Source organism: Stegostoma tigrinum, chromosome 14 (genome assembly GCF_030684315.1).
Source record: "Stegostoma tigrinum isolate sSteTig4 chromosome 14, sSteTig4.hap1, whole genome shotgun sequence".
NCBI lineage: Eukaryota > Metazoa > Chordata > Chondrichthyes > Orectolobiformes > Stegostomatidae > Stegostoma > Stegostoma tigrinum.
The window spans coordinates 27484874-27903800 of NC_081367.1; the positions used below are offsets into that span (position 1 = coordinate 27484874).

General features: G+C 40.3%; 4 protein-coding genes, 1 long non-coding RNA gene and 1 other non-coding gene across 10 annotated transcripts; 2 read left to right on the plus strand and 4 right to left on the minus strand.

Moving 5' to 3' along the window:
- Positions 1–14366: 14366 nt before the first annotated feature.
- kpna4 (karyopherin alpha 4 (importin alpha 3)) lies at positions 14367–48329 on the minus strand. The gene is made up of 17 exons (XM_048542118.2): positions 48095–48329; positions 36727–36771; positions 36310–36399; positions 35680–35709; positions 35540–35592; positions 32537–32632; positions 32268–32353; positions 30657–30743; positions 27717–27886; positions 27562–27606; positions 23073–23204; positions 22043–22171; positions 21225–21329; positions 20811–20882; positions 20449–20611; positions 18526–18620; positions 14367–16434 (listed from the first exon to the last, which is right to left on the minus strand). Exons 1-17 carry the CDS (start codon positions 48152–48154, stop codon positions 16336–16338), a joined length of 1557 nt encoding a protein of 518 aa, XP_048398075.1. The 5' UTR covers positions 48155–48329; the 3' UTR covers positions 14367–16335.
- On the minus strand, positions 21580–21930 carry LOC125458063 (small Cajal body-specific RNA 7). Its single transcript, XR_007248742.2, has one exon. It is a non-coding gene; the product is annotated as a small Cajal body-specific RNA 7 (non-coding RNA).
- A 10325-nt stretch (positions 48330–58654) lies between the features above and the next one.
- LOC125457967 (ADP-ribosylation factor-like protein 14) lies at positions 58655–182870 on the minus strand. Its single transcript, XM_048542794.2, has 2 exons — positions 182854–182870; positions 58655–61487 (listed from the first exon to the last, which is right to left on the minus strand). Exon 2 carries the CDS (start codon positions 61379–61381, stop codon positions 60791–60793), a length of 591 nt encoding a protein of 196 aa, XP_048398751.1. The 5' UTR covers positions 61382–61487; positions 182854–182870; the 3' UTR covers positions 58655–60790.
- Positions 106891–112806, plus strand: LOC125457731 (uncharacterized). Of its 3 annotated transcripts, XR_009446654.1 has the most exons (4): positions 106891–108022; positions 108419–108823; positions 109928–110053; positions 112580–112806. It is a non-coding gene; the product is annotated as an uncharacterized LOC125457731 (long non-coding RNA). The 3 variants fall into 3 exon arrangements; XR_009446652.1 differs by having other exon boundaries at positions 106891–108823; XR_009446653.1 differs by having other exon boundaries at positions 106891–108823; positions 109972–110053.
- ppm1lb (protein phosphatase, Mg2+/Mn2+ dependent, 1Lb) lies at positions 128833–306954 on the minus strand. The gene is made up of 4 exons (XM_048542139.2): positions 300809–306954; positions 182854–183028; positions 143858–144019; positions 128833–135652 (listed from the first exon to the last, which is right to left on the minus strand). The coding sequence occupies exons 1-4, from the start codon at positions 301205–301207 to the stop codon at positions 135306–135308; spliced, it is 1083 nt and encodes a 360-aa protein (XP_048398096.1). The 5' UTR covers positions 301208–306954; the 3' UTR covers positions 128833–135305.
- A 3-nt stretch (positions 306955–306957) lies between these two features.
- On the plus strand, positions 306958–367453 carry nmd3 (NMD3 ribosome export adaptor). Of its 3 annotated transcripts, none has more exons than XM_048542136.2 (16): positions 306958–307083; positions 307935–308007; positions 322686–322820; positions 332423–332519; positions 338461–338541; positions 339218–339346; positions 341836–341926; positions 342836–342914; positions 348174–348270; positions 353457–353574; positions 356270–356415; positions 358229–358341; positions 359692–359764; positions 361605–361711; positions 364977–365047; positions 365503–367451. In XM_048542136.2, the coding sequence occupies exons 2-16, from the start codon at positions 307964–307966 to the stop codon at positions 365631–365633; spliced, it is 1512 nt and encodes a 503-aa protein (XP_048398093.1). In that variant the 5' UTR covers positions 306958–307083; positions 307935–307963; the 3' UTR covers positions 365634–367451. The 3 variants fall into 3 exon arrangements, with proteins under 3 accessions (XP_048398093.1, XP_048398094.1, XP_048398095.1); XM_048542137.2 differs by having other exon boundaries at positions 306968–307125; positions 365503–367452; XM_048542138.2 differs by having other exon boundaries at positions 307036–307138; positions 365503–367453.
- The last annotated feature ends 51474 nt before the right edge of the window (positions 367454–418927 follow it).

The following is a 418927-nucleotide window of genomic DNA, read 5'->3' on the forward strand; positions in this document are numbered from 1 at the left end:
GTCCATGGTGAATATGAGGTGTTGGGGGCCAGGGAATTGGAAGTCCTGGAGGAGGTGGAGGGCGTGGGTGGTGTCACGGACGTAGGTGGGGAGTTCCTGGACCAAAGGTGAGAAAATGGAGTCCAGATAGGTGGAGATGAGTTCGGTGGGGCAGGAGCAGGCTGAGACGATGGGTCGACCAGGGCAGGCAGGTTTGTAGATTTTGGGAAGGAGATAGAAACGGGCCGTGCGGGGTTGGGGAACAATGAGGTTGGAGGCTGTGGGTGGGAGGTCCCCTGAAGTGATGAGGTCGTGAATGGTGTTGGAGATGATGGTTTGGTGCTCGGGTGTGGGGTCATGATCGAGGAGGTGGTAGGAGGTGGTGTCGGAGAGTTGGCGTCTGGCCTCGGCGATGTCGAGGTCAGTGCGCCATACTACCACTGCGCCACCCTTGTCTGCGGGTTTGATGGTGAGGTCGGTCGTCCCGAGCAGCTCCGTGACGTGGGACTCCGTGCTCTATGGGCTGTTTCCCGGGACGCACACCGAGACCAACATCGACTGCGCTTGGAGGACCATCGATGCGGTGAAAGACATTCTTTGGTCTGCCCACAACTTGCTGGTCTGCCAGCTGAACGAACTGACCCCAACCGAGTGTTGCAGACTGGCGCACCCCAAGGTCCAGGACTACGTGCTGAGGGACGCGCTAAAGTTTGGGGCAGCCACCGCCAAGGCGCGGTGGGGAAAGACCACGGTATGAAACCCCTTGTCCAGAATAGGAAAAAGAACCCTATCTGGTAACTGGGCCCAGCTGGCGCCTTCCCCAACTGGCCAGGGGGCCAACGGGAACTGTGCGGGGAGACGACTGCCGGGGTGTTTTCTTTGCTTTGTTTTTTTTCTTCTTTGTTTGTTTTTTGCCTTTAGCTGGTGTACGTACCCCCTGGGTAAGCCGGAGTGGCTTGCATGACTGGGTAGGTGTGTATAAATATGTTTTATTTTTTGTACATCTTATGAATAAAGTATATTTTTTCAAATAAAAAAAGTGACGAAACGTCTGAAAACGAACCTTCCAGCTCAGCGAGCAAACTCACATCCAGAACCTCAACCTGAGCTACAAATCTTCTCAAAACTCGCTAGCGGTATCTTATGTTTAAATATTATGTTATTTAGCAATGTTATGCTTGCTACTGCACTCTGATGGGAATTTATATTTCACACGTGTTTCGTTTTGATCACAAAGGCATATCTCCCGATGGAACCTCAGCTTTGAAATGTTATAGTGGGGCTTGTAGCCAATCACTCACACAAATATTGAAGAAGCGTCAGACTGGACTTGAAATTTAACTCTGTTTCTCTCTTCAATATGGATTCTCCAGCAGTTTCAGTTTTTACATCATACAGACACAGCTCTCAAACGTGCAGGGGCTGGAATCTTGTTACATTTCTAATAGTAGAAAATCTAATTTCCAGCTGCATTTTTATTTGCCTCTTCTTAAGCTGCTGTGTGAGTAAAAACCTTTGTACCAATGTATTTATCGAAAGAGTACTGTTTAATTGAGCTGGGAAGCGCGAGGCTTTATCCTCATCCATAGTGGTCTCAGGTGTTATGAACAAATAATTCACTCTCAAATCTCCTTGATAATCGAATGGAGACAGAATTGAAAAGGATTGCCCATTATTTGCAAGGTTATTAAGCTAGCGGAGTTTTATTTTGGCTTTGCTGGCTTTCCTCACCTAATTACGCAAAGGTACTCTGCTGTTTTGAGCATCCTTTAATCGTTTTCAGACTTTATTGATGTTCAGTGAACTACAGTAGTGTATAAGCAGCCTCAGCAGCAGGCTTAGCGGAATGAATGGACTACCTACAGTTCTGTATTTTCTAGGTTTCCTTTGTAACGACGGTGTTTTACAGTTTATCGAAAAAGTGACTTTGAAAAGCGTCATTTTTCACTGACTAACAACCTCTGCATCCGAGGATTTTGGGCCGTTTTAGGTCTTGGTTAACTCCGAAATTTCTACCTGAGCGGATAGGTATAATTCGTGGTTTGTCTGTCAAAAGAAGTCACAATTTTGATTATCTTCTCTCAATCAAACCCTCGAGAGTACATAACGTCAACGGCTTGAAGCAGTAGAATCGGAAAACTCCAATATGAACAACAGCTTTCTGATTTAACAAGGAAGTGAATGGTTTGGTATCGTTTCCGGAGATGCAAGCAAACGTGAATGATATTTTCTGGATGCTTGACATCTGAAATTTAAAAAAAAGCTCACTGGAAATACTCGGCGGATCAGGCGGATCTGTAGAGAAAGAAAAGATTAGTGTAGAGTTTGGAACAATTACAGATGTCAAACAGTCATAGAGATGTACAGTACGGAACAAACCCTTCTGTCTGACTCGACCATGCCGACCAGCTATCCTAAATTAATCTAGTCCCATGTGCCAGCATTTGTCCCATATCCCTCTAAACCTTTCCTATTCATATACCATTTAAATGCTGTAATTGTACCAGCCACTGCCACTTCCTCTGGCAGCTCATTCCACGCATATACCACTCTCTCCATGAAAAAGTTGCCCCTGAGGCATTTTTAAAATCTTTCTCTTCTCAACTAAAATCTGTGTCATCTGGTTTTGCACTCCCCTAGTCTGGGGAAAGGACCTTGACTAATAACCCAACCTATGTCCCTCACAATTTTATAAACTTCTTTAAGGTCACCTCTCAGCCTCCACATGCCAAGGAAAACAGCCCCAGCCTATTCAGCCTCTCCCCATAGTTTAAACCCTCCAATCCTGACAACGTCCTTGTAAAGCATTTCTGAATCCTTCCAAGTTTCACCACATCTTTCCTTTAGCAGGGAGACCAGACTGAACAAATAATTCCAAAAGTTGCCTAACCAATGTCCTGTACAGCCACAACATGACCTCCCAAATCCCATACTCGATGCACTGACCAACAAAGGGAAGCATACAAAACATCTTTACTATGTGTTAGTAAGAACTACCAATGCTGGAGTCTGAGATACCACAGTGCGGAGCTGGAGCAACACAGCAGGCCAGCCAGCATCAGAGGAGCAAGAAAGCTGATGTTTTGGGTTGGGACCCCACATCAGAAAAAGAGTCTGAAGAAGTGTCCTGACCCAAAATGTCAGCTTTCCTGCTCCCCTGATGCTGCCTGACCTATTGTGTTCCTCCAGCTCCACACTGTGTTACCTTCTTCACTACCCTGTCTACCGGCGACTCCTTTATGTAACTGCATTCCAAGGTCTCTTTGTTTGGCAACGCACCTAGGACTTGTTGGGCTGAAGGGCCTGTTCCCACATTGTAGGGTATCTAGTTAAATGTATAAGTCCAGCCCTGACTTGCCTTTCCAAAATGCGGCATCCCACATTTATCTGAATTAAACTCCAATTCCCACTCCTCGGCTCATCTGATCAAGGTCCTGTTGTACTCTGAGTAACCTTCTTTGCTGTCCACTATACCGCCAATTTTGTTATCATCCGGTTATGGTAGTCCCTCAGATCTGGCAAGAAGCAACATCTGGAGTCTTTGAAGTGGAAGGGCTGTGGTGTCACAGCTATCACCCTTTTTGTTGTTTTGACCAGGAAATTCTCACTACCTGCCTTTTGGCATATGGGAAGAATTTACAGACTGAGAATTGGCCACAATGATACACCGTCCATAGCCATCAAGTCACAAAGAAAATCTTAGATCCAGAGTTTCTTGCCCAGAGAAAGGGACTGGGCCACAAAACCCCAACAACTAAGGGATGCAATAAGTGTGGGATAGGGCCAGAAGTACAAAACGGTGGGGGTGGGAGGTCTGTGATAAGGATGGCTGGAAGGATTCAATGGCAAAAAGATTGGCAGAGCAAGGCCAAAGTGGCAAATGTCAAGTAAGAAAAAAAATCAAAATGTGTGTAGAGATACAAATGACAGAATAGCAGAAAATGAAAACATGAGAGTAAAACAAAATCAGCAAATATTTTTTAAAAAGAAACAAGGTTAGGGTTGAGATTATTAAATGATTGAACTCAAAATTGAATAAGGTGTGGCTGCTTGATCTAAGATTGGGGTGCATTGCAACACTGCTGACAGCTAATTAGAAAGATGTCTGCACTACTGCAAGGTGGAGAATTGAAAGCACAGGTCACCAGGAGCTGTGTGGTATTTGCAAACTGAAGGTTGGAGATCTGTAAAGCAGTATACATTCAATCTCTTCAATGTAAAGGAGATCACAACCTGAACAGCAATTGCACTCAACAAGTTTGAGAGATGTGCAAGTAAATGGCTGCTTCACCTGGAAGAAATGCTTGTGGCCTTGAATGGTGAGATGAAAGGAGATAAAAGCACAGATGATGTATCTCCTGAGATGGCAAGGATAAACACAACAACAGAGTTCCTTTGGACTGTAGAATGGCAGGGGAAGATATGTTTGCTGAGAACATTGTGCTGGAGGTGGAGTGAATAGTGAGGGATCCATTGAATATGAAGAGTCATATTTTTTGGACTAAGGGGAGGGGGTGAGAGCAGAAACACGTCAAGAGGAATAATGATGGTGAAGTGCCATGCTGAGTATAGAAAAAACATGTGAAAAACGTTAATACCTAAGGGTATATCATCAGAACTGTGTTGGAGGAACTGGAATAATTTATTATGGACCTTATGGGAAGCAGATTGAGAAGGATCAAATTTAAGGCAGCCATAGGAGTCAGTACGGTTCTAGTGAATATTTATTGGCAGCATGTCACAAGAAATAGGCACAAAGATGTTGAGGAACAGAAGAGAAGAATTTGAGATAAGGGTGAAAATTGAAAGCAAAGTTGATTTTTTAAAAATCCAGTGCACGATGGGAACTAAAAACAAGCTCAGTTATCAATGAACTGGAAAAAGAGGTGAGAAGAGTGCTAATGTAAGATTTGGGAAAAACAGTGATCCACAAAACAAAAGCACAGGCATTGCCAGATCCCAAATGGATTCTCATGGCAACAACTTTTAGTTTCAGGAAACGAGCAGACTTCAAGGTGAAGTTCAAATTTATTCTATAGTTTCTTAGAATGCAGGTATTGCTAGCATTTATTGTTCATCCCTCATTGCCTTGAGAAAGTATTGATGAACCACTTCCTTAAAATGCTGCCTCCAGTCCACTGCAGGCACAGACTGTGCTGTTATAGAGGGAGTTCCAGCAACTTCATGAAAGAGTGAAGTGATTTGGTTCCAAGTCAGGATGGTGTGTGATTTGAGAGGAATTTGCAAGTGGTGATATTTCCATATATCTGATACACATCCAGATAGTAGCAGTCACAAGTTTGAAAGTTGCTGCAGCATATCTTGAAGATGGTACAGACTAGATACTGGCAGCTAAATGAGTAGTTGTTTCACAGGATAGCATTCCACCATGCTTTTGACTTGTGGCTAATGGACTCTGGCATGGTCATGGAGAATCTGGACACAAGTTGCATTACCACAGAATTCCCAGTAGCTGGCCTGCTGTCACTGTTGTAATATTTATATGGCAGATCCAGTTAGGTTTATAATCAATGACAAACAGATTTGCTGTTAGTGTATTCAGAAATGTAGAAAATGTGGAGCAGTTAGTCAAGTATAGTTAGATTCTCTCTCTTGTTGGAAACGCTCAAGACCTGGTATCAGCAGTGGATGGAGTAAATGGGACTTGAACCCAGATCTCTTGGGCGAAAAGAAGGGACACTACCACTGCACTAGAATAACTCTTATGAGGTTAGAGATTGTGCCCCGTCCTGGGAGTGATGGTATCGAGGGAACTTGATTTTCAATTTTCTTTGCACTTAATATCATGCTGTTCCCGTCTCAAGAGTGTTTGATGGAGATAGTGTTGAGGGACCTTTATTCTCTGTTCCTTTTCAGTTTTAAAAGAGTAGACAGAACTATAATCTGTATCTAATACTATGATATGGCTACCTGGGAGTGCTTGATGGAGGAAAGTGTACTGAAGTTTTACTTTCAGTTTTAAAGAGGAGAGTAAGCTTTAGTGGAGACAGAGAAATCTGCAGCAAGATGAAGTAGGTTTTTCCTGCTTGCAGGCTCACTTATCACAGGTCCACCATAGCAGAAATGTCCTTCACAATTTGTTCATACTGTATAATACTCTCTCATCAATTATGGTGAGTCTATCTGGCCAATAGGAGAGGGCAAACCCAGGGCCATTGATGTAGGCACGAGGTTCAAGTTGGTGAGTAGCACTTTGGCAACCAGAAGCTTTTCTACTGCGTGGAAGAGTTTTCACCATTTGTATCTTGGTTAACAAAGTCCTCAACCCTACCCAATGCTTTGTTTGATGCCTGTTGGTCCATTAAGTTCTAATCTTATGTAAACTTTGGTAAAAAGGTTTGGTACAAGCAAGTAGCAGATGTCTGGAATAATATAAAAAGCTAACCATTCGTAACCTAATCACAGCTAGGTTAGATTGTGACTTCCTTCACCAAGATATTAAGAAGGGATATAGGGTTTAATGGAAATTCAGTAACTTTGTGGTCACCCTTTAATAAAACTTCAAACAGATTCCAATTTAAAAATAACTGAATTTAAGTTACTTCAACTAGTGTATAATGATTTGAACTACAAATTATTAGTTCAGTAATATTATGTTCCCACAGTTTATAAAAACAGTACATGATAGTTGACAGTAGACAAGTTGGTGATGCAGGAGGAAAAGTCTGTTCTTTCCCGATAGTTTTATCCACAGCAAATGAACAGGCGTGTTTTTGGATATGAGGGAGAATGTTGAAGTAGCAGTATTGGTTGGAGTGTCTATGAGTTGGGAGGTTGTCACTGGAATTTCTCCAGAGAAAGAGGTCAGTGACAGCAAACCATTATGATCAGTGGTGGGGCAAGGTGCATGGAGTGGTAGAAGCACGTTTGGGAGAGTTGGTGTATGGTCTATGGTGTGCTAATTTGTATTTTACATATTTAGACAACCTTTGTTTATGTGTCCCATTACAATTTATTTTGGGTTTATGTTATCAAGTCTTTGTCATTTAATCTCTCCAATCTTCCATCCTATCATCTTCTGCTGTTTTCCCTCACCCTTCAGTAAAATCTCTCCATTTTCAACGATTTTTTGTAATATTGAAAATGATTAAACCTAATTTCAAAGACTGCCTCATCAGGTGCCAATGAAGATATCCCAATTAGAATTGCTTTGGTCTATAATAACCAAAGGAACATGGAGAGAATAATTTAACACAAAAATGAATAAACAAAGCCCCAATCATGGGATATGTATACTGTATCCCACAGGACTAATTCAAATCAAGCATCTAGGGCAACCTAAACTGTGATTAAGAGAAAAGGCTGTAGCTCCAAAATTAAACTGATACTAACTTGATTAGAAAAGAATTTGGATATCTTTCAATACAAAACTGCCAATTAAAAAGGCACAAACGATCTGTATGTAACCATAGCCCTGCATGAGAAGTGGTAAGATTACACATTTGCCACAAAACTACATTATGAAAACCTTATGAAACGACAATTGCCTCCCTTTTACACGGAGGTTTAACAGTTACTAAGGGTAAGTGTTTGCCATCACTATCGTGGGATTTGCGTGCGTCAAGAAATGGACATTTCAGAATTTTTTTTGAGTCATTACACAGAATGACATAGCACACAAAAAAAAAGCCATTCCATCTATCCTCAGCGTAATTCCTAAACCCTAGCCTTTTCCTTAAAACCCGAAAAAAAATGCTGTAAACCAGGAACAAAAACAGAAGTTGCTGGAAAAGCTCAGCAGGTCTGGCAGCATCAGTGAAGAAAAATCAGAGTTAATGTTTAAGGTCCACTGACCACCGCCCCCCCCCCCCCCCCTCAGAACTTCCTGTTGTAAGGAAACGTAACCAGGCCTGGAACGTTAAGTCTGATTTTTCTTCAGATGCTGCCAGATCTGCTGAGTTTTTCCAGCAACTTCTGTTTTTGTTCCTAATCTTTTCCTTACTACTCTGCAAATGTGTTGTCAAATACTTTTGAAAATTAATGAACTGGGATACTCTTCAGTACAGGTTCTTCTACTGCAGAACTGTACTCTTGACTAATGAATTGATTTACAGTGGTGATATTAGCTACTTTGATAAATCTTCAACCAGAACACTGAGATTAATAATGTTTTGTTATTTATATATAACTGTACATAAACTTGAAATGAGGTATAAACGCATGGTTAAATACTAACAGCCGAAAGTTGTCCTATTCTACGAAAGCAAAACTTTGCTCTCTGCCTTGGCCCTTGTAAGTATTAAATGCCATGGAGTTACACCAATTGTAAAGATAATAATTAGCCGTATCTGTATTCTATTAATCCTGTTGACTACTGCTGATGAACCGCAGCCAGCAATAGTTAACAAAAACATCTCATTTTAAAAGTTTGGAATCTTTCAGGATGACCTTACCTCTAAATTCAATCCTTATTTTACATTTTGTACCTTTATTTGGTATTAAATTTATCCTCCTCAGTCTTCCCTCTATTTAGGTCCACAGGCTAAGGAACTAGATGTCCCATTGACCAGTTCCCAGGAGTGCTTTTTCCCTAGCATTAATGTTTCATACTTTCAATGATTTGCAAAGGTTTCATGAGTAGAAAGATGCAGGGATAACTGTAATCATGACCAGCTCCTATTAGATGTTCTGCGCTAGCAAAATTTGTGCAATCAGTACAACGAAAGTCTAATCACACAAATGAGAAGGATCAAAGATTTCATAAATATTCAGTACTTCTGATATAGATTGACTCATTAGAATAATAGAAATATAGGAGCACAGAAGACGGTCATTCAGCCCATTGTGTCAACAATCTGTACTACTCACTACTCAGCTAATCCCACCTCGCTGCCTTTTTCCTGTAGTACTGGATACTCTTTGCACAACTACCAAGTTCCCTTTTGGAAGTCCCATTCAAATACACCTTCGTAACATATTAAAGGTAATTTCAGATCCTAACCACTCATTGGCTCAGAAAAGCTTTTTCATGTCACCTGGTTTAACATGCTGAGCAAAAACAAAACCATTCCATGCCAATTAATTCTTGACCCTGCTGCCAATGAGAAATTTCTTTGTCCAGAGCCTTCGTGATCTTGAACATCTCTATCAAATTTCAACACACTCTAAATAGCCCCAATCTGATAATCTACATTCCTTAATTCCTTCCAAGTCATTCCTCATGAATCTTTTCTACTTCTCCAATGCCTTAGCACCATACCACCTTAGGGAAGATGTAAAGAATCAGGCAAAACCCGACATGAGCCCCAACCAATTTTTTAAAAAAAAATTCACAACTTCTTTCATACTCTATGCCTCCACTTATTTGTTCAGAACCCATATACCTTAATAGTGACATTAAGCACTTTCCTCACCCTGCCTTGACATTTTAAAATGACATGATGATCATACAGCACGAACAGGCCATTTGGTCCAAAGAGGCCCTTTTGGTGTTCATTCTCCAGTCATGACTCCACTTGTTATTTAAAAAAAAACATCTTACTCTACCATTGTATCCATCTCCCTCATATGCTCTTACAGGTTCTCCTTAAAATTTGCCTACACATGTATAATTTACTCTAATCAAATGCCATTCTTTCAGGCGAGAGTTTCATCTAAATTCCCAATTGTATTTCTCTCTTCCCATAAGAGAAAATGTTCTTGGTGCCTATTAAATCAAAACCTTTCATATGTTATAGACCTCCATTCTGTCACCCTTCAGTCTTTTTTCAATTGAAGAGAACCAGTCCGTCAAATCTTTCTTGGCATTTCTGGTGGCACCTTTGTAAATCTTCACTGTACCTGTCCAAGTCCACCATTGTTGTTTTAAGTAAAGGAATATAGCAAATAGAATTCCAGTTTGAATATTACTGAATAGATATACCATTGAAGCTTCTGAACGAATGCAAGGAAATAAAATGTCAAATGGAGTAACAATTTTTATTGCGCAAGCACTGACTGAACTGAGACATTGCTATGAGAATGCACTGGGAACAGTTCTGCTCCTCCATTGTTTGATGATGTGATAAAGGGTTTGGGGTGGGGGGGAAGAGAGAACTGAACATATCATTGACACCAAAATTGTTTTTATTTTTTTGGTTTGGAACTGTCAGCTGCAAGTTGAGAATCGAGCTTTTGAGCAGCAGCTTGTTCTTAAAAACAAAAGAATCCTACATTTGTTTATGGGAACCGGCCTGGAAAGATAACTGCATGTTAATTATTGTCCCAAGAACACTACAGACTTCAGCACCAAGATGTTCAATTAATCAGTCAAAGGTAGGTCAGTGCAGTCAATCTCTCCGTTGAAAGAGGAAAAAAATAGTGGATCAGTTCTGACTGGGATTTGGAAAAAGTTTCTGGGCAGTGCTGCCGTGTTCCACTCTCACTTCGGTTTCAACTACAGCTATGGACTTGTTGATTGTTTCGATAAGAAAATAACCCACTAAGAAACAGGTGAACAATTGTGAATGGTAACCCACTAAGAAACAGGTGAACAATTGTGAATGGTAACCCACTAAGAAACAGGTGAACAATTGTGAATGGTAACCCACTAAGAAACAGGTGAACAATTGTGAATGGCTACTGGAGCCGCTTGCATGATTAGGTGACTTTAGAATTCAGGCCAAGACAGTTTACTTGCCTTACAACAACTCCATTAATCAAGGATTTCTGAAGATATGGTAACCATCATGAAACTGGCAAATTACAATTTTTTTCCCCTTTTTGCTTAATTCCTTAACTGTGATTGCCTCTGTTGGACAGAGGGTGGGTGTTCCAGTTCTAATTTAGGACTCATCTTATGTTGTAGACATTAAGTACATTGCCTTGTTGTTTATCCATGGTCTGGTAATGTTATATTTTTGTTTGAGTTCTAAAACTCGGTGTTTGATGTCTGATATTTTTAAAGTCTAGTCAGAAACAAGTGGTCAATTTGAGTGTCACCAGATATTTTAATTTCAACCTGTTGCAAACCTAGTGATAGTGAGGCTGACTTAATTTCGCTTGCTGAACCTGAGTCAAAACAATATTCCAATTAGAGGATAGTGCACACGAGCAAATGAAATCAACTGGTGATCTTAAATTGTAATTCTTAGAACACCTGGGATTGTTCAGCAAGCATTTGCTGTATATGAATTTCATTGCCAATTACACAGGGAAAATACCTCTGACAGGTGAATCACAAACAATATATCCCTTTGGGTCTTTACAACAGGTGGAGTACTAACTGTCCCCAACCAGCTTGCTAAATTCAGAACATGGTACACAACATGAGATGTCACAGTGATTGGACAGAAAATACTGAACATTCCTGAGCGTTAATTACATTCACAATCAATTTAAGATCAACTGAGCTCACAATTACAAAACACAATCTTGTTACCATTTCTGTCTTAGTTATTTTGCAGTGTTCCAGTGAAGCTCAACACAATCCAAGGAAACAACACCTTATATTTTACTTAGGCACTTTACAGCCTTCCACATAAAATTAGATTTCAACAAATTCAGACTACAAGTGTTATCCACGTTGATATTACACCCATACCAAGTTGTTTTCATGGCTATGCTTTTCACCAGAACTGATCCACTTTTGCTATTAACACCACTCTGCATGTATTCCTGGAGACATATCTATGTCTTTTCTCTTGAACCTTTGTGACTCTCGTTTTGTTCTGTGATACTATAGTTTCCCTCCTGATCTATTTGCTCTTCCCCCACTTTTTGCAATGGTTTAAAATCCATTACTTTTCAATTTCTCTTCAGTTCTAAACATGTCATATTGGACCGCTTCTCTCTCCACTGATTTTACCTTGGCCCAGCATCCTCAATATTTTGTTTAATTTTTAAGTAAACATGATGTGCTCTCAACAACCCACTTAATTGCCCATGATATTCCAAAGACGTTTTCCCCAGATTATTTCTTCAATAAGCTTTTCCATCATCAAGATTCAAAGTATTTATACTTGTTATTTTTCCAGTATTCTAGCACTGCTCCTGTAGGTAAGGAGGATTAGAATATTGCAGTCACTGGTTCTGAAATTTCTATCCTAACTGGTCTAAGTATCTTTAGGAGTTATGGGATCAGGTCCTGATAATTTAGCAATTTTAAAGTTCACCAAAATATCTCTAACTATTGTTATCTACTGTGGTGTCTCCTCTTTCACCATGACATTTGTTCCTCATTATAATTAGACAGTTTCCACTGAAAATGCCAGCACATTATTATTCCAATGTTGTTATTTTCTGCCAAGAAAATGCTTCAAAACGTATTAGTGGGATAGAATCACATATTACATTCCCTAAAGAAAAGGTTACAAACAGTACTGAATTTATTCTTTATCTGAAGACATACTAATAGAATTCCAATATGGCTGCGTCGTCCTAGTCAATAATCTAAATATTGTAGAAACAAGAAATGCTGAAAATACATCAGCAGATATGGAAGCTTCTGTCGAGAAGCCAAGTAAACATTTAAGGCCAATAACCTTCTGTCAGAATGCAACCTGTCAAAAGATCCTGAACTTGAAACATTAAACTTCTTTCTGCAGAAATGATGCCAGATCCACAATCTTTCTTCCCCAGATGTCCATAATTTGTACTATTTGGGTGTTCGACAAGTTGATCATGCTTAGTCTTTTACTGCCTTATTAGTGGTACCTGGAATCCTCCTTGTAGGTTTTCCTCAAATATCTGTTCCACAAGTTGCACTTCTGTTTTGTAAACAGACAGGATTTAATATTAAAATCTACTTGTAAAAACTCAAAAATATTTTGCAAAAATAACACAAGATGACTGAAAATGAGGCATTCTACATGAACGCAATAGCTTTCAAATGTAACACATGACCTTTCTACTATATTACAAGTTTTTAAAAAATGGTAGTTATCAAAGGAGGAGCCTTTGGCTTAATGATACCATCCTCATTCAAGTTGGGTGTAATTGGTTCTAATTCCAAACTGTGAAGACTAGAGTAGTTTGTATAAGTACCAAGTTAATAAGCAGATAGGCATGCATCTGAATGGTGATTAGTTCAGCGGTTGATTTCAACCAGAAGGATTAAAATCTAGATAGCAAAGACTGTAAGTGCTGGCTCTGAATATTAGGCAATGAAGTTGGTCACTTTGCTCTAAATGGAAAGGGGCAGACCACCCCAAATAAAAGTTAGGCGGGGCTCTTTAGCTTCAAATATAATTCTTGAATTCACTCTAATAAATAATTTCAAAAAGGCAACGGGGAATCCACCTTCTGAAAGGAAACATTTTCTCAACTGAGTCATGAGAAGAAGTGTAATAATGCTAATTCATACATAAAATCTGAACACTGCTGAACTTGCGCTGTAATAGATTCTCAATCTATTTCTGGGGCCCCAGCTTCACTCATTATAAACAATGTGTGGAACCTCCTTGGATGTGTTTAAGTATAAAAATAAGTGTATTTAAAAGGTACGTATTTTACTTGATGCATTCAGAAGACTGACCGTACAATCTGCAAAGCAGTACTTATTCAGTACGGCAGTGAGTGGTTTGAAACTGTAGGTGAAATTGAAAAGTTTGCGCTCTGTCAACAAGGGATTCTAAAAAGCTTTCCTTAATGACTGTGGGGGCAAGTGTTACAGAATTAAAAGATGTTCCTATTTACCAGTGCTCACTTTTGGTGTTTTTCATTACATCACTGTTTTGGGCTAACATCTTATAGAAATAGGCAAGTGAAGAAACAGTCTTGAGATAACGCATTAGTTCTGCAACATTCAACTAGTATAGGCACATCGAAGAATACCAAGGTATGTATGTGTATGTATATATCATTGTAATTAAAGAGAATGAATTGTAGATGCAATTTTTCACAATTTTTAAGCGACAAGTTATTCAAACTTGGTGTTAATCCACAGCATTACGGGCATGGACTAAAAAAGTAGCGATTGTAAACAGGAAGCTCTCCTTTGGTAACAATTGTTATCACTGATTATTTACACATCACTGGATACTACTCCTTATTGAATAAATTGAAGAAATCAGTTATTTTTCAATGTTGGTGACAACCTCAAAGTATGCTTGACGTGACTGCTTTGGTGCAACACTTTGTAGATGATCATATCTCACCATGTTTGAAACAGATTAACACTCATCCACCTTCAACCTGGTCTCATCTATAATTATTGCACTGCTTGGCTTGGTATTGATGTCCAAAGTGTCAAAACTAACAAATAGAAGTGCCACATCTAACCGAAACTGAGTTAGATTATTGGACCGAAGGATGGTGCAGAGATGACACATGAAACAAGTTTCTACTGGTTATTTTCACAGGATCCAGAGATAAATTCTCACAGCTCCCTCCCTCCAATTGAGAACCCCTGATGTAACACATTAATACTACAATGGAACATCAGGCCACACAGAATAATTTCAAAGTTTATTTTTCTCTAAAACAGATTAGCCTGCACTCTAATGGACAACAGTGTAAGCAAGCTAGTTTTAAGTCTGTTTTAATTTTTGTCTAGCTTTTAAAGCATGTGTATGACGACAAGGAATGCTTCAAGGGAAAACCAACTAATTTACAAAAGAAATCACAACTACATATTTAATCCAGTCTACAATATTCCAAAATTTTCAAACACAAAGTAGGAATCAGGTAATCATTTTCACATTTCCCCTTAGTGACTATTACCTTCGGTTTTAAATACAGTAACACTTGTTCATGCAACACTTGTGCTCTAAGGGAGAAGGCACAGTATTTCCTACAATGAGCCACCTTACCAAGAGGGTAAGTTTTTTTTTCCTTCTTGAACCAAAACTCAACAATCAGCCAAATTTATAGTACTAAACCTCCAAAGAACCAATAATCTTCCAGGCGCTCTCTCTTTTTTTAAAAAACAACTTGCATGGTCTGCATGCAAGCCTCTTGAAGCACATCAAACTCTTTTTAAAGTGGCTCAGATGGTTCATGGCTACTTGTATCTAATTTTAAAAAAGTCTTTCCTAAAAGTATGAAACATGTCAAGGGTGTTTTCACATTTGATTATTTCATCCATACATACTTTTATCAATCCCCCTTTAGCAGAAAGTATACACCAAAATTAGTCACAACTGAAATATTTTAATCAGGAAAAATAACACGAAAATAGGAAACAAATGTTTATAAACAGCATTTACCCCATGAGGTACGGTGCTATATTCTACACAGGAACTAACTAAAAATGTAGCTAAAATAAATCAGAAGCAGCCATCAATTGATAGATGTATGTGATTTGATTATCTTAGCCAACCTTATTTACTCAAGTTTATGACAATAAAGTTAATGAGCTCCACAACACTGTTGGTGTTTGAGATTCCCTGGATTTAAATTATGGCAACTTTTCAATGTTTCTAAGCAGCAGAGCATATACAGGTTTTCTTTTTACCCCTCTGCAAAATTTTTGCATGTGAGCAGCTTACTGCCAATACATATTTCTTAATTTCTTTACTGTATTCGTGATTTATACGGAAAGCAACTCACAGCACTTATTGATTTAACTGGTGCAATTGTTAAATGAGGAACAATTCATAACTACAAATAAAGTACATAAGTAGTATAAACATTAAAAATTATAATGGCCAAGGTGGAAGTAAAACAAGCAAACGGCATAAGCTGCAAGATTCAACCTAAATTGCCACAGATAAATTATACAATGCACTGCTGCTAAATCGGTTAAATTCTCCAGTGTATGTTAAATATTAATAAAAACAAACTCATTTTGGTGTTTTTCTGGATTTATTCAATAGCCACTTGAAGGCAATCAAGTTTGCATGCGTTCACATACAACATCACGCCCATACACTACTCTCTTCCACACACAACTCCATGGCTAGGAGTTTATTTTCATGAGTGAATACAGAGCCCAAGATTTCAAGTAATGAACCTGGCTCCAACAGCACTGAGTCCAGACATTCATACAGTGGGTCCATTCACACAGTGCTTCATAGCAAGGCCTTGACTCGGTCTTCTGGCTTGTCGATGTCCCTTTCTTGGTTTATGAAGCTTGTAGTTATCTTAACTGCTTCATTCTTCTAATTATTCTAGATAACTGAATTTTATCTTGGTTTAGTTACTTCGTGGACATTGACCTTTCTTTGACTTTTAGCCCCTTTCTTTAAAACAACCGAAATTGCATTCACTGTGAAATTTTAACATTTTACCATTCTCACGCGCACTCGCACCCACTCGCCAGCTTGACTTCATTTGGGCTTTTCTCGGACACCAAACGCAATCTGCAAAACAGCTCTCCGATTTAATGCAGCAGTGGATCCCACATGAGCCAAGCATGATCGATCAAACCTTCCTTTAGTGCTGCATTATTTCACTTGCTCCAGGAATTATGCCTTTCTAGAATTGGAAGCCTTCTGCTGGAACATTGGTGGATGAGTTGAACCCAAATGTCCCACCCTGAATTGCTTCTGGAACCAAGGCAGGATCTTCGTCAATCTTAAAAGAAAAAGGGAAATATCAACTAAGTCAAAATCTAGCAGTAACAACTTATCACTATATTAACTGTTGAAGTAATGTAAAACAAGATGAGGCAACCATGAAAGTGCAAAAGTTTGAAAACTACAAACAATAATAAACATGCTGCATCCAAGTATTCATTGGCAAAGTTAGCTGGAACATGATCTAACTAAAATTGAGGCAAAATTAATGAGAAAGAGAGGAAACAATAAGGAGGGACAGTGGTCTTTGATGCAGTGAAAGAGTTTCCATCATCTATTTCCAGACAATATTTCGCCAAGAGTGGTGAGACATTTGCAACATTTGAGGAAAAACTGATATTATGAAAACAACACTAGATAATGGAGAAGTCCTGGTAGATGATAAGCAATCTAATACGGCAGACATTTTCAAAGTGACAAGACAGAAACAATAAGCACAGACAAACTGATTATTAGTCTTATTTCTGGTCCAAGTAAAATAATAAGTGATTAGTTTGAGTTCAGTTTATTTTCGAATGAAAGTGAACAAAATAAGGCTCATGTGCCAGCTGTTTGAAAGTTATTCAATTAATTTCACTTCCCTGCCCCTACTCCACAAACCTATTGTTTTGTTTCCTTAAAGTATATCAAATTGCCTTGGAAAGTTACTACTGAATCTGCTTTCTCCATCATTTTTAACAATACATTCTCAATACAATCATAACCATTCAGAAGATTAAAAATACCTACCATTTTACCTTCAATCTTTTGCCCATCAGTGCTAGGCCTGCTGAGATTCTCCAGCAATTTCTATTTGCATTACAGTCAAAGTATCCACTAGTTACTGGCTCATCTTCAGACTAAATTTCTCCTTATTTATTCTATCAAAACCCAAGCAAACAAATATCAAATCTCCTACTCTTCTCTGGCCTGAGAACAATTCCAGCTTCTCCAAATAACTAAAGTCCCACAATCTGAGTAGTATTTAGTAAATCCATTGTGCACTTTTTTTTCTAAAATATGGTGTTCTAAGTTACAAAATACTCCAGTGAATGCCCAACCAGCATATCTACAAAACTTCAGCATGACTGTTGTACTGTCTTTATTAATAATGCCAAAGATCCCATATGATTTTGCAACAGGTTTCACAACCCTTCTTGTCAAAGATTTATGTATTTGAATGTGTCTCCAATATGTTATTGTACCCCATTTAATATTGTACCATTTGATTTATACTGCTGAACCTCCTCTTTCTGAGGAAGTGTATCATTTCACCATCTCCCCACATAAAATGAATTTGACATGCATCTATAACTTCATTATATGAAACAGTCAGCTGCTCAAAGGCAATCTTGAGGTCTGCATGGCTGAAATCCAAAACTATTTTCGAGTGCTATTTCGGATGTGGAATGTGGACGGTTCTTCAGCATAGAGAGGGGCATATTTGTAAATGCAAAAATCTAATTCGATACAAGTGTGGAATAAGGGATTTGACTCATTTTTGGATTGCTATTGCCTGTCAACAAGGACAAAAGCAGAGCATTGTGTGGTTAGTATTGTGGGTATAATGAGGTCCCATTGTTGAAATTTGCAGATGTCTAAATAATACATTTGTATTTTTAAAGTTGCTTGTGCAGGTCTATCAGCATGCATCTGTCGGTCTCTCACAAAACTTCAGTAAGGAGTTTGCATTTTCTACGTGAAATTAAACACAGGTGACAATCAGGCAACATTTTTTAAACAAATATAAATTTAACATAGAATCTTGGTTTTGTCAATAAAGCTTTTCAACTTATTTGTGTTAACATTTCAAAAGTTTGTTGTTGCCGTCTGTTAAGGCAGGCCTTTCCATTCTAAAATGTTTACATGCAGTCTTTAATGATACATTTACAATGGTAAAGCTCAACACCATAAAATGCTGACAAAAACAAGATCCAAAATCTTCATCAAAATCAAGCAAAATTTGTGGACAAGCTACAACATATATTCTGTATTTTAAAATTTTAAATTCTTTCATTGGTGGTGGGTACTGCTGGCCAGGCCAGCGTCTATTGCCTTTACTTAAGTGCACTTGAAAAGGTAGTTTAATATGTGTGCCCCTTAAACTTACATCATCTGTTGAGAAATACTGGTCAATGATCTCATATGCCAATTTATAGATGTCCTCGTTTTCATGGTGTTGCAACTGTTCAATCTTTTCCAATCCTGAAGAGAATTTGGAGAGTATTAGCTGCACACTTTTTCTTAAAAATTTAGGAACAAAAAAGCAAGACTGTCTTTGTGGATTAAGCACAGACCGCATGATGACAACAGTTGCAAGCCACAATTTACCGACAGTTCTTTCATGGAAGTTTCCTATGATACTTTGGCTAAAAAGCACGCACACTAGTAAGCTAAAGATGTCTGTGCTGGCTCAGCCAAATTCATCAGATGGTCGACTGAGGTATACCCAAAGAACTCCTATGCAATGAACTGGCCATTGAGTCACCAGGACACCCAAGAGTGATATTACAAAAGATGGCAGGCATTGACAAGACAACTAACAGACAGCGTCAACGTCTGGAGATCTCTCGAAGTTGACTACTGGGCAGACATTGCAAGAGGCAAAAAGAAATGAAAGGCTCAGAAAACCAAGCATCCAGCCAAAGGTGACAAGTCCTGTATCTTCTCAAGCCGAGGTCTTACTCTGCAGCATTGAGGGGCCAGAGTCTGGCATGGCAGCCAGAATCACCAGATAATGTGTGACAAGAGTTAACCACCAGGGCACACACTGTAGGTTCAACATTCACTGCAGAAACAAAGAACACATTCTCAATTAACATTCCCAAACTTCACTTTACACCAATGGGGATGGCCATCCTCTCATCTGGATTTTAAAATTTCACAGTACTTTGTGAAGAGAACAGCCTGATAGAGAAGTGAACATTTACCCCTCAAACAACACTGACAAAATATCTGTTATTCATGAAAGTTTGCGTGGCAACTGACTATTGTTTCCCTATATTCTAAGCTGCACCTTTAAAAAATATTAATTTGGCTGAAATGCACTTTGAAATACCAAGGCTTCAAAAGACACCATACAAAAACATTTTTTAGTTATCACATCTCTTTAGTCCATGATTCATGACTCCATACAATACGGGCTTGATTAATTTCTTTTTAAACTGTCAATCAGTATTATTATTCGCTCCGTAATTTTATCTCTCTCAGGCCTGAAACAAATAAAACACACCAGATTCTCAGCACTTAAGATGCTGAATCAAAATAAAATTAACAACTCTAATGTATACCAAGGTCCAACTGTTAAGTTTCATCAGTTGTCCAGGGTAATGATATTTAAATGGAAACTCTCCTTTCAAAATTTGGTCCTGGCTTTAAATTCTTCTCTGCCTATTTTATCCTATATTAGCTAGAACTTCCTTCAAGAATCAGACCAAAAGTTATCCATTTATATATCACAAGGCTAGGGCTGCAGGGCAATGCTACTTGACAGCAATACATGGTGCTGTTGCATAATTCATTAAATTCAGCAAAACTGTTTAGTTTGAGGCGCTAAATGCGTGCAAAAGTCTCAGTTGTAAGAGGCTGTGGAGGGATCCAACGAATTATTGACATGCATGACTAATGGAAATACTGAATCACTGAAACACCACCACTGCGAGAATACAAAGCTCATTGCAACTAATTATCCTATAGCACAATGCTCAAATAGCTACTCATTCATCTCACATCTAAAATAAGGAAGGGGAGAGAGACAAGAGGATAAAACTTCTCTAAAATATTACTAATTTTGGGATTAAGTCAGTTAACCTCTCTGGCCAATTAGATGGACAGGGCCAACTCAAATGCACCTACTCAAAATTCTCAGTTTCTTTTCATACACTATCCCAAAGACTTGGGTGACAAAAATAAACTCTACACGGGGGGGAAGAGTCCGAATAAAATATCAAACCATAACAAACAATGTTTAGTCAAGAGTTAAAATCTTTACAAGTACTGCAATATAAAAGGATTAAGATTATTTCATTCTTACCACCACATTCTTCAATCAGACTAGCTATTGTTTCTGCTTCATCATCTGCCATCTTGAGGATATTACTTAATCCGTCCAATACCACTTGCACTACCTGCGAGTCTTTCACAGTAAGCAGATTACAGAATGGAGGGACTACTTTTTGTTGGATCAGGTACGCAACCTAAAGCAATTTTGTAACTGTCAGTTCCACATCGTTTGTCTCTTACAAAACAGTAATGACAAAACACTTATACAAAACAATTTACACATACTGAGTCTTAATTTACAAACTAAAACTTTATTCCACCAAGAGTTTAAATTAGATTGATATGGCTTGAAAATGTCAGCTGTTTTAACTAAAAAAATAAATTAACACCTACCTGCTCTTTCCTGCCACTAATGGTTAGATTACTTATTGCCCAAGCAGCTTCTTTCTGAGTACCAAAATCACCCTGGAGAGGAAGAAAAATTAAGCCAGAATTGACTCAACACAAAGTAAAATTGATTTACTAATAAAAATGTTGAGAGACTATTTAACAATGTTTGGATCCAAGCATACTCTTTTCCAAACTACAAAAAGTCAAGTTACTATAGTTGCCTTAACATTGCTCATGACCTTTTTTGCATATCTGTTGCAGTTTTTCCACTTTGAAAAAGATTTAGAATACGAAGAGATTGTCATTATCCCTACGTTGGATTTACATACTTACTTAAAAATCAATTTAAAAACTTTATAAAACATGTTGCTTTATATGATAATATAAAAACAAAAAAGACCAAGTTTAATTGCCCACCTTATCTAAGAGGTGTATAATCATAGGAACAAGGTTTGCATCAATCACTGCTTGCACCTGCTGTTGGTTTCCAGCTGTGATATTGGATAGGAACCACACAGCCTCCTATATAATTAACAAACAGAAAGCAAAAAGTATAAGTGCATTAACTGTATTTACAAGTAACACTTGCCTGTGGAGTTCTCATTTTGAGGGTTTTTGGCCTTTAGAATAAGAACTTCAATTATTGATATTAGCAGATTCACTTTAGAAAGTATCTTTGTACAGGGTACGAGTGAACTGTGGAATCAACTTTTCAAAACAAAGCAGGTTATAAAAGTTCTACTTATATCTATCTTTGAATGCTAATCTCTTGTTGGATCAGCTGACAGGGTCACTGAAGTGCCACCCTGTTGGAGAATTCTGGCATATCCAAGCTGGCAAAATGGACTGTATGAGGTTCTAATCATCAGCAAAATCACACTTAGGCCCCTTACATGAAATGAGATTGCCCTCAGATGCACTTCAATATCAGCACTGATGTTAACAAATTAAATCAGATCCATATTGCCAGCTTCCCCACACACACACACACACACACACACACACACACACACTTACATTAATTACCTTGATAAATATCACTTACCATTGATAAATAACCACATTAAAACATACTCCATCTCTTCCAGACACGTAGCCAATAATCTCCATTTCATCATTTCCAACAAAATAATCTGAATGTTAACACCCTTAATCATTAGGAATAAAGCAACTGTAGATGTGCAAAATAGGAAAAATGGATTTGCCAGGCAGAGAAGAATTCTGATGTTTCTTACCTTATTGATCTTCTCTTTAGGATGTGTCAGTAATCCTGGGAAATGAGAAAGAGCTTCGCAGTTCAGGACTACTTGTGTTTGCTCATCAGTACCAGTTACAATATTTCCCACTGCTCGCAAAGCTGCAGTCTGGGCAAACATCAGTATTTTGTTAAATCACAAATGCACATGGAAATTAATTTTATCCAACTTTTTAAACTGTCTAAAGTGCACAAATTTGAACATTTACAAATGCCTCTTATTACAGGGCAATCTAAACCAAACGTACGTGTTCACAAAAACAGCACACATTCATTGAAGCTAATGATATTCCCTTGAATTAATGTCCATCATATTGTAATATTTGATCAATAGAATCATTATTAAAACTATAAGTACATAGTTTGCTTCATTGCACCACTGTCAATTGTGACTCAGATTTACAATAATGAATCTTGACAGTCACACTGATGCTGTTTATCTCGCAAGGCTTAACTCAGGATGATTTTTCTGACAACAGTGAACAGAAAGATCCAGTGGCTGGTGCATCGTTTATAGATAATTTTCTTATGAACTTGCTCAGAGACATTACAACACAACTCTGGAGAAAGTGAAACCTTATGCTCTGCACTGTACCTGAATTTAAGATAAAATGAAGGTCTGATTTGGAATTCTGCTTATGGAGCATGGGGGGGTGGGGGGTGGCAGCGCAGAGGACAACAGAGATGGGGTGGTGGTGAGGAGGGAAACAGCAAAGGGGAGAGGTCGGAGGAAGGGGGAGGCCAGATAGCAACTAAATCTTCTGCAAACTCCAGGTCATGAGACCACAAGACTCAACTCTGGGATTCTGTACAATGACCAGACACATCCTCTCCAAAACACAACAGAAGCAATGATCCAAAATTAAAATAGACCAATTATTCTACATGTTTGTGTATACCGTGCTCATCTTTAAACTTCTGATAAATAACATTACAAACATAAGATTTCATTTAAAAACAAATGCTGAGAGAGAAAAAAAAAATCACAGCTCAGATAATTATATCCTTACCTGAACTTTAACTTCCTGATGGCTAAGTAGGGGCACCAAATGAGGAACTATCCCTGAATCTATAACCATCTGAATCTGCTCATTTCCAGCATCTGTTAGGTAGGACAGGGCCCAAACAGTGTCTACTAAAATCTGAAGTTCACAACAACAAACATTTAGCATAAACACTATGATATGAAAACCACTATCAAGAAACCTTTAGTTTTAAATTTAATTCAGCGGGAAGTGGAAAATCAGCGGTGTGACGGGAGGCGAGTAAATTATTTCTCAAGCACAAGAAATGTTTCATTCACTGCACACTCGGTGAATGTATCACCAATTTACAAAATAAAGAAACACTAAAAACCCATCCATCTGTCACATACTAAACTTATGTCTGTTTACAAAGCATTCTGCTTACATCAGTCACGTTCTCAGTTATGGTTTAGACACATTTCAGTTTCAATTTCATCCTCAAACTATAAATGTGTATCAGTTTATGGAGAAATTGTACTTGCATCAGATTTTAAAAATGTAAATACTGAAATCAACAAATTACCTTTTTCTAAAAAAAGGAGTTCGAAAAGATTAATACTTGTCAAGACCGATAAGAGTGAAGACAGTGTCAGGGAGTAAAGCCAAGCACATAAGGTGGGAAGGGTGTGGGAAAAACAGGGTAAAAAAGGCATTTTTTCTTCCCTTACTCAGATTTCCTTTTAAAAAGTATTTCTTGTTCTTGACTATGTATGGAGAAAGCAGCCCCAAAGGAAAGAGATCTTAATCATAACAATGATAACAAGGTGTAGAGGCTGGATGAACACAGCCGGTCAGGCAGCAGAGAAACAGGAAAGCTGACGTTTCAGGTCTGGACCCTTCTTCAGACCCATTTCTGAAGAAGGGTCCAGATCCGAAACGTCAGCTCTCCTGCTCGGCCTGCTGCATTCATCCAGCTCTACACCTTGTTATCTCAGATTCTCCAGCATCGGCAGTTCCCCCTAGCTCTTAATAATAAGTCGTGGGCAGAAGGATGGCAGACTTGGCGATAAATGAAACCAAGGCTGAGGGTGCTGCAATTTTTCGCAGAAACAATTTTAAAAAGAGGACAATTCAAGTGTTCTGCGTCTAGAGGAAAGAGATTTATTAAAAATTCCTACATGGGTCGAGGGCATCTACTACCCATTTATTGTCCGTCCCTAATTGAACGGACATGTAAGCCAGATCAGGCAAAAGATGGCAGTTTCCTTCCCTGAAGGAAACCAGATGTGTTTTTCTAACAATTGACAATAGATTCATGGTCATCATTAGACTATTAATTCCAGATTTTTATGGAATTCAAATTCCACCATCTGCAGGTTTTGAAACCAGGCCACCAGGGAATTACCTGGACCCTCTGGATTAATAATCCAGCAACAATATGCTCGGCCACTAACTCCACTGATGGAAACAAAACGATAGGAAGGAAAATGGATACCGAACCAAACAAATGCCGGTTGTGATGGTAATAATAGACAGGGAAAAGCAAGCATGAGCAATTGGCATGACAATCAAGCAACTGCATAGCAAGTTTTCAAAATTTTCTATTGCAACTACACTATCTTCTGTTCTTTAGAAAACCAACATCATCTCCCATCCAAAAAGATAAAGAAATGGAACAGTGATGAAGAGGAGACACAGGCTGTAGGAGAAATGTGAACACACTGGCTACTGGGGGAAGCATGAGACAATATATTGAGTTATAAAAGCATGCAATTATATATTGCCTTTGATGTACAAAAATATCCAAAATATTCTTCATTAAGGCTACTGATATTCAAATCTAAAGCAAAGGTGAAGATAAATAAAACTGATCAGAGAATTAATTAGAGGTGGATTTTAGCAGCCAGGGTGGCAGTGGTACTAAATACGAGATGGAACTGAAGCATTTAAGTGCCGAAATTCCAAAGATTCAGATATACATAGCTAAATGCAATGCTGACAACAGTAGGGCAATGGAACATAATCTTGTACAAGAGCCAGTTGGAGCAGCAAAACATTTCCGGGGCAGGGCAGTAAGACAGGCAAGGAAAAGGTTATACAAGGCATAGAATATGTAATATCATAAGAGATAGTTTAGTTGAATATTAATAATCTAAAAGCACACTCCAACATTTTTGGGGCACAAGACAAAAATGACACTTCTGATTTGCACTGGAAAATTTGAGTCAGTAATGAAAATACTTCTATTAATGTTCATAAAAATTACATGGTGGACCATTTAGCTCAAAGACAAAGCTTAAATGCTCAAAAGAGCAACAGTTCTAATTTCATTCATTCACCCTGGCCCTAAAAACCTGAATCACTTCACATCACCCACCTCACTTATTTAATGTATCATGGTCTGTACAGCAATTAAATTTTATAGACAATCCTCAAAAACCTCAAATTGTTTCTGGCTTTCTCAGTGAAATACCTTATAATTAATTTCAGAGCTATAGCTTGCCATTCTAGTTGGTTGAATTCATTGCGTAATTCCTTCAATATTTCAAACATTTTAGTAAAATTATTCCTTAGTCCTCTCTCTTCCAATGGGGTAAAAAAAGTAATTTTTCAGTCCTTTATCATATCAGGCTACAGCTAAATTAATACACATTGTCTTCTATTGGTTCAGCACCCACCTTAAAGGGTAGACATCACAACGTGCAACATAGCATTTAATGTCTGGTCTTGTTAGCATTTTGTATAAGTCACACCATCAGGTTTTTAAGTTCTACACCATATTCAACAGTCTTTTAACTTTAAGGAGTTGAAGTGTTTAGACGAGTGCCTAAGATAATGCTTTCAATGTTGTAGCTATCAGACCACAGAATTACAAACAAACAAATTGCTGGAGAAACTCAACAGGACCATATGTGAAAAGAAAGTGAGTAAAATGTTTCAGGTCCAGTGAACCCTCTTCAGAAGGGCTTGAAGAGTCACTGTACTCAAAACATTAAATCTGCTGAGTTTCCCCAACAATTTTTGTTTTTGCTTTAATTTCCAGTGTCTGCAGTTCTTTCTTTAGTTTCTTAAAAAGTCTTCTACATCATTAATCCTTTTCTCAAACATTTGTTTTATCTTTTCTGCCAAGCAGAACACCCATTCACCCAAATTGTCACTTTTCTGCCCAACAAAGCAGCTCATCAATATTCACTTACAGCTTCTTTTGGTCCTAACAGTTATTAATTAGTCAACAAATTATGGCACCAATTCCCTTGCCCTATATCAAAAGCATTGATGTACACTGATTAGGAAAGATTCCAAATCAGAGTCCAAAAAGACACCAGTCCTGATTATCAAGCATTTTCTCCTTTCTAATGCGTTTTGAATGCCACTTGCTGCTACTCCCTTAATTTTAAGCCCATGAATTTTCTCCAATAATTTAAAGTGTGGTACTTTGGAAAGATTTCCTGAAGTCTGCATGAACAACATTCACTGAATTTCATCCCATCTCCAAGTTTGTTAACAAACTTGGAGGTCTTTCAAGTCGTTAAGCATCATTTTACTATCCAAAATCCACCATATTACTTGCAATCACTTCCTTTTCATCCATACTGTTTCTTAAACTTCTTTACCTGAAAAAGATTAAACCCAGTTTTGGCTACTACTAATGGTGAACCTGGATTAGCTTTCTCTGAATTCCATTTTCTTTACAATCTTTACTTGTACCTAATTCACCGTAAGAAATGCTACAGCATAGCATGCAGGTTGAACATAAATTGGTAAAGAATAGATGATCTGCTTAGTCAAAAAGATTTCTTCTAAATATTTGGTATGTACAACATACAAACAGACAAATTGCAGATAATGGTTCAAGATGCAAGAACTTCTTAAAATTGAAGCTAAAGCTACATGACCTATCGAATGAGTTACCCAATGGTAATAAGTGCACTATTCAAGCATTGCACAAATTTCTGAAATTTTGACTTGCAGAACAATTTTATCATGCATTTACTGATGGGAAAACTGTTTCAAAGGAAAATAAACTGATACCAATTAATTCAATATCAAGAGAGGTGACTGAAAGTATACAAAAGAATATTGCTATCAGGGGCTGTAAAGACAAGAGATAAGTCAGATGGTGGAAGGATTTAAGAAGAAAATACCAATGCGATGTCAGGACAACTGTAGTTGGTCAAAAAAAATGGACGTGGATTGGGATACAAAGGAAGTTCGATCAGAAGAGTGGGAGCTAGCTGCTTCAGCAGGGAATTAAAAGAAATCTAAAGGGAATGCACTTTCAGTCTTCTAAAATATAGCAAACTACTCCCATTTTTAAAAAGAAAGACTCTAAACACTTCGAGGCAGCAAGAACTGCAGATGCTGGAGTCAGAGATAACACAGTGTGGAGGTGGAGGAACACATTTCTGAAGAAGGGTCCCGACCTGAAACGTCAGCTTTCCTGCTCCTCTGATGCTCCCTTGGCCTGCTGTGTTCCTCCAGCTCCACACTGTTATCTTTGACGCTGCACACTTGCTGACTTCATAATACTTACATTAACATCTGTGTGGTGGATGAGCACGCATAAGGCTGGAAGAATCTAGGAAAGATTTTTGTTTAGAGTATGGTTAGTGTCAATAAGCTGAAACAGTTCAGCTTTAAGTTATTATTAGAACTGCAAAACAAACTGACAAACCTCAAATTACTTACCTCCTGAATTGTTTCCATTGGTGGGGGAGGGTCTTTATGGCGGCAAAGATTAACCATCACCCACGTGACATTTCGAAGAAAGGTAATAGGTATAGATGGACTAATGAAAGCAAGCAGGGGCTTCACAACTCCCAGACTAATTACATAATCTCGGCACTGAGGGCCATCCCCTATTTTTAAGCAGATGAGAAAAAAAATTTCATTACACAAAGCACAATATACAGAATGTCAATTCACATGCAAGTGGCAACCAATTCCATTGAAAGCCTAAAAGACAGACTCCACATTTCACACCTGCAGAACATCTCAAAGATGCAGTTACTTTTGTTGAGAAACAAGAGTCAGCTGCACATAGCAAACTCTAACAGTGATGAAATAATCATTTTCTTTGAAGGATGAAAGTTGGCAAAGTCAAGTGGAGAACTGCCTGCTTTTCCTCAAAACATGGCAGTGATCCATCACACCTTAACTGGTTCTTAGTTTAACATTTCAGCTGAAAACGGCATATCTAATCGTGCTGCACTAAGCACTGCACCACAATATCAGCTCAGATAATATGCAAGATTATGTACATGAATACTACCTGACGAGGACAACCAAATGACAATGTGGCATGTGAGTCATATTTAGGCTAATTTCCCACTGCAAAACAAAGTAGAATCTACAACAACAACTTGTCAACTGGCATAAAATATTAGCTAATAATGTACAGCAAACTTGGTTTTAACTGGCACTCTTGATAAGCTGGTAAAAATTATATAATGTCAAATACTGGAAGTTTAGTGTTTATTGCTATCTTTGTGATGTCCAAATAGTCAGTTGAGAGCATTGAGAAGGCTCTCTGCTAGTTTTAATTAAGGTAAAGTTGCATTATTATTTCAATGATTTATGCTGTATACAAAGTATAAGCGACTGTATCTCCCCACATGACATTTGTGTGTTCTTGTATTAATTTGCAGACCTCATGATCAACTGGAATACTTGATCAACCAGCACACTCCTGGTTGTGTAGTGTTGGTTAATAAAGAGCTTACTGTCATTTCATTTATATGTCTCAAAGTAAAGTGCTTTGGAGAAATATTTCATTTAATAGATATGCAGTAGTTATACCAGGTATTTGGTTTCACCTATTTCTTTTATCCAATAAAACATTTACATCCAATATCTGCCAAACTGTAAAGTTGATAACAGAAAATTAAAAACAATAATCAAAAAACAAAGCAAGCAGTTTCCTGCTTTGCAAGCATTTCTGAAAAAGTAGGCCCTTAGTTTCAGTAGGCCTGTATCATCTTCAGAATTCTTCTGTACCAAGTTAAAACAAACTGCAATCATTCTTTTGGTCAGACCCACAATTTACACCAAGGGTGATCTGGACTCATGCTGCACACTAATATCTTTGCCATCAAATTGTTATGAAAATAGGAGAGAAAATCCAACACTAAAATTCCACACAAAACCCGAAAGAACTGTGGATGCTGTAAATCAGGAACAAAAACAGAAGTTGCTGGAAAAGGTCAGTAGGTCTGGCAGCAGCTGTGAAGAAGAAAAAAAATGAGAGTTAATGTTTTGGGTCCGGAGACCCTTCCTCAGAAAGGAGGGTCACCAGACCCAAAAAGTTAACCGACTTTTTCTTCACAGCTGCTGCCAGACTTGCTGAGCTTTTCCAACAATTTCTGTTTTTGTTACTAAAATTCCATTTGTTGTTAAGAATACTTTAGATATATTAGGTGAATAAACATCTTAAAAGTTGGGATGCCTATAAAATAGTCACCAGAAAACAATATCAGGACACCCCACAGAAATTATTGCCAAATCAAGCCAGAGTGATTAGATGATGCAGATGGTTTCATGATAGAAGTAGCCAGCCAAGCAGTCTGAACAGAGTTTCCTAATGCAAATGGAAGGTTCTAACGAGACAAACAATGATGCTGTAGAAGATAAACAGAAAACTAAAATCACAGCAACAGAAGATTTGGAATGTTTTTAGGACTGGAAGAGTTCGTTAAGTTAAGAATGAATGGCCTTGCGCACAAGGATGAAAAACAAAGTTAATGATGGGGCATGGTAATCCAATTTAGGGGTGGGGAAAAAATAATAGATAAATTACAAGGACAGAAGACACAAATGGAAGTTTTGGACAAAGGATAGTTCATGGGGGCAGAAAATGGATAGGAGGTCCATGGAGGTGGGTAGATGGACAGTCCAGTATAGAACTGACAAAAGCTGTTATAAGGATTTCATGTATCAATTGCTGACAAAGGGCAGAAGTTTTACAAGCAAAGTTTTAAATGGATAAGACAAAGTGGTTTAAAGTTTGGCACTGAATACCCTTGGAATATAAACAATTTTGCTTAGTTTGAGAGAACAGACAGAAGGGACAAATTGTTAATAAGAGCACGGTGCTTGTGACAAGGATCAAAAATTGATGGCTTTAGACTGTCCAATAATGAGATGCAAATGAGTCAGATTTAAATTGACAATAGGTAGACAGTTCAGCAGCCAAGGAGAAAGGTAAAACTGATATTACCAATACATGAGAATGCTAACATAAGTTAAAATTTCAATCTCAAACATTTCAATTTTTCAACTGCATCCCTACATCACATCTAACCCAGAGATCAGGGATTACATTAATCTAACACCAGTTGTAAAAGGTGGTATTGCAATCCCTTCACCTCCAATAATAGAAACTGCCCAATTTTCAATTAAAGCTCAAAAACCACATGGCACCAGGTTATAGTCCAAAAGGTATAACCTGGTATCGTGTAATTTCTAAACAAGTCCACCCCAGTCCAACACCAGCACCTCCACATCACTTAAAGCTCATTCACATGAGTTTATTACCTAAGCAGCAAGCCCAGAAGACTACGCTGAGAACTGCAAATAAAAAAACAAATCTTTTAGGTTTCAGAATAAACAATGACAAAATAACAAACATACCTATGATGTTGCCTAAAGCCCAAACTGCTTGTTCACACACATTCTGATGTGGAGAGTGCAGCAGTCTTAAAAACAGAGGAACAGCATCTAAAAGGGGGAAAAAGAATTAAAAATTTACATAACAGTTAAAAAGGGAGACATTTAGATTTTATTCTTTTTAGGTACGTGTATTTTGTTTTGTAACAAATGAAAACAAACTAATGTTGGAGAGTTTAGAGTTAGTAGCAGTGAAGAAAGTCCAAGAAAACTGAAAAGAGAGGACCTACAAAAGTAACTTGTGAAACAAACTACAAATTATTCACAATTTGTTTGCTTAACCTGCTGTTCTGCCATTTGATTGAAAATGTTATTTAAAATACACCAAACCAATCTTCTGCTGACCTAAACAATTCCATTGATAAACAACAAAACTTTGATTAAGCCAAAATTCACATTATGGCTGTTAAGCTGCCCCATGGGCATTACAGAATTAATCTGAAAGCTTTGAAAGTACTAAGTCCCATTTTAACACTGCCCATTTGTTGCTTTGTTACATCAGTTAATAGGGCATGTATTCCCACTTACAGCCATGAGATTTGCTTTTAAATTGTACTGCACTATTATGACTTTTGAGAGAAAGACCACAGATCAGTGCCATTTTGGAACAGCCTAGGTTGCTCCCCATTGTCCCTTTTTGCTGCTGACTCTCAACTTAGAACCTCTGCTGCTCACTGACGTTGCAGCCTCTGATGCCCTCAGAGTCATCCTCGTTTGTTTTTCTTCTCAAATCTTCTGTATGCCACTCCCCCTCTCATTGTGACTTAGGGAACTGAGATGGCACTATGATTCTGGGAATGTGACTGAAGTGAGAACATTAACTATAACAGAGCTACGAGTTCAGCAATTTGGTACCATCAGAAATTGTACTTTGACAACGTCTAGACCTAGCACCTTTTTTGAATGGGAACCTAAAGTTCAAGTGACAGAACTCTGAGGTTGTCAAAATGCAAATTCTGACAGTGCAAAAGCACTGGATGTTACAACTGATGTCCTCATTGCAGTCACTTCCACAGGATCCTCGTGCTGCTGCAGCTTCCTCATTCAGTGAGGATTCAAGAGAAGGAAGCAGAGAGTGGCTGAGTCAGGAAACAGGTCATTCAGCAAGGCGGCAAGTTTGGGATTAGGAGATGTTTCAGGTTGGAAGTTCAGGTGCAATGGATTGGATTAGGAATCGGATGAGGCTGCTAGTTGGAAAATCAGCAGCAACAGGGCGGGTTAGGGTTATGACAAACACCTCAAGTTGAGGAGTCACCAAAAAGAAGGGAAGCAATGACCAGCATGTTATTCTAGTCTGAACGGTATTTAATTTACAACATAGGAATTTAGTAATGTAAAGTATTTCAACCTTACAAAAAGTATAAAGTTTAGTTTTAAAATTATGAAAAAGCTCCTCCAAAACTTGATTATAGCTTTTACATTAGTTTTGATCAGAAAGCATAATTCAGTCATTTATTTTAAAATTGAGATTTTCAGGAACACTACTGTAACTTGAACTAAGCTCTTGGTGAATATTTAAGGATCACTTGCATAACTGAGCAAAATCTTAGAACCCAAGAGAAAAAAGGCACTTACTTGATTTAACCACAGCCTGTGTTTGTTCTGAAGTGCCAGAGGCGATATTTGTTAAAGCCCATGCTGCTTCAAATTGTAATGAAGGACTATAAAATAGAATGTTGCAAATTACAGAAGGCACAGGCCATTTTGGGAATGCAGTTTCAATTTAATCACTAAATATATCACAAAATAAAAGCTAATAGCGTATTTTCTTTACGCAGGTTTAAAATTTCAGAACAATGAGACCAAGAGAGTTTTATTTAAAATAATTAGCACGCACTACTTACTTGTCATCTCGTTCTAGACAATGCACGAGAATTGGTAAAATGCCAGAGTTTATTAAATCATCTATAGGTGGATTGCGATCACTTGACAACAGCTTCCTGTTGAATGCAATAAAGGCATTGAACAAAAGGTTACTTGAAGGCTTGAGAAGCTTTTGTTTCATATCAGTTACAAGTATGCATTCCCTTTAACACATTATAATGTTCCACACTGCTTCACATTAACATTTTGTTTAATGTAACATCTAAGCTAAAAATTGATATCAGATAGGTATCCAAAAGCCTGGTTAAAGAGCTAGCTTGCAAAGAGCACCTTAAATATGAGAGACACGTTGCAGGACGGACAGATGTAGGAGGGGAGCCCCAGAGACCTGGGCCTTGGCAGCTGAAGACACTGCTCGAAAATTCAGGGCACTCAAGAGGTTATAAATGGATTGAGTGCAGCGATCTGAGGTTGTAGGGCTGGAGGCGAGAGATAGGGAGGGACAAGCTCATGAATGGATTTGAAAACAAACCGCAATTATAAAATCAAAGCATTGCCAGACTTACAGCCAGTAACTGCCAGAAAAGACAGGACTGAGTGAACTGAAAGTTAGGAAATGGCCAGAATTCAGAATGAGTGGAGGTTTATAGAAGCAGGTGGGACATTATTCTATACAGTATTAGAATAGTCAGGTGAGAGGGTTAAGCAAGAGTTAAATAAATTCAGTAAGAAGTACTTTTAGTAAAATGAATATAAGCTGACCAAGATTGCCTAGACTGCACTCTAGGCAGAATAGGGGAATGCGACTACGGCAAAGAGACAGGCAAGCAGTGGTGATAGAAATAAAGATGCAGCCTAGATTGCCCGATCTGCTGGATAAGAATACTTATGCGGATACGAATAATGCATAGTATATATACTGTGGAAAATAAACTAACCATTGGGATATCTGTTAAACCTACGGTTTGTAAAATGACCAAATTAAAATTGAGTATATGACCCAAGGTACACATAAGAGATGGGAACTTGTGGCTTTTCAAATCTCAAGACTGTTTAAGGCCAGTTCTCTGAGCATTTGGATAAACAATGATAATGTGAACCAGAGTTTACTGGTAGCTTGTCAAGCTCTATCATGACACAAATAACAAAGATACAGATAAGAATTTCAACAGATGAGCTGAGACAAGATGGGGACAGGTATCTTTAAGGAGTTAGAATAAGTTGGTCTTCATGATGGAGAATATATGGTTGGAAACTCAGATCAGAATGAAATGGGCATCACTGTTGCCAACAATGGCAAAGCAAATAAAGCCTTGTAGAATGGTTAAAGAACACACAAGTTATGACCAATGATTGAAGAGGGCAACATCAATTTTCCCAATATTTAGCATTAGACAGTCTCCACATTCAGTACTGTATGCCAGATAAGCTACCTGACTGATTAGAAGGATTTGCATCATTTTCCAGATCAGAAATGTACCTCAAACATTCACTGATGCACTGTACTTCCAATCTGTCCCACTTACAAGAGATACAAACTCAAAAGGTTCTAATGACCGCATTGGCTAAACATTCAACTTTTATCTCCCAAAAGAACAAGGGCAGTGATCACATGGGAACGCTACACCTGCACGTCTTCCTCCAAAACCCAAGTTGACTTGGAAATATGCAGGAAGAGTAGTCCATTCAGCCTGCTGAACCTGCCCTGCCATTCAGTACAATTGTGGTTGATTAAATACTTCAACGCCCTTTACCCAACCCTTCCGCCTAACCTTGCACCACTGATAAGCAGGAATGTATCAATCTTCACCATATATACACTAAAGACTTGAAATCCACAGCCCTCTGTGGTACAGATTTCCAAAGCTTCACAACCAAGTTTAAAAAAATTTCTTGCTCATTTCAGACAGAAGTGACACCGTGTGTTTTTTTTTAAAAACTTGTGCCCCCTGGTTTTAGACTTCCCAACCAAGGGAAACATCTTACCTGCATCTACCCTGTCTATCCCTTTCAGGGCTCTCTAGGTTTCAATGAGATCACCTCTCATTCTTCAAAACTCTACAGATTACATGTCAAGTTTGTCCAAGCTCTCTTCATAGGACAGTCTTGCCAGCCTGGAAATAAGTCTAGTAAACCTTTGTTGTCCGGCTTTTATGGCATTAATATCTTTCTTGAGACAAGGAGATCAAGACAGTGCTCCAGATGCGTTAAAACTAAGTTCCTACGCAACTAAAGTAAAACTTCATTACTCGTGTACTCGAAACCTTTTGCAATAAAGGATAACACCACATTAGCATTTCCATTAGCTTGCTGAACCTGTATGCTAGCCTTCAGTGGCATATCAAGGACACCTAGATACCTTTGTACAGCTACATTTCACTTAAGAAATACTCTGCACATCTATTCTTCAAGTGGAGCATTTTTCTACACTGCTTCATCTGCTATTTTTTACCTTTTCAAGAACTGTGCCCAAATCCTCTTGAAGCTGCTTTACGTCATCCTTACAACACATTCTAACATAGCTTTGTATCAACTAAATTTGGAAACAGTATACTTGGTCCTGAACTTCAAAATCATTGAAATAAGTTACAAACAGTTGGAACCCAAGTACTGATCCTTGTGGTAATCCAGTCAGAGTCTGCCAATTTGAGAATAACCCATTCCTTCCTCCTGTTTTCTATTGGTCAGCAAATCATTAATCATGCCAGTACAATACTCCCTAACCTGTGTTTTAATCACAGTCTGCTCCATATTTTTCACAATTGTGGAATTTCGTCCCTATGAGCATAGTAGGAGTCAAATCACTCCAGGTGATTCAAGGGAAGGGCTAATCATCACCTTCAAGGGCATATAGGATGGGTAGTAAACATTTGGCTTGCCATCAATGAATAAAAATGTATATATTCTTTGTAACAAACAGCAGCCTCTAAAGCTTCTACAGGAAACGAATGTTATTTCTGGAAGTTACTTAGAATCTCAAAAATATATCAAAAATCAGAAAACTCAAAGCATGACAATCTCACCTAGCAGCCTGCACTGCACTAAGCTGAAGACCCTGGTTGTCACTGGAAGCATTCTGTTTGATAAAATTATTACAATTAGTAAATATTCAAATTTACACTGCAGAGAATATAAGTACAACTTGAACATGAAAGTTAGTCACCTGCACTATGGCTTCTAATGATGTATTTTGCTGCAGAAAGGGATCAAAAACAAAATATTAGTTTTGAAGCACATTGTAAAACTTAGGGTTAAATTCAGACACTTTTTCTAAAAAGGTTTTAGAAATTGACTACTGTACTGCATATTTAAACCTAAGAACTGCAGATTTCCTTATCTTAAAAGGTTACTAGTGAACTGGATGAGTTTTTCCTGAAAATTGATCGTGGTTACATTTGCCATTAGACTAGCTTTTTATTTCAGATTTTTAAATTGAATTCAAAATTCCCTATCTAACATTGTGTAATTTGAACTGATGTACTCAGTACAGCAGCCTAGGATTCTGGATTACAAGACCTGTGACATCACTACCAGTAACATGATACATGCTTTCTCATGCCAAAAGCTATGGATTGGGAAGAAAATATTTTGACTTGATGCTTTCACAACCAATGTTTGCATTTTAGTGCGTTGACCAATGACTGATCATTTGACCTAACTACACAATCAAAACTGCTAGTATTACAAAGTAGAGGCTAGTTTCCCCTGCAGTATTCATCAGTTAAAGTTCACATCAAAATCTGAGCCCCAAGTTCTGTAGGGTATTTATTTATACAACTGTAAAGTTACTTACCACTCTGATGTCTCCATCAAGGTCAGAGTCTTCACAAGTATCCTCTTGAGGTACGTTTCTTCGTTTTAATAAATGTTCATCCCTTTTGTTCTAATTATGAACAGAAATATTGGCGTTCAGTTAAGAAATAGCACTTTTGGCACTGCGACATTAAATGCCAAAGTAATCCAGAAATCTTTCATACCTTATTTGCTGTGATCATCTAATCTTTTCACATGCATATAAGTTCCTCTAACATATACAAAACAAACTAATATGCTACAAAACACCTTGTGTACTATAATGTAAAAGATTTCAAGTTACATTTTGTTTGTATAATTTATTTTATCTTCACCTCTTAAACAGCAGAGATGAATGCTTAGAAAGTGAATCTATACTTCTCTTCCATAGCAGTACCACTTCAACAGAAACCCTTACCTTTCTGAGTTCTACAACCACCTCATTGCGCTGTCTTCTCATAGACTAAAGAACAAAAAGAGAAAGTTTACACAAAATTTACTCAGCATGATAAATTCGTAAATCTGTTAATAGTAGCACGGTGATAATAAAATTTGAAGTTTACTCTCAAAGGGATGTTAACAATAAATCTGAACAATCCACCACTTCAGCTATAATATAATGTAATATATGTGGTGCTTATAGGGCTGAACAGAATAGATGCACAAAAGATGTTTGCCTTGGTTGAAGATTCTGAAGATGGTCTCAGAATAGGAGGTAAGTCCTATAAAGTCAGAGATAAAGGACGAATTTTTCACCTAAAGAGTAATAACTCTGAGGAACTCTTTCCCAGAAGGTTTGGTCATTTCCGTATATCCAAGCAAGGAATCAAAAGATTTCTGGGTATGACAGCTGTCAAGGGACAGCGTAGAAAAATGGCACCGAGTTATGAATGGTACAGTAGGCTCAAGAGATCAGGTGGCCCACTCTATATTTGACATGTTGAGGATGATGGACCAGAAGTTCTGAGGAAGGGTCACTGGACTCGAAACGTTAACTGTTGTTTCTTTCACAGATGCTGCCACACCTGCTGAACTTTTCCAGTAACTTTGTTTCTGATCAGGATAGCTGCCAGTTTGATCCTATAGCCAAAACATTAACAAATCGATGTGGTCCGGCCGAGTTCACATACACTGAATGGCCACTGATGAAGACATCATACTCCTGTCTTGAAGTTAAACTCAGCTCCAGGTGACGTGGAATCTGAAGCAGTTTCCAAAGATCAATGTATCATTTAAAATACTACATATCTTGATAATGTATTTATTCACAAACTCATCTTCCAACTAACTAAAGTGATACCTAGCTCATAATTGAAGAACTGAAAACAATGAAATTGAAATCAAAGCTGAAAATTAAATTTTCAATGTAAAAATTCTACATATCAACATTTCTGGGAATGCTGTGTCACAGAAACACATTCAACTGAAATGTGCGAATAGCTTATTAAAGTAGAAGTATGTATCACGTGGAAACAGTAATCGAGTGCTTGTAAAACTGCAAATGTTTAACTAATGGCTATATATTAAATCAGCACTTGTACTATTTGAAAGGTAAGATATCAACAGATCCTATACTGACATTTCAATATTAATTATCACCATACCTGTGCCACACATTGTAGCACATTCAAAATTATACTTGTCCATATTATGTGCCCTCTCACTCTGCTGTTTGAACCAACAATTCTTCTGTTCACACCCGCAGCACTCAAATGCTTAATGGTTTTCCTTTCAAAGACCAAAATGAATGATTAGCCATATGTCCAGCCCTAATAACTACAAACAAAAACAAAATTACTGGAAAAGCTCAGGAGGTCTGGCAGCATTTGAGTGAAATCAGAGTTAACGTCTTGAGTTGAGTGACCCTTCCTCAGAACTTCTCCCCTTACATAACGGCCACCCAATCCTTCTCACACTTAAACAGTTATAGGGTGTTGAAAACTATATCAAAATGCATGCAACCACCTTTATTAACAATCTATTTCAGTATGTATTTCATAATTTCAGGCCAGTTTCAAGTCACAAACATTCAACTTTCAACTCTGCCTGTCTGTATTACTCTAACGATCATTCTGAATGTAAAGGAGCAGTGTAAGACCCCAGAAATGTTACAGGTCAACCAGTTGCTTTTTTTGTTCAATTAATTTTATAGAATGGGATACAATGTTGCTGTTACTTAGTATAGCAAAAGAAACAATCACTTAAATTCCCAAGTATACTTTCAATGTAGAAGCCAGCAAATAGGTACCATACTGAAGACATTTTAACAGCTATTTAGAATTATCTCTGACTTATCTTCTCTATATATAGTTAACACAACACTGCTCTTGGCCAAGCAAGTACCTATTCAACGTATTTCTGAAGATGGGTCCTCACCCAAAACATCAGTTCTGATGTTCCTCTGATGCTGCCTGGCCTGTTATGCTGCTCCAGCTCCATACCTTGTTATCCCATTCAACCTAAGATGCCTTTTGTTAATCCCTCTCACTCCCATCGACTTTAGCATGTTCAACATCACAGCTAAGTGGTGTTTCTTCTGCTTTCATTAAGGCTAACAACAATTCCACAAACATCCCCTTATAATGATGCAAACTAAAAGGGAAAATTAGATCTAAAGAAAGACTTCATGTTTTAGGGCAGAGGACTGAAACACTTCCAACTAAAGCAGTCAAAATTAAATACATGTATTTAAAATTTATTCACAAGATTTAAATACAGAACCATTCCTCAAAGGCAGCAGAGGGATATACCAATAATAATGCTGGTTACCCATATGCTTCCAGGATGCTTCCTTGAATTATGTGCAGACCAATGAGATGGTCTACCAGTGGTAAGGATCTTAATTGAAATGAGCCTGGATTATTTCCAAAAGGCAAATGTTCATTACTAACATATCTCATTCACTAACAACACACTGATAAATGGAGCAAAGCAGAAACAGCACTTAGATTCAACATAGATGCATTTCTGCATTACCTAAAGCATACTTTGATTTGACCTAAAAGAATGCCCTATTTCATAGCTGCTCGACATCTTTCTGATAGCAGTGGATCTCCGATAGTAATAATTTATATTCCATGCTTTGGTGAGCACCAGTAAACTACAAAAAGGCAATTTACTAACAAATATGCTTTAATATTTCCTCCATTTTCTCCATCTCCATGCACCAGAAATAGGCCGAGGGTGAGGAGATAATCCACTCCCATACCTCAGAGTCTACTCAGGAGCAGAATTTAAGGTTGTGAAGAGAGTATATTGTCAACTTGGTTTACTGTATCCGCTGCTCCCAATGTGGCCTCCTCTACATTGGAAACACCAAACGTAGACTCAGACCATTTTGTCACGCATCTGCACTCTAATGTGGCAAACAGCAGCACCTTCCAGCCAACCATTTTAACCCATCCCCCCTCCCCCCACGTGACATGTCCACCCTGGGCCTCCTCCGGTGTCACAATGACACCACCTGCAAACTGGAGGAGCAACACCTCATATTCCACCTCAGGAGCCTACACCCCAATGGCCTAAAGATGGAATTCACCAGTTTTAAAGTTCCCCCACCCCAACCTCATCCCACGCCCAACCCTCCCTCTCATCCCTGCCTCCATGACCTGACACAACTTGTCCATCTTTTCTCCTACCTATCTGCCTCACCCACCCCACTGACCAATCCCCTCCATTCCCTAGCTGCATCTCTCTCTCTCCCCACCCACCCACAACCCCTTCCACATTTAGTACACTGTTTGCATCGATCCTAACATCGTGGCAAAGCTCTGTAATTCACTATATTGGGAACTATAACTAAAATTTTCCAATTTCACAATAAAATGCAGTGTCACTAAACATATTTCAAACTAACATACATGAACCAAACTACACAAAAATACTGATTAGTTTAAAAGCATTAGCACTTCCTTTCTACCTCAAAACAGAAATAAATATCATGTCGCACACTACTATTTGATGGCTCTAACTCATATAGAATGGAACATGACTCAACTGAACAGTTTCAAACGGCATACACCCAAAATTGTGACATTCTAATCATTATGCTCACCCATCTCTGGCCAACTAAACAAAAAGGTTAGAAAGTGAGCGATTGAAACAATCTCAAGTAGGAAGCAATTACTGCATAGGTGAGAGGTCGAGAAGTTGAAATTTGCAGCTTTTTAAAAGTCTTGACTGATAATAAAGTCATAGATCTTGAAGTATATTCTCCAGTTAGGACTCTGAAAAATCTAAAAGTTGAAATTAACAAGGACATGATTCTTTTTTTGTTTCTCAACTCAATGTAAAGAAACAAGTGAGATGTAAATTTTCACTGGTTTAAAACATAGTCTAAGTCTGTTGAATCTGGTGCAGACTGATAACTGGAAACTATTTTACTAATTTAAGGATCCTCTGCATTGAACCGTAGGCAACATAACACAGTTAATTCAAGACAGGGTCACAACTGGAAACGGCTATCATATTGGTAGCTTCTTCCGGAGGTCTACAATGATGAATGGAATGGGTGGAGAAATTGACAGAGGTATTAGATCTGCTCCTCTGGAATGAATCAAGTACTTCTCCCCTTTACATTAGACATGATATTAACAAACCTGAACACTAGGTATTCTAAACCAGAAATTTATTCTATGCCCCAAGATGAAATCTGTCACCATGAACATAAAAAATTAATTGTGAAATAACTACCTGGCCATTTCATTGACATGTCACCTGATTCCTGAATGAGGTTGTTTCCTGACATAATCCATATCATTACTTTTGTAGGTTTTTTTGAAAAGGAACCAGACCTCTTGATCAATTACAGGGATCTGAAATATACTCTTATTTCGAACCTGTATATTACATAATAAAAGAATTGCTCATCACCCTAATTAATCTATAAGGTAGAGCTAGCAGAATGAAAACGCTTTTGAGTTTGACACATCAGGAATGTAATATATCTAGACAAGTTATTAACTCAAATAATTTGATTGGGTCATTGTTTGTAAATTAATTTATTCCAGATGAAATTAATGAAATGCCAGTTATCCAGGACATCCACCTCATAGACATATGTATACATAGACACACACACACACACACACACATTTTCATCAACTTTGTACAACGCTTCAACCTTTCCCTACTAAGAAATCAACACCTGAAATTTAGAAGTAATTTTGGCAAATTAATTTAAAGTTATACAATGGAAATTTACAGTTCTGACCACAAAATTTTAAAATGCTCATCTACTAACAGTTTTTGCACTGGTAAAGAATTCAGACTTGTCTACAGAGATAATCAATGTTTTCTACCACTTTTAAGTTGAGACTAACCTATACAATAGCTCGGGATATCAGCTGATGCATGGAAAGGGTGTGTTCTGATCACATTACTTCCATGTAAACTAAAAGCCTTATTTCATATGGGCTTTTGTGGTACTATGGTGATGTCCCTACCTCTGAACAAGGAGGCCTAGATCCCAGTTCGATTTGTACAAAGAGGTGTAATAACATCCCTGAACAGGGTGATCCAAAAATATCTACAAGCCTTATTTTACAGAACATGATAAACCAGGATCAGAAGTACAAAACACTGGATGCTGGAAATCTGAAATAGAAACAGCAATGCTGGAATTACTCAGGAGGATCCACTGCATCCAAGAGAGAAAGACAGTTAATGTTTCAGGTCAATGATCTTCCACCAAACCATTTTTGTTTCTCTTTATACAGATGCTGTTGGACCAAGTATACGGCATTTTGTACTTTTATTTCAAATTTCCACATTCTGCAGTTATTTATTTCTGTTGTAATAGTTTTGTCTCCACTAAATATGTCCAATATAGAAGATCTATCAACATTTTAAAAACAAGGCAATGTGCTTAATGAAGTTGTATACAATGAAACTTCTTTAGTTTTTGACAGTCACTTAGGTACCGCTTTGAGAAATGTTAGAACTGAGACTAGGATAAACAGAGGGCTAAAAGACTCAGCATGTCTGGCAGCTTTTGCAGACAGAGAAAGAGTTGACATTTCATATCCAGTATGAATCTTAAGAGTCAGAGTTGTACAGCATGGAAACAGACCCTTTGGTCCAACTTGTCCATGCCAACCAGATATCTTAAATTCATCTGGTCACATTTGCCAACATTTGGTCATTATCCCTTTAAAACCTTCCTACTCATGTGCCCATCCAGATGCCTTTAAAAGTGTTGTGATTGTACCCACTTCCACCACTTCCTCTGGCAGCTCACCCCTTACACACACCAACTGGTGCATTAAAAAGTTGTCCCACTAGGTCCCTTTTAAATCCTTCCCATCTCAACTTAAACCAATGTCCTCTGGTTCTGGACTCCTCTGTGCTGGGGAAGAAGACCTTAGCTATTCACGCTATCTAAGCCCCTCAATTTCATAAACTTCTAAGGTTACCCCTCAGCCTCTAACTCTCCAGGGAAAATAGCCCCAGCCTATTCCGCCTCTCTTCTTGTTCTGCAGTCATTCTGGACTTGAAACATTAACACCGTTTTTCTCTCCATAGATGCTGCCAGACCTGCTGAGTTTCTACAACATTTTGTGTGCTTCTTTCAGATTTCCAACCTCTGTAACATTTAAAATCTTAGGACAGGCTAGGACTTGGTTTAACATCACGCCCAAAAATACACTCCATGTTGCACTCCAGAATCAGTCTATAATATTATGAGCTCATGTCTCTGGAATGGTGCATGAACAAACAAACCTTTTGTAAGAGAGGCCAAAGGGCAACCACAGTCTAGGTCAACATCCTGATTGAGAATTCACGAGGGCAGTAGACGTTTGGATGAAAATATTCCCAATATACAGAGAGTACAAATATTGGACCACCGACATGTTCCTGACCTTAAACATCAGAAATGATTGATATGTGAATCAAACTGAACATGTAATCCAACTCGGATACTAAATATCAGAGTAAACAAAAACAGAAATAGCTAGAAACGCTCAGCAGGTCTGGCAGCATCTGTGAAGAAAAATTAGAGTAAACAATGTCATATTTGACTTCAATGGAAACTATCAAGCTCATATTCATGTCATCCCCAAGGCTACCCCTACCATCACCCAACTTTTGTCTCAGCTCATCATCCGAGAAAACCTTATTCATGCTTTTGTTAATTTTAGCATAAATATTTCAATCCACTCCTGGCTGCCTTCCATACTTTTTCTCCTCTCAGTAAACTTGGCATTATTCAAAATTCAACTGTCTGCAATGTCTTGATATTAAAATTCTAAGCCCTGTTTTCAAATGCCATGGCTTCACCCCTATTTATGTAATTTCTTCCAGTTCTACAACCTTCCAAGATATTAACACTTATTTAATTCTGGCCTTGAGCATCTCAAATTTTAATTGCTCCGTTATTGGTGACTGCACCTTCAGTCAATTGGGTCCTTGGTCCTGGATGATCCTAGTTAAAAATTCTATAATCTATAAAAAGTAAGAGTAGATTATAGAATCCCTACAATGTGGAAAGAGGCCCTGCGGCCCAACAAGTCCACACCAACATTCAAAGCATCCCAGCCCCAAACCCATCCCTATAACCCAACTAATCTACACATCCCTGAACACTATGGGCAATTGAGCATAGCCAATCCACCTAGCCTGCACATCTTCCAACTGTGGGAGGAAACCCACACAGACACGGAGAGAATGTGCAAACCCCACACACAGTTGCCAGTGGGTGGAATTGAACCCAGGTCCCTGGCGCTGAGAGGCAGCAGTGCTAACCACTCAGCCACCGTGCCGAGCATTAATCATTACTTCTTCAGCTCCTTCCTTTAAATCACACTTTCAAATCTACTTCTCTGACTAAGCTTAGGTCATGTGACCAAACACCAAGTGAATCAGCATTATTTTCTTTTAATGTTTTTTTGAGGTGTTCTATGATATTTCATTCTGGTCAAGACACTAAAATTTAAGCTTTCAAGGTGACAACCAATTTCCAATTAAAAGTTTCAGAAAGTAAAGAATATTGTCTAACTTTCAATTAAGACTCATCTTTCATCCTTCATTAATCTCAACTCAGACAAGATTCTGCTCATCAATGACCCATTCGCACTAGCTTACTCTGGCTCGTGGACCACCAATGCCTCAAATTTATAATGTTCATTAGAGCATGTAGTTCTCTCCAAGGCATCTGCCATCCCTACCCTTAATCTTTTTTAACTTCGTAACCTTAAAAGAACTAGCATTCTTCCAACATCCGTCACGTACACACTCTTCTCCCTTTACCATATTGGCTACCATGTCTTCAGCTGTTCATGACCTTTACTGTGGAATCCCCTATCTATTCACCTCCACTGTTTTCTAATTTACTTGTGGGACATTACCCAGCCCTAGTTGTCCTCATGAAGATGGTGGTGAGCTGCCTGCTTGAACCATTTCAAACCATATGCTGTAGGTACACCTACAATGTCATTAGGGTGGCAATTCCAGATCTCCCCTCAAGAAACTACCTGGATGACCAAGCTTGAGGTCACACGCTCTTATGATCACCTCTTCTGACTCCGTATCAACTGTTAAATTGCTTTCAATTTTGTGAATCACAAAAACTATACATAAATACAATTTGATTTTGGTGCCATGATAACCCTGAAGCACAAGTGACAGAACATCTGAGTACACACTTAAAAGACCACAAATTGACCAGAACATACACTTCTCTTTAAAGGCACCCTTCGTTCCTCTAGGAAACTAACCATCCAGTTTTTTTTTAAAATTGTTCACATGTATTCCTCAATTGTATACTGGCCATAAACATAAGTGTGCAATTGAAAAGCACAAGCGACTGAAGTTATTCACAGAAGGGCTTTTCAGAAAGTTTGACAGTAGAAACTTATTATTCTAATAAATGACTTTCTTTTTGCCTATGTAAGATAATAAAGTGTGAAGCCGGATGAACACAGCAGGCCAAGCAGCATCTCAGGAGCACAAAAGCTGATGTTTCAGGCCTAGACCCTTCATCAGAGAGGGGGATGGGGTGAGGGTTCTAGAATAAATAGGGAGAGAGGGGGAAGCGGACCGAAGATGGAGAGAAAAGAGGATAGGTGGAGAGAGTATAGGTGGGGAGGTAGGGAGGGGATAGGTCAGTCCAGGGAAGACAGACAGACAGACAGGTCAAGGAGGTGGGATGAGGTTAGTAGGTAGGAAATGGAGGTGCGGCTTGGGGTGGGAGGAAGAGATGGGCGAGAGGAAGAACAGGTTAGGGAGGCAGAGACAGGCTGGGCTGGTTTTGGGACGCTCTGGGGGGAGGGAAGAGCTGGGCTGGTTGTGTGGTGCAGTGGGGGGAGGGGACGAACTGGGCTGGTTTTGGGATGCGGTGGGGGAAGGGGAGATTTTGAAGCTGAAGTCCACATTGATACCATTGGGCTGCAGGGTTCCCAAGCGGAATATGAGTTGCTGTTCCTGCAACCTTCGGGTGGCATCATTGCGGCACTGCAGGAGGCCCATGATGGACATGTCGTTTGAAGAATGGGGGGGGGGGGGGGGGGGGGGGAGTTGAAATGGTTCGCAACTGGGAGGTGCAGTTGTTTTTTGCGAACCGAGCAGAGGTGTTCTGCAAAGCAGTCCCCAAGCCTCTGCTTGGTTTGCAATAAATAAGCGGAGGCTTGGGGACCGCTTTGCAGAACACCTCTGCTCGGTTCGCAATAAACAACTGCACCTCCCAGTCGCGAACCATTTCCACTCCCCCTCCCATTCTTCAAACGACATGTCCATCATGGGCCTCCTGCAGTGCCGCAATGATGCCACCCGAAGGTTGAAGGAACAGCAACTCATATTCCGCTTGGGAACCCTGCAGCCCAATGGAATCAATGTGGACTTCACCAGCTTCAAAATCTCCCCTTCCCCCACCGCATCCCAAAACCAGCCCAGTTCGTCCCCTCCCCCCACTGCACCACACAACCAGCCCAGCTCTTCCCCTCCCCCCAGAGCATCCGAAAACCAGCCCAGCCTGTCTCTGCCTCCCGAACCTGTTCTTCCTCTCACCCATCCCTTCCTCCCACTCCAAGCCGCACCTCCATTTCCTACCTACTAACCTCATCCCACCTCCTTGGCCTGTCCGTCTTCCCTGGACTGACCTATCCCCTCCCTACCTCCCCACCTATACCCTCCTCTCCATCTTCGGTCCGCATCCCCCTCTCTCCCTATTTATTCCAGAACCCTCACCCCATCCCCTCTCTGATGAAGGGTCTAGGCCCGAAACGTCAGCTTTTGTGCTCCTGAGATGCTGCTTGGCCTGCTGTGTTCATTCAGCTTCACACTTTATTATCTTGGATTCTCCAGCATCTGCAGTTCCCATTATCACTGATACTTCTTTTTGCCTATAACAATTGAGGGCCAACATGATTATAGATTTTAAATTGTTTCCAAGGCAAAAAAAGCTATAAATGTTCACAAACCAAATGCGATTAAAGACAACCAATTGTGCTAATTCAACTCAAATGCATAAAATTATTATTCAGCAATGTTATCAGTACTGAGCGTTTAAACTAAAATATTATAGCTTATGAAGCATTATTGCTAGTTCTTGTGATGTGTGCCACTCATTTTGCTCAAATTATTTGTAACTGATTAGATGGGAAGTGAAAAAACTGCAATTAAGAACAGGGCACAATTACATCCATGTATTTATGGTTAGCTTTTCTGGTGAAATGGAGGGGGAGCTCCTGTCACAGTAGCAACCCTTATCATAACTCCAAGTTTCATGGGATCCTTTTTGTAATATAAATATTTTAGCCGTACTTTCTACTAAGTGTTATAATTTAACAAGAACTATGCTGGCAATAGTCAAGTGTTTCCCAACTAAATAAAATTAAGATGTATATTGCAGTACACATCAAGTAAAGTTTAATAGTTCTGAGGAAGGGTCTCCAGACTGAAAACGTTAACGCGGTCTTCACAGATGCTGCGAGACTTGCTGAGCTTTTCCAGCAACTTCTGTTTTTGTAAGTAAAATTTAATTTTGGCTTTAGCATGTTCTCAGTTCAAAAGATTCACCTATTCGTGCATTACTTCTGAAACGCACAGGCTAGATGCAACTTTCACAATTCCCTGTAATCATTCTTCAGTATCATTACCCTTGAAATTTAGAAAAAAAAAATTCCCTAGAAGTAACATTTCTGGAACTGTATGTAAAGCATTGATATATTTGGGAGATTCAAAAATGATTTCAATACAGCAGGCACTACAATTCTGGCTTATTGGGAATGTATTCCTTTAGAATGACTGCTTCACTATTTGCTTTCTAACTATACATAAAACAATTTAACAAACCACTATATACCAAAACAGCACCTGTAGAAACGACCTATAGGAGAATTTGATCCATTGTATTTATTAACCGTTGAAATTGTGTTGTTCGAGTAAAAATAACTTCAAGTATATCCTACTGTGTGATTTGGAACAGGCAGTTTGTTTTCAAATGACGAACTTCCAGAATATTTAAATAAGAGCAAGACGCACATTTTTTCAGAAATCGTTCATTTTCAAATCGCATGAAAATGCCAAGTGTTGTTGCTTGTGAACGAGTCATTAGTCAACAGGGAAATCCCGAACCCTGCTGAAGAACGAAGTTATTTGAAAGCCTCTTTATTGACGTTATCCTTTTAACTTCCAACGTCTCCGCCTGGTTGCCTTGCTCACGCCTGGAAGCTCGGTTCAGGCCTCAAGACAGGCCCTGCCTCGGGTGCCTCACAAATTACTAAAGACGTCACTGCGGCGGCGGCACCGCCACAAACACTAAAAGGAACAATAAAAAAAATCAAATTCACCTCCAGATCCCGCCCTTTGTTCTTGAAATTCTTCAGCCGCTGTTTGTCGTTGTCCGCCATTGCCGTGTGCCTCTCGAGAAGTAAACTTGCCCTTGGTTACTGAATTCCTAATGGTGAAAACGAAACAATAAGCAGCCGTCCCTCCACCTGCCTTTCAGCTCACTTGACTTCACCAGAATCAGGCAAAATGCCGGTAAAACGCTCAGCCTCACTTTCGCCGCAATGGGCAACTCACAGTAAGAGCGACGTTGATTGGCTCGCCCCTGCCGGTGATGCGGAGCGGATGGTCGCGACGCCAGGGCGGTCCTCCCGACTCCAGGGGGGCGCTGCCTTCCGTCAGTCCTGCGCGCCTCATGCTTGTCGCCTAGCCGCGCCAGTTCGACTGAGTTGTGGCCTCTCCCAAGCTCCCGCTCGCTGGTTCAGGCCAGCCCCGGCCCGGCCGGCCCTTAGCAACCGTGCCTGCTGTTGCTATATTGGAGCGAGTGCGAGTTTCGCGCTGCGCACTTAGAGCCCGGGGTAAGGGGAAGAATTTGCAGACATTCAATTGGAGTTAGGTTTGAGCGCGCCATGCTTCTGTGGGCTTCGGGCGATTTGTAGCTATGGATTAATCTGAATAAGGTCCTCCCTTTAGTTTTGAGAAATATAGGAGTTCAGAAGATACCAGGTAGTTGTCAGTTCTGTGGACAGTTTTTTTTAAATGTGTAAAACGCCTGGCGCCTTCACTGCCTTATAATAATTTGACCTGCACATTTTTTTGTAAATGATTTTAACTCTGAAGTGCTGCGATAATAAGGTGTTAAGTGTAAAATGGAAACTTAATAGTGAACCCATTTAAAGACTAAAGTTAATGTACCGAGTTGGGCTTTCTTCCTGAGAAAGGATATTGACCAGGAGAGGATTGTGTCAGTGCACTCGAATATGGCATACACTTGTGGGGAAAATGAAAGAAAAGCTGAAGTTAATAGTTATTGATGAATAAACTTTATGGCCTTGAAAATACTGTAACGAGTCTGGAAGACCTGTAACTCCAAAGAAACTTCATATTGGAGATTTTTCTCCCTTAATATTAACCACATTCCCCACACTTTTGTTGTTTTATATTATGTAAATTGTTTCCCTTTTTATAGTTCTTGGTTTGCATTCAACTTCTCAGTAAAGATTCTTCAGTCAGATTGGCTGAAGAACCTTGTTTTTTGTCCTGTTGTCAGAGACCATGTCCTGTAGCCAGAGGCTGGAAAAGAAGCTGGATCGGAGGGAACCTGTTGTGAGAACCCTCAAAAGCTCCGTAGGCAAGTGAGCATTGCTTCCCTGCCATTGATTGCAAAATCCTATATCTTCCAAATGACAGTCTTTTGAGCTCAGTCTTCCTGGGCCAGTTCTAAATCTGAGAGAGTACATGTTGCTTTTAAAAACACCAATTTCTTTCAAATGTTTTGTTAAAGCAGTGTCTTTATAGCAAAGATCCAGTCTGGCAGCATGATCTCGTGGTGACTGGTTTACATTTTTGAGCTGAAATCTATATGACACAACGATCCTATGATATGGGTAAAGCTGACTCGGAAATCATTCTGTTAAGAGCTGTCCTATAAACCAGTATAAACAAGGGCTTTTAGTTTTCTATAGATTTCCAGATTTCTCATTCATTAAGTTTCATATGCATTATTAAACTGAGGCCTGTTGACTCCTCGGTTGCATCTCAAGGATTCCACAGCACTAGTTCAAAGGCACATAGTGGTGTTCTGACGATTGGACTGTCCAATATTTTTATCTGTAAAGTATTGATATATGCAAATTGGTTGCTGCATTTTCTGCGTTATTGTAGTTGACAATAACTTATTGACTATAAATCATTTTGGGACATCCTAAGATCTGGACAGGTGCCCTCTTTTGATATTACTCTGATATATGATTTTTTTAAAAGGCCAGTGAATGCAGCTGAAATATGCCATTCTAAAATGATAATTTAACAGAGCATTGCGTTTTTATTCAAATTTGTATGGTGGCCACATGTGTTGTAATTGCCACCACCACCTGATAGAAAGAATGTGTACATACATTGTTATGAACTGACATCACTGCATGACAGAACAAAGTAGTGCTGCACAAGTGTCTAATGTGATGAACCCAATGAGAGTAAATAAAAAGGTTCACAAGAGGATTTGGGATGGTGAGCAGGTGCAGCAGTAGCCCTGTCCCTGGGCACAACCTCCTGGCTCCAATTTTTCTTCCTTTCCAAGTGGGGTTTCAGTCTCTGACTCACCTCCCCTACTCCTCATCTGTGGTGCATGCGATGATGATGACATCACCGCACATGCATATATGCTTCCTGCGGATTGACATTTTACAGACAGGTGACATCACTGGTGCATCTGTGACAAGTATAGTGACCATTTTGCATTATGTATGATCACTTTGCTGTGTGGCACTTCATTAGAAAACTCGAATCAGCATTCTGTGTTTTGTTGGTACTGTGTAACAAAATGGTTGCCATGTAACATGCCAACAGTCACTAGAAAAATTGTAAAGTTTTCTACTTGTTATAAGGTCGTGCTTGCTGTGCAGGTAACAGCAACTGTTTAAAGTGCTGTTGTAATGGGGAAGAGTTTTGATGCAATCTGGTCATATAATGTATTGATTTCTTTAATCACCATTACCCAAAATCATTCAGAAGATATTTTAAGTGAGACAAGCTTTTTAAATCTGTGAGAATTTGATTTTAACATTTCGGAAACCTTATTTATTCTGAGATAAAAATACAACATCTAACCAATATCAACATGGTAGTAAGACTGTCACTTTAAATTGTCCTATCTTCAATAACTGAATAAAATCTTGGTTTGTTAACTCAAGGGTTTAAACAAAAACAAATTGAACAATTTCACATTCCACAGAGGACATCCTAACAAGAATGTTGGTTCTCAGCATTTGTGAAAAAGAGCAATACCCCTTTTAAATCTTGTATCCTTAATGAAAAATAATACTTTATTAAATTCATTCTCAAGACATGGGCGCTGTGGCATGGCTGATATTTTATTGTTCGTCATCCAAAGATCATCAATTAAAAGAGTTTAAACATCCTGGGTGTTTCTTACATAGGTTTGCTTATGAGAATTTCTATAGGATCCTAATATGTATCATCTGTTATATGTCCAGTCTGTAATGATCTGGAGGCCAGTGTATCCAATAGATAGTACAGATCACAACTCTCTCTCTAAAAGATTGGATGTTTACGTTATTGGATGGGTGAAAATCAAGTGGAATGCATTGTTCAAGGTAAAGTAATGCAGCACCTATCCAGGGAAATTTATCTTGGTGTTTGTAAACTCCCTAGGCTTTGAGGAGTGAGGAGGTAAGCTACTTGCAGCAGAATATTTAGCCTCTGATTTGCTAGAGTAGCAGCATTATTTACATGACAAGTCAAGATTAGTTTCTAATCAGCAACGACCCCAAGAGGGCTATTGTAAGGGATGCAGTAATGATACTGCCACTGAAAATGGAAGGAAACTGGTCATGCCTTTCAAGAGATAGTTATTGTCTGACATTTGTGTTCTGTGAATGTTACCTCCTGGCTTGTTATTCGGTCTGAAATATATACATCCCTAACAAAGCTTGGATTTATTGTCCCATGCCTAGTTGCCTGTGGACATGTAGCATTAGCAGTCCAGACTTGGAGCCAACTAATGTCAGTGTAGGCATCAGTTGTACAATTAGATCTAGAACATTGCCCTGAGACACTCCACCAGCAATTCGCTAAGACGTAGATGATCCCATCCAGTGATCATAGAGAGTAGCAAGGGTATGGAATACTTTGCCTGCAATGATAGTAGATTCGCCAACTTTAAGTACATTTAAGTCATCATTGGACAAGCATATGGACGTACATGGAATAGTGTAGGTTAGATGGGCTTCAGATTGGTATGACAGGTCGGCATGACATCGAGGGCTGAAGGGCCTGTACTGTGCTGTAATGTTCTATGTTCTATATATCTGCGTCAGTTTTACTCCAGCCATTAGAGAATTTCCACCCCAAACATCATTGTCTTCATTGTAACAAAGCTTGTAGAACTGCACTTCGTCGAATGTTACCTTTATGTTAGGTGTAGTTATTTTCATCACACATCTGGAATTCAGCTTTTGTGCCTGTGCTTGGTCTAAGTGGACTTGAGCCAAATAATTCCAGTGAATTCTAAACTGAATACCAGTGATCAATTAACTGATAGTATGCCAGGCTTGGAAAGAGCATTGATGACTTCTTCCATCATTCTACTGATGGTCGGAAGTGGTTCAGTGGACAGCAATAGGCACAATTTAGGTGCAATTTCAGCAGAACACATCTGGGCAGTTTTGCAACAGACTAAATTCCAATACTACAATTATATTTGACAGTTTGGCTAAGACTGAGACTGTTCCTGGCTTGGGATCTTCAGAACCATCATCTGGAATTTCACAGGCCTGTAATCTTTCCTGTGTCTAGTGGACTCAACTGTTTATTCACATCACACAAATAATGAAATTGGTTGAAGTTAAGTATTTGTGATGATGTGGATCATAGGAGAAGGCCTAGAAAGATCATGCAGTGATTACCTTTGGATGATTATAGAAATGCTTCAAACTTGACAGTTGAGCTCCAGCATCTTTGAAGATTGGGATGTTCATGGAGCTTTCTTCCATTAGTTGTTTATTTGTTCCCCATCATTCATGATTGAATGTGCCAGGATTACAGATCTGATGGCTGTAGTGTCATTTAGCTTTATGTCTCATATGCTTCCCCTTTTCACAATGCAACAACTTATTTTCAGTTTCACTGGGTTGGTGCCTTATTTTCAGGTTTTTATTTTCATTGCTACTTTTTACATCCTATTCAACTGTAGTTGAACTGGAGTTCCTTGGGAATGCAGGATTTGAATATGGCTGAAAAACTCTTGTTATCAAAGCTTTTAATCTTTCACTCAACAGGACAGTTACAATCACACTGTATTTCAAAGGGAACAATAATTTATACTCCATGACAAAAATGTGGTGCTTGTTTGCAAGTTGACTCTTGATGACTTGAGGTATGGCATTGCAAATGCAGAAAGGAACAGTTGTCTTTGCTCCATTTTGAACTGAACAAAAGTATCAATGTCTGGATGTGTTCCTTTCTCCTGAAGAGGACCAAGATCATATTGCTCTTAGTAAGTATAAGCGAGCCACATTTCAGAGCTGACTAATCACTTTAAATTAGTTGTCAGTGTAATAATCATTATCCCATTTCCGGGATATTGCTGCAGGCAAAAACCATCTCCCACAAGAGACAACCTAATGATCATTCCTTGACATTCAATAGGGTTACCAATAATGAATCCCCCATTACCAGCATTGACCAGAAACTGAACTGGGCAAAGCATAAAAAAAACTGTCACTATTTAGAGCAGGTAAGAGTCTGAAGTTACTTCTAGACTCCTTTAAAGCCTGTTCACCATCTACAAAGCACAGATCAGGGATGTGACGGATAACTCTCCACTTGACTAAATGTGTGCAGCTCCAGCAAGACTCAAGGTGCTTGATGCCATCTGGGAAGAAGTGGTCAGCTTGATTGGAACTCCATCCGCTATGACACATAATGGCAGTATTGTGTACCATCGACAAGCTGCACTCCAGTAACTCAGAAAAAGCTTCAATAGCTTCCAAACCTGTAACATTCACCACTTGATAGGACCATGGCAATAGATATATTATGTTGGACAGCATCTGCCCGTTCCCTTCAAGACGTGGATCTATGTCATTGTTTCTTTACTGTGGGTCAAAATCCTGGGACTCTCTTCCAAAAAGTATTAAGGATGTACATACCCACTGTGAACTGCAGCAGATCAAGAAGGCAGCTCATGACCACCTTCTCAAGGACATTTGAGAATGGGTAATAAATACATCTCATGAAAGAATTTTTAAAATGCAATGTGAATTGTTGCCTCCTTTGAAATTTGGCATTCTTCCATTTGTCCTGAGGAATGTAAGATTAAAAGCTTCAATGACATGTATCTACTTTTAGCAGTACTGAACCAATGTGGTCATCTGTGTTAGTGTTGATAGTGAAGTTTGACCATGAGCTTAAAAGTTGTGATTCAGTTCAATTCTACTACTGCAGTTGGCCAAAGCGTCTGATGGATGTCCAATATAGTTCAATCTGTTCTTGATCAATCAAAAAGCTTCGTGGAGGTAAATCATTCATTTGCCACCACTGGTAGGTAAATACAAATGAAGATAAAAATCTATACGTAATAAAATGTGAGGCTGGATGAACACAGCAGGCCCAGCAGCATCTCAGGAGCACAAAAGCTGACGTTTCGGGCCTAGACCCTTCATCAGAGAGGGGGATGGGGTGAGGGTTCTGGAATAAATAGGGAGAGAGGGGGAGGCGGACCGAAGATGGAGAGAAAAGAAGATAGGTAGGGAGGGGATAGTCCAGGGAAGATGGACAGGTCAAGGAGGTGGAATGAGGTTAGTAGGTAGGAGATGGAGGTGCGGCTTGGGGTGGGAGGAAGGGATGGGTGAGAGGAAGAACAGGTTAGGGAGGCACAGACAGACTGGACTGGTTTTGGGATGCAGTGGGTGGAGGGGACGAACTGGGCTGGTTTTGGGATGCGGTGGGGGAATGGGAGATTTTGAAGCTGGTGAAGTCCACATTGATACCATTGGGCTGCAGGGTTCCCAAGCGGAATATGAGTTGCTGTTCCTGCAACCTTCGGGTGGCATCATTGTGGCACTGCAGGAGGCCCATGATGGACATGTCATCTAAAGAATGGGAGGGGGAGTGGAAATGGTTTGCGATTGGGAGGTGCAGTTATTTATTGCGAACCGAGCGGAGGTGTTCTGCAAAGCGGTCCCCAAGCCTCCGCTTGGTTTCCCCAATGTAGAGGAAGCCACACCGGGTACAGTGGATGCAGTATACCACATTGGCAGATGTGCAGGTGAACCTCTGCCGACACAGGCCCCAAACCCCACCTCTTCCTCCGTTACATTGATGACTGTATCGGCGCCACCTTTTGCTCCCCAGAGGAGCTCGAACAGTTCATCCACTTCACCAACACCTTCCACCCCAACCTTCAGTTCACCTGGGCCATCTCCAGCACATCCCTCACCTTCCTGGATCTCTCAGTCTCCATCTCAGGCAACCAGCTTGTTACTGATGTCCATTTCAAGCCCACCGACTCCCACCCACCCTCCTGCAAAAATTCCATCCCCTATTCCCAATTCCTCCGCCTCCGCCGCATCTGCTCCCACGATGAGGCATTCCACGCCCGCACATCCCAGATGTCCAAGTTCTTCAAGGACCGCAACTTTCCCCCCACAGTGGTCGAGAACGCCCTCGACCGCGTCTCCCGCATTTCTCGCAACACATGCCTCACAGCCCGCCCCCGCCACAACCGCCCAAAGAGGATCCACCTCGTTCTCACACACCACCCCACCAACCTCCAGATACAACGCATCATCCTCCGACACTTCCGCCATCTACAATCCGACCCCACCACCCAAGACATTTTCCCATCCCCACCCCTGTCTGCTTTCCGGAGAGACCACTCTCTCCGTGACTCCCTTGTTCGCTCCACACTGCCCTCCAACCCCACCACACCCGGCACCTTCCCCTGCAACCGCAGGAAATGCTACACTTGTCCCCACACCTCCTCCCTCACCCCCATCCCAGGCCCCAAGATGACTTTCCACATTAAGCAGAGGTTCACCTGCACATCTGCTAATGTGGTATACTGCATCCACTGTACCCGGTGTGGCTTCCTCTACATTGGGGAAACCAAGCGGAGGCTTGCGGACCGCTTTGCAGAACACCTCCGCTCGGTTCGCAATAATCAACTGCACCTCCCAGTCGCAAACCATTTCCACTCCCCCTCCCTTTCTTTAGATGACATGTCCATCATGGACCTCCTGCAGTGCCACAATGATGCCACCCGAAGGTTGCAGGAACAGCAACTCATATTCCGCTTGGGAACCCTGCAGCCCAATGGTATCAATGTGGACTTCAGCTTCAAAATCTCCCCTTCCCCTACCGCATCCCAAAACCAGCCCAGTTCGTCCCCTCCCCCCACTGCACCACACAACCAGCCCAGCTCTTCCCCTCCACCCACTGCATCCCAAAACCAGTCCAGTCTGTCTCTGCCTCCCTAACCTGTTCTTCCTCTCATTTATCCCTTCCTCCCACCCCAAGCCGCACCTCCATCTCCTACCTACTAACCTCATCCCACCTCCTTGACCTGTCCGCCTTCCCTGGACTGACCTATCCCCACCCTACCTCCCCACCTATACTCTCCTCCCCACCTATCTTCTTTTCTCTCCATCTTCGGTCCGCCTCCCCCTCTCTCCCTATTTATTCCAGAACCCTCACCTCATCCCCCTCTCTGATGAAGGGTCTAGGCCTGAAACGTCAGCTTTTGTGCTCCTGAGATGCTGCTGGGCCTGCTGTGTTCATCCAGCCTCACATTTTATTATCTTGGATTCTCCAGCAGCTGCAATTCCCATTATCACTAAAAATCAATACATATGGTTAAGAGGAAAGAATTTACATCTTGAAAATCATTTGGAATATTGTGTGCAGTTCTGGTCGCCCCATTACAGGAGGGATGTGGAAGCATTGGAAGGGTTGCAGAGGAGATTTACCAGGATGTTGCCTGGTCTGGAGCGACGGTCTTATGAGGAAAGGCTGAGGGACTTGGGTCTGTTCTCATTGGAGAGAAGGCAGCTAAGAGGGGATTTAATAGAGATATACAAGACGATCAGAAGATTAGATAGGGTGGACAGTGAGAGTCTTTTTCCGAGGATGTTGATGTCGGCTTGTACGAGGGGGCATAGCTACAAATTGAGGGGTGATAGATTAAAGACAGAAGTCAGAGGCAGGTTCTTTACTCAGAGAGTGGTAAGGGTGTGGAATGCCCTGCCTGCCAATGTAGTTAACTCAGTCACATTAGGGGCATTTAAACAGTCCTTGGATAAGCATATGGATGATGATGGGATAGTGTAGGGGGATGGGCTTAGATTAGTTCACAATTCGGCGCAACATAGAGGGCCGAAGGGCCTGTTCTGTGCTGTATTGCTCTATGTTCCATGTTCTAAATGTCCTTTAATGTGGAATATTCACTTGGTGTGCATATGGGTTTTGTTAAAGTTAAATAATCTCTTTTCTAAAGAAAGGTAGGTGAAGCATTGCCAGCTGGCATAAGTTTTGAGTTCCTAATTACATAAACAAGAATTCAAAGGTCATGCACATAAAGAAGTGTAAGAAATTACCTTTTAAAACTTTTTTTTTGTTGAAAGTCCTGGTTACTTGCCATGCCTTGCATAGATTTTAGAGCACTACTGTAGGACTTTACTGACATGTAGGGAAGAAAATGAAAATTGCATGAAAATTGAATGTATAAAAGATTGGTAGCAAGTGGAACAAATAATGGTAGAGATAGAGATGGACGGGTTTGGTCTAGTAGCCATTATTGAGATATAATTGCAGGGTCAATAAGGTTGAGAAAGAAATATTCCAGGACAATAAAGTGTGAAGCTGGATGAACACAGCAGGCCAAGCAGCATCTCAGGAGCACAAAAGCTGAGGTTTCGGGCTTCTGATGAAGGGTCTAGGCCCGAAACGTCAGCTTTTGTGCTCCTGAGATGCTGCTTGGCCTGCTGTGTTCATCCAGCTTCACACTTTATTATCTTAGATTCTCCAGCATCTGCAGTTCCCGTTATCACTGATACAATATTCCAGGACACCCTGCTCTTTAGAAAAGATAGGCAAAATGGGAAAAGGTCAAGTGTGGTGTGTGGAAATAGGTTGATGGTAGCTTGATATTAGCAGATGAATTAAAAAGTCTTGTAAACATGTTTATTTTCTCCTACTTTTCTTAGTAAGCTTTTTCTGATTTGTAAATGCCTCCTCCTGTCCATTGATCCTCAAGCTTTATAATATTTTTGGAAACACTGTACTCCTCTTCTTTCAACCTAATTCTGTTTCAAACTTCATTACTTAGTTATTTTTTGTTTGTCAGTAAGCAAGTCCTATTAATTATTTTGCATAGCTGCATATGTTAAAGAGGGATATTTGTGTATGACCTGCATTGGAACTTCCAGGTAGCTACAAAGATGCATGGCTGAGAGGTTTTTTTTTGCATACAGTTTAGTTGCACAAACAAAAATCAGTGCAGAAAGCGAATAGTTTCTACACTTTTATTCAATGGGATTTGGAGTGGGAGAATCTCAATGTGATTACATAGGTCCACAGTGAGCCCACACTTGAGTACTGTGTGCGGTTTTGGTTTTATACATATGCATGTTAGGGAATCCAACAAAGGTACATTAGATTGATTCCTTTAGGAGAGAGTTGTTCGCTGAAGAGAGTTTGAGTAGAATAGGGATATATTTTTGGGTGTTTTAAAGAGAAGAGATCTTATTGAAAGATGTAAGATTATTAGAGGCTTTACATGGAAGCTACTAAGAAGCTGTTCTCTGGAGAATCAGAACTAGAGACAAAGTCACAGGATTAGACATCAAATATTTAGGACCGAGATGAGGAGAAATTTCTTCATTCAATTTTCAATTTTTGGAATTACTGAGTACTGTGAATGCCCAGTTGTTAAACACATTCAAGACTGAAATAGAAATTTAGACACCAAATGAATTGAGAATAGGGAGATAGGCAGCGGAGTGTTGAGGTAGGTTAATCATGATCTTATTGAATGGCAGAACAGGCTCAAAGATCCATACACCTCATTTCAGTTCCTGCTCTCTTGATCTGAGAGAAGAAATTTTCAAATATGGACTAGGATATACTGTTGTTGGAATAATGGTTTTCAGATTTGTACTCAATGGGAAATTGCATTTGGTGAAACACAGTTTATTTAATTGAATATTTACTTCAGTTTCTAAACAAAAATGGATATAGAAATATTACAAAAATAATTAAGATTACTTTGCATGCAAACATTTGCCAATTCTGTGTCAGCTTCCAAAAAGCTGACATGATTTTTGCTAATAGCTTTTGTAGGAGAATTGCAAAACTGACAAAAGCATATATCAGTTCATGTGAATCTTAGGGGCTTTAATGTTCTTGTTGCCTATTTTGTAACAGAGTGGAATTTTTTGTGTACATTTGAAACCAACAAGTTTGAAATATTTGTTATTGAATAAAAAAGCCCACTAATTCGTAACGTTTTACTGGTTGTATATCTTGCCTGTCATAAATTTGCATCCTGGTTACAGTAGTTAGGTTTTAGATTTCATGTCGTTGTTTACTTCAATAAGTGACAAATGGCAAGGAGACAAAGTGTTTTACAAAAAACTATTTCATAGTAATAAAACTCACAGGTCTAGATTTTGCACTGGTGATGACCTTGCAACTTTCAGAGTTTGCTGTCAGTAGTTCACTTAAACTGACAAGAATTTTGGAATTCTGCGCTTTTATGAAATAACATGGATATCCAGATGTTTCTGTCTGTAATCAACATTACCCTGGAGAATATGGCATGCCCAGATCGCACTAAGTCGGAAATCTATGAATTGAATCAAACTTCCACACTTATTGTATCAATCTCATTGAAAAACCTCCAAAAATGCACTTTGTCGAATGAAGTGGAACTATTTATTGGGAATATACTAACTTCCTAATTACTAAGAAACAGCCTCGCAGGCTCTGGGAAGCTAATTTTCTGTTTTTGCAGGGGCAAATCTCCATAATGATAAAAAAAATCAATAACCAAGACATCCCCTTGCCAAGCAAAGCATACCCCATTGGAAAGTGGGAAACCATGCTAGATTTTGTAGGCAGGCAAGGTCAGTGGCAAGGTGAACACTGTAATATCAATGTTGGTTGCAAAGTCCTGGGCCATGTATTGTATCTTCACTATGTGTTGCTGGTGTGGCATGACGATGAGTTACTTTCATTAACCTGTCTTTGTTAGGCCCATATTGTCTTACTGGATATACTAAAGCAACATTCCAAAATGCTTAATGTACGTAATGCCTTTCAATGGGAACTGGCCCATCATATTAAAGAAATTTTGTACTGCTGCACTGGTTAGTGATCATTAAAATTTATCAAAGTATCTAAATTACAAGAAAATCTTCATCATATACTACCAGTTCCTTAATGCCCTAATTTTTTGAAGATACAATAAAGACTTTCGAATAAATAAGTACTGTTGCTGTTACTTTGTAAATTTCGAGACACAGGTTAAAACAAATTTATTTAATAGACTGTCCTCATAGACCCCTATGAAGTAACGAAGATTATTCTTGTCACAACATCAACGTGCATTTATATAACACTTTTAACATTCCAATGAGCTTAATGGGAGGCACTCGCCACATCGTAATATGTCAGTACAGATGACAGAAGCGAGTTTAAAGACTGTAGGTTTTAAGGAGAGTTTTGAAAGGAGAAGGTGGGGGTGGGTGCTGTGTACAGATGGATTTGAACCGTTTCGGGTCCAGGCAGCTGAAGGCATGGCAACTACAGTTTATGCAATACCAATGTGATTACAATTATTTTTTCGATATTCTTAATTATCTGTTCTGATTTGGCAGCCTTACAATTCTTAATCGTCAGATTTTGGGTTCAGTCTAATCATCAGTATTACTACAATACAGGTGAATCGTTCGTGTTTGTAGTCTCATCAAAAAGATTATCAAGAATCACCACAATATTACAACGTTTGGAACATTAGTTCATAACCCGTCCTCTTGAATATCACTGCCTGTTTCTTCGCCTTTAGAGTTCATTTTCTTTTTGACGTATGAGATTATCATTTTAGCGGCTGCTGTTAACCCTTCCCCTGTTTTGGCACAGCATGGCTGTACATACCAGTCTCGATCTGAGCACCATCTATTCATGTGGAAACGTTTGGTGATTTCCTCTGCAGACAGTGCATCGGCAAGATCTTGTTTGTTTGCTATGACTACCACAGGAATGCCTTTCAGCCAGTCGTTTTTTAGCATCCCTTCAAATTCTCTCCTGGAATCTTCCATCCGCTCCTTATCTGCACTGTCCACAACAAAGACAAGCCCATCGGTGTCCTGAAAATAATACGGCCAAAACTGTCGCATCTTGCGCTGTCCTCCAACATCCCAAAGTGTAAGCGTGACGCTTTTACTATGCTCCAGCATTTCCACATTGAAGCCTATTGTGGAGGATGTGAAAAATTCAGTATCTCCGAATTTTAGTCTGTACAACAAAGTGGATTTACCCGCTGCGTCCAGGCCCAACATCAAAATGCGAGCGTGTTTCCTTTTAGTTTCTTTAGAGGTCAACAAGCCCATTTGGACTCAGCAGTATACCTCTACGACGTAATTGTTCTCCCAGCTGCCAAGTTAGCTCCAGATATTGGGCGTGTTCTCTGAATACTTCCGTGTCTCAGCTACAGATCTGTGAAGTATATTGATACCAAGTAAGCACCTGCAGCTATTTATGCCGCGCCTCCTTATCAAATACTGTAAGAGATAACAGGATGTTTAGTTCTTGGGCGTTGATATCGATACACCTGAGCAGAGAGCGAGGTGGGACAAGATATGGGTGTTTAGCAATGAGGGGAGTGTTCAAGGAGAGTCTTACATTGTTTCTTATTTGCAGACACCCATCAAAATAACGCCCAGCATGCTGCAGCAATCTATTTCATTTATTTGATTACGAATTTGTATGAAATGCAAATATGATATTTGTATGATAATTTATTATTAGATATGTATTACATAACCACTTTGTACAGTGGTAGGAAACTCACATTTCTCACATAAACAATATGTAAATATTTCCTACTTAAAGCCCAGCAACCTTTTGAAAATTCATTTGTGGGATATGGCTCGGCCAGCATTTATTACCCAGCCCTGGTTGACCTCACGCCTTAATTTCTTTAAAATTGCAATTAAACTTTACCAAAGAAAAATACAATGGTTGAGAATTATGTTACATTGATAAGTTTACATAGCATTTTCAAACTGAATAGTTGCATTCAGATTTTGCTTATCAAGGCATTAAATCATGTCAGCGCACAAAATGAAGACCTAAATCAATTTTCATTCTCCATTATTTGTTCTAAGGTTGTATACTGCGTACAACCTTAGGACTGAAACTGGCGCAGTCTCGTTTTGATATCATAAGACACTTAAGATTTCCTGGCATTAATTCACCCTATGCTAGAAAATGACACCAGATCAAGCGACGAAATGATACAGAGTGTACTGAATGACAGTCGTGTACGATTCGTAAAAACAATCCATCTAAGCATAACCTTTTCAGAGAAAGACAATCCTCAAAAAGTGAGGCGACAGCTAGAGTCGGCGAATGCAGAACAATAGGAACAAAAGATAAGCCAGTAAGAATTTAGAATAAAAAGATACACAGTGAGTGCTAGTTGCCATCTGAAAGGTTTAAACAGATGACATTGATGCGATTAAAGGGAAGCTCCATTGCTGTCGTATAGGACGAATGTCAGCAGAAATGGGACTAAGTCAGATTGGGATGTCTGGTCGGCACGGACGAGTTGCAGCGAAGAGTCTGTTTCCGTGCTGTATGGCTCTGACTATTTGAACGAAAAAGGAATAGAGAGATATAGGAGCAGAGAGGGAGGATATAATCATAATGGGAAGAGGATCTTGTGCGGCGTAAGTTGGTCATAAACGCTGAATAGCCTTTCTCAATACCTAGGTTCAATGTGCTTCATAATGGAAAGTTAATTTAGGAAATTGTCAAGGAATTTCTCCACCGTGTTTGAAACAAAGTTAGAGGAAGAACCATCAATGTACAGTACACATTATGAAGCAAACGGATAATGCTCCACTGATCTGTTAGATGTGTCTAAGAAAGCATTTGAAGCATTGAACATGGCCGTCAAATGGTGCTTTTTATAAGTGTTACTTAAAATTCCGCTAAATTAAGAACGTCTGAATAACACAATCCTGGATTGCTGAAATTCTAGTTCACTTAAGGATCATTTAATAATTACATTTCAATTTCAAAATCAAAAAGAATGTTTGGTACTGTGTTTTGAGTTTGCAAACACAAGTTGGTTAGGTATGATTCAGTATACTTGCCTGTTGGGAACAGCTAAAGGGATATGCTGAATGATCAACCCACTAGTATTTGGGTATGCAACCTACATTCCTAGCATCACACTGGCATTGAAATTCAGAAGGCACATTACTCTTGGCAGAACATCTTTTTGACCTGAATGCAGTATCATGTTATTAGTCAACACCACATAAGTTTTCACTGTATGGTTACGGTATGAAACAGCATTAATAAACAGGGACTTTGCAGATAGAAAATCATGTGCAGACATTTCATCTTTGTCAATTCTACAGGTGAAAGCTATTCTCTCTGGTTTATTTTGCAGGGCTTGAGCAATCAGAGTAAATCTGTCTGGTTTAAAATTTGTACAAAGCTTAGATGTTAACTGTCAGTCATTAACTAACTAGTTCATTTCCCATGGCAACAGCTCTCCCAATCAAAATCCATCTGTCAACCTATTAGCACATGTTTCTCATACAGTATAATTGTTTTCTTTTACATTGGTGTTTCTTATGAATTGTTCTGATGAAAGCAAAATGAAAACTTTTCACAAAATGTGTCTTGTTCAGCAATACCAAAGGAGAGAAAGGATTTTCTCAGAAATGAGACAAACGAAATGGTGGAGATTTGTATGAGTTATGAGTTAAAGTTGTATAACTGGGGAGAAATCCGACTTGGTTTGCCTTCCTGCACAAAATATATAGCTCAATTTGAACATGTGTATGACCACATGGAAAGGGGCATAAGGCAAATTTGCCCTCATTAACTGAAAACTGACAATCTTCACACACTAATCACATGCCCTAAATCATCTTATGATTCAGGGTCTTTGGAATTTCAGTATCAATACCAGTCCAGCATTTTGGTCCGGGGGTGGACATGAGGTGATTTAAGGAGAAGTCTAGCCTAGCAGAATTTTAAAAGGATTTGTGTGTCCTTTTCAAAACAAAAAATCTTTTTTATGGATAGCTACATCTACTCGTCCAGTGTCAAAGACATACGTCATGGTTTTAGGTGAAGGGGTGGAAGATTTAAAGCAGAGATAAGGAGGAATTACTTCTCTCAAAGGGTTATGAATCTTTGAAATTCACTACAAAAGAGTGCGATGGACACCAGGACATGGAATAAATTTAAGGAGAAAGACAGATTTGACACGAAATAAATTGAAAGAGAAAGTGAGATTATTAATTAGTTGAATAGTTATGGGGAACAGGCAGGAAAGTGAAGTTGAAGCCATGATATCAACTTCAATTGTATCAAATGGCAGAGCTGCCTCAAGGGGCTGAATTGCCTACTCCTCCTAATGCTTACGTTTCTAAGACCAAGAAGAACTTTGCAAAGCATGAGCAGGTCCAGCTTCATTCATTTTGCAACCAATTTTGATCACAGTCTTACAACCAGTTTTACGTTGTCAATTTGTGCAACAAAAGTTTCCTAAAAAATGTTGATGTTCACCTAAGTTTGCCAGCTTCCAGTTTAGCAGCCAACACAGTAATGGAAGGGAAGATGATAGACAATTATCACCTCAAATTCATAGAATCCCTACTGCGTGAAAGCAGGCCATTCTGTCCGTTGAATTGGTACCAACCCTCCAAAGAGCATCCCACCGGACCACCCCTTATCCTGTCCTTGTAATCCTGAATTTCCCATGGCTAATCCATCTGGCCTGCACATCCGTGGACACTATAGGCAATTTAGCATGGCTAATCTACTTAAACTGCACATCATTGGACTGTGGAAGAAACTGAAGCAGCTCGAGGAAACCCAAGCATACACTAGGAGAACGTGCAAACTCCACACCGTCACCCAAGGGTGGAATCAAACCCGAGTTTGGATCAGACCACTGAACCGCCCACCTAAAATGCCTATTCATCCCTCTCCTACAAGTTACACATAGCTTTTGTAGTTGGTTGTAAGTTAGGAAACAATGCCTACTAATTAGACAGGGTACAGGTTAAAGTACTATTTTTATGAGCAGTTGAACAGGAATCTGCCAAATCTAGCCAATCAATGCAACCGATGCTAATCAAAACCTTTTCTGCCAATCCAGCAAAAATGTGGAGCACATGACAGGATTCAAAGTAATTTCCTGAGTTCTATTTGTTCTCTTTGCACATGCACCACCTGGTACCAGACTTTGGAAAATTATGATTAGATGAACAAATCACCAAAATGCTTCATACTTTGCAACACATACTTCGATGAACTTTGCACCTTTTTTTACAAGAAAAGGCATTGTTCAGTCTATGACTCATTAAACAGGGCAAAAGCATAACACTCTCACATACTCTCACATAAAACTGTTGGAAATTCAATTTTTGTCAGAGAAATTTTACTTTATAAAATGTTATTGAAATAACTAATATACTTAATCAAAAATACTGTTAAAAATACTCCATAAGTCCTCAATAAAATATTACCTTAAAGCAAATGTTAAACAGTTATAGATTTCATTAATATAATAAAGTGTGAAGCTGGATGAACACAGCAGCATCTCAGGAGCACAAAAGCTGACGTTTCGGGCCTAGACCCTTCATCAGAGAGGGGTTGGGGTGAGGGTTCTGGAATAAATAGGGAGAGAGGGGGAGGCAGACCGAAGATGGAGAGAAAAGAAGATAGGTGGAGAGGAGAGTATAGGTGGGGAGGTAGGGAGGGAATAGGTTAGTCCAGGGAAGACGGACAGGTCAAGGAGGTGGGATGAGGTTAATAGGTAGGAAATGGAGGTGCGGCTTGGGGTGGAAGGACGGGATGGGTGAGAGGAAGAACAGGTTAGGGAGGCAGAGACAGGCTGGGCTGGTTGTGTGGTGCAGTGGGGGGAGGGGATGAACTGGGCTGGTTTTGGGATGCGGTGGGGGAATGGGAGATTTTGAAGCTGGTGAAGTCCACATTGATACCATTGGGCTGCAGGGTTCCCAAGCGGAATATGAGTTGCTGTTCCTGCTACCTCCTGCAGTGCCACAATGATGCCACCTGAAGGTTGCAGGAACAGCAACTCATATTCCGCTTGGGAACCCTGCAGCCCAATGGTATCAATGTGGACTTCACCAGCTTCAAAATCTCCCCTTACCCCACCGCATCCCAAAACCAGCCCAGTTCGTCCCCTCCCCCCACTGCACCACACAACCAGCCCAGCTCTTCCCCTCCCTCCACTGCATCCCAAAACCAGCCCAGCCTGTCTCTGCCTCCCTAACCTGTTCTTTCTCTCACCCATCCCTTCCTCCCACCCCAAGCCGCACCTCCATTTACTACCTCCTAACCTCATCCCACCTCCTTGACCTGTCCGTCTTCCCTGGACAAACCTATTCCCTCCCTACCTCCCCACCTATACTCTACTCTCCACCTATCTTCTTTTCTCTCCATCTTCGGACCGCCTCCCCCTCTCTCCCTATTTATTCCAGAACCCTCACCCCATCCCCCTTTCTGATGAAGGGTCTAGGCCCAAAACGTCAGCTTTTGTGCTCCTGAGATGCTGCTTGGCCTGCTGTGTTCATCCAGCTTCACACTTTATTATCTTGGATTCTCCAGCATCTGCAGTTCCAATTATCATAGATTTCATTAATGCTTTTTTAAAATATTGCCTTCTCCCACCTGCTGCTCTGATGCCTCATCTTTTTCCTTTCTTTACTAATGGCCTTACCAGGGTGAACTAAAATGTTACAACATATTAATCTATGGAACTTTAGAGTGTAGATTTTGTAATACAGAACTCATTTAATCTAACTAAATGAGCACCAGGATAAGAGGACATTTTGTAATTATCTTTTCAAGGATAACTACAGAAAGAAATCCAATTAACACTATTTGTTGTTCAGTTCTTGTTTCAATAATTATTAACTTCAACCGTCATCTTTCATGGAAGATGTTTTCTGAAGACTTACATTTGCCATTAGAAATAAAGCTACAAAATCATAACATGATAAGCACCAACTGAGCAAATTCCCTGTAACGTTTCCTTCTTGCTGCAAAATCTGAGGGACTTCATGAGCATTTTGTTCAATAGTATGATATTAAACAAAATAAATATTTAAAGCATTTTGTTATTGGCTTTTATTAGATTTTGACACCATGTGGTTAAAATGATCAATAGCATTAGTGCATGAGAAGCTGAGAGTGAATTAAAAATCTAGCATTTGCTATCAATTCATGCTAAAATATTGGTGATGAAGAATTTCACTTAAAATATGTCAAATACATATTACTCTTCAAATTTTATTGCACAAATAGGATTGGAGATAACATCTACACAGATTTGGCAGCTGGTGTCATTTCAGTTGCTAGTTTTTCTTTCCCCAATAAAAGATGGTAATATTGCTCAGTTGGAATATTATAAAATTGATATGATACCATGAGTTGATGTGACAGCAGTTGTCGATGCCGTAGTTAAAGAACAGCTAACCCTGCATTCACTGCTTCCTTCCAGCCAGGAGTTACAGCTTGCCTACCTTCCAAGATCCTTTACCTTATTATCTTCCTGGTGATCAGGGAGTTGAAAGGAAACTGATAGCCACAATTGAAAAAGAAAATCCTTTTGGGGTAGAAGCATATAGTTCAGCCTTGCCTTCCTCCAGACTGCATGGGCAAAGGCAAAGTGGGAATTCCTCTTCCCAATGGATGGGAGGAGGGGACCAGCTTTCCTGACAAAGCAACACCTGCATAGATATTACAGAGGAGGTCATCAGCCACAGACAGAATCACTCCAAAAACCTGGATCCAGTGTCACATGGGCATCATTATTTATTCAGTCTACCACTTTTCCTTTAGGTTTACATGTGACATGTGACAGGGGTGCATTTGGTGAAGAGGGAGTGACCAACCAGCGAGCAGTAAGGTGGGGGTGGGGAGGACGGTGAGAATAGCATATCCTGAGATGGTTGCATTCCAGTGAGAAGGTGTTTGTCCACCTTTGCTGACCCCCAGATGATCGTTTGACGGTGGTTACACAGAAGAGTTATTCACGTATAGGCCTTCTTGGTGGACTGCTAGATAGGTGTTCTTTTTGTCTGCTAGGGGAAAGTAAGTGTGCACTTGCAGGAGAATATAACCCGTAACAGAAAGAAAAGGTGATGCTGGTGTCATATTTATATAGTTTGAGCCCTATGGAGAAAGAGGACTTGGAATCAGCAGAGCAGGAGGGCAGCTATGCAATTGTTGATGGCTTGCAGAAATGATAATGTAAGAGAGTGAGTGAATGAGTGCAAGGGCCATGAGGCCATTACTGGTCACATTGAACTCCACAGCGGGAATAGTTGGAGTGAGGCAATAGTAAACCCTCACTTTCTCAATCTAGTCTCTCACATGATTAGACTCAGATTCAGACTAGTGGAGAGATCTCAGGCAAACTAGGATTTCTGAGAAATTTCAGCAGATGCATCAAGACATTGTTTCCCTGCCCAAACATTCTGATTCTCACATTGGTGGGTAGAAGAACATCTTAGCTGAACTCACCTTCTCACACTTCAAGACTAGGACCGTGCATGTATGTGCCAATGAGGAGGCATCAAATAGGGCAGACCAGAGGAACCCACATATGCATAAACTCGCTTAGATTGTAGTCAAATCTGAAACAAAACCATGCAATCATACAAATACAAAATGCAGCTGGAGCAGTAAATGAAAAGAATGATTATGTAATAATAAACCAAAAATCTTTATAACTCTCAAAATGGAACAATCACTCTTGTGAACATGTATGTGACTTATGTGGCATTTCCTTAGCTTTTTCTGGGAACTGTGATATGTCACACCCCCCTCTGCAAGATGTAGGAGACTGTCTGCTGACCCTTATGTCACCGAGTCACAGCGTCATACAGCACAGAAACAGACACTTTCGTCCAAATCGTCCAAGCCGACCAGGTATCCTGAAGTGATCTAGTCCCATTTGCCAGAATTTGGCCCAGAGGGTTCAGAGGAGGTTTACCAGGATGCTGCCTGGACTGGAGGGCTTATCTTATGAAGAGAGGTTGACTGAGCTCGGTCTCTTTTCATTGGAGAAAAGGAGGAGGAGAGGGGACCTAATTGAGGTATACAAGATAATGAGAGGCATAGATAGAGTTGATAGCCAGAGACTATTTCCCAGGGCAGAAATGGCTAGCACGAAGAGTCATAGTTTTAAGCTGGTTGGTGGAAAGTATAGAGGGGATGTCAGAGGCAGGTTCTTTACGCAGAGAGTTGTGAGAGCATGGAATGCGTTGCCAGCAGCAGTTGTGGAAGCAAGATCATTGGGGTCATTTAAGAGACTGCTGGACATGTATATGGTCACAGAAATTTGAGGGTGCATACATGAGGATCAATGGTCGGCACAACATTGTGGGCTGAAGGGCCTGTTCTGTGCTGTACTGTTCTATGTTCTATGTTCTATGTTCTAAACCCTTCTTATTCATGTACCTGTCCAGACAACTTTTAAATGTTGTAATTGTACCAGCCTCCACGACCTCCTCTGGCAGCTCAATCCATATACGCACTATCCTCTGCGTGAAAATGTTGCCCCTCAAGCCTCTTTTAAATCTTTTCCCTTGGCCTTGAACCTCTGCCCTCTAATTTTGGGCTCCCCTACCCTGGGAAAAAGACTTTGGCTGTTCACCCTATCCATACCACTCATGATTTTATAAACCAGTATAAGGTCACCCCTCAGCCTCTGAGGCTCCAACCTATTCAGCCTCCTCCAATAGCACAAACCCTCCACTCCTAGCAACATCCTGGTAAATCTTTTCTGAGCCCGTTCCAGTTTAACAACACCTTTCAAAAAGCACACAGACCAGAATTGAATGCAGTATTTTAAAAAGGGGTTACATCAATGTCCGGTGTAGCTGCAATAAGAGGTTAAGGAAAAGTTATTCCCATCAGAAACACACCGACATGCAATCCCTAAACGTGGCAACAGCTGCTCATCCATTACCATGAGACCAAGATGTTGGCCAGAGAACAGGGTGATGCATTAAAGTGGCAGGCAACAGATAGTTCTGGGGCTTTTTTTGTGAGCAGAACGTAAATGTTCTACAAAGTGTTCGCCAACACTTCACACACACTTCCCAGAATCTAGTCTACTGCATTCGCTACTCGCAATGTGGTCTCCTCTACATTGGGGAAATGAAGCGTAGACTTGGTGACCGCTTTGCAGAGCATCTATGTTCTGCTCGCAAAAAAGACCCTGAACTACCTGTTGCTTGCCACTTTAATGCACCACTCTGCTCCCTGGTCAACATCTCTGGCTCTGGCTTGCTGCAGTGTTCCAGCGAAGCCCAATGCAAGCTGGTGGAAAAACACTTTTTCCTTGGGGACCCTACAGCTCTCTTGTGAACATGTATGTGACTTATGTGGCATTTCCTCAACTTTTTCTGGGAACTGTGATATGTCACACACACCTCTGTCAGGCTGGCAAGATGTAATGAATGGTGTAGCACTGATCTCAGGGCTGGATGTCAAACATTCACAATTGACATGACTTAGATGAAAGGACAGAAGGTCTGGTTGTCAAATTTACTGACAGCACAAATATAGGTAAGAAGGCTACAAAAAGACATAAAAACAAAGTTGTTGGAAAAGCTCAGCAGGTCTGGCAGCATTTGTGAAGGAAAAAACAGTTAACATTTCGGGCAAATTCTGGCAAATGGGACTAGATCAATTTAGGATACCTGGTCGGCTTGGACGAGTTGGACCGAAGTGTCTGTTCCTGTGCTGTATGATGCTGTGACTCGATGACATAAGGGTCGGCAGACAATCTCCTACATCTGCCCTTTCCCATGTCCCAGCCCCCTACCCCACAGACCAGGCCTTGTTACCACACAGCCTGCAATTAGACACCCGCTGTTGTTAGTCACTAACAGTCCCCATTAATAACTACTCATGCTCTTGGCCTGATCGTTAGCAACTCCTTTGACTGACCAATTGTCTTTCTGTCTCTTTGGGCTCTATCGTATTGTTTACTCCATACCCCACCCACCTCCTTATTTTCTGCACAGAAACAGATGTTTTCCCAGCCACTATCCATTCTGAGGACGGGTCACCGGACCTGAAACGTTAACTCTGTTTCTATATTTGTGCTGTCAGTAAATTTGACAACCATATGTTGTGTCCTTTCATCTAAGCCATGTCAATTGTGAATGTTTGACGTCCAGCCCCGAGCTCTGTGCCACTCCATTCATTACATCTTGCCAACCTGAAAATGACCTTTTTATGCCTATTGTCTGCTTTCTGTTAGTTGGCCATTCTTTTACCCAAACAGTATGCTACCCACTAGACCATGAATTTTTATTATCTGCAATGATCTTTGATCTGGCACTTTATCAAATGCTTTCTGGAAATCTAATTACAATACATCCACCCTTTATCCTGAGTCCCCTGTTATTACCATGGAAATCTCTGATAGATCAGTCTTATGTGCCACACTGCCCTCCAACCCCACCACACCCAGCACCTTCCCCTGCAACCGCAGGAAATGCTACACTTGCTCCCACACCTCCTCCCTCACCCCTATCCCAGGCCCCAAGATGACTTTCCATATTAAGCAGAGGTTCACCTGCACATCTGCCAATGTGGTATACTGCATCCATTGTACCCGGTGTGGCTTCCTCTACATTGGGGAAACCAAGAGGAGGCTTGGGGACCACTTTGCAGAACACCTCCGCTCGGTTCGCAATAAACAACTGCACCTCCCAGTCGCAAACCATTTCCACTCCCCCTCCCATTCTTTAGATGACATGTCCATCATGGGCCTCCTGCAGTGCCACAATGATGCCACCCGAAGGTTGCAGGAACAGCAACTCATATTCCGCTTGGGAACCCTGCAGCCCAATGGTATCAATGTGGACTTCACCAGCTTCAAAATCTCCCCTTCCCCCACCGCATCCCAAAACCAGCCCAGTTCGTCCCCTCCCCCCACTGCACCACACAACCAGCCCAGCTCTTCCCCTCCCCCCACTGCATCCCAAAACCAGTCCAGTCTGTCTCTGCCTCCCTAACCTGTTCTTCCTCTCACCCATCCCTTCCTCCCACCCCAAGCCGCACCTCCATCTCCTACCTACTAACCTCATCCCACCTCCTTGACCTATCCGTCTTCCCTGGATGATCTATCCCCTCCCTACCTCCCCAGCTATACTCTCCTCTCCACCTATCTTCTTTTCTCTCCATCTTCGGTCCACCTCCCCCTCTCTCCCTATTTATTCCAGAACCCTCACCCCATCCCCCTCTCTGATGAAGGGTCTAGGCCCGAAACGTCAGCTTTTGTGCTCCTGAGATGCTGCTGGGCCTGCTGTGTTCATCCAGCCTCACATTTCATTACCGCAGTCTTATGTGATATCCCTTTCACAAGACCATTCTGACTCTGCACGATTACCTTGTACTTATCCAAATGCTCCCCAGTAACTTCTTCAATAATAGCTTGTAACATTATCCCTATGACAGATGTTAAACTAGTTAGCCTAGAGGTTCCTGTGTTCTGCCTCCCTCCATTTTGAATAAAGGAATCAAGTGAGTTGTGGAAAATTGAAATTAATGGATCAACTAACTCACTAGCCACTTCTTTCAAGACCCTAGGATGAAGTCCATCAGGATCTAAGCACTTGTTAGCCACAGTTTCATTAATTTACTGAGCATCACTTCTCTGGTGATTGTGATTTTCCTCAGTTCCTGTCTCCTTTCCATTTTCTGATTTATTGTTGCTTGTGGGATCTTAGTTCTATCTTCCAGATGCAGACTGATGTAAACTATCTGTTTAATTCTTCTGCCTTTACTGTACATCATCAACTCTACTGTCTGACTTCCTATACTCACTTCTTTCTATGCGCCTGTTGTTCAGAAGGGTAACAGGTGTGCTGGAAAGTTCCTTCCTCCCTGGTAAGGTCCTGAGCACAATAGCACTGTCATAGTAGCAACCTAAATTTAGAAACAAGGTCTTACTAGACGCTGTTCCTATAGAGTAAAGGATTCCACACTCTTCTGGTCAAATCTGTTTGTAAACCATTACTTTTGGTGATGCAGAACAAAACTGTAAGTCATGGAATAAAAGGGACCAGTAGCATTGTGAATACAAAATTGGCTGAATGACAGAAAAGAGCGAAGAAGTGATTAAGGAAACAAAAACAGAAAATACTGGAAATTCTCAGCAAATCTGGCAGCATCAATGGAGAGAAATCAAAGGTAATGTTTTAGGTCCAGTGAACTTACTTCAGAACTCAAATTACCATGACTCAAAGTAGTAGTTAATTGTTGATTTTCAAATCTGAAAGAGAGCTAACTCTGCTTCTCTCTCAGAGATGCTACCAGACCTGTTGTGTTTCTCCAAGACCTTCTATTTTTACAAACAGTTCAATTAGTAGATAGATTGCAGAAGTTTTTATTTTAAGTATATTCACTGGATGTGGGCACCATTGACTATGCCACAATTTATTTGTCCATCCCTAAATGCCTTTGATATGGTGGTAATACGTCGCCTTCTTGAACTTCTGTAGTCCAGCTAAGTACACTCACAGTGCTGTTCGATATGAAGATGCAACAATGGTAAAGGAAGGATGACATAGTTTCAAGGCAGGATAGTCTGCGATTGGAGTCGGATGTGCAGGCGAAGGTGTTCCCATATATCTGCTGCCCTGCCCTTCTATGTGGTAGAAGTTATAGTTTTGCAAAGAGCAGTAAAATAAACCTTGATAAGTCGCTGCAGATAGCACATGCTGCTGCCGCTGTGCAAAGGTGATGAAGGGAGTGACTGTTAAAGGTAGTAGATGGGTGCCAAGCAAGCTAGTATGAGCACAGAGAAAATTAACATTTCAGTTCCTGTGTGCACCTACAATCAACTGTAAAGGTTGTAGAAAATGAACTGAGTGAAAAGGAAAAAAATAGTTACAATAGATCAAATCATGAAGCATAGAAACTAACTGTTTGAGATCAATAGAATGCTCATGCATAATCAGCCTGAATATTTATTTGGTGTTGCAGGTGTTTTGGCTATTGAATATGTTGACTTTTCAGGAATGGAACGAGTTGCATACATAACTAGGTTTCTCCTGGATGGTATGGAATTTTTGATTGTAGTTGCAGCTGCACTCATCCATGTAAGTGGTCAGGTTTCCATCACATTCCTAATTTGTGCCTTGTAGATATTGGGCAGACTTCGGGATCCAGGCATGAATTGCTCACCACAGATGGGATTGCTTTCCTTTGAGAAGGTTGAGTAGGGATTTGTTAAAGGTACTTACACCATGAAGAGTCTGACAGAGTACATGGATGTAAACTGTTCCCATTGACAGGTGGATCAAGAACAAGACAGAATAGGTTTCAGATAATTTACAAAAGAAGCATTGGAAACATGAGCAGAATGATTTCACCCAGGAAAAATTGCAATGTGCTGCTTGACAATGGATGGTGGAGGCTGGTTTAATTGAGGCATTCAAGAAAGAATTATCAGAAAAGGGGAAATGCACAGGGTTACAGGGAGAAGATTGAGAATGACAGTTGGTGAATTGTTCATTCAGAGAGAAACTACAGGCGTGATGGATCCAATGAAATCTTTCTATACTTCAATGATTCTTGATATCTTAAGCTGCGTATGCCACAAGCTCTGGAATTCACTCCTTAAACCTTTCCATTTTGCTATGACCCTTTCCTCTCTACAGATGCTCCTTCAAACTTAAAATCAATTTAAATCCAATTATCCAAAAAATCCAAAATCAATTAAAAATCAAGGTTTTGGTTATCTACCTGAACATTAACTTAGGTGGCTAGGAATTGAATTTTGCCTCCTTCCAATCTAATGAAGTGGTTTCAAACATTTAAAATGTTGAAAGCATTATATTAATTCAATCTGCTGTAAGCAGAGAATGTTCCTAATATAACAAAGTGTGGAGCTGGATGAACACAGCAGGCCAAGCAGCATCTCAGGAGCACAGAAGCTTTTGTGCTCCTGAGATGCTGCTTGGCCTGCTGTGTTCATCCAGCTCCACACTTTGTTATCTTGGAATCTACAGCATCTGCAGTTCCAATTATCAATGTTCCTAATATGTTGGCCTTTTCTTCTTTAGAATTCTGACAATGTGGAAACAGGTCCTTTGGCCCAACAAGTCCACAGCGAACCTCAGAGCATCCCACCAAGACCCATCCCCCTATAACCCACCTAACTACACCTCTCTGAACACTATGGGCAACTTAACATGGCCAATCCACCTACCCTGCACATCTTTGGACTGTGGGAGGAAACCAGAGCTCCTGGAGGACACCCACGCAGACACGGGGTGAATGTGCAAACTCCACACAGACAGTCACCCGAGGCTGGAATTGAACCCGGGTCCCTGGCGCTGTGAGGCAGCAGTGCTAACCACTGAGCCACTGTGCTGCTCCTTAATTGAAAAATTCTTAACTGAAAAAGTGTTGTATTAAAAGATATAAATACACTAATTGTTCAAGCACTGCAAGCTACAGAAAATGTTAACCATTGAACAGAGTGTCATTTGTAATTAACCACACCTTGTTTTCAAAGGGCAGATTTATTTTTTAAGTGCTTCATTCATCATCTGCTAGAGATAAGTTGGGAATGCCATAACTGAGATTCCTCCTGATCTAAGAGAATCTGATACTCTAGATTCTGTAATAGGTTTTACTGGGTAAGACTAAAATGAATATGTACGAATCAAGGTATATATATATATATATATACACAAGTCATTATGCATGAAAATATACACCATAAATATGTTACTACCTAAGAGCTACTCTTCAGTGTCAATCCAAATCCATTGCTAAACCATCCAACTGCAGGACTGACATTAAAACTTGGATGAGTCAAAGTTTCCTTCCTCTCAGCTTTAACAACACGGCAGCCATCGTTTTGGCAGCATCTCCACACTTCCAGTTCCAACTCTATCAGTCTCTGCAGCTGCCCACTTAGCCTGAATCAAGTGATGAGCTCAGCATTCTCTTACATGAGCTTTCGACCAAACATTCAAACAACTGTGGCAAATTTATTTTAGATCCAATGTTGTCCGTATTTCTCTCAATGCTGAAATCTGAAAGCGTAACTTCATCAACTCAAATACTCTGCTGTTTGTATTTAAACCATACAGGATTCAAACTGATGTTACAACTGTGGCCTAAATGCATTTTTGTCTCAGGCAGGCTCTCTCCTACTCTTTCTAATGTCCCGTGTTTTGTTTAATAAAACCTGTTAAAGATCATTTACCTGAGCCCAGACCACATATCACACTGTGGTGGTAGCATTTTGTGAACTCGGACTGACTTTCCCTGGAATTTTTTTTTCTGCTGTCTGTGCATGGCAGTGGCTTACAGCACTGGAAAGCAATCCTAGGAATGGCAATGACTCAGCAGTTGGGAGTGTGTGGAACCTCTGAGCGCTTGTGTGGCTAGCTGTCAGTTCTAGGCACAAGCATCTTCAGAAGCTTTATCAATGACCTTCCCTCCATCAGAAGGTCAGAACTAGGGACATTTGCTGATGATTGCACAATTAGCACCATTCATGACTCCTCAGAATCTGAAGTAGTTCATGTCTAAACACAACATAAACTTGGAGAATATCTAGGATTGATGAGTGGTGAGTAATGTTTGTGCCATACAAGTGCCAGGCAATGACCATCTCCAACAAGAGTGAATCTAACCATTGCCCTTTTACGTTTGATGACATTACCATTATTGAATTCCATGTTTATCATCATCCCAGGGCTATCAATGACCAGATATTGAACTGGGCCAATCATATAAGTAGGTGGCAACAAGAACAGGTCATTGGATAGGAATCCCACATTGGGTAAATCATCTCTTGATTCACCAAAGTCTGTCCACCATTTACAAGACACGTCAGGAGTGTGACGGAATATTCCTCACTTACCTGGATGAGTCAACAACGTTCAAGAAGCTTAACATCATTCAGGACAAAACAACCTGCTTCATTGGCATCATATCTGCAAACATTCAATCCCTCCACTACCAGTCGCGGCAGTATGTACTATTTATAAGATACATTTCAGAACTTCACTAAGGCTTCTTAGACATGCCTCCAAATGCATATCTACTGACATCTAACAAGTACAAGGCCAGTAAACACATGAGAACTCCACCACATGCTTCCTTCCAAGCCACTGATTATCCTGACTTGACAATAAGTTGCTACTCCTTTAGAGTCCCCAGTCTAAATCCTGAAACTCCCTCCCTAACAGCACTGCAAATGCCCCTACAGAGTTCAAGTGGTACAAGAAGGCAGCTTGCCACCACCTTCTTGAGGTTAACTAGGTTTAGAGAGTAAACTCTGGCCAATCCAGCAACACCCACATCCTGTGAATGAGTTAAAAGGTCAGAAAAAAGAAACATAAGTAAACAAACTCCCTGGAGAAAATTTTAACCTTGAACTTGGGAAGACATCAGTCAAGAAGCAAGTGAATACTTCTCAGGGGAAAGTCCCACATCAGGCTGAGAAAGTGCATGGGAAAGGCCTGCAGCACAGCAGAGCCCTGAGGCTAGTTGGTCAGGCAAGGGAAGCGTAAAAAAGGCCATAGCTTGGTGACAAGCTCTCGAAACAGACCACAGAGCAAAAGAAATAAGCTAATCCACAATAAAGCCTATTAATGTTCACTTACCGAGTACAGACCTGATCTTACTGCACTTGATTACTTGAATTTTCTCCTTACACTTCACTTTGCTGCTTTATTTTCTGCTTCAAAGGTCTAAAAATATTGCTTGACAAACACACCTTTGTTGCTCACTATTTGCCGCCAAGATCTTCCTTCAATGCTTGGTGCCCTTCCTTCCTATTATAATATGTTATAATCTTTTTAATGCAAGAAATACTCAGTAAATGCAAATGCCTATTACTTTTACACAGTTAATTAAATTCAAACCCACAGACGTGCATTTCATTGCGACAAAAAGTAGATGGGAAATTGTTTATGCTGTGCTTTCCATCCTAGTCACCCTATTCAGAATTGGCTCAATTAGACACAATGGGAGATAAAAGGAAATACATAGTTTTATAAATGTTCTGAGGTAGAAATGGAATGGAAAGTGGGCACTGAATCTTACAGAAGTCTGAGCAATGTGGGCTATAGCAAGATGTGTGGCAGACTCAGATGAGAAGTCTGGCAGAACCCATCTTGATGTTAAAAGCATCTTGTTCTCCCACTTCTGCTTTTCACAAGCGGTGTAGCAAGTTTCTTCCAAGATGGACACAAGTCACCAATTAATGGAGATTACTGGATTTGAAACCTCTCATTGAAGGCCCAACTCACCTCATTCATGTTCAATTTTCTATCTTACCAAACTTGCAAATTAACTCAATGTCAGGAAACCTTGGATGGAAACCAGGTTGCTTTGTGGACTCAGCTTGCTGTTTGCTCTGTGCAACAATCCACACAATCAAACAGCGTCTCAGGGTATGACCCTGAGATGGGCGCCAACTGTATGTGCTACTTGTGCATAAACATTGGCATCAGCATCTGCCAATTCATCATGGCTTCTCTCTGATATGATTTCAGATCTCTTATGTATAATAAACATGCATTGCAAAATGCATTGGTGACTATCAGAGAAAAACAGTAGCTGGGACACTTTGTGCTCATGAACAGGTATTCAGCTCATAGATAGGACCAGGTTGCAACTCAGGCTGCTTGCTTGTTCCCTGACTGCTCACTCACCCAGCAGCTACTTGCTTGCTTTCATGCCTTGCAATGCCATGCCTTTTTAAGCACATTGGCACTTCAGCCGGACCAATGACTCTCAGTATTGCTTACTCTTTTGTGCAGATACACAGACAGGCTGCACGTCTCAATTGTCAGCACGGGTTCGTCCAGGGAAGCATCTCTCGGTGAACAACATGTCAAGTCAACACCTATAGCATGTGCTAACTATCTGCATGACAGACATCCTGTTTTTGTATTGAGCCAGATAGCCATGCCAGAAACAGGTTGAGACTAATCCTCAGTCCAGTCAATATGGGAATGACAGGGGGTGGGGTTGCTGTTGGGGTTGGGTCAGGGTTACCTTCTATTACCAGCCTCAAGCAGAGACTCCAGGGGCTTTTTCACCACCATTCATTCGCTTAGGACATACAAGGTGCAGTTCAGGGATTGATCAGCTGTCAGGGGAATCATGTATCCTCAATCGGGGAGTTACAAACACTGTGGTCAGGGGGTCTAGTCAGTCATATCTTGGGGCTGCTCGTTTAATTTGGTCAGAGGCAAAAATAATGTTGTGGGTCTGTCTGCCAGTCAGTCAGCAGGGTTTGGAGGTGGGGTTTGCTGTCGGGGCAGCATGGGTGACCACTGCCAGAAAGGTTGGAGATTCGAGGCTGGGGGGTGAAAGCAGAGACATATGTAAAGTTAGGGATAAGGATAGTAATGGGAATGAAACTCAAGGTGAATGGGTGGTATTCAGAAATAGCATCAAAAGACATGGTAAATTACAGGAGGCAGTGGGGAGAGAAGGTTAGTGTCAGTACTCACCACTACGGCCTCCATAGGGGAAGAACTATAAGGAGTAGAATGGGTTTCATTAAGGCGTAACACCAGGATTCAAGGGTAAGGATGACAGTTTTAGATGACGCTCAATGTGGTTGGTCTCCATATTCGGGTGAGGGGTGTGTTGGGGGACATGGAGGCTTTTGGAAGGAGTAACTGGCAACACAACCAGGCTCAGACCACTGCTGACTGTGTTCAGTGTGTTCCCTGCCAGAATTTGCCACTGTTTAACTGTGAAATTCTACCAGAAAATGGCTGGAGAAACACCCATGGTGGGTGGCGTATGTCACTCTGATGGTAAAAGTAGGGATCCACATCTGCTGGATGCTACCAAACTATCACAACAAATACACAAAGCAGTCATTTGCAAAGCACAATCACATTTAATCTGCAGTCATTTCATTTCCCATCTGCCATGCATGCAAGAGTGAGAGTGTGAAGGAGTCAGACTTTGGTCAAAAGCAATTTTTAACTTGGCAATGATGGATGCAAATTACTTGTACATCTCAATAACGTGGGAGGTAGCAGCAAAGTGATGACTGATTTTTCCAACATTCAATCATCTTGTGTGAGTCACACAACCTCACTTCCTCCTCTATCATGTTACAGCAGTCTGTATTGAATGTAGTGAGAATTTGAGTGTTTGATGTGGGTCTAGGGTAGGAAGGGTGTTGGAGTGCTGCAGACACTCCCTTTGTGAGGACATTGAGTTGTTAGCACAGCACTTTCACCAAGTGGGTGCATTGACTGAGTCTGAATGTGGATGGAAGATGGAGCAATGCTCCTTATTATCAGGGTGCAGCCTGTCTCACTGTGTGGTGGTGTGTTCAGCTCTCTTCTGCAGAGTATAGCACCAATGGCAATTTTGAGATCTGAGAAAGCCTTTTGTTCCATCTGTTGCCATTTTAGGCCCTTTCCACTCAGAATCCTGAGATATGCTGCTGGTGCTATATTGGTCACAGTGGCTGCCTAGCAAAGAAGGTGAAGATGGATACAGGATGAGCAGGGCCATCAGCAAGCCCAGGCGTAGCAGCACGCCAGAGAGGAGGATAGGATCACACATCTCAGGGAGAGATCACTGCTGCATGACCCCTCAAGTTGAATGAAATATATAGGAGGCTCAGAGTTTTTTGGCTGCAACTCCTGGGGATAAGTGTGACACAGTTCCAATGCAGGATGCATATGAGCTGGGACATAGTGAATAGAATCATGCTGGATACTGTAGCAGAATCTGAGGGCTGCAGGAGTGGGACACTATCCTCTCTTTCTGGCTGTGAAGGATACTGCAACTCATATCTTCTATGTTGCTAGCTTCTTCCAGAAAGTGACAGATGATTTGTGTGGGATCTCTCAGACACATACCCACAAGTACATCGGGACTGATTCAATTTGTGGAAGATCGCACTGGTTCAGTGCTACAGCCTAGGCTGTGAGATTTGGGAATTCAGCTGAATTTCCCAAGTGCAAGGTGCCATTGGACTGTACAGACATGGCACCAAGAAGGAGTATCACAATTTATCAACGGTTCTGAGGAAATGTCACTCAACCTGAAATGCTAACACTGATTTCTCTCCACAGATGCTGCCAGACCTGCTGAGCTTTTCCCACAATCTGTATTTTTGTTTCTGCTTAAGATGAAGTTTTGCTGCTTGGACCTATCTTTGGAGGGCCTTCCAATGTAGTTCAGACAGCGGTGTACTCATTGTTCTGGTGTGCTGAGTTCTGCACATTTGGAGCAGTCAATGAGTCAATGTGCTGGATGCTGAGAAACTGAGGGAGAGCAGGAGAGTCTTCCAGGGAGGTAGTTGTCATTGTCTATAATGGAGCTCAGATGTGGTAGGCAATATAGACCAGACATACCTCATTGATACCTGCTTCCAATAGAGGAGAGCTGGGTGCAGCAGAAAATTTTTCAGTTGCAAAATAGCTTTCCACCACAATGCAGAAATCTGTTTTGAATTGGCAGGGTAAACTTCAGCTTCTATTGGTTTTGTCTGTGTTCCCTTTTACTTTTTGTAAATAAAAGCTCATGTTCGTAATTGTCCGATTGTTTGCAGTATGTAATGTTCCACTACTGGATAGTGACGTGCTGTGGGTCTACAGGGTAAAGCTGACTTAGAGGGTGTTTAGACAGGATGCAGCTACAGACAGGTAAAATGTGGCCTGGACATTAAACAGCAATGACAGTCAAAGAATGGGATTGTACATGCGGGGCGGGAGGAGGGAGTGTCAGCCAAGGTGGTGATGTGCCATGATCATCGTGGCTTTGTGGCTGCTGTGCCATTACATTACACAGAGGGGCCGTGGCAAATAGCCAGGCCTTGTTCTGGTGCACAGTAACCTTTCAAAGTTGGCACAAACACAAGGAATGCTGTCCCTTTGGTGCATATCTCCTGAGTGGCGAGTTGTTCTGGGAATGGCCCGTCATAATATGGGCTAAAATCAGATTTGAGACACCATAGTTGTTGGATAGTAAATTAAAGTAACAAGTTTGGTAAAATACAGTGAGAGAATTTGCTAAGCCTCATAGCAAAAAATCCTTCAAAAAATCCATGCCATTCAGACATAGCAAAAAAATACTCAGCTGTGAGTAACAGTGAACAGTATCTTTCACAATATTCCAGTGATATTATCACTTGGTTATGAAGCCTGTCACATTTATAAGAGACTGTGGTCCTCAATCTGCTTTCTGTCTGTATATAAATGCATTTGACTACACTACGTCCAAGCATCTATATCATAGAGGGGCTAATAAGGTGAGCAGGCAATCTGCTTCCGGCATCTGTTAATGTTCCTGCTCATTCATCCATTTGGAGTTTGAGGTGGCAGAGTTATGTAACCTCAAATTTTCTTACTCTGACTTTGTGATGTACCTCCAATTGACATTTTTCCTGCTGAAACATTGAGAATTTTCATCTTGACCACATGGATGGTAACCTAGGAGAGCACATTGCTCGTAAAGCTATTGTCCTACATCTACTGTCATAAGAACACAAGAACTAGGAGGAGTAGGCCATCTGGCCCCTCAAGCCTGCGCGGCCAATTAATAAGATCATGGTTGATCATTATGAGACTCAGCTCTACTTACCTGCTCACTCACCATAACCCTTAATTCCTTTACTGTTCGAAAATTTATCTAGCCTTGCCTTAAACACATTCAGTGAGGTAGCTTCAACTGCTTCACTGGGCAGGGAATTCCACAGATTCACAACCCTTTGGGTGAAGAAGTTCCTCCTGACCTCTGTCCTACATCTGCTTCCCTTTATTTTGAGGCAATACCCTCTACTCCTAGTTTCACCTGCTAGCAGAAACAATGTCCCTGCCTCCATCTTAGCTATTCCCTTCATAATCTTACAAGTTTCTAAAAGATCTCCCCTCATTCTTTTGAATTCCAATGAGTATAAACCCAGTCTACTCAGTCTCTCCTCATAATCCAATCCTCTCAACTCTGGAATCAACCGAGTGAATCTACTCTGCACCCCCTCCAGTGCTTGTATATCTCTTCTCAAATAAGGAGACCAAAACTGCTAACAGTACTCCAAGATAATAAAATGTGAGGCTGGATGAACATAGCAGGCCCAGCAGCATCTCAGGAGCACAAAAGCTGACGTTTCAGGCCTAGACCCTTCATCAGAGAGGGGGATGGGGTGAGGGTTCTGGAATAAATAGGGAGAGAGCGGGAGGCGGACCGAAGATGGAGAGAAAAGAAGACAGGTGGAGAGGAAGAGTATAGGTGGTGAGGTAGGGAGGAAATAGGTCAGTCCAGGGAAGACGGACAGGTCAAGGAGGTGGGATGAGGTTAGTAGGTAGGAGATGGAGGTGCGGCTTGGGGTGGGAGGAAGGGATGGGTGAGAGGAAGAACAGGTTAGGGAGGCAGAGACAGACTGGACTGGTTTTGGGATGCAGTGGGGGAAGGGGAGATTTTGAAGCTGGTGAAGTCCACATTGATGCCATTGGGCTGCAGCGTTCCCAAGCGGAATATGAGTTGCTGTTCCTGCAACCTTCAGGTGGCATCATTGTGGCACTGCAGGAGGCCCATGATGGACAAGTCATCTAAAGAATGGGAGGGGGAGTGGAAATGGTTTGCAACTGGGAGGTGCAGTTGCTTATTGCGAACCGAGCGGAGGTGTTCTGCGAAGTGGTCCCCAAGCCTCCTCTTGGTTTCCCTAATGTAGAGGAAGCCACACCAGGTACAATGGATGCAGTGCACCACATTGGCAGATGTGCAGGTGAACCTCTGCTTAAATTGGAAAGTCATCTTGGGGCCTGGGATAGGGGTGAGGGAGGAGGTGTGGGGGCAAGTGTAGCATTTCCTGCAGTTGCAGGGGAAGGTGCCGGGTGTGGTAGGGTTGGAGGGCAGTGTGGAGCGAACAAGGGAGTCATGGAGAGAGTGGTCTCTCCGGAAAGCAGACAAGGTGGGGATGGAAAAATGTCTTGGGTGGTGGGGTCTGATTGTAGATGTCAGAAGTGTCCCCTCCACCCACTGCATCCCATAACCAGTCCAACCTGTGTCTGCCTCCCTAACCTGTTCTTCCTCTCACCCATCCCTTCCTCCCACCCCAAGCCGCACCTCCATCTCCTACCTACTAAACTCATCCCACCTCCTTGACCTGTCCGTCTTCCCTGGACTGACCTATCCCCTCCCTACCTCCCCACCTGTACTCTCCTCTCCACCTATCTTCTTTTCTCTCCATCTTCGGTCCACCTCCCCCTCTCTCCCTACTTATCCCAGAACCCTCACCCCATCCCCCTCTCTGATGAAGGGTCTAGGCCCGAAATGTCAGCTTTTGTGCTCCTGAGATGCTGCTTGGCCTGCTGTGTTCATCCAGCCTCACATTTTGTTATCTTGGATTCTCCAGCATCTGCAGTTCCCATTATCACTGATATAATAGTACTCCAGGTGTGGCCTCACCAGGACCCCATACAGCTGCAGCATAGCCTCCCTGTTTTTAAACTCCATCCCTCTGGCAATGGCAGACAAAATTTCATTTGCCTTTTTAATTACCTGCTGTACCTGCAATCCCACCTTCAGCGATTCATGCACAAGGACACCCAAGTCCCTCTGCACAGCAGTGTGCTCCAATTTTTTTCCATTTAAAACACAGTCCATTTTGCTGTTATTCTGACCAAAATGGATGACCTCACACTTATCAACATTGTACTCCATCTGCCAGACCTTTGCCCACTCACTTACACTATCTCTATCCCTCTGCACACTTTGCTCTACCACTCACCTTAGTGTCATCTGCAAATTTCGACACACCACACTTAGTCCCCAACTCCAAATCATCTATGTAAATTGTAAACAATTGAGGTCCCAACACTGATCCCTGAGGCACACCATTAGCCACTGACCGCCAACCAGAAAAGCACTCATTTACCCCTACTCTTTGATTTCTACTAGTCAACCAATCCTCTATCCTTACCAATACATTACCTGTAATACTGTGCAACTTTACCTTATATAGCAGTCTTTGGTGTGGCACCTTCTCAAATGCCTTCTGGAAATCCAGATACACCACATCCACAGGTTCCCCATTGCCCACCATACAAGTAATGTGCTCAAAGAATTCCACCAAATTAATTAAACATGACCTACCCTTCTTGCTGGGTGGTCCCAATGGGACAATTTATATCCAGATGTCTTGCTATTTCTTCCTTAATGATGATTCAAGCATTTTCCCCACTACTGAAGTTAAGCTAACTGGCCGATAGTTACCCGCTTTTTGTCTACTTTTTTAAACAGTGGCATCACATTGGCTGTTTTCTACTCTGCAGGAATCATTCCAGAGTCCAGTGAATTTTGGTAAATAATTACTAGTGCATTTGCTATTTCCCCCATCACCTCTTTCAGTATTCTGGGATGCATTTCATCAGGGCCAGGATTATCTACCTTTAGCCCCATTAGCTTGCCCAGCACTGCCTCCTTAGTGATAATGATAGTTTCTAGGTGCTCACCTGCTATAACCTTCTTGCCATCAGTTTTTGGCATGTTATTTGTGTCTTCCACAGTGAAGGCCAACACAAAGTAACTATTTAATGTCTTGGCTATTTCCTCATTCCCAGTTGTTAAATTGGCCTTCTCATCCTCTAAAGGACCAATGTTTACCTTCGCCACTCTTTTACGATTTACATATTTATAGAAACTTTTGCTGCCTGTTTTTATATTTTGAACTAGTTCACTCTCATAATCTATCCTGCTTTTCTTTGTAATTTTTTCTGTGGCTTTCTGTTGGCCTTTAAAGGTTTTCCAGTCTACTAGTTTCCCACTGCTCTTTGCTTTTTTTCAATCTGATACTTTCCTTTATTTCCTTAGACATCCATGACTGGCTTTCTCTTTTCCTACAGTTCTTCCTTATCACTGGAAAAACTTCGGCTGAGTACTGTGAAAAACCTTTTTGAAAATCCTTCACTGTTCCTCAATTGAACCACTGTAAAGTTTTTGCTCCCATTCTACCTTTGCTAACTCCTCCCTCATTCCTTCATAATCTTCTTCGTTTAAGCACAGGACATAGGTACTGGATCTAACCTTCTCACGCTCCATCTGTGTTTTAAATTTGACCGTACTGTGATCGCTCCTTCTGAGAGGATCCCTAACTGTGAGATCATTAATTATTCCTGTCTCATTACACAGGACTAGATCTAAGATAGCTTGCTCCCTCGTAGGTTCCATTACATATTGTTCAAGGAAATTATCGTGGATGCATTCTATGAACCCCTCCTCAAGGGTCCCATGACCGACCTGGTTTGACCAATCGATATATAGATTAAAATCCCTATGATAATTGCTGTACCATTTTTACATGTATTAACTATTTCTATATTTATTGCCTGCCCCCACCACAATGTCATTATTTGGTAGCCTTTGGACCACACCTATCAGTGACTTCTCCCTGCTATTCCTAATTTCCGCCCAAATAGATTCAACGTTTTGTTCAGTAGAACCTATATCATCTCTCACTACGGCCCTGATATTATCCTTAAAAATCAGAGCAACACCACCTCCCTTACCTTCCTGTCCGTCCTTCCGAACAGTTTGATACCCGTGATACTTAACTCCCAGTCATGACCATCCTGTAACTATGTCTCTGTAATGGCCACTAAATCATACCCATTTGCCATGATTTGCACCATCAACTCATCCACCCTGTTTCGAATGCTCCGAGCATTCAGATAAAGTGCCCTTATGCCAGTTTTTGCGCCTTCTTTTTAGGTTCTATTAGCTCCATTACTAACAACTCTCGAGTTCTCCTTACCTTCAACAATTTTCCTAATTTTCAATGGAGTTGAAACTTCCTTGTTACCTGCTAACCTGCTGCTTTGCCTTACATTAATTGTTATTCTCCCTCTACGCTCACTTCTCCCTTCCCCACCACTTACTATTTTAATCATCGTATTTAATCTTTTCGCCAGAACACTTGACCTGGCCCTGTTCAGGTGGAGTCCATCCCAGTGGTATTCGTCCCTACTGTCCCAGAACTGATGCCAGTGCCCCATGAAAAGGAAAGCCTCTTTCCCACACCATTCTTTTAGCCTCGTGTTTACTTCCCTGATGTTTACCTCCCTATGCCAACTTGCACTTGGCTTGGGCAGCAATCCAGAGATTATGACCCTTGAAGACCTGTTTTTTACTTTTGTTCCTAATTTTTCATATTCCTGAAACAGGTCTTTTTCCCTAGTCCTGCCTATGTTGTTGGTACCTACATGGACCACAACAACTGGATCCTCCCCCTGTCTCTCTGATATCCTCTCAAGTCATCTCAAGTATTCCCAAAAATAGCATTTGAATAGCAACTTTTAATCTGTTTGTTTTTGTATGGGAATTCCATCAAATTTTAACACCTCATCCTTTATCTTATTTTAAAAAGATATCTGGGGACCGCTTTGCAGAACACCTCCGCTCAGTTCGCAACAAACAACTGTACCTCCCAGTCGCAAACCATTTCCACTCCCCCTCCCATTCTTTAGATGACATGTCCATCATGGGCCTCCTACAGTGCCACAATGATGCCACCCGAAGGTTGCAGGAACAGCAACTCATATTCCGCCTGGGAACCCTGCAGCCATATGGTATCAATGTGGACTTCACCAGTTTCAAAATCTCCCCTTCCCCCACCGCATCCCTAAACCAGTCCAGTTCGTCCCCTCCCCCCACAGCACCACACAACCAGCCCAGCTCTTCCCCTCCACCCACTGCATCCCAAAACCAGTCCAACCTGTCTCTGCCTCCCTAACCTGTTCTTCCTTTCACCCATCCCTTCCTCCCACCCCAAGCCACACCCCCATCTACCTACTAACCTCATCCCACCTCCTTGACCTGTTCGTCTTCCCTGGACTGACCTATCCCCTCCCTACCTCCCCACCTATACTCTCTCCACCTATCTTTTTTTCTCTCCATCTTCGGTCCGCCTCCCCCTCTCTCCCTATTTATTCCAGAACCCTCACCCCATCCCCCTCTCTGATGAAGGGTCTAGGCCCGAAACGTCAGCTTTTGTGCTCCTGAGATGCTGCTTGCCAGCTGTGTTCATCCAGCCTCACATTTTATTATCTTGGATTCTCCAGCATCTGCAGTTCCCATTATCTCTGCTAATATTATTATAAGGGTTGTTCAATGTGGACCTCAGATAATTTTAGATGATGGCTTACTTCCAACCTATGACATTGCTGACTTGTGTCTCAGATAACTGACCTTGCTTGATAAAGGAAAGTTAGCTCACTCAACTATTTTTGTGGTGCTCCCATTACTTGGTGCATGACATGCTGTGTGTATCATAGAGTTGAGAAATAACATTAAAAGGGTGCTGGCTGCTCTTAAAGCTGCACCATTTTCTTTGGCACAACAACGTATTTAAATTATTTTGTTTTTAATTATAAAAAGGTACAGCTATGAACAATATCCATATTGCAAGATGAGAGACTCCACACAGGAGGAAAAGAGCACTGAGTGACTGAAGTGCTTCTAGATATGAATCAGTCAGTACTTTTCACACTCAGGGTGCTTTCCAAACTATTACTACAGGCTGGGGAATGAGGTACAGAATAGACGTCTGGCCTGACAACACATAATGCAGAAAATGAGAACCTGCTGCACCAAATAACTTTGGACAATTTTTAGTGCCTTTTTGGCCATTTAGGGCTCAGTTTTAACAGTCCTGGGTGGAAAAAAATTGAAGTTGTGAGCCAGTAAAACAGCAGGCAGCCCCGACCTTATGTGCAGGCCACTGGTTTCCTGGAGCAGACCTCCCTCTGGGAGGTCAGAACAATTGGCTCCATGGCCCAAAAAGGGAGCCTTGGGCACGAAAGGCAACACCAGCAGAGCCTAGAGTTTCTCCTTCTGAGCAGGGCAACTGCCTGTGCAAGGGAACCTTCATACTGAGGCATCTCTGAGCTCTCCTGCCTGTTTCATTAATGCCCATCTCTGCTGATGGCCCTGCCAAGGTTTCAGAGATGTCACCCTGGTGATTGGGCTGGCAGGATTTAGAGCTGCTCATTGTCCCTAACTGGATAAACAGCCATAGAGGACCAATTAGGAATCAAAATGTATTAAAAGACTGGGTTGATTCCACAAGCGTGGGCTTGGAATCTGCTTTATGGCTCAACTCTAGGGGTCCTGAAGCTGGTAGTAAAATGCGGGCTATAGGCTCTGGTGGTTTTAGAATGGGGTGGAGGACTGTTGGGCCTGAAACTCCATTGAGTGTGTATAACGACTGAGGAAAGGGAGCCTGGGGCAAGGCAAAGCCTAGCCAGCAAATTTAATGTTTAGCATGCAGGATAATGAAGTAACATTGGAGCAAGGCACCGTCAGACTGAACAGTTAAAATAGAATTAAGCAAACTGATGCGGTGAAACATCAGAGATAATGGGAACTGCAGATGCTGGAGAATTCCAAGATAATAAAATGTGAGGCTGGATGAACACAGCAGGCCAAGCAGCATCTCAGGAGCACAAAAGCTGACGTTTCGGGCCTAGACCCTTCATCAGAGAGGGGGATGGGGAGAGGGAACTGGAATAAATAGGGAGAGAGGGGGAGGCGGACCGAAGATGGAGAGTAAAGAAGATAGGTGGAGAGAGTGTAGGTGGGGAGGTAGGGAGGGGATAGGTCAGTCCAGGGAAGACGGACAGGTCAAGGAGGTGGGATGAGGTTAGTAGGTAGCTGGGGGTGCGGCTTGGGGTGGGAGGAAGGGCTGGGTGAGAGGAAGAACCGGTTAGGGAGGCAGAGACAGGTTGGACTGGTTTTGGGATGCAGTGGGTGGGGGGGGAAGAGCTGGGCTGGTTGTGTGGTGCTGTGGGGGGAGGGGACGAACTGGTTTAGGGATGCAGTAGGGGAAGGGGAGATTTTGAAGCTGGTGAAGTCCACATTGATACCATATGGCTGCAGGGTTCCCAGGCGGAATATGAGTTGCTGTTCCTGCAACCTTTGGGTGGCATCATTGTGGCAGTGCAGGAGGCCCATGATGGACATGTCATCAAGAGAATGGGAGGGGGAGTGGAAATGGTTTGCGACTGGGAGGTGCAGTTGTTGGTTGCGAACTGCGCGGAGGTGTTCTGCAAAGCGGTCCCCAAGCCTCCGCTTGGTTTCCCGAATGTAGAGGAAGCCGCACCGGGTACAGTGGATGCAGTATACCACATTGGCAGATGTGCAGGTGAACCTCTGCTTAATGTGGAATGTCATCTTGGGGCCTGGGATGGGGGTGAGGGAGGAGGTGTGGGGACAAGTGTAGCATTTCCTGCGGTTGCAGGGGAAGGTGCCGGGTCTGGTGGGGTTGGAGAGCAGTGTGGAGCGAACAAGGGAGTCACGGAGAGAGTGGTCTCTCCGGAAAGCAGACAGGGGAGGGGATGGAAAAATGTCTTGGGTGGTGGGGTCGGATCGTAAATGGCGGAAGTGTCGGAGGATAATGCGTTGTTTCCGGAGGTTGGTAGGGTGGTGTGTGAGAATGAGGGGGATCCTCTTGGGGTGGTTGTGGCGGGGGCGGGGTGTGAGGGATGTGTTGCGGGAAATGCGGGAGACACAGTCAAGGGCGTTCTCGATCACTGTGGGGGGAAAGTGGCGGTCCTTAAAGAACTTGGACATCTGGGATGTGCGGGAGTGGAATGTCTTATCGTGGGAGCAGATGCGGCGGAGGCGGAGGAATTGGGAATAGGGGATGGAATTTTTGCAGGAGGGTGGGTGGGAGGAGGTGTATTCTAGGTAGCTGTGGGAGTCGGTGGGCTTGAAATGGACATCAGTTACAAGCTGGTTGCCTGAGATGGAGACTGAGAGGTCCAGGAAGGTGAGGGATGTGCTGGAGATGGCCCAGGTGAACTGAAGGTTGGGGTGGAAGGTGTTGGTGAAGTGGATGAACTGTTCAAGCTCCTCTGGGGAGCAAGAGGCGGCGCCGATACAGTCATCAATGTACCAGAGGAAGAGGTGGGGTTTGGGCCCTGTGTAGGTGCGGAAGAGGGACTGTTCCACGTAACCTACAAAGAGGCAGGCATAGCTGGGGCCCATGCAGGTGCCCATGGCCACCCCCTTAGTCTGTAGGAAGTGGGAGGAGTCAAAAGAGAAGTTGTTGAGTGTGAGGACGAGTTCAGCTAGGCGGATGAGAGTGTCGGTGGAGGGGGCCTGGTCGGGCCTGCGGGACAGGAAGAAGCGGAGGGCCTTGAGGCCATCTCCATGCGGAATGCAGGTGTACAGGGACTGGACGTCCATGGTGAATATGAGGTGTTGGGGGCCAGGGAATTTGAAGTCCTGGAGGAGGTGGAGGGCGTGGGTGGTGTCACGGACGTAGGTGGGGAGTTCCTGGACCAAAGGGGAGAAAATGGAGTCCAGATAGGTGGAGATGCGTTCGGTGGGGCAGGAGCAGGCTGAGACGATGGGTCGACCAGGGCAGGCAGGTTGTGGATTTTGGGAAGGAGATAGAAACGGGCCGTGCGGGGTTGGGGAACAATGAGGTTGGAGGCTGTGGGTGGGAGGTCCCCTGAGGTGATGAGGTCGTGAATGGTGTTGGAGATGATGGTTTGGTGCTCGGGTGTGGGGTCATGATCGAGGAGGCGGTAGGAGGTGGTGTCGGAGAGTTGGCGTCTGGCCTCGGCGATGTAGAGGTCAGTGCGCCATACTACCACTGCGCCACCCTTGTCTGCGGGTTTGATGGTGAGGTTGGGGTTGGAGCGGAGGGAGCGGAGGGCTGCCCGTTCTGCGGGGGAGAGGTTGGAGTGGGTGAGAGGGGTGGAGAGGTTGAGGCGGTTAATGTCTCGACGGCAGTTGGAGATGAAGAGGTCGAGGGAGGGTAGGAGAAACATCAGCCTGGATTATGTTCTCAACTTTCTGGAGAAGGGCTTGAATCCAGGACCTTCTGAGTCATCATGAAAATGCTGCTACTGATCCAAGGCTGACTAAGGCTCAATGAAGAAAATTAATTGTAATATTTATACTCCAAGAGAGAGGTATTCCCAATATAATTATGTATTAAAAACAATCAGTTTCCATTTGACATCAATCACACACTGACATTGTGACTTCAATGTCGAGTAAATTCTTTTGAAGGATTTATAAATCTCTTAGGCCAGTTAAAACACAACTGAAATGCATCCCAACCTGTTTGACCTGATCACAATTTCATTCTATTGGAACAATTACTTCTCAGCCATTCATTTCTGCTACACCTCTCATCAATCCTTTCCCAAATTCTTTAGTGCTGATTTGAAAGCCAAACCTGAGTGAACTGGGTTGAAGTCTGATATTAAAATTTTAAAGATCAGAATGTTGGTCTTCAATGTGCCCACATCTGGGATTTAATGGAATTGGGACAAGGGGCAGGCATCTAACCCTATGTAGGACATGAGTTGGCAATTTAAATATTTTAGTGAGGCTGTCCGCCTCTTGGCTTCAAAAAGTACCTTGCAGTGGTTCTGTCAGTGAAACAAGTTCAAAAACTGAACCCTTTTCAGGGCAAGAGGGAAAACAGCTAATTTTCCTGCAAATTCCAACATTTTAGTTAACACTTGATAAGAAAGAGCCATAGAACCTCTACAGTGTGGAAACAGGCCCTTTGGCCCAACAAGTCCGTGCTGAACCTCAGAGTATCTCACCCAGACACATCCCTGAACACTATAGGCAATTTAGCATGGGCAATCCACTTAACCTGCACATCTTTGGACTGTGGGAGGAAACCAGAGCAAACCCATGCAGACACAGGGAGAACATGCAAACTCCACACAGTCACCCAAAGCTGGGATCGAACCTGGGTCCCTGGTGCTGTGAGCCATTGTGCTACCCTAAGGGTCAACTAGACTAATCAGTTTGTAATTCCACATTTGTGCTGTGCAAGAAATCTATCACAAGTGCCAAAACACCAGTGTATAAATCCAGGCACAAATCAGTTTTGGCAGAATGGTATTCAACTTATTAAGCTACTGTGGTTACATGGGAGTGCTAGCTCACGACAGTGTATGAGCTGCTGCTGCTGATGAACATTGTTGCCATTATTCTCTTTAAATGTAGGAAACTCTAAAGCCTGCTTGGTGTAGAGTGGTACAACAAAAGCACTTCCAGGTCTAAGTAGAGCAAGTTGACATGGCACTGGGAAACTGCGTATATTGATCGATGCGCTGATTCATGACTGTCACTTCCAGAAGCCACTGCATGCAGCATCAAGAAAAATTACAGTGTACGTTGTCAGTCAACAGTGAGGCTCCAGTTCAATCTGACAGTTAATAGGGAATTAGAATAGTTTTATTGTACCAACATTTTTCCAAAAACACTACTCAAGTCACATTCCTCCAATGACCATCTGGCCAATAGAATATTTAGGCGACGATCTTAATGATCATTTCACTTCTTAATAAAGCACAGTAGATACATGGAAGTTATACTTTGGATCTATCAACATTGTTAGAGTCACAGAGGTCTATAGCACAGAAAAAGGCCCTTCAGTCTTTTGAGTCCATGCCAGTCAAAAACAGCACCTAAAAAACTTAGATAATAAAATGTGAGGCTGGATGAACACAGCAGGCCAAGCAGCATCTCAGGAGCACAAAAGCTGACGTTTCGGGCCTAGACCCTTCATCAGAGAGGGGGATGGGGGGAGGGAACTGGAATAAATAGGGAGAGAGGGGGAGGCGGACCGAAGATGGAGAGCAAAGAAGATAGGTGGAGAGGGTGTAGGTGGGGAGGTAGGGAGGGGATAGGTCAGTCCAGGGAAGACGGACAGGTCAAGGAGGTGGGATGAGGTTAGTAGGTAGCTGGGGGTGCGGCTGGGGGTGGGAGGAAGGGATGGGTGAGAGGAAGAACCGGTTAGGGAGGCAGAGACAGGTTGGACTGGTTTTGGGATGCAGTGGGTGGGGGGGAAGAGCTGGGCTGGTTGTGTGGTGCAGTGGGGGGAGGGGATGAACTGGGCTGGTTTAGGGATGCAGTGGGGGAAGGGGAGATTTTGAAACTGGTGAAGTCCACATTGATACCATATGGCTGCAGGGTTCCCAGGCGGAATATGAGTTGCTGTTCCTGCAACCTTCGGGTGGCATCATTGTGGCAGTGCAGGAGGCCCATGATGGACATGTCATCAAGAGAATGGGAGGGGGAGTGGAAATGGTTTGCGACTGGGAGGTGCAGTTGTTTGTTGCGAACTGAGCCATTATCTCTGATACTATTTTAACCTAAAAAACTTAATCCCTTTTTCCAGCACATGGCCCATAGCCTTGTGCGCTCTGGCATCGTGAGCACACATCAAAATATTTCTTAGATGTTATGAGGTTTCTGCCTTACAGGCAGTAAGTTCCAGCTTTCCGCTACCCACTGGGTGTTAAAAGTTTTTCCTTTAAATCTTCTGCAACTTACCTTAAATCTATGGCTGTCATTGATCCTTGCATCAAAGGGAAAAGTTTCTTCCTGTCTATCCTATGTACGCCCTGCATAATTTTATACATCTCAAATCATGCCCCCTCTGATTCCTCTGCTCTAGGAAAACAACCCCATTCTGTCCAATCTCTCTTCTAACCCAGGAATATCCTGGTAAATCTCCCATGCACTTTTGCCAGTGCAATCATATTGCTTGTATAATGTGAATTCCAGAGTTGCACACGATATTCTAGATGTGGTCTAACCAGTTCCAGCATAATCGCATTGCTCTTAAACTCCATGCCATGGTTAATAGAGACAATTATCCCTAACTCGATGCCTCTTACCCACATTTTCCATTTATCTCACTACTTTAAAGGGACCAGGGGACATGTACACCCAAGGACCCTCTGATTGTTGGTGTTTCCCAGGGTTCTACCAGTCATCATATATTCTTTTGCCTTGTTTGATTGGCTCAGGTGTGTTACCTCAAGCTTATCGAGTTTGAATCCCAGAGTAATTGAGTAACAAAATATTATCTAGTTTCCTATTTTCTGCATGGAAAATATTGGATCTTCCATACTTTGGTGGATATCATTTCATCAGAAGATGTTTACAATGACTATTGTCACAGCATTAGATCAGAGAGCTCTGTTCATCTACAACATAATGAACCACCGCACAGAAGGATTTGCAACACTTTCAAGAGGTAGAGCTTCAGTTAGTTGAAATTGATTTGGAAATGTCTTTCCGTAGTCACAGATGTCCAAAACCTGCCATCACACTAAAGAAGTATCTGAAGGAGAGAGCTATTTGTCTTTAAACTGAACTAAATAAAACACATTTGCTACATTAGTTCAACTTAGAAAGCTAACACTTTTCTAATCAATTTCTTCAGAGGTTTTATTATGCCTTTCTAGAACATGTGAGACTTGAACCTGGACCTCCTGCTTCAGAGTTAGGGATACTACCACTGCACCACAAAAGCCCCTTAGGAAGTGAGCAAGATATTTTCTAATCAGCCTGTTCAGAGATGTTATTACATACCTGTGGAGCAGGTGGGACTTGTACCTGGGACTATTAGTCCAGCAGCAGGGCTGTTAGCACTGCGTCCCAAGAACCATAGGACAAAGACTTTTGGCAAAGTTCATGCACCTTCTGCTGCCAGTGGAGCAACGTATTCTCTAATCAACCTGTAAGGAGGACTTGAACATGGGTCTCCAGGCTCCAAGTTTGGGATACTATCATTGTGCCATGAGAACCTGAGGAAACAAGTAATTGCTGACCAACAGATTCAAAACAATTAAAGTACTACTGATCAAGCTGGTCGGGACCTAAATGGCTCTTTAAGCCACTTCCTCAAGAGGTTTCGATTACTAACGTATATTATTCAAAATTAGTAGATTTTGCAACTTAATTGGACATACATATATACCTTTGAGGGAAATCACTAAATGCTGAAGGCAATTAGTGATATATTCCTGGGGGGGGGGGGGGGGGGGGGGCGGTGCCTTGAGCATGTTTGAAATACTGTAATGGAATCAAGTTCTTTGCTGAAATTTGCAATTTCATGCAAGGCTGCCCAGATATATGAAGTGCACAAGCTAAAATTTTGGAATCTGGTCTGTGCAAATAGACTTTTTAAAAGGATATGAGCCCCTCAGATTTTTTCGCATTTTCGAGAGATTTTCAGTTGGATTCTGCTGCATACATTAATTGCTTTGCAGGCTAATCTACCATTTCTTATAAATTGATGAAATAGCTATTTATTTTGACATTAAATCTCATTAAGTTAATTTTATGGCTGTTTAGCGTTAGTTTGCAAATCTGCCACTTTCACAACAAATGATGGTCCAACTGCATAGTGGGGACCAGGGGATTTGTGACAGGATATGGAATGTATTCAGGCAGAGTTGCCAGCTCAAATTTTCCCAAGTGGTTGAGGAGAAATGAATGGTAAAGTGGTTCACAACAGCACCGTGGCTCCCACCTTCAGCTTTAACTTTTTATCCCTCTGAATGATTACTAAATCCGAGTATTAACAATATCACCTGTTGTATTATCAGATGCTGTTGGCCTGGTGGATGCAGTGGGAATGTAAGGAAACTGTCAATGTTCACTGTCATTACTACACTGAAGTTAACAGAAACACAGGGAATTTGCTCTTCCACAGATTATTGAGGAAATCCTGAAATTCCCAAACCTCTATGGCTTCTCCAGATGGTATATTCTTTATATCTAACCTGATTGGCTGGCAGCTGAGTAGTCCCAGTGACGGAAAATCACAATAATAGCCACTGTTGGCATTAGAAGGAGTCCTAAGAAAGAAGAATGTAGAAACTAGACTGAGAGGTGATTGGAGACCTGACCGAAGATGAGTACGTTGAAGGGACATGTTTCAGAGGCAGATAGGGAAGCACAAAGTTGGGGGCGGCAGTTTACCATCTTGCACTGTGCTTCTTAAGGGTACTGGAGAACCACACCCCACTCCCAGAAAAGGTAGCTTCCTCTCCTTCCTACCTTTCACTGAGTTGGTGAAGCTGCATGATCGCTGTCCTCTGGATTTTTCCCATCCAACATAGCATGGCAGCAGAGGCACAGAGAGGTCCTTAAGTGACTGTTAATGGGCAACATAGAACTCTATCCACACAATTTGCTAGTAACATTGCAAACATAAAACTTCACACAGCAGTATTGCTGGATTAGAGGTTTGTGAGTTGTAACCTATTCTAGGACCTGAGAAACTAGTTTTTGGTGTCAGTTCAGCGCAGTATGAGGTAACAATGTTTAGGTGGAAGGAAGTACCAAACTAAACACTGGTTGTAACAGACTCACAGGCCTACATTACAAAGAGCATTTGAGTTCTTCACTGTTGTGAAAAATATTAATCCCTGAATTGAGAGCCAACTATCTGATTATTTATATTATCACTGTCTGAGTGGCTTTCCTGCATGTAAGTTAGCTGTTATGTTTCACTTTAAAAAGTAATTCATAAGTTAGGGTGCACTTAGAACTATAAGCTGTCATGTTATTTGTTTTACTGAAACAACACCTACACAATTTATACTTTATACAGCAATATTTTGTTTTTGAAATTTGTTAATTTGTAGCTGTTAATTATTTATCTGGAATTTCAAAATCAGACCTGCAATTAATTGTTCTACAATTGGATTATATCATGGATACCACTATAACCCATTTTAAGAATAAGTTTTGATTTGTAATAAACTGATTACTTTGGGTTTATTTCAAAAGGCCTAGTTAAAATCACTTTTATTCTGAATAGGAGTACTAATTGGCCATTTTGGTGATTGAATTTAAGCATTTATATCAATGATGTGACTTGTAGAGTAGAGAGGCTTGATTATCAGTGCAATCCTCCCAGAACGTCATGCAGTTGAAAGTTCCATCAGGTTATTCTGTTACTGTGTACAGCATGATGCATAAAAGTCACTGTCCATGGCCTCAAAGTGTTGACAGGGCAAGGGTGGGTTTGGGGTTGGAGGGGTAGAGTGGAATTTTAAAGGCATACTGGTTAGTAAGCTCTAATCATCAAGCAGATTGTGTAGCTTTTGGAGTCCTCATTGGCCATACATGTGAAAGAATAATTGCACAGGAGATTCAAGATCATTGCAGTGTTGTACTGTATTTGCAGAACAGAGCTCACAATGCCACAGGAAAAAGCAAGACCAGATGTGATCCAAATTAAACCATCCTCACACTCAGAGAGGAAGAGAAGCTGCGGCTTGCTGTGAGTGATTGGTGCTAATCTATTGAGTGAAGCAGGAGAGGAAAAAATACTTGTGGTGAAAAGATTGGAAAGCTATTTATTTGAATATGAATATAAAATATGCTAAGAGGGCGAAGGGGAGGCTGTATGACATCTGGTATATTGTTAGGAATGAGACACGAATGGCTTGTGATTTTGATGGTTCTCATGCAATGGGGCAGTAAGATTGACAATATGTTGGAAGTTGAAAAATGCCAACATAGAATAACATCTCACAATGCATGCAGTGTTGTCAATGTGGAAGTTTGTCTGACTGCATTCACCTTATTTGGTAAAAACTGGCCCTCAATTTCCCTATAAAACTGAAAGAACTTTGGATGCTATAAATCAGGAACAAAAACAGAAGTTGCTAAAACAACTCAGCAGGTCAGGTAGCATCTGTGAAGAAGAAATCAGAGTTAATGTTTCAGGCCCAGGGACCCTTTCTCAGATGCTGCTGAACTTTTCCAGCAACTTCTGTTTTTGTTCTCAATTTCCCTATGTTTGTCTACTGCACCCATGCACTGTTGGTTGCTGCTGCTCCAAGCCACACATTAACCTCTGAGGAAGAATGTGAAGTCTCAGAGTTTGCATTATCATGTCAGTGCTCTGCACCCAGGGCCAGTGCAGACAGTGGCACCTTACAGGATAATCACACCTGAGAAATAAGGGAAACACAAACTGGTGATGGCACATTGCAGTAGCACATACAGCTAATATACAGAGAATGAGATGGAGCAGGCCTCTGGCTGTTGGAGGAAGGCTGGAGGAGAGCCAATTGTCAAATCTGTTAGGATCCCATCTGATGGTACTATTGAAGCCAGATTCTAGAGTATAACCTAGAGCCCTCTTGTGACGCAGTGATAGTGTCCCTACCCATGAACAGACAGAGCCTGGGTTCAAGTCCCACCTGCTTCAGAGATGTGTAGGAACATTTCTGAACAGGTTGCTTAGGGGAAAAAAAGTCCAGGATGCAACCTGACTTGATAGACTACAAGTTTTAATTTTTCATTTTGGTTATTTAGCTGGTTAGTCATTAAACATGGACTAAATATGTCAGCTCTATTCTCTTTACCTTCATCCTTTGAATTATATATTCAAAAAGATAGTGTCACATAACTAAATTTTCACTTCATTTCCTTTTTACCATGGACTCTTCGTTTTGCCTTATCCAATTCAATAAGCCTTAGATCTAGTTGTAAAAGAGTCAGGAATGACCCAAGATGTTTCTTTTGTAGCATTTTATTTTCCTTTACATCTACTTGTTGTACCAAGACGCTCAGTAAGAGAAATATTTTTCAACCAACCAGGTCATTCCTAAAATAAAATCGGTTATTTCTGTAATTATTTGTTGCACTACTGCAACACCAATTTCTCCATTTTCAAAGTCACTCTTTAGTTTGCTGTACATAATGGATGAGCTTTTAGACATAAATTATGTTTCCATATTTATTTTTCCTGCATTAACCCCTTTGGAAGACAAAATGTATCATCAGCCAGCATCAGCTACTGACTTGTTCAAGTGTCTCAGTATCTTAATTAGTTAATTCCGGGACTAGAAAGGAAAAGAGCAATGAAAAGGAAAATGGATCTCTGAAAACCGTAACCATCTAATTTTCTACTAGGTATGTCACCAATCAGCAGAGACTTTTCCCTAGAGTGTCACTGATTGTAGTTTTGCGAGGGCTCCTTGATGTTATAGTTGGTTAAATGCAGCTTTGATGTCCAGGATAATCACTCTCATCTCAGCCCTGGAACACAGCCATTTTTGTCTATATTTTAACAAAGGCTGTAATGAGGTCAGGAGCTGAGTGTTTCCGGTGGAACACAAACTAAGGATTAGTAAGTAGGTTATTACTAAGCAAGAGCTGTTTGCTAGCACTATCGGTGACCCTTTCAATTACTCTGCTATTCTTTTGGTTTTTTAAAAATAGTTTCATAGTTTGCAGACTGTTCCTCTGACAAACTGGTGGACATATTCAAAGCCATTTCTATCGAAATCCTCTGTAAGATTAAGATGCAAACATCTTTTGGCCACTTTATCCTCCCAGCCACTTTTGAAAATAAGGACAATTATCATTCAACTCCGTAAATGTAGGCACTAAATACAGATATCTAGTTGACTCATTTGGAATCAGAATCTTTCTCTTCTTTCTCCCTTTACTGTAAATTTTTCTCTAGCCAAGCAACATTATATGAATTTCCTACATGTTTGGAATTCAACCCTTTTAAGATATATTTCCCTTTTCATTATTCTTTTTCTATTTTCCCTTTCCTATTCAGTTATGTGTACTTTTGAATTCAAGATGACCAAGGGATGGTTGCCATAGTGACTTCAGATAAGGGGGCATAACGGTCAGCAACGTGTCTACATGGCAGCTGGCAGTAAGGGGTTATCACCATTTTGCAGCAACACCCAGAAGAGAACTTTTAAACACTACAGTAGTGATGCTTTGATGCATGAGTATGTTTATAATCTATATTATTTGAAAATGTCAATAAGGTTTGATGTACATTGATGACATATACTGCATGTGGAAATGCACTAACATAGATTCGACTAATGGTCTTATTTGATTGTATAATCTGTACAACCAATTGAGTGTCACATTTTGGATATTTGAAATTCTCAGAGATGATGACCTGGTTTTGTTTTGGTGCAGGGGAGAGAAGAAAGAGACATTGCCAAAGATGACAAAATGTTTCAAGCAGTTCCCCCTTTTCTTCCTGTATCTCTTCACCAATGGATGATCTCCTGTGGCTCTCTGCTAATTAAGGCATCAGCTTTCTGTCTTGCAGGATAGTGGTCTGCTCAAGAAACACCATGATAGAAATTCGCAAACACACCTACTAAAGAGTTCTATCAGACAGTTGTGGCACCTGAACTTCATTCTGAGCAGACCAATGGTCTGGTCATTGATCAACTTGGTTGTGCCATTCCTCTCATTGCTTCAATGCTGGGATTCTGTCCTGGAACCATGAACAGGGGTTATGAATCACATTGTCAGTGTGTACTCTTTGTCACCCAGCAGCTGTTATTCCAACGTATCAGATTCATTAAAGCCTGCTGGCACCTGAGAATGCTCCCCGTACATTTTGTATTCACCTGCATCATGTGCTATTGATGATTCCAGACTATCTGCATGAGAATGGAATGGTTGCTCTTCCTGTTAATAACGACCCCATCTCCTCTCCTGATACCTTGATTATGAAATGGGTGCAATCAATGATGTCTAATACACTTGGAAAACCTGCCACATCTGCAAAAAGCCTTTTGATTCTTTCCACCTTACTGTTGTGATCAGTGGGACAGAATTGAATTGTTTGGCATGGTGAAACATAGCATTTATCAACGCCTTAATGTCATGGAATGCTGCAGTCTGCATACTAGCCCTAAGATCTCCACATGCTCCGATGCTAAATCCTCCTAGATCATGTTATTTCACGAAGTAAATTTAGATTTAAAAAGAAATGAATAAATCTAAAGAATAATGGATTGAGTTTATATTTTATACCTTTTCTAATGAGCCACTTGGCTGGTATCTCCTGCAGGTCATTTAACATTCCATATCAGCTGCCATAATGGAGGTGCCTGTATCTTCTGAGTGATTCAGAAGCTCTCTTGCTTTGTAATTTATTCAGGGATAGCGGTAATAGCTTATTGGGAGTCTAACTGGCTATTACCATTCTCTCCCTATGACCGTAGAATCCTAAAATTCATTACAACTTGTAGAATATTTCCTTAATTATAAGGCACGGAACTTAACCATAAAACACAGAAAGTTCTAGAATTGTTGACCTTAGTGTCAAAGATGTTTCCCATCCTTGCAGTGGCCACTGACTTCAGACTGCCGCTATTGTATTTGTGGATGCTGTATACTCCTGCACCAGCACGAGGTAGGTACAAACATGGCTGTTGAGGGGCAAGTAGACAGTGATCATCTCTTTGGACTGCATCCATCCTGGACCATTGTGTGACCACTTTAGCCTCACCTAGAAGCAATCCCAAGAGGAGATCAGGAGGATGGATTTGAAGTGAATCCTGAAGTTGATGAGCAACCCCTCTAAATGACAAAAAATGAGTTGCAATGTCTCACAATTTCTGAATATGTTCATGGATGTCATGATGGTACAGATAAATGAAACCTTCAACAATCATTGCTGGCACCAGGTAATTTGCACGTACAGTGCCAACCACAGCCAAGACATGGTTGAGTGGATAGCTACCGCCTGCTTTTCTGACTGGGCCTAGTAGGCCCAAAGTGTCAAGAGGAAAACCACCAGGTAGTCTAACAAGAAAAGCCTTTTGTCTTAAACAAGGTATAATTTATCACATGACAGTGATCAGGTTCAAGTGCTTGAGTAATTCAGACATTGTTGTTAAGATGCTAGGATAACATATCCCAAGGTGTACTGCCTTTCACCAAGCAACTCCTTTTGGCACCATCAGACATGTTGAACTTAATACAGCTTTCAGCATTTATCCTTTCACAACATTATCTTTTACAACATCACCCATCCCCGGATTTTACATTCACGTACAAATACACTGATATGTCAGAGATATACAGATGTCATTGGGGTAGCAGAGTGGCTCAGAGGTTAGCAGTGTTACTTCACAGTGTGATGGATGTGGGCTTAAGTCCAGCACTGGACACTGTCTGTGTGGAGTGGGTGTATTCTTCCGATGTGTGAATGGGTTTCTTTTGCGTGCTCTGGTTTCCTCCCACAATCAAAAGATACACAGTATAGATGGATTAGCTATGCTAAATTGTCCGGGGATGTGTAGGCTAGCGGGATTATCCATGGAAAATGCAGGGTTTCAGGGTTGGGTAGGGGTATAGGTGTGGGTGTGGTGCTCTTCAGAGGTTCAGTGGGCACTCCATGGGCTGAATGGCCTACTTCCATACAGCAGAGATTCTATGATTCTACTGTTCCGAGGTGGGAGTGCTATATTGTTGTATGGGGGTATGCTTTATTATACTCTACCTGAGAATTAATACTTTCCTATCATAATTTGGTAATGTGTTTGCAGTTGGACAGTATTCTATTTTGTGCACCATCTGTATAATCCATTCGTAACCAGGGATGCGAGCATGGATTGAAGGATTGGACCTAAAGTTTTGCTTGTCTGATTCATGCCACCTATTGTTTTCTCACCATTAATTTTAATAACAAGATGTAATAAGAAATTGACAACCAGGTGGAATATTCAGCTACCTAATCTGATGGAGGCATCTCATCTTATGCAAGTTACCTTCAGTTTCTGGCAAAGCTTTGATAAATCAATTTTAAAGAAATTAGAGGATTACTGAATTATGGTCTTGATTACAAAGCTATTCACAGGTGTATTGAAAGCATTTTCTCTTGTTCCATTTTCTTTAATTGATAAATTCCAATGCAAAAAGAAAATCTAGAAATCCTCACTTTCCCAAGTGAATTCAAGCTATCATGCAGTGGTTAATGGGAATGGTTACATTATAAGATACATTGGTAGCATGGCAATATAGACATGCCCAGTGTATTATTAAGCAAGTAGGCCTTATGAATCCTTCTCATCCAATGTGCAGAGTTCCATTCTGGGGACAGTTTATGATCTAAAAGCAGGAGGCATTTGCACTTGCCTCTCACTGATGCCTCTCATTAAGATTTACTCAGATTGTGTTAATGGATTGAATGTACTTTTGGAAAATCATAATTGCAAAACCAAGGTCCATGTAATTAACTTGCTACCAACTCACTTGATGCATGATAAACCAATAACGGAAATGTTGACTAAGCACAGCAATCAATCTCTAGCAATCAGTACACAACAGACCCAGTCATGAAGCAGGTAGTTTTTGCAGCCAATTCCTTCAAAATATGCTACATTTGCTATATGTCACATTTCAATTACTCCTGTAGTGTAACCCAGTTTTCAGAAAGAAATCTCTCTCTTGTGTATTCAAACTAATTAATACTAATTAATATGCTTCCACAATCTTGCTCAGGAGCCTGTTCCATAGATTAATCACTTCTACACAGAAATTACGCCTGAAATTTTAATAGTAAAGAACACATAAACTTGGATTTATCAGGATTATTAATATCAGTTAAAAATACTGATCTGTATGGAGCTCAGTGCATTCGGCCTAACTCAACTGGATTGTTTTGGAACAAGGAACAAGATGACCATGAGCCACAGCATCAGAATTGCAGCTGGTTAGCAGATAAGAAAGACACCATAAATAAGAATGGGCAACACAAGGCAATACATTTGATGTGATTATGCTAGACAATGGAAATTACCTATGTAACATTTTGTCCCAACACACATACGAATACTGAACACACAAAGCTTGACTCCTCATTTCCTGACTCACCTATGTGTGCAGCTCCTATGGTTACTGCAAAGGTAGTGGCAGACCCCTTCTGTGACTGCTGAGTTGCCCTTGCTTAACATACTCTCATTTTTACTTCTGTAACACCTTTTATGCAGTCCTGCAATGATCTTCCTTTTCATGGATGTGCCCCTATGGGACACAACATGTCTTCAGTTGACTGGAGATTGAATGTGGGTACATTTCCTAGTGAAGTCTCTTCACAGCTGTCCATGCATTTAAACAAGCTGGTACTTGGTGTAAATAATGATTGTTTAAATGGATTTCCGTGGTTCCTATGCAACACTAAATATCCTATCAGATACAGCATGATTGTGACATTAAAGTTGAGTTAATTTTAGCCATTTAAAAAATGGATTTAACATTTCAATTGGAAGTTCAACTTTTATGAATCTGGGAGAAGAGGAGAAGCTCAGGTGGGATGGTATGCAAGTCAAAATTCATAAGATCAGAGATAATGGGAACTGCAGATGCTAGAGAATCTGAGATAACAAAGTGTGGAGCTGGATGAACACAGCAGGCCAAGCAGCATCTTAGGAGCACAAAAGCTGACGTTTCGGGCCTAGCCCCTTCATCAGAATGTTTTGTTCACCAGTTAGGGTTACACAATAGCAACAGCTGACAGATGAGAAAAGTAATCACCTTTGCAGATGTTCGGGGCTGTATTTTGTGAGGCAAACTTGCATTGGGTAGCCAAAACTGGAAGCAGGGTAACTGTAAATGCAAATATTCCAAACAATTTCCCCAAAGAATTATTTTTACCCATGCAGAAACGTGATGGACAGTGGCACAAAACACACTCAAAGTGACGAAAACAAAAAAATGCTGGAGATCACAGTAGGTCAGGCAACATCCACGGAGAGAGGCCAAGCTAATGTTTCAAGTCTAGGTGACTCTTCATCAGAGCTGAGATGAAATGTGGAGGGGATAGCATTAATGCTATCATTGGCAAGAGTTTGGAGGTGTTTGTTGTTTTCATTCCAAATTCCAGCATCTGCAGTAATTTGCTTCTACACTCAGTGATGCCAATTTCAGCCTTTTAAATGCCTGCCTCAATTTTAAATTTCTTTGACTCCAATATCATCAGTGAGGAAATGGGTTTCTGAAGACTATGTGTAACAAAATAGGCCATCAGCTCATGAAGCTTTACGACAGCCTCATGTGGCCTCAGAAACATTTTTTTTCGGTAGGTTTAAAGGTCTTGCCAATTGCATATGTAAACGCTGTATGGTAAGTTAATTATACTTTTAATAATGATTGATTTTAGGACTCTGTCCCTAAAAGATGTGACCATGAAGTTGATCAACACTATTTGTGTTAGATGCAAAGGAGGATTTTCTCCGAAAGGATAAATAATGAGAGATGCAGAGAAAAAGTGCTGATAAAGACTTGCGACAGCATGGTGTAGCGGTGTCAATTAGATAGATAAACGGTTAGTTATAATTTTAGTTATTCCCTTAGAAGCATCTCAATCTCAGTATATTATGCTACTAGTGGTATTGTATAAAAGGACATGCTGGTGATCAGCAGTCAGCACCCTTGATTGACTGTATCTGTTAAGATGGAACCAACCAATTGTGAATTTGCTAACGATCTCTTAAAATGATCTTTGCAAGCTCTGGGCCCACAAAGAGGTAAGTGCATTTTGAGTCTTCTGCTACAAGGATATTGCAACTAAAAGGTAGCATTAGAGGAGATGAGGCTCATGAAGAGATATTAATGACCAACTGCGGCCTGAAAATGTGCTGTATCCATATTACAGATATCTAACTTGTGAAGATGGGATTTTGCAGTGTCTTAGGGGCCAATATCTTAAGCTGCATCTGCTGGTTCAGCAGCCAGCAAACAGGAAGTCACTGCTTGGCAGCTCCACCCATAATTCCAGATTCCTGCTTGCACTTTATGTGTCATTTTCCTTTGCATTCCTACTAGTTTTACCATCCTTCCAATCTCAGTTTATTGTTTGGGAAGACTTAGAGATTTCTTGCACATCTTTTTGAATTGTTTCCATTCTTTTTGGTTGCCTTTCAATTTTATAAATGGTTGAGAAGGAGAATAACCTCAGCCACTGCAAGATTTGTGCTGTTGACATCACTCTGCACCGCAAACCATTCGTCCAGCCACCTGAGCTTAGCGACAACCTGCACTAGAAATAACAATGTCATTTAAGCAGTGTCGTTACCTTCAGCACAGTTTACTTACTAGGTGTAACTCATAGTTTAATACTACAGTTCTGCAACACTGTATCATTCCACTAGGTAGTGTTGTTTAGTAGTTTTTTTTCCGGCTCATTTTGAAAAGCTATAATACTGTTAGTTGTAGTTTGATTGACGTGTAACCTCGCCCACGAACCGCGTTACATTATCGGAAACTCGTCTCACTGCTGCTGGCACAGGAAATTGTAGACATTGAAACCGGTCTTACCGCTACAAGCAGGTCGATGTTTTATGGATCAAAAACAGAAAATGGGTTGAAAAATTCAGCAGCCCTGGCATCAACTCAGCGTCCGTGGAGAGAAAGCACATCCAGTGACCCTTCTTCAGAACGGACCCGAAATTTTAACCAGACCTGCTGAGTTTTTCCAACAGCTTCTGCTCGTTTCCGATTTCCGGCATCCGTAGTTCTTTGGATGTTGTTTTCTTTTGTTTGGTGTTGTATGGGATGGCTTATTCTTGTTAGATCTTTCACAGACGAGCGGTAGGGGTTGGAACTAAAGCAGGCTGTGTCCAACCTGATTTAAAAATAAACGCTTACCTCTCACCAGGCAATCTAGAGAAAATCTTAACGACGCAACATGAGAAAGACAAGGAGAGCCCACACCCACTTGTGCTATCAGTTATAGGAGTAATATGAGGAATGAGATTTTTAACGCTCCTTAAATAATCTCGACATTCTATCATCATTACGTTGGAGCTCAAACTGAAACGGAGTAGTTTTGGTTGAAAGAATACATTTAACCTATCAGTAATGAGAAATAACTTAGATCCGTTTACAGATCCAATAATAGAAAGTGCCAAATCATTGCTTGGATAGCGTAATTAATAACTAGAGATTACCCAAAACTTTTTATTCTATTTACACTAAGATTTTTTGTACCTGACATGGATAATATTCAAATACAGCACACAGCTATCTCTATCTTCCTGCTGGATTGTTGGCTGTAGCTGACGTTTTATTGCTATGCGATGATAGTAGTATGAGGTAAATTGTTGCTCAAAAGGTGAAGGTTATAGATCTTAGTGGGAATCAAAACAGCAGATTCATGAAACTTTTCTGATGCAGGGTCCAGGTCCGAAACATCAGCTTTTGTGCTCCTGAGATGCTGCTTGGCCTGCTGTGTTCATCCAGCCTCACATTTTATTATCTTGGAATTCTCCAGCATCTGCAGTTCCCATTATCTCTGAAGGTTATACACTTGCTCATTGGGTTCTAAAAGCTCATTTCCCACAGTACGGTTTCCCAGAGAGAGCAGATGATTGATTTATGTAAGTTAATGAATCTTTGAGTGGGTTAAAATTGGGCCATGGGTTTGAGAAATGGTCCAGAACTCAATATACTGCTTCAGCCCTTTGTAAGTACAGCTCACTCTGGTCTGAAGTTGTACTCTGTGGTCTCCATTTAGCTTTTCTGTACTCGTGTCAGACGGAGACTTGAATCTGTTTGTTTTGCTGCTATTGTCACATTGCTGTCATCCAGAAAAATCAATTTCACAAAATGCTTCCTGAACATCCTGCTGGTAATAATATTTAATGCATTCACCCAAAAACAAGTAGGACTTGTCGAATGATTGAATTAAGAATTTTTAGCACTCAGTTGTACAGAATATGACAACACTATCAACATATTAAAAACATTTTACTACTTTTTACCATCCTTTTTAGAATTGTCGAATCACAAAGAAGAGGCCATTAAGCTGCTTGAGCTGTTCCATCAATTGCCTAGATCTTAGTGGGAATCAAAACAGCAGATTCATGAAACTTTTCTGATGCAGGGTCCAGGTCCGAAACATCAGCTTTTGTGCCCCTAAGATGCTGCTTGGCCTGCTGTGTTCATCCAGCTCTACACTGTGTTACCCTTTGTGTGAACATTGCTTCTGGATTCATTGAGTGTCTAATATAACTCTAATTTTAAGAAAACTGTTTTAGATTCCCTGAATCTCCTGAGGCCAAACCTGCCAGCTCAGGTCCAGAAGTAATTTCTTAGCACAGGAACCAACAGAGAGACCTGTAAAGAAAACCATTGCTGAGGACACAGTCCCATTTCACAACTTCAGCTCCTACCTTTAGGTAAGTGTTTAAAGGTTCCAAAATTTTAAGTGTTAGTGTATTAGTGAGGTTTTATGTTAATCAGCAAGTGAGTAAATGTGGTTGAGGTGGAGTAGGCAGCTGAGCTGGCAGGTCTGGCAGGTAGATAGGTTGTGGGTAGATGGAATGGAGTACAGTCAGTTCGTAGCTGGTTAGTCAGGTTGGTTCAGCTCAGTAGGCTAATCGGCATGGGTGCAGTAAGATGATAGGTTGATTTGGGGATGGGGAGAGGAAGGGGAAATGCATCAATTGTAGCATAACTCGGGTTTCAAAATAACTAACATTTCCTGTTTAACTGTCAAGGTTAAGTTACATGTTGCTAGCCCACATCTCAGACTCTGACTCAGAGTTAGAAACATTGCACAGAGTCTCAGGCAAACATGAAATAGCTCACTGGAAGTTCAAACTTCTGTGACAGTTTCCGTGTATATCCCACTTCAGGTTGTCTGCAGAGTCCTGATGTGCTTTTTCCAATATACAACATGGGAGGTGGGAAGACTTTGGAAACATCTACTGCGAAGGGCTACAGAGTCTGTGTCATTAAGTATATTCAAGGCTGAGATAGACAACTTCTTCAATTGTAAGGAAATCAAGGATTGTGGTCAAAAGGCAGGAAAGTAATGTTCAGGATTATCAGATTTGCAATGATTTCATTGAATGGTGGAGAAGACTCAATGGACGAAATGGCCTACTTCTTCTCCGAGATCTTCGGCAGAGCTTCCCCATTTGAGCAGGAAGCTTGGGTTTTATAACCGACCTGCGTCTGCTGCATTGACAGCTGACAATGGGAATCAGGCATGAAAAGTATCCCACACTGTTAAATTGAATGTGTTTTTCATGCATACTGCTAATGCTTCCAATTGTGCAAAAAGTGGGAAAAAGAGGGGAAAGTGATAAGCAGTTCAGGTTACTTAAGAAATGGCATCCCTTCAACAAATCTCAGCTTGACTTATTGTGGATGATAACCTTTCATCAAAGCAGCAGTTCTGATTTTTTGAATGTTGCTGTACTTTTATTTTTAATTCAGTTTTGAGCATTTGGATTATTTTTGATTTTAATGTTTGGTTAATCATTTTGCTATCGTAGTCTTATTACCTAAATCTGATGTGATACTCTTCTGCTACCAAAAGCTGAATTGGATTTTCTGAAGGTTTAAGACACTCCAGTATTGAAGAACAATTATCAAAGAGAGTCTGGTATTCGCTTTATCAGGTAAGTTAGCAAAAACTGATTTATTTGCCAGCAGTGGAGAAATATAGGGAGAAAATTCCAGAACTTAGCTGAAATCAGAGGTGTGGAGTGATTAAAATCAGGTCTGTTTAATAGCCTGAGTCAGAGGTCAGTATAAGGAAGAAATAGCAAGACATCTGGATATAAATTGTCCCATTGGGAACACTCAGCATGGCTTCATGAAGGGTAGGTCATGTTTAACTAATTTGGTGGAATTCTTTGAGGACATTATTTGCATGGTGGACAATGGGGAACCCGTGGATGTGGTGTATTTAAATTTCCAGAAGGCATTTGAGAAGATACCACCAAAGGCTGCTACATAAGTTGAAGTTGTACGGTATTACAGATAATGTATTGGTATGGATACAAGATTGGTTGACCAGTAGAAAGCAAAGAGTAGGGGTAAATGGGTGTTTTTCTGGTTGGCGGTCAGTGGCTAGTGGTGTGCCTCAGGGATCAATGTTGGGACCTCAATTGTTTACAATTTACATAGATGATTTGGAGTTGGGAACTGAGAGTGGTGTGTCGAAATTTGCAGATGACACTAAGGTGAGTGGTAGAGCAAAGTGTGCAGAAGACACTGAGGTCTGCAGAGGGATAGAGATAGTCTAAGTGAGTGGGCAAGGGTCTGGCAGATGGAGTACAATGTTGATATGTGTGAGGTCATCAATCTTGGTAAGAATAACAGCAAAATGGACTGAGGATTAAATGGAAAAACTTGAAGCACATTGCTGTGTAGAGGGACTCGGGTGTCCTTGTGCATGAATCGCTGAAGGTAGGATTGCAGGTGCAGCAGGTGATTAAAAAGGCAAATGGAATTTTGTCTGCCGTTGCCGGAGGGATGGAGTTTAAAAACAGGGAGGCTATGCCGCAGCTGTATAGGGTCCTGGTGAGGCCACACCTGGAGTACTGTGTGCAGTTTTGGTCTCCTTAGTTGAAAAGAGATATACTAGCACTGGAGGGGGTGCAGAGGAGATTCACTCGGTTGATTCCAGAGTTGAGAGGGTTGGATTATGAGGAGAGACTGACTGAACTGGGCTTATACTTACTGTAATTCAAAAGAATGAGGGGAGATCTTATAGAAACATATAAGATTATAAAGGGAGTAGCTAAGGTGGAGGCAGGGATGTTGTTTCCGCTGGCAGGTGAAACTAGGAGTAGAGGGCATCGCCTCAAAATAAAGGGATGCAGATGTATGACTGAGTTCAGGAGGAACTTCTTCACCCAAAGGGTTGTGAATCTGTGGAATTCCCTGCCCAGTGATGTGGTTGAAGCTACTACACTGAATGTGTTTAAGGCAAGGCTAGATAAATTTTTGAACAGTAAAGGAATTAAGGGTTATGGTGAGTGGGCGGGTAAGTAAAGCTGAGTCTCATAACGATCAACCATGATCTTATTAAATGGCCGCGCAGGCTCGAGGGGCCAGATGGCCTACTCCTGCTAGTTCTTATGTTCTCATATACTTTGGACAGTGGTGAGGGCACACAAAATAGTAGAGATAGTGAGGAGCAAGGCTACGGAGGGATTTGAAACCAATGAGAATATACGTTGAGATTTTGCTTAAGGGGAGCCCATTGTAGTTCGGCCATCACTGGTTTGAAGCAATAACTGGACATGCTACAATTTAGGACACAGACTACAGATTTTAGTAAAATCTCAGTTTAGTTAGTTAATCATTTTTATTTGTGTCAGATGGATGGGAACACTGACAAGGTGATATTTATTGCCTCCACTAGTTGCTGTCAGGGTGTTTAAAGATGTCACATTTAGGCAAAATTGATTCAGGCAACTTGATCCTTTGTTGTGTCGGGGAAATGAAATAATAAGGGGGAAAAGTACAAAATATAACATTTATCTCAATTTTGCATTATTTTGTATCTATTTTGGATTACATTTCTTTTGTTAATGCAATAATGGTTTTAATAAAGAAGTATGATATGGGATTGTGAACCGAATTAAAGATGAACCACTGGTTAGATTATCATGCTCAAAAGTGCTCTGATTGGTTTGCTTGTATATGGTATACAGGTATCAAATCAGGTCAGTCATAATGGTGAGATCAATATTAAATCTTCTTTAATTACTTTTTATATAGTGATATCAAGTCATAGAGTCCTACAGCATGGAGGACTCATGCTGTAGGCCCTTTGGCCCATGCTAACCAAAATGTTCATACATGCTAACCCCACTTCTTTGCACTTGGCCCATATCCTTCTAAACCTTTCCTATTCATATATTTTTCCAATGCCTTTGAAATGTTGTTAAAATACCTGTTCTATGGTAAATACTATACAAAAAAAATAGTAAAAGGATTGTAACAATAGATTGATGGATTAAATCATTGTGGCATCACCTTTATGCTGAGGCCACTTTTGAGTGAGCAATGCATTGCTGCCCTGAAGAATACAAGAGCAGATTTAACAGAATAAATTGCCTTTGTGTAATGACAATAATGTGAACCTGAAAAATTACATTTTAGGATTGATGCAGGCAACTTTTTTGTTGCAGCTTGTGAGAAAAAATCACAAATGAAATTAGGAGGAATACCAAAATATATTGCAGTGTGATCTTATTTTCTCATTCGATGGCAATGAATGCAGATCCAGTTCGGAAAAATGTCATTATTATTCTTGCTTGGAAAAGATGTGGAAAGTCACATCTATGTGGGACAATCACTAGAGCAAGAAAATGCTCAATTTGAGGATTTAATCTGTCAAGATTTTATGGACACTTCTGATAACCTGATTTTAAAGACAAGAATGGCATTTCAGTGGTTTTAAGAGTTTTGTCCTGCAGCTAAATATGTAATGAAAGCAGATTCTGATGTATTTTAAAATGTAAAATAATATTTAGTTAATTTTCCACTGAAAATTAATAAAACTACTGTTAATGACTTTTTTACAGCCTACTCTTTTATCGATATAAAACCATACAGAGGTTTACTTTTGGATACCTTATTTCAAATCAAATCCAAACCTCAGATTTAAGAAAGTGACTATCCATTCAGTGTGTACCCATAATATTGCAGTGGCATTGGTTATGTTTTCTTAGGGGATTTGGCTTTAAAGATTTACGAATTAATGAGTCATGTCAAACAAATTAGAGTTGAAGATACATATACTGGAATTTGTTTAAAGATATTGGGTGCAAATTTGCATATTCCAGAGAAAAGTTAATATTTTTAGAGAAACTAAAATTTGACCATTGTAAATTCAGTAGCTGGAGAGCAGTACATGTGCTACTGGAGAAGTCTCAAAGACTTTAATAGTTCAGCATTCTACTTTCAATGAAATTGATAATCTAATGACAAGTTACATCTATTTTGAGACATGTTGACTTTGCTGGAGTTTTCACTCCAACTGTGCAATGCCAAATCTAAATGCACCACAAATCAGTGTGATTATTTTGAAATGTTATTTAAAAGATTTTATGTTAACATTTCTTGTTATGTTCAACAGCAGTAACTTGAGTTTGATTAATACAACTGAAGATGGGTTTATCACAAAAAAATGTTCTTCATCACACTGTTGAACTGCCATTTGTGAGTCTGCCAATTTAAAGTAATGGAACCATTTGTAATGTAGTACTCAGTTGCTTGACACATTTAGAAAAGTACAGTCAAGATATTTTAAATCATATTTTGTGATAAACACATTTTCAGTTGTATTTTGTTCATGTCCTTACACCAAAATGGTCAAATGAGACTTTGTTCAAAGTCCTGCAAATGAATGCAATCCAGGGAGACTGTAATATTGGCATTTACTGAAATGTGCTGCTATTGAAGACAGTTTGTGCTTTGAATTAGGCACAAATGACCATTGGTTATTTTTATTTCAGGCAAATTGCTCTGAAAGATCCAGTGCAATAGAATGAGAACTTCAGACCATTTACAAAATCTAACTCTGCTTCTAACAAACCACTAATAAGATCTGTCAATTATAAATTGACTGAAATCACAAAGCACGGTTCCAACGAGTTATCACTCATTCTTACTGTCCAATCCAGGCAAATTATCAAGTGTTGCAGAATGGGAATTTCAAATCCTGCATATGTGAAACTTAAATCAAGTGTTGCCATCCTTGAAAGCTGACTCAAAAATAATGCATCACCCTCAGAATAATGCCACACCCTCAGAATAAAAATCATGGTGAATCTCCACTAATTACAGCTATTAGATGAGGATCTTCAAATTGCACTCCTTTGCTTAGTTGACGAGTTTTACATTTTTAACACAGAATAAAAATTATACAATTTATGAAGAAACTGACAAGTACATCTGTGAAACCAGTAAATGGCTATGTATACAAAAACAGCAATTGATGCAGTCTAGCAATTTTGAAAAAGGGTCACTGGACCTGAAGCGTTAACTTTGATTTCTCGATACAGATGCTGCCAGCCCTGCTGAGGTTTTCCTTCAAATTGTGTTTTATTTCTGATTTCCAGCATACGTAGTTCTTTCAGTTTTTTGGTTTAATGGGTCAGTGTAGTCTTATTATGTTTTTTTTCTGTGCTATAAAATCATGAGGAAACTTACTGTAGGACAACAGGGCATGTTTACATTTATGTGATATTCCTATTTTTAACTGTGTTCATAAAACTGTAGCAGTTTTAAATGCATTCAAACAAATGCCTTTCAATGCAGTGAACATTCCATTCCATTCTGTTGTGCTGCCTACATGTGCAGGCCCATGAAAGTCATGTGATGACAAATTATTAGGGTTCAGACATGCTAGAAAATATTATCTGAAAAGGTAATATGTGTAGTTGCATGATGACTTTGCAGTAAGGAAAAATTCTAATTCTTTGAATAATCTAAATACTGTACAATTGCCCTATGAATATATGAAAAAGACTTTGAAGACTTTGCTTCAAGAGGAAAGGATCAATTGTAATTTTCTTTAATAAAAAAAACCAGTCCATGTGACCAGGTGACCCTTTACCTGGAAGTTACAAGTTGAGACTAGAAGTCATGAGGCTGGCAGCCACAGAGACCTGCAGGCACATGGAAGTTGAGCTCAAAGGAGAGGGTGAAGAGCATAAAAAAAACATTCAGAGACCAAAATGTGAACACAGAAACTTTTCTGTGAGAAAAGGAAACAAATCACTCTCAGAAAGAGTCAGTCTTTCTGACAGAAGTGGAGGCAGGAGTTCATGGAGATACTATGCCAGGCAGCTTTTATGTAAACTGTGGAATTTGTAAATATTTTAATGTTGTTTATTACATGTTTGATTTTCTAGTTTTTGACTTAGTGCCCAATAGGTTCTCTGTGTGTCTGAGGTTGACAATGAACTTGTAAGTATTTCTGTAGCCATGGTGATTTTTTAAAAACAGTTTTTGAGGCCTGACTTTAGAGTGAATGGGTTTTGTGCACCACAAAGGGACTTCTATTTACTTTAGCTGATTTTGCACTCCATCAATGTAATAATGGGGCCTCAAAGTTTGTTACAGTCTGTTGGATCAACTGGCTTTGCATTCATCTCAAGGGAAGCTCTGATAGCTGAAAGAATATGTCTTTGTTTTAGTTTTTACTTCTAGTGGAGCAATCCTGTGAAGTCCTAGGGAAAAAATATCACATTATAGAATAAAAATTGAATGAAATCCAGATGCTATAAATCGGAAACAAGAACAGTGGTTACTGGAAAAGCTCAGCTGCTCTGGCAGCATCTGTGAAGAGAAAACAGAGTTAATTTTTGGGGGTTGGTGATCCCTCCTGAGAACTGATGGTAGCTAGGAAAATGTTAATTTATATGCAGAAGATAGGGTTGGGGGGCTGAGTAAACGATAGGTGGGGTTGAAGCCCAAAGAGAGAGAAGAGCAGTTGGATAGATAAAGGAGTAGATTATGATCAGGGTAGGAGGCTGATTAGCTGTTAATGGAAACTGTTGGTGGCTAACAATAGATAGTCTGCTATTACACACTATGTAATAACAAGGCAAGTGTGTTGGGTAGGAGGTTAAGACTTGTGAGAGTTCTGGCCCTAAAATTACTGAACTTGATTTTGAGTCCTGAGGGCTGCAGGGCCCCCAAGTGGAAAATGAGGTGTTGTTTTTCCAGCTTTCACTGAGGTTCGCGAGAATACTAAGCAAAGCCTGAGACAAAGATGTTGTCCAGGGAAAAGGGTGGTGTGAGGAAGTGGCAGGCAACTAGAAGCTCAGGGTCTTTTTGGCAGGCAGAACGTAGATGTTCTGCGAAACGGTCAGCCAGTCTATGCTTCATTTCCCCGATGTAGAGGAGACCACATTGTGAGCAGTGAATACAGTAGCGTAGATTGTGTGAAGTACAGGTGAAGTGCTGCTTCCCCTAGAAGTTATGTTTGGGCTTTTGTATACTGAGGATGGAGGAGGTAAATGGCAGGTGTTACGCCTTTGGTTGCAGGGGATGATGCTGTGGTGCTGTGAGGGAGTGTTGGGAATGAAGGAAAAGTGGATCAGAGTGTCCCAGAGGGAGCGGTCCCTGTGGGAGGTGGACAAGGGAGGGAAAAGGGAGTATGTGTCTGGTGGTGGCATCCTGCTGGAGGTGGTGGAAAGTTTGTTTTTCTTTATTCATTCATTATAATTGCTAGAGGGTAGTTCAGAATCAACCACATTGCTTTAGGTCTGGAGTCACATGTAGACCAGATCAGGTAAGGATGACATTTTCCTTCCCTAAAGGACATCAGTGAACCAGATATTAGTCATTTTTCCAACAATCGACAATGGATTCATGGTCATCTCTGGATTCTTAATTCCAGATATTTATTGAATTCAAATTTCACCATCTGTCGTGGCAGAATTTAAACCCAGGTCCCCAGAACATTATCTCTGAGTTAACAGTTCAGCACGAATACCACTAGGCCATCACCACCTCCTGGCTGATGATCTTCTGGTAGTGGATACTGGTGGACAATAGGTAAGGACAAGTGGAACTCTGTTGCTGTTGCAAAGAGGGAATGAGGGCTCAAGTCTGGGAGATGGGTTGGGCTGAACTGAGGGCTCTGACAACACGGTGCTGGGGAGTTCTTGGTTGAGGAAGAAGGTGGATATTTTGGAGGTGCCCTGATCGAAGTTGGCCTCGTTGGAACATATGTGGTGGAGACAGAGGAACTGGGAGAATGAAATGAAGTCTTTATGGGAAGCAGGTTGTGAGGATGGCTAGATGGACGTCTGCTCCTGAGAAGGGAAGGTTATATAGTGAACTAGATGACCTTCCGGTGAGGAGTTATTGTTGACCCCAGACCAGACTGTTGGGATAAAACCCCAAATAGGTTACTCAAAGGTGGTAATGCTGAATAGCTCCAGAAAAAGCTATCTTCAGTTTCAGTTGAAAACTTGAAGTCACAGCTGACTTCCCCATACTCCAAAGTGTCAGAAACAGGGACTCTGTTATGAGTATTGTATGAGCGGCACCTAAGGAGTATTACAAAAAAAAAGTTTGTTTCTTTCCTTTAAACTTATCAATGAATGTTTTCGGATTAGTGGAATTATATGAAATTAAACTTACTTTTGCATGTTCGTGTTTAAAATCTTTACGTTTGTCTTATAAGTACAGTTTGGATTTTTCTATATTTATTTTCATTTCTTTTGTTAATAAAGGGTAATGTTTTTGTTAAGCAAGATCTGCATTGTTGTTTATATTTGAGCAGGAGATAACTTCAATAAAACAAAAAACAGTTCAAGACGTGATCAAAACAAAAACCGAAAGAACTGCGGATGCTGTAAATCAGGCACAAAACAAAGTTACTGCAAAAGCTCAGCAGGTCTGGCAGCATCTGTGAAAGAAAAGCTGACAAAATAAACGTTTTGGGTCTGGTGACCTTTCCTCAAAACATGATCAATCAAGCCAAGTTCATGTCTGCAACTTGGTTTGTCTAGTAATAACCTCAGTTGGAATTATAACACGGCAAGGGGCAGTGAGGCAGGGGTTATTGATTTGTTGAAAGGGAACTCTGGAAAGCTACACTGTCGGGATCGTCTGACCCGATGGAGGGAGGGTTAATAGCAGCTTGCCTTGTTGATGACACTTTGATGATACTCCTGAACTCAACTGTGAAAGCTGTTAATGACCAAGACTCCTGAATTACCTTATGTAAGTAAGCAATAGCATTTTGTGGAACAGTGTAGATGCATAGCACCATGTTTCTGCATGCTTGTAATTCATTGAGTCCCAACAGTGCAGGAAGAAACCATTCAGCCCATTGAGTCTGCATCAACCCTCTGGGAAGCATCCTGCTCAGCTCCCCACCCTGTAACCCCACATTTACCATGGCCAATCCACCCAAGGGGCACATCTTTGAATTGTTGGAGGAAACTGTAGCACCTGTTGGAAATCAACACCAAACATAGGAGAATGTACAAACTACACAGTCACCTGAAGCTGGAATTGAACCCATGTCCCTGGTGCTGAGAGGCAGCAGTAACCACTATGCCACCATGCTGCATAAGACTTTCCTTATTGTAGCCAAGTTTGCTGATGACATAAAGATAGAGGGGCAGTATGTGAGGTTAATACCACAAATCTAAAAGGGGATTTAGAAAGGTTTCACGTGTAGGGATGAAAAGTTGATGGATGATATTCTTTGAAAATGTGAGGCTGTTGACTTTGACAGAAATAATAGAAAAGCAGAATATTATCTGAAATGGAGACAGACTACACCATGCTCCAAAGAAAAGAGAGGAGTATCCTCATATATGAATCATGAAGTATGTAGGTATAGAAAGTAATTAGGAAGACAAAGAGATTTTTGCAAGGGAATGGAATATAACAGGGATGTTCTTGTTAGAACTGTACATAGGCTCTGCTTATACACAAGTATATCTTTAGTTTATCAGCCTTGGCATGAGATGGGAAAATTAGTGTTAAACAGAACCACAATAACCATAGACCGGAGGATACATTTGAGCATCATGCTCCTTAACTGAATCATTAAAAGAGTGTTTCTTTAGTTATCCCGTTGATCACATGCGTCCTACATGAAAAGTCCTTTCTTCAGGCTTGTTTGATTGCTTTCAATGATATACAGCATTCTCTGTGACAGTTTGAAAAAATGGTTACTGTGGGTCCTGTAGACACTCAGGCACCTTCTACCCTTCCCCTGTCATCCAACAACTTCCCCACGATCACCCTTGACCCACCCAATGTTATCTTTCTGTCTCAGATCACAGTGTATATCCAAACGGTTCTTTTGGATTCAATTAAATATAATTGAGAAGATTCGACAACAGCAAATTGCTTAAATATGAATGTTTATTAAGTAATAATAAAAATTTTAGCAGAAATAATAAATAGAAAAGAAAAGATAAAAAAAACCGATAAGTCTCATGTTCTTATGCCTGTTGGAGACCCCTCAATGAATGGCTGGCCTGGAGGCTGAGGTTCGCTTCTGGCACCATCCTGGTCCGAGATGAAGTTCAGTGACTTGGAATGAAACTCCCTCTTTCTTATATAATGTAACAAACAGCCAGCACAGAGAACAACAAATACAGAAGACAAAACTGGTGGCAAGTATATAAAACACAGCTGCAGACAAACAACCTGCAGATGTCATCTTTGGCTCAGAAAGGAATGTTCACAGGACTCATTCAAGGTCGTACTGCTTGTCAAGTATCATCATTAATTTTGCCAGCCTATTTTCCCATCCTTTACAATCTATTTTCTCACGCAGCTGTCACATATCAGCATTATCTTCCAGCCCTTCGGCCCATCGTATACACCTCCTCATAGAATCACTGTGTAGTTATGGCACAGAAGGAGGCCAGTTGGCCCATCACTCTTGCTTCAGTTGCACATCACTATAACCTCCTGTTAACCTCAAACCTTCACAATACCCTTGACCCAATAACAGCCACCATTTTCACACCTTCTCCCCTCCACTCCAGGTTTGTGACAGTTATGTGCTCACCGTGACACTAAGTTCTGTGCCATCTGTGCCTAACATTCTGTGATAGCCCTCTCAGCATCAAACATGAAGCCAGCCATGACCTGGCCATGGTCCCTGAACTTCCATCCTGCCTCAGAAGATCTCCTGCCCCCCCCTCTCAATGTCATTGTTCTTTCAGAGGCCAGACTTTAATCTCCTACTGTCTGGATGAACTCTATTTCTTTGTATCTGATTGTATAATAACATGTTGAAGACAGAAATAGTAAGAACTGCCAATGTTGGAGTCAGAGACAGCACAGTGTGGAGCTGGAGGAGCAGGAAAGCTGATGTTTCGGGTCAGGATCCTTCTTCAGAAAAATGATGAGGACAGAAGTTGTGGATCAACTTTGATCGTATTATAAATTGATAGCAAGACTGTCAAATTATAGCCGTGTGGAAAGATTTATAAGCAATGACGTTTGAACTAACAAAGTAAGCAGTAGTTAACACACCTTAACAGTTTATGAATGTTTAAAAATTTGAACTAGATTTATCTTGTAAACTTCTCAAACGTCTGCAGATTCCTCATACTTTGGTGATCTGGTTGGTAGCACTTTGATGATAGAATCCCAGTTTGGGACACATCTTTCTCTCTGGACCTTTCTTTCCAATGCATTAAACATGGATTTGACTTCCTTCCTTGCCTCAGAGTTAGGGACACTATCACAGTGCTGCAAGAGCCATTGAATATTTGCAATTTATCTGCTCCAGTAAATCTACCATCATGCATCACCTTCCCTCCTTTCTTATAACCAAGTTTATCATTTTCCTATTTTACAAATCATTTGAGCAGATTGACCGAAACCTGAAGCTCATCTTGGACCTTCTCATCTAATATTAGCTGTTAATTTACAAAACCTATAACATCTCTGACACATTCAAAAACTCTGTTTACTGGTTTTGACTCTTTCAATACGGTTCTGTGTAATTATGAGAAAATATGCAAAGTTCACTTTCAGTTTAAACTATGATACTTGAGGTTCAGTCTGTAGAACCTGAATACTTTTATGAGTCTATTTATTATTAAAAGAGTGGCAATGTCGTCAGACTAGTAATCCAGAAGTGCAGGCTAATGTTCTGGGAATGGAGGTTCAAATCCCATCATGGCAGATGGTAAAATTTGAATTCAATATGAAAAACCAAGCTAATGGCTATCCTAAAACCACTGTTGATTATTGTAAAAATAATCCATTGATATCATTAATGCAATTGACTGAAGGAACTCTGCCAGTTTACCTGGTCTGGCCCATATGGGACTCGAAAGCAATGTAGTTGACTCTGGGTTTCACAATTTTTAAACAAAAACTAGATTTATATGTCAGTTAAAAGCGTTGGCTGAATTCCCACATTGGGTGAGGTTACCCTGAAGGACTGGCCTACTCAACCTCTCCCTTGCCTGAGGCATGGTGACCATGGGTTAAACCACTGCCAGGTGTCTCCCTAATGAGAAAGTGAGCCTACAGTCTAATAAGACTATAATGACTTTACCCTATTTAATAATGAAAATTGAACAAAGTAAATACCTCTAACTTAATGTTTTAACTGAAAAATCCACATGCTAGGAGTCCAATTTTAATTTTATTTCTTCTTTGCCTCCCAGATAGCTCCATAAGAAATTTTGAAGATTCACTCACTTCTGCTTGACCAACCAAAAGGAATGCCACAGCCTTCTGAAAGTCACTTTGACTTTTGGTCAGTGGTCAGACATTCTCCAAGGTACTGTTTGGGGAAATTTAGATTTTTAGACTCTAAAGTGTTAAATGACACTTCCACTCTAGAAGTAGAAAGCATGTTTTAACATTTTGTGGAATGAACCTTACACAGCTTTGAGACTTGTGTTAATATAACTCTTCTAGGCACTGGTGTAAACAAGAGACATTGTTAATGAAATCATTCTAAGAAGGCTTTGAGGGAGACAGTGTAAGACAGTCACTGATAAAGGAAGAGACAGCAGGGTGAGACTGATTGTTTACTTCCTGAATGGGTGAAGGAGACCTTAACACATTAACCTATGACACAGAAGGGACATTTGTTTTATTTGCTATCTACGAAGGAAGATTGGAATGCAGATAAAAGGATGCCGATATTATGAAGATAATCAACTCTTCTGTATGCTTTAGTGTTTTGCTTCAGTCTAATAACTGAGGAAGGTCTCTTTGTGCTGCTCAAATAAAATGATCATAAAAAATATGTACTCAATCTGCAGCAGTTCATAATCGAAAAAATCAAGGCAACATATAACATCATGAACAGGACATTCATCTTGACCTATTGGAGCAGCGCCACAAAACAGGTAAGTACATTTCATTTGCCATCCATAGTTAATGTAAAAACCCGACCCAAGACACTTGGGTCATAGAATCATGTAGCACAGAAACAGATCCTTTGGTCCAACAAGTCTATGCCGACCAAGTTTCCCAAACTAAATTAGCCCCACTTACCTGCATTTGGGCAAATATCCCCTTAAACCTTTCCTATTCATGTACTTATCCAAACGTCTTATAAATGCTGTAATTGTACCTGCATCTACCACTTCATCTGGCAGTTCATTCCACATACGAACCACCCTGTGTGTGAAGAGGTTACCCTTCAGGTCCCTTTTAAATCTTTCTTGCGTCACCTTAAAAATATGCCTTCTAGTTTTGAACTCCCTTATCCTGGTGAAAAGATCTTGGCTTATCTAAGGCCCCTTTTTTTTATAAACTTCTATAAGTTCACGCCTTCAACCACCCAATGTCCAGTGGAAAAAGGTCTCAGCCTTTCCGCCTCTCCTTACAATGAAAACTCTCCAGTCTCAGTAACATGCCTGTAAATCAGCTTTGCACTCTTTTCAGTTTAATAACAGCCTTCCTATGTCAGGACAACCAGAATTGCATGAAGTACTCCAGTCAGTGATAAGGGAAGTGATAGCAATGTTCAGGGCGAGATTGGATGTTTACTCCCTGACTGCGTGTTGGAGAACTTAATGCATTAACTTTGACACAAGGGACATTTTTCTTATTTGCTGTGTATGGAGGAAGATTGGAATATGGACAAGTGGCTACTAATAGCATAAAAATAATAAACTCTTGTGTAAACTTTAAAGTTTTGTTTCAGTTGAATAGCTGAGGCAGATCTCTCCTTGCATTGCTTGAATAGAATAATCATAAAAGCCTATACTCAGTCTCTAATAATTGATTACTTAAAAATCAAAACAGCTGTATGAAATTTCAAAGGAATACGCCCATTAACCTTTGAGTAGGTGAATGTCCACTTTCAAAGATCTCATGACTGTGAATTCTTAAGTTCAAATATGAAACCCTGGTACCTGTCTGCTCCCACAGTTGAGTTTAAAAGTGAGCCACTGGTCAGTTTGGGAGAAAGTGGTCATCAACTTTGTTATTTGCTATATGTGGGCATGACTGAAATGCCTGCAAATCTTTACAAGACAGCCCATATTGTGCGTGTTATCCTTGCTTCAAATTGGAAAATACCAGAAAATTCAAAATAACAGTTGTGGGGTGAAAATTGAGACAAATTACTAATGCAAATTTAGCACATTACGGCTGAAAAGAAAATGTCAATTTATAAGGTGAGAATATGCAAAAAACATGATTTGTGAGTTTAGGCATTACAGTTCCCTTACATGCTGGATTGATTTATGCAATACAATTTATAGTGAAATCATTTGTGCTGTACCCTGTCATTTGGAAACATCATCACTGAAGTGGCATAATAGCTGACACTGAAAGACTGTCTGCAATAACGAGAATGTCCGAAGCCGATGTCAGCAATGAAATGAGAATCAGATTAGTAACTGGATTAAATAATCCCTGTAGCTATTCTTTTGATGGATTTATACCAATGGCTAAACCACTACTCATTTCTTTTTGGGCGAACAAAACAGGGAGAATGAGGATGGGTGGAAATGTAATTATTGAATGTAATTCCATATTTAAAACTCTCCTGAGCACTGTTTTCATGGCTACCCATACTTTGATTGCCCAGACATTGTTGGTTGGCTTTTTATTAAGGCATTCACCAGTAATGTTTTTCAAACGAGTACCAGCTGATACTTGAGTTTTTTTGCTTTATTCTTTCATGACATGTGGTTGCTGCTGACAAAGCCAGCATTTGTTGCTCATCTCTAGTTGTTTTTGAACTAAGTGATTTGCTGGACCACTGCAGAAACATTTAAGAGTCAACTACATTACCATGGGTCTGGAGTCACATGCAGGCCAGACCAAGTAAGCTTTGCTAAAGTAGATTAGTGAACCAGATGGATTTTTAATGATAATTGATGATCATCTCCTGTTCACTATTACTGAAAGTATCTTTCAATCCAGATTTTATTACATCTGGTTGTTTGTCTCTCCTGAATGGTCACAGTTTGTGTTTTTATAGCATCAGGCATTGAGGAGAGGCAGTGATTTTGAAACAATATTGTTGGACTAGTAACCCTTACCTTTAATAACCATTACCCCAGATAATATTCTAATGTTGTGCCTTTGTTTAAGAAGGGATATAAAGAAAAGCCTGGGAACTATAGATGTGTGAGTTTAACTTTGGTAGTGGGTAACCTTTTGCAAGTGATTCTGAAAGATAAGATTTATATGTATTTGGATAGGCAAGGAATGATTAGAGGAAGTCAGCATGGTTTTGTGTGAGGTAAATTGTGTCTCACAAACTTGATTGAGTCTTTTTTTAAGGAAGCAACTAAGAAGATTGATGAGGACAGAGCGGTGGATACTGTTTACCGAAACTTTAGTAAAGCCTTTGACAAGGTATTGCATGGTAGACTAATTAGTAAAGTTAGATCACAGGATTCAGGGTGACCTTGCCAGTTGGATACATATTTGACTTAATGGCAGAAGACAGAGAGTTATGGTAGGAGGTTGTTTTTCAGACTGGATGCCCGTGACCAGCGGTGTTCCATAGGGATCGCTATTGGGTCCACTTTTCTTTGTGTTTATATAAGTGATTTGAACAAGAATATAAACAGCATGATTGTGAGCTTGTGGATGACACCAAAATTAATGGTTTTATGGACAGTAAAGAAGGTCATCTAAGATTACAAGGGGATTTTGGTCAATTGGGTCAATGGGCTGAAGAGTGACAGATGGAGTTTAGTTTGGATAATTGCAAGGTGTTGCGTTTTGGTGAAACAAATAAGGACAGGACTTATACAATTAAATATTGGGCCTGGGGTAGTGTTCTAGAATAGAGAGACCTTGGGATTCAGATATGTAATTCTTTGAAGTTTGTGTCACATATAGATAGGTTGGTTAAGGTGTTTACTACACCAGCATTCATTGCTCAGACCTTTGAGAATAGGAATTGGGACATTATGTTGAGGTTGTACAAGCCATTGGTGAGGCCTCTCCTGGTGTACTATAACCAGTTTTAGTTGCGCTGTTATAGGAAGGATATTATTAAGCTGGAGAGGGTTCAGAAGAGAATTCCCAGGATGTTGCTGGGAATGGAGAGTTTGAATTATAAGGAGAAGCTGTAGAGGTTGGGACTTTTGGAATTGGAGCGTAGGAGGTTGAGGTGTAACCTTATAGAAGTTTATAAAATCATGAGGGGTATGGATAATTACAAGACAACGATGCACATTTTTAAGGTGAGAGGAGACATATTAAAAAGATATGAGGTGCAATTTTTTTTACACAAAGATAGTTTATATGTGGAATGAACTTCTAGAAAATGTGATGGATACATGTACAGTTACAATGTTTAAAAGACATTTAGATAAGTGCATGAATAAGAAATGTTTGGAGGGATATGGGCTATGTACAGGCAGGTGGGACTTTTTAGTTTGGGCTTATGGTCCATATGGACTGGTTGGACTGAAGGGCCTGTTCCTATGCTACATCACTCTATGAATCCCATCATGGAAGATGATGAAATTTGAATTAATTAGAAAAAAGTAACAGTCCACTGACAACCATGTAACCACTGCCTATTCTTCAAAAACGTCATCTTTATTAATGATCTTCAGGGAAGGAAATTTATCACCTTTACCTGGTTTGTCCTACTTGTGACACCAAACCCACCTGATCATGGTTGATTCTTAACTGCTGTCTGGAAATTAAGTGTGGGCAATAAATAGTAGCGTACACTGTGAAAATCCTTGCCCCATGAACATAAAGAAAAATCGCTTCATGGCCAAAATATAAGTTATATTGGTTTGATGTTAATGATGGTCTTATTCCTCCCCTTTAGTATTAATCGAATGTTTGATCGACCTTTCATTGTGAAGACTGTTGCAAAATATCTGACTAATTCATCTACCACTGCCTTGTTCCCCATAACTATCTTCCCAGATTAATTTTCTGAGGTGTCGATGCTCACTTTCACCATTTTATATATCTTAAGAAACTCTTATTGTCAGACTTTATATTCCTTGCTAGTTTGCCATTGTAGATAATTTTCTCTCTCTTTATTACCTTTCCAAAATATTTTGAAGAAGCATCACTGGGCTGGATGATACATTGACTGTGCTTTTCCCCACAGATGCTGCTGGATCTGCTGAGTTTTTCAGCAATCTCTGTTTTTGTTTCAGATCTTCAGCATCAGCAGTCCTTTGTTTTATTTTCATCTAAGAAACTTATGTTTCGATAGGATGTCATTCTTCTAAATTCCCATGGGTACAAGCCCAACCCATTCATCTGACAGTCCATCAAAACATGGTATCAACCCAGTGAAGCTTCTCTGGCCTGCCTCTGAAGCTATTATATCTTTCCTTAGATAACAGGCCTGAAACTGTTCACAGTATTCCAGCTCTGGTCAGACTAGTGCCATGTATAGTTTTAGCAAAACCTTCCAATTTTAATATGTCATTGTCTTTGAAACAAAGGTCAACATTCCATTTGCAATGGAGCTGGTTGATCCTGGACATTTAGGTGGTTGCGTTGGAACCACATGTGTCTGGATGGGCCACCCATGCTAAGGGTCTTCTTGCAAATTTACCCTCTTCATTCAGTTATGATGGGTGGAGATGAACGACCAGGCCACTTCTTGGGTGTCTGAGAGGAGATTTCTGGTGCGTCTGTGTATGGTTCCTCCTCCAGTTTGGTACCTCCTGGACCTACCTTGTCCCTTTGTGAGGATTGAGCACCTGGAGTGTGTGTCACGTTCCCTGACCTGAAGACCAATGGCTGGTTGTGTGGACGTCTCCAGCAGACTCTGAGGTTGCATTGCTGGCTCTCTATGGCAGCCACCAACCTGTCCATTGAGGCAGACAGATGTTTGGATGATTTGCTGCATTGTTGCAGCTTCTGGGCAATGAGGGCCATTGTGTCACACACGATTTTCAGCCATTTCTGTTTCTCCCTGTGCATGTTGACAAAGTTCCTGATTGCTGACACTACTGGGTCCTCACCTGCCTGGGATTGAGCAGGTACCTGGTTTCTGGCAGTGCTCTGAGTGCCAGTGGCTTAGGGCATTTTTTCCTCAGCCAGCTGTGTAGCTGCCACAGTGAGATGTTCACCAGATTGTGATCCCAAATTCTCAATGCTTTATATTCCCACCAACATGTCTGAGCTGTGTAGCTGCCACAGTGAGATGTTCACCAGATTGTGATCCCAAATTCTCAATGCTTTATATTCCCACCAACATGTCTGAGCTGGTGGAAGTTATGGGAAGTTCACGAGGTAGCCTTGCTAAGCTTCCTCTGAGGCGTCAGTACTCTCACCCCCAGATGTCCAGGGGTGGCTTTTGGCAGAGCCAGGTGTTTCTCTGTAGAGGTAGAGGGGATGCTGGCTGCACATGCAAGTCACAAGAGATAGAAGGCGTCATAGCCATGGTTACAAGTGATGTGCTTGAATGAGACTGATTTGGGTGTAGTGCCAGCGTTTGTGTGAGGCAGCTAAGAGTGTGGCATTTAAACTCAGGCAGCAGAAGAGGTCATTGACCTTCTTGCAGCACTGCTGGGTCATCCTTCTGGATTGTGGCAACCTCGGACTGATTTGCTAGGCCCTGATGTCATGACCTTCTTAATGGTCCTCCAAGAGCAGGTCTTTTTTCCCTTGCACCAACTCTTTGACCAGGACCTCCAGATCCCTGTTGGTGAATCATGGTACTATTTTCTCCTTTGCAGAATTGTTCACAATTTAACCTTGAGCAGGCAGGGCATCTTTGAAATGCCAGTGCTCATCTGGGTGCACAGTAACCTTGTAAACTGGCACAGCCAGAAGGAATGTTAGACTTTCCGTGGGTATCTGCTCAGTAGCAAGTTTTTCTGGGAATGTTGTATGTTAAGATGGGGCTGGAATAGGACTTGAGGGACACCAAGGGGTGGAGGTGGGTTGTTAATGAGATGAATTTGGTAAGATACAGTTGAAAAAAACACTCTAGGCCACATAGCAGAAATCCCTTCAGAAAACCTTATGCAACTTGGACTCAGCCAAAAATAGTATGATTCAACCAAATGTCCTTTCTTCCTATTTTCTTTGTCCACTTAATGCTGATTAATTTCGAAAGAGCTGAAGATAGCTTTTTTAAAAAAGCTGAGTCAAAAATCAACCAATTGAGCAACGGAGGATATATTCACTTTCCAATTTGTTCCAGCACAGTGATGTACTAGAGGATGAATGGGTCAGTGACTGACTGGAAAAGGATGCTGGAAAAGGTGTGAAATTTGATGGATCATGCAGGAAGCTTCCAACCAGAGGCAGCAATTCTGTAATACAGAAGGGAAGCACCAGGAAAGAGAATATTTAAATTTTTCACTCAGGGACCTAAAATCAATCAATTACCTCCGAGAAATAATGACAGAAAACACAAATTTGTGCACGTGAATTTGTGGTATATCTTCAATTAAGATAATCATTCTCTATGTCTCCATAAAAATCCTATCACACAAACGAGTCATTCAATTCAAAATTAGAAATCCATATTTTTATTTTATTGTTTGCACAACACAACTGCTTGCCCATATTTTCAGTAGTTTGACACTTTCTGATGTTCATCATCACAGTGTTTTACATATAGTTAGTATTATACATAATCATTTCACCAGTTCTATCTAGCCACTAACTTTTGTAATGTAATTCATGTCCTGGAATCATGTACTGTACAATTTAAGCATACAAAAGATGACACTTCATTGCCCAGTACGAAACTAAGACAATATGGTTTATTTACATCCAAAACACCGTGTTAGATTCATTACTTGCAGTCTGTACTGTCTCCTAGAGACAAATATAGAGCCATGCAGGTCTTCAGAACCTAAAACAAGAAATTATTGTATATTTTAACCATATTTATCCTAGACTCCATGTTCAGATTCATTAAACAAAAGTACTTTTTAAACAATAAATAAAATAGGATTTAAAATAAGGCAACAATATAAACAAAATTAAAACAAGTTGATAAAAATATAGGAAGACCCAACTGTCCTTCTGTTCAGAAGCTTCTGGGCTTTGGATATTATATTTTCAGCCATGATAACGCACTGACCAATGCACCCTTGACATTAAATGTACTCTCTTCATCATGCAGTATTTCCTTCCCCAAATCCAATGAACATATGACGTTACAAATCAGAGTGCTTTGAGTTAAGACAGAGGTTTTTAAAATTGGCATGCTGGCATCCCATCTCACAGTGGCAATAAACAAAGAAAATAACCTATTTTTACTGTTTTGAATCTGTCCTATTCACATGTTCTTTATGTTAAAAGACATAATATAGGATAAGTATATGCAAAGCCATCCTATCATAGAGATATGTGGTATACAATATGAATTGACACTTATTTATCATCTGTTGACTGGGAAGCAGTTTGTAAAAGTATAGGGGAAATCTTGGATTTTTACTGCCTATGCATTATCTGGATGGTGCTTAAAAAGATAATGTGGGTGGAGTAGAATACATGTCCATGAAAGCAGACACCAGTTTTACAAAGAATTAGGCAGTCTCTGGTTATGTGTGTGCAATCCTCCTTGCCTGATTTTCTTCCTGCACTCTGTCCTGTAATGCTTATGATGCATAGGCGAAGACAAATCTCTATGCTTCTGTGACAAGCTCTGAATGAATCTAGTTCTAAAGAATAAGGTGCTCAGCACATAGTATTCAGAAAGAAACTCGAGAATATATCTGATGGAGTACGCACTTCGAAATTGTGGTAAGGTTTGAGTCTGTGAAGGTTGAAATGTAAAACTAACTAATGAAATACTGTATGTGCCATGTGATACTTTTTTAAACATAGTACAAACACTGTGTTTTAGTATGTAATAATTTAAATACAATGCACTGTGCAAATGGTGAAATCGGTTACATACCAATTATTTACCATCTGCTATTTTCACAGAGAGAGGAGAATTTACTCAGCCAGTAATCACACCAAAGAACCATCACATGCATGTGTATCAACAGACACAAATGATACTTAAAGTAGGGAGTTGTGCAAATAGATACAATTCAGATAATGTGAGTCTAATGAGGATGTGCGAAGCCAACATCCAGTAAAGAAGTGGTGACAATGATACTGACAGGCCAACTGATTCAGATGTAGCATATTGCATGTTCCTGCTGAATTGAAGGAGGTTTGTTTTCAAGTGGTGGCAATAACAGTAAAAGCAAATGGGCAAAAATGTAACTGTCAAATCCGATCCGTTCACTGAGTTAAAATTGGGCCCATTGAATTGCCATTGATTTCCTTCTGAGCAACACTAGGATGGTGTTTGATAGTGGAAGCAGAATATCCAATACCCAGATGGCAATATCAGATGTCTACAATTTTTTCACACAGAAGGATAATTGTCAAAAGCTGTACTATTGCTATAGAGCCTTTGAGCTTCAAGGTGTAACTTGCAGTTATTTTGGCTTCAAATTACTTGGAGATTAGTGACTGGCAGTGGGAGAGGTTTCCACTGTTTCATAACCACCCTGATCAGATATCAGCCATAATCTCCTAATTGAACCTGACTTCTCTGATGAAGGGTCTAGGCCCGAAACGTCAGCTTTTGTGCTCCTGAGATGCTGCTTGGCCTGCTGTGTTCATCCAGCCTCACATTTTATTATCTTTCCTTAGTGTTTGCTTCTTTACCAAAAGATGTAGCTGTGAAAGATTGCCTTGGGTAATTAGCACAAATTGTGAACTACCTTCTTAGGTATTATTGGAGTTGCACTCTCCAGGCAAGTGGGGAGAATGTCATCACATCCTTAATCTATGCTTTGTGGTGGTGGCCAGGCTTTGGGGAAAAATTAGCAGGTGAGTTACTTCCTGCAAAATTCCCTCTCACCAGTTCTTATAGACACAGAATTTACATAGCTTATCCTGTTCAGTTTCTTGTCAATGGTAATTCACAAGATGTTGATAAAGGAGGATTCAGCAATGGCAATAACTCGAAATGTCAAAGGGAGATGGTTAGATTTGTTTTTGTTGGAGATGGTCATTGTCTGACAGTTGTGTGACATCTACATTACTTATCACTTATCAGTCCAGGTCTTGCTGCATATAGACCCAGAGGGCTGCAGTATCTGAGGAGTTGAGAATAGTACATAATATTGTTCAATCATCGGTGAACATCCCCAGTTCTGAGTTTATGATGGAGGCAAGGTCACTGATAAAACAGCTGAAGGTAGTTGGGCCTAGAGACCACCCTGCGGAATTCTTTCAGCAACGTCCTGGGACTGAAGTGATTGACTGCAAATGACCACAACCATCTTCCCTTGTTATAGATTTGATTACAACCAGTGGAAGGCTTTTCTCCTGATTTCCAATGACCATAGTTTTCTGAGAACTCCTTGATGCTCACTCTCATCTGTCTCCTTGAACTTAATTCTTGTTCATTTTTGGACCATTGCTATATTGTGGACAGAAAGTGAGTAACTTGATAAAACCCAAACTGAATGTTGTGAAACACCTGTCATCAATTTACTAATGCTTATGCATATTCTGAGAGGGCAGTAATTTACTGGGTTGATTATTTTCCTGCTTTTTGTGGAGGGTATATATCTGGGCAATTTTCTAGTTTCAAGTAAATGCCAGTGTTGTAACTAATTCGGAGCAGCTTGCTTAGGGGTGCAGATATGTCTGCAGCAAGTCTTGTGTGCTAGATTGAAAAGTTGTCAGGCGCCATAACCTTTGAAGTATCCACTGCCTTTACCACATCATACCCTGCTCAAAATTTCAGAAATCAACTCAAACTTTAAGCAAGGACAAACAGAGATTCATCTCAATTTGAAATGATGCTTCAGAAATTCCCTGACATTTCTTCATTCATTATCCCTACTCACATCAGACCTATCATTTGTAAAATAATCATCTTTGAAATAAACATTGTAGCTGGATAATATTGCTCATTACCTTTATGAACCCTTAACAAGTTCATCTCAAGTTTTTCTCTGCATTTGAAAGCATTTCAGATGGGTGGGAATGCTGAGATCATGAATAATTAACCAACTGTTACTTTTTGTGCATATCTGCTTTTTTATCCCTGTTCATTAGCAAAGGAATTCCTGAAATTTTCTTAAATAACAATACTTCATACTTTTAGAAGACTTCCAATATTGCACGTTAGAATTCTCCTACATTTTCCTACACTCCTATGAATAGATGTAAAAGTGATTACTTTGGGAATTGTTAATAATCAGTTGTACAATTAGAACTAATTCAGCCAACATTTTTAGGAATAGTGCACCAAGAGCAATCCATTGCTTCATTGTACAATCTTAAAGTTGTTTTTGTTAAGCTTACTGAACAAGTTTGTGGCCAAAGCTGGACAAGTTCAATCATCATACATCCACTTAAGGTGGGTCTTTCAAATTTTATACATACTAGAAGCTGCTACATGATACAAATATTATGTCTGTTTTGATGTAAATTTAACCATGACTATGTATATTTACTTTGCATTTTGAAATGGGTCAGTTAGTATTAAGATTTTGTCCAATTCACTAATTTTAATGAAAATGTAATTGAGACATTAAGCAATTGATCATATTCACATTTACTTTTTACCTAAAATTTAAGAGGTGAAAGAAGACATAGCCCTATTATTACTATGTTTCTTAGTAAAGCTATTTCGTTGATGAATTCTAAACAAAATCTTAAATAACCCTTGAAATTGTTGCTATGGATAGTTAACAGCGTTCTGATTCCAAGTTCATTCAGCTGGTTTTAGCAATACATCACTACTGTTTATCTTAAATTATTCTTTTAATAGCAAAACTGAGCTGACTGGATAGAGGCTTTACTTTGTAATTTCATGGAACATGTATCATGCATTTACTGTAAGGTGCAAGACCTTGAGCACTCAGAAGATGCTTGATTAATGATTCCCTTCCTTACATTTGCAGTTTCAACCCACATATTTAAGCTACTCATAATGTGACACCATATAACTTAAATAAGATAGTTCATATTCTTTTGAGGTAGCAGAAAACTGAATAATTTCTTTGTTAATAATCAGTATAATTTTGTTGCACCTAAGATTTTGTACCTAGATACCTTTGTACCTAAAATGGTGCCAGGAATGGAGACTTTGTACACTTTTCACTACACTCCAGCACTTGAGAACACATGACAATAAATCTACTTCTAATGTTTAATACTTGTTTTATAAATTTGTACTGTATCATAATTACCACTGGATGGGACACCTCAGGTCAAGATTTATCTTTGTTTGTTTCTTTATTTAAAGTGTATGACTCTGACATAATGATCAGTAGATGATATATGAAAGCATTTAAAATTTGCAATTCTTGTTGTATTTAAATGTTACATTGTTTATTCTGATATTTTTCTTAGTTATTAAATCAACATGCTGAGTTTGATATTTGTTCAATGTCCGTTAGGTATTTTTCAGCACAGTATTTGTTACATGAAAAAATATAAATCATTTATGGGGAATTTACTCTGAATTTGCTGAGTAAATACTTTGTCACACCACTGACTGTGTAGATATTACTATGAAACAAAATTTCTTGATCATATAAAAGGAACCCCTTTGCCCTAACAGTAAAGAGGGATGCAAATTTGAATGCTAGCCTAACTTTTCACTGACTTTTTAACCAGTTACATCTAGCTAGTGAAGTGGAATGCACCATCTGCATACAACAAAGTTGGATCTCAGCAGAGAATAATGATACACGAACCGATTAGCACAATGTGGAGATCTTCATAGTCTAAGTCCTACACATAGGTAAGAGAAATTGGATAGGATCTGATTGATGACTTGCTTCGTCCTACTATTCAGAACAAATTGTTAGCATTGCCATCATGAAAGGACTCGTCCAAAACTTGCCACTTTGGCAAACATGCCAATCAAAAGTAGAGTTGTGACTGACTGACAATGATCTGTGAGTCTTACTAAGAAAAAGAGATCTTTCATTTAAAATGTGCAGGTGGTACGACTGACCATGCATAAATTCACTAATGTCTGAGAAAGCCACTTCAAATATTTATAGAGTAAATATAGGCAGATCACATCGGGGTAATGTTGGCTTTGAGCAAAAATGCTAAAGGGGAAATGTCAAATTGGCTGCAAGTTTTACATCTTCCATGATATTAACTTCTGTTAATTGAAAATCATTACTGTAGACTCTCGAACACAGCTTGAATTTGGTGACTGTGAAGGTAAGATCTGGTCGGCAGAATGTATTCAGACATTTTTTACCCAGAAGTTGTTGACCATTGTCAGCTAATCACAAAGAAGCAATGAGGGAGACCCCAGAGACAAGTTCTTAAGTTACACCACCCTATCATCCTCTTCGAAGAAATGATTAATAACTTATGGTGCCTATGCTAAGAGTGAGCTATAAAGAGGATATATTCCAAATAACTATGTTTTTGTTACATCAACTGTTCATATGCAATGTGCCTAAGAATTTATGTTGTAAGTTATGCAGACACATTTATTTTCCTTTTCATACAGTATATTAAAATAATTCTTCTTTTGTCAGGGTTAGTTAAATCTATTTTTTTAAATCCACAGTTACTCAATGAATGTCTTCTCAGTAGCTGTTCTATTGGTTATGGAAACCACTGAATCAGCAGCAAGGAACCTGAATGTTAATTAGTTTTTGCTTTATTGCTTAAATTGGCTATTCTTTATAAAATTGTTGATCACAATTAGTTTAGCATTGTAGCATAAGATTTGCACTGTGCATTGTATTATATATAATAGAAATATTAGAAGAGATTTTGAAAATGATTAAAGATAAAAAGGATGATATTTTGACCTCAGCCCATTAAAATGAATGTGCAGCTACTTGGTTTGTCCAATTCTACAAGCCATCTAGCACTGACCATTCGGATGTAAATATCATGACCTTTACTATTGTTATCACACACATTGCTAACATTTGCACAGTATTACTTGAAGAACCTTGCCCTCGAGCTCAATGTCATTCACTGGTCTTCTGTCTTACTGTTGTTTCTGAATTTTACCACCATGACAGTTATGTTATCAGGACATCCTCTGTAGAAAGACTGCAGAACAATGCTCTTTGCACCAAAGTGTGGCTCGTCAAGACGTTCTTTGATGAATCTTACAGCTTCTTCATTGCTGAAAGCATCCCAGAGACCATCTGAGGCCAATATCATGAACTGTGGTTGTAGTTTATCCAAGTCAAAAGACAGGATATCAGGGTCAGAGATGACGACTTTGAGGTTTTTAAGAGGGTAATCTCCTAGAGAACGAGACATTGCCAAAATTCCTTGGACCCTCCATGAACCATTGAAACTTATGAAACCACCTATAACAAAATAAAGCATGTATATCCTTAAAATGTGTTTCTATATTGTAATAACATTTTTCCATTGTATAATAGGAATAAATTTGTAATCTTATAATTATACCATGGAATCATGGATCAGAACCTAATATTGGTTCTTGATATCTATGCAATAATATAAAGCCACAGGATAAAAATAAAGCTTTTTTATTTCAACACACTTAAAATTTCAGTTACATTATGTAAATGATTGCAGTTACTTAATTCAGTCACATTTTTGGTTTTTGTGTAGATGTATAATGTTTACCATGTGTGTTTAGGAACATATGAACAGGGATAGGCCACTTAGTCCCTCAAATCTATTGTTCCATTGAATGACCTCATGGCTGATCTATGACCAAGCTCCATACACCCATGTCTATTATATTCTTTAGGGTAACAAAGTCTGTCAATCTCAGAATTAGAATTAACAACTGACATAGCATCAACTGCAGATATTTGATGCAAATTTCTGTATTTCTACAAGGTTATGTGGAGAAGTGTCCCCTAATTTTACCCCTGAAATATCCTAGGGCTATACACAATATGGTGCTATAATCTGGATTGCACAATTTAAAAGGCTGGAGGAAACTAATCCAATAATAACTTCCAAAAGACAGTTGAAAATACTGGGCGGGGAAACTTTGCAGAGCAATGGAGAAGATACAGAGGTGTTACATTGATTGAATAGTTCTTACCAAGAACAAGATGGCCTGAAAGGCCTTGGTTTCTGAGCTAGTCCTAGTCCAGGACTCTGAATCACTGGAAATAGTTTCTCCCTATTGGTCTTACCTGTTCCCCTTAATATCTTGAAAACTTGATAAATTTCCCATTGACCTTATAAATTCCAAGGACTAGTCTAAGATGTGATCCGTATTAATTAAACACTTTCAATAATCAATCAGTTAGGTTGATTTCAAGTAACTTGTTGATGATTTGATGGTAAGAAACAAAGAATAAACTTAAAATTTTACGTAACCTATTTAGTTTTTGAACAGGTTGAAAGTGCACATCTAATTTCAAGATACAAATATGTAAGCAATCATATTGGTAAAGGCCAAAAAGTCATTGTGCAGTATCCAAGCTTCAAATAGCTGATAGGTTTTTTACATTTGCAAACAATGGGTTTAATGCTTATTTTCGGACCCCACTGTAAGATTTGCCTACCCAGGTCTGCATGCAATGATTGAACAGTCTTAAAAGGACTAAGAGGACTATTAGGTTGCAACAATAGAAAAAATATCACCCAGAAACAGGTTTTTAAGGCCATTTCATTCTTGGAACAAGCTTTCCAATTGATGTAACTCTCCTGCCTCCTCGCCATCGTTCTGCAAATATTCCCCTTCCAGAATTTTTCAGTTGCCTCTTGGAAGTTATTATTGTATTAGTATTCTCCAGCCTTTGAGGTAGTGAATTCCAGAGTTTAGCAACATACTGTGGAAAAGAATTTCTCCTCATCTCACCTGTAGTTATAGAACATAGAACATAGAACAATACAGTGCAGAACAGGCCCTTTGGCCCTCAATGTTGCGCCGACCTGTGAACTAATCTAAGCCCATCCCACTACACTATCCCATCCTCATCCCTATGCTGATCCAAGGACTGTTTTTAATCCCCCTAATGTGGCTGAGTTAACTACATTGGCAGGCAGGGCTTTCTACGCCCTTACCACTCTGAGTAAAGAACCTGCCTCTGACATCTATCTTAAATCTATCATCCCTTAATTTGTAGCTATGCCCCCTCGTACAAGCTGACGTCATCATCCTAGGAAAAAGTCCGTGACTGTCCACCTTATCTAATCCTCTGATCATCTAGGTGATGGCCTAGTGGTATTATCTGTGGACTATTAATCCAGAAACCCAGCTGATGTTCTGGGGACTCGGGTTCAAATCCAACCACGGCAGATAGTGGAATTGGAATTCAAAAAAAAGTCTGGCCTACATGTGACTCCAAACCCACAGCAATGCGACTGACTCTCACCTGCCCTCTGAAATGGACTAGCAAGCCACTAAGTTGTACCAATTGCGCAAAGACTCAAAGAAATGAGACTGGATGGATTACCTGACATTGACCCAGGCATCGGAAAAGACAATGGCTGAAACAGCCCTGGCCTCCTCACTAACATCTGGGGGTTAGTGCCAAAACTGGGAGAGCTGTCTCTCAAACTAGTCAAGCAACAGCCTGACAGGTTCCAGACCCAAAACGTCAGCTTTCCTGCTCCTCTGCTGCTTGGTCTGCTGTGTTCATCCAGCTCTACACCTTGTTATCTCAGATTCTCCAGCATCGGCATTTCCTACTATCTCTCTCAGCCTGACATTGTCTGTAAGGTATCATTCTGAGTATGACTATGTCCCAGACACCACCATCACGATCCTGTCACCCCAGCAGTGGGTGTGGCACAGTGGTATACAGTAGGGAGGGTGTTGCTCTAGGAGTCCTCAGCATTGACACCGGACCCCATGAAGCCTCATGGCTTCAAGTTGATGAATCAGTATTCCTCAATGTTGAACAACACTTAGAGGAAGCACTGAGGATGGCAAGGGCACAAAATGTACTCTGGGTGGGGGATTTCAATGTCCACTGGGCCTGCGACAAGTGGTGAGGGAACCAATAAGAGGGAAAAACATACTTGACCTCATCTTACTAATCTGCAAGCTGCAGTTGCGTCTGTCCATGACAGGATTGATAAGTGACCGTTGCACAGCCCTTGTGGAGACGAAGTCCCACTTTCACTTTGAGAACAACCTCCATCGTGTTGTGTAGCACTATCACCGTGCTAAATGGAACAGGCTTCGCACAGATCAGGCATCTCAAGATTGGGCATTCATGAGGCACTGTGGGCCATCAACATTAGCAGAATTGTACTCCTGCACAATCTGTAACCTCATGGCCTGGCATATCCCCCACTCAAACATTACCAACAAGCCAGGGGATCAACCCTGGTTCAATGGAGGGCATGCCAGGAGCAGCACCAGGCATACCTGAAGATGAAGTATCAACCTGGTGAAGCCACCAAGCAGGACTACCTGCACGCCAAACAGCAAGTGATAGACACACCTGAGCTATCCCATAACCAATGGATCAGATCTCTGCAGTCCTGTCACATCCAGTCATGAATGGTGGTGGATGGTTAAACAACTCACTGGAGGAACAGGCTCCACAAATGTCCCCAGCCTCAATGATGGAAGAACCCAGCACATCAGCGCAAAAGATCAGGCTGAAGCAGTTGCAGCAATTTTCAGCCAGAAGTGCCGAGTGGTTGATTCATCTCAGCCTCCTCCAGCGGTCCCCAGCATTCCAGATACCAATCCTTGCCTGGATGACTGCAGCCCCAACAACAGTCAAGAAGCTTGACACCATCCAGGACAAAGCAGCCTGGTTGATTGGCACTACATCCATACATCCACAAACATTCACTACTTCCAACACTGACGTTCAGTAGCAGGAGGAGCTTGGTACAGAAGGATACCCATTGCTGAAGATAAGCATGCATGTGCAGCAGGTGCTAAAGAAGGCAAATTGTATGTTGGCCTTCATTGCAAGAGGTTTCAAGTACAGGAGCAGGGACGTGTTATAACAGTTACATAGGGCCTTGGTGAGGCCATGCCTAGAATATTGTGTGCAGTTTTGGTCTCCTTTTCTCCGGAAGGATGCTCTTGCTGTTAAGAGACTGCAGTGAAGGTTTACCAGGCTGATTCTAGGGATGAGGAGAGATTGACTGACTGTTAGCCACAACGATGCCACCCAAAGGTTGCAGGAACAGTAACTCATATTTCACTTGGGAACCCTGCAGCCTAATGGTATCAATGTGGACTTCACAAGCTACAAAATCTCCCCGCCCCTGACCGCATCCCAAAACCAGTCCAACTCGTCCCTGCCTCCCTAACCTGTCCGTCCTTTCTCTCATATATCTACTCCTCCCACCTCAACCCCCACCCCCATGCCCTACCTTCCAGCCACATCCCCGCCTCATTGACCTGTCCATCTCCTCTCCACCTATCTGCTCCTTTTATCCATCTTCCATCCACCTCCCCCTCTCTCTCTATTTATTTCATAATTCCCATTCCCTTCCCCTTCCCCATTTCTGAAGAAGGGTCCAGACCCAAAATGTTAGCTTTCCTGCTCCTCTGCTGCTTGGCCTGCTGTGTTCACCCAGCTCGACACCTTCTTATCTCCCTTGACTAGGTTAGGTTTGTTTTTGCTACAGTTCAGACAAATGAGTGGGCTAGTTCTCATAGAGACTTATAAAGTTCTAACAGAACTAGACAGAGTAGATGCAGGGAGGATGTCCCTGATGATGGGACCATCCAGAACCAGGGGTCACAGTCTAAGGATTCAGGTTGACCATTTAGGATGGAGATGAGGAGACATTTCTACACCCAAAGAGGAGTGAGTCTGTGGAATTCATTATCACAGGAAGTCGTTGATGCCAAAGCACTCAATGTATTCAAGAGATGGTTGATATAACGCTTGGAGCAAATGACGGGTTATTGGGAAAAGCAGGATTGGGATACTGAGTTGGATGATCTGTAATGATCGCGATGAATGATGGAGCAGACTCGAATGGCTGAATGATTTCCTCCTGGTCCTGTCTTCTATGTTTTTATATCTACAGGGTACTCCTGCAATACCTGCCTAGTTCTCCTACTCTACATGGTGCTCATCTGTTCCCTCTCTGCTTGTGGAGTTTTACTCTGCAGTGAACATTTCTCTGCACATGCTATTCATAAGACTCTTGGTCTTGTAGATGCTCGATAGCGTGCGCAGTGACTACTCCAGTTCCAGATCACAAGCTTCTGGAAAACACGTCCTGCACTCATTATCATCCTGGGCATTGCCCAAAATTCTTCAAAAAGGAGGAAGAGCACACCACAGCCTTGTACTCTGCTGCCATGCCTTATCACTTTTTAAATCAAATCCTAGATTGCCCTTTAAAATCAAATACTTGAGGGCCTTCTTCTCTGGACAAGTGCCTTTTAAAAACTATGAAACTTATAATGGTCTAAGGGACGAACTTGCTCTGGTAAACTGGGAAGTATCACTTTAATGTATAAATAGGATGGTGGACAGGCACTCGTAAACATTTAGTCTGGCACAAAAACAAAACAGGAAAAGTGGCTAGTGAATGGGAGGAGCTGAAGAAAATCAGGACTTTTCAGGAAAATGTGCTCAGGAAACTGTTAGGGTTAATGGACAATGAATCTTCAGAGTCCTACATTCTACGTCCCATAGTACACAAGGAAGTGGCCTTAGAAATAGTGGATGCATTGCTGAACATTATACACTGGAGCTTATCAGTTATCCTGACCTGAGCTGTATTGTAGAAAGAGAACAAAGAACAATACTGCACAAAAACAAGCCCTTAACCCCTCCAACCCTGCGCAGACGCATTTTGCCATTCCATACTAATACTGTCTTCACTCAAGAAGGGTCTAGGCCTGAAACGCCACCTTTCCTGCTCCTATGATGCGGCTTGACCTGGTGTGTTCATCCAGCTCTACACCTTGTTATCCTAGATGACCACTTGTGCAGAAAGTGCTCCCAGCTACAGAAACTGGAGCTCCAGGTTATCGGTAGATGTGAAGTGAGAAAAGAACTTCTTGACACAGTGAGGGTATGAAATGACTACCTAGAAATGTGAAGGAAGCAGGTTTTCAGACTGGCTGGGGTAACTCTTTCTGCTGACAGATTTTAAAAAATAAATTACCATCAGCATGGCCACATGCGTGGTTTGGACATTTAACATACAGATATGTTAAACAATTGGGTTTTGCACAACAGCCGTGGTGAATTTTGTTTTGATTTTATTTAAAATAAGTTTCAAGACCAAATATGAATGCTGATGCCACAGCAAGGATTCCTACTGTCTACAAATTCAAGAACCTAGCTACAGCTATTATGCTTGGACTAAAGACATTGTCTTTCATGGTCTAGGCTGTAACAAAATAGTCGTTTGACTGTCCAGATCATGTTTAAGGATCTCTGCATCCTCATCACAGTTCATCCCCCTCATCCAACTTGATGTCATCTGCAAACTTTGAGATGTTACATTTTGTTCCCTCATCCAAATCATTCATGTGTATTGTGAATAGCTGGGGTCCCAGCACTGATCCCTGTGGCACCCTACCAGCTACTGTCTGCAAATTTGAAAAGCACCCAATGATTTCTACTCGTTTCCTCTCTACCAGCCGGTTTTCTGTCCACCTTGCCCCAGTCCATTGTGCTTTAAATTTGCACAATAATCTCTTCTGCAGGACTTTTCTTTCTATTCATTTTGAGAGATGTGGGCATGAGTGGCTGGCCAGCCAGCATTTCTTGCTGATCCCTAATTGCCCTTGAGGTGGTGGTGAGCTGCCTCCTTGAACCGCTGCATTGTTCCTGCTGTGTGTTGACTCACAATGCTATTATTAGGGAGGGAATTCCAGGATTTTGACCCAGCGACAGTGAAGAACTGGTGCTACATTTCCAGGTCAGGATGATGCGTGACTTGGAGCTGGTGGTGTCCCCATATATCTGCTGCCCTTGTCCTTCTAGACAGAAGTGGTCCTGGGTTTGGAAGGTGCTGTCTTCTTTACATTAAACATGTGTACGTTGGTTATTGATCATTCTGCTATTGGTAAGAGTTTCTCCATATTCATGTTATTAAATCACCTTTGAATTTTGGAATTTCTTTGTTCTATCTTCCAAAAAACTCTTTTCTCTAAGCAGAGCTACCCAAGCTTTTCTATTCTCTTTCTGTAACTGAAGTTACACATCTCAATATTATTCTCCTAAATGTCCTCCACACCCTCTCTAGAGTTTTGACATTCTTACTAAAGTGTGGTGCGCAGAAATAATAGCACATCTGGGGCCTAACCAGTGATTTATCAAGAATTAGCAACATGTTCCTGGTTTTGTAGTCCATTTCTCTATTTATAAAGCCAAAGATCCCATAAATTTTTAGTAGGTTTCTCAGTTTGTTGTGCATTTAACAATTTTTAAGGTTTTAAGATGTAATTACGCGAACCCATGACACTGTCAGTTCTTCCTCCCCCAACATTATTGCCACAACCTATCCTCCTTGATTGTCACAGCTACTTTTCCCTTAGTAACTATTTCATTCCTAAGTTGATTGCCCCTCTTCCTGGTCTTTCAGAGGAACATTGGCTCATTCCTGCTCCTATCAGCTCCATGCCTGCACTGCCATTCTGTATATTGGCTGAGTATCCACCTCACTGCCATTTTCCCAGGCTATTCCCAAATCCCTTGACATCATCATTACCTGAAATCAAATAACTGTTTACAAGGTAATGACTGAATATCCATAGACATCCAAGGGATTCACTATTTCCCTGAGTACCTCATTTTGGCCATAGATGACATCCCTTTAATTTTGAGACTCTGTCTCCTGATTCTGAACCCCACAATCATAGTAAACATCCTTTCTAAAATTACTGTCTATTCCTTTAAGAATTTTGTAACTTTCTGTGCAATTGCCTCATTTAAAAAAAAAACTCAAGAGAATGCAGGTCCAGTCTCTTCAATTTCTCTTCATAGGGCAGTGCCACTAACCCATCACTATACTGAACTTCCACTGCACTCCCTCTATGGTAACTATATCTTTCCTCAGGCAGGAGGACCAGTATTGTACACAAAACCCCAGATGAGGCCTAACCAGCATTCTATACAATTGAGGCAAGATTTTTTTGATACTGTACTGAAATCTTCTTGTGATGAAATCTAACAGGTATTTGACTTCTGAATCACTTAATGGACTAGCGTGTTAGCTTTCAGTAACTTACAAACAAAGACACCTAGCTTTCTTTCGCACATCAACACTTGCCAATCTCTCACCACTGAAGAAGTATTCTGCATCTTTGTTTCTCCCACCAAAGTGGATAGCTTTCCCCTTCACTTACCCATGGGCCATTACTGACATCACACTAGCTCCTAGTGAATTGTACTTCACCAGTGGCCTGTCTGTGGCTTCCCACAGCTTGCCACTTCAATGGTTATGAAGCCTAAGGCCCAATATTGGATCTGACTAGGGTGTATCAATCAAGAGCAGGGATTATCTTATGCCATGAAAATGCCAACAGAAATACACAAGATCCCAGCTAAACAGCAGCAAGAATGACAATAAGAATACATTCTATGATATTTTGCACTTTTGAAAACAATGTAAGATGTTTTTCCTTTTCCCGTTACCTGCTCGTTTTATCCGTTTTCTTTCCTTCAGCTGGTAAGGCTTGTGGTCATGTGAAAGGGGTACGGCATTCCCCTCTTTGTCACACAGTACACCACGAGAATCTCCAACATTTGCAACAGTTAGCTCTTTGTCTGACAACAGTGCAAGCAGGCATGTTGTGCCTGTAAACAAAATATACGTGTTATTATTGGAAATAAACAAAATCAACCAAGCAGTTTTGATGCTATAGATTTCTGCACCGGGCTTGTTACCATTGTAATAACAAGAGCTCCAATATTCAACATTTTCATTACTTTTTTGGACAGTGGAGAATATAAGGCATTTAAAAAATTTCAAGAAACCTTTTGATGATAATGTGGCCTTTATGAATGGTTGCTATTGGGTAATACTTAGTGCTAGTTCTGTCACTGAGTCAATAACGTTGCACACCAAATACTCTGTACTATTATGGACGCGCTGTTTCTAAGATTTTACAGGTGTATCGCTAACAGAACACTTCAAGCTATAATTATTGTAAGGAATAGAAGTAACCTTTGCTCAGGGAACAGATCCATGTACTTTGTCAAGTAGTATTTAAAAAAAGCAAGGTACAATAGCCTTACATAAGATGTACATTTCATTGATATTAAAATATACTTGACTACTTAACTTCAATTTTCATAAAACAGCACTTTGCTTAATAAATACCATTAGTTAATAACATTTTAGTCATCCTTTAAATAACTTACTTGAAATAACGGTATGATTCCAAAAAGCTATTAATAAGCTAATGATTAAAATTTATTTTGAAATTTTCTATTTGGTAAATTGAAACTGATCTTATTCATGATTATTTGGACAAAAGAATCTTGGGAAGTTAAGCACTTCTTTAGAGTTCTGAGGGAAGTGGCTGAGGAAATAGCGGAGGCTTTGGTTGTGATCTTTCAAAAGTCACTAGAGTCTGGGAAAGTCCCAGATGATTGGAAAATTGCTGTTGAAACCCCCTTGTTTAAGAAAGGATCAAGGCAAAAGATGGAAAATTATAGGCCAATTAGCCTAACCTCGGTTGTTGGTAAAATTCTACCATCCATTGTTAAGGATGAGATTTCTAAATTCCTGGAAGTGCAGGGTCAGATTAGAACAAGTCAGCATGGATTTAGTAAGGGGAGGTCATGCCTGACAAACCTGTTAGAATTCTTTGAAGAGGTAACAAGTAGTTAGACCAGGGAAGCCCAGTAGATGTTATCTATCTAGACTTCCAAAAGGCCTTTGATAAGGTGCCTCACGGGAGGCTGCTGAGCAAGGTGATGACCCATGGCGTTCGAAGTGAGCTGCTGGCTTGGATTGAGGACTGGCTGTCTGACAGAAGGCAGAGAGTTGGGATAAAAGGCTCTTTTTCGGAATGGCAACCAGTGACGAGTGGTGTCCCGCAGGGTTCGATGTTGGGGCCGCAGCTGTTCACCTTGTATATTAATGATCTGTTTGAAGGGACTTGGGCATTCTGGCGAAGTTTGCCGATGATGCGAAGATAGGTGGACAGGCAGCTAGTACTGAGGAGGTGGGAAGGCTGTAGAAAGATTTATACAGTTTAGGAGAGTGGTCCAAGAAATGGCTGATGAAATTCAACGTGAGCAAATGTGAGGTTTTGCACTTTGGAAAAAAGAATACAGGCATGGACTATTTTCTAAGCAGTGAGACAATTCATAAAGCAGAAGTACAAAGGGATCTGGGAGTGTTGGTCTAGGATTCTGTAAAGGTTAACTTGCATGTAGAGTCCGTGATTAAGAAAGCGAATGTAATGTTGTCATTTATCTCAAGAGGGTTGGAATATAAAAGCAGCGATGTGCTCCTGAGACTTTATAAAGCTCTAGTTAGGCCCCATTTAGAATATTGTGTCCAATTTTGGGCCCCACATCTCAGGAAGGACATACTAGCCCTGGAGCATGTCCAGCGGAGATTCACACAGATGATCCCTGGAATGGTAGTTTTAACGAATGATGAACGGCTAAGGATCCTGGGATTGTACTCATTAGAGTTTAGAAGGTTGAGGGGAGATCTAATAGAAACTTACAAGATAATGTTTGGCTTAAAAAGGGTGGACACTAGGAAGTTGTTTCTGTTAGGCAGGGAGTCTAGGACCTGTTGCACAGCCTTAAAATGAGAGGGGGTAAATTTAAAACTGAAATGAGACGACATTTCTTCAGCCAGAGAGTGGTGGGCTTATGGAATTCCTTGCCACGGAGCGCTGTGGAGGCCAGGACGTTAGATGCCTTCAAGGCAGAGATCGATAAATTCTTGATCTCACAAGGAATCAAGGGCTCCGGGGAGAGTGCAGGGAAGTGGAGTTGAAATGCCCATCAGCCATGATTTAAATGGCGGAGTGGACTCGATGGGCCGAATGGCCTTACTTCCACTCCTATGTCTTATGGTCTTTCCTACTCATATGCACACTGCACAGACATAGATGAACAACATTATTTGAAACATTGCTTTATTGATATCTAATAAAATCTCAAGTAATACAGTAAGCCACAATCCTTGTATAAAATAATATAGTTCATATTCCATTCTAATTCTTTTGGAATCTCCAGTTAATTTCAAATAGTGTTTGGCTGATTATTTTTAGGAAATTTTCTTTTATGATTAGTTAAAGTTTAAAAGGTCCGTTCACCTGAAATCCTTAGTTGGAAAAATGCTAGAATCTATTATAAAATATTTAATAGTACAGCATTTGGTAGACAGTGATAGGATCAGAATGAGTTAATATAGGTTTGTGAAAGGAAAATCATGCTTGACAAATTTTCTGAGGCTGTAACTGTAGAGTTGATAAGGGACAGCCAGTAGATATGGTTTACTTGTGCTTTCAGAAAGCTTTTGATGAGGACCCACATGAGAGGTTATGCAAAATAAAAGTGCATGGGTTTGGGACAGTGTACTGACCTAGATAGAGAACTGATTGGTAAACAGAAGAAAAAGTCACCGCATTATAAGAAGGATGTGGAAGCTTTGGAAAGGGTGCAGAGGAGATTTACTGGGATGTTGCCTGGTATGGAGGGAAGGTCTTATGAGGAAAGGCTGAGGGACTTGAGGCTGTTTTCATTAGAGAGAAGAAGGTTGAGAGGTGACTTAACTGAAACATATAAAATAATCAGAGGGTTAGATAGGGTGGATAGGGAGAGCCTTTTTCCTAGGATGGTGATGGCGAACACGAGGGGGCATAGCTTTAAATTGAGGGGTGAAAGATATAGGATAGATGTCAGAGGTAGTTTCTTTACTCAGAGAGTAGTTAGGGAATGGAACGCTTTGCCTGCAACGGTAGTAGATTTGCCAACTTTAGGTAATTTAAGTCGTCATTGGATAAGCATATGGAATACATGGAATAGTGTAGGTTAGATGGGCTTGAGATCGGTATAACAGGTTGGCACAACATCGAGGGCCGAAGGGCCTGTACTGTGCTGTAATGTTCTATGTTCTAAATGGGTCTTTTTCTAAGCGGCAACCAATAACTGGTAGGGTACCACAGGGATGAGTACTTGGACCCCAGCTAGTCACAATATATATTAATAGTTTAGATGAGGGAAATAAATGTAATGTCTCCAAGTTGGCAGCTGATACAAAGCTAGATAGGAGGATGAGCTGAGGAAGATACAGAGATGTTTCAGTATGATTTGGTCAAGCTGAGTGAGTGAGCAAATATGTGGCAGATGAAGTATAACGTGAATAAGTGTGAGGTTATCCATTTTGGTTGCAAAGACAGATTGAATAGTGATGGATTAGGAAAGAGGGAAGTGCAAGGAGACCTAGTCTTTTGCACCAGTCACTGAAACAAGATTAATGAAAATTAATAGTCAGATGATGGACAGCACAGTGGCATACCGATTAGCACTGGTGCCTCACAGTGCCAGGGATCTGGGTTCGATTCTAGCCTTGAGAGACTATCTATGTGGAGTTTGTGCATTCTCCCCATGTCTGTGTGGGCTTGCGCCAGGTAATCTGCTTTTCTCCTACAGGCCAAAGGTGGATTGGCAATGATAAATTGCCCATGGTGTCAAAGGACGTGCAGGTTAGGTGGATTAGCCATGGTAAGTACGGAGTTATGGGAATAGAATGGGGCTGTGGGTCTGAGGTGATGCTGTTTGGCCTCCATCTGCATTGAAGGGATTCTATCATTTTATGATTTGAGTACAAGAGCAGGATTTTCTTGCTACAGCTGTACAGGACCTTGGTGAGACCACACCTGGAGTACTCTGTACAATTTTGGCCTCCTTATTTGAGGAAGCATGTTCTAGCTGTGCAGGGAACACACAAAGGTTTACCAGACTGTTTCCTGGGATGGCAGGACTGGTGTTTGAAGTGGGACCAAATGGTTCGTAAAATATTTATTAGAATTTAGAAGAATGAGGAGGCATCTCATAGATACCTATAGAATTCCAGCAGGACTAGAATAGATAGCAAAGGAAGGAGATTCTGATGACCAGGGAGTGCATAACCAGGAGTCACAGTTTAAAGATATGAGGTGGGTTGTTTAGGATTGAGATGAGGAGAAATTTCTTCATCCAACGCATGGTGAACCCGTATAATTCTTGTCACAGTAAATGGTTATGGCCAAAATATTGGAGGTTTTTGAAGAGTTACTTTAGGTTCTTAGAGCTAAAGGGATCAAATGGGGAAAGCACGAACAGAGCATAGAGTTGGATGAACAGCCGTAATCATGTTGAATGGCACAGCAGGCTTGAAAGGCCAAATGGGCTATTCCTGCTCCAAGTCTCTACACTCGTGCATCAGAATTATTGAAACAGTTTTGCACTGTTCATGCATGTAAATCAAAATACATTGATATTGGGGCAGATTACTTTTTTATAGAATCTGGATAAAACTAACCACTTCAGTTGGGCAGGTAGAATTCATAACATATATGAAAACCATACATTTGTCTGCCATTCATTCAAATAGACAGAAAATTGGACATTCTTCTAACAGGCATCGCAAAGGAAATCTTCAATGTCTAAATTGTCTCAAAGTATTCTGTCCAAATGTATTATGAGAAGAAACTCAGAAAAACAATCTGCTCCATTACACGTTAGAATATTATGGCAGTCTAACAATGTAAAAATGAAAACATTAATACGTTGATAACTAACGTGTGGTCAATCAGGGCACACAGTATGATTAACTAAAGTGCAAATATGGATTTCTGTACAGTTTGCTGTAACTTACCTAAACTTAAGAATTGACCAAATTTTTTGTTCTTGCATGTTTCACAAGACCAAAAGACTTTTCAAAGTAAAGTAAATGCCCTGAATGCTGCAAGATTCTTTTTACCAACAAGAGATGCCTTGGGTAGGAATCCCTCCAACTCGACAAAGAAAAACATGAACATCTTCAGGTTTGGCGTAAGACCTGGAAGTGATTTAGTGAACCAGATGTCATGAGAACACCCTCACCACTGCGTTGAGCTTACTCTTCCTGCATTGGGACAACCTCCTACTGCCAAAGTCAAGATCTAGGCCTCCAGCTGCTGCAGTGCAAAGAGCTGCATTGGCACTGACTGCCAAAGTCCGTGCTGCAGGGCCTCATCCGCTGCCAGGCTCCAGATCCGACAAAGCCATCGTGCCATCGCCACCACTGCCTCTCTCCAGGAGTTAAATTTGATCTCCCCTGTTCTCGCAGCTTTTGCAGATGCCAGGCAACTTCTCTTGCAGCCATGTGGCTCGATCTCCTACCCACTGGCCTTACTCTCCTCTGAGCCCTCACATGGTGCTACTACACTGCAGCCATCTTGGATTTTAGAACCAAGTTAAGCCAATATAATCAAGCCATTGTGAAACTGAACACTCCCTTGTGTTCGTGCCTAAGAGGTTTTTGCCTATAGTTGCTTGGGCTGCACAGATTTGTGTATAATCTGGAATTATGGTGGGCAGTACTACTGGATGCTTATTTTTAACATTGTGTTGATTTTTAGGTAGAAGGGAACTTGTAGCATACTGCTCTGAAAGGGTTAATATTCAATTCAGTGCCATAAGTGCTGCACACTATGTGGATGTCACAGTTTGTGGTCAGGGAAATGGAGTTGATCAGAGACAGACCGGAGGTTAGTGTGCTCCTAATAATGTCGGCCATAATTAAAGCAGCCTTCACGCAATCTGTGAGAAGCTGTGAAAGTGGAGGAAAAAACAGATCTTAATCTCCGATTTGGTGAGGGGGATTATTTTTTCAAACAAACATCAGAAAGTCCTTTTGAACTATGAGCCATCGACAGCATATCTAAAAAAAGCATGTGACTTCAGTTAAAAGTCTTAGTCAACTACTTGGGGAGTTAATTGCTGAATGTTTACACAGTTGAGTTTCAATGATTCAGAAACAGATGGTCAGGGGCCACAACTAGGTTAAGTTTGGAGGATCAGAACTCATCCTAACAGAAGCGCAGTTTTGTAGCTTGTGGCTCAAGACTGTGAGAGGCTTTTCACAATTGTAAAAGTTTCCAGTCTGTGGGGTTTTAGTTTATAGACGTTCCTAGGCTCTGGGATTTGGTAGAAATCTCAGATTGCTTCAACAGTATGAGAAAATTTGACTTTCAGGGTGACCAGGGACGGGCAATAAATGCTGGCCAGCCAGGAAATCCATTTTCCATGAGTGCATTAACAAAAGGGCAAGAGACTGTTACATGAGTAACAAATTCAAAATGTTAAGATGCATTTTTTAATGCGGTTGAGTGATTATAAAGGATATTGCTAGGTAAAGGGTTGAACCTTATTGCTGCTTATGTTAAGATCTTTCTAAATTACCTTATTGCTTTATTTCCTTTGTGTGATAAACTTGTGCTCTTTGATGAAAAGAACAATGGTACCCTCAGGTGAATATGTTCACAGACTGACCATCACAGTACCCACGCTGCAAAAATTAAACATACAATTCATGAAACTAAATCTTACTCTTGAGATCTGACTTGTCCAGTTTTCCATTGGGTGGAATCGAAGTGAATCCATTTATTATTTCATTAATTATTGCAACATGCAAGTAGAGAAACATGACTAAGGATAATGTAAAGCCAGAATTCATAAGAAACTGGGGCTATTGGAGGTATTATTGATGAGCCTTAGTCAGAATTGCAATATCCTTATCTTCCTCCTCATAAGACTGCTGGCACTGTCCCAGCTCTTCAATATCCATCACATCTCCTTTTGGCCAGCTCTAGATGTGCAGAATGTAATTATTACGTGACATACTCTGTTTGGAGGTACTGTAGGCCTCTGCACATTTATCCAAGCATCAGTCTCTTGAGGAGTCCCATTGTTTGCATGTCCCTGGCCCTGGATGCCCTGTATCCATGCTTGGCCTCAGTCAGGGGCTGTGTAATGGATTCATCAGCTATGGTTGGAAAGGGTACTATCTCTCCCAATACCTATCCTTCTGAGGCTTCTCACCCTCATCATTTTGCTCCTCATAATCGGATGTCCTCTGTCTTTGATCACTCTCGCAAAATTGTTCATCATAGTGAAGCCATTTAATGGATCACCCACAGTTTTGCCTTTTCAAGATAAAAAGAGACCTCACATTTCTAGTATTTTCATTGGAATTTTTTTCTATGCTCTCCCCAGTGCTTCAATATTTATTCCATGATATGGTGAATGGAACTGTACACAGTTCTCCAAGTGAGATTCAATACACATTTAGCATAACTTCTCTACTTTCCAATTCTATTCCTGTAGAAATAAACTTAAGTTGCTGAGTTTCATTCATTATTAACCTATGCAACTGCTTTTAATGATATTTGTTTGTTTCAATGCTTGTGTGCACTGGACAGAACAGACAATCCTGGGACAAATGGATCAGATCAAAGCTCTGCAACTATCTAGTCATAAATGGTTGCTGACCACAAACAGCTTCACAGTGAAGCAGGCTCTAAAACTGCCCCCATCCTCAGTGACGAAAAAGCCTAATACACCAGTTGTAAAGATAAGGTTGAAAACATTCTCATCCAGAAGTAGCTAGTGGATGATACACCACAGTCTCCTCCTGTGGTTCCTGGCATTACACAGCAATTTTAGTTCACTCTACGTAACATCAAGAAACAACTGAAGGCACTTGACACAGCAATAGTAAGAGATAACACAGCGTGGAGCTGGAGGAGCACAGCAGGCGAGGCAGCATTGGAGGAGCAGGAAAGCTAATGTTTCGGGTCGGGACCCTTATTCAGAAATGGGGGAGGGGGATGGGAGTCTGAAAGAAATAGAGAGAGGAGTGGTGGGGTGGGGAAGGTAGGTGGGATGGTGATAGGTGAGTGCAGGTAGGCAGTGGTGGGGATTGGTTAGTGAGGTGGGAGAAGTGGATAGGTGGGAGAGAAGACGGACAGGTCAAGGAGATGGGGATGAGAGGGAGGGTTGGTCAGAGGATAGGGAGATTTTGAAACTTGTAAAGTCCACATTGAGAGCATTGGATTGTAGGCTCCCGAGGTGGAATATGAAGCGCTGCTCCTCCAGTTTCCAGGTGGTCCCACTACTGCCTACTGCACTTACCTATCACCATCCCACTTATATTCTCCAGCCTGACCCATCCTCTATCTATTTCTTTCAGAGCTCCGTTCACCCTCCCCCATTTCTGAAAAAGGGTCCCGACCCAAAATGTCAGCCTTCCTGCTCCTCTGATGCTGCTTGGCCTGCTGTACAATGTATTATCTCTGTGTCTATCATCTGCCGTTCTTACCATCCCGCTTGATACAGCAATGTGTTTTTATCCGACAACGTGGAAAACTTCCCAGATATGTCCTGTCCACAGAAAGCTGGACAAATCTATGCTGCCCCATCTGCCTACTCTTGAGGATCAGCAAAATAATGGGAGGTGTGATCAACAGTTTCATCAGGCAACAATTACACAGCAATAACCCACTTACTGTTTGGTTTGGGTTCTGACAGAATCACTCAGCTCCAGACCTTATTACAGCCTTAGTCATGGACAAAAGAACTGAATTCAAAAGGTGGAGTATGAATGACTGCCCTTGACTCCAAGACAGCATTTATTCAAATGTGGTCAATGAAAAACAGGTAGGTGAACTCTTCACTGGTTATGGTCATAGCTAGCAAAAAGGAAGATGGTTGTCAGTGTAGTGGCCAATAATCTCAGCCTCAGGACATTATCCTGAAGAACTCCTGCAGCACTAGTGTCAAATACCCTATGTCTTTAACTGTTTGTCAATTAATTTCCATCCATCCAATTTCAGAAAGGATGCTTGCTGATGATTGCAAATAACAAAACTCTCAGAAACTGAAGCAAAATACATCGCATCAAGCAAGGCCTGGGTTCCCTATATATGCTCAGTGGTCCCATCAGGGTTCAGTTAAAGACCATCCCAAATGCCATCTGTAGGTCACAAAGCTGTGGGTTCAGTCTTACTGAAGTCATTTGAGCTGATAATTTAGGTTGACACTCTGGTTCCAATGGAGTATCGCGCTGTCAGAAACCTGGTTCATACTTCCCTGAATTTAGAACTTCAAGCAGTGATCTGACTGAGTTATTTAAAATGATTTTAAAATTTGATAGGTTCGGTGATATCCCAGACTGCGGTCAGGAAGTCACTGTTTGATAAGGATCTGAAATGAATTAAAGCCATGATCTGATTGAATGACAGAATAGTATTTTTGGGTTGTGTGACCAATTAAAGTTATAGACTATGGAAACAGACCCTTCAGTCCAACTTGTCTGCACCAACCAGGCATCCCAAACTTACCAAGTCCCATTTCCCAGCATTTGGCCCATATCCCTCTAAACACTGCCTATTCATATACCTATCCAGGAGCCTTTTAAATGTTGTATTTGCACTCATCTCTGCCATTTCTTCTGGCAGCTCATTCCATACATGCTCCACTCAAAATAACTCCATGGAAGCTGGTATCTTGTCACCAAATAACTCTTTATTTGCACACGGAAAGTCCTTGACACTGATCCAGCTTCTTCAAAGCCAGTTCTCAGAGTGAACAGGATGTCTGACACTTCTGTTCTTGTCTTTCAGCCAGGGGTCCCTGATTGGACCAGATTTAATAGCCTCAGTCAGGGAACTCATATTCTATGAGGTCCACATGGCTGACCTCATTATAAGACCCATCACCAATTCCTGTCACACACTGCTGGTTACAGGCATCCAGTCTGAAAAACAATCCTCTACCACCAAATTCTGTCTCCTGCCTTCAAGCCAATTTTGTATCCAATTGGCTAGCTCCCCTTGGATGCCATGTGATCTAACCTTGTTAATAAGTCTACCATGTGGAACCTTGTCAAACACTTTGCTGAAGTCCAGACAGACAACGTTTACCGCTCTGTTTTAATCAATCTTCCTGTCAACTTTCCAAAAAACTCAATCAAGTTAATGAGACGTGATCTCCTACACACAAAGGCATGCTGATATCCTTAATCAGTCCTTGCCTTTCCAAATGCATGTAATCCTGTTCCTCAGAATCCCCTCCAAAAACTTACTCACCGCTGATATCAGGCTCACTGGTCTTTAGTTCCCTGGCTTTTCCTTACAGCCTTTCTTAAATAATGGCACCACATTCTCCAGTCTATTGCCACTTCACCTGTGGCTGTTGCAATCTCTTCCATAGCATCCCACAAAATTCTGGGAAATACCTGATCAGGTCCTGAGGATTTATATGTTTAAAGACTTACGGCACCTCTTCTTCTGTAATATGAACTCATTTTCAAGGGACCACTGTTTTATTTCCCCAAGTACCCTAGCTTCCACATTTTCTCCACAGTAAACACTGATGCAAAATATTCATTTGGTATCTCATTGATTTTCTGTGGTACCACACATAGATGACCACAAGTTCATAATAGATTTTAAAAGGGGATCTTAGCAACCTTCACAGGCACTATTTGAAGAAGAGGAGGTGGCTTCTCTTGCTGTCCTGAAATTATTCAACTTTTTTTTATCAATACACAACATGACTATTGTTAAAAAGAGACATATTGCTGATGCTTTTCATCTTGCACTTACCAGAACAAACACAAGAATTCCAAACTTCAGACAATCACGACAATTTGTATTGCAGATTGATTGGCAAGGAAACTGGCGGAGGTGGTGCCACGGATTATACAATGAGAACAACAGGCTTCCCAAACTCAGTGATAAATCAACAGGGCACAAGGCTTGAACGTATTCCATTTGTCTAGTTGGAACAGGTCGCTATGTGTGAATGCATATCACTTCTAGCAAATGTAAACAAGCCACATTTAAAGCTTTGTTGCTTATTTCAAATTGTGAGAGTAGCTGTTAGCACACTGGGAGCTACTTACCCCTCCCCTAGCCCCATTCCCCACCCCCAAACTATTTATTTCTGGGCTACCCTCCACCTCCCCAGTCCTGACAAATGGTTTCAGCCTGAATCGTTGACTCTCCTGATCCTCGGATGCTGTCTGACCTGCTGTGCTTTTCCAGCTTCACATCTATTGACTCCAGCTGTTAGCACATGCAGGATTGTTCTGACAATAGAAGTTTTGTTTTGGGTGTACTCTTCCTATTACAAGCAATCAAAAGAACATACTGTTGTTGAAACATGATGACTGTAAATGACTTTCTGCATTTCAGTTACAGCGATTTCATCTTATTGGCAGTGAAGCACACTTGCCTTGTGAAATGTTAAAAATAAATGCATGTTCTCTCTTTTGCAAATTTTTAAGTTGGGCTCCAAACAAGTCAAAACATTTTTCCTTAACTTTATGTATTTTAATAACAAGCCCATTGAATATTTATCAACAAATAACATTGGATTAATTGGATATATAAGAATAATCAAAATATCTTACATGGTGAAATATTTTGTGCAATTATTCAATGTTGAGCGTATAATATTGCAGTAGATATTCCAGTACCTAACCATAATTACTTCATCCAATAAGGGTTGGCAGAGATTCATCTGTTGTCTCTAAACTGTACACCTCAACTGGTAATGGATGGATTTCAATTAAACATGGTTTACACAAAGCATGTGGGCTATGGAAGAACAGAGTAGTCTTTGGTGAAAACATGGGTCTGGATCTTGGTATGTTTAAAATAATTTTTGAAAAGTTGAAGAGAACACCTGAAACATGTGATAATTATCGCCTTGTGAACAATAGAAATGCTGCTTTCAAGTGTCTAAAATGGTGGTTCAAGAGGACACTGAGCATTCCTCAAACTTTAGTTTTTCATAATTCAATGATGTGATATCTAATGAACATAAGTTTGGTATTACTGGCCAGAATTTGAGAAGGTGTTTTCCTTCAAACAACTTTTCTAGTAAAATTATAAAAGACATTTTTGAAAGGAAGTTCTTACAATTTGTAAGATGTAAGATTCCCTACAGTGTGGAAACAGGCCCTTCGGCCCAACAAGTCCACACTGCCCCTTGGAGCATCCCACCCAGACCCCTCCCCCTATAACCCACACACCCCTGAACACTACGGGCAACTTAGCATGTCCAATCCACCTAGCCTGCACATCTTTGGACCGTGGGAGGAAACCGGAGCACCCGGAGGAAACCCACACAGACACGGGGAGAATGTGCAAACTCCACACAGACAGTTACCCGAGGCTGGTATCGAACCCGGGTCCCTGGCGCTGTGAGGCTGCAGTGCTAACCACTGAGCCTTATGTATTAAGGTAAAAATCTGGGCTGTTGTCCTCCTCTTAATTAGTAACTCGCACACTATGCCTTGCTCTGATGGTCAAGCTTGGCCTTATAGAAGGTCTGTAGTGGACCCCTTTCCAAAAAGACAGGAGGAAACCCACAGCACATTGACCAAGAGCATCCCTTTGGTCCACAGGAGTTACATCTCACAGATGTACATCTCACACATGGCTCATTATGTATTGAAATCAGCACATATTTGTTGTATTGAACAAATCTCAACAATAAATTAATCCATATACACATATCACTAAACTTTAAATTTCTTCTGATTACAAACCTGTTCATTGTAAAAAGTTAAATGTCAATTTTATTGCTGTGAATACATGTCAGACGCTAAAATAAGGTTTTTTTTAGAATTATGCTTCAGCACAAAGATCTGTGGCATTGCCAGCATAATGACATTTTTAAAGGAAATTCAGAGAGGAGAGGTCAGGAATGTTTAAATTCATCATTTCACAACCTATACCTTCTGTAAGCTTCTTAGCCTTCTCGAATGGGAAATTATTCCGATATCTCTCTTTGCAAGTGTAAATTTACTTAACTGCACTCTGCCAATCACAATTTATCTTTTTTTCTCACATCTAAAATAGCACAACATCAATATATGTGGTTCCCCTGTTCAAGAAGGGGAGGAGAGACAACCCCAGTAATTATAGACCAGTGAGCCTTACCTCAGTTGTTGGTAAACTGTTGGAAAAGGTTATAAGGGATAGGATTTATAATCATCAAGAAAAGAATAAATTGATTAGGGATAGTCAGCACGGTTTTGTGAAGGGAAGGTCGTGCCTCACAAACCTTATTGAGTTCTTTGAGAAGGTGACCAAACAGGTAGATGAGAGTAAACCAGTTGATATGGTGTATATGGATTTCAGCAAGGCATTCGATAAGGTTCCCCAGAGTAGGCTATTGTACAAAATGCGGAGGAATGGGATTGTGGGAGATATAGCAGTTTGGATCGGAAATTGGCTTGCTAAAAGAAGACAGAGGGTGGTAGTTGATGGGTAATGTTCATCCTGGAGACCAGTTACTAGTGGTGTACCGCAAGGGTCGGTGTTGGGTCCACTGCTGTTTGTCATTTTTATAAATGACCTGGATGAGGGCGTAGAAGGATGGGTTAGTAAATTTGCAGACGACACTAAGCTCGGTGGAGTTGTGGATAGTGACAAAGGATGCTGTAGGTTGCAGAGAGACATAGATAAGCTGCAGGGCTGGGCTGAGAGGTGGCAAATGGAGTTTAATGCAGACAAGTGTGAGGTGATGCACTTTGGTAGGAGTAACCGGAAGGCAAAGTACTGGGCTAATGGTAAGATTCTTGGTAGTGTAGATGAGCAGAGAGATCTCGGTGTCCATGTACACAGATCCTTGAAAGTTGCCACCCAGGTTGACAGGGCTGTTAAGAAGGCATACAGTGTTTTAGCTTTTATTAATAGTGGGATCGAGTTCCAGAACCAAGAGGTTATGGTGAAGCTGTACAAAACTCTGGTGTGGCCACACTTGGAGCATGGTGTACAGTTCTGGTCACCGCATTATAAGAAGGACGTGGAAGCTTTGGAAAGGGTGCAGAGGAGATTTACTAGGATGTTGCCTGGTATGTAGGGAAGGTCTTATGAGGAAAGGCTGAGGGACTTGAGGCTGTTGGTGACTTAATTGAGACATATAAAATAATCAGTGGGTTAGATAGGGTGGGTAGGGAGATCCTTTATCCTAGGATGGTGATGGCGAGCACGAGGGGTCATAGCTTTAAATTGAAGGGTGAAAGATATAGGACAGATGTCAGAGGTAGTTTCTTTACTCAGAGAGTAGTAAGGGAATGGAACGCTTTGCCTGCAACGGTAGTAGATTCGCCAACTTTAGGTAATTTAAGTCGTCGTTGGACAAGCATATGGAATGCATGGAATAGTGTAGGTTAGATGGGCTTGAGATCGGTATAACAGGTTGGCACAACATCGAGGGCCGAAGGGCCTGTACTGTGCTGTAATGTTCGATGTTCTATGTTCTATAACTAATTTAACAAGGTCAGAGGGATTTCTATTTGAAGTTACTTTGAGCAAATTGGTGCAATTGTATTTGTTAATCACATTTTTCCAATAGTTTGCTGCATGCTGAACACCTGCTGTTTAAAAATGGAAACTTATGTGACTGAAAGCTGAAGTAACAACATCTGGCAAAGAGTGTAACAGGGAAGAAACTGAGAATTTACATGTTGAGAGGATAAGATGCATATGGATGTGAAACACAAACACACATGGTTTCCTTGACTAGCTAACTTTTAAAAATGCAATTTTATGGCTTGTATAGAATGTTTATAGAGATGAATTTTTTAAAACTCTATGATGATGAACATAATATGATATGACCTATTAACACTGAACGCGAATTTCTGGATCCAGAATTCGCTAGAACACAAGAGAATATTTGGCTGATGTTCCAAATTAGGGGACATGGAAAATCCATAAGGAAGAATTCAGGAAACTCCAGAATTGATTAGTAAGTGCACAGAAATATGAAGGAACTTCAGAGAAAGGAATGCACTTTCCAGCTAGTAGTAATTGAGGCAGAAGGGATTTTTATGGGTAAAATGCTCAGCATCAGTGAAAATGAAAATGGCTGGATGGAAAAATTGAAATCATTTTTCTAAGGAGCGAAAATAAAAACATACTTTGCCTAAGAGTTTAAAGATTCAAGTATGCAAAGAGACAGTATTTGGATATTGTTGCATTATAGCCAAAATTAAAAATGGCAGAAGACTCAAATTGGACATGCTGGCTCAGTACACTTGACTGAGATCCAACTGACATTGAAAGGAAATGGCAAATATTTCAAATTTTGGTTTTCATTCTGTTTGAATGCTTGCTGACTTTTCATTATCATATTTTATCATTTTTATAATTTTTGGCTTGGAGTTGTGAACTGTGAGCGGAGGGCCAAAGGTGACTTGTGGATTGTGAGTAACTGCTTGTATTTGAAGAAGTAGAACAAAAGTTGTTATTTGATTTGAGGCTAGGCTTGAAAATTAGTTACAGGTTGTTTCTTGTTAAAAAAATGTTCCATAGATGCACTGAAGAGGCCTTACACTCAAGTAGAGGGCACATATTGAATGTTAACTGGGATCTCGTGAGTAGACAGTCAGTCTATCGACGAGAGGCCAGAGTTTGAATTTTTTTAAGGACTATGTTTGGGCCAGAAGAATTGTGTTTGTGAAAGTTTTGTGATGGAAGTTTGATGGCAGTAGTCCGCTCACTATCGACTTCTTGAAAGATTGGTGAATAGATTCTCAGATTAAAGAATTAAATGAATATTCCTCAAAGCGTCCTGGAAGGTATTTGCATGCATCCGTGTTGTCAGAATCCAAGTAAGATATAATCCAATATGCTGATGATGTTATAGGTCATGGAAATTGCTTAAGTGAATTGGTCAGTTACATCTCATTTATTTTTCCCTTTTGATTTATTCCTTAACTGTGCCTTTTGTCTGTCTTTGAGTAAGAATGGGGCTAGAATTAGAGGGGATTTGGTTTAACTTTTATACTTTAATCAAATTACCTTGTTGTATAACTTTTTTCTGCTAAAATTGCTGTCTTGTGAATAAATTGTTTAGTCTTTTGTTTGAGCTATCAACCTGGTGTCCAGGATTAATTATTTACATACTCTGGGGTTCTGGTTACTCAAGAAATCATTATGATGTCAATTTTGAGGGTCATTGAGTATTTTAATTTTATTGTTTCGCAAATACAAGGATAGGGAGGCTGATTTGATTGGTCTGACTGACTCCATGTCATAACAATTGTCTTACAGGAAGCAAGAATCATTGGTTCCCCATCCCTAATTGCTCGTGAACTGAGTGGCTTGTTAAGCAATTTCAGATGGCAACTAAGAACCAATTGCCTTCTGATCAGCGCCTTCTACAGCCTCTGCAGTATATTCCTGCTCTTGTATTCTAACCCCCTTGAAATGAGTATTAACAGCTTTGCTAACTGCCGAATGAACATGCACATTAACCTTAAGAGAAACTGAACTAGGATTCTCAATATCCTTTGTGCTTCAGATTTCTAAAGCATTTCCCCATTTAGAAAATAGTCAATGTTGCTATGATTTCTACCCAAGTGCATAATACATTTTCCGACATTGTATTTCAAATGCTACTTCTTTGTCGACACTCCTAGCCCATCCAATAGCTTCTGCAACCTCCTTATTCTCTTAACACTACTTGCCCTGCCACCTACGTTTCCTGGGGCTCAGGAAAGGTTCATGCAGACTTCAAACTGCTTTCAGGCTTCTTGCAGCTTGCCTGCCTTCATCTGACCGAATCTGAACCCGTTCTGACATTGGGAAGTGATTTTTTCCAGGTAAGGGAGTGAATCTACAAACATAGTAACAATCCTCTCAGTTCCTTCGTCCTGATTGTTAATATATAATGTGAATAGTTATGGTCCCAATACTCACCCCTGTTGAGCTCCATTAATCACCATTTGCCAACCTGAAAAAGACCCCTATATTCTTACTGTCTGCATTCTGCTAGTCAACCAATCTTTATCCATGCAGAACCTTGACCCTATCATCATGGGGTCTTATCTTGTTTAGCAGCCTCCGAGTCGCAACTTGTCAAAGGCCTTCTGGAAATCCAAATAAATCATGTCCACTGGCTCACTTGCCTAAGTTGCTTGCTACCTCCTTACAGAATTCTAACAGACTTTTCAAGCAGGGCCTCCCTTGACCAAGCTGTGCTGACTTTTTAATCATGCACTTGCAAGTACTACGCAATCTCATCCTTAATAACATATCTAAAAAAAACTCTTGCAATTTTGTTTTTATATTACAAGCTGATTATGTAACTGGAATTGACCAAATGTGAGGCTTAACCCAACCAATGCAATTTCAATGATAATGGGAAGTGCAGACACTGGAGAATCCAAGATAATGAAGTGTGAAGCTGGATGAACACAATGATGAAGGGTCTAGGCCCGAAACGTCAGCTTTTGTGCTCCTGAGATGCTGCCTGGCCTGCTGTGTTCATCCAGCTTCACACTTCATTACAATGCAATTTAACATATTTTCTGATCTCTGAAGTGTAAACAGGGGATGTGACAGGGCTAAAACAAATTGGCAGATGGTCATATAGAAAAACAAATTGCTTTTCAAATGTGTCCAAATATTCAAAGATTCTATGAAAAACAAACATATACATAACTCTTTCAGTTGAAGTAATAGACTCAGAGCATGTACATATGAGGTAGCGTAAGGTAGATATAAGTGAATTGATTTACTGACAATTATTTTTTGTAACAGATATTTTGCAAAATAAACCTGCCTTGACTACAGTTTGGCTTTAACTACTCCATAAATTTGCAACTTTTTGGTTTCAAATAACTGGAAATATAATCTAATGAAGGATATAGGCAGATGTCTTTGTGCATTATCAGTTTGTGAAGGAGTGAGCAAATGGTACCCTGATTTTACCTTGTGTGATATCTTCTGTCTGTTAGTCTTAATTTTGTTATCATACTCCACTTCTGAGTCAGATTCTACTCCAGAGGTTTGAGCATATTTTCGAGGTTGACATCTTAATGCAGTGCTGAGAGTAACTGGGCTAATATGCTGGGCTGAATTCTAATATGCAGGAATGCATAGATTTCTGAGCAGGCAGGAGGGTTAGAAAACAGCAGGAAGTTGAAATTGCTGCCTTTACCTGAAGCACAGTACTTTTCTTGTAAGCAGCCCTTTAACAATATATTAATCACTCAAGCATAGCCAGATCACCCTGATTTTTGCAATTTAACTGAGGGTTCATGAGTTTGCTGGGCTTCCAAGAACATGCTATTAAAGTAATGTGGGCACACAATAGCAATTTTGTGGGTTGATGACATGTCAGGGAAACATGCCAAAAATCACTGAGACCTTACAACTATTTTCTGGCCTTTTAATGCAAGGTATTATGCATTGTAGTAGCGTTTGAAGATTTAGAGGTTATTCACATAACCTTGGAAGTTTGTACATCTAAACTTTATCTTGGAGCTCTGATCTGCCAGGTCCAGCTTGTATTCTCATCAAAAGGTTTTACCTTGGACTCCAGATAGGGACAGACTTGACCAGCAGGAAGAACAACAACAGAAAGAGCCAGCCAATCTGCTTCCCGTATATTCACAGATAGCCACCCTACCCAATCCCCCATTTCTCAGCATTAATTTATGTTTTGCCATTCATCACAAGTGATACAACCATTTTCAAGAATCAAGAATCAGTAACATGCAAAAGTGATGGAAGTTATGTGGCTTTAGCAGAAAGCAGAAGCTTATCAATATAGCATCATTACAGAGCCACCTGTGTAACCTGTACAAATGGAAATGCCTCCTACCCTTCCACAACCTCTTCAACCCTAACTGCCGTCGAGACATTGACTGCCTCAACCTTTCCACCTCCTCACCCACTCCAACCTCTCCCCCGCAGAACGGGCAGCCGTCCGCTCCCTCCGCTCCAACCCCAACCTCACCAACAAACCCGCAGACAAGGGTGACGCAGTGGTAGTATGGCGCACATCGCCAAGGCCAAATGCCAACTCTCCGACACCTCCTCCTACCGCCCCCTTGTTCATGACCCCACCCCCGAGCACCAAACCATCATCTCCAACACCATCCATGACCTCATCACCTCAGGGGACCTCCCACCCACAGCCTCCAACCTCATTGTTCCCCAACCCCGCACGGCCCGTTTCTATCTCCTTACCAAAATCCACAAACCTGCCTGCCCTGGCTGACCCATTGTCTCAGCCTGTTCCTGCCCCAGCAAACTCATCTCTACCTATCTGGACTCCATTTTCTCCCCTTTGGTCCAGGAACTCCCTACCTACGTCCGTGACACCACCCACGACCTTCACCTCCTCCAGAACTTCCAATTCCCTGGCCCCCAACACCTCATTTTCACCATGGACGTCCAGTCCCTATACACCTGTATTCCTCATGCAGATGGCCTCAACGCCCTCCACTTCTTCCTGTCCCGCAGGCCCGACTAGTCCCCCTCCACCGACACCCTCATCCGCCTAGCTGAACTCGTCCTCACCCTCAACAACTTCTCTTTCGATTCCTCCCACTTCCTACAGACAAAGGGGGTGGCCATGGGCACCCGCATGGGCTCCAGCTATGGCTGCCTCTTTGTAGGTTACGTGGAACAGTCCCTCTTCCGTACCTACACAGGCCCCAAACCCCACCTCTTCCTCCGTTACATTGATGACTGTATCGGCGCCGCCTCTTGCTCCCCAGAGGAGCTCAAACAGTTCATCCACTTCACCAACACCTTCCACCCCAACCTCAAGTTCACCTGGGCCATCTCCAACACATCCCTCACCTTCCTGGACCTCTCAGTCTCCATCTCAGGCAACCAGCTAGTAACTGATGTCCATTTCAAGCCCACCGACTCCCAAAGCTACCTAGAATACACCTCCTCCCACCCACCCTCCTGCAAAAATTCCATCCCCTATTCCCAATTCCTCCGCCTCCGCCGCATCTGCTCCCACGATGAGGCATTCCACTCCCGCACATCCCAGATGTCCAAGTTCTTCAAGGAACGCAACTTTCTCCCCGCAGTGGTCGAGAATGCCCTTGACCGTGTCTCCCGCATTTCCTGCAACACATCCCTCACACCCCGCCCCCGCCACAACCAGCCTAAGAGGATCCCCCTCGTTCTCACACACCACCCCACCAACCTTCAGATACAATGCATCACCCTCCGACACTTCCGCCATCTACAATCCGACCCCACCACCCAAGACATTTTTCCATCCCCACCCTTGTCTGCCTTCCGGAGAGACCACTCTCTCCATGACTCCCTTGTTCGCTCCACACTGCCCTCCAACCCCACCACACCCGGCACCTTCCCCTGCAACCGCAGGAAGTGCTACACTTGCCCCCACACCTCCTCCCTCATCCCCATCCCAGGCCCCAAGATGACTTTCCACATTAAGCAGAGGTTCACCTGCACATCTGCCAATGTGATATACTATACCCATTTTACAAAATGTGGCTTCCTCTACATTGGGGAAACCAAGCGGAGGCTTGGGGCCCACTTTGCAGAACACCTCCGCTCGGTTCGCAATAAACAACTGCACCTCCCAGTCGCGAACCATTTTAACTCCCCCTCCCATTCTTCAGGCGACATGTCCATCATGGGCCTCCTGCAGTGCCACAAGGATGCCACCCGAAGGTTGCAGGAACAGCAACTCATATTCCGCTTGGGAACCCTGCAGCCCATTGGTATCAATGTGGACTTCACCAGCTTCAAAATCTCCCCTTCCTCCACCGCATCCCAAAACCAGCCCAGTTCGTCCCCTCCCCCCACTGCATCACACAACCAGCCCAGCCATCCCCTCCCCCCACTACGAGCCCAGCCTGTCTCTGCCTCCCTAACCTGTTCTTCCTCTCACCCATCCTTTCCTCCCACCTCAAGCCGCACCTCCATTTCCTACCTACTAACCTCATCCCACCTCCTTGACCTGTCCGTCTTCCCCGGACTGACCTATCCCCTCCCTACCTCTCCACCTATACTCTCCTCTCCACCTATCTTCTCTTTCTCCATCTTCGGTCCGCCTCCCCCTCTCTCCCTATTTATTTCAGAACCCTCTCCCCATCACCCTCTCTGATGAAGGGTCTAGGCCCGAAACGACAGCTTTTGTGCTCCTGAGATGCTGCTTGGCCTGCTGTGTTCATCCAGCTCCACACTTTGTTATCTCAAACGGAAATGTTTACTTTTTTCTTCTTGGTGCATCTGTGAGATGTAACTCCTGTGGACCAAAGGGATGCTCTTGGTCAATGTGCTGTGGGTTTCCTCCTGTCTTTTTGGAAAGGGGTCCACTACAGACCTTCTATAAGGCCAAGCTTGACCATCAGAGCAAGGCATAGTGTGCGAGTTACTAATTAAGAGGAGGACAACAGCCCAGATTTTTACGTAAAGGCACTGACGTACCCCCAGCTGGAATCACGAGTGAGTCTGTCTCTAAGCCTGTCCTCTACCCCCATCTAGAAGGAAGTCCCAATTCCCAGACCAACCAGAAGGTGTGTAGCCCTACGTTCCCATCAGTGTCACCAAGAATGCTGGCTACTGCTGGGATTACGGGCAGTCCCCACTGAACAGCAACAATGCTTTCGGACATGCAGGTAAGTCTGGGTCTATATGAGGAAAAGGCTAGTAAGTTCCAGTGAAGGGATGGGGAGAAAAGGGGGCAGAGGGACTGTTCTGGGGTGGAAGGGACTCAACAGGCCACAGGCTGCCAAACTTCAGTACAACACCCAACCCACTTATTCTCCCCCCTGCCCTCTCCAACAGGTTGCAACAGATACTCTCCCTACATGGTGCAGATACTTCCTGTCACTGATACAACATCAATGGCAATGGAAGAAGCTCAAGGGACACCAGGCCTCTCAGTATTCCTCTCACTGTTGGTATAAAATATGAACAGAGATGGGTAGGTGAAGGGCATATTGATAACAGCATGACTACCAAATTTACAGTCCCCTACCTGCTAGCCCTCTCCCAAGGGGTTGTAAAATTCCAGCATGGATTGAAATCAGAAACACTTTAAACAGTGATAATGGGAACTGCAGATGCTGGAGAATCCAAGATAATAAAGTGTGAAGCTGGATGAACACAGCAGGCCCAACAGCATCTCAGGAGCACAAAAGCTGACGTTTCGGGCCTGGACCCTTCACCAGAGAGGGGGATGGGGTGAGGGTTCTGGAATAAATAGGGAGAGAGGGGGAGGCGGACCGAAGATGGAGAGAAAAGAAGATAGGTGGAGAGGAGAGTATAGGTGGTGAGGTAGGGAGGGGATAGGTCAGTCCAGGGAAGACGGACAGGTGTCCTTTTTCTCTATGTTTTGTTTTACCATCATATCTCTTCTGGCCATCTACTTATGTGTTACACCTTTTTATTCTGCCAGCCTTCTCTAAAAGAAGTGAGGGAGAACAGGCCAATGAGCGGGTGCAATGGCAAATGCTGGACAAAATAGTGTTTGAAATATGAAAAAAAATGCTGGAAATACTGAGAAGATTTGGTCACATTTGTGGAGAGGAAGTCATAGATAATCTTGAAGGTGAAGAAATTTTCATCTGAATAGGGAACATTGTTGAGGTTACGGGGGGGGGCAAGAGATTAAATTATGTAAAGGTGAGGATAGGTCACAGTGTAAATGGTCAGTTTGGGAGCTGAGGAAGCATATAGAGAGAGAGGGTCAGCTACATCAGCAAAGGGTATGGAGTGATTTTCTGGAGTAGGCTTGAGAAGTCAGGGAGAGGGTTTTGGGAGCACATGCACATCATTGACATTGACAATGTAGTTTGACACGTTGCTGTACTCATCTTAACTACTATGCCCAGATCTCACAACTGTTTATGGCACTGAATCCACGAGTGTGTCACCACACTCCCGATTCTGACCTTGTTGGAAACCTCCAGCCTTCCCTTCTTTATTCCAATAGCAGGCTGCTTCATCACATTAGTAGCCAATAACAACTCAAGGTAGGCCCTTATGACCCCCACCTGGGAGGCATCAATAAGATGGTAATTCCTTCAGATCAACTCCTAAACACAAAGTGCATGAAATTTTACATTTTGCAGTCTTTGAATTTGAAATAGACTTGAATAGGTTATGCTCATTCATGTGAATTGGGCAACAAACCTGGAAATGAGATGATGACGTAGTACCTTGGTGTAAAAAAAACACCTACAAGTGCAATGCAGTTGTTTTCACACTTTCAGTGTGAGCTGGGATTGCATCAAATTAAGGAATTTAAAATCCAGGCTACTGTCTTTCAAATAGAACATCAAACTGAGATTCAATTGCTAGATATAATAAAAAATCCTGAATATTACTGGATGAAGTGCAGGACAATTCTCCTGGTGATCTGATCATTACTATATCCAAGTGGCATCATTAGAAGCATGTTACCTGGCCACTTATTGTATTTTTGTTTGAGACCTGGCTCCATGTGAACCACCATCACCACTATACTCAATTTCATTCCTTGTAACTTCTGGAAGTTGTATGTACTTTTTTATTCTGCTATGTGGCTGTTCGCAAGTTATAACACTTCTGAAGTCTTTTATCGGCTTTTATTGAAGGGCTGCAAGAAATCCATCTGGGCATTCTGCCAAAATGCTGTAAACCCCAAGGCTGACTAAACTTAAATTTATTTATATAGTTGATTGAAACATTTACTACTTGTTTAATGTAAAGTCCACTTATGTCATGCAAATAGCAACTTATCTGCCAAAGTGTATGTAATGTAAATAATCATGTCTTTAAAGGACTGCTAGGCTAATATCAAGAGCACATATCCACAATTTTCATAGGTAACTGGTGGACTCACACAGACTGGTAAAAACTATATATTCCTAGGTAATAAAAAGACAGCTTGACTTAGTGGTGCTAATTAATCAAAGAAACAACTGTGGAATGTGATTTCAAAATCGGTAAAAAGTCCTAAATGCTCATAACAAAAAGCATTTAATTTATAAAGCATGTAGCCACGATAACAATTTACAGCACTGGACCTGAAGAAATTATCAGCAATTATTTATGAATTGGAGTAGCTAAGTCTGTTGATATTTATTGTTATTATTTATCTCTTTAACTGTATCTAATAAATTGAGATTTTGTTTAATACCACATATAAAGTGGTACCTGAACAACTCTTCTTACTGAATATTCATCTGCTCAGGTACTGGGCGAATCCATGATGTATCTAATATGAATATTCTTATCGTTCCTTTATCAGATTTTCAGTGGTACTGTATATGTCTTCTGCAACTTTTACCAGCAGTGAAAAGTTTCTTCCGAGATTGCAGCTGAAAGCAAACTTTGAACAAATTTATTTTTAATGCTTGTGTAATTTATAAAGCTGCTGTTAAAACAAAATAGGAATATGATGACCAAATTTTGGGATAAAAATATTTTATTGCTAAGGAATGAAATCCTGTTAAATGCTGATTTTTGCACCATTGGAGAGCATCTCTGTGGTGGTAAAGATAGTGGAAGTTCTGGAAATCCTAAGTGCTGCTCCTGAACAAGACAGTTGCAATTTTTTGGTGGTGAGAATGGAGTCAACTTGAGACTTACACAAGCATAGTTATGCAGCCAGCTGGCTGTTTAAATCATTAAATGGCCTCAGTCTGGTGTGGTCTTGGTCAGTTATGTGTCATGAAATCCCAAAAAGGAAAATTGAACCAGGTAATCTCTATATATGAATAGGAAGGGTTTAGAAGGATGTGGGCCAAATGGTGGCAAATGGGCCTAGATATCTGGTTGGCATGGACGAGTTGGACCAAAGGGTCTGTTTCCGTGCTGTATACCTCGAAGACTGTATGATGCAAAAAGCAAGTCTGAACTTTATGGATTTGTTTGTATAGCCAGGGTACTCCTTGGAGAGTGAAGTTTCATCCATGAATCTGGTCCAAGGAGACCTTTTGGGGAGGTGAGCTTTCCTTTGGCAGAGGTAAGGTGCATAACTATTGAGATTCCTGTAGCTCCATGCACGTTAAGATTGGCCTTATCATCAAATTTAGAGGTACAACACAAGTCTTTTGTTCACCGTTCAAGCTTAATGATCAAATAAGGTGCATCAAAATCATCCTGCAAGATAATTGTTGAGCTAATCAGATAATTTTTCACTGCGTATCATGCAAACTCATGAATGCGCTAAAGGGTACCACTTTCAGTCTTGACAAGAACCCAATTTACCTCAGCTTACCCAGCCACAGGTGAAGCTAGCTGTTTCACACTGCTTCAATGCAGAAACACTAACAGAATAATAACATCAAGCCATAAAGACATTCTGCCCTATCACATAAATGAGTCATGTGGTTTATAAATTTCAGTGCCAATGTGAGGTTTAGTATGTAGGCTGCATTCCCAATGTTGGCAGGTCATATCAAACACCATGCCTGTTCAGCTGTTTGCAACAAGATACAAATCATATTCAACCAGCCTGTGGTACAACACTCAAAACACTGTCCAATATTAGAGATAATGGGGACTGCAGATGCTGGAGATTCCAAGATAATAAAATGTGAGGCTGGATGAACACAGCAGGCCAAGCAGCATATCAGGAGCACAAAAGCTGACGTTTCGGGCCTAGACCCTTCATCAGAGAGGGGGATGGGGGGAGGGAACTGGAATAAATAGGGAGAGAGGGGGAGGCGGACCGAAGATGGAGAGTAAAGAAGATAGGTGGAGAGAGTGTAGGTGGGGAGGTAGGGAGGGGATAGGTCAGTCCAGGGAAGACGGACAGGTCAAGGAGGTGGGATGAGGTTAGTAGGTAGCGGGGGGTGCAGCTTGGGGTGGGAGGAAGGGATGGGTGAGAGGAAGAACCGGTTAGGGAGGCAGAGACCGGTTAGACTGGTTTTGGGATGCAGTGGGTGGGGGGGAAGAGCTGGGCTGGTTGTGTGGTGCAGTGGGGGGAGGGGACGAACTGGGCTGGTTGAGGGATGCAGTAGGGGAAGGGGAGATTTTGAAACTGGTGAAGTCCACATTGATACCATATGGCTGCAGGGTTCCCAGGCGGAATATGAGTTGCTGTTCCTGCAACCTTCGGGTGGCATCATTGTGGCAGTGCAGGAGGCCCATGATGGACATGTCATCAAGAGAATGGGAGGGGGAGTGGAAATGGTTTGCGACTGGGAGGTGCAGTTGTTTTTTGCGAACTGAGCGGAGGTGTTCTGCAAAGCGGTCCCCAAGCCTCCGCTTGGTTTCCCCAATGTAGAGGAAGCTGCACCGGGTACAGTGGATGCAGTATACCACATTGGTAGATGTGCAGGTGAACCTCTGCTTGATGTGGAATGTCATCTTGGGGCCTGGGATGGGGGTGAGGGAGGAGGTGTGGGGACAAGTGTAGCATTTCCTGCGGTTGCAGGGGAAGGTGCCGGGTGTGGTGGGGTTGGAGGGCAGTGTGGAGCGAACAAGGGAGTCGCGGAGAGAGTGGTCTCTCCGGAAAGCAGACAGGGGAGGGGATGGAAAAATGTCTTGGGTGGTGGGGTCGGATTGTAAATGGCGGAAGTGTCGGAGGATAATGCGTTGTATCCGGAGGTTGGTAGGGTGGTGTGTGAGAACGAGGGGGATCCTCTTGGGGCGGTTGTGGCGGGGGCGGGGTGTGAGGGATGTGTCGCGGGAAATGCGGGAGACGCGGTCAAGGGCGTTCTCGATCACCGTGGGGGGAAAGTTGCGGTCCTTAAAGAACTTGGACATCTGGGATGTGCGGGAGTGGAATGTCTTGTCGTGGGAGCAGATGCGGCGGAGGCGGAGGAATTGGGAATAGGGGATGGAATTTTTGCAGGAGGGTGGGTGGGAGGAGGTGTATTCTAGGTAGCTGTGGGAGTCGGTGGGCTTGAAGTGGACATCAGTTACAAGCTGGTTGCCTGAGATGGAGACTGAGAGGTCCAGGAAGGTGAGGGATGTGCTGGAGATGGCCCAGGTGAACTGAAGGTTGGGGTGGAAGGTGTTGGTGAAGTGGATGAACTGTTCGAGCTCCTCTGGGGAGCAAGAGGCGGCGCCGATACAGTCATCAATGTACCGGAGGAAGAGGTGGGGTTTGGGGCCTGTGTAGGTGCGGTAGAGGGACTGTTCCACGTAACCTACAAAGAGGCAGGCATAGCTGGGGCCCATGCGGGTGCCCATGGCCACCCCCTTAGTCTGTAGGAAGTGGGAGGAGTCAAAAGAGAAGTTGTTGAGTGTGAGGACGAGTTCAGCTAGGCGGATGAGAGTGTCGGTGGAGGGGGACTGGTCGGGCCTGCGGGACAGGAAGAAGCGGAGGGCCTTGAGGCCATCTCCATGCGGAATGCAGGTGTACAGGGACTGGACGTCCATGGTGAATATGAGGTGTTGGGGGCCAGGGAATTGGAAGTCCTGGAGGAGGTGGAGGGCATGGGTGGTGTCACGGACGTAGGTGGGGAGTTCCTGGACCAAAGGGGAGAAAATGGAGTCCAGATAGGTGGAGATGAGTTCGGTGGGGCAGGAGCAGGCTGAGACGATGGGTCGACCAGGGCAGGCAGGTTTGTGGATTTTGGGAAGGAGATAGAAACGGGCCGTGCGGGGTTGGGGAACAATGAGGTTGGAAGCTGTGGGTGGGAGGTCCCCTGAGGTGATGAGGTCGTGAATGGTGTTGGAGATGATGGTTTGGTGCTCGGGTGTGGGGTCATGATCGAGGAGGCGGTAGGAGGTGGTGTCGGAGAGTTGGCGTCTGGCCTCGGCGATGTAGAGGTCAGTGCGCCATACTACCACTGCGCCACCCTTGTCTGCGGGTTTGATGGTGAGGTTGGGGTTGGAGCGGAGGGAGCGGAGGGCTGCCCGTTCTGCGGGGGAGAGGTTGGAGTGGGTGAGAGGGGTGGAGAGGTTGAGGCGGTTGATGTCTCGACGGCAGTTGGAGATGAAGAGGTCGAGGGAGGGTAGGAGGCCTGGGGGTGGTGTCCAGGAGGAGGACTTGTGTTGGAAGCGGGTGAAGGGGTCAGTGGAAGGAGGGTTGGGTTCCCGGTTGAAGAAGTAGGCATGCAGGCGAAGACGGCGGAAAAACTGCTCTATGTCCGTCCGTGACTGGTATTCGTTGATGTGTGGTTGTAGGGGAACAAAGGTGAGCCCCTTGCTCAGGACTGACCGTTCGTCCTCAGTCAGTGGGAGGTCTGGGGGGATGGTGAAGATGCGGCAGGGCTCAGTGTGGCTGTCTTCGCTGGGGTTGCAGGCTGTGGAGGTGGGAGCCTGGGAACCCTGCAGCCATATGGTATCAATGTGGACTTCACCAGTTTCAAAATCTCCCCTTCCCCTACTGCATCCCTCAACCAGCCCAGTTCGTCCCCTCCCCCCACTGCACCACACAACCAGCCCAGCTCTTCCCCCCCACCCACTGCATCCCAAAACCAGTCCAACCGGTCTCTGCCTCCCTAACCGGTTCTTCCTCTCACCCATCCCTTCCTCCCACCCCAAGCCGCACCCCCCGCTACCTACTAACCTCATCCCACCTCCTTGACCTGTCCGTCTTCCCTGGACTGACCTATCCCCTCCCTACCTCCCCACCTACACTCTCTCCACCTATCTTCTTTACTCTCCATCTTCGGTCCGCCTCCCCCTCTCTCCCTATTTATTCCAGTTCCCTCCCCCCATCCCCCTCTCTGATGAAGGGTCTAGGCCCGAAACGTCAGCTTTTGTGCTCCTGAGATGCTGCTTGGCCTGCTGTGTTCATCCAGCCTCACATTTTACTGTCCAATATTAGATAGTCATAGAGTAATAGAGTCATACAGCACAGAAAAAGTCCTTGGGTCCAACCAGTCCATGCCAAACATAATCCTAAAAAAACACTAGTCCCACCTGCCTGCTTCTGGACCATATCCCTTAAAACCTTTGCTATTCATATATCCATTCAAATGTCTTTTAAACATTGTAATTGTACCTGCACTCATCACTTCATCAGGAATTTCATTCCACATGTGAATCTCCCCAAATGTAAAATATTGCCTCTTATGTCTTTTTTTAAAATCTCTCTCCTCTCACCTTAAATATGTGTCCCTTAATGTTGATATTCCCCATCTAAGGGGGAAAGGCAATCACTATCAACTCTATCTATATCTTTCATTATTTTATAAACTTCTAAAAGGTTGCCTCTCAACCTCCTACATTCCAGGGAAAAAGATCCCAGACTATCCAGCCTTTCTTTATAACTCAAACCTTCATACCCAGCAGTATCCTGTTAAATCTCTTCATAACCATTTCCAGCTTGATAATATCCTTTCCATAACCCAGTTATAGGAAGGACTGAACAATAAGCATAAGTATGCCAAATGCCTTTTTAACCATCCTATCTGTGTGTGATGCAACCTTTAAATAATTATGTACCTGTACCCCCCACATCCTTCTGTTCTACAACATTACCCAAGGCCCTACCATTAATTGTATAAGCCTTGTTTGTTGCACCAAACACAAAACCTCTCATTTATCCAGATTGAACTCCTTCTGCTATTTTTCAGTCCTTTTGCCCATTTGATCAAGACCCCTTTGTAATCTTGAACATGTTCTTCATACAAAGTGGCTCAACAAAGCCACCAATTTTGGTGTCATCTACAAACTTACTAATCATGCCTTCTATATGCTCATCAAAATCATATATATAAATGACAAACAAAAGAGGACCCAGAACCAATCCATGTGGAATCCCGCTGGCCACGTCTCCAGTCTGAAAAGCAACCCTCCACCATTACTTTCTGTCTTCTGCTGTTATTTGTTATTGGATAATACTTGACAGTTAATCCTGATTGTGACAAGAATGGTGCAGACAAAATATTTAGATCAGCTTCAAGTTCAGTGCAGTTCCACATAGAACATAGAACGTAGAATATTGCAGCACAGTACAGGCCCTTCGGCCCTCGATGTTGTGCCGACCTGTCTAAGTTTATAAATGCACAGGTCCCTGTTCTTTGCAGGCAGAACAAACATGTATAGATACTATGTCTAGTTAAACTGAATAAAGTAGTTAACAGCCATTTTCTCATTCATTCCACAGGATAATAACTTGACCAATCAGAGTCCACCTGCCCGGTTTAAGTTTACATAAATGCTGGCAGTTAATGATCAGTCATCATCTTCCACTACATTCTCCATGACATCACTTCTTTCAAGTCTCGTCCACTTGCTAATCAATCAGCACATACTGCTCAGAGAATCAAAATTTTCTTCCCCATAATATTGGGATTCCTTGAAATTGTCCTGATGATGCTGTGCAGAAAAATGTGTCTTTGTTGTACATGCATTTACGTGAATGAGAATTTTTTTTCCTCAATACACTGAAGTCTGCAATACACTTCCAGGATTTGATGTTGTTTTCCATATGTCAGGGTCCTGAGATTTGCCCATGGTGAATACTAGGTCAATGGTATTGTAAAATGAAAGGCAAAAGACGGTAGCTGGGAGGAACAGGTTGGCATGAGTTGACACTAATTTGGCACAGGGGCTATAAAGGGCCAAAGTGGGTACAGGACATTAGGTGCCAAAAGTTGACATGGAGAGTGTGAGGATAAGAGCAGATGGATGTTTTATGATTTCATTTTAATTTTGAATGCAGTACTGGGACCCACAAATAGGTTTTTGCCAATCCTGCTTTTACAGCAAGCACCCCGCTTGGGTCTTCTCAAGTCACCTGCTCATATTTTCAATCCAGCCTGTATTCCCACACTGAATGTGAAGTTTCGGCAGCGATTTTTAAAGGTTAGGTTGCAAAGTTGGGAACTCTCCTGTCTCTGTGCACCTGATATGGGGATGAAATTCTGAGCTGCAGCTTGCTGTGCCATGACATTTAGCTGGATGCAAAATGTTTCACTTCCTAAAAATGCACTTTAATTATTCGTCCAAGTTAAGTTTAACAAGTTTTTCAGGATGAGATAAAGTAAAAGAATACCTCACCATCCAAAGGAACTTTAGATAATTTAAATGAGTCCTTACTGTATTAAATTACATCTGCTTTAAATAATCTTATTATAAATTTTAAAATTAAACAAAATCAATGTGCTCCGTATATCAGTGCTTTAAACATTGCCAGATTCTGAATATGCATTTATTCCGGTTTTCTAGGTAAATGATGGTTTCAAGTATTTCTGTAACACAATATTTTTTGAACAATTTCCTGTGCAAATAACAAGTGAATATTCAACAATGCTGTTTAATTTTTATACTTTATTCAACAATATGCACAAACATTTCACGGTGAACCATTTTATAGCTTCCGTAGCTTTCATGTGGTAATGTCACTGGGTTAGTAATTCAGAATGCCAAGCTAATGTTCCGGGGAAATGGGCTCAAATCCTGCAACAGTGGCCAGTGGAATATGATTCAATGAATTAGCTTGGAATTAAAACCTAATAGTGACCATGAATCATGGTTGATTGATTTTTGATGACAATCTAGTTTATTAATGTACTTAAGAGAAATAGATCTGTCATCCTTTGGTCTGTTTTACATGTTACTCCAGACCCACAGCAATGTCGTTACTCTTAATTACTATAATGAAAAGGTTCAGATATCTTTCCCTTTTGGAATGGAATGGATGTTAGATGCTGCTATATAGTTAAAACACCAAGAGAATTTATAGACCTAAAATATTTAATGGTGCACATTTAAATCATGTCTACAGCAGTGAAGTCATTATTTGGGTAAAGTGTCAGCAGGGCGTTTGAGTTGAGCAGTTGCCTGACAACTGTGCTTGGATTGGTCAATCTACTATTTGTTTCACCTTTCACCCTTCTTTCTATGAATGAACAGGCAAAAAAGCTAAGAAACTTGAAACTTTTCGAAGTTTTAAATTCCAAAGCCTATCTGATCAATTATTGAATTGAAAAACATCCATCTATCTGCAAACAACAGTGTACCATCATTGCTAAAATAAAAAACAGTTGGGAAAAATACTCCCAACTTGTGGTCTGACTTTCCATGTTCAGAATTTTGTCTTCTCTGTCTACAAATACCATCTGTAATACTTGTGTCAAATTTTCCATCTTTTTCATGAATGAGTGTGTGCGCATTTGGGGGCTGTAGAGGGTATATTTTAGGTTGCATAGAAATAGATTCATATTCTTTTCTTTTTCTCGGCCTTTTGTTAAAGAATAAGTTTGGCTACAGTGAATAGATTTATTTCCCTGTTACTGACAGAACCTGGTGTAAACACCAAAAATCATGGCATCCTTCTTTTACATGTAGCACTGCCAAAGCAGGATATTATATAAGTCTGACAATGTAAAGTCAATAAGTGAGTTGAAATTTGCAGCAGAGGTTACTGCCAATGTACTTGTGGAACCTGACCCCATGTCTATCGATATGGTTGCCTTGGAACAGATTCTTAGGCACTTTATAGACGACAGTGAGGCATATGGTAATTGCTGGAAATTCTCTGATTATAATTGAATAGGTCAAAGTGGAACTAAGTACGGGTAAACTCGCTATTCAAGTGGACGGAGAAGAAACAATGTTGGAAGATGGTATGATTCACTAAATAAAAAGACCCATAACGATTGAGGAAGATGAGGAGACATAATGCATTATGATCATAGTAAAAAGGTTGTTATTGTTACTTTGATCAGGACTATTTTCAGTTTTGTGCAGGGAAGAAACTTGATTGGAGTGAACCAAACATGGGCTGTGTGAAACATTCATATGTATCTAAGAGACAATTTGATACACAATATGTTTGGTGATGAATTGGGCACAGAAGATGGAGTAGGATAGGAACAACAGAATTGTTCAGAATGGATAATTCTGAACAGTAGTGATGACAATTTATTTAGAAAGAAGGGACAATACTGAGGAAATTGTACATATGATAAACAAAAGTAAAAGCTGATGGTAGAGAAAATAGCTATGATATAGTTTTGCTCTTCTGGATCACTGGGTAGTTTTGAAAGGAAAATGAGGCCTGCTTCCATTTGATGTCTTTCCGAAGGAACAGAGGAAATGATGCAGGGTAAGGATAAAATGCCAGTGCTGCAGGCTAATTGTATAGCTCAGAGTGGGTCATGTCAGGACAACAGAGGTATTAGAATTGTGTGATCAATTCCAGAGCTCAACAATATGCAACTCTCGATTTCAAATTTGCAAATCTTTCCTGGTTTTACAATTACAGCTGCCTAACTTCCATTTCAACTTATAGTCCCAAAAAGTGGAAACTGTGTGGTCATTTACATAACTCCACACTTTTTTTTAAAAAAGGCATCATTTTAAATGTTTCTCTACCAAGGGAACATAACACATTTACAATGCAACAGAAAAGGTCTGCATTCTTTCACTTTCATTCATTCTTTCCACAGGATTTAAACAATTTCTTGTCATTTACTTCCTAAATTCTTAGTTATTTCAGCATAATCACATTCTTGTTAATGTAACTATTATCTTTTCCAGCAATGTGAACAATGTTTACATTGAATGTTTGAATCGATAACCTCATCAGAACAATCTTGCATTTTGAATCTTAAATTTCCCTACAAAAGCGAGTGAATCATAGAATCATCAAATCCCTACAGCATGAAAGCAGGCCATTTGGCCCATCAAGTCCACACCAACCCTCTGAAAAGCATCCCACCTGATCGGCCACAACCAAACTGCACACGGTTGTTTTGAGGGTAGAACAGAGCCTGGGTCCTTGGTGCTGTGAGGCAGCAGTGCTAGCCGTAGGAGTATATATTAACTTTTCTTGCAGCCATGGTGGACAAAGACTTCAAAATGTTGAGGAGTCAATAATAATTCCAAACAATTCTCTTGTAGCAAATGAAGTAGACTCCAGCTGGCCTTTAAAAATAGCACCAGAGCCTTCGGCCCTAGATGATCCCATCAGTCGGGAAATCTCTCTGCTCACTGGCCGCATGTGATTCACTAAACACCTTCTGCAACATCTCAGTCGCCTAGACAATTAGCTGAGAAGTAAGTGGTTGGGTGAGATAATTTGCCCTAAACATTGGAAGATAGGAAGCCATCTACTTGTTACAATATTTTGATTTTCTAATTAACTATAAACTGTTTAGGAAAATGTTACATATATATCATTGGTTTCTAAACATCTTACGGAAATTAAAGCTCTATAATATATTGTGATATTCACCAAAATAAGCTGTAAGGGTTGTGTCTTTTTATTTTGTGTTTTTTAAATTAAAGCTTTGGGCTGAATGAGGAAGTGCTGTTTTAAAACTAGTATTTGAAAGGGTAGTTGCAGTTTTGAAAAGCAAGTAACTTGACATCCATGCTATGCATTGTAAACATGTAGTAACTAAAATTTGAGTTGTAGATGATTCGGAGCCAAGAGGGTGGTTCGCTGTTGCTTTTTCTGGCAACAAGAAGTTGATTGGTCTGTGACTAATGACCAGTTAGCGATGACAGTGACTTTTGTCTGATAACAACTTTATGATTGATTCTCAGGTAACTGGACAACTGGGAGTTGGAAACAAATTACACAGGGAAAGAGCTGTTTATTCTTCTCCAGCTCAGGAGTAGAGCCTCTGTTGCCTGCCATTAAAGCTAACTTTAAACCTGAAGGAAAACAGATTTTTCTCTCTTAAAACAGTTGTTGTGAGCTGTGACTTTTAACTGATAAGTAAGACACTTTTTTGAAGCAAACCAGCCACCCTGTGTCTCTTACCAACACCGTGGAAGCATCTGGCAAAAGACGATTGAAGCAAGATGGTGGTCAGCAGAAGAGTCATAAGGATAGTCTTAGCGACAGAACCTGGAATAAGAGACTACTGAACTGTCCTTTCCATTTTTACCTCTGACCATAAAAATTACTCCATCTGCTTGTGTGTGTGTAAGATTGAGTTTGAGTGCATTGGAGTTTTAATCGATCGTGTTATAGGCCAATCATTTATAACTGTTTAGCTGTTGCTATAATCTTATTATTTGTAACAAACAATAGTTTTTGTTCAGTACAGAAACCTGTTCATGGGTTTGAAAGTCATGTAAATTGAGAAATTTTGCAGAGTTAATATTATTTTAACCTTTGTGATGATTCTGGAAATAGCAGGGTTCTATTTCTTGCATGCTACCATTTAGTAGTAACGTAGCCTTAGAAGTAATCTAGTAATAATGTTGCATCTAAATGAAACATTGAAATTGAGCAAGACTTTAGTTTAGTTAGCATTATTCGAATATTTGAATGCTGCTGCAGAGAATGGTGGTGGCCAGAGCTCTGGCTCTGATTTCTGGTGTAATGTTCAATAGAATACTAGTAAAGGCTCCTTTATTACATTCTTCCTCTAACTTGCTGTTTTCATTCATTGAGCTCGAACTCTACCATAATTCATCATAAAAAAATTGTTTGTAAACTATATTTGTTGAAGGAATGGAAATAAAAATTGGGAAAATGTTGAATGGAACCTCAGTCTTTCCAGCAGGCCTGCAAGATCAGAAAATGGCGTTTCATGATATGTTACAATCCATTAAAAACTGGAACATTTCTCTGGTCCTCAAATGCAAAATTTTAACCAGCCGAAGCCTCCAATTTCTCAGGTGGAATAAAGGAGGATAACAGGCCACAGTTATGCATATTCAGGTAGGGGAGGGGGAAATGATGATGGTATGTATATTTCTTGCATTTGGGGGTTTTGTTTCTTGCATAATTGCCTCATTTTTTATGTTTGAGAGATTTATTTTTTTTTACGTGAGTGGTTTTATTTGTTTCTGTGAGAGTCTCATCTTGTGTATGTTCAAGCAATCACTTTTGGAGGTTTTGCTTTTTATGTATGTAGAGATCTCATCTTTTAATTTTTGGGTTTTGTTTGGTAATTACAATGTCACTCATTTGTTGGTTTTACCACATGTATCGAGTTGTCAGTTGTATTGACCAATCTCGTCAAGTATATGCATTTTGAAACTTAAAGGCAAAGAAACCCAGGAGACCATTGCTTCAGTTGTATTTTTACAACTGGTTGATAAGAGACATAAGGTAGCTGGTTCACTTTTTTAAAAAGTTTCTGACTTATCAGTTAAAAGTCACAGTTTACAATGACTATTTCAGAACAGATTAACTGGTTTCTTCAGGTTTAAGGCTGGTTTTGACTGCAGAGACCAGTGAGACTTCTGCTGAACTAGGGAAGAACTGATGCACACGCTTTATGAAAACACTGAAACATTTAAGTATAAGACAGCCAAATCAACTTTACCATATTGGATTACTTCTGAGACCAAACAAAAATGCTGAAAGCAATTGGAAATGAAAAATGCAATTTGTTTTGTCATCCTAAATTATGAATCGAGCAATCATTAAGAAGAAAAGGCCATTCAATCTCAGCTTATTCTGCAGTTCAATCATTTCATGGGTCATCAGTACCTCACCCCAAGTGCTTCATATACTCTCTGAGGAAGAGTCACCAGATCGGAAACATTAACTCTTGTTTTTCCCTTCACAGATGCTGCCAGACCTGCTGAGCTTTTCCAGCAACTTTATTTTTGCTTCATATACTTTGATTCTTCTCTTTATAATTTAACCTTCTACACCTCCACCAAATCTCTGCTGTATTTAAATAGTCCAATACTATTGCTTAATCATATTGCCCTACAATCACAGTGTAAGCCTGCATAAATATCTATGCATCTGGTGGCAGAACTAGAGCAAACTAATTCACTAACTTCATTTAAGTCTGCCATTGAACTATGCATTCAATTCTTTAATTGGTGTACAGCACTCTGGGAATTCCTGATGTCATGAAAGACACTATGTAAATGAAAACCCATCTTTCTTTTAAATTTGTAGTGTTATCATTATTTAGTACATGTTAATATTTCACAAGTAATGATTATTTCTGATAAAATTATAGACAAGTTAATTAAAATGTTGGGTTTTAGTGAGTACCAGAAAAGCACACGAAATTTTAGTTCAAAATATATAATTGTACATTTAATTAAGCCATAAGATAGTGCTATAAAACAGCAGCCTGGCTTACTTAGCCACAGAACTGGAGATATGATGTCTGCAATTGCGCAGTCCAGAAAGAGGATTTTTTTGTCTAGGGAATTGGTGCTAAATTAGTTCAAAAGCATTTAATGAACATGAAAATTTGTAAAATCCATTTACTTCATCAGATCAAAGAAGAAATTGCAAGTGAGAAATAATTATTATCAAGATTCATTTCAGGATAGCTTAGAGTAGACTACATCATCATGGCAATGGTGAAGCTTAGGAAGGTTGCCTGGTTTCAATTTATCTGGGTGTTTGCTTAAGGGACTTAGCTGCAGATTGGAATGGGCATGTGCAGTTTTTGGCTTACTGAGAGAAGATAGCTAAAGTAAATAACAGTTAGGTGGGCCTGTGTGATAAGCAGAGTAAAAATTCAACCTCATAATTCACAGTGAGAAAGGCAGGTGAGGCCTAATCTCTTATAAAAGTTGAGTTCACAGTATCTGGAAGATTGCCTAATTTGAAACCAGAAGGAGTCCCTTCAGAGCTTTTGTAAAGAAGGTAGCAATCAGATTAATTGGAAATGTTGAAGAAACTAGAATTAAGGACTGAGGCATCTACAGTCAAGGTGAAGTAAATGAAAGTTTTATCTCTGAGAATAGCCGGAGTTGGGTAAATTTCATAGGAAGACTATGTCAGACGTACTTGGCTCCTGTAAATTAACTTTGACTGATGTGTAATATTAAAGAATTCTTGGTGAAAATGAGAAATAAACCTGTGTACATAGTATACACAGTAATAACTTATAGTATTATGGCTGTTTGTCTTGTTTAATGTATTTTTTAATATCAAGTTTATTTTTCTTAGAAAAACTGAAAACTTGTGGCATGTAGCTTAAAGGGAGATGTTTCGATTTTCCATTATGTATTAGCATCCCTAATGGATCAAACCAACAGCTTGTTCTGATAGGGGAAGTGCTCGACAAGATATACTGGCTCATAGACTAGCCAGTATCCTCGAGAGGATCCAGTTACTCAGGAAGCAGATGGGAATGAGACAAGCATTTACCTGCAACTGCTTGCACTTTAAATGAGAAGTCATTTGAAACAATACTATTCCTCTTGGCTTCATTTTGAGATAAGTAATAAATCTTAAACCTTAGCTTTCTTGTGGCCACAATTCATTTTATACTGACCAGTTGAACAACTGCAGAATGCCTGGAGAAACTGATTACAAAAATGCATGCTGTAGTCAGTCAAATTACAATCTGGCAAAAAGACTGAAATGGGCATTAAATTCTCCATTTGCAAATACAACAATGCAGCTAATACGAGTATTAGCAGCATACATTCACTGTGAAGCCTCTTCCATACATTCTCTGTTTCCTGGCAATCCTTAGCATTATAATAGGGCAGTGAACTTGTGGCAGGGAATGAAACTCCCTCTTGTGAGGAGGGGCAGAACTCAACACTTCATGATTTCCTTTTTAGTTGGATGACTAATAAAGAAAAATCACTGATAATCCATCAATTGTGGAAGCTAACCATAGTAAACAGACAGTTCCAATAAGGGGATGAGGTCACAGGAGAAAGTTAGTGATAAAATCCAAATAAAAGTGTGATCAGTCATTAACTAATAGCCATTCAATATGTATTTGTGAATTCGAGAAGTGAGAGCATCCAGGATAATGGTGTCTGCAGCCGATGTTATATTATGCCACAGATGTTCAGACCAACAACGATTTAAAGAAATTAATTCAATGTGATGAACACGTGAAGCTCATGGTTCTGTGCACAACTGAGCATTACCACAAGGGTCTGAAATTTATTTATACTGTTTAAATTTTTAGTGATTATATTGCTTTCAGACATAACTGTGAATACAATTACTGGCAGTAACCTGCAAGCAAAGAATTACATATCAAATGATTAAAAATACCTGGAAGGTGATCCAATATCACTTACCTGCCTCATCATAGGCAGCTGAGAGTTTTTCAAGCACTTTACGGTCGATTGCAAGAATCTGCTGTTCCAAGATTGTCTGATGTGATAACACACTATTTTCTTTATCTTTCTCATAATCTTGAAGATGTTGTTTCAAGGCCTCAGGCAAGTGTGCCTTCACATACTCTGCAGCAGACTAAATAGAAAAAGAGACATATATTAACCAAATATTCATCACAGCTATGAATATAAAATCACATATTATTAAAATTCAATAATTCTAATCAGCACAAACTATCTATGTGACATTGCTTGTTGTCCGCTTAAATAGTGAAGTGCTTTAACATGTAGTACTGATGGAAATTCCATATTTTCCCTGGTTTACATGGGCGTTAATATAAGATTTTCAGACCTTTGATGGATTTCAAAATCAACATTTGAACCAGAAATTACCTGCCTGTATGACTTTTGTAGGTGCTACATTAAACATGTCTAACTAGAATAAATGATTGCAATAAGTGATTAATCTATTCCACAGCGCAAAGGAAGAAAAAGAATGGAGAAAAGAACTGTGTCTCAAAATAGAGAATCTCATCATTGTGTTTCCCATCATTGTGAAGTATACTTCTACCTTAGATATGCCTACTGGATTTGAAAAATAAAGGCTTGAAAGGTGAACCAAAAGGATAGTTTTAAAAAGAGGCACAGAAGAATGGAGAAAATTAATCAGCAGTGCAGATGTAGAAGTAGTCACCTACTCATCTATTGCAAATAGTCATCTGAATGTACAGTTGAATAATGGTGAAAAAATTTGATGCAGAATTGGAATGCCAAACAATCAATGACTTCCCCAGCTAATGTTCAGAATGATAAATCTGTTAGAAAAATATATTGCTCTTAATAACAATGAATTATTTTTCTTACCAATACTTCTTAAAATATTGGCATTTCCTATTGCTGCTCATGATGCAGAATGTCAGGTCATGAACAAGAAAGAAAGCGATCAGTAATTTTGCACTTTGGTGTTTCTGAGGATGCTCAGTATGAACTCGACCGATAGGCATGCAAATAAGTAGGTATTTAAACTGTTGGAAATTGACAACACAGACAGACTGTTATGAGTAACTGACAAATGAAGGTTGAAATATTTTGGACTGGTGGCACAGTGTAATAATATCAAAAATATTTTGCTGGAAAGAATATTAGATGGATAATTCAGCGTAGGTACACACAGAAGACATGACTGAGTGATAACATCAGAAAAATAATGGGCTTGACTTTCATGAAAGTAATCAGAGCAACATAAGATCAATGCAGATGGAGGAGGATAATGCATGCAGCCACTGCAACCCAGCTTCCTTGGGTTATCTGTGCCAAACACAAAGCTTTGGCCTTGCCCCTTTAAAGGGGATTAATTAGTTTAAGTTTCATTTCTCCTTTGGTTAAATTGTACCAGATTAAGTTTGATCTTTGAGGTGATAGTCAGTTTGATGCTGTTTATAATTTTATATATAGGATTTATAGCTGCAGCAGCACTATATTTTTTATATTTGTGCAGTACCAGTGCTCCATTTGTTAGTTTTCTTAGGTTTTGTGGCAAACTATTCCCACAATAGAGAAAAAAGATGAAACAGCAATGTCACATTTCTCAAATATTGATAAAGCAAATTTAAGGATGGGGCCACATGAGACTGTGTTTCAATGAAATAGCCAAACTCAATCCAATTCACTGCTTCTACTGTTTCAGAATTACAGATGGTCATTATCTGAACTGTCTAGAATGTTTCAATAAGTGGCAATATACACTTTCCATTCTTGATAATATAAATGTGCTGTACACAAGAGGCACATTTTAAATTAGCTTTATTACTATGAGTTTTGAACATTATTACTTTCAAATTCAGTCGGTCCATTTTACAGTCTACCTGATTTATTCTTTATAGTGGATTCAGCAGCTGCCATCTGTCCACAACATCCACTGACCAGAGGGAGTTGTTATTTAATTCCTCCTTAGAAACACTTTGGTCGTGTTTACTACAGTGAGAGGCACTCAATGTCTGCCTTTCCTCTCCTGAATTAATAATTAGGCAGCTAAAAGTTTGTCACAATCACCTTGAACATTCTTCAGTTCCACTGGTGAATGCAAAACTGACCAGGGATTGAAATTGAAAACTATAGTGTGAATTGTCACAGCCCTGATTTTATAGAAAGAATTGAACTCAACTCAGTGTAATTTCAACTTTCCAGTGGCATTTTTGAACTTGCCTGTCATTTGCAAGTACAATCCTTGCAGAATCGTTGCATGAAAGTGGGCATGAGGAATGCCAGATCAATCATGAGCCTAATGAATGCTGGAGCAAGCTCAAGGGGGCTAAGTAGCCTACTCCTGTTCCAATTTCTTATGGTCTTAGCTGTGTCTCAGTGTCTGCTAGTACTTTTGAGTTCAGATAAGACAATGATTAAAAACACAACTGAGGTGTAAGGGGTCAGTACAATATGAATGAGCAAGAATGTTTAAAAATGGTGGGAGCACAAATTCACCCAACTATTGATATTTTCATATTTTACTTTGTTTTGGTTCAAATGTACATTAATTTACTTAATTTTAGCTGCCAAAATCTGCATTGCTTAAACATCTACATTTGGCATCTTACCATTTGACCCAGGATTTGGTTAAAAATTCATACTGTGATTAGCTGTTAAGTAGGTTGAACAATTATCCAATCAGGAAACATTGCATAAAAAAGTAGAAATTTGAGCTTTGTGGTGAGAGGTCAAAATGCTACCTAATTTTGTCTTGGAAATGCAATTGTAATGGGATGTTTTTCAGTAAATAATACATGAAAGTTCGGTTTGTGGCAAGATTAGTTGTTAGGACAAATACAAGATACCATCGTTCACATGTTCAAGTTAGAGACAGAATTGTACACCAAAGTGATATGTGATCTCATGGATCATCAGTGTTTTTAGGTTCAGTATTTATGTAATGAGTATTAGGAAATTGGGTCTTCAAACTAGACGATGATCTCTACTTAAGAATGGGCCATTTGCCAAATAATAAGACAAAGAATGGTAAGTTATCTTCGAATGTTGTCACCTAAGATTCATTCAGGAAACAGTCAGAAATCTCTTCCTCTATACGCCACTATCTGAAGGCAGCAAAATGGGATGCCAGATGAAACACAAGATAGAAAGGACTGCAGATGCTGGAAGTCAAAGTCAATAAAATGTGGAACTGGAGGAGCACAACAGGAAGGACAGCATCAGAGGAGCAGGAAAGTTGATAATTCAGCTCGGGGCCCTTCATCAGGATTCTGAAGGGTACTGACCCAAAATATTGACTTTCCTATTCCTCTGATGCTGTCTAGATAAGGCGTTTCGGTTTAAATAGAAGTAATTACAACGTGACCTAATAAAATAGAAATGGATTAATTTTTTTAATGTTATGAGAATGATATTAAATATTACACAGTTATTATTAGCCTCTCCGAAGTTTCTTGGATCATGGCTAACATTCCCTCTAAGATAAATGACTTTCTCATGCAGGCCACACACAACCCCCTTTAAAGTAAGGCTCTCTGATGAAGGGTCTAGGCCCGAAACGTCAGCTTTTGTGCTCCTGAGATGCTGCTTGGCCTGCTGTGTTCATCTAGCCTCACATTTTTATTATCTTGGATTCTCCAGCATCTGCAGTTCCCATTGTCTCTCATCCCCTTTTAAGTAACATGTGCAGCTGCACAAAAGAATTAAAGTGTACTTAAATGAATTAGCTATGCTAGAAATTTAATGGCTAGATTGATCATCACAAAAAAAAAGAGGTGCATGAAGTCTCAATAGTTAGTATGTTTTTAAAATTTGTAATAGAAACTCAATTACTGGTTTGAGGGAATTCAAATTTTCCAAATTTGCTTGAGGAAAAGTGGACTTTCAAAAATTAAATGCTAATAACATCTGTCTCAGTTTGACGACAGACTATAAAACACTGAATATCCTAAAACAGAGGAGGGATTTCATATTGTACAAAGAATAAGTATTAATGTAAAATCAATCTTTTATGAGTTACCATATGGGCTAGTTTAATTAATGGCTCACTTTAGTGCACTATTAAATTTGTGATTAATTCTTTGGTTCATTGCCAGTGACCTACATACTGTTTCATGCTTGGCAACTTAGACACAGGTAATATTTGCACATTCCAGTCTTTAAGTATCAACTTGTTAATATATACCATATGGCACTTTGGAAGAATGTTATACTCGTAAGTTATACATCATATTCCCTAGTGTTTGTAATAAGGTTAAAATTGATGATCATATAACAAGGATTACAGTTATGCCATTTAGGTTGACACTAATTCCTTTTTAAATACCTTTGAATCTAATCCATTACAGTTAAATCTGATGCCAGTGCCTGAATTAAAAAGTAGAGTAATTATACATACTGTGAATAGTTCACATTACTAGAAAGTAAAGTCTTAGAAAGAAGTCAATCTATCAGGTGCAGGCTGTCACAATTAATCCTTGTTTCCATAATTATAATTTCTGGCAGAATCTTCTGATAATGACAATTATCCTGAATTATGCAGAAAGTATTAATTTAATAAGTTAATGCTTTCAAATTCATAGTCTGCAAATTGAAGAGATGAGAGAAAATGTTCAAAAAGACAACTGAAATCTCTCACTTTCATAAGTAGATAATTCAAAATATAAAGTTGTTTTTATGAGGAAAGCACAACTCTGCCAATATGGCACAAGACAAGAGTATGATGGTATACTCTCCACTAGCTTTGATGTCTGCAACTTAAACAACACTCACAAGCCGGACACCATCCAAAACAACGCATTCCACTTAAACACTTAGATAACCACTTCATCCACCTGTGATGCACAGTGCAGTAGAACACACTATTTACAGCAACTCTTTTACTTTTCAAACACCGAACACTTAGAAGGACAAAGGCAACATGCAGATGGCAACACCACTACCTGCAAGTTCCCCTCTAAGTCACTCACCACTGGACTTGGAACTGCACCTTCGTTCCTTCACTATCATTGTGCTAAAATCCTGAAACTCCCTTCCGAACTGCACAGCAGTGATTCAAGAAATGACTCACCACCATCTTGTGAAGACAATTGCCGATGAGAAATAAATACTGGCCTAGCCATTAGTGCCAACATCCCATAAATGAATAAAGATAAATGGTGTTCAGATCTGCATTCAGCTTCAACCTAGCCTGAAGATGAAAGCCTTGTCTTCCTGTTAATTTATAGCATCATAGAACAATAGACTGTTTACAACACAGATGGAAGTTCCAGCTACTAATCCTTTACAAAACGATGCATTTTTCTTCATTTTTTTGGATGTGATGTGGGCACAGCTGGTAAGGTCAACATTTGTTGTCCATCCCTAATTGCTCTTGAACTAAGTGACATGCTAGGGTCATTTCAGAGGGCAGCTAGGAATCAATCACACTACATCGTCTCCATTTAGTGAGCATAGACCCGTAACATAAAAACTATCTGTCATGCAATCACTCAGAGACCATGGTTTGGTTTGGGAAATGCAATAATATAAATTGGTGCAGGCGTCTGAAGTAAATTGGAGTTAAATAAAGGGAACTTTACACTGCATCTAGTTGTGCTCAAAACTGACATGAGGACATTTATTACCAATGTGTGGCTGCATTAGGCTTTGTTTCAATCCCAAGGAATAGGATTTGCAACCTTAAAAATGCAGCTATTGCCAAGTACCATATGCATAAGACAGTAATTTGTGTCACTTGTGTATTTGCCTTTCACTCACATACTTGCACACAGCAACTTTGTTAACATTTTTCATTGGAAATATAAGTGTTTGGAGTGGCTACATTTATTACAGTTAAAAATACACAGGGGTAGTGGGTGAATTTGCTCTCAATTCCCCAAACATGGTGACCAATGAGAAAAAGGTTGCCTCCATATATGCAAATTACAGAATTAGTGAGGAACTGCAATCCTGCAATCACAGGCTGTCTCTTACCCGCGCTTATTGCTGATAGTGGAAAAGTGTTGACTGTGCTACAGCTTGAGCAAAAAAGTGTAACCAGTGACTGGGAGAGTGATAGAGATCTAACACGCACAAAACATATTTTAGTATTTGTCTTAAACCCATGAGTAGATCTGAATTGTGACTACAATGAATAAGACTTGGCTTTTGATTTAGACTGGTAATAATTAACATATCTGACATGGAATAATTAGCTCATCTCAAATAGAATTGAGTTCTCATGTCACTATGATCGTCCAGTTTATTGTGGCCCAAACTCTTTGTCAAACTCCAGTGTGTTTAATTAAAAATTGAAATTAATTGTTCTCAGATTCAAAATTTGAAAAGCCATTGCTCTGTCTGCTAACCTAATGGAATTGTTAAACTATTGTTATGATGCATCATCTGAAATATTAATTTAGAATATAATTGACTGGACAGGTATCTATGTCTTGGATTTTCTTTGGAAACAATACTCTGCAAAGCATTCACTGAATCTACAATACTTTCAGAAAGAGGTGGGTGCAATAAAGCTATTGGACATGAACACAGACAGTCAGAGAGAGAGAATTTTCTAAGAGAGAATTCTCTTTGACAACTTTTGGCCTCCCTCTCTTTCTCTAAAATTGCTCACAAAGAATGTGAGTTAAAAGTCTACTGGATGGCTTCATCACCCTTAGTGGAAGATTCCTAAAAGAAGAATTTAGAATCTACTGCCACCATCTTCAGAAAAAGTGAATTCGGCCAGCTGCAAGAAGAAATCCAAGCAACCTGGGTGAAAAGTGACTTCAGCTATAAACCGATGTTTGGGATAAGCTATACATTTTTTTTCCTGAATTTAACAGTTACTTCACCAAACTACTTTTAAAGGTAGCACTGTGCAGAATTTTTATATTTTCTTTCCAAACTTACAGGTTGGATGCTTAATCAGGTGGTATTTTGTTTAATATACATTTGCACCATTTAAGCCTTTTAATAGTCTCTACATTTTTGCTTCAGTAAATTTTATTTGCAATAAATTAGCCTTTCTTTGTTATTTAATTAATTTTGCTGACTTGTTTCTGACACTGAGCCTCATGCAGTCTGTGCTTTGTCTTTCAGCTGGTAGGCAGTAGACGTTTAAGATGCATGCCCATTATAATCAACACTGAATCAGAGCATGTGACCTGAGGGCCTAAAGCTCTATGATTTCGTCCTGAGGTCACTTAAAGCATTGGACACTGTTAGAAGTATGTTACTATTTGAACTGAATAGCTTAGTATTAGCCCAGACACAGAAGCATTTGCGATTGTGCTAAATGCATATATTGGGAATTGTAGTAAATGTCTGATGAATTTTTCAGTACTGCATTATCTATGTCTGGTTCTTATGTTACATGAGAATTATTGCACTGGTGGAGGCAAAATCACTCTGGCAGATCATATAGCATTGGCAATATTACCTCCCTTTAAAATTCAAACTTTGTTATAACCACTGGAAGGGTGTAACTGGTACTGGAGTCAGTTCACTCCTCAGAACTTGGTTGTAGCCCTAGTTAAAACCAGAACAATAAAGTTTTATGCAGATTCAGATACGGAATGGAAATGATAACCTATTTTAGCGAGGCAAGTTAATACTTGTAATAACTACCGGACATGGGAATATGTTAACCCTTCATTTGCCAACAGTTATTGCCAAAATCATGATCAGTTGAAAGAGGCAGGCAGTATCAAAACATTAGAAGAACATGTCTCACAGTAAAGCAAGAACATAATTTGAATATATGAGCTCATCAGTTTCTAACTTTATTCACATTGGCCAGTTTTTGGAAGTCAATATGCATTTGCCATCTTTTTCATTGTTGCCAACCTGTCCTGGTAAACATACTAAAATTCACTTCATAATATCCCTGCAGTTTGCCCATGTTCCTCTGGTGTTGTTCCCAAACATTTCATTGCTGCCAGTCATGCCTCGCCTTAAATAAACATTACCTCACTGCAGGATTAAATGATGTAACCAAACACAACAAATTAGAAATTCTTCACATAGTAATGCCATTTGTCACAGTATTGTAAAAGTAGAGATAATGGGAGCTGCAGATGCTGGAGATTCCGAGATAACAAAGTGTGAAGCTGGATGAACACAGCAGGCCAAGCAGCATCTTAGGAGCACAGAAGTTGACGCTTCGGGCCAAAGGGTCTAGGCCCGAAACGTCAGCTTTTGTGCTCCTAAGATGCTGCTTGGCCTGCTGTATTCATCCAGCTCCACACTTTTATATTGAAAAAGCAGGTTCTGAGGGTACTGGGGCTAATGCAAGTCCAAAACCAAGAAGTCACATGAATGGAAACCAAAAGAACTGTGGATGCTGTAAATCAGGAACAAAAACAAAGTTGCTGGAAAAGCTCAGCAAGTCTGGCAGCACCTGTGAAGAGAAAAACAGAGTTAACATTTTGGGTCTGGTGAATCTTCCTCAGAACTAATGGTGGCTGGGAAAGCATCAGTTTATATGCAGTGAATAGGGAGGTAGGTAGAGTAGGGAGTAAACAATAGGATAGAGCCCAAAGAGACAGAAAGACTGCTGAACCAAGGAGTTGCAAATGATCGGGCTGGGAGGGTGAATAGTTGGTAATGGAGACTGTTAGTGATTAACAACAGGGTGTGTGTAATGACAGGCTATGTTGTAACAAGGGCTAGTGTGTGGGATGGGGTGCTGGGACATGGGAGAGTTTAGGCCCTAAAATTATTGAACCTAATATTGAGTCCGGAGGACTGTCGGGTCCCCAAGTGGAAAATGAGGTGTTGTTCCTTCAGCTTGCGTTGGGCTTCGCTGGAACACTACAGCAAGCCAGAGACAGAGATGTTGGTCAGGGAGCAGGGTGGTGCATTAAAGAGGCAAGCCACAGATAGTTCAGGGTCTTTTCTGCAAGCAGAACGCAGATGTTCTGCCAAGTGGTCGCCAAGTCTACATTTCATTTCGCCAATGTAGAGGAGACCACACTGTGAGCAGCGAATGCAGTGGACTAGATTCTGGGAAGTGCAGGTGAAGTGTTGCTTCACCTGGAAGGCATGTTTGGGTCCTTGGGTAGTGGGGAGGGAGGAGGTGAATGGGCAGGTGTTGCACCTTCGCTGGTTACAGAGGAAGGTGCTGTAGAGTTGTGGAGAGGTGTTGGGGGTGAAGGAAGTGTGGATCAAGGTGTCCCAGAGGGAACAGTCCCTGCGGAAGGCGGACAAGGGAGGAGAGGGGAATGTGTGTCTGGTGATGGCGTCACATATATGGGTTGGATTCATCCATTTCAACCATTTTGTTCTGTTTCAACCTGTGCAATGACCATTACTTACAATCCATTATTTATAAAAGTCAATTCAGAAATTGAACCACAAGTGTTTAAGATGGATATTTAAACAGCACAGGCAACGACATCAAAACTTAATGATGCTTCCTTGGAAACACTTAGTGGTCAGGCAGAGGATAGACATTCTTGTCCCTGCAAAGGGAGGAAAAAACTTATTATTCTCACTATGAAGGGGTAATTGGAAGTGAGAAGCAAGAGCATTTACCTTGATCTTGGATACAGTTCAGGAAGCAGGGTAATGGCTGCAGCAGTTTAGGGAATCTGGTTACAGTTGCAGGTTCACTTATACCTTCCTTTGGAATTGACCTTCCCACTTTAAACACACACCAACCACCTCCCACATCATACCACACCGCATCACTTCTCATTCATACCCAGTTAAGTTTACATAGCATCTGACAGGCCAGAAGAGAAGCCTGCCCTACTGCAATAACATGACGCAGGTGGCTGAACCACTGCAGAATCAGACTTCTGACCCTTGTTGGGAGGGATGTCTCACCCTGTGGAGCTACCAGCAGGCTCTATCAGTCCTAGCAATACCAGAACTCAGTAGTGGATGCTGCCAAGATTGTGCAGGGTGGGAAGTTGATGTTCATCAAAAGGAGTGTTTTATCCCAGAATCCAGCTCTATTTTGACACAGTCCCCACCCCAACCCTTCACACCCTACAACCCCTTCACTTTTTCTTTTTTTTTGATGTTAGTTTTGCCCTTAGCAGACTTTGCTTATTAAGGCACAATTGGCCACACAAGTGGTTTCCTGGTGGTAGATAAAACATAATAAAGCAGATCCAGAGGGCCCTCTTGTGGCACAGTGGTATACTCTCTACCCCAGACCAGGAGGCCTCGGTTCAAGTTCAAGTCCCACTTGCTCCAGTTGTGTGCAATAATATATCTGACCAGATTGATTAGAAGAAAAAAGATTAATAAAAAAATGCTCAGAGGGCCTTCTTGTGGCACAGTGGTAGTGTCCTTGACCCTGGACCCAGGTGGTTCAGATTCAAGTGCTGCCTGCTCCAGTAGCATGTAATCATATCTCTGAACAGGTTGATCTCAAAAAAAGGGCTAAATAAAAAAAAATGAAGCGGTTCCAGGGGTACTTTTGATATAGTGGTGATGTCCCTGCCCCTGGACCAGAGAAGCCTGGGTTCAAGTTCTACCTGTCCCAGTGGTGTGTAATAATGTCCCTGAGCAGGTTGAGTGGGAAAATGTCTCTATAAAGCAGATCGGGAACTCTTGTGGTGCAGTGGTAGTGTCCCTACCACTGAGCCAGGTGAGCTAGTTCAAGTTTGACCTTGGTCCAGATGATGTGTAATGTCACCTTTGAACAGGGTGATTAGAAAATATAAAAAGTATACCCATAGATGTGTGTGCAAAACTGTCTGGGCCAGGAAGGGAATAGCCTTTGTATATCATGAGCAGTGACTCTTTGTGGTGTTCAACAACAAGCAATGTTTCTTACCAATCTGGCTTCCTGAGTAATTACATTGAGATTACAAATTGATGGAAGCCTTTACAACATCTAATGTTTTCTCATTCAATTTAACGGCAATATCTCATTCTAACATCAGCACGATAGAAAGAATAACTATATTTTAGACAGGGTTAGAACATTGAATGGTGCTAAAACCACAGTTGCCAATGGCTGTTGATGCAAAATGAACATATTCTTACAAATGTGGTAATGTATTTATGATGAAGTTTCACCTGTGCTACCTATGTGCCCTCAGAACATTTCTTTCTCTTTTCCTTCCCACTACATCTAGGAAGCCTCTGGGTCTTCAGCTGGGGTGGATGCAGCGTTCCAAGCTTGGAGTTTTGGGCAAGCTATTCCTGGAGACATTTTCAGCCAGAGTGTCCAGACATATTGAGAGCGTCCTAGTCGGGTGTAGGTTCACCCATCTCAGCTTGACTCTCACAGGGTTGAGGATAACAGGCAGTGTGCAGATAAAGAGATCTGATCCCTCTGAACAGATTTCAGGACGGTTTCTACGTAGTTCCTCCTATCGATGGGTGCCGTCTCACTGGCATCTTGCCAAAGGTACTGAGCACCAATAGTGACAGTGACAGAGTGCAGGTCCGTGAGCATGTCTCGTAGATACTGAAGGTACTGGACAAGGCTAGCACAAACCTATTCTTATTTGGTTAAACTTGTTTTTTGATAAAATTCAACCCAAAGTGATATGAAGATTTGGTAATCCCAAATTTCAATATTAGCTAGTGCTTAAACTTGAACACTGAAAATCACACTACACGAATAAATTATATTTATTTAAAATCCTCTTCATGCATATTAATACTCATTAACAATTTACAAAATGTAGTGGAACACTATATATTTGTAATCAAGTGTGAGATAAAAATAAAACTTGCAGCCAAATGTTTCGTGTCTTTTTGCATTCCACACACGTATAGGATCAACACAGTTATTATGCCTGAATGGATAACTATGCTTGTAACATCTAAATATCAGGTAAATTCTATTAGTTGTACGCTTTATGGCCTAATAATAAAATTAACTAGTAAACTGCAATAAAAACGATATTATCTGATTTGCAGTACACTGATACAGACTGTTACAGATTCCATTTCAGGTAAACAGTGGAAACTTTGTAGTCATTCAATTCAATTATTTCAACAATGCTGAAAAGAAACAGCTAAATAAAGGTGACTTGTTAGCATTTGAAAATAGAGAGTCTTTGTGAAGTATGATACAAGTCAAGATATCTAACTATCTTTGGCTGTTTCCATGACTGTAACCTCTTCACATGCCAACTTTTCACTAAAATATCAATGGCCACATTGTAAGTAGCTCCCCGAATCCAAATATCTGTACTAAATGAGTATAATGGTGACATGGATCAGTGCCTCTGGCATTTAAGAATCCCAGAAAAAGGTAAAGATGCATGAACTAGCACAATTCAGAAAGGAAGACATATTTAAAACTACAATGTTAAACCCCTTTAGGCTACTTATAGTTTGCAAATGCCAGGAAAGGCATATGCTTACATTTCATAGATTCAATTGTATTTACCTTCAACATTTGCAACTCAAAAAGTCACAGAAAAGATAGTTTAATTGACCAACAAGTTTAAAACATGACATGTTTCACTTTGTAAAGAAGACAGAAACAACTGTGTTGAGAAAAAGACTAGCTATCAAAGATTTTCATCTTGCAGTTATCAGGATAGAAAAGTTGACCAACTGACTTGGATTGATCAAGCCATTGTCATATTGTGAGACAGACTGATAACTTTAAAGTGGTTTGTTAGTGTAATTCTTGGCACAGTTGAGGTTATTTAGCAGGTAGTGTCTAATAATGGGTTTTAGTGCAGCTTACCTCTGCTTGCTAGAAGCTACATAGATTCCCATGCAGTGCTCTGTCCTTTGCAAACAGAAAGACCATGTCCAAGCCTTGTACTTTTTTCAATTCAACAAAACCACGGAGAACACCATTGCCTGGTGCATTACTCATGGCAACACTTCAAGCAGAGTACACTTGTCAGCCATACAATACCCTCTTCTGATGCAGAATAAATTGTTGCTCTCTTTGAAATTCGGTATTATTGCAATTCTATCCTGATGAAAAGCTTTGGCAGCATATCTCATCTTTTTCAGCAGCATTCAAGTTCTGTATCACCATTTGATATTAAAAGCTATTTTAAATGATCTTATTTATGGTAAACATCACTGTCCTGCACCTCATCCATATCCACTGTCCATCCAACATGGATTGTTGGGAGAACAGATATTTTTAATCTTTTGCACAAAGAATCACATTCAACGAAACAAAGTGAATACGCTGATTCAGTTGTACAGTGATAGTCATTTGCTGGTGAGTCCACATTCTTGTGTGTTTAACGAAATAAACCATTTTATTTTCCAGTTTGCACTGAACATGGGCAAAGCTTCACAATTTCTGACTACTTGGCAAATTGCATAGGATGTTAGAATTAATTTTAGTTCCAGGCATTGATTTCAGTAAGTATTTTACATTGTTATGTAAGCCCATGCATGCTAGAAAGGCAGGTTAGCCTCCTATCTCACTTTTGCTAAATGTTTTCCTACAATTCAGGGTATATAAGCATATTTCCACAAAAAGAATGAAATGTGTAATGGCCTCCATTTGTTACATGCAGCAATATATTTTGTTTAATGTGAGTCTTGACAAAACAAGTTGCATGTATTCAGTAAACTGAAAGGGTTTCACTCCAAGTAGCCAGAAGTTTGACATTGAACTGGGGGAAGATTAATTATAAAGTAGCCCCAGCTAAGATTCTAGGTCCGAAACATCAGCTTTTGTGCTCCTAAGATGCTGCTTGGCCTGCTGTGTTCATCCAGCTCTACACTTTGTTACCCCGCACCCACCAGCTAAGATTCTGTCAGTGTTCCCGATATTTTGCAACAATCTTATTAATAGTTTGTGTACACACCCACACTTGTACAATCGAAGACTAGAACAGCAGCAAAACATATAGACACTTCAGGCTGAATTTGACCAAAAATCAGATATGTCAATTTGGGGAGTTTCAGTAAAAAGGCTAATAAAAAGAGATGAATCCTTGCTTTTCAAGCAACAACAAATTTACAGTCAATGAACAACATCTCAACTTAACTCATTTCAATTGGAAGTGTATGTTAATTTAGTCTTCACTGCTTGTTGTGCTCAACGCTGCATCACTCTATCATGGTGAATCCTGTACACCCCGCTAACCCCATCCATTCTGAGCTTCCACACATCCCCAAACAAATTTTCATTTCAGTCTTCATCTGTCACATTTCCCACTGAGCCCTTTGCCCACAGCTTAGTCATGCAAACTAAAATGATGCATTGTCCTCTACTTGAAGCCAGGTGGTGGTGCTGACCATTGATAATCCACACCCAACAGTAACCCCCTTCCCTCCTTGCTCTATTATCTCCCACTCTTCTCTGTTGAATTGCCACTGTCACAATTGTCGTCCCTTCTGCATCCCAACATGCTGCCTTCAATCCCCACAATTGACTTGCCCAGCTTCTCCACCACAGCAATGGCCCCTGATAAAGCATCTTGACTTGAAGTGAGGAGACCCCAGCAATGAATTTATTCCACACACTGACTCATTTGGAAAGGCAGCCCACAGGGATGAAAGTCGAGACCCCTGACTGATCCCTGTGCAGCATCTCAACTGATTTATTGCTAATCCCCAGAATGGTTGCACTGGACCTGCAGGACTGACTGTGGGGCAACTCGCTGGATTATAATGATATGGAACCCCTGACTCCAACCACCCAATTATCTGACTAAGTGTTCTGGACTGAGAGCAGATGTTGCCCTTTACTGGCTGTAATGGAACCCTTTGACTGGCAACCAGTCCACAATGACTGGACTAAAGACTACCACCAATACACTGTGAGATACAGCCATTTAGGGGTTGAAACACATTTAGTGTGTTTGCCATGTATGCTGTTAGAACATGCTGCAGGTGTGACAATGACATAGTCGATGCCACAACATACCCACTCTCTTGATTGACCACTGCTGACAGGAATGACAAGTCACCTGGCTTTGACCTTTCTATATGGTAAAGAAAGACAGAAATACTGTGAACCGTTCAGTTTAGAATGAAATGCTAAAGAGCAAAAGGGCTAAGCATGGCAGAAATGTTGAAAGCATCCAAGTAGGTGTGAAGTGAATGAGTGTCAAGACAGCAAGTCCTGTGTAAATCCTGCTTCGATACATGAGATGGGTGCCTGTCCAAAGTGGCCTGGCTGCAGAATACAACTGAAAGTGGTTGGGGTGCTCCAAAGTGCAGCATTGAAGTGAATAATTGACTTGTAAGCAAGTTGGAGATGTGCCAAGATGGTATGATGTGGCTGGTGTGTGTCCAATGCTAACCTCCTTGAATGAAGAATGCGAGTGGTCACTGCCCACAAAATGTGCCCTGAGACGGTGGTGACATCTGTCCAACATCGAGGCCTTAAGGAGCAAGCAACACACTGTAGCTGCCAGGTACTCTCTCTAACTTTCATGTGAGAATTGTTGCCATCTAATTTCTCTCAACTGGACAGAAGAATAAGAAACAGCAAATAAATGAAGCACAATTAGGTATGCAAAGTCACGAAGAATGCAAATTAACCTCTTACTGCTCACTCATAACATTCTGATCCTGCTATTTAAATTTTGATGTAAAGAACATAATTTTTCCGATCTCAACATATTTCCAAATGGACTCAATTTTCCCCATGTTGTTCCAGGACTGGGAAAATTCTACCCCTTCTTTTAAATTCTTGAAAGAATTCTTGAGCATTCTAAAATCTAATATTAGAATAATTTGTTGATCCTTATACATGGCTGCACTGGAATTATGACATTGCCTTTAAAAATCTTGGCAACCACTTGCATTCAGTTTAGTCAGGATAACTGAACTCACAGAGAGGCAATTTCCACATTTGTCACACGAAGTACAATTGCTCTGTATTTAACAGGGCAGGATATTGGAACCTCCCTCTATTCAAGAAACTCAGAGAGACTCCTTTGATGTCTCTTGCTTAGTAGCACAGCCAGGAATATAGCATTACCATCCTTCTCAGAAAAAGGGAATGGGATACTGAAAGAACACTTACTTCCCAAAGGCATAAAAATTCATCTACAGAAGCTGCCAAGACCAAAGACTAATGTTCAATGGCTGTAATGCAGCAGTGTCATGTGGACTGCATAAGAAGGACTTAGTGTTACATTTTATTCAATTTCTCAATGATCAGGAAAGGAAGTAATTCTGTTGAAACAAAGCCATCTGTCAACTAAAAACAAACCTATCTGAAAAGTGGAGACTGGCTTGTGATTTTGAATTGTCTCCAACATGACAAATAGCACTATAAAAAAGCTTTCAGCTTTTACTACAGCTTTGACAAGCTCTTACCTGCTTTTGTGTACACTGCAGTAAGATTAACTCTTGCACCTCCTTGAATAGGTAATTATTGGACTTGAAAAGGTCACCAAGAAATTGAAACTTATGTGCAAAGTAAAAAAAAATTATTCAAAAAATCTCCAGCGAGACAAAATTTCAAATTATAACCTGATGCCAATCAAATTGTCTATAAGTTCCTTTTGCTGAAATGTCATTACACCACAGATCAAAGAAGCAAAAGTGGTTGTGTAAAAGAGATTTATGTAACACCAGATTTATTAATTCTGGAAGGAAATGGAAGAGGAAATCAGTTAATTAATTAGATAGATGATCTTCTTTGTACAAATAGTTAACGAATCCACTATCCACATGAGATTGTACCTCACTCAAAACACCATTGATTTAGTCAGTAGTTAAGATTTGGCCTTGTGTCAATATTCAAGCTTGTACTGATTATGCCAAAAAAGGTGATAAAGGCTTAGGGAAACAATGTGGTTAAATCCAATCTAGACTATCTGACCAGCTGGAAGGTAAAAGCTGATATGGACTGGCTAGAGCAAAAGATTGTTTCTTCTGTTGTAATTTCAATTTATATGAGAAAGAACACCAAAATATGAAGCTGATTATGCAGTGTGGAGCTAGAGAAACACAGCAGGCCAGGAAGTATCAGAGGAGCAGGAAAGCTGATATTTCGGGTCAGGACCCTTCTTTAGAAAATCATTTTCTGAAGAAGGGTCCTGACCCAAAATGCCAGCTTTCTTGCTCTTCTCATGGTGCCTGGCCTGCTGTGTTCCTTCAGTTTCACACTGTGTTATTTCTGACTCCAGCATCGGCAGTTCTCACTATCTCAGAATATGAAGGTGCATATTTTAATAATCAAATCATTATTTGGAACAACGAGGCAGTTTGGATACAGGTCCTTTCTCTAGCAGTAAGTTTATTGGCCTTACTGAGTTGTGTTAAAGTAATCAGTGAGATGAGTTAAATGTGGACAAGAATGTTAGGACTAGTTACCACAATAAAAAAGTTTCACGTTCAAATTGGAACCTTAAAACAAAAATTAAAACTAAAATAAGGACAGTTCCACTCTATGTCAGCAAAGTCAGGGTAACAATCCAAGAGCAGCTCTGATGATTTTTTAGATCAATGTTCACACTGACGAACTGGTTACAGAGAAGAATGGGATTACGACCACATGTTAAATGAATAATACACATTACATCATTTTTAGGAGCATCTGTGCTGTTCCAAAACATGCAATCAAAACAAACTAGTCAAATATGCAAGAAACTTGAAAATATTTAGGTTGTGTCATTTATTTGCTGCTGTGATCAATAACAAATACCTCAAAGAAATAACTTAACCCTAGAAATGATTGCAGTGGAATTAAAAAATTGAACAACAAGATGTCCAAAATGTAAAGCAAAATATGGTGGATGTCAGAAATCTGAAATCCAAACAGAAAGTGCTGGAGAAACTCTTTATTTATTCATGAGATGAGGGCATTGCTGGCCAGGCAGCAGTTATTGCCCAAATCTAATTGCCCAGAGGGGAGTTAAGTATCAATCACATTACTGTGGGTCTGGAATCACATGTAGACAGACTGGCTAGGGATGGCAGTTTCCTTCCGTAAAGGCATTGGTAAACCAGATGAGTTTTTTCCCCTCAACAATTGACAATGGATTCATGGTCCTCATTAGACTTATCATTCCAGATATTTACTGAATTCAAATTCCACCATTTGGCATTGTGGGATTTGAATCCAGACACCCAGAGCATTATCTGGGTCTCTGGGTTAACAGTCCAGCAGTAATATCGTGAGGCCATTGCCTTCTCTAGTTTTGGCAGCAACTTTGGAGAGAGACAGCTAACATTTCTAGTTCAAAATGACTGTTCTCTGAACTAAATGGTGATGGTAAAGACATTAGTTTTTATCCTATTGAAAATGGGTAGGTGTAAGTGGAATAGAAGAACAGTTCAGAGAAATGTAAGGAGAATTGGAAATAAAATTTGTCATTGAACAAAAGTCAAGGAAGCCATAATGGTAATAGAGATGACAAAGTATAGTTTCAAAGTAAAACAAAAAGAAAGATACAAAAATTCACATTGTATGGGGATGCAGTGACAAGAGTGGTAACGTCACTGGAGTAACTAATCTGGAATCCCAGGTTAATGTTCTGGGGATAATAGGAACTGCAGATGCTGGAGAATCCGAGATAACAAAGTGTGGAGCTGGATGAACACAGCAGGCCAGGCAGCATCTTAGGAGCACAAAGCTTGGCCTGCTGTGTTCATCCAGCTCCACACTTTGTTACTTTGTTATCTCTAATATTCTGGGGCATTGGGTTCGAAATTCGCTGAGGCAGATGGTGAAAGTTGTGTTCAATAAAAATCTGGAATAAACTAAAAACTAGCTTAATGGTAACCATGGAACCATGGTTGATTGTTGTTAAAGCCCACAAACAACTTTGGGGAAGAAAATCTGCTAACAATGCCTGTTATAGTCTAATACGCCTCCATACCTACAGCAATGTGATTTTCTCTGATTTCATCTCAGTGGTAGAAGGATAATTGGGACATAAATCAGAAAAATGTTGGAAATGCTCAGCAGATCAGGTAGTATCTTTGGCAAGAGAAACAGAATTAACAAGCAGAATCTTTTCAGCCAGTTTGAGGTGAATTCCAGCATATTGCAGGCTGGAAAAGTCCTGGGTAATGATGTTGAGTCAGGATTCCAATATTATGCTGTACTCATCTGGTTTTTCCCTGGTGTGGTACTAGCTTCCTGTAGGGAATCCCTGTGGATCTGGCAGGCAATTGAGGTGATTGAAAAGATAATGATGAGGTTTTTACACAAATAATTTCTTCTTTCTTGACAGCTCAAATCTTTTGTGCTATGTCTTCATTTCACCAGGGTTAGTGAAATCAATGCACAGATTGAAGAGCTTCTTCAGTGAAGACGACAAACTGTGAAGGTAACAGATTCTCCATTATGCCTTTCCACCTCATTATACCATCAGCTCCCTGCTGCTCAGTTTGGTCTCTGGGCTAGCATTCAGCTTTAACCGCTATATTCACAGGAGATAGGGGGTCCTTCAGAAAACAATCAGGGCACCGAGAACTGTGACAATTATTCAAAACTGTGACACATTTTCCTTTATACTGCAAGACAAGATGGTGCAAAGCTACAGTCAGCAGACCCTGGCAAGTGGGTAAAAGGCACATTTTCCTTTCCTGAGTCCCATGGAGGAGGCAATGGAGTGGACATTGCTATGACTATGGCGAGAAGGACTGAAACTGTTGAAGATGACAGGGATCTTGTAGGTCATCCTCCTTCTCAGATCCCATTGTCTTGCCCTCAAAACTATTGATTACCAAGTTTCAGTTGGTGTAAATGTCCATTTTTTAAATTCCCCCACCCCTTAACAGTGTTACACATTTGCCTTTCTCCTTTCAAATACTCAAGGACTGCCAACGAGCAGGTAGTAGTGGAAAAAAAAACAGGAAATAGATATTGACAGAGAAATAGTATCATCCAACTTCACACGTGGAATCACAGGCCATTTGGTCTGGCTACTCAATGACAGAGTAATTTCCCTTGCCCCAGTGCCAGACCAGCTCCCTACAGCCTTGGGTAAACACTTGAAGGCAAAAGTTTCCAAGTTACTTTTGCAAGTCATGATTGAAATTGCCTGCAACACTGTTTCAGGGAGATTTTAACCACTTACTGCATAAAAACATATTTTCTCATTTTGCCGTTAGCTCTTTTGTCATTACTCCAAAGGTACCATCTGGTTGTTAAGCCTTTCATTCATGGGAAGATTTTCTGTATCTACTTTGTTTAGAACCTTTGGAATTTTGAGAAAATTTCCTTTCCATTACTCTCTTCTAAACAGTTCAACCTAGTTCAGTTTATCCACGTAATTAGATCCAGTGTTAAGGGATTTCATTCTCAATTTTTTTTCTGCACATTCTCTAAAACCTGCACAATCCTTCCTAAACTGTGGTGCCTGGAGTTGGACATAATATTCCAACTTGGGCCAGACCAATATTCTCTTTCAAAGAATCTCAAAAGTTTTATGGTCTATTGTGGCTGCATGATCATCATTACTTAGTGTCACTCTTTTAAATAAAGATTTATCATCATTTCAGTTCAGAAGAAGATTCATACCAGACTTGAAACATTAAATGCATTGAATTAACTTTATTGTCACATGTACTCAAATGAGTACAGTGAAAAGTTTACAGTCGCCGCATCACAGCACCATCTGAGGTACAAAGGTAGCTGGGTACAGATATTTAAGATCAACCTCTTGGGAATAAATAAAAATTAGAAAGTTAAAGAAATAAATAGTCCAGCATTATAGTTCATAGGAAAATAAAGAAGTTAAAAAGTTCAGAATATCAGTCTTTCTGACCCAGACCATGCCCACACCTAGAGGCTCAAGGGAGGCCTCCACTGCCTTGCTGTCACCTGCACTGACCCACAACCAAGAATCCCTGGTGGGCCGCTGCCAGGCCAGGCTTGGGATGCAGACTGTCACCTTGTCAGCACCTCCATCTTGAAGAGTCTGCGGCTGCTGGTGCCGCGTTCCCTGTCACTGGAGGAACTTTGCTCTCGTTGGCCCCGGATGCTGGGAGAACGACCTTGCTGCTGCAGCCACTGGCCTCCCATCACCAGGAGAACGTCTTCGCTGTCACTGCCTCTGATTGCCGAGAGAAGCCACGCCCGCCACTCCACGTGCAGCCTTTCCTTGCTGCTGCGCTGGTGCTGCCAACCAACCCACCACAGAAAAGAAGGGGGAAAAAAGACCAAAGTAAAAGAAAAACTAAGAGAGAGTGAAAAGAGCAGAAGCAGAAGTAAAACAAAGAAGGAAAGCAGATGCACAAGAGCCCACAAACAGCCCTGTTCCTTCCCAACCATCTTGCACAATTGTACAATTAAGAGATAGTAAGAAATGCCGATGCTGGAGTCTGAGATAAAACAGTGTGAAGCTGGAGGAACACAGCAGGCCAGGCAGCATCAGAGGAGCAGGAAAGTTGATGTTTCGGTTCGGGACCCTTCTTCTGAAATGGGGGAGGGGGATGGGAGCTCAGACATAAATAAAGAAGGGGTGGGGCTTGCAAGGGTAGTTGGCATGGTGATAGATGGGTGCAGGTAGGCAGTGGTGGGGATTGGGTCAGTGATGTGGGAGGAGCAGATGGGTGGGAGAGAAGATGGACAGGTTGTGTCAAGTCAAGAAGGCGGGGAAGAAAGGGACTGTCAGTCATGGGATGAGGCTGGGGTTGGGGAGATTTTGAAACTGGTAAAATCCACATTTAGGCCATTGCTCTGTAGGCTCCCGAGGCAGAATATGAGGTGCTGATCCTCCGTTTGCGGGTGGTGTCATTGTGACACTGGAGGAGGCCCAGGGTGGACATGTTGCCCAGGGAGTGGGAGGGGGAGTTGAAATAGTTTGTGACCATAAGGTGTTGTCGTTTGTTGCAAACAGAGGAACAGAAATACCTGTGAGTTTTATATATACAAATCCATTCAAGATGGCTGAATAGTTTGAGATTGATTTTAAAAGGCACAAGAGATCCTGGGCTTTATAAATCACGGCATAGGGCACAAAAGCAGGGAAATTTATGATAAACAAAGGCAAAATACTGTGAATGCTGGAAATCTGAAACAAACACAGAAAATGCTGGAGAAACTCAGCAGACCTGGCAGCACCTGTGGAGACAGAAACAAGTTAATTGTGCAATTTCAATTTCAAGGACCATAACTTCCCCCCTTTGGTGATCAAAAATGCTCTCAACTGCATCTCTTGCATCTTACCTCTGCTTTCACATCCCCTCCCCCCAACAAAAACAAAGACAGAATCCCCCTTGTCCTTACATATCACCCCACTAACCTCCGTGTCCGACGTATCATTCTCTGCCACTTCTGCCACCCACAATCCGACCCCACAACCAAAGATATATTTTCCTCTCCACCCCTATCTGCCTTCCAGAAAGACCACAGTCTCCAGGACTCCCTCGTTTGCTCCACGCTCCCCACTCCCCACTAGCCTCACCACCCTGACACCTCTCCCTGCAACCACAGGAGGAGCTACTCCTGCCCCGACACATCCCCTCTCATCTCCATTCAAGGCACCAAAGAAACCTTCCACATTAAACAGAGGTTCACCTGCACAGCTGTCAATGTGGTCTACGGCATTCGCTGCACCTGATGTGGCCTCCTTTACATTTGGAATTGTACTCTTTAGTTTAAATCACCTCCCTTTCTTCCTACCAAAATGAATCACTTTGTACATCTTTGCATTCAATTGCAAATGCCACATTCCTGATAATTCTACCAGCCTGGCCACTTGCCTACATCCTCTTCAAATGTTTTTATCTCATCATATCTACTTATGCTCTCCACAACTCATTATATTTCCAACATTTTTCTCACCTGCAATTTTGTGCCCTGTGTATCCAAGTCTGTTATTATTATAGATTGGGGAAAACAGTGATCCTGGTGCACAATACAGCCACCAACTCAAACAGAGAAACTACGTATTGCTTTATAATGGAGTATGTTAGACTAAGTCACATAAAGTGTTAACTGTAATAAACTGTGATGCCATAGAAGGAAGTGACTTAGACTCTCAGATGACATGAATGTAAGTAGCATGGAAGGTAGTCATGACCAGGAATGCTTTCGTAGAGTGTCTTTTTTGCTAGTCTTCAAAAGTAATTGAAGAGCACTATTATAAAATAACGTGCATAAAAACTACCAGCTAGCTCAGAGCTTGAATCTGAACTGGAGATATTGGATTTAAGTGAACTGGAAACAGGCTAGTGGGCAAAGGTTCACAGATTGGGTATAGTATAGGAAGAGAGTAAAGGTCCATCACATCTGTGCTGGCTCTGAGTTCGACCACTTTACCTAGTACCGCCTTATCCCACCTTCTACCCTTTGCCTGCACACATGCTTCCTTTTCAGATAAGGTGCCAATTCCCTCGAACAAAACTATCCCTGCAAAATTCTCAGGCAAAACATTGTAGATCTAGAGTTGTAAGGGTGACAAATTTCTGGGTGACGCTTAGTCTACCTAAACACAAGTCCATTGTGACTTGGACCTGCCTGGTTTTGTTTTGTTTCAGCTTGTGCATCTCCAAGAAAGTTGTTTTATCCAGGTCCAACACTCAAGATCCTCATGACTTATCTACTATGCCTCAAGGGCACTGACAGCTAATGAGTAGAGACACATGGTCATTGCAAAAGAGGCCATGGCAATCACTTTTTGGAGGCCCATGTCCTAGGCCTCAAGTTCACAATTTAAAAAGGTTGTAAGTCACTTGTGACCCTCCTTAAAATGAAAGAGCTTGGAAAGATACCATCCCTAATCCAACATCTCTGATTAAGTCTTAAAAGATTTGATGCCGCCAGGGAATACATTAAAGGCAAATAGCTGACCGCAGCTATTGCTTCATCCCACATTCCTTTGAGGAAGCCTACATAGAATGATGTCTACTTTATTTAGGACATGGAATCCTATACTTCTCTATCAATCAAGTTCCTCCCTGTAACGACTCAGAAGTTACAAGGAATTTGGGCAGTTCAGAAGGCTGATGTGGAATGCACACAAGTACGGCAGTATTGTAACATGGTTTGGCCTACCTATGTCTGCATTAATTGCATTCAGAAACAATACTTTGAGCAATGTAATCATCTTAATCTTTTGGATAACCTCCTAGAGTACATTAGCCACATTGTCTGGGTAGCCTGAGGACCCTGGGAGTAACTTTCTCCTACATCAGGGTCACCTAGGCATTACCAAGTACTGGGCATTGGTCAACAATTCCATCTGCTGGTCTGACTTATTGAAGACATAGTCTTCAATTTTTCAACTTTCTCTATCCATAGACAAGAATACAGAACTGTTGATGGCCTCGTCTTTTTCCTTTTGCTTTGGAACCACTTTAGGATGGATCTAGTTGTAATCTTGGGAATAAATTTTTCTCCTTATTGTAGTCAACCTGATGGGTGGAGGTTGAATGATTGCACAGCTTCACCTCAATAGCAGTTATTGTTATGCTCAACCAGAACACATGACATTCCTTCGATGGCCGTCTCAGACAATGGTGTGTGCTTTGCTAATAACTACTTCAAACATAACATTGAATTGAGTAATTTTGTACAGTTCATTTCAATATCCATAAGCCAATGGTGAGGCTGAACAGAGGGTTCAGCAGCTCAAGGCCCTGTTGAAGAAATATGATGGTATCAACTCGGCCTTCTGTAGTCACCAGTCTGCATTTTTACATAACATTCTGGTTTGTCTGGAGCTCCTAATTGATCAGAACTAACATAATCAGCTCCAGAGTCTCCTGCATACTCTTTGAGGTGGCACAGAGGCTTACAAGGAAAAAGATTACACAGAAGAAGGATCAACATCATAAAAACTAATCCATCAACTTCAACTGCTACCATAACGTAGATGATGTGGAGGTTCCAGTGTTGAACTGGAGTGGATGAGGTCAGAAATTAGGTGACACCAGGTCATCGTCCAACTGGTTTATTTGAAATCGCAAGTTGTTAGAGCATTGCTCCTTCAGGTGATGATGGGGTAATGCTCTGAAAGCTTTTGATTTCAAACAAACTTGTTGGACTATAACCTGGTGTCACCAGATTCTTACCACAGGGTACAGGGACTGCCAGCACTCTATCCTGGGGAATTCATCTGAGTTCAGCACCAGAACTGCCCTGGCAGTATTTTAAGTCCTTTTGTTTATCTTGCTTAGTCCACACCAGCCATATTGTCTACAGATGCAATGGACTGGCACTGGTATCTATCAGCTAGTCGCGTTTGCAGGCCTGAATTAACTGCACAGGCAAAAGAGGATACATAGAACATAGAACATAGAATATTATAGCACAGTACAGACCTTTCGGCCCTCGATGTTGTGCCGACCTGTCATACCGATCTGAAGCCCATCTAACCTACACTATTCCATGTACATCCATATGCTTATCCAATGACAACTTAAATGTAACTAAAGTTGGCGAATCGATGACCATTGCAGGCAAAGCGTTCCATTCCCTTACTACTCTCTGAGTAAAGAAACCACCTCTGACATCTGTCCTATATCTTCCACCCCTCAATTTAAAGCTATGACCCCTCGTGTTCGCCGTCACCATCTGAGGAAAAAAGCTCTTCCTATCCACCCTATCTAACCCTCTGATTATTTTATATGTTTCAATTAAGTCACTTCTCAACCTTCTCTCTAACGAAAAGAGCCTCAAGTCCCTAAGCCTTTCCTCGTAAGACCTTCCCTCCATACCAGGCAACATCCTAGTAAATCTCCTCTGCACCCTTTCCAAAGCTTCCACATCCTTCTTATAATGCGGTGACCATAACTGTACATAATACTCCAAGTGCAGCCGCACCAGAGTTTTGTACAGCTGCAGCATAACCTCTTGGTTCCGGAACTCGAGCCCTCTATTAATAAAAGCTAAAACACTGTATGCCTTCTTAACAGCCCTGTCAACCTGGGTGGCAACTTTCAAGGATCTGTGTACATGCACACCGAGATCTCTCTGCTCATGTACACTACCAAGAATCTTACCATTAGCCCAGTGCTTTGCCTTCCGGTTACTCCTACCAAAGTGCATCATCTCATACTTGTCTGCATTAAACTCCATTTGCCACCTCTCAGCCCAGCCCTGCAGCTTATCTATGCCTCTCTGCAATCTTCAGCATCCTTCGTCACTATCCACAACTCCACCGGCCTTCGTGTCGTCTGCAAATTTACTAACTCATCCTTCTACGCCCTCATCCAGGTCATTTATAAAAATGACAAACATCAGTGGACCCAACACCGACCCTTGCGGTACACCACTAGTAACTGGTCTCCAGGATGAACATTACCCATCAACTACCACCCTCTGTCTTCTTTCAGCAAGCCAATTTCCGATCCAAACTGCTATATCTCCCACAATCCCATTCCTCCGCATTTTGTACAATAGCCTACTCTGGGGAACCTTATCGAATGCCTTGCTGAAATCCATATACACCACATCAACCGGTTTACTCTCATCTACCTGTTTGGTCACCTTCTCAAAGAACTCAAGGTTTGTGAGGCACGACCTTCCCTTCACAAAACCGTGCTGACTATCCCTAATCAATTTCTTCTTTTCTAGATAATTATGAATCTTATCTCTTATAACCTTTTCCAACACTTTACCAACAACTGAGGTAAGGCTCACTGGTCTATAATTACCAGGGTTGTCTCTACTCCCCTTCTTGAACAGGGGAGCCACATTTGCTATCCTCCAGTCGTCTGGCACTATTCCTGTAGACAATGACGAGTTAAAAATCAATACGAAAGGCTTGGCAATCTCCTCCCTGGCTTCCCAGAGGATCCTAGGATAAATCCCATCCGGCCCAGGGGACTTATCTATCTTCACCCTCTGTAGGATTTCTAATACCTCTTCCTTGTGAACCTCAATCCCACCTAGTCTAGTAGCCTGTATCTCAGTATTCTCCTCGACAACATTGTCGTTTTCTAGAGTGAATACTGTTGAAAAATATTCATTTAGTGCTTCCCCTATCTCCTCTGACTCCACACACAACTTCCCACTACTATCCTTGATTGGCCCTAATCTTACTTTCGTCATTCTTTTATTCCTTAAATACCTGTAGAAAGCCTTAGGGTTTACCCTGATCCTATCCGCCAACAACTTCTCATGTCGCCTCCTGGCTCTTCTGAGCTCTCTCTTTAGGTCTTTCCTGGCTACCTTGTCACCCTCAAGCGCCCTAACTGAGCCTTCACATCTCATCCTGACATAAGCCTTCTTCTTCCTCTTGACCAGAGATTCCACCTCCTTTGTAAACCACGGCTCCCACGCGCTACAGCTTCCTCCTTGCCTGACAGGTACATACTTATCTAGGACACATAGGAGCTTTTCCTTGAATAAGCTCCACATTTCTAATGTGCCCATCCCCTGCAGTTTCCTTCCCCGTCCTATGATCCCTAAATCTTGCCTAATCTCATTGTAATTGCCTTTCCCCCAGCTATAACTCTTGCCCAGTGGTATACACCTATCCCTTTCCATCACTAAAGTAAACATAACAGAATTGTGATCGCTATCACCAAAGTGCTCACCTACTTCCAAATCTAACACCTGGCTGGGCTCATTACCCAGTACCAAATCTAATGTGGCTTCGCCCCTTGTTGGCCTGTCTACATACTGTGTCAGGAAGCCCTCCTGCACACACTGGACAAAAACTGACCCATCTATAGTACTTGAACTATCGTGTTCCCAGTCAATACTTGGAAAGTTGAAGTCCCCCATGATAACTACCCTGTCTCTCTCACTCCTATTGAGAATCATCTTTGCTATTTTTTCCTCTACCTCTCTGGAACTATTCGGAGTCTTATAGAAAACTCCCAACAGGGTGGCCTCTCCTTTCCTGTTTCTAACTTCGGCCTGTACTACCTCAGTTGACGAGTCCCCAGACATCCTTTCTGCAACTGTAATACTGTCCTTCTCTGACCACCTCAGTAGCTCATGCACATTCTTTTTTCATCAGATGCACTTGTTTGTATCCCTCTGCAAGAAGCAAATTCAGGGCATTACAGGAGCCACAACAGTGGCACTGGAACTTGGTTAAGGGAGAGTCAGGGCTAGGGATAAGATAAAAATGTTAGGAGTTTTTGGGGGTCGTGAACTTGGGGACAGGGGTAGATATACTATATGGGGTTATTAGCTATATGCTAAAAGCCAGATTGCAACAATCACTGTGGTCAGATTACATGGATCCGGGTGAAGAAGTTTCTCGTGGAGTCCTGCTCAGCTATGCCTCTGTATATAGTGTAAATAGTTGATAAATTTCAGCTCACAGTAGTATGGCAATCAGTTCGCATCTCTCTAAGGCTCCCAGAACCTGCTGGTGGTGTATACGTGTGTGTATAAATATATATTCATTCTTAAAAAGCAAACTTGTCATTAACTAGCACCTAAGGAATCAGGAGTGTGCTGGTTGTTTGAATATTCTGTTTAATCAAGAGATACACGTAACCGCTATAAACCCTGAAAATTTGAACCATCAACATCCCTCAAAAAATCTGTGTAAAAACATTAACACACCTCCTAAAATCAATCCAACAACACACAGCAAGTAAGAGAAACGTAACGCAGGGGTTATATTCATTGCTATTAAACCCTACAGTATAAATACTTGGACATCGCAGTAGATTGTGGTATTTAAGGTATATAATTTTTTGCCAGTTGATCAAGAGTGCCAGTTGTACATACATACACACATTTTATATACACACACATACATTAAGCTTCAGCACATTTTAGATCTGTGATCTTTCATCAGAAGTTATAAATTTAGAAATACAATCGATTTTGCACAAGCAAAATGGGGTTGGTCAGAAGAAGAACAAAATGTAGGCTTGTAATAGGATGATAGAGCCAAAGGCAGTGGGAATGGGCCAAGGGAAGATATGTTTAGAAGCAGTGTGCATGGCAAGATCGAGGATAACTACACACTGGAAATACAGCACAAGAAATGTGACATAAAAAAAAGAGAAACATAAACAGAGAACAGAGATTAGCTTGTCTTTGCCTGGTTTGAAATATTCCATACACTTCTGACCCATTGCAGGATTTCAGCTGTTGTAGCTAAATTTCTAAATTATTGCAAATAATCAAAGATTCATCAGAGAGAGAGATTTTAGAAGTGATTTAAAGGAGGAAAGACAGGAAGAGAGGGATTAAGGGCGAGATGGAATTCCAGAAATTTAGGGTCTAGGCAGCTAAAGACACAGCTGTCAACAGTAGAGTTATTAAAATTGGGGATGTATAAGATGCCAAAACTGTAGATAACCCTAAGGATTGTAGAACATAAGGAGGTTAGAGATAGTGAGGGAAATGTTGTCAGCTTACAGATTGGAAACTGATACAGTGTTTTGAAATGATGGCACCATGGGGTGGCATGAGGTAGAAATAAGACATGGCCAAGGCTAGAGCCCTGAAGGACTCCAGAGATTATGGCAAGGTGCAACAACAGCCAGCTCTATATCAGTACCACCTCTCCTGGGCCCTTACAATCTTTACAACATCACACTGCTTGCCCGATGTTCCATCTAGGATGAGTAAGGAAGTTGTCCAAATAAATGTCCTGAAACCATTGTCTGCACTTCCATGACATGTATTCTGTTTTCCAGCGATCAATTGTAACCCTCTTCATGGCAAGTGCCTGAGGGTGCAAATCATCTGGTTCAAAATTGATGTTATATTTGACCCCAACCATTAGCATCCAACCATGTAGCTTCATCATCATAAAGTCCTGCTCAACTATGCCTCTGTATATAGTGTAAATAGTTGATAAATTTCATTTCACAGTAGTACGGCATCCAGTTCTCATCTGTCTAAGACTCCCAGAGCCTGCGTGATATATATGCGTGTATAAATAGATATTTATTCTTAAAAAGCAAACTTGTCACGAACTAGCATTTATTTCAGCTCTGGGATATCACCTGACTCCTCCCCTGCCTCTATTCACCTGATGTTGAAATCCTCATCGTTGCCTTTTCTACATCAAGTCTTGACTATTCTAATACAAACCTGGACAACATCTCAAATCCTACTCTCTGTAAGCTTGGACAGCAAAGTTTTGGATGACATAATGTCCAAACTATATCAACTGCTATTCACCCATCACCTGCGTTTGCTGACCTACACTGGTCCCTGGTCAAACTCAATTGGTCAGAAGTCACAGGTCACCACATTACAATCCAACAGACTTAGTTGAAATCACAAGCTTTTTGAGCGCTGATCCTTCATCAGGTGAAATGAAGAAAAGCACACAGTCACAGAATTTATAGGAAGAGCGATCTCTTTGCCTATTAGAACATAGAACATAGAACAGTACAGCATGGTACAGGCCCTTCAGCCCACAATGTTGTGCCAAACTTTCACCCTAATCCTAAGGTCTTACCGTAAGGTCTAACCTTAACCCCTACCTTACACTTTCATCCATATGCCTATCTAATAGGCACTTAAATGCCCCTAATGAGGCCGACTCCATTACCCTCTTTGGCAATGCATTCCACGTCTCTACCACTCTCTAAGTAAAGAACCTACCTCTGATGTTTCCCCTATATCTACCTGCACTCATTTTAAAACTATGCCCCCTCGCAATAGCAACCTCTACCCGAGGAAAAAGTCTCTGCTAGCCACTCTATCTATACCTCTGATCATTTTGTGCACCTGTATCAAGTCACCTCTCATCCTTCGTTGTTCTAAAAAGAAAAGATTCAGCTCTCTCAACCTTTCCTTGTAAGACCTTTCCTCGAGTCCAGGCAACATCCCGGTAAATCCCATCTGTACCATTTCAAATGCTTCCACATCTTTCCTGTAATGAGGCAACCAGAACTGGATACAATACTCCAGATGTGGCCGAACCAGGGTTTTATGTTATCTTTCTACTTACAAATTCTCTGCCTGTGCACTTTTCTTCCCTTCACCCAGCGAAGGAGCAGTGCTCTGAAAGAATGTGATTTCAGATAAACCTGTTGGAGTATAAACAGTGACATGCGACTTCTGATCTTGTCCACTCCCGTCCAATGTCTCCACATTAAATTAAACTGCGATTTGAAATTTGTATTTTTTTTTCAAAGCTCTCATGGTCTTGTTTTTCCTCATCTCTAATCACTTCCGTTCATATATCCTCTGATATACCTCTCCTCCCAATTCTAGCCTTTTGATCATCGCTTAATTTTAGTTTCTTCACCACTGGCAGTCATGTTTTCAGCTGCCAAGTTCCCACGATCTGGAATTCCATCCCTAAAAGCTCTCCACCATTCTATCTGTCTCTCCTTTTCTAAGCAGCTCCTTATTATCCCATCTCTTTGACCAAACTCTCCATCACCTGACCTAATGTTTTTTCCTGTGATTTGGGTGTTTCTAATAATATACCAGCGAAGTTCAATTAAATGATTAATGACATAAGAAGGTACTGTATAACACTATTGCAATTGAACGTCAGTACAGATAACTATGTTAATGTTATTACATGAAAATAAGCAACTTTTATATATGATCTTATGCAAAAATAATAATCTGATCAAGTTACTGTAAAACTACACATCTGGTATCCTCCAGAAAAGCATTTTCTACAGTAATTAATCAGATTATTTTGTTGTGCTTCACCTTTTGTGTCATTTAGTGGCTAAGGAATGTTTTAATTTGTTCTTGGTTGTCAAGTAAATACAGTTTTCCATGGTGTCCACTGTTCCTAAATACTACAGAGTGACTTAACTCAAAATATCAGGTAAAAGGTGTTCATTCAATTTTTTTTTGCTAGTAATGATATTGTCAAAATTTGCTGAGTTGTGACTCCTAGGGTCTCTTGAAATGGAACATAGCCCTTCTAGAATGTAGTGGATATATTCTGCATCCAAAAATTCATGGCTATGACCTCAAAAAGCCCCTGTGTTCTCCAGGATTCATTGTTTGGGTTGATTGGGCTGTGGCAAATGGCGCCACCTGCCTTTTATTAGTGCTGAAAACTCCAGATTATCTGTTTCTTTCATCAATGGCCAAGAGTGATATTCCAGCTGCACCTCAACTGAGCTGTGGGACTCCTATCCTTGAATGTTGAATCATAATGTAACATGAGATTGAAAGTGACGGTTTGATGAGGCCAACTAGATAGACTTATTGAGGGGAGAGATAGGAGAGGTTATAAATCTCACACCTCAGAGTAAACCAGTTCCTCAGTGAAAGAAATGTATCTATTTACTTATTTATTACACTCACAAAAACAGCAAGCTTGGAAAATGTTCCTAGGAACAGTGGTATTCGATGCATCTGTGACTTCTTTAAAGCATCAGTGGAGATAATCGACAAATGTTTGTACAAGTCTTAGTTACAGTCTTGTACGAACTTATAACAAAAAGCTCTAGGAACTGTGATTTTATTAGCTAGAGCTTGTAGTGAAATACAAATCTAATATTACTTATGGCAGCATCTGTTGTAAGAAATGGCTATGGTGGCACCACCGCTACTCCTTAAAAACAATGGTGACGCTTTTTCTATAAGTGCATACAGCCAGGTTGGTAATGTATGCTGCAAAAATTAAGGGAACAATGAGCAAAAGTGAGAAGTATTTAAATGTTACTCATATTTTAATTTTACTCTACTGTTTCTGTAGCACCAGGGAAAATGAGTATCAAAATAAACATACTACAATTAGTGAATTCACACAGAAACAAACAATGGAAACACCTATTTAGCACCTTTTCTCAATCAGAATTGAGAACCATTATGATAGTTGCGTTACAAAGTGAATTTGAGATTGTAGCAACCATGACGTCAACAGCTTATAGTGCTTAAAATGTAATCTTAGTAGTAATCTAATATTCCCAGCATTGACCATGTCTAACACTGTACAGTGATGTGTAATGTCAAACCTTCGCTAATAGGAATGGTGTAAAATTAAACAGCTGTTATATATGTGTTTATGAAATTAACATGATCTTCTGTTTAACACAGACAAGCAGGAGTGTGATATTGCACTTTTTTCAAATGGGAAATTGTTAGATTTATTATTTCTATTTGCAAAATTTGTGAGCTTTCTGAAAGCATACATCCTGAGATAATCCAGGGCAATATATGCTGCAGGAATACATCTGCAATGTACTACAGGCAATGGTATGCTCATATTATTTTACTTGAGTATACAGTAGTATTCCACTGATTTCCTTGAACTAAAGACATAATTCAACCGTTTTTATTTCAAGTAAAATCTGCAAGAGAAATCCACTTCTAAAAAATTGTTGCTGACACCACCCCGGATGAAGCAACCCACTTGTCTGGCGCACCATACACTACCTTCGACATTCACGACTTTCACCAATGATACAGAGTTGACAGCAGTTTTCACCTTCTACAAGATGCACTGTAACAACTCACTAAGACTCCTTACACAGCACCTGCCAGACTAGCATCCTCTACCACCTAGAAAGACAAGGGCAGCAGATTTAAGGGAACACCACCAACCAAAAGTTATCCAAGCCACAAACCATCCTTAACCATAATATATTATGACTCCTTTATTGTTGCTATGTCAAAATCTTGGGACCTCCTTCATAATCATACTCTGGGGTTTATTCACCTGGGTTGTTGCCTGCAGTGGTATAAGAAGATAGCTCACCGTCACCATCTCCAGTGCAATTAGAGATGAGGAAGAAATGCTAGCATAGCCAGCAATACCACATCTAATTGATGAAAAAAAGTAATTCTGACTGACAATGGGACCTTCTTGTTTATTGCTAATTTTTTGATTTTTCAAAGTACCACTGGTAAAACAGTGTAAAATGATATAATCTGGGAAACTGCACAAAAAATAAACAGCAGTAGAGATTCATAAGTAATCCAGAGTTTCAGAGTTTCAATGTCTCTGCTGCTCTGCTATGGAGGTTATGTTCATGAATTGGGCTTCCTCTCTTTTAGGGTCAGTTAACTTTCAAGTAATGAAACTCTCAGCTGTCATAAATATAATCAAAAATAACATTGATAGAAAGAGGCTTTAGATTGAATACTAATTCTTTTCTCCTTTTTGGTTTTTCAAAGAAGAAAATTGATCTTTAAATTTAAATATTCATCGAGTTATAGAATCATACAGCACAGAAACGGACCCCATGGTCCAACTCGTCTGGACTGACCAGATACCCCAATGTGATACAGTGCCATTTGCCACCATTTGGCCCATACACCTCTAAACTCTTCATTTTCATATACACATCCAGGTGCCTTTTAAATAAGATAATTGTACCTACCTCCACCACTTCCTCTGGCAGCTCATTCCATACATGCACCACTCTCTGCAAGAAAAAATTGCCCCTCCAGTCCTTTTTAAATATTTCCCCTTTCACCTTAAACTTATTCCCCCTAGTTTCGGACATCCACCACCCTAGGAAAAACACATTATTCATAGTTTTATAAAGTTCTATAACGTTATCCCTCAGCTTCCGACTCTCCAGGGAAAAGAGCCCCAGTCTATTCAGCCTCTCCCTACAACTCAAACCGTCCAGTTCAGGCAACAACCTTGCAAATCTTTTCTGCACCTTCTCAAGTTTAACAGCATCCTTCCTACGGCAGAGCGACCAAAATCAGCTGCAGTATTCTAAAGGTGGCCTCACCAATATCCTGTCTTGCTGCAACATGACGTCCCAAATCCAATATTCTGACCAATGACAGAAAGTGTACCAAATGCCTTGTTCACCACCCTGTATACCTGTGACTCCATTTTCAAGGAAATACGCACCCTGGATCTCTTTGTTTGTTTGGTGATTATTTAGTGATACAGAATTTGAATATTGATGAAAAGAGATTTTTTTCATCCTCCTTTTCATCTTGTGTTCATTAGAATATTTTGCATGAATACAAATTCAAGGCGCAAACCAACATTTAAACTATATGAGAAGACAGTGTGATTGGTTGGTAACTGTACTGATTGGGTAGATGCGTTGCCATGGAGAATGCACCCATTAACAAGGATTGACAGTCTACTAGATAACAAAATGTGGAGCTGGATGAACACAGCAGGCCAAGCAGCATCTAAGGAGCACAAAAGCTGATGTTTCAGGCCTAGACCCTTCATACTGTCAGGCTATGCCTAAGTTTTACACTAGACAAGTTGACTTTCATTTGTCACAGCATTGCCTGGGGATAAAACAATAAATAGGCATCGCCTATTTTGTTAAGTTGAACTAGGCACAGTGTGTTTGTATTTGTTTTCAGTCTACAAAGGACAGGGCTCTGTGTATGAACATATATAGCTACCAGCACATACAAATGTAGTGCACTGTGAGTTTGACTGACAATCCTAAATTGGTTGTTAGTGTAATTCCGCATACATTTAGGAATATGAAATATCCTGAGTGCAAGATGAAAGCTTTGGCAAAGTGTGATTTTTCAGGAAAAATCTTAATATTCACGCATATAATTGAACGAAAGAATACTTTCAGTCTCACAACAAAACATTCATTGCTTGGACTTTAATGCAACCTGTCACCTTGCGATTGCCAAGATTACCTACAGTAGCATAAATTGTAACATTATATGTAGCTTATTTATTGGCTACCAATGACCCTCAAGGCCAAATGAAAAAATATTCACAATTACAAGGAGCAACTCAAGACGACCTACAAACTTCACCATCAACCAGTGGTGATATTTCAACTGTTTTTCAGTAGACCTGCAGGACCCCTAACCTTAAGGTATGCATCATAATGAAATTACTTCTGCTGTCAGAGAGGCACAAGTTATAGAACTTTTGGTTAACATACTGTGGCAGAAAGGCACAATGAGTTTCACTCCCTCGTCAAGAATCAATTGTTTGCGTATTTACTCAGCCCACAATATGGATATACTGAAAACTTAACTCCTCTATGAGGAAGTGCTCACATGAATGGCCAACTTACAGAAGGAAGAGGAAGGAAAATTTACAAATTTGTCATGTTAGAATAAGTCTGACTCCTCATTGGAAGAAATTAAAACAAATATTCACAGCACACATTAAAACAAGAAGCCTGGAAAATAATGCTCGAATCCAAATGGGAAAAATGTTAGTTGAAGTTGACGCACTTTGAATAGGCAAATTAGGCTATGCAAAACACTTTGTGCACCAGCTCAGCAAAGGCACTATAAATGTGCACACATGCAGTCAGTTTTTGACATGTGTATGGATTATCTTCTCTCTCTTTAGAGTTTTACCGGCATATGATCTTACATCATTACAAAATAAGCTCTTGGACTCATGTTGTTAATATATAACACCACAGCCTTTTAGCTCAAATGGTTAGATAGCTATATTGTAGATCAGGTTGATACTAGCAGCACAAGGTTCAATCCTGCTTTTGTAGAGACAACTTTGGGTCTCTCTCCTTGCCATACTCACTGTAAAAAAATGGCACTTTGCATGAATCATCAAACAGTTACCAATGATGTTCAGGCAGAGAAGACAAGAACTAGGCAAATACAAATAACATGATTGACAACTCTACTGAAGCTCTTCAAGGGCATAACTAGCAGAGTTGATCATGGGAGTCAGTGGTTGTGGTTTATTTACACTTACAGAACACTTTCAATGTAATCCCATGTGAGGGATTAGCGTGTAAAATTCAAGATTGGTGGTGGTGCATTGAGATGGATGGAAAACTGGTTGGCAGACAGAAAACAAACAGTAGAACTAAATTGTATCAGAGATAATGGGAACTGCAGATGCTGGAGAATCCAAGGTAATAAAGTGTGAAGCTGGATGAACACAGCAGGCCAAGCAGCATCTCAGGAGCACAAAAGTTGACGTTTCAGGCCTAAATTTTGTGACTGGCAGGCGGTCACTAGTGGGGTGCAGCAGGGATTATTTAGATGAGGGAACTAAATGTGATGTATCAAAATTTGCAGATGACACAAAGCTGGGTTGAAGGATGATCTATGAGGAGGTTGTAGAGATGTTGCAGTGTGATTTGGGCAGGCTGAGAGAGTGGGCTAATACATGGCAAATGCAGCATAATGTGAATACAGAGGTTATCAACTTTGGTAGGAAAAATAGGAAGGCAGCTTATTATTTAAATGACTGTAAATTGAGAGAGGGGAATATTCAATAAGACCTAGGTTCCTTATGTACTATTTGCTGAAAAGAATGCAAACTGTATGTTGGCCTTCATTGCAAGAGGATTCGAGTACAAGAACAAGGATATCTTGCTGCAATTATACATCAACATCACTTGACATCACGATTGACCAGAAACTCAACCGGATTCATCACATAAACATGGTGGCTACAACAGCAAGTCAGAGGCTAGGAATATTGCAGTGAGTAACTCATCTCCTGACTCACCAAAACTTGTCCACCATCTACAAGGCAGAAGTCCAGAATGTGGTGGAGTACTTCCCACTTGTCTGGATGGGTGCAACTCCAATGACACTCACGAAGTTTGATATCATCCAGGAATGCAGGACAAAGCAGTCTACTTGATTGGCACGACAACCACAAACATACACTCCCTCCACTCAGTAGCAGCAGTGTGGACTAACTACAAGATGCACTGCAGAAATTCACCTAAGATCCTTAGACAGCACCTTCCAAACCCATGATCACGTCCATCTGGAAGATACAGGAGTACACCACCATCTGCAAGTTCCCCTGCAAACCAATCACCATAATGTCTTTGAAATATATTGCCACTCTGTCACTTTTGCTGGATCAAAATCCTGGAATGCCCTTCCTAATGGCATTGTAATTCAACCTACAGCATATGGACTGTAGCAGTTCAAGAAGGCAGCTCATCACCACCTTCGCAAGGTTAACTAGGAATGGGCAATAAAATGCTGGCCAGCCAGCGAAGCCCACATCCCATGAATGAATTAAGAAATTATATAGGGCATTGGTGAGGCCGTACTGGAATATTCTGTGCAATTTTGGCCTCCTTATCTGAAAAAGAATGCCACAGTGGGAGTATGGCGAAGATTTACCAAATTGTTTCTTGGGATGTCAGGACTGATATATGAGGAGAGATTGAGTCAGTGAGAATTGTATTCACTAGAGTTTAAGAGAAAGAAGAAGGATCTCATTGTAGTCTATAATATCCAGCAGGAATACACAGATTAAGTGCAGGAAGGATGCTCCCTATGGTAGGGAAGCCGAAAACCAAGGGGTCATAGTTTAAGGATAAGGGGTAAAACTTTTGGGACTGAGATGAGGAGAAATTTTCCACCCAGAGAGTTGTGAGCCACAGAAAGTAGTTGTGACCAAAACGTTATGTGCTTTCAAGAAGGAGACAGATGTAGCTAAAGGGCTAGTTATGGCTAAAGGGATCAAGGGATATGGGGGAAGGATGGGATTAGGGTTTTAAGCTCGATGGTCAGCATGATTATCTGAATGGCTAGCAGGCTCAAGATGTGGAATGGCCTACTCCTGCTCACCCTTCTATGTTTCTGCATGTAATTCTATGCAAATTATTGGAACCTAAATAACCTGACAGAAGGTAATGCCAAGATTTTCACGAAATCATTGTTTACAATTGTAGATCACAGATTTTTCCCTCTCCCAATTTGATTATCTCATATTTTCTTGATGCCCCCTACCCCTTCCTGCTGCCCTCATGTCCCCTGTGGAGACTGGAAGATCCACCTAAAGAGTCAGAATATTTGTTTGCACTTTGCCTTCCATGTTCAATCGTGCAATGGCACAATTTGGAATGAAACACTATTAATGGTCTGCTAACATGAGGAGTGCTTGGAACTGTTTTTGGCTATGAGAGGAATGTGATTTGCCATTGTCAACTGTTTGAATAAGTTGATAGAAGGTAATGCACACATCTTTGACTTTCTCTGGCAAATGTTTCATTTCTTTCCCATAAGCAATAAGTAGCCTGTCTTGCAATGAGTCTGGCTAAAGTAAATATTTGTGGTTGTTGACTTGGTCACTGAGCTGACTTGTTTTCATTCAGGCATTTCATCATCACGCTAGGTGCCATCATCAGTGGAGCCTCCGATGAAGCTTTGTTATTCTACCTCACTTGGAATTTATACTGTCTGGTCTGTTATGGTGAGATGTGTCATTTCCACTTTGATCTGTACGGGTTTGTATATGGGGCCCAATTCTATATTATGTTGATTGCATTACGGGTGGAGATCATGCCTCTAGGAATTCCCATGTGTGTCTATGTTTGGCTTGGGCTGTTATGGTTACGTTGTTCCAGTTAAACTGATGGCCTTCATTGTCTGAGTGCACCAATATTAAGGAGAGGTCGTCGTGCCATTTTGCTGCTAGCTGATGTTCGTGTACTTTGATGGTTAGTATCCTTCTGTCTGTCCCATGTTCTGTTTGTGGTAGTCAATGCATGGTATTTTGTAAACCATGTTGGTTCTGCATGCTGTGGGAATGGCGTCTTTAATCCTTGTGAGTGTTTGTCACAAAATGGGCGGCCTGGTGGCTCAGTGGTTAGCAATGCAGCCTCACAGCGCCAGGGACCCAGGTTCGATTCCAGCCTCCAAACCCATAACACGTCTGTGTGGAGTTTGCACATTCTCCCCATGCCTGTGTGGGTTTCCTCCGGGTGCTCTGGTTTCCTCCCACAGTCCAAAGATGTGCAGGCTAGGTAGGTTGGCCATGCTAAATTACCCATAGTGTTCAGGGGTGTGTGGGCTATAGGGGGATGGGTCTGGGCGGGATGTTCCAAGGGGTGGTCTGGACTTGTTGGGCTGAAGGGCCTGTTTCCAAACTGTAGGGAATCTAATCTAAAATGGCCATCGGCTTATGGTCTACCAAGATTCCTGGTGGTCTTAGGAGTCTTGTTGTCAGTTCCAATATGTTCTTTATATGACCAATATGTTAGGGCGTACTGTGTCCTCCTGTTGTTGTCTGTTTAGTAGGCATCTGCGGATGAAGTTGCAGAGATATCCAAATTCCAAGAGGAGTAGAATAACATCATTTTATTGGAGGCTTCACTGATGATATCACCTAGCATGGTGGCGAAATGTCTGAACGAGAACAAGACAGCTCGGCAAGCAAGCCAACAACCTCGTTCACAACCCGAGCTGCAAATCTTTGTCAAAACTATAAATGTTAGTATTTCCCCTTAACTTTCAAACTTTACTTTGGAGGATATGTCCAAAGATTATAAACTATTATTTACAATCTCCTAACAGTGCAGTGCTGGTGCTAATCCTGTTGGTGTTTGATTGTATTAGCATAACTCTGGCCACAAGCAAAGAGCTGGGTTAAAAATTTAACCTTAACAAATTGTCATTGGAACTGAATAGTGACTTATGAAAAGTGTGGTGATGCAAAGCTGTAAATTGCAGAAATACTCAGCAAAATAAAGTCATGTATTTTTTAAGCCAGCAGTATTATCAGTGAATCGGTATAATGAGCATTAAATAAAGCTGCAGGAAATTATATTGTTTATACCACCCATTCTTGTGTACAGCACTTTGATTGTCTACAGACACCCAAATGAAATTTGTGCTGTTTTAGATTGGAAAAAATGATATCAATAATGTGCAAATCTTTTGCCTGAAGCACGGCTTGAAGATGCATATTTAAATTTTCAATGCAGACTAGCGATGACAGAACTGTCACATAAATACAGCTCCCCGAGAAAAGAAACAATTGCAGCTTTAAAGCACTCATCCTGATTTGGCAATTTGCCCACAGCAAAGTCAAGTTCTTCTTCACACAGCTAGAATGAACTTCTTTTGCAACCTTCCCACAGAGCATGTATCTCTGTTCATGAATGGCTGTGCTAATTTCTCCTTTTAACTGTTGAGACACTGGGTGCCTTCAGCTAGGATGAGGAAACTGCATTGTTGAAGACTTGGGATTGGGGGCATTGTTTGAGTTACGTGTGCACCTAATTGGAGCATCTGCGTGTGCAGTAGGAATGCTGGTGGGATAGAAAAACTTTAGATTAAGAAGTTTAATTTAAATCACTGCATCTTAGGATCACAAACTGGAAAGGAAACATGAATAGCACTGGAAATAACGTTCTATTCAGAAAATATTTTGTACCTCCTATGTTACATTGTGGCAGCATAACAGTGCAAGAATAGGATGTGTTTCTTTTCATTACTAAATCAACAAGTAGAAGAGCTCCTGCAGCAGTGTCTTTAAAAAGATGAATTTATCTTGCTTTTCAGAAAGGAATATATACTTTTTTTTACTGGGCTTGTTTAATTTTCAAATTTCTCCACCAGAAATTTAATTTGTAATTTTTTTTGCAATTACATCTCTGCAAAAAAATAGACTGGTTTGTCTGATAATTCTGAAACACTAACGAGCATATAATTACAAGATAGTGATTATCTAGAAGTATAATGTTAGATGTTAAAGATTTATAGTTGCCAAAGGATTGTCATTGGAACTGAAAAATGACTTATTCTGAATCAATTCTCTGAGGTGATGCTTTCACTTTCCAGGATTCTTAACATTTTGAGCCACAAGTAACAAAATCCAAATGTAACGTGTAGTTGCAAAGAGGATACCCAGAAACGTGCACGGAAGGAAAATCAAAAGGTCATTAACTTATGCAATTCATTACCAGAATTACCTCAATTCATATCTAGAGTAGTGAGTATTAAGTATTGAAATTAAGTTGCTAAACTGCGGTATATATTTGCTAGCAATGGAAGCATGATACAGATTAACATCAAAAATTGTAAAATTTGTCAAATGATTTACAGAAGATGCTGAAATTTATGGATTATTTAAATCAATGGGAATTCCAAATGTGAGTTAGCTGACCATTATACGAGGGGAACAAAAAACAGAAAATGGTAAAACATTTAGTAGTTTGCTTTATAGATGACAAAATGTGGAGGTGGAGGAACAAAGCAGGCCAAGCAGTATCAGAAGAGCGGGCAAGTTGATGTTTCAGGTCCCAACCTGCTCCTCTTGATGCTGCCTGGCCTGCTGTGTTCCTCCAGCTCCACACTGTATTGTCTCTGATTGCAGTATCTGCAATTCTTACTATCTCAGAAACAGTTCACTTTATGTTCTTTCTAGAAATCCAGGCAATGGTAGATACACCTGGATTCATCTCATATGCTGCACAAGCTTTGATTTACAGATGTAGGCACACATTTTCACACTCTCAGTCTGTTTCTGAAAGGATTTTTTAATCGATTTGTTTTGAAATGTTATGATAGACTGTCAGGACAGGTGGGAGAATGCAGACCTTGTACTTCAGTGGTAGGGTGATTACCACAGGGCCCTGAGGCAAGGAGCTATTTCCCAAACAGAATTCAAATCTGGGCCACAGTGGAAGTACCACCCCACCAACCTCCGGATACAACGCATCATCATCCGACACTTCCGCCATCTACAATCTGACGCCACCACCCAAGCTATTTTTCCATCTGCACCCTTGTCTGCCTTCCGGAGAGACCACTCTCTCCGCGACTCCCTTGTCCGCTCCACACTCCCCTCCAACCCCACCACACCCGGGACCTTCCGCTGCAACTGCAGGAAGTGCTACACTTGCCCCCACACCTCCTCCCTCACCCCTATCCCAGGCCCCAAGATGACCTTCCATATCAAGCAGATGTTCACCTGCACATCTGCCAATGTGATATACTGTATCCATTGTACCCGGTGTGGCTTCCTCTACATTGGGGAAACCAAGCGGAGGCTTGGCGACCGCTTTGCAGAATACCTCCGCTCGGTTCGCAACAAACAACTGCACCTCCCAGTCGCGAACCATTTTAACTCCCCCTCCTATTCCTCAGACGACATGTCCATTATGGGCCTCCTACAGTGCCACAATGATGCCACCCGAAGGTTGCAAGAACAGCAACTCATATTCCGCTTGGGAACCCTGCAGCCCAATGGTATCAATGTGGACTTCACAAGCTTCAAAATCTCCCCTTCCCCCACTGCATCCCAAAACCAGCCCAGTTCTTCCACTCCTCCCACTGCATCACAAAACCAGCCCAGCTCATCCCCTCCCCCCAGTGCATCCCAAAACCAGGACAGCCTGTCTCTGCCTCCCTAACCTGTTCTTCCTATCACCCATCCCTTCCTCCCACCTCAAGCCCCACCTCCATTTCCTACCTACCACCTCATCCTGCTTCCTTGACCTGTCCGTCTTCCCTGGACAGACCTATCCCCTCCCTACCTTCTCACCAATACTCTCCTCTCTACCTATCTTCTTTTCTCTCCGTCTTTGGTCCGCCTCCCCCTCTCTCCCTATTAATTCCAGTTCCCTCTCCCCATCCCCCTCTCTGATGAAGGGTCTAGGCCCGAAACGTCAGCTTTTGTGCTCTTGAGATGCTGCTTGGCCTGCTGTGTTCATCCAGCTCCACACTTTGTTGTCTTGGATTCTCCAGCATCTGCAGTTCCCATTATCACAGTGGAAGTGCTGCATCCTTTCCACTAGAGCACAAGGGAAACTGGCTGAAAAGAACCAGAATTCACCAGGTTTTGCTAAGGCATGGCTGTCCTCAAGTCTGGCATGTTAGACCAGTTGACATCCTGACAAAGTTACAAGTATTTTGTGGGGTGTACTTTCTTGCAGCCAAACTATCCATTAACAATCCTAAATGATGCAGTAATGATTGTTGATGAAGCAAAAGCAATTAAAGCTTAGTGTCTGGATGGTCTCAAACCACCAACCTTTCAGTAAGATGCTGAACACACTGACCAATTGCATCAAAGTGGCAGATTCAGTCTGTTTCTATATATACAAACCTTTTCTGTACTGTTTACAGATATATAGCAGCACAAGTGAATTCTAAATTAATGCCTACTGCTGAATACAATTAAATATACAACTGCTATTCAATTAACTCCTTAATAAACTTAGTTGTACATTTTCTTCAACAAGGACATGAGACCTACTAAATGTTTCCAATTTTTTGTTTTTGTTTCAGATTTCAAACATCTATAATTCTTTGGTCTTTGTTTATGAAGAGGTGAGAATTGCTAATAATCCAATCACACTATTGTGCTGCTTGTCTAAATACTGGAATAAAGGCTGGATATTTTGTATTTAGCACTGGAAGAAGAATTAGCTTCCACAGCCAGACCCACCCGTGGAAAGTTGATTTGGAGTCCCTGAGGCAGGATGGTGCTTTTGGGTCAAGATTCTGCCTGTAATTGGGTCAATTTCTACTGTCAGTTGGAATATCCACAGGAGATATTTTGCTTTGAGGTAAAGGCAGCAATCAATGACATTATTTAATTTATTATCTCCAATAATAATCATTTCCTAATACGGTCTGGGTGTCTGCCCTTTTAAAGTTTATAGCATAATCCCTGGTATCCAAAACCATAAAGAATTAAAGGGTGGTATATCAAAAAGATAGACATAACACAAGCAACAAATATAGGACATGATCTTACTGAGTGGCAGATTAGGCTGAGTAGCCCACTTCTGCTCCTATTTCATATGTTCACATTTAGTGTAAAATTTACCATAAGACTGCACCTGCCCATTTAGCTTATCACAGCATTCAAACAATCATAAAAGAAGGAACAGAACATTTAGCACATTGAGCTTCCTCCACTATTCAACACAATCATGGCTGATCTTGTAGCTCAACACTATTTTCCCACACTTCCCCTTATCTCTTGATGTCTTTAATACTGAAACGTCTTTTCAACTGGCTACAGACTAACCACTTTCTGGGCGAATAAGCGTGTCCTCATCTCATTCCTAAATGAACATTGATCTGAAGTGGAAGGCTGAGTCTTTATCTTAGAAGCAGGTCTTGGGAGTCGGGATATTTTCCAGCTCACTGTACTCACCTTGGGAGAAAGTGCAAAGCTGTGATGTTCATTTTGGGAGGGCAACCGGTAACGGGAATTGGGCCTGTTGCTTCCTTTTACAATCACACACCCATTAGTCTGTTGATAATAAAAACCAAAAGAACTATGGATGCTGTAAATCAGGAACAAAACAAAGTTGCTGTAAAAGCTCAGCAGGTCTGTCAGCATCTGTGATGATGCTTGACATCTCAAGGAAAACATTGCTGGATTGACAGGTCTTGCTCTGTGATCTATTTTGCATATTACATGGTGTTTATTTGCACAAGATGAAGAAGTTTCAAATCCTTGATGTTTCTGCAACTGATACTTTAAAGGTCCAAATGATTCACACTTTTTAAGTCTGTAGTAAAAACTGTTTTTGTTAAGGGAGTAGAAAACTACAAATGAGATGAGTTACTTTAATTAAAGCTTTTCACACATCTTATTCTTGCTAGAGGATTTATTGTTTTTGTACAAAGTGAATAGTGGGTAAATGGATAAATGGTAAATAAATAAACCAACATGTGTACTATATATAAAAGGAGTCATGAGGGGCACAGTTGGGCATGAAGATGATGAAGAGCCATAGGTAGTTAGTACACGTTTAAAGATTGGCATGGGAGGGTTGCATGAGCCCGACTGAATTTGCTTCTAAAATAAAAAAAAATACAAAGAACTGAGAATGCTGGAAATCAGAAGTAAAAACAAAAATTACTGGGAAGACCCAGCAGATCTGGCAGCATTTATGGAGTGAAAGCAATTTGTATTTCGGACCTAGTGACCCTTCTTCCGAATGGTCCAAACTTTGACTGCTTTCTCTCCACAGATGCTGCAGGATCTGTTGATTTTCCCAGCAATTTCTATTTTTGTTGCCTTTTAAAATGTCCCCTTCTCTGGCCTGTGATTCACAACATATCTGAGATGCCACGAACCACAAGTTCCTTAAAAGCTTCCCCAATTCCAGAAAAGTAGGAGGGGGTGGGGGGCATGAGAAGATGCCTATTCCTGTTACAGAGTCAGCCAGATCAACTTGTGACCTACCCCAGTGTAGCAGCAGCAAATGGGAATCAGAGAAGCTGCCTGTAATTGGAGCAGCAGTGAGATAAGTGGCAGCAGCCAGTAAGGCTGGAGGAAGTACAGCTCTGAGACCCAAGATTGCAATGAGTAGGGAATGAGGCTGGGGCTGGGGTTGGTGCCTGGGCTGGTGGAATGAGAAATGAGACGGGGCCTGGAATTAAGGAAAGAGAAGTTTGGCTGGGGCCCAGAATAGGGGAATAAGAAGTGGGGCTGGGGTCCAGAAAGGGAAACTGGTGAGGCCTCAAGCTGAAGCTGGAGTGGGGTGATTGGTCAGCAAAGCTGCCATGCCGAGGCCTGGAAACGAATATCTCGGATATAAGACTGGGGCCATGGGAGGGGCTGGGACATGAAGTGGTGATACCGATGTAGGTGAGGAGCATGGCTGGCATGGCCAGGATCCGGATCGCAAGGCTGACAGGCCAGGAGAGGCTGACTTGGTGAATGGATGATGAGGCTGCAAATGGGGCAAGAGGTTGTAAAGGACAGCAAGGGACTGCAAATGGGAGTTGGGGTGTGCAAAGGAGTAAGAAGATCACAAAGGGGAAATTGGGACTATAAAGTGGAGTAAGGATCTGTAGAGTGGAAAGAATAGTTCTAAAGCTTTTGAAAAAGGAGTATTCAGTTAACAGGGAGCCAGAAAAATGCTGAGGTAATATGTTTCTTACAAATTAATGTGCAATCTTTAGTTCAGGATTCAGGAGTTACCACATCAGAGAAAAATGTACTGGATACAATTGTAATGAACACTGTGTCAGTTGGCTAATTTAATATTAAACAGTTGTATTTCATCAAAGATATTGAATTTACATATTATTCATCTCACATAATTTGAATTACTTGAGGTCCAGTGACTATATTTGGGACAAACATGCAGTTGTTCGACTGACCCCAACAGTTTCATGGAAAACATGTTTAGGGTGATGAATTTTTGTGTTTCATAGTGTGAGCCAGTAGTTTTTATATTGTTGTTTTGTGTTAATTTAAATACTGTGGTGTCTAGGAAGTTAATGTTTTCTTTGTGACTTTAAGTCTAATGGAGCAGTCATAATTGAGGATGTTGATGAGTTCTTCTGTTTCTGTGTGAGTCTAAAGCTCTCACATACTGATACAAGTACAGAAGACAGCTTGCTCTCTCTCCATGGATGCTGCCTGACCTGCTGCGATTTCCAGCAGTCATTGTTTGCAGAAGATATTGTTACAATATGATTGCATCATTTAATGAAGGAACTAGTGAGAATGAATGTAGAGTCCCTAAAGACCAAATGGTAGCCACCGAAAATCAAAACCAAAACCCTGGAGAAAATCTCAAGAACAGCATTCCTTAAAAAATAATTATTTTGACTCTGGTTTTTTGCAACTAGGGTATTTTGGTTTATCATTTCTCCAACTTTTCTTGCTTCTCTAACCTCTGCCACACCCTCTATCACCATTTAGCCTGCAAAGTCTTGGTCAAATGCTTCCCCAAAAACTGGAGAACTGAAAGATGTTTTTTCTTCTCTTGGGTTAAGGCATCGGGCCATAAAAACAAAGACCAGACCAATTCCAAGTTTAACTACTGTGTTGCATTTGTCCATCCTAAACAGTATTTTGGTATAGGTTTATACTGAGAAGTAGCATCACATGGAGGGAACAAGATATTCTGCTGTTTTGCTTCTGACTGCTGTTTCGTAGCTGTTGGAATTGTGAACACTGGACAGGGATAGATCAAATCTTTGAAAATTTATTCAATTACGAGCTACTTGATTTAGGAGATAAGTGATAAAGGGAAAAAATAAATTTTTTTGGAATGCAATGATATACTTTATTCATCAGAAGTTATCTTTATGCACATATACAGGTGCTAAAACAGTTTTGCACAGTTTTGGAATATAAAGAGAAAACAAACATTGGAATTTGACATTCCCTGCAGTTGCAAAACGGAAGGCATTTCCTACTCATGCAGGATGCTTTTTACATACATTTTGAGAGAAAGAGTAGGTCTGGTAACTGAAACGGCCCCCGCTATACTTCTGTGGAAAGGCCTTAGACAGTGGTCTTTTCCTTTGGTGGCAGCTGCCCCAAGCTTCAGTTTGTCCTTCAGCACATAGTCCTGGACCTTGGCATGTACCAGTCTGCTGCACTTACTTGAAGTTAACTCCTCACGCCAGAAGACCAACAAGTTTTGGACAGATTAAATATTATCTTTCATTCATCTGATGGTCCTCCAGATGCAGTAGATGTTTGTCTCAGTGTGCATTTGTAGCAGCCCATAGAGAACAGACAGGAAATGGGACAGGAAAATTAAATTGTGCTACATTCTACCCAGTGATTTGCCCCATCATAAATAGATCTATTTTCACTTATTGTTAAATCACTTAAATGCAGCAGACTAAACTATAGGTATTTATAATATTAACTTCTCTTTCAAGGATATACAAAATATGCTACTTAATCAAATCAGTTTAAATTGTAGTGCTATGTAAACCTGCAGCTATAACATTGCATTGCATTCATTCCATAGATGCAAATACATGAAGACAAATAGGAGAACTGGAATGTAATTTATCAGCAAACTTTCATAATGGCTTTCTCAGCACAATAAAGTATACTTGTCAGCAATTCTCAGTTTATTCATTCCCACGGATCATTCCTGCAGGAAAAGATTTTTTCCGATTCCTCTTGCTAGGCCAAGCAATCAACGAAGCATACTTTCAGCAGTTTTTTTTCTATTGAATTCCCAGTGGAAGTCAGTATTTATTTCTGGAGATAATTTATGTTTTAAATAAATAGATTGGGCCACTAATCCTTAGTTTTGCTCTTAAAATTTATTCAAATTTTTATTTTCTATTCCTGCTCAATTTTTTGGTCTTAAAATTCAACCTTGATTAGTTGTAAAATGGGTGGCAGTAGTTTTGCAATTCCCCTAAACTGTCTTTCCCTTGAGTTTAAGAGAAAGGAATGCTGGGCACGGAGCTTAATGTGCCACAAGTCTGCTACTGCCTGTATTTCCTCCATCAGCCATTCCCTTGCTGCAGTCACCCCTTGCAGTCTCTTTGAAATGTTAAACCATCTGATTTCTTAGTTCTTCATGTTAATACTGCATACCACAAGGACAGATTATAATTCATGATCCATGCAACTGACAAGTACAGTACATGTCCTACAGTCTGGGATATTTAAAGTTTCTAAGTAAAAAGTAAATCACAAATGAATATTTCAATGAGTAATGGTTGCATTGTTGAGAGGCTAACAATTAGTCATTAACTTTGATTAAAACATTTATATATTATAATAACGCTTTCTCCACGACTTCCAATGAATGTAGGATGCCTTAAAAAAGCACCAATAAACTAAATTGCATTTTCCAGAAAACTTGATCAAAAGACATATGATCATGGTAGATTCCACAGCCCATGAGTATCTTTTCAATCAGTTTCCTCTAGCATGGAGCCCAGGAATGTTTGCAGCATTGGACCGCAAATTACATGTAGGACCTGCAGATGCCTCACCTTGAGCAGTGGTCTAACTGTCCGTGATAGGAAGAACATTTTGAAGCATGCCTCATTCGGGGGCAAATTAACCATTACTTTTCTGATTAAAAATGGGTTAATATTATCAGTGACCCTGAGCAAAATTTAATGTAATTGACAAGAAGTCTTTGAGGCTGGTGAAAACTCCATGTTGCCTCTTTTCAGGAAAACAGGCTAATGTATCAAGTTCATTCAGTACAAAAAAATCATTGGACTTGATTTTCTTAAGGTTTTGGAGCTGGGCAACTAATATAATGATAGTAAAATCTTTCTGTTTCTCGCATTATAACTGCTATGTTTACGAGGCTCCATTCCCGAAAAAGGGGCCTCAGCATTTTTTGCCCTGTAGCCCATCACTGCTGCCAGATGGATACTCCTTCAGTTGTTGGTGTTTGTCTGTCCCCAGCCCAGAAATACATCTGTACCAGCCATTCAAGAACATGGACTGACGGGGCAACAGAACAGACAGCTCTCACATTGGGCCAGTAATTCAATGAGGTAGGCTACCATCTTTATTTGGATGCATTCCTAGCAACGGCCTCTTAAATGTTTGCCACCTGTAAAATTGCCACCAGTGAAACTCTCAGAAAACAAACCTTTATTTGTGTTGGCTGCATAGTATCAAACAATGCAGGAAGGCGCTTAGTCCATTGTACAGACTGAGCAGTTAAAAGGAAAATTTTAAACTTAATTCAAATAAGGCTATAGCCCTTGTCAGGAAAAATAAACAGAAGCATCAACTACAATAATAAAAAATACGAAAATTTAAGGTGCAGAAGAGCAAAGAGAATTAAGTATGCAAGTGATGCAATCTGACTAAAATTAGCTTGGCAAGTCAGCAAAGCAATTAAAAATGCTAACTAAGCTTTGGAGTTTAATTTGTCTAAAAGTAGTGAAGTCATTTTAAGTGAACATAGAGAATGCTAGGGAACTCAGTAGATGTAGCAACATCTGTAAAGAGTGAAACAGGCTTAATATTTTTAGTTTGGAATGACTCTTCTTCAGAATTCAGTCTTAATGATCAAAAATTTGGACAGGGTAGATGTGAAAAGAATATTTCCACTTACGGGTGAATTCAAATTAGAGGCCATACGTACATGATTGTTACAGTGACAACAAATGCAGAAATTATTTTGCTCAAAATAGAAATAGTAATCAAGAGCTTAGGTTTTTAAAATATTTTTAAAAAAAATATGTTTTTAAATATTCATTCATAAGTGGACTTCATTTGTCGGCATTTATTGGCCATGCTAATTTCCATTTAGAAGGATGATGATGAACTGCCTCTTGTCCTGTTGTAATTCATTTGATTTAGATTCATTCACAATGCTGTTAGATTTGGAATTCCAGGATTTTGCCCTAGGGACAGTGATATATTGAACTGCCATATATTTCCAAGTCAGGATGGTGACTGGCTTATGGAGCTTACACTTGGTGCTGTCACAGATCTACTACCTTATCCTTCTAGATCTTAGTGGTTGCAAATTTTGAAGGAGCTTTGAAGGAGCTTTGGTGAGATATCTCAGTGCATCTTGTAGGTGGTACTAACCGTGACGTTGTGTGTCGGTGGTGATAGAGTAATTCTTAGAAGTTGCGGATGAGGTTTGAATCAAGCAAACTGCTTTGCTCTAGATGATGTTGGTAAGCTTCTTGAATGTTGTTGGAGCTGCATTCAGCCAGGCAAGTGAGAAGTATTCCATCACACTTCCGACTTGTGCCTTGTAAATGGCAGGCACGGTTAAGGGAGTCGGGGGGTGAGTTACTTACTGCTGGATTCCTAGCTTCTATCTGTCTGTAACCACAGTATCTTTGTGGTGAGTCCAGTTCAGTTTTTGGTCAATGGTCACCACCCGGATATTGATAGTGCAGGAATTAGTGGAAGTGATGCTGTAGAATGTCAATCGGCAATGGTTAGATTCTACCTTATTGGAAATGGTAATTTATTGACATTTGTGCACCATGAACATTAGTTGTTTGTTTTCAGCTCAAACCTGAACATTGTCCAGGTCTTTCTGCATTTGGACATGGCCTGCTGAGGAGTCATGAATGTTACTGAACATTGTGCAGTAAACACCTCCACTTCTGACATTATGATAGAGGGAAGGTTGTTGATGAAGCAACTGAAGATGGTTGGGCCAAGGACACTACCCTGAGGAACTCTTGCAGTGATGTCCTCAAGGCAAGATAACTAACCTCCCACAAGCATCAATCAAATTCTTCTGTGCTAGGTATGATTCTAACCAGTAGAGAGTTTTTCTTTTCCTTCCCATTGGCTCTAGTTATGCTAGGGCTTCTTGATGCCTCACACAGTCAAATGGGTGGCTTTGATGTCAAGTACAGTCACTCTCATCTCTGGAGTTCAACACTTTTGTCCATTTTTAAACCAAAGCTATACTGAGGTCAAGAATTGAGTGGCCACATAGAATCAAAACTTAGCATTGTTCTGCAGGTGTTGCTAAGCAAAAATCTCATGTTAGCATTGCTGTTCACCCTTTCCATTACTTTATTGATGATTGATACTTAACTGAGGCAGTAATTAGCCATGTTGAATTTGCTCCGCCTTACATATGCAGGAGATACCTGGGAAATTTTCCATCTGTCAGGCAGGTGCAAAATGTGCTCCTGGTACCAAAACTCTCAAACAGCTACTCAATGAGTCCAAGCCTCCTGCTTTTTGCACTTAGGTCTGTAAATTTTTATGCCAAAATATATTGCCAAAACACTATAATGTTTAATATCCAGTAATAAAATAATGTTACCTAATTATTTTATTCTGGTTATCTATTGTAAAATATTCACTCACATTAGACTGATTAACATTCCACAGTGCATGACTTTCATCAGATCTGACTGTTTTGTTATTGTTGTAGAATGGAACACGAAAAGCTGCACTGAGGATTTCACTCAGCAGGTAACCTTTTTACAATTGCTGACAAAAAAAAGGGTTTCTTTGCACTCAAATATGGATTCTTTCCTAAATACTTATAAATGAATCAGAATCATATTATTCTGCTGAGTTACTTGTGTGCATTACATGATAGTCCCTTTCCTCTAATTTCCACCATGTTCAAGGTGGTGATTTGAACTTAACATACAACTGGCTGATTTCAGCATTTCGCTCCTGAGGGATTTGAATCATGACCTGAATTCTTTGTATGACACTAGGATTCGATAATTCAATTTGTATCAAGGCATTCAGGCCAGGAAAAAGTGAACATATCAATAATGAGTGCATGAACTTCTCACCACTTGGTATTAAAACGTTCCTATTTATCTCAGGAATAGTGATATTGTGGTACAGAACTCAGTGCTCTCGCATTGGATTTATAGGCTAATTTTAATCTGACTTGTCTGGTTGATAAATTTAAAACATGGACCTTCAAAAAGGGCTGTAACCAACAGGATATATTCCCACTTCTGTTCAGAGTCTATTCATGATGCATTCTCACAGCAATAACGGATACGATGGCATGGGGGTATGCACATTTTCATCATAGCGTCAAATGCAACTGTTTCAGAAGTGACCAGGCTGCAACAAGGACAATGACTGTCGTTAGCATTCTCCAAGACATATTCCACTGTTAGTTTCCAGAGTGTAAGGTCTTCTTCAAATGAGAAGCCTAGCCAGAACTCTACACTACTTGCAGTAGAAAATTACATGACTCCTCAATATCACATACATCCTTGCTATAAATATGTAGGCAAAGCAGTTCAATTTTTATTTGTAACTTTTTATGACTTCCAACCATTAATTTGCTGCACATGTTTGTAGTTGTTAGGGTGTTGGGGGTGGGGCTATCTGTTAAAACTGCTGCAGCTTGCAGCTATTCCTGACACATGATCAATTGCCATGGTATGCCACATTTCACTGTCTTACATCACCTTCACACAGTAATTGTATCTTATCCTCAATAACTCTGTATCTGGGAGTCAAGGGAGGAACTTTACACCAAATGCTAACGTTTGGAGGGTACTGGAACATGGAGCATTGAGGGGACATGACCATGACAAAATCAAACATTTTTCTATTTGGTAAACTGTCCAAGGGATTCTCTGAGTGCAATCTTTACAGGTTTTCAGAGGTCAGTGAGAAATCTGGTAGGGAGTTAAATTCCTGACTTTTAGGATTGAGATCCCTAAGCCCTTCCACAGGGTTTTTTGAGTATCAATGGGGAAGATCTGAAAGCAAGCAGGAAATCCTCTTAAATTTGTTGAATAAGCAACAATTGTCTTCCTAAGTATATTATAGAAATGCCTTAATCCTTCATTCCTGATTTCCAAGCCACGGCACCCATTTCCCAACTTGTACGCAACTCACCAATACCTTGGAGGCGAAAAAGCAATGGGCAGAGAATTTTCAGGAGATCTTTTTCAAAGCTAAGAAGAGCTCCAAATATGACCATGAGCATTGCTGCTATTCAAAGCACTTCTTTGCTTACAGAAAGCAATTGCTTGACTTTTCCAACCTCTTGGAACACATTTCTCTTGTCTTACACTTCACATACTTTCTCCTGCAATTCCCTCCTTCTAGCCTTCACCAGAACATGGGAGCAACTCATATGACTGTGCCTTGCACCTCTGGTGAAAAGCACAAGCAGGAGCAATATTATCAACAGCACTGTCAGCAAAAGGAACAATTCCAGCAGCAGCACTAACTGTATTATCCTCTGCTCCTGCACCTCAGTTGAGAAAATGGGATGGATACTGAGCTCCAGTTGGTAGAAAGCGAGACTATTAACACAGGATTTACAGCCATAGGACTGGTTCTTTCACGTGTTTAAACATCAGTGCTACAAGATTCAGGCTTTTGTGGTAGGTAATTGCTGACAGCACATATTCCTAGGACAAGATGTTCTGTCCTTTGGAGCAAGTGAGTATGCATTGGCAATAGCCAATAAGATGCCTGTTACTGGCATGTTTCTGTTTCTTGCTAAGGTGTGTTTTCTCTTTCCTTGACAGGAGAGAAAACAAGGAGGTTCAATCTTCAATGCCATTATATGGGGACGTTGGAAAGGCATCATTTGTGGAGGGTGACAGGGAGCTTGGGTGTGAAAGAGAAATAGGATCAGACTGAATGTATGTGACTTTTAGATAAGAGTATGAGGCCCTAGAGAGAGAGGAATAAGAGTGTGTTGTTCTGTGGAGTGTTGTGTAGGAGAAAGCTGGGAAAGTTAGAGTGTGGGGTTTGGCACCCGAAAGTGTTTTAGCATTCCCCTACCTTGAGGCCCTGGATTCTCCTGTTGAACTGTCTGCCTCACAACACTGCTGCTGTCTTCCTTGGCCTTTGTTTGGTTGAAGTGATTGTCCTCTTTTTCAGTCCTTGGGGGAGCTCGCCTTACTTCAAGCCCATAGATAGTGCTTCAGTAGTACTGCTAGGTAAGAGTGAGAGATGTAGGGAACAGCGTTCCTAGGTTTCCTCTCCAATTTTCTGGATGCTGCAACTCAAAAATCTGAGTGTTCCTGAGACCTTGTATTTGATGCTATGGTCCTTTTAGTTAGTAATATTTCACAGAACGGATGCCCATCCATCCTCCCATACTGGCCAAACAATGTGGAAGTGCAGTGTTGATGCTGTGGCTCTCGAAAGTAGTCTTGGTAAAGCCCCCTCCTTCTCCATTCGGTTCCTGACTTGCAAATACTCATGCGTTCTAGCGGGGACTAAGTTGAAAAAAAAATACCCATTACTGCAAATCGAAACAGTTGTCATTTGATAATGAGAAGGATTCTTTTTTGAAAGGATTTATATTTCAATTATATTTGTTATTTGTTCCTCAGATATAGACTGAGTCTTGAATGCTTCTGCAAGTCTTTGGTATGAGCAATTTGATTACTCATGTTATAAGGATAGGGATTCTAGGAGCGGATATTTTTAAAAATTGGCAGAGGTCAATTCATCAGTCATCCCATTAAATTTCAAACATTCAAAGTGATTTATATACTGGGTAGTGGTTTTGATTGATAGTTGTGTCTGTGGTAAAGAAGGACGTAATTAACCTAAAGCCTGTAGATGGCTAAGGTAAATTTGGCTGCATGGTAGCAATTGGCCACATAGCAAGTTGGGGACATGTGTAAAAGGCATGTTATGTTGAGAGCAAATGTGGGCAGAGTATCTTGTTTTGGCATTTTGAGCACAATAATAATGTTTGTAATGGCTATTAATATACTGGCTCAGTTCTGCCCGAGAAGCAAAGAAAGAAACCATAATACAAAACTGTAAACATCACCTGTTACTTTCAATTTTTTCAATGTGTCATTACAGATCCAATTAGCTGATATAAGTGGAAAATAATTTGAAAGCAGAAGCAGCAGTATTCATTTGATATTTTTGAGTAGTGATAGGTTTCAATGATTTTTGGATTGTTTCCATCACAGCGTGCTGAATATAGAGCCAACTAGCTACATAAACTGGACATACAGAAGTTTTTTTAAAATAGTCTACTGTCTAAATATTAACTGCTAACTAAACGGATCAAAAACAATTGTGTACTAAAGCTAGTACTTGATAAAATTACCTTCATTAAATTGCAAGTTGTGTTAAGAAATATCACTACCAAGTTTACAAAATGAGAAACCATAGTTCGTAACTCTAGGTCAGCTCTGAATCTATTTTTCTCTTGGCAAATTGCCAAATCAGATGAAATTCAATGGCAAAAATAGAAAGCTCCACATGAACTGAGATCTCTTGGTGAATAAACAACAATTTTTAGCTGGCCAGCCCTGGATCAATTGGTAACATTCTTGATTCTGAGTCACAAGGCTCCAGTTCACAATTCACTCCAGCACATGAACACAAACATCTAGTATGACTCTCCCGTGCGGTACTGAATGCTGCACTTTTGCAGGTGCCATCTTTTGGGTGAGATTTTAAACAGAAGCCCGAGCTGCTTGCTCGAATAGGTAGTCGAGATGTCAACACACTATTCTGGAAGAAGAACAAGAGAGATATTCCTAGCTTTGGAGCAAATAGTTACCTTCAAACCACATCACAAAATAATAGATTATCTAGTCATTATCTCTTTTGCTACTTGTGATGAGGACATATTGCCTGCTCTACTTCCTACATTAAAACAGTGACTACACTCCTAAAGTACTTCAGTTGCTGTAATCTACTTTGACATATTGTTGGTCATGAAAGATGCTATCTGAATGCAAATATTTTTGGAGAAAATTGCAGTGAGTTCATTCCTGATGGTGTGGTATCCTCAAACTTACTCTTGGGTAAAATTAACATTTTATTGCTGTATAACAGCACTTATACTTGTTATATAAATGATAAATTCATTATCAAAACAACAATGACCAAATTATATAGTGCTTTTAATGTGGTAAAATGTCCCATAGCTCTTTACATGAGCATTAACTAGCAGATTTCTACATCAAGCCAAGTGAGGGTCAGTGACAAAATTCTTCGTTAAAACAATAAGCTTAAGCTGTATCAGAAAGAAAGACAGAAAGGCATGAGGTAGAAATATTTAGGAACTGAATTCCAGAGCTTAAGGTTCACTGGAAGGCATAATCAAAACAATTAAAGTTGGACATGTGCAAAACGCTAGACATTGAGACAGGTAGAGATCTACAGGATCAATAGGGTATGGAGGTTACAGAGATGGGAAGAGAGAGGCTGTGGAGGAATTGGGGAAAATGAGAATTTTAAAATTGGGGCCGATGGGTGGCTTATTCCAGCAAACATGGCTTAATTGGTGAGCCGGACTTGTTGTGAATTGAATGCAGCCACCAGAGCTATCAATGGGTTCAAATTTATAGACAATGAAAGATGGGACACTATTCAGGAGTGGATTATAATAGTTAAGCCTGAAGGTAATAGAGGTATAGCAAGAACTCATAGTGGGCCAAATATTAGAGGGTTGGTGATAAGCAGATCTGGTACTGGAATTGATATGCAATTAAAGGCACCATAAGACCATAAGACGTAGGAGTGGAAGTAAGGCCATTCGGCCCATCAAGTCCACTCCGCCATTTAAATCATGGCTGATGGGCATTTCAACTCCACTTCCCTGCACTCTCCCCGTAGCCCTTGACTCCTTGTGAGATCAAGAATTTGTGGATCTCTGCCTTGAAGGCATCCAATGTCCCGGCTTCCACTGCACCCCATGGCAATGAATTCCACAAGCCCACCACTCTCTGGCTGAAGAAATGTTGTCTCATTTCAGTTTTAAATTTACCCCCTCTAATTTTAAAGCTGTGCCCACGGGTCCTAGTCTCCCCGCCTAACGGAAACAACTTCCTAGTGTCCACCCCTTCTAAGCCATACATTATCTTGTAAGTTTCTATTACATCTCTCCTCAACCTTCTAAACTCTAATGAGTACAATCCCAGGATCCTTAGCCATTCATCATACACTAAACCTACCATTCCAGGGATCATCCGTGTGAATCTCCACTGGACATGCTCCAGGGCTAGTATGTCCTTCCTGAGGTGTGGGGCCCAAAATTGGACACATTTCAAATATAAATGTAACAGTAAGATTACAAACAATCTGATTCAGTCTCAGATAAAGATCTAGGACAGGATGTGCTACAGTTACTAAAACAAAATGCAATTTTTGGCAGGAACGAAAGTCTTCCCAAAATTTAGTTGATGAGAATTTCTGCTAATCCAGGTCTGCTGCTGGAAAAGCAGTGTGACATAGGGGTGCATAAGAGGTGAAAGAAGTATTGCAAATGACTCTCTGACTACAACTGTTTAAATCTGTATACAACCAGATGAGATAAGAACAATCCTGTCTAGCTGGAATGTGTTCAGGTGTTGGAAAATGATGGTGCGGTCAACCATGCCAAAGATCACAGACCAGACAACAGGAGCCACAGAATAAAATTTGGACTTTTGGTAAGGAATGTTTAAGTGCTTGGGCAGTGATGGAAACCTGGATGGAGTGACCCACTTATGGAATAATTGGAAAGGTGGATATAGATTTGGAAACTGGAAAGTCCAAGGATTTGAGAGGAAATGGAGGATATAGGAACAAGTATACACCATTTGGCTTATTGAGCCTGCTCCACCTTTCAATTAGATCATGGCGGATCATCAACCTCAATGCCATTTTCCCTCACTCTGTCCATCTCTCTTGAAGCCATTGGTCTCCAGAAATGCATTAATATTTAGGCTTCAATAGGTCTCTGGAGTACAGTACAGAATTCCAAGGATTCCCCATGCTCTGAGTGAAGAAATTCCACTTCAATACAGTCTTCAATGACCTATTTGTTATCCTGGTTATGTCCACCAGTTTAAATTTACCAGCCAAGGGAAACAACTTAGTGAAAGGGATTGCATACCTTTTCCTTAATGGACTATAAGCTGGAATGAAGTTGAATTGTTATATAGTTGAAATACCAGGAGAGTTTTGTAACTTCCAAAATCATGCGGTTGTCATTTTTAGCATTATAAGGCAATGCTGTTGTTGGAACAATGAGATTGATGTATTAGAGTCAAAGTGCCACTAATGGTCAATGAGTCAAAGAAAGACCGCGTGACAATAGTCCCCAGACTGGGCTGCAGTTTGTTCCACAACTGCAATGGAACAGCAGCCAGAGAGCTCCTGAGCTGGAAATCTGAAAATATCCTTCCCTTCTCCTCTTGGTGTGAGTGAAAAAGCTAAAAAAGGAAGAAATTTAAAAGAAAAAATTCTAATACAAAGAAAGTGATAAGTCCACAGTATGAGCAATCAAAGCGAAGAATAAGCATTGTTTTGCAGACAACAGCATGTCATCATTGCTAACATAAAAAGGAAGTGTGAGAGACAATTTAACCCACTCTTAAAATCTAGAACTGTTGATCTTCAGAATTTCATTCGCTGTCTATATTTTTCCAACCATAATATTTCTGTTTTATTTGTGAATGATTCTGTGTATTTGGGGTTTTAAAGGGATGCAGTTTAAGATGCTTGTAATAGATTGATTAAAAGAAAACATCCTGGAGGTTTAATTGGGATCTTGCATATTTTGAGTGGTTTGTGAAACAGTGGGGCCCAATTATTGGTATACATTTCAAGGTTGAAAGATAACATTTGCTATCTGCTATGTTGTGTTATAATTTCCTACCTTTCATTGAGGTCATCCCAAGTCCTTTGAATCTCTAAGAATACAGGCAAAATCTCAATTTCCTCTCATAAAATAATCCTGATATCTCACAGATTATCCTGGTGAATACCTGTTGCACTCCCACTATAACAACCCATAACCCTTCATGGATAAGGGGACCGAGACTGTAGACAATACTCCACGTAAGATCTGATCATGCCTCCATACAACTACAGTTAGACAACTTTACTCCTGTCCTAAAATCCCCTTGTAATGAAGATCAGCATACATTTGCCTTCCTTTCAGTGATTCAAGAATAAGGACATCCTGGTTCCTTCATTTCCCAAGGCCTCGCCATTTAACAAATATTCTGCCATTTTTGTTTCTACCAAAGTGAATAACTTTACAGTTTCTCCATGTTCCATGTTCTAATCTGTTCACTTAGCTGATGCAATTTCTCTTGAAGCTTCCTTGAATCCTCCTCACAATTTATATTTGCACCCAGTTTGGCATCATCAACAAATTTGGAAATATTATAATTGGTTCCTACATCCACATCATTTACGTAGAGTGTGAACAGCTGTGGATCTGCTACTGATAGTTGCAGCACACCAATAGTAAGAGTCGGCCATCCAGAAAATGGTCCATTCTCTGCTTTCTATCTATTAACCATTTCTCAATCTGTACTAATACTCTCCCATCCCATACTTTCCAATTTTATTCACTAACCTCTTAAATGGGAATTTATCAAATGCCTTCTGAAAACCTAAATACATCACATTCACCAGTTCTCTTTCATTAATGCTGCTATTAATAGTCTAAAAAAATTCCAAATTTCTCAAACATGATTTTCTTTTCAAAAATCCTTGTTGACTACCTAATTTGCCATTCTTCTCTCAATTTCAAATGATCATATCCTTTATAATAATTTCAAATATCTTCCCCACTTCAGGGTTCACACTTTGGGGGTATGTTGGAGCTGAGGCAGCAATCTCAAGAGGACAGAAGAGTTAAAGTTGCATTTTTGAAAAGATAATGGCAAATTTGCCATTACAATAACCATGACTGAAAAAAGGGGGCCTTTAACAATTTTAGATAAATTAAGAAAGGACGTTTATCTGGTTGGCACTTGTTGGTAACATGGTTGATAGAGCAGCACATGGGTTTAATGAGGTGAGGGAGCATAATGGAAGATAGGAGAGAAGCAAAAATGCACGTCCAGGTCTAGTATAGGGAAATACCTTAGAGCTTGTTTGCTTGGTGTTAAGATCCCATTGAAGAATTATGAATGTGCTTTGATGAATATTTTCAGCATGTTTAAGATGCATTCCTGTTAAGCCTGGTCAGGTACATTTGACCTTACAAAAGGAGAGTTAAATTAAAATGCCATGTATAGCTGTAGGCTGGAAAGACTGAAAGCATTTAGTTAACTGAAATATGGCACATGCTACTCTGGGAAATTGAAGCAAATAATTAAGGGTTTTAACACTGACATTTAAACTTAGAACATTTTGATGAAAGTAGATTTTTCAGGTCAAACATGACATCAAAACATGGGAATGTGCAATATGGAACGGGAGAGAAATAGTAGAAGGCTGCTGAACAAATAGTCTCAACCCAAGTGACAAGGAAGTCCATGGGTTCTTCATAATCACATTGGTGAGATCTGGCTGCAGGAGGCAGGGACAAGGGTTCCAGAAGACGTTTCCTCCTGGGGAGTTCAAGTCAAGTGTTATCTTTGCAACTTCAACGATGCTGAAATCAAGTAATACAAACAAATCTGTTCATTACTATAAAATATTTATACAGATAGGAATTTTCCCATCCCTGGTGTGGTGACAGTAATAGTGAGTATGCCAACAAAATAAATTGGGAAGGAAAAAATATCAGACATTCAATGTAGAGCAAAATGTTCCCAATTTTCCCTGCAAACCTTAAAGGGCAACTTCAGAATCTTGTCCTTGAGTGGCAACTATTGTATTTCCATGCATTTTCATCCTATTAGAGCCCCAACTCATCTTTTGATATTACATTTCCAATTCTCCTTTCCTCCACCAGGAATCAAGTGAAAGCAAATTCTCAACAGGGAAAACACAGCCGATGCCTGGCAGCAGCAGTTCACAGAATGCCTTTCCAGGACGTTATGTAATTGTTTCTGCATCAATCTCACTGACATGTCATCAATATAAATTCAGCATTGGTAAACCATTAACCTCATCACATCATCATGTCGGTTCTCAGATCATTTCAGGATCGCTTCAGGCCTTCAACATTTTAATTTGGACCTGCCTGTCACCTATGACTTCCATCCTTCTACTCAGGTCATGTTGTGTGTGAGGACAGAGCACTTTCAACTTACTTGCTATGCAATTCCAAGAAACAGGTTCATACAGTTATACTGCACAGAAATAAATGTGCCCAGCAGATCAGTTGCATAGTTAATGAGGCAAAAAGTCGAAAATCATGTGAGAAAATCCATCTTGGGCTATGGTGAACTGAACACCATGAAACTCACACAGCATCACACTAACTACATATGGGAAAATGTAGCTAATTGCAATTTTTTGAATTAGAGTACTTGTGAAATATTTGCTGTGATTCTTCAAAATAATAGTCTATTCAATCATCTGTTGTACATAAATCTGATGTAATTAGAAAACTGAAAAGGTTCCATCACTGAATTAAAAATTCCTGTATTTCCCCTCACTACCTTCCCTTCAATGAAAAGCTAACTCCATTATATGATGTGCCATATGGTATCAATGTGGACTTCACCAGTTTCAAAATCTCCCCTTCCCCCACTGCATCCCTAAACCAGCCCAGTTCATCCCCTCCCCCCACTGCACCACACAACCAGCCCAGCTCTTCCCCCCCACCCACTGCATCCCAAAACCAGTCCAACCTGTCTCTGCCTCCCTAACCGGTTCTTCCTCTCACCCATCCCTTCCTCCCACCCCAAGCCGCACCCCCAGCTACCTACTAACCTCATCCCACCTCCTTGACCTGTCCGTCTTCCCTGGACTGACCTATCCCCTCCCTACCTCCCCACCCACACCTTCTCCACCTATCTTCTTTACTCTCCATCTTCGGTCCGCCTCCCCCTCTCTCCCTATTTATTCCAGTTCCCTCCCCCCATCCCCCTCTCTGATGAAGGGTCTAGGCCCGAAACGTCAGCTTTTGTGCTCCTGAGATGCTGCTTGGCCTGCTGTGTTCATCCAGCCTCACATTTTGTTATCTTGGAATCTCCAGCATCTGCAGTTCCCATTATCTCCATTATATGATGTTTGGGCTCAATCTACAGGAAAGCTGATTCTGATGAGCATTTTGGGCACTGTAGCAGGAAAGAAATGGATGGCTCTTGTTAATTTCACACTACTCGTACAATTAGTAACACCTGATGCTATTACACAAGGTGAATGTACAGGTTAGACTTTAAACCCATGATTGCCAGTATATCTGAGAAATGGCACATTTGCTATGTGCACCAATTCCAATTTTTCAGCACACACAATCAAAGATTAAAGTCGCCTAATATCTCAGGTGATAATACAACAGTAATTCTGGAATCAAATTTATTAATGTCTGATTAATGTATGCCAGTCACATATAAACTGTATTACTGACATAACGGAACTAAAATAAGGTCTACTCTTAACTGCACTATCAGTTATCGTTATGCCAAATTTCTTCATGAGGAATTTGATATTTACTGATTTTACCACTATCGAATTACACAGTGTGGTCTGGTTTCCGTTATAAAAGTCATATCCTTTTTGATAATTGCAGCAGTAGGAGGCTAACCTGCTTCTAGCCACATTTTTCCAGATCTTGAAGTGATGCTTGAGCACAGAATCAATTTTCGCTGACATTTAAATGTATAACAGTTCGATTTTAAAAATCTTAATTATTCATTGAATTTGCTGGAGTAACATGTGACACCTTTCAGTTAACTAACTTCTTCCAGAATTTACAGCTTTCGGCTAAATTTGGCATTTTATATTTTACTCTTCTGTCATACGGTCAAATGTATCAGACCATGCACATCTAAACAAGTGTGCAACACAAAATCAGCTTAAACATGTGTTTGCTAAATGTACTCATTAAACACATTTATAATGCTTCAAATAGGTTAGAATTGCTTGCAGCAGGAATGAGCTTGCGATTGATACGAGTTCCATCAGCTAGTAGAACGAAAAAGATAGTACAGAACTTATTGAAAAAAAGACATGTTTAGTCAAAACATTTTGTCTTGCAGTCATCAGGATAATTTGCAAAAAGTATCATGTAAAGAGCAAAAGAACATTTCTACTGCATGAGAAGAAAGTGTTGACTGGTAGGCAAGTGGACTGTGCTTTGTTAGAGGTATTGTCATGGAGATTTCATCTATTTCAGATGGTTGATAGTTAACAACTAGGCTTTGTTTAGCTTTCAAACCAGGCAGGTTAACTCTGCTTGGTCAGAGCTCTGCCCTGAGAAATGAACCAGTGAATAACCGCACTTACAGGTGGTCCCTGATTTACGAACATACAACTTACAAATGAGACCCCATACAGGGATGTATTAATGTCAATGTTAAGGACCTGGCATGTGAATGTTTCATCATATTTATAAATCCCTATTTTAGTTTGGAAGTGGACTAATGAATGTTCTCAAGAAAGGAACCTATTGTAACCCAGCATTTGCTTGTATTTTAAAAATCAAAAGTACTGCGGATGCTGTAAATCAGGAACAAAACAGAAGTTGCTGGAAAAGCTCAGCAGGTCTGGTAGCATCTGTGAAGAAAAACATCAAGAGTTAATGTTTTGAATCCTGTTCTGAGGAAGGGTCACTGGAGCCGAAACATTAACTCTGATATTTTTCTTCACAGATTCTGCTAGACCTGATAAGCTTTTCCAATAATTTCTGTCTTGGCTGGCATTTTGTTGTCTTGAAACAGTCATGGTACATGCATGATAACAAAGTGTGAAGCTGGATGAACACAGCAGGCCAAGCAGCATCTCAGGAGCACAAAAGCTGATGTTTCAGGCCTAGACCCTTCATCAGAGAGCAAGGGTCTATGCCCGAAACGTCAGCTTTTGTGCTCCTGAGATGCTGCTTGGCCAGCTGTGTTCATCCAGCTCCACACTTTGTTATCCTGGATTCTCCAGCATCTGCAGGTCCCATTATCAATGGTACATGCATGAGTTATTTCTGCCTGTAAAGAACAGGACCCTGTGTATGAAGAAGTGTGTACACAAAAATTACAACACTAAGTTGGCTGTCAGGATAATTCTTCACACATTCAGGATTATCCAGCAAAAGGAGTCCAATCGTGGGATCACACCTAGTGTCACTTAATTTTGCAAGCATGGACTGGCTGGGTAAAGTCAGTACATTGCTTGTTGAATACAGTTGAGGGAGTATGCTGCTTGATATGATGCAGTCTTTGGGATGTACAGGCTTTATACCTATGTCAAGCTGGCACTGAAATTCATTTACCACATTACCACATTGTGTGTGTATATCACACATATCATTTTTGTGTATGAATTTGTTATGTAGGTAATACTTTTCGTATATTTGCATTCACATGTGCATGTAAGAATTTTGCTATTTGTCTTAATGGGTTCTATCCTGTACTCAAGTGCACACTGGAATTGAAGCAGTCAAATAAGTTCCGTTTCTTTGATATTCAACTTGAGAAATTGACCAAGGAGTTCTTTACTATTGACTATTGATAACTTCACTGATCAATGTGTGTGTTGGGATTCCTATAATTCCACACACTATAAATTTGGCCTTATCAGCAAACGTGTACAAGTCTTAAGTTCATTGTGCAGTCTTGATGTTGAAGTAGGGTGCATCAACGTCTCCTGTGGGATAGTGCTATGTATGTTCTCACTATAAATCCCACAAAGCCATGAACGATCCCACACTTATAATTCTGAAAAGTTCCCAGTATACTTTATATTATCAAGGAACAGCAACAGGTAAAGCCACTGCTACAATGGAAGAGCAGCATGAGTGATGTTTGTCACCGATGTGATGGCGCCATCATGATAAAAGATCATTTGCTTATCATTTAAATGAGTAATATGGCATTTGCATTTGATTTTCAGTGTGAAGCCAGGTATGTAAATGCAAACGCTATGTTCCAAAGTTGGCAGATCGTATCAAATGGTTTATCCCGTCGGGCAATGTACTGACCATAACCAACCAGCCGTGCTTGCAAAACCCACAAAGTGTTCAATATTTGTAATCAATCTGTGATTGGAAAACATTTGTGAAATAATCTGAAATGGATAAAGAATTATGCTGACAACCAATTTAGGATTGTCAGTTGGGCTCACTTTGTGGCACACGAGCGTGTCCTGGAGCTATATAGGACAGTAAATAGGTCCTGTTCTTTGTAGACAACAAGAACATGTACACACATTGCAACTGTCCTCAATTCAACAAAATAGGGATAGTCATTCTCAAGTTCACATCTTGGGACAATGTGTTGAATATAGTCAACCAGCATGGACTAAATTTGAACAAAATATGACAGTTAACAGTCAATTATCAACAACTAGTACATTCTTCATGACAACACCGCGACCAGTCCACTTGCCAACCAAATAACACTCTCCTCTCTTATGGTATAAATGTTATTTTCCTTTTATATTGCTCTTTATTGTGAATTGTCCGATGAATACAACACAAAAAGCTGCAGCAATTTATTTTTTCAGCAAAGGAAAGGATGTTGCAGTCCCTTCAACAGAAGTCAAACGTTTCTGAGGCAACTAACGGAAAGTAGCTCAAGAAATCTTTTATAAAGAATGTTTTCTTCTCAGCTATTCAGATCAATTTCATTAAATATATTTTGGTGCCCACAAATAATATTGTTAGTGCAATTTAGATCAGCTCATAGATTCTATAGATTCTACTTCCATATCAACTTATCTATGGAGTAAGACTAAAACGTAAAAATATTTAAACGTAGACAGTAATAATAAAGGCAGCAAGTAGAACACCAACAGATGTGGTAGGTGATAATGGGAACTGCAGATGCTGGAGAATCCAAGATAACAAAGTGTGGAGCTGGACGAACACAGCAGGCCAAGCAGCATCTCAGGAGCACAAAAGCTGATGTTTCGGGCCTAGACCCTTGCTCTCTGATGAAGGGTCTAGGCCTGAAACATCAGCTTTTGTGCTCCTGAGATGCTGCTTGGCCTGCTGTGTTCATCCAGCTCCACACTTTATTATCTTATAACAGATGTGGTAATTTAGTTCTTCTGGTTATTAAAGCAATAGCTACAGAGAATACCGAATAAATTTCTGAAGTTTTGCTGAACATCTGTGGATTATAATCAATTGATTGCAAAGCAGAGCAAATGCAAAATAAAACAAGAAAACCTGATATGTGTGAAACAAGGGAAATTACAGCATTAAGAACATGTTACAAATTTTTATTAAAACCCAAACACCTCCTTCAGAGTTTAACAATACATTACGATACATCCCACTTGTAGGCTATGACCAATAACATCTGCATAATGTGAAAAAGAAATTGACTTCTATTGCATAGTTCTGTTTTGTGCAATGAAGCTATAATTGCAATTTTGCACAAATAAATCAGTCTATTTTTAGCTCAGTTTTTTTTGAGGAATAAATTGCGTTACCACACATCTTGGTATTGTGGTTCCGCAGTAATTTTCTGTAACACATTGATTCAGTTGTTCAGTTATATTTACCTAATATTTCAATATCAATCGCAAATACCTTTTCCTCAAATATATTAAGAAAGAGAGAGCAATGTGAACTGCGAACAAGGATGAAACACCAAAAGGCCACAGAAACTGTTCAATGTAAAAACCAACAATTGGAAATTTTTGTTTTCTTTATTCACTCACGGGATGAGGGCGTCACTGGCTAGGCAGCATTTATTCCCCATCCCTAATTACCCAGAGGGCAGTTCAGTGTTAACCACATTCTGTGGGTCTGGAGTCACATGTAGGCCAGACCAGGTAAGGATGGTAATTTCCTTCCCTAACGGCCATTTAAGTGGGACACACTTCCAGGTAGTGATTGAGGATTGTGGGATGTAACTGATGAGAACTGGGAATAACTTGAGTGGAGTTCCCATTTCCTAGTTCTCCTTTACCATGATCCATTCCTGAGTCAACACTAATATTTGTCCCACTCTACTGCAGACTAGCGTGAAGACCAATATGTTGTAAGGCAACAAACAAGGTATGTTAAGGTGACAGACATGCTGCCATCAAAAATCTGGATCAAAACTTGCAGGGTAATAAAATGTGAGGCTGGATGAACACAGCAGGCCAAGCAGCATCTCAGGAGGGATGCTGCTTGGCCTGCTGTGTTCATCCAGCCTCACATTTTATTATCTTGGAATCTCCAGCATCTGCAGTTCCCATTATCTCCAAAACTTGCAGGGACTCATTTTAGAGAAGGTCTTAAAATTCCAAGCAGGCGGTCAGTTCCTATATAGCAGACAAACTGGTAATTTATTCTCACCAACAATCCATGGCTGTTGAGTTGGGTGTAACCATTTTTCTGTAATTGTAGTGTACGTGCATGGTGTATTTGTCAGTTTGTTGATATATTGCTAACGGACCTCTCTTAGTGCCTTTCTCAACTGAGTCCAAGGGTTCAAAATTTTATACAAACTAAGCAAAACTAGGAAAGAATTGCACCTCTATAAACATGTACTTTCTACAGCTGTCCCACCAGTGTCTGCCAACGTTCAGAAATGAAATGTGAATCATCAAGTAAATATGCAACTAATTGTCCAAGTGAACCCATTGTATTGGGCATATTTGCACCCTTGTATAGCTCTAGATCTTGTGATGATGCACCCTCGGAAGACTTGAGGTAAGTTATTGTCCTGTATCTCTAGCAGTGCCTGAAGTCCATGGAAGAAAAAAGACAAGCTTATGAATTAAATAAAACTAAAAAGTCCTGAAGGATCAAAATCCAAAACTAAACTAGTCCCACCTGCCTGTGGTTGGCTGATATCTCTCCGAACATTTCTTATTCATGTATTAATCCAAATGTCTTTTAAATGTTGTAACTGTACCCACATCCATCGCTTCCTGTGGAAATTCATCCCACACACAAACCATTCTCTGTGTACAAGAATTCCCTCTCATGTCTTTTTTAAATCCTTTTCCTCTCAACTTAAAAAATGCCCCTCTCATTTTGAAATCCCCCACCCTAGTTCTGTGCTGTATTGTTCTATATCTATATATATAAAGGCAGCAGATCTGGCACAATCTGCAAAGAGACAAACTGAAGGAACATTTCAAGTAGCACATGGTTCTTAATCTGAAACTGAGTTACATTAACTTGAAACAGTAACCCTGTTTCTCTCTCAACAGATGGTGCCCGACCTGCTGACTTTCTCCAACAATTTCTGATTTTATTTCTGATTTGCAGCATCTGCAGTATTTGATTTTTTTAAAGGATTTGAATTAACTAAGCAGTGACATTCGTGAAAATCACCAGAGTCAGTCTCTTGATAGTTCAACCAGTGCTAAAATAAATTAAGTGTGTCAGAGGTATCAATGCAGTCACCAGTCAGCAGTTTCACCTTCTCTAGTTGAGAAGGACTGCACGATGTATTGTTTCTCTCTGTGTCATCTGTCTCTGCATCTGAAAACTGAGCTTGTAGTTGTTGTAATGAGGTCAGTCTCATAGAATATGAATTCCCTGTCTGGGGCGGTTAACCTGGTCCAATTAGGGAGCCCTCTGTGATGGATAAGAGCAGGAGTGCCAGATATCCTGGTCACCCTGAGAGGTGGCTCTGAGGCTCTTTAGTTCAAGGAATTTCCGCGTGTAGTTAAAGGGTGACTTGGTGATGGGATACCGGCCTCTGTGAAATTATTTTAGATATAATTACAGCAGGCCACCTCCTGTCTTTTCAGTCACATTTACCACACTTTTCTTCAACACTGGGCACAAAATAGGGTCTTAGTGAATGAAGGTCAAGTGTTCACCAAACAATCATGATAAGTTCACTGAGGATGATGATCAGATAGATGCAGTACATTGCAATGGTAGATGGATGCATGAAGAAGTGAGAGAAAGCATGGAAACAGAAGGAAAAAAACTGGTTCTGATAAAGAGTCACCAGACTCAAGACAATAACTCTGCTAATACAGGAAAAAGTATATCTATATTGCTCCTAACTGCATGCAGTAGCAAGTAAGAGGAAACAAAGTTTAATTTGGATGCTGTTGTAAGCGCTTTGTGAATCCATCCTAAACACCCCAGGACTCAATCAGATTCTGCTGGCCCTCTGCATGTGGACTACACATCAAGTTGTACAAGTACATAACATGTCCAGTGCACAGTCTGGAGATATGACACTTGGAACAAAAATCTGTAAATTTAGTAAAAGTAAAATCAGAGAATTCAAGGCACCAAATTTATTTCTACGTTTTGTAGAATCCACCTCCTGTCCAGATAGAAATCCCAATCTTTTGTAATATCACAGCCCTTACATTGTGTAATTAGACTGTTTACACTTCACTTTTCAGCCTCATTTGGAACTTTTCTAATGGTTGTTAGGTATTCCGTAATCTTTCAGTTAACCTTTTAACTGACATTGTTTATCACTGAGTTCTCCAGTGGTTTTTGATTCAATGAATAACTCAGTTAGGTCAACACCTTTTTATTCCAAGTACAGAATATACCAGACATTAATCGGAAGACTATGACTTGTCGATTGTTTGAGGCAGGTAATTGTCATGACCAGATAGTCTGTTTTAATGATGTTGGATTAGGAATAAATATCAACGATCTGAGGCTAACAAGAAAACTGAATATAAAGTCATTTTGAAAGGGTAGAATATCAAAAGATTACCACATCTTCATCAAATGATGTAACTGATTGCTTCCCACCAAGGGACTCACATGGTTTCAGGTGAGGTAGGTTAGAGGGCCGTGAGTTCAAGTTCCACTCCAGAAATGAGAACACAAATTTGTGGTAGATACTCCTGTACAGTTGTGAAGGAGTGCTGAACCTTCAAAGGCTCCATCCTTCAGATTAGACCATAAGACATAGGAGTAGAAGTAAGGCCATTCGGCCCATCGAGTCCTCTCTGCCATTTAATCATGGCTGATGGGCATTTCAACTCCACTTCCCCGCACTCTCCCCGGAGCCCTTGATTCCTTGTGAGATCAAGAATTTATCAATCTCTGCCTTGAAGTCATTTAACGTCCGGCCTCCACTGCGCTCCGTGGTAATGAATTCCACAAGCCTACCATTCTCGGGCTGAAGAAATGTCTCCTCATTTCCGTTTTAAATTTACCCCCTCTAATTCTAAGGCTGTGCCCACGGGTCTTAGTCTCCCCGCCTAACGGAAACAACTTCCCTGCGTCTACTCTTTCTAAGCCATACCATGAACCATTGAACCACAGACATGAAAGATCCCAGGGCACTATTTCAAAGAAGAGTGGGGCGTTCTCTCTTGGTCAATATTTTAGCTGCGTATTTCACATTGCTGATTTTGGGAAGTGGTTTGGAATGTCTGGAGGTCTGTAAAGCACTGTTATCAATGCAAGCCTTTCCTTTCACTTTTCTTGGTAATTTTCAGCCTGAAAATTTTGTTCAAGTCTGAACCTCTGGGCAAAGAATAACAATTTAGTGCTAGATGAATCACCAACGATGTGTAATATTAAAGTGGTTACCCAAGAGTTTCAGTATTCTGAAAGAAAGATGTAAAAAACCAGGTTTTCCAGTTTTACATTCCAAATGTACCAGAATGTGATATCTTCACTATTGCTCAAAAGATACTTGAAAGTCTCATGATATCAGTTTGACCGAAAATCATTTAGAACAGAATAATTGGTTCACCATAAACAATGTCACACATACACACTCAAGGTTCTGCAGTCTCTGATGGCTTTAAAATCATCTTCATTGCAGTTAGTACACAGGCAAAGCAACATTAAACCATGCTTCTGCATATGCAGAACAGGCCTTATTTAAAAATACAGAACTAAATCTCACACTTTCACTAATTAAATTATTGTCAGTTAAAGACTGCTGAGCTAACAATTCTGGGTTTCTGAAAAATTGCAAATGACATTAATTAGGAAGATTTTTCAGATTGTAAGAATTGTTCCATGTATCAAGAAAGAGATATGTAATGGGGATAGGAAGCACTAACTCTACAGACTGCCTGGTGGATAAGTTAAAGCAAAAAAAGGCAGCCTTTTGGATTGCCAGAACATAGTAAAACATAAACAGGATCCTATTACTCCTACTGGAAGCTCATTAATTTCCACATCCATAACAACATACTCAACGGTATAAATAATCAACATTAAAAATGTTAAGGGGTAATGATTAGATTTTCCACTTTAATTATTCCGATGCATATAATTCTTAAAAAGAGATAATAAATCTGCACTAATATAGTGCCTTTCATATTCTCAAGGCATTAGAATAATTTAAAACCAATGGATTGCTTTTGAAATGTAGTTATTGTTGCCAGCTTAAGATTCAGCTGAACATGCAAGGAGACCAAACATTTCAGCTGCTTCATCAATGATTTTCCATCCATCACATGATCAGAAGTGGAGATGATCGTTGATGACTGCACAATGTTCAGTAGCATTCATGTCTCCTCATATACTAAAGCAGTTCATGACCAAATTCAGCAAGACCTTGACAATATTCAGGCTTGGATTGACAAGTGGAAAGGAACATTGTTGACACACAAAGGCCAGGCAATGACTATATCCAACAAGAGAAAATCTAACCAATGCCCCTTGACATTCATTTGTATCATCATCACTGAATCCTCTACTATCAACATCTTGAGGGTTACCATTGACCAGAAACTCAACTGGGCTAATCACATAAGTACTATGGCTAAAACAGCAGTTCAGAGATTAGGAATCTTTTACTGAGTAACTCACTTCTTGATTCCCCAAAGCCTATCCACCATGTGCACCCTACAAGGCAGGAGTGTAATGGAATACACCCCACTTGCCTGGATGAGTTCAGCACCAACAACACTCAAAAAGCTTAACACCATCCAAGGCAAAGCAGTCTGCTTGACAAGTGCCATATCTACAAATAGAACATAGAACATTACAGCACAGTACAGGCCCTTCGGCCCTCGATGTTGGGCCGACCTGTCATACCAATCTCAAGCTCATCTACCCTACACTATTCCATGTACGTCCATATGCTTGTCCAATGATGACTTAAATGTACTTAAAGTTGGCGAATCTGCTACCTTTGCAGGCAAAGCGTTCCATTCCCTTTCTACTCTCTGAGTAAAGAAACTACCTCTGACATCTGTCCTATATCTTTCACCCCTCAATTTAAAGCTATGACCCCTCGTGCTCGCCATCACCATCCTAGGAAAAAGGCTCTCCCTATCCACCCTATCTAACCCTCTGATTATTTTATGTGTTTCATTTAAGTCACCTCTCAACCTTCTTCTCTCTAACAAAAACAGCCTCAAGTCCCTCAGCCTTTCCTTGTAAGACCTTCAAATGTCCACTCCATCATCATCAATGTTAAGTAGCAGCAGTGTACGTTATCCACAAGATGTAAAAGTGCACAAAGGCTCCTCAGACAACACCTCTCAAACTCATGACCACTCCCGTCTAAAAGGACAAACACAGAAGATACATGGGAAGACCACCACCTGTAAGTTCCCCTCCGAGCCACTCACCATCTTGACTTAGAAATATATCAACACTCCTTCATTGGTCCTGGATCAAAATCCTGGAATTCCCTCACTAATGGCACTATCAGTTAACCTACAGCATGTGACTGCAGTGGTTCGAGAAGGCAGCTCACCACTACCTTCTCAAGGGAAACTAAGGATGGGCAATAAATGCTGGACAGCCAGCAACACTGATGTCCTCTGAGCGAATAAAGAAAATGACAGCTATAGTAAGATAATTAAGCAATGAGTGAAATTTTTAAAAATGTGATTCAGTTTTATTGATCTGAAGTGAATGATAAATGTCAGCATGAACACTTGGAGAACTTATTTTCTTCAAGGAGGCTACTGGCAGCAACTCTCTACATCTGAAAGACAGCAACCCTTACAATACAGTACACTCAGTACTGTGTTCCTACTGGGTGCAGAGCGGGTATCAAGCTTAGCATCCTGGAGTTGCAAGAATGAAAGCTGAATTCAAGGCTGTTTAGTTGTTTTTCTTCCCTCCGCAACAGTGACAATAATGACATAAAGTATTCCAGCAACTTAGGTGAATGGCTGTTTTTTTGCATTGGTTAGTTGTTTGAGAGATATGAAAGGGAGTGGGAGAAGGAGAGGGAGAGGAATGGAGAGACAGAGACAAAGACAGACAGAGAGTCAAAAGAAAGACAAAACGAAAGGCAACACAGTGTGGAGCTGGAGGAACACAGCAGGCTAGGCAGCAACAGAGGAACAGGAAAAGCTGATGTTTAAGGTTGGGACCCTTCTTCAGAGGTCCTGACATGAAATATCAGATTTCCTGCTCCTCTGATGCTGGCTGGCCTGCTGTGTTCCTCCAGCTCCACACCTTGTTATCTCTGACTCCAGCACCTGCAGTTTTTACTATCTCAAAACAAGAGGCAGTCTGACAGACAAAGGCAGGTGAGAGACAAAATGTAGACAAAAAGAGACAAATGGCAGACGAAGAGAGACAAAAGGCAAACAAGACAGACAAAGGCAGACAAAAAGGCAATGGTAGACAAAAAAGCATAAGGAAGCAATTCAGGGGGCAAATCAAAGACAAGTGGAAATAATGAACAAGGGAGAGTTAGCTCTTTTCAGCATATAAGTACAAGCTGATCCTCATTAGATGATGGGGCAGTTTGTCAACAAGAAATAGGAGGACACTAAGCATCGATTATCAGTGCTTCAGAGCTAAGGTGCAGAATTAGAGAAACCATGACAATATCCATTAGCAGCTTGAAGTGATTTAACCTTGATTTCCTACTTTTTTAATGAAAGTGAAGAAGGCATTTCTTATAATTGTGTAAGCTCTGTTGCCAATATCAATATTCAGCAAATTATGAACATGTAGTTCCAGCACTACTCAAGAATCTTGACACCATCCAGGACAAAGTAACCTGCTTGACTGGTAACCAACAATTCAGTGGCATCAGTAGGTACTATATATCAGATAATCTGCAAGATTCTTCGGACAGCACGGCCCCTACAATGTGAAGGAACAAGGGACATTGACGCATAGATGAAACACCAACTGAAAAATTCCCTCCTAGTTATATGCCATCCTGACGTGGAACTATATTGCCATTCCTTTTTGTTCTGGTGTCAAAATGCTGAATCTCCCAACCTAATGTGACTTTGGATGTATTTATGCCACATAGGCTACAGTAAGGAAGGAGTTCACAATCACCTTTTCAAGGGCAATTATGGATATGCAAATAAATGTTGGCCTGGGCAGAAATGCTCATATCCCATGAGTTAATACAAAGAAAAGGAGATTGATGGAATTTATGGAGATTGGGGCAACTTAATGAAGAGTTCCAGAATAGCAAATGAAAATTAATGAGATCAATATATGGGAAAACACTTGGGTACAAGGAAAATTAAATTTGAACACTATAAATGAATATCTATTAGCCAGGTGGCATACGGAAAGAATTTAAGTGAGATAATTAAAATGATGTTGAAAATATCCAGTTAATGTGAAACCATTAGAGTCAATGTCAAGGGCATCTGACTCAAAATTGAAATGTAGTTTCCTAAAAATCTGTCCAAATGAAATGTGACCCAGACAACTGAAAATGTGGCAAACTATGGTACACAAATCAAAACTGGAGATGACCATGGGGCCCGAATTAGAGAACCATGGATATTTTGGAAGATTATGAAGCTGTCAGAGAGAGACAGGGAGGGATTTAAAACCAAGGTTAAGAATTTTTAAATCATGGTATACCTTAATCGAGTCAGTTTTGGTCAGTGAGCTCAAGGATATTGAGTGAACTGGATTTATGGTAGAGTAAGGACAAAGATAGTAGAGATTTCATAGGAGGTAGAATTTTGGAGACCCACTTAGGCTCACATTAGAATAAACAGTCTCTCAAAGTAACAAAGGCATGGATGAAAATTTCAGCAGCAGAAACATTGCGGGGGGTTGGAATTAAACAATGTTACTGAGGTGAAAACAGGTGATCAAATGGAAATCTGCCACCGTTACCTGGTCTGCTCTACATGTGACTCTAGACCCACAGCATTGTGGTTGGTTCTCAGTTACCCTCTGAAATGGCTGAGCAAGTCATTCAGTTGTACCAATCGTCACAAAGGCTCAAAAAAAATGAAACCAGATGGATCACCTTGCATCGAACTAGGCACTGGAAAAGGCATTGGCAGAAATAGAACTGTCGACCCTACAAAGTCCATCTAGAAGGACGGGGCAGCAGTTATATGGAAACATCACTACTTTCAAGTCGGCTCCAAGACACACACCATCCTGACCTGGAAACATATCACTGATCCTTCACTATCACTGGGTCAAAATCCTGGAATTCCCTTCCTAATGGCATTGTGGGTCAACCCACAGCAGGTGGGCTGCAGAGGTTCAAGAAGGCAGGGTGATTTAACAAGATGGCTTACAGTAAAGAAAATAGGCTGAACTAATGGAGTAAGGCTATACGCGTCCTCTAGGTATGTTTAAGAACAGCTGAAGTTAATTGGAAGACATATTTTGGAACTAGTTTCCCCTATGTTCATGATAGGACCTCCTTGAGAGTGAGCACATGGCATCCATCACCATCCTTGATGCCCTTCGAGAGAGGTGGGCCCGCTGGGGTTGAAGTACAGTAACTCCCACTCCAATACCATTTTGATTTAGCTCCCTCCTTTGTTTTCCCCACCCATTTATGTGCTTGTAATCTGTTTATTTAGTTGACTGTTTGGATGATTTGATGGGTAACGTTTTTGAGGAAACAGAGCCAGTGTCCACAGGGTAAAGGGAGAACGATGGGCAGAAAAGCAGAGTATTCTGTATGCTGGATTGGTGAATAAATGGATATGGAAGGCCAACCAGCCCTCTGCTTGCTCCCTTACTAGATGAATATTTAACAGATTAACCAGGATTATCTATGGATTCCAGGATGATCCTGGAACAGAAAGCAGTTTTTTGCAGGCAAAAGCAGGATTTAAAAGCACTTTATGATGTCTAGCCAGATCTGGCAGTGAATGGGTAAACTAGTTGTCATTCCATATCTATTTAAGTATAGCAAGATTGAAGAGGAAAAAGAGACCACTCACGTCAATTCATGAGATCTTTAAGAGTGCCATGCAGGAATGTTGACAGGGCATCCTGGGATACAGCATGGAATCACTAACAGCAACTTTTGAATTTCCACATGTCATTATATTTGTGGATGCCAGAACTTGCTATTTACAGTTGTAATGACTGTGATTGCAAGATGTGGATGTGTGATTTTAATTATTTATAATATTGTATGCTCTTGAAAGCAATTACACAGTTGTCGGTTAATGGAGGCATTCAGACCACCCACAACAATGTTCTCTGAGGGTTTGTTAGACTGTGGGCTGTTCCCACACTTCTTTTATCTGGTTTATTGAAAGTTAGCTTCCATTAGTTGTCTAGGTAACTAAAAACTAAACAAGCGAAACTAGGAAGGGGGTGATATCTCGCACCAGGCTTAATCACTAACCTCTAATCATTGGATTTAGTCTTGTTATTGAAAGGTATGTTCCATTATTTGCATAAGTAACTATATACTAAACAAGTATTCTTGTATTTGTCAGAAAGGGAATGGTATATATTTCCAGGCTTAATCACTAATCTCTAATCATTGCAAGTTGATTATTAAACAACAAAACATGGAATTTCTCATGGAATGGATCCTCATGTTTCTCCTGTTTCCTGTGTCTGTGTAAAACACAGGGTAATCTGAGCTCAGTCAAAGTATATTTCTTCAAGGGTGAAAGAAAAGGCATGAAAAGCCAGAGCTGTAGAAAAAAAAAGTGTGCATATAAGATAGGTGAGAACCAGACTAAGAACAGAAAATTTAGAGGGATGCAAAATCAAAAATCAATGATGCAAAGACTAAAACAGCCTTGCGGCTAACATAAAGAGGAACCCAAAAATCTTGTATCAATATCCTTGCAGTAAAAGGTAATAAAGTGAAGAGTGGAGTTGATTAAAGAACAAAAAGGCAATCTAAGCAAAAAAGCAGAACACACGGCAATAGTACCAAATGTGTATTTTGCCTCTGTTTCTAAACAGGAAACAAAAGCGCTAGAGTGAAAAAAAGTTACCTTACATGCACTTTGATATAGAACAATATTTGACGAGAGGAGAATGGCTTGCAATAATTACAGTTGACAGGACATCAGGACCAGATGGAATGAATCAGAGGCAACAGTGAATAGGAAGGGTAGAAAATTTGGAGGTACTGGCTGTCGCATTCCAATTGTCCTCTCAGACACAAGGCTGGTGCTAGAACACCAAATGCTGAACACGTATTTAAAGAATAATATTAGAATAAACTCAGCAACTACAGGCCTGTTAGTGTAACCTCAATGATGTGACAAAATTAAGTCACTTACACCAACGCATATTAATAAGAGAATATCTACATGGATTGGTTAAAGGAAGAATAATTGTTTTAACTATATCAGTGAATTTTTTTAAAGTGAACTGAAAGACTGGTGAAATTTATGTAGTATTCATGGATTTTCAAACAATGTTTCATAATGAGTCATGTAGTAGCCTTGACAATAAATTTGTGGAATAAAAAGCAAAGTGGCACCATGGATACCAAGTTGACTTTTATTAATTTCATTGACAGCTTAGTTGCTTTAGCTTTGACTGGTGTTCATAGTCATGAGGGGTTGAGACAGAATTGATGGAGGAAATCTGTTTCCGTTGATGGAAATGTCTAGAACCAGAATATGCTAATTTAATGTGACTGGCAAAAGACCCATCAGTGAAATGAGGAAAGCTTACATGCAGTACATGGTTAGGAGCAGGAATGTGTTGCTTGAGTGTGTGATAGAGATACAGTCAGGCATGTCTTTCAAAGCAGACAAGCACCCGAAGAAGAAAATTCAAGGTTATAATAAAATGGCGGGCAAGGACTGACTGAGATAATCTTGCAGGAAACCCACAAAGACAATAAAGGATATTTTAATTCTAATTCTAAGACAGAATGGTCTGAACGTCCTTCTTTTGTGCTGTGACCATTGTATATAGTGGATGGCTGAGGGGTGTTTAAATGCAGGCTGCAAGGTCTTACTCCTAATTTCCCAGTTGTGCCCAATGCTGACTTTACATTACAGTACATGCTGCAATGGAAAGTGAACCATTAGGCATCATGCACAGTACCATGGGTTGGTTCCACAAATATGTTCATAGGGTTGGCCACCCTTTTGCATGCTGGAAAGGATGAACTCCAACCTCTGCATAGAACTGTGTCTGGTTGGTACCAGACTCTTTCTTGTTTCTTGATATTGCACAGTTCTTCAGGCAGGTCTCTCAACATGCCAAGTATTTTACTGCACATTCCTGTTAGTCCTTTTCTACTGCCCCGGCAAGAAAACCCCTGTGCAGGCTCATCATCCAAGATGACACCTCTGCTATCTTTGTCCCAAGTTCAGATGACATCACTTCTACTCAATGTTTCACTATGTCTAGATCCTGCTTTGAAGGCATGCTGTGAAGAATGCTGAATATGAGGAGCTGAGTTGGTATCTGTGGGTGTAAGATGTGACTTCTGTTCTTCATTTATCATCGCTGTCTTCAGATTCTCCCATCCCTTGTTTTTTCAACACTGCCTGCCCAACTTACCATTTCTGGAGTGTTTAAAAAAAAGAAAGTTACAACGATAAAATAGCACCAGGGTAAATAGAGCACAGCATGGGGAAAGATTGACTTATTGCTTTTACTGACAACAGCTTCAAAATCCAAAGAAATTGTTTGCGATGGGGACGTGAGTTTTAAAGTGAAATAGGCATGGTCACATAGACATCTTCAATCTTCATCCACACCACTGGATTTGCTGATAGCCAGTCAGTGATGGTGACTTTTGTTTCCTCTATGCAGTAAGGAGATATAATGCCAGCTATCCCATGTGGTCTCCAGTTCTGCCTCATTCTGTCTTATAAGAGAAAGAGAGTGTTCCAGTTAGCGTTGGGTAGATGTAGCTGTCATGGTTGAATTGCTGACAGTGTTTGTAAGACACCTTCCTGGACCTCTCAGTCTCCAGCTCAGGCAACCAGCTTGTAACTGATGTCCATTTCAAGCCCACCGACTCCCACAGCTACCTAGAATACACCTCCTCCCACCCACCCTCCTGCAAAAATTCCATCCCCTATTCCCAATTCCTCCGCCTCTGCCGCATCTGCTCCCACGATGAGGCATTCCACTCCCGCACATCCCAGATGGCAACGTTCTTCAAGGACCGCAATTTTGCCCCCACAGTGGTCGAGAACGCCCTCGACCGCATCTCCTGCATTTCCCGCAACACATCCCTCACACCCCGCCCCCGCCACAATCGCCCAAAGAGGATCCCCCTCATTCTCACACACCACCCCACCAACCTCCGGATACAACGCATCATCCTCCGACACTTCCGCCATCTACAATCCGACCCCACCACCCAAAACATTTTTCCATCCCCACCCTTGTCTGCTTTCCGGAGAGACCACTCTCTCCGTGAATCCCTTGTGCGCTCCACACTGCCCTCCAACCCCACCACACCCGTCATCTTCCCCTGCAACCGCAGAAAGTGCTACACTTGCCCCCACACCTCCTCCCTCACCCCTATCCCAGGCCCCAAGATGGCTTTTCATATTAGGCAGAGGTTCACCTGTATATCTGCCAATGTGGTATACTGTATCCATTGTACCTGGTGTGGCTTCCTCTACTTTGGGGAAACCAAGCGGAGGCTTGGGGACCGCTTTGCAGAACACCTCCGCTTGGTTCGCAATAAACAACTGCACCTCCCACTCGCGAACCATTTCAATTCCCCCTCCCATTCTTTAGATGACATGTCCATTATGGGCCTCCTGCAGTGCCACAATGATGCCACCCGAAGGTTGCAGGAACAGCAACTCATATTCCGCTTGGGAACCCTGCAGCCCAATGGTATCAATGTGGACTTCACCAGCTTCAAAATCTCCCCTTCCCCCACCGCATCCCAAAACCAGCCCAGTTCGTCCCCTCCCCCCACTGCACCACACAACCAGCCCAGCTCTTCCCCTCCTCCCACTACGTCCCAAAACCAGCCCAGCCTGTCTCTGACTCCCTAACCTGTTCTTCCTCTCACCTATCCCTTCCTCCCACCCCAAGCCGCACCTCCATTTCCTACCTCCTAACCTCATCCCACCTCCTTGACCTGTCCGTCTTCCCTGGACTGACCTATCCCCTCCCTACCTCCCCACCTATACTCTCCTCTCCACCTATCTTCTTTTCTCTCCATCTTTGGTCCGCCTCCCCCTCTCTCCCTATTTATTCCAGAACCCTCACCCCATCCCCTTCTCTGATGAAGGGTCTAGGCCTGAAACGTCAGCTTTTGTGCTTCTGAGATGTTGCTTGGCCTACTGTGTTCATCCAGCTTCACACTTTGTTATCTTATGATGGGCATTTCAACTCCACTTCCCTGCACTCTCCCCATAGCCCTTGATTCATTGTGAGATCAAGAATTTGTTGATCTCTGCCTTGAAGGCATCCAACGTCCCGGCCTCCACTGCACTCCGTGGCAATGAATTCCACAAGCCCACCACTCTCTGGCTGAAGAAATGTCTCCTTATTTCCGTTTTAAATTACCCCCTCTAATTCTAAGGCTGTGCCTTAAAATTACAGTAAACAAGACTAAATTTTTAGGCAAATAACATATGGAAGGGAGGGCACAACATATAATCATCTTTAATCTTCATCCAAACCACTGTCTAAGGGCCTGGCAATGGCCACTCCAATGGTAGACACTTACTATTTTTTTCTGTGCGGTAAGGAGATACAACCATAAGATACAGGATCAGAATTAGGCCATTTGGCCCACTGAGTTTGCTCGACCATTCAATCATGGCTGACATGTTTGTTAACCCATTCTCCTGCCTTCTCTTCAGAATTGTTGAGCCCCTTAGCAATCAATCTCTGTCTTCAACACAATCATTGACTTGGCCTCCACAGCCCTCTGTTACAATACATTCCACAGATTAACCACCTCTGGCTGAATGAATTCTGTCTCATTTCAGTTCTAAAGGGCAGTCCCTTCACTCTGAGATCGTGCCCTTGGGTCCTAATCTCTCCTACTAATGGAAGCATCTTCTCTGCATCTAAACTATCCAGGTCTCTCAGTGTTCTGTAAGTTTGAATAAGTTTCACCCCACATACTTCCAAACCTCATCAAGTACTGACCTAGATACCTCAACCACTCCTCATATGATAAGCCCTTCATATCTTGGATAATCTTGTAAACCTCCTCAGGATCCCCTTTAAGATCAGCACATCCTTCCTTAGATACAGAGCTTAAAACCGCTCAAATTATTCCAAATATGATCTGAACACAGCCTTATACAGCCCCAAGAATGCATTCCTGCTTTTGTATTCTAGCCCTCTCAAAATGACTGCTAACATTGTATTAGCCTTCGTAAATGTAAACTGAACCTGCATATTAAATGTAAGAGAATGCTGAACTAGGACCCCCAAATCCCTTTGTGCTTCAGACTTCCTTAGCCTCTCCCCATTTAGGAAATAGTCTATACTTCCCACATTGTATTCCATCTGCTACTTCTTCGCTCGTTCTCAGCCTGTCCTAATGCAGCCTTCCTGCTTCTTCAACACTACTGTCTCTCTACCGATCCTAGTGTCATCTGTCCTAGCTTGCCCATCCCTGTTAGCATTTGCTGCTTCAAGTAATGCCTTATTTTGTCTTGTAAGAAATAGGCAAGTGTGCCAGTTTGGTGTGGTGCAGATGTGGAGGTTATGGTTGAATAGCATGCAGTGCTTGCAAGCCATGTGACTGTGAGTTCTGCGGTAGTATGAAGAACATTAAATCTTCAGCCTGAAATGGAAAGGTGGAAGAGGATTAGTTATGAATTCCTTTGAGGTGGTACGTGTGACAAAGTGGAAAAGTACTATAAAAATACTTGCACTTCAATGCAATAGCGAGGGACTAATGATCAGAGGAGCCAGCTTTCAGATGAAAAGTCAAACTGAGGTTCTGTGAACTGTTTAGGATGAACCAAAATTAGCAATCACTGTGTACGTGCAAATTCATTCATTCTTTCTATAAAACAATTCATAATGAACATGCTGATAGTTTGTTGCATAGAACACATTGAGGGAAATGTTTCCTTGACTCATTCGCTTGTTCTTTCTCATCTGAAAAATGTTTTGCTCAATGCTTGTACACAAAATAATAGCTTTTCAATTGTGTGAAGTTCAAAGTTCAGTCTCTTTGTGCAAAAGCATTTTGCTGGCTACAGCACTACAAATTGTTTCTCTGACATAGAAATTATAACATGGTGATCCACAGAAACATGAACAGTAGCAGTTAAAAGTCAGTGAGAACTTTGACTAGACATGCTATGAAACAATTGTTTACCTAAATATATTTCAGAACAGGTCAATATTTAATCTGTCAACAAAACTCAGGTTATGGTTCCCTGCTTCCCAACAAGTTTACTTTCGAGGATGGTATGGAAAAAACTATAAGCACAATGTGCTTCTCATAAATCAGCTGAATTCTGCAAATGTCCTATTTTTGGACAAGTAGATTATTCATATTGCTGCATTTTTGCATTTCTACGTCTGGTGGTGTATCCATGTTCTTTTAGCTATCTTTCCTTTCACTTTGAATTTTACAATATTGTAGGTATGTATGTTTCATACTGGAAAAAACTATTTACTGGAAATAAAGTGGACATGACCAATCAGAAAATGATTACACTAAATCTCAATCCAATGAGATCTTACAACAACTTACATGGCACCTAGCTACCTAACGAGACATGAGGTCAGATGATCAATGGCTTGGTCAATGATGTATGTTTTGGGAAACGCCATAATTGAAGAAGATAAGGTAGACAGGAGGACAGAAATAGGCTTTTCTTTTTCCCCATGTGAACACTGATTGCACCTCTACCAGTATGTGTTACGAGGTACGGGTTTCTTTCTGGCAGTTCACTGTCACCAACTCTCCTTTGCCTTTGTTCCATCTTGGGGCTATTCAGTAATTAGTGGTGGAGCGTATAGCATTGTATAGTGTCTACAGAGAAGGTACTGTACTCAAAAAACAAGAAGGATTATTGCATAAAAGCAATCAGTACAACTTAATTTGGTTTAGTGTAACTACTAGGACCTTAGGAAGCTGGTACAAATATATCTCTGTCCTCTGAAAGGTAAAGTAGAACTTCTTGCCTCCACCTACAAGATCATCTGTAGAATGGGTTGAGTTAGTGGAATGAACCAAGATTTTTGCTCAAGCTCATTGTCAGCAAGTTTGCGGTTCAAGTTAAGACTTTTTGATCCGCCAATGCTTCTAGAGGGTACAATATGGGTCACTAATGAGAAGTGCATTGTATGGGGGCAAAAGTGAATTTGGAGGCAGCATGGTGGCTCAGTGGTTAGCACAGCTGCCTCACCGAGCCAGGGGCCCAGGTTTGATTCCACCCACGGGCGATTGTCTGTGAAGTTTGCGCATTCTCCCTGTGTCTGCATAGGTTTGCTTCGGTTTCCTCCCAAAGTCCAAAGATGTGCAGGCTAGGTGGATTGGCCATGCTAAATTGTCCATAGTGTTCAGGGATGTGTAGATTAGGTGGGTTATGGGGGATGGGTCTGGGTGGGATGCTGTGAGGGTCTGTGGGGACTTGTTGGGCCGAGGGGTCTGTTTTCACACTGTGGAGATTCTATGATCTATGAGTACAGGCAATAAAAGCACGAAGGAGGTGAACTGCAAATGAAATGAGGAATATTATATATATTTCAAACCAGGAAATAAAGCTATTTCAGCTTATGTCCTTGCATAATTAGTGGGAGGCAATGGCCTAGTGCTATTATCGTTGGACTGCTAATCCAGAGCTCTAGGTAATGTTGTGGAGACCCGGGTTCAATCCTGCCACAGCAGATGGTGGAATGTGAATTCAATAAATATCTGGAATTAAGAGTCTAATGACCATGAAACCATTGCTGATTGCTGGGAAAAACCCATCTGGTTCACTTTAGGGAAGGAAACTGCCATCCTTAACTGGTCTAGCCTAACATGTGACTCCAGACCCACAGTAATGTGGTTGACTCTTAACTGTTGACTAAACAGAATTAGTATCCAGGCTAGGAAATGAATTGCTCACAGAAACTTACCTAATGTGATTTGGAAGAAGTCTTTTGGAAAATTTTAGGTATTTTGTTTTTTAGAACAGTTGTGATTTTGCTTTACAGGGAATTTTATTGATGATTGTAGACTTATTCAAATAAAACCTTTGTATTTCTGCATTTTGGAGGAAGAAAGAGTGAACCAAGAAAAGAATGTTATGCTAGGCAGGTTGTGCCAAAGGTATCTTGACCCACCCACGAGTATTATCATCACTGCATGTATGGGAAGAGACACATATACATCACATTGACAAAATACAAACATATAGAACTACAAAAATTTATAAGAAATGACATGATAGCAAACCTGATGGCATCATTGTGACAATGATCAAACATACTCCAATCTGGATGCTCCTTCAGAAACAAAATTAACATAGTATTTAAAGTATTAGTGATACTGGATGAAAAAAATGGATGATGGAAATCAACAACTGTAATAGCCTTTTTGACTGTAGTGACCATATCATGGGAAAGAGACGTCACAGCTCTGGATCAGCAGAGACATTTAGTCAGAGACATGCCATCACATCTAGACAACCTTCACCAAGGGACCAGCACAGCTAGTGACAAACAGGAGTAATGTTGGTTTATGAGGCTGGAATCCTTTAGCTGCATAGTTTTCTAGACCCAGAAGACACATGAAATAACAATATTGCAAAACTGGCCGACTAGCGCAAGACATGGTGTTTATAAGTGAATTCCATCTTCAAACTGTGAATGCCGAGTGAACTGAACATCCTCCTGGAACCATGGTCCCCACTCAATTCATCAAAACATCACTTTTGACAGAACTCTTATTAACAGACAGTATCTCATCAAGACTATAAAATAAAAAATAAAACACTCAACAGGTCAAAATAATAGGACCTCTGCACTTGCCATCATACTCAACTGCAGAATTCTGTGGCCCAGTATGATGCCAATCTGCCCATACCAAACTTACCAATGGCTAACTCAATACAATAATGTGAATTATCTAAGATACACTTTGGACTACTCAGCTCCCCTTTCTCCCAGTCCTGAGCAACATTGTCCCTTGCCACCAGCCCTACCGACATTAGGAAGCGAATTGCAAAGGGAAATTACTAAAGAAAGCCCACTCCAACCGGATCAGCAGCTGCCTTCCTTCATCTACCCATGTTGGTTATATCTACATGGCAAAGGAGGATAAGCTAAGACCCTATGACATGGGAACTGGCAGGAAAAATCATGCACCTGAAAGTGTTTCTCATTGTATACCTGATTTTGATTCCTCATGACAATAGTGGGCTAAACAGGGAGGTTTGCTTGAGCTATACGGGATGGTTTAAACTAGTTTGGCAGGGGGTGGGAACCGGATTTGTAATTCAGAGGATGAGGTATTCAGCCTTTCAACAGACACAACAGGGAGTGAGATTGTTTACAAAGAAATGTGGTTGATGGAGCGTAATTGTGGACACAGGGATGGTTTGAGGTGTGTATACTTCAATGCTTGATATATCAGAATTAAGGCAGATGAACTTAGAGCATGAGTCAGTACTTGGAACTATGATGTTGTGGCCATTACAGAAACTTGGGGTAACTGAGGGACAGGAATTGTTGTTGGAATTTACAGGATTTAGATGCTTTAAAAGAAATAGGGAGGGTGGTAAAAGAGGTGGGAAGTGGCATTGCTAGTTTGGGATAGTATAGCAGCTACTGCAAGGCAGTTTGAGAATGATATGTCTACAGAGTCAGTTTGGGTTGAGGTTAGGAACCAGAAAGGAGCAGTCATTTTATTGGGGGGTTTTTACAGACCCCCTAATAGTTGCAGAGAAGTAGAGGAGCAGATTGGGAGGCAGATACTGGAAAGGTGCAGAAGTCACAGGGTTGGAGTCGTGGGTGACTTCAACTTTCCAAACATTGATTGGAAGCATTTTAGTTGTAATAGTTTAGATGGAGCAGATTTTGTCCAGTGTGTTCAGGAAGGATTCCTGACACAGTACCTGGGTAGACCAACACAAGAAGAGGCCACTTTGGATTTGGTGCTTGGCAATGGACCAAGCCAAGTGTTAGACTGTTGGTAGGAGACCATTTTGGCAGTAACGATCATAACTCTCTTACTTTACAATAGTCATGGAAAAGGATAAGTGCATACAGCAGGGTAAGGTTTATAATTGGGGGAAGGGTAATTACAATTCTGTTAGACAAGAACTGGGTTACATAAAATAGAAGCAGATGTTGTCAGTGAAGAGCTTGATTGAAATGTGGAGATTGTTTAAGGAATGTGTACTGCATGTGCTTGATATGTTTGTCCCTGGCAGGCAAGGAAGATGCAGTTGAGTGAGGGAGCCTTGGTTCTCAAGAGAGGTCAAACGACTGGTTAAGAGGAAGAAGGATGCTTATGTAATGTTTAGGAAACAAGGAACGGAAAGGGCCTTAGAGGGATACAGGTTAGCCAGGAAGGAGCTGAAGAAAGGGCTTAGGAGAGTTACAAGGGGGCATGAGAAAACATTGGCAGATAGGATCAAGGAAAACTCCAAGGCTTTTTACACGTATGTGAGGAATAAGAGAATGACCAGAGAAAGGGTTGGGCCAATCAAGGATTGTAAAGGGAATTTGTGCACGGAGCCTATTGAAATAGGAGAGGTCCTTAGTGAGTACTTTTCATCGGTATTCACAACTGAGAGGGACCTAATTGTACAGGATGACAGGCTGGTAGGCTAGAGGAGGTCGATGTTAGTAAGGAAGATGTACTAGGAATTTTGAGGAAGTTGAAAATAGATAAGTTCCCCAGGCCTGATGGGATTTATCCAAGGATTCTGTGGGAAGCAACGGAAGAGAAGGCAGGGCCTTTGGAGATGATCTTTTCATCCTCACTGTCCATGGGATAGTGCTGGAAGATTGGAGAGAGGCAAATGTCATTCCCTTGTTCAAAAAAGGGAATAGGGATAACCCTGGAAATCACAGGCCAGTTAGTCTTATGTCAGTGATGGGCAAATTATTGGAAAGGGCTCTGAGAGACAGGGTTTATGATCACTTGGAAAGGCAAGGTTTGATCTGTGATAGTTAACATGGATTTGTGAGGGGTAGATCATGCCTCACAAACCTACTGAATTTTTTGAAGAGGTGACCAAACACATGGATGAAGGTACAACAGTGGATGTGGTATACATGCATTTAAGTAAGGTGTTTGATAAGGTTCCCCATGGTAGGCTCATGCAGAAGTTAAGGAGGCATGGGAAAGGGGGAAATGTGGCAGATTGGATTCAGAATTGGCTGACCCTTAGAAGACAAAGGGTGGTAGTGGATGGAAAATGTTCAACATGGTGCTCGGTTACGCGTGGTGTACCACAAGGATCTGACCTGGGTCCTCTTCTATTTGTGATTTTTGTAAATAATTTGGGTGAAGGAGTGGAAGGATGGATTAGCACGGATGATATGATGGTGGGTCGAGTTGTGGACAGTGCGGAGGGCTGTTCTAGGTTACAAAGGGACATCGATAGAATGCAGAGCTGGGCTGAGAAGTGGCAGATGGCGTTTAACACTGAAAAGTATGAGGTGATTCATTTTGGAGGGACAAATTTGAAAGCAGATTACAGGGTTAACAGAAAGATTCTTGGCAGTGTGGAGGAGCAGCGGGATCTTGGGGTCCATGTCCACAGTTCCCTGAAAGCTGCCACCCAGGTGGATAGAGTTGTTAAGCAGGCGTATGGTGTGTTAGCTTTCATTAACAGATGGACTGAGTTCAAGAGCCATGAAATTATGCTCCAGCTGTACAAAAGCCTGGTTTGGCCACATCTGGAGTATTGTGTACAGTTCTAGTTGCCTCATTACAGGAAAGATTGGAAGCGTTTGAAAAGGTACAGGCAGGATTTACCGGGATGTTGCCTGGAATGGAGGGAAGGTCTTATACGGAAATTTTGAGAGAGCTAGGGTTTTTCTCTTTAGAATGACAAAGGATGTGAGGTGATAGAGGTGTACAAAATTATCAGAGGTATAGATAGGGTGGACAGCCAAAGACTGTTTTCTCGGATGGAGGTAGCTATTATGAGGGGGCATAGTTTTAAAGTAAGTGGAGGGGAGATGTCAGAGGTAGTTTCTTTACTCCGAGAGTGATTGGGGCATGGAATATATTGCCAGAGAAGGTAGTGGAGTCGGCCTCATTAGGGGCATTTAAGCAGCGATTAGATAGGCATATGGATGATAGTATAAGGTAGGTGTGGAGGTTAGATAGACCTTAGGTTTCGGTAAAGGTTCGGCATAACATCATGGGCCAAAAGGCCTTTCCTGTGCTGTACTGTTCTATGTTCTATGTTAAACCACTTCCAGACCAAATTTCTCTCTCTGCCTACATAACAGTAATGGGGTCAAAGAATAAGACCCTCCAAGCTGCAGCTATGGTGCAAACCATAACTCATCAAGTTGAACAGTGTCTGCTTACTAAATTTGAGAGAAGGCTTAAAGAACTCCATTTAGCCACTGTCAAGGTTAGTGCTCAGTTCTGTGTCTATGAACACACTGATAAATATTAACAGATAAGGTCACTTCTCTTGCCATCAATGTATGTAGGACCATCTCTCTTCACTAAGTGTCAACACAGAATTGGCTGTTTGGGTGCTTTACCCAAGGTCATCTAACTCAGCAATAGATCTTGTTTCAATTCATGTTTTCTTGCTATTTCTTTGATACACCATCTCAGCACCTTCAACCATGGTAAATGTTCATACCTAGTTTGAAAGCATTTTGGAACTTTCTATTAACTTACACTGCCATTTAGCTTTAGGCAGCTGCATTCCTTTGAATAATTTTAAGGTGCACATTTGGCAGTGTGTAAAGTGACATTCTAGGTTGTATATGGAACTACAAGAAACAACGCTGGTTAGCCACAAAAGATTAGATGCAATCAGTGTATTGCACTTATAGCTAGCATTATATGCATTTCAGATCATAATGTTTTGCAGTTTGCTGGTGCTGGAAAATTCAGGTTCACTAGTTACATACAACACTGACATCACTATTTCCCACAAGAAAATAAAGTGGCAATCAAATAATCACATTGTTTGGCTTTGAAGAGAGAGATCACATCAATTGATCAAGTGGAAATGGATGATAAGCATTTTCATAATTTGAAGTTGACATGCTCTGAAACCCATACAGGAACTTTAAAGGTTGAAATATCTGTAAATGTGCAGAATAATTTCTTTAAAACGGATACAACAGTGTCCAAGGCCACACTGGTGGTATGTCAGATACTTGCTATGTATTAGACACCCAAATACAATCCTCAATTCAATAGGTCCAGCTGCATCTCAGGGCACTGAGACAACACATGCTGCCAAAGTAATCGTAAGATTTGTTTATCCTACTCTACGTGAAAATAACACACTCTCATCAGGTGAAGGCTAAATGCATAGTTAAGTATGGATATCTAAAAGTTATTGTTTGAGTTGTGTAACTCCAGCAGAGGCTTTGCAAAATTGCTAGCCCATTATCAATGTCACCACTGATAAGCAGTAATACCATGAAATTGCTGCATTTTGGCAGTAGATATAAACTAAACTCGCTACAGAAAATTAATTGGCATTTTGTGTAAAAATGTTTCAAATTATGTGTGATGAGTGTTAATTATCGAGTCAACCTTGTTAGTACTGCAATTGAAAGTGTGAAGATTCCTTTTAGATGCTAACAAGCACTGGAGATTCCTTTTGTATCTCTTTTTCTCTCCCTTTTAATTCAATCCTTTGTTTCCTCTCAATGTTTCTGCAAAATGATTTGACTTTAAATTCACACATCCTAAACTTAATTTATACCATTCTCAAGCACTGGGCTTTTTATTTCATCATCTTTTCATGTGGCTGTTTAGGGAGATACACTGTGGCTTGCTGTTTACCAAAATCCCAAACATTGATGTTCCTTCATTGCACCATTAGCAATTCACATTTACAGCATAAGGTAACAAAGTGTGAAGCTGGATGAACACAGCAGGCCAAGCAGCATCTTAGGAGCACAAAAGCTGATCTTTCGGGCCTAGACCCTTCATCAGAGATGAATGGGGAGAGGGTTCTGAACCAAAGATGCTGCTTGGTACCATAAGATTATTTTTTTCTCAATGTTCAGAAACATTAAATCATGTCGACAATTGAATTGCAAAGTGAAAATACATGTTACATAACAAGTGAAATTATGTCTAAATGAATACTGTGTCTACACTTTACATAAAATTAATTGCTGTGATGTGAAAGTCACTATAGAGGAGTACAAGAATTCACCTTACTTGTCATGCAGACATGCTTTATTAAATATTATTTTTTAATTTCATTGTCCAATTTCACATGCAGTGTTAAATTTATTTAAAATAGGCTTTGAGGACTCTAAGATGGCTGCCAGAACTTTAAGCAATTTTGATCTTGTCAACCCTCTGGAGGTTTATGAAGTGGATTAGAACGGGACATAGATGACACTAAAACACTTTCACAATTGCTGATGTTAATTATTCAAAAAACAATGCAAACACTTTCCTAACATTGACTCAATCTTTGTCAACCTTGAGGTAAATGAATTTTGACATTACACCTTATTTGTCAGAGAATGTGAAACTGCCTAGTTAAATAACAAAAGATTTTGTCCCTGGTGGAGACAAAACCCAACTGCTAGTGTGATTACCATGATACCTTTTTGGGAACGTGACTGAAAAGTCCAGTCATATTACAGCAGCCGTTTTGACAGGCAGGTGTAGTAAAGACAGGATCAACTGCTGCCAGGAAGAACCACCATGGTTTTCTCCCGAAATGTATCCTGAGAGATTGACATTAAGACAAAAGAGGCAACAATCTGCTTCCTCCTCCATTCCAAAATCTTCCACAAAAGCTGCATCCTGTTTGCTGTAAATAACTGGAAGATTCTCTATTGCAATTAGATCCTCAAAGGAAGATTTTCAATCAAATATCACTTTGTCCAGGAGACAATCTAAATTAGACAGCTAGGTTTTAAATCAGTACAGTAGATAATCAAAGGAATGTCTGATATGTATATTTCTTTTCCACAAGAACTTTAACTTTTATCAACCTACCCTTTGCCATCCTGTAACTTGTATTTTGTCTGTGTCATGGCATTAGAATGCATTTTTACCTTTTTAAATCATTTTCTATACCTTTATCTGAGTGAGTTTTAATCAAAAAAGTAACACTCATTCAACTCCAGGGATCTAGTTCATTTATGTTTTTAACTCTGAGCTTCAGTAAATACTTTGTTGGCAATATCACAACCACTTTTAAAATGTAAACTCCAACAGTCATTCCAGGAATGGCAGAAAGAGGAATCAGTTTATTGCTCCCCATGTGATTATAACATGATAAACAAAGTTACTGATTTTTATACACATATCTATGTGGAGGCAAGGAGCATTGTAGCAATTTTACTGGAAAACTATCCAGGGACTGGACAAATGTGACAGTCACCTGAGTTCAAATCATACCAATGTATCTGCTGGAATTTAACTTGGTAAATCTGGACTAAACTGCTTGTTTCAGTTATGATGATCATGAATCTACCAACTTGTTGTAAAAGCCTATTTTGTTCACTGATATGCAGTGAAAGAAATCTGCTGTCCTTATCTTTGGCTAACATATAACTCCTGAACTTTCCAACAACATATTTGACTCTTAACTAGTCTCTCAAACACCCTAGCAAGCTGCTCAGTTGCAGTTAACTAACCATTACCTGCTGAAAGATGAGTAAAATGGGCAATAAATAATGCCCTTGCCAGCAGGGCTCACATTTCCAAGAACGTATTTTTAAAAGTCAATAATTGGAAAAATTTCAAAAACATGTCCTATTCTGTAAGTGACATTTTTAATTTTATCTTTTGCAGTTGTTACAACAAACTTGCTGGTGTTCATCTACTTCTGGTGCTAGGTGAGTTAGTTTGTGCAAACAATATGTTTTCTGTCTGTCTTGTCAAGTACATACAAAAGATCCAATGGCACTAATTGAACAGGGAATTAATACCTTCCCTCAGCAAGAGCATTCAAAAATGTTATATGTCACTAATCACATCAGTGATTGTTTCATCTTCCTGTGTGCACAAAAGCTGCCATGTTTCCTACAGTATGACCATGACTCCACTTCATAAAGAATTTAATGGTTTTAAAGCACTTCAGCTGTATTAATGTTATTGTAGAAATTCAATTTTTATTCTTTCCTCTTTCTTTTGAAAAATATAATTTAAAAATGTCACAAAACTTGTTTGATTGACTTAATTCTTGACCATAAAACAAAATCTTCTGAACCTGAGACAGATAAATTCTTTGGCAGTTCACAGCTTGACCCAATGTATTGTTAAGATATCAGCAAGTTATTAGAAGCACCAAGTTTCTGAATGAGATTTGAAACTGTGGTCTAGCCTCTTCCTACTGTATAACAAAATTCCCTGAACACTAATCACAGTGTAAATTTGGACTGTTGCTCCCTTTTGAATAATGTGAAGTAAATCAGTTTACGTAGTACAATTGCGTTCAAGTAAGCATTTCAAGCACTTGAACTAATGTGAACATTTCAATTTCTAGTAAGTAAAATTTGAAAGTATAGACGTTGACAGCTAATTTGAAGCCTACATATCAGAATATAACGACTGCCTTAGAAAAAATTTAAACATAATAATCAGAAAAATGTAAATTTTATTGAAGCAACATAAATTTCAAAATAGATGCAGTTCTGCTCTCACTTCACATGTGGCTGAATCTCCCACTAACATCAAGTCCAAAGCATAAGCCAATGCTCCAGAGATTTGGGACAGGATTTTACATTATGGACCATACGCCTAAAATTGGTATGGGGTGGAATGACATTAGTGCGGTAGTCAATTGCCAAACAAAATTCCTCTGGTTTGCCAATGATCTCTAGACAAGGAAACCTTCCATCCCATCACCTCAGCAATTAAGTTCCAGGCATGAAGGTCCATGGGTGACTTTCTTGATTTGCCACCAATTAAGGCCTTGGGTTACTCAAAGGCCTCCATCCACCACTGAAGTGGTTGCCTCATTTTCGGTTTGAAAACTCTGCAGCCTTCTGAACTCAATATTGAGTTCAACAAATTTAGGGTTCAGCTCTTTCTCCCATATCCTCACTCTAACCACCACACACCAGGCCTTGACATCACAATAGGCTGCTACCATACACTACCCATTGTCAGTTACTTATAGTTCCCATTAGCCATTCATTCCCATTCATTCTTCCCGACTGACCATTACCCACTCCTTTCTCCGTCCAACTGTTTTCTCTCCCTTTGGGCTCTATCTCCACCTATCATTTACTCCACCCCTCTACCCCCACCCCATCCTTTGCAGAAATACCAGCCTCTTCCTAGCTAGCTTCTTAAGAAGGGTCACTGCACTCAAAATGTTAAATCTGATATCTCTGCACAGATGCTGCCAGACCTGCTGGATGTTTCAAGCTATTTTCTGTTATTGTTCCTCCTGCAATGCAGTCTAGGCCCAAGTGTCTGAAAGCCTCTTCTGGTGAACCAGGACTTCAAGAGTTCAAGAAGCCCATCAGCCTACTCTTAAGTGATGAATAGTGTTGGATCTGAAAGGCTTCTTTACTCCGGGGGCAGAAAGGTTTGTCACCTTCGAAGACATTCGGTACAACACTTAGTACAGAGAACACTAAATCTGGGCCTTGGTTTGTAATTTAAGCTTCTATTTATTATAATTTATATTTGTGGCCATTAGTATTTATCATGACACAAAACATGAATCATGGTCAAACATTGTTAATGTATATTTAATTCCTATTTAATAAATATTATCGATGGTAATATATTATGGCACATAAATGATTGATCTTTTAACAGGAAAAGTACGTGGTGGGAAAATTTCATGTTATTACCTCATTTTCTACTGGTACTTGTCATGACAATTTTACATTTAAACACTCAATCTAAATAACGGGATGAAACCCTGATTGATATATTCTCCTTTCATCTCATAAGCCTGCCTTTGAAAGCAATCTCAATCAGCAGGATGTAACTCTGCATTCTGTACAGGTTGCTAAGAGAATAACAGCGAGATAACATAGAAAAATTCCCAAGGTGGGGCATAGATGCGTAATCTGAGACATGGCAACATAGGAAATAGCAGCAGGAGTAGGACATTTGTCCCTTCTGGCCTGTTCTGCCATTCATCTCAATCATGATTAATCTTCTAACTCTAAACCATTTTATTGCATAGTCCTATTTCTCTTGTTATCTCGATTGTCTAGAAATGTATTAGTCTTGAATGTATTCAATGATCGAGCCTCCAAAGACCTCTGAGTAGAAAATTTCACAGGTTCACAACTCTCTTAGTAAAGATGATATCTAAAGGTTCAGTCATTTACATCAAAGAAATTGGGTTTAAAAGGCACCTTAGTGGTGATGTGATAGAAATACAAAAGTACAGAATTGCACAGGTTAAAACCTAGAGGGCTGAAGCCTTTACTGCAGGGATTCGAGGTGAGGTGGTGTGGCATAGTAAAAATATATCAAGAAACTATAGGTGCAAAACGTTGTGGAGTTTTAAAGCTAGTGGAGATTACAGAGATAGGGAAGGATAAAGTTATTAGGGTGTTGAATAAGGAAAACTGGAATTTTAAATTGGGAGTTACTGGGGATCAGGAAGTAAAGTAAATCAGTCTCAGCTTGATTTGAATGAGGGGCCATCTAAGGGGAAGTGGAATCAAAGTGCTTATACCACAGACTTGCTCATATTCCAGACACACTATGGTTGTGTAGGCATGGGTTAAAATGCCACCATGGCAGTCAGTGAAATTATAAATTCAATTGATAAAATCTGGAAATGAAAAGCTAGTCTCAGGAATGGTGTCTGTGAAGCTACCATTGATTGTCCTAAAGACGCATCAGGTTCACTAATCTCCTTTGGAAAGGACATCTGCCATCATCGCCTAGTCTGGACAACATGTGACTCCAGACCCACAGTAAAGGGGTCTTGTGCTGTAGTGGTGTTTTGGTGAACAATGACAGATTCTACATTTCCAATGTTTAAGTGGATGGAATTGCAGTTATCTGATACTGTTTATCAGGCAAACACTCCGGTAACAGAACAATTGGAACAGATCACAGGGAATTAGCGCTGAATGTCAGGGCTTATGCAGAACACAATGCCTGTCCTTGGATGAGATTGGTGAAGCTCGGAATGCAAAGGAGGACAAAGTTGGGGGGTAGGGGGAAAGGGGGAAGAAAGAGAGCAGTGACTAGAATAGATATTTGAGAAACTCCACAGGTAATACGATGGGGCAGGAAAATAAGGCAGTATTGAAAGTGTTGCAGCTGCAAACTGAATAGGCAAAACCAGAGGGTGTCCCATTAGATAGCCAACAGAAAAATTTGGAATGGACAGAGTGGTTCATCATGCCAGTGGCAGCAGAGAAATTAAGGACAAGAACAAATAGTGCACAACAGCTACAGTGACTGATGATGTGTTTGTTCATTTTGACTAGAGACATTTCAGTGTTGTGGCAGGAACAGAAGCCATATAAAAAAGATTTCCATATGGAACTTTTGGAAAGCTGGGCACAAATATGAGAGGCAACAGCAATCTGTATAAAATGATGCCATTACATTCATAAATAACCAGTTAAATCTGCTAATCGCTCACCACCAGCTTTGCAAGGCAATGAAGGTTGGGCAATAATTGGCAATTTAGGTAGTGACACCCACATCCAATAACAGAATAAACAAAAGTTCCTGACAGTCCCTTCCTATGAAAAACAAAAGTATTTTGATACCCACTTTATACTGGGTAACTTGCTCTATATCTTTAGCTTAAATTTTAATATCTGGTTATTCATTAATTTTCTTGATACTGTGCAGTGAGTATGCAGACAGCAGCAAAATATAAAATAGGGAGATGAACGCAAGACATGCCACCCTTTTTTATTTTGACACTCTACATACAAGGAATAGCACTCCAGTAGATGTAATGTAGGGAACTGCTTTCTCTCAACTGCAGGAGAACCTATGAAGACACTTAGGATGAACCAATATATTAAGACCATCAGACCATAAGACATAGGAGTGGAAGTAAGGCCATTCGGCCCATCAAGTCCACTCCGTCATTTTATCATGGCTGATGAGCATTTCAACTCAACTTCCCTGCACTCTCCCTGTAGCCCTTGATTCCTTGGAGATCAAGAATTTATCAATCTCTGCCTTGAAGACATTTAACGTCCTGGCCTCCACTGCGCTCCATGGCAATGAATTTCACAGGCCCACCACTCTCTGGCTAAAGAAATGTCTCCTCATTTCCATTTTAAATTTACCCCCTCTAATTCTAAAGCTGTGCCCACGGTTCCTAGTCTCCCCAACTAACGGAAACAACTTCCCAGCGTCCACCCTTTTTAAGCCATACATTATCTTGTAAGTTTCTATTAGATCTCCCCTCAACCTTCTAAACTCTAATGAATACAATCCCAGGATATTTTCAGCCATAAACTTTGAACAAACACTCTGAAGATCTGTGTTTACATAGCAACCATTTAATAAACATCATTGAAACTGTTACACAATATCTTAAGATTTAAATTATAATTGTAGGCTAGATCAATCAAACGCAACTAAGTCTTGCTTGTTTCACTCATAAAATAGACAAAGACGGGTCTAGGCCTGGTTCCCATTATCTCTAGGCCTGAAATGTCAGCTTTCCTGCTCCTCTGATGCTACTTGGCCTGCTGTGTTCATCTAGCTCTACATCTTGTTATCTCAAATAAGTACAGCCTCTCTGTTTGAATGAAAGAAAATAAAACATAATATTTATGTGTAATTTATTAAGTGTTTATTTTCCTACAGTCTTGTGTATGTTAAGTAGAAGTATGCCGCTTTATTTCCCATCTCTGCTATGATGGAATTGTTGTTTCTTTGTGTTCGGCCTTTACAGCCTTTGTGTTTCTTATGTTTCTCTGTTCTTTCTCAATGCCTTCCAGGTGGAGAGGCTAATACTATAGCATAGTGTGATAAGGAAGAGGGACTATCAAGACCTGACGATTAATTTGGGGGTTGGGATTGCAGAAAAAATATGTACCTCGGTGCTTAACTTCCTAAACTCTCCATAAGTATTCATGGGTCTTACAACACTCTCACTCATTATATAGCCTACTCCTTCACCGTCCACTTTGTCATCTCTTTTTTACCCCCCACTTGCAACACGAGTACTACCTCCTCCCTTTGAACTATCTCCTCATGTCCCATGACCTCTTTTGTCATTTGCTCTGCTGTCACTCATCTAACCTTAACCAAATATTAACTCACCCAACTTCTGCTGACATTGAAAGCAAGTGATGAAAACGTAGAAAGCCCTTCTCTCTCTTTCCTCTTTCTTATTTCCTCTTACTTTCTCTTCTCTCTTTTCAAATTGGTTTCCCCAAGGAGGACTTCTCTGTTTTCAAAATTAAATTTATGTCAGTTTGGTAAGTGGAATGACAGTTAATTTGCCTTTCAGTCTAAAAAATAATTGATAAACAAATCAGCACTTTCAGTAATTTGTAGGATTCCAGTTGCTATATATAATGGTTATGTAAGAATTGACTGTTTTGAACGTCACACAGGATTATCATCGCTCTATAGGGAAAAGTGTGCTGGAAATCAAGTTGTATTGTTCCATGGGCGTAGGTACTCCGACAGTGCTGTTAGGGAGGGAGTGCCAGAATTTTGACCCTACAACACGAAAGGAATAGCAATATACATCCAGGTTAGGTTGGTGATTGGCTTGGAGTGGAACTTACTAGTGGTGGTGTTTCAAGTATATGCTGCCCTTGTCCTTCTAGGGGCAGTGGCATGGGTTTGGAGATATTGGTATTGAATCTCATACATTCACACCAATACAGGCTAACATTGTGTGTCTCACTGAATCTCTATAGAATGTCTTGAATTGCCTAAATAACCTCATTGTTCTTCCTGTTGTTCTTCCTCTTCAAACAAGAATGCAATGTGTAACTGTTTCAGTACTTCAGTACTGACTAATCATATTTTACGAGGTTCAGTTTGCAAACTGCTTATGTCTTCTTCTTCCTCACTCTTGTTGTCTCTGTCAACATCCACTACTCTTATCATTGGACATATTTTTTTTTCTTGTCTTCCGCTCTACGATTATATCATTTTAACATATTTATGTAACATAACCACTGTTTTTTACTGAGATTTGAATTTCCTGTCAAATAAGTTATTTTATGAACTCTCTTAATTACCTTGTGTGGAATACTGAATTTGCTTTTAGAAACTTACTATGTAAGGGTAATACACTAATACTTTCTCTCTTGCACTTCAGTTGCAGCATTTGTTTTTGTCCATTCTTTCATCTTTGCCAAAGCTCCTGTGCTACTTTGCATGCTCCTGTGAGTTTCCCTCAAAACATTGGCTTGTTATTCAACATTGAGTGCTCATCTCTTTACATATACTTTCTTTTTGATCAGTTTTAGTGAATCTCTTATCTCATGACCATAAGTAAAGTCGAATGGACTAAACGCAATAGATTCCTTTGGGGGTTCCCTGATTGCAAATAACAAAAATTGTGATAATTTTTTTCAAGCCTGTGAGTATCGTGACAATATTTCTTAATCATTGCCTTGAGATTCTGATGGTATCTCTTGACAGCTCCCTGTGTTTGTCGGTGACACACAGTGAGCATCAACACTTTTATACCCAAATTACTTATTATGTTCTGAAAAAAATTAAACATGAAGTTGGACCCTTGGTATAACAGTATTTCAACTGATAGTCTATTATGTGTAAAAAATCATTGATTTTTCTACCACTATGCTAGTTGTAATCGGCCTGAAAGGAATAGCTTCTGGAATGTTTTTTAATTTACTTATGGTTTGTGGTTAATGGTGGCTGGACAGTGTTTATTGTCCATTGCTTGATGGTGGTGAGCTGTCTTCTTGAACTGATGCAATTCATTTGATGTAGATACATCCACAATGCCATTAGGGAAGGAGTTCCAACATTTTGACCTGTATGACACCGACAGAACGGTGATACACTTCCAAGTCAGGATGATGAGCAGCTTGGAGGGGTACTTGAAGGCGTTCCCATTGATTTGTTGCACTGTCATTCCAGATGATAGTGGCTGTGGGTTTGACAATCCCCATTGCCTATTCATGTTCTTGGTTACTTGCCTTCCTTTCATTATCCCCTCTTCTACCTTCTTGGGTTTATAGGGGTGACTGAAAGAAAGATGTTGTCATATGGATCAGCTTATAATTGTCATCTATTCCTGCTGCCTGTCTCTTCACTATAACTGCCTGGCCAGCAACATAGATTTTAATTACTAAAGGTGGTGAGTTTTTAAATTCTTCTCAGAGAATGGCCACTCTGAGATCTTCATATGTAATATTTATGCCTAATGCCCATATCCATTGGTCAAAATTACATTGCTTCACCCTTTCAAATTTCATGTAAGTTTGCCCAGTCTGTTTCCTTAAGTTTTAAAACTTTTGACTTTTATTTTAGGAATAAATGTATATGTAATCCATAGAAACCTTCTCCGACAGTGATGCATACTTATCATGAGGTGAACCTGTCAACTTACTTTCTATTGGCTGAGTCCAGTTTTCCACTGGCGATTTCTTTAGCTACCTTTACAGATAACATAAAGAATAATTCCATATCCCTTTCTTCTTTCGGTAGGGCCTCTATGATGTTAAACACTTCTTTATTGGACTGTAGGTTATGACAAATGTTGCCTCACCAGTTACTTCTTCCGTATGAGATCGCTTTTTAATCTCCATCGTCCTAAGCTATGGCTGAAGAAGGCACTAAACTCCAAAAGCTTGTATTTTTAAATAAACCTGTTGGACTATAACCTGCTGTCATGTGATTTTTGACCTTGTCCACTCCAGTCCAACACCGGCATCTCCACATCCTCCTAATCCAACATTCTTGTTTCAATTTTCTGTCTTTATCCTTTTCTTTCTCCTGAAACTCTAGCTGCAGTTTCAAATGTGCTCTTTCTTTATTGTTCTCCCCTTTCTGAAATTGAAGTCTTTTAAGATCCATCTTCCTTTTCAGTTCCGAAGTTATTTTCTGATCATTTTGAGCAGCACTTCTTCATTTTCATGCTCAAGCTGTTTTAACTGTAACTGAATTTTTGCTAATTCAACTGACTCATTACTTAATGTACCTATGCCCCACCCCTTGTATTTTCACCAGTCCCAAATACTGTCTTCAAATTTTAATTAAATTTTCCTTCCTAGCTTTCACAGGAAATTCCGCCATACCGTTGCCAATTCTATGGCCTTAGCTTTGGTCAAATCTTGCAAATCAGTCAGGAATATTTCCTCCATCTGCAGGATAGTTTTAGCTACTCCCAATGACATCCTATTTTACAGCATGAGAAACTTGGTATCTGACACAATATCCATAATCAAAGATGCAGCACAGGCCACCAAGTTTTTGTCATAACTTTGACAGGCAGAGTGTGCTGAAAATCAAGTCCCACTGTTCCAATAAGGTGTACAGTGACCAGAGCAATGGCTAAACAAAAGTCCATCACCAGAGGTCAGAGCACACAGTAATAACTGTAAGCAAAGTGTCAAGGTAACCGAAACTTTTTAAGGACGAGGATAATTCAAAAGAGATGCTTGATATGTCTTTCTTAATTGAGGCTCAGGAAGCAGATCCAGGGTTAAGCAAGAACAACTCACAATGAAGTGGAGACTGATAAAGTTCCTGAGTGTTACTGTATTTGAAGTGCAGTTCTGATGAAGAAGTGGAGGCAACTGCACAGACCTATGGATGGAGAATGAACTGTTGTTCATCAAACAACGGCACTGCCCAGAAATCATAAGGAAGTATTGTGAGCAGGAAATGAAATGCCAGGACATTTATCAGAATATAATGAACGTGGGCATTGATTAAAAGGTATGTAACATGGCCAAGACTTCATGAAGGTGCAGTGCAGTTCTGTAAAACTTGTCATACATGTCAGATGGTGGGAAAATTTCACCAGGTAATCAATCCAACAGCTTTAATAGCCATACAAATGTTTGAAAAACCTTGCAGTTGAGTGTAATATAAGGTTGTGCAGGGACATTAGCAAAAATGAAAGCAGTACATCAATACATCCTTTACGTCCTTACGATTATGTATATAACAACCCAACTCTCAGAAGCTATTCCTTTAAAGGACATTTTCAATTAGGGTAGTAGTGAAAAAGCCAACTCTATTTTTTACACATTATGGACTACCAATTGAGGTACAATCTAATCGGAGTTCTAACTTTATGCCTAATGTTTTCCAGGAAAGCATTAAGTGTGGGTCCAGGGTGTTCTGCTATAACATGTTTTGTTAATGTGAATTGGCTGTAATGCGATTGATGAATAGTGGATGCTGTTTGGATAACGCAAATTTTCAGCTGTACAGGCACAACGATTTTCTATAGAGAGTTCCCTATAATATGATTTTTTTTATGGTGATTTTCTACAGCACAATTTTCTATAGCATGAGGTCACACAAGAACCCAAGTATTGCGTTATAGGAGAACTACCTGTGTAAAACAACTGATGTCAACTACATATCATCAGCAAACACAGGGAGCTTGGAGTGATGTCATCAGATTCTCAAAACCATGATGAACACACAGTCACAAATACCCACAGCACTGGGACAAAGAATTAAATTTTCAGTATTTGCCACTCGAGATTCCCCAAATGGATGTACTAGGTTTAGTACATTCAAACTGATTTACAGTCATGAGATTAAAGGTTCAGTAAAATTGTTCAGGGAGTGTAATGACTGTAATGAAGTCAGCCAGTTGGACCTCACAGAATATGAGTTACCTGGTTGGGACTGTTAATCTGGTCCATTCAGGGAGCCCTTGATGACAGATAAGAGCAGAAGTGTCAGACATCCTGTTCACTCTCACAGCTGGCTCTGAGGGAGCTGGATCAGTGTTAAGGATTCGCCATGTGTAAATAAAGGGTGATCTGGTGATGGGGTACCGGCATGTGTGGAGTTATTTTAAGAAAAACACGCTTCTGAAGAAATTTGCTAGCAACAGTCATCTTTGAGTTGAGGTAAGTTTTTCTGGCATCATGACGTTACTTGGGAAGCTTGGCTCATTTGATCCTGCCATTGAAGACTGGGCCCAGCATGTCGAAAGAATGTGTTAATTTTTCTGGGCAAATGGCATTTGGGCAGATGAAAAGCAATGAGTAAATTCTCCCAGCAGCTTGAGGGCCTGCAGCTTTTTCAGTAATTAGGAGCCTAACTTTCCGCAAGGCATCAGATCCGAAAATCTTTTTCAAGTGTTGACAGATGTAGTTAGGGAATGTCACAATGCCAAGTCTTCTCCAATTCTGAAATGCTATTGGTTTTACTTGGCAACTTGAGATCGGGGAGTCTGCGCCAGGATTTTTGACGAGGTTAAAATGATTGGCAGAGGCTTGTGACTATGGTTTAACACTTCAATGAAATTCTGAGAGACCATTTGGTACGTGACATTAATGATGTAACCATGCAAAGATGCCTTCTAGCTGAAGGCCAGCTGGACTTCAAACAGGCGCTACAACTGCCTGGATCATTGGAAAACGTGGCATGTGGAGCATATGAGTTGTAAGGTACTTTCTGGGCATTGACACACCAATGCGGCTATGTCTCTATCCAATCCTGGCCATCAGACATAATTTCTCACCAACATCTTCATTTTAGAAACCCTCAGATAGCCCTAGCAGAGTTAAGCCAGTTTCTGGCAGCAACCTTTGCTCAGAAAAATCAATCTTGCTCTCCATAACAATATGCCGACCTCTATTATGATATGGTCTCCCCAAGTCCAAAAAAGGTTTCAGTTCTGGTTGTGACAGCCCTTTGGTTTCCCCATCACCGCTGGTCGTTTCCGTTTTGGCAGGACTTGATCTTTCTGCATCCAAAGTCTGATATTGCTACATGCTGTTCTTTCTGAGAGCTGGCCCTGAGGCAGCTGGATCAGTTGTCAAGGACTTGCCATGTGTAAATAAATGGTGAAACGACACTAGTATCTGCTCAGGAAGTCTTTGAATAAAAAGGATCTTCAATGATTGAATGATATGTCTGTGTTTCAAGAAAGACTCATAGGAGGATGTAAAGTAGCACAACAGCATTTGAAAGTTTCACAAGTGAAAGTGAAAGAATGATAGAAAAACATTCAGTAAGTTGGGTATCTCAAGTGAGAGATGAAGTGTCAGCATTGTTGCCTTTGCAACGTGAATATTTGAAAACAAAATTCAGAGATGCATAAAAACTGGTTAGGATGGTTAGTAAATTGACCTATCTGATAAATATTCCTGATTGTAGGAAGAAGTATCAGTTATGTTATGGCTTACTGGAGGAATGTGCCATTTGAGCCCCACTATTCCCAAAGTCATACCATTTATTCAATTTTTTAAAAGTAGTCGCACTCCAATTTACCTGACTTTTAGACGAAGGTTGATAGCATGTACCAGGCTTCTATACCAAACAAGACATGTTATTTAGTACATGTAAGATTCAGGGATGTGTTGTTGCAGTTGTATAGGGCCTTGGTGAGACCACACCTGGGAATACTGTGTGCAGTTTAGGTCTTCTTTTCTGAGGAAGGATGCTCTTGCTCTCGAGGGAGTGCAGCTCAGGTTTACCAAGCTGATTCTGGGGATGGCGGGTCTGACATATAAGAAAATAATGCCTAGATTGGGATTGTTTTCGCTGGAGTTGAAACAAATGAGGGGGGTATCTCATAGAGACTTTATAAAATTCTAACAGGACTGAACAGTGTAAATGCAGGGAGGATGTTCCTGAAGGTGTGTGCATCCAGAACCAGGGGTCACAGTATGAGGATTCGGAGTAGACGATTTAAGATGGAGATGAGGAGACATTTCTTCACCCAAAGAATGGTGAGCCTGTGGAATTCATTACTACAGGAAGTAGTTGATGTCAAAACACTGAATGTATTCAAGAGGCAGCTAGAGATAGCAGTTGGGGCAAATGAAATCAAATGTTATGGGGAGAAAGCAGGGTTAGGGTATTGAATTGGACGATCAGCGTAATAATGAAGAATGGTGGAGCAGGCTTGATGAGCTGAATGCCTCCTACTCCTATTTTCTATGTTAGCTACTGGTAATCAGATAAAAACCAGTGACATATACCACTACTAACTAAAACGCTAAACCTCTCATAAACTTCCTTTTAGAGACACACAGACAAGAATATAGAGAAAAGAGATTACTGGTAGAGATAGAAAAACTGGAAAGTCAGTTCAGTGGTCTTTGCTTCCTGGTTCCGATGTTGAAATGATACTTATTGAGACTTATTTGGTGGTCCAGACTCCTTTTGTTCAGATGTCTTTCCTTCCTGGTTTGTAAGAAGTACAAAGTAACTGATTCACTGGGAGAATATCTCTGACATATCAATTCAAAAGTCAAAGCTGACACTAACTGCTGCAGGAAAGGTAACTGGTATTCTTCAGGTTTAAACTGAGTTATTGCCTAAAGAGAACTTTCAGGTTCTGGGTCAGGAGAAGATCTGCATGCATCTTTTTTTTCTCTCTCCCTGTTCCTGTAAATTGTTTCTAGTTCCAAGCTGCTCCACCACCAGAGAACTAATCACCCAGTTGTTGGCAAGCAAACGGTCTCTGATATTGATAACTGTCATTGGTCCACAGACCAGTCAACTCCTTGCTGTTAACAAGAGCTGTACCAGTACACACCTTCAGCTCCATATTGCCTGCTTGTAAAAACAGTTGTTTAAAATGCCTGCCTTAACTACCAAGTTGCTTTCTTTCTATACTGCCTTTTCTCTTTTCTGTGCTCAGGTTTTAAAAAAAGCAATATAAAAAGACATGGTCCTTAAAGTTATGTCACATGATTGTGTTGAAACTGTATCATCATAGAGAAGAGGATGAAGAGGAACAAGTGTGCCATCGGTAAGAGTAGAGACAATAAAAATGAAGTAGGAAGGGTGATAGACAATTCTCAAAACAAATTTCCTACATTTCAACGAACACAGAAATACTAGGACAATTAAATCCTGTTTTCATATTTAGACGAAGGACAACAGAAGGATATGATAGAATTACTTAGTAAGTATAAGACAATTTGCAGAGTTACACCTGGATATGATGTGGATGTAGCAGAATCTGGACTGATAAAACAGCATCCCAATTGCTTGGCCTAAGCGAAACAAAATCAGATGGAAACAGAGATTCAATACATCCTGGGAACCCACTTCATTGAACCAAACAGTTGGAATTCACTGGTAGCGTTATTCCTAAACCACACAGTTCTTCTTTGTCTTCAAATTGTAAATGAAAAAAGAAATAACTGATTCAATCTCTGCAAAGCAGTGTCCAGACTCCATTTTCCCAGTTTATGCTAGAAATTAAATATACGTAGCCCTGGCAGTCTGTCGGAAAGGGAAACAACCACCAACAGCTGAAGGCTGCATTTTATTGAAACACAGAAAAGGCCTGTCACAGCACTAACCTTAGGAGTAGCACAAAGAGATGAACAATGAATTATAATGAAATGTCCACCATACCTGACAATTTTAACATAAAAGAGAGATAATATTATATTTGTAAAGGCAATAATTTCTTTTTATATTGCCCTTTTACTTAATAAAACATTCGGAAGCACTTCACAGGGAAATGATGATCAATTTGCATGGATTGAATTTCCAGAAGAAGTGATGGATGCGGGTACAGTTACAACATTTAAAAGACATTTGGGTAAGTACATGAATAAAAAACGTGTGGAGGGATATGGGCCAAACATGGGACTAGTTTAGTTTGGGATTACCGTTAGCATGTACTGGTTGCACCAAAGGGCCTGTTTCCGTGCTAAATGACTCTATGATTCTATAAATGTTACACTGCACCACATAAAGAGATATTTAATCAGATGATCAAATGCTTGGTCAAAACAATTCTGATGCAAGCTCTGTTTCTCTTCACAGATACCGCCTAACGTGCAGAGTTATTCCAGCCTTTTTGTCCTTACTTTCAATTTTCATGCTGGAAGATTTTGTCAAATTCTAGACCCCCACACTTGAGAGATGGAACACTTCATTAGCATATTTGAATCAGAATTCTACAAGGCAGTCAGGTGTCTAATTTAAATTTAAGTTGCCATGTGTGCTTTGTGAAACTGCAGTAAGAGACAGAAAGTGCTGAATCTGTTTCCCTTCTACAACATTTCTAGTGGGCTGGAAAGATCAGTAGTTTTCCCCAAGCTCTTAAGGAGATTTCTGACTTCCCTTCTGCTGACTGTGGTCTTTGGCTTCTCTCATGGCAATCACAGAACTTCCTAATTACCACCTTCCCCAATAATTACTGGGTTTGCATGTTCCTGCTTGCCTCTAAAATCCTATCCCTTCCTCATCCCAAACACTTTTCTCCTGTTTGTGTGCAACCCTTTTCTTACCTACAGTTGCCAGGGAACTTTACTCAATGACTCCCTAGCAGTGGCCTTTTACTGTTGGTTTTTCAGACCAGCAACTGTTCAACCTATCAATTTAACAGGCAGAAATAGAAGAAGAAAACATTATGGCTTACACTTAAACCCAACAATATACCCGTGGTCTAGGCCTCAAAATAGTCCCAAATCAGTATCAGAAACAAAATCAGAAATTGCTGGAAATACTCAGCAGGTTTGGCACCATCTGCGGAGAGAAATCCAAGTTAATATTTCAGGTCCAGAGATCCTTCTTCAGAGTTCTGAAGATGCTGCCTGAACTGCTGAGTTTTTCCAGCAATTTCTGTTTTTGTTTCTGATTTCCAGCATCCTTTTGGTTTTTCCCAAAACCATTCTTTCGATTTTTGTCCAGATCATTGTCATCCTCTTGACTCCACGTATAGTGTGTTCTATGTGTTTCTGGCAATACTTCTCATACCTTACATGTTGGGTGATAATTTTGCTCTGAACTCTGGGAGAGCTGTTCTGAATCTCCTAATATGTCTGGTATTCCATTCTCATTTTTTCAGAATCATCTAATTTGTTTTGTTTATCTTAGGTGTGTCGTGTAGCATTTATCACCCCTTACAAATACTTTAACAAAAGAATTGGCCACAATATTTATTATTTTTGTCCATCTTCAACTTCAAGAGATTAAACTATATTGACCACCTGCATTTTGTCATACATGGAAAGATTTTTACACTGATCCACTGAAGCTCTTCCCTTGAAAAAATTGCCATGTCATTTATCTTCTTTATTTGCTTTTATTTAGACTATAATATTTACATGTGACATCTTCAGTTAGGAACAACTTCATCATGGTTAGATTGCTACTGTTAGAAGAAATGCTTCTCACTAGCATCTTTTCAATATTACTAATATGTCTCCATTTTGTTTTGCAATACATTAACTATTGTTACATAAGCAAATATAATAATTTTCTTTAGTAATGTATTTCACACAGATAAATATTGACTAGAACATTTGAGGAACTCTGTGTTTCCCTATGAGAACTGCAATAAGACTGTTAATGACCATTTAAATCAATTTAACAGAATCAGGATCTCAGTCCAACATTTTAAGTACAGAACCTTCAAGAATATGTCAGCCTTGTCATTGACTGAAGAGTCAGACTAGATTGTGTGTTTAAATCCTGGCATGGCATTCACATAACAAAGTGTAAAGCTGGTTGAACACAGCAGGCCAAACAGCATCTCAGGAGCACAAAAGCTGACGTTTCAAGCCTAGACCCTTGATCAGAGAGGCTCTCTGATGAACGGTCAAGGCCCAAAACGTCAGCTTTTGTGCTTCTGAGATACTGCTTGGCCTGCTGTGTTCATCCAGCTTCACACTTTGTTATCTTGGATTCTCCAGCATCTGCAGTTCACATTATCTCCGATGGCATTCACATCTATACTCTTACTACTTTGAGATGAAAGTCCTGGTGTTGCAGCTAGGTTTACACTGAAATGACAAATAACTACAACATGTAGCAAATGGATATTTTTAAAAAAGGGTTCTAATTTTAAATTTTTTCAGGGTTGTGTGTATAACTAGACACCATCCCTAATTCCTCTTGAGAAGGTGCTGGCAAGCCATCTTCCTGAAAGCTGCAGTTGTTACAATATGGGCATATGCCATAGCTGTTATGTAGATGTTTAGGTAATTTAGCAGCAGTAAAAAAATTTCCAAGTTAAGATGTTCATATGTACTTTTGTAAAGACAACGTATGTGGATTATGATAAAGTTAATCTGCTTCAGTTCATAACTAAAAACTGGATGCAACAAAATCAAGTAATTGGCATACCTTCATGAGGATTTGATGCCAAGAATAATTCTACCACAACCTACTTTTATTCTGTTGTCTGACCTCAATGTGTACACTTTGCTAGCATTGCTAGTAACAATGTTTTTAAAGGTTTTCTCTGTGACGCAGTTGAAAATGATCTGCTAAAATAAAACCTTACGCTCATAGAATAGCAAATGCAAAAATGAACAAGCCAAACACACTCATCGTAGATTTTACGCAGGCGGGCAACAAACGAAGCGAATTATCCTTATGCTGGAGGCATCACATTCATCTTTTGTTAAATGCTTGCTGGATGTCACATTACAGGTGATAAATTTTTGGTTGCAAATACACCAGTTGGTATCTAATTTCAAGACAGAAAGTTGAATGAGGACAGATTAAAGTTAGCTGAAAAAAGGAGTTATCAGTGAGCGCACTCGCACCCTGAGGGGCGTTTAGCACGAAGTCGAATGTTAAATTAACGTTCATCCGGAAGGACTGAGCATAGCGTAGGTGATTGATAAAGTAGCTCTCATTTAGTAATCCGAACACGATCTAGTCTGGCTTTAGGGCGCAGCTGCTTGTGAAACTATGAAATGCTAAATCATAAATGAGCGCTCACTGGCTAAAGTCAAAGAAGTGCTCCCACTTGTCTGAACCAGTTTACCACCCGGACACTGCCTCCAGCTTTCCTCTCCTCCAGTCCCACTCCGCCACGAGTGTTACAGCTCTACCGTTAACGGCATGTTTACCCACCCTCATGTCGACGAACCAACAGAAACGGTGGTTTTCGTGGAGGGTTACATATGAATATTTTTTCAGCAGCTGTAGTTAAACATTGATGCCGAAAATACTTCTGAAGGTCAGCATCAACCGTGCCACGTTTTCAAGTCCTCTAACACATGCGCTCGTTTTGGGGCTCGTTTTGGGGTTCGGAAAACACAACAGAATGAATAATGACAAGTTTAGCGTAATGTTTCACAATTACTGGAAAACCAAAAAGATCCGTAGTTTGAGAGAGAACTCAAATGAGCAAAGAATACATTTTATTAAGAGTTGAGGCAAATTTTGAGGTAAACGATGACATCTGGATTGATAAAATGGCAACATTTAAACCAAAGAAAGAAGTCAGGTAACAAGGTGTAGAGCTGGATGAACACAGCAGGCCAAGCAGCATTTTAAGAGCAGGAAAGCTGATGTTTTGGGCCTCGACCCTCATCCAGCTCTACACCTTGTTATCTCGGATTCTGCAGCATCTGCAGTTCCTATTATCTCTGCAAGAAGGAAGGTCACTGGAACCAAAACCTTAATTCTGCTTTCTCTCCACAGATGCTGCCAGAGCTGTTGAATTTTTTCCAGCAATTTCTGTTTTTGTTTCTGATAAAATGGCAACGGGTGAGAACAAAACCTTAACCTCAACATAATTAACGTGTTTAAAATCTCAGCTTTTTCAGACAAAAAACAGAAGCAGCTGGAAAAGCTCAGCAGGTTTGGCAGCATCCGTGAAGAAAAACATCAGGTTTAATGTTTCGAGTCCGGTGACCCATCTTCAGAAGTGGGGGGGGGGGGGGCGGCGGCGGCGGTTATCGGACCCGAACGTTAACTCACAGAGATAATGGGAACTGCAGATGCTGGAGAATCCAAGACAACAAAATGTGAGGCTGGATGAACACAGCAGGCCAAGCAGCATCTCAGGAGCACAAAAGCTGACTCACAGATGCTGCTGGACCTGCTGAGCTTTTCCAGCATTTCTGTCTTTGTTCCTGATTTACAGCTTCCGCAGTTCTTTCGGTTTTTCTTTCAGACTATTTGATTGTGTCTATATTGCATTTAAATACGCCATGTAAATATCGTAATCTGTTCTTAATACCGCACAAACCACGGTAACACAATGATACATTTGTGAGTACTTTTATCTTTGGTTGCTACGACCTGGTCTGAGCATGTTATCATTGAAGCGTCTTCCAACTTCGGCTAGAGTTACCTTATGGTTAGTGACGCAAAGACATACACGTCAAAGATCTAACGTAAAATAGAAATCCATGTTATTAATGTACATTTCAGAATTAACCTTGACCTTCCAAATACATTTTCAACTTGAAACAGCAACTGTAGTTCAGGACACCTTAAACAGCAGACAAACAGCAAGGTAACAAGGTGTCAAGCTGGATTGAACACAGCAGGCCAAGCAGCATCAGAGGAGCAGGAAAGGTGATGTTTCGGGTCAGACCCTTCTTCAGAAATGGGGAAGGGGATTCTGAAATAAATAGGGAGAGAGGAGGAGGTGGAAAGAAGATGGATAAAGGAGAAGATAGGGTGCGAGGAGACAGACAAGTCAAAGAGGTGGCTCTAACCACCACCTTTTTGACCCGTCTGTCTGCTCTCACCCTATCTTCTCCTTTATCCATCTTCTTTCCACCTCCCCCTCTCTCCCTATTTATTTCAGAATCCCCTTCCCCATTTCTGAAGAAGGGTCTGACCCGAAACATCACCTTTCCTGCTCCTCTGATGCTGCTTTGCCTGCTGTGTTCATCCAGTTTCACACTGTGTTATCTCCGATTATCCAGCATAGGCAGTTCCAACTATCTTGAAAACAGCAAGGTTGTTGTTTAACCTCCCCAGAAAGACCACCAAATAAACCTGATGAAAATTTGGGTTACTTCTTTGTAAAAAGTGAACTTTGGAATTTAGTTCAGAGACAACTGTCTCTCAGAGAATCCCAGAAAAGATATGTAATTTTTAAAAATTAAGATCAATGCACAAAGTGTATGTTAAGTTGGGATGCAATATAAATCAATGTCATATAAATTCAGGTACAAAAACAAAGTTGCTTGAAAAGCTCAGCAGGTCTGGCAGCATCTGTGAAGGAGGAAAGAGAGTTAAAGTTTTGGGTCAGGTGACCCTTCCTCAGAATTTATGTCATCTTGCACATGATAAAGTCATAAAAACATGTTTGACACCATCACTGACCATCCTTTCAAACAGATAGGTCAATTGGTGCACTTTGCATTCGGTAACTCTAGCCTAAGTTGGAATACGCTTCAATGATAACATGCTCAGACCAGGTCGTAGCAACCAAAGATAAAAGTATTCACAAATGTATCATTGTGTTACCGTGGTTTGTGTGGTATTAAGAACAGATTACGATATTTACATGGCGTATTTAAATGCAATATAGACACAATCAAATAGTCTGAAAGAAAAACCGAAAGAACTGCGGAAGCTGTAAATCAGGAATGCAAAGTGCACCAATTGAACTGTCTTGTTGTAAGAAATGCTTTCCTCATATACCACTCCTAAATGTTAAGACTACTTTTTCTTCAACGATATATCTAAACTATTCTCAAACATCAAGGTCTCAATTACTAAGACCTAAGATCAACTGATTTTTTTTTGAAAAGTCTCCTGTTCTTTGTTCTAATTCTTGCTATTTCAATGTATTAATTACCACATTATAACTGGAAACTTCAAGTCTCTTTCTACCCTGCTCCATCCTTTCCCAGTTTTAAACTGCTCTATTAATTCACCTCCAGTCTCCCTTTTTCACAAAAAAATACTGCAATAAATGTTCTGGTCTGCCAGAAAGTATCCACACAAGTCAGTGTCCCAATCACTTCTAGTTGAGCTGGATAGGCTTAACTGATCACATTAGTTAAAACAGGTTGACCAAATGAAGGTTGTCATCTTGCCTACACAAATATATGGCACAAATCACTCCTTGTGAATAAAGTTTTGAGCAATGCATAAAAATGACAAATGGCTGAACTTGTTGGTAACATCAGCAACAGGGTGAGTGATCTGACAGTGTAAGATTCAGGATTTGAGCTCCCTCAAAAACAGTACTCTACACTCAACAGGATCTGCATTCTCCAAGCAAGGACATCGCACCTCTTCTAATAAAATTTTTAGCACCATCTAATATGTGGGTGTGGTCACCTGGATCAGACTGTTCACTATATTGTGAATGAATGTGACCTACCAAAACCTGCTGCTTTATTGAATGCAATCCACCTAATACATCGCCCGGCTGTCCAGTTTGGATTTAAATTTGTAAAGATACAACATGAAATTTGGAAGAAGATAAAATGTCCTTTCTGACTGTGAAGCTCAAAGCTATACACAGTACTTTCCAACTTTATTGTAGATTTACCATTATATCTTGACTTTTATATTCTATATTTTTTGATACAAGACCCAGTATTCCTCTGTCTTTTCTCCCAGCATTCCAATTATCTCTTTTTATGGACTGATCTACTTACTGTCTTTTGTGAAACCAACTTCCTCTGTTCTTCTAAATCACTCTACTCTCCTCATTAAATGAATTATGCCTATTTTTTGACCACAAACTACTACCTCATGCTTACCAAAACAACAATTCTGTGTTACACAACTACTTAAACTAGCTAACCACTACAGTTTCATATGTCCAAAAATGCTTTGCAGTTTTTCATTTTCTCCAAAGTTTGGGAGTGAATCTAACATTTTGCAATTAAAAACGTTAAAAATGCTAATTTAAGCATTCCATTAACTTCCCTCTATTTAACTGGTGTAAACAGAAGGGAAATGATAGTTGATGAGTCTTTTTAAAATAGTCAAATAAGGTTTATTATCTAAAAGACAACAGAACATCAGAGGTACCCCAATCTTTGGAGCACACATCCTGCATTATGTGATAACTTCAAGATGCTTCCTATGTTCTGGATAATCAAATATGCAGGAAATTGAGCACTGGGTTTCTGAGCCTAAGAACCAGCTGGCATCACTGCTGCAAAGTTTAGAGCATCATGAATAGCACATATATGAATGTTATCCCACAGCTTACAATTATGAAGGGAAAGAGATAATAGATGACTACCAGTCAAAATATAATTTTCAAACAGTGTGTATGGTCACCCTCATGCATCTCATTCTCCAAGCAGTATTTGACTCTGAATATTGTTATTAAAGCTCTTCCATTATTGGCATTTTTAGACAACTCACTTGTAAAAGATTATGAAAATTGGTTCACTTTGAGTACGAGAAAGGTACCTTGCGTGTTTGTTTTCAAGGGTCACTGACGGTACACTGTGAGGCATTTTTGTTTTAAAAAGACACTTACTGGAATTCACGTGACTTCAGCTAACTGCTTAAATTTGTTCAGTGGAAGTCACATGTCTTCAGCTAAATAGTTGGATTTACTGGAAGTCATGTGTTTTATGTTTAGGGCTGTCAGGAGTGTGGCTATTCAAGATTGTTTGGAATTCAGTTGGGATATACCTTGTGAAGAGACAAGATGCCCATCTCAGCTTTTGTCAAATTCCTTAGAAATCCTCTTGAGAATCCTGAATAAGAGCTGAAACAGCTATTACTCTTTAAGGTCGTCTGGAAGACTTCCTCTTGAGTGCACTAAGTGAAGAGAGCTTGGAGAGACAGCCATGTGTGTCAAGTGATAATTGTCTATGTCAAATGACCCGTGTATACATAGGAGATTGTAAGGCTGAAAGTCAGCTGGAATATTTTGTATTTTTTTATTGTCTGAGAATTAATGACTACTTTGACCAAAGCGTTCTGTCTTCAAAATTAATTTCTGCAAAGAAAACTTTCTTATTTTTTCTTTAGTGTTTGTGAGGGTTATTTAGAAAGATAAATATTTTATACCTTCATATTTCAAACTGCATGTTAGGCAAATTGTACCTATATCAAATAAGTCTAGTTATTATAATAAAGCAATAATTCTGATATTTATTAAAGAAACTTGGTCAATGGATATTTTTATTCTGAAACTAATATAGATAAACAATATATTTGGTCATAACAGTAACTGGATAAAACATTTAAATATATTTTTGTGACTATATTTTGTGGAGTGGTGGAAGTAGAAATGCCTTATAACAATATTAATGAAAACGTCGGTTGATCTGGAGAGTGCGGCCAGAGTAAATCCATGGGACCATGGTTCTCTTGGCTTGGCTGAACACAGGGGTACAAAGGTTGGAAGGGTAATATCATATATTAAATAGTTAGGTAAACAGATGGATGTCATTGCAGCTAAAGATGTGAATTGAGGGTTCTAGGCTTTGCTGGTGCAAGGGTCAAGGATGTCACAATGGCTGCAGAGCACTCTGATGGGAATGGATGAATAATCGGTAATCATGGTCCACATTGGCACCAACAACACAGGTAGATAGTGGGGGGAAGGCAGCAATACTGACTAAGTGTGCAGTGTTGAAGAGACAGGATGTCCGGTGGGGTCAAGGACAGAATTTGGCCAGAGCTATGGCATATAGAAGACATGTTGAGTAGTCTATAAGCCAACCATGAATGGGAAAGATATAGAGGAACAAATTTGCAAGCAAGTTACTAAAGTTAAACAATTATAGAATATATATAATGGCACACTTATTTATCTGAATATAAACTGGGATAGTAGCATTGTGAAAGCAGATGAGGTAGGTGTTCTTAGAACATGTTCCGCTAAAGTGTATATTGTACACCAGTATGTTTCCAATCCATTGAGAAAAGAAAATGAAATGTCAGTAGGGAATGTTTAAAAGGCATTGATTACTATATCATAAGGTTTAGGTTGGTTTTGGAAAAGGACAAGTAATAATCCATGGTAAGAATAGTTAATTAGAGGAAAGGTAATTTCAGAGGACACAGATAAATTGGAATCATAGGTCAGCAGACAAAAATGCAACTGAATAATGGGCTGCCTTTAAAGGAAAGACAGACTGGGCATAGTCAAGGTGTATTCTTGCAGAGGGGAAAGACAAGGCTTCTGGATGTCAAAATATGTAGGGATTAAGATGAAGAATGAAAAGTGTGCTTATGGTGTGGATAATGATCAAATGGATAATAGAATCAAGAATCAGGCTGAATACAGTAAGTTCAGAGAGGACTTGATAAGCAAGTAATTCAAAATAATAAGAGAAAATTCAAAAGTCTTCTATAAACATATAAAGAGTAAAAGGAGTACGAGGTCAATAGGGGAACAAAACATGAATTCATACATAGAGCTGGGGATATGGCTAAATCTTTACCAAGGAAGGAAATCCTGGACAAGTCATGGTGAAAGAGGAGGTAATTCAGACACTGGAGAGGTTTATAATTGATAAAGGAAGATATTTTACAGGCTGCCTGTCCATAAAGTTGGTAAAGTACCAGAAATGCCTTAGCCGTGTCCAGTGATGATAAGAAAAATGAAATTGTGGATGGTCTGGTCATATTTTTGCACCCTTACTTAGACTCAGGAGTGGTACCAGAGTGGAGAATTTAAAATCTTACACAATTGTTCGGATAAGCATGTAAAAATAAGTTCAATGATTTCAGCAAGTCAATTTAGCCTGGATGGTGGGTTAGCTTCCAAAAACAATATGTCAGGACAAAATTCATTACCACTTGGGAAAATACAGAATAATTAAAGAGAGCCAACACGGGTTTGTTAAACACTGTGTATATTAGCTTGCTGGATTTTTTCTCATGAATTAGAAGTGACAGTTGATGAGGTTAATACCGTTGATATGGCACTGGAAAAAGAGAGTAAAACAGACTTGTAAGCAAACTTAGAGCTCGTAGAATAAAAGGGTCAATAGCAACATTGAATCAAAATTGATTGAGTGACAGGAAACTATACTTTTAGACTGAAAAATGATTATTGTGGCACTTCCCAGGGATTGGTGTTCGGACCCCTACTATCTGATATACATTAATAACTGCAACCTTGATATACAGAGCATAGTTATAAAATCTGTGGACAATACAAAACGTTGAAGTATTAGAATTCATGAGAAGGATAGTATAGAACTTCAAAAGGACATGGACAATTTGGTTGAATAGGTCGGAAGTAGAAGATTACAGCTAATGCAGAGAAATGCCAAGTAATTTATTTTCCAAAGGAATGTGGTGAGACAATACAAAATAAAGGTACAATTCCAAAGAAAGGTTCAGGAGCATAGCGACCTGGGGGTATATGTGCAAAAATTGGTGAAAGTTGTAGGACAGGTTGAGAGCGGAATTACTTAAGTATACCGAATCCTAGACTTTAGTAAGAGGTGCATGGAGGTAGTAAGTTTTATTAAACTTATACAGAACATTAGTTCAGGCTCAGTTAGTGTACCACACATACTTCAGGAAGAATGTGCAGGCATCTGAGAGAGTGCACAAAATATTCACAAGAACGTTTCTAGGGATGGGGAACTTCAGTTCATAGATAAATAAGTTGTGATTGTTTTCCTAGCAGAAGTGAAAGTCAAGAGGAGACTTAATACAGCATTCAAAGTCATGAGGAGTCTGGTGAAAGTAGATAGAGGCAAATTGTTTGTATTTTTGGAAAGTTCAGGAACAAGAGGGTACAGACTTAAGATAATTCATAAAAGAAACATGGTAACACCAGCAAGTTAGTTTTTCAGTCAGTGAGTAGTTAGGATTCATAATGTGCTGCCTGAGAGTGGTGGTGGAGACATTCATTCAAAAGGGAACAGAATGTTGTCTGATTATGAATACATAGGAATGTGGGGAGAAACTGGGATGTGGCACTAGGTAAGTCGCTCACTGAGAGACAGACTGCAAAAGTGAAGTGCCTCATAACCTCCTCCTGTGGTATAATCATTTTGTAATCCAGTGAAGAATTTCAGTCCCTTCTTAAAAAGTCGGTAGCTATTCATATCTATTAAAAATGGACCCAACTCTCCAAGTACACTAATAATGTTTATCAAATGCTAGCACAGCAAGATTGAAATGACATTTTCAAATAGTTACAGCAACGTTTAACTAGTACGCTTCTGAAACTGACATCGAAGGCGATTTATATTTCAAAATTTAAAACGCACTCTATCTGCAATGCTTCCCTCCACATTTCTATGAACTAACTGGCAACCTTCGTTATTAATACGTTATTTGAGAAGGGATGTCATAATTCTTCCAAAGCTTAATCTTAAAACCCAGGTTTCAGCTTTTAGACTTCATTGGCATCTATTCTTAAAGTTGCCCGTTACAACGAAGAAAAGTTCTGTAGATGCTGAAGGTCTAACGTATAAAAAGTACAGAAAATGTTGGGGATACTCAGCAGTTTGGCAGCACCTGGGAAAAAGAGTCATACAGTGAACGTGTCAGTTCTGATGAAAGGTCACCAACCTGAAACATTAACTGTTTCTTTCTCCACTGATGCTGCTGATATTTCCAGCATTTTCTATTTTCATTACCTTCTAAAGCTCGCAGTGCTCTTCGATTTTCATCTCACGGTGGAAGGAAACATGCCGTAAGCATAGAAGCCCGCAAATTGTTACTATTTGTTTTTACTGGACTCACCTCTCCCCCGTGCCCGTCAAAAATCCCGAAAATGGAAGGGTGACTTTTGTTCACCAGGTCAGTGAGGACTTCGAATCGGTCTTCCATGTGATCTCGCCTGCCTTGGATGGAATAAACAGCCACATTGTTGCTCTTGTACTCCCAGGTTTTGGAGAATTCGGCATCCAGGACATCCAGCCCCCCGAACCGATCATTCTGAATGATTTCCACCACTTTCCCTTTCATCATTTTCACCGCATTTTGGCTCGATTTCACTATGGTCTTCACTTCGTCTGTATGAAAGAAATAACTCCAAAGAGCCAAACTGATACACAATAGAAACAAAGTTTCCGGCCTCAGAAGAAAATAGCGCATGATGCGGCCTAAAAGAGACAACAGAGTCATTGTATCTTCTATCATTTATTCTACAAACTTGAAGAGAATCAAACAATCAATTCACCATCCTCTAAGACAGGGACCTGCGCAAAGAAGGCAGCGTCTCTGGCGTGCGGTTCGGCCACAAGGTGCAACTGGATTTCAGATCGCGTAACCCCTCCAAGAGATATCGGCAAGAGGAAAATTGCGTACGCAGGCAGCGAGCGATTTTGACAAGGGCAGGAAAACGCTGCTTCCCGAACCCAAACCAAAGTCGCTATCAGCGAGAGGCTGATTGTTTCTGTTCGGTTCTGACAACACAATCTGCCGCATTCCCACTGCGGGAACACCCCATCCCAAACCAGAGGGGATACCTCCCATTTCTGCAAGATTTCCTCTTTTCCCAACTTCTCCAAAATGCTGTGCTCATACTACTTCTTAAAGTCTCCTTTTTTCAAACTTAGGTGTAGGGGAAAGCGATCGATCAAGTCACCGTCAGCAATTGCCATTAAGTTTATTTCAGTTCGTTAATTCCCCTTTCTGTTTGGTAGATTCTACTTTTCAGTCTGCTCGTGTATTTGAACGGAGGGTAGGAAGGATCAAAACTCAATCAATGTGGGAAATACGACAGTTCCTCTAGCGAAGTATTTACAGCCACAGTTCATGCTGGCTAATGAGCACTCTATATATATAAAAAAATCACGTAATGCCAAATACTTGCTCAGAAACTGTGCATTGTATCAGCGCGACGGATGAAGGGGCGGGAGAACAACAATTGCTAAAATAAAACAAAGAACTGCAGATGCTGGAACAAAAAGTATACAATAACTGTTTGTGATAAAACAGCTCTCAAGATTTGCACAGCAAAACAACTGAAATGTGATTTTTTTTCACAAATGTAATACCTAGTAAATGTTTTAGGTTCATTGCAAAATTCTCACTACTGTCCCAAAAATCAGATTTGTTCAGCAATTCAGTAAAAACATTCTGTGTATTTATCTAAAAGTTGTATGAACTTATACTCATTTTCAGCAAATCATGTAATAATGGACATAGGCAGAGTTGGTGATTTGTAATCAGCACTGATCACAATTTGAAGCTGAAAATTTGTTATCACCTGTAATTGCAACTGGATGGAGAGGAAACAGGTAGTTCTCAAGGACAACTCAAACAATGCAATAATGTTACAAAACTGGAATATTCTCATGTTAGTGGATGTACACTACTTAGGCTTCTTGTATTTAGTGATGTCTGGGATTTTTTAAAATTTTTGTAAGGGATATGGATGTCACTGGGAAAGGCAGTTACTTGTTCAGTGCTAAATGCCCCCAAATTGATTGGCTCATTGACCATTTCAGAGGGCATTTAAGATCCATGTTGCTGTGAATTTGGAATCACAAATAGGCCAGACCAGATAAGGATGGCAGATTTTCTTCCCGAGTAAAGTGGTGAACTGATGGGTATTTATGGCAATCAACAATAGTTTCATCTTTGCCATTAGACTAGCTTTTTATTCCAGATTTTAATTGAATTCAAAGATACGAACCCGTGTTACCAAAACTAATAGTCAGCATGACCAGTTGAGTTACGCTATTACTACATCACCATCTCCCTCCTAAGAAGTTTGAGTAAATAGTCTGTTTTTGGTTCGTTGTCGAGTGAACAGACTATGCAATTTAGTACAGAAAAATAGCTAGTATAGTCAGCAATACTGAGATGAACCTTGGGAGATTTTTAAAAAGTTTCTCATTATGCGGTACAGTTGAATTCACTCAGAGCACAAAGAGGGGCTGAATGTTTCTTGGGGATTGCAAATTACAGGACATGACCACTCCACATTTGGATAGATCAGAACAACAGAGGGAGGCCACCTGAATGTGTGGGGAGAGGCACAAGGTGGAAATATCCTCCTGGATTGCACTGAATGTTAGTTGAAATGATGAAAGCTTAAAGTGTAGTCCTAAACCTAACACTGTATGACAAAGGGTCTGCACCAAACCTTTGAAGAGCATTCCACCAGAACTGTATGCCTATGGCTAACCCAGCTAACCTGCAAACCTGTACACCATGGGGAACTTTTTAAACTTGGCCAATCCACCTAATTTGCACATTTTTGAACTGTGGGAGGAAACTTGAGCACCTGAGGGAAACTCTCATGGACACAGGGAGAAAAAACACCACACACAGTCACCCAAGGCTGGAAATGAACCCAGTGCAAACCATTGTGCCCAAAACATAAGCCTGGGGATCGAGATTGTTAACCAAGTGACATTGCCACTTTACCACTATTCTGGAGGGTATAGTAACATGTGGGAATGCAATAGTATTTGTGGTTCAACAGATAGGCAGTTTTGCTGACCATCATTGACAGTCCTGTTGGGTATGTAGCCTCAATGGTTCTACAGCAAGGGACACCATAGAACGCAGAACATTCTATGGAGGGAGAGGTGGTGGGAAAAAGCAGAAATGACACAATGTTTATGCCTCAAGATTGTTGTATATTTAATTTGAATTGCAGTATTATTTGTATCTGTGTTTAGGAGCATTTGTGACTTTTAGTTACTCATTGGGAAAGGGAGTTAGTATGTTAATTTGCATCATTAATTCAATTAAAATCTGTAACTGATGAACTGTTAAATGTGTCTGCAAATGTCTATAGCTTTTCCACTTTATGTGTCATGAAGTTTTACATTTTTTTAATTTTGCAGAGTTTTTTCAAGACTTAAAATAGTGGAAAATGGGTGCTTGATGACCAGCATATTCTTGATGGGCCAAAGGATCTTTCTCTGTGCTGTAAAACCCTATGACTACAACAAAATACTTCCCAGAAGTGCTGGGGAAACACTGAGGAAGAAGAAAGTATAGAGACTTAATATTAGCAAAAAATAAGTTTTGGAAAAATCAATGGGACTGAAAGCTGATAGATCTCTAGGACCTGATAATCTACATCCCAAGGAATGCCAAGGGAAATAATGGATTCATCGATTGTTACCTTCCAAAACTCTTTAGATTCTAGAACTGGCCTAGTTGTTTGGAAGGTGGCAAATGTAACCCCAATGTTTATTTAAGAAGGAAGGGAGAAAACCGGGAATTACAGACTATTTGGCATAACACCAGTAGTACGGTAAAAATTGAAGTCTATTATAAAGGACATGATAATAGACACTTAGAAAAAAACCAATGGTATTAAACAAAAACAAGATAGATTTATGAATTGAAAAATGTGTTTGACAAACCTGCTAGAGTTGTTTTTGAGGATGTAACTTGTAGACTAGATGATGGGGAACCAGAAAATGTGGTGTATTTGGATTTTTAGAAAGCTCTTGATAAAGTCCTACATAACAGAATGTTATGCAAAATCAAAGCACATGGGATTTCTGGTAATATATTGGCATGGCTTAAAGATCAGTTAGCAGACAGAAAACAGAAAGGGGGAATAATTGTGTCTTTTTTCAGAATGGAAGGAGTACTATGGGGATCAATATTTGGGCTCAATCTGTTCGTGATGTTGACAGCTTGGATAAGTGAAACAAAAACAATATTTTCAAGTTTGCTGATGACATAAAAGTAGGTGTGATTGTGAGTGGTGAGGAAGGTGTAAGAAGCCTGCAGGGTGACTTAGACAAATTGAATGTGCAGACAAATACATGGTATTTGCAGTATAACATGGATGAATGTCCACTTCATTTGGAAAAAGAGAACGGCAGTGTATGATATAAATGGTGAAAGACTGGGACAGGTTGTTGTACAAAGAGTCTTACATGCCCTTGTACCCTGGAAGCATGTAGATGCAGTAGGCAGTTAGGAAGGCAAATGGTATGTTGACCTTGATTACAAGAGAGTTTGAGTACAGAAGCAAGGAAGTCTTGATGCAGCTATACACTAGGATTAGTGAGACCACACCTGTACTACCGTTTGCACTTTTGGTATTGTTATCTAAAAAAGCCCAGCTATATTTTCCCTAGGGGAAGTCTGACATAGGTTCTCTAGACAGATTCCTGGGATGGTCGGTTTGCCAAATAAGATGAGAATGGGTGAAGTGGAGATGTCTTCACTGGTTATTGAAAAGGAGGGGCTGTCATTGAAATGTATAAAATTCCGGACAGACTGGACACAGGGCTGACGTTTCCCCCAGCTAGGTGTCCAGAACAAGGATGCATGGTCTCAGGTTATGCAGGAGGCCATTTCAGACTGAGACATGAAGTAATATTTTTAATTAGCGAGTGTAAACGTGTGGAATTCTCTATTACAGAAGACAGTGGATGGAAATCTCTGAATACATTTAAGAAAAAAATGGTAGATTATTAGAAGCTAAAGATGTCATGGGAAGAAAGCAGGTGTGTAGTATTGAGATGGAATCCATGATCATGGTAAATAAGCAGGGTTTGATGGGTCCAGTGATCCACTGCCGCTCCTATTTACGATATTGTTGAGAAGGGCAGTTTCATTTTGGTCTTCCCCAGGTCATCAACACTTCAAAGAAGTCTTTGTTAGAGTAGACTTCCTAGCAGGCTTTCCAATAGCTCAGCCATGATGTGTGACCCTTTATATCATACAGCGAGGCTATTGAACATTGGAGAGGGGGTATCTCAGTCATACATAATTTCCTCCTAACCAACAGAAATTTTTCAGCAGGGATCATTAAATTGTAACCAGGCTTATAAAGCCAGATTGATTTCATTCCCATGCCAACCTAGGCTGTTGAAGCTAATTTTAAATGTCCCCATTGTCATCAACAGAACGTGGGCCAAGGTGTGAATCTGGGAAGCATCTGCTCAGTTTTGACCAGTTATAATCTACAGTCACAACTATGAGGTAATTAATTGCCTGCCAATCTATAAATGTCCTACTTTGGTACAAATAGTGACTAGTTTTGAAATATGTGGTCTTTGTCAATGTTGTTTTTCTTTGGAAAGCCCGCAACTAAATCAAAAAACAACGTGAATTTCTAGCACACTTAAAACATAGGAACACAGAAAATGAAATAAAGAAGGTTTACTATTCAAGCAAATACCAAACAGTACGTAAAATTTATCTATCAAGACTGTACTTGGCTCATTCAAGTTTCAACAGCTGGATCTGGAAAAATCTCACTTCTTAAATTTCACTACTGCTAAAACAAATAAATATACACTTAACTTTACGTCTCTTAACACAGTAACCGGGTGGATCTTCTCCAATATTTGTAAAAATCTGACTATAGCAAGTGCAGGATATGCCTGGTTAGGATGCTTGTCCTTGTTTAAATGTTTTGTCTGTACGACCAATTGTACCATGTTGTGGGTGACACAGTGATGATGCTTCACTGGATAGAAACGCAATCTTGAATTCTGATGGCAACACTGTTTTTGCCAGTATTTCTCTAATTACGAAACATCCGTGACGTGTTTAATGCAATCAACTCCTGGCTCTGTTTCTTTTGACTTCGCACAACTTGGAAAATGTAACGTTATCAAACTGAAACATCAACTCAGGTTATCTCCAGAGAAGCTGCCCTGCTCGGCTTTTTTCCCCAGCCTTTTATGTTACTACAGTATTTCTGATTTTCACCATCAGCCGAATTTTGCTTTTGAATTTGTAAACATGTTGCTCAGTTTTCCAGTCGGTCTAAAATTAAAACGGATACTTGTAATAATTTGTCTCAGCAAAGATAACAAGTATCTTTCGATTTTGTAAACAAGTAGCTCTAGGTACTTATTCAATGTAAATAAATCACTTGTGTAATGTCTCCGATAAAGACAAACAGTCCACATCAACATGGCCACGTAGCGAAGTCCCAGCAGTTCACCGGAACCGGAAGCGTTCAGGCTGTCCTTCCGGGCGGCACGTGGAGCCGGTGCTCCGAGAAACCGTAGTCTGCAGGTTGGAGCGGAGTCGGCCTACGACCTGGAACTGGGGGGATCGAACCGAATGATTTTCAGGTGCGGAGATGGAAGGGTGAAGGAAGCAGAGTTGGAGGAGGAGTAAGTGAAGGGGGTGAGTGCGAGAGGGGAGAAGAGGGAGGATGGAAAGGAAGGTCGGAGTGAAGGTGAGGGGAGATGACATGTAGGGAGTGAGCCTAGGGAAGTTGGTGATAATGGGAACTGCAGATGCTGGAGAATCCAAGATAACAAAGTGTGGAGCTGGATGAACACAGCAGGCCCAACAGCATCTCAGGAACACAAAAGCTGACGTTTCGGGCCTAGACCCTTCATCTGATGAAGGGTCTAGGCCCGAAACGTTAGTTTTTATGCTCCTAAAATGCTGCTTGGCCTGCTGTGTTCATCCAGCTCCACACTTTGTTGTCGAGGGAAGTTGGTGTTGGATTAGGGGGTGGAAGTTGGGGCTTAGTGTAAGAACGGAGGGAGAGGACAAACAGTTTTTGAGGTTAAGGATGATATTTTGGACAGTGGCTTAAGGATTTTTTTTTAGGAAGGTTAACAATCTAGGGTAAGGGCCCGAAACATCAGCTTTTGTGCTCCTAAGATGCTGCTTGGTCTGCTGTGTTCATCCAGCTCCATACTTTGTTATCTAGGGTAAGGGTGTGTTTTGGTGTGGGTTGGGGGAGAATTAAGGAAAAGTGTGATAAGAGGGAGAGAGAGAGGGTGACCATAAAAGGAGGGGGAGATGGGTAGGGGTGAGGATGGCATGCCTTGGGCTGAGTTCAAAGGTATGTAAAGTTAGTGGAGGTTTTTTTGGCGGCGGCGGGGTCGGGGTCAGGCATTTTGATAAAGGGCTTGAAGACCCGACCAAACAGTTAACTTCCAGACAATTGCTTCACTTTCTGTCACAGCTACGTGTATTTTGGTCAACATTACCAACATGGAATACATGACAGAACCTGCTGCAAACACCCAGGGACGTATGTAAGTAGACTACTTGCTTTGCCTGATGCTGTGGAAATGTGATCTTAAATCATCAGTCTGTAAAAAATTCATTTTTCTATTGATTGTGGAGCATGGGCATTGAAGGGTGGACTTGCATTTATTGCCCATTCCTAGGTGCCGTTGGGAAAAATTAGTGGTGAGTTGCCTTCTTGAACTCTTCCAGTCCATGTGCTGTAGGTAGACCCACAATGTCATTAGGGAAGAAATTCCAGGATCTTGACCCAGCGACACTCGGAGTAGAGGTATATTTCAAAATCAGGCCTTCCAGTGGCTTGGAGGGGGAATTGTAGGTGGTGTTCCCGTGGATTTGCTGTCTGTCGTTCTAAATGGAAGTGGTCATGGATTTAGCAGGTGCTGTCAAAGGATCTTTGGTGAATTTCTGCAGTGTTTCTTGCAGATCGTACTCACTGATGACACCGAGCGTTGGCGGTGGATGGAGTAGGATGAGAAGGATTTTGTGGATGTGGTACTTACCAAGTGTGCTGCTTTGTGCTGGATGGTGTTTAGCTTCTTGAATGTTGTTGGAGCTGCACCCACCTGGGCAAGTAAGGAGTGTTCCTTCACACTCTTAGCTTGTGCCTTGTTCGTAGTGAACAGGAGTTAATCACTGTAGTATTCCTACCCTCTGACGGCTGCTATATTTATATGGTGAGTCCAGATGAGTTTCTGATCAATGGTAACCCCAAGGATGTTGATAGTGAGGACTCGGTGATCGTAATGCTGTTGAATGTGAAGAAGCAGTGGGTGATTGGTCTGTTAATGGAGATGGTCATTGTCTGGCATTTGTGTGATGTGAGTATTACTTATTATATTTCTCCCTAAGCCTCGATTTTCTTTTTTTGTTCCATTTTGTTGCATTAGGACATGAACTGCTTCACAATCTGAGTCTCGACTGATGCTAAACTTGTGCAATTACTGGCAAATGTCCCCACTTCTGATCTTTTATGTTGGAGTGAAGGCCTTTGGTGACACAGCTCAAGAAAGTTAGGCATAGGATCCTAATCTGAGATGTCCTGGAGCTGAGATAACTGACCTCCAACAACCAAAACCATCTTCTGATGTGCCATATATGATGCAAACCAGTATACAGTCTTTCCCCACCCTCAAGCTCCCGGATTTCACTTACTCTAATTTTGTTAGTGTTCCATGATGCCACTCTTGGTCAAACGTGATCTTGATGTCAATGGCTGTCACACTCACTTCGCTTCGGAATTCACGTGCATTAAGCAGTACTATTTTAGTAAGGGCAGAGACTATCTTAGAAACAACTTAGACAGAGGATGATAAGAGGTGATATCTGGAACTTGTACGAGCATACAGCTAGAGAATATCTGAATTAAACACAGAGAGTTGGTATAAGCTAAAACAGTGGTTTTCAAGTGACTGTTGTGGTGGTTTAAAGAGCCACTTCAAATCTTGCATGAAGCCATTATAGATATTTTACAAGCATGTACTGGGAAACAAACTTGGTTAAAATCTACCAAGATCTCCAGAACAGCATGGCAGAGTTGTTGCTCATAGCTGAACACTTTGACATAGTCTCTTATTTTGTTTAGAATTCCATGATGTTCTCGTGATAAATGTCTAATCAGTTTCTTGTGTTCAATCTCTGCTTCAGTTTCCACGGTAAAGGAGACGTTTTGGGGGACACCTCCAGGTTCTTCCTACACAATGAGACGATCTTTGACTTTTGGTTACACGCTACCCTCTTAGAAGTGTAGGCAGACTTTCTTAGTTTATAGGTAGCATTAGTTACTTCTAAGGTATGGTTGGCCTGGTGTTGGTTGTATTAATCCATTAGTTACCTCAAGGTTGTCATATACGCTGTGAAAGTACACTACACTTTTGATGCTGCCCTCCAATTTAATTCCTTCTGTTCCTTCTGAGAGCGTATACAGTAGTACATCATGGTATACAATGTAATTAAATTGTTTATTCATTCCAATATCGTCAGCTTGGTCAGTAGTATTAGTGTGGTCGCACCAATCCTTTCAAGGTCTTTACATTTCATTTGGATACATCATTCCCTAATTTGGGTGAATTACCAATAGATACTTCCTTTGTGTCTGGATTAAATCAAATTCAGGTCACAAACCTCCCTGTGTATATGACTGCACATCATTCTGAAATGATTGTTGCCAATATCCAATTCTATTTTTTAATTAATCCTGAAGTCAGTACGTGGGGCTAACCCTTTTACTAGTTGCACTTCTTGTAATTCTGTGGTTGTAACTGCATATTTTGTCCCTTGGCTTACAATGTGAAAGCCCTTTGTACTTCTCACACTTCTTATGATTTGGAATCGTTAATACTCTGGATTTTCCATGAATTTAGGACTGTATTAGTGTGACAGAGACATGTTCAGTTTTTACCTGTTCTTCTGGATCCTTACTCCAAGTGTTCTACACACTAGTCAGCTGTTGATATTTGTGCTGTGTCTAGCTAATTGACTTGGTTATTGTGCCATTATCCGTTAACTGTTTAATTTTATAGACCACTTCAGTTGTTTTCATGTTAACACCGTCTTTGTGCTCCCTTTTTCTATGAATGTGTACTTGAAAGGCAACACATCAGTGCAACTCTGTAAAATTCCAGTCACCACGTTGTTACAGTAAACATCTTTCAGCAATACACCATAACTGGTTAACATCAATACACAATTCTTGTTACTGTCCTTTCGAGTCTAGATACCCATATAAGAGCATGTACAACCACAGGCTTATATAAATTAATTCATCATGGTGAAATCGTAACCATTTCTCCATCATCCTTTGTACCACTCATGCCCTTTAGCAGTTGTCCCCTTTCTCTTCAGTGAGCAGTTGCAGTGTACTACTTGTGATACAGGCAGGTGCTCTTGTTGATGTACACGGTGTGTGCCTCTTATACTACCATGTGTAATTGACCAGACCAAACTACCTGCACATATATCAAGGAGGTAGCCTGAACCCGAGCTTTTATCTTGCTTTAAAGGCAAATATAAGGGGCTTTGTTTCCAGATTAATTTCATTGGTCATGCTACTCGGCTTTAAGCAAAACACACTTTAGTCTTAGCTTACAATTAAAATACAAACAAAGAAAGAGGAATTGGTAATAACTTTAACTCTGGAAAACTTAACAAAATAATCAAATATTTGACTACTGTACAGCAATTGTTCCAATATAGTAACATACCATAAATGCATCCTTGGCAAAGGGAAATTCAGAAAAACAAATTGTTTCAGATGCAATATTTCTCTAGTCCATAAGGAGAGAATACCAAGAGAGAATTCTGGCGGAGATAGAGATCTCGAGCATCTTGCTGTAGCAGGGAGAGATGTATGGCAGCTTTAAAACCCCAACAATTGCTGAAAGCTGAACTAAAACACTGGTTCTCTGTAGGCCTGGCTCCAGCCATTCATGATGCTTCGGTTGTTGCATCATTTTTAAAAAAAAACCCAAGGCATCATAAGCTGTTCACTTTATTGGCTTGGACCAGATAGCCATGGCACCCACAGCTCAAAACCTCTCTTCAAACAAAAGAAGCCAGGACAAAATAAATCCTAATTAAAGCTATAATATCATCACAAATGGTTAAAAGGAGCGTGTACACCATTAGTGCCAACACCGGCTAATATTAATCTGGTGGTTTTTCTGAAATAAAACAACTAAAAGACCTGCTTATGACCTTCCTATTATCAGAATGAGAATGTGAGTCATATAGCTTAAGCTGAGACCATTGGAGTGGTGTCACCTTATGCAGCTTTCTTAGAAAGAAAAATGCGAATTTCGTAAGAGCTTTTCTTTATGATCCATCTATACAGGACATACCTGGACCAAACCTCTGAGTTGATGCCCGATGCTCTTGTTTTCATACTTAATCAATCTTTCCAAGTAACTGTGGAAACACTTAACTTTCACAAAGGATGTCGTACCTTGACAATGACTGACTAGGGATAGTCAACCTGATTTTGGGAAATTGTGTCCAAGGCTCTGCATGCTAGACCTGGTTAATAAGGTTGGATCATATGGAAATCAGGGAGATACAAAAGTGGCTCGAGGTTTGAAGACAGAGGGTGATGTTGAAGGGTTGCTTTTTGGACTGGAGGCCTGTGACCAGCGGTATGCCACAAGGATTGGTGCTGCATCCACTGCTTTTTGTCATTTATGTAAAAGATTTGGATGTGAATGTAGGAGGTATGGTTAGTAAGTTTGCAAATGATGCCAAAATTGGAGGTGTAGTGGACAGCACAGGTTTACCTCAGAGTACAATGGCACCTTGATCAGATGGGCCAACGTTCCAAGGAGTGGCAGGTGCAGTTTAATATAGATAAATGTGGGGCACTACATTTTGATAGGGCACATTTGGGATGAACTTATACACTTAGTGGTAAGGTCCTGAGGATTGTTGCAAAACAAAAAGTGCAGGTTTATAGTTCCTTTAAAAGCGGAGTTGCAGGTAGACAGGGTAGTAAAGAAGGAATTTGGTACGCTTGCCTTTATTGGTCAGTGCAGTGAGTATAGGAGTTGGGATGTCATGATGTGCTGTCCATGACATTGGTTAGACCACTTTTGGAATACTGCATTCAATTCTGGCCTCCCTGCTATGGGAAAGATGCTGTGAAACTTGAAAGGGTTCAGAAAAGATTTGCAAAGACGCTGTCAGGATTGGAGCATTTCAGCCTCTCCCTATAGCTTAATAGACTGGGCTAATTTCCCTGGAGCATTGGAGGCTGAGTGGTGATGTTACAGAAGGTTGTAAAATCATGAGGGACATGGGCAGGATGAATAGCCAAGGCCTTTTTCTCAGCATAGGTGAGTCCAAAATTGGAGAGCACAGGTTTAAGCTGAGAGGTGAAAGATTTAAAAGGGACCTAAGAGGCAGCATTTTATCATGGAGAAGGTGGTACGTGCATAGAATGAACTGCCAGAGGAAGTGATGGAGGCTGGTGCAATTACAATATTTAAAAGTCACCTGGATGGGTATGTGATTAGGAAGGGTTTAGAGGGACATGGCCAATTGCTGGTAGATGGGACTACGTTACTTTACTTTAGGATAGCTGATTGGTATGGACAAGTTGGACAGAAGGGTTTGTTTCCATGCTGTACATCTCTATGACTCTATCTGTGTGATTATGGAATGGGACCTCCAAATGCAGTGACACATGAAAATCTAAATTCCAAATCTCTCTGCTGACTTACAGATGACTACACTTTGTTTGAAAATCCATTCCAGCAACATGTTTTGCTGTCTTCAAGCAAAATTTTTTTTACTCTGTGACTTAACCCTCAAACAATTTTTTTACATTCCACTAGTTACCACCCTGCCTCATTCATGAGACTGGGAATTTCAGCATGCTGATGTTACTGTGTTTGCTAATCTTGTCCTTGTGGATTCAAGTGGTTCTGTGTTTGCTTGGGCATAGGACACCATCCTGGGAGCTCCTACAGAGAGGTCCTGGAGCTGGCCTCCAATACCCACAGACGTCTTCCTTTGTGCTAGATGTAACAGCAAACAGTGCAAAGTGCATTTCCCCCTGTACTTTCAATGGCTGCAGTTTTGCTAGGGCTTCTTGATGCCATACTTGGCCAAATATGGCTGAGATGCCAAGGATTGTCACCCTTGTCTAACTATGTTCTAGATCTATATCTGCGATAGCCCCAGCGATGGTGATCTGTTGTTAAAAAAAAAAATCTGGTCTACTGATGTCCTTTAGGGAAGGAAATCTGCCATCCTTACATTATCTGGCATATATGTGACTCCAGACCAACAAAAATGTGATTTAAGCTTGAATGCCTTCTAAAATGGCCAAGCAAGCCCTTCAGTTCGAGTGTGAATTCGGCAACAGTCACATCCCATGACAGAGTTGGATAAGTAATTCCACTGACCTAATTGATTATAAAATTGAGTGGCATAGATAGAGTTGGCAATCGAATCATTTTCCCAGAGTTGAAATGTCTAATACGAGAGGGCATGCATTTAAAGTGAGAGGGGGTAAGGAACAAGTTTTTTTGCGTTGACTGGTAGGCATCTGGAACGTGCCGCAGGGGTAGTAGTGGAGGCAGATACAATAGGATTGTTTTAAGGTGCTTTTAGATAAGCACATGAATAAGCAAGGAATGGAGAGAAAGGAACCATGGGCAGGAAGAAGGGACGAGTTTAATTTAATGTATGTTCGGCCCAACATCATGGGCCAAAGGGCCTGTTCTTGTGCTATACTGACCTATGTTCTACTTTCACTGTGTCAAAATTAGACCTTTCTCGTTTTCAAGTGCAAATTAGCAGCGCTGAAATTAACAGTTAACTTTTCCTTTTATGAGTTAGGAGGAACAGAATTCTCCAGTCTTCAAACTTTCTGGCTGATGATCATTCAAATTCAAAATTAATCAAGCATTCTAGTTTAAACAATCAAATGTAACAAAAATCATTCTAAACATGCAAACTGTATCTGGATTAAAAATCCCCATATTTATTAGAATATCTTGGAATCAGAATTCTGGCCATTAACCACGATTATAGAGCTTGTGCCTGTACATTTTACTTTATTACCGTTTATACATTAGTTACAAAGTTACATTACTTTGTCTTAAAACTTCTGAAATGTCATAAGGTTAATCCCACGAAGAACCTTAATGAGTTTAGCCAAACTGAAAGAAGCTTGCGTACAGTCTCCATTATACTTTCATTCCAGAGAGAAACTCTTAGAAATTCACATTAAACACAAACAATTGTTTGGCCAATTAAAATATCAGGAATTATTATTAAGCCAATTTTATTATTTTGTACTATATCACACATTAAACACCAGCAGCTTTAAAGCACACAACCAAACCACAGAAGATTAATGAACCTGCATTATTACACTACTATATTTCCTCTCATGGATTGCTGTCACCCCTGTTATTTAATGGCCTCCCTCCCTCTCATCCTTGTTAGTTTGTCAGACACAGGCCCCTGCAAGATTCATGTGTAGGTAACCAAAGATTACAGCATCTCTTTTTTTTCCAGTTCTGTGGCCAGTGTTCCAAGACCTATTTCTCTTGTACCCATTTTGAGCCTTAATTCTTCTAATCACGTGTCCTACGCCAATTTGTTCATGGATCGGGTAATAATCTAGAGATTATAACCTTTTGGAGGTTCTACTTTTTAAATTCTCCTTACACATACTTCCTCAGCAGAGCACCTTTCCTGGTCCTATGAACAACATTGATGCCGATCTGGACCATGGCAACTGGATCCTCATCTTTTCCACTGCACATTCCTCTGTAGCCCAGAGCAGATGTTCCAAATCCTGGTATTGGGCAGGCTGGCTGGTTTCTTGCTCTTGGCTAATAGCACCTATTAGGGTCCGGCAGAAATGCCTGAGATAAAATCAGACTAGGGAACAAGTGATGGCTCTTTGTTAATTGAGTTGATTGGGTCAGATGGAGATTGGGGATGTGGGGTGGTTGGGGCCAGGAGAGTGGGGGGGGCACAGTGTGTGTGGCTGTGTCTATTATTTGTTTCCTAGCTAAATAATTAATATGTTGGAGTTTTGTGATGAGTTGGAATAAAATTTGGACTGGAGGGCTATATGCCTGGAATATGGCTAACCAATCTTTGACTTATGGTGTCGGTCAGTGATAGCAGAGAGTGGTTGCTGTTTGTAAGTCAAAGATTGAAAAATAAGTATTATCCCAACTAGTGTATACTTCAGAGAGATATCTGTATTAAAATGTAAGGTTTCATGTTAAGATTACTGTCCCCTGTTTTTAGAATGTGAACTTTACAAAGAGTGGAGTAGAAGAATGTGACCCTGTGTTATGTTTTTGTCGAAGATATAAACCAAGTATGGCCATGGCTCTTTCACTGCCATACTTAAACAGGATAATATAAAAATTCTTAGGATTGCAGGCCGATGGTTGGGATCCAGAAGTGCTTTTGTGGACAAAATTGATCAAAAATGTTTAGGAAGAGTGAAGACAGTGGAATGCAGTGGAGCTGTATACAAGACTGGAGAAGTTTTGAATGGAAATTCCACAGTTGGTGTTTACTTTTAAGTTGTTACACTGTGCCGAAGTCCTGACATCTGATGGAAGTTAAATTTGCAGCTAAATATGTCGCTAGAAAAAATGTTAAAATCACTTTTTTTTAAAGAAAACATTAAAGCATTCCTTTTCACCACAGTTTGTGACCCTAATAGGACATTGGCCACATGGCAGACAAAGGAGTGAACAATGTTACCAGACCGCCGAGACTATTAAAATCAGGTCACAGGCAAAGCAGAAAAGATGAAATGGGGCAAAAGTCACAGTGAGTCATTTGAAACTGCACACAGCACAGAAGATTCAGGTGATGAAAATGGAAACATGGACTAAAGAAAGGGCCCTGTATTGCTCTTGGAATTTCAGCCCAGTGATGAATGTATTGAATCTTTGTGCAGTATTTAGACAGTGCATGCATGTATATAGTTAATGGGATAGATTAGCTAAAATGCTGCATTGATTACAAAGTAAGGATTGGAACAAAGTTAAGGAATTTGAGAGTTCCTACTCTTCCAGATTTAGGAATGATAGCATGTTAATTTTTTAAAAATTGGTTATTCTAGCAAAGTACCTGGAATCAATCATTGTTAGCATGGAAATAATATCCAGTGAATTATAAATTTAGCCACCATTGATGGAGGTGTAGATGAAACTGGATATGAAAAGTGACAGAAATATTTTATTTTAAATTGCAAATTACACTTGGGACATTGTTGTCGTCCTTGAGTGGAATGTAAGCTCTCCACTCAATAAATTGTGTTATTGACATCAAGGGGCAGAAATCAGAATGTGTTATTTTAAAACTGCATACGCAAAATGCTCCTTTTTCCTCCAAAAGGTTTAAAATACAGAAAAATATGCAGGCATAGGGGATGAAGAATACAATAAGTTTACTGAAAACATAAGTGATAGATATGAGGTTTGTTTTAAAGAAAAGCCAAAAGATGCCATTATGGCCTGGAGTGAGCACAGCAGGCTAGGACGTATCAGAGGAGCAGGAAAGTTGATGTGCTTAATTAACAAAGGACTGGGACAACGATATAGGATAAAGAAAGAGCCTTCATATATGTAAATTTTACGCCCAGATTTAGTCGGCATTAATATATAGAAAGTTAAAATAATTGTGGACAGAGTAATAGAAAAGTAGATAATCTTGGAGCACAGGCAAAAATTCCTCTAGTAATTGGAGTGGGGGGGGGAGCAATGCAGAGTTTGCTAATGATGAATTTAGAGATACTTGTGCAAATGTTACATGAAATGACATTAGAAAACAGATGAGTCAAACTGCACTAGCATGAGCTACCCATGCTAGAAATTCTCTGCAGATGGCTAGAGGATGTCCTTGTTATGATCCCAGCAGATGTTAGTACCAGATCTATCCAATCGCCATCAAGAACCTGGCTTGATAGATATAACACAGTGTGGAGCTAGAGGAGCACAAGAAGGCCAGGCAGCATCAGAGGAACAGGAAAGTTGACGTTTTGGGTCAGGCCCCTTCATCAGAAATCGGGGATGGGGATGGGAGCTCTGAAATAAATAGAGAGGAGGGGTGGGGCTGGGGAAGGTAGGTGGGATGGTGATAGGTGAGTGCAAGTAGGCAGTGGTGGGGAATGGTTAGTGAGGTGGGAGGAGCGGAAAGGTGAGAGAGAAGGAGGACGGTTGTTTCATGTCAAGGAGACAGGGATGAGAGGGAGGGTTGGTCATGGGATGAGGCTGGGGCTGGCGAAATTTTGAAACTGCAAAGGTCCACATTGACACCATTGGGTTGTAGGTTTCCTAGGTGAAATATGAGGTGCTGCTCCTCCAGTTTCTGGTGGTGTCATAGTGACACTGGAGGGGGCTCAGGATTGACATGTAACCCAGAGAATTGGAGGGGGTGTTGGGTGCGGAGGCAGAGTTGAAATGGTTCGCGACTGGAAGGTGTTGTCATTTGTCATGAACAGAGCACAGGTGCTCTACAAAGTGGTCTCTGAGCCTCCACTTGGTCTCATCAATGAAGAGGAGGCCACGTTGGGAGCAGCGGATGCAATAGACCGCATTGGCAGATGTTCAGATGAACCTCTGCCTGATGTGAAAGGTTTATTTTGGTTTCTTGGATGGAGGTGAGGGGGAAGGTGTAGGGGCAGGTGTAGAACTTCCTGTGGTTGCAGGGAAAGGTGTCAGTGGTGGGGAGTGTAGAGCGGATGAGGGAGTTGCAGAGAGCTCGGTTCCTATGGAAGGTAGATAGGGGTGATGAAGGAAATATATCTTTGGTTGTGCGGTCAGATTGAAGCTGGCGGAAGTGGTGGAGAATGAAACCTTGAATCCGGAGGTTAATGGGGTGACATGTGAGGGCAAGGGGGATTCTGTCTTTGTTTTTGGGGGGAGGGGATGTGAGAGTGGAGGTGCAGTAAACGCAAGAGATGCGGTCAAGAACATTTTCGTCCATCGAAGTGGGGTACGTTGCGATCCTTGAAATAAGATGACATCTGGGATGTTTGAGAATGGATCGCCCTATCTCAGGAGCAGACACGGCAGAGTCAGAGGAATTGTGAGTAGAGGATCGCATTCTTGCAGGAATTTGGGTGAGAGCAGGTGCAATCTAGGTAGCTGGGGGAGTCGGTGGGCTTGAAATAGACATCAGTTTCGAGGCGGTTGCCAAAGATGGACACACAGAGGTCCAGGAAGGAGAGAGAGAGGTATCAGAGGTTGGGTTGAAAGGTGTTAGTAAAGTTGATGAATTGTTCAGGCTCCTCGTGGGAGCACAAGGCAGCACCAATACAGTCATCAATGTAGTGGACAAAGAGATAGGGGATAGTGCCAGTGTAGCTGCGGAAGAGGGACTGTTCCACATAGCCTACAAAAAGACAGGCATAGCTTGTGCCCGTGGGGCTTCCCATGGCCACCCCTTAGTCTGTAGGAAGTGGGAGGAATTGAAAGAGAAGTTGTTAAGGACGAGTTCGGTTAAGAGGATGAGGGTGTCAATGGAGGGGAACTGGTTGAGCCTGCGGGAGAGGAAGAAGTGAAGGGCTTAAGAACTTCTCCTTCAACTTATCCTTACCCATAACAACTTCTCCTTCAATAACCCAACTGTCCATCTTCTCTCCCACCTCACTGACCAATCCCTACCACTGCCTATCTGCACTGAGCTATCACCATCCCACCTACCTTCCCCAGCCCACCCCTCCCCCCTCTCTTTATTTCAGAGCTCCCTTCCCCCTCCTCCATCTCTGAAGAAGGGCCCTGACCTGAAATGTCAAATTTCCTGCTCCTCTGATGCTGCCTGGCCTACTATGCTCCTCCAGCTCCACATATGTTATCTCTGACTCCAGCATCGGCAGTTTTTACAATCTCTGGCTTGGTATATTTTGCTTTTAACAAGATGGCCACTAGCTAGCTCCTAAGCATGCAAAGATATTCCCTAATGGGACTTATTGGGTTAAAGCAAGGATAGTAGCATGAGGTTTTAAAGAAATACTGTGGGCCAGGATATAACAGTAGATTTGGGTACAGTAAGAAAAGCAATTTTTGAAGATGTGTTTTGGCTTTGTTAGCAACAGTTGCTTGAGAGTGTAGATAAATATAATACTGCATTTCTACAAGAAACTCAACTCAAGGGACATGTTTCTTGGCCTTGAAAAGAAGTGCTGAATGTAGTGAGGACATTGTGAAAATTAAACATGTTTGTGCCCTAACTGCCTCTAGAGTTTGCTATTTAATAAGGTCTCTCTTATTAAAATTGGCTTGACTGCAGTTCAGTGAAGACCTGCCATGTTTTTCCCTGGAGGGCAGATTTCAGTCATCTTTATGATGTACATAGTTAATTATTTGTGAGGTGGGAGAAATGAAGTTTGTTGCAAATTGCTTGAAGCAGAATTCACAATTGGAAGTCATGCTTCTGGGGCTTTTAAATATATTGAACTAGATATCAAAATGGATCAAGTGTCACTTTGCACCTGTTGCAATCTAGCAAAGATTAACCCCTTGCTTTTCGAGTAGGGTCTCTCAAAACCTACAGCAGCTTCCAAAACTGAAATGGAGGAACTGTGAAGTCTAATAGGACACTCAACTGGCTGACTCCTGACCGAGTCCTGATGCCAGTTTAGAAGTTGTTGAGTTGAGCAATGTATTTTTGAAATTTCTATCAATTGGGAAATACCAAGATTGTGAAACTTATTCTTTTTAGCGATGCTTCTTATGGAAATCTCCAGGGGTTCTCAAGTTGCAATTAGATTTATAACTTTTCTTTTGGGTGAGGGAGATAAATGTGAACCATTTGCTTGAGAAGCTAAAATAACCATCCAGCTTCTTGAGGTAAAGGATGGAAATGTAGTAAAAAGGATCCTTAGTGGCAGAAACTCTCTCTTTTAAGGCAATAGGTATGGCATTTTTCAATGGTTCTAAAAGTGTTCTGCTGAAATTTGGTTCACTGGACACATCTCACTCCCCGGAACCAGGTATGGCAGTGCTTTCCCTCTTGTAAGACTGGACCTGTGCTACTTCAGAAAGCTCTCCTGAATGTATGTCAGAACTCCTTTGCTGCTCTGCACTTCTTCATTATTATTATCCCAAATGAATAATGGAAATCCCCACATTATTACTATTCAGTAGTTCATGCACCTTTTTAGAGTTCACTGCAAAGTGTACTCTTCTGTACCTTTTCTGTTAGTTGGCACATAGAATACGTGCTTCATTGACCTCCTTTCAGTAGTCAACAATTGATTTTCAGATGGGAGCTTTGAATGAAGGGGTCCTACCTAGGGGTTCACGTTATTACCATTGTTCTTTTTGATTTTGTGTAAGTGACCTGGCCTTGGGTATATTGGGCATACCTTAAAAAAATGAAGATGGCATCAAATTCTGTAATGTAGCGATGATAGGGGTAGCAACACATCTCAGGAAGAGGTTCCGAAGAAGGGCCCTGACCCAAAGTGTCAACCTTCCTGCTCCTCCTGATGCTGACTGGCCAGCTGTGTTCCTACAGCTCGATGATGACAAAGTGTGGGGCTGGATGAACACAGCGGGCCAAGCAGCATCTTAGGAGCTCAAAAGCTGACGTTTCGGGCCTAAACCCCTGATGAAGGGTCGAGGCCCAAAATGCCTGCTTTTGTGCTCCTGAGATGCTGCTTGGCCTGCTGTGTTCATCCAGCATCACACTTCGTCATCGTGGATCCTCCAGCATCTGCAGATCCCATGATCTCTCTTCCAGCTCTATACTGTGCTATCTCTGACTCCAGTATCTACAGTTCTTGCTATCTCAGAAGAGGTAGACTGGTGAAAGGACAAGTAACAAATGAGAATTAATGAAGATAAATGATTCATTTTGTTCGAGTGAGAACTAAATAGTATAATTTTAAAGGGAGTGCAGGAAGACTGATATTTGAAGATGGTGAGGCAAATTGGGAAGGCATTTTTTTTTTTTAAATGACCTTGTTAACCTTGTTGTGTGCAAAAGAAATTAATTGACTCTAAACCTCTAAAAATTGCTGGTTGGACCTCTGCATTGTTCTCCATTCTGGATACCATACTTCAGGAAATTTCCAGACATCAATTTACTATAATGGCATCTTGAAAAGCTGGGATAGTTCTCCTTAGTGCAGGGCAGTTTAGGAGGAGATTTGATATTTGTTTAAGATTGTGATAGTTAATAGGGAACAATTTCCTCCAGCAGTGGAAAGGTGGTAACAAGAGGACAGCGATTCATGGTGACCTCCTTGTTTATTTTCTCAATGTAAAACCTTTTGTTTTCAGGCTGAATTATTGTCATTTGGAATCAATTATGAGAAAGGCACTGGGAGAAGAGGATTCTTTACTATTCCAAAGAGATTTATCTAAGTACTTGATGAGACAGATAGTTCTGGGCTTCTATGTTGGGGAGGGGAAAGATGGAGAGAAGAGTATGGAATTGACGCAAATTGATTAGCTCTAGCAAGGAGCTGGCAGTGAAGCAATGTATCAAGTGCCTGCTATATTTTATAAGATCTTTATGAAGCCATGTAGATATTAATTTCTTATGGAATGATTTCCAGAGCAATAGAGTGAATGGCATTTACGCAATTGTCGTGAATGTCAATGACTTTGAAGTTACAGATCTCTAGGTAGCGAACTCCATGAGCTCATGTTTAATTTTGTGGGTATCCATTAGTCTTATTATGACCTCATGTCCTGTTGAATACTCTTGATTAGAGATAACTATTAAATTGTAAAATGTCTAAGCGGAATTGATTAGGAATAATTTTCTGCTCCCATGGCATAATTTCCTATTTTTGAGAATATAGGCGTGGTATATTAAAAGTGAATAGACTACTTTTATAAGAACTATTCTTATCCTCCCATTTATAAACAACAATGGGTGGGGAGGGCGGTGGTAAATGTATTCTAATTAACTTGTCCAGAGGTGGTGATATACAGGTGGTTTTTGAAACCAGGCCTTCTGGCTCAGACGTAGGGGTGCTACCCCTCTGCCACAAGAGCTGCACAATAGGGGTAAATGAAGATGATCAGTACTGCAAATAACTGGTCTCTCTAGATTCAAGTCACAATCTTTTGTTTGTTTTGCAGGATACAAGATAATATACTGTGATATCAGAATATCTACGAAATACGTTGTATTTATCAAGCTGACCGTAATTTTTATATACAGTCAAATTCACTTGGTTTGCTTCTATTCTCAGCCTGTGTTGCCAGTGTGGTATTCCCATCTCTCCAAATCCTGCAAATATGTGTGTTGCCTGCTTGCGAGCACAAGTTGACATCACGGAAGGAATCCCAAAACAAGTAAATGTTCATTTCTGCAAGCAATGTGAAAGGTAAGGACAAATAATGTGTATGTTACTTGTTATACAAAGATAAATGTGCCCATTCGATTGTGACATGGAAAGGTACACATTTCTACAATCTTATGAAATAAACGTTGATCTGCTATGGAAAAGTGAGGTGGTTTCCTGAAAACAGACTAATTTGAAAGAACTGATCATTTTGTCACAGATATTTCATAATAACTAGTTCAATGTAATTTAGTTTGTTTTTTTAATCTGAAATAAGTGTAAAAAGATGGTTTACAGTTCTGCTTTAACTGTATGTGTATAATTTTGTTGTAGGCAATGTTTACTTATAAAATAAGTAACAAAATGGGTCTTTGGAGAATGATTGGTTGGTAGAATTCAGCCGATTAGACTTTTTAAAAAAAAAATGCGTGTGTTCTTGGACTTGCCACATTTTTCTATTTTAGGTTGCTTAATTGCTGGTTTTCATATTCAGGTGTTTGAAACAATAAATTGAGTTTTCCCTGACCCTGATTGATACAGGCGATTTGGAAAATACAGTGAGAATGAGAAAGCGATTCTTAAGGCTGAGCAAAAGTGTTCAATTTTGTGAATAAGGTTTCATTGACTTTGAGAATCTCGTTAGTGAGTGGCAAGGAGCTTATTTGTATACGTTAATATTTCATTACTTAAATTTGCTTTGTTTATATGCAGCTTGCTATTTTGCCAGGCAGTGAACAGAAACTGGATGGTGAAATTTCTAGAACATAAGAAATAGGGACAGGAGGTAGACCATTTGGTCCCACAAGCCTGCTCTGCCAGTCAATAGGACTGTGGCTGGATACCCTCTTTCTTGTCTTTTCTCTTTAACTCTTGATTCCCCTGGTGATCAAGAAGTTTCCTGTCTCAGCCTTAAGTATGCACAAGGACTATGCTGTCACAACTCTCTGTGGCAAAGAGTTTCAAAAATATAATCCTCAGAAAATTTTCATATCTCAGTCTTAAATTGGTGTGTCTTTATTCTGATACTGTGCCCTCTGTTTTTAGACTCTTCCATGTGATGAAGCACCCTCTGAGCATTTACCCTGTTAAGCTCTTTGAAACATATAAGATTTTTAATGCAACATGGGTAATGTCCTGATCTGCTTAACCGTTATTCATAGGACAATACCTTCATATCAGTGATTATCCTAATAAATCTTCTCTGAATTGCTTCCAGTGGAATACTTTTAAGGGGGCCAGAACTGCGCATGGTATTCCTGATGTCATCTCATGAGCACTTTGTGCAGTCGCAGTAAGACTTCCCTCCTTTTTTGTTCATAAAATAAGGACCAACATTCCATTAGCCTTCTTGATTACCTGCTGCATCTATGTGCTAGTTTTCTCTGGTGCATAAGTACACTCAAATCCCTTGGTGTTGCAGTTTTCTACAGCTTTTTTCCATTTAAATAATACTATTCTTTTGTTCACCCTTCCAAAATGAACTTCACAATTTCTCACATTATACTGCATTTACTAACATCTTGCCCACCTACTTAACCAATCACTATCTCTCTGTAAACCTAATGTACTCCCTTCACAACTTGCCTTTCCACCTATTTTTGTATTGCAGCTGCATTTTAGCTATGGTAGAGTCAGAGAGGTACACAGCATGGAAACAACTCCATGCTTGGTCCAACTCGTCCTTGCCGAGATATCCTAAATTAATGTGATCCCATTTGCTATTTGGCCCACGTCCCTTTCAGTGCTTCCTATTCATATACTTGTCTAGATGCCTTTTAAATGTTGTTGTACATTCCGTTTCTTCCTTCAAGTCATTATGTGTTATAAGCAGTAGCAGTCTGTGCACTGATCTCTATTTAACCCCACTAGTTCCAGGTCATCAAGCTGAAAAAGTATACCTTATCCCTGCTTACTGTTTCCTGCCCGTTAGCCAATTTTTTTCTGTGCTAATAGATTGCTTCCAATGCCATGGGCTCTTATGACTCAACCCTTTGTGAGTACTCTGTGAAGTGCCTTCTGGGAGTCCAGTTGAAATGCATCTACTGGTGCCACTCTATCCACTCTGGCTGAGTTTCCTCAAAAACTCGAATAACTTAGTCAGACACAATTTCCCTTTTTCATGAAGCCATGCTGACTTTGCTTGATGAGATTATGGTTTTCCAAGTATGCTGTTTTAACTTCACTAATTGGTACCAGCATCTTTCAGCAATAGTGTTACATTAATCAGCTTATGGTTCCCTGTTTTCTGCCTCCCCTTTTGAATAGGGGTCTCACATTGGCAGTTTTGCAAAGTCTGGTACTTCTCCAGAATTCACTGATTTTGTTTTTTGCAACATTACAACAAACACGTTCACTCCCTGCGCCTACTTCTCATAGGATCTTTGGATGCAAACTGCCAGGTCCAGGGGACTTGTCTGTCTTCAGCAGTATTAGTTTGTCTCATACTTAGGAGTCTAGTGATGTTTGTAGTGCTTAATTCCTTCCCTGTGCCTTTTAGAATTAATGGGATGTTCAAAGTATCTTCCACTGTAAAGACTGATGCAAAATATCTGTAACTCCTCTGCCATTTCCTTGTTCCCCACAACTATCTTCCTAGATTCAATCTTGATGGGGAAAATGTTCAATTTCACCCCCTCCCCACCTTCCATTTAATGTATTTAAAGAAGCTCTTACTCTCAGTTCTTATAATATTCACTAGTTTTCCAATTGTAGTTTATTTTCTCTCTCTGTTGCCTTTATAGGTTCTCATTTGCTGGATTCTAAATTTATCCAAGTCTTTGGGGCTGTCAGTGACATTGCTTTGTATTTTTTCTTTCAGCTTTACAGTCGCCTTAACTTCCCTGGTTGGTTTATTCCCCTCAAAGTATTTTCTCCTTAATGGGATACATTTTTGCTGTGATTCATGAATGGCCTCCTTGCATTTCTGCCACTGGTTGCTTACTATCTTTCTTGCTAATCTACCTGCTCAGTTCATTTTAGCTAATGCATTTCTTTGTATTTCCCTTTATTTGTTAAGCACTGTTGTTTCCAACCCCAATTTCTTCTGACCCAGTGAAACTGAATAGTAAATTCCAGCAAGTTATGATAACTACTTCCTAGGGGACCTTGTAGCCAGAGGTCATTTATTGAACATGTCTCATTACTCTTTACAAGATCCTGGATAGTCTGTTCTGAAAACAAAAATGTTGGAGATCGTAACGGGTCAGACAGCATCCATGGAGGGATAGCAACCTAACGTTTCAAATCTGGATGATTCTTCATCAGAGCTGATGGTGATGAGTCTTCTAGACTCTAAACAATGGGTTGCTTTCTGTCCATGGATGCTGCCTGACCTTCTGTTTTCATTACAGATTCCAGCAACTGCAGTAATTTGTATGGAGATAGTCTGTTCCTTGGTTGCCTTTGTGACATATTCCTCAAGGCAACTATTCCTAATGTGCTGTGAGTTCTTTGTTGCTATGCTTTCTGACTTGTTTGAACCAATCAACGGAAGATTGTTACCTGTAATTATTGCTCTTTATTTTAAATGCTTTCATAATTTATTGATTCATATCATTTCCTACGATGTGGCCGCTGTTTGGGTGTCTGCCACTACTACTACTACCACCAATGTCGTCCTTTCCTTGTTATTCATTCCACACAATCGGACTCTACATCAACCAAGCCTAGGTCATCTTTGTTATCTCTTAGTAAGAGTGCTACCTCACCACTTCTTCCTTTCCTCCTGTCTCTCTAAAAGATCTAATATACCTAAATGTTAAGTTCCCAGTTTTGACCTCCAAATCTCTATAATGACTACAAGATCGTATCCATTTGCCTTGATTTATGCCTTCAGTTTATCTGCCTTATTCTGAATGCTTCAATAATTCAGACACAAAACTTTAGACTTGCTTCTTTGCTATTTTTAATCACCCTAACTTCTATTTGTATTGTGGCCCTGTTTGTTTCTTGTTGTTGATCACCCGTGTACTGCTTTTACACTTTACTGTTCTCTTACATTTCAGCCCTTGTTTCTTTTTCCCTTGTCACCCTGCTTAGTCCCTGCACCACAGTGGATGCTACATGGACAGCGACCACTTGCATCTTTTGTCTATGGAGACTGGCATTGGACAGACACCAGCTTTAAGGTGGCACATTTCAGACTCACTTATAACATAATCTGTCACTTCAAATTGCTGTTTGGAGCCTGTTTGTACTTTTTGTTGCAATGTTGCTGCCAGATCGCTTTACGCACAGGGACATAAACATCTTATGAATCAGCACAGGGTGTATTTCAGGGCTGCCACTTTGCACTTGTTCACTTTGCACTTGTTCACTTTGCACTTGTTCACTTTGCACTTGTTCACTTTGCACTTGTTCACTTTGCACTTGTTCACTTTGCACCTACTTGGATGCACACTGCATTCTGTCTTGCAATTATGCACATTGACAGTTCCTTCAGAGCTTACATGCTCACATTACTTTTGCCTTTCCTTTTAGCCCATGAGAAGTCATGTTTGCTGGCAGAGCACAGCCAAGGTGGTGGACATGTTGTGTGGCAATGTGCTAATTAATGTCTCAGTTTCTTACTCACTCGTGAGTTGTGGGTGTTGCCTGTCTCTCTGCCCTTGAGTAGGTAGTGATGAGCTACTATTTTGAACCGCTACAATCCATGTGCTGTAGGAAGACTCTCAATGCTGTTGGGGAGAGAAATCCAGGATTTGACCCAACAACAGTGAAGGAATGGTGCTATATTTCCAAGTCAGGAGGGTGAGTGGCTTGGAGTGGAACTTGTAGGTGGGTCATGTTCCTCTGTATCTGCTATGCTTGCCCTTCTAGATGGATGTGGTCCTGGGTTTGGAAGGTGCTGTCTCAAAATCTTGGAATTTGTGCAGTGCATCTTGTAGATGGTATGTGCTGCTGTTACCAAGCATTGGTGGTGGACTGACAGAATAGCATCGTATTCATAAATAATCAATTGGATTTCATTGACCTGACTAGTATTGAGCTGCTTGAGTGTTGTTAGAGCTGCACCCTTTCAGGCAAGTGTAGAGTATTCCACCACACTTAATGTAGATGGTGAACAGACTTAGGTGAACCACTTGCTGCAGTGTTCCGAGCCTCTGATCTACTCTTGTAGCCACTGTATTTATATGGTGAGTCATTTTGGTTTCTGATCAGTGGTACCCCCAGTATGATAGTGGGAGATTCAGTGTTGGTAATGCCATTGAATGTCAAGAGGCAGTGCTTTGATTGTACATTATTGAAGATGGCCATTGACTAGTATTTGTGTGAGACAAATGTGACTTGCTGCTTTTCAGCCCAAGCATCGATGTTGTCTAGGTCTTGTTGCATATGGACATTGGACTACTTCATTATGTGAGGAGTGGCAAATGTTGCTTTATGTTATGTAATCTTCGTCAAACATTCCCACTTCTGACCTTTATGATGGAGGTAAAATCGTTTGAAGCAGCTGGAAATGGTTAGAGCTATGACCCAACCCAGAGGAGTTCTTACCAAGATATCTTGGAGTTGAAATGACTGATGTCTAACAACCGCAATTATCTTCCTATGTGCCAGGTATGACTCTAAGCAATGGAGAGTTCTCTCCCCACTCCCACTAACTGCTGTTTGATGTCACATGCAGTCAAATGTGGCCTCACAGTTTACATGGCAAATGTATTGAATATGCTGCAACCAAATAACCATGCCTCTAAGTCTAATGGGAGTAGTTCTCAGTCAGGACAGGAGTGACTGTAATCAGTGATGGATTGCGAGGACAGCAAGGCTCAGGTAAATTCTTGATATCAGTATTGTATTTTGGACACAGCCAGTTCCTCAGGGCGTTCAGAATTGGGGATTTTGTTTCCTTACATTGGGGATTCGCCCATTGTCAGTCCCACAGGTCAAATGCCCCCAGTCTTGGGGCTAGGGGGTAAGCTAGCCAGTGATTTGCATAGATTTCTGCCAGTCATTAATTGGGGCTGGTGTCTCAAGTGGGTTGAGGAGGTGGCAGGGTAAGCCTGGGGACTGTTCATTAATGTAAAGAAGAGTTATCGGGGCCACTGTTCTGGTGGAGGAAATGTGATGTTAAGTATGGGGATTGGCGACGGATTGCTTGGATACATAGGCGATAATAATTGTGAAGGAGTGCAACTCAGTGAACAAAGATGGGAGATGGGAGGGCATAAGGGAACTGTGGTTGGCTGATTCATCAGTCACCACCAGCCCTCCAATGCGGGAGTCCGTGCTTAATGTTTGTCATAACTGAGCCGTCGGCCCTGTTCATGTAAAACAAGAGTTGGTTACAAGGTAGTGCAAGGCAGAAAAGAATGTAAGGATTGACTGGGTGAGCCCAGTCTGTGAAGTGCCACTTGTGTCGTCTTCCTCATTTGAAACACGAGCACAGTACAATTGAAAAGTGGCCGTGCTGCATTCAGCGTGGGTCAGTAAGTTTTTTTTCTTTTATTTGGTAGAGTGAGCTTTGATGAGTTTATCATGCGGTAATTGGTGTACTCTCGGTACAAGTTAAAGGTAGGAGCTGTTAGAAAGTTCTGGATGTGAATCTCATGCCGTGACGAGCTATGTTGGCTATAAATTTGATTAAAATTAAATTGGAGTGAATGCTGACCATAAGATATCTCCTCAACATGAGTTCCCATGCTTGTTGAAGCCTGGTCATTCGTTCCTGCACAGTACAGTCAGAAGGTGTCGCTTAATACTTACTTATATTGGCCACTCCAGATAACTGGACAATGGGATGTGTGTGTGTGATGGACAGTGAAAATCTGTGAGGATTCAGCATTTTAACAAGTAGGAAATGAACGTTGACTGGAGAAGACATCACTCACCATTCTACAGTGCAACTTTGCCAGTCATAGTGGACCAAACAGAACTTGTGTGGCAACTGTTTCAACAGTTATCTTTCACTGACTATAAATGCATTGGTATTGTGGAGGCTGTCACTCCTATTTAATCCCAACTGCAAATGTATCTTAGAGGAGGTAATGGGAACTGCAGATGCTGGAGAATTCCAAGATAATAAAATGTGAGGCTGGATGAACACAGCAGGCCAAGCAGCATCTCAGGAGCACAAAAGCTGACGTTTCGGGCCTAGACCCTTCATCAGAGAGATTTGGGTGTTTTTTTTTTCCTCAAGCCAGGATCTGAGCCATGGCATGATGTGCTCACCAGAATGTGCTTCAAATTTTAATTAGCTGTAATACCCACTGAGGTATTGGTATTTCAGCCAACAGAAGGTACGGGAGAAAATCTTGCTGGTGTTTCTTCTGAGGGGTCTGTGTCATCTTTCTCAAAGTTGGAGGAGATTGTGGTTGCGAGAAGGACTGCTCTCTTCAGGGTGCAGGCTATAATGGTACTGCTCGTGCTGACAGTAGCCAAAAGGTTATGAGCTTTGAAAGAAGGTTGAAGCTTTGGCATGTTAATAAAATACTAGTGGTAATGAGAGTAGTGCTGCATTTGCAGTGAATTCTATTTGGGACATGGAGGTCATGGCATCTTTACAAGAGATCTCTACCCTTTCTTATTAAGGCAAGGATTCTCTCATAGGAAGTGAGTGATTCATTGTTGGGCACCTGACAGTCTGTATTAGCTGTTTGTGCCCTATTTTGGGCCATTTTCTCTTGGAGTAAAATTAGGACAGGGATTGAAAGAGATGAAGGTGACTGTTAGTGCTGACAAAGGTGGGAAGAGTACTGAGTCAGTGAATAGGAAATGCAGAAGGCGTTTAGGGTTAGTACTATGGAAGTTAAAGTTGAGTGAGAGCTAGTGAGAGAGAACATGCTGCATGTAGTATCGGGAGTGATGGACTTGTTGAGAGATGGTTGCAATAGTGGAGTTAGTGAGTGTGAGGCAACAGAAAAAAGATGGTTGTGAAAAGCAGAAGATTTTGACCCTCTTGCAGGATTACTGCGTGTTCCTTTAGACCATGGAAATGGCTGTGATCTGGATGGTAGCGTCAGACTCTGCCAGTCTGGTCTAGTCTTAGTCTCAACTGCTGGTGCTGGCGTGATGGGCTGAATGCCGTATCCTGCATAGTAGCAATCTTATGATTCAGTGAACTGACGGTCCTGAGGAAGGAGGATGGGCCTCCAGTTTACCATACCATCCACAAGGACCTCCAGGTCCCTCTGGGCAAAACAGTGTCAGTCTCCCCCTGTTGGCCATCTCAGACAAATCTTCTCACAGTGCAACTATGAAAAAGCAGTTCCTGACTTGCAACATTTCAAGTAATGCACAGATGGCATGTAAATATAGCATTAGTTGTGGGAAAGCCTGACAGCCCTTGTTATGATGAGCATTTGTGCCGCTGGAGAGAAGAAGATGGCCTGAGAGCAATGACCTGGAACTAAATGATGAGGTGAATAGTTTATAAGTGTGTGAGTAAACACGCTGGAGGTCATGGAGAGGAACTGCCCCATGAAATTTCCTGTTATTGAAACTTAGCCAAACTCTGGGGAAATTCAGCCCATGTTTATCGTTTTGTGAATTGCCTTTAGTATTGTTTAAAGATTAAATTGGTGAAATACTCTTTGGAAAAATTGAACTGTAAAGTATTGATAAATAGCTGGCATTTCTGAGGAAGTTAAATTTGAGACTTTCCATTATTTTGTACAATTTGTGCAAAGAATTCCCTTTTGATTAAAATAGTAACAGCAAACAGACAACTGCAACAGTTTTGTTTTCAATTTTAAAAAAAGTTCATTGGACAGTCACGTTTATAAAGATATGTGTGTAAAGAATCACTCTACACTTTGGGAAACTACATTTGGTTTGTTCATTTGTTTATAACCCAAATTTTTTACATTAAGTGGGAGCTAAATTATCATGTAAATCAGTAATTTTCATTATACCTCTGGATTAGTGAAGTGCGCTCATTGCATCCTAAGTTTTCCAAACCATTTGGTACTCTCTCCTATACAGTTTGAAGTGTTCATTCATTTACTCCGTCAGCCCTCTATCATCATGTTGTTATGACCTATTTTCAGCCATCCTGCTGTGCTGTCCTATTCTGCTGTTCCACTGTTTGTGAAAAGCATTATTTAAAGTTTTGTTAGAAACATTAAAAAGTTGCTTTCAATGAACTAGTTCTGGACTGTGAGGAATTCACAGTATATTGGCTTTCTGCCTGCAAGTAATTACCGGGTGTTGAATCACAAGAACGAAATTCAGTTATTTTGATCAGTGTAGTGTCTTCTAAAGTTGCGTTGAACATATCCACTAATACCCTTGTATTTTCTTTAATTGCCAAAAGAAATTTGAGTCTTAGTGTAATGAACCTGAAAAATGTTATTAGCAGTGTATAATTGAACTAAGTCAACTGTGTTCGATGCATGCAAAAATCCACTGCATTGCTTAACACTGCCCAAACTAAGCAATGTGCTCATTTTTTAGGAGGATCATTTCCTCACCAAGTTTAATCTGTAAGATACAGAATGGTTAATTTACTTAGCTGAAAACATGTAATTCAGCAGCACATGGCACTTGTGGAATCTACTGATTACTCTTTCGGGTCTGTCTAATTGCTGGCTAGCAGTGTTATTGAGAATTGAGTCGGATGCATACCAATCCTGATTGGTAGATTTTTAAATAAATGATGTAGATTTCTGAACTAATTAAGAGATGTTGTCTTTTTTTCCCCCCAGATATCTTCAGCCACCAGGAACTTGGATGCAGTGTGCATTGGAATCAAGAGAACTTCTAACTTTGTGCCTTAAGAAACTAAAGTCCCCCTTGACCAAAGTTAGTAGACAGGATCACGTAACAAAATGGATGTTTCAATTTGGGTCTTGCTTCTTAGCATTCGTAAATTGATGGCAGTCAGAAACATTTATATTTTAATAACTTAATGATGTAGTTACTAGGATCCAATGGGAAAAAGTACAAAATTGTCTTATTAAAACATTTTGATAATGACTTTGAATACTTTCTGCAGTTGTGCATGCATAGCAGTGGTCTCTTATGTTAGCTGCAGTTATTATAGCACTAATGACATTGTTGACTTGCCAGAAATTTAGAATTCTATTTTATCAGTAGTTATTAAAAAGTTGACATATTTCAGCATACCCTGGAAGTATTACTTCTTAAATACATTTTCTATCTTGAATCTATTTCTGTAATTTTTTAAGGTGAATTTGAAGTTGAACTATCAGAAAAGTGAGATATTTATTGATGTTTATATAAAAGTAAATTCAGTTCTTTATTAGTTTGATTTTTGAATGTTAATATCTAAGTAATTTGCACTGTCAGGTCCATATATTTCTCAGTAAAGAGTTAATTCTGTACACGCTAATAGTTTTGAAACCCTGAACTTTTCATCAGTGTCACCAATTTATATAAAGTCTTTAACATAAAACGTCCTTTGTAGCTTCACAAGTCTTATGAATTAGCATTAGAAACTACATCAGTTTGTACTTAAAAAAAAAAAAATGGTACGGGTACATATTTTGAAAGAAGAAAGTAGATTTCAAAAAAAGGAATATGTGGAATGTCTGTAGGATGGCTTTTTGGAGCAGCTTGTGGTGGAGCCCACGAGCAAACAGGCAATACTGGATTTAGTGTTATGTGATGAGACAGGCTTGATTAAGGGACCTTAAGGTGAAGGAACCCTTAGGAGGCAGTGATCACAATATGATTGAGTTTACTCTGCAATTTGAGAGGGAAAGGATAGAATCAGCGATAACAGTATTACAGGTGAATAAAGGCAACTACAGAGGCATGAGAGAGGAGGTGGGCAGAATTGCCTGGGAGAGGATCCGAGCAGGAAAGACAGTGGAACAGCAATGGCAGGAGTTTCTAGGAGTAATTCAGGAGGCACAGCAAAAGTTCATCCATAGGAGAAAGAAACATGGTACAGAGAGGATGAGGCAACCATGGCTGACTAGGGAAAGTAGGGATAGCATAGCAAAAGAAAAAGCACATAATGTGGCAAAGGGCAGTGAGGAACCAGCGGATTGGGAAGCTTACAAAGACCAACGGAGGGCAACAAAAAAAAAATAAGAAGGGAGAAGATTAAATATGAGGATAGGCTAGCCAGTAATATAGAGGAGGGCTGTAAGAATTCTTTTACGTATATAAAGGGCAAAAGTGGACATTGGACCGCTGGAGAGATAGTAGTGGGGAACAAGGAAATGGCTGAGGAACCGAATAATTATTTTGCATTAGTCTTCACAGTGGAAGACCTAAGTAATATCCTTAAAATTCAAGAGAGTCAGGGAGCAGAGCTGAGTATGGTGGCCATCACCAAGGAGAAGGTGCTAGAAAAAGTGAATGGCCTGAAGATGGATAAATCAGTTGGACCAGATGGGCTACACCTAGAGTTCTTAAGAAGATTGCTGAAGAGATAGTGGAGGTGTTAGTGGTGATCTTTCAGATCACTGGAATCAGGGAGGGTCACAGAGGACTGGACAATTGCTAACGTAACATCCCTGTTTAAAAAGGCGAAAGACGGAAGATTACAGACGGATTAGCCCAGCCTCTGTTGTGGGTAACATTTTGAAGTCTGTTGTGAAGGATGAGATTTCTGATTACTAGGAAGTACATGGTAAAATGAGGCAAAGTCAGCATGGCTTCATCAAGGAGAGGTTGTGCCTGATAAATCTGTAAAATCTGTTTGAGGAAGTAACAAGCAGATTACACCAAGGAGAGCCAATGGATGCTTTATCTACCTGGACTTTAAGAATGCCTTTGACAAGGTGCTGCTCAGGAGGCTGCAGAGTAAGATAGGAGCTGTTGTGTTAGAGGCAAGGTAGTAGCATGAATAGAAGATTGACTGACTGTCTGGCAGAAAGCAGAGAGTGGGGTTAAAAGGATCCTTCTCAGAATGGCAGCTGGTTTTCCACAAGGTTCAGCGTTGGGACCACAACTTTTCCCTTTATACGTTAATGATCTAGATGACGGAATTGAGGGCATTCTGGCTAAGTTTGCAAATGATACAAAGATAGGTAGAGGGACAGGTAGTATTGAGGAGGTGGGGAGGATTGGATAGGTTAGGAGATTGGGCAAAAAATTGGCAGATGGAGTACAATGTGGGTAAGTGTGAAGTCACGCACTTTGGTAAGAAGAATAGAAGCGTGGATTATTTTCTAAATGGGGAGAAAATTCAGAAGTCTGAAGTGCAAAGAGGGTTCTAGTCCAGCATTCTCAAGGTAAACTTGCAAGTTAAGTCAGCAGAGATAACAAGGTGTAGAGCTGGATGAGCACAGCAGGCCCAGCAGCATCAGAGGAGCAGAAAGGCTGACGTTTTGGGCCTAGACCCCCCCTGCCCTTCAGAAAATGTCAGTAGTTCGGAAGGCAAATGCAATTTTGGCATTCTTTTTGAGTGGACTTGAATATAAAAACAGGGATGTATTCCTGAGGCTTTAGGGCTCTGGTCAGACCACAGTTGGAGTACTGTGTGCAGTTTTGGGCTCCATATCTCAGGAAGGATATACCGGCCCTGGACTGGTTCAGAGAAGGTTCAAAAGAATGGCCCCAGGAATGAAAAGCTTAACATATGAGGAATGTTTGAGGACTCTGGGTCTTTACTCGATGGATTTCAGATGGAAATGGGCGATTTAATTGAAACTTTCAGAATATTGAATGGCCTGGACAGAGTTGATGCAGAGAAGATGTTTCCATTTGTAGGAGAGACTAGGACCTGAGGGCACAGCCTTGGGGCAAAGGGAAGACCTTTTAGATCAGAGATGAGGAGAAACATCTTCAGGTGGAGAGTGGTGAATCTGTGGAAATGACTGCTGCAGAAGACTGCAGAGGCCAGGTCATCGAGCATGTTTAAGATGGAGATGGATAGGTTCTTGATTGTCAAGGGGATCAAGGGTGATGGGGAGAATGGGGTTGAGAAACATAGCAGTCACAATTGAATTGTGGAGCAGACTCAGTGGGCTGAATTGGCCTAATTTCTGCTTCAGTGTCTTCTGGCCTTATGATCTAAGAAAGCGAAGAAGATAGCTAGAGAAGTTTAGAAAGGGAATTTCAAAGTTTAGTTCCTTGGCAACTAACGGCATGTTTTCATTAAATAGTGCAAGCATTCAAGCCAGAAGGATTATAGGTATCTTGGAAAGTTTTGGGCTGGACAAGGTTAAAAGTGGGAGGGTGAGGCTGTGGAGGGATTTGAAAAAAGGAAGAGAATTTTAAATCTGGGATTTTGCTTCACTTAGAATCTGTGTAGGTCAGTGAACAGAAGGGCGATAAGTGAAAGATGCTTATGATCTGACCAACGGTTTTGGCTGCCATCAGATTTAGGCAGCATAAGGTGCGAAAAGCCAGCCAAGAATGCATTGATACAGTCGAGCTGAGAGTGAATAGTTTTTTGGGGGACATTTGAGGTTATGGTGGGAACTAGAAGAGAAGTCAGTATAGGTTATTCTCTGGCTATGAATGGATTGATGAAGGACCTGGGTGAGTGCAGCCTCAGCCAGCTGGTTGACTGGAGTGTTGTCGAAGAGTGATGACACAACCACGTAGATGGTTGAGAAGAATGAGAGAGGGTTTACCTTTGTCATTGTGACACAGGTGCAGTTTATGACTGACAGCTGCTGAGGAAACCTGTTGACAGGTTTTCACGCTATTGATTGCAATAACTATATCAACAAGATCATTTATGCAAAACAGAACAGTGGGTCCTGATTGCAATCAGTATGCAATAGTAAGGTCAGCCTTGGCAATTTTGATAAACTCAGTGCTGAGGCAAAAATTTGTAGATTCATATCCTACTACAAGACTTTTGAGCATAAAAATCAAGGCTGGCAGTTGTGTGCAGAACTGAGGGAGTACTGCGTGTTTGAAGTTCCATCCTTTAGATGAGATGTTGAAACCCAGAACCCTTCTGTCTTTGTTGGATCTTACTGCACTACTCTGAGGAGAAAATGTGTTATTGCTTGTGTTACAGATAACAGTTATCACTCAATCAACACCTCAAAAGTAAATTATCTGGTCATTAACACATTGCAGTTTATGGAAGCTTGCTATGTGTAAATTCGCTGCTATATTTCTTACACACAACAGTGACTACAGTTCAGAAATTTGCGATGCCCAAATGGGGCGTTTTCAGTTGCCGATTTGAACTGCTGCAATCCATTTAAGGATATTTGCACCCATAATATTTCAAGGAAAGGAGTTTCGGGATTTTGATGAAGTGATAGTGGATGGATGGTGATATCGTTCAAAATAAGGATGGTGTAAGGCTTAGAGAGCAACTTGCCACCATGTTTGCTATCCTTGTCCTTCCAGGTGGTAAGGGTCACAGGTTTGGATGATGCTGTTGAAGAGAAGTTACTGCGTTGCATCTCATAAATGGTACACTTAATACTGCTGTTCGTTGGATGATGGATTACCAATAGAGTAGGTTGCTAACAAGATTGGACATGTCGTGTGACTAGCCAACTGAACTACATTGAATACACTAAAATTCACTATTACATGGGTGAGACCTTCGTGCTGGTTGTTGAGGCAGACAGGGAACTGGAAAATATGAAATTTAGATGGTGTTATTTTGCATCCATGTAAGTCAGAAATGCATACTATCTGTTCTTGAACATTATTTTGTTTTGTAGATCTGCCATGACTTTAAAATAAATCTACACTCACCATATATAAGCCTTAGTATCCACCAGTGGAAAAAAAAACTTCAAAAAATTTGGTATTTAGCCAGGAGGACTCTTCAGAGGAATTTACTTCCTGCACGTACTCTTGTGTGGGGCACTGCTTCTTCAAAGGGATGAGCTATCTCCTCATCCATTGTTGAATTTGGATTAACCTTGAACCTACAGACTGGATAAGTACCTGAAAGCTGGCCTTAGTCACTTTCTACCAGATTATTTCTCTCCCTTTTCCAGTAGTTGCCTTGAGAACAGATCTTTTAATTTAGATTTGTCAGCCATTCACCAGGCCTTCGTGTAAAATCCAGGAGACAGTGATTTCAGTGAACCAGATTGAATGTGGCCATAGGTGGCTGTGGAAATGTTGACCTTTGCCTTGCTCTTTAAACCAAATAGTAACAAAACTTTGTAGAAACTCTGTGTCTCTGCAATCTATACCAATTGCCCTACAAAAGGATCTAGATTACTGAACAATCTGTTCCGGCTTTGTTGTCCATTGTTCATTAAAAAATTATGCTATATTCATGAATAACATATATTAGTATTTGGATCTCACTGAAAGATGGAACATGCTGTAGGGACCTGAAGACACACATTTTTCCAACATTGTTTACTTTTAAAAGTCTAAATCAATGAATCTCAACAAGGTTTGTCAGCTTTCTCACTATTGGGAAAATGTTTTCAAGCAGTTATGTATGTTGTTATAATGGTGCCTCTTCACTCCGCTTGCTCTCCTCTTCCCTTTCTTGTCTTCCTGCTAAAATGCACATCAGATATTGCAGCTGCTGCAGGCTTGGAAATGTTTTTGCTAAGAATGTGTTCAAGAATGTTATTTGTGATTGACATCAGCAATGTTAGTGCTTTCAGAAGAGGGGAATAGCTGAGAAGAAAACATGTCAAAGTCGGACATTTTGCGAGGGTCTGGTGACTGAGACCAAAGACTCCATCCTAGAATATTTATGCAATCTGAAATATGAAGTAAAATATTGCTAATTTAGAAAGTTTTGTCATAAATAAACCTGTAGGGAAGATGAATTGTGATGATGCTTCTTGCAGCTTTGACCTAAATTATTACTTTTATTCAGGTACGTCTAATTGATGCTGGCTTTATTTGGACCGAGCCTCATTCCAAAAGATTAAAGGTGAAACTTACAGTTCAAAAGGAGGTGAGAGGATTCAACAATGGTGACTGCTTTTCCTGATTTTTTTTTCTTTTGGATGGCTGCATTTATAGCAGAAAGTGATATCAACGTGTGTGTTCTATTATAGAAGCACAAAAGAAATGAAATATTCTCACTCCACTATGTTAAATATCTTGAAGGGAGACATTTAAGGATTTAACGCAAAATTAGAAAGTTTAAATTTTTAAATGTAGATAGGATAATCAGCAAAATTAATCTCACATTGTTTGTTTGAGAATATAAGCAGTGACTATTTGTGAAAGTTGGCTTGAGTGAGTAGGGAAAGTGTTTAGTTTTGATTTGTCAGTTTTCAGCCAGGTCTTCAAGTGGTGTACCATCCTTTCAGGATCAGGTTATTGGTTGGGAAGGGCCATTGTTCAAGAGTGGATGTTTTTTATGTTTAGTTTCTCATATCAGTTAGTTTTAGATGTTTTTCTCTTCTCCCTTTTTAATCTGTGTTTTCTGGGGAACGTTTGTCAGATAATTTGCTAAAGGACTCTGTCTGTATTTGTTTGAGTCCTGTATATTTCCTGTGTATTTTGATCCTCTGACTGAAAAGGCAGTTCTGACCTTGAGCATCTAGACTGTAATGTAATAAGTCAAGCTCAGAATTTAATAATCAAACTTATGATTTTTTTCCATCTGTAAATTTTTTTGGCAGGTAATAAGTGGAACAATCTTGCAGCAGGTTTTTGTGGTTGATTTTGTCATCCTGTCACAGATGTGTGATGATTGTCACCGTGTTGAAGCTAAAGACTATTGGAAAGCAGTTGTGCAAGTCCGACAAAAGGTGAATAAGCAATTCATTTCATTGTGCAATAGTAACATTAAAAATCTTAATGTTTTTAAGCTCATTGAAGCACTAAGGCGTACCCCCTACTTTCATTATCATCAAGCCACGTAAGTTTGGGGATGTGCAGGGAGGGAGACCTGGCGTGCAGAACAGATCAGCAATAGCTGTACTTAAGTGTGGTTGCATGTCACACAGTGGAACCAGCATCTGATAGACAGGCTAAATACTTAAACAACCAATGCATCACCTCAAGCTTCTGCAGTCCTGCCACATCTAACTGTGAATTCTGGTTGGTAATTAAACAAGTATAGGTTGCAGCCTCACAAATATCCCCACCCCAAATGGTGGGGAAAGTCCAGTATATCAGGGCAAAACACAAAGCTGAAGTATTTGCATTCATCTTTAGCCAGTAGTACTGAGTGAAAATTGATGATCCATCTCCACCTTCTTTTGAAATCCCCAGAATATTGAAGCCAGTCTTCAGACAATTTGATGCACTCCATGTGATTATCAAGAAGTGACTGAAGGAACTGGATACTGCAAAGGGCCCAAATAATGTTCTAGCAATAGTACCGAAAGCATCCTTAATAACTAGCTGCATCCCTAGCCAAACTGTTCTAGTCATCTACGTCACTGATACTGACTTGACAATGTAGGTAATTGCCTAGGTATGCTCTGCAGATGTGAAAAAATAAATCCAACTGCGCCAATTACTGAGATAGCAAGAACTGCAGATCCTGGAGTCAGAGATAACACAGTGTGGAGCTGGAGGAACACAGCAGGTCAGACAGCATCAGAGAAGCAGGCAAATTAATGTTTTCGGTTGGGACCGTTCTTCAGAAATGGGGAGGAGTGGGAAGAGAGCTGGGAAATAGATAGTGTTGGGGTGGAGCTGGGGACGGTGGGTGGGATGGTGATAGGCTAATTATTGTCCTTTGAGAGCAGACAATCAGCAAGTGATGGATAGGATAGTTGTCAGCTTTATCCTGCAGCACTTTCTTTGCAATAACCTTCTTGCTGATGCTTGGATTGGGTTCTACCAGAGCCACTCAGCTCCTAAACTCATTACAGCTTGGTCCAAACATGGACAGGAGAGTTAAACTCCAGAAGTGAGGAAAGTTACTGCCCTTGACAACATGGCAGGATTTGACCAAGTATGACATAAGGAACCCTGACAGAATTGGAGCCGTTGGGCACCAGGAAGAGCTCGCTGGTGTTTGGAGTCATAGCTAGCACAATGGATGATGATTGTGACTCTTGGAGTTGGTAGCGTTCTAGGCCAAACCATTTTCAGCTGTTTTGTCAATGACCTCTCCATCATTAGATCAGAAGCAGCCTATTTGCTAATGTTCAATTCGCTGTATTAACACAAACATGTCAAATAATTCGTCCCTTGACTGTCCTCCATCTAAAAGCCACAACTGACCACATAGAGGTCAACGGCACAGGAAAAAATACACTCCAGTTGTTTTTGTGGGTGCATCTCCAATGAAAGTCTGTTGGAAATAAAACATCTGCTTAATTATCACCCTATCTACTACCTTAAATGTTCTCACCCTTCACCATTGTAGGTAGCATATGTGGATCAACATGCTTTGCAGCAGCTCACCTGGACTCCTTCAACAGCATTGTGTTTACATTTTACAACGTTCAACAACTATTATAAATTAATAATTCCCAGCATTTTTGTGAAACATCTGTGAGGCACATGGAAAAGAACAGGACTTGTCAAAAATAAAAATCTGGAGACATTGTGTTCCCTGTCTTTGTATTCCTTTGGCAAGCTGTAGTAAGTTTCCACCACAAAACTGGCATAACTCCCCAGCATAGACCAGGGAGTTCATTTCCCCTGATTGTGATTTTTTTTTTAATGACGATTGCTTTGGCTGAGTGGTGGAAATTATATGGATGAGCAGAAATCATGCTCCCTAGAGAGGCATTAAAAAGTGTTCAATTCCAGGTTCATTGTGCATGTAGGGCCATATATCACAGCAGCAAACCTCCAGAAAGTGCGTTGTTAAACTGTTTCCTGTTTTATGCAAACAGGAATTGATTAAATTTTCCAAATTAACACTGGGCTTTTTATGTCTTTTAACTTAACCATTCGTTCTAACTTATCGAGTATCATAAATACAGACACTGCTATCAGTTTGCAAATCAATGTTCTTGATTTAAAACTGAACTTCAAGTAAAATGTGTTTATTAACTTGCAGTAATTGGAGTGGAAACCCTTTGACTTAACTACATGTTGTGGATAATTTTGGTCTCTTTCATTGCAACTTGTATGTTCTGAAGCTGTCTTCAAAAAATGCCTTTTCAAAGTTTTGCAGCATATTTAACTTTACACCTGACAGAAGTTTTATTTGTTTTGATTTGTGGTGTTCACACTAGAATAGTACTTGTAACTCAAAAATAGCTTTAGTGAAATCTTATTTCTTTTAAAATGAGAAGTTGTTTCCTTCCTACTACTGTAATTTTCTCCTTAGACGCCACACAAGAAAACATTTTATTACTTGGAACAATTAATCCTTAAACATAAGTTACATCAAAACACACTTCGTGTGAAGGAAATCCGTGGTAAGTGAATATTGTGAACTAATTCTTCCTCTTGGTTGTTAGATTGATAATGTACCAGAATGCTCACTTGTATGTATATTTTATTTTTTTCCATGAAGTTTGAATGAAGTTTTGACAGTTGGATAGGCAGTTGTTCCCTAACCAACTGATTACATGCAAGTCTGGGGTGATAGACTATTATAGGCATTAGACCTGTGCTTTGAATGATTTTGAAAAAATATTCTGTCATGCATGCTTTCCTGGGGCTGTTGGTGGAATGGGGCCAGGGAGTAAAGAATTCTATTGCTATCCATTGATATTCAAGCTGAGATCAATTAATTTGAAATACTGAAATTGCAACTTGTACTTTCAATTTCATTTGGTCCAGTAACATATTGCTTTATTGACTGTTTTTGTGAAACCTGTACATTTTTATGGGCATAGACGTGGAAAAAAAGCTAACAGTAACGTTTTTTGCAATTTGATTTCCTGTGTTCGGTCAACTTCAGAAATATGTTACACACTTTTACCATCCCTTTGGTTGTCTTTAAAATAAAAGGATGTAAATCGTATAAAATGAGCAAATTGATGTATAATAAACTGAATTGTTTTTGAAAATGTCGAGTATTCACTGTTGCACAGTAATATCAAGGATAAATAGATGGACTAAATGGTTTTTGAGATGCCTAGTTTGGAGTTCCACACATGTTCACTTCTAAATTTACTTAGATTTTAAAGGGTTGTCATCTGCTTCTAACACTTGGGCATATTTGAAAGATAAACTAGATCAATGTTTAAGGTATGGTTAAAGTAGTGCAGGCTTATGTTGCACCTTTTTTTTTGTTTGTCCACTCGCATTCCATTTTGAGCTGACTTGAATGTTTTGAACTGGTCAAGAATATTTTAACCGTGTTTGAATTTTGATTTTAGATGGTCTGGATTTCTACTATGGTTCCAAGCAACATGCACAGAAGATGGTGGACTTTCTTCAGTGTACAGTTCCCTGCAAGTAAGAATATAAATTTACCTTGTACAAAACTAATAATTTGAGGGATATAACCATTGTTGAGATGTGATAGTGTTGAAAAAGCCAGCAATTATTACTGATCCTTAATTACACTTAAAGGTTGTGGTGGACTGCAACAGTCTGTGCTATGGGAACAACTACTGTACTGTTAGGAAGAGCTCTGTTTTGAATTGTTAGAAACTAAGAGGTGATTAAATATTCAAGATTATGTATTGCGTCTTGCCTTGTTTCTTTAGTTCATTTAGATTTCATTTCAGAATGTGTGGCTATAGTGCTTCTACATTAACATCACTAAGATCATACTTGTGAATCTGGTTTGAATGACGATGGCTAGTCTTTTTTTTGTGTTGCTTCACTTTTCTGCAATTATAGTCACTGTGCAGCTAAACTGTATTTGGGAATTTTTGTTAAATTGTTGAAGTTAATTGAAATTTTAGACTATTCTTTTGGAGCTATTTCACAATATGCTGAAATGGAAAGAATGCTAACTGCTTTTACCTATAGGTGCTTTAGGGAAGAAACCTACGTTTGTACTTTGTGTGGCCAATTTTTCCAGTCCTATGCTAATGTTTGTGACTCTAAATTGGAGGCTGAAGTGGTATAATAAGCCACTACAGTTGATCAAAGTTACTATAAAATATAGCAGGAATAGGTTATTGCAACCTCCCTGCTCTACTCTGATTAATCAGTACTGTTCCATGCTGGATTCCAGTTGGAATTAATGCTGATTTTGTCCTAATTTTGCTATGGTAATGATGACCAAGCTGTCAGCTTTTGCCATCATTAATTAAAAATTGAAAGCGACTTCAGGAATTCAGACATAGAGTAACATGCAAGTCCATGGGGTGTGCTAAGGTTTCCACAGGTAACTGTCTGCAATGTGTTTGAGAGTTTCAAGTGCTTTTAACTGCTGGCTTCCTGTGCATGAATACTTCAAGTAGGCAGGCAGCCAATTACAAGCAGCCACATGAGATTTGATTGATTTGGTGCTGGATGTAAACTGTCATTTGGACAGGGAAAATTCATTCTGCACCGATTAAAATCTAGCAATGGGCAACTTTTGTCAAGACCATTTAATAAATGCTGTTGCTTCGCTCTGATGGTTAAATCCTGGCCTTGGGCTGACAAGAGCATTGAATCTATTCTGGATAGACAATTGGTGCAGAAAGAACAAACATGAGGGAATCACCTATTTGACCTCCTCGTTGTTGTATATTGTCTTGCAGCAAATGTGTAATCTCCCTTTTAAAAGACATGCTCATGATGTCACCGCTGCAGTATGGCATTGTGATGTAATGGTAGAAAGCTCACAATGTCCATCTTTGCTGTGAGCTCTTTTCTCCTGAAGCATGACAGAATGGCACACTGCGGCAACTGTGCTGCAATACATCCAGGTTGCTTAGCTGAAGCTCAGATACACAAGTGTATATGGTAGTAATGTATAAATGTGGATGTCAAGTGCTGTAACAAATTCAGTACTGTGTGACCACTGTCTTATGTTACCGAATGAACATAAATATCAGAGTGTAATAGTGAAAGATCATCAATATACTGTGTCACCTCAGGTCATGGTGGCACAGAGTTACGAAGCAAACTGATTATAAGAAAATCCGCATGGAAGATCAGACAGCCCTGGATTGCAAAGTATTCAGATGACTAATCAGAAGAACTTTCTTTGAGTACAGGTCTTCAACTCCAAACAGCCCAAAGGTTGACTGACTTTCCATCTCCTTCAAGCTCTATAAAGCTGCGCTTCTTTTTACAAGTTTCAACCTGGTTTCTTGGTGTTAAGATACAGCAGTCAAAAAGGCATCTTCACAGGTGTAAAAGTCAAATCATCAGCCTAAAAGCTTTTTACAAGTCCAACACCAATACTGATAGTCAGAGAATACTGCCAGTTTAACCGCACAGACCTGTTTCGAGGGGGAGAAAATCTTTTCTTTTTAAGTAATAAAAGTCGCTTTTCTGACGTGGAGCAGCTTATCCGTATGCAGTGGTCTGTTGGTTCTGCCATATTGTCCTCTTCAGTTTGATGCCAGAGCTAATGTGATGTTATTGCTTCTTATTTGCCGCCAGCTCTCTCTAATGCCTGAAATCTGCTTCTACAGGGCTTCATCCTTAAAGATACAGGCCCACACTAAACTTCTTGAAAAATCTTAACCATATAAAATAGAAGCAAACGAAGGAAATGCATGATGTCAGAACTGTAAACCATGTAAATATTAGGAATAAACAAGCTACACACTCTATTTCAGTAAAACAGTCACAGACCTTTATTAAAGAATGGAAGGCCAGCATTTGACTGTGAATTGAGCAGCAAGTTATATCTTCACAGAACAGCTAATTAAGCATCATATGCAGCTTTGTTTTTCAGACTACCTTATAAATGATCTTGAAGATATTTCTGAAAACATTACATGCTGTCAACAAGGAGGGTTTTTTCCCAAATAAACATATTTGTTCTTTCTCGGGGGGTAACAAAGAGCCAGAGAAGGTCTGGAGTATACTTGAGGACGAACTTGATGGATTAATAGACTCCAACTCATGGTGTAAAGACTGAAACTGCCAGAGCCCGTTGATTTTTCCCAGATGCCAATTGAAGGGAATGAGTGTAATATTTCTGAAGAACAGTTCTCAGTGAAGCTAATTGAATTGGTAATTGATTGTACCCTGATAAAAGCTTTCAAGAAAGCTTTTGGGCAAGTAGAAGGGCTGTACCATCATTGCCTTGCTCGCTTATGGAATTCAGTATGAAGCCATAGTTCAGGATGATATTAATTACTTGCTTTGGGGCAGGCATGCTGCTGTTCTGGTCAGCAAAGTGCACCAGTTCAAGAATATCGGTCATGGATGTGGTTCATCACACTATAAGTCACCTGGAATTTTCTCTTGCCTGCAAAAAAGTGGCACAAAAGGACACAGGGCATGTGTAGAAAGTCTGTTTGCATAGCCTAGCCAGATGACCAACAAGTTAGTACAACACCACAATGCTGGCAGCAAGGAAAGTGATCAAAAAGACACAAACATCGATGAAGTGAGGAGCCAACGAACTGAAAAGCAATCTTCAGAAGATGCCTTTTACGTTGTCATATTAATAGGAAAGGCAATTCAGTAATTTTTGTTTCCAGTCTCTGTTGTTGAGATAATGCTTGTTTTTTCTGCTGCCCAGTGCTTTGCATCGGTCATCTTTTTTCAGATGCTTCGAATGGTTTGTAAGAGATAAAAGGTGACCAGTTCACTTCAAAAACGTCTCTGACTCAGTTAAAAGTCACAGCTTGCAACAACAGTTACAGGAAAGATAAAATGGGTTATCTTCAATATCACAGTGAGTTTTGACTACAGAGAAACCATTCTTAAAATGGGGAAAAAGTTGAATTCTCTCACATGATTGCGCCCCCCTCTCCCAAGTACTTGTGCCAACATGTTACCACTGGATCTTAAAAGACAGATATCCCAGCAAGTGATGCTCCATGTTGTAGCTTACAAAAGACAATTTCACATCAATGATGGATCATCAGTTTCATGCTGTGGCACAATCATATTGCGATACCAATATGTAAAATCCGGTTCTGGTTGCCTGACACTTCGACATACCACCCTGTTTCCTGGCCAACATCTCTGTCTCAGGTTTGCTACAGTGCTCAGCAAAGCTCTGCGCAGTCTCTAAGTAGAGCACCTCATCTTCAACATGGGGACCCTGTAGCTGTCTCCACTCAATATTGAGTTCAATAACTTTAGGGCTTGAGCTCTCCCATGTCCTTATCCCAAATCCCACGCATCAGGTCTTGTTAACATAGCCAGCCATTACTTACAGCCTACTGTTGGCCACTAACAGTCCCCATTAATAGCTATTCACCCTTTTAGCCAGAGCGTTATCCACTCCTTTGTCTGTTCAAATGTGCTTTTCTCTCTTTGGGCTCTAATTCCTACTATTGTTTTACTCCTTACCCCTCTGATCTTCTGCATATAAAATGACATTTTCCTAGCTGCTATCAGGTCTGTGGTAGGATTACTTGATCCAAATTGTTAACTCTGCTTTCTCTCCACAGATGCTGCCAAACCAGCTGAGCTTTTCCAGCAATTACTGTTTTTGTTGCAATATCAGCTTCGATTCCCTAAGTCTTCTACCTGGTGGGTACCAGATCCTATGGTAGCAAGACTGTGTCTGAATGTACAAACCTCTCCATCAAACCATACTTGAGGTTTACACCCATGTTGAATGAAAAACACACAGGACTTTACCACATCAAAGATAGAAGAGAGTGAAGCAGATACATGACCAGTGAGGAGGGAAAAAGCTACCACAAGGATGCACTGTTCAGATAGTCCGTGTCAGAAATTCAGCCACAATTTCCTGGATACCAGTAAAGATATGGAATCAACTCAGGTCATGTGAAGACATTTCCAATCGTGGAGCTACAGTATAAAGGAACAGAAGCCAGATCAGATCAATGTTGTGATGATTGTCAATGTACGATGATGCTAGGCAGCAGTGACGAGAAGACAACCAAAGCTCGGTCAAGAGCAATTGAGAATAACACTTTCCTTTCTATGGGTATATGATCACCCGATCAGGATGAGTTGTCATGCCTCAAATATTAAATTGGCATTTGAATTATCAGTCTTGTTAACTCTGCTTTTATGTGTAATTCTTAAGTTGACAACACTTATCCATGTGCAGTGATGTGTATCTATTTTGGATTTCTTTCCTTTGGAAAAAGGAGGATGTTGTCTTGCGTATATCGCACAGTTTTTGCAAGAATTTTAAGGAACATAGTTGTTATGTCATCACATGGGGTATGACCTAAAGACATAAAGTGCACAGTCTCCACCTTGCTTTCTTGCAGCATCACATATTGAAGGAAATGTGCTGCAGTACATTTGAATTGCTTAGCTAGACCCCAAAGAAACAAGGATTTGAGATTGTAATGTATACATAAAGATATAAGATGCCATTATAAAAGTTTATCAAATTCCTCATCCCTTATGGCACCCAAATCATGTCCTAATCTAATGGAAGCTAGCCTAAACATCAGCATGATAATGGCAGATCATCAGTATTCTATGCCCCTTCACGTCATGGTATCTCTCATCACATCACTTGAGAGTTGCCTTTTTATGCAGATACTGTATTAGAAACTGCACATTCTTTGACTAATCTGTGTGTCTTTTAAGATTTTAATAGAGTACATTTCATTTTATGGAAAATAATGAGCTTGTGTGTGTTTGTTTGTTCTGAAGGTACAAGACATCTCAACGTTTAATCTCCCATGATGTCCACTCTAACAGTTACAATTACAAAAATACATTTTCTGTGGAAATTGTTCCTGTTTGTAAGGTGAGCAATAGTGTTTAAAGCAAAAATTGAGCTGCTGATATGAGAAAGGAATTTTAATACTCTTAATTTGTTTTAATGTTTTACTCAGAGTGGTAAGGGCATGGAACGCCCTGCCTGCCAATGTAGTTAACTCAGCCACATTAGGGGCATTTAAACAGTCCATGGATAAGCATATGGATAATGATGGGATAGTGTAGGGGGAGGGGCTTAGATTGGTTCACAAGTCGGTGCAGTATTGAGGGCCGAAGGGCCTGTTCTCCGCTGTATTGTTCTATGTTCTGTGTTGTGTAGATGCTCATTTCGGTGATTTCCAAAAAAATGCTAAAACACGAGCAGTCTTTCAATTGCCATTCTGAAACACTTAACTCTTCATAGGGCCATAGAAGTGTACAGCCCGGAAATAAACCCCTTTGGTCCAACTCATCCTTGCCGACCAGATAGCCTAAATTAATTCAGTTCCATTTGCCAGCATTTGGCCCATATCCCTCTAAATCCTTCCCATTCAGATGCTCATCCTTTTTAAATTAAAAAAAATTAAATTAATTTAAATGCCTTTTAAATGTAATTGTACCAGCCTTCACCATTATCTCTGGCAGCTCAATCCATGCACACACCACCCTCTGCATGCAAACATTGTTCCTTAGGTCCCTTCGAAGTCTTATGCCTTTTAGTTTTGGACTCCCACAGCCAGGGGAAAAGGCCTTGAGTGTTCGCCCTACCCGTGCCCCTCATGATTTTGAGTCTCTGTACAATCAGCCCTCAGCCTCTGATGCTCCAGGGAAAATAATACCAGCCTATTCAACTTCTCCCTGTGGCTCATACCCTCCCACCCTGACAACATCCTTGTAAATCAGTCCTGAATGCATTCAAGTTTCACAACATCCTTCCTATAGCAGGAAACAAGAATTGAATGCAGTTGTTACACTTCAGAGCTTAATTTTGCCATAGAAAAAGAATTCACACAGCTGTGTACCAGTCATGCTGACTTCAGAAACAACATTTTTTAATGTCATAAAAATAGCGGTTTAGTTGATGGAGAATTAATTGATATTGTGATATTGTTGCTGGGTTTTTAATCCAGAGATCCAGGTGATTCTCTGGGGGCCAGGGTTTGAATCCCACCACAGCTGATGGTAGGCTCTGAATTTAAAAATAAATCCAGAATTAAAAGATCTAAAATTGACTGTGCAATAATTGTCATTAAAAACCCATCTGATTATATCCTTGAGGGAAGGAGGTTTGCTGTATTTACACAGATTGGTCTACATGTGGTTGACTTTTAACTGCCTTCTGAAAGGACCATTGATCTGCTAAAAAGTCTGTAGAAGAGAAATAGGCTTGGAAGGTCTGCCTGGCGTTGCCCTAGGCATTAGAAATGACAATTGCAAACTCAGATCTTTTTGACCGAGGGTTAGTGCCAAAATTGGGGAGTTTTCTCACAGGCTACTTAAGCAACAGACTGACAGTCGTATTCATGTAATTGTACCTTTTTTATAGTTGTACCCACACCCCACCCTGCAGCTCATAAAGTACCATTATTGGTAAAGGCACAGAATCATAGAAACCCTACAGTGTGGAAACAGGCCCTTTGGCCCAACAAGCCCACACCAACCCTCAGTGTCCCATCCAACCCCATTCCCCGCCTCCTCCAAAAAAAACCAACCTAGCTTAAACATCACTGAACACTATGGGCACACATCTTTGGACTGTGGGAGGAAACTGATGCAGACACGGGGAGAATATGCAAATCCAAATCCACACAAACTGTCACCCGAGGGTAGAATTGAACCTGGGTCCCTAGCACTGTGAGGCAGCAGTGCGAACCACTGTCCCACCGTCATGCTGGGTAATTCAATATTCATCACTGGGAGTAGCTTTGCAGCCTAGCTGGTAGGGCATATCTGCGAGGCTAAGTCTGCAGGAGGTGGTGAAAGAATCAACAGTAGGGAAAAACATAATTGAACTTATCTTCACCAAACTGCCTGCAAAGATGCATCAGCCCATTACAGTATCATTTTGGAGTGACCACAATGCACACCTTGTTGGGATGAAGTCACATCTTCTCATTGAGGGTGCCCTCCAGCCTTCCCCTAATTTTCTTAGCAGCTGCAAGAACCACTGAGGAACCTTGGAGGAGCTGCATGCACAGCTGTGCAACTTAAAGCAAATGTTGTCCTCCATTGTATGTGGAGTACTACTGCTGTCATAAATGGGATGGATTTTGACAGATCTAGTAACAGTCCCTCTGGGCCGTCAACAGCTGAATTGTACGCAGAACACAATCCGTAACCTAATGAGTTGGCATCCCCCACTCTAGTTTCATTGCCATCATGCCAGAAATCAACTTTGGCTCCATGAAGAGTGTGGACGGGCATGCCAGGAGCAGCAGCAGGCATAGCTAAAAATTAGGGGTCAAACTGGCAAAGCTACATCAGGAGACTCCTTGCATGCCAAATAACATAAGCAGCAAGTGAAAGAGCTAAGCAGTCCCACAGCTAATGGATCAATCTAACCTGTGTAGTTTTGCCACATCTGAACTCACTGGAGAAGGAAGTTGCACAAATGCCCCATCCAATACGATGAGGGAGCCCAGTGCTTGAGTGCAAACGACCAGGTTGAAGCAACTGTTACAATCTTCATCTGGAAGTGTTGAGTGGATAATCCATCTTCACCACTTCAAGTGCCAAAGGCAAGCCTTTAGCCAAATTGATTCACTTCATGTGATACCAAGCAATAGCTGGGGCATTGGATAATGCAAAGAACTTGCCGACCTCCTACCGGGCTGTTCCAATACAGTTTCAGCATTGATATCTACCCACTAATGTGGTCCATTGTCCAGGAGTGTCCTGTACATACAAAGCAAGACAAATCTGTCTACTGTTTATGATCAGTTGTTAATAGAAGGGGTCATCAACAGTGCTATCCAGCAGCATTTGCTCAGCAATGAAATGTTCAGTGATGCTTGGTTTGGGTTGTGCCAAGTCCACTCAGCTCCTGAGCTCTGTACAGTCCTGGCTCAAGCATGAGGGGAAGAGCTGAACTTACGGAGATGAAGTGAGAGTGACTGCCCTTGTTGCGTTGGTAACATTTGACAGAGCATGGCATCAAGGTGCCCAAGGAGAACTGCAGTCAGTTGGAATCAAGGGGAAAACTCTGTGGACTCGAGGAAGTTGGTTGTGATTGTTCGAGTTTGGTCATCTGAGCTCCTGGACTACAGGAGTGCGACAGGGTAGGGTCCTATATCCAATGATTTTCAGCTGCTTCATCAATAACACTGTCATAAGGTCAGAATTGAGATGTTTGCTGATGATTGCACAGTATTCAGTACCGTTTTCAGCTGCTCAGATACTGAAGCAGTAATATCTGCATATTATCTAGGCAAGTACCATGCATGCCACACAAGTGCCAGACAGTGACCATCATCCCATGACTTTATTTGCATCACTGTCAGTGAATTTCCTGCTATCAACATCCTGAGGCTTCGTTTTTTCAAAAACGATCTGGACTAGCTACTGTGGCCACCAGAACATATCAGAGACTGCCCGCCATCTACAAGATACATGCCAGGGGTGTGATGGAATATTCTCTGCTTGCCTAGATGAGTGCAGCTTGATAATTCAAGAAACTTGACATCACTTAGAACAAAATAGCCCTCCTAATTGGCACTGCTTCCACAAATAAACAGTCTCTTCATTATTGATGATTTTTAGCAGCAGATTACACTGTCTACAAAATACACAGCAGGAGTTCGCAAGGTTACTTAGCTCTTTCTCAGTCTACACCCCACAAGAAGGGAAGCGGAAGAAGGTATATGGGAATACCATCCCTTTCAGTGCTAGGGACCTGGGTTCGATTCCAGTCTTGGGTAAATATCTGTGTGGAGTTTGCACATTCTCCCTATGCCCGTGAGGCCTCTTCTGGATCTGTGTCCAGTTCTGGCCACCCTATTAGAGGAAGGATATTATTAAGCTGGAGAGAGTCCAGCAAAGATTTACTAGGATCTTGCTGAGAATGGAGGATTTGACTTACAAAGAGACGTTGGGTAGGCTCAAGCTTTTTTCGCTGGACCATAGGCGATTGAGGGTTGATCTTTATGTAGAGTTGTAGAAAATCATGAGGGATATAGATAAGGTGAATGGCAAGTGTCATTGCCCTAGGATGGGAATTTCAAGGCTAGGGGATAATACTTTTAAGGTGTGAAGAGAAAGATTTTTAAAAAGACATGGAGGCATTTTTTTTAAACACAGTGACGCATGTATGGAATGAACTTGAAGAGGATGTGGTGGATGCAGGTACAGCTATAAGATCCAAAAGACATTTGGTTAAGTACGTGAAAAAGAAATGTTTGGATGGATATAGGCCAAGTGCAGGCAGGTGGGACTAGTTTAGTTTTGTATTTTGTTTGGCATGGACTTGTTGCGGTGAACGGTCTGCTTCTGTGCTGCGTGATTGTAACTCTGTAAATTGCCCATATTGTCTGTGGATAGTTGGGTTAGCCATGGGAAATGCAGGATTATAGGGAAAAGGGTAGGTGGCTGGGACCTGGTGGAATGATCTTCAGAGGAGTGGTTTGGATTTGATGGGCTAAATGGCCTGCTTCCGCACTGTAGGGATTCTGTGAAGCCCCACACTATCCTGATTCAGAAATGGATTGCCATCCCTTCAGCATCCCTAGATCAAATCCTGGAACTCCCAGCCCACATCCTAAGAATGAATATCACTGTATTATGTTACAACTGTTCATAAAATTAAGATATTTAGTATAGTGTATTAGTGGAATAGTAGGTTGCCCATGACTAAGATGTTTGTCCTTTTACTGGATATGCTAACTATCTGGGGAATACACATCCATTTGCGTAGTTGATCTCTAGCAATCGTTCATTATGAACGTGCACTTTTTAGGTTGCATTTTGAAATCATTTAGTATGGACATTTGCCAATGCATACTGATCGATAAGACCAGCAGTAAATTATAAAACAGAATTTTTTAAAGGAAAGATTAACCAGAGCTCATTAAAAATATAACCCTCATATTGGAAAAATAATTGCATTTGTGGTCATAACAAGATATATTTAGTAACTCTGTTTCGATTATGGTGAATAATGAAGAAAAATGAAATGATCTACTAAATATTTCGGAACAAAGATATTCCAAGGAGGTTTAATTTTAATTTCTGTTTTTACAGGACAATTTGGTATGCTTGCCGTTACGATTAGCACACAGCCTTGGAAACATAAGCCAGATTTGTGTGTGTGTTCGGGTGACTAGTACAATACACCTCATTGATCCTAACAGCTTGCAGAGTAAGTTTCTACAGTACTTCTGCTTCAGATTTGTGCAGCAAATTAATAAATAATTTTGTTTACATTTATATTCTACAGTGATTAAATTGAAGAGTTTACTGATCATGTCTGTTTTCTCATCTTAGTACAGCAGTTAAATTAGTCAGTGGGAGTACCTTATGGCTGGTATCGTTGCTTATTAAACTCTATTTAGAATTGGATGAGTGGTTTAGTATACAGGGATATAACCCGGAAACTAGGAAGAATAATTTAAGTAAGAGAATAAGGCAATTCAAAATGGCCTGTTTTAAATATGATTGGTAGCTATAATTTAATAAAATTGTAGTATTGTAAGTTAGTTGATCTCCTGTAGCAATTGCTGATGGAGAATTGAGACCTAATAAAATGTGCAGATTCGTGAGAGAGGGATAATATATCTTATGAGAAAGGGAGAAGGTGGAATGAGAGGAGTGGGAACAAGTGGGGGGGAAATAAAAGGTTTGAGAAAACTGGAGAAAAGGCATGTCAGGAAAAGCTATTGAATCTACTTAGTAGCTGACAGTGGACTTGCGGTGAAGTTGTCAGCCCTAATCCAGTGCAGTCGTCTTGTTGGTTAATGAGGTGACAGTAATATAATCTGTCTCCCAGATGATGAGATTTAATGTGGCTTGGAATCAGATATAGTTCCCATATCCACCTTTTTATTAATGTTAGAGGAGAGTATGGTCTGGCTAACTGCAATATGTATGGAAGTTTTGGAAAGGAATGTTGGTGCCTTTATATTAATTATCACAAAAATATCCTTGACTTTGTTAACCTATCATTGAACTCATTGATACAATGCTGGTTCTGGGGGAGGGAAGATCTTGCACTACCAGAAGATTCATCTTAACAGAAGGCTGTGGCTGGAAACTAAATTCTCGTCAGTGGGAGGCAACCACTTAAAAATGAAGGTGACCTTCAAGTTAAAGCTTTCAGGGGACATTACAGATATTTTGTATATCTGTAGAGATGCCATATACTTGCCAATCCCCAAAGCAAGATATTTTTCATTCATTGGCAGCCAGCGGCCATTTGTGGAAGTGCAGTTTGAATTTAAAAATGTAGAATGGAAGATTGCTTTAGCAAGTCTACATGCAAATACTGATAGAATTAGCAGGTTATGCTTGTAAGCAGCTGTAAGACACTTTTTCTGTGCTGTGGCTGCTGTGGAGGATTTGAGACTATGAGAGAATGGCTGAATGAAATGCACCTTTTAAGAAAGTAGAAATTGTAAGTTACGTACCTGAGGCTGGCCTAGCACTTTACACCTCGTGTGGATTGGGTGTATTTTGAAAAGAAGTAAACGTTGTAATTTATGGATTTTTCCACTTGTATTGGTAAAATTGTTAGCTTAGTTTCTTTACGTCCTGATTGGGAGATGGCTTTTTATTTGGCCCTATCCTGATGAAACTGATAGAGATAATTGAATTTGTAGAGCTGTGAGCCTATCATCAGGTCATCACTGCCAAAAGCTTTACACTTAATGTCAATGTGACTGATTTAAAGTCAATCATGTGAAGTGGTACACACAGATGTACTAGTGCTACAGATACACACTGACAGTTAACAATTATTTTCCACCTTATCCAGTGTCTGATCAGAACAAGGCCAATTTTAATAAATAGTAGAGATTTTATATATATCTGGGTTCTTGCCCTAGAATGGCAATTACTGCCGAAATGAACCAAGGTGTAGCATTAATGATTCATTGGTGGAACCCATCAACCTGTTTTTAAAAGAAAATTTGAATGTTGTATGCAATGAAGGCATTCTGACAATCTCTCAAACTAAAGATTCATCCCGAATACCTATGTACATTGGATTGGATTTGCTGTAAAGGGAATGTAGTTTGGTTTACAATAATTTAAACTGGAGTAGTGTAACATAGCAATTGCATTGAAGGGGGGAACCAAGTATTAAAAAGTGGCTTGTAATTGAAACACTGCTCACAATAAGGTGCAAATCATAGTTGTTTCTTAGTAAGTATGCACTTAGTGCTTAATGAGGTGGCTTTGGGACTTCCCTAGCTTTTCAACTTAATACATTTATTCAGTGATTTGTGCTGAGTTTGTGATCACATTCACAGCAGCAGCAAGATCATTACAGTTCCTCCTAATGTTGCTGATCTAGGGTAAGCTAAAAATCTATCTGAGTTTCCAATACAGTTTGCGGGAAGATGTACATGAAAGACAGGAGGAGTATTGACTTTGACACCACAACTGACTGGCACTCAAAATGAGCATCATTCTCTTGCTTTGTCATCTGAATCCCTTTATATAAGCAATTTCCAAATCAACGGGGTGGCTTATAATTTTAAAGTGTTTTGTTTTGTTTTATTTTGTTATTTTGTATTTCATTCAGCTGTACTTTCTTTGGGATGCTGGTTAGCTCAGTTGACTAGATGGGTATCTTGTGGTTCGGAATAACGTCAGTAGTATGAGTTTGATTTTTCTTCTGGCTGATTATAGACTTGGAACCTGCCTCGTAGCCTTGCCTGAAGAGTGGCAGACAATGGCAAACTATTCTTGACAAAAGCTGACAAGAAAACAATTCCATATGAAGCATTGTCAAACATCGAGACAAGGACTAGCCTTCAGGCAGACCACATGGCGTAATTCATCTGATGTTAGAATACATATAACTAAGATTTGAAATTTACATTTATTATTTGCAGTTGCTGAAATTGATGGCTCTACTTATTGGCGCTACCCCTTTTACAGCCTCTGTCAGCCTGGACAGCTGGAGGAGTTTATTGTAATGGATATTGACATAGTTGGAGACTGCAATCGTGTTCCTGGTACAGGCACAATATCTACCAGAGTAAGTAAACAGATCACCTTTGAAAAAATGTGATTTTTCTTTCCGCTAGGCAACTAAGAAAGCAAAATCCTTTAGCAACATGAAACATTTGCACAAGTGGAGTTTTCCATTGTATTGTCAGCATTATTGATTTTTTTTTAAAAAACAGGCTGCTTCTGCTGAGATTCAAGACCATGTGGGGTAGAAGCAATTAATGTCACAGTTTTTTTAAATAAAAACAATTAAAAGCTAGCAAAAACATAAAAATGAGAAGATTTGAATGGAAGTTTTAGATTGGTATGTTTTTTCAAAAAAGTGTCAAGCAAACTAGTTGAGGTGTTTTATACACAGTAATTATCGGCAGATCACTGGTGTCAACAAGCAGTTTGAGAAACAAAAGGACTCTAAAAAATCCATTGTTGTGTTCTCTCTTTTACACATATTGGGCAGTTTTCTCTTATAGCAGAGAGACCTCCCACAACCACCAAACCACCAGACTGATTTTGAAAGCAAGCAGGAATTACATGGAGGAAGTCTGCTATTAAATAAAACTGTGCAGTTGTTCCTCTGTATCCACAAAGGATCTGTTCCTGAGAAACCCTGTGAATGATGAAATTTGCCATTGTAGGCCTCGTTTAAAAACTGGCTTAAATTCGCACGTGTAATTTTTGTCCGTGAATGTTGATTTTTGTTATTTGGCACAGGTAGGCAAATTTGCACTTCATGATTTTGCAGATAGAGAATTTTTTGTATTATATGCGCAGCACTCTATAAATCATACTTTGCTATTTTTAACAGTTTCATAGCACTCAAGTAAATGTCTGTTACAAGTCTGCCGTAAATTCAGTGCATCAGTGTAACTGGGAGTTAACATTATGGAATTGGGAATGGTTTTAAACAAAAGCCAATTTGGACTCGAAGCATTAAATTTGTTACTGTCTCCACAGAGGCTGCTGAATTTCTCCATCACTTTGTTTTTATTTTTGATCTCCAACATCTGCAGTATTTTGCTTTTATTTGAGAAGTTTACTTTCCTGTCTGTAGTGTAAAGAATGTTCCAGATTTTTAATGCAACACATGAGCCTAATTGTATATATCAATGAGTGTAATAAATGGGCTCAATTGTTTTGTATGTCATTAGCAAATTTTTGTATCTTTTCTTGTTTTTAACAAGTGTAGCTGCAGAATTTATTTTTATAATCATAAATGTGATACTGCAGACTTAAAAATAAGTAAACAGAATGTGCAGAAAAGATTTACAAAAGTAGTTGCATGGATGAGAGAGTCCAGCCATGCGGATAGATAGAGGTTGAGATTGTTCTTGGAGAGAAGAAGCCTAAGGAACAATCTGACAGTTTCTAGATGAACAGGGGAATATTACTCATGCTCATAAAAAGATTGAAAAAGAGGGGGCAAAGATGCGAATTGATTTGGAAACATCTGAGCAAAACAGTTTCACACAGTTCATTTTTGGATGCGAAATACAGATGTCCAAGGCAGACTAAATTGAGAGCATTTTAGGAGGGCATTATCTACATATAATTATTTAATATGCAAAAGTATGCAGAAAATACACTATAAATAAGCATTATGACTGTGCCAGTGGAGGGTTGTGCAAACACATTAGACTGGCTTCCTTCTGCATCATAGCAATTCTGTGGTTGTGATTTCTGTGAAATAGTTAAAGATGTAGTGCATTGCAGTATCTTTTTATTGTTCCCTGTAGTTAAAATAATCTTCTGAGGGAAAGAACTTCTTGAACAGAAGTAATTTTTAAAAATTGCCATGCTGTGATTTTGCTTAACATTTTTTAAAAAATGAATTTTCATTCTAGCACACGTTGGCTGAGGTCTGGGTACAGAAAACATCTGAGATGGACACTAACCGACAGTACCATTGCCGTACTCATTTGGGACATTTGCTTAATTACGGGGACTTGGTGTTGGGGTCAGTAATTTCCTATATTTAAAAAAAAAGTTACTTTAATACTTATAAAGCAGTGAGAGTTAAGATGTGAATTCTCTTTGCTGTGAAATATAAAGCAAGTTTTAAAGTGCATAAGCTAAAATATGTGTATGTTTTCTTTCGCAAGCTATTCATTTGACATTTGTTAATTTGAATCAGTGTATAAGTTTTCTGGATTCATGAAGTACAAAGCATCTTCTAAAGTTTTTAATATGTAATATTAAGCATTTTTCAAATGCGTTTTTCATCAAGTCTTCCCTCATGCTTCAGTTTTCTCCGTCATTATTATTTAGAATTGGAAGTCTGCCAGTATTTTTTCAAATATACTATGCAGCACTTGCCTTTTGCGCTGTAATTGGTGTCCAACAGCCACTAAATGGTGGTCTTGTGAATGCCACTCAAATCTGCCCATGATTTTCTTTTCATAAAAGCATTAACAACAAAGAAGTGGGAGTGGACCATGTGATCCATTTAAGCTTGCTCCACAAGTCCGTAATAAAGTGAATAAAACACTAATCTTAATTTCACCTTTTTACATGATTCCTTTACTCAGTAATTACCTTACGTTAGAAACTGCAGGTTTCTGTTCAACGACACTCTTATCAATAGCATCCTTAGCAGTCACAACTTCCAAATCTAATTGTTTTGTGGTGTATTTAAGTGTCTTGAACTTGATTGTTAGCACATCAGGGGCCCTCTTGTTGCACAGAGATAGTGTCCCTACCCCTGGACTGGACGTCCTGGGTTTAGGTTCCGCCTGCTCCAGAGGTGTGTAATAACATCTCTGAACAGCTTGATTAGGAGAATAGCTTTTTTGAGAAAACAAGATTTTTAGTGCATCCTAAATCACCCAATAACATTGTTACTGTCGCATTCTAGATTTAGGTCTTGCTAGGCAAACTACCAGGATCCCAAAATTTCAATTAATGTTCAGTGGATGTTTATTCAAGTTTTGCCTGTAATTAACTGCTAATTCTTTGTGAAAGGAACATGGCTGAATTGTTTCTAATGCTAAATGAGATGCAGTCAAGAGCCTTGATAATTGCTCATATCAACAAGTTAGGTTAAATTTAAAATTTATTGCCCAGTGGAGGATTGGGGGTAGAAAGGAATCAGTGCACCACTCTAAACTCAGCCATAACAATGTTCAAGGGAGATAGCAAATTAACACATGGCTGAGAAAGATTAAATGGCCAAGGCAGCTCTGGAAGTATTGAGAATAGATCTATGATTGCATGGAAGCCATTATGTTTGGTGTATTAAGTGGTGATTGAGTTGTTTGTGTATGTATACTGAAACATATAAATAAATAATATTATTTTTAACTTCTAGATTTGATTTGGTTAATTCAAACCTCAATGATGAGTGTGTGAACAAAATGAATCCTCAACGTGTTCCTGATGTGGTAAGATACATCCTCATGCAATATTTTATAAGAATATTAAGACTTTGGTAACCATCTTGTTCCTGAAGATAGAATTTACAGTGTTTTGCAAAAGGAAGCGAATATATTCTTAGCTAGATGTTGTGATGGAAAATATTCAGTGGGATGTGTATCCTTTTCAATCATTTTAAACTTCATACTAATAATAGTGAGCAATATGCCAAAAATGCTCTACTGTGAAACGTATTGATCCAAAAGCTTTAACTAATTTGATTTTTTTTCCATAATGCTCATTTTAAAATGCACTTCATATTTGAATCTTATTTTGTTTTTGAACATGGCAAAGCGCATTTTTAGCCCAAGTTCTTCTGAGAGATAATAATGAGCCTTTATAAATTGCATTTGTCCTTGTGCTCCAGTTTGGTAAGGGAATTCTTGGCTATTATCTCGTGACAGTGAAGGAATGGTGACCGACAGATGGTACCAAATACAGGATAGGCTATGCTTGAAGATTGGGTAGATTAGTTGCTTTGAGATCCGTGTGTGTTCTCCAACATATGAAGAATTATAAAAACAGTGAATAGCACTGGTCCTGCTATTTGTGTGAATAGTAAACACCCATGACAGTTGGTTGGCACAAATGCTTTGTTGCTGAGGGGAAAAGGGAAGAAAGAACTGCAGGTGCTCGAAATCAGCAATTTCTGATTTTGGTTCTGGAAAAGTTCAAGTCTGGCAGCATCTATGGAGAGAAAGCGGCGTTAACGTATTGGGCACAGAGACCCTTCTCCAGAATTCTTCTGAAGAAGAGTCACAGTGGACCAGAAACATTGGCTGTACTTTCTCTCCAAGAATTGCAGGAGGATCTCTTAACGTTTTCAATAAAATTAAAGGTTTACCCATTCAGTTTCCAAATAACTATGTACCAAATTTATTCTTCATTCAAAAAATTATTTCACTAGTTCAATGTAAGCATTTTCTTGTTCTTAATGTTGGAAAATGTGTTGTTTTACTTTTTTCATGCAGGAAGGTTAAACATATTGTACCAAGGTTCTTGTACTGGAGTGAAGCAATGTGGGACAGGACCAACATTCTCTACATTATCCAACATATCATTCTGGTCATTGATCATGAATCATAGGATCCCTATAGTGTGGAAACAGGCCCTTTGGCCCAATAAGTCCACGCCGACCCTTAGAGCACGCCACCCAGACCCATCCTTATAAGCTACCTAATCTATATATCACTGTAGACTATGGACAATTTAACATGACCAATCCACCTAGCTTGCACATCTTTGAACTGTGGGAGGAAACCCACGTAGACACCGGGAGCATGTGCAAACTCCACACAGTCGCCCAATGGTAGAATTGAACCTGGGTTCCTGCTGCTGTGAGGCAGCAGTGCTAACCACTGAGTTACCGTGGGGACCCAAATTTGGATCCTGTCATGGCAGATAGTAGAATTTAAATTCAATAAAAATCTGGAATCAAGGGTCCAATGATGACCATTAATCCGTTGCCAATTGTTGGAAAAATCCAGCTGGCCCACTATTTCGTTCTAGGGAAGGAAACTGCCATCCTTACCTGGTCATGTCTACATGTGACTCTAGTCTCTCAGCAATGTGATTGACTCTTAACTGTCCCCTCGAATGGCCAATGAATGTTGGCCCATTTATTGAATGAAATGAATGAATATAAATGAATTGTTTCTTTAAAAAAAACATTCATTCAGCTAAGGTTGTATTGAATGCTGGGACAGACGTAGAAGCTGAATGTTCTATTTTGTGACATTGATCGATGTGATTGGGTACAAGTAACTGAAGAGTTAATGTCTGTTAATCGATTAATCCATTTTCCTCTAGGTATTGATTAAAAAGAGCTATGATCGAGGTAGGAGGCAACATCGCAGGAACTGGAAGCTTAAAGAATTGGACAAAGACCACGAAGACACGGGAACAGATGATGAAAAGTATGGTTATGAAAAATGGTCACTCAACCTGAAATGTTAACTCTGATTTCTCTCCACAGATGCTGCCAGATGTGCTCAGCTTTTCTATCGATTTCTGTTTGTTTATGAAACGTATAGCCTTATTTTTTCCCTCCGAATGCAACATATTTATGGGGGTAAAAAACAAATAAAAATGTTTTCTTAAGCTGCAGTATCAAATTTAAAAATACCAACCCAAACACTTTTTGGAAAGTGTCGCCCAGTCGATTACAGATATGTGCAAAGTTTTTTTATCATGCTCTGACCATGCTCTTACTGTGTCTGCACTGTCTCTATTGGTAACCCAGGAGTTGCACCAGTAAAATTTACCACTATTTTCCTTATGACCCTGTTACTTTTTGAAAGACTTTCAATTTTAAAAGATAATTTGATGCATGCATGCATGCATGCAGAGTTCCTTTACAGAAGTGTCATACAGTGCTAACCTTGAGCTGTATTGCCATATATCTGGCTATTTGTTGAGATCAATTTTTAAAAATGATTTTAGCTGGATGAAGTGAGAAATTAATCAGTACAGTAGTTTGCATTCATAACAGTTTGAAGTTTACAGTTGTAATGATACCAAAACTAGATTTTGTTTTTGAGGTTGTAATTGTGAAACTGTTGGCATGTTGTGCTCGTACATATGGGAAACCCGGAGTTGCTGACAGTGATTCTAAGCTTCTCCAGGTTGTTAAGATCTCCCAGAATTCAGGCATTTAAGAATCAACGAAATGATGTTATTTTAAGCTCTTAGTCCTGCTGTAAAATATCTTGACATCGTTGGGCTTTGTTGCATGTACTTTAACTAGATTTTTAATGTGGTGCTAAGGGTCATAATGCCCTGGAAGAGTAGGTGTACATTTGTTGAAAGTCAAAATTTTTCATTATGATCAATCCAACATTTAAATTATTTTTAAAAGTTTATTTAACATTTTAGCTTCTATCTTAATCCCATCTTACATACTAGCCATTTATTTTGCTATTTACAACATTAAACTGAAATGCTTTGGATTTTCGCCACTTCTGTTGCTCTCCCCGAAATGCTTATGTGAATGATTGCTTACATTGTCACAGCTGCTGGATTTTTTTGTGATCCTTTTGCTTTGGTGCCATATTCAAACCAGCATTGGGAAAAGGGAAATCAACAAATCAGGTCATTAGGTCTTTTGGGGAATTTTCTCCAAATTCGGGAAAAAGTGCAGTTAATTTGTTGCTGTCTTCAAATGCCATTCCTGTGTATTATAATAGAAAAGAATAGCTTACCAGCTTTTGTTTTGCAGAGGTCATTATGCTCCATGATAAACTTGTTAAATCATCAAAATTCTGTGATCACAGTGGAAGAAAATGACAACATTCCTGCATTATAAAATAAATAGGTCAAGAGGAGGAACTGAATGTATTTATTTTTAATAAATGCTGTTTTTAAAATATCTTTTGAGAAATTTTCTTAGTGGGAGACTAAGATTGTTGTCTACTAGGTCATAGAGGTAATCAGACAGGTTCAACCAACAACTGCACCTCCCAGTCGCAAACCATTTCCACTCCCCCTCCCATTCTCTAGATGACATGTTCATCATGGGCCTCCTGCAGTGCCACAATGATGCCACCCGAAGGTTGCAGGAACAGCAACTCATATTCCGCTTGGGAACCCTGCAGCCATATGGTATCAATGTGGACTTCACCAGTTTCAAAATCTCCCCTTCCCCTACTGCATCCCTAAACCAGCCCAGTTCGTCCCCTCCCCCCACTGCACCACACAACCAGCCCAGCTCTCCCCCCCCCCCCCCCCACCCACTGCATCCCAAAACCAGCCCAACCTGTCTCTGCCTCCCTAACCGGTTCTTCCTCTCACCCATCCCTTCCTCCCACCCCAAGCCGCACCCCCAGCTACCTACTAACCTCATCCCGCCTCTTTGACCTGTCCGTCTTCCCTGGACTGACCTATCCCCTCCCTACCTCCCCACCTACACTCTCTCCACCTATCTTCTTTACTCTCCATCTTCGGTCCGCCTCCCCCTCTCTCCCTATTTATTCCAGTTCCCTCTCCCCATCCCCCTCTCTGATGAAGGGTCTAGGCCCGAAACGTCAGCTTTTGTGCTCCTGAGATGCTGCTGGGCCTGCTGTGTTCATCCAGCCTCACATTTTATTATCTTGGAATTCTCCAGCATCTGCAGTTCCCATTATCTCAGGTTCATGCAATGTTGGCTTTTATCTGAAGGTAATCAGACAGGTTCATGCAATGTTGGCTTTTATCTGAAGGCGTTAGATTCTTTAGCTATTCAGAGACCCTGTCTGAGTATGATGTTCAGATACATACATTGTTCTTGGTGTGGTTGCAGAGCTGATGCATCGTATGTGATAACGTTTACTAAATTACAGATCACATAGGCTTAACTTGCTTTCTTTGGAGTTTAGCCATTTGAAGGATGATGTGAGGGGGTATTAAAATGAAAGATTTAAAGGTGTAAGTATGGAGAAAGCCAGAACGTGAAAATTCAGCTAGATTTACATTTAAAATTGTGAAGCAATATGAAGCAATCCTATATTTTTACATTTCTGAAATTTGAGAAATGGATTATTAAATGTGAATATCAAATTATATGCAGGAAAGGTGGGCAGACTAAATTATGGTGGAGAAATGGTGGCATATCAGTAATGTAGCCAGACTAGTAAGCCAAAGGTGTGGAGAATGTGACTTTAAATGCTATCAGGGCAGCTGGTCGAATTTAAATTCAGTTATGTAATCTAGAAATGTAAAGTTACTCTCCATAATAGTGACTGTGAACCTGTCATCAAATGCTATAAAAAGTAACTTTTAGCTCACTAATGTAGTTACCCTCAAATGGCCTCAGGCCACTCAATTGAAGGGCTGTTGGGGAGGGGCAACAAATGTCCCCCACAATGCATCAAAGAATGTAGAGAAAAGTTACAGATAAACCATGATTATTTGCACGGAAGAACGTCTAAAGGAGCTGAACAGCCTTCTTTCTGAGAATCAGCTGTACAGTGGTGGTGCTAATGTAATAGAAGGAGTCAGTTCAGTGTTTTTTTTTTAACAGAACTGCAGCAGCTTTCATGGTCACCTTTTCGCATGCTGACCAAGAATCAACAGGTTATTGAACTGGTTTTGGAAATTGCCATGATGGTGCAAGCTTATACCTCAAGACTCCTCATTTAGAATCATAAATGCTTCATTATTAAATCCACCTATGTAAATGAAATAACTAATTTCTGTACATTGTAGGCAATACTTGGAATTCCTTGAAGACCTTGAAGATGATCATCTCATTAGGAAGAATGTCAATATTTATCGTGGTAAGTTTTGCAGTGAGGCTCATGTACAAGAGTGAACTAAAAGAATGTTGATATTAATATGATAAACAAGAAGAGCATATCAGTGAAATTTGTTTTCATTTTGTTGATCCATCCCAAATCTGTATGGTAGATTTTTGTTTTCTTGTACCTCAATGTTGTGGATAAATAACATCTTGAAATCCGGCCAGCTTTCTGGAAGGCATGGAAAGCAGTGCTGATTGTTTATCAGGACTTACCCATAGATGGCAATAGAGTGCTATTGTTTGCGAACTTTGCACAAACTTGTGGAAACTTGAGTCTTCTGTGCAAATGGCTAGTGCGTACACTAAAAAAAGGACTTTAATGTGTTGTCAACCTCCAGAATTATGTTATGATAACAATGTTTTAGTTAACAATATGGTGTAAATGTAAATGATGTAAATTTGACTTTCTATTTCAACAAATTTTGTTCATAGATTCGTCAAAAATTCCAGTTGAAAGTGATACTGATGATGATGGAGCTCCTCGGATCAGTTTAGCAGAGATGTTGGATGACCTTCATATTTCTGATGCCACAGGGGGTGAGGGAGCAGATATGATTGACTAACTGAAGAAAACCTTCCTGATGTTAAGCAGTTTCATTTGCTTATAATAATGGTAACATAAAACATTTTTTTTGTTTCATCTGGTGCTTTTACTTGCGTTCACTATGCATGAAGATTTAACCTTTAATCCACACTCTGAAACATCAGAGCGTGGATGTCAAGAACTGCTTGAAGTCTGGCCAGCTGTTAATATGCTCTCCTTCTGAAAATAACATTTAATCGTGCAATTAATAGAAGTTGAGTAAATAAATCAATTTCTAGGTAATAACTTACTCCCTGTTAGCCTAAGTCAAGTGAGATACAATATATACTTGCAATTTATGTCATGCAGATCGATCTGGACATTTAATTTACAGGAGTGTTATGCACACTTACATATACAACCTTATTTTTGCTGAACTTTTGAGACTTTCACTTAAAGCACATTTGCAAAAGCTTTTGTTCATTACCAAGGATTAAATTAAGATTTGCTTCTGTGTGCAAAGATTTTAAGATAAAGTTTCTAGAATCCGATTGCTACAATATGACATACTAAAAATTCTATACATAATCTGTATGGCAGATTTGTTGAATCATACATGGTTTGAATATGGCGAATTCCTATTGAGATTAAACCTTCATAAAATTAAAAAAAATTAAAGAAATATGTCCCTATGTCTTATTTCCGTGTGTTTGCCTTCCCAATAAAGAGCTTGCGTTTACACAGCGGCTTTCACTATTTCCGTACACATCAAAGCCAATTAAATATGTTGACATGTCGCAGTAATATGGGAACTGCAACCATCAATTTGTATACAACAACATCCCACAAACAGCCATGAAATAAACAGCCTAGTCTGTCTTTTTTTGATATTTTAAGTATAAACATTGAACAAGTCAGAATGATCTTTCTTTGTCCTCGCCAATTACAGGTGTGGGATCATTTTGCATTCTGGTGAGAACATAAACAAGATCTTCTTTTAACACCTCATTCCAAAGACAGTATCTCTGACAGTGCACCTTTTATCCCAGTACTACAATGATAGTAACTTCTGCACTTTGACCTCTAATGTAGAATTCGAGCTACAACCCAGTAACTCTCCTGTAACTGAGCAAAGGCTGGTACCTCTAAAGGTGTGGCTGATATTTTTTCCCTCGAGTAGGACAATCACTGTCTTAGTTAGGATACTGCAATATTGCAGGATTATGTAGATTATTTATCGTAGTTCTCAAATGAAATTCCCATTTAATTGACTTCTTGCTATTGACCTAACCATTGGTTGATAGGCTTTGGAGTAGATTTATAGCTTGGGTTGTGGGTATTGGGGTTGGTTGGCTTGCTAAGCTGGTTTGTTGTTCCACAGACGTTTTGTTAGCAAGCTGGGTAACATCATCAGTGCAGCCTCTGATGATGCATTGGTGTGTTTTCCCACCTGGTTTTTAACTTGAGTCAGTTGAGCTAGATTGCCTCACTTCCGGTTTTCCTTCGTGTGGAGTGTATATGGGGTTGAGTTCTGTGCGTTTGTTAATGGCTTTCCTCATGGAGTGCCAGACTTATAGGAATTCTCCTGCCTGTCTCTGGCTAATAGTTAAGGGAGCAATGAACAGGGCAAACAGGGTCTCTGCGCGTAGCTTTTGCTTCTCTCCTTAGTATCATCATTACTGTAATTCTGTAAAATCTTAATGTTCTTTCTGTAATGGACTGCTCAGAACATACCACTATTGGATGTGGCCCAACTGGTATGATAGATAAACTTAATAAACACGATCATGCAGCTAGCACTTTCTGACTTTATGCACTTGAGCAGGGAATTTCAGTCTGTTCTGTATTTGAGCTCTTGTGCCTTTATTTATCGACGCCCTTCAGCATTTTTCAGTTGAGTCTGTGTATTGAGTGCTTGCTTTCCATCTACATTGTATGACTCCAAACTTACCTACATTAAAATGCAATTTACCCTTCTGCTCCTTTCTCAAGATTTTGTGAAGACATGTTATAGCTGTAATTGAGGTATTCATAATATATAAAACATACCTAGAACATCTTTAGTCAACTTTTGCGTTACTTATATTACATAGAAAATTGTAATTTTTAAGTCTGAAACTGCCCCTGTACAAGATGCTTTGGGGATGAAGGGAAAGTAAATCTTGGGCCCTAGCCTTCTAACCTGTTGAGATTTCCTATTTTCGAATTACTGGCCTTCCCTAGACTTTTATAGCCTGAATTCTGATGCGTGAATCCTTCCCAACAGACTTAGTGGAGCAAACCACACAGATACCACTGGTGTGAATATTCATACCCATATCTCCATTTTAGGACAATAACTACCATATTCCGGCAAGTCAATAAAATTCAGTAAAACCTCTTTGATAAGCCACAGAGAGAAATTAAAAAGTGAGCGACTGGGTTGATTGTTAATGTGGGTGCAGGGGTAAAATGACATGAGGATGTAGGGTGGAAAGTAAGTGGGCGAGGGGCAGATTGCCACATGTTTAGGGATGTGAGTGTAACTAGTGTTTGAGGGTTAATTTTATCGTGTTATAACTTGGAATTGGAGTAGGTTTTTGGGGAAAGTCATAAGCCTCTGACGACTTAGAATATAAATGAGGTAGGAACCGTTGCAGTGTGTTCCATATACCAAGTGATTGTCCATTGGAGATTGAACTTCCCAGGCAATTTCTGCATAGTCAGTGTGCCAGGACTTCAGAGCTGTCATGATGTACATGATCTCCAACAATCTGGAGCTGGAGATCTGGGTACAAGGTGTCTTTCCTACCGAAGAAATTGTAAACTACTTTTTGAATCAAATGGCAATATATCATTCCTTTGTGGGATGGGACAGGGACTATGTTCATAGAAGTGTGTTCTTAATTCCAGTTCTGTTGCCAGTGAAATTGATAAATACTTTTTTGGTAAAGTGTTAACTTCAGGGAGGATGATGGCACAGCAGTAATCGATGTTCCCTTTAAGCTACATAAGTGTACAACTTGCGAAGCTCTGCGCGTGTTGAGAAACTTCCTGATGTATGGCGTCCATTTCCGAAAGCCACAGCTACCTCGGGTCTGTACAGCAGCAAAAAACTTTAGGGAATAATAATGCTGGTACTAGCACTGAACTAGGAATCTAGATGCCCGAGATAATGCTCTGAGGACAGGGCTTTAAATCCCATCATAACATCTGGTAGCATTTGAATTCAAGTAATAAATATCTGGAATTAACTGTGAAACCATTGTTGATTGATGTAAAAACACATCTGTACAAGAAAAATGCTTTATTTTGGTTGGGAGGCCAAGAGGCTTTGATGTTAACTAGGCCTCTGGGAGCCCATCTAAGACATGTTATAGCTGTAATTAAGGTATTCATAATATATAAAACATACCTAGAACATCTTTAGTCAACTTGCCATGTTTACATCTTTCTTCCTGCAACTCATCCACCCTGCTTATGTGACCACCATTACACCACAAATAATTTGCTGTACTGAAAATTCAATTAACTTAAAATATTTCACAACTATGAATTATTATATCTTGATGAAATGGAAGATCCTATATTCATGACCATTTCAATAATGGATTAATTGTACCTTCATCTTTTGAATTTTTAAGAAGAAAATACTCTGCAGCCGGTGCTGATATCTAAATTCTCAATAGAATTGTAAGGCCTCGATCTCCGGAGAACATTACAAGCCTTGTCAAAAACAAAGGGATTTCCACAAAATTTCTAGCACTCAGTTGGAAAGCCACAGATTTTCTATCTGAATTAATTTTGTTATACTGTGTAGCTTTTCTTCTGGAATTCAGTATTTCAAAGCCAGATAAACAAATTAAAACCAAACCTTCTAATGACAGTGAAGCCTCCACAGACTGAACATGTCTGGTCTATCCAAAAACCGTTGTTAAAAAATTCAGAAGAAAGTATAGTTAACACTTTAAAATCTATATTTTGAAGTTGAGTCTCAATTATAATCCCAAATTAATGTCCTTTTAGGTAGTGGCTGACAGAGATCATTGATTCATAAATAGATGCAGAGACAGGAGCACGATTATGATTTTGTTGACTACTGAACTAGATTATTATGGCAAACACTAACCCATGCCTACCCCTATGGAAATATTCCAGAATGACTGTTAAGAGCAATGCAAAGGCTACATCTAAGTGGCTACAGGTACAAAGCAATGCGGGCTGTGTAATTCATCAACCATTGGCACAATAGTCAATACAGGTAAGCTCAGCAAATGATCTGAGAAACATGACCTGTATGCAAGGTGTGTTACATTTGGAAGTGCAAATGCAAAAAGCAAAAGCCAGAATAGGTGATTTGACATGATGAGCAGCCAAGACAAATCTTTCAGATCAAGACAAAGATATCAGGCTGAACTGTGGTCCAGTGATGAGCAGACTGTAGGCACATAGTGTGACCGGATATTCAACATAGTCAACAGAATGCTGTGCCGCCATCCAGATTACAGTCTCACTGATCACCCCAGGTATTTTGTTAAGTGGATATCATGGGACCAGTGCTCATGGGTGTACTGATGTTTAAAGACCTAGCCTTTAATCACCACTTACATCAATGTTGACAGTAAAAAGGAGCACCACCAGAAATCCTGAACTAACAGTGGTCAAAGACTATCTGATTGCAATACAGACTGTCAGCCAACATGTGAGCATGCAAACTTCATACTACAGAGCCAACATAAAATAGTAATTTCATGTCAACACACTCAACCCTATTTCCCAAAGCCATTTCATGTCCCCATTTTGCCCTCCTGATTTCCCTCTTAAATATACTTCTACTGCCTTTACACTCTTCGACGGATTCACTTGATCTCTGCTTCCTTCTCAGTTTGTGTAAATTCTTGTTAAATAGTAATACTCTAATATTTGCTATTCTATTGGAGCTCCAACCATTGACCTTGATTTACATGCTGAAGACCTGGCAGGCTTTTGTGATAGGTTTCATGTCAATCATGACAATGTAATTGATCGCATGACTAATATCAATAAAGTAGAAGACCAAGAGGACTTTGGCACCACGACAATGAACAGAAAATGAAATAAAGTGGTGTTACTGAATATCAGGAATTGAGGTGCCTTACGTAAGAGATTTAATCTTTAACTCCATCCATAAAGTAGGCATGCTATTGATCGTTTTCATTTTGTTATGCGTTGAATTTAATTAAGTAAAATCATTTGTTATTCTGCTCATTTCCACATCTTGTCTAACTCATTCTGTTTGCCACCTCTGAGTTCTCAGGCTTTTGTAATATAGTATCATTCAAAAATTTGATTTCGCTTTTACTGAGTTTCTGAGCCCAGCTGATATGGAGGATATGAATTAAAACCCACATTAAACCCAAATCTATCCAATTAAGCGATTCCAAAAATACCCCAACTTACACAGAAATATTTTCTAATGTTATTACTCACCTTTGGAGCAAGTGAGACTGGGGCCTGGGCCTCTTGGCTCAGAGATAGGGACAATATAACTGCATCATGAGAACCTTAACCCACCTGACTGACAAAAATTGCCTGAGTGCCCATTTCTATTCTTCATAACCAGTTTCATAATCATTCCTAAATCCAGTATAATAATTTCATAACCTATGCGTAGAACTTGATAAGAAGGGCCTTGTGGTGCAGTGGTAGTGTCCTTACTTCTGAGCCAGAAGGCATAAGTTCAAGTGCCATGTTGTTTCTCATTCATTGAGGATAACATTTATTGCCCTAATTCCCTAGAGGACTGTTAAGAGTCAACCACATTGCTGAGGGCCTGGAGTCACACATAGGCCAGACAGCCTTTTCTTTCCTAAAGGTCGTTATCTAACCAGCTGTATTTTTCCAGACAATTGATTAATGGTCATCATTTAGACTCTTAATTCCAGATTTTTGTTTTTAACTGAATTCAAATTCCACCAACTGCTGTGGCAGGATTTGAACCTGGGTCCCCAGAACATTACCTGGATCTCTAGATCAACAGTTTAGTGATAATATCATGAGGCCATTGCCTCCCTACACCTAGTCCAGAGGTGCATAATAATATCTCTGACCATGTCGGTTAGAAAACATAAAATTTGAGCTGAAGTCTTTTGAAAGTCAAGGGACACTATGGCATTGGACTGACCACTGTGAATTAATTTAAAAAAAAGGTTCATTTTCAAAAAAAGGAAAGTAAAATGTTAATAAATATTAGAACAGCGAAAGTGTCAAAAGTTGATTTTTATAGAATGCTAGTAAGCGCTATTACTCAGCTGGAACTATTCCCATTAGCAATTATCTTTTGCATGCTGCTGTTAAGTCAATTTGTTATCAGGTTTACATCTTCCTCCTTGACATCACTTGCTTTCATCTTGCCAACAACCTATCTTGAGGAACTTTGGTAACTTTTTTTTTAGAAACTTGGATAAATAAGTTTTGACTGCATTGCCTTCTGGTGATCAACCTGTTCACTTTGCAATGTAATTCACTTTCTTTACTTTCCTGATTTGATGATTCTTCAGCCTAGAAGCAGATTAACATTTAATTAATCAGACATCCAGTTTCTGTTTTAGAATAGTCGTAGCGGAATAAAAACACTGCTAAAGTGAATCTAATATTCTAAAAAATTTTTACATCGTAATCCAGGCCTTTAATGCATCAAATACACATGACATAAAAGCCTGAAGAACCATCGTAGGAGCTGTTTATAACAGCAAGATTCCATGACAGCTTTTTGTTGTGCTAGCATTTCTCATGTAACTGACTTTGGCGGCAGAGGCATTCAAGTTTCTGGGAATACCATCTGTGACTGAACTCTGTTGGTATTTTTACCAACTTACTCCCAGATATCCTGGCTAGCATTATTCCCTTGAGGCTGAACAACCTGGTACAGTTACTTGTTGCAGAGTCCGTCAGCCATCTTGACTTAATGATCGTGCACAAGGGCTCATAATTACACAAAAATGATGTCTCTTTTTTAGCTTAAGTTTTTCATCAGTCATGGCAACCATCAATTCTTGTGACATATTAGCAATCACAGAACGCTTAAGTGCATTTTTATGACACCAATGCTGCCTATTGAGCAAACTTGAGCAACATGTTTATTGAATAGTGTCTTATTAACTAACTGCTGCAGTCACTCTCTTTGAAATAACTTTGACTAGTGTAAAATGGATTGTAGAAAATTGATAGCCAGTTTTATTATTGTCCCGATTACTGATTCTATTGAAATCCATGAATAGCAACACCATGAAATGTACATGGTATTTCTCTGTTACTATTAGATATTATTACTCAGTCATAATTGCCCCCATTGTGTGCATGTTAAATTCAAATTATTAACAATCAGCACTGGAATTGAATGTATTACAGTAATTACAGCAACAGAATTGTCTATTCGAACAAAAATGAAAGGGGGACATTGGAGTGCATTGATGAATTGATTCCTTATTTTAGTGTCAGAGATAATGGGAACTGCAGATGCTGGAGATTCCAAGATAATAAAATGTGAGGCTGGATGAACACAGCAGGCCAAGCAGCATCTCAGGAGCACAAAAGCTGACGTTTCGGGCCTAGACCCTTCATCAGAGAGGGGGATGGGGGGAGGGAACTGGAATAAATAGGGAGAGAGGGGGAGGCGGACCGAAGATGGAGAGTAAAGAAGATAGGTGGAGAAGGTGTGGGTGGGGAGGTAGGGAGGGGATAGGTCAGTCCAGGGAAGACAGACAGGTCAAGGAGGTGGGATGAGGTTAGTAGGTAGCTGGGGGTGCGGCTTGGGGTGGGAGGAAGGGATGGGTGAGAGGAAGAACCGGTTAGGGAGGCAGAGACAGGTTGGACTGGTTTTGGGATGCAGTGGGTGGGGGGGAAGAGCTGGGCTGGTTGTGTGGTGCAGTGGGGGGAGGGGATGAACTGGGCTGGTTTAGGGATGCAGTGGGGGAAGGGGAGATTTTGAAACTGGTGAAGTCCACATTGATACCATATGGCTGCAGGGTTCCCAGGCGGAATATGAGTTGCTGTATAACAGCATAACAGCAACTCATATTCCGCCTGGGAACCCTGCAGCCATATGGTATCAATGTGGACTTCACCAGTTTCAAAATCTCCCCTTCCCCCACTGCATCCCTAAACCAGCCCAGTTCATCCCCTCCCCCCACTGCACCACACAACCAGCCCAGCTCTTCCCCCCCACCCACTGCATCCCAAAACAAGTCCAACCTGTCTCTGCCTCCCTAACCGGTTCTTCCTCTCACCCATCCCTTCCTCCCACCCCAAGCCGCACCCCCAGCTACCTACTAACCTCATCCCACCTGCTTGACCTGTCCGTCTTCCCTGGACTGACCTATCCCCTCCCTACCTCCCCACCCACACCTTCTCCACCTATCTTCTTTACTCTCCATCTTCGGTCCGCCTCCCCCTCTCTCCCTATTTATTCCAGTTCCCTCCCCCCATCCCCCTCTCTGATGAAGGGTCTAGGCCCGAAACGTCAGCTTTTGTGCTCCTGAGATGCTGCTTGGCCTGCTGTGTTCATCCAGCCTCACATTTTATTATCCTTATTTTAGTGTCTAGTTTTCTTTGAGTCACTATATCACCCCAACTTGTCAAACTGTTTCACAACAGTTATTAACAGGACTGTGCCCTTCCCTTAATAAGTTTACTGAATGTGATAATGATGGTTAATGCCTAAAACTTACCTTTAGTTGGGATGTGTAAAGAAAAATAACACACTTTCCTCGAGTAGTTCGGACTTATGAAGATGGTGTCGCTGATTCTGCTTTGTTTATGGTGACTGTATCAACAGAGAGATTATACAGAATGATCCATCAAGATACATCTGACTTGTAAACATTTACATACTATTTGAACAAAGCGTGCATGATAAAATTTCTGTAAAAGCCTTGTCAGCAATATCATTAAGGTCTATGTAATTATTGTTAATATGTAGGGAGCTTGAAATGATGATTTAACTCAAAATTGCATTGAGATTTTTGAGTACTTCTGTAGAATCTGATGCATGTCCAAGCATTTTGTTAAACTACAATATGAAACTTCTTATGATCTTTGCAATATTATTCCATTATTAGTAATCCAGCATTGATGGATCTACACGTTATTATGATATAAAAAGTAACAAATCCATTGGCTGGAATATCAAATTCCAAATGCAATATCAATTTCTTATACTTTGGGCAGAACCAAGCACAGTAGATTTAGTAAGTTACATAAAAGGGTGATGAGCCACGACAGCTCAAATAGATCAATGTCAACGTATGGTCTAAATGCATGCCTAGCTGGTATACTTATTCTGGTTCTTTCGAGACCTACTAGGACTCTATTATGTAATCTTCAAAGGCAAACCAGTCATAATTCTGCATGGATAACACAATGTGAAGAAAGGGTCCTGACCCAAAACGTCAACTTTCCTGCTCCTCTGATTCTGCTGCCCTGCTATGCTCTTCCAGTTCCACACTGTGTTATCTCTGACTCCAGTATCAGCAGTTCTTACTGTTTATAATTCTGCATGGTGTATGCAATGACATGCTAGGCAATATACATGTATGTTCCGTAGGCGCAGAACAAGCCAAGACATTGATGTGTGATTCCATAAATTGGTCTGACAGTAGAAAGAGCATTGATCGACTAATCAAGTCAAGTGAATCATGCCATTCTATTCACCTCAACAATCCTCTCCTCCAAGAGAACCTCTCCTGAACCACAGTATGATATCGCTGCTGATGTTTCCTATGCCCAGGGACATGATTACATTATGGTCACTGACTAATTTTTGTTTCATGAGACAAATCCAAGATGCTGTTAGCACAAAGGCTGTTGAAACATCAACCACAATCATCAGTATGTTTGTTGTTCTTCAATAAATTTTCCACAGTACTGTTTGTACCTATAAGAGAAATGCAGGCAATAATGTTCAAAAAATTATCTCTATCTTTTCTCCCAGTGATCCTCAGTAGTCTTGCCTTGTAGAACACACTGTTTGTAATATAAAACCCATTATCACTAAATGTAAATCAACTTGCCAGAAGTTTTGAATCATCATATTAAATCTAGGTGCTACTCCTCAAGATACAGTAACTGACCCTGACCCTGACCCAGTCCATTTCAAGCCCACCGACTCCCACAGCTACCTAGAATACACCTCCTCCCACCCACCCTCCTGCAAAAATTCCATCCCCTATTCCCAATTCCTCCGCCTCCGCCGCATCTGCTCCCACGATAAGACATTCCACTCCCGCACATCCCAGATGTCCAAGTTCTTTAAGGACCGCAACTTCCCCCCCACGGTGATTGAGAACGCCCTTGACCGCGTCTCCCGCATTTCCCGCGACACATCCCTCACACCCCGCCCCCGCCACAACCGCCCCAAGAGGATCCCCCTCGTTCTCACACACCACCCTACCAACCTCCGGATACAACGCATTATCCTCCGACACTTCCGCCATTTACAATCCGACCCCACCACCCAAGACATTTTTCCATCCCCACCCCTGTCTGCTTTCCGGAGAGACCACTCTCTCCGTGACTCCCTTGTTCGCTCCACACTGCCCTCCAACCCCACCACACCCGGCACCTTCCCCTGCAACCGCAGGAAATGCTACACTTGTCCCCACACCTCCTCCCTCACCCCCATCCCAGGCCCCAAGATGACATTCCACATTAAGCAGAGGTTCACCTGCACATCTGCCAATTTGGTATACTGCATCCACTGTACCCGGTGCGGCTTTCTCTACATTGGGGAAACCAAGCGGAGGCTTGGGGACCGCTTTGCAGAACACCTCCGCTCAGTTCGCAACAAACAACTGCACCTCCCAGTCGCAAACCATTTCCACTCCCCCTCCCATTCTCTTGATGACATGTCCATCATGGGCCTCCTGCACTGCCACAATGATGCCACCCGAAGGTTGCAGGAACAGCAACTCATATTCCGCCTGGGAACCCTGCAGCCATATGGTATCAATGTGGACTTCACCAGTTTCAAAATCTCCCCTTCCCCCACTGCATCCCTAAAGCAGCCCAGTTCATCCCCTCCCCCCACTGCACCACACAACCAGCCCAGCTCTTCCCCCCCACCCACTGCATCCCAAAACCAGTCCAACCTGTCTCTGCCTCCCTAACCGGTTCTTCCTCTCACCCATCCCTTCCTCCCACCCCAAGCCGCACCCCCAGCTACCTACTAACCTCATCCCACCTCCTTGACCTGTCCGTCTTCCCTGGACTGACCTAACCCCTCCCTACCTCCCCACCCACACCTTCTCCACCTATCTTCTTTACTCTCCATCTTCGGTCCGCCTCCCCCTCTCTCCCTATTTATTCCAGTTCCCTCCCCCCATCCCCCTCTCTGATGAAGGGTCTAGGCCCGAAACGTCAGCTTTTGTGCTCCTGAGATGCTGCTTGGCCTGCTGTGTTCATCCAGCCTCACATTTTATTATCTTGGAATCTCCAGCATCTGCAGTTCCCATTATCCCTGGCAGCTTTCTGTTTGGAAGACAGATCCACATAGATCTTCCATCCCACACACTCACCAAATGGGACCAAATGTGGACATTGCATTGTTGGAATGAAGAGAGAAATTGACAAGATCATGATTGATGAGAATGAAGACAGTTATCCCCAGCTGAACTAGGAAAAAGCATATGAGTTTGAGATTTTCATGCAAACATAGGCTTCATGGAAAAATATCGCATCATTGTGTCCATCCTAGATCATATGAGATTGCAATAAGCAATGGTCAAGCACTGAAAAGGAACAGACGACTTCTCTGAAATGCTTATCATTTACGAGACTTCACACAGGATGATGAATCTGTTACTGAAGTTGTCATGCTTGCCAGTAACGACACATCTATTCCCAACTCTAATAGCACACTACAAAGTGAAGTTACATCAATTTATAATTACATAAAGATCAGTTATACATCCAGCAAGCCTTTTCCGGATGTAAAACATAAAGAGACACTATAGCTTTATGCAGCAATTGCACTTGTTTATCAGAAAAAGGTTTCCATTCTTTAAAGGGAAAAAAGCGCTTGTTGTACAATTGCATACCATACTAATAGGGTGTACTTTTATAACCTACATGACATCAGAGTATGCATTGATCATTAGGACTTGAGTTTTTTGAAGAGGTGTGAAAGAAGGTTGATGAAAACAGAGCAGTAGACTTTGTCTGTATGGACTTTAGCAAAGCGTTTGACAAGATTCTACATGTTAGACTGCTTAATAAAGTTAGATCGCATGGAATCTGGGGGAGCTAGCCAATTGGATACAAAATTATCTTGAAGGTAGAAGACAAAGGGTGGTTGTGTGGGGTTACTTTTCAGACTTGACCAGTGGTGTGCCAAAAATATCAATGCAAGGTCCACTGCTTTTCATCATTTATGTAAATAATTTAGAACATAGGAGATATGGTTATGTAAGTTTGCAGATGACACCAAAATTGGTGCTGTGGTGGACAGCGAAGAATAGTATCTCGTACAATGGGATCTTGATCAGATGGGCCGATGAGCTAAGGAATAAATGTGAGATAATGCATTTTGGTAAGGCAAACCAGGGCAGTACTTATACAAATAATGGTAGGGCCCTGGGGAGTGTTGCCAAACAAAGTGACCTAGTGGTGCAGGTGCATAGTTCCTTGAAAGTGGAGTTGCAGACTGCAGGGTGGTGAAAAGCACATTTGGCACACTTGTCTTCATTGGCCAGTGCATTGAGTATACGATTTGGGACATCATAATGCAGCTATACAGGACATTGGTGAGGCCGTTTTTAGAATACTGCATTTAATTCTGTTCTTACTACAGGAAATATGTTGTTAAACTTGAAAGGGTCGAGAAAGGATTTACAAGGACGTGGCTGGGATTGGAGGGTTGGAGCTATAGACAGAGAATGAATAGACTTGGTTTTTTTTTCCCTGGAGCATTGGACACTGATGGGTGACCTGACAGAGGTTTATAAATTCATAAGCCAAGGCCTTTTTCCCAGGGTAGTGGAGCCCAAAACTAGAGGGCATTGTTTTTAGGTGAGAGGGCAAAGATTCAAAAGGGATCACTTTTTCATGCAGAGCATGGTGCATGTATGGAAGGAGATGCCAGAGGAGGTGGGTACAATTTCAACACTTGAAAGTAAGCTGGATGGGTCCATGAATAAGAAGGGGTTAGAGGGATATGGACCAAATTCTGGCAAAAAGGTCAGATCAGGATATCTTTTCAGAGTGGTCGAGGTGGACTGAAGGGTCTATTTCCATGCTGTGTAACATTATGTGACACTCTGGTATGAAGGTACATATCTTGCCTTCAGTCACTAACTGTATAATAGAATCAGGCTAGAATCTTTAGTCAATCAATTATGAGTATGTAATATAAAGTAGCAACGGTAAACACAGAAGCCATGTTACATGCATAAGTCTGTGATATCGAATCATGTGAATACAGTTGTAAATAAACTTCAGTTCATCTGTCTCAACAAGAATCGACTCTATGGTATATGCTATGTGTACTAATATACAGAAAACCATAAAATACTTTACTCTTTGAATTTAAAATGAACAACGAACAAAGTACAAGTTTGAAACTTGTGAAGAATTCCACTGTTGCTATATAGTTCTGTAGATGGCAGTATAGCTCTGATAAATAGTCCAGCTGTAATCACTGCAAAATATTGATTTACAATTTTTCTAAATTTCCTGATCTGAACTGCATCTTGGGAAAATCTTTCATGGAAAATAATCCTCATCTCACTGCTTGTGTCTTTTTTAAATGCAACTACTTTTTGCCAATATGATTTTATAGAATTGTTATACATTTCCTACATTCCTGTGTATAATTTATTAACACTGGGTAGTATGTAATCTTTGCAAATTTGCTGCACTTTCTGTTAAGGTAAAACAAGATTTCTTTTGCATACAGTTAGTGTGCTTATGAAGTAATCTTCTTAAGCATTGTTTTGAAAGATGATCAAATATGTGACATTTGTCACTAAATACTGCTTGTGTATGACAAGATAGGCTATGGAATACTAGAAACTGATCAAAGATCTTCTATATCTCAGGGAAGTTATTAAAGGTAATAATCTTCTGTTTACTACCTGAGTCATGTGCAAATTACCATAGGATGAATACAATTAGAGAAATGAATGTGTGGCTCAGAGACTAGTAATGGAGAATTGTGTTTCTGATTTACAGCATCTGCAGTTCCTTTTGGTTTTTACTGAGAACTGTGTTGGGTTTGTGTGTCACTGACACTTACATTGAAAAAAGTGGGATCTGTATATTTAGGGTAGTCTACACCTACTCTGCGCTGGTACTCTGGACAGTCACGTAACTAAGGGATTAGAGAGCTATTTAAACTAAACGTAGGGTGCCAGGTCAAGATTGGATAGAGGTAGCAAATTAAGGATTAAAGTTGAGGTAGGAGAGCAATATAGGAATATAGGAAATGAAGCTCTGAGAATAACTGGTATGACAGAGAGCAAAACCTAGGAGTACACCAACAGTCAAAACTAGATTTAAAAATATAACAATGACTCAATACTTAAAGGCATTGTATCAGAATGAGTGTAGCTTTCAAAACAAAATGAAGTAATTGATAGTGCACATTGAAGTAAATAAATATAATCTGATTGCTATAAAGGAGAATAAAAACAGAAGTTGCTGAAAAAGCTCAGTAGGTCTGGTAGCATCTGTGAAGAAAAAAGATCACCGTTAACATTTTGGGTCCTTCTGATTTTAGCTCTGATTTTTTCTTCACAGATGCTGTCAGACATGCTGAGCTTTTCTAGCAACTTCTGTTTTTGTTCCTTTACAGCATCTGCAGGTCTTTCCTTTTTTATTACGCCACAAAGGAGTTGTGGCTGCAGGGTGACAAGGGCTAGCCCTGAATATTGCGAAGTATATTGACAATCGAAAATAATAGAAAGCTGGGTAAAAGTGATGAGGTAGCATTGTTAATTAAAGATGTCATTGATGCGATATTTAGAGATGATCTTGGTTCAGAAGATCAGGACATAGAATCAATTTGGGTGGAGATGAGGAGTAGGTGTTAAAGAAGACACAAGTGGAAATGGTCTACAGACCCTTCAACAGGAGCCATAATGTAGGATAAATCATACAAGAAGAAATATTAAGTCCATGCGATAAAGAGACACAAAAAATCAGTGATTTTAATCTATCTATCAATAGGAAAAATAGGATGATATACTGGATAAGAAATTTGTAAATAGTTTTGAGATTGGTTCCAGAACATGCTACTCTAAGAAATTGTCAGGGAACAGTTTATATATGAGACTTGTATTGTGAAATATTCAGGATTAATTAATAGCGATAGCAAGGGCACCACTTGCCAGCAGTCAAAACAAATGATTGAATTTTATATGCAGTTTGAAAGGAAGAAGAGAGGATCTATGACTAGTATTTTAAAGTTAAATAAGGACAACTATGTACGTATGAAATCTGAGCTAGACGAACTGAACAGTGATGCCCGATAATTCAATTGAAAAGCAATGGAAGACATTTAAGAAGATACTACAGAATACCCAAAATATGTGCACTCCTATTATGAAGAATAATGCTAAGAAAAGGAGTTATCATTCATGGCTAACTAAAAAAGTTAAGGAATATATCAAACTTAAGGAAAAATCATATAATTGTACAAAGATTAGATGATTAGTCAGAATATAAAGAATATCAGAGTATAAGTAGAAGGTAAATCAGGAGAAAGAATTTATGGCAAGAGGGGAAGCTAGCTAGGAATTTAGGACAGGTAGCATGAGTTTCTACAGGTCTTTCAAAAGGCAAGAGTGAATGTAATGAGAGTAGGTTCTCTAGAGAGTAAGAATGGAGAATTAATATCAGGGAATGAGGAAATTAATAAATATTTCACTGCAGATATAACTATAGATAACACAGAACAATGTCTGAGTTATAACTATAAATCAGGAGGTGGAAAGAGGAGACGAATTTGGTCAAATTAAATCTTAAGGAAATCAGTAGTGAACAACCTGATGCATATTGTCCTTCACATGAATATATTTCAATTCAACTTGATCCAAGGTTCAGGATGTGAGTTTGCTCGCTGAGCTGGAAGGTTAGTTTTCAGACGTTTCGTCACCATTCTAGGTAACATCATCAGTGAGCCTCTGACGAAGCGCTGGTGTTATGTCCCACTTTCTATTTATCTGGTTAGGTTTCCTTGGGTTGGTGATGTCATTTCCTGTTCTTTTTCTCAGGGGATGGTAGATTGGCTCCAAGTCAATGTGTTGTTGATGGAATTCCGGTTGGAATGCCATGCTTCTAGGAATTCTCGTGCATGTCTCTGTTTGGCTTGTCCTAGGATGGATGTGTTGTCCCAATCAGAGTGGTGTCCTTCCTTATCTGTACGTAAGGATACGGGTGATAGTGGGTCATGTCGTTTTGTGGCTAGTTGATGTTCATGTATCCTGGTGGCTAGCTTCCTGCCAGTTTGTCCAATGTAGTGTTTGTCACAGTTCTTGCAAGGTATTTTGTAAATGACGTTCGTTTTATTTGTTGTCTGTATAGACAACACATCCATCCTAGGACAAGCCAAACAGAGACATGCACGAGAATTCCTAGAAGCATGGCATTCCAACCGGAATTCCATCAACAAACACATTGATTTGGAGCCAATCTACCATCCCCTGAGAAAAAGAACAGGAAATGACATCACCAACCCAAGGAAACCTAACCAGATAAATAGAAAGCGGGACATAACACCAGCGCTTTGTCGGAGGCTCACTGATGATGTTACCTAGAATGGTGACGAAACGTCTGAAAACTAACCTTCCAGCTCAGCGAGCAAACTCACATCCAGAACCTCAACCTGAGCTACAAATCTTCTCAAAACTCGCTTGATCCAAGGTGTATACATATGGCAGTCATTTATTTACTTTTTGTGAGTCTTTTGGTTCATTGAATTGAAGAATGTTTGTGTTGAAGAATGAATATTTCCGTTTTGGACAATAACCTTTTGTGTATTATTGATTTATTTACCCTTTACCAGGACGTGAGTGCAGCTGGTCGGGCCAGCATTTATTGTCCATCCTTACTTGCCGTGGAGAATGAGGCAGTGAGTTGCTTTCTGGAACCATTCCAAACTTAAAGATAAGGAACACCTACAGTGCTGTTGTAAGTTCCAGCATTTTGAACCAGTGACATTGTAAAAAAGGACAATCGCATTCCAAGCCAGGGTGGTGCATGTGGTTTGGCACGGAGGGGAACTGACAGGTGTTTCTGTTCCCTTGTATCTATTGCCCTTGTCCATTAGGTGGTAGAAGTTCCAGATTTGCAAGGAGCCATGGTAAATTGAATCTCAGTATTAAATGATCCCAAATCTATGATTGCACAAACGATGCTTTAGAAAATAGTTTAACTGCAATCAGAGAGAAGGAGCTTTATTAATGCTATATATCAACTACCCGCAGTATTCCGTCCTAAGAGATTCCCAAACTGGGCGCAATTTTGTGTTGCGAATCCATCCCAGTAAATGGTTTGAAAGTATCAACCAAATTTTGTGAGCTATTTTTAAGTTAGCAAAAATTCCATCCAGTCTGTGTGGTCTGAATTTATATTGGAATACTAGAGTCACAGTGAATTAATAGCATCATTTGCACATTCAGAGCTGATATTCCAAGGAGATGCTTCTATTACCGTCTGGGTGCAAAGTTAATAAGTTTAAATTTAAAAGTCCTAACCACAGTCTAAAATATATTTAATTATAGAGGATTATTCAACCTTCACTGTTAGAATGTTACAATCATTCCATTTCATCTCCTAGCTAACTCACTACAAAATAAAACTATGTTTAAGGACATTATTTAATGCCAGCTAGTGAAGTATAAGTTAGCTGGCAATTTTCTTATGATTTTGCTATTTATATATTGCTTAATATATTACGGAGGTATTATGGAGACCAGACACCTGCTCAGTCCCAGGCTGGAGAGGATCCAATGGCGTTAACAGTCAGGAGCTTCATACAAATTCAAAAGCAGACACAAGAGCAGTGGACAGGTTTGTTAGGGCAATGGGCAGATTTCAGAGACAGGTTCTTTACTCAGAGAGTTGTAAGGGTGTGGAATACCCTGCGTGCCAATGTAGTTAACTCAGCCACATTAGTGGCATTTAAACAGTCCTTGGATAAGCATATGGATGATGACAGGATAGTGTAGGGGGATGGGCTTAGATTAGTTCACAGGTCGGCACAACATCGAGGGCCGAAGGGCCTGTTCTGCGCTGTATTGTTCTATGCTCTATGTTCTATGGGCACCGTATCACAATGGCTACAGAAAGGCAGCAACACCATCGGAACCCTGCTGCCTCAAGCATGCCATTATCTGGCTGCCTCCATGGACAGATTAGTGCCTGCCATGGAAAATCAATTCCAACATATATCATGATCTGTGGGAGAGGTGGATGGATCTGCACACCATCACCCTAACCTTTGGCCCCCAATGGCAAGGTAACAGTGGAAGGCAGCACTTTGATATCACTCTACGTGCTTCTTCCTTACTGGGAGGCGGGGTCGTACCAGTAGACACTGAAGCGGGGGGGAACCAGATACAGGTCCCCCCAGAAGTCTCCTCTCAGGAAACCCTAGATGTTGTTAAATGTTCCGCTCCCATCTTGTCTGTCCCACTGTGGGAGTTCAAGCTGAGGGGTGTACACTTGTCGCTGGCTTAGCATGTCTGAGCCCTTTAAGCAGTATCTCCCTGGACATCACTGGCGACAGCTCCCCTAAGACTTTGAGATGATGCTGTTTGCTTGAAGCACATGCCGTATTTTTGTCTTGTCTGTGATTGGGACACGGTGCGAGCCACTGCATGGTATAAGATGGATATAGCATTGTAAGGGACCACTCCCTCTACTGCTGGCTGCTAACAACAATGACAAGCTGCCTGGCTTGTCAGGTCAGCACTAAACACTACAGTGAGTCTTCAAGCTCCAGCTAGGGAGGAGGAAAGAGCAAAAAGGTAGGGCAAGACAGATGAGTGCTAAGTTGGTGAATGTTAAGACAGCAAGCCAACACACTTGAAATACATCCTGATTCAATCATGAGCTGGGTGCCTCCCTCACACAGAAAGTATCCTTACAACAGTATTTCACTAATGGTTGCCAACAGATTTCAAAGTGCTGCATTGAAATGAGCAATGTTATACAAGTACATTTTAGAAGTGCCTTGATAACATGAAGAGGCTGGCACTTGTCAGAAGGCAACGTGTGTGAATTCAGGGTGCATGTGGCTGCTGCCTGGGGCCTGTCCTGGGACTCTGGTGTTTAATATCTAAGACAATGGTGCACAGGAGCAAGTGGCTTGCTGGAGTCGCCAGGTACCCAGTAGGATAGGTGGATGCATATTGATGAGGCAAGTTATGTGGTTAATTAGGCTGACAATAAGCAATAATCCACTTACTAGGCATCGCTATGCCTTTGCCATGTCAGGATGTCTGGAACACTGTTGGAAAATGCAGCCTGGTGCTCCCTATATTGCGAAAGGCCTCGCTGAGAATTCTTGCATGAATCCCCCAGAATTATTGCCAAAGCCCAATTTATTTCAGGCCCTGTGAATTGAGAGATAGCTTGTAAAAGGCTGATCTTTTCCTAATACTTGAAAAATAATTGGTACAAACTTCATTTGACAATGACAAAGATCTTTATCAGTACTGAAATATTCAACCTGTACTTGTCTGAAAGTTATGACAATGCCACTGTGACTACTTTATTTCAGGAGCAACAGACTTAAAATGCTACCAAAATATGCAGCCACTTAGTTTTTATTTTTATAACATTAAAGATAGTGTTGTAGCTGATGATCATCTCATGTTCTTGCATAATTCTTTTTGGAAAAACTGAGACGTTGACAAGGCTAGGTAATGTTTAGCATTGACATCTTAGAAGAATTAAAAATAAAACTGTCGCACGTCTGCACCTGTTCAACCTCAAGGTCATCGTATCAACTTTATGTTGTCTGGTTGATGTAACCTTGATGTTTCACACAGCTTTGATACTTTTTCCTGACAGAATACACTTCAACATTGAAGAACAAGCCTTTCTTTTTCAAAAAGACTTTCAAACCATGTTGCATTTGTATTCAGCTAGGAAGGCCACAGAGTTATGGTTGATCCAAGAGGATATACCCCCTATCCTTTAGGGATCATTATTATTGAACTGAAAACAAAGCAATGTGAAAATAAAACATAAGTGGTAAGCTCCCCAAAATATCAGAGAAGGCAGTGTTGTAATCTCTGCAACAAGAAACAATCAAGTTACAAAATGACAAAATGTTAAATGAGCAAAGCAGATAAATTATGATCCTCCCTCAAAAGCTATACTATATAAGTTGAAAGGTAATAGTATAAAAATGTTCAAAATAAGTAGATTATCAACATGATTATCTTGGCTATGTGACTATTCTTTTAATGGGACATAGGTTACGTTTTAGGAGAGCATGGGAAATTGACTAAATAGCGATCACAGAGTTTAGATGTCATCTCCAATTTACATGTTTTATAGAATGTGTTCAAATAATGTATGACATAATAATATAGTAATGAGATTTTTCTCAATAAAAATACCTACATGTAGATAAATTAAACTAAAGGTTTATGTGGGTGAGAAATTGCAAGTCTGAAGTGATATCTTTTGTTGGTAGGTCAACATAAAATAGTGGGCTTAAGACGGCCCAGATTGACTTATTTAGCTAGATGAATTATATTATATTAAACCGAGCATAAGCATCAGTTACTAGGTTAAAAATGCTATGACACTAAGAAGAGACTAGGGGATACCAAGCTGAAATAGCAATATCACCGGCCTAGTCATGCAGTGACTGAAGCCAATACTTTGGAAATCTGGACTCAAATCCCTCATTGGCAGCTGGTGGCATTTAAATACAATTAATTTATGAAAGAAATAATCTGGATTGAAAGCTGGTCTCAGAAATGGTGACCATTACACAGTCATTGTTTGTCATGAAAACATATCTAGTCCACTAACTTATTCATTCTTTTGATGTGGTGTCCTCATAGAAATGAAGTCTGCTAACATTTATTTGACTCCAGATCTATAGCAAAGAATAGTTGTCTCCTAATTGTCCTCGAAAGGCCAATTAAGGATGGGCAACAAATGCTGACCTTGACAATGATATCCAAACTCCATAGATGAATTGATTTTGAAAAGAAACTAACAACATTGTGTGTAGTTATGTATGCATTCTAAAGCTAAAATCAGTATGTATACCTATACTTGTTTTAATAATGAGGATGTACAGGCCGAGAAATTGGTTCATGGGGTCATGGGCGGGTTGTGGAGAGAAATGAATGAATGGACCTCAGCTGCAGCTCATATTCAACTTTGATCATCATTTACACGAAGGCATTGTATTGTAGACATGCGTTGGGTATGGCATTTTTCAGCATGTAATGCGCGTGAAGACAGAAATGGAGCTGAAAAAGAAAAAGAAGCAACATCTAAAAAGAAGATTTCACCCCTTGCATTCTGTTGTAAATGTATTTTATATATAATATTGCTTGGTGGACTTACGTTTTGAAGGATTTTGGAAAAGGGATTTATTATTTCAAGTTCTGTGGAGGTATCTGGTGTGGTTTCTTTACAACAGGATATTGACTGGCCACTGTGGAAATTGGGCTTTTTTTAAACAGGGTTTCCTAAAAATCACATGACTGGTGATAATTGATTGCTATACTGTAGATCCTGCTGGGCTCTTTGAACAGTGACTTGCTTGGAGAGATCCTTGTTTTATCTGGTTCAGTTGAAGGAAAGCCTGCTGTGTTCCAACAAACTTTTTGCAGGGATGTTTGCCAAGAACAAGGTAAGTTGGAGGGATGTTTGCTTTGAACCAAGCTACCCAACTTATTTCTTCCATTTCTGAAATGAAAGACCTCTGCTTCAGTTCAGGGTGAAACTTATCTGCTCTTTTCTTTGAAATTTTTCTATTTTTCTGACCCTCTATATTGACCAATTATTATATCTTCAGTGAATAAATTTTGTTTTGATGATATAAATCAAGCTGAATGTTAGATCTTGTTGTTTAAAACTGAATGGCAGAGGAAAGGTGGGCAAAGGAGGTATACAAATTCATAATTCATGGATCACTCTGTTGACAGGCCTGTTGTGGTTGTGACATTGTAAAATTAAGCTATATCATTAGAGCAGAATTCAGGAAATTCAGGACGCTTTGACACATGTATCGCATTTGTAATGTAGGTTCAATGCCATCAAATTTCTTGGTCGTAACATCACCCCTTGTGAACATTGCTTCTCATTTTTAAATTGTGTAGGAGATCTCCAGTGGATTTGATCTTGAAAATTCTGAAGTGCTCTGCTGATATTCACTTGTCAACTTAGCCAATGGTTTAGAGGCCACTAATCCAAATAGAAAATTTCAAGTAATTGTAGCTAGTTATAAACTGATGAGATCAATTTTACACATCACCTGGAAAAAGACATAAGGTCCATCAGTAATTTTTACCGAGGAATTTTGTTTTTCTCCTTTACAGTAAGGATTATCCCAGCGGTTATCTCAAACAAATTCAAGTGCCATGCAAAGTCACTGCTGAATGTCACCTTGACTATCAATTGATGCTGATGAAGAATTGTTGTGAGTAGGGTTGTAAATAATTTATTTGGTGAAATATCCAGGTAAAGTAGATATAATCATTAGGCTTTCTAATGTAATAGAATAGTTTAAAATGGCAGATTGATATTCCATTCACAATAATTGTACTGCATGACTTGTTCACGAATTTTAAATAATATAGTGAGTCAAATAGCTTGAATTATTGTTAAATAATTTGCAGAATAATTGATAAAAAGAGTTGATGATTAGGAGTGAATTTTGTTCTACTATGCAGGTCTATTTTCAGTTTACTTGGGTGTTATTGCAACTTCCCACATTGAATTTAGGCCCTTCAACACTGATGAAGATCTCCTATGGCTTTTCTATAGAGACATTTACAATGTTTTAAGAATCTGAGAACATATTTCTAGTTTTTGTTCACCAGCAAACAATACCCGTGTTCTTTAATGACACTGTGATACTAAGCTGTTTCTGTGATCTTGGATTCACTGAAGCTGTGAAATATTTGCTGAAATCAGCAGAAACTTTGTTTATTGTCGAATAGGTGATGCTCCAAAGCCCTTAATGAAGTTTCTCTGGCATACTAATACAGTCAGGATTTCCCCAGGAGCATAGGATAAGCTGAGACTAGTCAGAGAGTGCTCTCACTTTCACAGCACTCTAAAATGACATATAATGCATATTATCAGTTCAAAGAAAAAAAAATCATAAATTTCAACTCCTACAATATAGCAACTGTCTTTACATCATTGTTTTAAATTCCATTGGATATATTGTAGTAGACAGTGGTGTGTCATGATCTATTTATGATTAGTGGCATGATTGCTCAATTGTGTACTTCTTTTAAACAGAAAAGTAGAGCTAAGTTATTCTCACAGGAGTTGCATTGTACAGAAAATGTGTTAACAATTCAGCTGACAAAGTTGAGATAGTGTAAGATGCTAAGCTATTCCTTTAAAGATAATAGATATGTAACACAGTTTGAGATAATTTAAGATGAACATGTTTGATTGAGGTTGACCTAAGACTCTGATGTACTCTGTCCATATGAAAAGAAAATGAACAAGTACATAAAGACTCATAATCTTCTATTGTACTGTGTCATCATTTCTTACTGCTGTGGCAGATAATATGTTGTTTTTTAACATCAGCAACCAAACTATATTTTCCTAAATTTGTATGAATTTTTTTACATTATTATGTTAATAGTAACATAAATATGAAGTACCAAAAATGTAGAATGGAATGGCAGAACATCAGTCAATGCCTATGGTTCTGAAGATTGGGAGGTCCTTATTTTCAGATTGCTTTTTGGAGTTTCATGATGAACAGAGCCAAGACTCACTTGAAACATGATTAGCAAAATTTGAAACTTAATCTAACTAGATTATCACACATTTGATAGATACATTACCACAGCTCTGTCATCTTGGCTGGTGAAAGGTACATTTTAGATGGGTAAGTAAAACAGCAGAATATAGTCTTTTTTACAACTAGTGGTGTTGTTGATGAAGTTTGTATCCAAGACTGTAATATTGTACTGCTTGTTATCACTGCTTGGATAATAACATGGTTTGGTAAATAGAAAAAAAAGTAGTGATAAAGGGATGTTTCTTGGCCTGGAAACTTATGGCCATAAAAGTTAGATTTTTTGAATAACTTTTTAAAGCGAACCTGTCACATTGCTGTGAATATTATCTTGTATTTTGATATTTCTGATACATACTTCAGTTGCAACTTTAGAGGACACAGTCTCTATTTGCAATTTATACTTCTGCTGTCTGCTGGCAAAAATGAGCAAATTAGTGCTTAATCATATGTTGGTTTTGTGCGGCAGTCTCATAGTCCTGGGAACAAAGCTGAAATTATTAATATTCATTTCAATTATGATCTCTCACTGTTGTCAGGATTGAATAGACCATTATTATTCCTGAGAAGGTTGTATGTGAGTAGATAGTATTTCATCCCCGATTGCTACCCAGCACTAAATAATGACATTAGTTTAGTGTCCTGTATATCCTTCGTAATTCTTAATGCCTGTTCAGAAACAATGCTTAAAGCAGAAAAAAAATTCTCCCTGTTTTAAGTTGCAATTTTATTTCACTTCTTTACACTTCTTTCCCAGTTATTTTTTCTTCTGTCCTAATGAATTGATTTTACTATGGTTCAGTTCGTTGGTATTGGAAGCACTTTCAACAATGTGACTATTCTTCATGTGAGACATTAGGTGACAGGGTGTTAAAACACTGGGGCATATTTTACTGCAGCATTTTTCAGTTGTTGGTGAATGGAGCCCCACAGCCTAATGATATTAGTTGAAGGTTCAACCAATGCGTTTGTTGCAGTGACATGTAGCTTGTACAAGTGTTGGATCAAACTTCTGCAAGTATAGAGAGTGAATAAAAAGCCTGCCATTTTAAAAAAAATGGTAGCAGATAGAGAAAAAATGTTAAATGCAAGAACCTTCAGGTTCAGTGTCACTGGAGGGTCCTGGTTGAGTAGTTCAGGACACACAGGCAGCTTTTTTATCTTTTGGCTCTTTAATGAAATTCAGTAGCAAACTTGGAGGCAGATGGTTTAAGCTATAAATCTACAAAACAAAGTGGCAAGGGAAAGACCCTGAGTGGAAACACAAGGGTGAAGTTGATGACTTGTGTCACTACTTCTTGGAATTAGACCTTGTCAGAGCACTTATCTGCCATTCTGGCAAACCAGCATTTTCTCTCCAAGTTTTGTAGTCCAATTATATCAGATTTCTACACTAGTCCTCCTCCATTACAATTGTATTCACATGTCATTCATTTCATCCTTATGCCAGGTACAACAGATATTTATCTGCTTACAGCAGCAGAAGGTAAAGGAAAGGAAATCCGAGGAGATGGATAATAGGTCAGAGCCACAGCTTGTCAGTGGAGAAAAGATACTGTAAAGGCTCAGGCTGCAAAGAAAACTGCTTAATATACACCAGTGATGATTGGTGATATTGGATATATTTGGGCTCCACTATCAGCACCAGTTTGAGAAAGACTGGTTGGACAGATAGGGGGTTCAAACACGTCACAGATCACCTATACAAAACAAAAAATTAATAGAAAAACTCAACAGGTCTGGCAGCATTTGTGGAGAGTGAGTTAATGTTTCAGCTCCAGTGACCCTGCTTCAGGATGGATGGTCTTTTGATATTGCTTACTCTGCATTATGTTCTGAATGGAGTAGTGAAGCATGTAGGTTTTCACAAACCAAAATGATACAGTTCTAACTCTGCCAATTATTCCCTCAATGATTGCCCACTGCTTTGATGACGAAGATTCCATTTTCCTTAAGTCAGGTCAAAAGAACTGAATTAGAGATGTTAAATTCCATATGTTAAAAACAAAACGCTTTTTCAGAAGGGGGGCCACTGGATCTAAAATGTTCGCTTTGCTTTATCTCTACAGACCTGGTGTTTTTCCAGCAATTTCTGTTTTAATTTCAAATTTCTAGCATCTGCAATTCTTTGCTTTATTGTAGATCTCTTACAGTCTGCTCTTTTCACAGGAAAGTGGTGATCAGTCCCTGGAGTACTCATTGGCTTAGTGGGACACGTTGACTTTAGCTCCATTGCTGTCCATTGCCAGACCTTTAATCAATGACTGGTACAGTCAGTGCCAGCCTGTTTTCCTTTCTACAGAGGTTGCCTGTCTATGGCTGTTGCTCACTGGTCCTGACCTCCATGAGAGCTCCAACCACTGAACTCTCAAGGCTTGTGATTGTTACTGACCTTCATACATTGTCCAGTTGTTGGAGTACCATCTCAAAGATGCTATGGAATAGGCAAAAAATAAACCACTGCAGGTAACTCTTTGGGTAATTATATTGAATGCAATTATATTGTATTAGATTGGTTGGGTCAATCAATAGCAAATTTAAAATGTATCCACATGATGGGTTTTTAAACAGGTACTGCGCTAACACTGGCATCAATATCCTGGTAGGGAGGTTAGCCTGAGATGAAGGACTGTAGGACTAAGAGGGTTCAGCAGTCTGAAGTATATTTGATTTAATGTGAGGAGTATGATAGGGGCTTCAATTAAGACATATAATAATGATATTTTAGCTAGTACGTCATTGAGAGAGGGACAAGACTAGCAGCTTTACATTTCAGGATTTAGATGTTTCAGGCATGATAGAGAGGGATGTAATAGAGGTAGGAAGCACTACATTACTGATTAAGGAGAATATGACAGTTATACGGAGGGAGACACCTTGAAGCACTCATCCAACGAGTTCATATGGGTAGAGCTCAGTAACAGGAAGGGTTCGGTTACTTTGGGGTTGTACTACAGACCCCCGAACATCTAGCAGGATATATTGACAGATTATGGAAAAATGTGAGAACAACAGGGTTGTTATGGTGGGTAATTTTAACTTTCCCTAAGTTGACTGGGACTTGGTGGTGCCAGGAGTTTGGATGGGGGTGAATTTGTTAATTGTGTCTAGGGTAGTTTTTTTTTGAAGCAATATGTAGAGAGTCCAGTTGGAGAAGGGACCATATTAGGCATGGTATTTGGGAATGAGCTTGGTCAGGTGACTACAGTTTCAGTTGGGGAGCATTTTGGGAATAGTGACCATAATTCTGCCAGTTTTAAGTTACTAATGGATAAAGATAAGTTTAGTCCTCAGGTGAACTAATTTGGGGGAAGGCCAACTACCACAGTATTAAGCAGGGACTGGGGAATATAGACTGGGGGCAGATGTTTGAGGACAAATCCACAACTGGCATGTAGGAATTTTTTTTAAAGGCCTTTTGATTAGAGTTCATGACCAGCATGCCCCTGTGAAAATGTAGAATAAGTGTGGCAAGATTCGGGAAACTTGGATGTCAAGGGAAATTGGGAACTTAATCAAAAAGAAAAAGGAGGCATACATAATGTTTAGGAAACTGTAGACAAAGTTCTCAAATAATACAAAGATATCAGGAATAAACTCAAACAAGGAATTAGAAGGGCTGAAAGGGGTCATGAAATTACTTTGGCAAATAGGATTAAAGAAAATTCCAAGGTGTTTGGTACATATATAAGGAATAAGAGGGTGACTTGGGAAAGGATAGGCCCACTTAAGGACAAAGGAGGGAATATGTGCATGGAACCAAAGGAAGTGGGTGAGGTCCTTAATCAATACTTTGCATCAGTATTCATAAAGGAGAAGGGCATGGTGGATAATGAGTCTCAGAGAGGGTGCATTGATTCTGTAGGTCAAGTTGATATATAAAATGAAGAGATGTTCAGTGTTTTAAAAGCGTTGAGGTAGGTAGTTCTTTAGGACATAATGGAATCTATCCCAAAATGCGAAGGGAAGCAAATTACTAATGAAATTACTGGGGCCTTGTATGAAATCTTTGTGTCCTCTTTAGTCACAAGAGAGGTCCTGGAGGACTGGAGAATAGCCAATGTCATTACTTTATTTAGGAAGGGCAACAAGACCATCTGAGAAATTATAGGCTGATGGACCTTACATTAGTGGTAGGGAAATTAGATAGGAATTAGGGATAGGATTTACTTACATTTTTGAAAAAAAAAGCACTTATAAGCAACGGGCACCATGGCATTGAATGGGGAAGGTCGTGCCTTACAACTTGATTAGGTTTTTTGAGGATGTGACAAAGATGTTGATAAGAGGATGGTGGTAGATGTTGTCTTCATGGACTTTAGCAAAACCTTTGATAAAATCCCTCATGGCAGGCTGATACAAAAGATGAAGTCACATGGGATCGGCAGCGAGTTGGTAAAATGGATACATAACTGGCTTAGTCATAGAGGACAGAGAATAGGAGTGAAAAGACTTCTTCTGACTGAAGATCTGTACAAGTGGTTGGACTCCTATCGTTTGTAACGTATACATGATTTGAAGGAGAATGTAGTAAGTTTACGGACAACACAAAGTTTGAGGGAGATGCAGGTGGTGAGGAGGATTGTCAGAAGATACAACAGGATATTGATAGGCTGGAGACTTGGCCAGAGAAATGACAAAGAGTTTAATCTGGACAAATGCGAAGAGATACATTTTGGGAGATGTATTGCTGTAAAGAAGTATATAGTAAATGGCAGAACCCTTGGTAGAATCAACAAACGGAAGGATCCAGGTGTACATGTTCACAGTTTCCAGAAAGTGGCAGCAAAAGTGGATAAGATGGTCAAAAAGGTATATGGCATGTTTGCCTTGATTGGTCAGGATATTGAATATCTAGTGTATAATATATAAAAATTGGCAAGTTATCTCTAGAAAATTATTCAAGCCACATTTGGAATATTGTATTCTGTTAGTTACATTACCAGAAAGATGTGGAGGCTTTGGAGAGAACCCCAGAAATGGTTGACCAGCATGTTGTTTGATTTGGAGGGTATTTGCTATGAGGAGAGATTGGACAAACCTGGTTTGTTTCCAATTGAATGTTGAAGAATGAGAGGGAACCTGATGGAAGTTAGCAAAATTTTGAAAGGCACAGATAGAATGGACAGTCAGTCTTTCACCCCGTGTAGAAATGTCAATTACTAGAGGAAATGGGTAAAAGGGGGTGCATTTAAAGAAGATGTAAGAGACACATTGTTTACACAGAGGTGACAATTGTATGTAGTGCATTGCCAGAGGATGTTGTGGAGGCAGATACATTTGCAACATTCAAGAGGCATCTTGACAGATATATGAATGGGCAGGGAATAGAGGAATACAGACCATGAAGAAGCAAAAGGTTTTTAGTTTAGAAAGGCATCATGTGTTGGCACAGTTTTGTGGGCCAAAGGGCCTTTTCCTGTGCTGTACTGTTCTTTGTTCTTCGCATCAATTATGGGCAGTGTACAGAAGAGTTTTATTACAGTACAGAAGGACTTGCTGATTTGATTTAGGTGACTGTTAATGGAGAGGTCACATGATATGCAAGTGTATTGCAAATTGTACAACGTTCCATTATTCTTAAGTCCAGTCAAAAGGACTGAGGTAGAGGTGTAGAATTCCATGTGTTAAAAAAGGTGCTTTTTGTTGCCATATAGCTAACCTGTGGCTTTTACCTGCTCATCAAACAGTTGTAGATAAAAGTGGGTGGTGGTTGGGGTATTGATGTTACGGAATAGGAAAGAGTGGGTGATGTACTCTCCTGTTATAATGTAAGATAGATCCATTAGAGTCATACAGTATTGGAACAGACCCTTCAATCCAACTAGTCCACATTGACCTTGTTTTCAGACAAATCTAGTCCTTGCCTGCTTTTGGCCCATAATCCTCAAAACCTTTCCTATTCATGTACTTTCCCAAATATCTTTTAAATGTCGTAACTGTACCTACATTCACCGCTTCCTCTGGCAGTTCGGTCAAAAAGTTGCCCCTCATGTCCTTTATAAAACTTTCTCCCCTCACCTTAAAAATTTGCCCCCTAGTTTTGAAACCCCAATGTAGGGAAAAGAGCCTTGCTATTCACCTTATCCGTGCCCCTCATGATTTTATACACCTCTGTAATTCACCTCTCAAACTCATATGCTCCAATGAAAAAAGCCCCAGCCTATCCAGCCGATTTTTATAACTCAAACCCTCCATTCCCTGCAACATTCTGGTAAATCTTTTCTGACCCCTGTCCAATTTAATAATGTCCTTTTTACAGCGGGGCAACCAGAACTGCACACAGTACTCCAGAAGAGGCCTTACCAACATCCTATACAACCTCAACATGACAACCCAACTCCTATATTCAATGGTCTGTGCAATGAAGCAAGCTAAATGCCTTCTTATCCAACCTGTTTACTAATGATGTAAATTTCAAAGAACTATGTACCTGAACCCTTAGGTCTCTCAGTTCTACAATACTACCCAGGGCTCTACCATTAATTGTACATGTCTGATCCTTTTTTGTTTTACCAAAATGCAACACCTTGCATTTATCCAAATTAAACTTTATCTGCCACTCTTCAGCCCTTGATGCAATTGATCAAGATCTCTTTTTAATCTTAGATTACCTTCTTCACTGCCCACTATACCACCAATTTTAGTGTCATCCATAATTTAATAAACTGTATTCTCATTCAAGTTTCTTATGTAAATGATGAACAAATTCAACCCAGTGTCAATCCCTGTGAATCAATGCTCTTCACAGGCCTCTAGACAGAAAAATAACCTTGCACCACTACCATCTGTTTCTGACCGTTAAGCCAATTTTGTATCCAATTGGAAAGGTCATCCTGAATCCCATGTGATTTAACTTTATTTATTAATCTATCATGTAGAACCTTGCCAAAAGCTTTCCTAAAGTCTGTGTAAACAATGTCTAATGCCCTGCCCTCATCAATCATGAAAAGAAAGACACATCTATGGGGAGGTGATGGCCTAGTGCATTATTGCCAGACTGTTAATCCAGAGACCCAGAGTTCGTCCCCTCCCCCCACTGCACCACACAACCAGCCCAGCTCTTCCCCCCCACCCACTGCATCCCAAAACCAGTCCAACCTGTCTCTGCCTCCCTAACCGGTTCTTCCTCTCACCCATCCCTTCCTCCCACCCCAAGCCGCACCCCCATCTACCTACTAACCTCATCCCACCTCCTTGACCTGTCCATCTTCCCTGGACTGACCTATCCCCTCCCTACCTCCCCACCTATACTCTCTCCACCTATCTTCTTTACTCTCCATCTTCGGTCCGCCTCCCCCTCTCTCCCTATTTATTCCAGTTCCCTCTCCCCATCCCCCTCTCTGATGAAGGGTCTAGGCCCGAAACGTCAGCTTTTGTGCTCCTGAGATGCTGCTTGGCCTGCTGTGTTCATCCAGCCTCACATTTTATTATCTAATGTTCTAGGGACCCAGGTTCAAATCCCACCACAGCAGATGATGGAATTTGAATGTAATAAAAATATCTGGAATTAAGAATCTAATGATAATCATGAATCAATTGTCAGGTAAAAAACCCCATTTGGTTCACTAATGTCCTTTAGGGAAGGAAACTGCCATCCTTATCTGTTCTGGCCTATGTGTGTCTCCAGACACACAGCAATGTGATTGACTCTGAACTGCCCTCTAGGCAATTAGTGATGGGCAATAAATGCTGCCTAGCCAGTGACACCCTCATCCCATTAATGGATTTTAAAAAAAAAAAACACCATTTTCTGGCACTGATCACAAACCAGTGAAGGTTAAACAAGTAAAATTGATCCCCTTCTATATTAAGAATAGCCACTCGCTCATGTTATAGGGTTCTCATAGCTAAATGTCAATAACTGTGAGCTCTGCAAACCTTACAGTGCATTTCTACCATTTTATGGGGTCCAGGAGGACTTAATGAACTTACTTGATGTATCAAAAAGTAAATCTATTATTTGTATATTGCAGGCTTGACCTAGATATTCCCTGGCATTATCAATGACCCTGATGGCCACTTGAAACAAGTCTAAGGCATCACTGAAACAATCACCATTACTCTACAATCACAGGCAATGTGGGCATTTCCTGACTTGGCATTAGGTACTATTGTAGCATGTAGGCTGCATCATTCTCGAAAATCTTAACCTTCAGATTATTGGTACAAAATGCGGACTCAGTGGTTAGCATAACTGCCTGCCAATGCCAAAGACCTGGGCTCAAAGGTGTACAAGTTAGGTGGATTGGTCGTGCCTGAAATTGCCTGCAGTGTTAAGGAATGTGTAGGCTAGACGGATTAGCCACAGTAAATGTGGAGTTATGGGATATGGTGGAGGTCTAGGTGGCATCTTGTTCAGACAGTGTTGATAGGGTGGTTGGTTTCGTATGGATTCTATAGTCCTCTGCTGGAGATTAATCCTTATTCTATATGCTCACGAAAGTATGTATTGTGCATGTGCTGTCCTCAGTATTTCAAATAGAGCTCAATTTTATTTGTCCTGACTTCTGAACCTCCTGCCGTTTTCCTTCTGAAAGGTAAGTGGCCAGGATGATCCCATTGTCCCAACTTTCCAGACCCTCCTTAATTTCAATACAGAGACTCTGAGATAAAGCCATAGACAACTATATGTAAAAGTCTTGCCATCAACACAATCAAAGCACTTCTTGCCAGATACCATACATATGTTAGTATGAAGGCAAATATTCCTTTTAATTGGCGATTCCAGCATTTACTATTCAGTGTTGGTGGAAAACACCACTTGCAGCAATGTTTATGGTTTGACCACTTCAAATTATCTTGGGGCTCTATTTATGGCATAGGAGCTCAATTTGAATATTAAAAGTAACCTAACATCTGTTTCAGGCAGCCACTTTGTCACCTAGCGAAAAGATCCAAATGAAATTATATTGGACAGATCCACATTGGGAATGTGCTGGAGAATTTACCCTTGTTATTCCCATCCCATCTTTGCCCAATGGACAAAATCTGAATCTTGGATATTTAAAGTCAAGCCTGATCATTTAGCAATTTCAATATTCCAATTTGCAACAGATAAGATATTGATTAGGAAAATTAACTTAAGCTAATTTCTAAGTTATTTCAATAGCTTTGGCCAGCAGGACCATTTCTGGTGGCACAATAGCTGTTGTTACGCATACACTGGGAATTAAACATTGTGACTTTGAGCAATTTCTTTGTCTGGATCATCAAAAGAGTTCTGAATTTATTAAAATCTTATTTAACACAAAAGACCCAAAATGATCAATAATATTCCTTTCACTGATGGTAGAGAACACAATAGAGTAGGTATAGGCTGTGAATTTGTATTATTATGTCCTACTTTGTATTGGATGGAATAACTTGTTGCCAAAAATACATTTACACTATAAATGGGATCATTTTAAATCTTTTGTAATATAAATGTATAGTTATTCCACATTTGTTGACCAAAAATAGCCCCAGGAAGAACCCTTAGGATAAATTCACAATAAGTTGTTAAAATTCTAGACATACAATCTATAATTAGATTTGGGACAGTATGAGTAACATTGTCCCATCCTTATCCTGAGGGTTTAGCCAGAGTATTACAGACAATGCTTCGGACCATAGGTTTTGTCCCTAGCTAAGGAGAGACTGGCATTAAAACACAATGAAAACACATTGATATCTGTAGGTTAATGCCTGGCCTGGCAGTCATCCACCAGGCAAATTTTCTTGCATTAATCACTAGCACGTGTATTGGAAAGGATAAATGAGTCATGGATGCAACAAGATAGTTGGGTCAAATATTCATGATGATATTCTTGCATTATGTAGCATCTAAACTTAAAGCTGCTTTTACCGTTATAAATCAACAAATTCTTTGTGGGTGCATAGCTGTGTACATGAATAGAACTAATGGACCTGAGACATTGGGGAAATCAGAAATAGCAAAGAATAATTCAATTTTCCATCAATGCTGTGGTGCATCAAAAGTTGATATAGCTTTATGTTCTGAGTAAAACAGCAGTAACTGGTGAAACAATTTTGAGCATTGCTCACAGACTGCTATCCATAGTTGCTGCAGTTTGAAATGTGCCAGTGGAGTAGTAAATGAGAAGAACTTCCACCTTTGCTGGAGTCAGCAAAAATATATAACTAATGTGAGGTTAGGATTCAAAACCTTTTTGAATTTGTCAGACATTCTTGATAACGGTAGCTTAAAATTAAACAAAGATTGATGGAATAATCAACAAAACTAATGTGACGTCTGTACAAAATGCTTTATAAAAATCTTGCCCAAGAGCAAAATCACTATTTAATAGGCTGCTGTTGCAAATATTCTGCTGCAAACTGACTAAACAGTAGCATATATTGCAGACTTTAAACTGTATATTTTTGTGAACAGAATCATGAGCAGCGTTACACTGATTAATTTATGTTGCTTTGAGCAACAAAATAAGGTTCAACTAAAAATATTACGAGACTGTGAAGTACATTGATGAATAATCCTTTCAAATCAGAAGAGCAAAGCAAAATAACTGGGGGTGTATGGAATAAAATGAAATTCAAGTATTCTTTCAGAAGTATTTTGAATTAATATAGTATTCTGGGTGCACATTGTGTTCAGGGGAACAGGCAGTTAAATGGTCTGGCTTAGCCCAATGTTAACAATAGAGAGTGTCAGTAAATCACATCACATGCTCTCCATGACCTGTAAGTAAAGCTCCGTTCAGTATCTGCTCACCAGTAAAAGCCTTTCTGTACAGACCGTTAGTAAAGGCCTTCCAAATACACTGTATAATGGCCTTTCTCTCATTTGCAGGCACATGCAAAATGTCTTTGAGTTTGTATACACCTACCCCAATCAATTGCTCAAAGGCCAATGGTGATCTCAGGCCTCTTTTTGCACTGAAAAATCGTGAAAATAAATTTATAGGAGGAAGCTTGGTTGACAGTTAAAGGAACATTATTGCCAAATATATATTCAAATGATTACAGGAATATTATGTATCTCACAGACCTCTCCCGTATTCATCAATGTGAAAGTGCAGGTCAAAGATGTGAAATTAAGTCTAAATCTTGAAAGTTTAATTTCAATCGAAAGAATATCGAAGATTTTCTATAAAATTCTAGGAAGGGTGATATTCAAGGACAAGAACATAAGGATTAAGAGTAATAGTGGGTAATATAACTCATCAAGTAAGTTTCATCATTCAATAAGATTAAGGTTGAACTCAAGGTCACTACTCTGCTCAATCCCCATGGTTTTCAGTCAGAACCCAAAAATCTATCAATCAAGTTATTCAAAGTGATAGAGCAGCCATTGCCATCTGAGATAGATACATCTGACTCCTTACCCTGAGACTATGCTTGTATGGACGAGTGAGCCAGGGGAAACTATTACACATATCTAACCTGTCAAACTGGAAATAATTTCATAGGGTTCAATGGCATCACCTAGAGAATATAAACCTGTTCCACTCAAAGGCCCTTAGTGTAAAAAACTCTTATCTCAAGAATCAATCTTGTAAACCCTTGTTGAACTGTGTGTAAGATAATAAAGTGTGAAGCTGGATGAACACAGCAGGCCAAGCAGCATCTCAGGAACACAAAAGCTGACGTTTCAGGCCTAGACCCTTCATCAGAGGGTTCTCTTGGATTCTCCAGCATCTGCAGTTCCCATTATCTTTGAACTGTCAAGTGGCCCTCCACCCACCTAGTCCTTTCTGTCCTGTTGAGGGTTGTTTCTCCTCTATTGAGAACAGAGAGGAATTGATTCAAACTAAAGTTAGTGAAGGTGCAGGTGGTGGAAAGATGGTGAGGTATTCCAAAGGAAAAAGGAGGCAGTACAGATGGCATACAAGGTTAGTGGTTAGATGGGGAGAGAGCAAGTGAGAGGTCCTTCCTTAGGTCAGCAGAACAAAGCAATGCACACAACTCCAAGTGTGGGACCAGCAGAGCCCTTCAAATTGCAGAAAGACTTCAGGCTGAATTTTATCAGTGATAATGGGAACTGCAGATGCTGGAGAATCCAAGATAACAAAGTGTGGAGCTGGATGAACACTGCAGGCCAAGCAGCATCTCAGGAGCACAAAAGCTGACGTTTCGGGCCTAGACCCTTCAGATGAAGGGTCTAGGCCCGAAACGTCAGCTTTTGTGCTCCTGAGATGCTGCTTGGCCTGCTGCGTTCATCCAGCTCCACACTTTGTTATCTTGGATTCTCCAGCATCTGCAGTTCCCATTAGGGTCTAGGCCTGAAACATCAGCTTTTGTGCTCCTGAGATGCTGCTTGGCCTGCTGTGTTCATCCAGCTCCACACTTTGTTATCTAGGCTGAATTTTACGTGTTTTATGGTTAAGTGTGAATTGTGTTGAGTGTTTTGGACGGTTTCTTGCTGTGAGATGCAATGGGATTTCTCGCTATAATTAACCAAATGTATCTCATTAAGTACCTGCCTTGCTCCATGGCATCCATCATGTTCGATTTTATCCCATCTTACCATGTGCTGTTCTCAGAACAATTTGCTGCTCAGCAGATATCTACAGAATAATTGGCAGCCCTTCTGCCCTCGCTATCTTTAAAAGGTTACTGCATATGTTCCAAAGCTGCCCTTTTTGGTCAATGAAGTTTTCTAAGGATGTTTGAGAAGGGGAACATGGCACTCTGATTCTCTAACAGGGGCCTGGAAGCCCTGGGTGAGGGTGTGGTGAAGAAGAGAGGAGCCCTCTTCTTGGAGGTCTAGTGGAGGAGGCCATAACCTAAGACCTGGCAGACTTGTCTGAGGTCAACAGCTGGGTCAGTGCCTTCTTGATGGTGCAGAGGAACAGCCAGAAATGCTGTCTGGAGGTCAATGGCCTTCTCTGCTGTACCAGGGTAAGCGTCAAACTCTTCTCTTTGCTATCTGACACTCACTCTATCTTGGCCACTGCACCCACTTCTCACCAAGGCTCATGCTTTCCCACTCTCAATATTGCCTGCAAAATCTTCTCTCACTTGCTCTCTCCCCATCTAACCACTAACCTTGTATGCCGTCTGTACTGCCTCCTTTTTCCTTTGGAATACCTCACCATCTTTCCACCACCTGCACCTTCACTAACTTTTGTTTGACTCAATTCCTCTCTGTTCTCAATAGAGGAGAAACAACCCTCAACAGGACAGAAAGGACTAGGTGGGTGGAGGGCCACTTGACATTGCGCTACTTACCTCCTGTGAGGAGAAAATCCTGGCCCTCGCAACACAAGATAGAGACCGTTGCTATGAGGATGCAAAGACATCCAAAGACTGCCATTAAAACCAAGTGCCGTTTTCCATTCCTCTCCAACTCTCACATGAACCCCAGTGTTAGCCACATTCATTTGAATGAGGCACTGCTAAACAATGGCTTCAATGTCTTCTCTCCACTGTGTCTTACTGGTACAGCCAGCATTTCCAACATCAAGGTGATGAGATGGCCAACCCACCCAGAAGTGCCCTTTTTAACCTCTGAGACCAAGACCGCTGGGGCATTAGAGGAAGCAACAACATACCTGTCATTCTGTACCTCTCATCAGTTCCTTAGTGGGAATGCTAGCCTGAGAACATTTGGAAGCACAAGTTGATAAACACCTTGTTGTGACAGCTCCGCAGCTAGCTGAGAAAGAAATGTGTTGATTCACTTGCACTTGGTGGACTTCCAGGGACCAGGCTCTTACTCAGTTCCAGGCAGGAGAGGATCCTGTGCTTTCAGAAATCAGAGGCTTTGTCCACATGCACAGAGAGGAACAGGAATGGCAGATAGGAGTGTGGGACATGATGGCCCTTATTGCCCAGAGGCTGCAGCAGTGCAGCGATTCACGTAACTACCTGTGTCTCCATGGCAGGTTAGTGGCTGCCTTGAAGAGCCAGGTCTAGCCCCCTTAGGTTCTGCTGGAGAGTTGGAGATACTTGTACCACATTGTCACAACTATTGGGCCTCAGGACTGAAGACACGGTGATTTAGGAATGGGGAAATCTAGCATTAACTTCAGCTGCGCCTTCCTCATATGGAGACAGGGTGGTGCCAGGAAGCACCCAGTCAGTGAGGACTGCACATAGATTCCTCTGGTATTGCCACTTAGGACAAGCCAGAGGCAGCTAGGTCCTCCATCTCCTCCCTGCCTGCCTCTCCATTGAATCCTGGAAGTTCTAGCCAAAGAAGTTCCACTTACCTCTGGCAATAAGGCCTTAGGCATATCTGACCCATCCAAACACACACAGAGCCTGGGGGTGCCCAACCAAATCTCCAGAGCAAACAGGTTCAACTGCCAAGCAACTCCATCTACTCCAGCTGTGGAACCAAAGAGTACATTAAGACATAAGGTGAGGAAGAGGAAGAAGGAAAGTAATTGAGGGTGTTTTGTTGGCAAGGTGACAGTAGTGGGTATTTTTAGGTCAGTGACTTGCAGACTTCACCTCCTACGCATTTTTAAGCCTCAAAATATGCAAATCCTTGATGGATGGCTGTACATCTCCTCAACAGCATTAGCCCTACCCCCATGACTGGCTACTATGGAGCCACAGAGCTGATCGTGACTCACTCCCTGGATTGTAGAGGCATGGATCCTGAGTGAGAATTTCCTGACTGGACCCCTGACTATGACCAGTCCCCTGGATGGTACAGGAGGGTGCCTTTGAATTACTGTTCCAGGTTCCCCTAACTGACAGGAGACTCAATAGCCTTCAATGACGACTACTCCCTTAAGACTTTAAGACATGACTGCCTGCTTGCTGTGAGTGCTGTGTGCTTGCTGTGTAAGCTGCAGGAATATGGAGCTGGTGTGAATTTGACATAGGACGCTGCTGTATAGCAGGATGCCCACCCCTTTGAGGGCTGATGATCAACAATGCAAGCTGCCTCATCATGTGACCACCTTGCACTAATTTGCAAGGTGATGCAAGACGAAGCAAAGGATGGATGCTGTGATTATACAGGTAGGCACTAAGGGAGCAAGTGCTATGATAGAAAGACCTCAGCCCAAGATGCAGCATGATCTAAACCATGAGTGTCTGTCATAGAGTCAAAGAGTCATGAGTGATAGAGTCATAGACACATACAGCAAGGAAACAGATCCTTCGGTCCAACCAGCCCATGCCAACCATAATCTCCCAACTAAACTAGTCCCACCTGCCCATGCTTGGTCATATCTTTCCAAACATTTCTTAGTCATGTACTTATCCAAATGTTATAACTGAATCCGCATCCACCATTTCCCCTGAGTTCATTCCACACATGAACTGTCCTCACATGCAAAGTGTTCTTTCAGTGGCATTTCAATACTAATTGCTAGTGTGCCCTGCATTGCAGGTCTGTGCTTTCTTAATGTGTGCAAGTGTATTAAAGAGATGTTATGATGCTAATGAGAGGTTGGAAAATGCAGGATGCCAATGTCTGTGAACAAGGGGTGCCCGCAGCTGCTGCCAGCGAGATGGTCTTTGGTCCTAAGCAACACAGAAGTCCTTCTGGAGGAAGAAGAAACTGAAGTTGCCAGGTACCCACTCTGTTTTCTATATTGAGAGTTCTTGAAATCTAGCTTGTTTCATGCATTGGTAGTATCAGAAGATGAATATTAATGAGATGTGTTGCATTATCATTGAGGCATTGAACAAGTCATAGTCCCTTTTAATTGGTAACTTGTTGCTGCATGATAAAAAGACTCACCTCAATATTCAGAAGATGTATTAAAATTGCAGCACGATACCCTAACATCGCAATAGGCCTATGAATTGGATCAGATTTCTCATCCAATTTTATTACAAATCTTGTGTATATCCCTCAGACCCATATAACATTCCTCCATAATTTACTCTTAAAATCCAAATTACAATGAAGGCTAAAATAATTACCAGTTGTTTGCGGACTCTGCATATTTACCTTCTCTAATTCTTGCACAAGGACCCAAACCCCTCTAAATCCCAATGTTTGCTAGTCTCTTACCTTTTAAAAATGTTTTGCTTTTCTATTTGCTCGACCATATTGGATAGTTACACATTTCTCCACAATGTATTCCCTCTTCCACCATAGTGTCAGTCATCAACCCTGTCTATATCACGTTACAAACTCCTTATGTCCTCCTCAAAGGTTAGTTTAAGATTAAAGAGTAACCAAATTAGCACAATCAGCAAAAACAGGTATATTACACATGGGCTTTGCAGAGAAATTATCCATATCGATCTGAAGAAAAGTCATACCAGACTCAATGTTAATTCTGTTTCTTTCCCCCAAGATACTGCCAGACCTGCTGAATTTCTCCAGCACTTTCTGTTTTTATTTTAGATTTCCAACATCTGCATTATTTTGCCTTTAACTACCTTATTAATTACACCCAAAAATAAACTCTACTTGGGTTGATAATTCAGTTAAAATTCTCCATGTAAATTTTACTTTAGCTATGGTAGGGTTAATAAAAATTAGCTGCAGCCCAACGAGAATCAATGATTGAAATACAAATAATAACTAAGCACTTTAGATCCAGCCAACACTTTATGAAATATAGACAGCTTTTGGATTTTAGGTGTAGACAGTAAATCCATCAAAGAATGCTTAAGCATCTGAGGCAGCTTAGTGAGGAGGGTACAGTGTAGATTCTATTCCTTAGCTTAGTAACAAAAGATACTTTGTGTGCTACAACATTATTTTTTCTTTGTGAATTCAACAATAAAAGCTAATAAAACATGCTGAACAAAATAACTGCAACATTCAGGAACGTTTTTGTAATGGAACACATTTTGAATACTGAAATTCAAATCAAAATGAAATAAATTTCACCAATCAATATCCATATGCAATACAAACAATATAGAATTTCTACTCATATTGAATAAACATACTAAAATTAGCATTTGTAAATAACAACAGCATTGTTATAAGGCAAAATACTGTCAAACTTTCACAAGAAGCAATAAACAATAGAGTGTGCCAAGACAGTCAAAAGAGTGGCCAAAGTATCATAGAATAGTTGCAACCCCAAAAGGAAGCCTTTTAGCTTATCAGGCTTTTGCAGGCTCTCTGAAGGGGTAACTCACCTAGTACCTTTAGCCCTCAGCCCTAACATATTGTCTTTGCAGGCAATAACCCTGTTTGATAATGTGTGCCTAAATTGATCCTGCCTCCATCACCCCTTACATTCCAGATCCTTACCAGTCATGGTGTAAAGAAGGCCTTCCTCAGATTGCGAGGTGATTAGGGGGTAAAGGTTCTAGAAACAGGGAACTCAGGCCATTTTGGAATAAGGTGCAGAAAAAATGTCTTCACTCAAAGGATGGTGAATCTTTGAAAGTTCAGTTATTGAGTAGGTTCAACACACAGATTGGTAGATTTTTACATATTAAAAGTATTGAGGGATATGGGGCTAGAGCAGGAAAATGGTTTTGAAGTGGAAAATCAGCTATGGTCAAATTGAATTGCGAATGGGGTTTGAATAGTAGAGTAGCCTACTCCTGCTCCTATTTCTTATGGTCTCATGTTGCCATTGATCCTTTAGCTTTAATTCTGTGCTTTTCTTTCATCAATGGTAAAAGTTTTTCCCTGACTATTCTGCCCAGACACCTTCTGATTTTAAATACCTTAAGCAAATGTACTCTCAACCTTATCTTCACCAAAGAACATAATCCCAACTTCTCCAATTCATCGATGTAACTGACGTTCTTTATCCCTGGTACAATTCTCATGAATCTTTCCCACACTCTCACTTACGTCTTTGCATTCTTTCATAAGTATGGTACCCAGTACTGAATGCAATACTTAACTGTAGCTGAAACAGCGTTTTATACAGGTTTAAAAAAACATCCTCCCTTCTAAATTCTCTGCCCAGACTGTTAATGCTGAAGGATGGTATAAATAGTGCTTTCATTTTATTCTGTCTCTCCCAATGATTTATGCATGTATATATCCAGCTACTTCTATTCTCCTTTAGAGTTGTGCACTTGATTTTATATTGTTTTTTTTCAGACTGTTTCTTCCAAAATGAGTTACTTCACACTTCCCTCTGTTAAAATTAATTTGCTGCTTGCCTGCCTATTGAAACAACATGTCTGTTTTCTTTTGTAGTTCTATACTATCTGTCTCATAGTTCATAACACTTCTAACTTTTATGTTGTCTGCTAATTTTGTAATTGTGCCCCGAACTCCAAGGTGTAGGTCATTTGTATGCCAGGGAGAATTGCTCGCATGACTGTTGTGAAGCACTTTATTAACTTCCTTTTGGAAGTCCACGTACACCACATCAAAAGTATCATCCTCAACAACCTTCTCTGTTACCACAGCCAATAGCTCCTTCTTACTACTTTAAAATCCTCCAAAAATTTAAAGTGCTGTACTTCATCTTTCACTGTGAACTGGGCAGCTTTCTCTTCCTTGGTAGAGACAGATGCAAAGTATTCAATTAACACTTCAGCTGCATTGCCTCGCTTCGTGTGTAAATCTCTTGTTTGCTACAATCCTGCTTTTACCATCCATTTAGTACGTTTAAACCCATGGAAGGCTTCGGAGTTCCCTTTCATGTTAACTGCTTGTCTCTTATCAAACTCTCTCTTGCTTCTTTGCTTTTTCAATTCACCTCTAAACCTTTTATATCACCTTGGTTCGTGTTTGTTCAATTCACCTGATCTCTCTCATAAACTTACGTTTTCTTTTTTATCACTGTCTCTTTTGTCATTTTCTACTTTGGTTACCACAAGCAGATTTTGCTTTCATGAATTAGGAAAATACGACTGACAACACAAAAGCAAAACATCAACCTGAAACCTTTGTTTCCTTCCACTGATGCTGTCTGACATGCCATGTATTTCCAGCATCTTTTCGTTTTTATTAAAATAATATGTTCACTATATCTTGCACCTTTCTTTGGATTTATAATGAATGTTTACAAAAACATAGTTCAGTGAATTGCAGTAAAGCATTATCTTTAGTGTCTCAATATCTTCAGAAATTGCTTATAGTATTTGAGGTAAAGCTGTTCTTGATAAGGTTGATAAGGTTGAATTGTTCTTGGCAATAATTGTCATTTGAGCACACATTGTACAGGTATAAATTTCCACTTATAATAGACATGTTCATCTGATTATTTTCAAAGAGTTAGTGCCTCTATTAAAGTAATAAACAAGGAAACCTGATAAGTGTATGTACATTTATTATCAATGATTAATATTAAACTGCAACAAAATATAAAATGTTTTATTATTTTGTAAATTTGTATAAAGAAAAAGATACAAATTTATTTAAGGAAAAAGATACAGATATTCTTGCTGAACTATTATTGGAAATTATGTGAAGCTTTCTTTAATGATACTCAAGTTGTTCTTTGACAACGCTTATGTAGCTGTGAAGGTAGCTTTTTCACTGACAGATATAGTGAGGCCCTGCTGCTTTTATTGAGTGTAAGTTTAACAAAGCAACTTTTATTCCAACTCTAGAAAGTAACCTCTGCCACCATAAAGTGTGACCTACCAATCTTCCACTGGATTTGAAGCTGCCCAAATCTATTGTCTCATTTTACAGCGTTATTCACATTGAACTGATTTTGGAAAGCTTCTCAGATCATTATGCATCCTAAAATTTCCAAGGGAACTATGAGAGACAATGGGCAGCTTGTTCTGTTTTTATTGAGAGGAAATGAGTTCTTGTTCAACAAGACCTTTACTTCAAGGCAGCGAATTTAAGATTGGTTGAGTCACATAAAACTGATTAAAAAATTCTCCAGTAACTTCAGGAGTAGGTTCCCAGGGATACACATATTAAGCTATGTTCGTAACTTTCTAAGTTTTAGTCTAACCACTTTAAAACAAAAGAACCTTATCACACCTTTGAATGTGTTACCCCATTCAGAGCTGCAGACTTTCTGTCCAGCATAGACCTTCGAGATTGCTGAAGAATTGTGGATAGCTTCAACTTTCTTATCGTACTGTCTCTTTCATGGTTATGTAAACTTGCTGGATGCTGTCCCACGCTCTCTGAGTAACCAATATGAAGGTTCGGAGTGATCTGTAAATCAATGCAAACAAAACTAATGAAATCTGTCCTCAATTTTGTTCACCAGCCATTTTCAAAAGTCAGAGCTGTGAGCTGCTGGAATGTTGTCATTACACTACACATTTAACTAATTTCACTTCTCATTTTTAAAACCAGCCAGATGAACATATTTACTTCTATCCTTCACAAAAATTATAATATATGCTGATCTGTTCATTAATTATAGAAACCCTATAGTGTGGAAACAGGCCATTCAGCCCAACCAGTCCACACCGCCTGTCAGAAGTGCATCCCACCCACACCCCTACCCCTGTATTTCCCTTGTCTAACCCACCTAACCTAAACATCCCTGGGCACTATGGTCAATTTAACATGGCCAATCCACCTACCCTGTACATCTTTGGACTGTGGGAGGAAACCCACGCAGACATGGGGAGAACGTGCAAAATCCACACAGATTGGGATTGAACCTGGATCCCTGGTGCTGTGAGGCAGCTGTACTAACCACTGAGCCACTGTGCCACTCCATTAAGTGCAGCTGTTATTGTTCATCTGAAGGTCACATTTAACTGACTTATTCATTGGAACTAGTTGTTCAACAACTCCACTTTAAAGCTTTCCTGAGACTGACTAAAGTGAAACTACTCCATTTTAGTGCCCATTGATTTTCTAAAGTAGCTCCTTTGAATCCTGTTACTGATCGACATTTTGTTTCAGCTCTCCTTTGTTTAGACAATGCAGCTTCAATTTGGAATTTTACTGGGCTACTCATTCAATGCCCTTTTTATGAAAGCTAGAACAAAAGTAATCTTTTGAAGTTGGTTTTCCATTTGTTGTTGACATTTGTATTTCTTTTTGCATCTAAACGCATGATCGTTCTTTCTCTGTGAAACTTACACAGACACAATTTCCTCCACAATTTCCAGAGTATGCAAAGGTCTGCTAGCTCATCGAAATAGGCTACAATCAGCCATTATTACATACCTGGTGGCATTTCACTCATGAGTAGATCATGTGTACACTAATGAAACTTGTCAGAAGCAGGAATTAACAATGTTAATGGCATAAAAGATATATAATTACAGAGGACATGACAAAGTTTTATTTTTCCAATCTATTTCACAAGACAAGACCCAGAAATGCTTGAATAGCCATTAATCAAATTTGAAAAGTTTGTTGTGACACAAAAAAATAATGTGTTCTAATGAATTTGAAGCAGTTTTGATAAGTGGATTCTGCACACAATGGTTTCTTGATGACAACATTGATGATAGAAGCTATTTATTCCTCTTAGATTTGGCATGTTTCATTCCAGTGTGGTTAACAACATGCGTCAATCACAATACCAAATTCACAAGGTGCTGATGTCATTAAAATTTGAACCTACATTTTATCTGAAATACAAATAATTTGAACTTTGATGCCAATGTTTTTGGGAGCACATGTTGAATACATAAAAAAAAAATCCAAGGTGATGTTTATACTTTTTGCTGACAATGAATTAAATCACCAAACTCATATCAACAATTTCTTCTATTGACTACAATGGAAAAGAAAATTAACATTTATATCATTGCCCAATGTTAAAAGTATATCCACAGCGTACTTTTAAATCATTGAAACTCCACATTTAGCTGACATTCCCGATTTCCATGTAAGACATTTTTTAATGTCTACTGAGATTTTTGATTTTGTTTCAGGGTTGCGAATTGTTCATCTCAGGGAAATTATTGTTTGTGTTGATAGTTTGTTTAGTCTCCAAGTAATCATAATGCTATTTTAGGCACTGTGGACAGAGGTACTTTTTATTTCATTCCTATTTTGGTACATGCCATTCGGAATTTCCTTTTGTCTTTTTTGGTGAAATTCATGAAGGTATCACAGTGGCAATGATATTGTGTGATCTTGTTGTAAGGACATAACCCTTCTCATTTAATCTAAAAAATTCCTTTCAATCATCTCCACTAAAGATGCAAATGTCTTGCATCCCTTCATTTCTGGACGATGCACTTAGTGGTTAAAATGGTGCTACTTTCTTCCTGTATTCCTGCTCTTGAACCTTCCTTCAAAGTTTGGCCTAGTTCACTTGTTCTGTGTTTGAGTATCTGAGTCTGCTTACCATTACTAATCATTGGTTAAACCTGAGTTTGGACTCAGAGTAAAACAATCCAGAGCTGGATGCAAAAGACCTTGATGCATGGAATAGACACTCTAAACCATTGTGCAAAAAAAACCCTGTCATATATTGAAAATTGTGTCATCTTTACATAACTTTTGAGACATAAGACACAATAGAGTTGTAATAAGAATGTTGAAGAAAAGATTTTAATTTACTGACTCCTGTACTATTAGTTTCTTCACCGAAAGTTTCACCCAAAAATCAAAGGATTTTATGTTTCAAGATCTACTTGCTCACTACCGAAATGGTCAGTCCAGATGTAGCAGTCATGAACAGGAAGATGATATTCACACAATGTCTAGGAGAAGGAGACCTGACAATAGTCAAGCATCTCATAGAAGATGCATCTAAATTTGAGATGGCAGTGTATGCTTTCAAAATCCTTTGGAATGAAATAACATGTGATGATGTATATTTTTTCAGAGATGCAATGGAAATAGTGATCCATTAAAGAATATATGATGACATTAGTGCAATTGGCTTCTGTAACTTTGGCACAATAATCAGCAAACTAATTCATGACCAGTTAAGTGAGAAGGCTTCAACTCCAGAAGTTAGAAAGGATGATTATTTAGCGTTAAAAGAAGCCATAATGTTGGCATCCAAGTGGAATTTCCAATGCTAGATTCAAATACGTTAGACAGAAGAGCACACTTAGACTCAGATCACAGATACTGCATGTCCAATTTGCTCAAATGCAAAGTTTACAGAAAAAGAGATATCAGCACATCTACACAACCTGCCACGGTCCGATCTGTTCAAAATTATGCCTAAATTGTGGAAGTTCTCATTTGTTTAGAATAAAATGGAGGAAATTGGAGGGAAAACGTGCAATTCATACTTAATGTGGAATCATATTGAAAGGATTATTTTTCAATAGAGAATTAAGGCGCGTAACAGCCTAATGCAGTGAAACCTAGAACAGTACATAAGTCTGGTTTTGAGCATGGCTGAATAAACACAATTTGGCTATGAGATAAATCATTCCCATTCAAATGCTGACTGATAAAGCTAATCTTTCAATACTTGTGAACTTTTGCGTAACACAGCATGTGAATGGTTTGATTTAAACAGAAGTAGATTTTGTGTAGCTTTGTAACATTTTCTTCCTGTGAATTTCTAAAAGTCCGATTAAGTAAAACGGTGGATATTGTTTGCTGTAACGTGTATCCTTCTTTTCAACCTTTTCAGTCAGTACATAACCAAGTGGCTAGTAAAATATAGTTACTGCAGAGTTTGCTCAGGTCCACTTCATTTTGCTTTTCCCTGGAGGCATATAACTGCTGGTGCAGAGATCATGGAACTGCACTGTAATGAATTTAAAATGCATAGATTAATAGTTAACAGCTGCAGTCTGAAGGTAGCTCCCTCGTCTGAAATCACTAATCGCCTAATCGGAAAATATCCAAGAATAAGAAAGAGTTTTAGCCCAGTTTGCCAAAACATGATTTTGTAGTGCGTACTTTTGTTGCACTTATTTAATGCTTGAATAATTAATTTTTAAAGAGTATGTTATCACTTTGATTTGTGTGTATATCATTACAGACTTTATATAGAACTGAATAAAATGGAAACATACATTAAGATTAGATTACCTACAGTGTGGAAACAGGCCCTTTGGCCCAACAAGTCCACACTGCCCTTTGGAGCATCCCACCCAGACCCATCCCCCTATAACCCACACACCCCCGAACACTAGAGGCAATTTAGCATGGCCAATCCACCTAGCCTGCACATCTTTGGACTGTGGGAGGAAACTGCAGCACATCCATGCAGACATAGGGAGAATGTGCAAACTCCACAGAGACAGTTTCCCGAGGCTGGAATTGAACCCGGGTCACTGGCGCTGTGAGGCTGCAGTGCTAACCGCTGAGCTACTGTGCCACCCAGCTTAAGTATAAATTTATGAAAAGTTATTTAATGGCACATAATGCATGTTCACTCTGGGGATTATTTTGTGTCTTGTTGTGACTCATCAACATGACCTTTGGGTGATAAAAATTAAGATCACCAGAATTATGAGAGGAATTTAATACTAATCTAATTTTGTGAATCTCACTGAAAGGTGCTACACTTCTGTTTCAGCCAGAATTAGAATAAAGGCTCAAGGAGATGGTTTACAAAATGTATTGAAAACACTCTGTTTTGGTACCTGGTTGGCAAATAAGTGACACTATGCCGGTGACAGGTTATACTGAAAATGCTATTTTAGCTCGGGCACTGACAAAGGTCTCACTAGTTGGCTAGAAATTCTTGTATTCAGAATAGAACATTGACAAGCTGCTTTTTAAAGAAATTCTGTAATATTTATTTCTCAATCTATGTTATCATGAACTAATAATGGAATTATGAATTAGGGATTGTACAATATATGGGCCAGGCAACTGGGTTTCAAAGTGTTGCTGAAGCTGGTGGCATTAAAATCCTAAAGTAAGAGAACAGCATATACGGATATTTTTGTTTGTTTCAGGATGGCCCTTCTGGTGCCATGGCCCTTCTGGTGCCCTGCTGGAAGGGTACCATCATAGTTACACAGCGAGCATGCAAAAAACTTTTACAGAGGGCAAGATGTTCTAGATTATTGGAGATATACTATGGATACTTGGACTGTGCCGGTCCAGTAGACAACTGTATTAGTTATTCATAATTGAACAAGCTCTCACCTACATGAAGACCCTGCCCATTGGAATCCCAGACCTTTCTGCAGCTGGAGACTGTGTGCGAAGATGGCTGCAGGTGCACAGATGGAATCTCAAACCTTTGGAGAAGGGCTGAACCAAACTAAAACAAATAATGGACGTGTAGAGTGAGTGTTTTCTTTTCCACATGACTTCTGGGATTTGCAAAATTCTTATAGACACAAAGTTCATTCTTGGATGGCTCGCTATCACTAGCAGTGCCTAAGGGCTTGGCTTTAACTTTGCAGATAAAGTAGTTGGGCTTACTTTTGTTTCAGAAAAAAATTGTGTAACTCCTGAGGACTAATTTTTTTGGAGCTGTTGTAGTGGTTTGTTTTATTTTGATGTCACTTGGCAGCATTCATACATGGACGGCAGAGCTTTTACATCTCAAACAAAAGTTGCAAAAGATATGGGGTTTGTACATTCGAGGTCTTCATCACAACGAGGAAAAGAATGAATGGCTGTAAAGATGAAAAATATTGTGTCTGGGGAGAAGGAGGGCTTTCTACAGAAAGATCTATGCATCAAGCATTTTCAGGGAAGCATTGCTGCTGAGGTAGGGATAGAAGAAATGTCTGACCGTATTGAGATTCAACAAGGATGTCATAATGAACTGTGTTTCTTGTTTTAAAAGGACTTGCAGTCTCACAGTGGATGGAGGTTGCCAGCAGTTGTTGATGTCACTCTCCAGATGAGAGCAGGTGACACTACAAACATACCTCAGTTTGCTGTCCATTGCTGCATCTGACCCCTGATGGAGAAACTGTATGTTGGTAGAGACACATTCACATTTTCTCTTTATCCATGGAGAAGCATGATGAACAGGCACATAACTGGCTTTGGCAGCATAGTGGAGCTCCTAATGGTGCAAGGAGACATTGACCACATGGTGCTGTGACCCACGCTTGTGAATGAAAGAGGGGATTAAATGTGTAGTTTTTGTGTTACCCTACCCAAATCATTTTGTGGATGTATTCTAGCTATTATGGCAGCAGCCTTGATCTTACCCAGCAGCAATCTGCGATTCGACCTTATTTGGGCCACGACAAGATTGCAAGCGCTGCTGAGGTTAGAGATCAGAGATATAATTGTACTTGTGGCTAATAAACACAACCATACCTGCTAGGATAACGCATGCCTAGTAGGAGGCATACAGCTACCATAAGCATCAGGGACTAGATGAGGGATGATTCTGTTGCTTGGAACACTCTTGATGGTCTTCGGGAAATCTTCCAATATTTGTAGAGTGTGGTAGTCTACTGAATGCTCCATAACCTGACTATTATGAGAGCGCACTCATTGCTGCCAAGTGTATGGAAGTTACCTTAGGAGGAGAAAGTGGAGGAAGATGAGATGAGGCAGGAAGGAGGTATTGTTGATGCCATTGTTTTATTCAGGAGATCCCTAAGAGCCTGCTCGGGCTTCAATTCCCTTCAGATGTCATCTCATCACCACCAGGGCTCAATGATTCCCCACCTTCCTAAATGGTGACAAAGTTTTTTTATTTATTTGATTGTGCATGAATTTATATGATATCATCAAACAAATATGGCGTTGGCATAACTGCTATGGAATAACTGCCCACATCAGCGTGAACAGAGTTAATAAGTCTAATTTCATTAGTGGTCAGCAATTATACAGAGCTAACGTGGAAGTAATTTATTTAAAACCTGTGGTGCAAAATGAAATCGAAGAAAATATTTTGTGTGGTGTTTGCCAGCATGGATACTGATACACAAGAAGCTGTGATTTATTCCTACTAAATAATGGAATTTCCAAGCTTTGTATTCAGAGACCCACTTAAAGCTCTATTCCCTAGTCACCAACTCCAATCCTGACCCTGGCTATCTTCCAAGGCTAAACTAGACTGTTGGCAACATTGGTGCAATGTTTAACTCTGAGATTTAATTTGATTTAAGGTGAAATAAGACATGATATGACCTTGCCTTGCTAATCCCAACAAGAGTTGCTGGCTGCGCAGATGTAATTGTAAGCAGTCTGGTATTGTGCTAATTTATTGCATTGAATTCATATAACAAAAACAAGTCATTCAACCATACTGGTCTTTCGGCAGTGTTAATGCTCTGCATTAGCTCCTTCCCACCACTCTTCATCTATCCTTCTATCACTATCAATATATATTTCTATTCCTTTCTCTCTTATGCTTATTTAGCTCCCTATTAAAGGGAATTCAACTACTTTTTTTGTTGCAACTTTCACATTCTTACTCTTTGTTTGTTGTGGCATGCTTTATAACTCACTGAGGTAATATTGTCAATCATACATTCTTTACAGCAACAACAGGGATGTGCATTTATGTGGTTCTTTTAATGTGGTGAAACTCCAAAATGCTTCACAGGCACAAAATTGAAAACAAAGCCATGTAAGAAAATGCTAGAACAGAAGATCAGATGTTTGTTTAAAGAAGTAGATTTAAGAACTTAAAGGGGAGAGAAGCATAGAGATGTAGGAAGAAACGTAGACAGGGCTAGCTCCCCTGGCAGCAGAAAGCTCAACTACATGTGATGGTCTAATTAAAAGCAGGGACACAAAACAGGCCAGGTTGGAGGTGTGCAGAGATCACTGACTATTTAGAGCTGGAGAAGGCTGCAGAGGTTAGGAGAGTTGACCCCTTGGAAGAATTTGATAGGTAGATGAGAAATTTAAAATCAAAAATCTGAGAACACCATATAGACCAAATGTGATGAAAAGATATTCAACTAAAGAAGAAAATATGAAGCCTATCTTTGTTCTCCCATTGTTTAGTCTATTGGAATGGTTGGATTTTAGCAGAAGTCCATTCAGTAGCTCCCTGATCAACTTATTAAAGTGATGCCTGAAATTGGAATAGGCGTAAGAATTTGGAAGTACTTTTGACAATGTGAAAGCTGTGCTAGCAACTGCACAGTACTAGCTGTGAAGATTTGTGTAGAAGTTTTCAAGTGTCAGAACTGAAAAGAAGCTCAGGACATGAGAAATCGAAATAAGTCTCTAGTCAGTGAAAACTGGAAAGACTCACTTACACAAGAAATTAAGAAGTTAAGGTAGGAGTGACACTTCACTGGGAATGAGAATTTGTGGAGTATTTGTTAGGAAAAATGGTTGAAACTTTGCTTAACTGTTTATGTTAAGATCTTTCTAAACAGTTAAAAATAGCTTTGTTTGTTTTACTTCGCTCAATAAATTTGTGTTCTTTCGTTAATGAGAATTAATAGCCTCATGTGAATATGTTCGGCCACTATCCAGTATCATTGTAACAAACAACTTTATGACCTATCAAGTGATAATCTAACTTGTCCAGTATTGCCATCAGCTGAGTTCGTAATAATGTACTTAGAACCCTATCTCTTTGTCAAAATACGTTAATTTTTGATCACTCAACACAGTTTGAAATGTAAAAGCACTTGGTGTGAGATAGATGCAGACAGCAGTGTTTTGAAAGCTGGAAGGATGGTCAAGAGTCTTTATTTTTTAATGGGATAAGGGCATCATGGGCAAGGCAGCATTTATTGCCAATCCCTAATTGCCTAGAGTCAACCACATTGCTGGAGATTTAGAATCACATGGAGGCCAGACCAGGTAAGGTCATTAGTGAGGACATCAGCGAACCAGATAGGTTTTGCCCCTGATAATTGATTCATGGCCATCACTAGATTTTTAATTCCAAATATTTTATTGAATTCAAATTCCACCATCTGCCATGGCAGGATTTGAATCCAGATCCCCAGAACATTATCTGGGTCTCTGGGGTAACAATGCAGCAATAATACCACTAAGCCATTGCCTTCCCCTTAATTAATCAATCTACTGAAACAAGGACATGGATGGGGCTTTCAGCAACAGATGAGTTGAGGCAAGGGCTGAGTAAGGAAATTGATAGAGACAGCAGCAGTGTTGATGAAGTTGAAATTTGGTCAAAAGCTTACGTCGGAGTCAAAAATGGCACTAAAGTTGTGAACAATCTTGTTTAGCCTCAGAGAATAGCTAGGATCAGGAACTAGTTGATGACAAGGGAATGGAGCTTTTAGTGAAGCTTTGAATACAAAGGCTTGGTCATTCCAATATTTAGTAGAAGTAAAATTTCTGCTCATCCAATATTGGCAGAATGACAAATAAGAGAATGAGGATTTGAGAGAGGTAGTGTTAAGGTAGAGCTGAGAGATGTTAGCATACAGTAGAGAGCCATTGGAAGAGGTAGGTATGCTTTTTTTGAGCAGCAGCTGATGGTGGCAGATTTGAAGCAAGTTGAAACGTAACCTTAGGAGCGGGACTGTTAACAATAGCAGCTAACGTGTTGGCCACAGAAAAGGGAAGTGTTGAGATGCGCTTAGGCTGATATCGCTCATTGAGTGGAACTAATAATGTCAGTACTTTTTAAATAAATTCTTTTTTGGAGTCTGCGAAGGATAAATGGATTTTTAAGGAGCATATTGACTGATTGGAAGGATAGCACTTTGCTGTGTCTGTAATCTCATGTCTCTCGAGATCCTTGTAAATCAATTACATAAGAAGGAGGTTTGACTAT

Bases quoted from the DNA above. Each gene is read 5' to 3' on its own strand.
- kpna4 (XM_048542118.2), bottom strand. From the start codon at position 48,154: ATGGCGGACAACGACAAACAGCGGCTGAAGAATTTCAAGAACAAAGGG. The intron at 30,744-32,267 runs GTAAGTGCCTTT...TCCCCCTTTTAG, and splicing joins ACAGGCTGTGGTTAAATCAA to ATGCTGTTCCTCTGTTTTTA. The intron at 22,172-23,072 runs GTAAGGATATAA...ATGTTTGCCCAG, and splicing joins ATCAGGAAGTTAAAGTTCAG to ACTGCAGCTTTGCGAGCAGT.
- LOC125457967 (XM_048542794.2), bottom strand. From the start codon at position 61,381: ATGGGCTTGTTGACCTCTAAAGAAACTAAAAGGAAACACGCTCGCATT.
- ppm1lb (XM_048542139.2), bottom strand. From the start codon at position 301,207: ATGATAGAAGATACAATGACTCTGTTGTCTCTTTTAGGCCGCATCATG. The intron at 183,029-300,808 runs GTGAGTCCAGTA...TTTTCTATTTAG, and splicing joins TTGACGGGCACGGGGGAGAG to TCTGCTGCAGAGTATGTGAA. The intron at 135,653-143,857 runs GTAACGGGAAAA...ATTTTGTTATAG, and splicing joins AAAACGGATAAAACGAGCAG to GTGGTTTCATAAGTTTCAAT.
- nmd3 (XM_048542136.2), top strand. From the start codon at position 307,964: ATGGAATACATGACAGAACCTGCTGCAAACACCCAGGGACGTAT. The intron at 322,821-332,422 runs GTAAGGACAAAT...TTTTCCCCCCAG, and splicing joins TTCTGCAAGCAATGTGAAAG to ATATCTTCAGCCACCAGGAA. The intron at 353,575-356,269 runs GTAAGTTTCTAC...TATTATTTGCAG, and splicing joins TGATCCTAACAGCTTGCAGA to TTGCTGAAATTGATGGCTCT.